Source organism: Mustela putorius, unplaced genomic scaffold (assembly GCF_011764305.1).
Source record: "Mustela putorius furo isolate JIRA1106 unplaced genomic scaffold, ASM1176430v1.1 tig00003845_pilon_pilon_pilon, whole genome shotgun sequence".
Classification (NCBI taxonomy): Eukaryota; Metazoa; Chordata; class Mammalia; order Carnivora; family Mustelidae; genus Mustela; species Mustela putorius.
The window spans coordinates 771505-1344833 of NW_025421998.1; the positions used below are offsets into that span (position 1 = coordinate 771505).

The 573329-nt window shown below is 41.8% G+C and overlaps 3 protein-coding genes and 1 long non-coding RNA gene across 5 annotated transcripts; 2 read left to right on the plus strand and 2 right to left on the minus strand.

The window, feature by feature from the left end:
- Positions 1 to 41348: 41348 nt before the first annotated feature.
- On the minus strand, positions 41349 to 43232 carry LOC101676931 (AP-2 complex subunit beta-like). Its single transcript, XM_045089528.1, is given in 2 exon segments — positions 41349 to 42754; positions 42756 to 43232. Coding segments are annotated over 2 exon segments (1593 nt in total). The 5' UTR covers positions 43163 to 43232; the 3' UTR covers positions 41349 to 41568.
- Positions 43233 to 68023: 24791 nt separating this feature from the next.
- Positions 68024 to 434026, plus strand: POU6F2 (POU class 6 homeobox 2). 2 transcript variants are annotated; one of them, XM_045089526.1, is made up of 10 exons: positions 68024 to 68294; positions 69048 to 69219; positions 193089 to 193180; positions 196225 to 196453; positions 311333 to 311685; positions 377469 to 377606; positions 403539 to 403745; positions 416618 to 416786; positions 425768 to 425936; positions 429424 to 434026. In XM_045089526.1, exons 2-10 carry the CDS (start codon positions 69054 to 69056, stop codon positions 429926 to 429928), a joined length of 2028 nt encoding a protein of 675 aa, XP_044945461.1. In that variant the 5' UTR covers positions 68024 to 68294; positions 69048 to 69053; the 3' UTR covers positions 429929 to 434026. The 2 variants fall into 2 exon arrangements, with proteins under 2 accessions (XP_044945461.1, XP_044945462.1); XM_045089527.1 differs by having other exon boundaries at positions 429532 to 434026.
- Positions 398382 to 409952, minus strand: LOC123394842. Its single transcript, XR_006609558.1, has 4 exons — positions 409735 to 409952; positions 408179 to 408229; positions 404559 to 404605; positions 398382 to 403238 (listed from the first exon to the last, which is right to left on the minus strand). It is a non-coding gene; the product is annotated as an uncharacterized LOC123394842 (long non-coding RNA).
- A 97046-nt stretch (positions 434027 to 531072) lies between the features above and the next one.
- Positions 531073 to 536143, plus strand: YAE1 (YAE1 maturation factor of ABCE1). The gene is made up of 3 exons (XM_004739348.3): positions 531073 to 531738; positions 533029 to 533150; positions 535173 to 536143. The coding sequence occupies exons 1-3, from the start codon at positions 531610 to 531612 to the stop codon at positions 535600 to 535602; spliced, it is 681 nt and encodes a 226-aa protein (XP_004739405.1). The 5' UTR covers positions 531073 to 531609; the 3' UTR covers positions 535603 to 536143.
- The last annotated feature ends 37186 nt before the right edge of the window (positions 536144 to 573329 follow it).

Consider the following 573329-nt stretch of genomic DNA (forward strand, 5'->3'; position numbering starts at 1 on the left):
ACAAACATTTAACACTGAAAAAATGGCAGACTGTGAGTTACCTCTTTGACAATGTTGCTGATCACTTCTGTTTCTCTCCTGCATGAACATGCAACTGGAGCTCCATCCATAGAAAGTTTGTGTTGTTCTGGAATCATCTGAAGGTGTCTTATTTTTTCCATACTTCCTTCTCTTAGTACATGCTGGATTGTTTTGTTTTGTATTCTTTGACATTCCTTTCTATTTGGAGTATTCCCATTCCCATGTTTAAATTTAAAAGATAACACCAGTTTGTCTTTCAAACGGATATACCGATTTATGTTCTTCCAGAGCATATATAAGATGGTCCATCGACCCCTGTGCTCTCCAATACTTTGTGTAATCAAATTTGTTTATTTTTTCTAATTTAAGGAGTGTAAAATTGTATCTCATTGTTTTCTAATTGGATTTCCCTGAGTATACATGAGGTTAAGCATCTTTTCATACATTTATTTGCCCTTTCTTTTTTATCTTCTTTGAGAAGTCTATTTTTTTGTTTAACTCACACTTTATATTGTTTTTCTCATATTACATATTCATTAGGTACTTAAAATACTAATATTTTGTCTCTAATGGTCATTCTAAAAATATTATCCCTATTTTTGCCTTAGATTTTTACTTTCCTTATGGTGCATTTTGGTGAGCAGAGATTTTAATGTTGATGCAGAGAGAATGAATGTTAAAACTATTTTATGTTTGTTGCTTTTAGTGTTGTGATTCAGAAATCTTGACCCACCTCCATGTTTTAAAGATACTCTCTTATATTTTTTAAACATTTAGACTTTTACTGTTCACATTTAAGTCTTCAGTCCACCTGGAATTATTATTTATTTTCATTTGCTGGGTACAGGGATCAAATTTCATCTCTTCTTTTCTAAATTGATAACCCAATGTCTCAATCTTTTCTCACTCTTCAATCTTTTCCCAGTTATCTGCCCTGTTACCTCTGTCATAGACTAAAATTTCATTTATGTGAGTGTCTGTTTCTTAGCTTTTAATTTTGTTACTAACATTCTGTCTTAATTAACTCTACTTCATAAAGGTCCTGATATATGGAAGGGCAAGTGCCCAAAATCTTGATCAGGTTTTGACTTGAAAGGCTTTTTTAAAGAATTGGGGAGAATTAACATCTTGATGTCATTGAGTTTTCCAATCAATGATCATCAAATACCTCCTTAATTAATAGGGTTTCACTAATATATCTTCATAATAATTTATACATATTCATAGAGAAATTGTACAGTTCTTTTTGTGAGATTGTGAACTCGATCCCAGGACCCTCAGATCATGACCTGAGCCAAAGGCAGAGGCTTAACCCACTGAGCCACCCAGGCACCCCAACTTTTTTTTATTTTTTATTTTTTTTATTTTTATTTATTTATTTTTTTAAAGATTTTATTTATTTACTTGAGAGAGAGACAGTGAGAGAGAGCATGAGCAAGGAGGTCAGAGGGAGAAGCAGACTCCCCATGGAGCTGGGAGCCCGATGCGGGACTCGATCCCGGGACTCCAGGATCATGACCTGAGCCGAAGGCAGTTGTCCAACCAACTGAGCCACCCAGGCGTCCCAAATATGTAGAATCATCTGATCCAATTTGTGTGTGTCTGTATATATATATACACACAAATTGGACATATATATATATACATATATACACACACACAAATTATATGTATAATATGTATATATACATATTATATATATATATATTTGAAACTAAGGATTTAATTTATTTAATAATGATGGGAGGTGTTCATGCTTTAATCTATTCCTGAGTCTCTTGGGAGACTTTTATTTTCTGAAAAATTATCAATTTGACCAGGAATTAATATTTATTGGCAAGCATTGTTCATTTCTCATTATCTTTTCAATATCTTGGTATATTTAAATTTGATAGCATGACTTAATTTAGGAGCTGCTTACAATATCTGTTTTATTTATAGGTGTATTTCCATTTTTATTCCTAATATGGTTTACTTGCACACACACTCTCTCTCTCTTTTTTTTTTTTTTGGTCTAGGTTGTTCTTGCTTCAGATCGGAATGTTTATTAGCTTGTTCAAAGGAGCATTTTTTTTTTTTGCTTATCTCTATTGAATCATTTTTTTAAAGTTAGCTGAACTTTCTTATCTCTATTAGTTATTTTCTTCTACTATCTTTGAGTTCATTAACTACTGAAGTGAATGTTTAGGTCATTAATTTCCTCTTTCTTATTTTCCAATGTATACATTGAAGTCTGTAACTTTCCCCAGAAGAACTATTTTCTCTATATCTAACAAATTTTATTATATAGTATATTCATCATAATTCAGGTCTAAGTATTTTAAATTTCTGTCATGATTTCTTCTCTGACCTATGAGTTATTTGCTAGATTTTCTAAACATTATCAGATATATGGAGATTCTGAAAAAATATATTTTGACATTGATTTCTTTTTTAAGGTATTATTTATTCATTTGAGAGAGAGAACGCATGAGCAGTGAGGTGGAGCAGAGGCAGGGGCTCAATCCCAGGATCCTGGGATCCTGACCTAAGCTGAAGGCAGATGTTTACCTGACTGAGCCATCCAGGTGCCGCCTTGATAGTGACTTCTAAATTAGTCATATTTTGGTCAAACAATGCAGTATACTTGAAGTTGATTTTTTGAAATTTGAGATCTGCTTTATGACCTTATTAGTTTGCATAACTGTTCCATGTTTTTGAGAATATTAATTTTATTATTACTAGATACAGAATTCTGTAGAGGTCCATTATCTCAAGCTTGGTACTGGTCTTATTCACATTGTCTGTATTTTATCAATTTTTATATGTTTGTCCTAGCAAAAATAGAGATATATGAAAATCTCCCACTCTGGTGGTGAATTTAAAAAATGTCTCTACAGGTCCATTATTTCTTTATATATTTTTAGTCTGTTTTGGTGAGATGCATTAAAGTTTAATATTTTTTAGCTTTCAGATGAACAATTATTGCTATCTAGTGATCATCTCTATCTAAGTAAGTTTTTTCTTAAAGATTATTTGAGTTAATATAGTTTGTCTTCAGCTCTTTTGATTAGTACATGTCTGATATATGTTTCTTCTAACTTTCATATTAACCTTCCTATATTTTATGTTCTTATAGTTTATAAATGTCTCTTTTAAAACAACACAGAACTGATTTTAATAATGTCTGGCCATCTCTTTATGAAACGGTGATTTGAAACTGTTTACATTTATGAGGTTTATATAAAATTGGGCTTACTTTTTTCAGTTTCTTTTTTATAAACATTTTATTTTTCAGTAAACTCTACACCCAACATAGGGCTCAAACTCACAACCCTGAGACCAAGAGTTGCACACTCCACAGGCTGATACAGCTGGGTCCCCCTCATTTTCCTTCTTCTCCCCCCACTTTCATTTTTATTTACAATCTACAACTGTTTCTATGCATTTTTCTCTTGGGCTGGGTCTTTTTTTTAAATCCTTGTTGAGACAGTTTGAGTTTTTGCAGTGTCTGTTTCCTTTCTCTCTCATCTCAGCTTCTTATCTCTACTAAACAGTATTACATGCTCCCACACTGTTTTGATTCAGTAAATGGTTACATTTGGTATTTCTACAGGCATATTTAACTTTTACAAAGACCTGAACACTTCTAACTTCTAGCTTCTAACACTTCTAACTTCTTTTAGAAATAATAAACGGATAGTTTAAAAATATAATTCCATTTACTTTCTTCCCTAGTTACATGTTACTTATGTTTGATATTTTAGTTATTTTGAATATTCTAGAGGTTAGTCATCATTCTTTTATATAGATATGTTTGCTTGGATTTATCTACATGTTAGCACTTTATTTATATATTTATTTTAGTAAGAGAGGGAGAGAAAGAAAGGAGGGCTAGAGGGGGAAGAGAGAGAGAGAGAGATTGAGAATCTTAAAACAGTTTCCACACCTGACACAGGACTCTGTCTCACGACCCAGAAATCATGACCTGAGCCGAAATCACGAATAGGACACTTAACTAAGCCACCCAGTCGCCCCATGGTTAGCATTTTAAGCATTTTTATTCTTCTCTCTTAACTACATTTTTTTCCCCCTCAAAGTTCTAATCATGAAAATCTGTTGGTGGTAAATTTCTTTATACTTAACTAAAATGTCTCTTTTTCGCCCCTGTTCTTGAAAGGTAATCTCTGTAGATATATAACTCTTGTCTTCGGTGTTCTGCAGTTCCACTAAAATACGTCCAGGTTCACACTTCTTTTTATTTATTTGTTTTGGGAGAGGTTATGTTTCCTAAATCTGTGAATTTATACTTCCAACATTTCTGGAAAATTTGGATTAGTCATCTCTTCAAATATTGCCTTCCCCGAATTATCTGTATTCTCTCCTTTCAAGAATTAAAGATATGTTGAATTTTATGTTATCCACTATGTCTCTTAATTTCTCTTTCTTATTTTCCTTCTGTTAGTTTCTCTGTACCTCACCCCAGAACATTTCTTTAGCTATATCTTTCAGTATTTCAATTCTGACTTTGATTATACCTAATTTGCTTTTAAATGAACCTACCCCACAAAGTGCAGTTGAAACAGAGCTACAAAGGCAGTTTGGCTCTTTAAAGGAGAAGCATCTAGGCAGAGGGACAGCAGGTGCGCAGATTCTGAGATGAGAGTGTGCTGGGGGGTCAGAGGGATTGCAGGGAGGCCAGGGCAGCCACCAGAGGGAACCGGTTGGGGTGGGGGCCGGGGGATAGAGGAGGGGGTGCAAGGCTAGTGGACATACCCTGCATGGCTTCTAGGTCATTATAAAGACTTTGGTTTTTCCTCTGAGTACCTTAGGAAGCCATCAGATTTTAGTCAGAGTGCCATGACACGAACAGCGGATCCTTATTGATGGTCCATGACAAGGGTGACAGCAGGGTGATCAATGAGGAAGCCGCTGAGATAATCTGGGGTGTAGCGGCATGGGCCAAGGCAGATGTGCTAGAATCGGTCACAATTGTTTGGATCCTGGGCATATTTTGATGTGTTGTTGGATTGGCGGCAGGATGTGAGAAAAAAAGACCCATGGCCCAGAGACTTTGACCTGAGCTGCTGGAGGGCTGAAATTGCCATTTGCTGAGATGGGGAAGCCTGTAGGAGGAGCAGGTTTTTCAGGGTGAAAAGCGGTCATTCAGTTTTTGACAAGTAGAGCTTAAGAGGTTATTAGATACTCAAGTGGAAATATATTGAGCGAGTAGTTGAATGTTTGGGACTAGCACTTAGAAACCAGCTCTAGGCTGGAATTAAGTATTTGGGGATGTCAGCACATGGGTGGGCTTTCAAGCCAGGAGGCTGGGGAGTGTCTCCGAAGGAGAGAGGATGGAAAGAGCAGAATCAGGAGACCGGACCCACGGGCGCTCTAGTGCTCAGAGGATGGGCCAGGAAGAGGAAACTGCAAGGGGACAGCGGAGGCCTGGAAGGAAAAGGGACATCTAACAATGCAGCGTCCTGGAAGCCAAGAGGGTTTTCAGGAAAAGGAGTGATTGATTTTGTCAAAGGCTGTGAAAAGGTCAAGTCATATGAGAACTGAGAATTGACTATTGGATTTAGAAATGTGGCTAATCTGGTGACCTTTAGCAGAGCAATAGCCAGTCAACAGTACCTACCTCCTTGGGCTGTTGAGAAGAGAGAAACGTCCAGCACCAGCCACCATGTAAACGAGCGCCCCCTCACTGTTGGCATCCCCATTAATCTGACCAATCCAGAGCTCAGCCTCTACCTCGCTTTGGAGGAAACAACTGTTGCAAAGAAGGAGCAGTGTTTCCACCCAGCCACGTACTGCTGCCTCAGAGACACAGGGTCTCGGTAACACACGAGTGGACAGAGGACACCTCCTGTGCTCTCCCAGTGACAGAATGCCCTGGAGCTGTGGTCCATGAGGATGGTGGACAATCCTTTCCCTCTGCTTTGGAGCAGCAGTGGCACTCCAGGCAGACCACAGCCAGGCCCTGGAATATAGTCAGGGGCTGTCTGTTTCGGCTCAGGTCATGATCCCAAGGTCCTGGGATTGAGCCCCACATTGGGCTCCCCACTCAGCTGGGAACCTGCTTCTCCTTCTGCCTGCTATGTCCTCTGCTTGTGCTCTATCTCCCTCTCAAATAAATAAATAAAATCTTTAAAAAAATAAAAAATAAATAAAAACTCCGGGGACGAGTTGTTTGGGGAGACACTGTTGCTCTTACAGCAGAATTAAAATCTTGATTAAGTAAAAAAATAGTGTTAACCCTGTCCCCTTCCAATAACTGGCGTGGACAGAGTATGGATTGAGTTCTGCAAGGAGAGGGGATGCCAGGAAAGAAGCTAGGGGGAGCCGATGTTACAAGTTTATGACTGATAGCCTTCAAGAAAACCCTAGGATGCTTAGGAAAAGCAAAGGTGATTGAGAAGGAGTGGTGAGGGGAGTAGGAGGAGAGCCTGGCCAGGGCAGTGCCCACATGCGGCATATGGGTGATCTGTGTTTTAACAGAGAATCTCATTCAGTGCTAAAGAAAGCTTTTATCAGTAGACCAGATGGCTCTCCAGGAGCCATTATTGAATAGATTATCTCTTTAAAAAATGTTAGCACTTCATCTCACATTTGTACACCCAAATAAATTCCAGATGGATTTAATAGTTAAATAGAAAAAGAACTAATATTAAAAAGATAGAATAAAAAAATAGGAGAATATATACCTGCCCCTGGTTCAGAAAGAAACTTTCCCAGGTATAAAGAAGCCCAGGAAAAGCTGCTGAAGTGAAAAGCTAAGAGATTTGGCTAAATAAAAATGTGAAGTGTCTATAGGCCAAACATGCTATGAACAAACTTTAAAAGACACTAAAAACTCAAAAATATATGCATGAATATGACAAAGGTTGGTATCATTCTTGTAAACAATTCCCCAAATCGATTACTGAAATAATACTCCAGGGTAGAAAATGTTCAAAGAAATGATAAACACACACAATAAAAAATACATGAAATGTCTAAACACACCCATAAATTAAAAGAAAGTTAAATGTATGAGATGCTATTCTACATCTGAGAAGTTTCCAAAAATGAAAACAATTGACAATATGAAAAATGTTCAAGGAAGAGTGTGTTGAAATGCATGGTACTTAGACCTTTTTTGGAAAAAAATTTGACATTATTTGCTTTAGTCAAAACATTCTGACTAAAATTCTTATGATTATTTAAATTTTTCATATTAGAAGCCATTATGTGATTATAGTGATCCAGGCTAAATATGTTGAACAAAATAGACATCTTATTCTCTTTAAATACCGAAGTATTAGGGCACTGGGTGGCTCAGCTGGTTGAGTGCCTGACTCTTGATTTCAGCTCAGGTCCTGATTTCAGGGTCGTGAGATGGGGCCCTGTATTGGACCCCATGCTTGGTATAGAGTCTGCTTGGGATTATCCCTCTCTCTCCCTCTGCCCATTCCCCCACTCACTCTCTCTACAAATTTTAAAAATCTTAAAAAAATTAATATATTGTAAATAGCTTTAAGTATCCCACCATACACAGTGGTTACCTTAAAAATATTACACAACTGTGATGGTGAGATTCTTGAGGAATATTGAGTGGAAAGATGGCAGCAATATAATCTTTTTTTTCCCCTAAGATTTTATTTATTTATTTGACAGAGATCACAAGCAGGCAGAGAGAAAGAGGGGAAGCAGGCTCCCCACTGAGCAGAGAGCTTGATGCAGGGCTCGATCCCAAGACCCTGAAATCATGACCCAAGCCAAAGGCAGAGACTTAACCCACTGAGCCACCCAGGTGCCCCCAGCAATATAATCTTAAGGGAATGAAACAGGATAGTAAATAGGCTATATGATACCAAACTTGCCTTAGTATGTATGTATTAAAGAAATATATCACGTAGTGTGACTGTGGGTGATATATTTTTTCTATTTTTTATATACATAGATAAATATATATATATATGCATTTTCCAAATTCTCTTCAATAAGTCTGTGCTTCTTTAAATATTATTTAGTAATATATGAATTCTTATATTATTAGTACTTCTTTTTTTTTTTTTTGACTTTCTATAAGCTGTTTTTTTTTTTTATAAACATATATTTTTATCCTCAGGGGTACAGGTCTGTGAATCACCAGGTTTACACACTTCACAGCACTCACCAAATCACATACCCTCCCCAATGTCCATAATCCTACCCCCTTCTCCCAAACCCCCTCCCCCCGGCAACCCTCAGTTTGTTTTGTGAGATTAAGAGTCACTTATGGTTTGTCTCCCTCCCAATCCCATCTTGTTTCATTTATTCTTCTACCCACTTAAGCCTCCATGTTGCATCACCATAGTACTTCTAATAAGAAGTGTTATTTTAATGCAAAGAGGCAAAGAGAAAAAAAAACAAAACCAAGGAGGGATATTACCAAGGACTGTAGAATTCATCCAGGGCCATGTATGGGGTAAAGGGGCATTCTCTAAAGCAGATACTTTTTCTATTTTTCATGACTGTCTCTAGAGAACTGATGGAGTTGATTCTTCCCAAGCCTTGAGGAAGCTGGTCCAGAGACATGGATGTGATGATTTCCATTTTTGCCTACGATTATCACTGGATCACTGAAATCATTTCCTTGCACAAAGAAAATATCTCCAAGTATAAACAAAGTGGGACAAGAAATACTACTACATTTACCAAAACCTTGATGAAGCAGCTGTGGGCCAGAGGGTGGGCAAAATGGGCCCTTTTGGTGGTTGGCACCTTCTGTGTGTCTCACGGTCACCTCAGGATGTTGCCCAAGAGGCAGGGCCTTTGGCCAGAACCTACCATTATATTGATTTTTAGAAAAATTATCTGTAAGCCTCGTCTTAGAAGCTTAGTAAAGGACAATTCTTAGAATCAGCAAAATGAATTTGTGATACTAAGAATACGTCTCAGGTGTATAATTCAGTTTGAAACAGTATCAGAGAAAACATGTCACTTGAGGGTTCCCATGTGAGTGTAAGCATGAAAGAAAACACCTGCTCCAGACCTCTATGTGTTAGTGTTTTATTCATTAAATGGCCCTGATTTATCCTTTAACTAGGAGCTGAGTTTCCTCCATCCTATCATTGAGCTTCCTTCCTTCCTTTCTTTCTTTCTTTCTTTCCTTCTTTCTTTCTTTCTTAAGATTATATTTATTTGTTTGAGAGAAAGAGGGACTCTTTCTATCTTGGGACTCCATCCTTTCACAGTCCCTGACTTGAAGATTTTGTGTTTTTATATTTCACTAGTATGTTTTCCTGGATCTGACTTGTGAACCCAAAACGATATTACCCATTTTTTTTAGATCAATGTTGTGTTTAGGATGCTTGAATGAAGACACATACCCCTAAAATGTTTAGAGATGCTAAGAGCTGGTTCTTTTGCCATCCCCACAGACCTTCCTGCGGGCATGAATGGTGGACTTGATGGAGAACCTTAGACTCTTAGAACTCTTCAACCCTCTAGTCAGAACTTTCTCCTTTCCTTTCCTTTTCTTTTTTTTTCTATTCTTTTCTCCTTTTCTCTTTTCTTTTCTTCCTTTTTTCTCCTTCCTTCTTTCTTTCTTTCCTTCCTTCCTTCTTTCTTTCTGTCTCTCTCTCTCTCTCTTTTTTTTTTTTTTTTAAAGATTTTTTCTTTATTTGACCAGAAGAGAGAGAACACAAGCAGGGGGAGCAGTGGGGAGAAGCAGGCTCCCGCTGATCCATGAGCCCCATGCCAGGCTGGGTCAGAGGACCCTGGGATCATGACCTGAACCGAAGGCAGACACCTAACCGACTGAGCCACCCCGGCACTGCCCGTCAGAACATTTCACAAAGGCCAGATTGGCCTTTGCGTAGGGACAGACAAGTATTCCTGGAAGGACAGTGATTGTGGGAGAGTTTATAATCATAGTGAGTCCTTCTACCTGCTAAGAGAAGTTAGAATCCCTCCCTATTGTACCCAAATGAGCCCCAATATAGCATTATTCAGTAAAAAGTGGGAAAAGGTATTTAATGAAAACACTGCCACAGCCTCGCCCCTAGAAACGTCCTAGCGGATGGAATTCCTCACGCGGGAGCTTTAGCAGGCCAGTGTCTTGAATGGGGTACCTGTGCATGCGTCACACCCGTGTGCTGGGGTTCCACACGCCCATCCTCCTCCTGCCCTTCTTGGAGCCGGGATGCTGTCCCCGAAACGCGGTGCGCTGCGCGGCAGAGGCGGCAGAGGCTGCAGTCCCCAAGAGCTGTCCCGAAGTTGACTCCCGCACCACCTTGCCCGGAGGACGAGGAAGTGCGGCCTGTGGAGCCTGCCTTGCGGAGAGTTCGCTTCGTTTTCCAGGACGCAGGCTGTCCCGCATGCTCCGAAGCCCCGAAACGCCTCGCCGGCACACAAGCCGCCTTTTTCACCAACCAGTGTCACGCGGCGCAGGGAGACTCCGCCACACGCGGCTCGGGTCGCTCTAACCGGGGGCCTCCCGGGAGCAGTCGGTCTGCTCCTGGCCCGTTTTCTCATGACGCACATCGTCTGTGTAGATCTTTAGCAAGGCCCCTGCGTGGTAAAGGGCGTGGACACCCCGATCGTGAGCCCGGTGACGATCGTGGCCACACCAGTTCCACGTCATGGGGTGCGTGTGTGACAACACCCAGGTGGGTGCTTTCCTTGGCCTTTGCGTAGGGACAGACAAGTATTCCTGGAAGGACAGTGACCCCCGCGATTCTGAGCACAGCACAGCTCGGGTCATTTGAGGCGTTGAGGGAGTGTGCGCCACGCGCGGTCGAACAGGCGCCTCCAAGGCACACGGGCGCCTGTGCCGAGTGCATCAGCCGCTGCGGGGAGAAGCGGTGTGCTTGGAAACCCGATGTGCGTGCGCCTATAATCACATCTCCCTGTTTCCTCTCCACCAGGTTACAAGCAGCTTGTAATTTTCTTTTTCTAGTCACAGCCAAACATTATAATGGCACACACCGTAAATCAACATCCACACGGAGCGTTGCTGAGCAGATATAAATGTATGTGCGTGGCAGAACTATCCGGGATGACAAAAATAGATCAGAAGTCAAAAGTAGCTGGTGGAGAAATGCTACGTCCTTAGTTTATTGAGATTGTTTGGAGGGACCTAATGTACTGTCACTGAAAGAATAATTTTTCCTTTACAATCTACTTAGCAAAGATTTATCGATCCTTTCCCCCTTCATAGAGAATTACTGATCCATTTTAGAAAATCAGATTTTCACACCTTTCAGGAGAATGTGCCCAGCGCCGATCTCAGGGGACTGCCCGGGGAAGTTGACTTTGACACGCAGTCCCTTGAGCGCTCGCACCGCAGCCCAGAGTCTCATCACTGATTTGTTGCACCAGGCAGTAAAATACTTTCATACATTTATAGAGAAATGATTGTACTGCAAGGACTTATTTTTCCATGCTAGTGGATGGATTCAGAGTCCCGTATTTGTGTAAACAGCGTTTTTCAGATGTGGTGCTTTTTCTTTTTCTTTTTCCCCCCCTGTCTTCTCGGCTGTGATGTTATGAACAGTGAGGTAAGATAAAAGTTGTTGAAATTCATGCTGCAAAGCCGTGGAATGCTGTGGAATTTCTCCATGTGTCTCTGTGTGTGTGTGCGTGCATGTGTGTGTAAATAACTTTTTTGGAGTCATACATTTCTGCTCTCCTCTCATTACCGGAGTACTTGAGGTAGCGAGGGAGCCTGCATGGTATACTGAAGAATGCATCATAACGAAGGTGATTTATTATAATTAAAACAGTGTGGAGGGGAGCTTTGTATTAGATGTATTGTTTCACAGACAAGCTTAATAAAGAGCGTTATTATTAGTTATGGATTTGGGTAAAGGATGTTGTGTTCTGGGAGTCACCTGAGTGTTAGTCAAAGTCTGAAGTTGCTCTTTCAGTCGCTCTGTATCGGGAGGGGAAGAAATGTTCAGTAAATGAGAATTTTAATAGCAGCAGGAGGCTAGAGTATATGTGTTTGTATGCAAGCAAGGAGGGGTCGAGGGGGAGAGAAGGCTAGAGAAGATGACGTGCACCTGAATTGTCGGCAGGAGCAGTTCTAGAATACTTTATTACATATCTATGGAGACAATGGCATAGACTGTAAGTAGCTCCTGTCTCTTGATATAATAATGCACATAAAGTCGGGGTCAGACTGGGTTCGCTCTGGGCTTTGATGCTGCAGAAGGTCACTAGGGGAATCGATGGACCAAAATGAGCCCTGAGTTTCATGCAATCAATGTGATTTTTCTATTTAAAGTGGACACTGCTGGGTGGGAGTCTCAAGCTTCAAATGTGGTTTGGCTCAGCTTTTCGGATCAAGAGTAGATTGCAATGCAAATGGGCTGTTTGTTGATTATCATAATTGAGGTGGGAGGCTACATGCACATAGAACAGGAGAGGCAGTCTGCAAATGCTTCTGTGGAGTTTGGAGCCCTGTTATTCGAGCAACCAAATTAGAAGCCACTTGACTGGTGGGGGATACCTGGTTCTCTGCTTATGTTGCTAATTTTAATGAATCGAAAAAACAAGTGAACACTCTAAAATGAAAAATAAATTGTTACCAATACAAAATCATTTCTGCATCTTTTCTAGATTCTCTTGATCCACCTATCCATCCAGCCATCTACCTATCCATCATAAGGGTTTGTTGATTAAAAGAAAGGTTCTTTAATGTATATTTTTTCATGACTATGACTTACTTATCAATATCATAGCAATATTGTGTCAGTAACATTTGGTTATTAGTATCGTTCCTCTACAATTAAAATTTTTAAAGTTTGATCTGGTCAGAGTGCGGAGGGAAGATTTTTTGATTGCCCTCCAAGCTAGAAGAGGTCCGATTTTGTACTGATTCTTCGGGCTCTCTGAGTCTCTGCAGTAGCCAGCAGTTTCCTATTTAGAAGAACAAATTATAAATGCAGTTTTCCCAGTAGAATGAAAGTTCTGGAGCTGCTGAAGGATCTTTCATGGGTTTCTCTTCATCATGTCACATCACCAGTGAGAGAGGCTTTGTGTCATTTAGGGAAACAGATTGCTGAAGGAAGGCACTGTTGTTTTCTGTTTAGGGGAGAAGGCAAGTGAGGAAGGACCAGGATTTATAAAAATACTCTATGTAAGTCTCTGATGGACACCTTTTTTGTTCTCTCCCCCAGGTGGACTGGCAGGGACACAGATGAGAGTAACTGGCAGATTCTGCATTTTACTTAGGGTAATACTTTTCCTCTTCCTGCAAACAGGGTTCTTCTAATCCACTGAGAAAAATAAGCCAAGGACTCTCAGTTATTGAAAGGGCCAAAAGCTGGAGAAATTAAGGAACATTAATCTTCCATTAAATTGGAACACATTTACCACTGACTTGTTATTTGATGTTTTCTCTTCCACTCTAAGCTACCTGGCTTTTAATTTAAACTTAATTTGATCTGAACTTTCAGATTTTAATTTAGTAAAAGAAGGTGGGAGGAAATAGGTTGAGATCACTGTTGGCCCGTGGTGGAAAGCCAAGTTCACCCTCCCTTACTCGGACCTGGCAGCCTTGCCCATTCAAATAGACTTTTATTTATTATTATTATTATTATTATTATTATTATTATTATTTTTAACCCAGAGCTAATTTGAGTATAGTATATGTAATAGTACAGGTCAAGTACAAAGAGGTCGAAGTTATTTGCTGAAACTGGAAAGATGCCCCATAGAATAGAAGGTGGTAAGACTGTGGGGTGGTGAGGTATTGGAGAACAGATGAAGGATTTTGCCTGTGGGGTATTGGCCGCCCTGGACAGGGGTCTTAGCTCTCAATTATGGGTCTTTTGATTCTTTTGATTCTAGGGTCCAACTGGAACATTTGGGTTTATCCCTCAAAAGTCTTCTTTTAATGACCTCTAGAGATTTTTTTTTTTTTTTTTTTTTTTTTTTTTTTGCTTGCAGTGCGAATGATTAGGATTTTGGGCCCAACCATTTTGAGTTTGTATATTTAATTATTACAATCTCCAAACAACTCAGAAATAAAGCTATGGCATTTCAGTGTATGTTTCTATTGGGTGAAACCTTAAGTCTCAGGATTTTGAAATACTATGTAAAGATCTGGTGTGGAAAGCATGGTTTAATTATAATTAATTGTCATCAGTGATGCAGTATTGTCTGACTCTAATTACTAAGCGACTTTCTTACGTGAGTCCTCAGTGTTTATTCTACATAATACTAAATACAAAATTCACTCATGGGCAGAATGATTTTCTTTTCAGTGGTTTTACAAGACATGTGCCCTTTAAAAAGGAGAGGAAGGGGAAATTTTGAAATTTGCAGTTGTGATTCTTTCCAGAATAACTTTATTTGTGAAAATAATAGGATGCTTAAGTTTTCCCCAACATAGATTTCTTTCTAACCTTGTTTTATTTTTTTAAGATTATCCTTATTGATTTGATAAAGAAAGAGAGAGAGAGTGAGTGAGAGAGAGAGAGCACAAGCAAGGGATAGAGGCAGAAGGAGAGGGAGAAGCAGACTCCCCATTAAGCAGGGAGCCTGATGTGGAGCTTGATCCCAGGACCCTGAGATCATGACCCAAGCCAAAGGGAGACACTTAACTGACTGAGCCAACCAGATGCCCCTGAACCATATGTTTATATTCCAAGAAGGAACACCTGATAAATGGAAAAGAGGAAATGTACTTTACATGTGAACCTACAACATATGCCATTTTGTATTTTGCAATATATGATATGATATTTATTTATATTTTTATGTTATATTTATCATTCCCTTTATACATACTATTCCTTATATTTATTATCTTTTATATTTATTATTATATTTATTATTCCATTTAACTCTTTAGTGTCCTAGTATTTTAACTTGAGAAACTGAAAAAGTACCCTCTCATTAATTACGATTTTGATATCTTTCTTACATAGCTTTCATTTGAAAAATGGATTTTAGAGGCTCAGTCCCTGTTTAGAAGCACAGAGGTATTTTGGGGAGGGTGAATGGGTGAAAATTAAGCCTGCCTCTGAGATGTTTCTTCCTACAAGATCACCTCTCTTCAGATGAGGATACTGGGGTAATGGGAAAACTCTTAATCTCAAAAGCATCCCTGAATGTGCCACCCTGAAAATTAACCTCATTTATCCCCTTCCCCCACCTTCATTTTTTTTTCTTTTTTGAGATCTCAGGAAAATTGAGGATATAAATTAAAGTGTCCCTTTAGCTGCCCTACTTTATGTGACTGGCACTTACTCAACAGAACCCCAGGCTCAGTGACCTTGACAATCCCACAGAGGTCATATTTTCATCCACATGAACTGCTCATGTGCAATCAATTCAGTGTCTTAGACCCAAAGTGGCCTTTCCTAGATTTCAGAGATGAAGGCTACCTTCTTTTTTTTCTTAATATTTTTTGGGCGTGCTCTTTCTGGGAAATTCCCACTTTCCTGTCATGTTTGCTTTCTGCAGTACTTCTCCAGCAATATAGCAGATGAGTAAAAGAGTATATGATCTTATTCTGCACTTCCATGTTTTTATTTTTATTTGGAGGCATCCCTTCCTTATTGTCAGTAGTGCAGATGAACAAGTCATTTATTGATTTTTCTCAAAAACTGGTTTAGTCCTAAGGAAAGGGTTTGATCCATGAAGCTCTCTGGAGAGATCCTTTTACCAATCGCCCTGATTGGTTAGAATTACCATCGGTAGAGGTTAGAAAATAAAATATCTCCTCACCACTTATCACCCCAGCTTCAATTAGGCAAAGAGGAAATGTGTAATTAGCAGTTTCCCATAAGTCTCCCACAATTCAAATCTGTTGATGGTCTAGAGCAAGAGGCCCTCACTGGAAACTTACTCTCTTGGATAGTCTACTGAAGGGACTGGTTGAATTGACGGGTGTTGCCCACAGACCCGTGCCAGTTGAAGCTGCAGCTAACTGAGGATTCACAGATTAAGGAAGAGAGTTGCTTCTCGATCCTTGAGTCCGTCTCATTTGCAGCATAGGATTGTTCTTTTCCACTGAGAGGAACCATCTGTGGGACGTTCTTTCCCACCAGGATATAGGTGCTGCTCATGCTTTTCTGACATGTCTCCTCATTTTTGAGTCACCCTTTCCCCCTATTTAGCTTATCCAGTCCTTCTGGACATTAAAATCTTGGTGGACATCAAGCTATTTCTAAGGAACTTGAATACTCCTGTAGATATTTGAAGGCCTTTATTTATCACAGAAAATGGTAGCTTTATTTTGCCAAGAGTAAATATATGGGAATCCCAAAAGTTTTATGTGTGAAAGAAGATAACCAGTAGCAAGAATCACCCACAAAAAGTTTCTTTCCCTAAACCTTAGCCGTAAGGTAATTTGGATCTTGGAGAAAAGTCTACCTACTTCTCAAGATGGCTCGACTTTATTAAACCTTGGAATTCAGGGCAGTGTTTATTCTTTCTTGTAGATCCTTTGAGAACCTCTTTAGTAGTGCTGTTGAATTCCTAAAAACTTTGCCTCCATACCTATACTCACTTGAATTTTTCCTGTTCCCTTAATTAAATCATTCAGTCCCCTAGTTAAAACCTAGCTGGTGTAGAGTGTGCCCCAATGAAAATAACACTTTTTTGGGATGACTTTAGTTATACCTTCTTGATTTCTCTTGGGCAAATGAAAAAGCTTCCTCTATCTTCTGCTGATGGAGAATCTTACATCACTAGAAGGGAAAATGGGGGTGCTTAATAAGGGTGGAAGACCAAACTGCTTACAAAATGCTTTTAGTTCCTTGGGAAGAGGTAATATATAAATACATGGATTAAGGGCATACATTCAAGCCAGTCTGAATTCACATAACTTTTGTTGGACAATTGTATCACAATATTGACTCAAGTCCAGATTAGGGCCTCTGGGATGCCCCTTTCTCTACTGATTTGCAGTTTATTGGTTCTGCGATTCCATTACTCTCTATCTGATTTTCTCAACATTTCCCTTGCTATTTCACTGTGGTCAAAAGTTCTATTTGGGGATGACAGATACAAGGGGTACTCTTGTTCAGAATGCCGGCATCACATTTAATTTCCCTGATTCTGGGACACTCACTTTGTTCTCTACAGTTTATTAAAAGAAGAAGAAGAATCAATAGTTGAGCAACCTTAATAGTTAATTTCCATTGGAATCTGACTTTTTTTGGGTCATCTAAATCTTCTGACAGCGACATCTTTAATTTTGCGAAGTACAGATGAGTCCCCTTATGGATGCATCAAGTAATTGCATTGGGTTAAAGAAAAAAGGAAGAGACTATTTTTTTTCCTTCATTCATTCATAGTAGACATTCTCCCTAATTGCAAAAAGAAAAGTACAATAGCTCTCCCAAGGAATCTTAATTAGTTCAATGGATATATGAGCTCTATCAATTACTTAAACAACTTAAGGAGTGGGGCGGGGGGTGAAGAGCTGTCAGCATTTGGACTGGTGGTCCCAAGTAAAACAATTGGCTTGCAACACAGGTAACGTACTGCACTCTAGTCTCAAGATACCTCTTGAGTGTGGTACCCAATGAAAGATGGCTGAAAATTTGCATTTCCTGTTTTTGAGCCAAGGGTAAAGTGAAGAATGCATTTGGAAATTAGATTGGGGTGGGGGGGTTGTTGATTAGGGTGTGAATTGCTGAAGCCAAAGCTCCAAGGGATGACTTCAAATGCCTAGGGACTGCAGGTGTCTGGAATACGGGGCTTAAGCGGTTGTACTGAATTCCCTCACCTGTCTTTTTTTTTTTTTTTTTTAAGATTTTATTTATTTATTTGACAGACAGAGATCACAAGTAGGCAGAGAGGCAGGCAGAGAGAGAGAGAGAGAGAGAGAGGGAAGCAGGCTTCCTGTGGAGCAGAGAGCCCGATGCGGGGCTCGATCCCAGGACCCTGAGATCATGACCCGAGCCGAAGGCAGCAGCCCAAACCACTGAGCCACCCAGGCGCCCCCCCTCACCTGCCTTTTATCAGCAGCTGTATTGACAAGACTTTCATTACTTCCTAAATGTCTGTGCTGGCTTGCTTTATTTTTCTTGTTAAAGTTATATATATATATATGCACATATACATATATATGTGTGTGTATATACATATATGTATAAAAGCCATTGGTAGCTCTACCATTTTAGTCACCACCAATCTCATCATCCTTCCCATTTATTAATGGCCCTGTTTCCTCTCTGATCCTTCTTTTCTTCCTGACATATCTGTGAACCCATCTTTTCCTCCTTAAACTCCCTTATCTGGAATTTACCCAGTCATCTGCACTGTCTTTTGTGTCTGCTGCAAGCATCACAGAGCCAACAGTTCTCTTCATATAAGATAATGTGTGTGTAGGAAAATCTATAACAAATCTCTTTTTTTTCTCTACTGCTATAAACACTTACCTATATGTTTTTAGTAAGATGAAGAAATGAAAATTGGTGACATAGTATTGGCCTGAACTGCATTGAATAAAATGTAGTCATCCTCTCTCTAAGATCTATTTTGTAATCTCACCTTTCATCAATAATTAATGCCACTCCTAAGAAAATAAACAACACTATTTCCTAAGGAAATAATCTGAAATGGAGGCAGAATTTATGTTAACAAATTCCTCATAAAATGTGAACTTGTTTGAAAAAACTCAAAGCTGTGTGTTTCTGGGAAAAACAACTAAAATACTCCAAAATATTACAGTGAAGTAGAAATAGAAGAATTATGGATAATTTATATTTTCCCTTTATTATTTTTCATATTTTGCAATTTTTCTATAGTCATAATATATTATTTCCTTAATAAAATTCTTAAATCCTAACTTAACTACTGAAGCAAAACATGTTCAGTGGGACAAATTCAAACAATACCAAAGTATGAAAAGTACAAAGTGGCACTTTGCCCTTTGTCCCACTATGGTTCTGCTCTTGTTTCTGTTCACTCTTTCTGATATTTTTTTCTGCACCTCTATGCTTATATGCAAATATACATGCACATATTTACCTACTCACACGTGCATATGTATTTTTTTTATTTTTAAAAAAGATTTTATTCATTTATTCTAGAGAGGAGGTGTGGAGAGAAGCAAAAGGAGAGGGACAAGGAGACTCCCCACTGAGTGTGGAGCCTGACACAGACTCAATCCCAGGACCCTTAGATCAAGACGTGAGCTGAAACCAAGAGTCTGATGCTTAACTGACTGAGCCACCCAGGCACCCCCACACATAAAAATAAAAATAATCTCCTATAATGGCCTCCAGAATTTTGTAAGCCAATTAGTAAAGTGTTAGTGGCTTCAATTCAGCCATGGTGAGAGGTTTTACCTCACGGATATCAGCAACACTAATCAAAGCTTCCTCTTTAAATGAGAGCTGGTTTCTCAATATCCCACTGACCCACAGTATATATTTTATTCTATAATTTGCTTTTTGCTTAGTAATGCAAACCATATTCCATGTCAGTACTTACAGCTCTTATCTGAGTCTTTTTCTCGTTGCATGATCTTCTTTTGTATGGATCTCTCTATTGATAAAATTTTATGCCTTTTCCAGAAACAATACTATAAGATGTATCATGCTTATATCTTTTGATGTATTTGTGCAGGTAATTCTTTTTTTTTTAATTTTATTTTTTCAGTGTTCCAAGATTCATTGTTTATACAACACACCCAGTGCTCCATGCAATACATGCCCTCCATAATACTCACCACCTGGCTCACCCAACCCGCCCCACCCAAAAACCCTCAGTTTGTTTCTCAGAGTCCACAGTCTCTCGTGGTTTGTCTCCCCCTCTGATTTCCCCCAATTCACTTTTCCTTTCAACAAGCTTACTGAGTATGTATAGTTAACTGTGGGATCTCCAAGTGAAAAGATACACTAACTTCTCCCTTGAAGTGTTTACACATTCATGATAAGCACCACAGGGGCTACAGTTAACTTGATATTCTAGGCTTTTGGTATTTTGGCTTTCTTTTTTCTTTTTTTATAATTTTTCAAATTTTTTTAATAAACATATAATGTATTATTAGCCCCAGGGGTACCGGTCTGTGAATCTTGTGCAAGTCATTCTATAGGACACATTCTTAGAAGTGGATGTTCTTTGGTCTTAAAACATATACATTTCAAATTTGACTGCTACTGGCAAATTGCTCTCTAAAATCAGTGTTCTAGTTTGTACATCAACCAATTCTCTGTCTTCTAACCACAACCTGATATTATCCATCTTTAAAAACTTTCTAATTTATAGGCAAAATAATTGGTACTCTGTTTAATAAGCTAATCGTATTTTACAAATTTATTGTTCACATACATTTCTTCTTAGTCTTTTGTTACTGATTTATAGGCACTTTTTACATATTATGGATACTACATTTCTGTTATATGTGTAGTAAACATTTTCTTCCAATATATTATTTTTTCTTTTATCTTATTTAAGGCTTCTTTTGCCTTATGAGAGTTATACTCTTGTTTCATATATCCAAGTTTCTTGTCAGAATTATAGTTTTCTCTGTAAAATTGTTGGGTAAAGTCCTTAGACTTCTTCCCTCTTTTTTCATGGAAAAGGGCACTTCAATTCTTAATCAAAAACCCAAGGAATGCTGGAATGATCTCCTCTCTGCTTATTTACTTGCCCCTGTGAGAGGAGAAATTACTAATTTGATTGGTGAGAATTATGAGTGTTTTGGAGCCAGATTTACAAATGTGTGACTTGAGTATTAAAAGTCATAGTTTTCTGTGGCACCGACTCTTGGTTCCTGGGCATATACACTAAAGCACGGGAGTAGGAGGTAGAGGAGGTGGGCAGAAGAGGATATGGAGAAAACTGTTGGTCTTTCATCACACAGTTTTATAGAAGGAACTTTTCAGTGCTTGTTAAAACTATGAAAATAAGAGATTTGGGGAGACAAACAAACATAGAACCAGTTAATTAGAATGTGAGTGGTTGGGTTGCCTGGGTGGCTCAGTCGTTAAGTGTCTGCCTTAGACTCAGGTCATGATCCCAAGGGTCCTGGGATCCCAAGGGGCCCAAGGGTCCCCGAATTGGGCTCCTTGCTCAGTGGAGAGTCTGCTTTTCCCTGTCTCACTCCCCCTGCCTGTGTTCCTCTCTTGCTGTCTCTCTCTTTGTCAATAAATAAAAAATAAAAAATAAAATGTGAGTGTTCAAGATGTGAGATACATAGGAAGTAAAACAAATGGCAATTTCATTTATTTATTTACTTACTTGCTTACTTACCTTATTTATTTACTTAGGCTCTGCGGCCAATGTGGAGCCCAGCTCTGGGCTTGAACTTAATGACCCTGAGAGCAAGACCTCAGCTGAGATCTAGAGTCAGATGCTTAACCAACTGAGCCACCCCAGCTCCCCCAAATGGTGATTTCAAAATGCTACCCCTCAATGTAGCCTACCTTCCTAGTGTTTGTTTTGCTGGTCCATGGAAGGATTGGGCTTTTTTGTCCCTTTGGAGTTAGAGAGAGCCATCTGACAGCTTGGCAGGTGGACTGTGGGGAGGAGTGATGTGTGTTACTGACCAGCCAGAGTGTTCACTGGAGGCCGTGAGACCTTCAGCGGCCGTGGTCATGGAAGCATGTGTTGAGGAGCCTCTGTCAGCACCATCTCTGAGTGACTCTGTGAGCAGAGACTCTGGCAACACAGAGCATGTAGCATGAGCATGAAAACAGCCCTGTTTTAACGTCCCTGAGATTCCAATGTCGTTTATTACCGCAGCCTAACGCAGCCTGTGGTGCTGTCCCATCCGCCCGCAAATGGCGTCAGCCCCACCCCTCAGCTCATGCCTTTTAATGTCAGCCTCCTTAGTGGAGTTCGCCTTGCGCCACCTGTCTCCAAGTGGTAAATGGATCTTATCTGAGCCTGTTGGTGACCCAGTGAGATGCTTGCCCCTCCCCTGTTTCAGCTTTTCATTTCCATGTGGATGGCGAAGTCATGAACACTTGACCTGTTTTTAATTGGGGCAGAGTGAATAGAAACCTTTTTATCTTGGGCTCTTTCCTGTGCTGCCTCCAATCAGAAGGCCTGCCTTTGCGGGGAGGGTTGGGGGAGGGGCGCAGGGGGTGGTGGTATTGGGAACACCTGCCAGGACATGAATAAAACTGGCACTTTGATCCCATTGGGCAAGTGATCTTGAATGTGTATATGTTCTCTGTAGGCTGGAACCCAGAGGGGATAATGGAGAGTACTGGACTTTTTAATATCTCACAGAAGATATTCTCCTTCATTTTATTCTTGTAAGAATTTTATATTTAGATCATAGAGTGAAGATTTAACAAGTTATATTTTGCACATTATTGTGTTTAATGTGACACATTTAATTCAGGAATGCAGTCCTCAACTCCACCACCTTTCAGTGTAAAAATGGCAAGGAACTCCATTAGAGAAAAAAATGTAACCCTTGGCAATTTCACTCTCTGGCTGAGGAATGGACACCAATACTGCAAAGTAGTAAGGACTGTTTGTGAGAGCAATCTGTGTGACATTATTCTGCTATCTATAAATATGTCCTGGATGCAAGACTACCGCAGAGGGTGAACTGCCCTGTACTGCTCACTTAGTGAAGAGAAGGGCTGCTTTCCAAACCAAGGTAAGTGCCATTGCAGTAATGGGGCATCAAACAGGCAAAATTGTATGTGTTGGCAATGGCTACAATGTAATTTCATTGATTTACAATGTTGAAAGTGAAGACATGATTTCTAGCTTCTATAAGGTGTCACATTGGAGTAATTGCACCCCAACTGGATTTTATGACCAGAAAAGAACGTGGTAATGCCCACACAGATTCCTCAGGCTGCCTGCATTTATGGCTGGTGGTAATCAGGGAGTTATTATTAGCAATTGTCATGCTTGAATACTCTTCGAAGGCACAGATGTTGTGTGGCTTGGATTGGGTTTTAGGACACACATTTGAATCATCCTAAGAAAAGCATCTTCCTGTTGTTTTCTTGGTTTCATCTAGACTCCTTCTGTCCCTTTGGTCTCCAACTGTCCACATTTTCACCAACATTCTCTGTTACACACTTCAACATACCTCAGGCTCTCCAGTACAAAAAACTTTAGGAAATACTGCTCTCTTTCAGCAGAGCACGTGAGTCTGGAGTAATGTTGTCAAGGTGTGATTCTCATATGACCTGCATCAGAATCACCAGGTTGCTAGGCCTTGACTCAGAGGTACTGAAGTAGACTCTCAAGGGAGTGGGGTCTTGAGAATTACATTTTGAACAAACACCCAAGGAGATTCTTATGCCCAGCAGAGTGTGGGTACTTGGAAGTAAGGAAATATGAATGTAAGCAATGACTCAAATGAAAATATTAAAGAATGTGTAAGTTTGGGTGCCTGGGTGGCTCAGTTGTTAAGCATCTGCCTTTGGCTCAGGTCATGATCCCAGGTCCCTGGGATGGAGCCCCACATCACATCAGGCTTCCTGCTCAGCGGGAAGTCTGCTTCTCCCTTTTCCACTCCCCCTGCTTGTGCTCCCTCTCTTGCTGGGTCTCTCTGTGTCAAATAAATAAATAAATAAGATCTTAAAAAGAAAGAAAGAATGCATACATTTTACTTTCATTATCATCTTGTTTTACATTTGTATTGTACCTTTGTTCAGAGAAACCTGGAAATCCAAGTTTGTATCAGCTTTCCAAATAATTTTCATACTGCTTTCAGGCACAGTCACCTTAAAGATTTGTTGTGAATAAGAATTCATGCATAAGAATAGATCTTATTTATGTATATTTTATGTAAAGATCTGGTTTGGAGTTCACCTGTGACATTTTCAACACTGAAATGCTTCAGGATACTTTGAGAGAATTGTATCTAATGAAGGAGCAGAATGTAGCATTTATATTGGAAATTAAAACGTGTTAGTTTTTCTGAGACTGATCCAAGATTATAAAATGATCTTAAAAATATTGCCACCTCTGTCGTGAAATAATAAATGTTTTCTGAGGCTGACCACTACTATGATGTGATTAAATTAGAAATTAAATTTCTCTTCTTACAAGTTGTTGTGGTCAACATGAGATGTCATTTTTCATAGGCTAAAAGTTGCTGACCGAGCCATGAATAAGTTGATAAATATGGACATTTTTTTTCTGCAGAAAAAAAATGTGCTCAAGTTAGTATTCAAAGTAATTCATATGATGTTTTATAAGAAGGGTGTGATGTATTTATTTTCATTTTTATTGTTTTGCAATTGTGATTGGTTTAGCTGGGACACATATGAAGCAATAATTACCACCAGCCCTCCTTGAAGGTGCAAAAGATGGGTTCCTATTTGTGATCATTCCACAGGTGTGATCTGACCCATTTCTGAGCCCTTACCAAATGCAAATCTTATCTGATTTACTTTGGAGCAATTGTGTGAAGACAGGCTGGTGCGACAGGTACATGGCTTTCTAGTTTGTGACTTCTCTGCATGTACATGCACCACCCCACACCTTGCAATACTTTTCCTTGAAACTCTTTAAGATTGATAACCCAATATTATGACTCTAGTACACTCCCCTCTATCAGTTTCAATTTTGCATGCTATGAAGTCGTGAATTCACACCTAGACCCACATCTTGAGTTGAGAACTTGTCAGCACCTTGGTCAGCTACAGGTCTCAGTAGGTGGAAGCTAGAGGAGGGGGCCAGGAATTCCCACCTTCAAATGCTCCAGAGCACTGCGGCTTTCTAAAAGCAAACTGGTGGCCAGTCCATGTATCCTAAGAGGTGGAAGGAGGAGTTTCCAGGCTAGGCTATAGCTCTCTTGATTCTCCTCACCGGGATTCTCAGCACATTGCAATTAGACTTGATGGTATTTTCCAATGTCTGTTTGCCTAAACTTTGCTCTCTTATGACTTCTCTTCCATCATTACCTGCATTTTCACACTGAGACTAGATTCTTTGGAGTGATGGCCAACTTCAATTAAAAAAAAAAAAAAGAATCTTCATTGAGGCATAATATTCATACCATTCATTCACTCATAGTGAAGGTGCCACTCTGATGATTTCTAGTAAATTTGCAGAATTGTGCAGCCATCCCCACAGACCAGTTTTAGAACATTTCCATCATTCCAGTGTTTCCTCATGCCCACTGGCAACCAGTCTCCGTTCCCACCTCCGACTATTCCCTCCCAACCCTTGATCTGCTTTCTGTTACTACAGATTTGCCCTTTTCAAATGCTTTATTTATCTGGTTTTAATTTAATCTCCACCACATTTTATTTGTCCATTCTCAGTTGATGGACACTTGGATTATTTCCAGTCTTTTGCTATTATAAGTCATGTTGCTATGACCATTCATATACAAGTCTTTGTACGGACATGTGTTTTCGTTTCTCTTAGGTAGATTCCTTGGCGTGGAATTTCTGGGTCATATTGATATAGTTATGTTTCACTTTTTAGGAGCGGGTGTGGAGTTTTGTCAAGTGTCTTTTCTTTTCTGTATCTATTGAAGTGGTCACATAAGATGATTTTCAGATGTTAAATTTAACTTGCATTCCTAGGATAAATCTCAGTTGGTAATGCTATAAAATATTTTTTAATCTGTGGTTTGCGAATTTTTAAGAGGACTTATGCTTCTATAGTCCTGAGGAATCTTGTCATACGATTTAATTTTATTATGAAGTTTTTGGCTCTCATTGCATGATTTTGAGATTCTTTTCTCTCTGCCTGTTTTCTGGAAGATTGGTTTTTGAATGGATGATAGAATTCATTAGTGAGGTGATCCAGAATTGGGGCTTGCTTTGTAGGAAGATTTTTAAATTATTACTTCAATTTCTTTACTAAAGATTTATACAGATTTTCTATTCCTTCTTGAGTCAGCTTTGAAAATTTTTCTTTCTAGAAATGTCCATTTCATCTAATTTGTTACATTTTTTGTTAATAATATCTACTTATTATCTTTTTCATTTCTGTAATGTGTTCTCTATTTTAGTCTTCATTTTGTCAATTTGTGCCTTTTTTCTTTCTTCTTAATTTCACTCAAAATATGTCAATTTTGTTGAACTTTTCAAAGAATCGCACTTTGGTTTTATTATTTTCCCTATTTTTTTATATTTCTTTGATTTCCATGTGAGCCTATGTAATTTCTTTCTCTGTTTGGGTTTAAATAAAAGTTTAGGTTATTGATTTGAGAAGTTTCTTCTTTTGTGATATAGCTATCAATTTCCCTATATGCACTGCTTTAGCTGCATGCCATACATCTTGATATTTCATGTTTTTGTTTTGATTTAGTTCACAGTATTTTGCAATTCTCTTTGACCATGAGCTTTAAGACGTGTGTTCTTTAATTTCCAAACACTTGGTGATTTATCAGATTTCTTTCTTTTGTTGATCTATTTATTTTGTCATAGTCATAAAGCATATTACATGACTTCAATCCTTTGAACTTATTGAGATGTGTTGTATAGCTGAGCACAAAGATCAGCAAACTATGCCTTGTGGTCATAACTCTTTTTTTTATTTAAATTTTTAAATTTTTTTTAATAAACATATAATGTCTTATTAGCCTCAGGGGTACAGATCTGTGAATCTCCAGGTTTACACACTTCACAGCACTCACCATAGCACATACCTTCCCCAATGTCCATAACCCCATTACCCTCTCCCTCCCTCCCTGCCCCACTCAGTTTGTTTTGTGACACTAAGAGTCTCTTATGGTTTGTCTCCCTCCCGATCCCATCTTGTTCCGTTTATTCTTTTTCTACCCCTCAAACCCCACATGTTGCATCTCCACTTTCTCATATCAGGGAGATCATATGATAGTTGTCTTTCTCCGATTGACTTATTGCGCTAAGCATAATACCCTCTAGTTCCATCCACGTTGTTGCAAATGGCAAGATTTCATTTATTTTGATGGCTGCATAGTATTCCATTACATATATATACCACTTCGTCTTTATCCATTCATCTGTTGATGGACATCTAGGTTCTTTCCATAGTTTGGCTATTGTGGATATTGCTGCTATAAACATTTGGGTGCATGTACCCCTTCGGATCACTATGTTTGTATCTTTAGGGTAAATACCTTGTAGTGCAATTGCTGGGTCATAAGGTAGCTCTATTTTAAACTTTTTGAGGAACCTCCATGCTGTTTTCCAGAGTGGCTGCACCAGCTTCATTCCACCAACAGTGTAGGAGGGTTCCCCTTTCTCCACATCCTCACCAGCATCTGTCGTTTCCTGACTTGTCAATTTTAGCCATCCTGACTGGTGTGAGGAGGTATCTCATTATGATTTTTTTTTAAAGGCTCCCTGCCGAGCAGAGAGACTGATGTGGGGCTCAATCCCAGGACCCTGAGATCATGACCTGAGCTGAAGGCAGCGGCCGTAACCAACTGAGCCACCCAGGCGCCCCCTCATTATGATTTTGATTTGTATTTCCCTGATGCCAAGTGACGTGGAGCACTTTTTCATGTGTCTGTTGGCCATCTGGATGTCTTCTTTGCAGAAATGTCTATCATGTCCTCTGCCCATTTCTTGATGGTTTATTTGTTCTTTGGGTGTTGAGTTTGATAAGCTCTTTATAGATTTTGGAAACTAGCCCTTTATCTGATATGTTGTTTGCAAATATCTTCTCCCATTCTGTCAGTTGTCTTTTGGTTTTGTTAACTGTTTTATTTGCTGTGCAAAAGCTTTTGAACTTGATGAAATCCCAATAGTTCATTTTTGCCCTTGCTTTCCTTGCATTTGGTGATGTCCCTACGAAGACGTTGCTGTGGCTGAGGTCAAAGAGGTTGCTGCCTATGTTCTTCTCAAGGATTTTGATGGATTCCTTTCTCACACTGAGGTCCCTCATCCATTTTGAGTCTATTTTCATGTGTGGTGTAAGGAAATGGTCCAATTTCATTTTTCTGCATGTGGCTGTCCAATTTTCCCAACACCATTTGTTGAAGAGGCTTTCTTTTTTCCATTGGACATTCTTTCCTGCTTTGTCAAAGATTAGTTGACCATAGAGTTGAGGGTCTATTTCTGGGCTCTCTAGTCTGTTCCATTGATCACTATGTCTGTTTTTGTGCTGGTACCGTACTGTCTTGATGGTGACAGCTTTGTAATAGAGCTTGAAGTCCAGTATTGTGATGCCACAAACTTTGGCTTTCTTTTTCAGTACTCCTTTGGCTATTTCAGGTATTTTCTGTTTCCATATAAATTTTAGGATTATTTATTCTATTTCTTTGAAAATAAGTGGATGGGATTTTGATAGGGATTGCATTAAATATGTAGATTACTTTAGGTAGCATAGACATTTTCACAATATTTGTTCTTCCAATCCAGGAGCATGGAACATTTTTCCATTTCTTTGTGTCTTCCTCAATTTCTTTCATGAGTATTTTATAGTTTTCTGAGTATAGATTCTTTGCCTCTTTGGTTTGATTTATTCCTAGGTATCTTATGGTTTGGGGTGCAATTGTAAATGGGATTGACTCCTTAATTTCTCTTTCTTCTGTCTTGTTGTTGTTGTAGAGAAATGCAACTGATTTCTGTGCATTGATTTTATATCCTGACACTTTTCTGAACTTCTGTACAAGTTCTAGCAGATTTGGAGTGCAGTTTTTTGGGTTTTCCACATATAGTATCATATCATCTGCGAAGAGTGATAGTTTTACTTGTTCTTTACCAATCTGGATGCCTTTAATTTCTTTTTGTTGTCTGATTGCTGAGGCTAGGACTTCTAGTACTATGTTGAATACCAGTGGTGATAATGGACATCCCTACCATGTTCCTGACCTTAGTGGAAAAGTTTTCAGTTTTTCTCCATTGAGAAAGATATTTGAAGTGGGTTTTTCATAGATGGCTTTGATAAAATTGAGGTATGTGCCCTCTATCCCTATACTTTGAAGAGTTTTGATCAGGAAGGGATGCTGTACTTTGTCAAATGCTTTTTCAGCATCTATTGAGAGTATCATATGGTTCTTGTTCTTTCTTTTATTAATGTATTGTATCACATTGATTGATTTGTGGATGTTGAACCAACCTGGCAGCCCTGGAATAAATCCCACTTGGTCATGGTGAATAATCCTATTAATGTACTGTTGAATCCTATTGGCTAGTATTTTGGTGAGAGTTTTCACATCTGTGTTCATCAAGGATATTGGTCTGTAATTCTCTTTTTTGATGGGATCCTTGTCTGGTTTTGGGATCAAGGTGATGCTGGCCTCATAAAATGAGTTTGGCAGTTTTCCTTCCATTTCTATTTTTTGGAATGGTTTCAGGAGAATAGGAATTAATTCTTCTTTAAATGTTTGGTAGAATTCCCCTGTGAAGCCGTCTGGCCCCAGGCTCTTGTTTGTTGGGAGATTTTTGATGACTGCTTCAATCTCCTTACTGGTTATGGGTCTGTTCAGGTTTTCTCTTTCTTCCTGGTTCAGTTGTGGTGGTTTATATGTCTCTAGGAATGCATCCATTTCTTCCAGATTGTCAAATTTGCTGGTGTAGAGTTGCTCATAATATGTTCTTGTAATTGTTTGCATGTCTTTGGTGTTGTTTGTGATCTCTCCTCTTTCATTCATGATTTTATTTATTTGGGTCCTTTGTCTTCTTTTTGATAAGTCTGGCCAGGGGTTTATTGATCTTATTAATTCTTTCAAAGAACCAGCTCCTAGTTTTGTTGATTTGTTCTACTGTTTTTTTGGTATCTATTTCATTGATTTCTGCTCTGATCTTTATTATTTCTCTTCTCCTTCTGGGTTTAGGCTTTCTTTGTTGTTCTTTCTCCACCTCCTTTAGGTGTAAAGTTAAGTTCTGTATTTGAGACCTTTCTTGTTTCTTGAGAAAGGCTTGTATCGCTATATATTTTCCTCTCAGGACTGCCTTTGCTGTGTCCCACAGATTTTGAACTGTTGTGTTTTCATTATCATTTGTTTCCATGAATTTTTTCAATTCTTCTTTAATTTCCTGGTTGACCCATTCATTCTTTAGAAGGATGCTGTTTAGTATCCATGTACTTGTGTTTTTCCAAATTTCCTCTTGTGATTGAGTGCTAGCTTCAGAGCATTGTGGTCTGAAAATATGCAGGGAATGATCCCAATCTTTCAATACCGGTTGAGACCTGATTTGTGACCCAGGATGTAATCTATTCTGGAGGCTGTTCCATGTGCACTAGAGAAGAATGTGTATTCTGTTGCTTTGGGTTGGAATACTCTGAATATATCTGTGATGTCCATCTGGTCCAGTGTGTCATTTAAGGCCTTTATTTCCTTGTTGATCTTTTGCTTAGATGATCTGTCCATTTCAGAGAGGGGAGTGTCAAAGTCCCCTACTATTATTGTATTATTGTCAATGTGTTTCTTTGATTTTGTTATTAATTGGTTTATATTGTTGGCTGCTCTCTTGCTAGGGGCATAGATATTTAAAATTGTTAGATCTTCTTGTTGGACAGACACTTTGAGTATGATATAGTGTCCTTCCTCATCTCTTTTATAGTCTTCGGCTTAAAATCTAATTGATCTGATACAAGGATTGCCACCCCAGCTTTCTTCTGATGTCATTTAACATGGTAAATTGTTTTCAACCCCCTCACTTTAAATTTGGAAGTGTCTTTGGGTCTAAAATGAGTTTCTTGTAGGCAGCATATTGATTTTTTTAAATTTTTTAAATTTTATTTATTTCTTTGACAGAGATAGATCACAAGTAGGCAAAGAGGCAGGCAGAGAGAGGAGGAAGCAGGCTCCCTGCTGAGCAGAGAGCCCGATGCGGGACTTGATCCCAGGACCCTGAGATCATGACCTGAGCTGAAGGCAGAGGCTTTAACCCACTGAGCCACCCAGGCGCCCTGATTTTTTTTTTTTTTTTTTATCCATTCTGATACCCTGTACCTTTTGATTGGGGCATTTAGCCCATTTACATTCAGGGTAACTATTGAGAGATGTGAATTTAGTGCCATTGTATTGCCTGTAAGGTGACTGTTACTGTATATTGTCTCTCTTCCTTTCTGATCTACTACTTTTAAGCTCTCTCTTTGCTTAGAGGACCCCTTTCAATACTTCCTGTAGAGCTGGTTTGGTGTTTGCAAATTCTTTCAGTTTTTATTTTCCTGGAAGCTTTTTCTCTCTCCTTCTATTTTCAGTGATAGCCGTGCTGGATACAGTATTCTTGGCTACATGTTTTTCTCATTTAGTGCTCTGAATATATCATGCCAGTTTTTTCTGGCCTGCCAGGTCTCTGTGGATAAGTCTGCTGCCAATCTAATATTTTTACCACTGTATGTTACAGACTTCTTTTCCCGGGCTGCTTTCAGGATTTTCTCTTTGTTGCTAAGACTTGTAAATTTTACTATTAGGTGATGGGGTGTGGACCTGTTCTTATTGATTCGAGGGGGGTTCTCTGTACCTTGTGGATTTTGATGCTTATTCCCTTTGCCATATTGGGGAAATTCTCTACAATAATTCTCTCCAATATACCTTCTGCTCCCCTTTCTCTTTTTTCTTCTTCTGGTATCCCAATTATTCTAATGTTGTTTCATCTTATGGTATCACTTGTCTCTCATATTCTACCCCTGTGCTCCAGTAGTTGTTTCTCTCTCTTTTGCTCAGCTTCTTTATTCTCTGTCATTTGGTCTTCTATAACACTAATTATTTCTTCTGCCTCATTTATCCTAGCAGTAAGAGCCTCCATTTTTTATTGCACCTCATTAATAGCTTTTTTGATTTCAAGTTGGTTAGATTTTAGTTCTTTTATTTCTCCAGAAAGGGCTTTTATTTCTCCGACAGTCTCTAATATCTTCCATACCATTTTCGAGCCTGGCTAGAACCTTGGAATCGTCATTCTGATCTCTAGATCTGACATATTACTAATGTCCATATTGATTACTTCCCTGGCCTTCAGTACTGACTCTTGTTCTTTTTTTTGTGGTGAGTTTTCCGCCTTGTCATTTTGTCCAGATAAGAATATATGAAGGATCAAATAAATACTAAAAGGATGGCAAAGACCCCAGCAAAAAGTGCTTTAACTAAATCATAAGATACCCCAAATTGTGGGGGGGAGAAAGGGGGTTAAAAGAAGTTCATAAAAAATGAAAACAAAGAAAAACTATAAAATATATATATAATATGTATATATGTATATATATTAGACTGGTGACTAGAACAGGGTCACCCACTTAATTTTGGGAGAATTTTGGTCTCCTAGAAGAAACTACCTTCCCAAATCTTAAAGAATGAAAAACACATATAAGGGTAAACACAATGATGGAATATGACTATAAAGATGCAAAAAAATTTTTTTTTAATTTCTAAAAAGGAGTGGATAAGGTAAGTTGGTTGGGAGAATAAAGAAAAAGAAAGTGGAGAGAATTTGCTCAAGCTGGAGACTAGAACAAGCCCAGTGAGAGATCTAGGGTGTATTTTGATCTATTAGAATAATTTGTACCCCAAGTTTTTTAGAAGAAAAAACCCTATGTGTATACAAAAAATAAAGTTAGATACAATGAAGGATAAAATAGGACTACAATAATGAAGGTTCAAAAAAATTTTTTAATGAGAGGTATTGTTAAGATAAACTATTAAAAAACGTTAAAATAAGAAAGGGTAAAAGTTAAAAAATTTTTCAGCAGAAGAAAAAAAATTAAAAGAAAAATATTAAAAAAATTAATTAACCTTGCAAGACTAAAGAATCATGGGGAGAAAATCATGAATACTATGCTTTGCTTTCTCCTCCTATGGAATTCTGCTGTTCTCCTTGGTAAATGAACTTGGTCTTGGCTGGATTTCTTGTTGATCTTCTGGGGGAGGGGGCTGTTGTAGCCATTCTCAAGTGTCTTTGCCTGAGGCAGAATTGCACCGCCTTTACCAGGGGCAAGGCTAAGTAATCCCCTCTGGTTCGCTTTGGGGAACTTTTGTTCCCTGAACACTTTCTGTTGAGTTCTGGAGGATGGAAATGAAAATGGTGGCTGCCCAATCTCTGGCCGGAGGAGCCGAGAGTTCTGGGCCCCCCTCTTCAGTGCGCCCTCAGAGAAAAGCACTCAATCATTCCCATCTCCCTGGTCTCTGGCCGCTCTCCGAGCTCACCCCGCCTGTGACCAAGGGTCTCTGTCTCTTGCACACAGCTCTGCCTGGAGTCCCTGAACCCTCCAGATCCCTGGGCTCTTCCAGGGGGGTTCTCCCCAGATCTTATGGAGACTGCACTCACAGAGCAGTGGTCTGTGTCATGGATTATGGTTCAGGGTAACCCCGAGTTGAGAGCTCACTCCTCAGCTCTGTCTCTTTAGCCAGCTTCCCCGCTCTAATACCTGTGAGCTCTGCGACACTCAGACACCTCCGTTCCTTCTGTGACCCCACGGGACCTGGGGCCATGCTGACCCCGTGTGGGCTTCACACCAGTTTAGCCTCTGGAGTGATGTCCCTCAATGGAGCTGACTTTTAAAAGTCCTGATTTTGTGTTCCATTGCTCCTCCGCTTGCGGGGGAGCCGCCCCCCCCCCCGCCCACGGTCTATCTTCCCATCGCTTTGGATTATCTTCTCCGCTGGTCCTACCTTTCAGAAAGTGGTCTATTTTCTGTTTCTAGAATTGTTGCTCTTCTTCTCTTCGATCTCCTGTTGGATTTGTAGGTGTTTGTAATGGTTTGATAACTATCTAGCTGATCTCCTGCTACCTGATGTCGTCTTAGCCTGCTACTTCTCTGCAACCTTGACTCTCATCCATATCTCTTAACTTATTACACTCTGCCTCACCATGATACTAAATGAATTCTACTGTGTCATAGCTGCCATTGAGCTCCTGAAGTGAAATTTTTAGTTCAGTTCTTTTGTTTTTTTGTGTGTGTTTTTTTACTTCCAGAATTTCCATTTGGTTTTTAGAAATAGTTTGTATATATTTATTGAGGTCCTTTATTTTGGTCATTGTTATGGTACTTTAATTTTTTTTCCTCTTTCTTTTTTAAAGATTTTACTTATTTATTTGAGGAAGAGAGCATGCACACAAATGGAGTAGGGGAGGGGCAGAGGCGGAGGGAGAAGCAGACTCCCAGCTGAACAGGGAGCTCAGTGGGGTGCTAGATTCCAAGACCCCAGGACCCTGGGATCATGACCTGAGCTGAAGGCAGACAATTAACCAACTGAACCACCCAGAAGTCCTTTCTTGAATTCTTAAATGTAATTTCCTTTAGTTCTTTGAACATACATATAATAATGAGTTGAAGTCTTTATCAGCTCCATCTGACATCTGAGGACACTAAGCAATTTCTATGTACTTCCCTTTCCCCCTTCACTCTGGATAACACTTTCCTGGCTCCTTGCATGGCTTTTTGTTGAATATGGAACATTTTTGGAAATCATATGATAGCAACTCTGGCTTCTGACTTTTCCTTCCCAGAGGGTTATTGTCATTGCTGTCTTAAAAAAGTTGCTTAGATCTTTATTTAATAACTTCTTTAGGCTGAATTTTTGGAATTCATATCCTCTGCAGTATGTGGCCACTGATCTCTTGGCTCACTTCTCCCCTCACACCTTGCTCCTGTTTTTAAGCCCAGCCTCTTAGGAGTTCCTCTCTTTCTACATGGCCCAGTGGTGAACCAATGATTGGTCAGAGGTTGGGCTCAAACATCTTAACACTGGTAAATCTCCTCCTCTCAGTTTGTGGGTTTGTATGTGGGTTCCTGAACACATTCAAAGTGTAAACAGTTTTCAGATATTTTCCTTCTCTTCCTTCCCACCAGACATTCTAGTATCTTCTCTGCCAATACAGGAAGGCTCCTGGTACAAGATAGGTATGTGAATAGGCTGGGCCTCCGTTCTTCCTCATGCATGAACCTACCCTTGACTTATTCAGTCAAGAATAAGTCAAGAATGTCTCTATGACTGTCTCATTTCCCTGATCTGTTCAAATTCTGGTTGGCCCATGAGGTCTGCCAGGTTTGCAACCTCAGGCTATTGGATATGCTGACTGCCCCAATTCATTGAGATTGTCACCACTGATGAAACTGGTAGGCATGGGATTTTCCAACTACTGCTCCAAATCAAGTCCCTTTCCTCCTACAGTTAAGCGGATGGAGTCCCACTGTTTTGACCCCAAATTTAGTAGTTTTTCATTAATCTGTGCCTATTTGTTTGTCTTAAGCATTTGGTCCATTTCTAGGGTACTGTAATTCTTGTTTTTGAAACATTTGTCCAGTTTTATAATAGCTGTTTGGTGACCCCCTCACTCCACCAGTCCACCTGCATTGCATTTTGTGTCCCCACAAACTGTAGCATCTCGGATTACTTCCTGAGAACCTGCATGTCCTAAGTTTAGTCCAGGTCATAAAATACCTCCTGTAGCCCAGTCTAGTGCTCTAATGATGGGGTTCAGGCCTCCTGGAGAAGATAGAATTAAACATGTTTTAAGTCATTTGTATTTTCATTCTGGTGAGCCTCAGGTCATTACTTAGAGTGAGTTTTTGATAGGCAAGAGTGATAGCAGCAAAGGAGGACCCCAAGGAAAGGAAGAACCCCAGTCATGTTGTAGTGAACACAGACAACTCACTTTCTGTTTTTGTTAAAAATCAAACTGTAGAGCTGGCTACTTTTCATGCTGCTCTATATCCTAATGTATATGTTTGAATGGGTTTGGTTAGAAAGTACCCATAAGATCCTGTGCTCAATAGTCTACTTGTTAGTTTATATGCACATAATACCCAGAGTGCTGACGTATCTGCTGAAAACCATCAGGACATTTGAGGAATGCTCATATTTTTGTACCCATGCTTTTCAGAGATACTCTGCAGAAATATTTGTCTTGAAAAAGCAAGTCAAAGCTTTTGGTATAAGAATTGAAGAGTGTTTGAGTAGGGCATTTAGTAATAATCTTTGAGACTTTTATGGAGAGATTTTTTTTGCACTGAGGTGTAACTATTCCTTTCATGTTGATTGCTATCCTCTCCAGGAAAAGGAAGTGTGTTCCATTGAAAAACATGTTATTAAGGCATATTCTCAAAAGCAGTATGGATCTAGTGGGTTGGCAAGGGAACAGGAAGTGCCTGACAAAGTGTTTGATTCTATCTCCTTACTCAAATTCAATGTATCCATGAGTAATTTACTTCTCTCTAGTTCATTTAGTCTTTCATTAATGAAGCTAAAGGTGTTCTTGTGATGCACAATATTGTGTTGAGAGTTGCAACTCTCAACTACATATAAATCACATACATAATATATTTGCATTTGTATAGCTGTTTGCCTCTCACGTACTCATGGCCAGGCTCTTTCCTTCCAGTAACTGTGGCAGGTCATGGGAAAGTGACCACTGAACATTTGAGTGTCAGAGGACCCAGCCCTGGAGCACAGGACCTACCAAATGACACAACTTTCAGGAATCTTGGGATAACAGCAGAAGGCAAGCATAGGCTGTCTTTGCAATGTTTCAGGTGCTGTACTAGACTAATTTAAATTTAGTTTAGTTTAATGTCCATTATTCTTAATCTTCAGAAAAACTCCATAAAATAGATATGACTCCAGTATAAACTTGAGAAAAATTTAGACATGGAGAAACTAAATAATAATCCAATGTGACAAGGCCAGTAAGTAGAAAGCAAGATTTGAAATTTCATGTATCTGATTGCAAAGCCTGTGCTCTCACCCACATTGATATATGGCTTCTATGGGCCATTCAGGGAAGCTTAGTAAAAAACAAATGTCCCTCATTCATTTAGCCCTTCATTTATTTGTATATTCAGTATTTATAGGGTGCCCCAAATGTGCCAGAACCATGCTATTTCTTGGCTTTGTCCACTCTCTTAGCTCTTTTGAATGACTAAGATCTTCTGTCCTTGCCTTTGGGCTTTCGGAGCTCCTGATCCCAAAGATAAGGACCCCCAGACCAGCAGCCTCAGCATCATCTGGGAACTTAATAAAAAAGGCAAATTCTTGGGTCTGCACCAGTCCTAGGAATCAGAAACTCTAGGAATATATTGAAGAGGCAGAATCTCTCACCTTCTCTGAAAGGCCATGGCAGGGCCAATCTATGATGGAACAGTCCCTTAAGGATGATGGGAGAGGAAAGGATTGGTTCTTTTGCAGACGTAACTCCCAAAGTAAAGAAGGAAAATTCAAAGACTACATCACAAGTCTATCATATGGACCTTTTATGTTCATTCCGGAAAATAGGTTTTCAATGGGGGTAGTTTACCGTGTATTAACTATATCAAACTTCCTTTTCTACATTTAATTCCTGGTAACTTTTTGTCCATGAAGGTACTCTATGGTAGAGAATGGTAATTCTTTTCTCTTTTCTTTTCCTCCTTTTCCCTTTCTTCCTTGTCCCTCTGTCCCTTTCTCCCTATTTCTCTCCTTCTTCCTCAGCTATATGAAATATATATACACATCTAACAATACCACCACTACCCTTTTTCCTCTTAGAAGACTCCAGGGTGAAGATGGATTACTTAATATATAAAATGTTCTTTTTCTAAATACATGAATTGGTCACATGTGCACTAGATGATCTTTAAGCATATGATATATGTAATTGCCAGTTTTTTTATGCCCTTCACCATTAGTTTTACCATTCTTTGGAGGGCATTAGAAAGTCTTCACGCTGAAATGCTGTATAAATAATTTTGAACCTTCCATGTCTCTCATTTAAAAGAAATCAGCACTGGCAAATGAAACAACAAAATGAAATTTGAAAAAAATATTCCCTTGGGGGCATGTGGGAGGCTCAGTCAGTTATGCCTCCTACTCTTGATCTCAGCTTAGGTCTTGATCTCAGGATCATGAGTTCAAGCCCCAATGTTGGGCTCCATGCACAGAGCCTACTTAAAATAAAAGATTCTTCAACATTTTTAAAGTTTGTATTTCTTCCTTTTATAATCAGAACTACTACAAGGCAATTTTCTACATCTTATATTTAGATATGACTAGTAAAATAATGCCTTTGCAAACAATAATGATTATTCTCTTAATTACCATTACACAATCCTTTATAAAAAGTTATAAAAGTCATTATCCACTCTCACCCTCACAACAGTCAGTGAAGGTATAATTGTTTCTATTTTATAGGTAAGCCTAATAAGCCACAGGAAGCTTAAGCAACTTACTCAAACCTACAATATTATGGTGACATTCAATAATGGAGTGAATGTAAATCTAAAATGGGGGTGTCATTTTGGATCTCTGATACCTTCAAAATAACCAGGTTTTATTTAATTTTCTGGGATTGAGAGGTAAAACATAGTTATAAATTAATATACGTGACATTTCTTCAAATATGGGCATAGAGTTAGAGGAGTCAAATATTGAGAGGAGAGGGGAACAATGGCTCAGAAAAGGCTGCCCTGAGGAAGGATGTTGGTACAGAGACAAAAGTTGAGCCAGAGACAGCTTGAGCCCTGGCAGGGATTGAGGAAGAGGAAGAAGGAGAGAAATGCTCCTCGCAGAGCATAGGCAAAGATTAGACCTTTTGAAGGAACTGAAATAACAACAATGTAAGCCCAAGGAAAAAAACTGTAGAAGTTGAAGAGAGGTGGGAGAGGGCACATCGTGTAAGGGTTATTCATTATTCTCCAGATCATAGAAAGTCCTGAAGAATCTTAAAGAGTGCTAGAGTCTGTTGGTGGGGGGAGATGACATGATCACATTTGCCACTGAAAATGATCACTGGGTACAAAGAAGACAGTAGATAGAATGGGGGCAAGATTACTGGGAAGGGACTTGGGCTAGACATGGTGGCCTATTCCTTGCTCAGCGGGGAGCCTGCGTCTTCCTCTGCCTGCTGCACTCACCACTTGTGCTCTCTCTCTGACTGACAAGCGGATGAATGAAATCTTAAATTAAAAAAAAATGAAAAAAAGAAAAAGAAACGGTGGCCCATGGGCACAAAGTAGAAACAGTCAAAAGACATCAGGAGAATAAATTTATTAGATTTGGGGATTAAGTGTGCTTGGTGAGCAAGGGGAAATAGTATTTGAATGTGTGGCTTTTAGAATTTTGTTTTTATTTCTTTAAGCTCTAAAAGAGCTGTGTGGTGCTATGATTTATACATCATTTGCAGCTTTCTCTTTGGATATGAGAAAAGATGCAATGGCAGGCTTTCTTCCTAACATAGGAGATGATTCATCATTGTATCCCAGAAGCCACCAGGCTTAGAACACTGCCAGATTTAAATCTTATTTTTTTTTAAGATTTTATTTATTTATTTGACAGAGATCACAAGTAGGCAGACAGGCAGGCAGAGAGAGAGAGGAGGAAGCAGGCTCCCTGCCAAGCAGAGAGCCTGATGTGGGGCTCGATCTTAGGACCCTGAGATCATGACCTAAGCCGAAGGCAGAGGCTTAACCCACTGAGCCACCCAGGCGCCCCTGAATCTTATTTTTGACAGCAAATCCCACTTTTCTGAACAGTAATGGACATATTAGTAATTTAAAAAAATTTGTCCCTCATGAGTGAGAATACTAAATAAATATGTAATTGAGGTTACTCTGCCTGTTAAGGATGTTTATTCTTAAGCCCTTCAATTAGGCAAGTGAATATTTCTTTTTCCTTCAAACCATGACTTTTTCTTCTTCTTTCCCTTCTCTGTTAAGTCCTGTTTCTTTCATTTCATGGTTATATTCTATATGTTTGACCAAAACAAACATTCAAAACAGGTAAATAATATTCCAGACAATGATAGAAAAAAAATGCTCCTAAAACTGAAATTAACAGAATGCTTCTAGATCCATAAAAACACAACACACTGTTTTCTTTTTTGGATCTAATAATATTATTGTGTCTTGATGTTGACTGTTCTGTCAATTATTCCTGAGGCATGGTGGCCCTTTCAAACTTAAGGGTCAATTCTTCTGTAATTTCTAAAAATGTCATTAAATTATGCTTTGTTTTTTCCCAATATTTTGGTTCTCTTATTCTGGTACTCAGGTCTTTTTTTTTTTTTGAAGATTTTATTTTTATTTATTTGAGAAAGAGAGAGAGAGAGAGAACACGCATGAGTGGGGTGGAAGGGCAGGACAGGGAGAAGCAGACTCCTTGCTAAGCAAGAAGCCCAATGCAGGACTCGAACCTGGAACTCCAGAATATTTTTTGTCTGGATTCCTCCAATAGCTCTCCAACCTTATAAAAAATACAGCTTTTTGTTTTGTTGCCTTTAATTTTGCTTGGCTGTCGGTGCATTCTATTTTTAGCATATCTGTTTTCGCAGGTGTGGCTTCAGTTTTGTTTTTATTTTTGTTTTTCTACTTTTCTCTTGAGCTCTGCCAACTCATGTTTTATCTCTGTGGTTTTATCATGTCTTCCCTGAGTTACTAAATCCCTGTTTTGTATTCTTGTTTTATATAGGTTATTGTTCCATTAGGTTTAAAAATTGATAAAAACATATTTTGACATGTTCTTTAAACTCTTTCATGACAGAAGCTTTCTGGTATATGTTCCTTGCCTTTTTTTTTTTCCTGGTATCCATCCTTTTTATAGTTTTATTTTTATATAGATAAAGTTTTGGTTCCTTTTTTTGTTATTACTGTAGGAACTCAGAACTTTCTAGAACTCAGGATTAGAGTGAAATCGAAGCTATATGTGTATATTGGGAGCAGTGATGGTGATGGCAGTGGTTGACAATGCTGTGTCTGTGCCAGCAAAAATTCATTTAGTGACAAGATTCTGCATATGGGGGTGCTCTTTTAGACCTTACTTCTCCCCATCAACTGAGAACTGAAATAGGCACTGCAGGGTTGCTCATAAGCTGACAATGTGAAATTTTTCCTTACTCTGTCTTACCAGTAGAATGCTTTTTGAAAATATGATTTGTCCGTGTGATTTTTTTTTTCTTTTCCTTTTGGAATCAAACAAGATTGAGAAGAGCTTCATTTCTCTGTCAGCTCCTGTTTCCCAGTTCCATTGTTAAAAAGTAATGATTGTTGGTTTTGACCTTAGAATGTACCCTTCATCTTGGAGAAGGGTGCTTGACAGCATTTTCTGAGCTCTGCAGATGTGGCTGTCCTCTCAAAGTCCTTCCTTACCCCACTATCACTGCTTTATGGATAAAGGATTTAGTCTCGTTATCTGGTTGAAGGTGAAGTTTGTGACTTCTATTCCTCACTATGCTTACTTCTTTTCATGCCTTTAAATAGCTAATTGGGGAAGCATCATGTTTACACCTTCATTTTAAAACCAAAAATATAATTCATTTTTTTTTAATTTTGAAAAAAAATGGTAGGTTGTGATTTTAATCTATTCAAGCTGAAGTTATCAGTCTCAGCCTATCATTTGCATAATTGTTTTAGAGTGTTTTTAACACAAAGAAATTCAAGTTTTGTGTAAATTGATATTGTGATTTTTTTTTCAGTGACACTTTTCCTTGCTTTAATATTTTTTGTCTTTTTCTGCTTTTGAAATGAGCTCTCAATTACAAAATATCAAACTACACTCAAAAATGCCAGCCACTGGCACACTATGGAGAAGCTCATAAGTAAGGACAGATCGCAGTGGCAGGTGGCAGGGGTGGGACGTGATCGAAGCAGTGGTTACAAATGTTCACAGGAAGCTAAAACTATCCAACAGGTTGTGCCCTAATGTTAGCACAGGTTACACTAGTCACTACCTTGGTGGACGGCCTCAGTGTGTTTGGGTTCAGATTCTACACGGCAATACGACTTCTTCCAGTTAAGAGTTCTTGGCTTTGCACCAATCACAGTGTGGCCGGAGGGCCCCGCACCAGTCTATTAGTTTTTCAAAATGCTGTCGTAGACCTGATAGATGTACTGGGAGACTTCAGGAGCTCTGCACTTCAGTGACAGCGTATAATTTGGGTTTCCTGGCTGGATACGTAGCTCAGCCAAAATCCAAATACCATTAGTGAGCTTCAGGGATTGGTACAGCATGTCCTGCCCTTCCACATTCCTCTTGGCAATAGTATAAACATTGTTGTTTTGCAATTTGCTGGAAACAGTGTCAGCATTTAAATGACATTCCTTAATCTGAAACTGAAGTTCATTTTCATTGGGAATATCCTTTCATGTGGCAAGGAAGACCTGGCGCTCCATTTTGCCATCTTCTACAAAAAGCACATTGAGTGGGATGAGGCAGCTGAAGTAAAAGACATCAATATTGTTTTTCACAGCCACCTGTAGGTTATTCAGAGGTTCCATCTTCATGACTGGGCCCAAGGTGTTGAGAGTCAGGGAGACGTCAATGCTCTGGTTCGGCATCAGTGGTGTATGGATGGCCAGAGGAGTGCTAGAGATGACACCAAAGCTATTCTTGTTAAACTGGATTGCAAAGTCTGTCATGTGTTGCAAAGCTTTGTTGGTGAAGTTCATTTCCATATAGATGTGCCCTTGGCAGTGAGTAAATGTTCCGGAAATCTCCAAGCCTTTAGCTTTTACTGAAGGCAGCCAGACAGCCTTAGGAGCCACATATCCACCAGGTGCCATGCCTATTCCCGTGGAGAGTTCAAACAGGTCATTCAGACCACTGCTGACCACAGCAGGAGTAGATGAAGGAGCAAAGGTTGCAGGCACTGATGAGGGGATGAAGAACTGTCCCACCAGACTATCTAGTCCTCTTCCCAAGAGATCCACTGCTCCCATCTGCATGGAGGACACCTGTGGCACATTGACTGGGGGACCAAGGTCAAGGTTTAAAAGGTCTCCTAGAAGGTCACCTTGAGAGGGGATGACCTGAGGCTGTTCCAGGTTCATGGCAGTGGTGGTGCCAACAGGGCTGTCACCTGCATTAGTGCTCCCATGATGTATTGGCAAGTGTTTGCGATGGATTCCATGACTTCCTTCCACAAAAGCAATGGGAGGCTTATGGTACACGGAAGCCAAAGAACCAATGTGGCAGATCAGCTCATCCAGCAGAGTTGGCTCGATAAGATCTGTCTCCTCAGAGATCAGTGGCTTCTCAGACTCCTTTGGCTGTGACAGGGTCCATTCAGAGAAGGCACCAATAAATATAGCCCCGGTCTCGAAGGTCAGGATTATCAGAATCCTGTGTTGCCAAACTCAAGACTTGCTGTACCAGCTCCTGTGTTTCTGATGGTTTCTTGAGAAACAGCTTCATGATGGCAGTAAGCAGAGTGAGCTGCACCTGGGTGCTCTCGTCATGAAAACCCTCCAGGAAGCTCTCTAGTAACTCATCTGCATTGTCAATTCTCTCAGCATATTCTCCCACAATCCAAATCATAGCTGCTCGGGCGTCTGGTTCATCCAGCGAGTCTAAATTCTCACACAGAGTGGCAATGATACTTTCATACTTGTTGGGGGTATTTGCGAAAGATGTCCCTGATGACGACAATTGCCTCTTGGACCACATAATTTACTTTGGTCTGGATGAGATCAAGCAATGTGCTCACACAACGTTTTGCAGATTGCTCCACTTTGATGGCGCATCCACCCGGATGCACCCCATGGTCCTGACTGCTAAGGCCCAAATTAGAGGATTGGGATCTTCACAGTCCTTCACAAAGCTGTTGACAGCCATGATGGCCATGTCTGGCTGACTCTTGGCGTAGTTCATCAAATAGAGATAAACAAGTTTCTTTAATTCCAGGTTGTCAGTTTGCATACAGTTCACTACATCTGGAAACAGAGAACTAACGTCCTTTCCCACAGTCATGGCAGCAATCACTTTCTTCACAGCCTCCTTCCTCTTTTCTTTCTTTTCATTATTGAGTTCAGCTTTTAATTCAAAGATTTCTCCTTTTTTATTGGTTGTGAAGTACTTGGAGTCAGTCAGTCATGGTTTTGGATCTTTAATATGCACCGGAGGCGAGGGCGGGGGTGGCGGCAGCAGCCAGAGAGCACGGCCGGAGCGGTGTTGTAATGGTTTCCTCGATATTGTGATTTTTAATTCTTTTTTTTTTTCACTGCTTTATGATTAGAAAATTGTTCCCTATTCTAAGACTTGTTAATTTTCACATTTTATTGTATTTTTATTTTAGTTTTCTCTTTTATGTTTAGCTTTTTATTCTCCTTGAATTTATTTTAGGTTTAATGTGAAAGGAGATTTTCAGTTGAGAGTTCCCCAAGTAGTCATTTTTCCAAAATCATTCACTGAAACTCTTTTCCTTTCCCAGTGATTTGTGGTGTTTTTTATGGTAAGTGTTTTCTAACATAGTCTATTCCTCACATAGGGAGGCTCACACTAGATGTTGGTTTATTACTCCGGATGACGATCGGTATTGTCTCCAGCAGTCTTCCTGTCCACAGCTCCTGGCTAACCAGTGAGGTTAATGAATAGAATCTGTCCGCCTCTTGTGCCCAACAGATCCTCAGACTATAAAGTCTGGTAGACTCAATTTAATGTTTCTCTTCTTCCAACTTTTGGATTTTCTCATCGTTCTATAAAGCCAGTAATGGTGTCTATTTGCTCTTTGTTTAAATGTACCTACAGCATAGCATCCTCCAGCATATATGCTCTTCTCTAAACCACCTGCACTTCCTCTATGTGACTTGGTCTTCCAGAGAGCAATACACGAGCATCTTAGTGAATTCTGTGCTAGGAGTCAACCAAAGTCTTATGGATGAACTGGGATAGTGAAAGGAGCTACTGAGGGGAGGGGGGAGTTAGAAGAGAAATTAGAAGAGAAAACGTGTAAGATTCTTAGTGGTGAATCCTGACGTATCAGGAGTAGTCCAGACACAGGGCAGTTTCCTGCACACCTCAGAGTGCCTACCTTGTGGGAGTGCATTTCTGCAGTGATTTCAATTCATCACCCATCACAGGCACTGCAGCTGCTTTGTATCTCCCCCTGGAAATTGGGAAATCATCTTTTTTCATTAGTCTGCATTCTTGTTTCTAGAATTTCATCATTGTCAGGTTCTCAAGGACTAGGATTTGGGGATGAGTGAATCTATCACCGTGGAAAACTGAAACTACAAGGAACAGTTTTAGATGATTCTAATACTTGCAAAGTCTTAGGGAAATTAAATATTTTTATATGATTAGATATGTATGGGGTTAACTTACTTATCAGTTTGGCATTGCAAATAGTCATTAACATTTTCATGTAATTTGAATGATGAAAGGAAGATCTATGAAAATTCAAATTGTGGGTAATTTGTAATTCGGAAAGGAGTTTTGTTAATTTTGGTATTCATGGCTCCTGACTCCAAACTAACACTCAGAATCTTCATTTTAAAATCTTTTTTTTTTTTTAAGATTTCATTTATTTATTTGACAGACAGTAGGCACAAGTAGGCAGAGAGGCAGGCAGAGGGCAGGGGGGAGGGGGGAGAAGCAGGCTCCCTGCTGAGCAGAGAGCCTGATGCGGACCCTAGGATCATGACCTGAGCTGAAGGCAGCGGCTTAACCCACTGAGACACCCAGGCACCCATTTTATTTTTTATATTTATTTTTATGAAAGTCAAGTGTTTAATTTCCTGAAAGGGTAAGAAACAGTCTCAAAGAAGTAGGAAAATAAAAATGTAAAAATACACACCTTTCAGACAGATGCTGTCACAGCAAACAGAGGTTCTTGGAATGTTCTATGTGGCATCTTTTTGGTAAGCTGACAAAACAGTATGGAAATAATGAAACAGCATAATCATTTCCATGACTTTTCAGAGAATGAGCCAGTCATTCTTATGTGTTCACATGGAAACTCAAATCATAAGCTCCAAGAAGAATTTTGGGATATTATAGATAAGACAAAGCTTTTAATTAAGGAAGAAGGCATGCCAAGGTCCTTGAGACCAAGTTCTCAGATAAATAAATGCATATGTATTCTAGAAGGCTCAGGAGAACCAAGAAAAGAATCATAGGCTGATTGAAAAACTTCACAGACTTGCATGTAATAGTTTAAGTGAATGACCAGATTTCATTCATAGGTGTAATAATACAAACATTTTCAATTGCTCAGAACCGCGATGAGATACCACTAGGATGCCTACGGTTTAAAAAAAGAAGTGGAAAATCACGTGTTAGAAAAGATCTAGAGAAATCAGAACCTGTATGCATTGTTGGTGGGAGAAGAAAATGTCGTAGATGCTATGGAAAACAGTAGCAGTGCCTCTGCCTCCAAAGTGAAACATATATTTACCATATAATCCTATAATTATACTCTTAAGTTTATTTCCAAGAGATGTAAAAACATATGTATATAAAAACTTGTACACAGCGTCTATAGCAACATTACTCACGACAGCCAAAAAAAAAAAAAAAAAAAAGGAACAATCGAGATATCCATCAGTCGATAATTCATACAATGGAATAGTATTCAGCGTTAGGAAGAAAAGAAATACTAACACATGCCATGAGTTGAATAACCTTGCCAATACTGTGCTAAGCTAAAGAAGTCAGGAACAAAAGGTCTCATAAGGAATGACTCCTTCTATACAAGATGTCTAGAGCAGGTAATCCACAGAGGCAAAACGAGAGATTGTAATGAAGTCTTAAGATCAAGCTTTTTGATCTTAAGACTTCATTACAATCTTACAAATTACTAAAAGCCACAAAGAGTTTTTATTTATGTGGATAACATCTATTGATGTTTATCAAATTAGAAATAGAAGGTGAGGAAATTTTGAAAAATTATATTAATACATTTAATTTTTATATAAATGCATTTGAAATAATAAAGTTAGGTGTCATCATAGATGTTTTTATTATTAAAAACTCTATTTTGCAAATACAAGAATTTAGAAGGGTGACAGTTTTACATTTTGATAATTTTCTTTAATAAAAATGTTATAGAAGACCATTGCTTCTCTATTCTATTGTGCTATGTTCCTTTGGTGGAGATTTATGAAGACATCAAGTGTCACACAGATACGTGATAGGAAAGGAAAGGAGTACTTTAGTTGCCTTCTAGGTCAATTGTGATTATTCTTTGATACACCAAAATCTGACAAGTGGCATTTTCATAAAGCTTCATTGCAACAAAGCTTCATTGCAAAAGCCATACTAACACCATTTTTGCTCTTTAACATTAAAATCCACTAATCTGTCTTGTGCTTGGAAAGGACCTTTTACCAATGCATAATTTTGCAGCATCATGCATTGGTCATCTGGAAAATATCGATTTAGTGTGTTTGGCAGGTTTTTCAAACATTTCATTGCACAATAAAAAAATTAATATCACTACTTTATTTTATCAGAAGCTTTAAGTATTGGGCAGTTCTTAAACTTTTGGTGGCAAATATGTTTCTAAAATTCTAATTTTCTCTTTAGTGCTTGAATTTTCTCTTTGGAAACACATACCTTCAGTTGGTTTTTTTTTTGAAGTGACAAGCTCATTTCATTCACTCCCCTCCCCAAGTCTGCTTGCCAAATACCCGAGGTTGAAAAACCATAGTTTGTCTATTGCTGGTCTTTCAAGTGTACGACTCAAATAATCATGCAAGTACTTTTCTTTGAAGCAATCATTATACTTTGGTATGCAGCCAAGGTGCTTCATGCGTACTTAAAAAAAAAATATGTGTTCAAGGCTTGGAGTTTAATCATATTAACATTTTTGCTGCTCCATCAAGGACATTTTTAAGTAAAATTAACTTTTTAAAAAGATTTTATTTATTTATCTGATAGAGAGCAAGCACAAGCAGTGGGAGCAACAAGGCGAAGGCAGAGGGAGAAGCAGGTTCTCTGCTGAGCAGGGAGCACAATTCGAGGCTCCGTCCCCAGACCCTGAGATCATAACTGGAGTCAAAGGCAGATGCTTAACAACTGAACCACCCAAGCGCCTCTCTCTTTTTTTTTTCTTTAATTTTAGTGTGAGTTCATGGATACTACAAGCGTAATTTGGTGCCATTATTATGACTTATGACAAGCCTCCAACAATTTTGTCCCCCATTGCTCTTGCGTCATGAGTATGAATGACAACTCAGTGAAAAGGCAAATGACGTCTAACATTACCACGAAGTAGTTAGCATTGCAACTACAGCATGACTATGAAAATGATTTTGACCCTGCAGCTACCTTGAAAGAGTCTCAGGGACCCCAGGGGATTTGCTGACCGTCCTTTGAGAACTGCTGAATGGAATAACTTGAAAGGTGTCCCTTTTCTCATGGCATATCGCATTTGAGACAGTTTGAACATGAATCAAACTGTGAACCTTCCTCCACTCTTTTTTCCCCTTTCATATATTATTGCCAAAAATAACAGCATAGAAAGTAGAAGGGAAAAGGCAATTGGCCGTTCTGTCCTGCACTAGGAAGTTTACCCATGAAGACAGCGAGTGGCGGCAGAGAGAAGCAGAAGCCCACGAGTCCCGCATGCTAGTGACAGCACTTTTCACGTAGGACATCAGAGGGGTGGACGGTCAAGCAGAGGGAGCAGAAGATCCAGTGTCAGTCAAACTCCAGAGAGCTGGAATAGATAGAGAGCCTTTTGTGGGAGAATGGTCATGGCAGGGAAACAAACAGAGTAGACACAAAGAAGAAGAATTACAAGACACTGCAAATGAGCCAGGAGCTCTCCGGTAAGCAAACCCCTGGTTACTGTAATCTTGAGAAACAGGTTCGGGGATCCACTTATGTGGACTTGGAAAATGTGGCCAATGTCACCTTTTGGCTTAGTAAATAATAGCTTGGATAGCTTTCTTTTGAGGTACAGATAAATAGAAAAAAAATATAATATTGGACTTATGTAAAGATGCTATGGGGCAAGGACATTATTATGAACACTCAATAAAAACAAGCTTGGAGATGTGATTTATGGTATGAATCAGAAGAAGGCTTTAGAAAATCCATTAGTATTAGGTCACTTGGTTAACAAAATTAGAGGATCAACATGTAGGCTTCCCATTGACAAATTAAGTGAGTGTATAGGGAGAGACTCAACAAAACTCTTGCAAAACAGAACCAGAGCAAGAGGACCTTAAAATGGTGAGAGATAATCATTTATAAAGGACAGAAAGTGGACAACAGTCTAAGATTTCCTGAAGACTAAATGGAAAGAATTTAAAGCATTGGTTATTGCTATAATGATGTAAAACTTGAAACTGAATGGTGGAAAAATACCCAAGAAATGAAGATTGAGAGGATTCTCTCAGTCCTAAGAAAATTGGTCAAAGAGACCCACCATTTGGGTCTTTGAACTTTTTTTGCTTTAATAACAAAGAGAAACAGAATAATTTTATAAGAGTGTGATAACAAACAAAAATAAAGTTATTTACAAAGGAACCAAAACTGGGTAAGTCTCAAACGTTCCCGTTTAGAAGCAAATTTCAGGGGACATTTGAAGAATCTCTGTAGAGTTTCAAGTGGCAGTATAAGAAATTTACTCAGTCAAGATACCTTCAATGTGGGAAGGCATTGGAAAGACATTACCAGATAAATAAGAACTTGGACAATATATCGCATGTGTAATTTTCTTTTAGAAATTAGTAAAAGGCAAATGAAAGATGATTCAAAAGGGGAGTCTATTGAACTTGGGCTGCTATTGAACTTAGAACCCAATTAATATAGAGTAGACTAAATATTAAATGTTATATATTTAATAGTTAAGAAATTAAATACGAAGACAAAATAATATTGAAAGAGCACTGGGTGTGGTGCAAAAACAATGAATACTGTTATGCTGAAAAGAAATAAAAATAAAAAGTTGCAGAATACAAAAAACTTCTATAATAATAGTAAATTTGGTGTAAAATGCTAAGTTAAAGACTTGAGTGGTTGTATACAGCTATATGAAACCATTCTTTAAAAAAAATCTTAAAGAGAGGTGGTGCTTTATTGGTATCATTATATTCTCAACTACGATAGTTAAAAATGAAAACCTAATATATATACTTCTAAATTTTTAAATAGTGACCACTTAAAGGACTAAAAGCAGGATATAAAACTTTAAATTTCTAGCAAAGATCAATACAAACACACAGAAATAAAACAAAACCCAGACAAGTTAAATAAAGAGGAAGAGTAACTGAAAAAATTAAAATAAAATGGAAAATAATAATAATAATTAAATATAGTGGAAATAAAAATAATAAAAAATTATAAAATTATAAATAACTGAAAACAAATGCTGAGATAACTGAAATAAGACCAAATATACTGATAAATGAACATAAATATTTTAAATTTATTCATGAGATACAAACTGCAAATTTGCATTAAAAAGATCCATACCATTTGCGACAACATGGATGGAACTAGAGCGTATCATGCTTAGCGAAATAAGTCAAGCAGAGAAAGACAACTATCATATGATCTCCCTGATATGAGGAAGTGGTGATGCAACATGGGGGCTTAAGTAGGTACGAGAAGAATAAATGAAAGAAGATGGGATTGGGAGGGAGACAAACCATAAGTGACTCTTAATCTCACAAAACAAACTGAGGGTTGCTGGGGGGAGGGGGTTTGGGAGAAGGTGGTGGGATTATGGACATTGGGGAGGGTATGTGCTTTGTTGAGTGCTGTGAAGTGTGTAAACCTGGTGATTCACAGACCTGTACCCCTGGGGATAAAAATATATGTTTATAAAAAATAAAAAATTATTTTTAAAAAAACCCCATACACAGGGGTGCCTGGATGGCTCAGTCCTTAAGTCTCTGCCTTCAGAGCTCAGGTCATGATGCCAGGGTCCTGGTATCGAGCCCCGCATCGGGATCCCTACTCCACAGGAAGCCTGTTTCTCCCTCTCCCACTCCCCATGCTTGTGTTCCTCTCTTGCTGTCTCTCCCTGTCAAATAAATAAATAAATAATCGTTAAAAAAAAAAAATCCATACACAGGGGCACCTGGGTTGCTCAAGGTAAGTGTTTGTCTTCAGCTCAGGTCATGATCCCAGAGTCCCGGAACTAAGTCGCCCACAGGATGCCCTGCTTAGCGGGGAGTCTGCTTCTCCCTCTCCTCCATCAAATAAATAAATAAAATACTAAAAAAAAAAAAAAATTAAAATAAAAAAATCCAAACATCTTAGTAACAGGAAGCTTAACTAAAATAAAATATTATAAAAATGGTAAAAGCAAAGGAAAAGCAAATGTTTATTAGTAAAATTTAAAAAACAAAAAGTAGAATTCAAGACAAGAAATACTAGGGGATAAAAATAAGATAAAATCAATGGCTGACTCCTCATATTTTCTATATAAGAGCAGTAACCATATACATAACTTTGTTATAGACAGAGAAATTGATTTTATTCAAAACAGGAACAAAACAAAATATTTGGAAAGTTTTGGAGGAAAATGTCTGTAATAAATATGAAAAAAACCCATACATGACTGATAATAATAAAAGACAATTTAAATAAATGAAGAAAAAGGATATTTCTTGGTGATGACACTGAGTATTATAAAGATGACATTTATTTCTCCTTTTTTAAATTTTCAGATGTGACAAAAGTGATTCTAAATTTCTCCTGGAAAATAAACAGCTGAGAATATGCAGAAATTTTTGAAAAAGAAGAATATAGTACAGAGGATTTTTGCTCTAATATATATATTACATAATATATAATACACATACAATTATGTATAAATATATCTTAATATAATTTCTAAAATGTATATATTATATATGTTGTATATTTTTATGCTTAATACATACATATGGTATTATGTGTAGTCACACATATGTATCGTACAAAACCAGGCCTGAGTTCTATTAGAATGTTCCCTTAGATTCCATTAGAACTTGGTTTTTGATTAAAAGAAAAAAAAAGCATAATAATCAAATGGGTTACTCAATTAGTTGTGATCTAAAAATGTTCTATTTGGGGAAATTTAACATTTTCAGTTAATGCCATATGCTCACACAAATTCCAGACAGATTCTAGACTTACACTGAAACTAAAAACCATAGAAAATAAAAAAAAATATTGGTGAATATGTCTTCTCATGGATGATTTCTCATCATAAAAGCAATAGAAGGGGCATAAGGGAAAGAATTGATAAATATGACTGGATAAGAATTCTTTAAATCTTTCTTTAAAAATCAACATCAAAAAAGTCACAGGGAAAAACAAATTCTAGAAAAAATATTTGGAATTCTTACAGCTTGGAATCAAGATGACTGCCAATTTACATGTTATTTAACTTCATTCATCTCAATTTCATCATCAGTGAAACAGGGATAATAACACTCTTGTTTGTTGAGAGGGCTAGAAATAAAGTATATACTTAGAGTAAAGTAAGTGTTAGCTGTTCTTTCTTGTACTCTGTATCTATAGAAAGTTCAATGTGGAAAATACTTAGACCCTAACAGAAAGACAGGTAAAGGATGTGAGTAATTTATGAAAGAAGAAACTTAATTAGCTAATAAACTTGAAAAATTTAACCTTGCTAATGAGATGCAAATTAAAACAGTAATAAAATACCAGTTTCCATCTAATAAATTAGAAAAAATTAAAAAATATATATAATATAAAAGAGAAGCTTCCTCATACACTGGGAGCATAAATTTCCCGCCAACTGACCTTGAAAGCAATTTGGCAATGGGCCACACTCTTTTACCTGTAATTTCACTCCTGAGAATATATTTAAAACTGTCAAAATTTTATTTTTGTGTGAATAATTGGACACATCTTAAATCAAGGGACTCCAAGGTTTTGTGATAACTCAGCTTTATTGATGAAAATAATTTTTGCTATATACTTTAATGTATGTAAGTTTTTTTGTTTATGGGTTTTGGTACCATTTATTTTTACCACTTAAAAACATACCCCAAATAGAACTGAAAAAGTTGAAATAAAAATCGAAATTTTAATACTTTCTTCCTGCGCCTTACTTACTCCACTGTTTTGCCTAGTTCCTAGTGTGCAGGGATCCCATTTCAAAGACCACAGCCCAGAATATTTTGCAGTTAGAAAATAATTAAATAAATCATGGGACATCCATCAGTAAAAACTATTTAGCTGTTTGAGATCACAATTTTGGATAATGTTGAATTTGAGAACATGGTTTCTATATAATAATATCTGTGAAGGCGAATGTAGTGTCCAGCTGGCTCCCTATTTGTCAGCTGGTAGCGCAGGTTCGGTCTGCAATAAATATTTCTTGAAGGAAAAAAGGAATTAAAAAAGCAGGACACTAACTTGTATATGCAATGTGGATCTAAAAGTATGAACCAAGATGACAAAAATTGTATACAGACATACTATATATGTGCGTGCATATACACATATTATGCATATATATAATATAGAGAGATAATTTTCAAAAACTCCTACAATGCATTACATAATTATAAACTAAAAGTCAAGGTAGAAATGAATGAAAAAAATGGAGCTCGAAATATAACTGTCAAGATGAAAGACAATTTTCAAAGGATAAAAGATAAAATCTGAAATACCGAGAATATGAAATAAACAGTTCAAGACCTCAAATTGTATGACTCAGAGGACAGAATAAGAGGCATTCATAGAGGGTTTCTCCAATGTCAAAGTTATGAATCTGGGTAGTGCTACCGCATGCTTCCTTCTGAAAAGCGGGGGAAACTTGGTGATACTTTTTGCTCTCCGTCTGGGTCCTTAGGATATGCCCTTATGTTGGGAGTTCTTGCATGTAAATGTTCTGAAGAGTTTCCTGAGGAACGTGTTAAAAGTGTAGATTCCTGGTTGCCTAGGTTGCTCAGTGGGTTAAGCCTCTGCCTTTAGTTCAGGTCATGGTCTCAGGGTCCTGGGATCGAGCCCCACATTGGGCTCTCTGCTCAGCTGGGAGCCTGCTTCCTCCTCTCTCTCTGCCTGCCTCTCTGTCTACTTGTGATCTCTGTCTGTCAAATAAATAAATGAAATCTTAAAAAAAAAAAAGTGTAGATTCTTGAGCCCCTCCCTCTGCAACACTGACTGGCAGGTGTGAGGAAGGGTCCAGGAACCTAACCCTGCGACCTGCCCCAGCTGGGTCTGATGCCCAGGACTTGATACTCACAGTTGGGGGTTGTGGAAAGTGGGACCAAGCCCTTGCCCTGAATCACACAGAATCTCAGCGACACGGCCCATCCCAGAGCGGATGGCGACAGAGAGATGGCGTAGACTGGAGAGGAGGCTAGAAAGGCACACAGAACCCAAAGCTGCCTTATGAAGAGGACTTGAAGAGCAGAAATTTCCAAACTGAAGTCCGTGCAAGCTATTAACAGTTGAAAAGGGTGATTTTTATCCTGTGGAGATCAGAGAACCCAAGTGACCACAAGAACTTGCTTCCAAAGCCATTCCCAGGCTTGGGAGGGGCCTTAATGCCGAGACTCCTGTAGGTGATGGTCTTTTTCCATGTGTCATCCTTAAGCCCCACTGGGAAGTAACAGATATTATTTTAGATGAAAGAACTACTCAGGTTAAAGTCCCTTTTCTAAAACTTCACTGGGGTCTATCCAGTCGAGTGTTCACAAGGACCGACTCAGTGATGTTGGGGACTCCCGCCTTCCTCACCTGGCCACTCCCGGCTGCACCTGCCCGCCCCTGCCCAGGGGCACTTCGGTAACAATCCCGTCAGGCCTCACAGGTGAGCAAGCAGACAGCCAGTACAGGTTCTACCAAAGCAGCTAAAGCCAAGAGACGGTTCATTTGATAAATTTTTCAAAAGAAATTAAGTTGACAGGCTGTGTGATAAGGTAGTGAGAAAAAAAATGTGGCTTAAATTTGGGTTTTTGTAAGATTTGAGTGCATGCCTTCTGCAATCCTGTGTTTAATTTTTTAAATTAAATTTAAAAATTTTTTTAAACATATAATGTATTTTTATCCCCAGGGGTACAGCTCTGTGAATCGCCAGGTTTACACACTTCACAGCACTCACCATAGCACATACTCTCCCAAATGTCCATAACCCCACCCCCCTCTCCCGGCCCCCCTCCCCCCAGGAACCCTGTTTGTCTTATGAGATTAAGAGTCACTTACGGTTTATTGCAATCCTTTATTTCTAACGAAAACTTTGTCTGGAAAAGGGGCCACAAAGAAACTTCGGGAGGTGATGGATGGGTTTATTACATATATTGTGGGGTTGGGTTTACACAGGTACGCATATTGGGTATGCATATGTTCAAATTCACAAATTGCATACATTGAATATGTGCAGCTTTAAAAATATCAATTATAGCTCAGTGAAGTTGTTAAATTGTTTTTTGTTTTTAATCTAGTACCCAAATGACAAGGTCTGTCCCTCCATGCTTCCTTCCTGTCTCCCCCACGAAGCAGCCTTTTGAAAGGTAAATCAGATCCTGTCACATCTTGGTTTCCCCTCATGCTAGGAATGGTTTCCCATTCCCAGATGGTTTCTCCTCATGTTGGGAATTAAATCCCAGGTCCCCACAGTAGCCCAGAAGACCCCACCTGATCTTGCCCTTGGCTACTTCTCCGGCACCCTCTTCTCTGGCCTCACCTGCAACCACGCCCACCCACCTGCCCTCAGCCACCTTGACCTCCTGGTCCCTGGAGACCACTAAGCAGACTCCCAGACCAGGGCCATTTTCTCACTATCCCCTGATGATGTTCCAGAGCCTCCCCTCGCTCCCTTATCTGTGTGACTTCTCTCCTCTTACATGAGTTACACACCCACATTCCTCTGCATACTTGACCCTGCTTTATCTCCGCTTATAACACTTCCCACTTTCCAGCACAGTGGTACCGCCTCAACGGTGTTTGTCGGTCTCCCAGGCTCATTTCAGTGCACGAGGGCCTGCATGTGATCCGTCTCGTTCTGCGATTTGTGCCCAGTACCTTGAAGAGTGAATGGCATGGCAAGCAACACTCCCTCAATACATATTTGTCAAATAAATGAGTAACCAGCATTTAAAAACACTCCCCCATATCAAAGTTAAATGGGGAGGGGAAAAAAATCTCCCATAATTCTCGCACAACAACAAAGCAAACCATTTCCCACCGGATCAAAAACAAATGTATTCGATTATTAAAAACTGATTGTAATTGACTATTTTTGTATTGAAAAAACTCGAAATTGGTTTCCCAGCTATTTCAGTGCTCATTTTAATTTGCTTTTCTGCTTGTTTTTAACCAATAAGATGATTTCTTGCTGATTTCTTTTTAAGGGAGTCCTCTGCAGCTTTGCTTGACATACCAAGGAAATGAGCTCCCACAAGCAAACCCTGAAAGATGAGAGCCAGGACCCCAGATCCTAAAGGGCTGCCCAGCAGGGAATTAGAGACATGGGTCCCATAGCTGGAGTTAGGTAAGAAGTAAGGGAACCTGACAACAATCTTTGTCTCATTTATTTTGTGCAGGAGATAGAAAACTTTTTAGGCCAAAGGCATGGGCATGTAGAGGAAGAATACAGAAGGTCAGTGGAGCAGGAGAAAGGACTGTGTACCCCTGGTACATGGATGTCATTGGAGTAGACCCACTTACCGATCAGATTTGGGATAAGTCAGCCAGCACTGAGTTGAAATTGTCTATTTTCAATCTATTGAGGATTTGTCTGAGCAAATTCATGGCAATGGGTTTAGAATAGGGAAAAAAGGCTTCCAAAGCCACTGAAAAGAGCCAGTCGTTTATAAAGACCATAACCCATCTATAGTATATATATTATATACATAAAATCTACATATATTGTATATTATATGTATGTATGTGTGTGTGTGTATATATATATATATATAGAGAGAGAGAGAGAGAGAGAGAGCCTTACTGATTTGTTAAAAATGGATGTTTTCCTCTGACAACATGTTATCTATTCTTTTTTTTTTTTTTAGATTTTATTTATTTATTTGACAGAGAGAGAGAGATCACAAGTAGGCAGAGAGGTAGCAGAGAGAGAGGGGGAAGCAGGCTCCCTGCCTAGCAGAGAGCCTGATGTGGGGCTCGATCCCAGGACTCTGGGATCCTGACTCCAGCTGAAGGCAGAGGCTTAAGCCACTGAGCCACCCAGGCGCCCCAACATGTTACCTATTCTTAATACTCTAGGTACTTGAGGATATTAGGGAAGAGATTCTTTAAAAATATTCGGTGACACAGTAGTAACTCGGATGCTCATCTATACCATAGGGGCAGGCCCTCATTGTCAGTGATCCTGCCGTTGGCTGTATTGATAACTTATTTTTATTGTGGAAGTCATCAGTTCCCAGATAGCTCCCTAAAATAAAGAATGAGGTCCAGAAAAGGACAGTTGAAGATCCCTGGGCGGAATAGCGTGTTTCTTCGTTAGCGTCCGTAAAACAGTGCTTCGAAGAAAGGATGTTGTGTGCGCGTATGCGCACACGTGCTCCACGTGCTGGGTGTACATCGGTGTTTTACAGAACGGGAGCGTGAGGATGCCGAGAAAACTTTACGTCTGCGAAAGCAAGTATACTCGGCTCATAGAAGACGCTGAATACCGTTACTCTCTTTCCTACGCTGTCTTCTGGACGGCGGAATTTTTGATGGTAGCAAATGTTTCTTGATCCTTTCATTCCCCACAGTCCCCAGCACAACAGTTGGCATGTGATGAATTGTCAGTAAAATACTTCTCGAGCTACATCCGTCCTGTCTTAGTAGACTTGTCTGAGTACACCCTGATTCAGGACCATCGCCCCAATCCTGCGAACTAAAAAGGACATAAATAAATATTAATAAAAGCCAGCCTTGTTTTAAAGTCACCCTCGATTTCGAAGACCCGAGATTCAAAGGAATATTTAGCTAAGTCTCTTTTTATAGTTTGGGTTGGAAACAAAATATTTTTAATAGTGGTTAGTAAGATAGCTGATGGTGTGGGGAGAACCCCTAAAAACCAACGTCCCAGCTCAGGATTTGTGAGAGCCCAAATCCTCAGGAAGGGGAACATTTAGCTAATCTTTGCAATCACCCTCCCTCCCTCCCCACCCCCCGCTCCTTAGAATTATGTTATCTCGGCTCCTTTTAAAAACTCAGAAGCCTTTTGAATTGGAGCGGCATGTAAAGGACAGTCAAGGGTCACCCTCGGAATATTAAAGGCAAGTGGATTACAGAGAGGGAGGAAGAGGGAGCAGCTGGGCTAGGCGGAGCCCCGTGCAGACCCAGGGCGGAAGATGGGAGGAAAGCTCCCGAGGAGCTGCGCCAGCCGAGAGCGCGTCCGGATGGACGCGAGGTGGTACCGAACATCACAACCCACGTTATTCGTGTCCGGGCGCTGCTGCTGCAGTCTGAGAGGAAAGAAAAGCAAAACACGTATTAGCGAAATCAATTAGGCTATGGCCCTTTGAACAGAAACAGAAGGGTTTCTTTAGAGACCGCGGATACAGGAACCTTGAACCCTGAAAAATTAAAAGCCAAGGGACTATTTTAATTCAAGGATCCAGTTCTGTAAGATTTACAGACGGCGGACCGATACTTCTTTCTTAAAATAACAAGGGCTTGAGGTTTATAAATTCCTTCTCAAAAGATGTCAGAGTAATTTAGTTTTTAGAAATCCGTGTTTTGACCTTTCTTCCATCATTTATAGGTATTGATCCTTATTTTTGTTTTCTTAAATAAAAGCAATGAATATTTAGCGGGGACTTAGTATGTGCCAAGCACTGCCCTAAAATTTGGAAAGGGAGGATGTACAGGGGCAGGCGCCTACTTGTCAGCTCTGATTCCCTCCTGATTTGGGAGGAAGGTTGGGGGGATTGGCAGATGGATCATGAATCCCTTTGAAAATGTGCTGAAGACGAAGGAATTTCTCTGTAAAAAAATACACACGCGCTCAGTCTTTGTCCGGACAGTTGCTAGACAGAGAACAGTATATACATCTCTGATTATAACTATGCAACCGGGTCAACTGTAAGCACTTTCTGTGGATTATTTATTTAGACGCAAACCTATCTTGAGAGGCATGTATTATTATTCCCCTTTTTTCCCAGTGAAACTGTGCAGAAAGATGTGTTACGACCCTTGCCCCAGGTTCCTCGGGGAGTAGCAAGTGACGCCGGCGCTAGCACAGGCTCTTGGCCCCAGTGGCCAGTGCTGGCCTGGGGACTTGCAAGGTCCCGGTGAGGCTGACCACCGCTGCCCGGGGTGGGCCAGAGCGACGGCGTCTGTGCGGGGTAGACCAGGTGGTCCGCCGACATTGTATCATCATCTGCGGGAAAACCACCCTAGTATGTTTACAACGCTTAGAAAGATGTGGCTGATGCATTCTTTGGCCAAGTAGTGCCTACCCACATGCCACCACCAGGGGAAAGCTGTACCCTGGCTGAGTGTGGAGGGTCTGGGGTGCTAAACAGGAATTTTGACCCAACTCTGAAGGTGCTCTGAGACTGTCAGGTTTCAGAGCTGGATTTTTTAGGAATGTTAGTCTGTCAGCAGGGGGCAGAATGGATTTTTCTATTTATTTATGGAAATTTGAAACTATAGGGAACTGGGCTATTTTTTGAATCAAAAGTTTTTTTGCCCCAACTGTGTGTTCTTTGCCATTCGTGCTGGAAGAACAGAATGAAATGGATCCCCGTATTTAATGTATTATTCATTTAAGTGAGTATTTGCCTCTGAGAAAAATGATGGAGTTAGAGAATTTGTAATAAAATCTTCTTTCTAATATGCTCAGAGGGTTTGGTGACACTTGCCCCTGAATGACATGAGAGCCAATTGTGTAGGAACAGTGTTAGACTCCCCTTGGTGAGTTGGGGATTCTTATGGGGTGAACAAAGGAAATGACAGACCTAAGAGGCCCAGGCTTGGAGTGGGGGGCGGGGCTCATCTGGGGCCACCCCAAGCTCCAACATTGGTGCCCTGCTTGGGAGATCTTATCTCTCCTGCCAGTGGTAGCTTTTCTCCTGTTCAACCTCAGTCCTGGGGGAGATGGGGGGAGGAAGCTTTCTTATTCCTTTTCAGTGTCTATATTAAATTCTTCCATTTTGTCCTGTGATAAAGTAACACAGCACACAAGATCAAACTCACATTTTTGGAAGCCGGATGCAAGTCAGTGTGTATGTGTGTGCACATATGTGTACCACATACACTTTCCTTCCTTCCTGTCTGCCTTCTTCACAGTCATTAATCAGTCATCAGTCAACCTATCAGTCAATCCAAACACATTTATTAAAAGCCTATTTTGTATCAGACACAATATTCAGAACTCTGAGACTTATTTACCTTCAAAAAACTCAAGCATCTCAGCTTGAGGCAAAGGCTTCTGGAAAAGGAAGTGATTAATCAATGGGAAACTGTCATGATTTTACTGCATCAGTGATGCGTCACAAATAGGTTAAGATGGGCAGAACGGAGACCCTTTCTCCAAGTATATTGGAAACTCCACCCAAAATGGATGAGAGGAGCCAATATGGTGGTTCAAGGCTTGGAGTGGAGGCTTTGGTTCTCCCTTGCCTCTCTTGGAGGTTCTGGAGGCCCCTCCCTAAAACCTGAGGGCTTCTCAGTTCAGTGCTCAGTTTGCACACTCTGAAACTAGAGGCAAGGTCTTTCCATTCTGTGAATTTATGGCATCATCCACTTCTGCAGAAGATTGCAAATGTTTGAGATTATATGTAGTGAGTACCTCCAGAAAGAAAGCATTTTTAGGACAGAGATTGGTTGTTCTTTCTTTGTACATTCGAACCACTAAATGCCAGTTCACTTTAATCTGAGTTGTATTCTGATTCAATCCGATACCTATTTGAAGCCATCAGATTATGAAGAATGTGTGAATAGAGGGTGTGCATATGCAGTGTCAATACCGCTATGTAACACCATTACCAGAAGACCAGATCTCAAAAAGCCTGAATAGAGCTTTTATTGATGCTTTTTCGCAAAGCAGCAGAAATGGAATTGATGGCGTTATTAAGTTATCAATAGCAGTGTCTCCCTTTTTTTTCCCAGATAAGTAAGTATACATGAAGCATCAACCACACCATCATTTTAACCTCTTGGGGCCAAAAGAACTCAGAGCTATAGAGATTCAAGATGATGATCTAGATTTGTGTCTGAGTGCACTCTAGAAGTCCAGAACTCACAGACTCCCATTTGACTGATGGTTACGTTGTTATTCCAACTTAGAGATTGGTACTGATGAGCTGTTTTGTTTATTTACTTGTTTCTGTTTAGATATAGTTCCATGTCTAATACTCTTATCTTTAATTGGAGTCCTCATAAATGTGTTGATAGTTAACCCTGAACAACAGAAGTATAAGCATAGTGAAAAGGAGGTGGGGCTAGGAGAAAAATAGAGCCGCTGGGTGGTGATTAATAGGGGAGGAGGAGGTTGCTTATTTGAAGTTCTACAAAAAGACAAGAGATGCTTCGACTCTGCCCATATGTACATTTAAATTAAATACCATCTTCTGACATCCAGGCAAATCAGATATTTTGCAGTCTTATTTTTCCTTTCAACATGATTGTGGCCATCTACCTTAACTAAACAAACCTGAGAGAGTGTTGGAGATTGGTGGGGCAGGAAAGAGTCTAATTTGCCTAGACCATCTTCTGAAGAGGGGACCCCATTTCACTCTGTAATGACCTGCCCGCCCCTAAGACAACATTCCTCTAATTGGGGATCAATATCTAGTAGGGTGGGTTGTGCTGCAAATGGCCTTTTTACACACAGCTGTTGGGTTCTTTCTGGTGGATATGGTAGTCGGTCACGGTTACAGGTGGATGAGGGCTTGCTATGTCCCCAAAGCCTTGCCACCTGCTTAGAATGAAAATAAGCTCTGAGGCCAGATATTGCCATACATACAGACATTTATTGAGCATGCTTTTATTAGCAGATAATGCCCAAATTGTTCGTTCAACCTCTCTCAAAGCTTGAAGAAGTTACAACCATCTGTCGTTTTAGGTGAACCTAGCACAGCATGCCTGGAAGTTCTCTTAAAGCAGATAAGACAAGATTTCAGAAGCAAGGTCTGTTTCTCTCACAGCATCAGGCAGCTAGAATTCTCCGAACCATAGATTGGATGTGGGACAGTTTCTAGCCTGAAACACTGAGGCAGCAGGACTTGCTAGGTTCTTCATATCCTTTGATTCCACTCAAGGAAGGGGAATGTCCCTAAAATATTTTAGCTAGGACATATATCTTGAATGTGACTAACTAAATGAAAACCCATTTCTAGCTTCCAGTAAGGCTGGTCAATAAGATCCTAATCTCACGAATATTGATATCAATTATACAAATGAGCAAAATGCAGGGTGAGGGAGTGGTGGATGGTGAATGGAAGTAACTGAATTTGGATGCCTGAGGTATCCAAGCCTGAGGTAGGGTCTTTCTGAGGAAATGGTAGCTCCCAGAGAAGGAGCATTGGTTGAGGCAGCTGACTGAAGCTAGGATGGAGCTCAGGAGTCAGAAAACCTTTCCTGTCAGAAGACAGAGAGTAAATATTTTCAGTTTTGCAGGCCACACAACAAAATGGAGGCTGCCTCCTGAGGAAGAAACATGACCTTGGAGAGGCAGCTGCCTTCCGGCGAAGGCAAGTCCTGAGGGAGGACACAGCTGTGAGCCATCTCAGCCAGCACTCGTGGCAACTGGGAGAAGATAGTGCTGGTGGTAAAGGGGGTTCTGGGAGGCACACCACGGCATCCACCGCAGTGTAGACTTCTGGTGCAGCTGGACCCTGGTCTGTTGGATGCCTCAGTGTGGGAGGTGGTGTGATGGAAGGTGGTGTTTCTGTGCAATGCATCTATCTTTCTAACCATATTCATGTGCATTATCTGTGCATCACCTCACTCAAGTCTTGCAGAGTCCCCCTTGAGAATAGAAAGCCCCGTTGGTATGGAAACCAAGATGCAGACATAGTGACTCACTCGTGGTCATGCAGGTGCTTGATGCAAAACCAGAGAACATCCATGAGCTCTTGGGAAGCCTCCTTAGTGATTTACCCTCAAACCCAGCCTTTCTTTTGAAGTTTGAATGCCTGCTTGATTTGCACAGAATACTCAGCTTGTTTCTTTTGGAATGGGGTCCAATAATATCCCAGCCACACTGGGAGGTGGGGAGGTGGGGGAGATAGATTAACAGTTGGGAACCTTGGGCTGAGGACAGAAACCCAGGTTGGTATCAACATTTCACTGTGAAAATCTATTGTGAGATGAACAAGAGTGTGTTTGTGTAAGCTTTGTAATTAAATTCATTATAATGTAAATTTCTATTTATTGAATATTTGTTAAAAACGGGTTTTTCTGCTTTCTTCAAAACAATTTTTGTTCGCAGTTTAGAAGGTGACATTTAAAATGAAAGACATGGCAGTGGGTGAATTTACGGTATTTTTAGTGTTTTGATCGTTACTAATTTTCAGAATTTTCAACAATAAATATATATACTTACAACAGTAGAAAAAATATAAAAATAAACAATGGTCTTATTTCTTTTCTTTTTTTTTTTTAAAGATTTTATTTATTTATTTGACAGAGATCACAAGTAGGTAGAGAGGCAGGCAGAGAGAGAGGAGGAAGCAGGCTCCCTGCTGAGCAGAGAGCCCGATGCAGGGCTCGATCCCAGGACCCTGGGATCATGACCTGAGCTGAAGGCAGAGGCTTTAACCCACTGAGCCACCCAGGCGCCCCACAATGGTCTTATTTCTAAAAGTAAAATAGAATGTCTTTACAAATTATTATTAAAAAGAGGAAATACTGCATGGTTATAGAAATGCCTTGTAACTTTTGAAGGAACGATTCTTCAGTACGTTAACTATTTTAATGAGAACCAACTGACTTAATAATATTTGGTAATTGGCAAAAGAAAGATAAAGACTGACTTCATGATCAAGATAACAAAATTCACACTTCAAATTTTCTTTCCCAAAACCCATGAAAATCTAGTTTTATCCTCTTAATTATCTGTGATTTTGATTTTACCTCTTCTCAGCAGGAGAAATTAAATACAAAATATGGTGCTGTCTTTGCATCTTAAATGAGCTGTAGGTAAATACATCGACCTTTTTCTAAATTGAAAAGTGGTCTTCTAAGGGGGTGGGGGAAGGCCTGATACATTTTTTTTCTTTATAATGGATATAATTTTTCTATTGAATTCTAGAAATAGCTCCGTTGAGCATCACTTCACCATACTTTGGCACTTGGCAAACAAGTGAATTGTTTCCTCAGATTTGTGAAACCTGCCTGTCTTGTTTACATTTCCCTCAAAATCTTCTGATTGCTTGCTTCAGAGTTGGTTTGTATGTACATAAAAATATGCTGGACCCAGTTCAAGCTCGGTTTAGACGGGGGTGGCTGTTTCCATCACGTGGGTGCCACTGGACACGGATGCTTTGCTGAGTTAATCATCTTGCTATCTTAAGTTTCTCTGACTTCTCAAATGAGAATGATTCTGCTTACAAACACTCTTTTGGCTAAATTATTGCAGGCCTTTAGCTGAATTATCTCTTTGTTTATTGGGGGTTATTGCTGACAGCTGAGTGAAGGCCCAAACTGAATCCTCTTCCTTCATACAGTGTCCTATATCTGCTCTTCAGGTAAAGGGGGGATTACAATGGAAATATACAGGGATATCTTTTTTTTTTATTAAAAAATTGTTTTTATTTTGAGAGACAGAGAGAGAGCACGCGTGCAAGCGGGGGAGGGGCAAAGGGAGAAGGGAAATCCCAAACAGATTCCCATGCTGGGCACAGAGCTGGACATGGGGCTCAATCTCATGACCTCAAATCATGACCTGAGCTGCACAGGGACATCTGTATTTTAAAATTATATTAAAAGACATCAGGAATTAGTATACAGTGAGAATATAGACAGTTAGTATATGCTAAGTTGTAGGTAAAAGTTATTAAAGTGTGGGAAGCACCAGGCAGATGTGTACTTGCTGAAGGCTTCCGGGTAATTATTGCAGCATCATTGATAGTTAGAGTTCTAGTTTACATTAGCAGTAATGTGAATGTAAATTTAGGAGAAACTCTAAAATGAGTTTCAAGAGGCACCAGATCCAGTGGACAATGCAACAGAGATTACAAGGAGAGGTCCTTCCATGTTCAGATGATTTGGGGAAATGCCAGGGTTAAGCAGAGCTGAATTGATTTCTTTCCTGGAAGTCTCGTCTGTTGCATTTTCCATGCGGGTATGATTGCAAAACTCTTTTAAGTAGAATATTTTTGGGGACAAATGTCCTGGGGAATGCACTTTGGGAAATGCTGTTTTATTCCAACCTTTTCATTTTCCAGATGAGAGAATTGAGGGTATCGGTAGTCAAATGTTTTGCTAAGTTTCTTTAGACCATGAACCTGAATGCAAGCCTGGAAGTTTGACACTATCTGATGTCCTGTCTACTACACTGTATCATCCCATAGATTTCACACGAGCAGTGTTGGACAGAGAAGTGTTTTGTTCTTAGACTCTGCAGGGAGGAAGGCACTACGCACAACATGCTCTGGGAATCAGTTATCCAGGGTTTAATGCCCTTCAGGGTTCATAATTCAAGTTCTGGGACACCCCATGAGTTACTAAATTTATGAGCCTTAGTTTTTCATCCAGTGCCTACTGGGCAGTATTAAAAGATGAATCTACTGAAGTTCAAAATACTGCATCACCACTCATGAGCTGTGTTGGGACAAGTCACTCGGCTTTGCTGAGTCTCAGACCTGTGTCCCTCAAAGGGGGACTAATGCCTTGCACAGTTTGGGTGACATTATATACATCTGAAGTATCTCTCTTCCTTTGAGACATGGGACTGATTTTTGTTCTTTGACAGTGCTGGGATTTCAGTCATCGCTTGGTGGGTGTGATGTTGATCACAGTCCTTTCATTGTAGGACATGGCGAAACTTCTTGTTCAGATTTTGCTCATGGAAGCTGCTTCTCCTGTTCCTTCTTCTCTCAGCGTCTGGCTCTTGGGTCTCTGATGAGCCTCATGCTTTGTCATGGATTGACCTCTATTGACACCCGCCATGTCCTGTTCTTAATACCTACTTGCCACTCCTCTATATTGAATTAGTCATTCTTCCTCTATCAGGGCTGATAAAAGAATTGCAGAGAAGTCCCAGCTTCTTCGCCTGCAGTCATGACAGTTTCTGACTTTTAAGCAAGATGTCTTCGCCACTTCTATTTTTTGCCTCTCTTAGCTATTTCTGTTCCCGCAGGCTGCTGCAGAGGTCCTTGTGCATGGTACCATTGCAACTCTGTTGCATTCCCGCAAGCACCTATGTTGGTGCCTGTTGGAAGATCCTTTCTTTGCCCTGGCAGAAAGGATTTTTATGAACTGCCATCCCTTTTGGCAGGGGAAGAATGACTCCTGAGCCGAGTGCTGCTTGAAAGAGGCACTCCCGCATCACTTATGACTGTGCTCAGTGGTTACTGCTTGTGACACATTTTCAAATGGACCCCCCACTGGCTGCAGCTGTGATTAAAAGCTGTCTGCTCTCTGCCTCACTGGGGGTTTGCTGTTTAACCATGTCATGCACATATAGATGTGGGCTACAGCTGCATCACGGAAAACGTAGAGTGTTTTGTAAGATGAAAAATCAAATGAGTACCTGGTTGACAAACTCCTGAATTTCCTAAGCTTGAGTCCCCGAGAGGCACTAGTTGGGAACCGAGCCATGTATGAGGTACATAAAAGTAATTTAAGGAAGAAGAGCTAATGGTCAGTGAACACATACCATCCGCCAGCACATGCTTTGCGCACATCAGCCAGACTGAACGCCTTCAAGATTTAAGTGCACTTGAACTTAGCAGCTGCATTTTGGCTCCTCTGCGTGCTTCAGAATTTAGTTTGACCATTCACAGATAAAACAAAAAGGAAATATTCTTTGTTTTGGGGAAGACTACCCAGATATTCTCCGATACCGTGTTTGGTTGATTCTGGGGTTTGAGTGCCATTCTAAACATACGTTTCCCATGAATGCTTTCTTAAAAAAAAAAAAAAAATGCCGAAATGAGCCATGTGGCCTTAGAGATAGGGTGTCTCAAAGGCACAGATCACAACCCTTCCTCTAGATTAGACAGACTGAGTATTCAGCCTTTTGTGAAGTAAAAATGTCCTGGAATTTAAACCTGGGCTCTTTACTTTAGGTGAGGAGTACACTTAACCAAAAGCGGGAGGCAAAGCCATGTTCCCTTTCCTCCCCATCCTGCTCCAGGAACTGACTCAGAAGAATCCAAACACATTCCCCTAGCTGCCTAGGAAAGAAATTGGGGGTGGGGAGAATTTGAGAATTTGGAGTCTCCTTTCCCCTGCCCCTGCATTCCTCCACCCCTGAGAGTCAAGCACTCCCCATCTCAGTGACCAAACACAGTCAATGAAATGCTAATCTATCACCAGCAAATTCAGGCTGACAATACCGAGAATCGACCACATTGATGACATTGATTATATTTCAAATATTTACAATATGGTGAGACAAGCCTAATTTATTTTCTAAAGAGTTCAAGGTAGGTATCACCGATCCAGAGGGGGGAAACAATGGAGAAATGTTTGTGGTTGCTATCTGCAATCATCTGATGCTGACAGAGAGTAGTATTTTATTTAGTAATTAACAGTGTAAAGGGGAGAGGAGCTGTCATGTTGGTTCTTAAGCCGGGGAATGTGATGAAAGATGATATCTACGATCTCATCCTTTCCACTTGTTTGGGATTGTCAGGATGAGAAATGTCAGCATTATGAAAGCCCGGCTCTGCTCTTGATATGATAAAACCCTTCAAAAGCCAGTCTTTCTCTCCCTCGTCCCCCTCCTTTCCCTCTCTCTCTCTCTCTGCACTTGCTTTTTTATTTATCCTGTTTTGTTAGATGGCAGAAATATAATTCTTTTCTTTCTTCCTATTATAAGCCACCATTTTTGTTTTATTATATGTTTCACAACCCCTAATGCCCCACTGAAAATTACCTTGTTAAATGACAGTGTTTCGAAGCCATGAATCCTTTCCACCATTCCCTCAGAGGTTTGAAACAGTCAACAGACTGTAAAGAATAAATAATAAAAAAGTATTGATTATTTTGATGACTGTGAGATTCAATTAAGTATTAATTTTGCCCTCCAGTGGACCTATCAAGGTATTCAAAAGGGAGGATTCGGCTCAGCTAAATGCGTGCTGAGTGCCTCAGCCTTAAATAGGGAGAAAATGTGTTTACCTACAGTATTTGAAGAAGAAGTGCATTGATGCACAGAGTCCAATATTAAGTGCTGTGCACATTAAGCCCTGGTGACAGTGACATTGTTTTCAGTGGTATGAGTATTGACTAAAGAAGTGCATTTGATGACAGCTTAAACTATTTGTATTGATTAACATTTTCATAGATTATCATGTGTCATATCAAATTCACTTTTCAGGCATGAATACATTAAAAAAAAATAACCACAGGCATACCGGGACCAATATAAGGATGGGACAAGAGAGCCTGCCGCCCCACCTGCTCCTTTGCTGGTCACCTGTTTCCTGCTCAGGAACCACTTAGGCATGAACTTGGCAATAAATAGCTCCCAGATAACGCAAAAAGGGCACTTCTTGCTTTCCTTTGCCTTCTGCAGCGGCGTTTGTGCCCAAACAGTATCATGCATCTTAGTTGGCAAATGGAAGAGCCGGCTCTCCTTGGGAAATATTTCTGATCCCAAGACGCCCTCCTAATGAGCTGAAGATAAAGCAGATTCAAATTATTGGGAAGAGGGGGGAGGCTTGCCTTTTTTGGAGGTGATTTTTTTGCTTTCTTTTTCTCTCATGCTCGGGGCGTACGATGCTCTGGGTTTCGGGATTATTGAACACAGTTTGTAAGTATTTTTCCAATTCCTTAAAAAAATTTTTTAAACCAATTTTCATCTGTTTTGCTGTGTATTGTTTGGTTTAACATGTTCATTGGCTTCGGGGTTAGCTTCAGTCCCAAATCTGGGAACAGCAAGTCAACTTCTAAGGGTGCTGATGGAATTTACATGAGAAATCTCTTTTATTCCATTGAAAGCCTTTTGAGGACTCTTTTCTCCCTATCTCTTTGCTCTGCTCTGGGGATAGGGTTTAATTGCTTCTCCCCCAGGGAGAGTGCTTCTTAAAATAGCCCCTGGTTCCTCCATAGGGTGCTCCTTCCTTTTGAGTGTGTTGCTGAAGTACAAACCCAGCACTTTCTTTTTTCTTACTGCATTAAAGACTGAACAAGGTGTAAAAACATTCGTACAAAAAAGCACATCCCACAATTAAAGCTGTGTTGGTTAGGTGGCTTTCAAAGAAGTTTTTTTTTCTTTTTTTTTTTCCCCCTTCTTCTTCCCTCCGAAGCTTCCTGAATCTCTCACATGCTAGCGGAGCTTTAATAGGGTGGGGAGTAATGGAGAACTCCTCGGATCTGTAATAGCTCTTCACTTGACTGCAGCCGGCAATAACAGCGGGAGCAGCCAGAGATAAGAGAGAGAGGAGAGAGGGAGAGTGTGTGTGTGGAAGAGAGAGAGAGAGGAGAGAGGGAGAGGGAGAGAGGACACGCACACTAAAGCTGCCACTTTTTTTTTCCTCCCCTTCACTCTTTTCCCCCATCCTAGGATCCAATGATAGCTGGACAAGTCAGTAAGCCCTCGCTGTCAGCGCGGAGTGAAATGAATGCGGAGTTGAGAGGTGAGGACAAGGCTGCTACTTCAGACAGCGAGCTGAATGAGCCCCTGCTTGCGCCTGTGGAATCAAATGACAGCGAGGACACTCCCAGCAAGCTCTTCGGTAAGTCTGTCTAGGTATTTCATTTCAGCCCTACCATGTTATCCGGAAGAGCAATCCACCCCCCCCACCCACCACCACCTTTTCCCTGTTGTTCATTCAATTTTCTTGTAAGTGCTAAAGAGGAGCGTTGCATCTTGGAGGGGCCGAGCCACCGGAGCCCATTCCCGGCGGCTGGCAGGATGTCCTCCAAACTTTTCCCAGCAAGGAACTTCCTCGCTGCTCCTTGGGGCTTGCCAGATACTGCCATAGTCCCCGGGTTAGAAATAAAAAAAAAAAAAAAGGAAAAGACGAAGAAGATGAAAATGGTAATAATAATCAGGAAATCAGTTCCATTGTGAGAATTGGTTAACATTTATTGAATAAATATTGACTCGGTTTCGGGTTGCTTCGCAGCCTTTTGTTAAGGGGAAGGAGAGTTAAGAGTTATTATCTGTAGTCAAAAGATGAAAGAGGGAACTGGGAAATATCAATACAAGTCTCTGTGTGCCAGGTAAACAAAGGTGGCTACGGGAATTGCTCAGAGAAATAACATTTTTGTGATCACGGTTGGAGTGGGTATGTCTCCTTCTAGCAGGGGACCGAGGGAAGAGAAGAGGTCCTTTGCAGCCCTCCTCTGCCCGTCTTCCCTTGACCAGGTGTTTACAGGCTCTTCCTAAATGTGCAGGCAGCCCAGGACCTTTCAGGAATCTTTGTTCCGTAAACAAAACAAGAGCGAGCAGAGTGCCACTCCAGCAAAGACATCTGTCATTCAAACAGATGACACTCTGTAAGCCAACTCAAGCAACTGTGATCTCTAATCAGAAAGGGGAGCGGGCTGTTGAGGCGCGTGACCGAGTGATGGATGGCAAGAGATGTCTGGGCTGGAGAAGCACTTTGTGGGATAGAGTGACAGTGGGTTTTCAGAAACCTTGCTCCTCAAACACTTGCTTTTAATTATTTTCCAGTGTTTGTATACTCAAAACACTGAATATGTGTATGTACCTACTAACCTGCTTATATCGATTTATATTAACCTGATATATACCTGATTTTATAGATAGAGGGATAGATAAATAGAGATACATGTATACTAAGCAGAGCACTGCTGGGTCTCAGGTTAAAAACACAGCCGTGTGCCTGAATGTCAAAGAGAAACAACACCGTTGCATAGACGGCTTTGTTGAGAAAGTCGTTAATTCAGCTAAAAAAAAAAAAAATCCTTAATTTTTTTTTTTCTTTAGCCTCTAGGAAGAAAGCAGTTTCGGTGTTCAGCAACTCTAGGCCAGCTTCAACAGAGGAGCTTTTCTTTGATTTGAAATGCTCACTCAGTCAAACACGAGAGGGGTGTTGCTGAGAAACTTTCTGTTTCAGATTTTCTATTGGTAAAATATAGCTTTACAGTTCAGAGTAGAATAGATCTCAGTTTCAAGAAATTCTTGTCGAACTACATTTTTTCAAAAAGCAGCAATTCCACCTGCCACATTGATTTTTTTTTCTTTTCTACACATAGGCATTAAGGTTTTAGCATTTGCCCTCTAAAGGAATATCTTGTTGTAGTTTCAGTTTTTATGTGTGTAGGGAGAGTCATGTCCTAGAACACTCATTTCCTTTCAGGGGATTAGGGAGAAAAGTCAGATAAAATTATAAATTACAGAAAGGCAAAGCTACGCTCCAGTCTTTCTGATGTTGGGGATGCTAATACTAAGCATTTTGACTTTTAAAAAGTAATCAACTGTGAATTCAACAGAACTGTGGATAGTGGGTTACTTCCTCCTAAACTTTGCATGCATTTTAAAAAAGTAAATACATTTTGGAGACTTTCACTTACAACCCCAACTTGTTTTGTTTTGTTTTGTTTTGTTTTCCAATAGAAGGATGATTCATTTGGCTTCTCAATATTTGTTTAGATTTCCAGCTTTTGAAAATTGTTATAGATCTGTTATTTTACATGGGGAGGGAAATAAACTTAAAAATTTTTTTTAAAAACCCGAAGAGAGTCAAAGAGGTTTGAATGAAAAGTTCATTGAAAATATAATCAGAAGTGGAATATTTACAGGGTAGAAATCATGGTGGGTGTTCAAAGCACTCATCCTCACTTTAAAATTCCCAACTTCTGAATTTGTGAGAGGGCACCAGGTAAAATCTCCATCTTACATCTATAGTCCTTATAGAGTCACTTAATTTTATTTGGTCTCTAGAGTGCTTTTTGAACACAGTGTGACTATTTTCCAGTTTCCAGTTCGGTAAAGAAGCAACCAGTAGGTTAGCAGTTTTGAAAACTGCTGGAGAGGTTGGGAGACAGAGGGACTAGAAGGTCCACTGAAGGAAGCACACCCAATGTTCCCTGAGGCTTCTTGAGCTTTTTATTGTGTTCTATGCTGTTAATATCACTGAGACTTAGCCTTAGAAATCCCAGCTTGTGTAACTGACTTAAACTTTTTAGAATAATTCTCTCCCAGGATTTTGATCAACTTTGGCTGCCCTTAACGAGTGACCATTGAATGGACCATCGTTTTATTTGACATGAATACACTCAAGTGGTTCTGTTCTTATCCGTGGTTTTCATGATCCTCTTAGCCTGACAATGAAGAAGTACATTTTTTCCCGAATAACTGAGAGCATCCAGGTTTAGCTCTCAACCGTGATTTCCTAACACACTCCCTCAAACAGTCACCCTCATGGTATGCGTATTGCGTTCTTGAAAACCCTGCTTCCCATAAGGAAAGGAGCAGATTAAGACAAACTGTGACATTGATGTTCCACTTTTGTGGAGAGACATTTAACAACAACAGGAGGCAAGAAGAGCTCAGTTTGGTTTTTTGTTTGTTTTTTAGTTTTAGTTTTTTTGTTTGTTTGTTTGTTTTGTACTGTACCTGAAATTTCAGTATTGATGGATTTCTTTGGTACTTATTCCCCCTTCTGTGCCTCATTGAAATCAGCAGCCCAGAGCACAAGCCTGTTTCTGTCACAGTATGGGCACCTTCAGCCCAAAACTGTAACAGAAAGGCTAATACGGATGCCCTCTATGGATAAACAAAGGAAATTCCAGGAACCGGTGGGTCTTTTATGCCTCTCCTGAAATTGCACCTCTGCTCTTAACAGCATGGAAAGGGAAACACAGTGTCCAGGATGTTTCCGTGCCCGGTGCAGCTCAGAATACCGGAAGGAGAAAATCAGAAGCCATATGCCAGCCTCAGTAGAAAGTTCAGAAAAGGGCCCTTGTGTTTATGAATTAATTACATCAGAGGTAACATTTTGCTTAACTTGAACAGCTATGAAGACTCAAGTACACTTAGGAGAGCTGAATCCACGTTTCATTGAGAAACGCGTAGGGAGGTAGTTCTCTGTGATATCATTAAGTGGTATGTTATTTATTCTTGGAAAGCCTGTGAAATAACCGTCTCCTTCTTTTTGGTCCGTGACTGTATTCTGCTGAGCTCTGAGCTGTAGGAAATAGTATGGAGGAGAAGAGACTTGTGTGTCGATGGTGTGTGTGTGTGGGGGGGTGCTAAGGGAGAATGGGGCTCCCCATCTCCCTGGGTTTCCGTTGCAGGATCGAATGAGCGATGGCGCACGGGGCCAGCCATTTAATATGTGACCAGTGATGTACATATTCGAAACCATTCTCAGAAATGGCCTTTGGCAAAGGATCTCAAAAGGAAGAGGTTGCTGTGTTTCTTGGGTGACATTTATGCCCCCGTCTAAATGTGGTGCTTCGTTTTTAGTCATGCTCATCAAGAATTCAGTGGTCCCCATTCCGTCAAGTTGGATGCTAAAATTCAAATGGTGGAGCATCAACAACTTCATCGGAAAGATGGCCACAGGAAGGATAAAAGTAATATATATCCCCAGAAAAATATCTGTACTAAAGCTTTCCCATGCAGTCTTGGCTGGAGAAGCGAGAGCGCATAAAACAGGCCCTAAATATTTTCTCCCAGATATATTTGAAATTTGAAAGATGATTTATTAACTGTGCTCCTCCTGGGAGTAGTTTTATTGTTTCAAGATAAACCTCATGATTGCTTTTCTTAAAGTCGCAACGACCTCGGGTGGCTGGGCCCCTGTCTTGCTCCGCTGCTCGTTTGTACCCCACTGTCCGTGAACTGGGCACACGGCTCCAAAGCCCTGAGCTGAGATGTAAACAGAAAAAACATTTACACATATTGGACCCGAGGTAAAGAGGGATGCTTAGTTTTCTGTCATGCTGCTGTGTTTTTTCTGCGTTAAGAGAAATTGCATATAAGGATACGTGCAGGCGTGGGTGTTTTCAGTATCATTTACCTGTGAACTTTCAGATAAGGGTTGAAAGTTGGGTCAGTGATTCTTCCTGGCTGGAAAATGTCCCATCTATAGGGTTTTTCTTTTTCCCTTCCTTTCTGTTATCTTTCTCATAAAAACATGCTTTATAAGATTGTTTTTTTAATTGCCAGTCAGTTTGACTTGATTAGAATTTATGGCAGTGGAGTCCTTTTCAATGACAAAGGGATAAAGGATTAAATTGTCTTGTCACCCCTTGAGACAGTGGTCCCTGCAGGTCAGCATGGAGGTCACTGGTGGGGCATTATGGGGGGGGGCTGCTCTTTGTGGCCAGGCTGCCTATGATGGTATCACTGTATGACTTTATTGAAACCTCTCTCTCAAGGTTCCAATGTCTTGGATATTTATAATATTCTGATGAAATATGCTGGGGCCAGTAACCAGGACGTCTGGCTGAAGCCCAAGAAGGATTTAGCTGGCAGGTGATGGGGAATATTCCCTAGAGAAATAAATTTATTTACCTTATGCATTGTACTTCTATATTTTTATGAGTTTTGATAGTCTTTTAATGGAAAATGTACACTATTTTTTCACTGAAGAAAGTGTATGTTGCTTGGGAAATATCAAAGAACTCTACTTTTAACTAAATAATTTGGAGAATAGATTCTATGCCCAAATAGCTATTTAAAAGAAACCAATGGAAACCTATATTTGTGTAAGTAAATGAGATGCATGATAAAGTATTTGTTGAACCTATTGTTTAATAGGCAAACAAACCCTTATGGTGTTTTTCTCTGACTACTGAGGGGGAAATGCACATTCAGATACATTCCTGAACATTTAGGGCAACCTAACGCACCTAGGTATTTCTTTTAAAAAAAATCCACTCTGTGTGTATAGACAGACTTAGTTTTAGTGTTCCTCCCCAACCCCCCGAAAACCATTGTGATACTACCTTGATAAGTAAATCCACTTGAAATAGGGTTAATGTGTGCATTTTGAAATACAAATAAATCATTGGCACTAGCACGGATGTTCAAACTTTTCACCATATTTGTTGGTTGAGCCATGCTCATTTCTAAGTGACACTTGAATGGACGTGGTACATAACACGAGATTCAGTGGGGACTCTCTTAGTGTCTCCCTTTTCTGTTTCTGCCGAGCCTGAGGTGCTCAGGTCAGACATCTGTTTATGGAATAAAGTTCGATACTGCAAGTGTCTGAAGATGTTGTCCGTGCTAACACATTAGCAAACTAAAATGCTGGCATGGTTTTACGTTTTTCTTCTACCTTGGTGGCCACAATTCTTCTATTTTGTTGTCATTGAGTTAAACGGTCCTATATAGGATTGGAAATAAGACAAAGTATTAGAAATTACATTGATCTGCATCATTCCTCCCTTTAAAGGCGTTCATTTTCATCTTTTTAGCATCTTGGATGTTTCTGACTTAAAGGTTACGGGGCACAGGAGAGGTTTTATCGTTCACCCAGCTCAGTTTATGTCATAATTAATAAATAGAGGTGCATTCCAGATTCAAGCTCCCAAGGCTCGGCCCTTAAGTAGATTGCCTTCTTTCTCAATTACCCGATTTAATTATAGAGATCGCATTCTTCTTGTAAGAACTGGCCAAATAAAAATTTCCCTCACTTGAGAAATGAGACTTAAGTGACTATATCAAGTGCACCTTGCTTACTCTTAGACAGTAAACAAATAATTTGCGAGAAGACTGGTACTTCCTTTGATTGGTGATCTTGCTGGCTTATGTTTGGGGATTAATAATACATCAGATACCCACACATTAAAAAGAAAGTGGATGTGAAGGAGGAAAGAGGAAGGGTGCTGCTCTGCTGTTGGGCTCCTGATTATTCCCAGGCCTTCCCTGGGTGCTGAGACCAGCTGAGGAGCAGTCACGTTTGCCCAAATATGCACCTGGCTCCACTTACCATGTTTCTTGATTTTCTTATGCTAAAGAAAAAGATAGCAAAGTGTTTATACCAAACTGGCACCCTGTCAGGGGGCAATCTGTGTAAAGTTTCCTGCTGTCAGGTTAATAAATTTTTAAAAAATATCCAAAGGCAGAGGTAGCGAGAGAGAGAGTTCCTAGTAACAGTTGCCATTCTGCAGCATGGCTCTGGAATTTTCTTGTTTGTTGTCTTCCGAGGGTCTCTACTTCGTTGGTGTTTTTGTTCAGCTTTCCTTTTATTAATGACATTTCGGTCTTATGTTTAAAATGTTTATCCTTTAAAATTTCAAATGTCTTTTTTTTTTTTTTTTAAAGAGGGAAGTGAGTGAGCGTAATTTGTTGCAAGCTGGTGTTTACAGTGGGGCATGTCCCTTCGTGCTATGAGCTGGGCGGTGTTCTGCGTCTGTCAACACTGACTGGACTTCTCTTTGGAAAGACCATAGTAATATTTATATTAAAATTTATTCAGAAGGAGTATTTGGGCTTTGGCAGTATGGGGGCTTCTGAGGATGCCTGTTTATTACGCATGTGGACTTGACTCAGCCTTTTCCATGTGAACTCCCACCTCCTGACTCCCAGAGTCAGATTTTATAAAAATATGAAACAAGTGCAGTCTGGTTGTGTAACAGCTCTGCCTCTGTTGTGATACTACTGTGAACTATCAAAAATCGACTCAGCCATTTTAATGCGAACACAGAGGTCAGCAAGAACAATACTGACTCTCTTTTGGTTGAAGTCTGTCATTCTCAGAGAAATGGGGAAAAAAAAGTTGTTTTGTTAGGTATTCAAAGATCATTTTTAAAAGCCACCTAATAAAGATGCGTAGCTTTTGACACCTCTTTGTAATAGTTAGCTGCTACTTTTTGAACATCCTGGTATGTTATATGAATGTCTTTATTTTATTTGAGAATTTAAAAGAAAAATCCAGCCTCAAATGGCTCTTACCGTCTTTCCTTTGAAAGTGCTACATGTGGTGAGAATATATTGGTTTTTATTTTCATTAAAAAATTAGCCACCTGGAACAACAGAACTAATGCAATCTAAGTCACTTTTCTTAGAGGACTGCACTGCCCTCAAAATGAATTGAAAATATAGGGGAAGCGATCACATTACAGTGAAGGAATTAAATGATAGCATTGCACAGAAAGTAAATGCTTAAGTCTCCTTCCATCCTGAAGTTCATTGGAAAGTGGGATTCTGTGATGAAACTTGCCTTCATTGAGATGGTGAAAAAATGTTCTTGGTAATGAACTACAGCAAAACCTGCTCATTGAGCCTGAGGACGAGGTACACTATTAAGGGATTTTTAGGGCACTCAGAATGTGCCAGCGGTAGCCACCATGAAAAGATTTCACAATCTCGGGAATGTATTTGTCCTCCTCTGTGCTGTTTGGCATTTCTCAGTGTTACATCTTTTTCTGAAATAATGTTTTTTAGGTGATTGTGCTTTCCAAATCTCTTGCGTTACTTTGATTTCTTCCTATTAATGAGGAGAAATGGTGATACAAGTTTGTGAAATCCAAGAAACTCATATTTTAAGACTAATATTAGCCTAGTATTTTAGAAGAACAGTGCACGTTTTCTGTTTTATCACTTCCATACTTTGTTTCCCTGTTTTCTTTCTTCAACACCGTGAATACATAGTGAATTAATGCAGTGCTATGCATGTAAAACGTGGGTGTGTCTGTGTGTGTTCTATGTGTATGTGTGTCTATAGCGTATTCTCCGTATTTTCTCTTGTGTTCATGTGATACTTCAGATTTGTCTTACTCACTTTGTCATAGGCATGTCTTTATCATGAAATTAATAAAGCCTAATTTGTAATAATAGGCTTTTTTTTTTTTTTTAGTTCACACTATCAATTAAATGTGCTTCTTCTGTACCTATGAACTCTCAAAGACATAGTTTCCAGGTAAAATTATCAAAATGAATAGTTTACCAATAAAGGACAACTAATCATATTATATAGTATTGCTTCGGGCATAGTTGGGCTAGTATCCAAGCTCTAGTGTCTTGTTTGAAGCTGCTCTTTACTAAGCAGAGGAGACAACAGGATTTCTTAGAATTTGTGCAGTTAATGCAGCAAAGAGATTTGAGCATTTCTGCACAGTTTGATTTATAGGAAATATATACATAAATTTAAAGCATGCAAAACTTGCCCAAATGAGAGAAAGACACTTGGAATCTAAATATTAGGAACCTGAGTATTTGTTTACTTGTGGGGATAAGCACCAAACATTTATCTTTTTTCTCTTTTAAGTAAAAAGCATTTGTTCTCTACACTGAAAACACAATTTTTGCCTGGAAGGATTTCACGGACCTAAATGAACATTTACCTGGACACACATCAAGATAGAATGGGTGTCTGATGCACAATAAAGAAGTCACATTTTAAACATTTGCTATTAAAATAGCATGGTGTACTGACTCTCCTTTCGCAGTTCTTGATGGCCACGTATATGCTGATTTGTCTTTGAATAGCAAAATGGCAAGATTTACTTTTATGAATGAATGGTATGGGGTGACTTATTGCAGGAGAGAATCACCACCATCAAAGTAGAAGGGCTGTGAGGGATTAATTTGATTTAAAAATGCAAACATGTGAAGCTGTTTATAAAGCATGAAAAATTATTACCACAGAGTGAATTTTTGCCAAAATCAACCAAGGGTAGAAGAGAATAAAAAATCAAATGGAAAAACACATTTTCCTGTATTTAAAAATGTGTAGTGGTATGGGAAGGGGGTGAAATGCCCTTTTCCAAACCTGCATTTTCTCTTTGATAGATCTAATTTCATATAGCAAAATATTGTGAAATAGAAACATGTCAAAAAAGGAAGCCCGGTATTTTCAAAAGGAGAAGCAGGAAAGAAACAGGGAAAAAAGCCAACATGCTATCCTTTAATCCCTGCATGAATAGTCAGAAAAGAGATTATCTGGATTATGTGGAAAAACTTTCATAAACTTTTGGAAAGAAACCTACATCACTATTTTAGAATTGACTGGCTCCTCTCTTTCTGATGTCTTAGATTAAATCAGGTTTTACTCTTAAGAGTCACCAAAAAATTAGATTCTCAGGGATGCTTGTCTATTTCCTTGCCGTAGGTCAGAATCTCTCTTTCAGCCATTAGAATCCACGTTTATCGTAATTTGGGAACAATCCAATCAGAATCCACAGGCAATCAGAAAAGTGTCAAAAATTGGCTGCCATGCCTCAAAAGGGATTAATGGCTGTGGCTGCCTGCTTAAAACAATCAAACAAGCACACGTGCACCCATGCGCGTGCGCGCACACACGCAAACACTCACAAAACCAGAAATGGTCAGATTGGCCATCGCTGATGGCATGGGGATGGCCATACAAGCTTTGGCTGGTGGTCACCTCTCTTGTCATCTGCAGTGTATCAATATGTTTTTATAATGATACAATAACCCGAAACCTGTAACAGTTTATGGTCCTTCTGAGAATTCTTATGGATTCTTAGAGTGATGGAAGTCTGAGAAAAGATCTTGAAAGCGTTCACAAAATCTGGCTGGGTGACAGAAAAGTAGCATGCCTGTGATTTAGCTCCTATGGAATTCTGTTGACTGGGAGCATCCTTAAACTTTTAAGTTAAAACAAAACCCGCAAAACAAATGGTAGACGCGAAAGGTGCGGGGCGCTTAGGACAGCAGAAATTAGGAAGTGCTAAAGGCACTGAGGGCAAAGGCCAAATTGCTTCAACCCCGCGTTGAACTTCAAACCCTTCTGAGACATGGGTTTCCATTTAGGCACGGTTCCAAATTCCGCTGTAGGGCCTTTCCTTCATGGGGTATCTCAGACTGGGGTGTTGCAGTATCAATTTCCCGGGACCTTTTTAGTCCATGATAAATAAAGAGCTGAAAGTTTGAATCCAGCATGCGTGAGGAAGGAAACAAGCCCCAGGCCAGCAGGAAATAACCACGCGGTCGCATCAGCGTACGCACAGCGACCTCTGTCCTCTTAACGTGTGTAACACTGCTAATTTCTCTGGACTTTTAAAAAATCCGCTTCCACATGAGCTCTCAAAACCCATAAAAGTGTGGCATGTAAAGTAAATTGTTTGTCACTTGCCGACGACCTGCCATATTTATTGTCAGGAGAAATGGACATTAGTTGGAGAAGCAGTTGTTAAAGGCCAAACAATTTTTAAAGATGGCAAAGATGCGCAGCGGCTTTTCCTTTTTCTAACAATGAGCCGCCCCTTCAGACATCAAAAGACAAGATAATAAGACACTTCAAGCACAATTCAAGATTATATTCAACATCTAAAGGCTCATCTCTTGTCAGTTTGCATTTACTCTTCCAAGGATGTGATGCTTCTATCATCTTTCTGTCAAGGGGAGTCTGGCAGAAGAGGCGAGAGCTCTCATTTCACACACTTAGGGTTTTTTATCAAATAGCCCACACTCGTTCTGATTCCACCAAAATGGGGGGATAATTTGAAGGAGGTCAGGAGCAGGCACAAAAATCTCATATTGATTTGTGTGATTAGAAGGCATTAAAATTGCACGTTTATGTTAGTTGCTCAGATGTTGTGTCAGTTTATTTGGTAATACACTTTTGCAGCCTGGGAAGAAGAAGAAAAAAAGATGACTTAAAATTTAAAAAGAGACAGCCGAACGCCCAAATTGGTTCTTGTAATGTGGCCGTATTTGAACATTTAACAAGTGAATGTAAAAATAATTGAATGGCTTAGTTTAACAATATTTGAAAATTAGCTTATCTAATGAAATTCTTCATTCAGCACCAAAACAAAACGGCCCAGTTGTACCTATCGGAGGAAAGAAATACATAGGTGAGATTATTTTTTAAATATTTGAAACATTGATTTCATATATTTAATATATAGGTAAAAGGGGATGACATTTTCAATATAAATGTAATTATGAGGCTATTTTATGCTGTCATCAAATTTTTAACATTTGCTGCTCTTTGAAATTACAACATCATTATATTTGTCATTTTACGCCATTCTTAGTATATGTGCCCTTTCCCAGGGAGGGCACTAAAGAATAAATAAAGGAGTTTTAAAATTATTATTATTATTCTCTGTCAAAATTTATCACATTTCCTCCTTTGCTCTGTGACAGTCACAGAGCTATATCAGATAACATTCTTTTTTTTTTTTTTTTTTGGTGGAGGGAGTGCATCTGTAGAAGTTAGAAGAGCCAGTTTTTGTCTCAAAATAAAACAACTGATGAAAATAAGACCATGATATCCTGGGATCATTTCTATATTGAATCTTCAAAATTACTTTTCCTAGGCATTTTCCTCAACACTCTGTGTTTCTTATATTTCTCTTTTATGCTGCGAAGTGTTTTGAAACTAACTTCCCTGCTCTCGTGCAATGTTTCACGTATCAAGACAAAGGAGATGAGCATATGCCCAGTGTAGGTATCTCACAGCGTCGTAGAAACCCATCATTTGTTCTGTTTGTTATATCAGCCTTTTCCATGCCGTGCAGTGTGTGTGTTCCACATTCAACAGTGAATTCATCCACTCAACAAGCTGTGTGTTCTGTGGTAGGAGCGGTGACGTGCTCTGTGGCCTCAGGGGAGAATACACTGGAAAGAATCAACTGTCCCGTCTTGAACACCCACTACCCTGGATGCTGAGGAGGCAGACAGGGTCGCTCCCTAGCCCAAGACCCACATGGCGTATTGACATTCCGCGTTTCCCATGCCTCTTCGGGAAAGCTTCACCTGCGTAGTTTATTGGTCAGAGGCCGAAACAGTTGAGAAAAACAATTACCTCCAAAAAAGTGAGGAGGAAGAAAGGCTTCTTGACGTGATCCGGGACACACTGCGTCCATGATGTTTTCATCCCAGGGTTTGGTGCTTATGCTCTAAAACACAATTGGGATTCTTCAGCCATTGTTTCTCAGTCTTGTCCAAAGGGAGAATGAACTGGATTTATCTTTTCCTCCCCATCTCTCCCACTTCCTTTCTCCTCCCAAGATTCTTGTTTGTCGTGTAATACAATGTAGTGGGTCCAGGCTTTGGAGGCAGGATGCTTTTTTGTTGGCTGGGTGGGCGAGGTGCGGAGCATGTCCCGGCCTCAGCTTCCCCGTTCCTGTATGCAGCCATTGATGGTACTTCCTTCATGGGGCAGCCTGATGTCGAAATGAGGTGACGTGTGTCAAGCCCAGCATTCAACAAATATCAGCCATCCCACACTTTTCTTAAGAGCTGAAACTCAACTTGCCGTTGTTAGAAGGAATTCAATTAAATTTTAGCAGCAGATATCAGAAAACCAACAGGGAGATTTCTGAGGCCTCGGAATTAGCCACACTCCTCCCTGAGGAAGTGTCAGCCCCCAGAACTCTCTGGGCCAAAGTAAAGTTCTGGGGATCTTTTTTCTCCTGGTGATAACACCCCTTCCTTCTTTAGGACATAAGGTACTGCTTTCCTCCACAGTCCGTTGAAGAAAGGATTCAGACTTACAAGTAGATATCAAACAAGTTCTAGAGGAGGCAATAATTCACTTTTTCATCTTGGGGACTATGTGGGCAGTGTGATGGGCAAAGATGGAAGTGGGCAGTTATATATCTTACTCTTCTCTAAATTTAAAATATTGGAGTGTGTGATTCTTTCAAATCATAGAAATTTTAAAAATAATTTTGGCACTGAGAAGTGACATGAAACCAGATGTCCGTGGGCGACAGCAAATGCTTCTCTAACGTGTGGTTAGGTCACTACCCTGATGGCAGCGTGCCTCTCGGTGCTTTCCCTCTGAGGCGAGTTCATTGTCTCTCCAAGGGCACTTGCCAGATCTCAGGCCAAGCCCTTATTTCTTTCCTCCTGGACCACATTGTTGCCAAAATTGAAAGCAAGCATAGCATTTGCCTCAGAGATCTTCTCAGAACATCCTCTGATGTTCACCATAGCAAGGTAAACTCTGCAACATTTCAGAGAAAGAAACATTCCATTGAACTCCCAGGAAGATAGGGGAAGAATGGCTTGCCAGAAGGATTGTAACCAGGGCTCAAAACACTGCTCTTGACCTACACAGATGGGTTTGATTTCTTGTACGCCCATTTCCTCCTCTGTAATGTGAGAAGTCAGATCACATATGACAAGGTGTTGAAAATTATGTACCGGAAGGCAAGTGAGGTGCCTGTACTTGGATGTGTGTGTGGGTGGGGGGGAGATTTCAGAAATGTGAGGTTCTTTTGCCCACTTCTTGGACCAACAGTGTTCTCTTTCTCAGGTCTGAGAAATGACCTCACAGGAAGTGTGGATCAGACATTAATGGTCAAACAAGGTAGGTGTTTTAAACACTAAGTTCTGTCTTCCTAATCTAACTTTCTCCATAAAAGCCATACCTGGAGCTAGGTATAGAGAGAATCATCTCTGCTCCAGAAGTAAAGAGGATTAAATTAGCTGTGGGTCTTCTCTGTCCCAGTGGGGAGCTCTCTTCTGTCTCCACAGTAATGCCCTCTTCTCAAAGCGTTGGTTATGTGTTAAGTATTGGAATTGAGCTGCAAGTAGAAATCCATGGTGTCTTCATTCCTTTGGGGATTTTTTTATAGCCAGTGTTTAATTAGGACTTTCTAATCTTCCACAATGAACCCTTTATACATTCTTTTTTAATGAATAAATCTAAAATAAAATGACAGCCTCAAAAAGTCTTTCAAAAAGCCACATTTTTAAGAGCTGAACATGCTGTGAAATTTAAGTAGGTTAAATTGATATTTGAGGCCATATTTAGGGGGCAATGTGCTATGACATTTATTAAGGATATTTAGAGATTTTGGTTGATATTGCTAAAACCTACTTCCTTTTATAGACACCACCAAAGAAGTCAGGATCACTAGAAGAGCATCGTTCTGTTGTGGTTACCATGACAACCCCACACATTTTTAATTACATATTTATCCATGCCCCCTGTACATTTGTCAGAAATTATTGGCACTTCTGAGGCACCTATGTGGCTCACTCAGTTGGGTTTCTGCCTTTGGCTCAGGTTGTGATCCTGGGGTCCTGGGATCGAGCTTCTTGCTCAGCAGGGAGCCTGCTTCTTCCTCTCCCTTGTGCTCTCTCTCTCTGTCTCTTTCTGTCTCTCATTCTCTCAAATAAATAAATAAACAAAACCTTTAAAAAAATTTTAAGTAGAAGAGACAAATTTTCCTTGAAGTTCATGCCAGTGACCCTCCCCTTCATATAAAGTGTCTATTTGACAGTTCTGAGTTTCTTTCACTGAGTATATGTATAGGATGTTTTGTCTCTTACTGGTCCCAGCTTTTATCGCCCTCTGTGATCTTTCGTTTTGGTGACCATACAGACCTGTCTCCACTTGGCTGTGCCGTTGGGTAGTAATGAGCCTGGAAAGAATGATGTTGGGAAATCTAACACGAAGCTTGGCTCTATTAAGGGTTTGTACAAAGAGAAGGGAACTCCCCTCTTCAGACTGTGCTGTAGATTGGGTACAGGTTTTATATACTGAGCCTCCCCTCCAGCTCTGATGTGTCTTTCCCACATCTGTGTCTTCTAACCACAACCTAGAAGATACTTTCTTCAAGTAGTGCATTCAACAGCCGAATTGCCCAATTTTTCATATTTGTATGAAAGTTAAGTTGCTGGGTACCTGGGTGGCTCAGTCGGTTAAGTGACTGCCTTTGGCTAAGATCATGATCACAGGGTCCTGGGATCGAGTCCCTCATCAGACTTGTCCCTTTGCCCCTCCCCCTGGTTGTGCTCTCTCTCTCTCTCTCTGTGTCAAATAAATAAATAAAATTTCAAAAGAAGAAGAAGAATGAGGAAAAGGAGAAGGAGAAGTTGTTAAGTTGCCTTTTTAATAAGTCCTGACTAAAAGTCAGTGCTTAGGAGAAGAATTGCTTCTTCTAGGTTAAGACCTTTTTCTTTTTTCTTTCTTTTTTTTACTGATTTCTCTGCTTTTATGTCTGGTGGCTCAAAAATCTTCAAGATTGTAACATTCTTAGACACCCCTAGGAGTTCATAGCTTACCTTCTGCATTTAAATACAAAAGTGGAGCACTGGGTGTGGTGCATAAACAATGAGTTCTGGAATGCTGAAAAGAAATTAAAAATAAATAAAAATTAAAAAAAAATACTAAAGTGGGCTTGTATTAGACCTTTTTAAAGGCGATTTGCCTCATGAAAATGGCAATACTTTTATGCTACCTTTTGGAAGGACCCTTTGGTTCTTGGTCTTATGACCCCTCAGAGAGGGATTTTTTTCCTATTCAGGTATCACTCTGTTAGAGAAAATCTATAGAATCTATATAGCCATACTCTGTTAGCTACCATCACTTCATTTCAATTAGGTGAAAGGGGTCAGGGACAAATAACATTTAATATCTTGATGTGTTCTCTAAGCTGCTTATAATGAACTTATTGAGAGGTTAATTTATTTAGATCCACTTACTGAGTGTGTCCCAGTCTGCTGTCCCTTCCCCTTTCTGTGGTCAAAATGTTTTGGCCAAGCTTCTTGATTTCACACGTTACGATGAATCTTGCCTTCCCTTGCTTTCCAACTATTCCCTCATTTTTTTTAACCTCTTTTGCAGCCATTTCCACTGTTTGCCTAGTATTATAATGACTTGTGCATTTGTCTGCCTCCCTTGCTGGGTAGCAAGCCCCTAGAGGACAGATAATAGATCTTGCATATATTAAATGCCAGATAAATGTTTTTTGAATTGAACTGCTTCTGAATTGGATGTTTCTAGACATCACCCACACCTGGTAAATACTTACTGAATATTAAGGGGAAATAGACTCTACCCACAGAAGTCTACTCTTCAGCTAAAGGAAGAATGTGTGTGTGCGCGTGTGTATGTGTGTGTGTGTGTGAGCAAAAATGAATCACAAAACAAAGTAAATAAGGGTTTGTTCACATATTCAACAAATATCTATTGAGCACCTTTGCACTAAGCATTGTTCTGAGGGCTGAGAATGTCCTGATGAACTAGACTTTGTTCCTGTTTTCATGGAGTTTATAAATGGTAGGAAATTTACCATAGTGAGAAGTATTTTCCAAGAGAAGCACTGGATGCTAGAGAAATGAATAACTGAGGGCCAGGACTTAGTTTGAAAGATCAGGTATTGTGGTGGACATTGAGTGAACAATTTGTGGGTATTACTTTGGCAAAAGACCCCTTTCCAGTGAAAGATAGTCTTGCTGGAACTATCAACCTAGATGTTCCATCTTCTGGACAAAGAGATTGTATGTTCCCCAAAGTAGAGAATTAGTTTGCTTTCTTCTAGGAAGATAATTCTTTTTTTTTTTTTTTTAAAGATTATTTATTTATTTATTTGACAGAGAGACATCACAAGTAGGCAGAGAGGCAGGCAGAGAGAGAGAGAGGAGGAAGCAGGCTCCCGGCTGAGCAGAGAGCCCCATGTGGAACTCGATCCCAGGACCCTGAGATCATGACCTGAGCCGAAGGCAGCGGCTTAACCCACTGAGCCACCCACGCGCCCAAGGAAGATAATTCTTGAACTGAGATATCCAAGGACTGAAAAACAGCTGGAGTATATCTAAGATGGCAGTGATCCTAGAAACTGCCTATAGTTTTTACCACCTTGATTTCCTAGAAGTCTTGATTAATATCTTTTCGAAGAACTAGATGTTTAGCTTTTTCCTTTGATTCCATGAACAACTCCAGACCCATCCTTACAACAAATCCTCCCCCCCCTTTCTTGTTTTTGCTTAAGTAGGCCAGACTAGGGTCATGTTATATGCAACTGAATAACACCTGTACTTGTATGTTCATGATCTCCAGAGCTACATTTAGACAAGACATTTTTCTAAGATTGATTATCTCCAAGTTAGAACAGAGAAGCCATTCCATGGGCAAAGGAAACAGAGTGAGAGAGTTGTGTTCAGCTATAAATTTTTCTGATAGGAGGTAAGGAATGAGAAGAATTCTAATTCATCCTGGTAGAAAGAGGGGTAGGGCCAGGTGGAGTGTTAATTACAAAGACTGAAATGGGCCTTCTGAATTAGCTAAGCTGGGAAAGTTTGAGAGAAGAAAGGGCATAGGCTAGAATTCTAAACGTTTTTCCCATTCCTCCTCCCTAGCCTCAGACCTATCCAGAGCACCTACCACCAGCACTAATGCCTTCTACTGAAGTGTCATTGCTTCTTGAAGTAAAATACTGTCATTGCAATCATATGGTTGATCACATTATCTGTGGCTGCATTATTACCCAACCCAAAACTTAGTGGCTTAAACAATGACAACAGTTATTTTGCTCACAAATCTTTGCTTTGCCGATAAGTTGGTGGAGTCCATGCATTTTTCTTACACTTGATGTCAGCAGAGGCAGTTCAAAGGCTGGGGGTTGGAACTGTCCAAAGGCTTGTTTCTTCACATGTCTGGCGGTCGATGTCAACTGTAGGCTGGGATCTTTTCTGGGGTTGTTGACTGGAATACCTACGTATTCTCCATGCGACCCGGGCTTCCTCTCAATATGGTGGCTGTGTTCCCAGGGCAAAGGGAGAGAAGGAAGAGGAGAATCTGGCTTTTATAAACTAGACCTCTCTGCCTTGTCCTTGGAAGTCAACAGCATCTCTTCCACTACTTTCTATTCATTAGAATCATGAGTCATTAAGGCTCCCTCCTATTCAACAAGAGGGGAACTAGTCTATACTTTTTTGATGAGGAGACTGTCAACAAATTCACGGAAACTTTCAAAATCGCCACAAAGGCACTGTTACTTCTACACATCTATTCCTTTTCTTTCTGATAAATTAGAATAAGTAAATGTCATTTTTTTTTGGAGGGGGGCATGTCCCCTTATTAGTGAATAGGTATTCCTAGGGAAATCAGAAGACCTTGTTTGAGACAAGGGTAAGTGAAGGATAGCTTCTACACTATTTAGTGAGCATATATCAATATCTTTTAGATATTTGTTTGTCTTGTTCTCCTGAAAGTTACCTCCTTATCACTTTCATTTTTCTTAGAGATGAAGAGGTTTATTTTAGGTTTTGGAAACTGGGTTTTTATAAACACAAGAAAAATAAAGGAAGTCTCATCTTAGGGTGTCAGGGGTAGAAGGTAGAATCTGAAAGCCCACTATGTCCACACTTATGACAGACCATTGGTTATAGCGAATGAAAACAGATTTCCCAAACCTAACATATTAAGTTCAATACATTTCTCTTTGGTAATAACAGACAGAAATTTCAGTTATAATAAACCATTTCTGAGCCTTTATGTCTACCACTAGACATTCTAAAGAAGGATGTGCTGGTAAAAGGAAGTTGGTATGTTTGAAGGCATTTCATGTAATTATTGTTGTTTGTAAGAAAATCATCTGTACCACAATTTTCTAAAGATCTTTTGAAATTAAATGAATTCTACATTTGAGGGTTTTGTACTTGAAAATTTTTTTCTGACTATATCTAAAATAATCTTTCTTTAAAAATCTTGAATTCTTAATTGATTCCACATTTCTAATGTATGGAATTTCTATAAAGAAGGATCATCAGGGGCAAGAATGTATGTTCTTGGTATATTATTTTTTGTTTCTTTTTAAAGATTTTATTTATTTATTTGACAAAGAGAGAGCACAAGCTGGGGGAGCAGCAGAGTGGGAGGGAGAAGCAAGTTCCCTGCTAAGCAGGGAGCCCAATGTGGGATGATCCCCAGGACCCTGGGATCACTGCCTGAGCCAAAGGCAGACGCTGAACAGACTGAGCCACCCAGGTGCCCTGTTCTTGGTGTTTTACACAGACAGGTATATACGTGAAATATAAGGTTTTTTTCTAGTTGTGAAAAGTAGGGAGCAAAAGGCTCCACTAAAACTCGGAGTTACCTGTTACTATTTTAAGTATGGATTCAGCAAATTAAAATCTGCTCAGCCGCTCTGAGTTTTTCAAATAGTGGCCAGACTGAGGGGTTTTTATTACCTGAAAAGTCATAAACTGAATTCTGAGGGTTTTTTTCACCATGACAAAAATTCTAGCTCAGAATCTTAGTTTTCTTGGACCAGTACCCTCCAGCCCTTCTATCTCTCAGGAGATACATGAGAAGCCAGGATGGAACTTCCCTCGGTGCCAGCCTTCACATGCAATGCTGTTAGCAAATGAGCCCACATGGGAAGGGGAGCCCATGGGAAAAATGTCCAGTTTGTTACTTGTAACCATCCTCTTTAGGTCGGGGCATATGCCACAAATATGAAATGCCAGTCTACAGAACCCTTCACAGAAAGATTTCCTTTAAAACCAATGAGAAGAACTTCATAGTAAAGTAGATTTCCAAATCTGTCTACAAGCTAAACTTTTTTTTTTTAAGATTTTATTTATTTATTTTAAAGACAGAGTGAGAGGTAAACATTTTTCTAAACAAAGATTTTTAGCAGCACCAGGGTGTTATAGTCAGTTAAGCATCTGCCTTCGGCTCAGGTCATAATCCCAGGGTCCTGGAATCGAGCCCTGCATTTAGCTCTCTGCTCAGTGAAGAGTCTGCTTTTCCCTCTCCCTCTGTGTGCACTCTTTCTCTCAAACAAACAGATCTTAAAGACAAATAAAAAATAAATGATTTTTATAGCAATAGCTTAAATGACTATGAAATATTTTATCATATGGATGTGTCTATTTATTTATTTATCTATTGGCTTTGTAGCAAGATAGTGCTTTTTTCATTTAAATTTTTTTTTTAAACATTTTATTTATTTGCAAGAGAGAGAGCATGAGCAGGAGGAGGGGTAAATGGAGAAGGAGAAGCAGACTCCCTGCTGAGCATGGAGCCCAATGACATGGGTCCTTTTTTTTTTTAAAAAAGATTATTTATTTATTTATTTGAAAGAGATCACAAGCAGGCAGAGAGGCAGGCAGAGAGAGAGGAGGAAGAAAGCTCCCGGCTGAGCAGAGAGCCTGATTTGGGGCTTGATCCCAGGACCCTGGGATCATGACCTGAGCCGAAGGCAGAGGCTTTAACCCACTGAGCCACACAGGTGCCCCAGTGACACGGGTCTTAAATGGAAGGCAGATGGGTAATTGAGTGAGCCACCCAGGTGCTCCTATATTAGTTTTTCTTTAATAAAAACTTAAAATTAAAGTGTGCTTGGGTGGCTCAGTGATGTGTTGTGCTTAGGTCATCATATTAGGGTCCTGGGATCGAGTCCAGGATCCATTAGGTCACCCAAATCCCAAAGCCTTTTCCCTCTGGTAACCACTGGTTTGTTTTCTATATGTGAGTCTCTTTCTGTTTGTTTCATTTGTTCATTTGTTTTGTTTTTTATATTCCGTATATAAATGAAATCACACTGTGTTTGTCTTTGTCTGATTTATTTCACTTAGCATAATACCCTCTAGGTATGTCCACATTGTTGCATTTGGCAAGATTTTATTCTTTTCTGTGGCTGAGTAGTAGTCCATTGTGCATATAAATCACGTATTCTTTATCCATTCATCTAGAAATGGACATTTAGGTTGCTTCCATATCAGTAAATAATGCTGTGAAGAACATAGCATGCAAATCATCATTTATTTATTTAATCGCCTATAGTTGGACAGTTAGATTGTTTCTAATTTTAATTTTAATTTAATCTCTGTTTATATTCTGAATCATTTTCTTAGGGTTAATTAACTAATTAATTAAGGATAATTACTAGATTAATAAGTATACACATTTTGAAGACCTCCATAAAAGATATGCAAATTTATACATCCATGAACTATATTTGAGACTAACCATTTTCTGAGTCTTTCACTAAACCTGAATTTTTAAAAATTATTTTTGATCCTGGATAATTTGTTAAGTAGGAAATGGGATTTCTTTTCCTTTGCATTTCTTTGATTACTAAATCAGGTTTAAATAGTCTTTTTGTGATTTTTGGCTTTTGGTAATTTCTCTGTGAATTTCCTGTTTTGGCTTCTTCTAATGGAGAGTCCATCTTTTTTCTTTTTGCTTTATGTAAGCTTTTTATATAAAAGGACACCAGTATTAGTTTTCCCATACTTATAAACTTCTCTAGACTTTGCTCCCTAAGAACAAATGAAACATAAAACAAGAATATGGTAGGAAAACATTTCCTTTTGAATTAGCTAGTTATCTAAAGACCAGCAATTTCTATACATGGCAAAATATTACAGTAGTTGTTTTAGTCAGGATCCTGGCAAGAAAGAGAAGGCACACTCAAATTAGTTAACCTGAGTTCACTAATGGTACTATTTACACAAATTTAGATAGAATGAAGGGAAATATAAGGAATAGTGGAAGCCTCCTCTCCCAAAGATTAATAACACAGTGTCCTTATCACCCTCAACCCTTTGACCTCATCATCCCTGGACCCATGGTTTCTCCCTTTACTTAAAAGGGTAAAGTTATCTTGAAACGATTTAAAGTTGTCTTGAAAGGATTAGGCAGGTACCAAAACCTAGAAGGGGAGTGTCATTTGGATAGGACAACCTCTGTTGGATGATATAGGCATTCTTGGACCCCACAGGAAGAGAGATGAGGGAATAAATGTCCCAATTTTGTTCTCTTCCTTCCTTCCATTGACAAAACTCAACTAGAAACCAGAGAGAAAAAAGAGGTTTTGATGTAGCCCATATAGGTCAGTTTCCTGGGGCACTGAGCAAGATGGAAAAGAGGAGAGTAATAATCTGGAGAGACACTTGGTTTCTGCACTGTGGAATATAACTGTGATTCTGAAACTGGTCTCAAGAAGGCTCTAGTCCCCAGCCTTGGTACTCAACTGTTACTTAACATCTATGACCTTCACCTGTAATGTGGGGCATACCATAGTACCTGTATCACACTGCTACTGTGATAGTTGGAGTTAAAGCCCTTGATACAGTCTTGACATGTAGTGTATCTAGTATATATGCAGTTGAGGGTCTAAGGAAGCTGGAATGTTTTCTTTCTCTTTCTCTTTTCTACTCTTCTTTAATAATCCCTGTTTCTGTCCTAGCCTGGTGGCTGGTTGAGATTTTGTTGTGCACCCAGTGTTTAAATCACCAGGGGCCAACCTATTCCTTTCCTCAGAGCTCAGCTAGAGAGTTTGTGGCAATGGCTCCCACCCAGAATCCAGACAGACCTAGACATCTCCCTGTGGATCCTCGGACCACTGACCCAGGGGAGACTCAGGGCTGACCTGTGTCATGCCAGATGTTTTATGACATTCCTTTGGCATAGGTACTCTCAACTGTGGCACACACACTCGGGTGCTCTTTCCCAGAGATGATTTCAACTTGCTCAGAGAAACTGTGAAATAAAATAAATGTACTTCTTACCAGTTAGTTTTTTCTTGTTCTCACAATAACCTTATGACTTGGGTCTCTAGAAGCTATCTACAGATTTTTTTTGGGTTTGTTTCAATGTTATTTTTCTGGATTAAAAAATAAAATCATCAAACCAACAAGCTGAGTATGTGGAGAAGTGTATTAAGTATGCATTAATACGTGTAGTTACCCGTACTCCAGATTTTCTAAGTAATAATTTGCAACAAAAAGTATATCTCCTTTGTAGCATTAGTAGATGAATTTCCTGATCAAAACCAGAAGAAAATTTCAAGCATAGAGGTATGAACAGAAATTACTTTGGTTGTGTATTAGGCTACTTGAGTTTACTGTTGGTTACTAATTTCTGAATGAAGTAAAGATAATTCTATATATAATTATTGTCATTTTAATGTTCACTAATGGTATGAAATTGCCACATTGTGTTTGTTGGTATGAATTCAAGGTATTGATATCTAACCTGAGTTGGTATTTGGGAAGCAATAAATTCTGCCTGATAAATATGAGCATAAGTTGAGATATTCCCTCCATCTGTTTGATGGGGAGTTTAGATTATTCTAAGAGCAACTTTAATTCTTGGGTATGGGCTTACAGTGTTTTTATAGCATTGCTGACAAGAATTATTTGGTTTCATAGAGTAATTTATGTCACATTTAAATGACTCAGAATAAATATTAGGGATGGTGTTCTGGTACATTTATTTGCACAGTAGGAAATGTAAATCATATGAGTGGCATTACTGATGAAGTTACTTTGGATTTAAATTTTGAGTAATAGTTCCAGTTCAAGTCAATGATTCTAAAGCTCAGGGAGGAGTCAATCAAGGTAGATTCTGAAAACTTGAATCTCTCTCCATGTCTGTCACCAGTGACATGTTGAAGCCAGCTCATGCTGCCTTGTGAGAGATGATTGTAAACATTCAGGAATTTTTTTTTTTAAATATTTTATTTATTTGTCAGAGAGAGAGAGGGAGTGAGAGCAAGCGCAGGCAGACAGAATGGCAGGCAGAGGCAGAGGGAGAAGCAGGCTCTCTGCTGAGCAAGGAGCCTGATGTGGGACTCGATCCCAGGACGCTGGGATCATGACCTGAGCCGAAGGCAGTCGCTTAACCAACTGAGCCACCCAGGAATTTTTTTAAAAAAGATTTTATTTATTTACTTGACAGACAGAGATCACAAGTAGACAGAGAGGCAGATAGAGAGGGGGAAAGCAGGCTCCTCGCCGAGCAGAGAGCCCGATGTGGGGCTCGATCCCAGGACCCTGAGATCATGACTTGAGCCGAAGGCAGAGGCTTTAACCCACTGAGTCACCCAGGTGCCCCACATTCAGGAATTTTGTGAGCCAGTTGTTAAACAAAGTCACTACCAAGAATTAGATTATATATGTCTAAAATTACATAAATTATATTTTAAAACAAAGATAGTAAATGCTCAAAATTCATCATTTCCTAAAATATTTTTCTATATTTTATTAATTATGGTCTTATGTATTTATTGTATTCGTATGGTAGGATACAATGATATTGTGTATCTTTCCCCAACCCTACATTCAATGAGATAACTTTGGTAGCTTGAAATTGGCCATGGAGAGAGCATACCATGGAAATTTGCAAACGCTAAAAATGAGGACTTCTATTGATTGTGTTATTGATTATCTGGACTTGAGAAAGTGATGGAGAAAATGCTAATAATGGAAATTAAACTTTAAAGAGTGCCGTCTTGATAGGTATTAGATTGTGATGAGCACAAAGAAATAAACAAATATTCTTCTAGTATTCAAAAAATATAGTACAGTTCTACAAGGAGATTGCTTACATCATTGATGAATGAGTGAATTTCCAACATGAGACTTCAGTATTTCACTTTCCTTTTGCTAACATAAATGAAACTATCATCCAGTATTCAGTCAGGATATTTGTTAATGGCATGAGTGGCTTTTTGTTGAATCACATAGTAATCAAACATTTATTTGTAGTCTAATTTTGTAACACTGCTGTTGGTGATAGAAACTTAACAGTGAATTTTGCAGGAAACAGTAAAAGAACAGAATTAGAGAAGTACAGAATTTTAAATAAATAATATTGTACATTTTGTTATTATTTGTAAGCTGTTACCATTCTTTATAACAGTTTATAATAAATGCAGGCACCTATATATATGCATAATTTTTATTTTTCCCAGAATGCTGGCTGGGAAGCAGTTGCCAGCACACAATTGTTTGGACATTACTAGTTCTTTAACAAGTCTGGGACACTCTGCATCTTAGTCTTAACATACCAGCTGTAGATTTGTGGGGATCCACAAAGAGATTAAAAAGTTTTACTAAGAAAAGTTTGACCCCAGAAATATCCTGAAGACTTTTAGGAAGAATTTCTATAGTAGCATTTTGTCTTTAATACTAATGCATTTTTTGTTTTCCTGAAAGAAGAAACTGTTTATGAATGATTTAGATTTCTGTGGATAGTAAAATTAAAGTGAAAATCTAGAAAATTTAGATGAATATAGCCTTTCTGCCCACCTCTTAGTTCTTGGGGTTCATGTTTCTCTGCATAAGGAATTGAAGGATAAAAAAGGACTTGAAGAAATATTAAAATCATGGATGTTAGCTATTATATTCCACAGCTATATTATAAGCATATATACATACATTGATTGCAGGTACAGATATAAATATACATCCTATATATAAATATAAATATAAATATATGTATGGTATATATATGCATATATATGCTATATATATAAATATAAGCTAAAATGACACAATTCTCTTAAAAGTGGAGAACATTTAGCTCTAGACACTGCTCTGTTTATAAAGTACAGAAATGCAGCATGTTCAAATGAGAGTGCCCTGGAAAAAACAAAGGATTCACAGCCATGGCACAGAAGGACTGAACAGTGAAACAAAACATTCAGTCTGCACTCAAGAGAGCTTGGAGAGAGGGCTGTAAATATTGGAAAGTTTTATTAAAATGTTGGAGAAAGACTAGGTTTATTCTAGGTGGTTTCAGAGGGCCTAACAAAGCCCAACGGATGGAGTCATGTGTGTGTTTTTTGGGGGGAGGGTAGATTTGGTCCGATGTAAGAAACATTATCCAGTAGTTAGAACTGTCTAAATGAAAATGTGCTTCCTAATGAGGCAGTGATTTCTTCACGTTTGAAGTCCTCAGGAGGGGTTGAGAGTTGTTAAAGATGGGATGCAGTTGACCTTGGACCTTTCCAATTCTGTAATTCTGAGTGACTCGACATCTCACTTGTATATTAAACACAGAGCAGGAGCTAGTCCTTGTGAATGTGCTTATCTGAAATTTGCTGAACATGGTGCCTTAGAAAGTTAAAAGTTGAAATTAGTCTTGCAAGTATGATAACTGAAATATATACATGATCATATACTACTTCTAAATGAATGAGCTCAAGTAAAATCCCACTGGAATAAATCCTTCTACAAAGTGCACTCTATAACAAAAAATAGTTATGAATATTGAAGGTAGCACATAACACATAAGCCCTATGATCTCTTAGCAGTAGATGATACCATTGTATTCTATGCTTATACTATTAGTACTCTGCTTGATCACAAATTCCCACTTTGCCATCCCTTTTTTGGGGGATACAGTTATTTTATAACCAATGAAAAGAATAAAGGGCAGGGCAGGGATAAAACATTGAAAACTACTATTTGAAATGAGTTGCCACTGGCCAACTATTTCAATAAGTATCCTCATAGAATTGCTTAAGGCATAAGAATTGGGTGGGTTTTTTTCTTCTACTTTTAAAATACAGTATACCCTCTAGGGGCCAATTATAGCTCCCAAATCAGTGGTTTACTTGAAAAAGTTCATAGATCAAATGAACAAAAATGAATCTTGACTAGTACTTTGGAATATTAATTAGACTTGGCATGTAGCAATATAATAACTATGTACTGAAAGGATCTGTGTTGATTAGCAATGCTAATCAGATTTCTAAAGTTTCTGTTCCCCAGAGAAAAGATACTGCCATCTTAAGCTATTATGGATTAGATGTTTATATTTTTAACCCTCTAATTAACTACTCTTGAATTTTACAAGGCGGTTGCAATTTTTAAGTTGTAATTTTATTCTTACAGGAAAAAAAAAAAACACCTATTTCCAGGGATAAGAAAACTCATATGAATATCCTGGTTTTATCTTTGAGCCAGTTTGCAATATAAATTTCAAAGAAATGCAAGATATTAAAAAAAATGGGCAAAACTTTTAAAGTATATCATTGTCTTGATATTAAAATCAGAAAAATGCCCCTTGGTGCCCACTTCATGAAAATACATCGCCATTGTTTGTAAAACAATGAAATTAGGGAGAAGAAACTGCTCTTAGTTTAGTTTTGACTTAATTTGACTTTAACTTAATTTTTTAAAAGATTTTATTTATTTATTTGAGAGAGAGAGTGAGCAGGACAGAGCAGAGCATAAGCTGGGGGAGGGACAGAGAGAGAGGGAGAAGCAGGTTCCCTGCTGAGCAAGGAGCCTGATTTGGGGTTCAGTCCCAGGTCCCTGGGATCCTGACCTAAGCTGAAGGCAGACGCTTACCCAACTGAGCCACGAAGGTGCCCCATTTAATTTAATTTTTTAAGCATCAGAGATAGAAGAGAGAAACACTCTAAGTGTAATGAATGGGTAGAATTTACTAGAGTTTTAATACCACATGACCAAACCATCTTTTCCTGGGGCAAGTGGTGAAGTCATAGAGGTTCATTGCTGCTGCTGGTCTGCTACTGCTTGAGGTAGCTCACTAAGGGAAAAACATACCTCTGCTTCTCTTCAAGTCCGAATAGGAAGGGAAGAAAACATACAAGGAGGTAAAACAGAGGAAACAAGGGCTGAAATGGGCCAGGGTGAAATCAGGGGTCCTGAAGATGTGGCAACCAACCCAGTCGACTCACAAATGAGGAAGAAATTTGAAGGATCCCTGGGTGTGATATCACGGCATCTCCTGCCCTAGATGTGTTTCTTCTCATTGCAAATTGGCTGTTGAGAAATTGAGCCTCTGAAATAGCTCATCTCTTCTTTCTGTAAGCTGGGAAAAGTGCCTCATTTCAATGAAATCGACCCTAGATCAAAGTCCTCTGAGAACCACGCTTACAAGGGAAATTCACCAGAGCAGGTTTGTTTCCAACATGGCGCATCTCTGAGGGTCACAGGCTGACCGAAGGTGAGCAAGCATGGAGAATGGAGCACCCATTATGAGGAAGGAAATTCGAGGAGAATGCCAGGTCCAGAGCACACTTGAGATACGCAAGGGTCAGCAGGTTATAGCTCTTAAGAAACACTTAATCGAATGCTAATTTGGGGCCCACCAGGAAACTAGACAACAGGGTTCAACAAAGAAGGCGCTAATACATGAGGATCTAGGTAAACGTAGATTGAATATGGACACGGGAGTCCACAGAAAAGTGCCGAGATCTCACACACACACACACACACACACACACAAATAAACATTACAAAGGAAGTCACTGGGAGAAGCCAAATTTCTTTGTCACTTTTGTCATTGTTAACAACCAAGTGATAGTGGTGGTGCTGGTCATGATTATCACCTTTCATCTGACAGGAAAAATCTTATCCATCTTAGAGTAATTTAAATAAGAGGCAAACTCATTCATCTATTCTGAAGGGTTAGAATGAATATTTGACTGTAGGAATTTAGCATTTACCCTTCATGGGTCAATGGATAGGTGAGTCTTAAAACCTCTTTAGGTGGAGATTATTCTAATAGAAACTTCCTCCAGCCCCCTGCCTTTCAAAGGCCCAAAGCAATATTCCATATTTCTTAGAAGAAATAAGGTCAAATGTGGGGAAAGTGCAGATAAACAATATCATTCACATGGAAATCATCACCTGGACTTAATGAAAAGGTGATTTTTCTGGAAAAAAAAAAAAAGAAAGAAAGAAAGGAAGAAAGAAAGAGATGGAATTGATTTTTGATGGTATTAAAGGCCAGGAATTTTATTTAAAAAATTGTTGCTGGCAAGGTACCGAATTATGATTTTTCTACCATAAAAAAAAAGTTGTTAACCCTTACACCAAAGGAAGATTATTGTCTTTAAGTGCTTAATCGTAATAATAAATATTTGTGCTGGAAACACCAGGCTTGCTGTCAGTTGGAGAAATTACCAATGTAGCTCTGCTGACGAGGAATTTTAAATTTTATAGAAGATGTATAACCAAGTAATCGCGCACATACACGTGTGAGCACATATGTTGATAGGGAGGTAGGTAGATACGTGTGTAGCGATGGGTTTGTGTTATCTGCTTGTATTCCTTTCATACAGGTATATGTTTTAGTGACATTAGGTAGCAAAAATACATATAGCAGCTAAAAGACATATAATTAGTAGTTTATGTTCCCAGTTGTGGAAGAGAAGAGAGACACCCCAAGTACCACGCAGGCATGGAAGTCAAACCTTTGCAATGATTGCCCCACTCTTCACGTCACAGACAAGGAGTGTGGGATCATGAGCCCCTGATCGCGCCGCCACCAAGGCACCCCGTAAGATCTCTTTTTGAAAAAAGACACCTTTGGGGCTCCTGGTGGCTCAGTCGGTTAAGCATCTGCCTGCAGCTCAGGTCATGATGCTGGGGTCCTGGAATCGAGCCCCGCAGCAGGCCCCTGCTCAGCGAGAGAGCCTGCTTCTCCCTCTCTTCCCAGCTCATGTTCTCTCCCTCCCTCCAATAAATAAAAAAATCTGAAAAACAAAAAACATTTTTCTCTTTGTATAATGTAGGTATCTAACCCTGGCAGTGGCTCTTCTTCCCTGGATTATGGAAGAATTTATTGGATTATGCACCAAATTCAAACTTGAGCACTTATTCTCGTTCGCAGAAAGTAGGAGATCCTTCTGAGACTAAGTAAGCCGTTCACGGCCTTACAGTGAATTGGGGCAAATCGACCCAGCAGAACTACACCTCCATGTGGGCATCTTTGGGCGCTAAACCACTCGGAGGCAGCTCGGTCATGATATCATGGTCACCACGTGCTTGTTGGTTACTTGTTATCAAGGATTTACAGGTGCCAGGCACTTTGCTAAGCCCTTGACATATACAACCCCATTCATTCTTAGAGACTCTTTGAAATAGGTATTGTCTCTGTTTTGCAAATGAGAAAACACAGACACAGGCTAACTGTTTAACATACACAGCCAATAATGACAGAAGTGGGATTTGAACTCATGTCTGTCTGGCCCCCAGAGCCCTCCTCTTAGCCACTACACTACCGATCTGCATAACCCAGACATGTGGTACCTTCCCCTCACCAACCACCCCAGGCCCTTCTTTTTTCTAGAACATCTTTCTCATTTCCTTCCAACATCAGGTCCTTGAAAATCTCCATAAAAAAAAAAAAAAACTTCTTATTTTCTTATTTATACCAAGACTTCTGTGTGTTAACACCTCCCAAGAGTACTTGCACATCAAGGAGGGGAAAGTCTTGGGGGGAAAAAATTTTAACTAAAAGTAGAATTTTAGGCAGCAAGTCAGACTGCAATTGTGGGAGTTTAGAGTGGATTAGAATCCTATCCTGAATTCTCTGAAACACCGTTCCGTAGTGGGTACCTTCTTTTTTGCATATTGAGCCTGAGAAATCTCCTTTTTCAGGTGAATTATAGCCAGGAGGTCGTGTATTCAGTTGAATATCAATTTTTTGTACTTTGAAAGATAGGCATGTTTCAAGAGAATTCTGTAGCGTGTACCCAGAAAATTACTTTAAAGAAAAAGATTTTATTTATTTATTTGAAGCACAAGCACAGGGAGGAGCAGAGGGAGAGGGAGAAGCAGGCCACCCGCTGAGCAGGGAGCCTAATGCGGGACTCGATTCCAGGGTCCTGAGATCACCACCTGAGCTGAAGGGAGATGTTTAACTGACCGAGACACCCAGGCACCCCCAGAAAATTACTTAATAGCAAGTGAATTAGTTGTATTGTAAGTTGAATTGTTGTATCATAAATCGTTACGATGATAACTCTGTGTGGTTGCTGACAGTTTGGGTGTAGGGGTATAAGAAGCAGAGAGATAAACACAAATGCTCCACAAAGACAGACACACTTGAATTACTAAATTACCTTGCTGGGAAACAAAGTCCCACACTGACCCCATCAGGGGCTAGACCAAACAAACAAGTAAACAAAACCAAAAATACTACAGTAGACTTTTAGTTAAACATGGGAGACTGAACCCATGTATTTCTCTCCACTTGTACTGAAACATGATGAACATCCCAAAAAAGAATTTTAGAAGTTGTACAACTGTAAGTTTGATGTGGAACCAGAAGGAGATGAGCCTGAATGGGACATGTCCGTGAGCTTTCAGAAGGGAAATGGCTGAGTAACTGAGGAGAGAAAGGCGAGCCTTTCCAGCCAGCAGGAAGAAAAGCCAGCAAGAGGGGAGCCAATCCTCACACCGGAGCTCCTGTGCTCTGTGGACACGGGGATGCCTAGGACTTCCCCACAGGTTGTGTTGGGGTATAGCTGCCAGCAGGACAATTGGCTGCAAGTCCCATAAAGGGCAGTTAGAGCTTCAAGACCTTTCCTGCTTCCCCCTTAGAAGGTTAGAGATTCTTTGCCATCCAGCAGAGTTGGGAGTCTTACTCTTTAGGGAAAATGAAACTGAGAGATTTCAATCCCAGGAACAACCAGACCAGCGAGGAGGAAACACACAGGACTGAAAACAAAGGTGATGAATGAAAAGTTGGACATAAGGACGTCAGACCCTTGATTCCTTTTCCCTGCTCACTTTCTACAATGCCAGTAGTTGGTCTTATGCCCTTATACCAACACTGCTATATACCCTCTTAGCAGACGATTAGAGGAATCTTCTTGGGAGAAATGGTATGGTCCAGCAGAAAAGCCCCACAGGCTTGATGTTGGTTGTTTTCTGAAAAATAATGGGTTCTCAGTCTAACAATCATAAGTCGATAAAACTCACCTATGCATAGACCAATCAGCATTTTATTACCCTACTTTTAAACAACTGCTACTATTGAGGAAAACTTTAAATAGGAAGGACAGATAATAAAGATAATAAAGAAACAGGTTTTGAAGAAGGAACTCTGAAAATAAAAATGGTTAACAACAAAATAAAATTTGGAGAAAAGAACAACCTCCTCAGCAACTTGAGACATTACAATGATGAAACAAGAAAAGGATGCTACAGAAAAGGATGTTCAGATATCAAGAAAGAGCTCTTGGAATTAAAAGATGATAGTAGAAATAGAAAATTCAACAGAAGGTTTGAAATGCCTAATTGAAATCTACCAGTTGTTTTCATAACATACAGAGATTGAGCATAGGAGAGAAGAGACTGAAGAGAAAATTAACCAATAGAACCAGGAAATTCACTGTCTGGTTAACAGGAGGAGCAGAAGAATGAGAGAAATTTAACAACAAAATGACATGAGAACATTCCCCATATATACATGAAGGACAGGTGCTTCCAGATCAAGAAGGTCTACCAAGTACCCTGCATACAATGAATGACAACATATCACATATCATGACATTTTAGAAGGTTCTACACATTTTCAGAAATAACAAGACACATACTTGGAATTGAGATGGTGGCAGATTTCTCAATAGTAACTCCGCCAGTGAGAGAACAACAGAGCAATGGTTAGGGTCCGAAGCACAGTCAATTATGGGAGCAGGCTATAATTTTCAAACACTCATGCTCAACTTTCAGAAAATGTATTTTTCATATGCTGCTTCTTGGGAAGCTATCAGAGGATGTGCTCCACCAAAATGAGAAGATAAACCGAGAAAGAAGACCCGAGAGTCCTAAAGAGGTTGTGACCTGGGAGATGGGTGGAGAGAATTCCCAGGAGGATGATAATGCAGGGTCTGCAGAACAGGAGGTCCTCTTTGGAAGAGGAAAGAGCTGGAGTGCCCAGGAGTGTCTCTAGGCACCATTAGATGCCTGCTGTATTCGACAGTGCTGAAGACATTTCACTAAAGAGAAGAAACAACGATTTACTGGTAGAGAATTATTAAATCAATAGACAAAGCAATGATTAATTACTGAAAAAGTTTTAAGAAATAAATATAATAACTGCACACTAAGAGTCTCAATTGTGAAATATAAATGCATAATAATAATGTAGGCATCGAAAACTGATTTTTTCAGATATTATTTTTATTTTATTATTGAGCCCCACAGGTTGGGCTCCCTTCTCAACCGGGAGCCTGTTTCTCCCTCTCCCTCTGCCCCTCCCCCTACTTGTGCTCTCTTTCTTTCTCTCTCTTTTCCTCTCTCTGTCAAATGAATGAATAAAATCTTTTTTTTTTTTTTTAAAGAATATTTGTCATGAATGGTTCAGATGCAGGGCAATGTGTTGAAACCAAGGGCTTGTGATTCACAAAAGAGGAAGGTGTCTATGACAAATTAAGGTTCCCCATGCAGGGGAGCGGCAGGCCTCAGTTTGATGCCCTGACTTGACATGGCATGAAATAAAATCCAGGCCACGTGGAGGTGGGGTAGGAAGAAGTTGTAAACCAGCTCTTCTCTGCAAGCACTACCAGACATTTACTGACCGAAAAACCCTTCATTTCATGGGTAAGACAATATCAAACAAATTCAGTACCATATTAAACTTCATGTATCTGATAATAGGCCCTATATACTTCAACAGTTGCTTATAACATTAGAATAAGATACCAATGAAGGCAATGGACGGTTACCTCTCTCTTTTATGAAAATTCATACTGTGAATAAAAAGCAACATAATATCATATGTAATATATTTCTGATGATTATGTCAACCTGTTGAGCAATGGAATACATTGTTTTTTCATAGCTACTCTATAATAGAAAATAGCTGAAGGGAAAACCCAAATTTTCTAATTTATTGACTCAACAAGGTGATTTTTTTTTTTTAAAGATTTTATTTACTTGAGAGAGAGAGAGCAAGAAAGAGAGAGCACAAGTGGGATGAGGGACAGAAGGAGAAGCAGACTCCCTGCCTCAGGGAGCCCAATTGGGGCTCAATCCTGGGACTCCAGGATCATGACCTGAGCTGAAGGCAGAGGCTTAATTGAATGAGCGAATCAGGCATACCCAAGGTGAACTCTATATTGGGTGGAAGGGGGAGATTAGATAGATAGATAGATAGATGAATTGATCGATCCAAAGTCCTGGGTTCAAGCCCCACATCGGGATCCCAGCTCGTGTGCATTCTCTCTCTCTCTGTAAAATCAATCAGTAAATAAAATCTTAAAAAAGAAAAAAAAAAAGGAATAACATAAATCAGAGAAATCTGGGGCACCTGACAGACTTTCCAATCAACTTGCAAGATTCTGCTAGGCTACTCAGTTATTTTTCTCAATCCCATGAAAGTGTTCTAAGCAATGTGGGTGAAGATGGTCAAAAAGTACAAACCTTCAGTTTTAATATAAGTAAGTCCTGAGGATAGTACTGTAGAGTGTGGTGACTTTAATGTGTTTTGTTTGTTTTCATCATGACCCATAATGAAAAAAATGGAAGTTATTGTTGTAAAACTTTTGTTTCAATGAGATCTCTTTCCCATTAATAAGAATAATATTATTATTATTAATATTAATAACTTGGGCAAGTTATTTACCCTTTGTGAACCTCCCTTTCCTCGCCTGGCAAGTGGGAATGTTCGTATAGTTCTCACATGATGCTTTCCAGGATTAAATGTAATAATCCCTGTTACAGTGTTTTTCCCAGTTCAGAGCAGTAGATGCTGGTTTTCATTATCAAATGTTTCCTCCCACCCAGATTTTTGTCTTACCAGAACTCTTTGTGAAGGAACGTAGTTAAAACTGGAAATTTATTTTTCCCAAGTAGGTAGAAAAGATTGGTCAAAACATGGGCTTCTCGGGATGCCTGGGTGGCTCAGTTGGTTGAGCAGCTGCCTTCGGCTCAGGTCATGATCCCAGTGTCCTGGGATCGAGTCCCACATCGGGCTCCTTGCTCCGCAGGGAGTCTGACTCTGCCTGCCACTCTGTCTGCCTGTGCTCGCTCTTGCTCGCTCTCTCTCTGACAAATAAATAAATAAAATCTTTAAAAAAAAAAAAAAAAAACATGGGCTTCTCATCATTCTCCCTCATCCATTACCCTAGAACAGGCACATAATCTATTGCTGTTTTCTTATTTAGTTTACGCTTTTGAAAAAATAATTTATGCCTCTGCCCAGTGTATCATTGTTAGTAATTTTGTATGTCCATCCAGGAGGAAAGATTTGTGTCCATTAACTTAGTTAAGATGATGCTGTATGCAGATGAACGATTGATCACCAGGTTATCAAGGGTAAGATTGTTCTGATTCCATCCCCATGTTCATACCTAATTTTTAAGGCAATCTTAAGCCTATCATTTGAGCCTTTGGGCGAATATCTGTTTTATGAAATGTGTAAATAGTTACATATTTTTTCCAGAGGATCCTACACTTCCTGAAAGTTGTATTGCAACCTACCTGCAAGTCATGAATGTCCCTTGTATGTTCAGAATGTGACTAATTTATAAAATTCAAACAACTCACATGGACTGGAATTTGGGTGAAGCCCAAGAAGCAGCATGACCTAGTGGAAAGAACACATGCTAACTGCTAAAGGACTCAGTTTCCCCTTCAGTTGAATGGGCATGTTCAGAGACCACTGTGTGAAATGAAGAGGCCTCATGTGGAATGAGCCATCAAAATGTCTTTTAAAAAAGAGCATGAAGGATGCAAATAAAAATAGTAGGTCCTTAAAAAGTGCTAAAATTATGCAAATGAGGTATCTAGGCGACAGAAGCCGTTGTGTCCTGTGTAGTGTGACTTTTGTGTGATTTCTCAACACAGATACACACACAGCTCATCCCCCAAGGACAACCGGCAGATCGGTTCCTCTGTCAGTGGAAATAGGAAAATTCCAAATGCAAATCTAAGTTAATAATCATGAAATCACATGTTCTGAAAGTTGGTAGGAAATAGAGCTTTGTTTGATTAGATATTTGTGTGAAAAAAAATCTGTTTTCTCTGCTTTGGGCCTGAATAACACACCCACCCCTAACATGTAGTTCCTTCAAGTTAAAACACGATTATCTCCAATAATAGAGAATCAGTTGCTTGGGAATTGGGGACTTTTCAAACTTTTTATGGCACTTTCTCTTGTTGTCCCTTTGGTCTGGCCAGGATTTAAAAGACAATAACATTTCTATTATCTCTTGCTCATTTTCAAGATGTCTTGGGTACTTTTAAGGCATCTATTTGATTGTGTCTGCTCCTAGCAATGATTCCTCAATTTCAGAGAGGAAGTTTCAGTTTTCCTTGACCTGGCCTTTATTTTATTTTTTTATTCTTTTTTAAATTACAGCTTATATACCGACATTTTGACAACTTCACATTTATCAGGAGAAAAAAATCAAATAACTAGTTTTGAAATCTGTAAATTACTATTAAGTGTGTGTATGCCTGTATAGGATGTAGATTAAACTGCATACATGGGTACCCACATGAGGCTACATGACTAAGAAATGAAAAATGTTCTTCAGTCCCTACATGACCTTGTGCTGCCTTCATTTTCCCATCTGTAGAGTGGACTTTTCCTGACTTACGCAGATATGTGCAGATGAATGCATTCACATCTATGGAAGGTTTTATCTGAACCCTTTGGGAAATAAGGTCAGTGGAAAAGAACACTTCAATTCATGGTTAGTTTGCTATAAAATTCAGTTTGCTACTAAATCTCCACTGATATGGAAATTCTGTTTCTCCTTACCTAGTAGAAGGAGCACATGCTGTGAGGCAACCAGATTTCCACTCAAAAGACCAGGGGCGCCTGGGTGGCTTGGTTGGTTAAGGGCCCACCTTCGGCTTGGGTAATGATCCCAGGGTTCTGGGATCGAGGCCCACAAACCGCTCCCTGCTCTGTGAGGAGTCAGCTTCTCCCTGTCCCTCTCTGGCTCCCCCTACTGGTGCACTCTCTGTCTCTCTCTGAAAAAATAAATAAATCTTAAAAAAAAAAAAAAAATCCACTGCCTCCTGTGGGACCTTCTGACCTGCACACTAACAGTTGAAGAGACTCAGTTTCCCTTTCCCCATCTCAGTTTCCTTTTATTATTTTCAGAAATGAAGTTGCAAGTGTAGCATTTGGTGATCTCCAACTATCCCTTCCATGAAACAGCCCCTTATATTTTGAAATAAATAAGAGAAGCTTTCCCTTAAGAGACAGCATGAGACAGCCATTGTCATCATCATAGCTGTCATCATTCTGGTGACAACAACAGTGGCTTCTGAAACATCCTGGAGAATGTAATTCCTTAGTGTCCTCTTGTACCCCAGTAAGGTAGAAGCAGATTAAAAGTAAATTACAAGGCTGGGTCTGGTAGCAAAACCACCACAGACATTCAGTGGACACAAATCATGAGGCTCAGAGTGACTGAATAGTGATGGAGGCTTCTCTACTAGGTTTTCCTATCACTGTAAAGCTGCATGTATTTTCAGAAGTTGAGGTTACCTACATTTTGGTTGGGATGATGAGCTTTATATTTTCCTTACATGGATGTTTATGTATGGAGGAAGGCAAAATCGATATTGCTCATAGATACATTGATACAGTTCCCAAGACCAACCAAGCGTGTGTCAGGCCCCTTATGTTAAATGTCTGCCAAAATGTTTATCTATTATATAATTTATATAATCTATAAAATTATAGATCTGGAACCTTTACTTGAAAATGCTTGTCACGATGCTCTTTATTTTTCCTTTCTTTTTATTTGCACTTAAACTCCCATGGAAAATATTATTACTCACTTGACAAATGAAAAAAAAGACCATGCTGTTAGACTTGAAATCATATACTAGTCCAGTACTTACCTTGAAACCTGAGGACCGTGTGTAGGGGAGGCAGGTATTTTTGTATCCATAGCCCAGCTCTCACAGAAAGATTCCCATACAGTTGGAGTTCAATGTTAGATGGTATTTTTAAAGCTGAAATTAGATTCTCTGCTTTGATTATTTCATTGTGGGTCCCCAGTTCTATTTGAGTGTCCTTCACCCTTTCCTCTTTTATTATTTATAACCCGTACTCTTTGAGCAATGACCAGTACTAATCTGTAACCTTCTGTCCTTCTGCCTGATTCACTGCCTTTTTTGAAACTCCAAGATTGAAGCATATATTCTGAGATTTTCTGTTAAAAAATATATTACATTTTTTTCATATTTCTGAGCCTGAAATAAGAGTCAGTCGTGGGTTTGCTTGTCTCATTCATTTTCACCAGGCCAGCTTCAAAAACCCCCACCAAACAACCCACAAGAAAGAAAGGAGGGGGAGGAGGGAGAGAGAGAAAAAGTAGAAAGAAGTCACATTTTTATATTCATTATAAGAGCTGTCACGTAAACACACAAATACACTTTTGCGTTTCCATTTGTAAAAAAAAAAAAAAAAATTTGTTGTGTTACCTTGATTGCTAGTTTAAAGAATTAGGTCTTTTTTGCTTTCCTTGTTTTTGTTTTCCTCCCCCCATCCACAGGAGCTGGACCCAAATAATAATAAAAACAAGGAATAACAATTCATTTGTACTTTGTGTGCAGTAAAAGAAGTGGGGCATAAAGCAACATTAGTGGCAAATTCCCTTGAGGACCAAAGACTCCCACTGGGTCCGGTCTCCTGAATGGTGCCTGTGCTTCCCACGCAGCTAATGACTGAAATGGGATCCATTGCCACTGGGAGCTTTTAATTTCTTTACATTGTTCAGGTTGCTCTGATGCGATGCAAAGTGACAGTTTCCATTCCAGTCTGGCTCATTATCAGCTCTTACACCAGACAGCAAGGACACACCAACCCTGGCCGCCATGAGAACAGAATTCGGCCATGGCTAAGGTTTAAGGTATAAAATAATGTGGGCATGCATGCAATCCAGAGGGGTTGGGAAAAAGAAGAGGTATGTGGAGACCAGGCCTGGGTGCCTCGGGATTCATAAGCTGAAAAACTTCTGTTTGGTTGAAATCCCCCACTGAGAGGTCAGGAACACTTCTGAGGAAGGTCCAGTCGTGAGAAAGGAAGGCAGATTGAGTATGTGGATCTGGAAATGGGACCAGGGCTCCTCGATTCTCTGTGATGACTACTGGTGACCGTCACAGTGGTCCAGGAGTGCTCAGTCATTGAACAGAAGATCTAGTTAGTCCATGCCCATTAAGCATGTGGGGTGCATTTCTTTTTCTTCTAGCAATGGCTTCATGAACTGTGCCATGGTTCATGGGTTTCTGCCACATTCAGCCTTTATTTAGAAATGGAAATGATCAAATCTAGCCTGAGCTTTTCCTAAGCAGGCCTCAGCCAACCACTGAGATTCTCAGTTTTTTGGTAATCGAGTTCCTGGAAGCTAACACTCTCTAAGGTTGCTCGTGAGAAAGCTGAAACCACTTGTGTGCATCATTTCCTAGAATGTGCACAGGGATCCACAGAGATGTTCCAGCCTATGCCAGGATCTACTTATCTGCAAGGGGCTTACTGGTACTGAGTATCGAGTATAGATCCGTGGGCTAAAAGAATGGATGAAGGACCTAACACATAGGTAAAATATGCTTTGGATATGCTTTACTGGCACAGCCCAGTAGAAATTAAATGTGAGCCTCACAGGTCATTTTAGATTTTCTAGTAACCACACTTAATAAGTAAAAAGGAACAGGTGAAGTCAGTTTCAGTAACCTATTCTGTTTGAGCTAATGCACACTAAATGTATGTATGAGCTAAAAATTATTGAGATGGTTTACATTATTCCTTTTTGTATTTTGTCTTTTAAATAGAGTATGTTGTTTTCATGTATAGTGCATTTCACTTGTTCCTGCCACATTTGAAGTGCCTCAGTAGCTACACGGGGCTTATGGCTGCTGTAATAGCTTTAGACAGACAGAGTGACTTGGAAGGAGCTCAAGTGTGGCCATGTTAAAAATAATGAAGAGGGGATTGTCTCAGGCTGTTCAGGCTGCTATAACAAAACACTACAGATTGGGAGCCTTAAACCAAAAAAACAGAAATTTGTTTCTCATGGTTCTCGGAAGTCCGAGATCAGGGCGCTGGCATGGTGGATTCTGATAAAACTCTTCTTTTGGGTCATGGGCTGGAGAGGTCTCACTCTGCCTTAGATAGAGGAAGGGGCTCGGGATTTCTGTGGAGTCTCTTGTTAAATAAGAGCCCTCCACCCGCATGACCTAAGCACCTCCCAGATTTCTTACCTCCTAATACCATCACATTGGCCATTAGGATTCCAAAACTAGAATTCTGTGCCTGGGGTGGGAGGAGTGTTGGGGGAGGGAATGGGGGGGGGGCAGGGGCAATAACATTCAGACCATAGCAGGGATCTTGATTGCATCTCAGCTTAGGCTGGAAATATTGGATCAGTTTTATTCATTCAGCCAGTATCCGGGGCCCATCATATACCAACCATGAACTTTTATGATACATGCAAGACATGTAACATGGATGGAATGGGGACAGTGTGTAGAAGTGGAAGGGACAAACAAGGTCTTTTCTGCCAGGGAGTTGACATTCCAGTGGGGGATAGAGGAAGAGAGACCAATGAATATTTTGGAGACAAGGGTTATAAAAAAGAATAAAACAGGGAGAGAATTAGAGTGTGATGGGGTACCATGCTAGGTTTCAGGGGACTACACAGGTGTCTGATAAGGGGACATTTGAACAGAAGCCTAGAAAAAGGGAGACATTGAGTCCTGTGGCTATCTAGAAAGAAATTGTTGCAGGAAACAGCTGCAAAGGCCCTGAGCCAGGAAGGCCCTGCCTCAAATGGTCCCATGGGCCACTATTTGAGTTTTGAGTCAAGAAATGACAAGACTATCTAGATTCTCTTTGAAAATAGACAGTTTAGGGATTCTGGGTAGAGAAGCCAGTATCATTTCGATATACATGCATGTATATGTTTATTTCTTTGTATTGGTCCATTTCCCTTTGAAACATTTCATCTCTCCAAGGTTAAATTCAATAGGAGGCAAAATGACATTCCTGCATTCTACTCAAACAATGCCATTATCAACTATGCAACTAATGGTGAGATATCCATCTCAAATAGAGAGGAGCTGCGTCCCAGACAAACCTTGCATGTTCGTGCTGATGCAGAGATCAGGCAGCTCATCTGAACACCAGCAAAAATTGGAATGTGCAGATTATTACCTAAAAAATGGGTTACGTTAGATGTGTCTCTTAATTTGCTGGTTATTAATGGGGAATATTTGCACACAGAGACTTCTTACTCAGACTTGTGGGTGCATAAATGCAGAACTCTAGTCTTCTGTCAGTCTTCACACAAAATTCCGATTATCATCAGTGCTGAATGCGCACAGGGTGAAACTGGTGGTATTTTATTCTTATTCAACATGTGTATTGCTAGGAAACAAGAAAGAAAACCAAAGGGTTTCCAGTTACTTGGATCTCTGATTGCCATGTGTTCTCAGGCAGCCCAGCCTTATCTCCTATTAGAATCATAAGTTATTCCTGCTCTCTGCTTTAAGTTTTCTGCAGAGTGAGGAAACTACATTTCCCTCCGAAAAAGAATTGAACTGAAATTCTGTGGGAGTATATTGGACTCTAAGAACAAATCTCTTGCCGGCATCCTTATTTAGTAAAAGGCTCTCTAAATACAGTTAGGATGAAATCCAAGATCAGAATACGAGTGGATATTGCTTCTGGAATATCATGGTGAAAATAAACATATCTGAAAAGACATGAATACCCCCTCAGGAGTTCAGACTGAATAAAAGGCCGCCGATGGATTCAAAGGGGATGCTCTTTATCTCGGTAATTGGCCATTTCTTAGTGTGGTCTGAAAAATTGTTTTTAAGGTTGTGCCTGGCCATCGTATCTGTGCTTTCTTTGAAGAATAGCTTTCTCCTTGGAAATCCCAAGATTTAGTAACACCAAAGAAGTTTGTTAGAATCCCCAGTTCCACGAGAGCAGAAACTGGGCCTGTCGCATTTACCAAAACATTTTTAGTGTCTAGAAGGGCACTTAGCCTACAATGGCTGCTCTATAAATACCAGTGAGGGGAAATTTGACCTGAATTGGTTTAAATATAAAATATCCTTTAGGACAGTCTTCAAAATTACATCTGCTTCCCCTCCCTGCATCTTCACTGAAATTTGACTGTTAAGTAAGGGACAGTCCTTAGCATTTAAACTTGAATTGTAGTATCATAATATCATCTTCAACCCGGTAATACAGCCATGATAGATGGACAGATAGATAGATAGATAGACAGAAAGGTCATCAAACTCCTTACTCATTATTTTTCACACAATTTGAAGGCTTCCCCCCCCCCAAATCAGGTAACAGTTCAAACTTTAGCATAATTATAATTATTTTTTTTTACAAAAATATTTTTACAGCACAGACTCAAGTAAAATATCATTAAAAGAACTAAAAAAAGGCACGTGTGTATCTTCTTTATTAACTGGGAAAAATGCTATTTCTTATAAGACAAAATAAAATCAACAGAGGTAATCAAATTAAAGTAACTTTTGGAAGGTAGGGAAATGCCACCTACCTATAGATTAGGAGACCTGCAATTGTCCTTAAGAATTTTACTCTTTAAAAACAGGATTCCTGATTTAGACAAACAGAGGTCGTCATATCTGACTTTGTGGACAGTGTATGCAACCGCATCATAGTTGTCAAAAATCCACTAGAGAGAAGCTATATCGGTACAACCAGCCTGCCGAGTTAAGCGACTATGTCTCAGAATTTCCTGATTCAGAGTGTTCCCTCAGCTCCCTACACAAAAGTAAAATGAAACGACACACAACAAATTAGGGGATCTTTCAGGTTTTTAGAAAGAAGTTTTGTGATTATATGTGGAAAAGACACTGGATCCCAATGAATTTTATTACTCAGAAGAATAACACCCTCCCCATCCCCCACCAAAAAACTAAAACAAAAACAAAAACAAAAAAACCCACATTTTTTCCCTAAAAGGAAGAAAGTAATTTGCTTAAAAAACGATCTTCTCTGGACCTCATCCTAAAACAGTTCTGAGCTTTGGGATGCTAAGTAGGGCTTGTCACCCAAAATGAGCAAGTGGTGCCTTCAAAGAGACAGTTTAATTAAAAAGGCTCACGTGGGATTTCGGATTTGGCTTCCGTGCTTTTGGGAGGAATGGGGACCTTGAGCGCTCCCACCTGCTGCCCGGCGTGCTGCGAGGCTTGTCGCTGTGGCTCCCGGATGCAGGTGAACCCAGTACTGAACCACTTTCACAGTCCAGAAAGCATGACATTCCCTGTTACCAGTGGGAGGAAAGGCTAATTGAGAAGTGTGTATAAAGGCTGTAATGAGTAGCATTTACATGTATTGATTAGAAGTAGGGCCACCGTTTCTCATTTATCACCACCAGCAGCTGTGAAATTTTCCCCACGTCGATTGGCACGGCTCATATTCCCGCTCCTCTAGTTCTTTATTGCTTTTTTTTCCCCTTCCCCTCCTGAACCAGAGTGCTGATCCACCAGCTGGAATGGCCTGGTAATTACTCCAGCTCCTCCGCCAGCTGCCACAATCGCCAAACCGCTGGAGTGAAAAATTCCATCCCGCATTTCCGATTTTTTACATTACCATTGCATAATCATATTTGACGAATAATTAACCTGGGTTAATACTTCAGGGAGCCATTTGCAAGTAAATTGATAAGCTGAGTGCTGTCTCGGGCGCCTGAGGGGCTCAGGACTTTGGCCATGGCACGGGCTGCTGGAGCCTGGTGGCTGGAGATCAGAGCACCGGCCAGGCTCCTTTCTGACCCCCTGCAGGAACCACGGCTGCCTGCTTTTTAAAAAAGCCCTTGATGGTGGCTCAGTTGGGTCAGAAAAGCAAAGCCTCGAAACCTCAGGTCCCCTTGAACGACTGGGGTCTTCTCTTTGTTCAAGGACAGTCCTCACTGTCCACATCCTGGATGTGGGATGAGGAGTGTAAATACCACACTAAGCCCATTTTGAGAAGTGGCTTGGTGTTGAGGAAATTACTGACTTTATTTTGCCTTATCTTCTGATCTCTCACCTACACAATAGAAAGGCACCTTAGACACCCCCCTACCCCCCACCCCCACCCCCACGCTGAGCCATCCACTCACCTTTCTATGAGTGGCAACCATTTTGGAAGAAAAGGAGAGATGTACTAATAGGTCCAGGAGCGCGTGTGAAGGTGCGACGGAGAGAACTGGTGGGAGTCGTGAATAACAACCGTATTTCCAAATCAAAAATCACTTGGCTGGCCATTTTGGAAAACCGTTGATAAGGCTGAAGTAATAGAAAAGCATCCGAGTCTACCCATCTGAATTCAGAAGTGCTCATGACTCTATTTTTCGTGACCAACTGGGATATTGAATTTTTTTTTCAGTTGCTTAATTCTAATACCTCTTGATTTCTTTTCTTTGTCCTTGTTCATTTTGGGCCATGCTCTCTTTCAGGGCTGATCAAGGGGGCAAGTGAGGATCCTGTGATTTCAGAAATAATATTTGTATCGTGTGGTTGGGCTCTGATATGTGAGCTGACTGTTCTTGGGGTAGACTCCGTATGTACGAGCCAGACAGAAAGTCAGCACTCCGCACTTGTCACTGTGGAGCATTGCAGGGAAAAGCATTTCCTTTCAGACTCAACTGTAGCACTAAGTAAAATCAATGGCCAAACAATCTAACACAATTGGTCACATATTGATAGAATTAAACACTGCTGTTAACGTGACTTATCATTGATCTGACAAAAACAGAGTTCAGGGTAAAAGTAGCCTAAAGCCTTTAGACTCTGGGTTTATGGGGCAGGGGAGAGAGCAATGAGAATTGTTTTTGCTCCATCTACTTACAACATAATTTTTGTTTTCTTTAGTCACTGTACATCACTGTGGGAGTCAGGACCTTTACTCTTTCTCCATTGGTGGCATAGAGGAAGGAACTTGAGATAGCTCACTCTAAGAGATTAGAGATGGTATTACCCTCAAGGAACATCTTCTTGCTGGCAGGTGACATTACCTCTTTGACAGAAGTCCTATGGATTCCTGTGGACAATGAAACAGGTCAACCTAATGCATAAAACATCACATTCTACTATAGCCCCTATATCTATGAGCAGGAATCTGCTTGTCAGATATAATTTCTGGAAATGTTTCTGTCATTTGCATGTAGCCAAAGAATATTGCAAACTTCTGTGGCCAGGAGAGCCAAGCCATATCGTTCCTCATGGTGCTTCTGAACATTATACTCAGCTATTTCTGGGGCTTCTTCAGCCTTAAGCCTCCTTAAGCATCTAGCTAGTAATAGAATGTCCCCATCACACAGAGAGCTGCTGTGTGTAGCCTGAGTGTGTGTTTTGAGTCTAGAGTACCCACATCAATTGCTGTGATTTTTCAAGTGCTGCTGAAGAGAGAGCAGGGCTGTGTCAGTGTCTTGTTTCTGCAGTGAGTAAGGTCAAGAGAAACAATATGGTGGAAAGGGAGGCATCTCTTTCCTTGCTTTGTTTCAAAATGGCTATAGATTCATTGGTGAATATACTTAAGGATTTGAATGTGAAATGGATGTCTCTATTGTGTACTCGTTTAATTTCTTCAAAGCCCTCTCAGAATTCATATTTATCTTATGCATTTGGTCATTTGCCAGGTTCATGTGGGTCTCCCCCAGTCGAACGGACACTCCATGAGTACTGTAACATTGTCTGTCTTGTTCTCTGTAGCATCACCCTAATGCAGAGTAAGAAACTATGGTTTGGTAGACTGTGTTGTGCACTGCACTACTCCGGGGGTGTTATTCATATAGATTATAATGTACCATCTGCATAAGCTCTACTACATGAGAGACCTGAGGAGCTAGAACACAGTAGATAATAAACACTGTGGATAGATAAAATACCCTCCTTTTATGACTGAACAATGAATAACATTAAGCCTGTTGTTCTTTGGCATGCATGAGAATAATCTAGAAGGTCTTTAAAAACACAAATTGCTGAGCCTAACTCCCAGGGTGCCTAAGAGAGTAGATCTGGAGTGGGACTCAAGAATTTACATTTTAACAGTTTCCTGGTAATGCTAATGCTTCTGGTCCAAAACCACAGTTCGAAAACCACTGCTGTCAGGCCCACAGGTAATGATGATGACAACAGTGATGAGAGCTGATGACAATGACAACTCTTTTTTCTCCTTCTTCATTCTGTCTTTCACATTGGAACTCTAGTGATCATATCCTGAAGAACTGATCTAATTGAAACTCCAACCCTGCTACAAACTTTTGCTCACCCTTTAAATCTATATCACAAGGTCCAAATCCCTTCACATAGTGCTTACACTCATCTGTCATCATTGAGGGACACCAGCCATCCTCTACTACCCCAGCTTGGACCCTGTGTGCAAGCTCCAGGCACAATGGAACAACTTCTCTCCACTCTGGCTCTGTGTCAGAATCACTCACAGAGCTCTCAAAAGATGCAGATGCCTGGACCCTGTTCCAATGAGTCTGGTTCCACAGGTCCCAGATGAGCCCTGCCTTTTCAAAAAGCTTCATGAAGAGTTCTTGTGTACCGCTGCCCTAAACTACCAGTTTATAGGATGTGGGAAGGTTATAGGCAAAAGCATGTTCATAACTTCATAATCTTTCACTACAAATAAATGAATAAAAACAAATGAAAGAGGCAATGTTAGGAAATTAGGAAGAGAACAATAAAAGAAAATATGGAGATGGACATGAAAATGAGGACAAGAGGATTCAGTAAACTAGCAAACAACAAATAGTGGTGCATGGTGGCTCAGTCAGTTAAGCGTCTCTTGGTTTTAGCTCAATTTGTGGGTGAGATCTGGGCATTGGGCTCCCCATTCAGCGGGGAGTCTGCTTGAGGATTCACTCTCTCCCTCTCCCCTTACCCCTGCTGGTGCACTCTCTCTCTCTCTCTCAAATAAATAAATCTTTACTTATATAATAGAAAGGAAAAAGAAATCTAGACCATGGATCTTCAAGAAACTGGTAAGGCACAAGCCTCTGATAAGTACATGAACAAACATCTACCAAGAAATGTGAAAACAATGAAACAGAACATTTTGTGAGGAAGCACTTAATGAACACTGACTCAGTTATAGTCTATTAACTCAACATAGCTGAGTTTGCCATTACTGTACACCAGGCACTGTCCTAAGCAGAGGAGTGTGAACAAAACAGATCCCCCAAAAAAACCCCAAACAAACAAACAAAAAAGCAAAAGCCCAGACCTTGTAATTTACTTTTGTGAATTCGAGTGTCAAATCCCCAAAACCCACACACAGAAGGCAATAGAGCAATCATATATAAAGATGGGAAACTATAAGTAAAAGGAAGCTACATTCAACAGTACATTAAAAGAACACTCATCCATACTCAGTCCAGGATTATGATAGTTTAATGTTAGCAAATGCATTAATATAATGCATCAAATCAATATATCCACTGATTTTAAGAATGTTGATCTCTGTAGATGCAGAAAAGATATTCAATAAAATTAAATATTTATTGTATCTTGAAATAGTAAGAGGAGGAGAGTTCCTTTACCTGATAAGAGATATCTGAATCCAAGAGCCAATGTCATACTTCATGGTGAGACAGTGGAGGCATTTCCATTTAAACCAGAAACCAGAGATGAATTCTTACTGTCACTGTTGTTATGTAGCATTGTCTGAAAGTTCAGCCAAATACAATAAGCCATGAAAATAAGAAGAATAGAAAGGAGAGATAAAATTATGGTAATATGATGACAGTATGATTAGACACATCTAGGAAATCCAGGGCAACAACTAAATAATGTTTGGAATTAATAAGCAAATTCATCAAAAGTGAATGGCTACAGGATAAGTATGCGAGAACAAGTGACATTTCTATATAACAGCAATAAACATGTTAGAAGATATAATGGCAACTCGAGCTGTGAATTATCAAGGAATGTATGACACCTGTGTGAAGCAAACCACACAATTTTACTGAGCAATAGCAAAGGAGATTTGAATAAGTGGAAGTGCATATTGTGTTCTTTGATGGAAATACTGTAAAATCAAATTATCTTACTTCCTCCCTAACAGTTCTCATATTCCCACTGAAATCCATATGGGATTATCTGGCTGGCTGGACAAAGCCTAAATGTAAAAAATAAAAAATATAAAAATGTCAAGAAAAATTTGAAAAATGAATGGTAGAGTAAGCAGAATAGGATTTGCCTAGATAGTAAATACTGAAATGTGTTATAATGGTGTAAACATTGAAACAGCAAGGTACTGTACTGAGATTTAAAGGTCAGTCCAAGGAAGAGTCACAGATACTTCTGAGACAGATCCTAGGATGGGATATGTGAATGTTCCAGGCAGTGTTAATGGAAGAGCATGTGCCAAAGTCCTGGGGTAGAAGGGGATCAAGATGAGAACTGAAGCCTAATGACCCTGGGGTGTAAATAAGTTTAGTATGCATTGAAACCAACTTTTTTTTTTAGTTGAAGTATAGTTGACACATGTTACATTAGTCTCAAGTGTGCAACATAGTGATTCCACAAGTCTACATTATGCCCTGCTCCCCACAAGTGTAGCTACCATCTGTCACTATCCAATGCTATTACAGTACCACTGACTATACTCCTGGTACTGTATCTTTTATCCACATGATGTATTCATTTTATAACTGGAAGTGAACTGTCCCCCATGCCCCTTCATCCATTTTTCCCATCCCCCAACCCCTTCCCTTTGGCAACTGTCAGTTTATCCCCTGTGATTATGGGTCTGATTCTGCCATCTGTTTATTCTTGTTTTGTTTTTTAGATTCCACATATAAGTGAAATCATATCGTATTTGTCTTCCTCTGTCTGACTTATTTCACTTAGTATAATACCCTCTAAGTCCACCCATGACAAAATCTTGTTCCTTTTTTTATAGCCGGTGTGTATGTGTGTGTGTGTGTGTGTGTAGCACGTCTTCTTTAACCATTTCTCTGTTGATGGATACTTGAGTTACTTCCGTATCTTGGTTATTGTAAATAATGCTATAATAAAGATAGGGTGCATATATCTTTTTAAACTAATGTTTTTGTTTTCTTTGGGTAAATATCCAATAGTGGAATTGCCATATATGGTATTCCTATTTTTTATTTTTTGGTTTTCCTCAGTGATGGCACCAACTGACCTTCCTATCATCAGTGTCCAAGGATTCTTTTTTTCCATATTCTTGCTAACATCTGTGGAACAAACTTTTAAAAAAATTTTTGAGAGAGAGAGTGTGTGAGTAGGGGTGGGGAGATGAAGAATTTTAAGCAGGCTCCACGCTTAGCATGGAGCCCAACACAGGGCTCAGTCTCAGGACCCTGAGATCACAACCTGAGCCAAAATCAAGAGTTAGAGCCTTAACTGACTGAGCCACCCAGGTGTCCCACAGAACATACTTTTTTTTTTTCTTTAAAGATTTTATTTGAGAGAGAGAGAGCGAGAGCAAGTGCATGCATGAACAGGGAGAGAGGCACAGAGGGAGGGAGAAACAGACCCCCCACTGAGCAAGGAACCTGATGTGGGACTTGATCCCAGGATCCTGGGATCATGACCTGAGCTGAAGGCAGACACTTAACTGACTGAGCCACCCAGGTGCCCCAGAACAAACTTTTTAAGAAAGTGATTTTCATACGCTTTTAAAACATGCAATTTTAAATATAACAATAGTCTTTGATCCATAGACTCTTCCTCGAAGAATCCTAGAAAGGAGTAGTTAGAGGTACAAATCAGTTGGGACTAGAGATGTTCCTTGAAACACTGTCAATAGTAACATTGAAACTCGAAGCAATATAAGTGACCTCCAGCAAGGAAGGTGTCAATAAATTATGGCCCTTCCATAAAATGGAATTCTTTGAAACTATTAAAAAATGTGATTTGACTGATCCAGATATGTTAGGTGAAAACCCAGGATTCAAAACCATATTTACTATAAAATCCCACCTTTAATCGATATGCACACATGCAAAATATCATAGAGAGAAATGTATCTAATTGTCAATAGTGATTACTTCTGAGATGATGGGCTTATAGATTTTTTACGGGTATAAAAGCCTTTAATTTGTCAACTTTTCTAATTATCACAAAATTAAACATTAACAAACATAAAATAAACATTAAACACTCATGTCATTTCATGCCCAGCTCAACTATCACCTCATCCATGAATTTTTTCAAATTTCCCAATCAGAATTAATCTCCCTTCTTCAAGCTCCCATAAACTGCCTGTGTCTCTTTGGACCTCTCTATATAATACTCCTGGGTGAGGTACAGTTAAGTGTATGCATGTTGATGGTTCCATTTGATTCTAGGCTTCTCGGGATTGCGTGTCCTAACTAAGGACCTCCCTTGAGGTACATTATGAGATTCCGGAAAATGTCTGCAAGTACAGAGTCCTGTCAAGACGTCCTTCAGCATGGACGTAGAATGGCTTGAGTGCAAGGCAAAGTCTGCCCTAGTGAGGGGGTGTGTTCATGTGTATTACAGTGGGCAGGGATCAGTAATATTTTGCTGTTCATGTAGGTGGTGGTGCTTCTCTGGATGCTTGTTGAGTGTAAGGCAATGGTATAACGTAGTAATTAGGAATGAGACATTTGGACACTAGACCCAGGAAAATAAGCAGTTTCCTCACCTATAAAATGGGGAGAGCACTATTATGCACTCATGGATGGTGGTGAGAATTAAATAAGATGATGCAGGTTCGCAGGGAAAATGTCTGACCCACAACGAGTCTGTTATAACAGAAATACGCCACCCCAAGAACACTATTAGTTACAGCAGTCTGATGGGAACATCCGCATCTCATCTTTTACATCACAGAGTCATAGCTAGAGAGCCTCCCTCTGGCTTTGACACAGTAAACGGTCATTGATCACCTGTATGGAGAGGGAACTGCCGTGTTTTTGCACGGGCAGCTGCAGGAGCTTGAGACCCAAACATTCATAAAGGGCCTGGGCACAGAAGGGTTTATGCTTTGTTTCATGCTCTACTGTCACCATTGTGACATTTTTACTAATTTTGTACCAGGGGTTCCACATTTTCAATTTGCAGTGGTGATGCCAGTGACGTAGCCAGCCCAGTGAGCTCTCTGGCAGGCAGGTTACGCTCACTGGTGGACTAGTTGTTCCTAGATTCCCCAGGCATCAGGGGGTTATAACGGTCTACCTTCCCTCAGAGGTAATAAGAAGCTGCCTTTGCCTTAAAGGGGCAGTGCCTGGAAGTGGCTGGGATGCTGACGTTTTATTGCTCATCCTAGGAGTCTGGGTTTAAATCTCTTCCATTCTGCTTGTGCTGTCTGTGACCTGATTTCTTCCGAAGAGTGGCCATGATTCTTTTGCAATGGACACTAACTGTGGTTTGTTTTTGCTTATTTTTTATACATTCCAAAAAGCCACATTGCTCCTGCCACTGGTGGTATTTGTACTTTCTCATCCCGAGGCTCTGGACAAGGTTCCCCTGTCATTTGCACTTAGATCTCCCTTCTCCTGTGAGGACTGCTTCAGAATCTAGGCTGGGAAAGTCTTCTGAGGGAGTGCTCTCCTGTGCAAACACAAGAGGGTTTCTTGGCTTCGGGGCAGCTTGCCGAGTTGTTCTTCATTGCTTGTGAACACCGGGAGAGGAGAACACGGGGAGAGAGCAGCTGGCCCGTAGTCCTGGCTTGCTCTGGGACGTGTCAGTTCTTGATTTACAGACTGATCCGGCCATCCGTCCTAGAACGATATGTGAGTCGGCCTGTCCTACATCTAGGAAAGCCTCAAGAGCAACCCGTAGCAAGACAAGTTGAACTTGGGTTGGAAATTAGATGCCGGTGCTGCTTTTATGGGACACTGAACATTAATAGATTTGGACCAAAAAAAAAAGGAACTACAGACAGAGCCATGAGCCTAATGTTGTCATTGACCAGCTGTCGGGAGATTGTCTCCGATCCCCAATTTTCTTATATGGAAAGGGTGGTATTATTTCCTTTCTTTTCCCTATATCTTAGGGCTATTGTGGGGATCAAATGGGATGTGGACAAGCCCTCCGTAACCTGTAGAGCCCTGTGCATGTGTACGATCTGCTCCTGCAACTCCTATTTTATGAATTGAGACACAGAACCAAAGTTTATTTCTATTTTTCATTTTGGTATCCCTCCACCTCCTGACTTTGAGTGGACAGGAGTCTCTCAGCAGAGGGAATAGCCTATGCTAAGGGCTAGAGGTGAAGTGGAACCATGTATTTGGTTAATGACAAATCGGTTCGGAAGGCCAGGGTCCAGAAGAGGTGGAAGGGGAGGTTGTGTGTTTGTTTTCTGTGGCTGGTCTAACAAACTCCCACAGCCCAGGGGCTTAACACAATGGAAGTTTATTCTTTCACAGTCCTAGAGGCCAGAAGTCCCAAATCACAGTGTCAGCTGGCCGGGTTTCCTTTGGAGGCTCCAGGGGAGAATCTTTTCCTGCCTCTTCCCAGTTTCTGGGGCTGCTGTCATTCCTTGGCTTGGGGCCACATCCCCCAGGCTCTGCCTCTGGGAACATCTTTCTTCCTCTTCTGTGTGGTCAAATCTCCCTCTCCCTCTTTTAGCGGCATTTGTGATTGCATTCAGGGCTCCTGTAGATAATCCGGGACTTTCTCCCCATCTCAAGATCTTTGACTCTATCATATCTGCAAGGATCTCTTTTTACTATATAAGGTAGCATCCGCAGGTTCCAGAGATGAGGAAGAAGATACCTTTGAAGGGCCATCATTGTGCCTACCATTAGGGGTAGAGACGGAGGGATTTTGATCTGAGCCTTGCTTGGGAGTTTGGAATTTATCCTGAGTGCAGTGGGGAGGCACTGGAGGCTTGTAAGGATCTGAGGAGTTGGGATGAAGGATCCAGCACAGAGTAGGAAACCTTGTTAGAGAAGTACTCCAGTCCATGCCTGGGCACTGCGGGGGGCCCTGTGCCCCCCTCCTCTGACTCTGGAGAGAGTGTCTTTTTGGCCAGTTTTAAAGTCATAAATTATTCTGAGGTCATCTGGGTCCTCTGACTTCATCCACACCAGAGCCTTTGAACCCGAGCTCAAACATCCAAGGGACAGTGTTCTTCCACAGGGCACACCCATTCTGTTCTCTGTCTTTCACTAGAAGAGAGTTAGCCCATGCAAGCTGGACTGATTAATGCTGCAACATCTCACCTTTCCCAGGAATATTTTTAATTTAATGAGCACAACGTCTTAATAAAGCAAGTTGGCTGGGATTTCAGCCAGCAGGAAGCAGCTATAAGAGGGTAGGGGGAAAATGGACTTTCTTCCCACTGTGGGGAGGTCTCAGATCCCAATGTATGCCAGATATCTGGGGCTTCCTTATGGTTGGGATGTAGGATGAGGAAAGGCAGGGAGACTCAAGACTAAAGTTCTCTGATTTATTTAGTCTTCAAGATTACCAGTAGCCTCATTTAATGAAGTCTTATCATATTCTTTATATGTATTAAACATAATTCTGGAGATCTTTGGTATTATGTCATTTTATCTTTAGGGTTTATGCCACTGTCCCAAAGCATATATCCTAATACCACAAGTAAAAAAATTTCTGGGATCAGCTACCCAATATATTACCAGTAATAATCATGATGAATATTTGCATCATTAAAAAATATGTTTACAGATGGGACCTCATGAATGCTATTAAAAAAAGTATCACCCATACTGTCACACTGAACAACAAAATATGTAAGTGTCCTATAATGTAGGGCTCAGCTCTCTACCCAATTCTGCGAAAGCATCCGGTGTGAGGGCTGCCCTAGTGGCCAGGAGCTTGAACTCTGCCTTTGCAGACAGAGTCTGCTCCTTGCTCTCAGAACATTATACCGATGAGCCAGTAGAGAGAGTGTCACGTTATTGTCTTGCTACTGTCGTGTCGTACCTTCCGTCAGGCAGAGAGGTGGGTAGTGAGCGGCCGAAAATTATTTACATGCTTGTAGATGTTCCTTTGCATTTGGCTGCAAGTCTGTTTCAGAGGAAGAGAAGGAATCACTCTGGTAACTAATGAAAAAAAGAAAAGACAAGGACTGCTTTTTAGACACATTAAAATATGACAATAGAGTTCACATGATGAGATTAGATTTTCGTGAAACTTCATCTACCCTTGATTTTGTTTCCTTATTGATGTTTTGCTGTTGTTGAATCATAAAACTCTTGGCTATCAGAAATACATGGAGTCACCTAGTTATTTCCCTGGAAAAACTTTGCATTTTTAGCTGAAGTCCTCTACTTGGTCATCTTATTCTCCTTGTATCGGAGAAAGGAAAAATAAAGCCACCCCACCTCCTTCATTTTAAATCAGTTCCCTGAGCTAATGGATGTGAGCAGTTGTGCATACAATTTTCCACATGTTATGTGCTTTGTTACCTATTTAAAAACATATGTAAATTTATTTAGATTTACAAAAGCACACAGACATTTATTTATTTAATATACACTTACTTAAAGTAATAATTTATTAATTCAAAATATTTTCATTGGACTGTTATGTGCAACCAGTACTGTTCTAGATGCTGGGGATATAACATTGAACAAAACCAAAAAACCACTGTCCTTACATTCTAGTGGGATTGTTGTTGGGTTTTTGTTGTTGTTTCTTTTGATTAAAGTTTCAAGATCTGGAATAACTTTGGTTTAGAGGAATATAGGAGATGAAGGTGTGGTGTTTCTGAGACCACTTTGGGGGTCACCTATCTTGGGTGGTCTTCAAGTCAGTCCTCCCTGTGATAGTTTTGAGTCAGGAGGAAGCTGCCAGAGGGAACGTAGGGCCTAAAGGAAGGAACAGCTCAGTGCCTAGCAAGGGGTGGGAAGATAAGGATATGAACTCCCCAGCAAAGGATTTGGTTTAATTGAGGCGATAAAATGGTTATGCACGGTTTCCAGAGAACTGCTGACTGGGCATGCCAGGAGGATGGGCTGAAGTCAGATTTGGATCATCAATGAAGGATTCCTCAAGGCTCAGTTTGTTACAGACTTTGAAGATGAAGAATTTTAAAAGTAGCAAAAAGGAAGACTGTTGTATGCCAGACTAACAGCAGCATTTACCCAAGTGTATCCTCTTGACATAGCAGAGGTGAGCATTTGGGGGATGAAGAGCAAATGAAGGGGTCGGGGAGCTAGGGGCAGAGGGTTTGCATTGGCCCTTGAATCTCCCAGATCTAACTGGGGTTTTGGTGTGTGATAGGCACTCAGATCATAGTTTAAAGAAAGAGAAGGGGGCTGGGGGTGGAGGTGAAGGGAGGAGCCTTCCTGAGGGTCTGGACCATTGGATTCAAGAGTCTGAACTTGAATTAGCGTATTCTAGGTCGCAGGATTATTGAATTATGACATCTATGGTGGCCTTCTTAAAGGTTCACTGACAGATTGAAGAAGCTGAGTTCCTGAGAAGTCTTCAAAAGGTTTCAAAAGTTGAATGGAGGACTTTGGACAAGTAGGCAAAAGGAGCGGACATATTTAGGAAGTCTCAAATGCTAGGGTTACCACCACAAGCCAAACAGCTGTAATATCAAAACAGCCCTTCCTTCCTGTTCTTCCTCCCTGCCTTCTTCAAATATTTATTTATTAAGTAGCTGTTACCAGGTGCCAAGCATGGAGAGACTGAAGTGAAACACCTCTTGGCCTCTGCCTTCAAAGAATTTGGCTTTTTAAGAAAGATGCTATACTCTCCTTACTTCTGCATGATGTTGTAGGGTGAATACACGAAAAAGCTCATTTTTAATAAGGAGTATCTATGTCTGACCATCATATATCAGAAATAAAAGTGTTTATCTGAAAGAAAAAGTTTCTACTGCATAATTGACTATTTCTGAAGAACTGTGGAAATGAAGTCATGTTTCCCTTGACATGTATTAGAACTTTGTCAGAGCTTTGTTAATTAATCAGGTAAGAGGCACCCGGGTGGCTCACTTGACTAGGCATCTGGCTCTTGGTTTTGGCTCAGGTCATGATCTCAGGGTCCTGGGATTGAGCTCCCTGTATGATTCTGTGGTCCCTGAGGAGTCTTCTTGGGATTCACTTTCTCCCTCTCCCCACCGTCCCCTCTCATACACTCTCACTCTCTCTCAAATAAACAGATCTTTAAAAAACTTAATCAGTTGATTGCCAATGGCCTTTATGTCAGTTTCTTCCAGCCTTATTCTGTCATCCTGTTCACCCTCTTTCCATCCCTAATTGACACTCCAAGCAAATAACTAGATTATTTGGGAAGCTGCCGTTTAAAGAAATATTTGTAAGGTGAAGTGGCATATGGAGTGTGAGTAGTACCCCATAATTTATCCGCAGTCAGGCAGCCCCTTCGTGAGTTTCTCTAGTGGCTTCGATCGTCTCTCTTGCTCTCATATACCTCATGGAAATTACCAACAATCTTTCTCAAAATACTTACTTTTTACGTGGAAGATCTCAGACAAAACTCTCATTTAGTGTAATTGTTGTAACAGATCTCCTGAGAATTACCCAAGGCTGTAATTCTTCTTCTAAGGTGTTAGACATATTTCAGGGACACAATTCTGAAGATTCGGAGGCTTCTCTTGGAGGCATCATTGGCTTATCCTTGCGTTCTTTCTCCAGGGGAGACCAGGGGTCTTAGGCCATTATTAGCTCAAAGGCGTGGATGGCTTTTTCTAAAGAAGGCCTTGCTTCTCTTGCACGGCAGCTCGCTCAGTCCCTCACACTGGCTTTTCCGGACCGATTTCCCAGCTGCACTTTCTTCAGACTTCTTTCTCCACTTAAATCTGGTAATTCAAGACAAAAGTAAGCTAGGTTTTTTTATTTTTTTTGACACTCTAATATCCTTAAACATTTACTAAAAACCAAAACAAATTATTCCCTCCAGAAATTGACAATCAACATGCTCATTAAGAAATCTGCACCAAGACCAGGTAGTGTATAAAATCAGGTTCTGGAAATAGTTGTAGTCCCTTTTAGAACACACTGGGAATTGGTGGGCATATGCATTGGTGGGCAGAGAAAGAGCTGCGTTACTCCTTTTTGACAAACCTATGTCACTTACTAGATGCATCCCAATACAACCTGCCCAAGCAGAGAAAAATAACTGGTGCATTTGTTGGGCCTGTTTGCGAATGTGCAGAGAGGACATACCTGAATCCTGACTTTTCTGCTTCTGTCTAGCCATGGGCCTCTCTGTGCCTTCTTTAGGAGCTACTGTGTATATTTGTAAGAAGGTGGGATTGTGGATGATTCTTACTTTGTTTTTTACGTTTTCTTCAAGAAAGAAAAGCATTTATATTTATTTATTTATTCAGTCAGTCAGTCATTTATTCATTTCCTTCCTTTTCTCTGCTTGGATACAGAAAGGTGGTGAGAAAGTTCACCTTAACAGAACTTAAAGGGAAATGACATTTAAAATACAGTCAGCTTGAACAATGCAGGAGTCAGTATACTGACTCCCCGTCTAAAATCCACATATAACTTTTGACTCCCTAAAACTTAGCCTACTGTTGGCCAATAACATGAGCAGTTGATTAACACGTATTTTGTATGCTATAAATCAAAAGGGAAAAGAAAATGGTATTAAGAACCCATAAGAGAAAATACATCTACATTACCATACTGTACTTATCAAAAAAATATTCACTTTGTTGGTGGCCCCGTGTAGTTTAAATCTGTACTGTTCAAGGGTCAGCTTCATTTGAAGAAGGAAACAGGCATAGATAAAATCATTCATTTTTTAACAGATATTTATTGAGTGCCCATTATGTGCTAGTATTGGGCTAGGCAGCAGAGATGTGGTAATGAACTACACGGTTCTGCCTCTGTGGTGGTTTGGGTCTAAAGAAGTAGCTGTCGAAAGACCACGCGCACACACGCACACACACAGACGTACACACTAGGATAAATGTTATGGGAGAAGGAGAGCAAGAAACTGTGATCTAATTAACAAAAGGGAAGGAGGATGGATAGTATTAGCGTTCCCTAAAGGCTAAACAAAGATGAGCTACTTCTGCTGAATGTGGCAGTCACAGGCTGGGGGAACAGTGGACACCGAAGCCCCCAGGCCTCAGGACTTGATGTCTTTCAGGAACTGGAAGGTGTTGGAGGGTCGGAAGGCCAGTGAGCACAGAGGCTGCCTGGTGGCAGGGGGGTGAGGGGGGCGGGCGGTGGGGTTGGGGGTGGTGGTGGTGGGCAGGGGCTTTAGTAAAGCAATTATGCACCACTGAAGAGTATCATCCAGAGAACAAGGTCTTAGATTTGGTTTTTGTGCTTTCTTTTTTTTTTTTTTTTTAAGATTTTATTTATTTATTTGATTGAGAGACAGAGGGAGATCACAAGCAGGGGGAGTGGCAGAGAGGGGAGAAGCAGGCCAGCCAAGCTGGGAGCCCAATATAGGACTCGATCCCAGGACCCCGGGACCATGACCTGGGCTGAAGGCAGACGCTTTACCAACTGAGCCACCCAGGTGCCCTAGCTTTGTTTTTACAACAACAGCAGAAGAGAGGTAAAATGAGGTTGAGACACAGCGAATAAAGTTTCATATATTTGATAACAGGGTCACAATGTAGAGAAAAGAAAATGAGCCCAGCAATGGGCAGAGAGATTGCAGGAGAGCCTGGGAAAGGAAGCACTCCTGAGGGACCAGGGACGGCTGGGAATTCAAGTCATGAATTTCCTCCATGGAGGTGGCAGGGTGGGTTGGTGAAATTATTTTGTTCCTAACTCTCAATCAACGCACAGGAAACCAAGAGTCAGAGAAGTACAGTGACTTGCCCAAGGCCATATAGCATGTTAGTGGCAGAGCAGACCTTCAGGCGAGAGATCTTCTCACCAGGCTCATTTTTATGCTTAAAATGGTCAGTTCCCATCACTTAAAATAGTCTTATAGAGAATTTAATAGCATAAATATTTTTCAAATATATAACATTGTATGAAAAATTAAGTTACATAACACTAGATACAAATAAGAGTTTGATTAAGTAAAGACATTTCCATATACTTCTTTTTTAAAATTCTTTTAAACATTTAAAAAATTTTATTTTTTTAAGGATTTTATTTATTTGAGAGAGAGGGCATGTGTGTGAGAGAGAGAGAGCATGCATGGGAGGGGAAAGGGGCACAGGGAGAGGCAGACTTCCCACTGAGCAGGGAGCTCAATGTGGGGCTCAATCCCAGGACTCTGATATCATGACCTGAGCTGAGGGCAGATGCTAAACCGACTGAGCCACCGGGCACCTATTTCCATATATCTCTATGCATGTTTGCATATACACATGGAAAACACATGGAAGAGTATATATTAGAACACTATTTTATCTGATTAGTAGGATTATAGATAGACTTTATTAACTTCTTTCCAGTCATTTATATTTTCCAAATGTTCTACAAAAAGCAATATATTTTTTAAATTATTAAAAATGATTTTATGTTGTAAATATTTTCCTGTCTGAAAAAATTTTCAGGGAAATTAAATATAGCATAATCAAGTAAATCCTATGGCAAGGTTAGAGCACAAGTATGTGCATTTTATTGTAGGAAACACTCCGTGAGCTATTGGAATCTGAGTGTAGAGAACACAAACATCCTGGAAAAATGCAATTTTAACCTATACTTTAGCTGAAGTTGCTTATGCATAAATAAAGAAAGGACAAGGAAACAAGTTTTCATTGGTAAAGATGGATTTCATAAACCATGCCTTTCACGGGAGCAGGAAGGAGCCCCAGACCAGGGTAGATGTATCTCCACACCATTCAGTTTTCTCTCCTCCCCTCCTCCTTGCCCTCCCCCATGGAAAAAATACTCCAGTGCTTGTGCATTTCTATTTCCCTCCCCAGCCTGCACATAACTGAGAGCGATAGGAAGGGCTAGGTTACTGGGAGAACTTAGGATGCCCTGGAAATTATAGGGGGCAATCATTTAAAACAAGAGAGCAAATACATAACCTTGGGCTACAGCTTGTAGCCTACTTTCTACCATATACTTTCACCCCATACTTCATTTCAGAAGACATCCTTATCACACAGAACCCATATACCTAGAAGAGATGAAAATCTGCACCGACATTCACGTTATGCAGGAAATCACACACACACACACACACACACACACACACAATCTTCAAAAAGTCGTTTTTTAAATATTTTAGATATTTTCCAAAGGGGGCTTTGCGCCCTCCCACCCCCCAGGCACTGCTCCCAACCATATCCTTTTTCATCACTTTCACAACCATGAACTTGGCAGGAGCTCTCCTTGGGAAATAAAGATACTCTTCACAACTGGGACAACTCCCTCTGCCCATTGACAGAAAGGTTGACCCGGAACAGAGGAGTTTCCATCTTGACTGGGGTATGATCAGCCTCTTTGCCACGAGCACTGCCCTCTAGACAGGTGGCTCAAAGTTCAGGTTGGATCTCCTTTGAGAGCTGAGAGGATAAGGCCTGGGGAGAGACCTGGGCATTTAGATTCAGAAGTCTGTTTACCTTCTGACTGTGTTCTGATCTCTGGCTGCCCCTTACTGCTCACTGGATTTAGGCTTCCACATTCTCACTCTCAATTTTGTTACCTCTGGCACAATCGTTTGTTTGTCCTAACTTCAATTTCTTTTGTCAACACTGGTCTTGGATTCCCTCCCCAGTAAAGTGTTAACTTTGATGATGATGATGACATGACTTCTTTTAGAAAAAAAAAAGTATGAGCATAACTTGAGCATACTTTCTTTTAGAAAAAAAAATTTATTTGAGATAGAGCAAGCTGGGGGTGGGGAACAAGTTGGGGGAGGGGCAGAGAGAGAGGGAGAAACAGCAGGGAGCTGGATGCAGGGCTGGATCCCAGGACCCTGGGACAGACGCCCAATAACTGAGCCACCCAGGCACCCTGTAATTTGCTCACTTTAATGGAGCTAGGGCAATGCACACCTGGCATTCCAGTCAAGCATCTGACCCCAAGGATGCAATCTGGTCAAAATACTTCTTGGTAACCCCGAATAGGGTGGTAGGGCACGGGTGAGCTGGGGTGGGAGTTAATGTGGAGACTGAGCAGTTAACAGGTAAGAATTTTGCCCGTGAGAGTGGAAGGAATTATGTCAAAGGATAGAGGGCTTGCTTTTTGATAGTAGAAACTTGAGCATATGTATCTGCAGAGGGGAGAGCCCTAGTAGAGAAGAAGGTGAGGATCTGGGCGGGGGTATTGACGAAGGGAGTGGTGAGCAAGAAGGGAAGAAGGAATTGAGGAGGAAGCCGACTCTGGCTGAGGCACTCTGGAATCGGCATTCTGTAGCTCTTGCTACATTTGCTTTGTTCCATCCATGACTGTTTCTCTGGGTCCCTCAGGCAGAGAAGCCCATCACATCTCCAGATAAGATGTGGGCTTGCCGTCTCTTAATGATCATGGGGCATCCATTAATGAGCCCATATAAAAGTGCAGTCTATATCCAGCCATATGCCTACTTGCAGGAAGTTTTATGGTAAAATCTCATTGGAATTCCTTTTGAGAAAAAAAAATAGATGAAGTAATTCATTGAATTGAGGGAAGTTTCCTCATTCTGGAAAATAAAAGGTTTTTCTGGTAATACAACTTGTTCCTGGGGGATTATGTGGGATTGGCTCTTCCCAGCCCTCATTCTCTTGGAAATCTCTAGTCCTGTGGAAAGTGGGGAGCTCTGCCCTCTAAGGTCCCATGATCTCAGATACAATGCTGAGGTGGCATGACTGTCTTTGCTATTAAACAGGGCTTTTTCTTTTCTTTTTTCTTTCTTTTTTTTTTTTTTTTGCCTCTTCTGGAAGGTTCTTTTCCTGCTGGAGGTCAGCAAACTGCAAGGTCTAGCCATGATTGATCCCAGCCCCGCATGACATTTTACAGTCTGAGCCACTGCACAGTAAAAGTGGTTTTATGTTTCCGATGTCCGTCCTAAAGTAGCTTTAGAGGTCAGCATTAATCAATAAATCATTCTGATCATATGTATCCTCTCTGGGGGCCCATTAGCCAGTGGTGATGACTTAAGTCATCTCACCATCAGCTTCCTTAGACCAGAAGTCCTTGGGACTGTGAGTTCAAATCCCTTTTGAGCTAGGGTAGCTCTTGGCTCTTCAGAGGTAGATAAATTGAGCTCCACAGAGTTTGTTGTATAGAGATTTCTACAAAACATCAACTGCTAGGCAGTGGCAGAACAATATCTCTGACCCTTTTTTTTTTTTTTAAAGGAGACAATGCCTCATCCTCTCTTTATTCCTTTTCTTTTCATCCAGCTGTCAAATAAGGCAGATCTATGGCTTCTGAAATGGCTGGACTCATTTGATTCTTTAAAAAAGGACATCATGCCAAGGACGGCCTTTTGTCAATAATCCCACACTTTTGACTGTGCCCAGATGCTGAAAAATAGACATTTTTGGTTGCAAAACCAGCGATCCCCAAATTACAGAAGGTGGTCACACTCAGGACTCACTAAAGAATGGGACAGTTGTAAGCCGCCTTGAAAAGATGGGGGCTGGCCTTCTACCGCATTCTGCCACATGTAGTCCCAGGCAGGGCTGTCAATGAAGATGTTGAGGTCATATCACCGGGATTCTCCCTATCAGGCGCTAACAGAGATTTCTGTTAGGTATTTTTTTTTTTTCTCTCCGTGTGGCTTGTGACGGGTGAGATTATCAGGATGAGAGTAACATTCATGCCTTATTGTCCTTCTGTCGCCTGGAAGGCACATGATAAAGAAGGAGCGACCTGAAGGCCCAGGGACCTTGCTCACACTGTGTATTTACACCACACGCTGGTGCAATGTTAGAAAATGCAGCCGACTATGATTTACCTTGAAATAGAAATACAGCTAACTATGAGTTTTAGTTGGGTACGGTTATGACTAAAACTGGAATCTGAAAGTATCAGAATAGTCCCCTAATTGAGATGTTCAGCATTCTTTAAAAAAAAGTCCCCAGCAGTCTATACATGATGAATCCTCATCCAAGAATCCCTGGGAAGTCAACCAAGGGTCAATATTATCTTCTGGGCTTGTGCATAGAGAAGGAGCCCCCGGATGGTCGTTAGGGACTGGCCATGGCAATTGTTTATGTCACCGGGCTGGAAATGGCATAAGAACTGTTTGATCCCCGAAGGCCTTGCCCATTGTCCTGGCCTCTGGAGAAAGATGTGAGCAAAGTGTGGGGCTGCAGTTCTGTTCGGATCCCAAGCCTCTCCTACCTTGTCCTTCTACCAAGGACTCTCTCATTCCTGTTGGCAGAGCCCACCAAGGAGGTAGCAGGTGGGCAGGCAGTGAGCAGCCCACGTGCGAGGGCTCTAGTTTCTCTGTGGCTGGGCTGCCTGAGGTTTGCAAGGTCATTCGGTCAGATGCTGCCAATGTGGCAATCAGTTCCTAGGTCCCCTGACTCCACGTCCTCCTCTCCATCCATTAGACCATGCTGCCTCTCCCCGCCAGGGAGACACAGTCAGGACACTTTAATTTCAGAGTCTGATTCGATGTCTATTTTTCAGCTATTTGCTACAACATTCCGGGAAAGTAAGGCTTGAATTTCCTACAATCCAAATCATTTTCTAGTTTACTTATAAGTGATTCTGAAACAGTTGGCCCTGGAAAGCTGACAACTTGATAAAATGTATCTTTCAAATCAACCTAGTGCTGCCTTTATATATAGTTAAATCATCCAAATCCAGGGTGCCACGTTAAGAAAGGGAGATCTTCTGTTCTCAGGCTGCCTGTCACTTTGGGTAAGGAAACACACAGAGTTATGCTTGCTTATGCTTACTCAAGTGCGGTCTCGTGGGAGAGAAATAAGTGCTAGCTTTTGGCAGGTTTATCTGCTTTTAGCCAATAAGAAATGGTTTCTGCAGTGATGTGCATTGGACAAAGATGGTTTGGGAAGACTTAGTGTCAAAGACAGCAACCAATGTAATGTTGATGGAGAAAAAGGTTATATATATATATATATATATATATATATATCCTTTCTATATATATCCTTTTATACATATTTTATGTATATATTATACATTTTTATTTATTTTTTTATTTATTTGTTTGTTTGTTTATTTATTTATTTATTATTAAGGTTACAGGTGGAAGAGTGATCCAGAGCTTTCAACACCAATCATGGCAGTTTCTACTGCTTTAAAAAAATAAATTGATCTGTACTTGAACCGGTATGACATCTGTTCATGACGCCAGGCAGAGAGATATGCAGCACTATCCCAGCACCAACCACAGTGCCCAGACACAGCAGCTTCTCTCATTTTGCTACAACAGATTGCATCCTATTATTTAGGACAAAGGGGCCAAGAATATGAAAAAACGAAGTCATTTCAAAACATAGTGGATTTCAACAGAAGGGTTGTGATGCATTTCTATTTTGGGGTAAATCAGGGAAATCAGTCTTCATACCAGCCCCATACTTGAGAATTAATTTAAACATTAATATAAAAAGGGTACGGGTATAGTGCAGTGATTTAACTGATGGTCTTTAGATTTCAATAGCCAGAGTGAAAGTGTGGTGCTACTTGCTCAGTTTTCTTCCCTCATTTTTGCATGGTGCTTGTTTTTCTAACCAGTAACAATTTAACAGTCCGGAGCCAAGTCCCTGGGTGTCCTGGCAAGGGGCTGCAGTACCACGACTGGCCTCTGGGGCAAAGAGGCTGCGTTGGACAAACGCATTCAGCAGGGTTGCCCAGAGGGCAAGGGACCAGATGGGTTCCCTTGCTCTGGGTGGTAAGGAGAAGGGAAAGCTAATCTAATATTCTCTGCCACATATAACGTCAGAGCCCAGGCTTCTGAGAAAGGAAGACATGGGTTTACCTCCTGCTGTCACAATGCTTTACAACCTTGGTATGTAAGCTCTCTTGGCCCCAGAATAATAATGCGCAGGTGAGATTCTTGTACAATTAAATGAGCTAAAATAGATACAGGTCTTGGCTTAGTGACTGACATAGTAAGTGCCCACCTAATAGTGCCTATTACTCTTACGTGCTTTTTTACGTGTCTGATCATTATGTCTCAGTTCAGGAACATATAAGATCCTTAAGGACAAGTCTTACATCATAGTCTCTTTTGAAGAACCACATTTGAGATACATTTGAGAATAGTTGATTCATTTTTTAATTATTTGGATTCAAAATTGCACCTATGGGTAGAGCCACTTCCAAGTGTTGACAGACCCTGAGCACAATATGAATTCCTGCCTTTCTTTTGTACAGAGGTTCTCTGGGTGAGGTTGAGGTCCCCTGGCTAAGTTGAAATGAAGACAGCATTTGGGGAGGACAATAATCCCCCCATTGCAAGGGAAATGCTGCTAAGGGTCCTCTTTCATGGCTCGGTGATGATAGCCATCTGTTTGCTGCTAATCTAGGGAGAACTAGACCACCGGAGAGCCCAGTTGTATGTTGCCTTATAGATATCCCAGGCATAGAAATTGGAGCATACTTCGACATAACTCATCTAACCAATGCTGTGTGCTGATTCACGCTTCTAGGTTGTAGGAAAATTGGATTTGTGTAAAAGAGGTGGACCTGTAGGATGAAATGACTCCAGTACATGCGTACCCCAAGAAACAAAGCAAAACATACCCATCCCATACCTGAAGGATCCTCTTCATAAAGTCAGGTTTAGCAGTGACTCTCCCAGATGACTGAGGCAATGAGGAGAGTAATAAAGCAACCTCCTCCCCAAAGCAGACAAAGCAAAATCAGACTGAAGATAAAGCATTTGGGGGTTTGAAGGGCACTGAGCAACTTTAGAAAGGAATGATAATTCTAAACCAATATTTCTCTTGAATTTATTGATTTTTTTGAGGAGTTCTAGAGGTTTCCTCTTTTTTTCTTTTTTCTCCTTTTCTTTTTTTTTCATGAGTTGGAGTAACTTTTGTTAGGAAGTAGCAGAAGGGGGGCTTTGGAAAGAAAGTATCTTTTTCACTATAGCTGGAATGTCCTGCTTTCTAAAGGTCTAAGAAGATGGTAAAAAGTAGTTTTCATTTTGGGAAGGGAAAGAAGCGAAGGAAGCGAATAAGAGGGTGATTTTTTGGAAGACATTTCTGAAAGAGTATAATTTCACTCAGAAGAACTCAACTTGCAAAAAGTAATCTCTAATATAGCAAATGCCTTTGAAAAACTTTGTTAGCAGATTTAAATCAAGAGTATTCTGTAGTATTTATCTTAAACTTGTTTCACGTTTACTGTTATGTTTTAAATTTGAGGCCATTCCATGTCATGTCAGAGAATAAACTAAAAAAGGAAAAATGCCCAATAGTATAATTCACATTATAATTCAATGGTCTTAATCTTTGTCCCCTAAGCTTTCTGAAAGGAAGACAGGCTTGAGAGAACACTGTTCATTTAAAGGTAACCTATTATTTACTCTTTACTCTGAAATTTTAATTTATATGTTTAAGATAAAATATGTATATAACAATACGGCAAACACCAGGCTACCAGCCCCTCGGATTAAGCAATGTAACACTGCCTACAGTTGAAGTCCCTGAGTCCCCCTCCTTGAACAAATTCCCGTCCCTATTTCTAAAATGTAACATGTAGGGGCACCTGGGTGGTTCAGCCAGTTAAGTGTCCAATTCCTGGTTTGGGCTCAGGTCCTGATCTCATGGTCAGGAGATCGAGCCCCAGGTCAGGGTCTGAGGTCAGCACAGAGTCTGCTTCAGATTCTCTCTCCCTCTCCCTCTGCTGCCTCTGCTCATGCTTTCTCTCTCTCTCTCTCTCTCTCTCTCAAATAAATAAATAAATAAATAAATAAAATGTGACACCTATCTTTCATCTGGTAGGTCATATTATTTTTCATATCAAATAACTATCCAACATTTTCCCACAAATGCATATCAATTACACAGTTTGGGCTGTTAGGGACCTGATGACCTTAAGGAAATATCTGAAGGTATCTCGTCTAAATCACCAAGTCAAATCCCAATTGTGAGTTTCTTGCCTAGCGCGGCATATAACACAAGTAATGCAAGGCTATATAGCCTGTGGCCGAGATTTCTGGATTATGGTGTGATAGCTAAACACGCATTTTGCAAAAGGCCATCCTAACCACAGACCTGCATCTTTTAGTTAGCTGAATGAGCATGAAAGAATTAGTGAGTGTTCATTGACTTTTGAGACTTTTCCATTATTCAGTAGTTATTTTGCAGTTTCCTGTGATTCTGCCCTCCTAGCCCTGTCACTGGTCTTCATCATAGCCTCATATGCCCAGGACTGTGCTTGTGATGAATTGGGATAATATATTAAAAGGGTTTGTGAATCTGTACAGCACGAGATAAATGTCGTTGTAATCGCTCTGTTACCGACAAAGAAGCCAGAGGTGCAAAGGGGCCCGTTAAAGGAAAAAAAGAACACAATCTCAGGGTGGGCTTTGCAAACGAGTTATTACACATGAAGGACTTAGTCTTAGATTTTTTAGAGCTCTATGGCTGGAAGGAATCTTTGAGATGGTCCAGTTCATCCTGTTCATATGAAGATGAGAATCTCAGCAGAGAAGTTAAATAACCTGCTCCAAACACTCAGGATCCTTCGAGAAGATTCAGGATGGAAACCAGCCCTCCCCACCTCCAGGCTCTCCTCCCTTCCCTGCTTTTCTCTGGGAAGGGATATTTAGCCAGGGAGGAATATTTAGATTTGAACCACGGGCCACGTAGGTACAAACACCTTCACCTGATGTCAAAATAATGCTTCTGTGTCTCCTGGCCAGGTGGCCCCAAAAAGAATGGCTTTCTTCCTCATCAGACTTTGTAAATACCTCGCATTTTCCAGTAGGGTTTTCCTTTGTTTCTACTTCAGAGAAAGTGCTCTTTCTCATCCTAGTCACCACCAGGTATGTCCTTAGAACTTCTTTGTATTTATTGTAATCTGTGAATATTGTGTTTTACAGCTTGTAAATTAGATATAGAATTGGATACCGAGGCAGAGCACTGAGTGTTAAAAATGTTCAATTCCAGCGGGGGAACCAGCGAGCGTTTAAGGCCTGCTGCATATAATGTTAATATTACATTAAGTACTATGTTATTGCACGAGATGCTTATTGTTAATGTCTGTGGGGAGGACCCGTTCCAAAGATTTCAATTTCAATAAACAGATTACGCAGTTCCACCATATACAATTAGGGAGGTGGTAATGAAATGGTTATAAAGTCCCTGGTGGGCCTGTCATCTTTTTTTTAATTTTGTAAATAACATCAGAAGCACTAGAGGGAAGTGCTTATGCATTTATTTATTATTGATTTTTTAAAAATACATTTAACTTTACTAGTTATTGCAAATCCAGTCTCCGTGAGTTGAAGATAAGCTGTTTCTACATTATTAAATGCTGAACGTATAGGGAATTGTGAAGTGGTATCCTTCATATAAATATATTAAATATTAATGAACAATGATTGCAAGAAATTAATTTGAAGCTACATTTACTCAGCAAATAAAACCTTTCCAAGGTTTTGCCCTGTTGTTGCACAAAATGCACATTGTAAACATCCCTCTGGTGAATGGTTTGGATGATGGCAAGTGATTCTATCCTGTGGCTAGATCCTGAACAGCCATAAAGAAGCGAGTTGGATTAAACATGCACTTTTTTAATGGGCAGCAAATCGTTGGAGGGGTGACTTCAGTAATCTTCCAAACATTGAGGCATCCCTAAATAGTTAACTTCTCTTCCTTCTCAGGACTGTAGTAAAGCAGGAAAAATGAATGCTAGATGGTTACCAGCCAATTTTTCTCCTTGGAGTAAAATGCTTCACAGAGTAGATAAACATTCAGGATGCCAGTCATTCACCCAGGAAACCACCCCTCGCTCAGGGGCGGGGGTTGGAAGCAGGCTGCCTGGATTCCATTTTCCCAACTTCAGCCATTTGCGTAACTTCTCTCAACTTCCATATCTTCATCTGTAGGATGAGAGCAGCGATGATATATTCCTCCTGGGCTGGGAGATAGAAGGACTAGCACCCAGTAAGCATGGAACAAAGTACACTGCTCATGGCGCTCAGTAATCACTAGCTCTTTTTAAAGAGTGGTTTTCATTCACTTTGGTGAATTAGGAAGTAATAATAAAAATTAATACAAAATTTTTGATAATAAAAATTGTATTAAGTTGTAGTACGGAATTGTTAACTATGCCACCTGGCAGGCCTGAGGATATAGTGATAAATATTATTCCTCGAGTTTCAGGAATTTTGCTGAGGGAGTTTAAATGCCCTCCTCCAGCGATTTTATGGGACTGTTGTGTTCTTGTAGGCTTCTTCTTGTTTTTCTTTTCTTTTTTTTTTAAATTTTATTTCTTTGTTTATTTGAAGTACAGGGGACATCCAATTCACATTAGTTTCAGGTGTACAATGCAGTGATTTGAAAACTCTGTACATCATGCTCTTTTGACCACAAGTGTAGCTACCATTGGCCACCACACGATATACTATTATGGTACCACTGACTATGTCCCCGAGGCTGTGCCATTCATCCCCAGGCTTGCTCTCATCATTCACTGGCGCTTTCTAATTATTCAAAGATGTAACAGCTGCTTTTTCTTTCTCTCTTTCTTCCCCAGTCTGGTCTTCAATGCTCATCCAAAGAGTGCTATTGGCCAGAAAGGGTCCCCGAAGTCTCAGCTCTGTGGAGCTCCTGAATATAATTAAGCCTCTCAGAATATATTGTTCAGAGACTCACTGTTATAGCCTTGCCTATCATTTTTAATTCCCATAGAGAATTCTCTCTATGAAGGTTCATATGAAGGTTCAGTGTTCTCTGAAGGTTGAAACTGTATGTGCCTTTCTATGGGGTAAACAGATAAGCATATAACGCCATCTACATAATTATTGAAGACCTACTCTGTGCATGGCACTTCAAGAAAAAAAATGCATGAAACATGTGTTGAAATGGGTGTTATGTTAGGCAATGCAGCGGGAAGAGGTAACAAAAAGGAAGATGATAGATGAGAAATAGAAAAGAGAGGAGTTGGGAGGGAAGTCAAGGAGAGACGAAGGTAGGGGAGGGAAGAGAAAAGAAAAGAATCTACTTAAACTTGTTGAAATGAGAGAGGACCGGGTTCCCAACTAGAAAAACATGCCTTCTCAGAACCTTAGGATGGCATGCACAGTTTAAACAAGCCAACCCCAACCTGAGATTCTCATATAGCACGAGAGGGCTGCCGAGTGTGTCTGACGGTGTGGACAGAAGTGGAATCAGTAAGGGACACTGATTTGGGGAGTTGGGGAGCTATCAGGAAGAGACCCTGGGCAGGGCAAGGTCCCCAAAGTTGAGAGACTATTTCCAAAAGAGGATGGGGCTCCATGTTAGAGCTCTAACATGTGGCAAATACTTACTAAATGCCAGCTATTAAAATTACTCATAAATCCCGTATGGAGCATCCAATAAGGGGAAGAGTAGGAAGAGGCAAGTGGAATTTATAGTTTCCATAAACTGGTGGTGGAAGGCTTATTCTAGAGCTTAGGGGATAGTAGGGCAAGAGAAAGGTCACTTCATCCGTCCTTCATGACTCTTCTTGTTCCTTCCACCTTCGTGTCTCCAACTGGTCTCTTGGCTTGGAGCAACACAAACCCTTCAGTGTCCCCCTTCCCGGTCGCCACTACTCCATGACCCACTCCTCAGTCATCTATAAGAGGGGGCCCTTCTGTGTTCTGCTAATGGGACACTGCTTTATTTGAACCTGATATGCATCTCAAACTGGGCTTCTGTCTTCTCACTCTGGATCCCTGCTCAAGCCTATTCTCCCCTCTGTTCATTGAAATCCACCCACAAGCTCTATGTAACTTCAGCATCCTTCGTGAAGATGCTGCTGAGTAATTCTTGGCAAATGGTTTCTTCATACAATTTAGAATACTATACTTGTTCTGAAAGCATGTGTAATATTCTAACTCATATGAAAGTTGTGGAGTTGGAAACATTCTCTTGCTGGAGGTAAGCCCCTCGGAAGGGCTGGCGACTGGAGTGTTGTAAGTTCCCAGAGTATGACCTTTGTCAGAGAATTGTTGAGAAAGAACATTCCGCCTTTTTGTGCCTCCCTGAATACCCAACATAGTGTTTTGCACTTTACAATTACTGTTAAAACGATGTTGACTTGAACTCATGGCACTCACAGATGTCTTCCATTAATCTTCAAGTCTTCATACTTGGGGCACAAATTGGGAATAAATTATGATGAAAATTCTGGGTCAGACTATCAGAACTGTGAGCGCTTGGGGGAGTAGCAAATGCTGAAGAGGGGATTCACCACGTCCTATTTATCTCTTCTCATCACCACGTATTCTAGTCACTATCTAGTCACCACCACAGTCTCTCAGACTCTTTTCCTCCTTTTTTGCTTTCTTTTCAATGCCAAGATTTATCATCACAAATCTCTTGATAGAGACATGGCTTAATACCTTAACACTTCATCAAGTCCTTTATCTTTTCAAAAGCGTATCACCTACGTTGAAACGGATATGCTACTCGAGTCATCTCCATCTGCCTCAAGTATATTTCTTCGTGCTCACTTGGTCTCATTTCTGCAAAGGTCACTAGAATTGTAGTACTAAAATTTAGTATTTCCCCAGGTTTCAATCTGCCAAAGACAGCCATATGACAGATATGTTGGCACAAGTATTAACCTTGCGAGACAGATCTGTATTGGTGTCTTTGTTTTATAGGTGAAACAAAGGAGCCCAGAGAGGTCAAGTGATTTTTTTCAAGGCAGCTGGCTGCAGAATGGCCCATGTAAACTGATGAGGTAAACTTCAAGTCCTGAGAGCAAAGCCAACTGGGTGTCACTGGGTTCCTGGTCCCATTGGTCAGGGACAGTGCCTCATCTCCCCTCAGCTTCATGATAGAAAAGCACTACTCTGGAAGCTAGGGACTATCAGGGAAAAAGTGATGAAGAAGAGGAGAAAAGGTAAATATCATGCATGAGAGGACATAGACTGCCCTGTTCTTATGTAGGTCCATTTTGCTGTGGTATTTAGGGTAAGAAATTGGTGTCTTCTTTCCCATCAGTATCGCATGTACTAGTCATCTTCCTCAATGTTCACTTAATCTGCATGGTGTAGTAATGCTTCCCTTTAATCAGAAAACATGCACCTGATCCACCATCCATCATGACACAGGCTTTGGGTGGTTTTTCCTTTTGTGGGGATTCCTTTCCACTGGTCTGTCTATATGCTTTCATGGAGTTTCCATGGCAACCCAGGATACATTATTACAAGACACATGGTTAGGGGCTATGGGTACCGTCTGTGGCTGTAGAACATGAAAAAGCAAAGTGCATGCAGCAAGAGAGAAACTTTATAAATGCAACCACGTAGTATTATGGAAATTGCCCGGGGATGGGGAGACGTGACTAAGACTTAGTGAGGAGCATTTAAAGTAACTCAGGGCACTTTCTTTTCTTTTCCTTCCTTCCCTTCTTCCTTCTTTTCATTTGTTTGTTCCTTCTTTCCTTCCCTCTCTTTTTCTCTTCTTTCTTCTTTAAATTTTTGTTTCTCACAATGGACGCTCTATAGAGAAATAGTACATGTCGACTCAGCAGGTGTGATTGCACGCCAAACTGACTGTGTTCTATTTCCACTAGCCCTCATTTTCCCCAAGAATCAGATATTCTCCATGTAGCAATTCAGATAAATCCCCACGAGGCAGGCTGTTCTCAGGCCTGTGGTGCTGTGTTTCTCAAAGTGTGTTCCACGGAGTACCACTTCAGCAGAATTTTCACAGGGATAAAGCTACAGTTCTGGGGTTAAAGAAGTTCAGTATAAACTAAATTTAACAGTCTGGTCTTCTCAGAGTCATTGTGTCATTCCGCTGGTTAATTTCTGGGGTGGGGGCCGGCTGGTATTCAGGGTTTCCCAGACTTCTCAATAAATAAAACACTTTTCCTAGAACATACATTACGATCTTTTGAGACACAAAGACATGGCACAAATCGTGTTTTGTAGGCACCACCTGTGACATCAGTCATTGCATCACCCCAGGAAAGGTAGGACCCAGTCACTGCTTACCTCTCCTGCCTCCCCACACATGCTGGAAGGTCTGCATGCTGCCGTGCTGTCTGTCAGAGAGCTGACTTGTGACCCTTTGCCAGCATGACTTTAAGTTCCCTTCAGAGGCGACTATAAACACAAGGTATCGGAGAGGGTGTGGTCAGATAAATGCTGACAGAGGCGAGATGAGTATCAAGCCCCAGTCCATTAGAGGATTTCTGAAAAGTCCCCAAGAAGCATGTCTAAACCCTTGGTATCCATTTAAAAGAGCTGCTCTGGTCCCCCCCACCCCGGCCTGATTCTCTAGGGGACACAGCAGGTTGCCTGGTCATGGCATAGTGGACGAGTTTCTAGAGCATGTGGTGGTGGAAGAGGCAGCACAGAGAACCAAGCGTCGAGCGTGAGGCACTGTAGGTAATGGGTGAGGTTGTAGAGGGAGATGCAGGGTCTAGTTCCTGCTTTGATGCTTTCCTTAGGAGGTGACTTTACACATGTCCCCTAAAGCCTCTCCTGGCCTCAGTTTCCTCTTTCACATACGGCAGTGAAACCACTGATGATTTTTGCCATTTCTTTTTTCCAAACAAGATTGTGTCTATAGAATGGATAAAGGCTGTGTGCTAAGATGGAAGTAGGGCTCAGAGTTCCACTGCTCTGCCGTCCTGTCCCCTCATTCCCCAGAGGAAGCACCAGCACACTCCCAGGAGCCCCAGGCAGGACTCTGGGGGCCTGGGGATATGAGCACTACTGCCCCTTCAGGCCCCCTCAACCATCAGGCCATGCTCCCACTGAGTCCTGCTGGGCCCAGTGTCAGGTGGGCAGGAAGACCACAGGCACTTACCACCCAAAGCTTCTGGTAGTCATTAGAGTGTAGGGGGCTGCAGGCCCAACGCCCATGAGGAGGGTATGTGTGGGGTCGTCCCGGGTCAGGGAAGGGATGGAAAGTGCATGTGGGCTTTACCTGTTTATACGGAGGAAAGCAACAAAGACAGGAAGGAAAACTCAAGTCTACCCCTGAAGTTAAAACTGGGTTTCTAATACAGCTACCCTATGACCCAGCAATTGCACTACTGGGTATTTATCCTAAAGATACGAATGTAGTGATCTGAAGGGGCACGTGCACCTGAATGTTTATAGCAGCAATGTCCACAATAGCCGAACTACAGCAAGAACCTAGATGTCCATCAACAGATGAATCGATAAAGAAGATGTGATATATATATATACAATGGAATACTCTGCATCCATCAAAAGAAATGAATTCTTGCCTTTTGTGATGATGTGGATGGAACTAGAGGGTTATTACGCTTAGCAAATAAGTCAATCAGAGAAAGACGATTATCATATGATCTCCCTGATATGAGGAAGTTGAGAGGCAACGTGAGGGGTTTAGGGGGTAGGAAAAGAATAAATGAACAAGATGGGATTGGGAGGGAGACAAACCATAGGAGACTCTTAAACTCACAGAACAAACTGAGGGTTGCCGGGGGGAGGGAGGCAGGGAGAGGGGGGTGGGGTTATGAACACTGGGGAAGGTATGTGCTATGGTGAGTACTATGAAGTGTGTAAACTTGGCGATTCACAGACTTGTACCCTGGGGCTAATACTATATGTTAATAAACAAATAAAAATTTAAAAAAAAGAATTGATAGGGAAAAAAAGTGGGTTTCTATCAAGGACTTTGTAGACTTTGTCTACCAAGTATGTCTTTACAGGAGACTACCATGTGGTGTGGGTCCTGCCAGGAGCCAGGTAAGGCTCTCCACCCTGAGGGGGCTCAGTTCCCACCTCGGCATTGGGTAGGGCCCTGCTTTTCCTTCTCATTCATACCAACCACCACACCATCCATGTTTCTAGCTCTTCAAAGTCCTCCTTGGCCTATTTATTTCAATTATGCAAAGAGTTTGAATTCCCCAAGAGTACAACCTCACTGGGATCAATGATTGTGTTACGCTTCCCAGGGGATTAAGCCCACTCTGACTGCAGTCCCGCTCAGAGTTTTCATAAGGCTTTTCTAGCCTGACTGTAATCTAATGTACTCACTGGAGAAGCAGCCACGCCACCCAGCCCCTCAAAAGTACACCCCAGTTGGAACTACTCCTTCATATGTTAACCCTTTTAAGCACAGCTTGGACTGTGTATTGGTTAGAGTTGATGGGAGGAAAGCTAATGGAACTCAGAGGCAGAGATCATGTGTGTTGCATATTCTATGCTGGCTCATATGAGAGAATGCAGAGATGTGACTTGCCAAAGTAGAGGTGAGATGATAATACAGCCCTTTCTAAGCCTCGGCCATGTGCTGAGCACAGTCTAAGCACTTTCCATATTATTGAGCTTAATTTTCTCTAACATTGCCAGGAGGGAAATAGCAGCCTCACTTTGCAAATGAGAAAGTTGAAAGTCATGGAACTTAGGTCATTTGTCCAAGTCCATAAAGTGGCATGTCAGTGGAGGGTTTGACCGAACCCCTTCTGTTTGGCTCAGAGCATATTCTCCCTCACCTCCCCTGCTCCCCATTTCCCTACCTCCCCGCCTTCCTGGCCCCACTGCAATGCCTAGAACTGTGGTACTTGCCTTTTTGTTTTTTATGTTCTTGTGCTATATTATTAAACTAGAGTTTTTGGTGGCTCTGCAATTGAAAAATGCAATTCTTACAAGAGAAAGAAAGAAAGGGAGGAGGAAGGAAGGAAGAAAGGAAGAAAAGGAAGGAAGAAAACTAGAGGAAAACAACCCGCCTACAATGATCAGTCAGTCTTGCTGTCAGATTGTATTGCCCTCTTGCTAGTGCTGCCCAGTGCCCAAATGACACTCTCTTCTTGATGTGTATCATTCTAGCACATTCTGGATACAAATGTGCTTAGATAGGAATTCTGGTTTTATTTTTTTTTTAAGATTTTATTTATTTATTTGACACAGAGAGAGAGAGAGAGATCACAAGTAGGCCGAGAGGCAGGCAGAGAGATAGGAGGAAGGACGCTCCCTGCTGAGCATAGAGCCTGATGCGGGGCTCCATCCCAGGACACTGGGTTCATGACCTGGGCTGAAGGCAGAGACTTAACCTACTGAGCCATCCAGGTGCCCCAGGAATTCTGGTTTTAAGTTTCATCTGCTGCAACTATCCCTTTCCACTTCATATCTTTAAACTTTTCGGCTCCCAGTTCTGTCTAATGGGCATCATAGTAAATATCTCTTCAGCTGTAGGACAAGTAAAGATATACATTCATCAAAATTTGGAAGCCCACCCCGCTTGGGTTTGCAGCCCACCCCTAGACCAGAGTACAGCTGTGAAGGACTGGTATAGATTAAGGCCAAGTTCCTGAACCCTGGTTGGGCACCGTTCATATTATACCTGCACTGGGATCTATGTTCCTTATTAGTTTCTTCTCTGCACCAGAAAGATTATTTTCTTTGTGTATCTCTAGGACTAGCATCCTGCTCCAGCATTATTTAGGAATTTTTAAAAAGACTTTTATCTATTAGTGACAGCTTTTGTGAGCTAGCCACCATTAAAACAATTATTATTTTTTATTAACATATAATGTATTATTAGCTCCAGGGGTACAGGACAGTGAATCATCAGGCTTACACATTTCACAGCACTCACCATAGCAATACCCTCCCCCATGTCCATAACCCCACCACCCTCTCTATACCCTCCTCCCCCTGGCAACCCTCAGTTTGTTTTGGGAGATTAAGAGTCTCTTAGAGTTTGTCTCACTCCTGATCCCATCTTGTTTCATTTTTCCCTTCTCTACCTCCCAAACCCCCCACTTTGCCTCTCAAATTCCTCATATCAGGGAGAGCATATGATAATTGTTTTTCTCTGATTGACTTATTTTGCTTAGCATAATACCCTCTAGTTCCATCCACATCATCTCAAATGGCAAGATTTCATTTCTTTTGATGGCTGCATAGTATTCCATTGTGTATATATACCACATCTTCTTGATCCATTCATCTGTTGATGGACATCTAGGATCTTTCCATAGTTTGGCTATTGTGGGCATTGCTGCTATAAACATTCAGATGCACATGCCCCTTCGGATCACTGCATTGTATCTTTAAGGTAAATACCCAGGAGTGCAATTGCTGGGTCGTAGGGTAGCTCTATTTTCAACTTTTTGAGGAACCTCCATGATGTTTTCCAGAGTGGTTTCACCAGCTTGTATTCCCACCAACAGTGTAGGAAGGTTCCCCTTTTTCCACATCCTCGCCAGCATCTCTCGTTTCCTGACTTATTAATTTTAGCCATTCAGAATTGTGTGAGGTGGTGTCTCATTGTGGTTTTATTTGTATTTCCCTGATGCCGAATGATGTGGAACACCTTTTCATGTCTGTTGGCCATCTGGATGTCTTCTTTGCAGAAATGTCTGTTCATGTCCTCTGCCCATTTCTTGATTGGATTACTTGTTCTTTGGGTGTTGAGTTTGGTAAGTTCTTTATAGATTTTGGATATTAGCCCTTTATCTCATATGTCATTTGCAAATATCTTCTCCCATTCTGTCAGTTGTCTTTTGGTTTTGTTGACTGTTTCCTTTGCTGAGCAAAAGCTTTTGATCTTGATGAAATCCCAATAGTTCATTTTTGCCCTTGCTTCCCTTACCTTTGGTGATGTTCCTAGGAAGAAGTTGCTGTGCCTAAGGTTGAAGAGGTTGCTGCCTGTGTTCTTCTCAAGGTTTTTGATGGATTCCTGCCTCACATGAGGTCTTTCATCCATTTTGAGTCTATTTTTGTGTGTGATATAAGGAAATGGTCCAGTTTTATTCTTCTGCATGTGGCCATCCAGTTGTCCCAAACCCCATTTGTTGAAGAGACTCTCTTTTCCATTGGACATTTTTCCCTACTTTGTTGAAGATTAGTTGACTATAGAGTTGAGGGTCTATTTCTGCGCTCTCTATTCTATTCCATTGATCTATATATGTCTGTTTTTGTGCCAGTACTATACTGTCTTGATGATGACAGCTTTGTAATAGAGCTTGAAGTCTGGAATTGTGATGCCGCCAACTTTGGCTTTCTTTTTCAACATTCCTCTGGCTATTCGATGACTTCTGGTTCCTTATAAACTTTATGATAGTTTGTCCCATTTCTTTGAAAAAAAATTTATGGTATTTTGATAGGGATTGCATTAAATGTATAGATTGCTTTAGGTAACTTAGACATTTTCACAATATTTTTTCTTCTAATCCATGAGCAGGTAACATTTTTCCATTTCTTTCTATCTTCCTCAGTTTCTTTCATTAGTACTTTATAATTTTCTGAATACAGATTCTTTGTCTCTTTGGTTAGGTTTATTACTAGGTATCTTATGGTTTGGGGTACAATTGTAAATGGGATTGACTCCTTAAATTCTCTTTCTTCTGTCTTGTTGTTTGAGTATAGAAATGCAACTGATTTCTGTGCATTGATTTTACATCCTGACACTTTACTGAATTCCTGTACAAGTTCTAGCAGATTTGGAGTGGAATCGTTTGGGTTTTCCACATAAAGTATCATATCATCTGCAAAGAGTGATAGTTTGACTTCTTCTTTGTCTATTTGGATGACTTTAATTTCTTTTTGTTGTCTGATTGCTGAGGCTAGAACTTCTAGTACTATGTTGAATACCAGTGGTGATAATGGACATCCCTGCTGTGTTCCTGACCTTAGTGGAAAAACTCTCAGTTTTTCTCCATTGAGAAAGATATTCAAGTGGGTTTTTCATAGATGGCTTTGATGATATTGAGATAAATACTCTCTATCCTTACACTTTGAAGAGTTTTGGTCAAGAAAGGATGCTGTACTTTGTCAAATGCTTTTTCAGCATCTATTGAGAGTATCATATGGTTCTTGTTTTTACTTTATTAATGTATTGTATCACATTGATTGATTTGTGGATTTTGAACCAACCTTACAGCCCTGGAATAAATCCCACTTGGTCATTGTGAATAATCCTTTTAATGTTTTATTGGATCCTATTGGCTACTATTTTGGTGAGAATTTTCTCATCTGTGTTCATCAAGGATATTGGTCTGTAATTCTCTTTTTTGTAAGGGTCTTTATCTTGTTTTGGGATCAAGGTAATGCTGGCCTCATAAAATGAGTTTGGCAGTTTTCCTTCCATTTCTATTTTTTGGAACAGTTTTAGGGGAACAGGTGTTAATTCTTTAAAAGTTTGTGGAATTCCCCTGGGAAGCCATCTGGCCCTGGGCTCTTGTTTGCTGGGAGGTTTTTGATGACTGCTTCAATCTCCTTACTGTTTATGGGTCTGTTCAGGTTTTCTATTTCTTCCTGGTTCAGGTGTGGTAGTTTATATGTCTCTAGAAATGCAGCCATTTCTTCCAGATTGTCAAATTTGCTGGCGTAGAGTTGCTCATAATATGTTCTTGTAATTGTATTTCTTTGGTGTTTTTTGTGATCTCTCCTCTTTCATTCATGATTTTATTTATTTGGGTCCTTTGTCTTCTTTTTGATAAGTCTGGCCAGGGGTTTATAAATCTTATTAATTCTTTCCAAGAACCAGCTCCTGGTTTCATTGATTTGTTCTACTGTTTTTTTGGTTTCTATTTCATTGATTTCTGCTCTTATCTTTATTATTTCTCTTCTCCTGCTGGGTTTCTTTGTTGTTCTTCCTCTAGCTCCTTTAAGTGTAAGGGTAGGTTGTGTATTTGAGACCTTTCTTGTTTCTTGAGAAAGTCTTGTACCGCTATATATTTTCCTCTCAGGACTGCGTTTTCTGTGTCCCACAGATTTTGAACTGTTGTGTTTTCATTATCATTTGTTTCCATGAATTTTTTTCAATTCCTCTTTAATTTCCTGGTTGACGCATTCATTCTTTAGAACGATGCTGTTTAGTCTCCATGTATTTGGGTTCTTTCCAAATTTCCTCTTAGGATTGAGTTTAGCTTCAGAGCATTGTGGTCTGAAAATATGCAGGGAATGATCCCAATCTTTTGATACAGGTTGAGACCTGATTTATGACCCAGGATGTGATCTATTCTGGAGAATGTTCCATGTGCATTAGAGAAGGATGTGATTTCTGTTGCTTTGGGTTGGAATGTTCTGAATATATCTGTGATGTCCATCTGGTCCAGTGTGTCATTTAAGGCCTTTATTTCCTTGTTGATCTTTTGCTTGGATGATCTGTATATTTCAGTGAGGAGGGTGTTAAAGTCCCCTCCTATTATTGTATTATTGTTGATGTGTTTCTTTGATTTTGTTATTAATTGGTTTATATGTTGGCTGTTCCCATGTTAGGGGCATAGGTATTTAAAATTGTTAGGTCTTCTTGTTGGACAGACACATTGAGTATGATATAGTGTCCTTCTTCATCTCTTATTATAGTCTTTGACTTAAAATCTAATTGATCTGATATAAGCATTGCCACCACAGCTTTCTTCTGATGTCCATTAGCATGGTAAATTGCTTTCCACACCCTCACTTTAAATCTGGAGGTGTCTTTGGGTCTAAAATGAGTTTCTTGTAGGCAGCATATTGATTTTTTTTTTTAATCCATTCTGATACCCTGTGCCTTTTGATTGGGGCATTTAGCCCATTTACATTTAGGGTGACTATTGAGAGATATGAATTTAGTGCCATTGTATTGCCTGTAAGGTGACTGTTACTGTATATTGTCTCTGTTCCTTTCTGATCTACTACTTTAAGGCTCTCTCTTTGCTTAGAGGACCCCTGTGAATATTTCCTGTAGAGCTGGTTTGGTGTTTGCAAATTCTTTCAGTTTTTATTTGCCTGGAAGCTTTTTCTCTCTCCTTCTATTTTCAATGATAGCCTAGCTGGATATAGTATTCTTGGCTGCATGTTTTTCTCATTTAGTGCTCTGAATATATCAATGCCAGCTCTTTCTGGCCTGCCAGGTCTCTGTGGATAAGTCTGCTGCCAATCTAATATTTTTACCATTGTATGTTACAGACTTCTTTTCCCAGGCTGCTTTCAGGATTTTCTCTTTGTCACTAAAGCTTGTAAATTTTACTATTAGGTGATGGGGTGTGGACCTATTCTTATTGATTTTGAGGGGGGTTCTCTGTACTTCCTGGATTTTGATGTTTGTTCCCTTTGCCATATTAGGGAAATTCTCTACAATAATTCTCTCCAATACACCTTCTGCTCCCCTCTCTCTTCCTTCTACTTCTGGAATCCCAATTATTCTAATGTTTCGTCTTATGGTATCACTTATCTCTCGAATTCTCCCCTCGTGGTCCAGTAGTTGTCTCTTTTCCTCAGCTTCTTTATTCTCGATTATTTGGTCTTCTATATCACTAATTCTTTCTTCTGCCTCATTTATCCTAGCAGTAAGAGCCTCCATTTTTTTTATTGCACCTCATTAATAGCTTTTTTAATTTCAAGTTGGTTAGATTTTATTTCTTTTATTTCTCCAGAAAGGGCTTTTATTTCTCCGGACAGGATTTCTCTAATATCTTCCATGCCTTTTTCGAGCCTGGCTAGAACCTTGAGAATCATCATTCTGAACACTAGATCTGACATATTACCAATGCCCATATTGATTAGGTCCCTAGACTTCAGTACTGTCTCTTGTTCTTTTTCTTGTGGTGAGTTTTTCGATGTTGTCATTTTGTCCATAGAAGAATATATGAAGGAGCAAATAAAAAGGGCCAAGACCCCAGGAAAATGTGCTTTAACCAAATTACAGGAGACCTCAAATCATGGGAGCAGGGGAGAAAGGGAGTAAAAAGAAGTTCAGAAAGAAAAAATTAAAAAAAGAAAACAAATATAAAAAAGAAAGAAAAAATATATATATATTAGACTCGTGACTAGAACAGGGTCACCCACTTAATTTTGGAGTATTTTGTTCTCCTAGAAGAAACTACCTCCCAAAATTTTAAAGAATGAAAAACATATATAAGGGTAAACACAATGAAGTGATGGAATGTGACTATAAAGATGAAAAAAAAAATTTATTTTAATTTCTAAAAAAGGAGTGGATAAGGTAAGTTGGTTGGGAGAATAAAGGAAAAGAAAGTGGAGAGAATTTGCTCAGGCTGGAAACTAAAACAAGCCCGGTGCTAGATTTAGGGTGTATTTTGATCTATTAGAAGAATTTGTACCCCAAATTTTTTAGAAGAAAAAATCCTATGTGTATACAAAAATTAAAGTTAGATACAATGAAGGATAAAATATGACTATAATGAAGAAGGTTCAAAAAAGATTATTTTTCTATGAAAGGTATTGTTAAGATAAACTAGTTAAAAAATGTTGAGGAAAGTGTAAAAGTTTAAAAAAAAATTAGCAGAAGAAAAAAGATTAGAAAGGTTAATTAACTTTGCAAGACTAAAGAATCATGGGGAGAAAGCCATGAATTCCAGGCTTTGCTTTCTCCTCCTCTGGAATTCTGCTGTTCTCCCTGGTAAGTGAACTTGGTCTTGGCTGGATTTCTTGTTGATCTTCTGGGGGAGGGGCCTGTTGTAGTGATTCTCAAGTATCTTTGCCCGAGGCAGAATTGAACTGCCCTTACCAGGGGCCAGGCTAAGTAATGTGCTTGGGTTTGCTTTCAGGAGCTTTTGTTCCCTGAGCACTTTCCGTAGAGTTCCAGAGGACGGGAATGAAAATGGTGGCCTCCAGTTCTCCAGCCCGGAGGAGCTGAGAGCTCGGGCCCACTCCTCAGTGTGCCCTCAGAGAAAAGCGCTCAATCACTCCCATCTCCCTGGCCTCCGGCCACGCTCCTTGCTCACCTCGCCTGTGACAGAGCATCTCTGTCTCTGGCACACTGCTCTGCATGGAGTCTCCAAACCCCACATATCCCTGTGCTCTTCCAAAGGATTCTCCCCACATCTTGTTGGGACCCCACTCACAGAGCAGTGGCCTTTGCCATGGATTACAGTTCAAGGTAACCCCAGGCTGAGAGCTCACTCCTCAGCTCTGTCTCTAATTGGCTTCCCCACTCTAATACCTGCAAGCTCTGTGACACTCAGACTCCCCTGAACTTTCTGTGACCCCGCAGGACCTGAGGCCACGCTGTCCCCGCATGGGCTTCACCCCGGTTTAGCCTCTGGAGCGATGTCCCTCAGTGGAGCAGACTTTTAAAACTCCTGATTTTGTGCTCCGTTGTTCTGCCACTTGCCGGGAGCCGGCCCCTCCCAGCGTGGTGTATCTTCCCATAGCTTTGGATTCACTTCTCTGCCGGTCCTACCTTTCAGAAAGTGGTTGATTTTCTATTTCTAGAATTGTTGCTCTTCTTCTCTTCAATCTCCTGTTGGATTTGTAGGTGTTCGCAATGGTTAGATAAACTATTGAGCTGATCTGCTACCTGATGTCGTCTCAGCCTGCTACTTCTCTGCCATCTTGACTCCTCCTTCCCCACCTTGCAATTTTATCCAGATAAGAATATATGAATGAGAGAATAAAATACTAAAAAGGTGGCAAAGACCCCAGAAAAACATATGCTAACTAAATCAGCAGAGACCCCAAATCTTGGGGAGAAGGAAGTGAATAAAAAGAAGTTAAAAATTAAAAAAAACCTATATATATATATATATATATTTATTTATTTATTTATTAGACTGATGGATAGAACAGAACCACCTACTTGATTTTGAGTGTATTTTGGTCTCTTAGAAGAAACTACTTCCCAAGTTTTAAAGAAAGAAAAACTTGTATATATATATATACACACACAAAAAATATAAGGGTAAACACAATGAAGGGATGGAATAAAACAGTAAAAGTGAATATTTTAAGAAGAATTCTAATAAAGGAATTGATAAGATAAGTTGGTTGGAAAAAGCAAGTGGAGAGAATTTACTCAGGCTGGAGACTAGAACAAAGCCCTGTGCTAGATTTAGGGTATATTTTGATCTATTAGAAGAAAGTGTATCCCAAAAATTTTTTAGAAGGAAAACCCTATATGTATACAAAAAGTAAATTTAGATACAATGAAGGATAAAATATGACTATAATAATGAAGGTTTAAAAAGATTTTTTTAGAAAGGTATTATTAAGATAAACTAGTTAAAAACTGTTAAAAGAGGAAAGAAGAAAACTTTAAAAAATTAGAATAAGAAAAAATAAAATTAAAAAATTTAATTAACTTTGCAAGACTAAATAATCATCAGGAAAAAGCCATGAATTCCATGCTTTGCTTTTCCCTCCTCTAGAATTCCACTGTTGTCCTTGATCAGTGAGCTTGGTCTTAGTTGGATGTTTTTGCTGATCTTCTGGGAAAGGGCCTGTTGCAGTGATTCTCAAATGTCTTTGCCCGAGGGGGAATTTCACTGCAGTTTGCAGGGGCCAGACTAAGTAAACTGCTCAGGTTTGCTCTCGGGAGCTTTTGTGCTCTCAGTAGAGCTCTGGAGGATAGGAATGAAAACCGTGGCCTCCCAATCTCCAGCCTGGAGGAGCCAAGAGCTTGGGGCCCCACTCCTTAGTGTGCCTTCAGGGAAAAGTGGTCAATCACTCCAGTCTCCCTGATCGCTGGCTACACTCCAAGCTCACCCAGCCTGCGACCAGGTGCCACCATCTCTGGCACACAACCCCATTTGGAGTCTCCAAACCCAGCAGATTTCTGCCTCCAGAGAAGGAAGGTGGGTCCCCCTAGATCTGCCACTTGTGGGGGTCTCTGCTCAAAGAGCAGTTGCCTGATTGTGCCACAGATCACAGTTTAAGGTAACCCCAAATTGAGAGCTCACTCCTCAGCTCCATCTCTGTAGCCAGCTTCCCTACTCTAACACCTGAGAGCTCTGCTATACTCAGACACCTCTAATCCTCCTGTGATCCCACAGGACCTGAGACCACACTGTCCCCACTAGGGGTCCACCTACCCTTTGGCCTCTGGAGCGATGTCCCTCAGTGGAGCAGACTTTTAAAAGTTCAAATTTTGTGCTTTGTTGCTCCATGGCTTGCTGGGAGCTGGCCCCTCCCCCTGCAGTCTATCTTCCCTTGGCTTCAGATTCACTTCTCTGTACGTCCTACCTTTCAGAAAGTGGTCGATTTTCTGTTTCTAGAATTGCTGCTCTTCTTTTCTTTGATTTCCTCTTGCGTTTGTAGGTGTTTGGAATGGTTTGATAACTATCTAGCTGAACTCCTGCGACCTGAAGTCATCTCAGTCTGCTACTCCTCTACCATCTTGACCTTGTTAAAACAATTATTAAGTTGCTTTGTGTAGTTTCAAAATTTTTATTTTATTTTAATGAGTATTTGTCAAGCATTTGAAACCTATCCAGTATACCTCTAAGCATTGTGAAAGGGAGCAAGGAGGTGTAACACGCACTCTTAGTCCTTAAGGAGCTTCTAGTCTGCATGACATAAAATCAGGAAACAGCTTAAACTGAATGCACAAAATTAAAAAAAAAAATCATCATGGATGGCAAATGCCCTCAGTGCTATTCAGAGAAAACAGTCTATGGATTTCAGGGACTTGAATTGGAGCTCAAATGGTGGGCTTGACTGTGACAAATAGGAGGAGAACATTCCAGGTCCAGAGATGTCAGGGACATGTTAAAGAGCCACACATGAGCCTGTGCACACAGGTGACTCAGTCGGGAGGGGTTGGAAAGGCTGTGGCTAAATTTACTCTGCAGCTTGAGCAGTCCTGGGAGATAAGGGTCACCTTGAAAGGCCCATAGCCTGGGGTAGGGGTCTCAGAAACTCCTTTGAAGACTCATGCTTTCTCCTAAGGGTGGTGCAGAGCACTGAAGGGTCAGGAAAAGCTTAATGACAATGATGTGTGATGGACGGGTGGGAGCAAGGGGGGACTGAGGCCAGCAGGGAGAGAAGTCAGGAGCTCATCATAGCAAAACAGGCACGAGGTAGTGAGAAGCTAAAGAGTTGGTGACTGGGGGAATAAGGATATGAGGTGAGCTGCCAACAGAGTTAAAACAAAAGTATATGATTATTAGGTGTGCAAGATGAAAGGGATGAGTTGAAACTGGCTCCAGGATTTCAAACATGAGTATTGGTAGAGATCCTGTTTTGAGGAAGAAACCCAAAATTTATTGAGACTCTGGTTTATGAACATAGTATCACACATTGTAATAAAAGCTTTCTATGCATTGGTTCATTCATTCCACAGATCGCCTTAAAAATCAGACATAAATGCAGAATTTTCACTTTGAACATGAGGATTTTCAGGCTCAGTGAGGTTGCATATCTAGTTCAAGTTCATACAGCTAACAGAGCTGACACCCCAGCACTGGTGACTATAGCTTCAAAGTCCACATTCACCAATCTTACCATACCTACCATACTTATCATACTGGATTGCTGTGGGCTTCTCACTTTTCTTGTTGGCTCGGACACAGTTGGCTATCTTGTGACCATTTCTCTCCTACCTTGGCTCTGTGACATCATTTTCTGCTAGGTCTTCTATTTTTTTCTTTCTTTTCTTTTCTTTTCTTTTCTTTCTTCCTTCCTTCCTTCCTTCCTTCCTTCCTTCCTTTCTTTCTTTCTTTCTTTCTTTCTTTCTTTTTCCCCTGGTAGTTTCTTCTGTCTCTACTGGTTTTTCTTCCTCCACCTTCCACTTAAATGCTGGTTTTCCCAAGTGCTCTGTCCCCATGCCCTTCCTGGGCTTTTTCAATCCCAAGCTTTCGTTCCTATTTGTATGATTCCAATCTGAGTCTTTCTATCTCAAAGCTCTGTCTGGAGCATGGGACTCCCATCTGTCTGTGTCCAGACCATCTCCACCTGGATTTTCCATAAACACCTTGAATTCAATCTGCCTATGATTTTTCTGCATGGCTTCCTTTTCCTTCTGTTGATTTTGTGGTTGCTGTGTTGCAAGAGGCACCACCAATCTTAGACAATTCATCTGATCCATCATTTCCCAGATCAGAAACATCTCCAGGCTACTTTGTAAAGTCCTCTCCTGTAGTAACCCCAAACATGTGGAGAGATGAAGCAGATTCCCAGGACCCAATTTAACCACAGGCAGGGACTTCTCTAACTTAGTAGCCTCCAATTTCTCATACTAGAAAGAGGTGAGAGGGAGTTACTCCATGCTCCTGAGCCTCTCACATGTGTACAGAAGGTATGCATATTAATAAATGTGTATTTCTCTTATTAAAAAAATAATAATGAAATAAAAGGATGTGAGAGCTGGGCAGACAACTAGTATCAGAGTGAGAGCTCTGGAATGAGTAACAGGTGTGTTCATGTTTCCCAGCCCAGGATGGAGGATGTTAGAGGGTATTATGTGTAAATGATTTTTAAACTGCTCCATGCCTGGTATGGGTATTTCCCAGAACCTTGTGCTTGAATTTTATCCCTTAGAAATACTTAGTTTCTTTAAGAAAAAAAAAATGTACTAAGCCAGAAAATGATGATAGTTCTGAGAAATATATACAACTTGCAGGCCATCACCTTTTCCCATCATGCAGAAAATTCCTGGTATTAACTATTATGCAATGTGAAAATTTTGTTCAGGATCTTTAAAAAAATTCAGGGCACCCCTCCCCTGGCCCACAACAAAGAGGGCTAGAAAATGAATTACTTAATGGTTCCCTTGTACTAGAAGTATGTTCAACTCCCAAACTTCCTCTTTGCCCTCAGCCCCAACTGAAGACTATATAAGGGAATGTATTTCCACTAAAATTTGAAAGATTAAAGTTAGACCAGTTATAAAATTATAAAATTAATTGCCTAAAACAGTGATATTTTACTTGAGTCCCTGAATTCCCTAGAGACTCTGAAGACAAGAGTGACAGTTCATCACCCATTTTTCTTGTTTCAGAAATCAAATAAGAATTGCAGATTTATTCATGGTAAGCACCTGGAAAATCAGATTTCTTTTGTTAGGCTGAAATGATATTACCTTTGTAGAAACATGGTAAGCTATAACTCTAAAAGATAGTGTATATGTGTTTGTGTGTGTGCTTGTGTGTGTGTTTAGAAAGACAGAGAGAATTCATGTGCTTGGGGATGGGGAGGGACAGAGGGAGATGGAAAGAGAGAATCTCAAGCAGGAGCCACACACAGGGCAGAGCTCCACACAGGGTTTGAACTCACAACCCTGAGATCATGACCTGACCCGAAATCCAGAGTTGAGTGCTTAACGAATTGAGCCACCCAGCTGCCTCTCATATGTGTTTTGTAAATAAAAACGAAATGAAGGTATTATTATGGTTAAGTAAGTGAAGTTTATTTGGCAGAAAAGTTTTCTAAGACCTGTATCCCTTTGAGGAAAAAATTAGTCAAGCTCTTGATGGTGGGAAAACCTGAGAACCTAAGAGAAAGAAGGGGGAGGAAAAACAGAGTTCTTCAAATAAGGGATCTAGGTGAATAAAGATCCAAAGGCAAATATAATAATAAAAATAATAATAATAAGCCAATAAATATAATGAAATCAGGAACTGACCAACCTCAGTGAGTAAAACTTTTCTCAATCCCAACTCACAAACCCATGTCGTGTTGTAGATCCAAAGTGAGAATTCTTGATTGGTGATTAGTAAGCAGAGCCTCCAAAGAACCTCTCCCTATCCATTCTCCACCGCTTCAGGATTGCTCGTGTCAACAATCTGTTCCTGATATATCTCTGTCATATCTCTGTCATTGTACCTAGCCACGAATTTCTCATTGTGTTTCTCTAATACACCAGACTCTGTCAAATATCTTGACATTTTCAGTACCCAGCATAGTGTCAAACACAAATGAAGTATTTCATGCATGTTAGTTGAATTAATTAAAAAATGAATAATCCTTGCTGCCAAGACCTAGGATATTTTATCATTTTAGTCCCATTTTTCCAAACTAGTATCCTATAGACAGTGGTTTGGTTTGTTGGTTCCACAATTAAAAATAACTTTGCAGTATGTTAGATACCATCATCATTTATAGATGTTCATAGTACACTTTACATATAGTAGAAGTAGTTGGACATTCTCACCAAGATAAATTTGACTTGACTTGGTATTTCCCAAACTTATTTGATCATGGAAATTTTATTTACCCACTAACTTATAGTTCCCTGGGAATTAATATTCTGCAAGACATTAAAAACACTTTTTTGGAGAAGGAAGATGTGATTAGGGAGAGATGCAGTAGACTTTCATTTTTGTCAGAGCCCAAGTTCGGTCTATCACCTGTGAAAGCTGGATTATATCACTAATGATTAGAAGAATCACACCCCAAGGGAACTGGGACCTTGTCCCTACCCGTTCCCACTCCTGGGCTCTCTGAAGCTTTTTCCTTCCCTAGGATCCTTGTTTCCCCTAACTGATCCTTGCTCATGACTGATGAACTGTTAAACCTACCTGTGGAATGCAGTTGGAATGTTCAACTTGGAAAGAGACTTTCTAGAGGATAAAAGAGACATTTCTCTTACCAATAGGGTCCCAACTTTGAGGGGATTTCCTTACAGACTAAGCTCAGTGAGTTTTATATATGGATAAAAAGGACCAAGACCTTGGGGAATTTTTCTGGCCTTTGCTGCTTGCTTATAAGACATGCTCTTGGTAGCACAGTCAAAAGTTATAGACTTCTTCCCACATTCCTCATGTCCCATTTATTCTCCAGTAAACATTTCAAATATTTTGGTTTAAATTCCTCAAGACCTTGTGCGTATTCAGACAAACTTTTTTTTTTTTAAGATTTTATTTATTTATTTGAAAGAGAGAGACAGAGATAGTGAGAGAGAGAGAGAGCACATGCAAAAACAGGGGGAGGGATTAAGGGAGAGGGAGAAGCAGGCTCCCTGCTGAGCAGGGAGTCCGACGTGGGGCTCCATTCTAGGAACCTGAGATCATGACCTGATCGAAGGCAGATGGTTAACCAACTGAGCCACCTAGGAGCCCCCAAACTCATATATACATGAAAGTAAATAGATAATATATAGGTCTACAAAAATACTTTTGTTACTAAGTAGATTCATCCTAGGAATATCATTTAGAACTTTTGTTTTTATCTAACAAAATATCATCCACATCTTTCCATGGCTTAGTTTCTGATATCTACATAGTATCCTAGTATCTCAAGATATGGATGATTCATAATTTGTTTAAGGAGTCTCCTATTGATTGGTCTATCTTTGAGTCATTTGTAAAATATTTACCTGTAAAGATAATGTCCCCATGAATATGCTCCTGTAACCATCTTCACGTTAGCATGACTTTTACCATAGAAGGGATATCTAGAAATGAAATTTCTATGTCCTATGTATGAATATCTTTCACTTTCAGAGATACCACAGACTTGCCCTTCAAAAGGACTGTACCATTATATATACTTCTCCAATTCCCAAGGCTGTTAAGCACCTTTTCTCATGTTTGTTAGCTATTTATATTTCCTTTATGAATTATTTATTCATGTCTTTTGCTATTTCCTAATAGATTATGTTTTTATTGTTGATTTATAGCGATGTTATATTGTATGAATGTTAGTACTCTATTCTATATAAGGAAAGATCATATACCAATTCTTTATGGTCTTCCAAATTCATTTGTGTCTCAGAGAAGTTATAAATCTTATATAGTTACATATGTTACACTTTTTCTTTTGCCTTTTAGGTTTATGTTATGCTATTAAGACTTTTTCTAACTCAGGCCTATAAAACTATGCCTATATTTTCGTTTGGCATTTCCTCAAATTTATTAATTTTTTTTTTACAAACAGATATTTAATCTATATAGAATTTAATTTGGGGGATGGCGTGCAGTAGGAATTTTCAAGTTGGGAAGGATTTTAGCACTATCTATCACATCTTACCAAAAAATTTTTAAAGTCTTAGAAAAATAAAATCAGATATTTTGGTCAAGTATCATTTCAGTGAGAATCCATGTTTATTTTCTTAAGAGTCATATGACAAAACGCTCTGTATTTGTGAAGATCCTTAAAATCATCCAAAAATTTTTGTATCTGGATTCTCTTTTTCAGCAGGGTAGACAGCAGGAGCTACTATCTATCTCAAATGACTTGTCTAAGGTCTCTGAGATAATTAATGTTGTATTGATGCTAGAGGTCAACTCTCTTTAAACCCAGTACTCTGTCTATATACAGCATTTATAATCTGCTCACAAGGTAGCATAGTCAAACAACATAGATGTTTTCCCTTGTCTGCATTAGATGTCTTCCCTCCTTTCCGCATAAGAACCCCCAAGGCAGAAAGTCTTGACTATAATCAAAGTGAAAGATGTAGGTTAAGCAGTATAGATTTGTTAAAACTATTGGTCATGAGGCCTTTCTGCCCATCTCTGTCCTAACATAAATGACCGTGACTGAGTTACATACTCGCTGGAAATGGGACAAGGCTGGGTGCAGGTGCAGGCTTACCTGGAGAGGTACAAATTGTGCCCCTGTAATTCCTAATACAAGCCAGGAGAAAATTGCTAGCACAATTGAGAGTTGTTAACACAATAGAAAGGACTCTGGAGGAAAAACCTGTGTGTGTCTCCTGCATCTTTTTGTCCCCACTGCCATTTTCCGAGGGGATAAAATGAGATGACATTGGGAAGAAAAGTACCACACCAGAGCCGGCGGTGATTGCTGCTTTGAATGCCGGGCAGCTGCGCCAGCGCGGCCAGATTGATCCATTTCAAAGCAATGGTCATTATATTGCATTTTACTCTGAAAATGCAGTGCATTTCTGTTTCCCGACTTGTCTGTTGTGATAGATGGTGTGATGCTCTACCTCAGTACATTATTTTATGTTTAACAATCCTACATTGTGGAATTAGTGGAGATGTACATTTCAATAGCACAGGCCCCGCCCCTGTCCTATGCAAAGAAAGTCTGGACCACGAAGAGAATGCAGATCAGGCGAGAGGAAGTTTGAACAGCAAAAGAGAGTTTTATTTCCTTTGGACAACTGCTCTTGAGATCTGATTAGATCCAGCATCTAAATTTCACACCATTATCTTAACACCTCCTGATTTTTATTCTCAGAGAAAATTCCTGTTCTTTAAAAAAAAAAAAAAAAAAAAGATTAGAAATCCCCTTTGATTTCTCTCTTTTATTACTTAATTTTTAAAAGTCATTATGCTTTGAGAATGAAAGTTTTGCAGAGAATTGTTATGCATGTACTACATGCAATGCAATCTGTGTACTATGGATGAGTTCATATGACCAGAAGAGCTGAAAATTTCCAATTTCCTGGCTTTGAACAGCGTAACCATGCAATTTCAATGTTGCAAAATCCTTATATGTATTTAATCGGAGAGGAGAAACAATAGACACAGAAGACATTTTGAGACCTACCTAATCTTCATTTAATCCAAGAACCTCCATATCTCCTTAGAATGATGAACCATTTTAAATTACTTTTTAGCAAATATGGAATAAACATCAGAATTAAAATGGAGTTTACTTAAATCTTAGATGTATTTTATAGTATATATTCATCCCACAAGTTCTGCTATGTAATACTGTTATGAGTTCTGCTATAAGATTATTAGCTAGAAATTAAATAATTTTCTTTAGTCAAAATGTTTTAGTAGCTGTATTTAAAGACAGAATACCTGACTTTTAATCATCAGGGGGGCATTTTAATTTGGAAAACAAATAATCTGTAAGTTATAAGATTTCTATTACTTAGATTTAGATTTTTCTTAGACAGTTTTAACAAACATCCCTCAGTATTATGTTATAAAAAGTTGAATCAAAAAGAAAGAAGAGGAGGCTGTCAGATTAAAAAAAAAAAAAAGAAAAGAAAGATGTTCCACTATAAAACAAAATAATCCTTCAGTTGGTTAATGGCCATCCTTAATAGACTCTAGCAAGAAATTCAAATTCCAAGTACTTAGCCCTAAGACACCCACCATTATTTCTTTCCATGTGGTTTCAGATAGGAAGACCTGGTAGCCTGTTCTCTGGCCCTGTCTTTGGCAGCAGCAGCATCTACTCAAGCTCCTCTTTGAAAATCACTCCAGGCTTTAACACATCCAAGTGTTAGCAATTTTGAAAGTCAGGAAAGACATCCTTATACAGGCATATCTCAGAGACATGGATTCAGTTGCAGACCACACAATAAAGCAAATAGTGCAATAAAGCCAGTCAAATGAATTTTTTTTGATCTCCTGGTGCCTATAAAAGTTATATTTACATTATACTGGAGTCTATTAAGTGTGCAATAGCCTTATTTCTAAAAAAAAAATATTCATACCATAGTTGAAAAAATACTTTATTGCCAAAAACTGCTATCATCTGTTTTCAGGGAGTTATAATCTTATTGTTGATGGAGGGTCTTGCCTTGAAGTTGATGGTTGCTGGCTGATCAGGGTGGTAGTTGCTGAAGGTTGGGGTGGCCCTGGCAATTTCTTAAAATAAGACAATGAAGTTTGCTGCCTCAATTGACTTTTTCTTCCTCAAATAATTTCTCTGTAGCATGAGATGCTGTTTGATTGCTTTTTGCCCATAATAGGACTTTTTCAAAGATGGAGTCAGTCTTCTCAAATCCTGCTCTACATTATCAACTAAGTTTAGATAATATTCTAACTCTTTTGTGGTAATTTCCATAATCTTCACAGTATCTGCATTAGGAGTAGATTCCATCTCAGGGAAATTCTTTTTTGCTCATCCATGAGAAGGAACTCTTCATTTGTTCAAGGTTTTGTTTTGTTTTTTAAGATTTTATTTATTTATTTATTGGATATAGAGAGATCACAAGTAGGCAGAGAGGCAGGCAGAGAGAGAGGGAGAAGCAGGCTCCCTAGGGAGCCTGATGGGGAGCTTGATCCCAGGACCCTGAGATCACGACCTGAGCCGAAGGCAGAGGTTTAACCCACTGAGCCACCCAGGCGCCCTCATTTGTTCAAGTTTTATCATGAGATTAGAGCAATTCAGTCCCATCTTAAGGCTCCACTTTTTACTCTAGTTCTCTCCTTTTTCTACCACAGCTGCAGTGACTTCTTCCACTGAAGTCTTGAACCTCTCAAAGTCATCCATGAGGGGTGGACTCAGCTTCTTCCAAATTCCTGTTAATTCTGATATTTTGATTTCTTCCCATGAATTGTGAATGTTCTTAATGGTCTCTAGAATGGTGAATCCCCTCTAGAAGATATTCAATTTATTTTGCTCAGATCTATTAGATAAATCACTATCAGTGGTAGCAATAGCCTTATGAAATGTATTTCTTTAAGTAATAAGACTTAAGAGTCAGAATTACTCCTTGATCCATGAGCAGTAGAACGGATATTGTGTTAGCAGGCACAAAAGCAGCAATAATCTCCTTGTCCATCTCCATTGCAGCTCTTGGGTGATCAGGTACATTGCCAATGAAGAGTCATATTTTGAAAGGATTTTTTTTTTTTTTTTTCCTGAGCAGTAGTTCTCAACAGTGAGCTTAAAATACTCAGTAAACTGTGTTGGAAACAGATGTGCTGTCATCCAGGCTTTGTTGTTGCACTGAGAGAGCACTGGCAGAGTAGATTTAGCAAATTCTTAGGGCCTTTGGGTTTTCAGAATGGTAAATGAGCATTGGCTTCTACATAAAGTCAGCAGCTGCATTAGACTCTAAGAGAGTCAGCCTGTTCTTTGAAACTTTGAAGCCAGGCCTAAATGGCATCATCTTCTGATAGAAGTCTGTCCCATCTACACTGAGAATCTCTTGTTTAGTGCAGCCACCATCACTTAGAATTTCAGCTGGATCTTCTGGAGAACTTGCTGTGGCTTCTACATCAGCATCTGCTGTAGCACCTTATACTTTTGTATCATGGAGATGGTTTCTTTCCTTAAACTGCAAGAACCAAACTCCTCTAGCTTCAGACTTTTCTTCTGCAGCTTTCCTTACCTCTCTCAGCCTTCACAGAGTCAAAGAGAGTTAGGCCTCTTTCTGGGTCAGGCTTTGGCTTAAGGGAATATTGTGACTGGTTTGATCTTCTATCCAGACCACTTGAACTTTCTCCACATCAATAGTAAGGCTGTTCTGCTTTCTTATCATTCGTGTGTTCACTGGAGTAGCACTTTTAATTTCCTTCAAGAACTTTTCCTTTGCACTCACATCTTGGTTTTTTGTCTTGGCAGGCCTGTCTCGGCTTTCAACATGCCTTCTTCACTAGACTTAATAGTTTCTAGTTTTTTATGTAAAGTGAGAGACATGCAACTCTTCTTTTCATTTGAATACTCAGTGGCCACTATTAGTTGGCCAAATTTTAATAGCCTTGTATCTCAGAGAACAAGGAGACACAAGGAGGGGGAGAGAAGTGGGGGAATGGCCTGTTGGTAGAATGGTCAGACACTCTGACATTTATCATCAAGTTTGTCATCTTATGTTTGTGGTGCCCCCAAACAATTACAATAGTTACACCAAAGATCACTGATCACAGATCTCCATAAAAAAATAATAATAGTGAAAAAGTTAGAAATATTGCAAGAATGACCAAAATGAGGCCCAGAGACATAGAGTGAGCAAATGCTGTTGGGAAAATGGCACCAAAGGACTTGCTTGAAGCAGTGTTGCAACAAACCTTCCATATGTAAAAATTGCAACATCTATGAAGTACAATGAAATGAGACAGGCCTTTATTTAACTTAACTTCCTCATGTTCCACAGTTTTATGATTGCCAAAGAGTTAAAGATTTCTTCAGACAATTTTTACAATTGTTTTTGGTTTGTGTGCTTACTTGCTTATTTGTTTTTAATGTCAGTGGAGGAGGAGAGCAGAGAGGCTGGAAAAGGAAAGGTTGTTGGCTTTGCTAAAGCATCATTTCTTGAAAAGAAACACTTGCTCCTGGTAGAGAAATCAGAAAGGTATAAGGAGATTAGTTATCTTCGAAAAATCACCCCAAACCTTATTCTTCGCAAGAGATAGCCACTGTTAACATTTCAGTATTCTGTTTTCTACTTTGTCCTTGTACATATATGTTCCCATAGTTAAGATATATAATTCCCGTAGTTAAGATAATAGTATACATTTAAAATTAGATCACAAACATTTCCCAGTATTGTAAAATATTAGATGAATCATATTTAATATTTTATTTAACATTTCATCTCTGTAATTTCCACATATTCTGTAATTTCCATAACCATTCTTTATTGTTGGATATGTAGACTGTTAATGATTGATCATAAAATTGGTTTTTAAATTTAAATTCAATTAAATTAACATATAATATATTATTGGTTTCAAAGGTAGAGGTCAGTGATTCATCAATCTTTTTTTTTAAAGATTTTATTTATTTATTTGACAGAGATCACAAGTAGGCAGAGAGGCAGGTAGAGAGAGAGGAAGGGAAGTAGGCTCCCTGCTGAGCAGAGAGCCCCATGCAGGGCTCCATCCCAGAACCCTGGGATCATGACCTGAGCCAAAGGCAGAGGCTTAACCCACTGAGCCACTCAGATGCCCTAATTCATCTGTCTTATATAACACCCAGTGCTCATTATATCGTGTGCCCTCCTTAATGTCCATCATCCAGCTACCCCGTCTTCCCAACTCCCTCACCTCCCCCAATCCTCAGTTTATTTCCTATGATTAATTAAGAGTCTCGTATGGTTTTTCTCCCTCTCTGATTTTGTCTTGTTTTATTTATGACATGTTGTTTTAGACTGAACTCCTACTTCAGTTTAATTCCTTGCTTGCATAGCCATAAACAGCTTACTCTACAAAACTTACAGGATTACTCTATAGAACTTAATACACAGAAGGTCATTCTTAACTAGAATGTTATTATTTTTAATACATATGTAACCTTGGGAGCATAGGAAAATACTTGAAAATTAGTTACTACGTATCTCTCCCCCATGTTTCAGAAAATTGAAGATGAGACTTGCCAAAGGTTTACCCCTTCAGATCCCTTTTTAAAGCTGTAGAGAAATGCTGCCCCATAAAAATATGACATGAGCCACAAATGCAAGCCACAGGTATAATTTTAAATTTTCTATAAGCCATATTGGGAAAGTAGAAAGAGAAGAAATTAATTTAATTTACTTATTCCAAAAAACCCCCAATATATTATCATTTCAAATGCAGTCAGTCTAAAAACTTAAGAATGGGATATTTTATTTTATTTTTTAAAAGATTTTATTTATTTATTTGACAGAGAGATAATGAGCATGCACAAGCAGGGGGAGTTGCAGGCAGAGGCAGAGGGAGAAGCAGTCTCCTCACAGAGCAGGGGAAGCCCAGTGTGGGACTTGATCCGAGGACCCCAGGATCATGACCAAAGGCAGTGGCTCAACCAGCTGAGCCACCAGGTGCTCAAGAATAGGATATTTTACAAATATTTCTCATACTAAGTGTTGGAAACCTGATGTGTATTTTATCCTAACATCACATCTCTATTTAGTCTAGCTACAATTCAAGAGCTCTGTATTTATGTGGAGCTGGTGGCTACCATATTAGAAAGCACAGCTGTAGAGAGAGAAAGGATGAGCAATCGATAAAAAATGTGGACTCCATCTGGAGTCTGAGCTAGTTCTACCACTGATTATCTAACCTCGGGCAAATCACTTAACTTTCTTAATGAGTTTTCTGTATCTGTTAAATGGGAATGACAACAGTAACTACTGTGTAGAGTTGATGTAGGGATTCATGAGACAATCCATGAAGTACTCAATAAACATTTTGTATAGGGAATCCCAAAAAAGTGTAGTGAGTGATCTGACTCTAATTTAACCAAATAGTTTCAGTATCCATGATCTTCCCTCTTAATCGTGTCACTATTTTTCCTAATAATGAATTATTTAGAAGATAATCACTGCTCTCATGCTTTGGTTTCTCATGGAAGCCATTCCCTAATAACCAAAACAACATGGAATCCTGTAGCTCTTTGTTATTTTTATAAATTGATGATGGTCCTTTTCTGTGACTCGAATTGGGCCTCTTTTAGTAAAGGTCTGCACTATTTCCTTGTGGCCTATATATGTTCCAAATATCTTGGATATATAGGTACCAAATACATACATATATGTACCAAATATGATAATATGTTCCAAACATAGTTCCTCTAAGTGGTGGATGGGAATCACAGATTCTTAGCATAGACACCTTCTTTGCCTGCAGGCTGCCATGATAGTGTGCAAGGACTATATAGAAAAGAGTTAAGCCTATTCTGCCTCTCTTCTCAACTTCTAATATTCCAGCCTGAAACAGAAACAATCAAAGACTTCGGCAGAAATTTCTGAGTCACAGAGCTTGCTTTTCATGCTAGTTCAAGTGTGGGTGTATCAGTGCTTCTGCCAGATGAAGAGAGAGACCCCATGGAGAGCCCATGTGGGGGATGTGAATGAAGAAGTCTCCCTTGGGTTCACCCTGGAAGTGGATTGGATTCCTTAGAGCAGAAGGACCATGGCTGCACACAAAAGCTTTGCTCTTGGAGAATGTGCCAGAAGCTGATGGAAATGCTATATTAAACGCAAGCACTCTTGCTGACCAACAGACATCCCCAGGCAGAATGAACTTCACAGGCATAACTTGGAACCCATTGTTGAGTTCAGAGGTCACAATAAAGTATGAATTTCTAATGGTTGCCACTGCTGTCAGCTCTGCAGTCTTGAAAATTGGGTTTTAGTCCCAATGTTTTTATATCGTGTATGTAAATAATTTTTACCTTATTTTTAAGGGTAATTATAATTAGAAAATCATGACCAGTACTGTCGGATTTTCATTGCATTCATATATTATTGTGATCTCTTTATTATCTTTGTACCTGGAAAACACCTATAAACTTACCTGCAGCCATACCTGTCCTTGCTCCTGCTCATGTAGAAAAGGTGTTCCTGGTTCGGTCAAATCTCCGCAGGTGATTGCTCCTTTCTCCTCAGTATTCAATGCTGATCGCTCTCAACTGGCTCCTTCATATCTAATCTTTCATCTACTCACGTCCTTCTTTTTTTTTTTTTAAGGATTTTATTTATTTATTTGAGAGAGAGTAAGCATGAGAGGGGGAAGGTCAGAGGGAGAAACAGACACCCTGCTGAGCAGGGAGCCCTACATAGTACTTGATGGCATTCACTCAACCAACTGAGCCACCCAGACAGCCACGACCTTCTCATCTTAAGAAAAACAAAGTCCCCACATCCTCGCCTGTTATTTCCTGCTCTCTCTCTTCCCTGTCAGGGCCCTGACAGCTGAGGGAGGGTGTTATTGGCTGCATCCCCTCACCCACCCCATGTCCTCTTCAAGTTACTGTCCAACCACTGCAGTCCCATTTCTCTCACCTGGAGCAGCAACGTGATCCTTGTAGCCAAAGCCAGAAACACTTACTCCCCTTCTCATGTGACCTCTCTTCAGGGTTCCATGCTGTTGTCTCTTCCCTCCATGATCAAATTATTTTTCCTTGGTTTTGCAACACCACACTATTTTCTCTTCCTACCTCTTTTTTTGTTTGTTTGTTTCTAGTAGTCCTTCTTCTGTCCCTCCCTGGAATGTGCTGTCTTTCCTCCTCTGTTTTTCTCATATGTTCAGTCCCGTGGCTTTAATGGGATTTAAATATCAATAGTTCACACCCTATATTTCTCCAAGTCTTTACTCAGACTTCCAATCGTACCATCAGTGTTTTACTAGACACCATTCAGATGTCTCAATGGGCACCCAAATTAAGTGTTTCCCAAACATAGGGCATCACTGTAAGTTGACCATATGTTTGACCATCCAAATTAGGTCAATTTTGAATGTGAAATGGTACACTACTAACAATGAAGCCGTAAGAATAGACAAGGCAAGACCTTGACTTCCAGGCAAGTCAGGACACATGTCTAGGGCTAACTTTGTTAGGCACAATAGGTGAAACCCAGTGACCCTGACACTTGTAGGGTCCCATGACAATGTTTTAATTTTAATTGTGCTTAAGATCATAAGAAAAACAAACGTAATAAAAGTATTTGTAGTTTAAAAATATAGCACATAAAAATAATAATAATAAACACATATAATAATAAATGTAATAATGAATACCCCAGATTATAGCTGCCTTTATACCAATGCAGTCTTAAAATATATTTATTTATTTATTATTTATTTATTTATTTATTTATTTTTGGTGGAAGAATCTTCAATATCTAAGGATCCACAAAAATCATTGTTTCCTTTGCTGGTTTCTTCAGCTCACAGACTGACATCCTCATCCTCCATTCAAAAGATCCCAAACTGAACACCTGGATTTCACCCTTGCCTGCCCTCCACCCCTCCCTTTCCATGCTCATACAACTTACCAGAAGGGTCCCTGTGATTTAGCCATTCTGTCCCACAGGTGTCTTTATCTGAAGTCAGTCAGCAAAGCAAAGAATGTTGTTTTGCCAGATTTATTCCCATTTTTCTTGTTCTCTTCCTTCATCTTTTCTCCTCTCCCTCCTTCACAGCTGTCAGCACCCTTCCCTTCTCTGGGCCAGCGGCAACATACTTAACCTCTGCCACACAGCCACGCTGGCCAGCCGACCCCTCCCTGTGCAGGGCCCTGTCTCCTCTTTCCCATGAATAGTGGGGGAGGAACATCTCCCACCTCAAGATTCCTGCAGTGCTCTTTGGGTCTGGAGGGCTCATCCCTCAGCCTGTAACTTTGTCAGAGAGAACAAGTATGGCTCACATCACCAAAGCAGCCTCACGCTTTTCTGGACTATTCCTTATGTTTGATTTTGAGAGAAATCGCAGCTGTAGAGAATGTTGATTTCTTCTTTAATGGGATGGCTAACGAGAATAGGAATTCTCTGCGGTGCCTGGATTTTGCCTGCCTGGAGGGTTACTCAACACCATCGCTGAACCCCCTCTGTTGTCACATTTTATCTGGTGACTTAGCATCTGCTCCACAGATTGGTCCCATTAGGCAAGACTAGGGCAGGCAAGAAAGTTTTCACTTCCTAAAACATGCTTCCTCAATCATCACTGCTCTACCGGTGTCTAACTGATAATGACCTGTGTCTGGGGGAGGGGTGTTCTGGGGGAGGAGTTTCATTAGGGGAGTGAAAGCCACCTTTTCCTAATTAAATTGCTTCCAGGTCAGCTCTGAAGGTCTTCTGGAAGCCTGAGTTTCCAGGGTGCTGGACTCCAGATAATTGCAGAGACAGTTGCATTATGATAATGTGATTGTATTCACTTTATTATAGGATTATTGATCAGTGCAGAAAACCTATGTCACCACTACTGTATTGAGACTGGTGTCTTTCAAGTGCTCTGGTCCACAAAGACCAGGGAGGGCATGCCTTTCTTGCCCCAAGGAGGTGGGCTCAAAAACACTCATGCTCGTGCCACACTATGTGGGTTCAAATCCCAATTGTGTCACTGTTACTTGGGTTGGGCAAAGTCACTAACCTCCCCATGCTTTGAGCTGGTTGGTTGTTCAAGATAGACTGCAACGGCGCCCTCCTCTTCTCCAGCTGCACCTGGCATAGGGAGTAACTGAATTTGCAGATATTATGTGTAATAATATCTACATGAGGCTTTGCTGTTGGTATTGTTGTGAGACTCAGAAAGACCACACACACACACGCACACACACACATGATCAACAGCAGTGGCTCTCGAAACCACCTGGGACTTTTCCCCCCAGTTATAGGAGATATAATTGACACATATACAGCCCTATGTTTGTTTAAGGTCTAGCATCATGATTTAATTTCCCTATGCCATGAAATGATTGCCACAATAAGTTTAGTTAGCATCTGTCCTTTCACGTAGATACAAAAAAATAAAAGATTTTTATCCCATTATGAGGATTCTTAGAATCTTCTCCCTTAGCAACTTTCAAATGTATCATACAGCAGTGGTAGTTGTAGTCATCACGCTGTACTTATTTCTCCAATGACTGGCAGTTTGAACCTTTCCTCTGTCTCCTCTCCTCCAGTTCCCCCTTCTACCACCCTCCTACACTTCTCATGACCACAAATCGCTTTTCCTATGAGTTTGGGTTTGTTTTTTTTTTTTTCTTTTTTAGATTTCTCCATATAAGTGAGCTTATCCAGTATGTGCCTTTCTCTGATTTATTTCACTTCATATAACACCTTCGAGGTCCATCTGCGTTGTTGCAGATAGCTGGGGATCTTAAATCTGGGGATCACAAATTGTGATCCTATAGGTCTAGGATGATCTAAGATTATGCAGTCACTGCCTGCCCATGGACCATGCTCTGAGTCGTAGGGCCCTGGAGCAGACCAAGAACAGTGTTTATAGCAAATACCAAGACTAGAAAATTAACGTGGCCTCCATTACAATCACTCTGTGTCCACTGGCTGGTTCTCTGCACCGGAGGGGAATGGGGAGGGTCCCACTCTGGCCCGCGCGGCCATGGACCACCTGCATGTCACATCACTCAGGGCCTGCCACTTAAGTGCATCGTATTTCATTTTTCCGTCTTCCAAATGGGGATAATAATACTTGCTCTACCTACTTCACGAGATTGTTGTAAGGGTCAAATGAGAAAATGTATGTGAAAGCTCTTTGAAAAATTAAAAGTGCTGCCCAATTGTAAAGGGATCAATAGTAGCGGAAGGAGGGGCTGGCTGAGTGATGTTTGGCTGGTAATGGAGAGCTCCCCGGAAGAGTAAATTCTGAGCTGGTGTTGGAAGGAGGCGGCAAGAGAGGCCCATTCACTGTTATTCCAACTGAGAATTAACTGCTGGTGCAGAAAAGGGCACAAAGACAGCAGCAATAAGTCCAGCTGCACGTGCCCAGGCACACAGGAGGACAGCAAGCTCCCGGGGTCCTCCATGGAGGGTCTGTCCTGAAGAATTAATGGGCTAGTGGGTTTTTTAGAAAAGTAGTCAGAATTGGGACCCCCTGGGTGGCTCAGTAGGTCTGCCTACAGCTCAGGTCATGATTCCAGGGTCCTGGGATTGAGCCCCGCTTTCCGACTCCCTGCTCGGTGGGGAGTCTGCTTCTCCCTGTCCCCCTGCTTGTGCTCTCTCTCTCTGTGTCAAATAAATAAAATCTTTGAAAAAAAAAAAAAGTAGTCAAAGGATAAGAGCATAAAAGAGAGGAATAAAAGGAGGAATCATGTGACCAAGCACTTTCCATGTTTCTCCTTTAGCAGACAGAGCTCTCACGCTCCCAAGCACGACATAGAGACCCCTCCATTTACCTCCCCATTGACGACTGGCTCTGTTAGGCCCCCGTGCTGCTAATGATTAGCTGGTCCCAGCACCAAAGGATGGATCCCAAAATTGCACGGGGAACTCCTGCTTTACATCTTTGCCGTCTTGATCCCTTGCCTCCTACTTGGGATAGGGCCAGCCGCTGGCGAGTGTGGTTTGGGCAGCTGCACAGGCCCTGCCCTCAGAAGGACCTGGGTTTCGTTTCAGGCTCTGCTGTCCTTGTCTTGAAATTCCTAATCATTTTGAACAAGGGGTGCTGCCTTCTCGTTTTGCACTGGGCCCCACACTGGCTTCAGTTCCCTCCTCTCTTTACCAACTACCCTCTGCTGACCTTCCTGCCAACCTTTTCCTTTTGCCTTCTAGAATACCTTTTTAGGATAATTAGTCCCATTGACAGTTCTCAAGTGACTACCCATCAGGATCAGCTGAAGCATTTTCGGTAATACCAGTATTTGGGGAACCTGGGTGGCTCAGTCAGTTAAGTATCTGACTTTTGATTTTGGCTCAGGTCATGATCTCAGGGTCCTGGGACTGAGTCCCACATTTGGCTCTGCGAGCAGTGGGAGTCTGCTTGGGGATTCTCTCTTTCCCTCTACCTTTGCCCCTCCTCCTTCTCTCAAATAAATAAATGGATCAATCAATCAAAACTAATATTTAAGTTCTACCCCAATCAGACTAGTAAAAAAATCTTGGCTTTCTATAGTGGGTGTGGCTTTCTCTAGAGTGCTTTCAAGTAGAGACTGCCATTCTTGTCCCGTATATACAGCATGGCATCTGCCAGTCAGTATCGTCACATTCCCCAAATGTTGCAATACACCATTACTCCTCTGTGGTATCCCATGGAGAACCTTGCTCTTCTGGGATATACTACAGATGTTGCTTCTGTTACTGAAGGTGATGTTCTTTGACCCCCTTCATGCTATGGGACATCATCTTCTCTCTGTGGACATGCACTGTCATACCTAACTCTTGTCACCTGACACTCTTCCATTTCAAAGATCATGGGCTGAGCTTGGCCTCGTTCTAAGGTCATTTCTCAGCCCTTATTCCTACCATGCCTATGCTCCCACTCAAAAAAAGCAACACCCACAGTTTTTGGGGATTAGGAGACGAATATGTCTTTTGGGGACCCCCTGTCTTTCACTACACAAACATATGGCTCTGCAGACTGGAACCACACAAAACCAGGCATTTCTTTAACCTGTCCTGTTACTTGTTCACAAAAGCTCACATCCCCACTGCTTTCAGCGGCTGTCTGGAACCCTGGAATCAAGCCATTCCTATCTCTCTCATAGCAGATGAGCTGATGTCCTCCTTCACTTAGAAAACTGAAGTAATCAGGTTTCTTCTCTACCTGCTTCATTCAAACATGCTCATTCTCTTTCCTTCTGGTCCCAAGAGTGATTTTTCCTTCTTGTTCAAAGCCAGCACGTGGCATGAGCTCTGAGTCCATCCCCTCCACTTCTTTGAGGTCCTTATTCCATGAGGAGCACCAATGTTTTTACTAAAAAATTTTAACCTTTCCTTCTTAACCATCTCCTTCTACCCAGATAACAGGCTTTCATCTGTACTTTCTTTAAACAAACAAAAAACTTAACTCCAAACTTTCTTGTTTGTATTTTAGTCCAGAAGATTTTCCAACTTTTTAACTTTAATTTGCAGTACAAAACACATTTCATAACGCATTACAAAACACATTTGATCTTAGTGTACACATAAATGTAGCTGAAACTAAAAACCTCTTAAAATGGTATTTGCCCTTAATATGTTCCAAACATTTTATTTCTACCTTATTCTACTCTATTCTATTATATTCTTTACTATTATGTGTTTTTAAAATGCTGGTTGCAACTCACTTAAACTTATTTCATACCCTCTAAAGACTATACCCTAAATTTTGAAAATCACTGACTTAAACTGCCCTGTTTAAACACATAGTCTATACTTCACTTCCTGTAACATCCCTCCACTCCCTCCGTAAGTTTCCATTATTCCAATGAAAGTGCTCATGTTAGCCTTTATCATTCTAAATAATACTTTAAGTAGTTAGGATGTGTTAACGTATTTTAAAAGAAAAAAAAACCCATATTTATGAGTCTAGTAGATGTCTTTCTCTTCTCTTACTTGACACTTCAAAGCATTTGGGATGACCAATGGTACCGTCCTCTGACTGAGTCTTTCCTTTCTTGGTCACTAAATGACTGAACCCTGAAGTCTTCTCCCCTCAGTGAACTCCTGGGCCCATCTTTCCTGATGCAATCATGAACTGTTGCTGTTCTCCAAAATTGCATCTTTAAGTCATGGCTCTTCTAACACACTTGTCTTGGGAGTTATCCACTCTCTAGTTTTTAAGTGCCCCCTGTTTGTTGATGGCTCCCGAGTCCATGTCTACATGTAGCCTCTCTTCCTTGAGCATCTGGCAGGATCAACATGTCCACAGGCCCTTTGGATGCATTACACCCAAACCTGAACTTTTTATTTTGGGAGAAATGCAGCGGAAACAATAGTGGGTTCTGTAACCGGCGTTGGCAGCTACTGACAGTATTCTCTAGACAGGTAATTCCACATTTCCTTAGCCCTGAAGATGCCTAGAGTTCTTGTAGGCTACCTTCTCCTAGAACTATCTTCTCCTACCTTGCCAAAGAATACATTTAAAACTTGGCATTGCTATTCATGATCCACCGTGATGAAGGTAATTCCTTATTATTATAATACAGAATAGGCTATGCAAATCTGAATTAGTCTTTTGTGCTCCAAGCCCAAGTATGAACACTACCATGTTCTTAACAGAAAACCACTAAGAATCTAGGATCCCACCCAGCCTGATTAAAGGCTAAGTAAGTCCAGGATGATACCTGCATTCTCCATCAAGTCTCATAAATTTATGCCAGGGGCCTCCTTTCCCCAGAGTCCCATTACTGTTCTGATAGATAATAACAAGAACAATTTCTTGTATCTAGTCCGTGGGAGAGGACAAACAGGTCCGTGCAAATGGACCATTAAATCATGGACTTATTTGCACAGCAATAGAACCATCATGAAGATTAGAGTGACCCCCGTCCTTTAATTTTTCTCTTTCTCTCTTTTGGTTATCTTTCCCCCCTCAGGTGCAGAAAATTTGGATCAATGCCAGTTTGTTTAATTGGATTTTTAAAATAAGCATAGATACAAAAAAACACCAAGCTGTCCTTCTGAGCTCTTTCAGTGAGCTCAACAAGGGCCGAATCAATTAAGCAAATTGCTTTAAAAAATAATCTACTGGCTCCAAAGAACTTCTTCCTTACTTCAGAGATAGTGCCTGCTAAGGTTTATGCAGGACACATTTTTCCAGCTGAATACCAGCTTCTCAAAACTGGGGATTTACAAGGGAAATGCTGACAGGAACTTCAACTGTGGTTGCAAAAGAGTGCCGCTCTAATCCAGCAGCGTCGTTCTGACAGCAGTTAGGGGACAAAGCCATACCAGGCTGGACGCCTGGATGCTCACCCAGCCTGTGGCTGTGGCCTGATTTACTTGTGCCTGCAGTAGGGCACTCCTATTAGAACTATCTGCACTCTTTAGTTTCCTTAAATAAATAGACATGAAACTTGAAACACCACCTGGGTAGAAGGTTCCACGGTTTTCTCTTTCCCTTTGTTTGCCGCCCCCCTCCCCACCTACCGTCTAATAGGCAGAGCACAGGGCTGTGTTTTCTTGTGAGCAGTAATATGTAACCACAACAAACAGAGGACATAGGAAAGGTGGAGAAAAGTTAGATATATAAGCAAGAAAAAGTGAGTTATTGATTTTATTGACTGGTCTGTTAACTCCTGACATTGCAATAAAGTCTTATTTATTTGTATACAGAAGACTCAATTACATAGATACATATCATTTTAACAACTGGGTTATTTACAGGAGAATTGCTGCTTCATAAATAATATAGACCTGGGATTTCTAGAGCTGATGTTTATCCATTGTTACCCAAGGAAGTTGCAGACAGGGCATGCATACACCTGCCTGTGGTCATCAGAACAGCATTACAATAGGCTATGGGGAAGAAAGAATTGCAGGCAAAAGAGCAAGAATGAACTAAGGAGGGGGTCTTGGCCCAGCTAAGGTCTACAGTAAATAATCTTGGGGGTAATCAGATGGCACACAGAGTCACTGAATTATTACTCCTTTGGCCAGCATGGGAAAATTGTCACTGGAGATGGTTGGCTTAAAGGATCCAGGTGTTTAAACTTCCTTTTCAGTTATACAAGCCATTATGATTATAGTCCAGTCTATGAAGTTTTTTTTTTTTCTTGCAGACTTTAGATTTTTAAACATGAAGGGTATGTCTCAAAGGAAGTTTGATACGAATAGGATCAAATATTGCCGAAAGTCTTCTCTTGACGGGGCAACTAGTGGAAATGGAAAGGACATCCTGGGGGCTGTTCCTAGTTGCCTCCAGTTCCCTGGAGCCTTGTTCAGAGCCTCTTGAAATAATTCTTTGTTTAACTCTTAGTCCAATGCACAGCTTCCCTGTTAGCTGGAAGCTCCAAAGGCCCAAGGGTCTTGCCTGGTCATCATTCAGTAAATATTTGTTGAGAATGAGTGGATTAATTAAATGATGAGGAGAAGTGGGACCACACACTATCCTTTTTACATGTCTCCAGCACCTTGCAAAATAGCCCCCCACCTAATGTCGTGGATAATGAATGAGTGAAGGGTTGTTTAGCATCGCCATTTCCCAGAGGAGGTGGCTAGCATTCGGAGTCGGTTGTGATCCTGGAACTCGGACACAGGTCTTGGGCCTCAGAGTCCCCAAGAACAGCTGCCCCACAGAGCAAGAGCCAGAGAGCAAAGGCACCTTGTAAGAAAATGCAAGCATATCTTGGCTATTGTGAAGGATACCGCAATCAACATAGGACACAGTCTCTTCGAGATCCTGATTTCAATTACTTCAGGGATATACCCAGAATGGAGATTGTTGGCTCAGAGGGCAGTTCAATTTTTAATGTGGGGAGGTGAAGGAGGAGTTTTGTTACTGTTCTCCCAGAAGCTATACCATTTTCATTCACACCGGTAGCATGCAAGGGTTTCAGTTTCTCCAATCCCCTCCAAGATTTTCTAATCTTTTTTTGGGGTGGGGGGGATGGTGATAATAGCTATCCTAACAGGTGTCAGGTGGTAACTCATTGTCCACGGTATCCAAGGTACGGAAACAACCTAAATGCCCAGCCATGAATGGATGGATAAAGAAAATGTGGCAGATCCATAAAACGGAACACGTCTCAGCCTTTAAAAAAGGAAGGAAATTCTGCTGTAAGCAACATGGGTGTTATGTTAGGTGAAATAATCCAGTCCCAGAAAAAAAAATACTTTATGATTCCATGTATATGAAGCATCTAAAATAGTCAAACTCATACAAATGGATAGTAGAATGGTGGTTGCCAGGAGCTGGGGTGGGGGAGAGAGGGGAGGGGGAGTTGCTGTTGGGTGGTTGTAATGTTCTGGTTATCTAAGATGACTAAATTCTCTAAGCACAACATTGTGCCTATAGTTAACAATACTATTCGTGCACTTAAAACTTCATTAAGAGGGTAGACCTCATGTTAAGTGTTCTTACCACAATAAAATCAAATAATAAAATAAAGCTTACCCATGAGGACATGGCCACCTCCTTTGTGGCTTGGTCTCCCTGGACCTTATGTATTTATTTTGTCTTTCTTTCTTTCTTTCTTTCTTTCTTTCTTTTTAAATTTTTATTTATTTATTTATTTGACAGATCACTGGTAGTCAGGCAGGCGGTGGGGGGGGGGGGAGTAGACTCCCCACTGAGCAGAGAGTCCAATGCAGGACTTGATCCCAGGACCCCGAGATCATGACCTGAGCCAAAGGCAGAGGCCCAACCCACTGAGCCACCCAGGCACCCCTTGTCTTTATTTTCTGAGTCCACCTGTACACACATCTGTGTTTCTTTGCCTTACTGTAGAGCCAAGTTCTGTTTTGGACTCACATTCAGACACTACCCCAACCTATGTTTGATTCCTAGTCACAATGGAGCCATTTTTGACCAAAGCCATCCCCACCAGATAGTGCCCTGAAAATCATACTTCCCACTCCAAGAGTATCACTTCTTTCCTTCTTTTCCACGTCGGCCCCACATGACTATAGGTACTTCTGTCCCCAGTTCTGTCTCCCTTGCATCTGAGTGGTGCCTGTCATGCCTGCACCCCCAGAGCCTTTGCAAATGCTAGGGGAGGTTGCTGTCAGGTGCAGCTCCTTCCTGCCTCTGTGTTCCTTTTCCTGACACACCTGTGGGCTCTACTTTGCCCTCGAGGCATTGGCATTGTCACAGGTGAAGGCTCGGTGGGTTGTCAAGTCTATCAGCTGTGGCCAGTTTCCCACGCATTGCGTGGAGCACTGCCTGCTCTGTGTTCTGGAGCCCTGTGATGCATTGTGAAGCCCAGGCTGAGGGGTCTAACTCCCCCCAAACCCAATGGCTCACATTTGCTGCACGTTTACTAGGTGATGCAACTTACTTGTGTGGATTAGTGTACTTCATCCTCGTTTCTGAAGAGGGTACCATTCTTATTTCAATTTTACAGATGATGAAATTGAGCTGGCAAGATTAAGCAACTTGCTTGAGGTCCCACATCTTGTAAGTGGTAGAGATGAGCAACCAGATTTCAGAGCCTCTGCTCCTCATCGTAAGGCTCTCATGGTCTCATTAGATCCCTCCCTGGGGCTGGGCAGGCAAAAGGAAGTTAGAGATTTATTTTCGGAGGGTGTGTGATTAGAAGGGCAAACACGAATGGAAATTGTGCAGTTAGGAGGCATTGGAGCTTTTGAGAGAGGAGATGCTGTGTTTTTTTGGACCCGTGGGAGGTGTGTTGTTGAGAAATACTGGACAGGATCTCAGAGGAGTTTTTAGATGTAACCATTTAGATTTTGAAGACATCCTCATTCTCCAAGCTTCCAGCACTGTCTTCCCCTTCCTGAATTCATTCTTGGACATTGGCTGCCATGTATCTGATTTTTCATGTTCCTCTGAAGTGTCCCCTCACTGCAGGGTGTCCTCTGTGGCCACATGTTTTCCTTTCCTTCTTTCTCTAGATCCTTTGTAACAATACTCCAGTTATAATTGATCATGACAGCTAACACTGTGAAGCATTTATTACATTCCAGGCACAATGCTAGGCTCTTTCTACTCAGTACTCTGTTTCAGAGTACTAAGTACTCTGTTTCTACTCAGTACTCTGTTTCTGCTCAGTACTCTGTTTCACCTTCACAGCTGTAATGCAATTGCTATGACTACCTCCATGTTACAATTAGGAAAACTTAAGATCAGAGAGTTTGAGTAACTTATCCAAAGTCACACAGATGGCACCCATGAAGCAAAGTTAAAAACACAAGTCATTCTAACACCATACTCTGTCTAAAGACTTCTGTATCCTTTTTGTGAGTTCTATTTATGGGCTCAAGAAAATGATTTTTCTCGCATTTTTCAGAATCCTACTTTCTAGACATCTGATTCTGCTCTACATTTCTGTTCTTGACAAATAAACCGTCTAGAAATACAGTCATATTATCCCTGGGATCCTGTTACTTCAGCATGGCCCTGTTGCTGGGAATTCAGTCTAGACTAAGAATACCACTTCCTGCTTGCTCAGCCTCCCAAGAAATGAAGCTGTCAGACAGACTAACCAGGAGCTTATCAGATGTTCTGCTTTTAGCAGACACTCCAGGAGAAACCCTTCATCACCAAACACTTCTCCCCAACAAAAATTTTATAATTTGCATTAGATAACATCATCCATATCTTCCATCTGATTTGGGATCCATCAGATACCCTCAAAGTGGAAGTAATATTTTTTAACTGAGAAGAGAAAAGCAGTCCCCAACATTCAGGAGCTGGCCTGGCACTCACCTCATAAACACAATCTCATAGAACATCAGCGTCAAACAGGACCACTCTGTCCATGATGGGTCAGGACAAAACTGGGGTCACACCATAATCATGTCTGAAGACAGACAAACACAAGAACATGGTCCACACTACAAAATGACCAAATAGTCATGCATCCTGGCTACAGTGAGTGAATACCATGCTCTCACCAATAAACAGCTTTGGTTTGACTTCGCCTTTCCTGTCTTCTTCGCGAGACTTGTTAAAACACTCAATCATTAAATTGCCACCACTCCCAATGTGGAGCAAAGTCCCACTTCCCTGAACCTCCCCAAATCACTTGACCTAAGCCCAAACCCTCTGAGTCATTCCTTTCAACACCTTCCTACCGCGATGCCTCTTGGCTTCCATGGTAAGCATCTCCCTCCTTCCAATGAGTCTATAAATCAAAATTAGTTCAACTACATGATGGTCCTTGCTGAAGAACTGACCTGCCTAGACACCCCTCATTATATACATTCTTAGATTAGCATATAACCAAAGATTTGCTTACAAGGCAGGGTGGGATTGAAAGAACACAACAACTTGACCAGATGTGAGTTTGAATCCCAGCTTCTCCTCCTTCTTCTTTTTAAAATTTATTTTATTTTATTTTTTATTTTTAAAAGATTTTTTATTTATTTGACAGACAGATCACAAGTAGGCAGAGAGGCAGGCCGAGAGAGAGAGGAGGAAGTAGGCTCCCTGCTGAGCAGAGAGCCCAAGGCAGGACTTGATCCCAGGACCCTGGGATCATGACCTAAGCTGAAGGCAGAGGCTTTAACCCACTGAACCACCCAGGTACCCCTTTTTCTATTTTTTTAAACAAGCTGTGGACTGGGGTCAGTTACTTAAATTTCCAGAGCCTGAATTCTAATGTCATGGGATTGGTATGAGGACTGAAGGAGATGACCTATGTAGAATATTCTAGTGTGTTGCCAGACTCTTGCCTGATATTCTATGACTGTTACCTTTCTCTGGGGTCTTCCTGGGATCCCTTCTTGACTGGATTGGTTCGTTCTAAGTAAGGAATTTTATCCAACTACCATAGTCCACTCACAAATCCTAACCCACCAAATTTTGAAGATATTTAAACATTGTATGTAAAATTTCCAGTTTATTCTATTGGATGTTTTCTGTGCCCAAACTTATAGATATAATCAAGTCAATGAGTACTAATGTATTTTATTCATTCTGAGGAATACAACTGATCCCCCATATTTTAATGTGATATCTTAAAAGGAAGATTTGGGGATAAAAAAAATGGATGTGTATTATAATTAGCAGCATGTCACAGTTTAATCGGGAGCTTTTCTCTTTCTTAGTGAAAACATAAAATATTCATGAGTTATATACATCAAGAGCAGTCGAGATTTGAAGAAACCTGTATATATTTGTAAATGATGGCATATGTTTTCTTTCACTATTTCACCTTTTCACAGTTGTAGTTAGTGGTTTGCTGTTTCTTATTTCAGTTCTGACCTTACCATTCTCAAGTAAAACGTAAACTCAACAAGCAGATCTTAAAAATATTTGGACTTAAAACCTTACAGTTATCGCCTGAGTCCAAGTCACGTTTGGGAGGCACATTTTTACATTATGAGCTCTGACACAGATCCAAAAATAAGTTGATATAACAAATAGAAATTGTAACACATTTGATACTGTCATGTAATGGAGTGAAAATAATGGTAAAAAACAATACGAACAAGTTCTGTGAAGTTTTTGTTCTATTTGACTTTAAGTGGAACGAAACCTTCAGAACAAGAGGACAACAAAATAATGCTTTGCTAAAAGGATAAAAGAATATGACCTAAGTCTATTAGCAATATAACACTCTATGAATGCACTCAAGTTAATAGCATCTTTTAGCAATAGATACTTTTTCAATTACAGGAATGGTAAGGGATAAATAGACTAAGAGAGAAAAATGGTCACGGACACAGGAATCAGATGAGATGTTTGCCTGTTTGGTTTTTTATAACCAACTGTGGGGGAAAAAACATCTAACCAACGATCTATGGATGGGGCATGAATTTGCATTTTCTATTCTCGATCCCTTCAATCGTGTTACAGTTGCAGTGTGTTGTTACCCCTTCTCTGAAGATTTGGTAGCACTTGGTAACTTGTTCACAGTGAGCTGTGCAACATCCTTCTGTCTCTTCCTATGCAGTTTTTTCACAGAAGCTCTGGGACCATAAGGGGCTGTTAACTAGGGGGGATGCTGCAGGCACACACCATGTAGTTCCTCTGGGAGGCTTTCCTTCCTGTGCTTTGCTGAGTTTTGCATGACTCCTCTTCCACCCATCTTGAGCTGCGCACGAGAATGATCGCAAACTCTACACTTTCAGTGGATCTGTAGAAATGTGGTTTTATTTCAGCTTTAAGAGATTTAAAATTTTTATTCCCCCTTTTTAAAGTGGTTCTCTGGCTACTTTTGCAAAGAATGTGCTGTTCTAAGAGTAAATAACTGAAATGGAGAGGCCAGACTCTTATCTACACAGATCCTCACAAATGGGAAAGCGAAGATGTGGATATGGAAGGAGAAAGTGTCAGGAAAATTGCCATAAATCACAGAGCAAGAATACGGGGCTGCATCTGGCATCAGTTTTGTTGTGTTTTTAAAAGGATAAATATGCCTCCCTTTAAGAATGTGGGGCCCGCGCTTCCTGCTGCGAACCTCTTTGCTGGGGGTCCTCCCACAGGTTGCGGGGGGCGAGGACTTGTCGAAGGTTATTACTGTGACAGAGTACTCCTCTTGAATGTGTTCTTCTGCATCCCCATGTGCCCCTGCCCTGGCTTCTGTGAGATAGGATACCACAGTCTCCTGCGAGCGCCTGGTGAAAGTTAGGTGTCTTAGGTATATTTGTGCTTAAAGGCCATGCAAGTGAAGGAAGGAAGGAGAAGGGAAACAGGGAAGGGATGAGGGCAGGAGAAAGCAAGAAGGAAAGGGGTGGGTGGGAAGGAACGACTTATTTTCAAACTCAAAACCAGTACTTTGCACACTTCACTGTGGGTGTGAATTACCTGGGGATGTTGTCACAATGTGGATTCTGATTCAGTGGATCTCCGGCCTGGATGGGCTGGGACCTGCGGATGGGCGTTTCCAACAAGGTCCCTGGTGACGCCTTTGCTACTGGCCCAGAGATCACGCCTTGAGAATGGAGACCCTAAGAATGCAGCTGTCATAGAGCTAGCTCATTATGGACACTATTTTAAGGAAGATAAGGGTGTTTATTTCTTAGGAATTGGTCACAGTCTCTCTGGGAAAAAATGGGGCACAGAAAAATCTTGTGAACGGTGAGACCCACCCTTCGCTGTCTTCCCATCATGTGTGCACCGTTTCTAGTCTGCCATCACCCTCTTTCCCACACCTGGAACCTAGAGGTCTCCAGAGCCAAGTCCCACTAGGAAAATACCCGAAAAACATCATCTCTATCAATTGTGTTCCGTCTCCCTAAAACATTTGCATTTGATGCATGGGTTAGTGTAGCCTTGGCGTCCAGTAGAGCTGGGTTCATATCCTGAAGCCATCACTCATTAACTCTGGGACCACAGATGAGTTACTTAGCTTGTCTAAAACTTAGCTTACATATCTGTCAGCTACACATCTGTAATGGGAATGATAATCCTGACAACATGGGGCTTCCATGGAGATTAAATGAGAAAATGTACATAAAATACTGAGCAAAGTGTCTGGCCTTCAGTAGGTATTCAGTAAGTGGTAGCTGTTTTGTATTTGAGCAGTAGATAGTCAAGCTGATGAAGACATGGGCTTTCCATTGATCAGATGGCCTGGGGTAAGGTGTCATTTAGTTATTATGTGAGTGATAGTGAGTTAACCTCTATAAAGTTTAGTTTCCTGTGAAAGTGGACGTTAACAGTCATAAACTTACATTACAGGGTTATTGTAAGGGTTGATAAAATAATATATACAAAGAAATCAGTGTATTATTTAGCACATAGAAGTTTACATAAAGAAAATTATACGGATGTCTCTAAAAATAAGGATGGAGGGGAAAAGAGGGATTAGTTATTTCAAGAAGAAATATTTTCAGAGTGTTTGTCAGATAGATTCTGTTTCTGGAGGGTGCTAGGGAGAGGCACACTGAGTCTTTAGACAAGAAGTATGCAAACAAGAAGATCCCCAGTGCTCTGTGACACACCAGTGTCTCCTAACATTAAACAGACACTGTTTAATTGAAAAATGGAAAAAAGAAAAAAAAGCCCAACACAGAGAGTTTTTCATTAGTCTAATTTTTTCTATTTAAAGGATTGTCTTTTAAATGTAAACACACCTATGGGGCCCCAGGGTGAAGTGTCTGCCTTTGGCTCAGGTCATGATTCCAGGGTCCTGAGATTGAGTCCCCCATCAGGCTCCCGGCTCAGCTGGGATCCTTCTTCTCCCTCTGCTTCTCCCACTGCCTTTCCCCTCCACTTGTGCACTTTCTCTCAAACTTCTCTCAACTCTCAAACAAATAAGTGTAATATTTAAAAAAAAAACAAAGAAATGTAAACACATCTTTTTGGGTAAGAGAGGAACGTTAAAATGCCTTTGTTTGATAACAACAGTTCCTGGCAGGTTTTTTGTTTTTTTTTTTTTAAAGATTTTATTTATTTATTTGACAGACAGAGATCACAAGTAGGCAGAGAGGCAGGCAGAGAGAGAGGGGGAAGCAGGCTTCCCGCTGAGCAGAGAGCCCTATGCGGGGCTCGATCCCAGGACCCTGGGATCATGACATGAGCCAAAGGCAGAGGCTTTAACCCACTGAGCCACCCAGGCGCCCCTGTTCCTGGCAGTTTTTAAAGATATTTTTGCTTGGCAAAATTAAACGCTAAGATCTTCCTAGCCACACGATTATTAGCATGCCCTTTTAATTTGACTGATCTGTGACATACCAGACTCTGGGACAGTCCGTGGTCTGTGACAATCCAACCACCTGATCTTTGCGTCAGAAATGCACCCACCGAAGATAGAGGACCGCAAGTTTCTGCACCAGGGTAGGAGGACGTCTCTGAGATCCTGTATTCTGAGTATTTTATCAGAAGTAAATGTACCCAGAGGCTATCCTTTCCAATTGAAATAATGATTTATTCCATTGTAACTAACGGTTAAATCATGTTCAGAACATGGTATCATTGGCCTCCTTGCAGCGGAAGGGTGGTGCTGAGTTCAGGACTCTGGAAGGCATCTAGGGTCACTGAGGAGCAGAGCAGGGATGATCCACTACTGTGGTTTCCAGGACACTTTGGTGTGAGCCAGGATTTGGGGCTTACGTTACCATGACACAGCAATGTCTGTTTGACATCCCCCCTCCCTTTCAGGCTTAGGGTTTCCAGGTATCTACATGGGGCTGCTCAGTGAAGAGCATCGGAACACTGAAACAGTCTAAATCTGCTACTGAGAGTTCTGGTGGGGCAGCCCTACAGACTGCTGTAGGGCTGCAAGAGAGGCTTGCAGATATTCAAAAACAAACCTGAATGTTGCTAGATGAGGCTAGAGGATGCACTATCACAAGAGCTCCCATGACCTCTACCCCATACCACTGGAATGCCGCAGCACTATAGCACAGGTGTTATGTGGGAGAAGGTAGATCAGCTTCCCCGGTTTTGGCCTCATCTTCCTATTCTGAAACACACATGTACACGCATGTGGATGCACACATGTACACACACGCGCGTGTTTTCACCTAAGCTTTTAAAGCAGATTAATTAACTGCTCTGGCCCTCCTTCAAGGACATTTAAGGTCAGTTCTGAGGCATTCTTGCACGTTGTACCATCGATAGCTAATGTGGGAGAACTTTTACAATAGGCCGATTATATTGTCCTGGAGTATTTAGATCATGTCCCCTTGTCAGCAAGCTTGGTGAAGGTCCAGAAGCCAGCTAGTCAGAAGAGAAAGGGTGCGAGTTTGGTTTTTTGTTGTTGTTGTTTTTTGTTAGTGAAAACACACTTTTCAAAAGTGAGGTCTACAACTCGAGAAGATATGTGACATGTTCCTATGATTTCCCTTTTGCTGGATGCATGCCTTGTCCTCCCAATTTAGGGATAGGTAACTGAGGAGTCATAGGAAACAAAGCCATGTTTTATCTTAATTTTCTACCAAATGTTTATGTGGTCATTGGTAGTGATGTCTAATAGATGCGCTGATGATTTGTGAGTTCAGTTTCTTGTTGGGGAAAAAGACCGTATCTAAATTCTTTTGTGGATGCAAACATTATTTTCAAAATTTGTATTGATTTGGAAAAATGACTCCCCAATGTGGGTACAGGTGCAACTTTCAAAATTTGAGGACCCTTTATAAGGAAGTCCCTCGACAGAAAACTAGTAATCCAAAATTGTCAGTGGTGGTTGACAGCGAGCCAAAGGCAGGGGTCACTCTATGGGCCTGGGAGCGGCTGTGGGCACCCGGGACTCCTCACAAAGCGGGGCTCTGAGACCACTGTCTGGCCATTCTTAATAATTTACCTTTGAAATTATGTCTTCTAAGTCAAGACTGATGGGACAACAAAAGTGAGTGAGTGGGTGGGTGGGGGCTTAGAGTCTCTGGCAGTCTAGCCACTGTCTCCTCACCTCCCCCGGGACCTGCTCCCTAGCCCTGGCACCCCAGGACCTCTGGAAGCCTGGCTGTGACTGTCACTCTCTCCATCCTGCCTTTCCAGGGGGCCTAGGTCCGGTGCACAGAGGGTCATCTGCTCAGTGTATGACTCAACAGAGGCTCCCCACCTACCCTGGATTCAGGTGTTTAGCCCATCCCAGCAAGGAGGTTGCAGACCTGTGGGTCTATTCAGGTGCATGTGGGGAACAGCAATCTCGGGAAAGAGGAGATGGACTTCCCAGCCTCATACAAGGGACCTGCAGTTTTATTTGGCAACGAACCCCATAAATTATGTCAGCAGGGCCTGGTGTAGGGTTAAGCATGGAAGGAGGAGACTCCATACATAGCCTAAAAGCACAGGGGACACTCGACCGTCTTCTCTCTGGGCTGTGGCAGAGTCCTATCAATCAGCGGAGAGCAAAGACTTCTTCCTTGAGTTAGAAATAGTGTTGATTTAAAAAGGCATTGTAAAAATTAGACAAACCATTTTCAGGTGGTTTAAAATCTGTGTCTAGATGTGTTCAGTTCACTTTGATACAAATCTCCATCATTTTAAGAATACCAACTCTTGGGGTGCCTGGGTGGCTCAGTTAGTTAAGCGTCTGACTTTGGCTCGGGGCATGATCCCAGAGTCCCAGGATTGTGTCCTGCAGTGGGCTCCCTGCTCAGTGGGGAGTCTGTTTCTCTCTCTGCCTGCTGCTACCCCTGCTTGTGCTCTCTCTCTCAAATAAATAAATAAAATCTTAAAAAAAAAACCCAACTCACTAAAGCATACATATACACCGGCATGCATGCATATTTTCCCATGCATACCTGTGGATTTACATACATGCATGGTGAAAAGCTGGCCTGCAGGAGATGCGAAGGTGAGTTAGAATCTTTGCCCTGGAAGAACTCCTATTCTTGTGGAGATAGAAGTCCTCAAGGAATAATCCATACCCCAAAACTCCCTTTGTGCCAATAGTATGTCATGGAATTTTGCTTAAATGGGTTTGATGACTCTCTATTTTTTCATCTATTTTCCTAAAGGAAGCATTTACAGAAGTGGAGACCTTTACTGGCCTAGATATCACAGGAGTTCAGCTCTGCTTTTATTAGATGGATATGAAAACAAATGATAAAAAAAACTGTTGCAGGGAGACTGGAGAGAGATTTAGTAAATTCTGAGAAAGGGAAAAAAAATGTCTTTATTCTCCAGCATGCATAGATTAAGCCCACTGGTAGAGCAGAATTTTCTACTTTGAAATAATTCTGGTAGATATTACAAAAACACCTGAAGATAATCAAGTCCAAATAAGGGATTTGTAGGATTTCTTGTTATACTTTATCAAGATATCTCAAATCTCCCTTCGACTTCTCATGTATACGTGCAGCCTTTAAATAAATATCAGCCTTAAGGACCACTGAAGACTTAGACCCTCCCTCAGAGAAAACTGGATTTCCCTCCACCAAAGGCCAGGGAAGTCACCTGCTAGAATAAAGAAATCCATGTATCACATGAATGTCATCAGACCTCTGTTCTCCAGGCTTCCATGAGTAAAGTTATAAGTACTTCTCAGCAGGATGCAAAAACACACAAACCCTTATGTGAATGAACAAACGTTTAATTTCTAAGTGCAGCTTATTACTCTAGAGTCTCCAATTCTACCAGGGGTCTGGACGGCGTTCTGTATATAAATTCATGTGCGGCCTGTATCCTAAAGAAATCCCAACCGGCAAAAGCAGGAGCAAGCCATGGGAGAGGCTTGAAAAGGATTTTTATAGACACACTCACTCCCTCCTTGGCATTCAGGAATCTTGAAGAAACTGAAAGAAAACAGAGTGTAATTGAGGGGGGCTTCTGCCCTGTTTAGCTGGGTTCACATACCCAACATGAAATAATAATGCCTTCAACTGTCCATCTTATAATAAGCAACCTTTGCGTCCGCTTGCTGGCCAGTGAAAACTGCTAACAGTGGGTAAGGAAGGTCCGAATACCAGAAAAAGCTACGCTATCCCTGCGACCTTTACATGATTATGTCCATGCTAATGTGTAGAAGACAGAAACCCAAACTCTTTCTCTCTGAAAAAAAACAGGTTTTAAAAACGTATCCGTGGGAGGGATGTCCAGCGCGGGGGAGAAGGTGGAACTGGCTTATTCCGGATAAGCTATCCGTATTTGCAGTTCTGGTTCCTTCTCAGTCTATATTGGCCTCGTAGTCTCTTCACAAAGGGAACAGGATAAGGCTCCAGAAAGGAGTATACCCTCTCAGGATTAAAGATGTTATATTTGCTTCTTAAAATGACTTTTTTAGAAAAGTCAACTCCCAAAAGGGCTGGAAGGGGAGAGGGATGGCTGGGAGCATTTAATCCTTTACTAGAATATATATTCCTTTGTTACCTGTAGAGTAACAGGGAGGTGCCAAGCCTGGGTTTGCCTTAGTTAAAGATTGTATGAAGAAGAAGGAGAAGGAGGAAGAGGAAAAGAAGGGGAAGAGGAGGAGGAGGAGAGGGAGGAGGAAAACGAGAGGGAGGAGGAAGTTGGGAGGAGGAAGAGTAGAGGAGAGGGGGAGGGGAGGAAGAGGTAGAAGGAGGAGAAGGAGGAGGAAATTTTGCAAAAGAAAACGAACCTGATATAAGGAACACAGTGAGTGGTAGCTCAGGGAACTCCCAACTTGAGCTGGGCTGGGGGTGGAACTTGCCAGGCTACTTGAGGAGTAGAGGAGTCTGGGAGAAGGACAGAGTCTGGGTGTCCCCCTCTCATTTCTGCAGACCGTCCATTCCCTCCACAGCAGAGAGATCTGTAGGCAGCTTTTCAGATTTCAGATGTGAGATCAACACCAGAAAGATGGTGTGGAATAAACCCATGCTCTGACAAGCAGGCATCTCAACAATTAAAAATAAGTTTTACCTGAGCGTAACTCCTCCTCAGTGTTCCAGTGTCTCACCATTTAGGATCTATCCTTTCCTTAACAGACTCACATTAGGGGTCCCTGTATCTATAGAGAATGGACTCCTATTGTGTAGCTACTGAGCATTTTATCTTATAATCCCTTTAAAACCCATTTTCACACTCGAATTAGTCCTTGATTCCCTGGGAACAAATCCTGATTACGAAATTGATATATTTGAGATGGTTCTTCCCCTTGCGAAGCTAGAAGTCAACCGGGATCAGACAGAAGGTGGTTCCGGGTGCGGACACGTGGAAGGCGACAGGGCCGTGCCAGATCGTGCCCCATGTGCTGATCATGGACTCCTCACGTGTGGGTCCTCCACACAAAGCAGATCCGGATTCGTGTGGGCAGCACCTACACCCCTTGTCCCCTCTGGGGTCCTCAGTCATTGGTGGGTTTCAGAAAACACACGTGTGGGCAACGAGTGATGTGAATCTCTATGTTCAAGAAGCTCCACGAGTGATTCTGGGTCTCGGGCCTGGGCAGGAACTCAGGTCCAAGCCCTGGTCTGTGAGAATCCGGAAGCTGTTTGCCAGTATCATTTTGTCGCATTTCCTGATCACGTTACCATGGACTGAAGTAAGGGTTCTATGTAAACCTCTAGCTTTGTGGGCTCTTATGGTTCAATGTCATACTTTCATCAAATGATATAGAATACACAGTTAGGGCAGCATGGGTGGGAACATGGACCACACACATAGGGATAGGAGTATGTATTAAGTTGACTTGGGGAAGGCGAATGTCATGGGAAAATTAAATAATATTGGGACATTTGGGTGGCTCAGTCTGTTAAGCATCTGCCTCCAGCTCAGGTCCTGATCCCAGAGTCTTAGAATCAAGCCCCGCATCGGGGACCCTGTTCAGCGGGGAGTCTGCTTTTCCCTCTACTCTCCCTCTGTTCTTTATCTCTCTCTCTCAAATAAATAAATAAATAAATAAATAAATCTTTTGAAAAATAAATGATATTAAATACATTAAAAACAAATTGAGTTAAATAATAGTAGTCAGCAGAATTAGTACAGACATGCACTGCCCCATGAAATTGACAAACCTCTGTGCTCATTTAATCCTTATAAACAGCAACCCTATGAGGGAGGCATTATTATCATCCTGGACTTTTAGAGGAGAAAGCTGATGCATGAAGAAGTTGGAAAACAAGCCCCGGTTCACATACCTAGCTAAGTGGCATAAACTGAGACCCAGGCAGAGCTTAAAGTTTAAAAGAGCCCTTGCTTTTAACCCGGACATCAAACTGCTTCTCGTCTCTGAATTGGAATTGAGGTAGAATCGACCAATAAGCTAATCATTTAAAGGTATTTCCTGGCTTATACTAAACAATAGTAGATAGTCAAGTGGATGTCAATGCCTGTCTTCTGGGAATTCTACCACTCCCAAATTAAAAGCCAAACCTCTATTTCCACTAAGTGAAGATTTCAATCAGTGCAAATACCCTGTGTGCCTTAGGGACTGGGTGTGCAGAGTGCAGACTGTCCCTGCTCCACGAAAGCCCACAGGTGCTGCCTGATAAGTGCAGCCTATTATACTCAGAACAGGTCATGGAGAGCACTCTGGGCATCCCTGATCTCCAGAGAAGTACTGTGTGTCTTGGGATCCTGATCAAGAGGAACTTGCCCAGCCTGTTAAAGTTCATGTTTCCATGTCTGTGGCATGGGAAATAGGTGATATCAGAGTCTCCCCTAACACACAGCTACGTGCTGCTTCAAATCTCTTGAAAACCCTTAGCCAACGTCCTTTATTCATTCTGACTGCTGGTTCCCCAGCTCTGGCTCTGAGAAGGCCCCTGAATTGGGAGTTGCCTTCCGACCAGACAGATCCGTTTATGGTCCTACAAGGTTAAGCATGATACATGTGTTTGGGGAAAATGGAGATGTGCATTAAGAACAAATATTACTTTTTGATCCTGGCAGGAGAGCATACATAATCTCTTCTAAAGCCTGTGAAAGACTTCATTTTACACATGAAATTGTGTGGAATTGCCCTGTACTGCCCTGAACATGGTTTTTGAGAATGATCAGCCTCAAGACAAGCTGCCCTGTGCTGGGGAGGACCTCCAGCAACAAAGAATAAATTGTAAGCAAATGTAATCTGTGTAAAGTTATGGACAAGAAACAACAAACAACATCTCATTGATACAGTGCCTGTTCGGGACAGATCCTATCCCTTACAATGGTATATCATTAAGAATAAGGTCCAAAAGCAGACCTGGTCCACATGAAAAAAAATTGAGGTCAGAGGGCCTGTCATAGCATAGAAAAGTTTTGAAATTAAGACATACATGTGTTTTAATGGTGCAGAAGGATTTTTCTCTCTTTCTGTGTATCGTAAAACTTTCTTTCCGCAGTCTGGTGTTAAAATCCATGCCCAGTGGGAATGAGGAAGCCACCCCAAAATTTTAAAGTGTCTTCAAAACTAAACAAAAGTGGTTTTTTAGCTACTTCAGAATATGCCTAAGTGACCAAAAGCATCCCTCAGAGACATGGGTTTGTTCTATAAAAGTCCACAAAGCCCTGCTGAGAATTTTAAGGCAAAGTTGGACTTGGTTATATGAGAACAGAAAATATGAGATTCAACCAGCAAAGTTCACCATTTAAAGTGCCCTACTACTCAAGCATAATGAGTACATCACCTATAAAAAATTTAGAAGAAAGGTCTCGTGCACATTATGAGGAAATTGTTGGCGTCTTACGATGGGTCATCTTAGCCTTGTTATTAAATGACAGCAATCATTAAAATGCCAAACATATTTTGACAGAATTCACTTTATAAAATGTCAGCAAGTCTGTGTTTTTATTAGTTTGTTCCAAATCAATTTAGAAATTTCAATAGAATGCTTGTAAGTATTCCCTAAGCAATGTCCAGTCCTGACTTTCTACACACAAAAAATATTACAAATTAATCAGATTTTCAGATTTCTGCATAATGGCTTTGCACATTTATTGCTTAATCTTATTATAAAATGCTGTTATGATTGACACATCGCAGTGGAGATAGAAGTCAATTGAATAATATGTAGCAGTCAATTTTATTTGTAGCTTAATGTGCTGAAATATTTTTTTCCACATTTCCATTATTTATAAGTCTGTCCCTTTGGAGAATATATAGAAGAATTTGTTTTAAATGAGCCAATAATACCTTCTTTAAAATTTATAAGCGTGACAGAATCGTATCTTTTTTTCTCCGCCGTCCATGGCTTGCCAGTAAACAGGGTTTGAATTGTCTCCCACTTGCTATTCATAGGACAAACATCAGGAAAGAGGATCTTGTTAAGGGTGGCTTGGAATTGGATTTCAGCCACCAAGAAAACAAAAGCTACTGAGTCAAGCCCCCCAAAAATGGCAGCCAGATCTATTTATTTATTTTTTGCTTACCTATTCATCTGTTTATGGTTCCTGCCGCTATGTTACCTGCTCCCGTCTGTCCAGAAAACAGAGCACACCGCCACACACAGAGAAACTACTCTGTTTGAAGAAGATGTGAAAGACTTGCCATTTTGGTGGGAATTCATTCTTTGTGCTTTGGCATCCAACAGGATTCTGGCACAAGCGGGAAGCTGTGATCCACACACAGCACAGCGGGGATCCCTGGAGTTAGGGTGTTATTCCTACTGTTTCATTTAGCGCCCAGGAAACTGGCTTCAGGACATCCCTATGCTGTCCAGGGTATCACCTAAGGTGAATTGGAAAAGGCCGTCTCTAAGAAAACACATTCATAGGAGTTGGTATCTGCGATGGGTACAGAGAAAAGGCTTCCAAGGCTCTGCAGTCATATTAAGGGATAGTACAGATGTACTTGGTCACGTCTGAGATCTCGTGTTCTCTGGCTTTGGGAAATTAGATTAGCTATCGCCCACCTGTGCATAAAGGATGCGGTTTCCCACCCACACAGCGCATTGGGGTAGCGGTGCAAACCGATGGATCATGCAAGCCTGTTAGTGCGACTGACGATGGTGTCACTTCCCCCGCCCCCGTCCCCGGTCCCAGCCTTCTCCCTCCTGGAATGACTGGCCATCCTGAATATCCATTAGCATAATTTATGCAGTTGACAAGTGATTTGAGCACTGGAGCTATTGATAAATCACTCTGGCATGTCATCTGTACCTTAATGTTATGTGACATCACAGGAAAATGGGGTCATGGGCAGTTCCCGGGCTGGATCTTCTATTAAAGGGAGCACTTCTCTTTTGAATTCCAGGGGCCAGAGGAAACCCGGCTCTATCAGACCCAGGCACTCCTGACCAACACCAGGCCAGTCAGAACCACCCCCCTTTCCCGGTTGGGCCGCAGGTCAGTATCTCTCCACTGCTTTTCCATTAGGCTGCATTTAGGATGGTTTAAACATATAAATAACCGAATAAATAGTAATGAGTTAAATCCAATCAACTCCAACAGAGCAAACATGGTGATAAATTTTTGTGTGGGAAACTATATGACTGCATTATTTATTAAATGCCATCAAGGAAAAAAAAAGTGTTTGCAGAACTCCTCTCTTTTTAAAGGCAATGTTGGTTTTAATCATTTGGAAACTTTTTTTTTTTCCATCTTATTATAACCTACTTACCAATGTGCCGTTGGTTACCATGCAGTTTTCGAGAAAGTAAAACTTTAATGACTGGGGTGTGAAGAAAATTAAGTTATTTCAACCTTACTGGAACCATTTTTGAAATACAGGATGTGATTTAATATAAAAAAGTTAATGCAATTTTAATGCAAGTTCAGCTTATTGGGTTTGACAATACTGTACATCACATACAGCTCTTGCATTAATAAAGAAATACATTCATTATTTTTTAAAGTCCAATATTTGTTTTTTGCAGCCTGGTATGGTTATATGGAGGTGAAGAACACAATTATGAAAGCTGGGCTCTTGGCCGTTGTTTTAGCTCTGGCATTTAGTGGGAAGCTTTCAGAGTTCACCTGCTTTTATGGGAGAAGAGGCAGCTATGGGAGCCCGTCTCTCCCCTTTACAGTCATTGTTACTGTAAATTAATCACCTTCAGCCTTTTGAGGGTTCACCATTTCAAGATTTGGAAACCCACGTGTAGGGCTTGGAGTGGTTCTCCCTTGTGTTCCAGTAGCCACCAAGTCTCCCTGTGGTCTCAGGTCCTAACGTCCATCTCAGAGCATGGATGCCTTGGTGCTCAAGGACAGAAAGGCTGGGGAGGGGTCTGCTTGTCTATGGAAGCCCAGAGAAGGTTCACAGGGACCCCTGGAAGCCGGAATCTCCTGGCATGCCTTTTCTAAAAATTCCACGCTTGTGACATTGTGTGTATGTGCATGCATGTGTGTGAACATACCAGGGGTGACAAAGTCATGCCTCCGGGTCAGTAAGTGTGTGACAGACCCAGACAGTGAGACATGGTTGGCAGCTTGACAAGCTGGAGAATGCATGCCCTGATCCACCCCAAGAATTCAATTAAAAAGAATACTACATACCAACCCCCCAAATCTCTGACTTGCGTGGTCTGAGAGAACCAGCCATTTGCCTCCCCTCTTATCATGATATTGCTGTGGGCAGTGATAGGAAATCAGTGATCTGAGGACGAGCTTATCACTTTTACATTTACTCTTGGAAAATATGTTGGTTTTGTGCTTTAGGGCAGCTTTATTTATTTATTTATTTTTCTAAAGAGAGGCAGTTACTTTTTGTGAATTTAGTAGACTCTAGCAAATAGGGGCTAGGCCTGTGGAGAATGGAATGGTCTAAAACCAGGCTGCATCTGGTGTCCCAGGGCTTCTGCAGAGGCCTCACCAGAAGGAGCCATGAGGGGAGGCTGTAGGCAGCAGCCAGAGGTTGGGTTCAGCCCTCCTCCCCTCCTTCTGCAAATAGAGCAGCCCTACTTCCTCTGAATCACTTCCTTGCATGACAGGGCATGGCCAGAAAAGGGTGAGCCATGGGTTCTGGAGGAGCCTGCCTTGGCATGACCCCACCCTCCCACGCCCACCAGATATGGGGTTCTGGGCAGATTACTAATCCCTCTGTATCTCACCAGTAGTACAACTGCATTAATACACACATGGCAATATTAGAATAGTGCCTGCCTATAATTCACTGGGCTTTGTATTATGCCTATATTTAATTACTTGCCACCCCTCCAAGAGAGTTTTGTCTTCGTTCCTCCAGAAGAAAAATGGATGTGACATTATCTGTCACGTGGTCCCCAAAAGAGAGCAGTGAAGGTCCCGGATAGAGGACTGTAAGACCAATGACCCTTCCATTCACATGGCTTGTTCAGCACAGGAATACTGCCTAGGCCATCCCGGTGGAAAGCCCATGTCCGGTCTCAAATACGCCTGGTGCCCACAGTGCACACTGGCGGCCCTGCCTTTCCACTTTGAGCAATGGCTATTGGATGAACGGTGGACACAAACCCATGTTTCTGATCTTGTATGAACTGAGCAAAGCCATATTCAAAAGCTTTTCCAACTTATCCACATCAAATGCCAACACTTTTGTTTTCCTGTGCTTTTTTCAGAACTGTTAGTATACAGACACAATTTTACCATTTTAATGATCTCATTGTCACTGTTGAATGATTATCCAGTTGTATTATAAACATTTTCTGTTTTTCTAAAGAGGCGGCCATAATGATCCACTTTAAAGACCGTGTAATATCTTGTCGGGTTTAGTACTGTAACAAAGTATTTTTCAACATTTAAATATTTTTAAATGTAATGCATGTTTTTATGCATTTGTTTTTTGTCTTTTAGAATGGTATCTTCGGGCTACATCCCAAGAGTATATTCTGAGTCAAGAGGGGCTGAATATTTTGCAGCTCTTGATATAGATTTCCAAATTGCTTTCCAAAAGGCTCACAACTGTGTGTGCGTCCTAAATCCACATAATGGTGACACTAGAGACCTACCAGCATGTTGTAACTATTTTACATCACTTTTGCTAACTTAATAAATAAAAAATAGTATTTTATTGCTACTTTTGAGCCAAAACAAAATAAAACAAAACCCTCTGATGCCAATGAGTTCTTTCTGGAACAAGAAAGCACAAATTAGCAAAGAATTTCAAATATGTAAGGTTAAGATCAAACGGAAATTTATTAGAAGAATAATGCATAAACGTAAGATTTTACTTTTAAATGTATTCGAGTTCCTCAAAAGAAATCCGAACCAAATGAAATTTGCCAAGAAAATGAAATGTGATTTCAATTTTTCTTTTTTCCTACTGGTTCGTTCTGGAACAGAGCATGTGTGTTTACTCCTTGTTCAGGAAATTTTGGACCCTGCTTAGAACTAGACCCTAAGAAGAAAATGCTCTGAAAGGCCACGTCTTGGTTCTACTGGAAAGTGAGCTAGGATTATCTGTTTCCTTGCAGCCACTTCTGACAGCACAACAGTTAGCCTCGGCTGTCGCTGGCGTGATGCCGGGAGGCACGCCGGCCCTCAACCAGCCCATCCTCATCCCCTTCAACATGGCCGGACAGCTAGGAGGACAGCAAGGACTGGTCCTCACGTTGCCTACAGCGAATCTCACCAACATCCAAGGGCTGGTAGCAGCCGCTGCAGCCGGAGGCATAATGACTCTACCATTGCAAAATCTACAAGGTAACCCATTGTCTCCTTGGGCCATGTAGGGCTCTATCCGCTGCCCGTTGTACTCTGCAGTGCTCACATGCCCTCGGCCGGTGAATGTGGTTCAGAGCTGCCCCCATTATCAAGGGAGATGGAAGGCTTGTGTAGGAAGCAAAGTTTCAAGTTGTGTGTGAATTCCTGGCTTGCTCAAGCCCTGAGCTTTGTCAGTCCTGCAAATCATCAGAAACTTAGATGTAAAATTATTGTGTTATTATTTGAGGACCCAGATTATGATTTTGTGACTTCTTCAGTGTAGCCATCTGCAAAGAAAGATTTGTTTGTGTGAGAAGTGATTGGAACATCTCCAATACAAGGTAGCATTTGGAATTCTTAATTATTGTTCTCTTGCTAAGTATTTTTAGTTTTAATTATTAAACAGAAATGTATTATTTGGGATCCTACTTTATAATGAGAAAAACAGACTTGTAGATCGGACCTTTATATTATGTGGGCATTTAGTAAGAGCTGGACTCATTTAACTCTGGAAGGATATTTCTTTTGGTTTTACAAAGGGTTTCACTTTTCTAGGAAAGATTTGCTAACACTGATTGATAGACTGATTTACAAAAGATTCTGTTGAAGGAAGAATTTTATGGTGAAAAATGGCCTGCATATGATAGGATTAGGATGCCTAACAAAGAGAAAATGAATTCGTTTGAGGCTGCTCAAAGGTGTTTGTTTCCCCCATTGATAGGAATGTTAGCAATTAGAAAGAAATTTTTCTGCTTGCTTGCTTTTAGTTTTTTTCAGAGTGAGTTCAATGGATTAAGTTATCAGAGTAACAACTTAAAGCACTTTTTGTAGTTGGTCAAATGTCATCAGTCCAAAGACTAAGAAACGAACCATAGAAGAACTGGTTAATTCTCAACCTAAACTTTTTTACACACTGTATGTTCTAATATCCCTCCTATTGTTGCCACTTCTTGACTTTCCCTTTAATGTTTAAAACGAAGTCTCTCTCGTACCATTAAATTGTGCCAAGAAGCCCGCCATTCATAAATCATGCATGTGCAGGACACGCTAATGCACAAACTTTACTTGTTTAAAATTTGAGAGTGCCTGGGAGCCAGGATCCCAAGATTAAGCAAATAAGGCAGGAATAAACAAGGTGAAAGCAGAAGTAACAAAGTGTAGGGAGAGGCTTTCTAATGCAGGTGGATGATGAAATCTTAATGAAGAAATGGGCATTATCAAAATGCAACCTTCCATTTGCAACATCTGTGCTTATGGGAATATTGAATATTATAAATAAACATAAGCTCACAGAGCTCCTAGGTCATGAATTAATCTTGCTTGGTTAAAGTAGATGCCAAAGTCAGAGTCCAAAAAAATCAAGCTTGTTGTATTTTTATTATAGTTTGGTGTTCTTAGGATTTTATTACCTGGTTATTTTAAGGGCTCAAAGTTAGTGACTGTGGACTAATGTGGAACGTGGACTTCCATCAAGATTTTCTCTTTTCTTTAAATATCAAATTTTGGAGTGCTTATAGTTTGGAATTTGGTTCTTTGGGGCACTTTTGGTTTCAAAAAAGAAATCCTAAGATTTGTGTCCTGAGTGAGTTGGTTCAATAAGAGTTCTGACTCTTTACTGCTTGGTGCTTCTTACATGATTTTCTTAACGGTCTCATCTTCAGAAGTGCGTTGATTGGAGTTGATGGTCAAGCTCTTGTCTACTGCACAAACACAAGGAAACATGTCTCCCTTTGTCATCCCAGTGATGCTGGAAGGCAGATGGTAAGGTCATTAAAATAAAACACCTCCTGGTTGCAAGGCAGCCTATTCTAAGGAAACCTTCCTCATCAGTCTTAACACTCAAGCCTCTCTTCCAACACTTTGTTCTTTAATAACCTTGTGAATGAATCCCCGTTCCCGAGTCACTGTTAGGATCCACATAAATTCCCATGCAGTTCTGTTGGGCCTTCCTCTTCCTTTCATATGTTCCCACATGATTTCTGGACCACCCAGACCTCACTAGTTTGAGAAATAACCAACTATCCTGGTTTGATGGGGACTTGGGCTTTTCTGGGGACATGCGACTTTCACTGTTGAAATCGGGATGGTCCTGGGCAAACAAGGAGTTTGTCACTCTACCCGAAGTCCAAAAGCAATAAGAATGAGAATCAGGTAAATGTCTCAGATCTCCACAGTGCCCAAGATGGATGTTCACCACCAGAAGGGCAATGGCAATTGGCTACCTTGTCAGTCAGCATCTCACCCCTTTAGGAAACCTACTGTAGTCCTTGGCAATCCACAGGCAGTGTCTATGGTTTGTGTGGTTTTCCAGGCTATATCACAGAAGGTGGTGGGACTCTAGGGATGGTAGCTGGCTGGCTGGAAGTCCATCTGCCAGAGTCCTGGTTGACTTTGAGACCGAGCCAATCCTAGACATAATCCAGTCTCAGTCTCTTTTGAGGACGGCAACCTGGCTCATGGGCTATGATACCCCAGAGGAAGTCCTTACACACATTTGTGTCATTGACAGGGTAGAATGCTCCGCCCCTCCCCATGGCCCACCTTAGAAGGAGCACAGTAGCCTCCAAGGCTTTTACGAGTCTTGAAACCACTGGTAAGTCTCCCCAACACTAATTAACACCACACCGTCTTGGGTGGTTTTATAAAAGAGCTGTGATCTGTCCATGTGAGGGGGAGGGACTTAAGTGTTAAACCCCTGCTCTGAAATAGAACCTGTTTCCAACCTGTGCACTTAGCCCTGGATGGTTCCCCCTTTCGTCATTGTGAAACGTTAAGGTTTATTCATGAAAGAAGCCTGCCAGCTGGAATTATCTCTGACTCTCCTCCAGCCTTCCTGCCCAGCCCTTCAGCCTGTCCATGCTTCTAGTTCAAAAGCTACAAATTTGCTATGAAAGAAAAGTGCTGACATCGGTTTCATCGTGTTTTGGCATTCAGGGATAATTTTTCAAGTATTTTCTTTACTAAAGGGATTGGGAGCCAGTTCATTTACTTTCACTGTCAAGTGACACGGAATTGCTCTCAGACCCTCAGAGGCCATGATTCATGCATGTATTTTAATGAGCACTAATGACATCATGTTACACTGAGCAGCTTTTCTCTGCTCAGGCAGCAGGGGTCCTATCACTGTCTCCTCCTCTGAGGTACTTCCTGCCAGCCGGTATCAGCCCCTCCTGGGAGCTTATTAGAAATGCAGGCTCATGGAACAGACTCTGCATTTTAAAAGAGTCCCAGGAGATTCCTACTTACACAACAGTTTAAGGAAGACTGGACTAGGGACCTTTTCCAAAATCTATTTGGCAACTCCCCTGTATCTCCAGCAGTCTGCCCAGATTCTGAGCATCCTAGGGTGATGGGAGCCATGTGCTTGTGAGGAGTGCCCTTGTTAACTTTCCAGCTCTAACTCACCAAACCTGGCCTCTAATGAGGAGAAGGACTGAAAGGAATAACTTATTTGGGAATTAACTCATTGCTCCTGTTAGGATAATCACGTCCCCAAGACCAAGAGGCGTTCTCTTACACAATTAAAGCACAATTAAAGCCCTTGCTCTGAGATTTTATCCAACAAAAGCTTGCATTGCTGAAAAAAGAGACCTGTAGGAAACCCAACTGCACAGCCTGGGGATTGTTTCCCCTTTCTCCTCAGATCCTTCCAGGCAGGAAAAAGAGCACCCCTACGCCATCAAAGAAGGGCTTTTCTTGTAAGGAAACGGCTGGGAATTAGGAGATAGAAATCTTGCAGAATCCCAGGAACACCTTATGGCCCAGCCTCAGGGTCCCAGGACATGAGGTTTGGGGATGAGAGGACCCAGTGAGATTAGAGATTAGACAATAGGGATTAGAGTTTGGGGATCAGAGAATCCAGTGAACCACCAAGTAGCAGACTGTCTCATTCCCTCTGAGTAGACAGGCCTATACCCCTACTTCTAAACTGTTTCCACTCTTCCCTGTACCTCCATGTGACTCTTCTCTACTGTGTTGGTTGACTTCTGACTAGCCCCTAATTTTAGTTCACTCATATTCCATTCTGTCTTCTTGGAGTACATGCATCTTCCCAACCCATGTACCTCTTAGGAACACTCCATTGCTATCTCTAGCATCTCTCTCTTTATCCCCATCTCCATGTTTATCAACAGCTCAAACTCACCAACATTCCAATTCCCAATGGGGTGAGATTTTGCCTTCTAGGCTATCTTGTAGGTCATTAGCCAGACTAGAGATTGACTGCCCTGTGTGGAAGTATGCATTCTTGTACAGCCAGGTGTAATGTGGGTGGAAGGGGGAGCCAGGATATGTGAGATGGAGCATGCACAACATGCTGAAGAGAAACACTAGGGCCTCCCTCATCAGTAGAAGGGCACCATGGGAGAAGGCTAGGTATTGGCCTGTCTGCTGAGATTAACATACAGATCAGGAGGCCCTCCTATGTGCCTGGGCAGAGATGGAGAACAGCTCTGAACTCAGAGATGCCACGGGTGGGGTCTAGGTTCTGAATAATTTAGAGGAAGTCTGTGGAAGTTCTGGCTGGGATTCAAGCCCAGATGTGCCCTAAACTCAGATAAGACCTAGGAATGATCTACTCCTCAACACTCCATGTCCTTGCCTGAAATAGACACAGTTTTGCATTCTCTTCCCTCTCCTTTGAGAGCCCTGCCCCATGCCAAGCACCTCCCACCATCACCACTCTGAGTCCTTCCATCGCTGTGTCCTTTGTCTGTCCTCTGCTCACAGGGATTCAATTTCAGGAGACTATCAGTGAACCTACACCAGTGAGAGGAGACTCATGCTGACTATGAGGCTTCAAGAAGGAAAATGTCTCAGGAAGCTCTGTCACATACTTTGTGAACTTTGTTAAAAGTCAGGCTTCCATTTACTTACCATTCTGACACACAAATAGCAGGGTTAAAAATATAATTTGCATTTGTCCTAGTGTGGGAACTAAATTATTATTTGATATGGCAGAATAAAGTCCCCATGATGGAATTCATGCAAATGGGTTGTGTTTTCTACTTTTTTTCAATTGAGGCAGAAAATGTAGTCAAAAAGAACCCCCAAACAAGTGGCAAGCAGCAGAAGGGTTAATGGGACAGCAGAGGTGGGTCTACGTCTAGGACAGATGATTCAAGTTAGTGACTTGTTCTCATTGCACAGGCTGAGAGATAACCCACTAATCACTGTGGGCAACATAAATGGAGAATATAAATGTGCTACGTAGGAGATTTATATCAAAGTGTGAGCATTCCAGTTCAGTCAAGCATAACATTTAAATTAATGACCAAAAATACATTAGAGAGAGATGCGTAATCTGAACATGGAAAAGCAATTAGGTTCAAGGCAAGTTGAAAAATGAAGACCAAGGGTGGTTTTCCTGCCCTTCATACTGGCAGGAAACCAGCCCTGGTTTTCTCTCACTCTCCAAATTAAAGCTTGTTCAGGGTAAAGTATGTGGGAATGCTTTTGGTTTTAGGAATTTCATGTACGATTCACATCACAGTTCCTTTTTGTTTGTTTTGTTGGTATTTGTTGTTTGAATTGAGGCATCATTTACATACAATAAAATGCATGGATCTTGGGAATGTAGCTCAATGGGTCTTGAAAATTGTGTGTACCCATGCAATCTCCGCCTACCACAGTCAACACAAAAGACATTTCATTCTCCCCAAAAGGTTCCCCTGTGTCTCTTTGTGGTCAATCCTGTCCTTCCAACCAGGCAAGCAACCCTGACCTGCTTTCTATCACTATGGATTGGGTTTTGTTTTTTTTTTGTTTGGTTGGTTTTTGTTTTATTTTATTTTTTTGGTTCTAGAACCTCATGTAAATGGATTTTTATAGTATGTATGCTTTAGTTTCTGGCTTTTTTCACTCAGTCTCATGTTTTTGAGATTCCACCATGCCATTGTGTGTGTCAGGGTTTCCTTTCTTGCATTTCTGAGCTGTGTTCCATTGTAAGAATATGCCACAATTGGTTTATCCATAGCTAGTCTGATGTCTTAGCAGGGCAGATATGGTGAAGATCCCCTTCCCTGGGGGTAGGAATAGGTTCCCCCATTGGACATCCCTTGGGAAGCATGCTTGGCCATGGTTCTCCTTGGTCCTTCTCTCTACCCCTGGAAGATTCTTCCCTGTCCATTTTCTTTCTTGACTACATCTGAAGAGAAAGTTGAGAAATATGCCTTTATTTGAGCACTTCCTCAATTCATGTGTGGCTTATGGAAGCTCTGGGCGCTGCAGCGGTTGCTTGAAATTTCCAATAGTTAAAGATTTGTAGCTTCCTTGGGAATGTGGTTCTCTCAGAAACCGAGAATGCTTCTGATCTTTTTGCTTTCAGTCAGTTCCAGGTGCCACAGTTTTTTCCGAGGCATACATCTTCAGTCTAATTTATTTTTGCTTTTTCACTTTCACGGTTCTTTCAACTCAGTTGGCCTCAGGGTGCAGGTACTTTGACCTCCTTGGTGTTTTCTAAACACACACATACCCAAGGGCCTTTGCACAGAACATTTCCTCTGCCTGAAGGACTCTTTCCCCAGAAAGCATCAGTCTCTCCACAGCCCCTCAATGCTATTGTTCCCCCCTACCTGCTTTCCTTTATTTCCTTTGTCCATAATACTTATTACTTTCTACAGAGCCTTAAAATCTAGAAATCGTTGAGACATTTTTGATTCTTTCTCTATAAGCACTTTGGGTCATGCTTCCTACAGCCACACCGGACAGTGGTAGCTGTATCGTGATGCTTGGCACTGATGGTCTAAGGGACGATATCTGCATCCAATGTGTTTGTAAGATGTAGTGTTTTTCTGGTCCTCCCCTCAGAATGTAAGCCATACAATAAGCATCTGTGTTTGGTTTGGTGATATGGTCCAAGAACTCAAACAGTACTTGGCTCATAAGTGCTCAAGGATTGATGGATGGATGCATGGATTTTAAAGTAGGAGTGAGTTAAGTGAAAAGAAGTAAAAAGACATTCAGTGTAGAGGAGAAGAAGACATGAGGAACATGGAGTCTAGAGTCCTCTGAACAGTTTTGTTGGTTGTTCAAGTGAAGGTCAAGAGTCTGAGGTGGCAAGAAATCAGACCAGAGGGGCAGGAAGGAGGGCGCGTACACCTTGCATGTGCATGAGGAGTGGGCATTATAGGGCTAATGCGTGAGAGAAGAACACACTTAAAGACGTGTAATTATGCAATGATATTTTCGTTTTATTTTCTATGTATTTTTTATATAGTTTTGCATTTATATATTATGCCGGTGTAATTCCAAGGACTCAAAGCAGGTTTCATATAAGAAACAAAAAAGTCCAGACACTGTTTATTAGAAAAGGAAGAAACCTAGATGGAGATTTGGAACAATGGGACAAGTTGAAGAGGAGACACATCACATTCCATACTTTTAATTATCTGACAGTAAATAGAAACATACCAGCTTAACAAGAAAGCCTTATTTATTTTTGTTTCTGATTTTCACTGATTTTATTTATTTACTCAACACTGAGCTTCCATAGCATATTAGGTCATGATCGCAGCTTAGGGTATAACTAAACAAAGTGAAGAGAGTCTCGGAAGCCATCTCTGTGCTCGTGGCATGGGATAAAGAAGATGGACAGGATGAAGGGTGGCAGGGATGGGGACAGAGACAGAGACCCAAAGGACGTGAGCAACAAAGCCATACAATATCTGGATGAAGAGTGTACCGGGTTGAAGTTGGAGGTGCTAAGAAAAGTTAATCACACAGATTGCCAATGAAGAAACATGGAACCACCTGAGGGGCAGGACACTGGTTCTCTTTGAGCTTTCATGAGGTCACGCTATAGTAACAGACAAGCACAAAATCTCAGTGAGGTACAACCAAGATTTATGTCTTTATTTAATAATACATTTTGGCTGCAGTCAGCAGTGGCCTTGCTGTCCATGTACATTCTAGGATCAGGCTAAAGAAGCAGCCTCTTCCTGAGATAGGCCTTTTTCATCACAGAGGGAAGAAAAAATGGCAGAACAGCAATGGCCTTCAAAGCTTTGGCTTGGAAGTGGCCTGTATCACTTCCAGTCAGGTCCTTCGCAAGCCTGCTGCCATTGGAAATGAGGATTCTCCTAAAGGGAGGGCCGTTTCTCCAACTCATAATTAGAAACTGTATTACAAGGTGCTACATTGCTCAATGGAAGATACACTGCATGAACATTTGACTTCAGTCCCCTGGAAGATTCCTCCAACACTGAGAATCTACAGTGCCATTAGTCCATGAGGTAACATGGGCTATCCATGTGGTTCCTTTGAACACAATACAAGAACAACTTCTTTAAGTGTGACATTCAAATGATAAATATAAAAATAGATTACAAATAGATGGAACAATTAGGGGCTTTTAAAAATAGCCCATGAACACATGTAAAAGCATGACTTCACTTATGCAACATTCAGGAAAAGGCAAAATTACAGTGACAGAAGGAGATCAGTGGTGACCAGGGGTGGGGCTGGGAGTCAGAGTTGATTATAAAGCAGTGCAGGGGAATTTGGGGGGCTGACGCGATGGTGCTCTTGTCTTGATCCTGGCGGTGGTTACATGACTCTATGTGTCAAACTTTTAAAACAGAATGCTGGAAAGGGTGAATTTTACTGTATGTAAAATGTACCTCAATTAAAAAAAAAAAGGGAAGTAGGTGACATGGTGTTTATAAAATATCAATAAAATACCAACTTATTTTAAAACATAGAAAAGAACATGGGAGTACAAAACTGTTAATGAAATGAAAGTTGGGGAAAGCTTCATGGAGATGAGAGACTCAGGCTCTCCCATTAAAGTGTTAATGGCTCTGCTTCTCAGATGTACAAATGAACTCTAAAGTAGAAAAGATTTCACATGTGCACAGTTTGATCCCGGTTGTTTGAAAGAAACCCAAACACACACATACCCCACAGAGAGAGGAAAAGAAAAATACTACATATGACAAAGAGTTACCAGGAGACTCTGGACAGTAAGAAATGATGGCTGATTGCTTTCCTTCTTATACTTTATACTCATTTAGGTTAAAAGTCATATCCAAAGCGTCATCATTAGCATTGATGAGCTTATGTCTATATAGGTCTGCCATCTTGACCTTCTAACCACCTTTTTAAAAAAGCATCCCTCAACTCAAAGTGGATTAATTCTCAAATTAACAATACAACCACAAAGCAACTCTGTGCATTTATTATGTATGAGCAATCTTTAATACCAGTAAAATTGCCTTTAAATGTGCCTGATTTTATTGATCAAAGGAGGATTTATTGTCCAGGAGCGGGTGAGGAGTAGAAACGAGTGCTGAGCATTCTGGTACCGTTCTTGAAGAAGAAAACAGTAGGTGGCCATGTGTGCTGCTTTTCCTAATGATTTACTTTTGTGCTATTCAAGTGGTGCCTACACTCAGAAAGTTACATCCCCAGGGACCTCGTGAGCATGATACCACTCACAGAAAAGACAGTGTAGCCCGTGCTACAGAAACAAGAAGGATGGACTCCGGCTTTTAGTATGCAATGATTTCTCAGCCTCTGATAGGTGGTTTGCTGTCACAAAGTCCAATATTAAAAATACCTAGTGCATAAATTTATATTTGCGGAGTTATTCAGAAGAGCCGCACATGACACAGTGTACAATAATACCCCATCCACCATAAAGAAGTTATGAAAGTTGTTGCGTGTGTCTTAACTTTGGCAGTTTTTCAAACCTCCGTATCTCTGAGGCTTCAGACTTCTTATTTAAAATACCTGGAGAGCCGGTCTGCAGTACATTATCCTTGAAGCAGGCGTCACTGAGGCACTGGGGTATGGATTAAACTGGAAGCACATGAATGAGGAGTATGACTAGTATACTGTGCATTTAAGAGATACTGTCAATGGAATAAAGCATTGTCAAAGGATAATGGTTTCCAGCTGCCACATAAATGTCAAAGCAAAGCCAAAGCATTTATTTTCAAAGCAAAAGGCAGGGAAGTAATGTGATCCCCAGTTTGTACATAATAAGGCTGTAAATCCATCAGGGCTCTTGATGGTATGCAGCGATGTGTCTACACCAGGATGTGCAAACTGGATTAGATTCCAAGGCAGCAGCCATCAGCGCTGTGCTCCAAGATGGCTGCCGCTAGAATGGCACTGAACATAAACAAAGGAAAAGATTGTGCTCGAAATGCTTCTCAGTCTCACTCCGTTACCAAGGGTGAGAGGGAACCGGGATGGCGTGTTCAAATTTCCTCTGGAACCAAAATAAAAATGTCTTCTGTATCTGAGAGAAGTGAGGAAGGGGCAGGCAGGGACGGGGGAGGTACTGAAAATAAGGAGGTGGGAGCTGGTCCTCCCTTCTCCTCTGCCCCCTTTTCAGAGAATGAAGAGGTAAAGTTCGCCAAGCAAGTCCTGTCTTCTCTTACGTGTGTGATTCTTACAGGGCAGCTTTCCAGTGAGAGGTCACAGCTATTATTTCTCAGCCCCTCCAGGGCAAAGCTTAGTCCTTGTTTCCTGTCCTGAGCCGTGCACAAAGACTGATTGATCGATTTCACAAATATTCACTAAGCATCTGCTCTTTGCCAGGCACTGTGGTAGGCATTCAGGTCTAGTTAGGAAAGAGACTACTGTGGTAATCCTGAGAAAGGGACACGGTGACAGTGATGAAGAGCAGAAGATGAGTTAGGAGACATTAACGAGGTTCATTTGGGAAGATTTGGTGATGGATTAAATATAGAAGGGTAGGAGGCCAGAGAAGGAGACGGGTAGTTCAGCTGGACCTGTAAGTTCATTTCCTGTGGTTGTTTTAAGTGGAGACGCCAGGAGCTGGTTGGAAATACATGGATCTAAAACTCAGAATGGGGCTGATGCTGGAGACCCTGATGTAGAAACCATCAACGGACGTGATAGAAGCCAGGGAGGGAAGAATTTTCTGGGGAAGAAGAGGTTAGTGAAGGAACACAGTCCAGGCCATCAGAAGAGGGAGATGCAGACACAGCACAGACCCAGGAGAGAGGTCCCAGTGCGTTAAGATTGCTCCATACCAGCGGAATGTGAGGCTCCTGCGGGTCTTTGTGTTTGGATTCTTCTGTTGGACATAATCTACACATTCACCTCGGAGTTTTGGTTGTTGCTTACCCGTTTTATAGCCAGAGTGCCACAAGAAGGAGCCAACAAACTGTGCTGTCAGTCTGATCTTTATCTTCTGAAGACCCGCCAAGTTTCCACGTATAAAAGAAGCTATTTTGAGAGCATGTACATAAAAGCTTCAACGATATTGCTCTTTTGCTGAAAAGTAACTCCACTGATTTAAATCTATTATTTAAAAATGTCATTGTCATCTTAAAAATCTCAAAATGAAAGTGTTTGAGTCTTTTCTTCCCTGCCGTTCTTCTTCTTAAAGCACTTTGGGTCATGCCCATTATAGCCACGCAGGGCAGAGGAAGCAGCAAGTTGGGCTTAGCTCGAGGGCACTGGGGTTTGGGTAGAAGAGGATATCTGGGCCTGGGAAAAACTGTAGTTCAGATAATGTAATTTTAATTTTTGGAAATTATTTCTCTTGAGAAATGACATCTTGTTGCTAGCAAAATTAGTCTCTGAACATCCTTTAGTTTCATGTTAACCTTTCCTTTGATATTAGTGTCATCATTACCCCAATTATATTAATCAACCAGGCTCACCAACTTTCTAGCCAGAATTTTCAAAACACCCCCCCAAAAACTTAGTCCATTTGCCATTTGCCACCAGATTAGTATTAGCACAAATCTGCAGGTCCATTAAAACATTTTTATGTATCTCTGTTCCCCTGTGTACCATTATTTTAGAAATTCTTAGCAGAACATATATATATTCAACACTTGACATAAGATAATTTGAGTTTGCTGTGTTTGGAAAATAACTCACATGGGAGAAAGTTGCATTAAATAAATAATAGAGATAAAATTTATACTTCTATATATTTGAAAGTTAATGTTGCTAACTTACAATAGAACTGTAACATGAAGACACAGTGCTATAATTTGATTGATTTGTTTTGACAGCAGTCAAATAATTGAGAGTGAAAGGTGTCAGCACAGATGAAATATTGTATAAGCCACATTCAAAAGGCAGCCCTAGCAGCAGCAGCAACTAGAGTTTTATTTCCTTTGATTCCATACTGGTGCTCACCTCCAGTTTATTAGGAAACCATGAAAGGTGCACAACTTCCCCAACTAGGGAGACTTTTATGGAGAGGCTAGAAATAGAAGTTTGTCAAATAGTTGAACAGCAGCTATAGACAAAAGGATGGGAAATGGCTAGAGCGTGCCAAGCTGAATGCTATAAGACTGTCCCTTTCTTCGGCAAGTTTGCTGCTCTCTTGCGTTTGGGCTCATTCTGAAGACATCGTGAGTCAGGGCAAGTATTAGATCTCATTTTTCTGGCCCTGGACAGGAGATGGGCAAAAAGGAGGGGTGTGCTTGGCACCATTTCTGAGTCCAGCAGATGGGGGAGGGATATTGCCCAACTGAAAACCCTCATGCCTGGTGGACAATAAGATTGGAGGTGCTTGGTAAATGTAGAAGCTAAATGGCCAAGGGAGGCTTGATCAGCAGAAGGCAACTGTTGAGCAAAGGGTTAACAGAACGTGGGGGGAGGAGTCCGCCACTTGCTCATGGTACCAAATACTGTATGTCCAGTACTATTTCCTATATATACCTAGCTATGCTAAAGTTTAATTTATAAATTAGGCACGGTAAGGGGTTATCAGTAGTAATATAAAACAGAACAGTTATAACATTATACTGTAATAAAAATGCATGAGTGTGGTCTTTCACTCGGAATATCTTATTGTACTATAATACGTCCTTCTTGTGCTGATGTGAGATGTTCAAATACCGTGTGATGAGATGAAGTGAGGTGAATGACGTAGGCATTGTGACGTGGGATTGGAGCACTGCTGACCTTGTGATGACATGTCAGAAGGAGGGTCATCTGCTTCCAGACCACAGTTGGCCATAGGTAACAGAAACTGCGGAAAGCAAAACTGCAAATAAAAGGGGACTACTGTACTTTTATTACTTAGAGTTGCAAAGTCCACAATGAAACCCATGAGCCACATGTGGCATCGAGCCTTTGAAATGTTGCTCCTCCAGTTCTCTGTCAAATAAAGAAATACAATCTTTGGAAGGAAGAAAGAGAGGGAGGGAGGGAGGAAGAAAGGAAGGAAGGAAGGAAGTCCAAACTGACATATGCTATAGATGTAAAATCCAGACAGTTGCAAATATCTCATTAATATCTTTATCTTGATACCATGTTGAAAAGATGTTTTGGATATATTAGTTTGTTAAATTTGGATATAATATGTTGTCAAAATTAATTTCACCTGTTCTTTTTAATTTTTTAAAATATGGATACTAGAATATTTTAAATTACATGTGTGGTTCACATTTGGGGCTTGCATTATATTTCTATTGGACAACATTGGCCTGGCCTGGAGGATCTCCCTAAATCCCATATACATGGGGCACTAATTAAAAATTATGTTCATTAAGAATGAACATTTTTAGCATACACTTAAATTTTGGTCCCTCATACAGAAAAATCACAAAGGATCTGCTTTGGTGGCAAAAATTAGAGAGAATAAAATTTGGAGGTTCTCTGCTGAAGTTTAGGGACTGATTAGGAGATACTGTATCTATATAATTTTTATTAACAACCTCCAGTGATCAGAATCTGAAGTTCTCTTTTCTTTTTAAAAATTATTGTACTTTGTACTTTAAAATATAGAGGAAATATATATATATTTATATATATACATATATATATAGAGAGAGAGAATAATGATCTAGAATTATTAGCCATTAACATTTTGCCACCTTTGCCTGAAATCTTTTATCTTAAAAAAATGAAACATCATAAAAAATGCTGAAATCCTCTTCTACCTCTCTCCAGTCATTCCATAGTATTCCTACTCCTAGAAGTAACCACTACCCTGTGTTTATAAATTTACTAAATATATATGGTTTTATATATATATTATATATACATATATACATTAAATGTATAGTACATTTACTATAAAGTATAAGTATAGTATACTTACTATAAATATATGGTATTATTTGGGGTGTATTAAAATCTTACATAATGATAGCACACTCTAGATATATTTTCATATTTTGCATTTTCCATTTGAGGTTTGTCGTATGTTGATACATGTAGATAGAAATTATTAGAATTATTTCGATCATCTTATTTCGTGTGGTTTTTTTCATCATGCTTCTTCTGCCCTTTTTCTCCTTCCTTGCATTCTAATGGATTTGTTGAGTTTTCTTTTTTCCACCTACTGGATTAGAAATGAAACATCTATTTTTATTCTTTTCGTTGTTATCCCTATATTTGGAACATGTGTTTTAAGTTATCACATCAGTATTTTCATCTTTCCTCCCAAATAACATTGCAAATTTTTGATCACCTCCTCTCATCTTCTATAATGTAACTCTCCAGCATTAGTTTTTCTTTGCACTGTTGTGTTTAGAATCTCCCTTAGCTTTCATTGCATTTGCAAAATTCTTTACCCTTCATTATGTCTTATATCCCATTACTTCCCTTCAGAGCTTTCTGATTCTTTTAAAGGAGGTTTTGAATGATAAGCTGAGTTTCATTTGCTTAAAAGACTCTTTCTGTCCTTATTTTCTATTTCAGCTGGAGTTAGAATTATAGGTTAATAACTTATCTTTTCAGCAGATGAAGAAATTATCTTCTGGGCTCTGCTTTTTGTTGATAGTAAGTTTATTGTCAATTTAATTGTCATTCCTTCATGGAAAAAATGCCTTTTTTAATCATGGCTGATGTAAAGATTTTCCTATTTGTCTTTGGGATTCACCAGTTTTATTGTGAAATACCTTGGTCTTGATTTATTCTTATTTATCCTGCTTGGTATTTGGGAATCCTGACATTTCCATCATTACATCTTCTCCCCCAGTCTTTCACTTCTCTCCTCCCAGAACTCCTGTTACATGTCTGCTGTCTTCCATATCTCTGAGCCTTTCATCATATTTTCTCTCCCATTATATTTTGTACTGTGTTTTTCCTGTAATTTCCTTAGATCAATCATCCAGTTTTCTAATTCTCTTTGTAGTTATGTTTAATCTTATGTGTCACTTTAAATTTTTCATTTTAAAGACTGTATTTTTCACTAGCAGAAACTATATGTTTTTTCCTTTATGGTTTCTGGGGTTGTTTTCCTAGATTTTTAAAATCACTTTAAGTATGCTCATTTTATATCTTCAGGCTGTCTTTTAGCTTACGTACTTGAGGAGCTGATTAAAGAGACAGCAGTCTCTCTCTTATTCATAGTGGAATATGTCTGTCCATATGTGGTAAGAAATTTTTTATTTTGAACTCACTTTAAACAGAGATAGTTTTTCTATAAAGTCCTTTGAACTTTGGGGTGCCACAAATATTGCTAAATATTTATTTGCTTGTGCCAAAATCCCAACAAGTTTCATAAATGATTTATTTCTCTGCTTGGAGATACCTGCACCATATACATAGCATAAATTTCAACTACATTACGAAGTATTCTCACAGAGTTTTTCCTACTTGAGGCCATTAACAGAAATAAACATTTCTGTTAATTCCCTGAACTAGTCAATGGGATCCATCTCATCTCTTTTCACTGTTGGGGCAGCTCCCCTTTCAGGTTTCGGAATTTTAGAAGCAGCTCAATTCAAACAGCTTTTTTCCCATGTGCCCAAGTCCCCGGATCTTGTCCCTTTGTTGGTAGCCAAACATCAGCCTCATGCTGGCCAGGCCTAACACATGGTCTGGCCTCAGAGGACCAAGGTGTCAGCTAGTTGTCTTGCTGTTCTTGATTTCTGATGTGTAAGGGTTTCCCTTTCTGCTTGTGTATCTAAATTTTTGACATAGTTTAGGCATAATTTCTATATATTGGAAGCAGAAAGGTTGTCTATGTTAGGTCAAATATTTTTCCATGAAAAGTCTCTTCCTCTCCCTTTTTTCAATTTCTGTAAGTAAGTCAAATCTGGATAACTAATCCTTAGCAGATAGATGATTCCTAAACATTTCAAGCATTCAGTTAAATTTGGTAGTGACTTAAATTGAATTTTTTCTGGAGCTTTCAGAAATTTGTAAATACTCTTTGTGGAATTATTGAAAACTTTTAGAAAGAAAGCACAAGACCATTACGAATACTAATATTGTAATCCTTGGGATATTCTTGAATAATAGATATATCTGTGGTTTTTATTAAATAAACCAAATTCTGTGTGGATGTCTAAAATTATTCAGCTAAGCTTTGGTCTCAAAAATAAGTAACCAGCAGGGATCATGAATAAGAAATTTCTCAGTTTCAGAAAAACATAGTTTAGTTTTTGTTTTTAGAATATTTCTAAATTCTGATATTGATTTTAAAATAAATTTTAATTTATTAATTTAATAAATTTTGTATCTATTAAGGATTGGAAGTTAATTCTGAATTAATTCTGCATTTTAAAAGTTCTTAATATTTTTATTCTGAAGTATTCAAGCCATAACAGAGGACTATAGTAAATACCTATGTGCAGTGTTCTATCAAATTCTAACATTTTTCCCTTCTTGCTTCATATTGCTTCTTTAAAATATTACAAATATTTGTAAGTGGTCTTTATAATACTCCCAGATCCCATATTCCTCCCTCATATTTGTTTTTTGTGGAATTTTTTTGCCCTTTTTTTTTTTTTGCTGTGGTTAAAATATACATAACATAATATTTAACACTTTAAACACTATTCAGGGCATTACACACATTCACATTATTATGCAATCATCATCATCATCATCTCTAGAACTTTTTCATCTTTAGCAGTTGAAACTCTGTGTCCATTAAACAATAACTCCATTACTCCCTGCCTTGGGCAACCACCCTACTATTTTCAGGCTCTATGAATTTGAGTGCTCTGAGTAGTTCATTAAGTGGAATCACACAGCATTTGTCCTTTTGTAACTGACTTATTTCACTTAGCATAACGTCTTCAAGATTCGTCCATTTTGTAGCATGTGTCAGAATTCCTTTCCTCCCTAAGACTGGATAAGTTTCCATTGTAAGCATATGCTACATTTTGTTTATTCACTCATCTGTCAATAGATACTTAGGGCTGCTTTCACCCTTTGACTATAGCAAATAATGCCACCGTGAATGTGGGTGTACAAATAATCTGTTTGTCCCTGCTCTTAGTGCTTTAGAGGTACACACCCAGAAATATAGTTGCAAGATCATATGGTAATTTTGTGCTTAGCTGCCTGAGGAGTCGCCATACCATTTTTCTTGGCAATAGCACCATTTCACGTTCCTACCAACAACGCACAGGGTTGCAATCTTCCACGTCTTCATCAATACTTGTTAAAATCTGTTTTTTTTCTTGTATTGTTTTTATAGTAGTTCTACTAACAGATATGAAGTGGTATCTCACTGTTGTTGAAAGAGCCTTTTTGAGACAATAAATAATTACCTACTGACTTCTCCTGATACTGCTTAATCACATATGGGTATATTCCAAATAACCTAATAACCTAGGGAGAAAATAACCCTAAGGAGAGAATGTACACTTTAGAAGTTGCCTTATTTCTGCTTCATGGCCTGCAAATGGTAACTATTATAGGTACAGTTAGAGGTATAATTGCAGTTGGATTTCCATTTTCAAGACCTATAAATGTATCTCATATACAGGTGAACACTCGCAACGTTCATCATGAAAGAAATCCCTTCAGTGCAAATATTCTTTTCCTATTGACTTCCCTTACAATTAAAGAGTCCACTAAACAAAAAATGTATTTACCTGTAGATAAAATGAAAACTTTACTTGAAGAAGATTTTCAAGCTGCAGCCCACTCCCTGGGATTCTGATTACTGGAATCCAATGGAAGGACTCTATGAAGACATTCAGGGCCTAGACAATAGTTGTCCTTTCCTTTGTGGCATTTTTTCAATCTTGAAATGTTCCCTACCTTGGAGAGCTCTCTAAGCACCTTTCTGAATCCAAGAATTCCTTCCATGCCAGGGCACTGCTTTACTTTCTGTTTTGAATGTCACAGATGTTTCTACCATGTTCATGCTTCGGTCTGGTAGAAACTACCCTCAAATCCTTAAGAGGCTGATGTTTATTTTTCTAATAAATTCTATACTCTAGTTCTTGTTTTATCCTAGCCTAAATTTTTATCATTGAAGGCTTCAAGTTCTATTTAAGAAGTAAACTTGTTCCCCACTTTACCATTTCTGTCCAATCATACATGCCTAATATATTTCTTAGACATTTCTGGTGCCTCTTCATGTGCAATAGGTGGTATTGTCTGTCAAGTGTAAACTACACTTGGAGTTCCTGGGTGGCTCAGATAGTTAAGCATCTGCCTTCGGCTCAGGTTGGGGTCTCTGGGTCCTGAGATTGAGTTCCACATCAGGCTCCCAGCTCAGCAGGGAGTCTGCTTCCCCCCCTCTCCCTCTATCCTTGCTTGTTCTCTCTCTCTCTCTCAAATGAATAAATAAAAAAACTTTTTTAAAAAAAAAGTGCAAACTATGCTTAGCAGAGCTACACTTCACCACCAAATTTTGGTCTGTTTTTCATTTTCATAATCTACACAGGCTGCCCTCTACTCTCGCAAGGAAGAGAATACAGGGTAAGGTAGACAGCTTACCTCAAAGAAAAGAGCAGGTGTACAAAAGCCCCTCAAAATCATAAAGTCATTGGTGCTCATAAAACTGTATTGCACACTTTTTCAGGAGATTAATGAGTGGGTCATAAAACAGCATTAATTTTTTGGCCAAATTCCAGTCAGAAAGTTGTGTGTTTGCCAGCTGCCAGAGACTTGCTCTGAGAATATTTGCAGTTAAAAACACTAATGCCATTGGATTTCTTCACTTGGTAAAGAAATAAAAATAGGAAAAGTTGTGGAAATCATCAAGCTAGCCAGTGTTCCTGGCCAGGTGTGTGCTCAGGTGTGTCTTCAGCTAAAGTACCCCCTTTGTGGGGAGGAAAATGAGGATGCTGGAGCAGAATACTAGCAAGAGTCCCCAACACACAGATCTTAGACCCACAAATGCATTCTGTCACAGAGTACATATATTTTACTCACATGGTACAGAAAGAGGACAAGCCCACCCACCATCACAGCTTTTCAGAAATTCTGGGTATCCCTCGGTAAATGTGACTGAGTCTGGAAGTGCAGTCTTCTCTCTGAGACCTGGGACAAACTTCCATGTTGGTTCTTGCCTCCTGAATGTTCTGGAATATTATAGGACCATGTGATTTACTTATTTACAGTCATCTGTCAACTGTATTTTAAAAAATGAGAAGTCGAAGCACTTTTTACCTCAAGTATTTCAATACCATCTTCACATAGAAATACCATTTGTGAATTTAAATTAAAAAAAAAATAACAACTTTAAAGCACTTTGACTTTCACAGGCTCTTAGGAGAAATTAGGAATATTACAAAATGTAAAAAACAAAACAAAACAAAACAAAAACCTCTTCAATTCAGAATACCATTAAAGTAATAAATATTTAATTAAGGAGCTAAAACTTGAAAAGAGGCCTGTTTCATAATGATGTTTTTGTCCATAACTGCCCAACTTCTTCCCACATTATTGTTGTAATCAAGGTATTTTATATTCTCATAACAGAAGTGTACCATGGCCTTTTTGGTCTGAATATTTCTGAGAAAATCTCAGTGCACTGAGTCTCAACTCCTTCTCCATTAATGAGAAACCCAGATTCCAAAGCACATTCCTCTTCCAGGTAAAATTTCCACATCCAAGCATTCATGGAATTAGCAGATAGGAAAGACACAAAGACTTTATAAAAAAAAATTGTTCTATAATTTTATTTTTTTTAAGATTTTATTTTTATTCGGGTGCCTGGGTGGCTCAGTGGGTTAAGCCTCTGCCTTCGGCTCAGGTCATGATCTCAGGGTCCTGGGATCGAGCCCCGCGTCAGGCTCTCTGCTCAGAGGGGAGCCTGCGTCCCCCTCCCCCTCTGCCTGCCTCTCTGCCTACTTGTGATCTCTTCCTCTCTATCAAATAAATAAATAAAATCTTTAAAAAAGATTTTAAGAAAGATTTTATTTTTATTATTTATTTATTGGAGAGAGAGTGAGTGAGACAGAGAGAGAGCACAAGCAGGGGAAGGAGCAGGCAGAGGGAGATCGGCAAGCAGACAGCCCACTGAGCAGGGACGCGGGACTCGATCCCAGGACCCTGAGATCATGACCCGAGCCAAAGGTAGACACTTAACCGACTGACCCACCCAGGTGCCCCTACCTATAATTTTATTTTTAAAAACTAGACTATCTAGCCACATGTTTCTGTATGTAATATATATACTTATATACATGTGTGTTCCTTAGCAAATGTGCTGTATTTTTGGTGGTGTAAAATGTTGCCGTATTTGTCAGTTTTGTCATGACAAATATTTGGCCACAAGTGATTTCATGCCTTACAAATAATACATCTGCATTTTAGGGGGGAAATAGGATGCCTCAGGTCTCATGCCAGATTTTAATGTACAATTAGTTCTTTGTAAAAAAAGACTTTTAAAAACACAACATTTTTCTAATGTACATTAAGGATGTTGGAGAAGTTCACTGAAGCATATGCTCTGAGCTTTCAGGAGCAATCTGTAGTCAGGCATTTTAAATGAAAATTGATTTGTGATTTACATGGTCAGTGGAAAGAAAATTAACTTATGGAAGGTTGTAATGAAATATTAGACAAGTAAAAAAGTAGATGGTGATCTAGTGGAACTAAAAGTCCCATCTGGAAGAATTCTGTGACATTTTTACATTTATCTGTGTTCTGCATGAGTTGTAATGTTAGTGGTAATTTTATGGGACTGAACTGAAATGAAAAGGGTGTTATCACAGATTGCCTACAATATAGGATTGTGTTCAGTGCAGAGTCCTGTATCCTTTTCTCCATTTTCCTATAATATGACTCATTGCACTTTTTTCAGCTACTGTTGTTGAATGCATTCAGCCTTTTACTTGAGGTTATTAAAGAAGAACATCAAACGCTCACAAATACAATCTAAGCGCACATTTCAAGCAGTCTTGCAACTTCCGCTTAGTTCTGCATTGTCTAGGTCACGTCCAGGAAAGAACCTCCAAGATGTACACAAAAGAACCAAGGACACTGAATGTGAAGCTTGTGCCCTACACTGGGTATTTGGCCTGGGGGAGGGGGATGATTCAAAACTCCAATTAACCCCTCACCAAAACCTAGAGCTTGTTAGCAGAATGGGAAATTCTGACCTCCCTAGAAATAAATCATTCAGAAATTGTCCATTTCCTCTCCTTCTATTCCAATTTTGTAAAAGCAATTCCTGTTGTTCTGTTGTCAGAGAAGTATGTTCTGGTACAAAAAGGCGAAGAAGACTCTCTTCTTTTTCTGCTGGGAAGAAACATCATCAGATTTCAGTATTAATTAGTGGATATAAATCTTATAAGGGAGAATACCTAGTGGGTGTAAGTCCATATGCTATTCTTTTTTTCTTCCTGCATTTACTGTATTTGACAGATGGCCATAACTTTTCGAAAGTATACAATTTCTGGATTACTGTAACTTAAACATTTGATATCATCTAAATATGTTGACCCTGCGCTAAAGCATAGGCCATGAAATTGTTTACCCTAGAATTTCAAAATCCAAATTCTATCTCTTTTATTTTTTTTCCCTTTAATCGCCTGCTCCATGAACCACAGCTGAGTGTAGGTAGAAATTCCACAAATTCAAAGATTAAGGTCTTGGGATAAATTGATACTTACTTGTGCGTATTTAAATAAATCCACTGCATGTAGGGAATCTTACTTTCAGGAATTGGCAGTTTGGATTTTCCTCTTTGAAATTATTTTCATCAGTATTTCTTATTTGCAAAGTTTCTCATTTTTCCCTCACTGTTTTCTCTAATAAGAAAATAGCTAGTTATTTCAGTAGATTCAGCAGAACCATCTTTATTTCAACCAGAGTGGCAGCTTTCTATCCCTGTACACTACAGTGGGGTGGGGATGGGGGGTAGCTCTCAAGCAGGGATGCCCATCAGAATCACCCAGAAGCCTTACAGAAAATGTCACTGTCTAGGTCCCATCGCAGAGTTCTGATTTAATGGGTCCAGGGTCAGTGCTGACATTGGTACCTTTTAAAAACTCCCTAGTGGAGCTAAATGCACAGCCAGGAATCAGCCTATAGTCTGTAAGAACAGGTCCTAGAGAAACTCTTTGTGAGGTTACTCTATTGTATGTGTGTGGCAAGAGGAGGGAGCTGGATTCACTCGCTTTACCCAAGGGCACAGCTCCACCTTCTCCCTCTACATGCAGTTCTTATGGTCCAGGAATCGTTATGGGACCCTCAGTATGTGGATGTGTATGTGCATAATCAGATTCCCAGAGACTTCTGCGTTGTTTAATTGCATTTTCAATCATATGCTCAAAATACACTTTGAATTTTTTTTTTCTTTAATGACTTAAATTGAGATTTCTGATCTGGTTTAAAATAAAAGACTAGAAAACTTCAGACTTACTTCTGAGAGCTAGGTGAAGTGTCTGTTTTGGGGGGCAGAGCATGGCCTATGGTTTCCATTCTTCTTGCTTGGTTTTTAGTTGTCTCCTGCAAGTGGAAAGCAAACAGAGCACACCCCACCTTCCACCCCCCACCCCCGATCGAAATGTCCTTTAACGTCAGAACCTAAGATCGTGGCTGTGGCTGCTGACGTAGCATTTAAACAGCCATCTGACATCCGTCGCTCCTGTCATTTCTACAGCACATTCGCTTCATAACATTTCTAGGGGAAAGGTCACGGATCTGTCACCGCAGTGTTCGTGGCACTCAGAAAATAAAATGGGGTGGTTAATGATAGCTGGGGCAGCCCGAGTAATCACAGGATGCCGCGGAGGTCAATATTCCGTATCGGCTTTCCGTCCGTCCATCCGAAACAATATACTGGGTAAATGCAATCAGTAAGTGGTTGCAAATGAATCTTTTAGGGACATCAGCATTACAGAAACAAGAGATTCAAGAGGAGATGCTAAGTGGATCTTTGGGTTTGTAATTGCAGCCCTGGGAATCATTACCCTAATTAATAGCTGTTAAACCCGGGACCCTTGCTGCTGGGCGCATGCGTGAGTTTGCCATCAAGGTCCTGGGAGTGTCTCTGGGCTCTGCCCGAAGTGTCAGAGAGGTAAACAGACCCTGGGGAAGGCCTCCGGGCCCCCATCTTTTCCTAACCCCAAGAACATCCCCGGTGATCAGACAGCTCTCTTAGCACAGACCACAAAGTGGTGAATGGTGGCCGCGGGGTAGGGTGAGGGGATCTGTCTCTGCCCTCAGCTCCTGTTTGGAAAAGAGAGACTTCAATGTGTGCTGCTTCTGGGGGACTGGAAGCTCTGGTGGGGAGACAGCGGCCCTCTTGACCTGTGCCTGTGCTCCTGGAAAGAGCTGGAGAGACAGAACACCAGGACAGATTAGTTTGGGACCCTCCAGTCCTACTTCAGTATCTTTAAGAGATGAAGACAGCGTCTCCTCTGAAGGGCGGGGACCTAGGCAGAACTGTGACCAAGGCCAAGTTTGTTTCCTGGCCCTCCGTTTTCCTTTGCTCTCTTCAGTAATGTTCACTTTTTTCTGCCCTCCTCACCCTCCCCCCAACTGTCCAAACGGGTGGCTGCCCCTGCTTCCTCTTCTGGTCCAAACCTCTTCTTGGAAAAGATTCCAATGAACTTGCACATTTGAGGTATATTTTCGCAATAATGCTTCCACAAATACTTAGAAGAAAGCAAATTCGCAAGCTGGGCATCAGTCAGCTGGGTTTGGGCATTATTTTGGAAGGGGTAAAAAAAAAATATTCACCTTATAGCCTCAACCTGTATGTGACCTGATCGACTTCTCTAAGGAGGTATTAGGTACTGAAGGACCTGCTATCTTCATTGATTTATTGATTTCCTCATTGTGTAAACTGATACCTGCAAATTGTATGAAGACCCACTGGTGATCAAAATTTTCTCCACAATAATCCAAATACCATCTACACAAAAAATGTCATCCACATCCACGCTTTCCAAGTGTATGTGTTAAGGAAGCAGGTTGGTGTTTTCTAAGAGCCATAGGTGTCTCTATTTACCCCACAATCTTTGCCCTAAACAAGCTGTGTGGTCCTGGACATGGTGAGGGGAGGGGGAAGCTAATGAAAATATTATGAGGATGTTAATGGTGGTGTTCCGATTCAGATCCCATTCACATTTATTGAGCCTATGCTAAATGCTGAGTGTTCTCAAAGCTCATCTCCCTTTCCTCCCACCGACTCTCTGTGAGTGGACATTATTCTCCTCACTCTGCACACTAGTTAGTGGAGGAACAGATGTGTTTCCAGGATTTCCCCACAACAATACAACTAGAAAGTAGCCCCCCTCTAAGTCTGAACTTGAAGTCTCTGGCTTCTCCTCCCTTTCTCCTTCTACTAAAATGTTACAGTGGCTTGGAAAGTCTTTGCCTGCCATTGGTTTGGAAGATTGAAAATGGCTCCCACAAGCTCTATAAAAAATTCAGGATGGTGTGGTTGGATTGCATAATCCCAGGATGCTAAGCTAGCAGTAGGTGCTCAGTAAAACAATTAAATGGATTAATTAGAGCAGCCTCATGCCTCTTAATACAGCATTTCTTCTTCCCACAGCAGTGGAAGAATTTGTAAGTCAATCCAGAAAGGGAGGTAATTCTTAGGGGTCCCACAGCAGTATCAGGATTGATTCAAATCGTTTTTGTTATTCTGAAAATAGATAAGCAAAGGAAGAATATCAGTCAGTACCAGTCAGTATTCTTAATGTGGCTTTTTGTGTGTACGTCTGATGCATATTATTGCTGGAATTTTAAAATGAGAATTAAAACCTCCCCACAATAAATCAGTGTGCTAATAGAGTTAGAAGATGCAAAACAAAGGATTAAAGCAATGGTACTTTACTGAGAAAGAGCCCCTAACGCCTAGCAGGAGACATTTGGTAATTTCTAGAACCAGTTTTGTTACCATCGAGGGTGGGGCATCCAGAGGGTAGAGACCAGTGATGTTGCTCAACATCCTATAATGCCCAGGACAGCTCCCACAAGGAAGAATTTTCTGGCCCCAAATATCAATTGTGCTAATACTGAGAAGCCCTGAGTTAGAGAATTAATGTTAGGGGGGGGGGGGGGAAATGACGAAAGGTAAAGAAATGTGATTAAATTTATAATCTCTAAGTGAAAGTATGTTCTGGCTAGAAATTGAGATAAGAAAAGAGTTTTAATATGGTTAGTTTGATTGAAAAATTATTTCAGTATCTTCCATAGTTTAATGGGATTAGCCTCATAAGAAATTTCAATCAGCCATGGAGTCAAATTCCTGGAAAACAGCCATGATAAGAAGTAGTATGTTTTGACCACCTGCCATATGCCAGGCATTTACTGCATGCTTTACAAATATCTTATTGAACCTTCACAACTCTCTGAGATGCGCAGAATTTTACCCTTTTATATATGATGAAATTTTGGCTTGTGAGAGATGGAACAGTGTAGAAGAGATATTTAGTCTTGTGTCCGCCAAACCCTCTTTCCTTTTCCTCCTGGACCATATTTTCCATCCTTTCTTGCACATAAGGAAGGCTCTATGACTGGTCCTGGCCAAGGGAATGGGTAAAGTGGGTTGGTTTCCAGGACTGTCTCCTAAAAATCTCTCCCGTGCAATCCTTTGCATGTTCTCTCTTCCCTCAGCTGCTAGCCAGATACAAAGAATCCAATAGAAGACTCCAGGGGTCCTACAGAATGGCCTGGATCCTGAATGACTGTGTGGAGCAGAGCTCCCCTGGCCCCTTGTGGGGCCTTAATGTGACAGAGAATAAAACTTCTATTGCTTGCAGCCATTAAGAAATTGTGATTGTTTCTTGGAGCAATTGATGTGCCGTGACAACAAGTACCTATTAAGTAAGCTGGAATTTGAACCCATGTTTTTCAGTTCCCCAAACCCCAGGTCATGTCTACTACATTATGCCACAAATAAATGATTATTAATGTTTTTAAGACAAGTACAAATTATTTTCAAACAATAGATAGGAAAAGACGTCTATAATTTTCTCGGTGCTTCTTCTGTATAGAAAAGTCAAAGTATATAGCTATCATTGAAATTTTCTCACTATGATGATTTCATAAATCAATACAAATATAGCCCTGGAGTGTATAAATAGTCAACAATTTTAGAAGAAGATAAAAATATGTGATTTTACGATTACGATATGAATAAACACTGATGTTAACATGTTCCTCAGATATTAACTAGATGCCTACAAGTTGTTCCACTTTCCAAGCACAAAAATGCAGGTAAATGGGTTATAAAGATTTCAGAAAAAAACATGGAGAGAAGAGAAAAAAGGTTTCTAGACTAGAAGAACCAAGTGCTGCTTACTAGTTCCTATTCTAAATTAAATAAAAATGCTGACTCTTGATGAATGGTAGGGGCCATCAACTAGAAAAGCAAACTTTGCATTTCCAAACTGAGAAACCAAGAAGAGAGTCTCTAAGACTATGACCATGGTTGTCTGGTTGAGAACTCACCTATATAGAAAAGATGAAATTTCATAAGAATATGTACAGCTTCCTCCAGCGTATAGGAAGTATTCAAATACCTATCGAATGAATCTGAATAGTACTCTATTATTATAGTTCTCAGATCGAAAAACAATAAAACCATACTGAATTTGTTGGTAAGGTTCCTTTCACTTCTTACTGCCAATGATTTCACTGAAAACATATCGAGCAAATACTATTACAGTAGCAGTCACTTTATATTGCCATGACATGCTAAAATCAGAAGTAGGTATAGTTCATACCATTTGCCTGGAATGAGGTTATGTGCTAAAAAGGGAGGAATCTTCTAGTGTGGCCTCAATTTCCATGGCATTAATCTAAGGATTTGCCCATGAAATGAAGTTTTGTGCTCTCTCGGGAATACCAACAAGATTTCTTGACTCTTGCATGTAAATATTTTCATTCTTTAGGGGACAATTTTTTGGTGTTTAAGCTTTGAAGATTATTGGCAACACTAGTCTAGCTTACTGTGGATACATTTAAGATGTTTTCTTACAAATGATGTGCTTTTGATTCACTTATTCATTTATGGATCAGACGTTTTATTAACTAACTGCCCCATGCTGTGTTCCAGTTACCAGTATCTCACCCAATTCTCGCTGTTGTGATATTTTTTTTTTTTTTAAGATTTTATTTATTTATTTGACAGACAGAGATCACAAGTAGGCAGAGAGGCAGGCAGAGAGAGAGAGAGAGGAGGAAGCAGGCTCCCTGCGGAACAGAGAGCCTGATGCGGGGCTTGATCTAACACAAAAAAGACAGAGCTCGTAGTTTAGAAGGAAAGTAGACATATAAACAGCAATTTACAAAATAATTTAATAGAATATGGAGATGAGGGCACCTGGGTGGATTAGTCGCTAAAGCCTCCGACTCTTGATTTTGGCTCAGGTCATGATCCCAGGGTTGTGAGATCAAGCCCTGCATTGGGCTCCTTGCTAAGTGTGGAGCCTGCTTAAGATTCTCTCTCTCCCTCTCCCTCTGTCCCCCCTAAAACTCATGCACACATGCACGCGCATGTTCTCTCTCTCTCTCAAAAAAAAAAAAATATATATATACACACACATACACATACATACATACATACTATGCAAACAAATGATAACTAGAGAAATGATGGTCTCATTTCTCTTGCTCAAAATATATTCATCCTAAACAGTAACCAATCTCCATTAGCATTTGGTTTTTCTCAAAACTATCATTAACATTTTTCCTTGTTGAGTTGCCAATATTGTCAACAATGTAAAACTTTTTTCTTAGAAATCTGTGACTGCAAAGCTTCTCACACGATTTGTTTTCATTCTCGGGGGCTGTAGAAAGAGTCTGTCCCCAGGATGATCCTTGCCCCTCCCTGATTACGTGGAGACAAAAGTGTGTCCAGGGGTTAGATGGTGAGCTGGATTTTAGGCTAAGAACCTGGGGCTCTTTATTTTTTGCTGCGTTCCCTCCATGTGATCACACTATTAATGCCAGTGGCCAGGGTTCTGTGAACGTGAACCAGTGTGGTCACATTACTGAACCTCCTGATGACTCATTTTCTCCCGCATAGCTGGGTCTTGAAAAAAAAAGCATAAAACCCGATAACTTTAATTATATCAATCCATCTGCTCAGTTGTCCCCCTCTTGTGTTTTCCAGGCTCCCAGTTGTGAAATCAGGGCATGTGTATATTTCCTTGGAGACTTTTCATTAAATGGTATTCAGCACAGAGAAAGGCAGTGTTGAATCTTTAATGTTCCACTACCCATATAATGTGGGCCTCCTGTCCTGCTTGTCAGGGTATAAATTTTATGGAAACTTCATCTTTAGGGTATGCTAAGCATACAGCGCCATAGGAGCCCAACCCTGTGGAAAGTAATCCAAGGATGTTGTAATTTCTGTTGGGCAAAACGCATGCCTCGCTTTTAATGAGGAAATTGGTTCACTCAAATATTGAATAGGATGGTACCCTCAGGATTCCTCATGATTAAAATTAGATTATTAAGGGAGAAAAAGAGTCTGAATGGAAATATTCTATGGGCCTCTCATCAGCGAGCACCATGGTTACTGTGTTCCAACGAAGGGCCCTCATCCCATAGAACACAGTGCAAATGGCGCCCCCTGCTGTTGTGCGATCCTATAGCCCGCCCCCTCCAAAGCCTTTGCCTCAATGAGTTTTGATGTGTAGAAGATTCATTTCCATCAGTTATTGAATTTAGTGATATTTTCAGGTGAGCACAAAATACAGCAGGGTTGCTGCGTGCTCATCTCTGGGAAGGAAGCCAACAGCAAAGGAATTAGATCACAGTGTGATGCTTTGGAAACTCTCTTTTCTTTGTGTTCTTGCTTGTTTATTGGCTGCCACACGCACAACCTCTCTCTCGACGCAAAAGCGTCTTTGGTTGCAGTCCACTCACTGCTTTTTCGCATGAGCAAAACTACTACTTAATCGAGACTTATCAAGAAATTTGTTCTCTACTAATGTCAATTTTCTTGCCAACACATTGCATTTTCCATGCATCATTAATGCCATTGTTCTCATCTATTTCTGTTACACATAGCATTTTTTCCAGAGGTAAAACTAACCAGATAAGGCATCCACCAACAAAATAACTTTTTTTTTTTTTTTTTGCGAGACTGCTAAGTGAATATGAGCTATCTTGCACATTACTCCCTGGGCTTGGCTTTCTTGCTGTGTTCAGAAACCTGTGCTTTCATGCTAATCCAACAAAAACATCTCTCTTCCTTTTTTTAGTTCCTGCATTTCTGATGCCTTGTAGATCCCTACTCTGCTGTTTTTTTTGATGTTATACTCTATACCTCCAAGGTGGTGATTCTGGTTCAACCTCTCACATTCTATGATTGCTACCCTTACCTTCCTAATTAATATTATACCACCTTTCCCTTTCCTCGCTGTATACATACCTACTGCTCACATGCTCACCTCTCCTGCCAGCCTACCTTTATCCGACCTGGATCTATAGCCACTCGTTTTTACAAAAGAGAAAGGTAGCGACAAAAGCAGTGTAATAGATGTATCTAGGCAGATCGGTAATAAAAATAGCTCCCAAGTATCCAGTCCTGTGCGCACGACTTTCCATCTATTATCTCATTTATACACATTATGATTTGCTAGGTAGTTATTGTCATCTCAGTTGTTCAAGGTCACACAGTAAGTGGTGGCATTGAGATTCAAAACCAAGGTCTCAGGGCACCTGGCTAGCTTGGTCGAGAGAGTGTGCCACCCTTGATCTCAGGGTCATGAGTTTGAGCTCTGTGTTGGGCACAGAGATTACTTAAACACAGACACACACACACACACACACACACACCCCAAAGACTCCCTGCCTTAACCATTTTGCCACACTGCCTTTTCTCTTTCCAGTTCTCTGGGTCGTCCCCCACTCCCCCCCACCCCCGCCCCCGGAGTCACAGTCTCAGCCTGTCTCCTCATGGAGGTCTTTGGTGTTGACAAGGCCTCAGTCTAGATCAGATTAGTTTTAGCCCTTTATTCCCCTTGCATTGTCTCCACTGAGCTTTTTAACATACAGGGAGCCCTTTCTTAGAACAGCTGTCACCTAGGTCTATTGTAATTTATACCTATTGACACTATGCTGCGGGTAATTCACCTTTGCAAACTGTCACTGTGCACTGTCACCCGAAGTAGCTAGCAAAGGGAAATTGTATGCATGGTGCCTATCAACAGAGGACCCTGGTGTTCCCTGACGCAGCCCACCCTTATGTGTGGGAAGATGAGTCTGTACCTCTTGGATCACCTGTGTGGTTTTGTTTGTTTGTTTGTTTTTGCTTTTTGTTTGTTATTTCCCAATAAGAGCATCATTTGACTTGGGAGCCAGTAGAGAGAATTAGCTCCTGAGATATGATCACTTTTGAAATGAAATACTAGACAGGAGCTTCTGCATTTCCTGGAACTTCCTTCAGTAGATCTTTTACATGGGCAAATGCAGTTACAATATTCTCCCAAGAAACTATTAATATGACATATGTTACGAGAACAAAAACTCTACTGACCATTTCCTTTTGAGTGCTCACAGATCAGCATCAGAGAACCGCTGAGCTTTTGTTAAATGGGAGAGACTTTAGAAATTATTTGCCCCTACCTTCTGTTTAGCAAGTGAAGAAATTGAGGTACAGAAAGACTAAGGGATTCACTCAAGGTTAAACACGGCGAAGGCTCCTCAGATATAACTCAAGTGTCTCTCTCTCCCCTCAAATTAATACCGTGATAGTCATATACATTTCCATGCCCCTTACTTTTCTCTGCTTCAGTGGTGCCTATGATAAAAATAATTTATAAATTCAGTAACAGTGGAAACTTATTTCTGCCTTCAGATGGCGTTTGCATTTTTCGCTCATTCCTGTGGTTTGAAACAATTAAAGCATCATCTGCAACCAATATGCAGCTGAATTTGAAATTTACTGTACGATGCTTCTGCTTTTCATTTTTTACCATTTCACACCTTGTCCGCATCTTGAGCAAGCTTGTAAGTTTCCAGCGCATCTACTTCTTGTGATGATATATTGTCCTGGTGGAAAATTTCATTTACTGGCTGTGCCCTTTGCTGAACCTGTTGCTAGTCAGAGAACATGATAAGCGTATAAGTAGCATGCTACTTCATTTATCATACATCGTTTTAGACACTCAAATATCTCATATACAATTCTGCATTCGGCACCAAGTGGAAGTACCTAACTCACAAGGGGAAAAAAAAAAGATCTTCAAATAAATTGTCGGTTTATGATGTATAAATGTATCCTCTTAATAAAAATTAATCATAGTTTATACTAAATCTGTAAGTACCCTTTATTTTATTTTATTTTATTTTTATAACCCTGCTAACCACATGCTATCAAACACTCATAGAAAAGATCTGGCTTTTGTGATTTGGTCTATAAGAGAATTGAAAGATATAAAAATGCTATTTTCAGTAATTGAATTACATTGTGTAATAAATCAGGACTATGGGGAATCTCCACAGTGCTTGAAAGGTTCTGGGGAACCACCCTTCTCACCAGGGGAAGGGTTACCACGTTTCTCCTTTACGGGAGTGCTGCCGTGAGTCAGAACCAACACATTGAGAAGTTTGAATTAAGCTGGAGAGAGACACTATGATTTGGGGTTTCTGTGGGCATCTGTGAAGGGAGAGCAAGAAAAACACAGCTCGAGCATCTCCCTTCGATAGTCTTTTTTTTAAAGGGTGATTTTCCAAGGCAGCTCCAGGAGGTCAGGCCTACCTAATTTCAGTGACTTTTCATGTATTGATTTCTGCCCTTCCCCGCCTGTCATTACCGTGTTTTACTAGCACCCATGTTTTATGCGGAGCATAAAAAAAATCTACGTTCTGTCAGAATAGGGCCCTTGAAATTTTGAAAGTGAAACTTGATTTACATTAAACACGGCTTAGACTAATTAGGGCCTTTCTCAAAGGAATTGTGTCCGTGAAATACAGTTCACAATTACACAGTTGCTTGTCTCCCTGTTCTTCAGTCTAGGAACGAGCTCGGCTGAATGGAACCTGAGCAGACAGATGATGGTTACAGGCACTTACTTAAAGATGTAAATATAGACAGAGGCCCCAGTGTTCTTATTTATATAGGACCACAGACAGTCCTTCAGTGGGTTTCAGCCTGAGTTCCCTTATTTGCATGTAAATATGGCTCAGCCCGGCCTGCCTGGCTGGCAGGAGGTGTTCACATAAAAGGGGAGATGTCTCTCAAATGAAAACTCACTTATTGTTTTATTAAAAAAAAAAAAAAGTCCCTTCCTGGAATATAGGATTAGGATGCAGAATTTAAATGGCCACTGAGAAAACACCTTGACTACATAGAAGGCAACAAGCCATTTGGTTTTCTCTCTTCCTTGTGTTAACAAAACTGTGGCTAGGTCTTGTTTCTTCCTGCTCTTTGGATTGCAAAGTCTTTGAGATGCTAATGAAAGCTGTGGATCTTCTCCATAGAAAAATGCATACAGTGGGGACGCACGTAGAGGTCTGCATATAATACAGAGGCTCTGAGCTTCAGCTGGGGAGCCCTGAACACTGGAGGAAGAGCACTGCCTTCAAATCACTAGCCACAGACTGGGGCAGGTATTTTGGCCTCTCCTTGAACTCAGTTTGCGCATCTGTAAAATGGGCACAGAGGTGATATTTGCCTGAGTGCACTGTTGTGGAGAGGAAACAAGGCAATATGTGTACAAAGACAGACTCCACCTGGCACGTAGTGCTGTTCCATTTAGTGCCCATTGGGTTGGCTTCCTTAACCAGGAAGCAGCGTCAGCCATGGCAGAGCAGGGTGGGGCCAACTGATCCATTACTCGTGTTTCTAAATAAAGCTTTATTGAAACACAACCACCCTTATTTGTTTACAGATCGTCTGTGGCTGCTTTAAGGCTGTATGTCAGAGATGAGGGGTTGTAATAAAGCTTACATGGCTCACAAAACCAAAAGTATCTACTATTCAGGCTCTTTACAGAATAAATTCTCTAGGGTTAGTTGATGCTCTGGATGTTGGCAGGTGGTGGCAGGAAGGTCTGATAGTTAAGACTCTGGCTCCAGACTGGAATGGACTCAAATATCCATGGGGAGGAAATGGATGAGACATCGGTACAGGGACATAGCATACTGCAATGAAAAGGATGAACTAGAAACATTGGGCCAGCAAAAGTAGCTGGGTGTAAAGGAGCACATTCGGTTCCTTGTCTTTTCATGAAGTTATAGAATGTGCAAAATTAATCATGAAGATGCAAGTCAGAGTCGTGGGGGAGAGGATAGTCCCTGGAAAGAGGAGCAAGGGAGACCTTCTGCTCAATACCTTGATCACTTAGCTCAAGATGGTAGTGACGTGGGCAGGACTTTGTTGAGCTGTATGTTTAGAGTCAGTGCCCTTCCTGTACTTGGTATGTTGTATCTGAATGCACAAGACTAAAGGGACAGGAGACAGGAGAATGACAAAGCAGAGCTCTGAGAGGAGGCTGCCCAGAGGAGGTTGAATGCTGACTCCCCTCCAGGCCAGTCATGGGACTTGGGGCAACCTCTTATTTCCTCCACTGTGAAATGGTCAAATAGTTGTATTGCCCTAAATTTCCTCATCTACAATTCCAAAATCCCAGACATCTCTGAAAAGCAAAAGGTGTTTTCATAATTCATGTGGCAGCAAAACTGAGCTGAACTAGTATCAGGATATTTGGAGTTCTTATCGGTCTCGCTTAGTATGAAAAGTAGTAGGTTTTGTTACAGAATCATTGATGTGTTTGATTGTGGAACCCTGCCATAGATCATACAGAGACTGTTAGGTGATGTATAGTACATATTTTCCATATTAACTTTTTAAACTATAAAACATTCTGAATTCTTAAACACCTGCCGCAGAGTTTCTTATAAGGGATCGTGGGTTTATACCTGCTTCCTGGAGATTAGGAGAATGAAATTAGGCAATGCCTAAGGAGCACTTAGAACAATGCCTGTCCCATGCAAACAGCCAACACAAGAGTAATATTATTATTAACTGTGGTCTCTGCTTCCATTCCAAGAAAGTTCATAGCTGTTAGTTTCCATAGAGCTAGTTGATACCCAATCTCCAGGGCCCATAACCTGTAAACTTTTCTTGGAGCAGCTTTGATGGGAGAGAGGTGGAAAGCTCATAGAGGGGCAACGCCCCTCTATGCACAAATGGGACTCTCTTAAGAGAGACTGTTTTCAACCACATCTCAAAGTGGCAACTTCTTCCACTAAGACAGAAATTGCTAAGTGTCCTTGAACAGGGCAGGAGGGTTTTTCTGAAGGACTAGGTGAGGGGTTTTATCTAGTGCTGATTCCACCTGAGATTTTTAAAACCACACCATTTCTAGAGTTCCTGCTGTGCCATGTGTGTTTGAAGCATTCCAGTGAAAGGACTCCAAGATCCCTGACATCTCTGCTTGCTAGAGCAGTGAGCAGGGAAATTCCCCCAAATTAGGACAAGGGAAAGAAAAGTTCACCAGAGAAGCAAACTGCAGAAATGACCCCGCACCAGGATTTTCCAGATGTACCTAGAAATAATCAAAAGAAGAGGTCCCTGCTTTAGCTGAAAGGGTACTGACATGTTTGGTTCTGGGGACCAAACCCCGCTCTGGCTTCTGTCACTACTCTCTGAGCAGTGTTGGACGAGCCACTTAAACTCTGCGTGCCTAAGTTTCCTCATTTGTGAGTCAAAGGGATCTTGTAGATTGAAATGAATTCCTCACCTTTTCCCAGTTCTGTGAATTTCTGATGGTCTCAATTTCAGAAGGCCAGAAACCAGTTCTTACCAATCACTTCAAAATCCTACATATGACATAAGGTAAGACTTAAGGATCTACAGATGGGAGGAAGCTTACAAAACAGTTATTTGAACATAGGACTTTGTTTGGTTTACTGTGGTATCCCCAGTATCTAAAACAGGGCTTGGCACAAAGTAAGTGCTCAAAATTATTGCTGAATAAATGAATGAGTGGTAATTTTCATGCTTGCTTCTTTGATGAATAGAAGGAAGTTTATGTTCTTCCATGACTCTTGTAAATAACCAGTAAGTTACTTCCAGCCATATGGAAAATTACATGCAATAAGAATTAAAGAGGTAAAATCAACTGAGTGTGAATTATGACTTATTTTAAATTACCTGGCTATAGGTAAAACATATCTCATGAAAATATCTTGTATCTTACTTACAGCATTGGTAATAATTGAAAACACCTCCATACTAAAACCTACACTGTAAAAAATAAGGCTTTGCAGATATTCTGTATTTTATTATAACTTAGGTGTTTTGTTAAAGTTTGTGAATATCACCTGCTTATTCACAATCCATTGTGCTCTATAAGTGTCAGTTTCCCATCAATTAGAACAATTGGTTTTGTTGTATGTGCAAATATATCAAATCATTATATGTGGTACACCTTAAATGGATAAAATGTTATATGTCAATTATATCTAAATAAAACTGGGGGAAAACAAAACACACAAACAAAAAAAGAATTAAAGAGGTAGACAGCATCCATATTGGCTCATTCAGGGTTCAAGAGGCTCACCAAAGACTCAATGTTCTTCTACATTGTACCCCACTGTCTTTGGCATATTAGCTTTCTTGCAGCTGACTCACCTATTGTTGCAGAATAGTTGTAGCAGTTTCCAGGTGTCACCTTTTCCAGAAGATTCCAGCCGACTTTATCTCATTTCTTATTGACCAAAATGGGGTCACATGCCTACCCTTCATCTATCGGTGGCAGAAGGTCTGGGATCCCTGCTGTATTAGATAATTAAGAGGCATGGTTATCTTCCTGAAACAAAATCAGGATCATCTCACACAGAAGGAAGCAAAGGAATAGGCTTGCATAGGAATAGGTTGATCATAGTGATCAGCCAATAGCGATCACACCTGTATTAGTACCTGATCAATAAATGAATTAATAAATGAACAAAAGGGGAACCAATGGCATCAAGATGAAGACAAAACAAAATAACATAACAGCCAAGTGAGTGATCCAAAGAATAAATGCCAAAGGAGTTTTCTGAAGATGTCACTGGGGATTGATGTGAGCAGCAAGAGTCCACTGAGATAATAGCATATGCCTGAATTTGGATGGTTTGGTATGGCTCAAGGGCTGCTGAAGTTATTTTATTTGTCAGGACCATTTGATCCAACATAGGGCAGTAGAAACACATAAAACAAGTGTTATGACAAGGAGGACAGATTAAAGAGAGGAAGACTCAGTGGGGGACAATAATTAAGGATCAGTCTGGAAGAGCAGATTTTAATGCTCGGCTTATTGGAATGCCTTTATTCTATTGGTAATGGAAAGAACTGGGTATTTGTCAAGTTCTTTTCTTATTAACATGTAATGTATATTATTTGCTTCAGGGCTACAAGTCTGAGAACCATCAGACTTAACACAATTCACAGCACTCACCGTAGTACATATCCTCCTCAACGTCCATTACCCAGTCACCCCCCCCCACTACTCCAGGCACCCTCAGTTTGTTTTCTGAGATTAAGTGTCGCTTATGGTTTGTCTCCCTCCCCAGTCCCATCTTGTTTCATTTTTCCCTCCCTTCACCCATGAACCCCCACCCTGCCTCTCAAATTCCTCATAGCAGCAAGATCATATGATGAGTTGGGCAGAATATCTTTAGCTGGTATATATTGTCCTAACATGCAGACATCCAACATGAAAACACCTTGCACTGTGCCTGCCTAGAAAACAATGACTTCTACCATTTGATGACGCCCGAGACACATGTAGGCACACATATACCCTTTAGAGATCTTCACATCACACTGTGGGGTTCTAGTTCTCTCCCCTGTTTTATATCTGGGGAAACTGAGGTATGGAGAGCAAAACCACTCACTTAGGGTCATATAGCTAGTAAATGGCTGCTGGGGGATTTGAATGCTCGTAATCTGTCTCTGCCTGCCACACAATACTGCCCTCCTAGAAGCACCTCCGTTCATAGTTGGTGAATTAACCAAATTAATAAACGATGGGAAATCATCGGTCATCCCTACTGAGAATCAAAACTGGCCCAACAAAAACATTAAATGTAACTCTTCTCCATAATGTCCAGCACATATGCCATATTGTTTGAACAATAATAGTGATGATGTTCTTTCTTCTTTATCCAACTGGATTAAGATCAGCAGCCCCCAAACTTGGCAGACTGTAGGATTCTTTATCAATTTTTAGCGATTCTGGCCCAGATTTAGTCTTCTGCTGATAGAAAGGAGACACACCTCTTCATTCCTTCCTCACTTAGCCAGTGCATATTAGAGCCATTTCCTCCCTCTCTCCGGTCCATGTTTTCACGGATGTCCAGCATCACTGCTTGGAGCACTTATTCCCTTCAAGGGCATGGCAGCATCCACCTTTGAAACCACTTGTATGGAGCCAGAAGGATAAGGGAAAACAAACAAAAAAACATAACAAAAAGTCCTTTTATCCTTTCTCATTTCTTGGCCCAGTTATAGGGGAGTTATTTTGCTGAGTTCCCCAAGAAGAGATAAGAGGTGCTAATTGTAGTATCAATAATTTAGTCTACAAATCTGGGCAATTTGTGCTACTAGATCAAAATGAATACATTTTTAGAGATTGTATATCTTGAGAGTGTGAAAAGCCCAGCTTTGTCAGGATAGTATGTTAATCCCCAGATATGAAGTCCCTGGAATCTATCTGATTTGTCCCTCAGTCAGTCAGGAAATTGAGAATTTGCTCTTTTGTTTTTTTTTTTTTTTTTTAACTGGGAAACTCCTTTGAAACAGGTTTAGGATACTGTGCTCGCAAAGATTCCTCTGTGGAGAGCGAAGGTGTAGGAGGTTGTGTAGAAGTGTCAGGCCCATTTGGGAGGGCAGAAAGTGGTCAGGCCATTGACAATTCAAGACTTACAACAGTGGTCTTCTACTTCTTAAGACAAGATCTGCTTATTGAGAAAGGAATTTTTTTAATCAAAAAGGTAACAACATTTGACAAATTTCTATTAATTGACTTAACATCTCCTAAGTAATATTTCTCAGTGAAGTAGAAAAACAGAAACCCTCTAAAACCTCCTATTTAAAAAAGAAAAAAAAATTTGCGGTGAGATTTTATAATGAAATCTTTAACTTTGTGCTGTGTCTTTCTGAGGCAGAGTCATATTTAAAATTGCTTCTAAGAGGAAGACAGAAAACAACACCTTACCCCCTCAGTATATGTCCATACTATGAAAAAATCCCACACATACCCATTTGGTTAACTTGCCCCCGATCTGGGGGCAAGAACCAGGTTTTGGTACTACCCCACTCACTGCCTATAAGCCACGATGAATTTCCTTCTCTGAGACCAAATTTCTTCATCAATAAAGTAGCATGAGAATATTTATACTTAGGGTTGCAGTGAGGCTTAATTACATTAGTGTGTGAACCTTGAATAGTCATTGACTTACTCATAGCCCTTTTTCCTAAAATTCTAAAATTATGAAATCTCAAGGAATCCCATAAACACTAATTGTTCATGATGTGTACACACATACACACATATGTTTCAGATGAACTGTGTAGGGTTAATACAGGAAAGATCCTAAGATGACCTATCATGTGAAGACCCCAAATCCAAGTCAGGTGTCTAAAGTCATGATTCCCATTACACTTACCAGGAGCAGATTCACCATCTCCAGCTCAGAGGACCCAAATCGCCATCATTTCTTCCTCAGTATTACTTTACAGCTATCCCCGCCCAGAAATGATTCCTCCATTGTGGAGAATTTGGTTATCAATTAAGATTGAGGGGGGAAAAAGGGTCCTGAAGGTGCCCAAATTCTCTAAGATTGAAATTAAAATTAAAATTCTAATAAAAATATATGTTTATAAAAAATAAAATATTAAAAAAATTAAAATTCTATAACCTTGCAGGTATTTCATAGAAATAATGTGGGGCTTAGATAATGAATTACTGAAAGTAGAATTTTGTTGAGTGAATTACTACCCAGCAAAGCTAAAGTCTACCTTGGTTCTTTAAGTCATGGAAATAAATATCTCTAAAATCATGGAAGTAAATATCTTTAAAGGTTAAGCCTGCTTGGGGGAAAATATCTGGCTCTCCTTTAAGATCTTGAGTTGAAGATAATATCAAAATTAATTTATTCAGAAGCAAGCAGACAGCTTCATAAAACTTGATCCATGTAGAATTTTCTTGAGGACTGCCCAGTTCTGCTCTAGTTTTAGATTCTGAAAGGTGTAAATGATGTGTGATCACCTGCCCTTCCACTTCTGCACCAAGTCATTGGGGTCTCCCCATTCTGTTTGTTATTCAGACACACTGGGAGAATATTAGCGAAGTCATGAGCCTCATATAATGCCTCAGGAACAGTATTTTCCAATCTGAAAGAAAAATTTTTCTTTATCACTGGATTTTTGATCAATTTTTCACCTCTCCTTTAAACCAATGAGCAAGAGATTGCTGTCCCTGCCACCATCTGGCACTCTCCTAACTCTATCTGCTGAGTCAGATTGAACATGAATACAAGCCTCTATCCAAGGAAGAGCTTAGTTTTCTCAGAAAATCATGTTGTCAACCTCAGTAAAATCCTCAGTTGTCTCCAGTGTAACATAAGGGACTGTCCGTGGCACCAGCTAGATTTTTAGTAGAAGACACTGGTGGGGAAAGAATTCTTAAAAACCAGGAAAAGGACCAAATGATTTTACCAAGCTTATCTCATGGTCCTTGTTGCTTTCTTTACCACTATTTCCAACCCTTTTCTACCAACATGGTGAAGGGGACAAAGATGGCATTTGGAGATAAGAAGTGGGGATATAGAGGAGGAACTTCAATATGATGTATGTTTCACCTTCTTTCCTTTCCCCGCGAAACTGCATAACCCTAAGTCTTGGGGTAACTGCTAAGAGAGAAAGAAATAAGATTTTGACATGCTTTAGACTGAATCCAAGGCCTTTTTTGCCACTTGATATCACCAGCCTTAAAAAATTATCTCAATGGATGGCTGTTGGTCAACCAACACAATCAATGAAATCATGTTTTCCTTCCATCAGGGAATACATACTGAGTCCCTTCTATGTCCCAGGCATGAGGTAAGCACTGGAACTATAATGCAGGATGGGTACCCAGGGACATTCTACTGAAGAACATTCATTTAACCAAAGAAGTGAATGGTCAGCATAGTACCTATTGGTAGTATGAAGAGGGAAAACAGTGTCAGGGTAGAGAAAAAGGAGTGTGTAATTTAGATGAAAACAATTGAGGTTTACCACATCCTGAAAGTGACATGTAAGGAACATTATTGGAAGACAGCGTGATGGAGTAAGCCAGGCTGGCTAGTATTGGGTCTTATTTGACCTTGGGTAAGTCACTTAACCTACCTGAACCTTGGTTCCTTCGCATAAAATTAGGGTGACAATAATCACTTATTTATCTGATGGAATTGATAGGATGATTCTCTAAGAAGGCTAGTTTTTAAGAAAAGATTTAATAAATATCAGCTACCATCATCATCATCATCATCAGTGGTGGTGTTGCCAGTGGTGATAATAGTAACAAGTGGAGACCCAGGGAATCTCATAAATCAGGACAGTCTTTTTCACTCGGTTTTTCTGTAGCCATTTGTTCCATGGATGTTTCTAGCCAAAGAGAGAGAGATTGAAAAAGGTCTTTCCGCTCAGTTTTGAGACACACTCCAGCTTACCTCAGATCCAGGATGGCTTTATTTATTTATTTATTTGTTTGTTTATTTATTTATAGCCAGGAGTCACTCTGATTAGGGAATGAGTTAAAGAACAAACATTTCTTCACTGCCTACTAGTTGTAGAACAAATATTTCTTCACTGCCTGACACACTGTGTCAGGCACCCCCTCAGCAGGCCATTGTTGGACAGGGGTTATTATTTCTTCTGTACAGATGGGGAAATGGAGGCTCACAGAAGCTCGAGATGTTTGCTTAGTATCACACAGCTAATAAAGGACAGAGAAGGATCTAGAGTGAGGCTATCTGACCTCAAGTCCAGTGCCCTGTCTCCTTTTACGTGGTCATGGACACATTGGTCTGTTCACTGACATACCAGTGAACATACTCATCAACATCTACTTAATGACCAGCCTCATTCCCAGAAGAGACTATGATGGAATTTCAGAAACCACCCACTTCCCTGGGCTACCATTGGCTTCAACCAAAATCAAGATGTTCCAGACTTTCAGATTAAAAGGGTTCAGACTTTACAGATTTCAGGTTCTGACACAACGTTCCAGGGCATCTAGTATGTGTTTTCCCTGTCAGAGTGTGGAAGTCCTCTATGATTTCCTGGGCATCCCTAGATCTTTCTATTTTTTACTGCCATTTCCAGGTAGAGGTTAGATATTTCCTCTAAATCTGAGATGGATCATTTTCCTAAGAGATTATAAACTATATAACTATATAAAATCCCTTAGCATGTGTCACAGGTGGAAGCCTCAGAATATACTAAAAAGTAAAGGGAAGATGTGCTGTGTTGATTCTAACAGATCTCACAGTAAGTGTGCTGTTTCCCAGGACAAAAGGCACAGTGGCATTACCCCTCCGGGGGAAGGGGCCATATTGACTTACTAAGATACTGTTGATGTTTCAAGTGCCAGCACAATGTTTAACAGGATATGGGATGAAATAGTAGTTCTGGCCGATGAGCTCACTTTGGGACTAAGCATCAGCAAAAGGAAATGGGATCTTCCAATTAAAAATGGAACAGTCCTGAGGAAACAGTCCTTACCAGGGAGCTAATAGAAACATTTCAAAATGGTGACGTGTGTTTAGGAATGCACACAAGATGAAAGATCATCCATCCTTGGCCAATCACAGAACTCCAGCGAGAGGATGCTCCCAGGCCAGCCAGATGTCTGTGCCTCTCTACTGCAACATGGTGTCCCAGGGATCATGGAAATCCTTTGCACACTGAGTGTTAAAGCCCCAAAGGCCCTCCTCCATGCATGCGTGGATAAAATTTTTTGGTGGATCAATTTTGTGGAATGCATCCTTCTATGTTTCACCCTTATCAGAACAACCAGTGTGCTTCCAGCTGTTTATAGCAACGCTGTTGTTTAATTTTTGGAACACAGACATAAAACAACCTTCATACCTACCGTTCACTTAGAGGCTGAACTCACTTGCCTTGGTGGCCGTGGAGGAATCATGGGTCATATGGTGAAAGAGACAGGCAAGCGTCATCGGTCACCATACAAGGGTCTCTCCTGTACCCCCTGAGCTGACTGCCCAGCTTGCTGGAGGGTTTTCAGGGCTGAAAACAACAGCCTTTCCCACCCTCCCCGGGGACAAGAATGTGTATGGATGGTTTTTCATGGATCACCAACAAGGAGCTCTCTCTTGCCTCTTCTTAACTTCCAGATCCCCATTATGATGACTCATTGTGGCCCATGATTTTCCTACCTGGTTTCCTGTGTGCCGGTCTCTGTACTCCCCTTGCCCAACCCTCGGACACAAGAGGCTCTGTATAGCTGTCAAATCTTCACCGTGAAAGGGCTTAGAAAATAAGAGAAAAATCTTATCCATATTGTTGCCGACTCCTGAATGTTCTGTCCCATGGCTTTGAGTTCCTTTCTGACTGAATTAATTTCAAGGATGGTTTCTGGCTTTATCATTAAATTCTAACTTATAAGCACTCCCCTCCCCAGAACCCACCCGTAACAGAGGCTATTAGCATTTTCCACCCAGGTCCAGATGGGGTCTCTCGCTTTATCTTCGGCAGCACCCCTGGAATGTGCATCTTCCCCAGGAACCACAGACGCTCTAATGTGTCTCTTTCAAAACATACGGCACCCATTCCATTCCTGCTCTCTCTAAAATCATGTCTGGGGAAACTGAGAGGCTCCTTTTGAAGGATTACATTATGGCTTTGATTTTTATTTATAAAACATAAAGGACTAATATATATCCGTTAGGACATTTTGCTTCCAAAGTGCATTGTAGCAAAATAATTGGAAGGCAGTTGCGGTGTGAAATATATGACAGCTTTACAGGACATAAAAAGCAGCTTTTTCTTTGTAATAGTGTAATTGCCTTAAACCCCACAATCATAATTGTTATCAAAAAATAATCCCAAGGAAAGGCTAATATAAGGTGAGCAGACTATTAGAAGAGCTCTAATACACTCGATTCCTTGAACAGCAAACGCTGCTCTCAATCTCCCAGTGCTTTTAGTGTCAGTCAGAGAGCACTCAGTCATTTCTGTGCATCAAGCCTGCAGTATTGATTTTTCCACTGACTGAAACAGCCATATAAGCATAAATTTTGCATGAGCCTTTCACTTTGTAGACTCTCCTTTGGTCAGATGACACATGATGTGAACATGAAGACTGTATAATAACAATGCATGGTCAACCTGCAGGCATTAAAGCGTGGGCTCTCGCGGCTCTGAAGGACAAAAGCTGGCTGGGGCGGGGGCTGCCCGGCCGGGGCCGCACCAGGGAAAACAAATTCCATCTCCATCTTGGCAGCCCGCGTGCCATTTTATTTTCTCTTTCCCTCCTTGCGTTTTCACGGATCTCCTTTTCTGAAAGCGCTCCTCCACCCCCGCCTGCCCCCCACCAACACACGCGCTCGCACACTCGCTTGCACGCGTCTGGCGGTCTCCACCCACTCCGGGGGGAGGGTGTCGCTCAGCTTTGTGGACAGAGCACCCCTGCCTTGGCCACTGAACCCCCTCGCTGCACCGCCCTCTGGTTTTCTCCACGTCGTTCGCCGGCGATCCGACCTTGATGTCATTTCTTTTGTGTCGGCCCCAGAGACTAAACAGTGTGTAACAACATCGGATAAGATCTGGTATTGGGCTGAAAAAAAGCCTTATCGAAAGATGTGGCTCATTGATACGCAGGGACAAGAAAAACCAACCTCCTTAATAGCCGCATTCCATTTAACCTGCGTGGGCCCTCTTGGAGCGCTCCTTATTCATTAATAGTTCTCTAGCTTGTGTCCTCATGATTTAAAACGTTCCATGGGAAGTGCAATCATTCTGTTAGGGGATTGTGCCCCTGGAAACAAGAAGCGAGTCTAATCCTCGCCACCCCCACAAGGATCTGATTCCCCCTCATTCCACCGAGGTCCCTTAGCCCAGAGGAGTCACAGCTACCCTGCCCCCTCGCACAAACTTAAGCAATTTGATGTAATTAACTTACATTATGGGAAGAATTCTCAAGTTGAATTGGCCTGGGAAGGGAAATTATCTATTAAAAGAACCAAGAAAAAAATAAAAAATAAAAAGTCCCTGTTGGCCAGATAGAGTCAACCAGAGGGAAAACACCATTTTATGTTAAATAAAAATCATGGTGCAAAACAGAGGCTTGCTCTAATGAATAATTGCAAATGTGTTCGCTTTTTCCTTTTGTGTAACCATTTGGAATAGCAAAAATAACATTCACCTTGAAGCCTGCTAACCTGGGGGAAGAGAGGAGCTACAGCCAGAATAAAGCACTTCAAACTCCAGTATCTTATAAAGGCTCCCAACTTGATACATAGGAGACATTAGCTTATGGTGAACCTAAGCACAGTCTGATTTTTTTTTTTTTTTTTAAGAGAACTGGCCCGGCATTTATCTGGAATTTGTCCATTGCTCAGAAAGGGGACACGATTCCATCATTTTTAATTCTTTTAATATCTGCCTGCCGGTGGCGGCTGCCTGCTTTCTGGGATCGGCTTCATCAGTGCTGCTGGTTGTTTGAAAAGAGTTTTGAAAATTATTCTTTTTATTTCCAGTTGATGGCATCACAGGAGATATTTCTACTTAAAGCAAAGTTATTATAGCGAGCAGTGTTCTCTGAAATGAGTTTTGGCCGAGGAGAATGAGCAAAATGACACTGGTGAGCCAAGCTTGGAGAAGAGTTTGTTCTCAGGCTGGAGTGTGTGGGGGAAGGCAGGCCAGGCTTGTCTCTTCTTTATAGGAAACTAGAAATCTGTGCAGAATATCCTAAACTTTCTTGCTAATGTCTTATTTGATGGTCTCCTCCCCTGAAAATTGGCTCAAGTACCTACTGGTCAAAATGAGTCTGTTTCAACGTTAAAAAGTAATAAAACGGGAAAATGGCTCCTGGCCCCAGCTGAGCTCCTGCTCTGAGGGGTATCTCTTGGGGAGGAAATTTTAAAAACGCAGTCGCAACTCTGGATCCTGGGACATATTCTCAAAGACCTGGGGGCCAGGGCAGGGGCTAAGACTGTGTCCCCCAGAAAACAGAACCTGATTCTCAGACCACCAGCCTGGGGAGGAAACGGGCTCCTTCTTCTTTCCTTTGTCTTGTCTTCTTTCCTGTCTTTGTTTTTTTTTCCCTCTCCTTTCCTTTCCCCTCCATGAAATTGATCATAACCAAAGGAAAAAAATAAGGAAGCTCAGAGTCATCAAAGGGCTAGAGCCGACTCTATAGTGGTTCCCTTTAGCGCCTGTTGCCTCGAATCTATCCCTTCATCTAAAAACTGTTCCCCTCTGTTCTTGGCCTGCTGAACTGTGATGGCCAGCCCTACAGACTTCTGAGCACGTGGCTGTCCTTGTGTTCCTTCTCATTCCCCTAGAGTCTCTGTAGAGAGATCAGGATGTAATAGGGAAGGAAATGAAGTGACTCCGTGGCCAGAATCTGGCCCAGGAGCCCCGCCCCTTCGTGAGTTTCTCAGCATTTCTCATCCCAGGGCAAACACCCCAACAGGCTTCCCTTTACTTGTTACCTGAAAGCGGGCCCAGCCCCACTGAGCCAAAGAGGGGGGGCTGGGGTTCTCCTACAGGAGAGTTGCAATGTTTGCATTCAAAGGTTTTATAGCCTCTCCACAGTCACCAGGAACACACACGCACACACAATTTTGAGCAGCCCTAGAACTTTCTTGCTCTTATGGGTTTTTAGGAATGAGCATTATGTAATGCTGCCAGAACAGCTTCCCGGAGGCCTCTTTTGATCCCAAATCCAATCAGATGTAGGGTGTGTGTGTGTGTGTGTTAGGAGAGAAACAAAGAGATAGAGAAAGAAAGGTGTGGGGGGGGGGACTACTCTTTTTTGAGTGACAGCAGGGAGCTAGGTATTTACAAATGCTAACACTTGGGTTTAGAAAAACGTACAACCTATGCTTTTGTTCCCATGTGCTCAGAGTCTTTGTGTTTGCTCTTCCCTTCCCTTGCAATGCTTTTCCCTTCCAGGTCCACATGACCCTCTTCCTCACTGCCTCAGTGAGACCTTCTTGAACCACCCTATATAGAACAGAGCACCCCACCCCCACCCCACTGGCATGCCTGATGCCCTCTCCTGGCTTTATTTTTAGCCATAGCTCTAACATCATGTGAGAGGCCATATATTGCCCTGAGTATTTGTCCATTTTCTGCCTCCCTCATGACGCATGAGCTCCTGCAGGGCTGTGACTGTGTGTACTCTCTGCTGGCCCCTCAGCCCCCGGGAGCATCCCATCAACAGCCACGCACCAAAAGGAGACTCAGTAGTTCCCTGCATTTCTTTATCCAACTGAGGAAAGACCCATTTGGGAATAAAAATGTTCCTTCTGTCTCCAGGGCGTTTGAGCTCAACAGAAAGACCCCATGGAGGCACTGCTTGGCGTGGAGGTTCAGAGGCTGCAGAATTTTCTAGGAGGTGCGAGACTCTAGACATATCTGCCACCCTCTGGGCCTCTCACAAGAACCTCAGATAAAGAGGGCCTGTGCATGGACAGAGGCAGGGAACAGGGTAGTGGCTAAGTTTGCTGACTGAGGAGACTAAGAGAGCCTGATTAACAGAGCGTCTATTCTCTAAAGCTACACAGTGGCTTATGAGAGACAAGCTTTATAAAATAACAGCAATAATAGCTTTTATTTAATTTTGGTATTTCTATATTTTTTGTTCATTGCCTTTGGGCAGAGTGCAGCTTTAATAAATAAACAGACACCTTATAATGAGGGAACGAAATTACCGAATTGCTACTCAGCCCAGAACAACAGCCGACACTACTGCCGGCTGTAGGAGTGAGAAGCAGGTAATGTAGGTCACAAGATGGGGAAAACTGGGCCCCCAGTCTCATGCAAAGTGGTGGAGCTGGTAGAGGAAGGCTCAGAGCCGGGAGGAGAGAAGGCACAGAGATGCCTAGAGCAATCTCGGAAAATGGGACACTGGGAAGAAGGCTATGCTTCCTTTCCCTTATAAGCGGAGGGCAAAGTTAACTTTTTCCTATTATGCTTCTCCTCTGAGGTCCCCAAACCATGGTTTCCTTCTAGAATTTACTCGTTACTAGATTTCTGCCTCTTTATATCTGGATTCATCCGCACTGATTTGCTAACATTGGTCTTGCCTGGAATGCACTCGTAAGTACCTGACCATGAACCACAAGGAGCTGCCATGAGCCCATTGCAAAGGCAGGACACACTTTAAGGTCAGTGGAAAATCAGTACGAGGGAAGTGTTCATGAATCTAGGCTTCCTTTCATCATTGCACATGCTGCTTCGCGTCATAATTTCCTCACTGTGCAATCTCCCCAACCCCTTCCCTGAGGCTGGACATCTCCAGAGTAGGCACTGGCTCATTCCTCTCTGTAGTTTTGACCCCTGACACAGACCCTTGCACAAATATTTGATGAAGAGATGAAACACTGAGGAATTTGGAAGCCAATGACAATGAAATTTGCTTTCTTTCTTTCTTTTTTTTTTTTTTGCTAAGATATTCCCAACACCCTAATATCCACCACGCTATAATCTTTGCACCATTTCTTCCCAAAAAAGGGCAGCTCTTGCATACCAAAAGTTGTCAAATGGGAGAATCAAGATACTTACAATGAATGAATGAACTTGAATATGTCCACCCTCCACTTCCGTGTTAGTTACTGTGAGTGAGAAGCAGAGGCTGGCTTGGGTTGCTTCAAGTAGGAGGGACTCTGTTATGGATATGAATGAGGATCTCTAGGCATGAAATAGCAGAACAGTTGTTCTGAGAAGCCAACTTTTGAGAAACCATCTGGGGAACCAACTTTTGAGAAACTGTCTGGAGCTTCTGGTGGCTTGTATGTGCTTTTTCACAGCGTTCTGGCTTCTATTCCTGATGATCTTGCCCTCCCTCCCCAAACTGTAGAACTCCAATGATTTCTGAATTCCCTATACCTTCCGCTTCTGGGACCATGCATCTCACCCCCAGTCTGCTTTCTGGGTCCTTTTGGTAACTTCAGGTTTAGGTCCCATCACTAAAGTTTTTTCAGTTCCTAAAGTCAACTTTCAGAGAGAAATATGATTGCTTCTGCTTATTCATTTGAGCCACAACACAGACATCCTCTAAGAGAGATTTAATTGTGAGCTGGGATACTGTGGAAGCTTCATGGGACCAGCTCATGGCCCCAGGAGGGACAGAAGCTCTAGACATGTCAAAATCTAGAACATTTCAAAATCCTGCTGTAATTCTTCTCTACCCATCCAGGTCATTTTGCAGCCCAAGAACAACTACACAGATTAATCTACAGAGGTCAATACTATGATAGATTTATAAAACCATCTAGACAAATTTTGAGGGTGTGAGTGTATCCTTTGATTCATAGTTGAACATAAAAATTAGAAAGGATAGTTTGAAACCCTCTCAAAAAGGAAGCTTTGGTTTTAAAGAAATTATTGCAACTTTTGACAATGAATAGTAGTTTTTTGTTTTTGTTTTCTAGTACAAGTGGCCTTCTCACTGAATATAAACATTTACTATTGTTAAAATTACTTTCACTGGGATTCAGAAAGTCACAACTATTAGATTAGAAGAAAATCTTACAAAGCTAGATAGAAAGATAAATTATAAAAGGGTATCTTCACCAAGTGGATGAGAACACAGTCCACCAAATTAACAGACATACCTAATGGAAAGGAAATACTTTATTCTCTGGGTTACAATTTAGGACAAGGAAAAAGCCTTTTCATTTTTGTGTGTCTGGTGTGAAGCTCAGAATTTGACACATATTTGGTGGTCAATAAATGTTTGGGAAATTAATAATAAATGACTCTGGTTTTAATATTTTGGGAAATGGAGCAGAATGTAAACTACTTGGGGGAAGTAAAAGGTTTTAGCTCAAGTTATTTAAAAATTAAACTAGCTAAATGCCTGGTTTGGTTTCACCAATCACCAGACAAATCATTGTTCATCTGTAATTTGTCTAGCTTTAGAAATGACAGTATCTTCCTAGGCAAGGAATGACATTTCAGACAGCATCCGTCCAAAGCTGAGGGTGCTCTGGGAGACTCCAGAAGACTTCTTTTGAAGAAGGTGGTGGGTGCTTATCTGTCTTCTCCTTTCCTTCCCCTTTAAAAAGAAAGTTCCTCTCTTCCCTCCCAGTTTTTGGACTGTGAGCTCCCTCTGAGGAGTAAGTATATCCTTCTGCTTTTCTGCCTTCTAGCACAGTGCCTAGTATATGTTTGCTGAGTGAATGGATTGCCCCATATGTGGATAAGATCAAAAATCACCTAGAAATATGAAATAGGGTTTCACTGGGTTGAGGCATTTAAGAGGGCTACAAGTACAAGAAGGACTTCTGTGCTTTCCAACTAGGTCCCTTGAGTCCCCTCTGATGTTTCTTCAGTCCATGTTGAGATCATTGCTGTACTCCTCTTTCCTGGTCTCTATCATTTTCTCATTCATAACTTTCATCCCTATAAGTTTCTTATGTACTTCTCCTTCATACAGCACATGGCTTTATGTGTACCTAGTACTTAGTATCAAGTATCAGGAATATCTAGTAACAAGGACCAAAAAGGATGGAATCTGATGGAGCCAAAGAACAATGTGCTCAAAGGCCAGGGAGCAAAGGAAGGCTCCCAAGAGAGGGAGTGCCTGGCTGGCTCAATCAGTAGAGCATGCAGCTCTTGACCTTGGCATTGTGAGTTTGAGTCATCAAGAGATGACTTGCCCCACCACTGCTGGATTTGAAGCTAGAGGAGGCAGACTGCGAGCCAAGAAATGTTGGGGTTCCTTGGAAGCTGGAAAGAGGATCAAAAGCAGATACTTCCCTCCAGCCTCCAGAAAGCATGTGACTCTGCCAACACCTTGATGTTGATGGTAAAACCCGCTTCCAACTCTTGACCTCTAGAAATCTAAGATAACAAAATTCATGTTGTTTTTACTGCTAAGTTTGTGTCATCTGTTACAGCAGCAAACAGAAAACTTATACATGCCCTGGGAGTCTATCATGAAATGGCACGTATGCACTTAAAAGTTCAGTGGCTCTTTCATGGAGAACTCCCATCAGACCCTCTCAAAGGCAGGCGCTCACATCTGGTGGTTTCCAAGCCAGAGCTAAACTCAGCAACCACATATATTTATATTTTGGGAAACGTGGCCTAGATAACAAAGAGGAATGGGTTCTCGAGGGAAGGTACCAGTGGAGATTTTCTGCTCCCTCATATTGTGACCGATATACTTCCTAATACATTAGGAAAAATGCATTGTGCCCAGAGTCAGGCGTAACTTGAGTTCTGAAAAACCTAGATAATATCAGCCACTGGAAAGCCTAGTTAGAATTTCAAATAATTTAATATGCATAGATATAATTTTTAACTTTTGAAAGGGAGATGACATCTTACTCACACGGTAAAATTCTAAATTGCTATTTGGACTGGCTTTCCTCTCCCCACTGCCCAGGTGAAGATCATCACCCACTATCCAGTAACAAAAACCATCATCAACCTTCCTGAAACTGCCGACACATTGTCTCCACACGATGGGCACCACCAAGCCAGCCACGGGTGGGCGTGAAAGGCACACCCTTGGACTCCGCGCATACCTAGTGAGCTTCAAAAAGACACCTTCTGGGAGATAAAGAGCAAAATTAAGAAGATTGCAGAAATGGGCTCAAATTAGAGCCTGAAACTGCAAGCCCAGCCCTTGAACACCTCAAATAAAAAGATAATGTTTATGCATTGGAATCAAAACCACGTGCAGCATTCCATCTTCCACTCAGAAAATACACATTACTGAACCTTTGTGTGCCTAGGAGGCAGAATGAGAACAGGGGAAATGTATATGTGCCCCAACCCCCACGCTGATTCTATTTTTATTCTCCTTCCATAGACATGTTTTCATGCATATAACAGCTTTCAGACATCTGTAACTTTTATGGAAAGGCAACAAAAAAATTCTGAAAGGAAAATATCAGTGCTGAATGCTATTTACATGCACAATTTTGAAACTAAATTATTGGGTCCACCAGTGTATCTCCCCGACCCCCCGCATTTGGTACCAGTACCAGATTTGCTGTGGAAAGAAAACTTAAAGTGAGACTGCACAGAGGTGAGGACATCAAATGTTCTAGGCGCTACTATGCTTGGGTGGTGGAATTCACTTCCATTGGTTATGACGGTAACTCACGGTAGAAATAATAATTATGTATTTTTATGTTTTCATTTGTTTGCCTCCCCAAACAGAAAAAAAAAAAAAAAACATGGAAAGGCAACAGCAGATGCTGATTTGCCTTTTACTTTTTGAAAACATTTCCCAGGTATAGAAGAGAAAAATAGGAAGGAATATTAACAATACCTTTATTCTGGAGTTTTGGATTTTCATCCGCAGATTTCCATGTGGGTTTTTAAACTGTGTTTCCCTTCTCTCTGTTTTCTCTTTTCTAGCTGGCTTGAACCCCAAGTTCCACATTTTAAGAATCTTATGCCTAAACCTTGCATATAATGAATCAATCAGAATCTTATGCCTAAACCTTGCATATCCTTTTTCTGGTTGTTTCAGTCCACAGAGACTCATCTAGGACAATCTGTAGTGTGGTAACATAATTGTTGCTTGCTAACTTTTTACTGAGCTCAATTAATTTTTTTATAACATTTTATTTGTTTATTTGACAGACAGAGATCACAAGGCTGGGGGAGGGGGCGAGGGGGGAGCAGGAAGCAGGCTCCCTGCTGAGCAGAAAGCCCAGTGCAGGACTCAGGGATCATGACCTGAGCTGAAGGCAGAGGCTTTAACCCACTGAGCCACCCAGGCGCCCCTGAGCTTAATTATGTTTAACAGCTTTTCGACATGTCAAGTATAAAAATCACCCAGAGCTACAAAATGTTTTCTTCCTGCTTTGTGTGTTTTTACTCTAGATGGTAAAAAGCGGGGGGCCAGAATTTGTGATGATCTAAAAGAGGGGTCCAGGTAGACAAAAATGCCAGTGGCAGCTATAAACTACTTCGCTTATTTCATATGACAAAGAATGTAAAACATAAATGAGAAAGAAGGGAAGCTGAAAAGAAAGCAAGCTAATTGTAGGCCATTTATAACTGTTAAGAATGGATAAACATATTATCCTTCTCCCAGCATAACACACCGTTCAGGGTGAATTGCACCTAATTTTTTTCTTATTATGCCATTTGAAGGCCAAACTCATTCTTCACAGAAATCGCTTCAGGGCCTGAGGGTTCACATAACTTGTTTAATCATGATTGTTATTTGATAGCATTACCTGGTAATCACTCCATCAGAAGTTGGATGATTATCTAGAAGCCATGTTAAGCAGAGACATTTAAAGACCACAGATTGATTCAAAAGAAAAAAATCCGGCCAACTAGGCCTTTATAACAGTACAGTCTATGAACTTTGGAGCAGCTGATTTTGGCTTTCCGGTCTCAGTGTTGTCCTAGAATGAGGGAAAAAACCTAAATTAACAGTGGACAATCTTTTAAGCCCATTAACTACTTCTTTGCATGTAATACATCTGGTCCTAGTAGGGAGGTATCAGGGCTGTTCAGATTGTGTGCAAGGTTAAAGACAAGAAGCAAGCCTGGACATGGCCCAGTGGTATGCAACAAGCTTGGGGGACGCGCCCAGCCCCGACCCAGTAGGGGGTCACATTCATCCTTGAGGACTCCCAAGGACAAAGTTGCTCCTCTGAAGTCAATGCTGATTAGGTGGCGTGGCACATGCATGCCCAGTTTCCCCAGGCCCTGAGAGCAGATGTGTGGGACCTGGAAAAGCCCACTGAAGCACCAGTCGAGCACCTCTTGCCCACAGTTTCTCTGAAGGAAGCTTTTCTCCTCCCCAACCACTACTTCCCCATCCCTCCACCTCCACTCGGACCAATCTGGCATTTCCCTGCCAAGTACATACTTGTGCATGCCCTAAAACTTTCCGCCCTTCACCAGCCTGCTCCAGATTCTAGCTCTTTGTTGGTCTCCTTGTACTCTCTAACAGCCTCTGCTGCTCCTTAGGGAGATTTGTGGAGAGCTCATTTCAGCCGTTTGCCCACCCCCAGCTCCCAGCTTTGTTATGACTTGTGCAGAGCCTGGATGCCTAGGGATTCCCCAGCCTGTGAGCTTAACCACCACCTCAGACCCAGTTGGGAGCCCATGTGCATGCATGTGTGTGAGTGTGCACACTTACGCACACATACGCGCACTTGCAGACATGAAGTGCACACACATAGGCGTGCACGCACACATACGTGCACACGCAAACACACACACGCACACATACGGCCCAAGCGCAGACACACACGTGCACTCACACACAGGTGCGCATGCACACCCCACATGGGTCTGTCTCCTGCCTCATTCAGCCAACAGCAAGAGCTGCCATGGAGACATCTAGGCAAGAGTTCTGGCAGCTCTGATTCCACAGCCAGCCAGCAGGTTGCCTGTCCTGCTGGAAACGTGTTGTAAGCAGCGGCTCTTCCTGAGCCACTGGCTCGCCTCCCTTCACTGAGCTGGGCATCTCTAAATGTCAAACTCCTCCCCAGCACCTCTGCTAACTCTTCATGTCGCTTTATGAAGGAGCAAATGCTAATGATCACCTTAGAACTTTTCCAAGCCATGATATGTGTTTCTCTATTTGCTTGGCACCAACTTCCTCTTTCAGGCTGCCTTGAGAAAAGAGTTTGTCCAGAACCCGCTTGTAGAAGGCACTGTTCTCATCAGTTTGCTAGACGTGACCTGCTCAGGTGGGTGGTGGTGTTCCCGATGAGAAAACGGAGGCTCTGAACTTTCATTTGTTCAAGACCGCTCAGCTGGCAAGTGACAGAGACAGTATTTGAGCTTGGACCTGACCACATTGCCCTCTACTGCCATGTCTCCCCTAAGAAATGGCGAAATGAGCTAGCGATCCCCAAGGTCCTTCTTATCTGTATAGTTCGGTGATGCTTCCATACAATGCCAGTCAGGTAAATAAGCTTTTATTTTTGTCATATTTATGCAGATTGGCTTAACCAGAAAATACGCTAGTGCTTAGATCTTTAAGAAGACCCAGTAGATATAAAGGAAATGAGCCAGTAAATTTAAAACACATTCAATATTTTCTCCCTTCTTGATTTTAGGCCCCATGGGAATCGGTGTGAGAGGGAGAGCTCGAAATGTGTTTTCTGAGTTGGCTGCTGCAGACAGCAATGCAGAAGTGTAGAGTAACCAGGGGTGAGGGGTCTGGGGCACAAAGAAAAGGCTGCTCAATGGGATCAGTTTGGGGAGACCTCTTGAGGCTCAAAATCTTTCACCTTAAATAAATTTAAAGCCAAAGATGAGCTTCATACATGACAGAACTGAGTTGAAAACAGTGGCTCAATAAGGTTGTTTTAAGCTTCAGTAAGACCTCAAGAGGAAGAGACTCAACTACCAACAGTCAGATTTGGGAAAGAAACAGCTTAGCAGGACAGCAACGAGGGGCCTCTGTACCACTCCCATGCACTTGTGCCTAGGTCACAGTGGTTAGAGACAACAGGCTCAAGTCCCATCACCTGCTTGTTTACACTCAATTTTAGAATCTATTTATTTTTCTCAGTGTGCATGGATATTATTAAAGGTCATTAGACTCAAATTCAGAAGGAATGATTAAGTTTTGAAAACGGTAGGAAGTCTGAAATTTAGATTTTGGCTCATTTTCCATCCTTCTTTAGTTGGTTAGCCCTGACGACAATGTGTCTGGTAATATTCTAAATAAATTATTTTGTTGTTCTTTGGGGGGAAAAAAAGGTCATAAATGGAACCTACATTGGATCATTGTTCAGCTATTTAACCTACAAATGCCAACCCACCTTTTTGTGGAGCAACTTGTGCTCCTTTTTATAAATAACTAGGACTTTTTTTTAGTTCTTACGAAAAGCATCATATTATACTAATCAACGTCACACTGGGAAAACTTTAAAGTTATCAGCTCAGAAAGGTGTAGAATTCTCAGATCAGAATATAAACTTCTTCACTTTTAAGTCTTATAGTATGCATTTTATTTATAGTTGTTGTTTTTTTCCCCAACCTATAGGAATCATGAAGTCGGACTTTTTAATATAAAATGCATTGGCACCTATAACATATACTTAACAAAATTACCCAGTGCATTTTCTGTGAATAGTACCCAACTCCTTTTACCTTCTCTTCTGACAACAAGAGTGCTATTGCTCAGAAAATCACCATTTCCCTTCACTTTTATTTGACTGAAAACAGCCGAGTTTCTATGGGTTTCCTAAGGTACAGTGTTCAGCTCATCTGATATGAGATCACGCTAAAGATGATTGTGGCAATTTGTTTCTTCTTGTTGTGAAACCACATGCTGTCCCCAGAAATTCAATCACATTTTTAGAGACCTCTTTTGTGTGCTTTTCATTATTATAAAGACATATATGCACAAATTGAAAATTCAAAAAATGCTGAAAAAAATTAAAAAGGAAACCAAAATCACTCCTAATTTATCATGAGATTAAGGAAAATTTTTATTTCCTTCTTTCTCTTTCTAGCATTATTAAAATGAAAAAAATTTGTTTTAAAATCACTCAGATTCTTTGAATTCAGTTAACTACTCGTAATATTTTGGTGTTTTTCTTTCCACTGTTTTATCTCATCACACCTATATAGTCTATGTCTTAAAATTTTTAAATCCCGCTTTTTATAGGAGCCAGGGCTTTCTCATTTAGCATATTTTAAATGTATTCCTCAAGCTGTGCCTTTAGCTTTGAACATAACTGGACCTGTATACTTCAGAGGATTGATATATTTGTTTCATTGAAATAACAATGGTTGTATAATGTGGCTTCTTCTTGACTATGATGCACTAGATACAGAAAAATAGAGTCAAAAGCAGAATTCTGATATAATGTACATTGGTCTTTTTTTTTTAAGGATTTATTTATTTATTTTAGGGAGCGTGCACGTGAGCGGTGGAGAGAGGCAGAGAGAGAGGGAGACAAGCAGAGTCCCCACCGAGTGGGGAGCCCAATGCAGGGCTCGATCCCAGGACCCTGAGATCATGACCAGAGCTGAAACCAAGAGTCAGATGCCTAGTGGACTAAGCCACCCTGGCACCCCATATTGGTCTTTGAGTTATGAAACCACGAACTATGCCCATGATCTCCCACATGCACATGCACGTGCACACACACACAGGTGTGCTTCTGTCTTCATACTCATTACTTACTGTGCCTAGAATTTTCTTCCCATGCATATTCACATGGCTCCTGCCGTACTTTCTTCAGGTCAAGTTTCCCTCCCCAGAAAGTCTTGTCCTCCACTCCTAAACCACACGTGTTCTGTCACCTGCCCTGCTGCCTGTTTCCTAATCGCCCTTATTACGGCTTATCACTCCCAAAGATAACCTGCATGAAGCCAGAGGCTCTGTTTCCATCCCTCTCATATCTCCAGAGCCTAGAATAGTGCCTGGCATATACTAAGTCCTCAATAAGCCCTTGGGGCATATAGACCCAGGGCCACTTCCTGTTTTTCATTCTACCCCTCGGTCTGGCATCTGGGGCCAATTCACTGATTTTCTGCCCACAAACAGAAGAGCTGACTGTAGCAGCCTATATGGCTCGATAGTCCCAAGGTGTCTGGGAGATCAAAACCGGAACAGAAGTACAGGCCACTTAGTGTCAGGGTCAAGAGCTCGGGCCCCAGACCTGACTTCCTGGGTCTGTGCTCTCCACTGGCGTACTTCCTACCTGTGCGGCCTCTCAGCCACCATGTGCATTCAATGAGTTAATATCCATGAGATTCTTAGAATGAGCCCTGGCATGTAGTAAGTACTCTGTTAGCATCAGCTGTTATTAAAGGAAATCGGGGAGCAAGTAGGGAAGTAGAGGTGGAAGCGCTCTTCCCAGGGACTTGGACACCCAACCCAGACGGGTCCCCATTTTTGCCCTTGCCTCCACTCCTCGTGTAAGCTGTCACTTCTGGGAAAATGTCATTGGACTACAAAGGCAAATGAGAGTGTGTGTCTCCTGGAGAGTAGGTAACAAATAGGGGTTTGAGGCCTGGACATGGGAAATTGGGCAATTTTCAAAGAAAGTAAATTGCCTGATTAGAAAATTCAATCCTTGAATTATAATGAAGGTCAGAGAATGCCTCTTTGACTCCAAAAGTGGGCTTGCGGTCCATAAGATTATTCTCAGAGTGTGTTGTTTTGGATGTGGGGAGAGTCCTACTTTGTGCCTAAATGGTGCGTGCCCTCTGATTCTGTCTTGCCTGGCCATGTAGGGGCCACTGGGGGGCCGGGCATAACGTCATCCATCACTTATCCATCTGGCCCACCCCGTGTTATAAGTCTGCATCCCTCGTACCTAGCCAGGGCTCCCCAGCAGTTTAGTATTCAGTATATGTGGAATGAATGAGTCAACAAATAATATGTTCAATAAATCGTCTAAGTGTTCAGAGTATGTGTGTATATGTATGAGTATGTATGTGAGTCTAGGTACAGATGTGTATATAGATACACACACATACACACACACGGTCTATACCATGCAGAATGGTTCTCAAGAGTAAGTCTAAGAGGGTATCCAAAATTGATTGGAAAAACTGAAAATGTCTAGACAACAACAACAAAAAATTAGCTTGTATGGTCAGGTGTGGCCAGAGAATGATTATGAGAGCAGTCATTAGGCCTGGAGGTGAACTTTGAAGGAAAGGTAAAGGTCGGCCAAGCAGAGAAAAGCTGGCCCAGTGAAATAAATGGAAAAGGTCAGAATGTGTGTCTCAGGCAGTTCGTGATCTACCGTTTCATCGAAAAAATAAAGACACCCCCCAGCAGCCTATTGGAAACACTGGGACCCCTCTGGCTCTGAGCATTTGGGATAGAAAATCCAGGCCTGTGATCGATGCCCCAGGCCTGGGGTCAGAGTGCTTGGTCAGCATTTGGACTGCCTCCGCAGAGCCAGCCAGGCCTGTTGGGTGATGTGGGTACGAAGCCAGCTTCAGGGGAGGCTTACTGGGGCGTTATCACCATTCCGCCCTGACTTCCTCCAGGGAGAAAACCAGAGCCCCACAAAATCTCAGACCCATCTACTCTAACCCATGTTGCTCTCACTGACGTTTCGTCTCTTCGAAAGTTCAGTCCAAGCAAGTATGTACATGTACATGTGCATTTCAAGAGGACCGTGCAGTTTTAAATAACTTATTCATATTGTTACAGTTGACATACTCCCTATTTTAGAAACTATTATCCAGGTTAAAATAATAATTTATTTTAATCAGCAGTGATTTTTATTTCGCTTGGGGCTCCCAGAGCCCGGCTTTATGCAGGAAGGCAGCGGCTCAGGCTGGCAGGCGACATTTCCATCTCACTTTGACTCCATTAAAGTAAGCTTCTATAAACAGACATCAATTACAACCAGTTTTAAGGGTTTTAAAATGTAATCCAACAGTGCTGCTTAACTAAATGAATCCTAGGAAGTGATCTCCAGTGAATTAATAGAGCAGTGTGCAGACGACTCACTGTGGGTCTGAGTTAATGACTGAAGAAGATCAAATTAATTACAAGTGTCTCCAAGGAGTTTCCAGGAAGAATTCTCCTTATCAGTTAAAGTCTGTTTAACCCTTCCTGTTCAAAGTCCATACATTTTTTCATTGTTAAAATATCAGGTAATAATGGGGAAGAGAAAGGCTGGTCTGCCTTCTCCTTCCAACAGTGGGTTTTCAGATGTATCCAAACATCTCACCTCCCTAGGAAGGAAGAGTTCCCGTGAAGACACTGGAACCCTTCAGCCCTTTACATGGAGTGAAATCTGGCTGGGTTTGTGTTGGACCCACCGGTTGAGTGCCCTTGGCAAAGATCGACAAAGACTTTAATGTAGTTTTGGTAGTTAAAAAGGGTCCAAAAGACAACTTGAATTGGGGGCAGGGGAAATCCATGTGCTCAGGGGCAGGTGAAAGCCCGTGTTGACCAGGAAGAAGGGTTCAAGGTCATCAGACAACATTTTGCCCCAGATTGCAAGGATGTAGTAGGTCTTCCTGGGTGAGCTGCTTTCCCCAGGAAATCGCAGAGGGACACCCTTCAGGTGCTGCTCATCTACACTGTTCATCTGGCCTTCAAGAATCACCCTTAACCCAGTTCTGGGTTTGGCCCTTGCATTTCATGTAGCGACTTTGAGGTGAAATACTCCATCTTTTGAACACAAGCTGCCTTGTGTTTATTATCATCATGCCAAGAATTATCCTGGTGGGTGCAGGGGGAGGAGGGGTGGTGTGCTTGCTTGGAGAATGTAACCAGAGAGTAAAAATGGCAGAAGTGTAGAAAACTAAAGAAGCAGGTAAAAAATGGAGTTGAGTAACAGTGTGCACAGAGAATGGAAATAAGAAAGAGAACACAGACGACACAAAAATTGTATCATACTGGAAGCAACCAAGATGTCCTTCAGCAGGTGAAGAAATAAATAAAACGTGGTCCATGGAGACAAAGGAATGTTATTCCGGGCTAAAAAGAAATGAGCTACCAAGTCATGAAAATACATGGAAGAAACTCATACACATATTACTAAGTGTAAAAGCCAATCTTGGGGCACCTGGGTGGCTCAGTCCATTAAGCATCTGCCTTCAGTTCAGGTCGTGATCCTGGGGTCCTGGGATCAAGCCCTGCATTGGGCTTCCTGCTCCTTGGGGAGCCTGCTTCTCCTTCTGTCTTTGCCTCTCTCTCTCTCTATCTTTCATGAATAAATAAAATCTTTAAAAAAAAAAAGCCAATCTGAAAAGACTATATGCTGTATGATTCCAGTTACATGACACTCTGGAAAACACAAAACTGGGGAGACAGGAAAGACACCAGTAGTTATCAGGGTTTAGGGGAAAGCAAGAGACAAAGAGAGAAGATTATCAGGGGCAGCAGAAAAACTCTATACGATTCTCTAACAGTGGATACATGACAGCATAAATCTGTCTGAATCCTTAGAATGTACCACATCAAGATGAACCTGAAAAAATAGAGAGCCCTAATGTAAACTATGAACAATGACAATGCTGCGTTAGTGCTAACAGTTGTAACCAACTAACCAGTCTGGTGGAGGAGGACGGTAACAGGTTGGGGTCTCTGCGTGAGTGGAGGCAGGAGGCATGTGGGAAATCTGTGTACCTTCTGCGGTGAACCAAAACCTTCTCTGAAAAAAATCAAGTCTATTTTGGAAAGTTTCATTGTAGAAAAACACAGTTGGGCTCCTGTTCTTCAAATACACAAGAGTCATTTTCTTTTTTTTTTTTTTTTTTTTTTTTTAAAAGATTTTATTTATTTATCAGAGAGAGAGAGGGAGCGCGAGCGAGCACAGGCAGACAGAGTGGCAGGCAGAGGCAGAGGGAGAAGCAGGCTCCCTGCCGAGCAAGGAGCCCGATGTGGGACTCGATCCCAGGACGCCGGGACCATGACCTGAACCAAAGGCAGCTGTTTAACCAACTCAGCCACCCAGGCGTCCCCACAAGCGTCATTTTCTATGGTGCCCTTTGAGCGCCCCTTATTTTCACTTGTTCCCCAATCCACTCATTTATGTTTTGAATACATGTTCACAGAGCACCTCTCCTGAGCAGGACATGACCCAGGCCCTGGGAAGGCAGCAATGTTGCCTGTCACTGCGTATCCGGTGAAAGTCCAATCTGGGATCAGTCTGACACAGGGAGAATCCCAGTAACTTTCTGTCATTTGCAGGATTTCCCCTCTAAGGTAACATTTCCAACTGATAAGGACTATCTGTGACTTTGAGTGTAATTTATAATGTTTAAGTAAGCACTTACTATTAACCCTCTAGCCATCTGCTAACATTCCAATTCCTCTCGTCAGATTTTTTTTTCCCCACTGTTTACTTTAGTCCTAATAAGAGGTTTATTGTCCAACTGTCAGGTCTTGAAACAAAGTGACTAACACCGGGCTCGCTGGTGAGTAGAATTTGCATAGAAGGGGTTACTGATGCCCATCCTTCAGGTGTGTCCTATAGCATCGCTGGGTCTCTCTTTAAAGTAAACTAATTCCAGAGAAGCATGAGCTCTTGGTGACTTTCTCAATTTTAGCCTCCGAGATAATATACTGTGTTTTTATGTGTTGTGTGCATAGGGAGATGTGGCAACAGAGTGTGAAAGTCACGGACTCACGTGCCAGATGGACTGTGATTTTGTTACCGCTGTCGAGTCCATCAAAGATAATGGAAAGGAGATAAAATAAAATCACATGCCCGTTCTGCACCCACCCGAGCTGGAATTTCAGGGCCGGGACACTAATTGGCGCCACTTTAGATCTGCCTGATGTTCTCTTTATGAGTGTTTGTACGTGTGGGACAGTCGTAGGAAGCACACCAGGGCTCTGGCTCATCCTGGTGAGGGAGGGAAGTACATAAAACACCGAGGCACAAGGCACGCGGTGACTTTTAGTGGGTGTTTTTAAGCAAAGAGATAGAATCGTCGTGAGGTTGCTCAAGCAGAAGTAGGTACGGGCACTCCAAACGGCCCTGTTTAGAAAGAACTCCTTCGTCGCCTCATAGTCCATAGAATAATGGGTGAGGAACGGAGAAGCTGATGTCCTCGGACAGGGGGCCGGCCTCGCACAAGGAAGACCGCTCTGATTCAGTGGGACTGAGTGTCCTGCCAGGCATCCACATTCAGGAAAAACCCTTTTTATAATGATCTGAACTGAAAAACTGAAAGCCAATCAATCCAAATGATTTTTTTGTACGGAATTAATATGCATCGAGTTTTCCAGGATGTGACTACTTGACGTTGACATCAAGGGAGGGCTGGACCTTGGCTTGTTTTGATCTGCCGCCAGATTTACCAAGAGTTTCCATGGCTTGGAGAAAGCCTCCAATCCAAATGCCACTGGGGGTGTTTATCTCGCTCACCTTGTGCTCCTGCATCATGCGCCTAATAGCGTAGTCTCTGTGGGATTCAGATTCCACCTATAGGTACGAAAATCAGACTTTCTGTGTCTTTTAGAATAGTCATGTTTGGGCATTTCCAGGTGGAAATATGTGGCGTTTTTTTCTTTATCCATTATCCTCCTTTTATTTCTTCTTGATGGTATAAGTGAGAGATTATATTGATTATTTCTTAAGAAATTTTGTGCATAGGAAAGTTATACTGCTTCATTTTAGGCCAGTAAGTGGGGGTGGGGGGATCAGGAGGGACACCATGACCTTCCCAAGGTTCCCCATGGGATACACCTGAGCCCTGAGATGGAGGCCTCCTGGCCGGCGCAGACAATCTGCCCAGCCTGGCTTCGACAAGCCGGCCGACCAGAGGCAAACTATTCCTTTAATTCCTCATGGCTCTCCTTTCTTCATTAGCTTCTTTTAACTCAGAGCACAGGATCTGCCTCCCAGGACATCTCGTCTTCCGGAGTCTGAGGCCAGACATGGCTGCCTGGTAACTCTTCTCCCTGGGAGGCCCGCCCGAGCCTGTGGGAGTGCCACCTGCTTGGGCTTTATGTTCAGTTCTTAATGTGGATAATGGACCTGCTGTGGGCTCTTTTGTGTATTGTTTGTGTGGAGAAGTGAGGCATCAGAGAGTGAGAGGCATATAATCATGGCCACTCCTGCTGTATTTTGTTGCCATCATATACCCCATCAAAAAAAAAAAAAAAAAAGGAGAGTAGATAGAATGAAATCACGGTGCCCGGTTCCAGACTCCCCAAAGCTGGACTCTCAATTCCAGGACAGAGTCAAGAAGGACTCTCCACATTTCGTCAAACACAGGAAGTAGCCTTGTCATTATCGTCGCTGAAGCAGTAATCATTAGGAGAGAGGCCATGACAGAACACAGGTGAGCAGAGGGGTAATCAGTCCATAGCATCCCTGTGCATCTCTCCCTGTCTTTCCCTTCAGAGGACACAGAGCAACATCACAGTTAAGAGAATACGCAGTTCCAGTGGGAGGGAACTATCCTGAGACTTGGTGTTGTGACATGTGACACCTGCCTCTTAAGAGTCCTTCCAAGGAGGATGGAGAGAGCAAAAACCTACAGGTGCCTAGTCCCAGCGTAAGCACCTTACAGTAGGGACTCAATACGGTCTACAGAGAGGCTAAAGAATTCGCCAGGGTCCCTTTAGGGAGCACGTGGTAGGAACGGCACATGAATCCAGGCAGCTTGATTTTGGAGAGCGTGCTTTTAACATCTATGCTATACTGTCTCTAGGAAGTGTATTTCGTAAATGGTAGTAGCTATGATTACTGTTGTCGCTATTTTTCTTCCATTCTTCTGTGGGGTGGAGGCGAGTGAACAGGCACAAGCCTTTGCAGTGTCCATGGGGCTTTTGTTTTCATAGCTTTTACCCCCAAGACCTGAGTCTTGTCACAGTAATAAATGAGGCTATGGCCTCATTTATTCATTGTTGGTCACTGTGACGCATGGAGGGTCACAGCGCCACTCAAATGTTATTTTCCTATCAATTATCTTAAATTCGCGAAAACGTGGAATAGTAGGAAGACTCCTAGATTAGAGAGGCAGAACACCAGTATTTTGGTCCCAACTTGTCCCCTAACCATAGATCAGCCGGTTAACCTCACCTAGACTCCCTTTGTTCCTCTGTAAAAGCAGACTGTTTAATTTCTATGTGCTCCAAGCCCCTTTCCTTCTTGAGGATTTCTTGGACTCTCTTTCAGAGTCCTAGGCCAGGGTACCATCACACACCCCACAGAGCAGGGAGCAGACCTGTGCAGGAGGGAGGCCACTGTTGCCCGGAGACCAACTGGGTGATCCTTCCTTGTATTCCTCTGAATCGGGGTCGGCCAACAGCCAGCAGGCCAAACCCAGCCCACCTCTACTCCCATACACCACGCGCTTAGAATGGTGTGTACTTGTTTCAATAGTTGAAAAAAATTAAAAAGCCAACAACCTTTTATGACACACGAAAATTACATGAAATCCAAATTTTAGCATCCATAAATGATGTTTTATTGGCATTCAAGCTCGCTCCTTCTTTTACGTATTATTGCGTCTGGCTCTTTTTGCGGGCAACGGCAGAGGTGAGTAGCTGTCATCGAGATTATGTAGCCACAAAGCCTAAAGCCTGTTCTATCTGGCACTTTACTGAAAGTTTACCACCTCTGGATTTCGAGGAACAGCAAGAAGAAAATTTCCAGGTTGGATTTGTTTTGCTTTTTTGTTTTTTCTTTCCCAAAGAAAATCCCAGGTCCTGTCCTGTGTTCAGTCCATGAAACAAATAATCCTTATGAGCAGGGAGCCGTCCCCACAGTCGAGAAATTACAGACAGCCCAGGCACTGGCAGCGGGCCACAGAAGCGGCCGTGTCAGCTGCGTGAGCCATAGGGAGCAATAGATTATCGCAGCCGCTTGAGCTTCTCAAAATGCCCCGGTCTCGTGCCTAAGGAAACCTGCTTCGTGTGCCACAACTTTCCATCAGGAACAAGCCTAAATGCTCATTTTCAAACATTATCTCCGCCAGGAGGGATAATTTGCTGTAATGGGGGGTGGGGGTGAGAGATCCTAGCGGAGTTCAACTGGTCATTCTATTTACTTTACTCTTCCCTTGAAAAAAAAAATAGTAAAAATCCTGGAAATGGAAAACATTTTCAGGAAAACCAATTTGCTGTGGAAGGAAAAAAAAAAAAAAAAGCTCAGAGATTTGATTATTTCTGATCAAGTAGGAGACTGGATCCAGAAGATGAGGAATTGGTTTTTGTGAGTGTGAGTGTCTGTGTGTGTGTGTGTGTGTGTGTGTGTGTGGTTTTTGTTAGAACAGATTTCCCAAAGCCTGGTACTTCTGAAACACATGTCGGTGATAGACTTGGAGAGAAATTTAAGTATTAGGATGCCATAGACAGTTGGGGGAGGTCCGGTGGTAGCTCAGGGTTGTAGAACAGAAACTCTTCTGTCGTGTTGAAGAAAACACAGCACTTAGCAGTTGGGTGGACCGAGAGGAGTCAGAAATACTGAATGGAAATGCTCTGACTCTGCAGTTCATCATCCTTGTGGCTACCACAGAGAGATACAGCCAGCTGCGGGACTCCTCTAGCCACCCCTACCCTGGCATCTCCCTCCGGGCCGGAGAACCCTCTCCAGGGCTTCCAAAGCACACGGGGCACCCCCTGTCCATCCCGCCACTGCTGGATTGCATTGAATGACTCCTAGATGTGTCTTCTTTCCCTACCAACCTGGAAATCTTCTTCACGGAATCCAAGGGCTGCCCTCAAGGCCAGAGTCATAATAGGCACCCAATAAATAAAATGTCTACTGAACAAAAACCAAATACCTAGTGAGCTCAACTTTGGTGAGGGGGTGGGAAGGAGGAACTTCTTGTTGAGTTTGGATCTCTCTGAAAATAAACAGTTTAAGGATTACAGCACCAAATATTATTTAAACCTGAATTTCAAGATCTAGTTCCTTAAGCATTGGTTAAACCCACATCAGCAAAAAAATGTGAGTCAATTTGCTATGTTTTACTTTTAGATTCATAATTATTTGTTTTTAGAAAGACCTACTTAAAAAAAAAAAAAAGGACAGTCCTTAAATAGAAATGATAATTTCGGTACTAAATATTTCTCCTTCCCCTAAAATCTTCCATCCTAAAACAAGAAGGAAAGGAATCAGCGAATATTTAGATTACATTACTGAAGCAAGCTCTGCCCTCCACACTGGTGAGGCAGCCAGCAGGGAGGAAGTTAGAGCCACTGACTTCCTTCTGGAAGCCCATGATACTAAGGATGGAAGATGACTTTTAAACAAACTATAAACCTTTTGGGGAAATTTTTAGGGGAAATTATGGGAACATAAGAATTCACAGGATGTTAACCAGGAAACCTACTATCAACCTGGCAAGTAACCACCTCACATCTTCCTTAAAGAGGAATTCCAAATAACATACATAGATGTGCCCCACCCCTCGGGACGTGAAGCTTAATTCTGCCCCTTTCCTTCCTTTATCCTGGTAGATTATAACGTGTCAACTAGTTTCTCAATATAATACTTTTGCTGCTTCAGAAAAGATAAAGAATTTTCCTTTTTGTAAAAGTCTATGTTGAGATGAATAACTGTCTGAGGATCTAACGTAAAAACATGGTGACCGTGGTTGATGCATTGCATTGTATAATTGAAATTTGCTAAGAACATAGGACTTACATGATCTCACCAGATGGGGAAAAAATGATAATTTAAAAAAAAACAATAATTATGGGGCACCTGGGTGGCTCAGTGGGTTGAGCCTCTGCCTTCGGCTCGGGTCATGATCAAGTCCTGCATCGGGCTCTCTGCTCAGTAGGAAGCCTGCTTCCTCCTCTCTCTCTCTCTCTCTCTGCATACTTGTGATCTCTCTCTGTGTCAAATAAATAAATAAAATTAAAAAAAAAACAATAATTATGAGGCGATGAATGTGTTTGTGTTAACTAGATGGGAGGAATCCTTTTACAATGTATCCAAAAAAAAAAAAAAAAAGAAGAAGAAGAAGAAGAAGAGAAGAAGTCTGTGTTGACAACAAAATTCTAGTAATTATCAATGAAAAATGTAAATGAGTAAAAGATTATATAGCAATATCACTTTATTCATCTACAAAATGTAAAGGTAAGGAGAAAAATAATGAAGAAAAATAGGACCAGTAACCCTATGGATATGACAACCTTGCGTGCTTACTCCCAACAAATTTAATTTGCTTTACATAAATAGCAACTGTATTCAAGAGTTTGGTGACCACTTCACTTCACCTTCAAACTACTCACCAAAATATTTATTGTTGCCCACTAGCATTTAATTTGAATGAACTATATATAAAATTCTCTTTCAAAACATTGCTAACAGCATTGTGCTTCTGGGCAAACTGTGTCTCTCAATTGGAAAAATAATAACTAAGACTTACGAAACAGTACAAGTTCAAGTAAACAAAGCTAGATAGGAAGATCTCTGTTTTTTTCAAATCCTCTAGCTAATAGATAGACATAATCAGAAAAACACACAGCATCAAGTCTCTGGGCCCCAGTGCCCTGATTTCAGCACTGGGGGAGTAGGGAGGATTAGGATGGCAGAACTTTTGTCATTATCAACGGAGCTGGGTAGGCTCAGGGAAGAGGAGAAGATTGACTCCCAGGTTAACTCCCTTTCACACACATTCATCGGGGGTCACCAGTATGGTGGGAGGGAAGCCGTCTGTCCTGGGAAGGTACATATAGGGCAGGACAAGGAGGACAGCATGTGAGGAAGAGCTCCTCCTGGCCCACATGCAGAGGAACGCAGGGCAAAGGCAAAGAAGAGCATTTCAGGAAGATCCCCTGGGATACGAGCCTCTGGACACATCAGCATTTGAGTGTGGTCAAAAACCAAAAGGCCATTCCCCTTCTGGGCCTAGAAAGCCCAAACCGATGGCGATGAGTGTGTTACAGCTTATTCTTCAGTGTGGTATTAGGGCCAAGGAGGGCGCCCACCCTGTGTTCCTCATTCTCCACAGAGATCGGAGTCCACATGGCCCAGGTGGTGACACTCTTTAGCCTGTGTCTCATGAAGAGAAGTTATTGACAGTGGCTGAGCCCACACTCTTTAACGCGAGTGCTCTACAACTTACTGGATGAGGGGGGCGCAGTGAACAAAGGATGTTCAGTGGATGCCAATGCTGATTTCTAGATCTTCTTCTTAAGTAGATACGCCCTTGCACTTGTCCCATTCTGTTCCTGGTGGCAAGATCCCTGTGACTGCTTTAGGGCCTTCTTTCTGACCGTTGATAATCCTTTGCGTATTCACTCAGCAAAGCCTCCTCTCTGAGGGACTCTGTGCTCATGCTCCTTCTTCACACCAGTATTCACTCATGAACAAGACATGTGCTTGTCACTAAGTCAAGCACGTGACTTGGCTGAGATGCATTTTTGTGCATTTCTTCCCATGTATTACCTTTCTTAATCAAGGCATCAGCATCCAAAGTCCCAAAGACTAAAGAAGTGTGTCTGAAATGTCCTTCTCCCTCATCACCAACAACATCCAACCCCATGAACCCCCCATTCTAGGTTCTGTCTCTGAAATGGCCCCAAATTCACTTCCTACTCCTTATCTCCGCTCTCATGGTCTTAATCCCAACCCTCACTGGTTCTAACTGGGGTTAGGAGCTGCGCAGCCTGTCCGCCACTTCCCACTGGATTGATTCTCTCTGATGTGCCTGGCATGACACACATGGTCATTCAGAATTGGGCTCTGATCACTCTTTCCCACCTCACCTCATGGCTGACCATGTTTCACATTTTGTATTCAAGCCATCTAGAACTTCCCTTCCTGCCCAGCAACTTCTTCTCTCACATCCCCCAGAAATGCACTATTTCCACCAAGCAAACTCTGCACATGCCATGAGCCCAACTCAGACACCACCAACCAACCTTCACAGACACCCTAGGCACGCTAAAGGTTCTCATGATGTTCAAGGGCCTTTTATTCCAGTCATCCCCTTTCTGAGCTGAATTCAGTTCCACATCTACAAAATAGGAGAGAAAAAAATAACACCTGTCCCGTAGGGTGGTGAGAGAAATGAAATGAAATAACACATTGGTTTGTTAGGGCTGTCATAACGATGTATCCCAACCAGGAAGCTCATTGTCTCACAGTTCTAGAGACCAGGAGTCTAAAACCAAGGGACTGAGAGGGATTTGCTCCCTCTGAACACTAGGGAAATCCCTCTTTGTCTCTTCCTAGCTTTTTGTGGTGTGCCAGCACAATCTGACACCCCTTGCTTATAGATACATCCTCCCAATCCTCCATCTTCCCACAGCCACCTTCCTTGTGTGTGTTCGTGTCGGTACCCAAATTTCCCCCTTTATTAGGACACCAGTCTTATCAGATGAGAGCCCCCTGATGACCTCATTGTAACTTGATTCCATCTATAAAGGCATTATTCCCAAGTAAGGTCACTCTCTAAAGTACTGATGGTTGGGACTTCAATGTATCTTTGGGGGGAACTTAAGTCAACCCAAGAGAAATAATAAATAGCAGGTTAGGGTATGTACTAAGCCTGTGCTCTCCCACCATGCATTCAGATGCCTTGCCCCTTCCACTCTCAGGAATAATCCCACACACACCAGCACAGAACAGGTGACTCAACATGTATGTTCGATAAAGGAAGGATAGTTGGTGCTGCTTTCTTCCCCTGCCTTCCCCAACGCATTCATAGCTCACCTTTAGGAACCCCAGAATCCAAAACTACATACAAACCCAAATATAAAGATTCAAATGGACCATGTATCCGAAACTTACTCTCCTTTCAATTGCTTCCAAAAATTGCTAAAGAAGAAATTATAGTTGCATGTTGGTAATGGAAATAATTATGGCTACTTTCTGAAATTATGTATTTGATACATTTCTCATAGGTAATTTAAGGGGGCAGTGAAGTAGGATATATGGGTTCTTTCCCTGAAAGCTCACACAAGATAACTGAATAACATAATGGAGGAAGAAAACCACATAAGTAAGCATAAGATAATGCAACCAAGAGAAAATAAGTTAACACACTGATTGCTTTGGGATTTCACTAGAACTTCATGACTGGAGCACTAGGGAGGATCTGTGAGTAAAGATACCTTCTGCTACAAAGTGACCATCAAATACCTTTCTAGGTGCCCAAGATGTAGTGATCCACTTGGCAGAAACCAGTGAATTCCCAGACATTCACGACCTTGCTAGAATCCACAGCACCTTGATGCAAAATGCCTTAGGGTTACACCAAAGGACACTTTCCAAGATGAATGCATCTTCAAGTTTTAATACTTACTAATGGAAAATACCAAGAATGCAAGACACAGAAGTTGATTCCTTTACCAATGAAGTCTGAGCCTTTTGCCTTTTCTACTGTCCAAGCCCTCGTCACCTTATAGAGATCCTACAGTCTCAGAGCCAGGAGATTTCCTTTGTAAAAGATCCCTGGTAGTGAGATTCATTTTCACTGCTGGCACATGATGAAGATAGAGCCTTCTTATGTCTTTTGGAGATCTGGTTGACTTTAACACATCCCAGGCAGTACTGGGGCAACTCTGTATGGGTAAAGGAATATTTGTGACCCAAAGTCTTCACAGCGAGGAGCAAATGGACAAGGCAGGGATACAAATAAACCCTTGTGAGCTCTGGGTTTTCAGCAGGGTTTGCAGCTGTGGGGGTCTCTGTTTGGAAGATAAAGGGATTTGGTGGGATTTGAAAAGGCCGCCAAGCTTACCTGTATTTTCTGCAGTGAACATGCTGTAGGAAATTTCTCCTGACAGGCTATTATGACTATTTTAATGTACATATGACCAGCTGTCTGGAAAGCAGTTCAAGTTATAAATTGTTCATAAATATACTGACATACTTGGCGACAGCACATTGCCGTGCCGAACATTTAATTTGATCTTTGTTCTTTAGAAGGGTGATACAGCCTTCTGAGTGGGAATAAGATGCTATATATCCTTTGGAGAAACACACAATCTCTTTTTCCGTGTGCTTTGAAACACTTCTGTTTGGGAAGTACTCAACATTAACATCATAACGGGATTGGGTTTTTCCATGTACTCAAGGAATAAACTGAGTGAAGGTTGGAAAGAATGTGGTATCAGCCCTCTCAGGGGCTGTCTCCTCCTCCTCCCACTGAGTAAGATCTCCAGGCATATTTGTACCCCAATACCTGATGGCCTGACTCCTCAGAAGGGGGCGTTCTCAGCAGCGTTGCTTCTCACCCAAGCCTATGGGGTCCACACAAGATCTGAAGGCTTCACTCCCTCCATGCCAAGTTCATCCGTGGGCCTCTCCACATAGCTCTTGAGCTTGTAGTGCATGCTGTGAGGTCCTCACAGTGGATAACCTTCCATTCTGGGAACCCCAGCCTTTGCAGTGGATTGCCTTGGTCACACCAAAGCCTGGATTTCACTCCCAGGCCTTCAAATCCAAAATCAACAATTCTTTCTACTCTGCCATAGCTTTATTTATTAGAATTTTCCTCCTCTACCTTTGTACCCCCTCACTCTGGATATCATATACCCCACTAAAAACTCTGGGGCCATTGTTGGTATGTCTGTGGTGCTGGAAATGAAGACAGGATATTTTGAGACTACCCCTAGAAACCTAGGATGTATGGCTGCTATATTCATTGTGTACCTAATATGTTAGTCACCCACGGTTTTTTGACCAACTGACCAACCAGCAAAAAGACCTTTGGAACATGAGGTTTATTTCCGTGGTCAGAAGCAAAGGTTTAGGAATTTCTACTTGGGAATATAGGCAGACTTACCAACTAAGTTTTTTAAAAAGTCATATTTGGGCAGGACCCAATTGCTATGTAGTATTTCAAAAACCTAAATGTATGGATTTTCAAACTTTTCAAACTCAAACACTCCCTTATTAAGAAACGAAAACCTTTTTCCTTTTACATGTGATTTAGATTTTGAAAAAATATATATCTTAGCCATAAAGTAAAGGAATCTGAAATTATAGGGGGACCTGGGTGGCTCAGTTGGTTAAGGGTCTGCCTTCAGCTCAGGTCATGATCCCAGGGTCCTGGGATCCTGCCCCACATCAGGGTCCCTGCTCAGTGAGAGTCTGCCTCTCCCTCAGTCCCTCCCTTGGCTTATGTTCTCACTTATTCTGCTCTCTCTCTCTCTCACAAATAAATAAATAAATAAATAAATCTTTAAGAAATTTGAAATTATCTAAAATTCCTTAATAGGACTGGCCTTAAGGAGATGCAGAGGTTTGTCAATACCATCTCAGGAATTCCATGTTCTCCCCTTAGTGTAGCTCCTCCCACCATTTCCTCTTCCCAGAGACCTCCTCCCCATCGTCCTATCTAAACCTGTATTCAGGAAGTCATCTGCTGCCTGGGGAAGGGAACACGTGGCTCTGTATTCCCAGTGCATGGCATAAGTCGATGCTCATAGATGTTGATTGATGGCATGAATCAGTGAATGAATGAGTGGGTGACTCAGAGTCAGTGAGTTCCTTCTCTCACCAGCATTTGAACTGGAAGCTTCATCTCTGCTTATTAACTGTACATTTTTTCCCTTGGTAAAGGAAGTTTAGCCTTCAGAGCATCCCTGAGCAAATTAGTTATGAAGTGAGGGGTGGGGCAAGGACCTCTGAAGTCATGGTTTATATGGGCACACATCTGTCCTACTTACTTATGAGGTGGGTCTCTGTGCCATGTTACATAAATTGGAAGACTCTAGAGCTGTTACCTGGGCTGAAGATTACAAAAGTATTACTGGAAGAGGATGGCTGGGGCACATATTGGTTTTAAGCAGAAAACTTCTTGACTCCGCAGTGAATCTAAGTGATTTTTATTATTTACTCTTTTTATGACGTTACTTCCTAATGTGGTGGTTTGAGTACCATAACATGGTTTAATCTTACCATCAAATTATAGGACAAAATCAACAAGACCACCCAAGACACAGATAGTGTTATAACACCAACCACTTGTTCCACAGAATGGTGTGTCTTTCCCAGACACAGTGAATCTTCTCTCCCTTCCCCTGGTGGGGAGTTTATTGGTATGGACAGTCCACATATTTGGAAAGTTCTCCTTTCTATGACTCTGAAATCTGCTTCCCTGAAACTTTCACTCATTGGCCCTACCTCATCCGTGGACAGGAACATTTTCCCAAGTGAGACCCAAGGAGACCAGTTAAGAAGTATGGTTTTTGGAGTTGTGATCAAATAAGAAGGAAAATCCTAACTTAAAAGGGCAGCTTGCCCTGGGACTTCTCAGAGCCTTTATTAGACACCTGGATGCTGTGAATCCCTGCAAGGAGTGGGTAGGCAATAGGTGTTCTCGTGACCGCAGCATCTCCTGTTCTACAGAGCATCTCTAAAAATTCATTCAGCAAAGCAATGTTTGTAAACAGTTATGCAAAATAAACGTCAAGCAAATCTACTTTTCCTTCCACATAAAGCTCTCTAAATACTATCTGAAAAAAATCATAAGGAACATAAGTTGAAAATCCCCAATCGCTCCATTGGTAGAGAACGTGTCTCTTAATCTCAGGATCGTGAGTTCAAGCCTCACGCTGGGCGGGAGCCTAGTTAAATTAAAAAATTAAAAAATTAAAAAATCCAGCCTAAATATCCTAGTTTCTCAAATAACTGTGCCTGTGATACGGTTTATAGACCTTCTCTGCATCCTAGACCCTCTCCCCTAGATTCTTCTCTAGATGCATCATACCTCTTCTAACACACAACATGTTAAAGCAGAACTCCAAACCTGTAGTTGCTGCTGGATGTGTTCTTTATCCCCTCTGGCTTTAATTTCCTCGCCTACAAGTATGAAAAGTCAAAGTCAACCAATCTCACTGAGTAGTTTTGAAAATTAAGTATGTTAATGTACGTAAAGCTCTACGTATGCGTTAGCTGTGGGTTGTTTCTCCATCTTCTCTACTATTTAGGACTTAGTTCCTCTTACACGTGTTTTAGTCTTACCTTTCACATTCAGATTCTAGAAGACACACACAGACAAAATATTGGGTCAGTCATGTAATGATCTAAATTTTACCTGTCCGTGGTCATTATTTGGTTCCCAAGAGCTTGGCTACTCCAAAATCATCTGGGACCTGGTTAGAAATGGAGACTCTCAGAACCCAGCCTGGATTATTGAATCAGAACTCGCATTTCCTTGAGATCTCCAGGTGATTTGTGGTTATGTGGGGTGAGAAGCAATAGTCCACAGATGATGTGCCCAGCCCTGAGCCCCCATCCTTCACGTCACCCAGCCCGGGCTTTGCACACAGCAGGGACTCAATGGGGTTTTCTAGCAGCCATGCTTATTAACTGAAACTGCATGAAACTTGTTAGTAGGGGGGATTGATAACTGGAAAATTCTGGAGCCAGAGGCATGTATAGAGTAAACAGGAAGGGGCTTGCCTCAAAACAATTACTATAATTTGTCTACATAAGATCAAAGAGCAGATACAATTTTAAACACTAAAACATAAAAACCTTGCTTTTGAATTATTTTTTTATTTATTTGTTTTCTCATTACTTAATCTTCTTTTGATTATAATCAAATTCTAAATGCAAGTGATAGTGCTGACAATTCAGTGGGCTGTATTTATCCTTAGAAGCAATAAGAGGTAGGGTCAAGACTATGGTCTTTGCATTAAGACAGACCTGAGTTCAAAGCTTAGCTCCACCTCTTACTAACTCTGTGTCTGTGTAATGTTGGCAAAGGAGGATAAGCTAATATAATATACACAGCTTCTAGCACAGTGACTCACATGTGAACAGCAAATCTACAAATATTCCTTCCCTTTTCAGCACGTTCCAACTTTCTCTTCATCAAAGCCATGGTGGAGGGGAAAACAAGGAAGCTCTTTACATGTACAGCCCCACGATATTTGGTTTGGAAGCTCATCGTTGAAGCATGGATCATGACCACAGTGCTGTAGTCATCGTGGTGAGCAAAGGGAGGAATTTTCAGTCCATTCTCCATTTACCTCCAGTGGAGACTACATGATGAAAAAGCAGTTGAATCAGCCCATCACGTGGGCTGGGACCATACCAGATACTTCATAAGATTATAGTGTCCAGTATAGTGAAGATGTTCAATCATTGTTTTCAAATCTATTCATCTGTTGGTCAATAAAATGAGAGTTATATATAGCCTTAGAGGATGGGTAGTCCAAGCCCCATTCAGTTCAGCTCTTCTACAATACAGGTAGTCACCCAGTCTCCACCTGGAAGCCTAGTGGTAGGTACTAGGGGCTTCCGAAGATAGCACATTCTCTCCTTATAATCAAATTATTAAGACTTTGTGTTTGCATTGAGCCCAAATCTCACCTTCATCCAGCTTCCAAACATTGTTCCTGATCTTGCCCTAAACTAGAGCTACGCTACCTAAATATCATTGCTTTTCTGAGGAGAACATCTCAAAATGTAGCACCAATACCTGCCTTTTCCACTGATATCCCCTCTCCCCATGATCCCTTCCATGTGGCACCTCCTCCAGCTGCCTCTGGTAGACACTACTGGCGATTCTGTCTGGCCACAGGTCTTCTATCCCCAGCGTCATCCCAACCAAACTACACTTCCCAGGGGCCACTCCGGCCCAGCACCAGACACTAGACAGCAAAGGCCATATAGGCTGGTGTATCCCTGACTTAGATACCACTCCAGCCATTAATCCACCTACCACATCACCATTCTATCACAGTGTCAAATTGTTGGATTATAATGAAGTCTTCTGTTTGTTTCATATGAACTGCTGTAAAGCAAAGTTCTCCTGCTCTTTTATGCTTAGAGCTCTTTTGCTAACCTAAAAGCAGGACTTCACATTTTTCCCGACGATGCCCACGTTAAAAACTATCAGTCTTTTTGCAATTCGATTCAATTGTGGAAAATATTAGCTCTCCTCTTTCACTGATAACGTCTATCAGTGATCTGGTACCTGGTGGTTTGCAATTCCAGTGTGGCTGTTGATCTTTCAACAACACGAACATGGTCTTTTAAAGGAAAATGTACGCAGTCAGTTTTTAATACTTCTTTCCAATAATCTGAATTCGAGGTTTGAAGTGATTGGCCCTGCTTTTCATAGTCCATTAGAACAAACACCTTGGTGTCACAAGATAGAATCTAGGTCATTTACAGTCAGAGATGTGACATTGCCATTATTATTTGTGGTTTGGGACAACCCTCATGGGATTTATTATGGTCTTGGAAAAATATTATGTCTGGCCCTGTTCCTCCTAGTCACTGTCAGCAGGGTGAGCAGCGTTGCTGTTAAGACATCTTAGTCTAACAACACGGACATGGACCTTCCTACTGACCCCTGGGCAGTCCTGGTAAAACTTACAAAGACTAAGAATCATAACAACAAAAGGTGAATCTATTTCTTTTTATTAGAAATTATCAAATAAAACACCATCCAAAGTTGGGGGGGAAATACAACTTAAGGAAAAGTACATATTTTTTAACATAACATTTTATTGAGTTTATTTTAGGTCCTTTTTTGTCTACATGGATTTTGAGTTTTCTTTCATCCCTTTCAGATTTGGGGCTGTCAGCTTCCTCTTTCATACTAGTCTGTCTCCTTATTAGAGAATGGACTGAATTGCTTTTCATGGCTCCCACCGCTGGGGTCTCCCACCACACTTTCAGAATCTAAATCTCACTCCCAGGACCCTTGTCACTACAGCCAGTTAGCTTTCCCCTGGGGCCTCTCCCTGGGGCTGGGTTAACAGTTATGGGTTGGCTGAACAAGCGTCTCTAGAAAGCCACTCCCATGGAGAATTGTTTTTTTTCCTCTGGGCTTTTGGCTCTTATATTCCAGATTCTAAAGATGAGCCATCTTCCTTTTAATCAACTTCTTCGAGCTGAACCTAGTGGATGGCTTTGCGAGGGCCATTTTTCCAAGACCAAACATACTGCTGCAAAATCAATAGATGCTATATTCAAGTTAATTATCATTTCTGGTAAATTGAAATTAGCCTAGAATTTCACTGAGGGTTTTGGTTTGCTGTTGTCATTCTTTTTCCTCTCTAAGGAGACTGTATGCTGATCTTAAAGCCCATCCAGCCATGCCCTCTCTTTCCAGCCTCCTGAGATACTTGGTAGGACCTCTGTGGTGACTATAGGCCCATAATCAGGAAATAGAAACAAAGTGAAACTCACTGGCCCATGTTAAGACTTTGGTCACACCATATGGTTGCCAACCAATAGGAATGAGCCAAGCTAATGGAAATTATAAACGCTTGTGGAGAAGACTATATGATTGGCCCAAATGATGTCACTGTTATAAAGAAAACTCTAACTTTGATTTATCAATGCACTTTGGTCCACGTCTCTGTACTAACACTATTTAGAGGCAAAGGGGTTAGAAAGCAAAATAGCGCAGACTTACAAAATGAGGAACTCATTGTGATTGCTTAAAGGTTCAACTCTACGCTGTTATTTAGCTGTGGATAGAAATTTGTGTTTCAAGAGTACCTCTCTCAGCTGATAACTTACAGCGTTTGGCATATGTATGCTTAAAAATTCACAAATGAATCCCCATCTAGCTAATCATCATTCTCTTTCACTTCAGGAAATGCAAACATGAGCTAATTAAGTGAATCTTTTGGAGGAGGAATTATTTGATACTGTTAACCTACATTTGACCTGCTGTGGGTGACATGTCAGACTCCCAGGGAAATCAGTGTGTTCTTTTATGTTTTGCATTATGTTGTTGTGGCCGGCTGTGATTACAAGGGAAATTTTTTTTTTTTCCTGTAGACATGACACATAATTTGAGAAGGCTTCCAGATCTCACAGCTCGTTTTATTTTCCTACTTATGAGATGCAAAGATATTGCCACCCTCCAATTACATTGGGTCACGAGATTTACACCTGCTATGATTTAATTACATTTTTGTTCATTCAGACTCTTAGACTCCATGTGTGTTTGCAAATCATCCTCACGCTAGTGGCAATTCCCCAACATGGCTGTGGGACAAAATGGCCTTTGAAATGGTGCTTTCTCTGTAGTGCTTAAGAAAGGAAGGCAGGACGTGAAGAAGAACCTCAGAAGATGAGGGCCAGGCTTGACGCACGGTTTCATTAATACTGGATGGCAGAAAAGGAGCCAAGTCCCAGATAATGAGGAAGGAGTTGCAATTTTTTTTAAAGCTATCTGGTGACAGGGAAAACAAAAATGACATTCAGCTGACGAATGAGCGGAGTTTGACCTAGCCTTTTGACCCTTGACAATCAATCTTACCTGCTACTTCATAAAGAATTATAGCTCTGCCACTCACATTTGACTCTGGATTTTTACTATTCCCTTTACCTTTTTTTTTTTTTTTTTGAATACATAGTCCAAGAAGATAAATGTTTATGTTGTATACAGCAGAGAGGAGGAAATATGGGATCCTCGGAAGGGGGAAAAAAACTGAGAAAGAGAGGAGAAAGCAACAAGACCAAAGCCATAAAATGGTTTATACATGCAATTCAGAATTGTCAGGGATATTTTTTATGGGGCTGACCAAAATAGCAACTGGAAATAACGGATGACCCTGTACACCTGGTCTAGAGGAGACACCCAGAAGAGATGGGTGAGTTCTGAGCCTGCTTGCCAGCCCAGCCTACCTCTGCTCCCCACCTCCACTGGCCCCCAAAGGTGTCAAATGAATTTTGATGAATCCATCCCTTGTGTGCAGACTCTGATTATGGTGTGTGCTGGGAAGGGTTTCGGTGCCAACCATTGCAGGAAAGAGAGGACACTGTGTCCAGGCCACCGAGCTGTTTTCATTGTGCATTGAAGGCACCAGAAGAAGCACTAGACAGTGTGTGCTCCGTTCTCCCTTGTGTCCGCGGAGGGATCGTAAATCAACAGGGGTGAAAAGTCTCTTGCTGGGGTGGGAGAGGAGACCTTACGAATGAGCCACAAGGTCCTCTTGGGCATTCAAAACGCTTTGTTTTTATAAATAATTTGACGCTGTGTGTCTTGAGACTCTCAAACCCAGGCTGATCCGGGTTTATGGAGTTTGCCCGGTGCACGAGCTCGCCGCGGGGACGTCTCCTTGGCTTTATAGGTTTGCAGTTTCCTTCTCATGGCCGTGCTGGAGACTCCACGCAAATTTAGGCTCTTAGAATCAGAGTGCAATTTTTTTTTTTTCAGAGTGCAATTTTTGACCATTTAATCCATCCCAGATCTCTGGGAACTCAAAGCCATTTTACTCATCTAGTCTGAGATAAGAGAACCAGGTTGGATGCCGGGGAGATGGATGGAGTCTTCCAGTAGCTCTCAAAAACAAAAGTGAAATCCTTGTGTTGGGGGGGGGGCACATAAATGGGCTATTTCAGGAGCCTGTTGCCAAGCCTGACTCATGCACTCAGGCTGCCTCTGTCTTACTGGATAGAGACAGCTCCCAGGCAATAAAAAGAAGCCTAGTTATTATGTGAAATGCCACGAATCGGTCGCTGACACCTTTCTGGGTAAACGGGATTACACTTTGTTCCAGCCCCTTCCCAGACCTAGTCGTGTGTGGCCCCTCCTCAGCCTGTGACTGGGCCAGGCACACCTGTGCGGTCCCCTGGTCTCCCACCCGCCGCCCTCCCCCTCCCTGGCATGGAGTTCATTACCTCCAGAATCGCAAGGCTGACAAGCTGTTTATGAGGTGTTTCTGGGCTGTGTGTTCGCAAAGACTCTCCCCTCAAAATAGGGCGAGCTCGTTAATGGAGGAAGTGAGGTCAGTGTTCTGACAGTGCTAACAAGATGACAGAATTTATGAACCACTGTGGTAGAAAGATGGAGTTATCTACAGTCTATTCATATAATAAGGCCACTGGGGGCTGGTCGTTCCTCCCTTGAATTTTCTTTTCTTCTTCATTCCTTTTTGTTGGCTTCCTTTTCTGATCCGCATAGAACATGATGACTCTGGACCCCAGCATAGCTGAGGTAAATGGCGCAATTCCTCCTACGGCCTGATGGGCCCACTCTCTGGACGACATGGGAACCATGGGAGGTCCTGTGGGCCAGGCCCTTGGTCAGGTTTCGTATTAAATCTAAACATATTGTCAAAGTGGCAGCATCTCAAGACCAAGTTCAAATGTTCTAACGTAAGAAACTTGTGGCAGTTCCTTTTTAAAGTCTGATGTCCTTTTAAATCCAATGAATGGGGTCATCTCTTTTTTCCATAACTCTGTGAAGTGAAGGTAAATTGTCTTGTTCCTGGAGTAAAACCACCGTGACCTGAACAATCAGGGAAGACTCCACATGGATGTACAAGTTGGATGAAATAAGGACAGAGCAAAAGATTTGAAAAGGGAAAGGGAAGAAGGAAAAACAAGAAGATAAGCAAAATCATTTCTGGCATGAAAATGAGGAGACAGTTTGCCAGTAGAATTATTACTTGGAAAAACTAGTCACAGACAAGGTTGACTAGTAACGGAATAAATTATTGCCTGTTTTTACATTTTGAGAATTCATTCTAATGGATCACTTCACTGTGGGAGAATCGAATGTCCGTCTGTCCAGAAAGCTGCCACCATGATGGAGATTGCTGTCTCAGTTTTTACTTTGACTCAGTACGACTTGTCAACTGAAAGTATTAAAAGTAGGTGTCCTCAGCCAAATTATTAACAAGGTGCATTGTATATAATTTTTTCTGCTAACAGCATTTCATCATTCAGAAATGGTGAAAAAAGAAAGAAGAATAGTTAGATAAATAAATAAAAGCACACTACTCTTTTTTCTGCCCACCTAGACACAAAGAACAAATGAAGTAGCAAGTGGTCCAAGTCTGTCTGACTCCAGAACAAAGCTTACATCAACTTAATTCAAAGAAAGTGAAAAAATAACAACAAATATTCATCTTACTCTTGAATCTTATGGACTAAAAACATTTTTTGCTTAGTGTCTGTCCCATTGGGGTCTACCAGATGTATCCTGAGTCATTCCAGAGCTCAAGAAAGAGATTGGCTGATCGTGGTAAAGCCAAATCACCAAGGCTGCGGGACCCAGAGCTAGTCAGCCTCATGTGGATGACTGCTACTTATGCGGCCTGACCAGCATGTGATGGATGTTTCATTTGACTTCCTCCTCCCTCAAGCCTGACTCATATTTGACCTCGGGAAAGACCTCTGGTGGGACACTCGCTGGATTGAGCCCAGGATAGGAGACTATTCCAGAGTCAGATCTGGGACTAGGCACCTGTGAATGCATGCAGTTGGATCAGGGATGGGGCCAGGAAAAAAACAAAACAAAACAAATAAACAAAACCTCTCACATAATGGATTTGGAGAAAGAATTGTTAACGTGTTCTCATCTGTGAGTCATGTTGCTAATTACCTTAGCCAAAGGACCCCATTTACAGGTTTGAATTCTTGTCGTCCTAAGCAACATTATCTTAAGTGCTTTTGTTTTATTCCCCAAAATATTTAGTCCAAATTGTCTCTTTTTTTAAAATATTTTATTTATTTGACAGAGAGAGAGCATAAGTAGGTAGAGCCCAGGCAGAAGGAGAGGGGGAAGCAGGCTCTTTGCTGAGCAGGGAGCCTGATGCGGCGTTCCCTCCCCGGACCTGGGATCATGACCTGAGCCAAAGGCAAATGCTTAACCAACTGAGCCACCCAGGCACCCCTCCAAATTTTCTTTTGCACAGTGCAGCATATAGCTACCAGGTTCCTGAATCATGAACCTGGAATACTGTGCATTTAGTTCTATAAGCAACACAGGAAAATCTGCTTCATGCCTTCTTGGGGTTGATGGGGGAACTGTGAAGTGACAAAAGGAAATTGGATACGGGGAAGAAAAAGTGGAGCCCTGGGGATGGTTGTCTCGATCAGCATCAGGAAGACCTTATTACTAAAAATGATCTCCCTCATCTTTATACCAAATTGTCTAAAATTCATCCCTTAGAAATTTCTTCCTATATGTTATCGTACATGTTATTTCAAAACACAAGCCAGGTAGGACAAGTGACCTAGTTCCTTCTATATGAATAACTATATACTGGACAGCAGAGCAGACCTGAGGATATAAGGAGGGACCTGGTCCCGGCCGTCACAGAGCTGGGTTTCACAGTTATCGGCCCTTCACACCTTAACGTGAATGAATTTGTCACATAAATGTCTTTTGGGAGGGCTTGATGAGAACAAAGTCACGTCATAGATTTAAGGGAATAGAAACCCAGAGATAGTAAGTTTACAATTTTCTATTTAGTGATTTCAGAGTGGAGTCCGGTTTCCCACATAAACTCCTACGGAGAATTCTCTGGCTTTTTAACTTTTGTGGAAACATGAGAAAACAAGAGTTATTTGATACTTATTAATGATAAGAACTCGAGTTAATCATTTCCCCTCTAGTCTCCCTATCAAACAAATGTTAAATCTTAATTTTTGTCTACCCTGCTAAGCACCCTGGAGGGCAAGATACTATGTCTTAGTTGTAAATGCACTTAAATAAGCCACTGTCCTCTCTCCCCTCCCCTCCACAAATCCCATCTGTTTTCCACATTGCAACAAAGTGATCTTTTCAAAATGCAAACCCTAGCAGGTTGTACCCCTATAGACCTGGGAATCCAATCCCAAATCCCTAAACACAGCCCCCAAACCCTCATCTCTAGTACCATCTCCAGTTACGCCCACTTTCTCCTGCTCAGAGTTTTCGCAGGTACTATTCCCTGTGCCTAGAAGCTGATTCCTGCCTGCACCACTCCCAGAAGAAAGGTGTCTTTTTGGCATTTTTATGTGTGATTATGGACCAAATGTGTGTTTTCCCCTCTTAAAAGTGAGAGCCTCGTAGCTCTGTGACAACAGGCTCAATGCCTGGTTTTGTTCACTATTGTTTCCCCAGTGCCTCGCCTGTAGCAGACAGGAATGAATGGGTGAATGAATGAATGAATGGTTTAGCTGCTCCATTAAGGCTCAGATCTTATTGAAGGACTCTAATATGTTCTGAAACCCTAAGGTATCCCAACAATATGTAAAACTTGAGGGGTTTTTATTTTTAAATGATTTTATTTTATTTTTTTAATATATTTTATTAATTTATTTGACACATAGAGATCACAAGTAGGCAGAGAGGCAGGCAGAGAGAGAGAGGGAAGCAGGCTCCCTGCTTTTCATTCCAGTCTTCAATAAAAGTGGGTATCCACCAATATTCCTACAAAAGAGCTAAGAGGCTGGGGAGAGGGTGGGGAGCGTTCCTTCAGGTAATGTCACTGTCGGTGTGGGCTGGGACCCAGCGCCATCAAAGGAAGCTGCCCTTCCCTGGTTTCCCACAGGTGGCCTGTCAGATACTTGCAGTGTTAGTTTTCATCACTTGCTTCTCGTAATTTCTTTTCATCCCTTTTGAATAAACAATCTTCTCTGCCCACCCTTTTGGCTACTGCTGTGCATTTCAACCCTCTCGCAGAGATCTGCTCGGGTCCGCTTAGAGAGGGAGCCCAAATAATTAATAAACCCCATTGCTGCCTGAATTGTGCCCCCAGCCATGGCCTGTCTGAAAGGCACTGAAAATAAACAACATCGAACCAGCTAGAAGTGTATCGACTTCACAGAAGGCCATAAAACGTCCCTCTCTGCCCCACAGGAAGCTGCTACTGGTAATGAGGGACCCGAGTTGTTTCAGACCTACTCTGGGCTTCCTTCAAAACTGAATGTTAAAATTCAGAGATTACTAGAATTAAATACACTGGATTTAAGGAGCCTTGGCTTACAACCTAAACAAGGCTGGGAGTTCTCCACCTCACCGATGTTTGCTCTGGGTTTGGTGCCCCATGTGGGTCCTCATTCAACTCCAAAGGGCCTTTCGTGATGTCAAGGTCCCTTAGGCAGGAAAGCCCTGGGAGAATTCTCCGGGGAGGAAAGCCATGGTGTGCTACAGCTTGATTGACCGAGCACCAGGTGCTTGCCCCTGGCGGCTTCCTTCAGGCCATGCTGTTTGCTGCCAGAGAGCTTTTATTCCTCCTGCCAGCAGGCAAGACTCCACATCCTGCCTGCCCGACTGAGGAGAGAAAGCTCTTGTTCCCCTCCTCAAGGCGAGCCTGACCGGGAAGACCCGTGACCTGGGATGTTTCCCAAAATGGATGGCCTTCAGTCACTAATGAGACCCTCAAGCCCCCTTAATACCCACCACCAGGCTTGTGTTGCATGGAGCACTGGGTGTGGTGCGTAAACAATGAATCTTGGAACACTTAAAAAATAAAATAAAAAAAGAAGAAAAACCCTCAAGCCCAAGCACAGAAAAGTTATGTTCTTTCCCCAAAAATGTTGTAAGGAAAAAGATGAATTTTAAACTTTTAAAGTTTTAAATCAAGACAGCCCAACCCATTAGATCAACCAGAACATCCAGCCAGTCAGTAGCCAATACATTAGCATTATTGAAAATAAAGTCACCCTTGCTTATAAAAACAGATTTTATTAATGAGCCCGAGACTTTGACCTTCTAACAGCAGTGGTGGCATAAGCGCAGAGAGGAATAATAGTTCTCTTTGGTGAGGACACGTTGGTATCCAGATACTTACCCAGAACACAGTATTTACTCTTGCTAATATCTTTGCAGGTAGGTACCATTATGCTAGTTTTATGGATAAGAAAAGCGAGGTTCTGAGAGATTATGTAACATAACCAGGATCACTAATGGTCCCTCCACACCATTGCCCTGCCACTATTATACCACTACAGAGATGGCAGCTGAGACTTTTTGTGTGATTCTACTTTCTAGAATGTGTCATTACGCTCTGGCATGTGGTGTCATCATTGCCTTGGGATTTTTAGCTCCAAGCTCACTTTGGGGGGCATTACCTAATTTTAACAGTTAGCTAAACTCAGAAAAACTATCCAGGATTTTAGAAATTTCTACAGAATACCGAAAGCCTGGGGGCTGCCATCCCAGATGGAAAGGCATGCTGTTTGTGTCTGTTCTCAGAGTACAGGGGGCATCATTTGTTCATGTCACTCCTTGGATTGGGGACTTCTGTCCAAATAGGAGTTTCCAGTTCCTATTTCCTATGCCAGAGGGCTCTGTTTATTGGTTGCTTCTGTCAGTGTTGGGATTTACATTGTCCCTGGATTTCTTGGGTTCTGTTTTTAATTGTCTTCAACATCACAAACATTCGGCTCTGATTAGAGGTCAGGACTTGGGAGGATCCACTGGAAGAGGTGTAGAAGAAGTCGTTCATGGATGAGGTATTCAAGGGCATTGCATTATTTCAGATGTCCAAGAAAATCACCAAGTGTTGGCTTAAGAGATGTTGATTTGAATTCTAAAAAGCTCTCAAGGGACCACTTTTGTAGTTACTATTGTACAGATTAAATAATTGACAGCCAACCACCACCTTAAAAAGCAGACAACATTTTGCTAAGTCAGTATTTAACAAATCAGAATATTCTTTCTTCAGAGGCAGGTCTAGGGTTGTAGAGCCTGAAGGTTCTATAATTTGGGGACGTCTTCATTAAAAATATATATATATAATTAAGAATACGAAATTATGTGTTAGGGTTCATAGGTTTTTTAGAATGGGCAAAGAAAGCAAAAGTATAAATGTTGGAAAAGGCTACAAGTATCACAAAACCCACAAGTATAATCAATATTACTCTTATAATATCACCTACATTTTTTGGTTAATATATTTTGATCACCTCCTCACATGACAGAAATTTTATAATATCACTTTCTGTGGTGATTATTAAAAGATAATTCAGGGTTTCTTTTGTCCTGAGTAATATTTTAAAAAGAAATGATTGATACTTCAGAGGCTTCTTGGAGTTTCATTTGTTATTGGAATTGTGAAGTTTTAGGACTGTTGTCAAATTTGAGAAAAATCTCTATGGAGTCACTGTCACTAGGAGAGTTGTGACATTTAGAAGACTTTTTCACAAACAACTTCTCCCTTTGCACATTACATTCATGGCCTCTGATGTCCACAGACCTCTGGTGCCGGACACCATTGGACAAGTGCTACATCATGCATATCACAAGGCAGGTGGTAGGAATATCACTCGAAGCACTTCCTACTCTAAGACATCTAGCAGTAGTTAAACTATTCGTAGAAGGGAACTGCGGACTGCATAAAGACATCCCATTAAACCAATACTAAATATAGTCTCAACCCAGTTTCCCCACAAATGCCCACAACCACTCCAAGGTGGGGGGTGGGGCAGGGATCCACTGGAAAGACTCAGCAGGTGTTGCCGATTGTCAAGGATCTCAGTAAAGCATGTCTTCAGGCGGACATTCCCCAGGGGCTTTGAAGGTTTTAACGAGGGGCTTGGGGCTTAAGCTTCATTAGTTTCATGGGAAAAGTAAGATTGTCAGGGTGTCTCTATAAGCTTTCGATTCAGAACCCAACCCCAGTAGAGTCTGGATCATAGACATAAATGAGAAGGTAGTCTGTGTTTCTCTGCAAAAATAACCTCATGGTTCCAAATGGAATATCAGAACACTTTCCTTAAAAACAGTAAGACTTTCGGTTCCTTTGCTCCCCCACCAGACAGAAGCAGAACATCATCTGGCCCCAAGCCACTGGGGTAGTGCCCAAGGAGGGCACTTCCGGCTCTCCCAAGCCAGGGCCAAGGACTGAGGGAGGTTGCATCACAGGCCCGGGTACCCCATCGCATCTCAGCAAACAGTCTGGCTGCCCATCACCTACTCAGGGCCCCAGGAGCTGACCCACCCCCTGCCCTGTTTCCTTACAGCCTCTCATCTTGTCAGCACAGAGCTCTGATGGCTGTTTTGGAAGCTGTCCCACAGCTTTCGCCCTTATGTCCTGTGGCTAAAACACTGCCTTCCCCCTCCTTTACCTTGATGAGGTTTTCCTAATAGGATGTTACTGCAGGCAAACAGCCCTTAGAAGGCTCCTTCCGTGTCTTCCATCTCCCTTTTTGTATTTCCACTATGTAGATCAAAATGATGCATGCCTGCTTATAGATAACAAAGAAAAGGGCCTGGAATGGAGACAGAACTGGAAGAGACTCCACTGCTTTTTAGGGAAATCAGGACCTGGAGAAGATCAAAGGAATTTTCTCTCAGGAACAACCCAGGGCCCTCTGTGAGCGAGACCATGGTACAGAGGGTCCTGCCTCCCTGTGTCCACGCCGGGGAGGACCGAGGTAGGAGCGACCTTCGCTCTCGGGCCTCTCCCTTCTCTCCCCTAGTGCTCTGTTGCCCCATAGCAGGGTAGGCAGGAGAGGGTGAAGAAAGTTCCGGGAGAGACAGTGGAATGACGATAGTGCAGGGGAGCCCAACATGGCCATGGCCACTGGCTGGGACAGCCCATCCCTGTGGCTATCGGTGAAGAGAACACAAGTAAAAAGGCAGATTACCTCTATAGATATGCCACACTTGAAGAAAAAAATTTTCCTCTGGTTTGCAAACTGAAGGACGTTTAAAGAAAACTGAAGGGCTAATATAATGTCAAGGTTAACATTTTAATTGCATAAAACACCAAGAAAGCCTACGCTTGTCATTTTTTACAAGGTTACCTTTCCTGTACAATGGAGGCTTTTATCCACCAACTATATGTGAGTTGGAGCCATGACACAGAATGTGACTTACATAAATGGAAGAGTTCACACTCTTTTTTTCCATATAGCTCCTCCAGAAGGCGCCATCAAGTAGCTAAAGTAGCTAAATGGTGACCTTTTAAACCTTTCCTCACAGATAAGAAATGCACATATGTGTGTCGTTTTGTAGCTTTGAATGCACGGGGCCTAATTCTCCTGTAGTATGTCTGGCCCCTCTGTGCCCAGAGCCCATCAGCTTCAAAGAGGGGTTTGCAGGTGGACTGGCAGATAAGCCGTGGAGAATACAGCTCTTTGGGATGATGGGATCACATAACAAAAGGCTGCTGTAACCTTGCAAGAAGCCAAAGTTAAGGTTACTGTTGGAGCCTTAACTCTGAATTCGCTGAATCTAGGGCAGTCCAGAGGATACAGCCCACCGTGCCATCCTTCAGAGTGTTTCACAATGAGCGGCAGAAGAAAAAGGAAAAAAAATCTTGTAAAGGATGGGAAGCCTTTCAGATCTGTGCACTGGATCTAATTTTTTTTTTTTTAATAACTCTGCGAGGTGGAAAAGTAACTAAAGTAAGTTTCAACACGTTAGGAAAATGACACTTAAGAAAAAAAAAAGCTTTACATAGAAGGTACAGAAAGGATGAGTGTCCTTATTGGTTTATACACAAATGTCTATTTATGTTTTCATCTCAGAAGACTCAGGAAGACACAGGAGTTTGCCATCCATGAACACAGACTTATTTATAAAAACCCTCCTTCCTGTAACAAGATTTGAGATAGAAATCCAGATCCTCAAGTGTTGATGAAAAACACCTGTTGCCTTAACTATCAATATGAAAATGTGGCCCCCATAAACGGAGATGGATTCTTTTAAAATGAAGAGAACACCGGCACGTGTAGGTTTCAACTTTGTGATGCTGAAGGACGGTATTCAGTTTCTCACGGAGAGCAGAGAAACTGCTCTCTCTTTTTTTTCCACATAAAGAAGTATGTTTATCCAGCTGTCTTCCATGAACTCAGTTTTTAGCTAGATATCATGGTGGGGCAGAGTAAAGCGCAGACACGCGTGGCTGGAGGTGGGCTAGGAGAAGGCCAGGATGAAGTACTGCAGGGACACGTCTTCATGGAGCAAATCAAAATGGACGAGCTTGTTGCTAACAGTGTTGCACACGGCCCGCGTGGGGTTCACTTGCTGCCCAGCGAGGAACTGCAGGAGCTTCCGGATGTCTATGCGCACTTCAGCCATCTGCTCTGGGTTTTGATCCTGGGAGGCGTCCTCAGAGGCCAGTGGAGGGTTCCCCAGGTCTTTAAAGTGAGTCGTAACACACACAAGTTCTGTTTCTATTTTCAAGTTCAAGTCTCCACTTAGGTTTGCTTCGATAATAAGGTGATTGCTGAGGTTCTGATCCCCCAGCCAGGAGGAAGGCAGCACTACTGTCGTCACCCAGAGTCGAAACCATGGACTTGGCTGATTGAAGACAAGAGCGAAAACCCACGGAGTCAAGAGGCACCAGGAGGAAATCCACCTGCCCGTGCCTCGGCCATGGGCCCCTGCAATCTTGTGCCTTTTCCAGCTTCTGTTCAAGAGCCGAGCAAAGACTGCTGCTTGAGAAGAGAAAGTGAAGATGGAAAGCAGAGAAATGGACCCCTGCAGTGGACCCACTTGGAAGGGACCTCAACCTGAACTAGGGAACGATCAGAAGGAAATACCTCCAAAGAAGCAGGCTGCCTCCCTGTTTGGAGAGAGCCATCATGGTGCCTGGTTTTTAATGAGATCTCAGGAAGACAGAGTAGGGAGTGGATTATCTCCCAGGGTCTGCCCAAGGTTCCCACTGACCTCTTTCCCCTCATTCCTGAAGCAATGAAAAGCCCTCAGCTGAAGCTCTTTTCTGAAAAGTCAAGGAGAGAACCCATTCCTACTAAGCAGGAGGAAATAGTAGCCAGATGGGGCACAAACTATATATGTAAAAAAGCAGCTTGGGTACTTATTTTTAAAAATACATAAAATCACATCAGTCTTCTCAAAACCTTCTAATGGTTAACCTCCTAGTTGCCTTCTCTCGCTTCGGATTTTTTCTGTAACACTTACCACCTTTTCACACGTATGAAATGTACCTACTTATTATAGTTAGTAGCCTTCTGTTCCTCTCCAGTAGAATGTAAGCTCCCCAAGGGCAGAGATTTTGTCTGCTTTTATTCCTGATTTTTCTTTAGTACCTAAAATAGCAGCTGGCCCTTGCTAGGAGCCCAATAAATGTTGCTGAACTAATGAATTAGTTATCCATGAAGAACATTACAGCACTAAACAAGATGGAAGCAATTCGATGATGCAGTTATGTGGGTGTAAGTATAAAAATATAGATGAAAGTGGCTATGATGGTAGAAAAAAACACATGAAAAGGCAGATAGATACATAGGGGTACCTGGGTGGCTCAGTCAGTTAAGTGGCTGCCTTCAGCTCAGGTCATGATCCCAAGTTCCTGGGATCGAGCCTCACATAGGGCTCCCTGTTCAGTGGGGATCCTACCTCTTCCTCTCCCACTGCCCTCCTACTCAGGCTCTCTCTCTATCTCAAATAAATAAATAAAATCTTTTTTTTTTAAAGATAGATACATATGGGTAGATGTAAATAAAGGAGCACAGTGCGCAAAAACTAAGTGAAGAATTTTTTAAAAAGAAAGAAATCCTCTTGAAAGGAAATGAAAAAGAACATGAAATTAATAAAGCAAGACTTCAAAGAGGTGATGGTGACATTGAATTAGATTTATAAGGAATTTAGGAGCTACCAAAACACAAAACGAATCAGAATAATACCATTTAAAAATAGATGAATAAACCAGAGTCATCAATGAACAGACTACAAAGAGCTGGTGGTAACATTGAACAAAATTTATAAAGAAAGAATAGAGGAGCTAGCAAAATACAACATGAATTATCAGAAACATCAATGAACAGAATATACATAGCTAGAAAACAGAATACAGTGTACCTTTATGTGGTGAAAATAAAAGAGTCATAGATTAAATCGACCAGAAGGGAAAAAAGATATGGAGAATAGACAATGATGATCCAACATAATATAATTGATTTTCCAAAGAAAATGAAAGATGTAATAGAAAAAATATCTGGACATGAATGAAGGACTGAATCAGCATGAAAAATACATTTGGGGGGAGTGAATTAATGCAGAATATTTGCTATAAGACATATTTTCGATACTATTACTGAACTTAAAGGTTAATTATTCAAACACATAAGCATCAAAAGGAACTTATCTAGTAAGTTGGTCTCCAACTTCTAATATTTCAAAAGATGATGGGGTCAAGTCAATAAACCTTTGAGAGAAAAATGGCCTAAACATTTTATCCCAAGCCAAGCAATCCCCCAGCAATAAAATCACTACTGTGTAAGAACCCAAGGAACATGGCTCTACTGAATACCAACTCAGCAAGGAGATGGATAGAGACCCACCTGGCTCATAGTAAAAACCAAAGTTCTTACAATGGCTTACGAGATCCCACACCTCCTGTTTACTCTAATGTTTCTAACTCCATTCCCCACTCCCTTCCTTCTTGCCCCTTGTACTCCAGACTCACTCACTTCCTGGCTGATCCCTAAACGCATCAGCCACACCACCGGCCTTGCACTGTGTCCTCTTCCTAGAGGGTTTTCACTCCATGTTGGAATGTCTTATTCTCTCACCTGTCTTGTGCCCCCCTTGTTATCCTATCTAAAATTTCAGTACCCACAGATACCCTCTTTTTCTCCTCTCTGCTTGATTTTTCTCCTCAGCTATTATCACCACCTCACAGACTTTCCTATCTCTTTTCCCCTACTAGAACAAAGTTCCCTAAGGACACAAATTTCTATCTATCTCTTTATTCCTTTAACAGTCCTGAAGCATAGTAGGCATACAAATATTTACCAAATAAAGGAATAAATCCCCTGGACTGAAACTCCATCCCTTCCCATCAATCTCCTGACAATTTTGAAACCAGAGTGAACCCAGAAGTTGATGAGTCTGAGGAGTCTGAAACCCACGTCTTGTTAGGACCCCCTGAATACTGAGCCTTTGTGTTAATTGAACCTAAATGAATTAGAAAGAACATCCAAGAAGTCTTGTACTGCTTCTTTTGGATTGTTGTGAAAATAGTTTGGACATTTACAGAGAGGTAGCTTTTCAGTTTTCCAAGACAATCATCTTGCAGTCAGAGCTGATAATAGAATTGGCCTCCCTGCCAAGGAAGACTGTTAAAACAGAGGTTGGATGTTTCCTGAAAGGGACCCTAGGCAAGAAATTCTCACCATGTAGAGGAGTTCAGTCCAGTTCCTTTAGAGAGAGCCCCCACGGTCTCCTCCTGCTCTGAGATTCTGTGATGCACATGTGGTTCCATTGTAGTAATGGTGCTTTGCAGATGTTGACATCTGGGGACTGGAACTATACTCCTGACTGCAGGTGGCCGGTTGCTTCACCTGTTCCTACGGACTGCCCATTGAATTGCAGCACTTCCAGTGGACAGCTGGTTGCCTGGTCTTTCCTGAAAAGATTTACAATTCATCAGTAATTCCAACTGGAGAAATCCATCTCCTGTAATGGAGTAAGCAGGACACCTCCAATATATTTTGAAAATTCTAACTACATTAATATGACCTCTAGGCAATTCCTCCAAGCTAGACGTGGGCCCTGGCTGAAGCAAGATCCTACATTTCCTGGCAGTGAAGATAAAAGACTTATAAGAAGGTGCTAAACACAGTTGAGCTAGTACCAGGCATTTCGGTGAGAGGCACATTCATGCTGGGTATCAGAAGGAAGAGCATGGAATGAATGTTTCTGTTTGTCTGCATTTCAGTTTTGTTGTGTTCATTTTTCTAATAATCATACTGTGTGGCTAATGCTGTTTCTGAGTCCAACTGACAGAATACAGCCTTCATGTTCATTGCAACAGTAAAAATTTTGAACTCGTGTTGCTATATTAAACAACAACAACAACTTGTTTGTACTGGAAAGTTGGGAGCTAAATTAATCATACTTTTATTTTATGGGATACTTGAACTCAACTGTAGCAAAGATATAAGATATAAGAGATATAAGGCTCTGGGGGAAAAAAAGAAAGAAAGGAAAGAATTATTCCCAATAGCTCTTCAGAAGTCCACCTCCTTAAGTTTCAGTGATGCCTTTAAGGAGGTAACTTTTCAAAAATCTCTTGGCCATGGAACCATGACAGCGATAACCTTCATAGAGCTGGTTTGGATGAAGCTTCAGGTGATCAAAATTAAAAGACAACAAAAATCCAGACTTCTGTGGTCTTACGTACAACATTTCACTGTGTTTCACAGCATTTCTGTGACTGAGATTTATGGTACTGCCTATTTTAGTATCCTGCTTTTACAGCCATAGAAAGAAAGGTTTGTGTTTCCAGTTCATTGCTGGGGGAGGGGGGAGGCCAGCTATGTATAGGTTAGGACTTTTGAAGGAAGCTCCCTGGCTGTTCTAATTCTGTCAACCATCTGAGAGAACCTTTCTTTTGTAAATGTTTTCTTAGCAATGTACAATGCTGATTTTTCCAGGGAAGCATAAGGACTCTGGAGTCACAGCAAGAAGGATTCTGCTGGCTTGACTTGTGCCAGTTAACCACAAGGGGTTTTTGTAAGAACCATAGGAGATGGAATGCTGCATGTAAAAAGTGAATCATCAGAAAACTTTTTGGCTTATTACTTGGTGTTTTCAGATTGATAACTCTGCACTGTTAGAAAGATTAAGTCCACTAGTTTAGGGACAATTTCCATTCTCCTCTATGTTTCTGGCAGGCAGTCTTTCTGTACCAATGGCCTCTTATCGTAGCTTCTGCAACAGTGCGGCTCTGCTCTTCTGGGGTCTACCTTCCCTTTTCCACCTGTCTCCCCTCCAGAGCCATACCCCGCTCCCGGCTTATCTCACAGACCTCCTACTTCAGTCCAGCAGCTGGAGTCTCCAGCAGCAGAAACAGTGGTAGATTAGGGAGAAAGGAGGAAAGAACAAACACTTTCAATGTTCCTACTTTATGGATGGCTCTGAGCTAGGGGCTCTACATGGGTTATATCATTTGTGTTCATAATATCCATGTGGAGTCCCTAATTTTCCCAAGACCTAAGACTCAGTAAACCATTTGCCCAAAATTAATTACCCTATCCTTTTGCTATACTTGTCCTATGGGGAAATCCTGCCAGTTCAGGTGGGAGATGTTGGTGGAGAGCAGACTGAAGTCCTCCTTGAATTCAAGTTCTATTTAATAGTAATATCGGTAACAATGAGAGTAACAGCAATGAGAGTAGAAAAAGCGATAATAGTAACAACACTAACAACAGTAGTAATGACGATAGTAGAAATCTCAGAAGGTTTATGCCTCCCCCTCCTATTGACAGGCTTCAATATTCAACTTGAGGTCTTTTCAGCGTTCCTATTCTAAATGCTCACATGGTACTATTCAGATCCCTCAGTCAATGGGTTTGAATTTATGTCATTGCCAAGCACCCCCTGAACACTAAAAAGGACATGGTTTTTTATTTCCATTTTAACTAGAACGCTAACAAAGCGATTGTGATCTTGTGCAGAGCTGCTTTTGACATTCATCCCAGCCAGATCCAGAGACTCAAATGAAAAGGTTTGGCAGCAAAGTGTTCGGATCTCCTGTAATGAGGCTGAGAAAGACCTAAGAACCCCGAGGCCCCTTTGAGCTCCTGGTCAGAGCCCAGTGGTTGTGTGTCAGGAAGGTGCAGGCAAATCAAGGCTGGAGGGCTGGCGGGGGTTGGGGGGGCCATCACCAGCAGTTCCTACATCTGAGAAGTTTTTTGTGTCCAGCTCTGTATGACTTGGGAACACCTCAGTTGGTCTAGCACACGGTGCTCTAGGTACCGTATCTTCTGAAAGACTCATTTTCTTAATCATCTTTCTAATTTTGCATCCGCATATTTTTGAAGTAGGAGTTTCTAAGACAAGACAGGAGGTTCCTCTCTCCTCTGGCTCCACATTGCTGCGGCAGGAGGAAGATGAGACGTTGTGGCTATTCTGAATTCCAGGAAAGAAATTTATTGTATTAACTGCCTAATAATTTTAAAAAGGGAAAAAAGTTTTACTACTGTGGGTTTGAGTCTTTTCGAATATCCAATCTCTGGTTATATATCTTCACTTGAAAAGCAAGGGGCAAAACTAGAGAGGTCCCGTGCAACCACTGCCCAAGATGACAGGAGCTTCCTGGTGATGTGACGTTGTCTCAGTCTGAGAGAAGAAAGCATCAGGGGCTCCCCTTCCTGCAAAGATAAGCAATTCACTCTATTCCAGAGCAGCACTTTCTCTTTCTTCAATTCTTCTCCCTCTGCAGAAAGCCATCCTATAGGCCAAAAGGGAATAGGTATCACTGAAATTCTTTACCTGGCCTTGAATGTGTGGGAGGGGCTCTATTTCCCAGAGGACCACCTAATTCACTCGCAGATAAAATGATTCCCAGCTGAACTAGAAATACGCTGCCCACAGGGCTGGCCCTCACTGATGGTTTATGAAAGGCAGCAGACGCCCAGAGAGAGCTGCAGTCCCTTCTAACGTGCGCACCGCCTTCTTTCACATGCCAGATTGCTTGGGAGAGGCCCCAGGGCCTCAGGAGGCCTTCGGAAAATATCTGTTGCCTAAACAAATGAAGATGTATACACAATTCAGTTTCTGTGCCAATGATATTTTTCAAGTTTAATAATTTATGGTCAAAAGCTAAGCGATAATAAATTACTATGGGGATTTTTTTTCACTTACTTGTGTTATCTGCGATGAAATAGTTCTTTAAGAAGACACTTTTGGAGGCCCTTCTAATTAGTTCACTCATTCAACCATGTGTTTGCCGGGTTATTACCCATTGGACTTGAACTGCCCCTAGAATTCTAAGCCAATAAAAGTCAACCTTGAGTATAAGCGGTTATTGGTTCAAAATATATCCAAAGTTTACAGATATACAAGCCTACCTTTTCCTCTGTGTGCACTTGGGCCAGTCATATGAAGTCTCTGGGTCTCATTTTCCTTATTTCTCAAGGGTGAGGTTGGGTGCAATGAGTTCCAAGGACCTTGCCAGCTCTGATTTTCATACATTTGGCAGAATCCTGGCAGAGGAATCATCAAATTAGAAGTCACCCTTTTGTTGCAGTTGGCCTCTTAAAGACTTTGCGTTCTATTTCCCTCCCTTGTCAACCTGATCTTCACACCAGCAGAAACACCCTTCTTTCTTGCCACTTGCACTGGGTTTTCTCTCTCTTTTCCCCACACTAATCCTACTGCTGTCCAGGGGTTTGTAAATGCCTCCAAAAGAAATACATACTCATGTATGTCAATAACTTACAGGCTATGTACATATGCCGCCAATCTGTTAGGCTTTTCTCCTTTAAAGATATTTATTTATCTATTTATTTATTTAAGAGAGAGAAACAGAGCACATCAGCAGTAAGAGGGGCAGAGGGAGATGCAGACCTCCTGCTGAGCCAGGAGCCCCACTCGGGGTTCGATCCTAGGGCGCCAGGATCAGGACCCTAGTTGAAGGCAGGTGCTTAACCCACTGAGCCACCCAGGTGCCCCCAGTCTGTTAGATTTTGGAGGGTAAGAAATATCCTTGGTTATCTGGGCGTTCCCAGGCACCCAGCACAGTGCCTAGAACCCCTTGAAGGCCAGTGCTACTCGAGGATGAACAACTTCCTTCATGTATCAGAAGCAGCTTGGTGAAAAGTAGTTAGTTCCTCAGCCCACTGGAGGTCTACCTAATCAAAATCCGTGGAGCCTGGAATAAGCATTTTTATAAGCATCCTAGGTGATCCCTCCACATCCCCAAAATTGACAGCTTCCTTAATAGTACAGTCAATAAATATGTGCCCAATGCTGAATGCATGTTTCCAAAGGAAAGGACACTTACCCTTTCTCCCCAACAAAGGTCTTGGCCTCACAAGGGCCACACTAGGGAGAAAAAGCACAGAAAAAGTACTGAGCACTCAAACCAGCAGTTACCAAGTCTGTACTGCAAATGACCCTATCTTCCCTCTCAGGAAAAAACAAACCGAGGATCCGATCCTCTAACATTAGTGTAACCACAGGCTGAACAAGCAGGACTTGCTCAATGTCATGGTGACCCCTGCTCTCACTTCAAATTCATGGACTAAGGCTGGTTCTTCCCCTGCCTCCAGATGACAATTCACAGAGGTCCCACGGCTTCTTTGGCCCCTCCTGAGTAATAGAAACACTACCTTGATTTATTTCTTTATTTACTGAGAGAGCGAGTGCGAGAGAGAACATGCATGCAGAGGGGAGGAGCAAAGGGAGAGGGAAGCAGACTCCCCACTGAGCAGGGAACCCAGTGTGAAACTTGATCCCAGAACCTTGAGATCACGGCCTGGGCCAGAACCAAGACACAGACACTTCACCAACTAAGCCATTCAGGTGCCCCAACACCACTTCACTTTAATAAGAACAATGTCCAGATGCAGTAACAGTCAACATCCCAGCTGTTCCCCACCTCAGGTTCCAGCTCCTTTACCCCTGACCACCGACAGGTTCTGACCCCTACAGAGGTGAGGAGGGCAGGGACACCCGACTTGACTGGCAGTCTGCCATCCAGCTTCACGCTCACTGGACTTGGAAATATTAATAGGGGACTCTTCTTTCTCTGAGGAGTGGTTTCGTGGATTTGAGAAAACCTCCAGTCCACCTCCCAGTCCTGGCCTTTGGACTGTAGATCCTTCAATGTGGGTAATACCCTACCTCTAAATGCTCCCTGCTGAGACCTGTTCACCCTCCTCAGAACTCTCTCAGATGGGCTCTAAGATGGTCCACACCAGCACTCCCTCAGGCACCTGGCCCACACCTGGCCCCTAGGAAATCCTCACACAAACCTGAGGTGCCAGCCACTAGACCCGCCATCTTTCCTTTGTTTGCCCATCAGAGCAGCCAGTCAGCCTGTCTTCCACCTTTTGCATTGTCCGAGCTAAAGCCCTACACAAGTCCAGTGTGTCTCCCCAGTGCCAAGAAACAAATAAGCCCTCTGTGTCATTGTGTGAAACCCCTCTTTCTTGACATGAAGTGAAAGATACAGAGTCCCTACTCTCTACTCACAGAACACCAATAACTCTTTCCAAATGTACTATTTAAAAGTATTTTCCTTTATGATGTAGATGAAGAGTTACGAGACGCCCACCTCATTCGCAGACAGCCTCTTTAAAAAATCAGCCCCTTGGTCCAGGAATGTTCTGTGGTGTCTGATATCTGCCATTATAGGATCATGTTAACCCCTCTAACAGAACGAGACTGCACTGGAATATTTTATCATGCCTTTACTAAAAGCTCAAAGAGTAAGTTGCCATCAGATAGTCTTTGAGCTCACTCAGAATGAATCTCCATGTGGCAGAGAGACCTTTAACTCTTCCCACCTGGGAGGTCCAGAGCATAAGCAAGGACTGTCGAGACCGGACCCAAGAGAATAAAACCATCAAAGGGGCTGGAATTCCCTCTGCCACCTGCAGCCCACCTTCCGCACTCTGAGTCTCGGCATGAAGACCCACCTCTCCACATCAGTGGACACCATTGGGGGCCCCATGTTTCAGAGAAAGCCAGTGCCCTTCACCCTCACCTGTAGCCTTATCCCAGAAGTTCTTACCTTGGGTAACCATCTATGGGTGGGCTTCACAGGCATCTGAAATCTCCTGAAAAGTTACGTTAAATTTTCAAATATGAACACGTCTATCAAGCACAGGTACGTATTTTTAACAGATTCTCAAGAGGGTTCATGATTCAGGCTCAACACAGCCTCGGAGTCTCAACATGGTCTCAACAAGACAACGACGCTGTAATATAACACAGTCTGCGTGAGAGCTATGGAGGATATGTATACATCCCACAACCAGGACAGCATTGAGATGCACCTACTGTACACTCAAGCCATTCAGTCAGACTGGAGGTCTCATGTAGGAGAATCAGGGGAACAAACTCCAGAAAAGGGGGCTGAGGCTAAGCTGTGGGCAGTTTTAATGTGAAGGCTGAAGACTTATACTCATCTTGGAGAATAAGGCAAGAGGGGAATACGGTTAAACAAGAAGTATTAAACTATCACATTGTGTTATGATTGGCCATCTGCCTGTCTTTCCCCCCTGGGTGGGTTGTGAATGAACTGTGGGAAATCAGAGTCTAATTCATGTTAATACTTCCCTCGCAATGGTAGATGCTTAATAACTTGTTAGAGTCAAGAGGGAAGATAGGGCAAAAGGAAGGAAGAGAGGAAAATGGGAGAAAGAAGGAAGAAAGCAGAGGGAGAAAAGGAAAGGGGGAACTGTACTTTCAAAATGTATTTTTTATTATATACATTTTGTAGATGGTAGCTACTCTTGTGATAAGCATAGTATAAAGTATATAGAGTTGTTCAATCACTATGTTATACACCTGAAACTAATGTAACATTGTGGGTCAATTATGCTTCAGTTTAAAAAGAAACTGGGTGGCTCAGTGGGTTAAACATCTGTTTGGGGCTCAGGTCATGATCCCAGGGTCCTGGGATGGAGTCCCTCATTGGGCTCTCTGATCAGTGAAGGAGCCTGCTTTTCCCCCTCCCTCTGCCTTCTGCTCTCCCTGCTTGTGCATGCTCTCTGTCAAATCAGTCAATCAATCAATCAATCAATCAATCTAAAAAAAAAAAGTAAAAGAAAAAGAAAAGGAGCACTTATAATATATAAACCATCGTTATGAAGCATATATGTATACACACACACACACACACACACACACACACACACGTAATGGAAGAGAAAACAGAAGATCATTACATTGGTCTAGGCAAGCAACAATGAGAATTACTTATATTTATGAGATGCTAGTGTTGCCATAAAATTCAAATTCTCATCTTCCTCTAAACAGTTAATCTACAACATGTTCAAGATTTGTATTTAATGTCTTAATTCATTATAAGTAGAAAGGATCTGTAAGTGTTGCTTTACCAACACTGTTAGTGACTTTACAATCATCCATCCCACACTTTTGCCCAGTTTCCCTGATGAACAGAGCATGCATTTGCTGATGGTGAGGAGTAGAGTGTGGGCATGGAGAGAGGAGACAGCTACTGACCCATGGGGCCTCCACATCTACTACATCTGTCCCTGCCCTTTTACTACTCACTCCCTACTTAACCAGCCAAAGCCCTTGTTATGCCTGGCTGACTCACAAATCCTGCTGGCAGGGATGTACTAAAAACCTGACCTTCAACTCAAACTCTCTAATCCATATGCTCTATGATGTTTCTTCTCAGATTAGGGGGAATTTGGATCAGTCCTGGGTTCTGATGACATTTTTTGCACTTCTAAGATTACGATTTCCTCTGTCTGTGGCAGACCCACCTGAAGCTCTTGGCTGTTTTTCCAGATAACCTTTCAAAGAGCATTCTAAGCTTGTCCTTTCCTCTTTGACCACATTTTATATGCATACTTCATGTTGAATTTCTGTAGCACACCTTCAAATCTGGAATCCCTAAATGCTCATTCACTTCCTTTATGAACATCCTAGTTCATAAAATTATTCCACAGAATTTTTAGGTCTTGGTCCAGGCTCCAGATGCATATGTCTACCTTTGCCTGTATGGTCACCAAAAAGGAACACAGGAATCCATACCCCTCCACAAAGTTGATTGTAGATCCTAGTCTTTTAGAAACCTCAGCAATGAATCTCTTTAACCTCAAGAATTCTCCCACAGCATCTCTTCTCTTGTGAGCCAAGCCAGAGCAAGCACATGACACAAGGTAAAAATAACAAGACGGGGGCGCCTGGGTGGCTCAGAAAGTTGAGCGTCTGTCTTTGGCTCAGGTCATGATCCCAGGGTCCTGTGTCGGACTACCTCCCCAGGGGGGAGTCTGCTTCTCCCTCTCCCTCTACCCCTCCCCCACCTGTGCTCTCTCTCTCTCTCTCTCTCAAGTAAATAAATAAAATCTTTTTAAAAAAAGGGGGGGCGCCTGGGTGGCTCAGTGGTTTGGGCTGCTGCCTTCGGCTCGGGTCATGATCTCAGGGTCCTGGGATCGAGCCCCGCATCGGGCTCCCTGCTCCGCAGGAAGCCTGCTTCCCTCTCTCACTCTCTCCCTCTCTGCCTGCCTCTCTGCCTACTTGTGATCTCTGTCTGTCAAATAAATGAATAAAATTTAAAAAAAAAAAAGGAACAAGATAAAGTGAACAAGTGGTAAATCAGGTTACATTCCCCACAATTATCATTTCTCAATTATTTAGTGAGCATCTATTATATGCAAGTTGCTGAGAGGAAGGAGGAAGATTAAGAAGGAAAAACAGACTTGACTGAAATGGTTACTTTCTGTAGGAAGATATTTGGCAAAAGAAGCAACAGGATACACGTTATTCATCATAATGCGAGGCTCCCCATGATTGTCTCCTTACAGGCATGGGGAGAAGAGCAGTTCATTCTGGCTACAGTGGGGACCAGCCCTGGCTAGCAGTACAGAGTTACTCAGCTCCAGAATTTGCTGCAAGATCTTCTGGATTTTTATTTTTATTTTTTTAGAAAAAAATATTTTTATTTTTTTAGAAAAATGAGCAGTGCATATTTTTGCAGGCTCTCCTGCTTCTTTAATCTTGTTAACCAATTCAAACTTTTTTAAAGCCCCATTTCCATAAGTTGTGCTGAGTTCTGTACCACCACCTTCTCCCTCTGATTTGGACATTGAGAGTTCTCAGGTGGGATTAAAATGAGTCTGGGAAGGAGGGCTGGAGCAAAGACAGTCATTCTTGAATATGGATAGAGCACTCTGGTTCCATTCTCCGGATCATGGAAACTATCATGCAGTCTTTTTTTTTTTCCTTCCATTAGCAGTGTTTTAGGAAGATAATTCTGGTGGCAGATGGGCACTCAACTCATGACTTGATAACATTTGTCGAATTAATGAGTGAGACAAGAGAGCAGAGAAGGTAAGCCATTAGAGGCCAGGTAATTAGGCTCTTTCAATGATCCAGACAATAATGAGGTTAAATTTAGGAAAACAAACATGGAAAGAGAGTAATAAATACAGATACTATCTGAGAGGCAGAGTGATGCCCTCATGCAGGTCATTAACTACCTCCCCCAAATTTGTCTGGCTTTCCTCCTCCCTGGGAGTTGATGAGATGACACCTCCTAGTCTGGTGTTTTATTTAGCACTGCCACGTGTTGTTAATGGCCAATGAGCTGCTGTAGAAAGTGATGACATGACTTCTAAACCAGAGGGTTAAATCCCCACCCCTCAAAACCTGTCATTCCTTCTGGCATCATCTTGGCCGCGTTCAAGATAGTGAGAGCTCCATCAGCTTGGACACGGAAGTGACTGCAACGAGCTAAGACCCCCTGCCAACTGATGATGACATGAAAAGAAATAAACTTTGTTGAGCTAATCCACTGGGATGTTAGGGCAGTTTATTACCACAGTATAACCTGATCTATCCTCAATGATCACGTTTGTGTTTGCCTTTTGCGTCCATACTGCATTAACAAAGTAAAAATAATGTTACTTTACTTCTCATGAGCAAGATCAACCAGACTGGCAGAAATCCACAAAATTTACTGCGAAAACACGGGTGCCAGCATAGGTGAAACCATGTTACATTCTGACCGCATTAATTTTCCAGCATCTCTTGCTTTTTATGAATTTTCCAAAAATTCTTCTTTTGATGGCTTTGTTCTTCCAGTAGGGTTTTCATTAATATAATTATTTCGTTGAAACTAGTTTTCCTCTTTTTAACTTACTACATACGAAAGCTTAAAACAAACTATGTGAATTGGGTGGCTAATTTGCATGTCAGTGCAACTTCATCAAATTAGCCTTGAGGTGTAGTAATTATTCTACTAAAGACTTTTGCTGCAGAGTTGGGAAAAGAAAATACAAATGAGAATTACAATAATATGGTGATGTAATAGGAGTAACTTTTTGCCATACAGTTAAAGTCATTTTGGAACAAGTTTCTTTTCAATGAATCTGGAATGGAACTGCAAATCTAGCAAGGACATATGGTTAATTCCTATGTTTCAAAATACAAAAATAGGTGTAGCTTAAGGAGAGTTTTATCACTTATTGCGTGAGCCAAACAATGCTAGGATACACGCGGTCCTAGAGTCATCTATAGATTCTTCATCTACAGACATCTTCATCTGTAAAGTAAGAGGAAATATATGCTATTTCCTCTTCTCGAGAAATAAGCAAGATCCCATGAGATAAGAACTATTAAGCCTTATTGGTAACCTTGACATTGTTGTATGGGAACAACGGTGCATCACCTGCGTAGAGTTTGCCATTCAGTCCCCATAAGGAAGGCTTGTAGTACTTCCTTATGGGGGAAGTGAAAAAGAGGAGAACCCAGTCCGATTCTTAAAAAGAACTCTCTTGCTATACATTCTGGCATCCAGAGCCTTCTAAAGGAATCAGCTACCGCATCTTTGACACTTAACTTTTTTTAATCTGAACTGACAGCTCACTGGAGAATAACTGTAGGGAATAATCCCCACAGTGGCAGAGGGATGGATTAAATCAACCATGAAAATAAGCACTGGCCCATGTGACTATAGCCTAAAAGAAATTTGAGTGAACATAGTGCTGTGTTTAAACCAGGCACCATATACTTTGAATCGCCTCTAATATTTTCTCCTGCAAATGTTCATTGGAAGGGAAAAGCAAAGAGAGACTGCTGTTTTGAAGGCCAGTGTACATCTTGCTTTGTCTGATAAGTGTAGAGAATTATGTTATTATTTTCTTAGCATAGGAATAGCAGATGGACATACTCCTTCTCTTCCCCCATACCCATAGCTCCCTTTTTAGTGAACACGGCTTCACTTCTACGCTAATGATTTGAAATTTTCTCTGGGAACACCACGCTCCATAAATGTTAGCTATAATTTTAAACCTTTTAACCTCCACTTAAAAGGTGGATTGGCCTTTTGAGAAGAGGTCACCAAGGAAGTTAATAACTGTTTCTCACATTTATGGGGGGAAAATAATGGGATCGAATGTTACGCGAGCGCTTCTTTGAGCTGCTTCTTATTCTACCCAAATGCATTTTCTGTCATTTAACTCACATGGCATTTAAGAAGGTGGAGTGTCATAATCAGTGATGTTCTCGGACCCTCAAATCTTTCAGAACAAAACAAAAACCCATCCTGATTATTCCTGTGTTGGAGAATGAGCAGAGCCTAGAGAACCATCACCCGTTAGGGGTCTCATTGCTTTCAACCGTACTCTTTACTGAGTCTCTGCTGACTTCCAGAAGAGAAGGAAACCAGTTATTATGGAAGGGTTAGGATTTGCTGATGAATAAATTTGGTCTCATCTGCTGAACAAATAGATTTCAAGTCAAGAGTGAATGTTGCCATAGATAGTCTATGACTCCCTGCAGGTTATGGAAAAATCAATCAAGCAAAATCAAGGAACATGTAGAATCTATCCACAGGAATTTAGTCAAAATGCACATTCAAATCCTAGGCGTTCTCATTTGATATGCTATTAACACCCGAAGAAGACTTAAAAATCTGATGGGAAAAAGCAGGAAAAAGCAGGAGGGGGTTATTTAAATCTTTTTTGAAAGGAAGATCTTATTTTTAAAAAAGGTTTAGTATTGATAGAACTGCATTTTCGTCCTCTACTCATGTTGTATGCTTATTTGAAGAGCACAATATCCATCCCACGTTCCTCAACAGCTCACAGTGATGCTTTTCCAGTGCTGGGGAGAGTCTGGCTAGTTCCCAGGTTGTCCTAGCTAGTCAGAGAGATTTCCAGCTCTGGTTTCCCTCTGCACCTTTCAAGAACTTTTTTTGTATGTCTTTCTCTTTTCTACTTTATATTTTTGTCTAACTACCTGAAAGGCTTTCTTTGCCTTCAAGAAAATTGCATTGGTTAAGAAATCCATATGCATAAACCCCTCTTAACACCTATTTACATTTTTAATCAATCAAAGACATTTACCACACTCACTTACAGCTTCTCTTCAGCATGAACTAACTAGGTTTCACCACACTGCATAAATCTGATTACAGATTAATCCCGGCAGCCTTATTAGAGTGTCCACTGACAGATAAAGGATAAAGAAAATGTGGTACATATGTGTACCATGGAAGATTCTTCAGACATGAGAGAAAAGGAAATCCTGCTGTTTACAACAACCTGGATGGATCCTGAGGGCATTATCCTCAGGATATCCATATATCCTAAGCCAGACAGAAAGACAAATACTGCATGATTTCACTTATATGTGGAATCTTTAAAAAAAAAAAAAACAAAAAAAACCCCTTCATAGATTCAGAGACCAGATAGGTGGTTGCCACAGAGAAGTGGGATTTGGAGTGGATGAAATGGGTCAAGGTGCTCAAAAAGTACCAACTTCCAGTTAGAAGATATGTAAGTTCTGGAGATGTAACGTACAGCATAGTGAATATAGTTGACAATACTAGATCTTATATTTGAAAATTCCTGAGACAGAAATTCTTACAAGTTCTCATCTTGCAAGGATAAAACAATTGTAACTCTGTGTGATGAAGGTTGTTAACTAAAGTTTTTCTGGTCATTATTTTGCAATATATAAATATAACAATCAAAATGCCATACACCTAAAACTAATACATTCAATTATACCCCCAAAAGAAAACAATTTTATTAAACTTATTTTATATTGAAAATAATTTATTATTTCCTCCAGAGACACTGATATATATATATGTAATTCATGTATATATAGTTATATATGCAATTATGTATGGACATATACATTGTATATAAGTGCATTGTATGTATATGTAAATTGTATATATAAAAAGTATATTAAAATACATCATATACATATGTATATGTATTGCATATATGCATAATATGTATATGTACATTATATACACCATATATATATTATATTTGCACATTATGTGTCTATATTGTATATATGTACATTGTATATATATATACATTGTATAATGTACATTTCTTGTTCACATATAGGTATATAATTTCTTTATTGAATGGTCATATTTGACTACAACAGACAGAAACATCTTTAGATTACTCCTAAGTGGACCATTCACAGTATTAGTTCTACATATATGCATGCATAAGTTTGAGTCAGAAAAAGCAAGATGATGGTGTTCTAAGGTCAAGTGAGTTTGGTGAGTGTTGGATGAAAAATGCTAATCAGGTTTCTTTAATGCCAAAATTCTAAGTTATTGATATTCTAATGCTCACTGTGGGTTTCCAAACATAGAATACAATATACAGTACCTCTCAAATTATTTGACCACAGAATGCTGTTTTTTCATGAGATCCTGTGGAATGATGTTTGGGAATGTGTCTCACCTGAGGAAAGAATGTCTATTGTGGACTTTTTTTTTTCTTAATTATTTTTTAATTTTTTAAAATTTATTTTCAGTGTAAAATAAATTCATTGTTTTTGCACCACACCCAGTGCTCCACGCAATCCATGCCCTCTCCAATACCCACCACCTGGTTCCCCCAACCTCCCACCCCCGCCCCTTCAAAACCCTCAGATTGTTTATCAGAGTCCATAGTCTCTCATAGTTCACCTCCCCTTCCAATTTCCCTCAACTCCCTTCTCCTCTCTAACTCTCCTTGTCCTCCATGCTATTTGTTATGCTCCACAAATAAGTGAAACGATATGGTAATTGACTCTCTCTGCTAGACTTATTTCACTCAGCATAATCTCTTCCAGTCCCGTCCATGTTGCTACAAAAGTTGGGTATTCATCCTTTCTGATGGAGGTATAATACTCCATAGTGTATATGGACCACATCTTCCTTATCCATTTGTCCGTTGAGGGGCATCTTGGTTCTTTCCACAGTTTGGCGACCGTGGCCATTGCTGCTATAAACATTGGGGTACAGATGGCCCTTCTTTTCACTACATCTGTATCTTTGGGGTAAATACCCAGGAGTGCAATTGCAGGGTCATAGGGAAGCTCAATTTTTAATTTCTTGAGGAATCTCCACACTGTTTTCCAAAGCGACTGCACCAACTTGCATTCCCACCAACAGCGTAAAAGGGTTCCCCTTTCTCCACATCCCCTCCAACACATGTTGTTTCCTGTCTTGCTAATTTTGGCCATTCTAAGTGGTGTAAGGTGGTATCTCAATGTGGTTTTAATTTGAATCTCCCTGATGGCTAGTGATGATGAACATTTTTTCATGTATCTGATAGCCATTTGTATGTCTTCATTGGAGAAGTATCTGTTCATATCTTCTGCCCATTTTTTGATATGATTGTCTGTTTTGTGTGTGTTGAGTTTGAGGAGTTCTTTATAGATCCTGGATAACAACCTTTTGTCTGTACTGTCATTTGCAAATATCTTCTCCCATTCCGTGGGTTGCCTCTTTGTTTTGTTGACTGTTTCCTTTGCTGTGCAGAAGCTTTTGATTTTGTTGAAGTCCCAAAAGTTCATTTTCGCTTTTGTTTCCTTTGCCTTTGGAGACATATCTTGAAAGAAGTTGCTGGGGCTGATATCGAAGAGGTTACTGCCTATATTCTCCTCTAGGATTCTGATGGATTCCTGTCTCACGTTGAGGTCTTTTACCATTTTGAGTTTATTTTTGTGTACAGTGTAAGAGAATGGTCGAGTTTCATTCTTCTACATATAGCTGTCCAGTTTTCCCAGCACCATTTATTGAAGAGACTGTCTTTCATCCACTGTATATTTTTTCCTCTTTTGTCGAAGATTATTTGGCCATAGAGTTGAGGGTCCATATCTAGGCTCTCAACTCTGTTCCACTGGTCTATGTGTCTGTTTTTATGCCAGTACCATGCTGTCTTGGTGATCACAGCTTCGTAGTAAAGCTTGAAATCAGGTAACGTGATGCCCCCAGTTTTATTTTTGTTTTTCAACATTTCCTTAGCGATTCAGGGTCTCTTCTGATTCCATACAAATTTTTGGATTATTTGCTTGTTGTGGACTTTTCAAAAGGAGGTTTAAGTCACAGTTGGTGTCGCTGAAGGAGCACAGGGTGAAATTGGTTCCATCCAGCCCAGGGAGCTCAAGGAGTTCTATCTAATTAGTGTTGCAGAATGGATCCAAATATTACTATACTCACTCACACCCAAAAAGACAGGTTTATAAAACGAGAATGTCTTTTTTAATTTACAAAAAGAAATATAATTGTTAAGTGGACCTGATATGATTGTCCTTTGGTGAACAATTTCTCTGCTTATAGAAGGACAAAACCATGAAAATTCTAATCTTGGCAGAAGATTTGCAGATGACCATGAATATGAAATTAAGCATGTCGATTATTCAAAGATAATATGGCCATGAATATTTGCACAAGGAGGTATATCTGCCCCTCTGGGCCAGGTAGGTCATGGTCTCAGAACACCATCCCAAGCCCAAAACTGATTTCTGTAAAGTGTCTCTTTCTGTGCTTCTGGTGATAACTAGCCTCTGTCTGATGGCTAGTTACTTCCTATTGCTATGTTAAAACTTTCATCAGTTCAGGGCCTTCAGTGGAAATGATCTCTAAGCAATATAATAGCAACACGCTTTTCTGTTTTGTTCAATCCTCTATCACCAGCATTCTGTTTAGTAATTAATTGACCAAAGTATTAGAGGCTGGAGACCACCTGTCTCTTTAACTTGGCTTGGTGTATATATAGATATAAATATAGATAGATATACAGATGACATACATTATGTCTGTAGGTATGGGATTATATATAGATATAGTGGTGTAAATGCAGATATAGGTGGATATTATACAGATATGTATGTGATGGTGTATTTATAGATATAAATAGATATATCCTTGTCTACATAGAGAAATAGTCAAGGGGATCTGATATGGTTGTGTTGTGACCAAACCATTATAGATGAGTTCCTGCAAATTCATATCCTGTCACTTTGAAGGCATTTCTGAGTACCTTTCTGGGCCTGCTACACAGTATCATGACCTCTGGTGGTAATTATCAGATACTGTATGGTAGTTCTTAGGAAGTTCTTTGATTCTGGGGCACTGGAGTCACTTCCCCCCATTCAAGAATAAGAAGCTCCAGGAGTTTATGCCACAGATCACCTGGAGCCAATGACTTCCTGGTGCAGGAAGAGGAGAAGATGAGCTTCAAGACAGGACAGGCTCTGAGTGCAGTTCATGCTTCAGAGCCCCTGGGGAGAGGATGAGATAGGGGAGGGGTGGGGAGTTCACCTAAAATCTCACCACCCTTTGCTTCTTGCCCTTCTCTATCCTGTTGTTCTTTACTCCCACCCTAGTTTCTTCTGGAAGCCCTTCTTAATAAATCACTGGCACTTGAAGCCTTGGCTCAGGGTTTGCACTGGGAAAAATTGGATCTAGGAGACTGACTTTATAAGGTTATTGGGAGGATGGAAAAGAAATATGAGGGTCTAGAGCCATGCCTGGCCCCAAAGAATTAGCTATTGTCCTACAAGATGCAGGCCAAAAGTGTTGACACTGATTTTCTAGAAACCTTTGTTGATGTAATGCAGGCATGTAGTTAAAAATCATTACAGTGAGAGGGTTTGTGAAGAAATGCAGCTGTATTCCTCCCTACCCTCAGGATTACTCCTCCAAGGTGAGCACATTGAGCAATTCCCAGTTTCATTCAGGTCTTACGGTCTTATCTCCGTGTTTCTGAATACTTTCCATCTCTATCTGCCTCTTCATTTATTAGCTGGATGTCTCATCTGCTCATTTCCTGCTATGGTGTATGAGGGTTTAGTTCCTTTACAACATCTGCTTCCTTTTCCTCCCTTCCACTGATGGAAGTATAGCCCTGATCTTAGTTACCTTTATGACTTCAAATATCACCTTTAAATCCCCATATGTTCGGTCCCCTATGGAGGGGTCTCTTGAGTCCCCACTTAATGCTCTGGTTCTCACTTCCCCTCCTCCCTCCCAGGAAATTTTCACTTCACATTGTCAAGGATTTTAGTAGCGTTTATGTTCTCATTAAATCTTGCATACCTTATTTACAGGCTGTTTCAAAACTTGAAAGCCAGTAAATACTTTTAACCTTAATATGGCTACCTTATTATTTCCTACAAAGCCAAGAAGTATGCTGTGATCACATGCCCTTCTAGTCTGGATTTTAGTGCCACTTAAAGAAAACATTCAGATAGACTCTCCTTTTGTCCTTCACCAAATCCTCAAAATCACACCACATCTCACTGCACAACTGGGTCATGTTGTCTGTTTCTTTTATTGTTTCTTATAAAACCATACCTTGTTCTTATACTGTTTGTCTTGCCTGAAGTATCTTATTACCCATCTTTTTTTATTGTGAGAAGAAATGTATCCTTTTTTTAGGAAGTGGCTACCATCTTCCAGCTTCTTCTTTTTCTACAGCATTCAACCGGTTCCACCTTTCTCCTTGGAGCTCAGTGATTTCTTGTTCTGATTTGGAACGACCCTTTCATTTCTTGATCATGGCTTTCCCAGAGAGCTTTTGTTTTTGCTAAAGTTTCTAGTTTCCTTTCTTTTTTTCCATATTTTCAAATTCTTCCACGCTCTTATATATTCTACCACTTCTATGGAATCTTCCTTTTTTTTCTGGAGAGAGCTCACCTAAACCTTGATTTCATGCTGCAATCTAGACTCATTGCTTTCTAGAACTTCCAGACACAGTTGTAGTGGGGCTTCTGGTATTTCTGGCCTGTGTGTCACACACTGCTCCCTGGGTCCTAAATATTCCTCTTTCTTGGCTCACCACCTTATTTTGTTGATTTTCTAAGAAAAGAGTGTGTAAAATAGGATGTATAAGCTTTGACAATTTCCAGAATGGGCCTTACTCTGCTCTTGCTTTTGACAGAAAGTTGAGCCAGCAATAGAACTCTTGGCTGGGAATTATCTTCTTTCAGAACTTTGAAGGCAGTGCTCCTCTGATCTTAGCCATACGGTTTTACTAATGGGAGGTCTAATGCGAGTTTGACTTACATTGCTTTGTAGATTGCCTCTTGTCTCTCTGAAAATTTTCTAAGTTTTTAAAAAATCTTTATCTTTGGTATTCTGCAATTTAATAGGAAAGTATCCAATTGGTCCTCTCTTCTTCCAACTTGGTTGGAACACAGTTGGAAACTGGAATGGCTTCCTAAGGGCTTGGAAGAGTGTTGATAGCTCAGTGTATTGGGGTGATATTGGGAACTGACTGGCTTTTTCAGGGTACATAAGAGGACTTTACTTTGATGTGCCCACATCCACATTGGAAATCCTAATTCTTCCCCAGACATGCTTTTCAATTTCTTTAGAGAAGAGACTTCCCACGATTTTTCCTGAGAGTTTAGGTTGTCCTAGCTCTGGTGATGGTAGGAGAACAGCTGTCACCGAAGGGCTCCCTGGCAAATCCTGCTGGACATTCCAGCAGGCCCAGCCACCTATGAGTCCCCAGCCTCCCTGATGCATTCTGGGAAGGTATGGCTGCCTTTGGGATGGCCCATGCTGCAACTTCTTCCTTTTGCTTTGCTATGGGTGCTCCTTTGCTTTTAATCTTCCTTGTTTAATGCGGCATCTGAAAGCTAACATTATGTCTCCATACTTAAATACTTGTAAAAAGACTCCAACAAGAGTAGCCCCAAATATGTCCACAAAGGCAGTAATGGGTGGCAAATTGCCCTCATATCAAAAAAATATGCTAAAGATACTGAAAGATTTCCCAGGTGTCTGTTTTCCCTTTTTTCCCAAACAGTGATTTTATTTCAATATTTTTTTGCTAGTGGAAGAACAGATTCACTTTTCAGAAGAACATTCTCAAAGTTATGGAGAGATGGCAAAGCAAGCTGCTCCAGTTGAAGGCCAGAGGAAGAGCCACTCCCTCTGGTCTGGGCTGCTGGCACCCACAATGGCAAGGGCTCTGGACCCCCTGGGTGGTGCTTTAGAATGCAGATTTTGGCCTACTCTCTGGAATTGACTTTTCTAACAAACTCCCCAAGTGATTCTGTCCACAATTTGAGATAGGCTGCCTAGAGCTGGCCAAAAAACAACCCACAAAAGAAAGAAGCTTGCGTGGTTCAGCACTAACTGGTAATTTGTAGAGACTTTTAATTGGAAGAATGTTTTTCTCTTTGTTTTCTCTTGCTATCCAAAAGATACTGAGAACAAACATTCCCCAGCTTGGAAGTTGTCTACGTAAATCCCAGCCAATGTAATTGATTCCTTTGGTGGTATGGCTCTATTGCGTGTGAGACTTCCAAGGAAACCCCTCACAAAGATTCAAAAGAAGAAGTTTTTTCTAATGTACACTTGATAAATAGAAACTGAGCAAATGGAGAAATGGAGGATTCTTGGCTATTCCTTTGTCATATTAAATTATTTGGGAGGTTTCGAGCCACAGATTTTGTCATAGTGTTCTCTCTAGGAAGTTCAGAGTTGGCTGGAATTTTGTTTTATGTTTCTTTTTTAACACTGTAAGTTTAAAAAAAAGCTAAATGACCTAATATAAATTTCTATGCATCTCTTTTTCTTTCATAGCTATTGGTATTGTAGTTACATTTTATATTTACCATCTACCATAAAAATCTTTAATCTTTCATGCATAAGGTCAGGGTTTCATTCCTAAAAACCTTCATTTTATCCACATTCTCTGTAGTTAAATGTCTTTGAACCCTCCTACTGTGTGTCTGTATCTCTGTATGCTTTACACAATGAGCCCTTTAGACGCTCCTTGCTTTACCACTTTTTTTAAGCTTTTGTTTACATATTGTTATGTATGTGGCTTTAGTTCTTCAGACCAGATTTACATTCTTCTATCACTCCCTTGTGCCTTTCTTTGCACCCAGTACATACCTGGACATATTTTATAGTCCACCACTTTTTGCTTGAAGATGCCAAATTAGTTTATGTAACTCAAAGAAGTTTTGTTTAGCTTAATTTAATGCCTTTCCAGGCAAGCTGCAGATTATGGGAAAGAAATAGCCAAGCAACGTGAACGCACCAACATAAAGGAACGAAGACACATTTGGAACCGTGTCTCATTAGTAGGTTAGGGTCTGCTGCACCTACCCATCTGCCAATACCTGTCTGCCAATATTCCCCAGTCTATCCTGCTTCTAAATGCTGATTTAGATAAATGCTTTTCTAACTAAAATGAAACAGTATGGTATTTAAGTCAACCATGAAAATAAGCACTGACATATGTGCCCCTTACCTGAAAGGAAGCAGGACAGGCTTGATTTGAATCAGGCAGGAGGCCAGATGCAATCAGATTCCCCAAATCTGTAAACTCACCAAAAGGAAAGATCAAACCCCATTCTCCTGGGACCCTACAGATTACGGGAGATCCTGGGAGGTCAGAATTGAGCGGGGCTCCCAAATCTTCAATAAAACGTGATTTTGTATAATAGGAATGCGCGGGTGACAAAATCAGGCCATTCTCTTGAGGTTCCAATACATGGGAAGACTTTTTCCGGAGGGACTTAATTTCTCAGAGCATTTTTAGGTTTGCTGCAAAACGGAACAGAAGCTTTAGAGAGTTCCCATTGACTGGGTATTTCGCGATCTTGTCTCATACACACTGTCTCTACTTCTGGACTCCCAGAGCACCGCGGCTTCCATGCAAGGCAGGACATACACTGCAGCAAGTGCTGAATAGACCTAGAGTCATTCACCAACCCAGTGAGCACTGGCCATCCCAACCCGTCCAACAGGGAAGCTCTACAAGGGACCCGAGAGCACAGATAGTTATTTGGTGCCCTGGGAACTGTCAAGCTACCATTTTGCCGATACAGGTGTGCCTGGCTTTGAACAAACCCAATTTTAAAAGAAATACTAATAAACCAGATTATATGTTTAAAATCTGACTTAATATCGGAGACTAACTGGGAGCGATCTTTGCATCACTTTCAAAAAATAAACTCTCTGCTTTCTCTAAGGTTTAAAGTCATTCAAACTTCCCAGAACCTCTGGTGCAGGCACTCTGTTCTCCACATTGTCCTTCAGAAATATCACTTAAGCCATGCTGTGTCATCTTGATATTTCTCACATTCCAGACCATAATATCCTCTCTTCCTTCCTTTCGAGGAATGACCCTCTCTCTCTTGAACCCTCTCTGCTCTGGTTCCACAACCTCCATGGACACTGCCTTAGCCTCTCTAATCCACAGAAAACCCTGGCCTGATTCCCTGGGTCCTTCTGGTCTACCATCAGTAGGGGTCTATAACAGTTACTCCCAGACCTGATTGTTTTTTATGAGTTAATCTTATCTCCATAAATAGACTATGAACTCCTTGAAGGCAGGATTAAATCCTACGTACTGCCTGGCACAGTACTAGTGCCTAGCTGATGTTCAATAAATTTAACAAAATGATTCTTAAATTTAGAGTCACTGCTTGATTTTTTTTTACCAAATTTTCTAGGTGTCCTCAACACAGGGTTCAATGTGTACACACTTCTCAAGAACCTATTTGTTGTGTGAGGGCAGGTAATGCAATATTCCACTTTACAGAACCACTGGATTTTTTTCTAAAGGAGCATTTTTTAAAAGATTTATTTATTTATTTATTTATTTATTTGACAGAGAGAGAAAGAGAGCATGCACACAAGCAACAGAAGGCAAACTTAGAAGCAGGCTCCCCATGGAGCAAGAAGCCTGATGTGAACTCTATCCCAGGACACTGGGATCATGACCAGAGCCCAAGGCAGATGCTTAACTGACTGAACCACTCAATCATCCTTAAAGGAGCATTTAAAAAAAACAGGAACTCGTTTAATGTTACAAACAGGAGTTATTACTATTCAAATAGTTGACTAATTCTAAGTAAAGGAAAAGTAGGAAAACATTTCAGTCAAGACCTATGGGTTCAACATTGATCCTTGTATGTGTTAGTAGTAGTGTTAGAAAGCTTTTAGCCTGAGATTCAGGTAAAGGAGGAAGTGAACTTGTAGCAATAATTTTCTCTAGATCATTCATTGGCCAAACTTCACAGTCTTCCTGATGTAGAAACTGTCCAGTGCTAGATGGGCATAGAACAAATATAGTGTGTTTAGTGTGAAGAAGCTCACCTTAGTTTTCAAACAACAAAGAAATCTTAAAAAGATGATTTTGTTCTCTCAGTTCCTGGCCTGTTTTTGAGGCTCTGACAGGTCATGTCTAGTTAGCACTGCAGAGTTCGCAGTAGCCTACTTTGACCCTTCCGTGTGGAGGTGAGGGGTGAGGGGTTTCTGCCTCTTTGATCAGCAGACAAAATATTCAGACTCAGGCATTTGTCTCTGCCAAGCCAAGAAGTATGTGCCACGTTTAAGGAAAAAAAACATAAAAAGCCACCCAAAGCGTAGAAACTTGAAACTAACGTGTGAGCAAACTGGGGAGGCCAGAAGCGGCAGGTGGGAGAGGCGCCGTGGATGGGGGCCTGAGATCCAAAGCAGACGACAGCTCAGTTTCTGTTCTTCACTCCGGCCGGGCACTTGCCGGAAGAACTAAACACTGGAAAGCCAATCTAGAAAGCGTTCGTGGCTTTCCCAGGCCAGCGTGGGAAGGAAGAGAGGGAAAGCGAGTAACGCTACTCCCACTTCTGGCGCAGCCCTGTCTGGCTCTGCTCGGTGCCCTCGAAAGACATGCCTGGCGGGGGACAGGATGGTCCCCTCCCAACGGCAAAGTCTCCCCCTCGAAGGGACTCTCGTCTCCCAGGGCCCCCACGACCCTCGCCAGCCGCGAAGAGACGAGGGCGGGCGAGCCAACCCTTCCGCTCGCGGCTCGCGCCGGACAAGCTGTCGGAGACCCCGCCAGCTGAGGTCGCGCGTGTCTCAACTCCACGTTCCCTTTCTCTCCTTGTAGCTACCTCATCCCTGAACTCCCAGCTCCAGCAGCTCCAGCAGCTCCAGCAGCTCCAGCCGCCGCCGCCGCCGCCGCCGCCCGCGGGCCAGCACCAGCCGCCCGGGCCGCACGCGCCCCCGCAGCCCCCGCAGCCGCAGCCCCAGCCCGCCCCGCCCCAGCAGCCGCCTCCCGCCTCCCAGCAGCCGCCGGCTCGGCCCGCTCAGCCCCAGCAGCCCCATCCCCATCCCCAGAACCAGAACCAGAACCAGAACCAACCGTCTCCAACTCAGCAGAGTGCAAGCCCCCCTCAGAAACCCAGCCAGTCTCCGGGACATGGCCTTCCGTCGCCGCTCACGCCACCCAATCCTCTGCAGGTATGCTCCCCGCCCCACCCTGCCGCCCCGGGCCTGCCCTCGGGCGGCGTCCCCCACCCCTCCCCCCACACCCCACCGAAGCCCAGGGCCTGCAAAAGTTGGCATCCGGGTCCAAGGCGCCTAATTCGAATTGATGTCTCAGACCCAGGGAGGAGGAAGTGAGAGCAGGCAGCTGGGGAGGCATGTAAAGGAAACAAATAGAAGCCGCTGATGTTGCCCTCCGATGGATAAATGTTTTCTCTTTCCTCCTGTGAGAGGCCGGCACTGGAAGTGCACTTGTAGCCCGTAATAATTCCATTTTATGATACTTTCTGAAGGCAGCAAAGATAGCATCCAATTAAAATTATTACTAGCACAGTTTTGTAGCCCCGTGGAGAACTACATCTCCTGTCCATGAGACATGGTGGTTATTTCTCTATATTATGAATACAACAGTGTCTTACCTTAAGTACTTTGTGCTCTTTTGTTTCTATTTTTCTAAAGACTCTCTGGGGTTAAGAGGGTAAAGAAATTCAGCCCGTCTGGTCCCAGATTCCAACCATTCCAACCATGCTCTAACAAGTCCTCTAAAAGGATGCACGGAGCCTCAACAAATCCACATCTTTATAAAATAATAAAGCTTTCGGACATTTACTTTATTACCTTGAGGCTGTAGGCATCAAGAAAAAAAAAGATATTCAGGCTAATTATGAAAGCTGATCTTTAATCTCCCCTCATTCAGGAGTACATAACTTTAAAGTTCAGAAAGCCATTCTTAACTTAGATGCCTTTAAAATAAATTAGCTTCAAAACATAATGGCCATGATGTCAATACCTCCAATCCATAAATTAGTAGTGCAGGTTTTGACTTGTATAATGATGGGCTCCCCGGTGAGATGACCAATGATTTAGTACCAAGTGAGCAGCCTGGGCGCTCATTTCAAACACCAACTCAGCCCTCACCGTTGCCACCAACGGTTGCACTGCATCCTTAGGTCCCCAACAGCAAAGTATGCGAGGTCACGCTAGAATGACACACGGACAGAGAGGCAAGCGGATTAGAGACTTAGTATTTTAAGAACTGACTTTGTTTGTTGTCCCTTAACTTTGTTTCTGTGAACTTGAATTCTCAATGGTGGCCCAAAGTTTTCTTGGAAATGAAAGCATTTGAGTGAGATGAGTAATCGTATTTTCCCTGGCACTTGGGTCATGATTACTTTCAACATGAACGCTCTCTTGAGTCGGTGTTGAAGATGTGTTTTTTAAAATCTTACAAGTGTGAGAGAGCATAATACCTTTGACCTGGGACTGACATGAACACAGGCTATAAACATCTTCAGTGTGCACTTGACATCTACAGCAAAAAAAGGTACGATCAAACTTAAAAGATGCACAATCGTAGCCGTCCCAGTGTTTTTAGTGTTTGGAATTCAACTCTGTTAATCCAAAGAATGAGTTTAATGCTTTTCAGGAGCAGTTAAATTTGACGGGCCTATACACCGTCCAGTTAAAGACTTCTACCTGAGCCACCTAAACACGTGAAATTACCAAAGAAAAAATGTATCCTTCTCTGAGGGGTGAGGTTGCTTAGCTCAGTCCTCTGTTGTCATGTAGAATCCGGTGTTCATTACGGTGGAGTGAAACTTTGAAATCTGTGGATAACAATCTTCTCGGAACACTGTCAACATCTTCTAGATCTCTATGGGCCAGTGAAAGCCTTGTGTAGACAAACATCTGAGTGGCTATTGACAGGACTTGTGGATGAGGTCACCGATCCACCCCATGGAAATAAATTCTATTAGGAGAATTTCCCAAAGTTGCCCTAATGGTTTCCTATAAAAGTCCAGGGGCTACGTTTTGTTTTGTATTATTTTTGCAAGAAATGAAGGCTTGGAGCCACATTTCATTCCTTACATTATAACCTTGAGGGAATATTCTCATTTTTTGCTCTTGGGATTTTAACTTATAAACTTAATGAATACATTGTAACTTCTGTGGATCTAATGGATGACCACTGAAGGAATGATTCTGTAGAGCTTTTAAAAATTTTACCCAGTAGATAGAGAACTAATTTAGAATAAATATATATCAGTGGACATAAAAGGATTTTTCCCTTCACGATAGACATATGTAAAGGAAATGGAGAATTCCATGGTTTTGAAATACCAGTTTTTTCTACACTAGTTGAAGGATTTTTGAGTTTGTGGAACATGAAATGTTTGAACTTTCTAAAGAGAAAACTTTAAAAGGATCTGCGAAGATATTTAACTCTCAAAGGTAATGATCTCCATGAACCAGAACACAGTGCTTTTGTTTGAATATTATTAAGGGAACAAAGATCAGCTAAATTCATATGTGACGGTTTAAATTCTATTTTGTGATTCTTTATTTTCATGTGGGCTTTGTCCCTTGTTTTTCCCAACTCTGCTTGAGAGAAAGTAGTTAAGAACAACGCAACCTAGATTGTCAGGGAGAACCAGTAATGCAGGAGGTTTAAAAAACCAAAAGCTTTGAAGGATAATAATTGCTTCTACAGTGTGCAGAGGCTGTCGTATCTTCAGGAAAAAAATAAATTAAGAGCAGTGGTTTGTGTGGGTCTAATTGGGTGAGGTAATTTCTCGAGATGAGAAAAAAGATGAATCGTGCTGGCAGAGAGTATCACTCTAGACTGAAATTCTCCAAATAGTTCTTGTCAGGTTTTTCTCTAAGACTGCCATATAAGGTTTTCACCCTTTTACTCAAGTCCATGAAATTGACTGCATTAGCAAAACCCAGTTGTTGCTTCCAGACACATAGGAGTCTCTAGGATGGTCACTTCCGAGAACTAATCTTGGTTGCTCAGGGTTATAAGGGAGCGCCCTGTCCAGCATGAATACCAACATCTGGCCCCTGGAGGGCTGTCTTTACATTGAGGCTCAAAGACTACCCACCCACAAATTCATTCTCAGCAGGGGTGAAGAGAGAATTTACACTTCCCAGTATAAATAAGAAAAACAGATTGGATTGACAAAACACATTGATGGGTTGAATTTAATCCATAGATTCCTGTATAAATATCAATCCACACTTCATCCTTTTCCTCTTACCCACCGGCCACGGGCTGTGCTGGAATCTAAAACTAGAAAAACAGAACGTGTTGGGTAGGAGCAAATCAAAAACATAAATGGAAGCAACTTCGGGGGCAGAAAACAGAGGTTCTCATTCCTAGGTAGGAAAAAAGTGTTCAATTCTAATTTGAGTATATAATTTTGATCTGGATAAAGCCCCTATAAACCGAAGAATATTGAAATACCTCCTTTCTGTGACCTGTGAGATGGCTTGTCTTTATCCCATTCCTTGGGATTTTTTATTGGCCCGAGAGAAATTCTAAATGTGTATAAACGCCCCGATGTGTGCATGTTCCTTGGTCAGTGATCTGGGGTTGAGCCGGCCGTGGTTGGAGCCTACTCACAGTGCCCTGGGAAGGGAGCTCCCGGTTTTGAGGTTTCATACTCATCTGACCCTTCTTCCAACTAGCTGACCATTTGGGACAAGTCACATGAGCTCTTGGACTTAATTATTATCATCTGTTAAATGTGTGGTCTAGATGATTTTTAAGATCCCTTTCAGGCCCCAGAGTCTATGTAAATGTTCGTAGTCCTCTGTATTGGCCACTGAAAACGCGATGGTCCTAAGGAGTCTCTGGGTATTCTTCAAGGTCATGTTAATTTCTTCCCACTCAGCTGGGTGGCAGAGTGGAAAGAGAGTGGGGACAAACATAAGTGGGATAATGATAGCAGAAGCAGATTTTATCTTAGCCAGAGAGTCCAAATTAAAGTCAAGTTTTTATCCTCAGACAGTCACCGCTGTAAGCTCTGGTCCCAGAATGCTTTTCCACACCTATGCATTATAGAAGCTTAAGAAACCAAATGCTGCATTTAACCTTGGCCTTCTGCATGCCGTCTTGCATGGCAGGAGGCAGGATAATCTTTTCCTTTTCTTGTTGTATTGCACATTTTAATAAATAACAGAGGGAGAGAGAGATCTGTGGAAGCAGTTAGGGGAGGGAAAGTTATCTGTGCTTGGATGAGGAATGAGGGGCATGGTCACCTCCTCAGAGGTGAAGTTGCTCGAGAGATAGTGTAAAATTGTTCTCGACTGTGTGCATTTGCCAAGGTAAAGGTCTTGTTACCACTCAGGCATCCGGGAGTAAAATTGCATCCAGATTCCACCTGTGCCATGTAGCAGACCCTGCCTCCTAATCTGATTTGGGACATTTTCCCACTGGCAGACTTTCAGTACGAAGTTCCAAAGTGTGTGAGTGATGGAGAGGATGGTACAGTATCCCTTTATAAAGCAGAGACCTGGGTGGCTCCATCGTTAAGGGTCTGCCTTCAGCTCAAGTTGTGATCCCAGGGTCCTGGGTCTGGCTCCCTGCTTGGTGGGAAGCCTGCTTCTCCCTCTCCAACTCTCCCTGCCTGTGCTCCCTCTCTCGCTGTGTCTCTGTCAAATAAATAAATAAAATCTTTAAAAAAAAAAAAAAAGAAAGAAAGAAAGAAAAGAAAATAGTCTCCAAAGGGCTTCTTCCTATAGAAAGGCTCTATAGAAGGCTCTATGTTAATTAACTGGAATTAAAAATAAAACTTAAAAAAAGAAAAGAAAGGCTCGGTGCCCTGGGCCAACCTCCTTTTCTCTAGGGTTTAGTCTTAATTTAACATGGGATTAGTCAAAACTCTGTGGGTCTAAGTTTTTTCATCTCTAAAGGGAGGGGGTAAAATGAAACTTTCTCGAGCTCTGCCTTCCATGGTTCTTACAGTTTTAGGTTATAAACCTCTGAAACTGTGTTGAGGGACCCATACAGGTGCAGGGGAAAACACAATCTTTTTTCTCTCTTCATTCCAGGTGCTCAGGCTGGGGCCCATAAATTTGCCTAACAAAAGCCAGACCCAACGGGAGGAAAATAAATAGGAGCTTATCAACTTGGGCATCACAGGTGGGAGCACTGAGTGAGGAGTAACTCAAAGGGGGTAGATTCACACAGCATTTTAGCAGAACAATATACTGGTAGAGAAGTGACAAGACAAAGGAGAAGGACTTAGAGCTTCCAGGGAAGGCAGATTGTGGGAAGGCAAATATGGGGAAATTCTTTCTTTTCTTTCTTTCTTTCTTTTTTTTTTTAATTTATTTATCTTAGAAAGAGAGAGAATGCGTGCACATGCATGTAATGGAAAGGGGCAGAGGGAGAGGGAGAGAGTCTTAAGCAAACTCTGTACTGAGTGTGGAGCCCAGAGCCCAAAGCTGGACATGGGGCTCCATCTCACGACCCTGAGATCACCACCTGAACAGAAACCAAGAGTAGGATGCTTAATTGGCTTTGCCACCCAGGCACCCCTGTACTGAGAATTTCACAGAAAGTAAAGGCTAATTTTGGCAAGATCTGTTATCGATTTCTCTCATGCTAGAAAGGTCTCCAGTTGTTCCTTGCCGCCAATTGCTGTCCTTCTTGGTAGAAAGGGGAGGGAGGGACATTTTAACACATTTATGTCCAACTTTTGGCAAATAAGGAATGCTAGAGAGCTTTTCTTTTCTTTTTTTTAATTTGATTTAATTTAATTTTTTTCAGTGTTCCAAGATTAATTGTTTATGCACCACACCCAGTGCTCCATGAAATACATGCCCTCCTTAATACCCACCACCAGGCTCACCCAACCTCCCACCTCCTCTCCTCCAAAACCCTCAACTTGTTTCTCAGAGTCCACAGTCTCTCCTGGTTCATCTCCCCTTCCAGTTTCCCCCAATTCACTTTTCCTTTCCTTCTCCCAATATCCTCTGTGTTATTCCTTATGCTCCACAAGTAAGTGAAACCATAAGATCATTGACTGTCTCTGGCTAGACTTATATCACTCAGCATAATCTTTTCCAGTTCAGTCCATGTTGATACAAAAGTTGGGTATTTATCCTTTCTGATAGAGGCATAATATTCCATTGTATATATGGACCATATCTTCTTTATCCATTTATCTGTTGAAGGACATCTTGGCTCTTTCCACAGTTTGGCGACTGTGGCCATTGCTGCTATGAACATTGGGGTAAAGATGGCCCTTCTTTTCACTACATCTGTATCTTTGGGGTAAATACCCAGTAGTGCAATTGCAGGGTCATAGGGTAGCTCTATTTTTAATTTCCTAAAGAATCTCTACTCTTGCATTCCTACCAACAGTGTAAAAGGGCTCCTCGTTAGAGAGCTTTTCCTATATCTACTTCTCAGTTGTCCTCAACTCAAAATAATCCTCATGCTGAAGTGACACCTTTTGGGGTGGCATAGTCTGCTACCCTTGTAGGCATAGTCACATAACCCTTTTGGGGCCTTGGTTATTCTAAGAGAACTCAGATATCTCCATGCCCACATGAGGCTGAATCTCAGTGTAGAATTCTCCTGGCCTGGACCAAAACTAAAGTGAAACAAGGGATGTACTCAGATGCAAAATTCAAGGTGCTCCCCAAAAATGCAATTGTCAAGATAGATATTTCTTTAAAGATTTTTGAAAATTTATTTATTTGTGTGTGTGAGAGAGAGGGCAGAACAAGCAAGAGAGACCACAAAGGGGGGTAGGCAGAGGGAGAGGGGGAAGCAGGCTCCCCACTGAGCAGAGAGCCCGATACGGGGCTCAGTTCCAGGACCCTGAGATCATGATTTGAGCTGAAGGCAGACGCTTAACTGACTGAGCCACCCAGGCACCCTGACGATAGTGTTTTAATGCAGTATTTTTAAAAATCAAAATGAATGCCCAAATCCATGATGCACCAGATAACAAAATTTTAGATATAGGATCAGTAATAACCTTGAGTCATATTGGAGTCTGAGACAAGATAAAAAGTCAGCAATACTGATTTTGTTGATCAAGAATTCTTTTGCATTCATTTTGATTTTTTTAAATATCACATTAGATTCATCTTGATAATTGTGTTTTGGGGGAAACTGTTTAATTTTGTGCCTGAAATGACTGCCTCACTTCCCACACCCTCAACCCCCACCATTTGGATACCAACTGTGTAAATGATTTAGTTGGCAAATATCCTCCAAGGCCAGTGACTTTGCATCCAACATAAATTCCATCCAGGTCTTGGATCCCACTTTCCAGTTGAACTTGACAGTTGTACCAAATTTTGTGCAGTAGAAAGGCAAGTGTGTGTGTGTTGGAGAGTGGCTCGGAGCAGGGGTTATGGTGGAAATCCATGCTCACTAAATAGTGTATGCATGGGTCTAATAAACCAATCATTTTGATTGAATTGAAATGTTTTTAATTTGGTTGACGTTTTTCACTGAACTGGTTTATGGTTTTATGAAAATGAGTGAGTTTGGTGACAGTGTTTACATTTATACTTATATTTGTATTTATTATAGGCTATAAATGGGTACAGCAATTGTTAATTATACTACATATATGAAAGAGTATGAATTTATTTGGCTATACTACTGTCCAGGAAACTGAGGGTTTCATTTATCATTCACTCTTTCAGCAAGAGATTGGGTGGGAAACGGGAGTCCCTTTACCCAACCATACTCAGCACTGAGTAAAATAAACAAAACATATTTATCCACATTGTCTGCAAGGGACAATCTTTCCTTTTATGAAAGAAAGAAAATCTCCTTTAAAAAAAAAAAACCCTCAGTTCAACATTACTGACATTTCAAAGAATTTATTACAAGCATTTGAGATCCAGGAGGAACAACAAAGTTTATATTGCTTTGAGAGTGGCAGGGGGGAAATTAGTTTACAAAGAATATACTTAAACAGTGCAGTGCTTCTTTGTCATTGTCTAGATTTACCATTTCTGCGTAGTGCTGTGTAGATTAGTCAAATCATGTAGAAAAGGGTTTAACAAAGCAGACAGCAAGTTCACCCCACTGACTACGGAAGCTCACGTCAAGTAGCGATAGATAGGAGGGGTGCCAGATTCAGAGAGGTGGAGAGATTATTGCTGCATTCGGACATGGCAAGTTACAACCTCCCCAGGGAAGCAGCCCACTCTGAGCATCACAGCGGGCAGATCCGTGGCTCATCGGCAGCGAGTGCAGCTCTGAGGCTGGAGCCGCACACGACATCCAGTCCCATCACCGTCTGTCGGATGGGGCTGATAAGCGAATCTCAAAGTCTAGTTCAGAATATTTCTAAGCCATTTTGCCTCCAGGTGCATAGATGCAGGTTTTAGTGGCAATTTGAGATGTCCCAAATGGGCTGGCTGGCCCCTCGCTCCGAATGAGCAAAATACAGCCAGTATTTATGCTAACGTAATACCGTCTTCTTGGGGCTTGCCTGATCAAGCGTTATTCCTTGTGTTTGAGCCTCAGTTCACTTCCCACAGGTTTGGGATAAATTTTCCACGGACTTTTAAATTGATTTTCACAGTATAGACTTTCAAGTGAATATTCTCCAGGTTGTGGAGGAAGCACTTCTCTCATGATTTGCAAACATTTAGGGAGTGTTTGGGTGTGTTTACATCTATGGTGTGTTTGGGGGCCCCAAGGAAGGTTTGCAGAACAGACAGTGTGGTGCCATAGAGGACGTGGGTCTTTAGAAGCAGACAGACTTGAACTTGAATGAATGCCGGCTCTGCTGGGCACTCGGGTGAGGTCTGCCCATCCTTAGCCTGGATCTCCTCCTTGGCTGGAGGGATGATGACAGGGTAAATGAGATGACTTACATGAGGGTCTCTGATAGATAACAGGTACTGAAAAAATACGAGTATCCTGCCTGCCTTCTTTCCTTTCTTGGCTACCAATACTACCATCTGAGAAGGGGGAAAAAAAGACTACTTGAAGTTGAATAAAAAGTGAATATTCATGGGAATACAAAAGTCTACATGTCCACAATAGAATCATGCACAGCACACCACCAAAAAACCCATCTAAGCTAACATGAGGCTAATAAGTTTTGCAGAGTCCAGCTGGAGAGGCAAGGAGGATTTCTGAGGAGGGGAACACGGCAGAGCAGGGCTGGGCACACAGCAAAGGCAAGTCTGCACAAAGGCCTTGGAGAAGGTGGGGAGCAAGAACAAACTGTAGCCATGCACTCCTGGAATCTTAAAGAATTAGCACTTCAACCCATAGAATGTCAGATTCTCCACCAATGTTATTAAGATCCCAAAATTATTTTTTTCCTTCTAAATTCCCAAAGTTGTGGGTTTTTAATATGTGATGAACAGGAAGAATCTTGGTAATCTGGATTCTGCCACTGACTGACCATGGACAAGTTGCCTAATCTCAGGGCCTCCATTGTGTCACTTAGTATATGAAAACTTTGTCTTATATGATCTTACAGCCCTTTCCAGCTCCACATTCTATTTATGAAATAACACAAATAAGGTGGTTTGAATTCCATGGAAAGAAAGAGCAATGTATGTACCACATCATAACCCAGAACAGGTATGCAATATTCCAGAAAGACTCCTGATAATATGTGGCCAGTATTTGCAGTGTGTTTTGAAATTTACAAAGTGCATTTTATAGACAGTATTTAATGCAGTGGTCTCTTGGAATAACCATTATCATTTATGGGCTCTATCTATGTATCTTTATACTTTCTGAGTACTTTGGCCTCCCCTTTCCTCCTCACAAGAGCCTGAATCTTCGGTTCAGATACAGGGAAGCAGACTGTCAGAAAGCTGAAGGGACTTTCTCAACATTATTGGCAAACCTCAAAGCATCTCTGTTTATATTTTACTGCCTCTGCTATTATTCATTTGGGTTGTTGGTGAGTTATATATTCTTATTCCCTTATTTGGCTGTCAGCATTTTCTAAGGCAGCATTCCCAAAGTGTCATCCCTAAAACACCAAGGCCAAAGAAATTGCATGAAAACAGATTTCATGGTAGTTAAGGAGATGACAGATAGATGGACGGAAGGGTGGATGGATGGATGGATGGATGGATGGACAGAGAGAGAGAAAGACAGGAAAATACCACACACTGCATGCCACTCCTAAATATTTCTCAATGACTAGTAAGACACTAAAAGCTAAAACACGTCCTGCAGTAGAGATGTCTAGACAACATTATTTAACCAAGAAATTCTCAAACTTATGTAACCGCTGAACCTCTTTTTTTCACATAACACTAATATCCCATGAAAAAAATCCCTCAACAACTACTGTAAGCCTTCCTTCTCTAATTATCACAGCCGCATCCACACAACTAAAATAATCTTGCATTTTCTTACCTAGAACATTGTGCAAAAATCCACAGACCAAATCCTATAGCCTGGACAGTTGAGAAAACAAAGTATAGAAAAGTGGGGAAAGAGCAAAGAAAAAATTCAAAACCAGAGTAAGAGGAGGGAAAGCTAAAACCAAGCATGGTCCTTATAGTTGGCAATGAAAAAAAAAAAAACACTGGGTCGAAAAATTAAGGGAAGGTCTGCTTGGGCTGCCCCTCATGGCAGCTGAGGTATTGGAGAGCTTCTCCTCCAGCTGGGCTCCCCCATTTCCTCTTCTTCACTGCCTATTGTTCCTCGTTTTTGCACAGCACTGCACCTGGAGTCATGCCTACCATGCCAGGGCAAGGAGAAGTGACAGCAGGGGACCCTGGGACCCCATGGCCCCTGGCAACCCTGTGGAATCAACAGGGCAGAGAGAGCATGCTCTCTCCCCACGACACCCCCACCCTCCTGCCTTTTGACTGCTGGTGAGGACGTTTTCCCAATACCCTGACAACCACCTTCTCAACTCCCGGGTTTAAGAGTGATTGGAATCCAAACAACGGGTCAAGTCAGTTTGGCATACAGGCGTCTAGAGTACCGGATCTCAGTACTCTCTGTCTGTGGGGCACTGTCTCTCAGCGGTAATGCTCCCATCCTGACTCTTTTCTTGTTTCCTATTTGAAAAGAGAGAGTTAGTGCCTCGGAGACACTGGTGTTTTCCTTCTCTTTCATCCTTCTCTGTGGAGAACTAAATTGGGCATTCTGGCTTCCGTACGGAGATAAGCCATAGAAAAGTGCCATGTTGAGAATCTCTTCTTTCATGTGTAAGAGGAATCCACATGGTAAAGGTTCGGGTGCTCCTTAGGGTGGCCGTCCACCGGCAGGGCATTTCCCAGACCTTGGCCCCTCGATGGGGATGCCTGTGAGGACAGAGATGAACGCAGTGGTTGGGAGAGCTCCCTGCATGTAGATGCTGATGGCTTTCTTTTGGGAACAAGTGGCTCTCATCTGAAAGCCCAGTTGGGCTCTGATCAATGCAACTTTCCAGCCCGACACATTTTGCCTGAACTGTCATTTCACTGGGATCAACCATCACTTAGTTTTCTACACCAGAAGAAATGGAACTGTCATAAAAGAGAAATCAAGTCAGGGAGCTCCTTCTTTTCTCAGCTGGGCTCCATATCCTCCCTGAGGCTGGCCGCTCTTTCCAGAGTTGAGCTCTCTGTCGTTGCATTGTGAGGTTATGAATGTGGCATTTAAAGAGAACAAAGCAATGTTGAAGAGTTCAGAGAGGAGAAGATTTCAGAGAAACCCTCTCACTTCCCCCAAAGAAAGCTCTCTTGAGTCTGGTTGTCTTGGAAACTTGTATGTTGTTAAATCAGAGGGAAAGTCAGTCATCTTACGGTGCCTCTGTCTGAGGTTTTAAAAATTAACATTCCTTAGTGTAATTACCACCTTCAGTATCTTGCACACTATGGAAAGAATTTGACCAATCTAGCGCTAGAAAACCAAATTGTCCTTGGAACCAACCTGGACAAGGCAGAAAGTTATTAAAGGCAGAAAGTAAATATGGGGTATTTTCCAAGCTTCCCCAGTGTAAATATCACCATGAATACATTTTAAGCATCTTTAAGGCACAACGTGCATACCATTTTCATTACTACTGGGTTTCCTTAAGTGATAAAAGAGGTATCTTCATACCGGAAAGGCAGACCTCCATGTATCAGATATTTTCAGGGCCATAGGGCCCCATTAATTCGCTGCCTTGTCTGACCCCTCTCCTTCCTCTTGGCTCACACAAGCAATATTATCTCCAAATAGCTGTGGCCATGCCCACACTGTATTTTGTTCATTTCTTTGTATTTTGTTCAGTTCTTTTACACACTCAATGGCAGTGGTTCCCAGCATTAGCTGCACCTTGGGAATCCCCTGTGGGGACTTTTTTCTTCAATGCCAACACCTGGGCGAACCCAAGTGGGGTAAAGCATGGGCATCAGCATTCTTAAAGCAGCCCAAATGATTCCAACTTGGAGCAAGGGTTAAGGACAACTACCTGTTGTCTTGTAAATAGGCTCCTATTTACAAGACAAAATTCCTACCTTTTATTCATACAAAATGCCTTTTACATGAAATGCCCATTGCAGGAGTTGATGCTAACTTTACTTCTATGATATAATAAAACTAGCTCTTCATTTCTAAGAAGATGAGCCAGTGTTACTTCGACTCTCTCCCTCCCCAGATTCACAGCCCATCAGGAAATGAAAACAGCCATAAATGTACTTTGTTATCCACTGGAGCCTCTCCCAGACTCTGAAGTTGGGGTATTAGCCAATATTTGCAGAAGAATCTCACACCTTGTGATTCACCTCTGACACTCAAAATAGGAGAAATAAATAATCTTTTAACACCCTCTTGTTCCAAACAAGAACTATCTGCGACTGGCTGGGAGTTTATTAGATGTCCAGACTGCTGCTAGGTGATGTCTCATCCAATCTATACCTGGGCTTCTCAAGCGTTTCTTTGCATATGAATTCCCCTAGGACCTTGATAAATGTAGACTCAGATTCAGTAGCTCTGGGTTAGAAGGCCCACCCCAAATTCTGCATTTCTAACCAGCTCAGGTGAGGCTGATGCACCTGGCCCTCTGCCCACATTTGGAGTAGCAAAGCTCAATGAAACTTATATGTCCCAACTGCTCTCTTCATGGCCAGAAGTTAGAAGTAAGGACCTTTAAGAAGCAAGATTCAAACCAAAGTCTGTCTGACATAAACCTTGTCTACTGTGTTCAACTGCCTCTTTTTAGTCTTTTTTTTTTTTCACTGTGGATGTCCATCTGTTTGAAAAGATCTCATTTAAATCCATAATGATCTCACTTGCAGATAAAGATGGAGGTAATTGCACAATTAGAAGAAAGGCTCTCTCCATCCCCTCTTTGGTCTGTCTTATAGCTCCTGATCTCAGTTTCAATCTTATCATTGCTCGTGAACAGAAACTCTGAAGTTAGGGACGAAGGTACAGCCTCACATTCTTCTCTTTATTTGGTATATCTACTAGTTTCTGTTGGAACCTTTTCTACCCAACTGAAACTGAAGTACAAAGAGATTGAAATGCTCTGTGACCACCAAAAAATCAGAGCTGTAAAGTTGGTGGGTCTCATTCCAATATTTAGGCCCAAGATCGCCTGGCTATATGACTGGGAAGCTCACCCCTTCCTATATCCCCACCGTCTGTCATACAGCCACAGAATTGCACCTGAGACTCTGTTTCAGTGGGGGGGGCAAGGGAGTCTTCTACACCATCATTTCAATACACTTTTTTAAGAGCAAAAGCCAAAATCAATGTAAAATGGTAGCAAAATCATCTTCTAGATGTAGAAGCCATACAGAGTCAGAATATAGTTTCTTTTCCCTGAAGTTCGTTCCAATAGTGTGTTTTGTGAAAGCTCCTTCCGGTCTTCATCAGGAGTGTGGGAGCAGGGTACACAGTGACATGACATTCACATTGAGCACTGTCTCTCCAGTCACATCTACTTTCCAAAATGGCTGTTTCCATAAGAATGGAGAATTTGCTGTATAATCATCAGGAGGAGTGCCATCATGGTGAAGTGATGTATTCTTCATAAAATGCAAGAGAAGTCTTCAAGAACATCCACCCGCTCGAGGTTCTTAGCTCGTCATTTTGGACTTCCTGTAAGTGGACATGTAAACCCAGTAGCCCAGGCAAATCCTTACCACTCACCCAGTGTCTGCCTCTACCAGGTTGGACAGGCGGGTCTTGCTGATTAAATGGCTTTAGGGAAAAAATAATCTCATTAACATCTTCATTTTCAAGGAACAGAAGAAACCTAACAGAACTTGTGCAAATATCAGTCGCTAGCCTTAGGATACACACATGAATGCATGGATTGACTTAAAAGAAAACTAACAGGGGAAATAAGCTCTTAACCCATGCCCACCCAGGCCCAGTATGCGGATGGATGTGTATTTGCGTTAAAGCATTAGACTGTATGCGTATTACGTGGACCTTTTTTTTTTTTTTCTGAACAGTAAACACCTTTTTTACATGACCAGCGATAGGAGGGAGGAAAATTTATTTGTCTTTCCAGCTTTGATTTTCCTCAGCAAGAACTCCAGCTCCTTGCCCTCTAGCGCGGGTCCATCTACTCTTGGAGAGTGCGCAGGAGAAACTCACCCTGCTGGAAACGTTCCTCCAGAAGACTGCTGATCTAGGCATTCTTTTGCCTTTCCACATATTTCTTCCAAATTTTCTTTGATTGTTTTTTGTTTAGAATCTCTTCCTCCTGGGCAGTCAGGGTGGCCCCCTTCTTGCAGCCCAGTGGCAGTGCGTAGTGGGACTCCTACCACCATCAGAGCGGGGCACTTTCCTTGCGCACAATATTGTTTGTCACTGGTACGAACCAGTTCCTTGTCAGCATTGTAGACAACAACCCTCAGAGCCCCCGGGGATGTCCCCAACGTCCACCCTCAAGGCACAGGGCTTTTTCTGGCCTCCCTGAAAGCAGACGATGTGTATTTGGGCTGCAAGCCCCCATCATAATGTTGGCACTGAGGCTTCCCAGCTCATACTTCGTTTCTCATGGTAGGGCTTTCTCCTGTCCTCTGTCTTGTTATGAAAGAAGCCCTTCACTCTCGGCGTTTGCTGCAAAAGACCTGTCACGTAGGCTTTCCAGTCTTCCTACATTACATGTATGTGTGTTCCACATCTGTGTGTATATATAACTGTGTTTATTCAATGTATATGATGAAGTCCCAGAACCTAAGTCAGGTTCGGTGGGGTGAGGAGGTTCAGAGCCGACGACTAAAGAAAGAATTCTTAAGACGTCGTTGGTGCAAAAGGTGATTTATTAGAGCACGGGGACAGGGCCCGTGGGCAGGCAGAGATGCGGCTGCCCCGGGTTGTGAGGGGTGGTTGGTTATATACGCAGGAGTTGGGTAGGTGAGGACAAAGGGCTATTGGGGCAAAGAATACTATCAGGATATTGAAGGCTTAGTTACTATTAAGTAAAGACAATTGAGAGTCTCCTGGTGGAATGTTACATTCCTGCCATCAAACATCCTTGTTAATGAGATTTCGGTTTAGAAGAAATTTAACTTTATTTACTTTTCCTTCTACCTCCGCCTCCTTCAGTTTTTATGGAGGGGAGGGTGACATTAGGCTTGAGAAACTGAGTTCTGTGTCTTTGGAATTTGGGCTATTGATAAGGTAACTTCTTTGTTTGTAAATCTCAAGGACATTTGCAAACCAAGGGAGATTCCTGTCTTGTAGGATTGTGATCTTAGCAAGTTAACTATTTATCATTTTATGGCAGTCAGGGGTGCCTGAGGAATGCTACACCTATGGAGGGGAGCGGATGGAAAGGGGGGGGGGTGCAAGGCGCCAGCTCTTGCTTTGTCCTCAGCCAGCCTCCTGTTCCCTCATCATATACACTGGCACATATTTACTTAATTTTTTTTTTTTTTGAACACCAACTCAGGGATTCTGTAGAGTGTCCACTTACAGGGTTATCCATGTAGTCTGGGCAGATCAGCCGAGTGTGAGCCCAAGGGGAGAAATGACATTGTCTGCAGTCTTCCTTTCTTTCCTCTTCTGCGTGGGACATTTTGGAGAGAATGACTAAGCAGTGCCAGAGATTATGAATTTGCTTAAGTGTGAATGGCTGATTGCTGCGTGTGGTGCCGGCCCTCCCCGAAGGTGATTGACTGGGGCTTCAGGTCTTCACACTCGATGCCTGGATTTGACTCGGAAAGTCTGCCAAGTCTTTTACTCGGAAATTTATCTTAATTAGATCTGAAAGACCTGCCACAGCAGAATAGTCACACCGATTAAAATGAAAAACAGGAGAAATTACTGATCAAATTAATCATAATGTCGGGTTACAGCTGTAGGTCTGATGTAATTTGCCACTCCAGTGAGTTACATCGGCCCGGCCCGGGAAAGGGAGCTGGCTTTACGCTGATCCGTAACACCCGCCCGCTCCAGGCACCCGGGCAGGAGGCTGATTCCATTCATTTTCCGGGCTGCCTCTGACCTCCCTGCTGCAACTAGAAACAAATCAGGCACCAAACAAATGGGGGTGGGGGGGCGGTGAGTGGGGAGGTAAGCCAGAAATGTTCTCTTATCCAAGTGATTGTACTCTTTCAACATGGTGAGCTTTTAAAAGTTAGCGGCGGGGCAGGCTGGGGGCTTTGTATCTAGTTGGGATTTTTGCTCTGGCTTTTTCCACTTAACCTCATCTTAGCTTTCCTTGCGGTGACCTGACATTGATTAGATGCAGAACGGGAATCAAAAGGTCATAGGACAAAATCTTTGGCTCTAAGCAATGAGAAAATAGGCCTTTAGAAAAATCTCCTTGCCAACAGGGCTCTACAACTAGGGCACGGATAGAACTAAAGTGTCCCAACAGAAGGGGCAGAAACCTCAGCTGTAAGAGCTGATTGTCCCCCAAGAGGGTGTGGTCCTGGAATTCTAATTTTTAAGTAAACACCACTTTATACCATGTGTTGTGTTAGGGTGGGGCAGGGGAGAGAAGTAGGTGAACAGGTGGCTATGCACTAACTTTTTTAAGAAAACAATTCAGAGTCCAGATTCTTTTCAACAGGAGCCTTGACACTGAGCAGTAATTCATTCAGTATTTACAAAACACATTGCCCTATTAGCAATGCAGAGAAGGTGCCCTAAAGGACATCCCAGTCTAGACTTTCCATTGGAAGACCTCAGAAGTTAGAGTTTAGGAGCAATGTAGAACTTTTCTCCAACCAGGTCTGCTTTATCGGGGAACTATAGATGCCTCACCTGGGGAGAGCCATTTTAAAACAGAGGTGACAGGAAGGTATAGAGAAAGGAAGCTTCCTTCCCAATCAACGGGGATTAAATTTGTTTGGGGCACCACGTTCTTCCTCTTTGACCTTACGATGGTGGCCCAAATCCCATCCATGAATCCCTATACCAGATGCTTATACTTTTCCATCCCCAGTGTGAAAAGGCCCTCATCCTATCTTCATACCACCAGTAATAAATTGGGTACATTTTGTAAACGAGGGAGCTAGGCAGTCACAGAAGACAATGGTGGCCTTGGCGCTCAAGAGACTCTGCTTCCTGCACCTTCCTTTGGATCTTTATGAAGATTTAGGTGGGACGACATGCCCAGATTGGGGGAGGATATAATAACCACACTTGGCATGGTTATTACATGGGCTTAGTATCTGGTTCGTAACCAACATTTTTAAAGAAAATAATAAAAGAGAATAGAAAATAACAAGACATCCTATCACAAGTAGTAAAGCTACATGTTTTTCTTGAGGCTCCTATTTAAAGTATATACATAGAGATACATGTATATAGTTCCAGATAGAGATACATATAGAGAGAGATTTGTCCATATACGTTTGAGTGTATTTTCTATGTATGAATGTGTTGGATTGAGTTGTCAAGTGTATTTCTTACCATGAAGCAAGGTCAGAAGAATTTGAAGAACGCTGTCCTGAAAAATTGAGCTCTTCAGGGAGGCCAAGGTGGGAATTCTTTTTTTTTTTTTAATTTTTTATTTTTTATAAACATCTATTTCTATCCCCAGGGGTACAGGTCTGTGAATCACCAGGTTTACAGACTTCACAGCACTCACCAAAGCACATACCCTCCCCAATGTCCATAACCCCACCCCCGTTCTCCCAACCCCCCTCCCCCCAGCAACCCTCAGTTTATTTTGTGAGATTAAGAGTCACTTATGGTTTGTCTTCCTCCCAATCCCATCTTGTTTCATTGATTCTTCTCCTACCCACTTAAGCCCCCATGTTGCATCACCACTTCCTCATATCAGGGAGATCATATGATAGTTGTCTTTCTCTGCTTGACTTATTTCACTAAGCATGATACGCTCTAGTTCTATCCATGTTGTCACAAATGGCAAGATTTCATTTCTTTTGATGGCTGCATAGTATTCCATTGTGTATATATACCACATCTTCTTGATCCATTCATCTGTTGATGGACATCTAGGTTCTTTCCATAGTTTGGCTATTGTGGACATTGCTGCTATAAACATTCGGGTGCATGTGCCCCTTTGGATCACTACATTTGTATCTTTATGGTAAATACCCAGTAGTGCAATTGCTGGGTCATAGGGCAGTTCTATTTTCAACATTTTGAGGAACCTCCATGCTGTTTTCCAGAGTGGTTGCACCAGCTTGCATTCCCACCAACAGTGTAGGAGGGTTCCCCTTTCTCCACATCCTCGCCAGCATCTATCATTTCCTGACTTGTTGATTTTAGCCATTCTGACTGGTGTGAGGTGATATCTCATTGTGGTTTTGATTTGTATTTCCCTGATGCCGAGTGATATGGAGCACTTTTTCATGTGTCTGTTGGCCATCTGGATGTCTTCTTTGCAGAAATGTCTGTTCATGTCCTCTGCCCATTTCTTGATTGGATTATTTGTTCTTTGGGTGTTGAGTTTGCTAAGTTCTTTATAGATTTTGGACATTAGTCCTTTATCTGATGTGTCATTTGCAAATATCTTCTCCCATTCTGTCAGTTGTCTTTTGATTTTGTTAACTGTTTCCTTTGCTGTGCAAAAGCTTTTGATCTTGATGAAATCCCAATAGTTCATTTTTGCCCTTGCTTCCCTTGCCTTTGGCGATGTTCCTAGGAAGATGTTGCTGCGGTTGAGGTCGAAGAGGTTGCTGCCTGTGTTCTCCTCAAGGATTTTGATGGAGTCCTTTCTCACATTGAGGTCCTTCATCCATTTTGAGTCTATTTTCATGTGTGGTGTAAGGAAATGGTCCAATTTCATTTTTCTGCATGTGGCTGTCCAATTTTCCCAACACCATTTATTGAAGTGGCTGTCTTTTTTCCATTGGACATTCTTTCCTACTTTGTCGAAGATTAGTTGACCATAGAGTTAAGGGTCTATTTCTGGGCTCTCTATTCTGTTCCATTGATCTATCCCCAGGGGTACAGGTCTGTTTTTGTGCCAGTACCATGCTGTCTTGATGATGACAGCTTTGTAATAGAGCTTGAAGTCCGGAATTGTGATGCCACCAACGTTGGCTTTCTTTTTCAATATCCCTTTGGCTATTCGAGGTCTTTTCTGGTTCCATATAAATCTTAGAATTATTTGTTCCATTTCTTTGAAAAAGATGGATGGTACTTTGATAGGAATTGCATTAAATGTGTAGATTGCTTTAGGTAGCATAGACATTTTCACAATATTTATTCTTCCAATCCAGGAGCATGGAACATTTTTCCATTTCTTTGTGTCTTCCTCAATTTCTTTCATGAGTACTTTATAGTTTTCTGAGTATAGATTCTGTGCCTCTTTGGTTAGGTTTATTCCTAGGTATCTTATGGTTTTGGGTGCAATTGTAAATGGGATTGACTCCTTAATTTCTCTTTCTTCTGTCTTGTTGTTGGTGTAGAGAATTGCAACTGATTTCTGTGCATTGATTTTATATCCTGACACTTGACTGAATTCCTGTACAAGTTCTAGCAGTTTTGGAGTGGAGTCTTTTGGGTTTTCCACATATAGTATCATATCATCTGCAAGAGTGATAATTTGACTTCTTCTTTAATTTCCTTTTGTTGTCTGATTGCTGAGGCTACGACTTCTAGTACTATGTTGAATAGCAGTGGTGATAATGGACATCCCTGCCGTGTTCCTGACCTTAGCGGAAAAGCTTTTAGTTTTTCTCCATTGAGAATGATATTTGCGGTGGGTTTTTCATAGATGGCTTTGATGATATTTAGGTATGTGTCCTCTATCCCTACACTTTGAAGAGTTTTGATCAGGAAGGGATGCTGTACTTTGTCAAATGCTTTTTCAGCATCTATTGAGAGTATCATATGGTTCTTGTTCTTTCTTTTATTGATGTGTTGTATCACATTGACTGATTTGCGGACATTGAACCAACCCAAGGTGGGAATTCTTAAACCTAGAATAGCGCAGGAAGCCAGCTTATTGGTGTTCTAACGTACTGAAAGTGATGATGAGCTCCTCAACACTGACCGCCATCCCCAACAGTCAAAAAGGACCTGAAGAGTTCTACCATCCACCCCCAGCCCTGCCACATACACAACATTGCAGGAGTCTTCAGCATTATACCACTGCCCCCATGGTGGAAAATTCACATAAAATTCATAGCTTAACAAACCTACTAAATGAGAAATGGAGCAACATATTTAAAAAGGACAAAGCAGTCCCAGGGAAAGTGAAGAAGCCATTCTAAAGAGAAAGTGGAAAGGGGAGGGGAGAGAGAATGGGGTGGGAAGGAAGCCCAGGACCCCATACCAATTTGGGTTCCTGGAACATTAATCAAGGGGAAAATTCTGTCTTGAGAGTTACAGGGAGGGAGCGGGGTCCACGGGCTCTGGTCAGAACACTCATGGGCTGGAGAGCTCCACATCCAAAGTATGGGAACCTGTCTCGGTTCTCCTACCCTGGGGCAGAGCTAGCATGGTCCTCCCTGACCTGGTCTTCCTACTTCTGTTTTCTCCCTGATCCTATCCACTGGGCAAACCACGTCCAAGCTAACCTGCCTAAAAGAGCGCTTTGTTCCATCACCCTCATACTTAAAAAGCCCTCTTTGGGCCTTCTTAGCCTGGGTGCTCTAGCCCTCCCTTCCACTCCGTCTCCCACTGACCCCCGCCCAGGACTCCCCCCACCTCCCAGGCCTCAGGGGCCTTGTGCAGTCTACCTCACTGGCTGTGTGGGGCCCCTGCCCATTACCAGGCATGCCTGCTCTTCTCACCACTGCCCTGCATGCTTCCCTACACTTCCCTGAACTTCCTACTCCCTGCCTGGTTGTCCAGCCCTCAGTGAGTGCGCTCCTCTCTGACTCACACATTACTTACTTACTTACTTGAATTATAAGCCCCTTAAGAACGACACTATGTTTCACACCTCGGTACATCCCAGGAATGTCAACAATGTTTTAGTAATTTCTCATGTCATAGCTACTCATTGCACAAATACGCAGCTGACTGTTATCCAACTACCTTAAATTTATTTGCAAAATTACTCCATGAAGTAACAAGTACTAATGAAAGAAATGTTACCCACTTATTTTTATATTTAGAACAATGCCTCATACATAGTAAGGACTATGAAAACCTTAGATCTTGTTTTGAATGTGATTTCTTTTTTTTCCACGTTCGTTTATTTATTTATTTATTTTAGTAATCTCTACACCCAACATGGGGCTTGAACTCACAACCCCAAGATCAAGAGTCACATGTTCTTCCAACTAAGCCAGCAGGCACCCCTATGATTATGATTTCTTTGAAATGGTTTTAACACTGTTGTTCTTTGCAGTGTCTTCTCAGTGGGCTTTGGGAAATCCAGAACTCATTTAGACTGCTTCCAATCAGCTTCTTTCCTTTAGCAGGAAATGTTCATCAAAGCAAGGACCACCATTTTCCATTTAATCTTCTGTTTCCTTCTCCCTCATCTCAATGACCCATGGTGGTTCTTGATAATAGAGAGAAATGCAAGCCGCCTTAGTATATTATAGATCTGATTGATCTGGGAGTTAAGTCGTATTTTCCAAAGTGTAAAAATATTATAAAACAGATAGAAAGATCCAAGAAAGATGAAAGGGAATCTCCCACCAAGGGTGTACCTCAGGCCCCCACCTGGATACCAGAGACTCTCATGTGACATGCTCTGCTGCCCAAATCCCACTAGTACAGAATCTCCCAGTAGAAAAATGATGATCCAGTTTAAAAATGAAAATACCATTGAGCTTTTCATGGCAGGAACTGTGGTAGGTGTTTTGTCTCTGTTTTCCTACTTATGCCTTACACTTATAGTAGTAAGAAAACCAAGACTTAGAGAAGCCAGTAATTCACCGAAAGCCCACAGCTTCTTAGGGGCTGGGATTTGAGTCCAGAGTATCTGGCTCTAACCTGGGGGATGTCAAATAGTCTTTTAACTGGGATGGTCTCTGTATGCCTGTTGTCCAGTGTAATTGCTAATAGCACCCATTTCACACTCAGAACTGTCATGGTTTGGACAATAAATCATTGGGGTCCCTTCTCCTAAGCTCTGCTCTCTATGTTACCTCCAACATTTGTCCAAACTACCTCTACCTGTTTTCACCTCACAGGTGAAATGGTTCGGTCATAAAAGCAAAGGCATTTGGATGTCATCTTAATTTAGTGAAAAGATGAAATTAGTCATTTTTAGAAATATGTTGTGTTCTTTCTACTTGGCAACTTTACTAATTTTTCAAAATACAATCCTATTTGAGACAAGAGGAGGGCCACAGGAGACACCTTCTTTTCCCAAATGATTTGGAAAAACCTAACTGGGATGGTTCTTGGATCTTGGCTAAGGTGACTAACACCATGCTAACAGAATTGTAATTTAGAACAGAAAGCTTTACCAACCACCTCCTAAAAGATGATGTTCAATGAGGTGTTCAACACAACAATAAACCACCTCCCAAAGATGGTGTTCAACATATATTATAAGGAGAGGAAAAGTACTCACACACACATGCACAAAAAAAGAACTAATGATTTTTTTAAAGATTATATTTGTTTATTTATTTAGAGAGAGAACATGCACATGTACATGGGGCAAGAGGCCAAAGGAGAGGGACAGAACGAAATTCAAGCAAACTCCATGCTGAGTGTGGAGCCCAATGTGGGGCTCCATTTCACCACCCTGACTGAGGTTATGACCTGAGCCAAAAATCAAGAGTCAGACACTTAACTGACTGAGCTACTTAGGCACCCCAGAACTAATGATTTTTAAAATCAAGGTGAATGGGAGCCAAAAATGCATATTATTAAAAGATTTGCTGGTGACATGGTGACAACATTTCCTTAACGAAAGTGGGGACTCCAGAGTACTGATTGCTCCAGCCTCTCTCATTTAGGTGGGCTCGGAGGGTGCTTCAGAGAAGCCATAATTCCCAGATTGGCCACACATCAAAACCACATGGGAAAGTTTCTGCAGCAAGTAAATCATAAGAAAGAGAGAGAAAGAGAGATTGAGATGAAGGACTAGAGGAGGTTGGACATGTAGATCAAAAGATACCACAAAGAATTTCATGATGTGGACTTTGTTTAGATTACAGTTCATGCAAACATGAAAAGAAAAAGAATGACATTTATGAGGCAGTTGGAAATATGACTGCTGATGGGATGTGTGATCATGTTTAGGGATTATTTTTAATATTTGTAGGTGTAATGGTGGTATGTAGTTATATTTTTAGGAGTGTTTTCTGAAGATACATACTTAAATACAAGTGAAATGGTAGGATGTCTAGATTTTCCTCAGATGATATGGGAAGGAAGAAAATAATACTGGTGGAGGTTGTTGTGTAGAGTATGGATAAAAGTTTGGCCCTGAGCTGATAAGTATTGAAGCTGGGTGATGGGTCCATGGGAGTTCATGATAACATTGTGTCTTCTTTTACATGTGTTTAAAATTTTCCATAGGAAAAAATAAATAAATAAGTTTAAATGACTTGGGGATTCTTTAATAATATAGATTCTCTTCACTCCACCCAACAACTACAAGATCAGAATCTCTGGGGTGAAGCCAGTGATTTTGATGATCAAAGAAGTTGAAGAACTCTTGCACTATGGAACTATAAACAGTTTCATAGATCAGGATAGGTTGGCCAAGGCTTAGGGCAATATACAGATGAAAAATGGTTGATGGGTTGAAACACAGCATCTTAAGAAACAGGTTTTTTCAAGTGAAGGATTGAAAAAGTGAAGATGGTTATTAATATCTGATGAAATATAAGAATAGGAAGGGTACTAGGAAACTAAAAATAGAAAAGATCTTCCAGTTCTCAAAAAGAAAAAGAAAATGGGAGGGCTTCTTCTTCAGTGAGGTAGATTGAATATGTACATTTATCTCTACACATCTTCTGGGAGCTGCACTAAAACAATACTCAAGGAAAAAATTTTTTTAATCATATAAGTCCAAAAGGACAAAGAGAAGTGTAGAAAAGACAACAGTGGGCAAGTAATGTCAACCAAATTCTGGAGAAGCAGGTGGAGGAGAAAACCAAGCTGAGAAAGCTAAACACCAAGTGTCTGAAAGGGACACAGCAAGAAGCAAGGCAACACTTGGGGGTTGCAGACACCAGGTGCCATGGAAGATGAGGATGGCAGGCCATGTTGCTGAAAACAAGGACATAAGTTAATGACTGCATAATGAACAGTTAGACCCTCAGCTGCTGCCCCAATCCAAGCAGGCAGGCAACTATCCTTCTAGCAACTTTATGTGTGAGAAAATGAAACAAGAGACCCTCTAGACTGGAGATATAGGTCTGTCTGGCTGCATACTGGAGAGAGCTCCTTACTGCTGACCAGGGCATCAAAGGGGAAGTCTATAACCTGAATGATAAAACCTGGCCTCCCTGGGTCACTTACATGGTAAGGCATACAGATGCTCGAGTATGCAGGCATCTCACTGCCTTCCCACCTCAACCACCCCAGGTAATTGGTGGATTCTTCTCTGGAGGAACCTGACCACTAATCAGAGAGAGAAAAGACTCAGTTATCAATATTTTCCATCTCCAACATCACCAGGTCCCTGCTATATTTTTATATGTGAAAAGACAACAAAGAATGACTAAATATTTGAGAAATGCCTTTGTCTGAAATCAGAAACAAAAAGAAATGGGAGGAGACATTTGTTGGAAATAGAAGCAATAGAGGAAGGAAAACAATTCAATAAAAATGTTAAAACTATTATCCTATAGAATATCCATAGAGATCATGTATCCACAAAACATGTAATAGGTGCAGTACACACGGAACACTTAAAAAATAATTCAGGAGATAGATAATAGTTAAAATAATTATAGCAGAAATAAAAATTCAGTAGAAGGCTTAGAAAATAAATAAAATCTGTCAGAATGTAGAACAAAAAGATAAAAAAGAGAATAAATTAGTAAAACAAGGAGAAAATGGCAAATCAATCCAGGAGATCTAAATTCTGACTAACAGAATTACAGAATCCAAAGCAGGGAGGGGACAGAGAGAGAGAAAATTATCAGAGAAATAATCCAAGAAAACTTCCCAGACTTGAAGGATATTACCTCATTGAAAGTCTCACTGAGTAAATAACCAAATGAATGAAAACAAAACACCTGAAATGTATCATTGTGAATATTTTCTGTGGGAGAATAGATAAAATGCAAGGAATCAAGAATCAGAATAACACTGGGTTTCCATAGCAATTATTGAAGCTAGAAGACAATGAAGCTGGAAGAATTTTCCTCAAAACTTTGAGGGAAAATGGTTTTTAGCTTGTATTTAATATACTGCTGAGCAATCAATCAAATATAAGAGTAAACTAACAATCCAGGTGTAGAGTCTCTGGAAAATTTGTCTCAAGTTGATCTGTCATGCATTCATCATCAACTTTACTGAAAGCATTCCACCAAGACAAGAGAGTAAGCCAAAGGACAGAAAGATTGGAGCTTTACCATCAAAAAAGCCAAGAAGGAACCCCCAGGCTGATAGTTACACAGCAGGCTTAGAAAGCAACCAGTTTCCACTGGGGCAGAACATTGAGGACTCTAGAAATGTTGTCCCTGGAGAAGAGACAGGAGAGGAGGAGGGAAGGGAGCAGATGAGAAACCAAGAGAACACCTGGTATGGTTAACCTAAAGGAAAGCAGTGTTCATCATTCTTGAGATGAGTTTGGGAAGAATTATGAATAGAAAGAAAGAAAACTAAGCAAATAGAAATGCAATGACTAACTTTGATAAGAGCAAAAACTTTTACAAGGAAGGAGGTGTACTAAAAGAGTCAGAGGTAAATAGAACTTTTGTAGTCCCCTTTGTGACAAAGTCACAAGACTTTGTCCCGTTCACTGTTACAATCCAGCAAGAGTCAAGTGCTCACACTGGTAGACCTAGGACTATAGGGGCAATCTCTAGAAAACAGAGCTTCCTAGGAGATACACACACAGAGGGGTGTGCTGTTGGGAAAGCCAGCGAGATGTCCCTCTCAGAGAAGGGGTAGCCACTTCAGAGGTTTCTGATTAAATCAGAAACTCTGTTGTCAGAACAAAGGGACGCAGGAGGAGGGGAAATAGGGAGTGGGTGCGTCAGTGTTCAATTCTCACCTTCCACACTAGAAGCCAATCGCTAGTGCCCCAAACTGGCAAATCAAGAAAAACAATTTAAGCTATTATTTAGAAATAAGGAGGCAAATCCCAAAAGGAACATTTAAAAGATTTTGGAGAACATGGGGAATTTGACTTTAGGAGTAATGAGGCTTGAGTTACACAAGTTCAGTATATTTCAGTGTTCGACTTTCTACACCAAGACCCTGCGTGTTTATCAATCCCTCTGCCTGGACACTTTCCCCCAAGATATCCATCTTGTTCCCTCACTTTCTTCAGGTCTTGCCTTACATTTTGCCTCATCAGGGAGTCCTTCCCACATGATCTTATATAAAATTGCACACAAGGCACCTCTGCTCCTTCATCATTCTTCAGAGGTCTTATTGCTACCTGACACGCTATATGTTTATTTGATGACTTGCTTGTCTTTTTTCTTCTTCTGACTAAAATGGAAATTTCATAATCACAAGACTTTGTCCCATTCACTGCTACAATCCAGCAAGAGTCAAGTGCTCACACTGGTAGACCTAGGACTATAGGGGCAATCTCTAGAAAACAGAGCTTCCTAGGAGATATACACACAGAGGGGTGTGCTGTTGGGAAAGCCAGCGAGATGTCCCTCTCAGAGAAGGGGTAGCCACTTCAGAGATTCTCTTGTAGAGACATTGGACCAGAGGAGCCTGATGATCCCGTCCAGTTCTCAGATCCTATGGTCAGTCCTCAGGACAGAACAAAAGAGAATGTTGTACTTCTCCATAAAAGCAGGGTATGAGAGGATTATGCTTTTATCACCAGCTGGACTAAACTTTGCAATGCGTAATGGAGGAAAGTTAAAATATCTTCCTGGCAATGCTTTGAACTCAAGTTCAAGTATTGAACCTGGCTCAAGTCTTACTGCATGGGTTTGGCTTAATTCATCTGTGAGTCTTACTTGCCTCTGTATCCTGCAAGCCTCACTTGGAACCTAGAACCCGGGGCATCTTTAAGGTGACCAGCTGAATGCCATGAAGTTCTGAAATTAGTTCGCTCCTGGAGAGGACTCTCATAAGGAAATGCGTGTCATTTTTTCCAGGTTTAGTATGAGAGGAGAGAGAAGAAAACTAAAGCAAATGTCCAGAAGTGTGTCAGGCAGTATATTAAGGATTTCCCTTGTTTGGTTTTAGAAAGGGAGGCACCATTTCATTACTCTGGCTTCTCATTGACCCCATGTATTACACATGGTGTGTGGAGAGAAACGCCATGTAACTCAACAAAATACTCCTATATTTTTAAGGATTCTGTGGATTTCTTATAGAAAACCTTAAATTCTAAAAGTTTATAGTTTGCAGATTTTTCCAACTCAAACTATAAACAGCCTTTGTGTTAAAATATTTTTTATATGAAACATATGCTCTCAGCCCTAATTGGCACAAATAGGAAAATTGATATATTCAGGTCTTCAGTGCTTAAATTATCACATTCCTAGACCAGAGAGACAGAGAGGGAGAAATTGGGGGTGGGGGGGAACTGGAGGAATGAAATCTTGTTTTATCTTTTGGATACCTGGCGTTTTCTGTAACAGCCCATCAGGGTGCTGTGTCAAAGACACTGATGAGAGGTTTCCCAAAGTTAATTTTTCTCATAATACAATAACCAAATTTGTTTTAACACTTGAAAAGGCCCATCCATACTAAAAAGAATCAGTTGCTTAATCCTAAAATTAAAGGTTATTGCATGCAAGAGAAAATAATTACATGCTCAAAGTATGGAAAAAAGAAAACTTTTTTTAATATGTAGGTATTTGTATAATTAAAGACTAATCAAGCATGAAGGGCTGCTGACTAAACCAGAAAATGAGATTGTTGGCAAGCAATATTGTAATGTAAATGCCATTTTTGTTTAACTACTAAGAAGCTGGAGAAATGATATCCTGAACAGATTAAAAGCAAACAGCATTGATAATAAATATTTATCAGATTTCAAATGCAACACAGAAGATTTTTATATTTCACGTGCAAGATTGGCTTACGGAGATGTTTCCAGGTACTTTTCGAGGGAGTAGTTAATGTCCTTATTTAGAATTGCATTTCCCGATAGGATCTTCATTGTCTGTGAGAGGACCTGTGAAGTAGGAGCCAAGGCCAAGTGTCCTGCAGTGCCATTGTTTACCAATTAAGATTTTGTTGATTAGTATTAGTTACTGAGTATCAGCCAAAGACTTTCTCATGAATACCCTGAGTGTATTCTTAGAGATGAGTTACAAGCAAGGCACAGATGTGAACGAAACAGAAACGATTTCTGTAAACTCCAGGTACCTAATCTTTGAAGTCACATAGAAACGTTCGGAGACTTCCTACAACTGTGAAATGTTACATGGCACGCTCGTTTGTCACGAGGATTAAATAAACAAAGGTGCTAAAGTGCCTTTCAGGAAGTAGAACGCAGTAGTCACTCAGCGCATCTGAGTTTGGCTCCCTCCCTCCCTTCTTCTCTGCTGACTGGTTCAACCGAACCACCCCACCCGTCTGTTCTCACCAAGACAGTGTTGCCTTTGGAGATGCTGCCAAGACCTCTGATTCTTCCTTCTGAGTGTGCACTGAGAGCCTGACCAAATCCGAGCCCCCAGCACTCCTGAGATGCAAGAGTACTCTAGAGGGTGGGGAGTAGAGGTTTTTCTCTCAGCCTGAAGGAACCCAGAAACACAACAGGAAAGAGCATACCACAAAGAGACCAAAGATCCTAATCTAATGAGGCCCTCACTGGAAAACTTCCTTTCCCTTTGTATGCGGTGATTTCCCTATATTTGACTGGGCTCAGCCGGATTTGTCTCATATATCAAGACTTGCTGCAAAATGTAGGTGGAGCTCTGAAAAGCCGACTTGCTGACCTTCTGATAAAAATATGAATTAATTAATCAAAAGCAGCTTTTAAAACCCAAGTGTTGTGCACAGCAAGTAGGCTGTTTTCCTTCTACCACAAAGCATAATTATAGATAAGTTTTCAGGAGAAGAGGCAAGACTGTCATTTTTTTACCTTCAAAAACAGTAGAAAATTCACTTTTTGGTTTCTAAATTAGAATCTGTCACTTTGACTGCCTCTGTTTCTTTTGGGTGTACTGCACACGGTATGTGATCCAGAAAGTTGAAAGCTTGAAGACCTACTAAAATGCAGTGGGGGATTTTCAGAAAAAGATTACTGAGTGACAATATGATAGCCTTCAGGCTTGCTGCTAGAAATTTTTATTTAACTTATTTTCTCCCTAATGTGGTAGTAACATATACCTATTTTCTGAAGATTGCAGAACACATCATCAAATGACAGTTCAAAAAAACATTTTAAAGTTTATTTTCTCCCTTTTTATGTAACTTAGTTGAGAGCCAGGAAACAGCACTAAAAGATGTGTTTCTCTCACCATGTTGCCCCGCTCACACAGTTTGAAAGGGTCACCGTGAAATTGCCAGTTCTTGAGTCTGAAGAAAGAACATCCACAAATGTTTGAGCTCTGGTTTTAGAGAGGACCTGAGGTTATTTGCAGAAATGAGTGGGTCAGGCAATGGGGAAAAGCCCATAGAAAGTGTCTCTGTCACACAGAGACAGCACTTCCTTCTCCGACTGCCAGGGGACAAAGTCCTGAGCCATGCAGGACAGTTCTCGACTCCCTCTGGGTACCATCCCCCCGTGGCAGTGTCTGAGAACGTGTTCGTTCACTCAGCCTCCATCTCTATAGCAGTCTTTGCCTCCCTTGTCTGCAAATATGAGTTCCTGTTTTGGAGAGTCCAAACAAAATTATAATCTAGTCTTCAATGGCTCAAAAAATACCCTCCACTAAAAATATATCTTGAAGCTTCCACTCCTGCCCAAAACTCAGAGAACGTGCATTTAGTCAATGCCGTTTTATCTCCTATTGAAATCTATCAACTTCCAGGAAAAAAAGGAAGAGGGGAGAGGAGGAAATGAAAATGTTTATTGCAACACATATAAGGGTTGAGTAGCCCAGGAAAGAACCTCCCAGGTTTGACTTGGGAGGTCTCTCCTTTCTGGGCATGTCTGCTTAGAAGGATAGCAAATCCAGAAGGATTCGTGGGGTGCCGAGATCCACAGAGTATTCTGGGATTCTGTGGCAAGCTAACCCAGACCTTTACATCTGGGGAACTTTTTTCAGGTTCCGTATTTGATTTCTCATGCCATTCAAATCCTTCAAGTCATGCATTCATTTATTCAACAATGATGCCTTGAGCCTCTACAGATGTTGGGAGAGAACCTGCCAACATATGGAGAGAATGGGCTCCAGGGGAGAGACCAGGACAGAGCCCTGAGCTAGGAGGGTGCTGGGCTGATTCCAGAAAGAGCAGAAAGGGCAACAAGACTACAGTCTTGAGTGAGCGTGGTAGTAGCAGCAGATGGGGCCATAAAGGAAGCAGGGACCAGATGATCTTGGAGCCTGTATGCCACTGTTAGGATGTCAGCAATTACCTTGAATGAATCAGGAAGCCCTGCAGACCCTCTGAGGGGAAGAGACTGTGGGGGCTCAAAAGCAAAAATGGGGAGTCCAGTTAGGAGGCCACTGCACTGATTTCAACAGGGTGACAAGATCTAGTACCAAGTTGGATGAGGTAGAGATGGTGTAAAGTAATCAACCTGCATGTAGTCTGAAGACGAACTGACAGGATTCATTAAAGGACTGGCTTTGATATGTAAGAAAAGGACAGGAGGTCAAGGTTGTCTCCAATGACTTTGGTCTATGCAACGGGAGGCATGGAACTTGCACATGGGGAAGCTGATGGGATGAAGAGGTTTGGGGACATGTTTGGTTTTGGCATGTCAGTCTTGGGCAGGTTATGTTCAAGAGCTGCTAAATGTCTCGGAGGAAAGGTTGAGAAAGCAGGTGGATCTCAAGTTCTAGAGAAAGGCCCATGTTGGAGATAAATTTGGGAGTTCATTGGTGTTCCCCTGGTATTTAAAGCCATAACCCTGAACCAGATAACCCAAATGGTGGGCCCAGATAGAAAAGAGGTTCAAGCATTTCTGAAGCACTTAATATGAAAAATTCCTATAAAAGAAAAAAAAAATCAGCCAAGGAGACTGAGATGAGGTCAAGGAGGAGGGAAGGGAGAAGCACCCAGAAGCTGAAGTAAATCTATACTTCCAGGAAGGAGTGATCAACAGTGCCAACTAGTTTTGACAGATCAAGTAAGAGGGGAGCTGAGAATAAACATTGGAGCTAGCATGTGGATGGAAGCAGTGCCCTTGACAAGAGCTTCTGAGGGGCGGTGGTAAGGGGTTGCAGGGATTAAAGTGGATACCAATTAAAAAAAAAAAAAAAAAAGGACAAAAAGAGAAGAATTGGCGGCATTGAGAATGAACAACTCTTTCCAGGCACCTTCTCCAAAAGGAAGCAACTGGTGCACTAGCTAGAGGGGGGTGGTCAAGATGGATCTGTTTTTTTAAGATGGAAATTGAAACATTTTGCTTACAGGCAGATGGTAGTGATCCAATAGAGAGGGACATTTGATGAAACAAATCAGGGGTGTTCTGGAAGGGGGGGAGGCATGGGATCTGTTGCACATAGAACATCAGGGGTTGGCTATTCATCACCCCCAAAGAAATAACTTCCTCTTGATAGCTGAGTTTTCCCAGAAGAGCTAAGGGTTAAACCTTTTAGTGCCAGAACTATAAAACTTGGAAAATGTAAATCACTTAAAAGCATTTTACTCCCATCCCCTGCCTTCTTAAACAAAGTATCATTGTAATAAAAATCTTCTATTTGTATCATGCCTCGTGGTTTACAAAGTACTTTCACAAACATTATCTCCTATTATCTACCAACATCCCAGCAAAGTGGGCATTTCACAGATTTGACAGATTGGTGAGATGGACAGTCGCAGGGGTGTGATTTGCCAGGTGTGGATGAAAGGGAGCATAACTGCGACTCCCTGATGATGTTGGATCATTATTGTCAATATAAATTATATATGTTCTGGGAAAGCAAGACTCTTGTGCACTGTAAGACAACATCATGAAGGATCAAACTGGGTGGACAGACAGCAAGGGCTGTCAGAGACCAAGAAAGGAGCCAGCTGAAGAGGGGAATGTCTGAGAGGACTTTCTGGAGGTGGTGGAACTTGAGCAGGGCTCCAAAGTTTAGTAGATTTTAGAAGGGCAGGAAAATCCAGAGGAAGACATAGTAAGTAAACATGCTCCTGAATGTTTGCATAGTAGTTTATTCATTGGGATGGTCTCTACTTTGTGGCAGATAGACACCACCACGTTGGTCAGTTGTGCCCTCTGTACTTGACTGGGCCATGGGTGCCCAGATATGTGCTCAAACATTATTGTGTGTGTTTCCATGAGAGTGTTTTTGGAAGGAATATACAGTTAAATCAGTAGGTTTTTAGTGAAGCAGAGTTCCTTCCATGCTGTGGGTGGGCCACATCCAGTCAGTTGAAGGCCTGAAGAGAGAACAAAGGACTGACCTCCCCTGAGCAAGAGGGAATTCTGCAGCAGATTCCAACTTGAACTTCAACATCAGCTTCTCCCTGGGTCTCCATCTTGCCAGCCCACCCTGCAGATTTTGAACTCATCATCCTCTATATTTGCATGCACCAATTCTGTAAAACCTATCTGTTTATCTATCTCTGTCTCTACATAGATAGATAGATAGATAGATATAGATATAGATATATAGGGATACACACACACACACACACACACACACACACACATTCTATTGGTTCTGTTTTTCTGGAGAATCTGACCAAACTTGTCCCTTTCTCATGGATTATATGAAGACAGAAGGGGTACAGTTCTTCTCCAGACCTGTGGGAGAATGGAAGAAGTCTTTCCCATAAAGTCAGTAGGATCACAGACATTGCTGTATTTATTGGGGCAAAAGAATCCAAAGTCTGGCGAGTGATTCTCAGAGTGCATTCTGGGAGTAACCCAGTCCTGGAGTGTTAGAAGCCCCATCTTTCACCCCTTGCTCCTCTGCAGTGGGTCTGTTATCTCTTTCCCCTGCAGTTACCCTCTGTCGTTTGACTCCACTGATAATTCCTCCAAGCACTCAAGCTAGGTGGATGATTGGCCAAACTAACCAGCTAGTTCAGGTTCAACCACGGGCTCATTGTTCTAGTGCAGGAGTTGGCAAACATTTTATGTAAAGGGATTAGTAGCAAATGCTTTAGGCTTTGTGTGTTGAGGGAAAATTGGAGATACTTTTATGTGCTTATATTATGATAAGGGTAAACAGATTTCCACAGATTTCTTATTGGTGAAATCCAAGATATAATAACAGTAACTGAGTAGAATTTTTTAATACAGGCTCTGAACGAGAACAGAATTCTGGTATTTTTCTGAGGGAGGTGTATTAGCTAGCACTCTCCAGAGAAACAGACCAATAGGGCTGTATTTTCATATATATATGTATATATGACTTATCCCAGGAAATTACTTCATGTGATCATGGAAGCTGGCAAATCCAAATTTGCAGAGCTGATGTCCCAGCAGGAGTCCAAAGGGCAACAGGCAAGAGAATTCCCTCTTACCCAGAGGACATTTAGCTCTTGGTCTAGTCAGGCCTTCAACGAATTGGGAAAGGCCCACCCACATTGAGAAGAGAAGTCTGCTTGATTCAAAGCCCATTTATGTAAATGTAAATCATCTAAAAACACCCTCACAGAACTATCCAGAATAAGTTTGACCAACTATCTGAGGCACCTTGTGGCCTAGACAAGTTGACACATAAAGTTAGCCATCACAGGGGGATAATGTTTCATTAACTGGAGGGCAAAATTAGTGCTCCTCCTCACCAAGGCAATGGTAAGTGTTCGTCTGTAAAAACCATTCTTGGATTGTGGACTAAATTCAGTCTATGAGCAACAGTTTGCCAATAATTGCTATCGAATAATATTTTAATAATAATAATGACAGCACCCCACCCCACCAAACAAGGAAGGTAGTGAGAGAGGAGGCTGAAACCTGACAGTCTGTGCTGGGATCCTGACTTCTCACTGTGAGCTCAGGATCTTAGGCACGTTCCTTAACCCCTCTGTGCTTCCGGTTTTCTGCTTTCATAGATGCAAATAAAAGTATACACCTCATTGGCTTCCTGTGGACATGAAAGGAGTTAGTTGTCTGTAAAGTCCTTAGAAAAACTTTGCCTGATACAGAGTGAGCACTGCTCAAGTGCTAGATGTGAAGCTGATGGTGGCCAGGATCATGGAAGAAGGAAGACCATGAAGAAGATGGCCAATGAGTCCTCATGATGCCAGGGCCCTGAGTAGTTTCCACAGGCTTGGAGTGCTGCTCAAAAACTGGTTGCCTTCTGAGACTGGCCAAGCCTGCCAAACATTGCCAAATGCAGGACTTCCACTGGAATTCCAAGCACCGAGAGTCACGGTCTTGTTACAGTTCACTCAGCAAGATTATGAGTGTTTCTTTTGCTCTGGAGACCCTATGATCTGGAGGACTGTGAGCTGGGAGAGATGTGGGGCAAGGGAAGGAGAAAGTTGGCGCTTGAGCTCAGAGGTGATTCAGAACCCAGCACACAGGAGATGAAGTCCTGCCTATCTAGTAGTCTTAGCTAACTGTGAGTTTACTGGAGAAGTAATAATTTTACAAAGGGGGGGGAATTGTGTCCTTATTGAATAAAGAATAAGTTCCAGATTTACATTCATTCATTTCCTATCCAGTTTCTATCTATGTTCATCACGTTGAATTTCTCCTTAGTATCCAAAAATGAAGCCATGGGGGAAATAGATGTATCTATGCGCCTGAGCCCCTATAATGCCATGATTTTGAAATGCGGCCAACTTTTTCTAGATCTTAACCCTTAATCGTACTCATTCTGAAGAGAATTTTTAAAAAGAGAATAGATTCTGAAAAACAAAAGATCTAGGCTTATTGCTTCGATGAAGATTTGCCACCCATGACCCTTTAAATATTGAACTTGGACTATAAAAATATCACTTGTTATTGATCACATGGTTATTAAAGCCAGTCAAATGCTGAATTTATATGTCAAACACTTGTAATATTTCCTGTAAATATTAGGGCAAAGGGAAACGATGATAATGCCACCGTGAAGAGTCACATCAGATTTGTTCAACTTTACATAACTGAGAAATAATAAAAGTGTCATCAAGAACTTCATTATATATGCCAAGCACTTGTCAAAACCTGCTGCACATCATTTATGCATGTGTACGTGCCGGTGGATGAGCCCAGAAAGCGTGCACACGCATGTCCTCTAGAGGAGAATGGATAGGGGAGCCATCTGTTTGCCTGTCCACCTACGCCAGGCCCATGCCTCTCAGCGTCTGATAGCTGCTAGGAATTTGCAACAGGCCCTGCACACAGACACGTGTGGGTTCGCTTTCCTTGCACTCCAATGTGCTATGGGAGGCTGACCAGCTCTCTGGGTCTGGAGGAAAGCCTTAGAACTCAAGTCAACGAATAATACTAATCACAGGTTTGGAGCTGATCCTTAAATCCCCTCTGATTCTCGAAGTTCTGCCTCATTCTATTCAAGAATGCTTCTGGGGAGAGATCAGCCATCATAATCCTGAGATCTCTTGTGTTTTCCCAAGACAACTTTCTATATAAGCAAATGTTTTCGCGCGGGTGACAGGAAGGAACCATTAGTCAACCACAGGGGTCTTCCCTAGGAGCCTTCGATTGGAGGCCCAGGGCAGGCCCATGAACAGAGCAGTGTGTAGGCATTTCTAATGGCATTTTGATGTACATGCACGAAATTGATGTCAGACAGATCATTGTAAAGTCCCAAACAGTGGAATATTGAGGACATTTTCAGGTGGCAGTCAGATTCTGGCTGGGTGAGCCCAGTATATTTTCTCATGTCACAGTTGATTAGGTTCACAGGGAAGTGGAAAGAGTAAAAAATTCTCTTATTACTACAGCAATGCCGTCTCAGCCTCTTTTCCCTTTGAATGCAACATTAGTTTTTGTCCAGAAGTCTAACTGCTTTCTACAGTTTGGGGAATTGTAAAGCAGAAACAATTTTCCCAGCCAGGCTGACCTTCACAGTAATGAGAAATGACTGGAATTTCTCTCTATTTCTCTAACATTTGGGGAGGTTTCGGAAGGGGTGGGGGAAAGAATATGCTTGTTTTACCTGATATTATGTTGTGGGCGTCCGTTTGGTACTTTGAGCCTAATTTTTTTCCATTCAGGGGATTACATGGGCTGTTGCTCCCCATGACCCCACAGCCAGACCACAAGTGTATTGAGAAACGACAGTAATGCACTTCAAACCTTTTGTCATCACAACAGAGATGGTACTCTGTTTCGGCCATTAAATGAATAAATATGTTTCTACTGGGGATGGCTATTTTCATTTACTCTCCAGGTCTTACTCAGGTGATGAGCACAAGGGCTGGCAAATTCAACCTTCATTTGGGCCGTGTCCCCCGAGTCTCTGGTGCCCTTGGAGTCCCCACCAGCGCTCACCACTGCCCTTGTCCTTTACCAGGATGTGAGAATCATTGAGCTCTTTGGTTAGGGCTGATGCTTCCTCCTTGATTTAAAAAAAATTTTTAAAAAATCTAATTTTCCCACTTAGCTGAGGAAATAGAAGGGAAGGCAGAAGGTACAACTGAACACCGCCTTCTACCCGCCGTCCCCCAACACAGGAGAAGTGATTAGCCCTAAAGGAGAACCAGTCCCAAAAGACACACCCTGAGCAGTCCTTTGTCTAAGCCTTCGGATCAGCATTCCTGGTCCCTGCTACACTTTGGCAGAGTCGTTCACTGGGAGGGAGGTTGTCCTGTGGCTCCAGGCCCTCCCCCTCAAACTATCCTCTCAGGAAGGCCGGAGATACCGTCATTCAGATCCTACTGCCGCTCACTAGCTGTGTCACCCTGGGCAAACTCCTTGAACACTCTGAACCTGTTTCCTCATCTGTAAAATGGAACTATCATAGTAGCTACCTGTCCAGGCTTTTCTGTTGGAAGGGAAAAAAGAAACAACTTGGAAAAAAAAAAAAAAGAAGAAAGGAAGAAAGAAACAACTTGGCATGACTGCTGTGTGCCCTCCATAAACTGCAGCTGGTATTATGGTGAACTCAAAAAGATTTGCAAGTATATCACAAATTGGGGATTAATTTGCCTTATGGAATCGGTTGAGACTCCACTGTCAAGCTGTTCAGTGGCAGGTGCTCCCGGATACGTGCCTCAGGAGGCCATCAAAGAGATTCATGGTTTGAACCTGACCCTTGCTTTTTTTCTGGACTGCAGGACTGCTTGAACCTTGCATGAGCTCTAACAGCAAGGGCTCAAAGTCTGAGTCAAAGCAAATGAACAAACTAAGTGCTGGCGGAGCAGCTGATGGGGTGCGGGGGGCACAGGATAGGGAGCAAAGGCTGGAGCATCTGGGCCAGCGAGCTGTGAGTGACAGAGGCTGCCTGGTCTTGGGGTGTCCACATGAGCCTTGAAAGCGTCTTGAGCTTTCCACTGAAGGGGACTTGGTGTCTCCTGGGTCCTGCACCTGAATACCCCCTCTCAGCCACGCTCATTCCACAGATTAGGAAAACTAAGGCCCAGAGCATTTAAGAAACAAACCTAAGGGCCACATGTGCCCAGTAAGTAAATAATGTCTAAGGACTCTTCCACTTCTGAGTTGATGATCCAGTTGACTATTTGCTGTTTAAAATAACCGCAATCTCTTATCTGTGGTCTCCAGTGTCTAGCCTAGATGCATGCAACTCAAATGGACATCGAGAACATAATGCCAGATATTTTGCATAACCAGTTTGTCCACTGATAGACGTGTGTGCACATAGCCCATCTGCTGACGTGAGCTTGCTGGCCCCTCACCACTACTCTACTTCCCATAAGGATGAGAACATGCTGGGTGTCTGGCGGGTGGGGGGGTGGTCAGTTCGTTAAGCATCTGCCTTCGGCTCAGGTCACAATCCTGGGGTCCTGGGATCGAGTCCTGTATCGGGCTCCCTGCTCAGCGGAAGTCTGCTTCTCCCCCTTCCTCTGCTGTGCCCCCTGCTTGTACTCTCTCTCTTTCTCAAATAAATACATAAAATCTTTTTTTTAAAAATGATGAGATCATGTTTCGAGAGAGTCTCTGTCCCAGGAAACTGTGCAAGTCAAGGCACGGTTTTATGGGTGCAGAATTGTGTTCTCTTTCTCAAACTCATTCTCTTTTCTCTGTCCCCAATGCCGCCATCCCAGGTGACCTCCAGGGTGTACTAGCTCTGGACCTTCTTTCCGGTTTCCCTGACTCCATGCTTCCCTGAGGCCCCTCCCAACCCATTGTACAGACCAAGACAAACTTCTGAAACATGAGCAATGACCTGCTCCTGTCGGAGGCGTGACGTGCCATGGAACGTGGTGTGGCCTGGCATGGAGAAGCAGATGGCAGAGTGCAAGCAGGGGCTACCTCTGCCACTCAGTCTGGGTCCTGTAAATCTGCTATCATCCCTGAGCCTCAGTTTCTCCTTCTGACAAATGAGCCCATCAATAGCTCATATGAAAGACCCCATCGTTCTCCAGCATTGTGACATTTATCCAAGAAAATGTAGGGTGTCCCCCCTGTAACTGGGTCATTCAAACAGTGGCAGAAACTCTTCGTGTTCTAGGAGGACCCACGTGAGATCCTTATTAGATGATTTTTGATCATTTGAATGACAAAGCCATTCTTGACTATTAATTTGAGCGCAGAAATGTCTGACGTTCATTTTGTGACCTAATTATATGGTTATTCAAGATTTTCTCCTGTGGGGAAGATTAGTTAGACATAGAAAAGTCTAGAGGCAGAACAACGAGATGATCTTATAATCCTCCAAACGAGAAGATATGGGGACCTGAATGAGACCACCATGAGCAGAAAGGAAGCAGAGAAGTGGATGGAGCTTCAAAATCTAAATGATAAGATTTAGTCGTTGACTGGAGCTGAGAAGTGGAGAGAGAGAGGAACTGGGGAGGAATGACCCAGGATTGAGGAGATGGGGTTCAGGGGAGGAAATTGAGTTCCACCTTGAACAAGCAGAGTTTTAGGGGCTGTTCTCCCTTCCATGGAAATAAGACAGCAGACATTTGAGATTTCTCTGGAAGCACGCCAAGCCGGAGCCAAAATCGTAGATTTTGATATAGAATTATGGGGACTAAAATCTCTCCTGGGGAGCGCACGGCCTTTGCTACTCTGCCTGTCCTCCAACAACCACTGCCCTGCGTGTATATTTTTGGCTTTATAGCTCCTATTGTATTTTGGAGTCCATTTAGCCACTCAGCTCCCACCTTCCCCTTCTGTCCCCAAACGACCACCCTCTGTACCTGTCACCCACTTCCAGCCAGCCTCAGCTCAGCTCCTTTCCTCAAGTTCCAACCCTCCTGACATAGCAGTCAAGGAACATATGTTCATAGTTTATTGTCTTTCTTTTGCATGACCCACCACTCAGTGCTCTTCAGGAAAAATTCTACCCAAGATCTCCAGTCCCCCAGTGGAGCCAGATAGCTCACAAGCTCCGCTGCTTCCCACCATGGTTATTATTGTTCTCCATTAAAAAAAAAAAAAAAATCTTTTAAACAAAAAGAAATCCAGGGCCAGTTTGCGTCCTGGTTCTACCAAGCTGCCTCCCCTCCATATCAACCATCACCAGCTCCCTTGGTTTTCAGAGAGAACTGTTCACTTGGGTCAATGTGTGCGAGGATATTCCTTCTCAAAATGAAAGCCCTTGTCATTTTGAGGTAAAATGCCCTTCCAGACAGAGCTGTATGACTTTCTGAAAGAGGGCATTTACTGAACCTCAAATAGATGAATCGTTTTCTTTCAAGCAGGGAAATGTATTTTACTCTTCTTGCTTCAACTGGGATTGAGCCCATTCATTTTACTTTTTTATGCTCTCCTGTTTTATTTAGAAATGATCTATTCATCCCAACCCAATTGAAGAAATATAGATAACAGGGAAAAAATTGTCATATTATTCACATGAGGAGTATAGATGTTCCCACTGAATATGTTCACAGCTCCATTTAATTTGGGTTGTATCAACCTGGCCTACAAAATTCACTTTTATTTGTGACACCCGAAGAAGGCAGCTAATCCCCGGAGTGAGAGAGACCCAGATTCTAATTGCAGCTGCTCCCATGACCCTTGGACAAGTTATTGAGCTTCAAGGATAATAGAATCTATTTTTCCAGATATTGAGGGATTCAATGAAATGTTAAGCATCTGACACATACGATGTGATGTGGTAAATATTATCACATGTAAAAAGTCATATTTTGCACGGATCTTTTTTGCATCTCCAGAACCGTCCATGTACATATGCTGCTCTGCACATGTGATGGAGAGGACACCATTTCACACCTTTGTTCTCAATTCAGCACAGACTGTATTGCAAATTGCAGGAGATGTTTAGACTATCATAAAATAAGAACATTGTCAGGGTGACAGTGCTCAATGCAAAAAAAAAAAAAATCACTTCATTATACATCGAGTTCTTTTTTACGTCACTCTATTTTATCATCGTATGAGCTACCTTCTTGTGTGATCACTCTCTGTACAGAGGCAAAGTCCTGAAAAGTTACCAAGACACAGCCTCCTGCCCTTTTGCTCCTGGAAGTTCTCCATTTTGGGGCCCCCTTTGCTGGGATATTTAATAAATGTCTTTGGAAAGACAGATTTCACAACAGACTCGAAGCTTCTGTTTCTGAGCACCACGTCTACCAGAAATTCTGCTCATACTACCCAAACCACTGGTTTCATCAGGGGTCTCTGTTAGAAATGCCACACAACACTTGAGGGGTGGGTAGGCTTGCTACTCTTCAGTTACCCCTCCCCAGATGAGATAGAGGCTTACCCATGAGCACATATAGCATGTATGTCATGGATCCCAGATACAATCAGCATTCCCACCTCTTGCGTCTTCCCATTTTTACATCGTTGGTGGGTTCTTCCTCCTCCCCAGACACAGAAGTTTCACCTTAAGCCAGCTCTCACCAACTCATCCAAAGCTCTCCCAGGAGAAGCCCAGGAAGGTCTTTGATTATGGGTTGTAACAGACTGATCTGTACGTATTCAGTGTTTCCTTCTCAGGATATTTACAGATGGGTGGGGTGGGGGGAACCATGCCCCTGTTCCAATTTAAACAGAAAAGTGACCTAATTATGAAATGGAGTCTCATTATCAGTTGATTAGATTCCTGATTTCCGCTTCTTAACCTAGCCTGTGTCTTTCGTAAAGTTAGACAAACTCTTTCTTAGAACCTGTTTATATCTTTAGAAATCTCTCGAGCTAACAGCTATGCCATTCCAGATGGAGTGTAAGAAAAACAAATTTTTCAGGGTAACACCTCTTTTATTGGAAATTCCTCCATCCATCAGCTTGACTCTTTGAAACAGTTGAGAACCAAGAGACAAGCAGAAAATAATAATAATAATATAAAAATTGTGAGCCCTTTGTCAGAATAGCCATGCACGTCCTTTAGAGGAGAGAGAAGACACTTAAGCTCTCATCCAGAACCAGCCAAATGGACTATCTGGTTCCCAAAGCCATAGCAGATTATAAAACAACATATGAGAAGGGGTAGAGTCGGGGCACCTGGGTCGCTCAGTTGGTTAGGCGTCTGCCTTCGGTTCAGGTCATGATCTCAGAGTCCCAGGACGGAGCCTTGCATCGGCCTCTCTGCTTGGTACAGAGTCTGCTTCTCCTTTCTCCCTCTGCCTTTGTTCCTCCCCACTGCTCGTTCTTTCTTTCTCTCATATAAATAAATAAAAGCTTTAAAAGAAGGAGAATAAGGGGTAGACTTGCTTTTAGAAACAGACCCAGTGATAGCTGAGAAAAATAGCACTATTGGGACAGGAAGATCTAGAAACATACAACTCAGAAAGAACAGCCCTTTGGGCCTGTGTAGGATGGAAGCAAAGGGAGCAAATGCACATTAGCCAAGACGGCAATGCCAGCTCAGTGTCCCCGTCTGGGACAGCAGGGGGAACCAAGTCCAGAGAAGAGACGCAGGGGAAGCAAGTAACTGGAACAGACCCCAGCTACAGACCCTAGGCAGAGGACACAGAGCACTGCACCCAGGAACTCCCCAGACACAGAGACAAGCAGGCCCTACAGGACTAAGAAACAAAAGTTCAGGACAGAGTTGTGCTCCCTTGGGAGGCGTGGAAGGCAGAGCAGCGCCCAGCCTAGAAGAAGAACACCTAGCAAGTCTCAGGGGAGAACTGAAGCCAGAGAGAATGCATCAAGGACCCTGTTAGCAGAGCTTGCAGTCAGCCACAAAATTGGAGCGGCTCAAAGGATACAGTTGTCCTTCAAGGGTGGAGTTCCCCAAACCGAAATTCTTAAGCTCCTAGAGAGGAAGGGACCTGGGACAAACAACCTGGCAGGGCCTATGACACTAATTGATTTTCAGAATGATGACCTAGAGTCATCAGAAAAAAGGAACGCCATTAAGCTTAGCAAGGCACAAAAATTTACTGGTGTGACAAAATATGGATCACATATAATGCAGTTAAAAAAAAGTGAAGAAAAGATTACCTTGCCCCCCGCCAAGAAGAACCCATATTATGCTCCTATTACTGTTAAAATGTGCATCCCACATTATGGGACAGGCTTCCAAATGTTGGCATTGTTATCTCTGAGATTGGGGTAGTTGTAATTTATGTCTTGTTTGCTTGTCTCTATTTCACAATATTCCATGACAAACAGGTGCCTGGAGTATACAAAAAGTGATAAATGGTAAAAAGAAGGTAGAGACATTGGCAATGCATTTTTTAATATTTCCATGTACAAGATTAAAACAGTATTTAAAAAATCCTCAGTCTAAACTCCTGGTGATCTGCGGTAATTCACGCCTCTAGGAACCCCAGACAGCTAAGATTTTCTTCTATCTGTGAAATGAGAACCTCAGTCTACACCACCACCAACAGAATCTTCCCGTGCCACCATCTCCTGCAACATTGTATCTTATTCTTACAAGGAAGATGTTATATTTCCTTTGAGCAAAGACCTCTAATTTGTTAAATCCACCCATGCAAACTCTTTTAGCATCAAGATCTATTTCTTTGACGTCTTTCCTTTCTACCAGCAGAGTATTAAAATCAGCATGGAGTCCATATAAGTCACTCAGAGGTGTTTATCCTTTGACCAAACCCTAGAAGGGATACGAGGTGTCCTCAGTCACAAAACACACCTGTGATTACGGTGCTAGAACCCAAGCCCCTGAAGGCTGATTGCATTTCTACCTGCCAAAGCCACAGAGATTCCCAACCATGCTGGGAAAGCTGCACGAGTTTTAAGTACTCAGGGCTTTCTGCACCTGTAAGCCCCTGCGAGATCTCCCTGAGTTTCGATTTCTTCATTTGTCAGTTGCACACCTCCCAGCATCCCTGTTGTATGAGATCCCACTCAAATGCATGTTCAGTGTTTCTCTCACCTGTTTCTGCAAGAGCCACACATTTCATTCTATCACCTTCTCCTTAGATGCTTAATTTGAATGTAATCAACGCCCCCCCCATAGGGGTCTTGACATATGCGGTAAATCACAAACCATTGAAACACAAGGAACTCAAAGATTTCAATAACTGAAAGCACTGTCCGGATTAGAGGTCAGGGAATAGGGGATCAATCCACAGTGGCCCCAGTGGTTCTTGTTTGTTCTACTGACATCTGGAAAGAGGGATTTTTGTGGTTGTGCCGCATAAAATAGTAAAGACCCCATCCCTAGAAATTCTTGCAGTTGGTTCATGAGAGTTGGTCTCAAGGGAGAACTGAAGCCAGAGAGAATGCATCAAGGACCCTATTAGCAGAGCTTGCAGTCAGCCACAAAATTGGAGCGGCTCGAAGGATACAGTTGTCCTTCAAGGGTGGAGTTCCCCAAACCGCTCTGGAGCTTGGGCTAGCCACCACGGCCGGGATGCTTCCTTTCTTGCAAATAGCAATGACAGATCACTATGGTGAAAACCTTATCAAGTTCTTAAAAGTTTTAACAAAGCATGCTGCAGCCCAGAACAGGCTCACACTCATGGCTGAGGCTGAAGTCTGTGGGAATGGAAGTCATTAGGAGTCTGCAGGCGTTTTTTTGTGATTCTTTACCAAGGTAAAAAATTTTGCCTGGACACCTAGGTGGCTCAGTTGGTTAAGTGTCTGATTCTTGATTTCAGCTCAGGTCATGACCTCACGGTCATGAGATCAAGCCCTGCGTTTGGTTCTGCCCTGAGTGTGCGGCCTGCTTGAAATTCTCTCTCTTTGTGAAAAAAATTTTTTAAATTTTGAATTTAATTTTTTTAAAAAATTGCCATATGGGGGCGCCTGGGTGGCTCAGTGGGTTTAGCCTCTGCCTTCGGCTCGGGTCGTGGTCTCAGGGTCCTGGGATCGAGCCCCAGATGGGGCTCTCTGCTCAACAGGGAGCCTGCTTCCCCCCTCTCTCTCTGCCTGCCTCTCTGCCTACTTGTGATCCCTCTCTCTCTCTCTCTCTCTGTCAAATAAATAAATAAAATATTTTTTTTAAATTGCCATATGTACTGGCTATAAATTGAAATAACTAATATCCAAATAATTATGCATGTTTTCAAGCATAGGGCTTGTAAACAGCCTTGCTTGTTTCTGCCTCTGGGCCTTTGCACTTGCTGTCCCTCATATGCACAGTTCTACGTCCAGACATTTACATGGCTAGCTTCTCTCTTTCTAAATTCTCACTTCAAATCCCACCTTCTCACAAAGATCTTTCCCAGCTTCCCTATCGAAAGCAGGTGTTCGCTCTTCCCACCATCAGTCCCTCTAACACCTTTTCCTGTTCTGATTTCTCCTTTGCACTTTCCACTGCCTACTGTGATCGCGCCTGTCGCTTACCCATTTAAGCCTGTCTTCACTCAACTAGACTGGAGGCACTTTGTCCCCCACATTGATCTTGCCCTTTATTCCAACCGAATTACCTAGAAAATGCCAGGCACTCAGTAAACACATGCTGAATGGATGGTTCCACTTACTTCCCCTTTGTTTCAGCATTTCTGTTTCTGCTGTGTGGGCCAAATTTAGGCAAGATCCCCACCATATCTTAGCTATGCCCCTGTAAATATCAGATGGGAGCAAATTATATTGGGACGAGGTGACTCAGAACACATTTAGAAGCTCTGCATTTTGTAACAAATGCTTATAAGTGGAGGGATGAATTTCATCAGGTAGTACTAGCCACATGTTTTGAAGGCCATGTTGCTATTTGCATATATGTAATTTATACCTGCCTGCTTCCAAAAGTGATCTGAGAGGATGTAGGATCGAAAACATACAATCTCAGAAGTAGAGTCAATAAAACAAACACCCAAATCCATGCAGTATAAAAAGAACATAAGACACTCAGTGCCAAGGCGGATAGCATTTCTACAGTTGCTCATTAAACTTAACCCAGGACCTTCTCAGGGCAAAGCTGTAGAAGGAAACAATGGTTTCTGTAAATCTTAAATCCTTACAGGAGGAAGAGCTGAGTGTGTCACAAATGTCCCTCCTCTTTTTCGTATATTCATTCAGCAAACACACATTGCTTTCCTGACAAGCCTGTGTGCTCCGTGCCGGAAGTACAGGGAGGAGATAAGAGGAGAAAGACATGTCTCTACCCTTGCATTGCTCTGCTCATGGTCCTGGGGGAAGGGGAGGGGATCAGACCAGGCTATAGTTAATTATGACTATAATTAATTATAATAAGATAAATATTCTATTAGAGTCATATACAAAGTGCAATGGGAGAAACAGGTAGGCAGCAATTCATTCGGCCTGGGGATACACATTGGAGGGGGGATCGTGTCGGCTTCGGGCTGGGAAGAAGCTCGCCAGTGATAGGGAAGTATTCCAGTCAGAGGTCCGAAGATGTGAGAGAGTGCTGGGGTCTCCTGGAGCAACGAGTTAGTCAGAGTGGCGAAGGGGTGTTGAGGACCTGTCACCCTGGCTGCTTGGGAATGCTCTTGTCACACAGGCTTCAGCTCCCAATAGCCCCTCTGGCATGGCCTCAGTTGCAGAGAAACCTCCTCATCCAAAGCCTTGCCCAAGGCCCTTCCAGGATGGTCCATATCCAGGGACCTATCCATGTGGGAGTTCAAAGGCTCAACTCTGGCCTCTCTTATGGACACTTCTAGCTCCAAAGCTTCCTCATGGAGTTGGCAGTGACATCAGGCCGGTGTCCCAGCTGGATGTCTCCTCACTCCTGCTTCTACCCTGCCCACCCCCAGGGGTCAGCCCCAAAGGCAGACAGTCCTTGTCCTTGACCAGCAGTCTCAAAGTTGGCTTCCTGTCCAACCCACCTGTAACTCAGTCAAGGCTGCTGGAGCCTTGTTTAGAACCCAGACAACAGGACTCCAACTATTTTAGTCTAGCCCTCTGATACCTGATGCAAAATGGAGATGAAGTCAGAATTATCAATTTGGGCCAGGCTTTGAATGCCCTTTTGTGTCATCCCAAAGAGGTGAGATGTTATTCAAAGTCCAGAGGGGAACCAGCAAGGATTTTAAATGGGAGGGTGATATCAGCCAATGTTTTAAGATGGTTTCTATGGCAAAATCACAGAGCCTGGACAATAAGGGAAAGGTCACCTTATCTCCATAATGGCTGTCGATGAGTCTCGCCTTCTTTACAATCGCTTCTTTAACTTTCTGAAAAAAATGCAAAAGAAAACAGACATAAATTGGATTAGTGGAAGGATACACAGGAGCACACTTACCCCCTGCATAATCCTCAGGTAGATGGTTGACTTCCAGTTTATCTTCAACACAAAAAAGGTCTTTGAAGTCATGGCCCACAGGGCAGTTAGGAGATGATTGGAAGAGTCATTGCTGGGCTCCCCCTGCTTCTCCCCTTTTATTGGGCTCATGACATCAGTCTTGAAAGTGGAGTAGAAACAGCCTAAGCTTGAGCATGGACTGTTCAGAGGAGATGTAGGTCAACTGGGAGCACACGCTTCCTGGGACCAGTTGTACCAAAAGGCCCTTTTGAGCCCACATGGAGCACCTGCTGCTGGGGGAATGGGAAGCCATTGGACCCAAGTCATCCTCCAGGAAGCTGGGGTCACCCAGGAGACAACACTGCTCTTCTCTCCACGCTGGGTTGTCTCCATGAGAAGGCACTCGCAATCCTGACGTTATTGTCCATCTTCCCAACTTTGAACATATGTCACAATGGCAGAACCCAGAGAAACATGGCTTGCATTTCACAGTTTATGTAGCTGAGAGTAGGTACTGCCTACAATTCCATTTTGGCTCCAACAAATCCATTATTATTCCCCTTTAAAGAATAGGGGATTTCATTGGAATGCCGGCCCTCAGTTGTTATGCTGGGGGCGTATTTTGTATCCAGAGGAACCTCCACAATGTTAAAGGTTTCCTGCCTCCAAACAACAGAACTGATGATCCAGGCCCAGTTACTTAGCTTTGTCCTTTGGGATAAAAAATAATTTCTGACCAAACAGTTGTCTTTGATACAGTGGTTCTTAACCTGCTGTCTTGATAGTGGAGAATCATGCTCTAATCAAACATTAATAAGGTCCTTTGAATGTCAGACACTGAGCTACCTGTAGAAGTCACAGAATGGACGCAGAATTCAGCTACTGCCCTCAAAGTGCATGTCTGACGTGGCCGTCTGATTGCTGATGCTGCTTCTAGTCCACTGGCCTCCTGTCTCAAAAGTAACCATCCCAACTGTCTAAAAATCACTTCGTATTGTTTACTCAGAACATGAAGATAAAGGGACCCTCCCCAAAGCAGTTATTTCTAGGAAATCATAATATCTCTCTTTATGGCCCCTCCATCAAGGAGCAAAATACATGTTTCTCCAGCCTTTATATGGAAGGGAATGAAGAGGTATTTGGCTGAAAGCAAGAACTGACCCCACAACCGCTTTCTAGGTGAGGGTTTTCCCTGCCTTGTGCAGCGCTCATGTGGAGAACTGAACCACCCCGGGCAGGACCAGAGGGGGCAACTCCACCATTCCTCCCAACCAATAAGAATCACCTCCTTGCTTCTATTATTTGAATGTCCTGTTAGTATCCTTGTTTGATTGCCAAAATGATTTTTTAAACCAAGAAAAGTTGGCTGTGGAAGGCCCTCTTAATGGTGAATTGAATTCCCTGATCTTCTTCCAAGAAAAACAAAAACAAGAAAGTGGGGGCAAAGACCTGATTTTTCTGCCAAGTCCATATTCTATCTCTTCAGTTAAATTAATGGCTGGTACATTAACCCCCTTTTATATTCAAAATCATTTTCTCTTGAAATAACCTATTTTATAATGTATTCCGTGATTGCTATTTGAATACTAGGTGACAAAGTTCACTGAAGGGAAATGCATTAGAAAATTATAGGATTGTTTCAAAAATTTTCTGAAATGGAATGCAATTTTCAGGACATTTCCTGGGTTTACTTACCATAGTTTTACTGTTTTACTTTGGGCAATTTGTAGACATCTATAGCCATCAGTTTACTGACTCCCCCCCCCCCCACCCCTCCCTGTGAAGATGTTTGTTGCAGAAAACTGTGTCCATGGTGGTCCTAGCAGGAGTAACAATGGCTATGGGAAGGAAAACTAGTGTTACTTGTTTTCAAATATAGAAATATAGAAGTCCCTGTATCCTGTTACTTTTCTAAACACTCAAGAGATAATTAGGAGAAAAGACAGTAATACATGATTCTCTTGTGTTTTGAATAAGTTTATTTCCCAGAGCAATAAATCCACATGCTTTGGTTTTATTCTGACATGCTTCAAAATAACCTTGACAATGACAAAGCTCTCAAACAAGATGGGTGGGGAGCCTAGGTGTCTCAGTCAGTTGAGCCACCAACTCTTGATTCTGGCTCAAGTCATCGATCTCGGGGTTGTAAGATCAAGCCTCGAGTTTGGCTCTGCTCTCAGCATGGAATCTATTTGAGATTCTCTCTCTTTCTTTCTGCCCCTCTATTCCTTCTCTAAAATATTAATAAAATACAAAATGGAGTTATTTTAGAATCAGGCTTTTTAATTGTGAGATTTCATTATAATTTACAATGATTATATTTTGTATTAAGGAAACTTTATTTTTTCAGGACTTTGGATATAGCCAAACCAATACCTTTGAGTAACTCACCTTTTTTGTAATTGTAAGATAAAGCAACCCATCCAGAGATGGAAATATATTTAGCTGCCAAGGTTTCAAAAAAAAAAAAAAATGCTATGGTGACAGAAAATAAGGAAAATGAAAACCAAATGTGAATTGGTGAATTCACTTCTTATTGCTCCAAAATATTTTTTTCTTAACTATATAATGTCCTGGATATATGAAAATATATTTTTCTTGGTTTCATTACCATGGATGTTTTAAAAACAAAACAAAAGCTTTCCTGGTTACTTCCCCACTCTGCTTAGCAATTATCTACTAGGGCACACACAATAGAAAATAACAAAATAAAAGTAATAATATAATAATAATAAATAATAAAATGATAATAAAAATAATTTTAAAAATAAAAAAATAATAATAAAAGGACACCTGGGTGGCTCAGTTGGTTAAGCATCTGTCTCCAGCTCAGCTCATGATTCCAGAATCCTGGAATCCAGTCCCACATCACCAGTCTCAGCAGGGAGTCTCCTTCTCCCTCTGCCTGCCACTCCCCCTGCTTGTGTTCTCTCTCTCTCTGACAAATAAATTTTAACTACTTAAAAAAAAAAAAAAAAGACTAGAGTATTTATTTTCAAGCCAGAATTAGGCAAGTGAGGCAAGTTCGAAATGTGTAGCCTTCAAAATAGACACACATGGACACACACAGCGCTGTGTACGAGGACAGCCCTCTCTTCACGTAGGTTTCTTCTCTAACACAAGGGCTTGGTTTCTCCTGCACTCCAGTCCATCCTGACCTCAGCAGGTCACATCTTGGGCCACAGCAGGTGATAATAGTGAGGACACCATCATGCTCACTTAACAGTGATACTTTCCCCCTAATGGTAATTTGAAAGTATTATCATCCTGCTCACTTAATGGTAACACATACGTGTTTGTGAATTCTCAAAGTGTGCGCGATCTCCAGGATTCTTTTTCAATCCATGAATTTTATCTTAACCAGTCTGCATGAACATTTGCAAAAGTACCAGAGGGAATTTTGTTCAGACTTAGATGGTTTGTGGAGCATCTGGGTTTGGAATAAAGTCTTTCCTTTAGTTATCATAGATGAGACTAGCCAAGGTGGATTGCAAGCTTCTTGCACTAGCCCATTTGATAAATCTGTGGGCGACCAAGTAATAACATCACCCAACTTTTCTTAGATGGCACACCATGAAACGCAAGTTCTCGGGACATTAGTGGCAAAGGGGACAATACAATCAAATGTTGGGGAATGCTGAGTTCAATAAGATAAACAGGTTTCTTTACCTGTGGGCAATTTCCAGAACCATTACCATACCAAGATACACCATCCATCACCTAGAGGCAGATGCTTCCTGCAATGTTTCCCAAAACTATTTGACTCCCAGACCTTTTATTCTAAAGCAAATCCCAAGACCAGAGTCCTATTAAGCACACTTTAGGAACTGCTGTAATTCTCAAGGGTTCCACCAAAATTTCATTGCTTCTAGCATGTAGCGCTCTAAAGAAAGACATCATGGACTTCCACATTATTTTGATAAGTCCTTTGAAAGTACATTTCCCCTTTTCACTTCATGCCTCTTTTCTTAAAACAAAAAACAAACAACAACAGCAACAACAACAAAATCTATCTTACTTAATGTGTCCAAGTTCTTGAAACCAAAATTTAGAGGAAGTAAACCTGCTTATTTAATGTGATTTTTTTCATCTTCTATTTCTGTATTTTAAGTGATATTTTCTATAAAATGATTGTATAATCATCTCTAAATTTTGATTTTTTTCCCTTCTTTTTTTTTTTTTAACTCTTGGCCATTTTGCTTTATTTTTCCTTTGTTATAGGATATCAAGTACAAAAAAAAGTACTCTTATTTTTTTTAAAGTCATGTACCTACCAAGAAGTAAACAGCATACATGCTAATCTGAAAACTCAAACAAAGCATGAGGAAAACTTTCTATCATCCAGGCCCAGGAATATATCCCTCCAAACCTAAAGAATGGGAGTTTTATACGAAAGAGACTCTGAGGCTAATCCCCAACAGATGCGTCCACCCAGGTTTCCTAGCGGTGACCAGCCCTCCTGCCCCGTTTCAGCGGTGGTTTTCCTCTGTATTCAGGCAGAACTGGAATATGCCAGTTCTTAGTCTTTCTTTGTTCTTGTCCTTGAAAGCCTTTGCTTGGTTGGCTTGTGGTAATTTATCTTTTAATACCAAGTAATCAGGTTTTTTTAAGACTTTATTTATTTATTTGATAGAGTGTGCAAGCAGAGTAGGAGGTAGAGACAGAAGCAGAAGCAGGCTCCCTGCTGAGCAGAGAGCCCGATTCTGGGCTTGCTCCCGGGACCCCAGGATCATGACCTCAGCTGAAGGCAGATGCTTAAATGACTGAGCCACCCAGACATCCTGCCCCCACATAATTAGTTTTTTTATTAAAGCTCTATCACAGATTTAAAATTCTACTGCTGATCTCAGTGATAGAACATTGGGATTGCTCTGATCGTGTTGGGAAGGCCGGTAGCCCCCCACCTCAACCATGTGCTACAACCATGTGCTGCACCCTCCCACTGCTGCCTGGCGGCTGCTGGCCACCAGCCCAGAAGTCAATGAACAGCATGGTCATTTTGGGAACTTGCTTTAAGCCCTGACCTAAACATATTTCCAGCACTATGTCCCCACATGCCAGGGCAGATCTAGAAAACATTTTGTACCTCTTACAGGAAGAGAACTGGAAAGAGTATAGCATTGTTCCAAATATTTTTCCATCATTTTAGCATCACCATAGATTTTTACTGTTTGATGGAATCTTGGAAATCATCTTGTTCAGGGTTCCCAGGCCTTAGTGTGCCTTAGCTAGCACCCTCTAGGTTGCTGTTAAAACCCAGATGATTGCCACTCCCCCTTAGAGGTTCTGATTCAGCAGGTCTGGGATGAAGCCAAGAATTTACATTTTGCACAGTTCCCCTGTGATGCCAATGGTGCTAGTCCCAGGACCTATGCCGGGAACCACTATCCTAGAAAAGCCTTTCTCCAGTCTGCTCCAGAGACTGAACATTCTTGGAGCGGGCTGGAAACCCAAACCCAGCAGAGCTATCAGTGGAGGTAGGAAATCATGAATTCTCCAGGCCTGCAGGCAGCTGGGGGGATGATGGATGGGTAAGCCTTACTGTTCATCAGGGGTGTCCATTAGGAATGGCAAACTCCATAACACACGTACCCAAAACTGCAGCAGCTTAGCTGCCCTTCGGGGACCATTTTCAAGAACCACTGATCTAGTGGATCTAGTTCAACCTTCTTATTTCACAGACCAGCAAATGGAGCTTGGGCAGGCGTGGAGGCCCACACAGAGCCCGTCAGCTGCAGACTCGGGAGGGAGTCCCTGTGCGCCCTGACTTCTCGCTGTTTCTGCACATTCCCTCGTCCCTTCCTGGTTGCCTGGTTTCTGCCTATAAATGCAAGGCCACTCATTGCTCAGAAGTTACCATTATTGGCAAGAAATTTTTGAACCGATTTTTCTCCTTGCTGATTGGGTGGATTGATTTCTCCAGTGACTTTCTGCTCTCTTCTCCCTCCACGCGGAAAATTCTGACCCAGCTTTGCTTTTGCTCTTGGTGAGATTAAGCTTTATGTTTTTTAACCTATGTTCCGTTTTATTAATGGAAACTTCCCGAACGATCTATACAACAACTTTTTATATTTTCCTGGCTTACGGCTCCTACAGGTAGTGGTTCTTACTGTTAGCTTAATGTTTTTAGAACAACCTATAACCAATATATTTTGTGAGCGCAGAAGAATTTTATTTACCTCTGAGCATTCTGGCCATGTTTTTTGCTTTCTCGCTCATGTACTTATCTTCCTCTTTCTACAGAATCGTATTTCCTTTAATAATTTGGACCATTCGTTTTTCCTAATGGCAAAGTTCTCTTCTGGGCACGGAGGCTGCCATGGGTCTGGCACGGGTGGGGGCTCTTAGGATAGGCAGACATGCCCACATCTGCCACAAATCTCTGTCGACTCTTTACAGGGAAGGAAGGAACTCTTCCCAGGTTTTAGCACACCTCTGCAGAAGGATGGGGGTGACCTGACCAAAAATGGCATTTTCTTCATCTTTGAGTTTAAATGGTCCATCTGACCCTTATTGTGAATCCAAGGAAGTAGAAGTTGTAAAGGGTCAATGGCAGACCAACAGGAAATGGGTTGATTTCTGCTGATTTGCTGTCCTTGGGGAAAAGGACATGCATGAGTGACTCAACCGTCGTATTGTTTTGTGGGAAGCGTAACATTTCTTCTGACTAGCTTTTGTGTGCAACAGCTGTTCAGTGAATCCGTTTTATGAGGCAAGCAAGCCATTATGCATAATAATAAAAATCAGTAACAATTGAAACAGACTTCCCATTTGCCAGTGGAAGGATCAAACCACGATATAATGTGTAACATTTGTTATAAGCACATTTTTGTACCCAGTGTGGCTATGGGGATGAAAGGAAGAAGAAGCATATGTTTTGTTCCTCATAAGTGGTGAGTTTAACTGGTTTGCACTTAATAAAAAGTTTCGTGAGTTTCAATAGTAACATTACTATCTACCCATACAATATATACGTTTTCAGAAGTAAAATAAGTCCATCTTATTTGTATAAGTAAATAAAGACTTCCATCTTCTCTGCGCAGCATGTCAGAGACCTAAAGTCTTATAAACAAATGCAACCTGTATAATTAATCTATAAAATTATAATTTCTGAATTCACAGCTCAGTCTTCACACAGGGACCCAGTTGTGGATACCAAGGTGAATACACAGATACAATGTATCACTTACCATCCATCTTTGTAATTTTTCACAACAGAGAACATTCTGTATTTTAAAAGATGATGGCTTTTGGTTTTTATTAATCAAAATTCAATGGTTAATTTTTGGTCAGTCAGCAGTTTAGGTTTCCCTTTATATAAAATACATGATAGGATTTTATGACTCAATTACTATAAGTAGTGTTGTTTCCTGTGCCGCAAGTCTACTGAAGTATCTCCATGAATGGTAATATTCAGGTACTTTCGTAGCAACAACTTGTAGTGAAATCACTCAGGAAATGCTCTGTACCATAGATACATAGGCATGTGTGCTTCCTAATTTATATCTTCCCACCTTCTTGCTCTGCCTTCAGAACCCCACCCAGAATTTTCCCAACCCCATTTCCTGCCCTAACTGTGCTCTGGCCCTTCAGAACACACCAGCAGGCATTCTGATGTTTCCATAACTTCATACTTATTCTTCTATTCTGTCTGCCGTTCTTCTTTTGTCTGCTTTGTTGATCTGCCATTTTTTCAGGACTGACCTCCTGTCAGTTACTTCGGGAAGCTTCCCTGGCATCCCTCTTCCCCCACTGAACTAGTCAGCTCTCCAGTGTTCCCACAGCTAACTGAGCATATCCCTAGCCTGGCTCATACCCATTGGTTCTTTTTTTTAAATTGATGTATAATTGACATATAACATCATATCGTTTCAGGTGTAGAACGTAATGATTTGATATTTGTATGGATTACAAAATGATCACCATCATCAGTCTCGTTAACATCCAGCATCACACATAGTTACAAAATTGTTTTTTTCTTGGGATGGGAACTTTAAGATTTACTCCCTTAGCCATTTTCAGCTACACAACATGGTATTATTAACTATAGTTATTGCCATTACATCCCATGACTGATTTATTTTGTAGCTGGAAGTGTGAACCTTTTGACCCCCTTTATCCATTTCACCCCACCCGCCCATATTGGCAACCACCAATATGTTCCCTGTGTCTATCAGCTGGTTTTTTGTTGTTGTTGATTTTCTTGCTCCATACGTAAGTGAATTCATACAATATTACTCTTTGTCTGACTTATTTTACTTAGCATAATGCAACTTGAGGTCCATCCATGTTGTTGCCCATGGCAAGATTTCATTATTTTTATAGCTAAATAATATTCCATTATACATATACATAAATGTATGTACACACATACACACAGAATCACAATGGACCCTTAGGCTGTTTCCATATCTCGGCCATTGCATATATCTTTTCAAGTTAGTGAGTGTTTTTATATTCCTTGGATAAATATCCAGAAATGGAATTGCTGGATTACTGGGCCCAGTAATCCTGTTTTTGACTTTTTGAGAAACCTCCATACTGTTTTCTACAGTGGCCCCACCAATTTATTCTCCCACCAGGAGGGCACAAGTGTTCCCTTTTCTCCACATTCTCACCAACACCTGTTATCCATTGTCTTCTGGATGATAGCCATTCTAACAGGTGTGAGGTAATAGCTGCACCGTTGGCTCTTGATTTATGTGTCTGTGTATCTGCCCTCCCCGTACCTTGAAAGCTCTTTGGGGAGAAAGACCATATAGCAGTACCTGACTTATAGTTGGTGCTCAGTGTTTGCTGAATCAGTGAACCGTGAACCAGACTTCGTTCCGTGTGTGAATACAGGAAGCCACTGCCCTCCCCTAGTGCAGGGCCAACCTCTGCCCCTGTCCTGGCTCTAGCAGCCTCCTTTTCTCCCCTACCTTAGTCTGACCCAGTCCTACCCAGTTGGACTCCGTCTCCAAAGACTCTCAAGTTCAGATCTCATCACACCTCTCCACCCTTGCCTATAGAATAAAGGACAAGCTCCTTAAAGTGACAGTCATCCCTCCATAATCCCATGATTTACCTCGTCTCTGCCCTTTTCCTCTCTCCACTTTGTCTTCCCAAAGGTCTAAGTGACAACTGAGGGGCTCCATGTCCCCAAAACACCACCCCTTGCCTCCAAGCTGCAATCCCACTATCGCTGCTGATCAAGAAGTTTTCTCTCCCCTTCCCACCTTTTCCCTAGTCAACTCCTCATAATCCTTTAAAATTCAGTTCCCAAGTGGTCTGTTTGCCTGAGGCCTCATGAGGGCTCACCTGGGCTCGGGGCGCCCCCTTCTTACAGGGTGGAAATCCATAGTTCTGGATCAGACTGGAAGCACCTAGGGCCAGAGGCTCTTGCCTTGTGTCTGTGCCCCTGGGATCTGGCTTGGAGCCAGTACCATAGTCATCAGGAAACAGATCATGTCCAAAATCGTCTGGAGGCTCCATAGGGCAGACCGTGCCTTGTCTTTCTTCGAGTGGGGAAGCACCGTAAGTACATTAGGTACGGCCGAGGACGAACTAAACTGTACATTCCCATAGCTAGGAGCCAGAATAATGCCAACTACTCTACTGTCGCAGCAATTTATTCTTAAAAAAAAAAAAAGTAAAGCCTTTTTCTTTCATCCCAGGAGTGCTCCCGATCACTTGTTTAAACTGGATGATAGAATAAAAAATACAGGAAGAGTAATTTTGAAATATCAACAAATTCACCTAACTAATGTGCCATGACAATAGGCAATTGGTGAGAGGAGCACTATTGTATGTAAGTAAGAAAATAGCGTGAAACTCAATAAAAGGATAGATTTTCAGGTTATTAAATGGAGGACTAGACGGAAAAGGAAATGAGATGTGTAAGCTTGTGATAACACAGTATTGGGCTCCATATAACTTGGATAAAATCTGATTTAGAGTTGGTATGTTTCCATAATGCTGACCTCTCTACTTCAAAATCAGATGTATTGGGTTGAGTTAAAAGCTGGTGTTTTGTTTTGTTTTGTTTCCCCCCTCAACTCTGGGCTTGACTGTTTTATCAGTAAATTTAAAAATAAAAGAGAAGTGCATCCCTTAGAAGAGCTTTGCCGTAGTTTGTTGCTAAGTCACAGTGCGCTGGCCACTTGTTTATTTCCTTCCCTTCCTCCAGTGTCCCCGCTTCCTCCTTACAGATCTGTTGATCATCCTGTGTTACCCGGGCCTGGGGGCCCCTGCAGGGTCCACCTCTCTCTTGAAGGTACTTCTAGAATAGTCTCTAGGGCATCCATCTGTGCTTGCAGAGTCCCCTCTGTCCACCCGCAATGATGTTCAGGGTTTGTGAACCCATCTGGTTAGAGTCTCCTTTCTGCCCCTGCATCCAGGACCATCAGGAGCCATGAACCATCTAGATGCCCAAGTTGCCCAGCACTTCCTGGGTCCTACTCCAGTGGGACCCCAAGAAGAGAAAACATATCTCTCCTTAATAGATCCACACCCTATCACCTGTCTTCAAAGCATCATGGCTTGTGCCCAACGACAGATAGATCCATCTTTATCTGGGGAAACTGTCCCTTCTGTTCCCACCCTTGCTGCTGTCTACATGGGCTTTGCTCTATATAGCCTAGGTGGCTGGGCTGGGGAAGGAGACTCCCAACCCCCAGTTCCAATTCCACCACCACAGTCCAAGGATAAAAATATAAAATACATTTTATATAAAATATAAAAATATTAAAGCTTCCTTCTCTGCCTCCTTGTCCTGCAGCTTCCAGATACCTAAAGATAAAGCCTTCCACCCAGCCTTATCCACACCCAATTCTAGGCACACAGTTTCTAGGGATGTCTAGGGATTTGGGTCTAAAATGTCCAGGGAATGCCTGGGTTGTCACCTTTAGAGGCTGCCATTATTGAGTTTTATACCCTGGAGGATCCCAGGGTTCCTGGCAAAAATCTCTCTGAGCCACTGAGAGGAGCCTGGAAGGGCTGCCTCACAGGAGGGAGGGACACACCAGGGAAGATTCCAGAACCTCAGGACTGCATCACCATGTTCGAGGCTCCTGCCAGTCCAGCCAGCGTGCCATGAGAGACTGTTAAGTGTGGTGCTGTGTTTTTAAAAAGAAGAGTTTAGACGAATTTGCCTCCCAAATGTTTGCTCTTTTCTGTAAATATTAAATAAAGGGGCAAACTCCCACTGAGGTCCCGGCCAGGCCTACACATTCTCAACTCACTCCTTCCTACATTCATTCACTAAACGTTGGTTGAGGGCCCCCTGGGTGCCTGGCACTGCTGGAGGAGCCCAAGACAGACCCGTGAGCCGAAATCTACATTCTAGAGAGAGGGGTGATGGGGATAAACAGATGAGACTGTGAAGCTCTCTTGGTGCTACGAGGTAAGCAGGCGAGAAGACAAGACGGCAAGTGAATAGAGTTATCAAAAAACTTTATGGCGGCAAAATTGCAAGTATATGCAAAAGTAGAACAAATAGTCAAACAAACCATGTATGTCTACCACCCAGCTTCCATGTGCTCAACCCAAGACTGCCTCGTCCTTCCCGCCATTCTCCCCATCCCACCACAAATTGCGTAGAAAAAAATCCCCGGCACCCTACGGTTTCCTTATACATGTCTTGGCATAAATCTCTGAAAGAAAGGGAATGACCTCTCAGATAGGGTGGTCAAGGCAGGTGACCTGGGGGAGGAGACATGTGGACAGCGCAGAGAGCTGCGGATGTAGAGCCAGCAAATGCGAACATCCTGACATAGCTGAGGATCCAGTGTGTCCGCCCTGGAGGGAATGAGGGCCAGAGGGGACCCAAGCCTACAACAGCATGAAGTTCAGGAGGGAAGATTCTTACAGCAAGACATCTATCATGCTCACCGTGTGCCAGAAATTCCTCCCATGTTTTGCATATGCTGTGTGGTTTTTCCCAATACCCCTGTGACGTCATGACCACCACTAATAGTCCCCTTTTACAAAAACTGAGGGAGCCTGGATGCAGAAAGTGTGCCAGTCCTTTCAGAGACCACAGATTGGACGGCTTATAAACAACAGAAATTTATTTCTCACAATTCTAGCAGCTGGGAAGTCCATGAGCAAGGCACCCTCTCCATCAGGCTCTGGTAAGAGCCCTGGTCCTGGTTCACAGCACCTGCTCACCGTGTCCTCCCATGGTGGAAGGGGCTCGGGGTGTCTAGAGGGTCTCTGTTATAAGGCACTAATCCCACTCATGAAGGCTCTGCCCTTGTCCCTCCTCAAAGCCCCTCCTCCTAATTCCATCTTTGGGGGTTAAGATGCCAATATATGAAGGAGCGGGCCCTAACATTCAGACTGTAGTAGACGGTGCTGCTAGTTACCAGCCAGTTACTAGCAGACTCAGAATTAGACCCCAAACAGTCTGGCTCCAGAATGCCACCTCTTAATCCTCTCAGGGAGAATGGCTTGTCTCTCGCCAGGCACATTTCTGTGCAACTTGGAGGAACTATAGGTGCAAAGACTCAGAGCTGCCCCTTCTAGGTCTCTTTGGACACACCACCCCAGACTACAACCCTCTCCAGGTCCAGATATCCCTCCTTAGTGAGACATCCCTCATCTTTTCCTACGTCCCCTCCCTCTCCACCAAAGGCTCTTCCCTGTTTAAAGCCCCATGAGTGTAGGGAACAGATCGATCAGTCATCACACTGTTTCCCCTCATACTGTGCCCACAACACAGTGGGTGCTGAACCAGTGTTTGTGGGATGAAGACATAGTGAGTGGAAGGAAGTGTTGTTTGCGCTGTGACAGGTCATGATAATGTCCCACCCGGGTCCCCTGGAATTGCTCTTTTCGGTGAGCTGCCTTTACTCCTTTGGGGGCTTTCAACAACCAGCACCTGCAGCCCTTCTTCCATCCCTCAGCCCCCCATATATACTTTACCCCAAGAGCAAAGAGCCACCAGGGCCAGGGATTTGATTTCCAACCCTTCCTTGACCCTAAGGGCTCTCTCTCAACTGGAAGCATCAAGTGTCAAGGGAGAGCATCCAGCTTCCTTGCCTTGGGGTAGGACAGCTCTGAAACCTTAGTCACACTCCAGAGCCCCTACGGGATCAGAATCCTTCCCTTCTCCACCCTGGTTCTGGGGACCCGAACCTCAGACATGAGATCACTTTAAAAATTTATCTATTGGGGTGCCAAGGTGGCTCAGTTGGTTAAGCAGCTGCCTTCAGCTCAGGTCATGATCCCAGGGTCCTAGGATCGAGCCCCACATCAGGCTCCCTGCTCAGTGGGGAGCCTGCTTCTCCTCCCTCTGCTGCTCCCCCTGCCTGTGCTCTCTCTCTCTCTCAAATTCATAAATAAAATCTTTAAAAATTTTTAAAAAGTAAAATAAAATAAAAATTTCTCTGTTACTGAATGTGGCTGGATAGTAAGTAGAGCATTATTTGGAAGTTATTATACTTACAGTTTTGTCAAAAATTTTTTAAAAAATCAAGTTTACTCTAAAACTATAGTGAAATCAGTGTGATTTGACATTGATGAACCAAAGATATTTTAGGGTATGGTGGTGCCTAGGTCATCCCTGCAAACCTCAGGCCCTCCAGCCAGAGACTTCTGACGGGCAGAGGGTCGGAGGGTTAGCATCTAACACTTCACCATCACTGCACAGAAGCGGGCAGACAGCGAGTGGAAGAGCCGGGCTTGATACTGAAACTCTCCAACCTGATTCCTAACTTTCTGTTTGTATCACAGAACAATCATGAGACCTAGGGGGAAAGCCTAGTAGGATAAAACCTTCATCAAATAGGTCGTTGAAATAAATGTGGCCAACCTTCCAACACGTGTCTACTGGTATTTTCCTCCCCCTTTTAAGAGAAGACTTGAGGGTAGTGAGTGCAAGCACTGATTCGGTTAAGAGTCACAGGAGACCAAGAGACACATGTGTCACATCTAGAGCCTAAGAAAGACAAGGACCTCATGCACGTAAATGAACTCGGGCAGCCGTATTTGCCGTCCTGTGTCCAGGCAGCCCCTGCAAGTCTCTAGGACCTTCTGCGGGAGTGAGCGATGATGAATGCATTTATCAACATCCTCATTTAAAAACAAATGGCGCCACAGTTTCCAGGTTCGAAATTGAGAAGTTAGTAGCAAAAAGAGCTGCTCCACAGTCCATACTCTATGAAATCCACGTAGCTCACGAGGAGTAGGACAAAACTATACATCATGGGCAATTCTGCTCCAAAGAAATGTTTTGAGCCTGCTGCATTCACAGGTCCCTCTCAGAATAAAGGCATAAGCAGAATATGACACCATAGGTCAGGTGCCTCATCGTCCTGCCTTATTTTCATAAATAAGGTTCATAATAATAGAATACTGTAATCAGCAATGTCTCCTGAGAAGTATTCTGACTGCTAATGCCCAGGTTCAAGAAACCTGAATTCTTTACCAGGCTCTAGGTTGTGAGTCTTTCAGAGAAAGAGAAGATGGGGCAGGATTTGGAGAAAGACAGCCCTCCATCAGGGAGTGACATAATTTATGATGACAGTTATACGGTGACCTACATATGACATCATCGAATGCTCCTGGAAGAGACTCTATCCGAGTTTTTCTTGTCATCACCATTTAGTGACCTCAGAGAACAAAGATTAGTACAAAGCTCTGTAGAGCTGGGAATATGGATTTTTTTCTCATTATGAAGTGAGCACCCAATATCCATATTGATATGGAATATTTGGAAATAAACCATTTGGAAATAAACCATTGCGAATCCTAAGGAAAGATTTTTACAGATCTCTCTGCATGCCTTCACTCTCAAATCAGCAAGTGTGGGATAGATTCATTCACAATATTTTGACACGAGGCAGGAATTAAACTCCAAAATGGGTGTCCTTGTGGAAACCCAACAAATGTTGTCAATGAAGTATGAGGATAACATGCTAGAAAAGTACCCTTTTGCTGGTCCGTCATGAACAACCCCGGCCTCAGAGTCAGAACTGTGCCTTCCCCCTAAATTTCTCTATAAATAACCAACTACAGGAAGCCCAAGATAAGCAGGTAATGTCAGGTTTTCAGTACTTCTTTTCGATGTCCTCAGGTCCAAAATATAAACTTTTTAAAAAAATAAGTCAAATAAAATCAGAGAATACAGTTAAAATATCAAAATAGAAAATGCAATTGCCTGCGTCCCCATTATTTCCAAAGGGAGAAAATTTTTGTAAAGGTGAGCCCTAATTCTGACATACTGATGAGTTCAAAACCCTCCTGCACCATATGAACCGTGAGAATGATAGTGAGCATGTATTCAGAACGTGGTAAATGTCAATTATTATTCTAAAACTTTTGTCCGTATTAGCTCATTTCATCCTCATGATAATTCTGTGGCTGGTACCGTCTTTATACTCCTTTTACCCATGAGACAATGAGACCTAATTTGCTAGAGGTCACAAGCCAATGCAGTCTGGTTTCAGAGGCGATGCCCACCCCTCCCCCAGTGCAAAACTATTTTTAAAAATTTCCCGGTTATGCTACTCTCTAATATTGTGGGGGTGGCAGGGAACTATCTCAAGAAGTTAGTTTTTCTATTAGAAGGTATTTAGACTATCTGTGAATTATAGAGCTAAAGCTTGATGTATTCACGGTGCAGATTCCATTTGGAGGCAGTGTGAGAACTCGAGCGCTCTGCTCCCGCTTGCTTGGGGGGCGTCCATATTTATAAACAAGCCTGCCCTGGAATTCAGCCTGACTTTTGAGTCGCCGGTCTGTGGAAAATTCAAGTATGTAATACAATCGGACTTTATCAGGGCCACCCTTTAGCTGCTTAGGTACGTCGGCAATGAAAGATCTGAAGGCATAAACTTGGAAGCGACTACCTAGAATGTTGACTTGCTCATTATGTACATTTATTGTGCCCGGGCTCCTCGCTGTCCAAATCTACCCCGAGCCTCCAATCAAGGAGAAGGACTGATAGGAACACTGCTAATATGACATGACTGGGGACAATACAGAGTGATGTGACCAGAGGTGATGAAGGAAACACTTATGGTTTCCCGACCATTCCCTCACCATCTCTGCCACAAATCTCGACGCATATTACATCCCTGCCTTGGCAGTCTCAGATAGAAAAGCCCAAAGATATTTACAGAGCTGCATCCGTCAACAACACCAATGGTCCACCTGAAAGGCTGTCAGTGTGCAGACCGACTTGTCCCGGCTGTCTGTATGCACCACACCCCCTGCCTTCAGCTCTAGCTGTACTTCCGGGGGTCAGGGGTGCATCTCCCCAGAGTCCCTACACCTTTCGCAAAGACCTAGGGATGCAGGACAGGAAAGAAGAGAGTCACCGAGTTGGCTCTTGTTCCAGTAAGAGGGAAAGGCAGCAAAGAGGGGGGAACTAAGACCAGGATAGAGAGGAAAGAAACATTAAAAATCAACAAAATCCTTGCATTTGTGGTTGCTTTGGCAACCTTCCAGAACAAGGCAAGGATACCTGTTCCTGCTCCCATGACAAGAAGGCTTAAGTAGCTACTTTGTTTCATATTCAGAGCCATAATTCATTCTTTGTAGAATGTCTGAATTTACAGCAAATATATGGAACTACAGCTGAACATACACTCAAATCCTAAATGTAAGGAATTCTCCTAGGACACCACTGTCTCCAGAGAGTAATTCCATAATTTCCTATTTAGAATTTTTGAATGACCTAGATGTTAAGGAAATGTCTTACAACTTCTGAAAATATTTTCTCTTCATTAAGGAGGAATCACTGTCTCTCTTCTTCAGAAAACATTCTGCACGTACCGATTTAAATTTTGCACCCAAAACTCCTGGACAAAAGGGCATATTCGACACAAACACCAAGCGGCACATGATTTCATTTTTCTCTGAGATTGAGAAGCATATTTGGAGATCTCTCTGAGCCTGGGGAATTTCACTGTGATTTTAACTTGTATGGCATAAAAGAAGAGTAAACATAGCATATAGCATGTGAGCCGAGATAGTGTGCCTGTAGGCAGGGTCTGTCCGGGCAGTTTGGGGAAGGTATTCCCAAAGATCTTCTCACTTAATCAGTGGGGAAAAAGGAAAAAAAAAAAAAGGTACACGGTACAAACTCTCTCACCTAAGGTAGTCAATCCGTAAATAGAGAGGGCTCCACTTACCATCCACCACTATTTGCCTCATCTACACTATGAACATCGAAAGCCAAGAACACAGCCAACCTGAATTTTAAATCCCATGGTGGTAATCTGGGATGAGACAGGGTTTCTTTGAGGCTGATGAATGAGAATTTTTTTTCTCCTTAAAAAGAAAACCATTCCTGTCTTTTAGGAGAGAGATAAAGGCAAAAGACACATAAAGTAATGAGCTTAAATGGATTTTCACTTCTTTAAAAAAAAAAATGCGCTAGGTCAGTGGGATTTTCTGTAGAACTAGTTACGTGAAATTCAGTTATAGATGAATAAAGAAACCAGAGAGATAAGGATATCACATTAATGAAAAAAGAATTCTTAAATGCATGTCCCTTTTGATGTTTCCCCTGACAATCAGTTTTCCCATCCTCATTGGATGATATAAAACTCTAGGCAAATTTCCAGAGGAGGTAAGCAATAAGATACAATCTGAGGGAAAGAGGGAATGAGGAAAAGAAAGAAATAAGAAAGACTAAGAGAATTGAGAAAGTAAAGAAGAAAGTGGAAGAAAAGCTTCTGGGACCTGAATTAAGTATGGCATTAATTTTTTCTCCAAGTCTTAGTCTTGGCAGGCTTCTTCTAAAATGCAGGAATTTCATGGATGTGGGAACTGGTGATGGAAAATGCATTATTATACACAACAATCGTTGTACTTGAGAGGAACTATATGGGAAAAAATAACACCCTAGAATAAATACAAATGAAATTCATGTATCAAAACCAATACTGTGAAAATAGTTTAAATGTTTCTTGAATTTATATCTAGTCATTAACCTAAATGCAGATTTTAGTTCAAGCTACACTTCTGCCTCATGGTCAGAAGGCCTGAAAACCCGTGGCGTGGAAAATTGGCAGGATAAAGAATATTGAATTGGTCTCCATGGAAAAACGGGTTTTGGCAGCTATACCCTGCTCCTTGAGTGGGTCCCCCCACCCAAGTCAAATTCTCCTCCCTAATTCACCCTGCTCCCAGGAAGAGACCCAGGGAAGGCCACATACTAGTCCAAAGCAAGCAGCTAGGCTTCAACTTGGCCAATCACCAAAGGACCTTCCTCACTGGCCTTGAATCCCACGGTTGGCATGAGCCGCCCCTCCCCCCAGGTCCCAACCCTGGACTCCCCCTCTGAGAACACAGAGGTGGTAGGTTTCCATTGCTACTGACTTTGGTTTCCTTCAGAGAAGAAGGTGGAGTGAGGCATCTGCCTTTCGCCATGGGGAGCAACTCACAAATGAAAATGATAAATTCATTTAGAATTTAGTTAGAAATCCCTAACATCTGTTCCTCCTCTCCACTTCTACTCCCAAACTACGTGAATCCACATTCGGTCTGCTGGCCTCAAGGAAAGGAGACATTTTCCCAGAGTTTTAGGTAGGCTAGAGGACACAATCCAGGGACTTCTCCAAAATCGTTTATCCACCTGGCAAGACCCTGACAGCCCACCACAACCCCAGGGCCCACCTCCTTCTCTCCTGGGGCTCCACTAAGCAGCCCAGGGTGGGTGGAGCCTGTTTTCTTCCCGGCCTCATAGCTAACCTCCCCTAGAGTCCACAGCTTGTTCAGCAGGCTCCCTCTTGGAGGTTCCGGGCCCTTTGCATGAACCAATTGGAGGGGGACCATCCTTCCCCAACGTGAATGTTGTACGGTGTGCTGTGCCTGTGCCTCTCTTGGTGGTTTCACCCTGATCTTTTCTCTCTTTGCAGCTGGTTAATAATCCACTAGCAAGTCAGGCTGCTGCAGCAGCCGCCATGGGCTCCATAGCAAGTTCACAAGCCTTTGGCAATGCTCTCTCCAGTCTTCAGGGGGTCACGGGTCAACTAGTTACTAATGCACAAGGACAGGTGAGTGGGAGATGGGAACAAGAGTGAATTTTTATGGCAGATTGAACTCGGAAAGGAAATGAATTTCTTTTTCATGACAGTGATATGTAACTGCATCCATTTGAGGCAAATAAATAATGTTTACTAGCAATGTCAAGAATAGGAGAAGGGTTGGGAGGGGTTTCTATATTTTAGAAGCAAGATTCTTTTTTTCCTTCCCCTAGAATGGCTAAGTTTTCGTTTGTTTTTATTTCTGTACGATGGCTCGTGTTCTGACCTTAACTGAAGGAAAACACTTTCCATGACGGGGCATTCTTTTTTTCTTTTTCCTTTTTTTTAAGGTAATTTTTAAAATAAAAATTCAGTTTTCCTCTTTTATTTATTCATTCATTTTAAACTTGGACAGCGGGGGGAAACTGGGACGTTTCCTTCCCCAGTTGCTCTAAGATTTCTAAAGCAGCCCTAAGCAAGCCAGGTTCTGACTGGGGGGGGGGGGCGTGATGGGAAGGACCAGTGCATTCTTGGGAGAGCAGCAAAGGGAAGGGGTGAGGGTCTCTTGCTGATTCTTCTGGAAGCCAGGCTGGGTTGCGTATGTCTAAAGGCTTGCTTCAGTCAGCCAGGGCCAGGGCCAGCAAACCTTCCTCATGTCATGGGCAGCGTGCTGGTCCCTTTACGCCCCTCATGCGCCCGCCTCACGGTCCCGAGGACACTGACAGAGCTTCAGATGACGGGGCTCCCCGTTCAAGACCCCAGTAAACCTAAAAGCTGCAGAGAAAGCAAACCATAGTTAAAGCTGAGGGTATCAGAAGCGCCCTCCACTCAAAGGCTCGACATTGACCCTCAGTGGATAGAGCACCTTGACCTCAAGTGTGGCCACTTCTGAGGGTGGGAGCCCAAGGTGGAAGGAGCTTGCACGCTCTCAGGATTTTTCCCTCCCAGACTTATTTACTCAGCAGTGAGTTTACGGATCCCTGCTTGGCCTGCTCTGTGAAGAACAGGAATGGCGATGTCTTGCACCCTGTTTTTATTTTACATAAAGAGTAAACAGAGATGCATTATAAGCTAAACCATCTCAATCTACGTCCCAGGGCAAAAAAGCTGACCTTGGTATATTTCCTGTGCGGGTGCGGGATTGTCCCGTCAGAACCCCGAGGGCTGAACGATGGAGCTTGTCAAAGAGCAGCCCCAGGTAATGAATCATCTTATCACAGGTGCACACCACACATATTAAAGGAGGGTTGTATGAACACCGTGCCCTCCACAGTCACCTCTCAATGTCGGCTTTAACCCTTGTTCCAATCCCTTTTCATCAGAGCATCATTTTATGCAGCCAGCTCTAAGTGGAGGCTCTCAAAAGCCTATTACGATTTCTGGAGGGATGGGGTTTGGGCACGGAGGAAAAGTTGGTTATCATATCTGTAACTCATACTCCGATCAGGTCGGTCCTGGAAGCTGCTTCCCAGAGTTCTGCCCAAAATAGAACACCCCGATTCATTCCTGCCAGCAGCTGGCCCTTGAGATGTAGATTTTAGGAGTTCCAGATAGAAAGCACATCCACTGATGTGTATTTCCCCCTGACTTTTCCGGCTCCAGAGTCCAAGGAAAATGCACCACTCTGCCCCACCACTTGTGAGTTTGTGATGGAGAAAATGCTTTATTGCCGAGAAGGAATTATTAGGAGTTTATTCTTCTGGTGATTTAATGGCGGGTCATCTTGCCAGTTACAAATCCATCCCCTTCTGAGGGCCTAGAGTTACAGCCTTTCCACTCCGCTTGGCCTTTGCCAGCTCCCCCCTCCGGGGATGGTTCTCCCTCCCGTGAGGACCCACAGGGAAATGAACTTCCCAGTAAAGCCTCGATGGGCACCCTGCATATATCGAATAAGGGTTGGTTCTAATTTTAAAATTCTTCTGTCTTAGAAACTATGCTGTAATAGTTGATTTGATGTGGTGCACGAACCTCCTAAAGTGGAAAAAAAAAAAAATCACATCACAGAGGAATCGATACTGCCCACTCGTGAAGTCTTGTCTGAGAGTTTTAGAAACATACCCTGGGGTGTCATGTACTCCTCCCAGTGCTGGAAAAGACTGAGGTACTCAGTTTCCAAAGCTAATGAATTGGCCACGTTCCCGTAGTGCTGTGTGTGTGTGTGTGTCTGTGTGTGTCTGTGTGTGCGTGTGTCTGTGTGTGTTTTTAAAAAAACTTACAATATAAACACAATCATCTTTCCAGAAAAAAGTGCATGCTTTGTACCTCTTGGCATAAAGATACTTGTTTGAACCTCATGAAGTGGTGAGATTACAACAAAAAAGAAGGGCAAAAATTATTTGGGGTGTGTGTGTGTGTGTGTGTGTGTGTGTGTTCCTTACCCTTTATTAATGCGGTACAAAAAATAAGACTGCATTGGAATCAGGTTCATATAATTAGCCTTGCTCAAAAACCCGTGTAAATGAGAATTACTTCACCCAGCCCATTTTCAATTCCTTAAAAATCTCCACAGAGCTTTACCAGAGAAGGTACAAAGAGAAAACTCTTAATATATTTATAGATCCTTTCATTTGAGTTCTTGACATCAACTATTTTTTACATTTGAAAGTCTGCCCAGAAGTCATAACATTAAAATCTACACCTAGGTTTAGAAAGCTTGTTTTACTCTGCCTGTATTTGGGGGAGGTCGGCTGCAGAGAAGGCACCGGTGGGGGGTCCCCTGAAACTTGCTCCCTCCTGCTAAGATTCCCTCTCTTGGCTACTTGGAAACGGAGACAGTTTTACCCAGGAAAAGAACCCTGACTAAATTCAGACCTGCCTGGAATAGGGCTCAAGCTCTACATGTTTCTAAATTTGGACCTTGGGGCAATCAGTGATTTAATCTTTCTAAACCAGAGCCTCATCCTCAAAGTTTAAGACAACCTCGGTGAGGAGGCCCAGGGCTGTGGATCATGGTTTCTGGGCAAAAGGCTCTTGGTCTTCCTGCAGAGAAGGGGAGGGAGATATGCCCCCATCTGAACAGGGAGAAAGCGCCCCTTCATCGGGGACTTGCAGTTTTTGTCTGACAGTCTTAGAATCTGACTGTTTCCATTTACAGGTTTTCAATGAATTTAAAGGAATGGGAAATCTCCATATATTAAAGGACTTTAGTTTTTTAGTTCCTTTTTTTCCCCCTAACCAGTTCAGTCATTCTTTTCCCCTTCTGCCTCTGCCATCCATTTATGGTTAATTCAGAAGTCGTGCACTATTCCAAAGAGTGATTCATTTTCACAGAAACACTATATTCCGAAGTCACAAAGCAATATTGTACCCCATTTTTAAAAAATGGTATATCATACCCACCTTCACTCTGAGGTGAAAAGGTAGCAAGTGTCCTATTGGTAATTCATAATCTTGGAATGTGTAATGACTGTCACACTGCTGAGAAGAACATTCTCGTTCTCTTTGCTTCCTAAATCAGGAACTCCTGTGAGTGTGGAAGCCAGACAAGGGAATGGGTATTAGCAAGACACGTGTTTGAATCAGGTCAGCCAATAACTAACTAGCTCTGTGACTTCAAGCAAGTTACATGAGTTCTCTGGGTTTCAGTTTCACTATGAAATAAAGATAATAAAATCGAAGTCCCCAGATTTGAAGATTAAGTGGGGTCAGTTGTGTAAAAAGCCTACCATAGTTCTGGAGTATATAGTTAAAGACTCAGTAATAATTAGCGGCTGCAGAAATTATCATCATCATCATCATCATCATCATCATCACGGTTTAGAGTTCTGTCTAGCATTTTCTGGAAACCTCTCTTTGGTTTGGATATATAGGAAGAGGCAGTACAGCACACAGGCAAAACCAGCACACAGCAGGTTTCCTGCTCTGGAACCAGGCAGCCATTCATCGGCAGTGAGACCACAGGTTGACTTAATTCTCTCGTGCCTTAATTTCCTCATCTGAAAAGTGGGGATAAGGGGCACCTGGTGGCTCAGTCAGTTAAGCATCTGCCTTCAGCTCTAGTCATGATCTCAGGGTCCTAGGATAGAGCCCCAAGTCAGGCTCCACACTAGGCAAGGAATCTGCTTCTCCCTCTCCCTCTGACCCTGCCCCTCCTCCCCTCCCGGTCATGTGGGTTTTCTCTCTCGAATAAATAAATAAGTAAACTTAAAAAAGAAAAATGTGGATAAGAAGATAACCATCTTCTAGGATTAAATAGTTCAGCCTGTGGTCAGGCACATAGACATCATTCGGTAATGCTAACATTCAGTATATGCTGTTATTATTAATTAAGATGCTATGTGTTTTCAGTTCACACTGTGCACACAAACCCCCACTGTGTGTGCGAGGAGTTTTAAATGTGAGAATCTTAGCAGGAGAACATTAAATTATTTTAAGGAAATCTTAGCCTTACCCCAGATAGTGCAGTAGGGGTGTATGTGTGTGTGTGTGTGTTAACACTCGTACAGTGGGTATACTCAGGATTTGGCAAGTAGATTTACCATCGATTTGTTCAGCTATAGAACTGGCTTCCCTATTGCCCCTGGCAATATCTCCTTATTGGCATTATTGCAGAAAAGTAAAAGCAAATGAAATTTCATTTTATCCTGGGGCTAAGAAAAGCATTTTACATTTTAACTGAAGCTCAGAATGTTTCCTGATGAAATTAGTTCTCGACCGATGTGAAATTTTCTTAAGTGGCAACAAGTCAAACCAAAGTCCTTCCCAACCATCCTTAAAGAAACAGTCAAGTTAAAAAAAAAAATCAACAAAACAAAACAACATTACTTTTTTAAATCTTTTTCTTATTTTTATTTTTTTAAATATTTTATTTATTTATTTGACAGAGAGAAAGAACACGGGCAGGGGGTACTGCAGAGGGAGGGGGAGAAGCAGACCCCTCACTGAGCAGGAGTCTGATGCAAGGGTTCGATCCCAGGACCCCAAGATGATGATTTGAGCCGAAGGCAGACATTTAATGGACTAGCCACCCGGGTGCCTTTACTTTTTTAATGTATAAAAAGGAGAAAAATTTAAAGGACCTACCCGTTCACTTCATGACTCAAGAACACACGCAGCATTACATGAAGAAACAGTAGTTGAGCAGAGCTGCTTTGGCAAGACAGAAGGATTTGCAGTAGGGAGGCATTGCCATCTAAAAGGACCAGGTCATGCTCAAAGAAAAGCAATCTCTCAGTTCCAGTAGTAGCCTCTGCAATGTAGCTTAGAAAGTACACCCTTGACTGTGCAAAACCATGGACAGTGAGTTGCCTCTATTCATGGCAGCCCTGGGTTGAAGAAGGCCAAGGCAGGAACACCACCGGCCCCGCGTCTGTACACATCAATTGGGAGACCATTCTAATACCATAACTTTCAAATATGTGAAAAATACATGTCTTAGAATTGAAGAATTCTAGGTTGGGACATTCCTCTGAATTATAATCCTCAAAGGCTAAAGAGCATCTCTAGAAGGGAGTAGAGCAGCTGAGATCCCGGGCTTTGAAGGAAACAGGTTTGATTGGCACACATTTCTAGCTATCTGGCCTTGGATAAGTTACAGAGCTCGTCTGGGCCCCTGTCTCCTCATCAGTGAAGATGGGACTGATAAGAGATCTCACATACTTCATGGTGGGGTTAAACATGAGAGAGCAAGCAATGGGCTGAGCACAGTGCCCGATATGTCTTAAGTATTTAATAAAGTATATTGTTATCAATAAATTCATGTTATAGCTATTCTTCTTTAAATGAAAAGCCAGCAATTGGCCCTGAACTATAGGTGGCTAAAGTAATTCAACACATAATTTAAATGGAAAGAGGAGACTCTTTCAGAGAAAATCACTACAAGATGAACAAAGATGAAGTTGTAATAAATGCAAATTTCCGCCAGAGAATTGAGATGTAATACATTTATTCAATTGAGGTCCATTGAACCTCTCTGTGGGTTTTATTAGATCTGTACAGGAGAACAAATAAAGCCATAGCTGCCCACCTTTGTAAAACGAATTTCAAACCCTGTGCAAAAGAGATAAAGTGTGTTAACTCAGACAATGTGACTAGAGCAAATGGGGGGCCTCACACACACCCAGCTAGAGCAAGAGGATCAGGAATTTAGGGAGTTTCACACATATTCTTACTGTATTTTATTAAAGATTTTATTTATTGATTTGAGATCAAAAGAGAGTGGACAAGCGTGGGAGTGGGGGAGGTAGGGGCAGAGGAAGAGGGAGAGGCAGACTTCCCACTGAGCAGGGAGCCCAATGCAGGGCTTGATCCCAGGACCCAAGGATTGTGACCTGAGTCAGAGGCAGATGCTGAACCAATGGAAGCACCCAGGTGCCTCTTATTTAATTTTTTATAATAAAACACATTAGATGTATGAAAAGATAAATATAATTTTTTCAGGAGCACTTGGGTGGCTCAGTCGGTTAAGCATCTGACTCTTAATTTCGGCTCAGGTCTTGATCTCAAGGTCTTAAGTTCAAGCCCCAAGTGGGCCTCCACATTGGGCATGGAGGCTACTTAAAAAAATAATAATATTTTACAAAAAAAAAACCCAAAGGATCCTTCAGAGATGTTAAGTATTAACATCTTTCCATATAAGCTTTAGTTCTCTTGTTTATTTTTAGAAGAAATAAAACATTACTGATACAGTTGAGGCCTTGACACTTTCTCCTCATGCCCCTCCCTCCAAGGTGATAGATACTATAACACTGGTAATTCCTTTCATGCAAGTTTTACATCTTTACTAAAAAAAAAATAAAAAGAAAAGAAAAGAAAAAAGGTATCTTTCTAAAAAGCTACAAAATCATATGTACAGAATACCATTTTTAATACTAAAAATAGACATGTTGCATAACTAAGAATCAAATATGTTTTGCTGAAAATTCAGAGTAGGTATCTAAAAATTCAGGGTTGGTGTCTGTATATTTTTGCCCAAATATGAACAGAACAATCTATTTAGATAATGGTTTTGGCCATGTTTTCTAAACCAAAACTCAAAAAACAGTCTAACAAAAGATTTTCTTTTCTCACTTGCAAATATTCTATAAAGTCTTAAAAAGGTGTAAAAATTCAATCACATGCAGTAGAATACTTATCAAATATGCATTTTGTTAATCACATCTTTTTTTTTTTTTTTTTTTTAAGAGAGAGAGAGAGGGTGCATGTGCAAGGTAGGGAGGGAGACAGAGAACCCCAAGCAGGCTCCAAACCCAGGACCAGCCAGTTGGGGTGGGGAGGGGGGCTTCCGCTCAGGACCCTGAGATCCTGACCTGAGCCTAATCCAAGAGTCAGAGGCTCAACCGACTGAGCCGCCAGGTGCCCCTTAATCACATTTTTTAACACTTTTAAAATCTGCTCTTTCCGGAGACTGGGAAATAAATGTTCATGGGATTAGTAATATTATAAGAATTTTACCCTGGCTTCATCTGAGTAATAAAGATGAAACAATAACAACAATAAACAACCTCAATCTTTCTACTAACATATCAAATTTCCCCTTCGAGCCCAATTGAGAGCTTTATTTCCTCATTTCAGGAGAGGCCATTGCATTAAAGCCCCGTTTCCCTAAGTGTGCGCCTTGGAAATAAATGAGCCCCCCGGGGCGCTGCACGAAGGAGGGTCCCGGCCGGGAGGCGGGGCGGGGGGGGGCGCGGGCTCCGCCCCGAGGGGCTCCGCCGGGCCGGGCAGCTGGGCTCCGACGCGCCCCAGACCCCTTTAACTTGTCGGACCCCGCTTTCCCCAAACTTCCTGTCCACCCCACATTTCGCAGAATGGAACTCCGCAGAGCACGCTTTGGGAAATGCTGCGGGGAGTCATTCGCTTCGTTCCTATCCGCGCTTTGGACTGCGAGCTGATGATTCAGTCCGAAAGAGCCCCCTCCCGGCTTTGAGGGCGCGCACATCCCAGAGCACGTTTGCGGGGAGCCGAGACCGGGAGGTGGACGGACGCCGCTCTGACCCCTCCGCTGCGCCGCTAGCGCGCAGGGCCATCGCAGGTCCCCCTCGGGACGCGCCGCCCGGATCCTCCGGTCAGGGCCGGAGAGGAGGGGGCCGGCTGGTGGAGTGACCCCGGGCCTGGCCCTCGGGTCCTGGGTCCTCACCCTTTTGAGGAGTGGGCCTCCCTGGATGGTAAACGGCGCTAATGAGCCCTGATGGCCCTGGGCTCCGCAGTGATTTCGCGGGAGATGGATTTGATGGGAGACCTTGCCTCTGCAGTGGCTCGCCTGCTGACGCGCGGGACATAATTGGGTCTCTGAGATGGCAGGAGCATGCCCTGGCCCTGTACTTGACAGTGAATGGTTCAGCCCACACCTTGGCTGCCGGGCCAGAGGTCTCCTCTCCCTCCCCACCGTGTGATTCCTCCTTACAGCCCCCATTTCTGAAATGAGAGGGTTAATCCTATTAATGCCAACACCCCGGAGAGTTGGCCAGTTTGAACTAAAAATGAAGCACCCTCTGAAATCTTTCTTCCCACGCTCCACCCAGTGCAACCTGTCGTTCGCAATTAAAGGAGTGGCCAGAAATACACAATTAAAAAAAAAAAATCTTGTTTTAGGGGATTTACCCTGTAGATTGAGCCAGAGAAAACCAAGTTCTCTTTTATCTACAGCAGAACTTTGGATGGTGGTGGTGTTACATTTTTTTCTCCACTGCTTTTTTTTTTTTTTTTTTCAGTTCTTCAACATAATATTTCATTTTCCTGGGAACAGAGAAATGTGTTCTTGTGTAGGCTCCTGAATGGAGAATGGGCACATTCTTTCCAGATAAATAGGAAAGGGGCCAATTAACTAATGAAACAACCTAATTAACAGCTATAATTCCAAACAGGTAATGGGTTTCGAGGTACTATTCACAGACAGCTTCTTCAGAACTGATCCGACTCCTCGCATCTTTGACTAGCAGCATTGACATTCCATCCAGACCGCAAGGTAGTATCACTAACCCCTGCGCATGTAGCTCATTTCGGTGAGCAAAGCTCTAGAACCGTGTTAGTTCTTAGAAGAGCACGCAGTTTGATTACCCCAGCTGTGCACACAAGCAAACTTTTGAGATGAAACCTTAAGAAACTGGCAGAACTGAGATCTGAGCCCCAAGTCCAACCTCATCTTCCAGTACCATCATCACTTTCTTAGGTTTAAAGACCTGGGTTCATTTCCTGGATGCTCCGTTAGACAGGACACAGACTCCAGAAACTTCCTCGCTCCATCGGCAAATGGTAACTGTAATTCTTACCCTATCAACCTCGAAGATTTCTCTTGAAGATATATAAACACATTTGAAAACTACAAAAAAATGTAAACCTTGCCAAAATAAATATGTTATTTTAATCAGTATTCTCACCTTATTATTTTTGCTGATCTGAGGAACCAGAAAAGGAGGGAGTCTCTAAAGCAATGAGATAATCTTGAAAAAAAATGACCTCAGGTCTCCACTTTATCTTGCCGAGGGGAATATGAGCCCCAGGGCATCAGGGTCTGGGGGACTATGGGTCCCCTGCCTGCCAGACAGACAGCTGAGACAGGCCGGAAGAGTGCATGCTGTGTCCTTGATATGGGCGCTCAGCAAAGTGAGCCTTTCAGAGCCACATAGGAAACACCAGGTCAGTGAATGTTGGCTTGGAGCTTTTTGTAGTATCCCTCAGTAAAGTGATTTTGGAATTGAGGAAGCTCCCAGAGTGGCAAGGCACTATACATTTCTATATCCTTCTCTTTGGAACCCTCCCTTCTAGGGAAGTAAGCCCTTCCAAAGAAAAAGAGTAATAGCTAATACTGTATTCTGAGTTTAGGAAGTCACTGATAGTAAATTACACCATCAGTTTAAGAACAGCTTTTTTACAATGGAAGAAAATAGTACCGCACTAAACAGATACATCAACTGTTAGGGCAACCTGATTTCACAGATATTAAAAATAGAAAAAATGTGGGACTCTTATAATTGAGGAAGTGTGCTATTTATTTGATAAATAACCTTAACCAAATACAATATCAAAAAGACTGGGCTGTTGACGATAATTTTCTTTTCAATAATCACATTTTTTAGTAGAAAGTCAGGGATGGAAGTAGAAGCTATTTATGTCTCAGTTTTCACAACTAGAGAATGAAAATTAAACCTGATTTGGGTCTGAGGGTGAGGAAAGAGAGGAAGTACTGAATTTTGACTTAGCATCCCTAAATCAATATCAGTTTTTTCAGTGAAAGATTTTTATGGTTAAGCAGAACATTCCTAAAGAGGAGAAAACATTAAATTTACATGTAAGATGCATTCAGCCTCCAAATAAATGTTCACCCAACCGTTTACTACACCATATGCCCAATGATACACCCAACTTTTTTGTTGGCCTGTCAGTTGTTGACACAACACATTCTTCTTAAAGACGTGGGCAACATGTCCTCAACTCACAGGCCAATAAGGGAGAAATGAGAAATAGATCAGAAGTAGGTAGGAATGGAAAAGTCATAATTCAGAACAGTGGGGAGAGCCAGGTTCAAGTTCAAACATACAGAAGGAGGCCTTTGCACAATCCAACCAAATTCAATGCATTCACATAGAACATTGCTCCAAATTGTGAATCAATTCATCAACTAACCTTTTCCATCTTGTAAAAGTAACAATATAAGTAGATCCTGAGATGTCGTAAGGTGGGGCATTCAGGGTGACAGCACAGTCGAGATGTGATACAGCTTTGTACCTAGAAGTCAATGCCATCAGTCAAGCACCGCCCCGGTACACAAAGGAAACACATTACACACTCCCTACCTCTGACACTTCTCGATAGATATTCACCAGAACACTGTGTCTGAGAGTTAGAGGTGGAGAGTGGGAAGGTCTACTTGGTCCCATGGAAGGCGCCCACTGTAAAGAGTACAGGCTTCCAAGTTAGGGACCATCCCCAAGCAGCTCTGCCACCCCAGGCAAGGCAGCTAGTTTAACTCAGCGGCTGTCTTCGCTTCTGTGCACTGACAACAGTCCCTTCCTCTCTGGGTTGTTAGAGGGATTCGTACTAACAGTAATAAAATTCCTAAATTCCTGCCATCTATTGAGCACTTTCTTTTTTTTCTTTAAGATTTTATTTATTTAGTTAGTTATTTGAGAGTGAGAGAGCACAAGGTGGGGAGGAACAGCAGAGGGAGAAGGAGAAGCAGGCTCCTCGCTGAGCAAGGAGCGCTGTGCGGGGCTCAATCCCAGGACCCTGGAATCATGACCTGATCCAAAGTCAGACGCTCAACTGAATGAGCCACCCAGGTGCCCCTACTGAGCACTTTCCACATAGTAAAGATTTGCTTAGCTTTCAATAATATTCTATTATTTCATTTCACCTTTACCCCAACCATGGACTATGCCTGATCCCTATTGTACAGATTAATAAACCTCCAAGATCACCCAGCTGATGGCAGGATGGAAACTCAATTCTTGTCTGCTATTAGTGATCGCTCTTATCGCTGTGATCTGATACGAATTTAAAACTTTCTTATTCACCGATGTATCCCAAGTGGCTAGAATGACACCTGGCCCACAGTAAGCATAAACACAGTAATAAAATCTGAGGAGTGAATGAATAGAGCACTTCATATAAGCTAATACGTTATTCAATAAGCATTTTACAAAAATTCATCATTTCATTTCATTCTCACATTGCTCTTGGTCTAATATCTCTAATTTACATCTGAGCAAGCACAGGTTCAGAGAAGGGAACCAACTTCCCAGAGCCACACAGTTAGTAAGGGAAAGAGTCTGGATTTGAGGGAAGATCTAGTTTCTTCGAAGCCTTCGAAGCTCGGCTTTCTTCTGAGTGAAACCGCTTTCAGCACCTCGGGAACAGACACTGCCTGCCATACGGCAGCCTTTCCATAAATATCTCGGGCTCTTCACCCGCATATATTTTAATCCACTTAGGGTGGCTGATCTAAAGTAGAGTTGTTAACTATATTGAAGTCTTATGGGGAAATGCTTTTAAGCACCCAGCATTAAGGTGCCTGATGAAAATGGCATTGTCTGTTTACTTTGTTCAGTTTTTTAAACTACTAACATTTAGGGGCTGCTGTAAGGAGTATGCAAGTCAGAAAGGATGTTAAATGCTTAACACAGCAGAGTTAGCCAGCAAACTCCACCCCTACCGTCTTGTTCCCTTGACCCCGTGCATCTTGAGACCTATGGTCACTCCAGCACGTGGAGGGCCAGGAGGAGGATTTTGAGTCCACTGCCCACACCGTTAGTAACAGGTTAAGCTGGCTGCCTCGCTTTCTCTACAGTGTAAGCAGCAGAAGGCTAGGCAATGTGTACTTTCCCTCTCTATCATGACTACGTGGCTGCTGGACTTCATTTAATCCAAAGGCAGGGGCACAGGAGTATTATTACCTGCTAGGTTCATTTAACTACTGCTGCTTTAGAATAAAAACTACTGATGCTCTAGAATAAAAAACATATTCACCTGCCTTCAGTAAATCTTTAGGTGACATTAGCAAGCTCTCCCAGGCAACCAAAAGGAAGAGATTTAGTGATATGTATTGCTACCAAAACAAAACTCTTTTAACCTGACACGGAACTGGAAGATCTCATTGCAAGTTATGGATGGATTTTTAATGTGGGATCTTCTCAGTATTATTGAATTAGAAAGGAACTATTTGCGTTTTTTAATATAAAAGGTGACATCCTTGGGGCACCTGGGTGGCTCAGGTGGTTAAGCTGCTGCCTGCAGCTCAGGTCAGGATCCCAGGGTCTTGGGATCGAATCTCACTTCCAGTCTCTGCTCAGCCGGGAGTCTGCTCCTCCCTATCCCCTTGCCCCTCCCCCAGCTTGTGCTCACACTCTCTCTCAAATAAATAAAATCCTAAAAGGAACCAAACTTATTCCTGATAACGCTATACTTCAAAAACAGCTTTTGAAATTAAAAATTCCAAAATTCATACCATTGGTATAAATTTTACATTACTGAGCTTAGAACAGGACAGTTAAAAAAATCATTACAGTGGTGGTTGATTCATTATGATAAATTACATTTTTTTGGACTGCATTGGAAGAACCTGAGTCAGTACACACACACACACACACACACACACACACAGGGACATTTAAAATAGGAAGCGCAAAACCATGAGAAACCACACCAGGACAGGTGCATTGGCCCTTTCAATCACATCCATCGATACCTGCCCGATGGCTGTGGCTAAGGGGGCAGATTGGTCACCTTTGAAAATGAGGATGCAATTTTATGAGAAAAACTCATCAGCATCATTCTAATGAGTTACCGTCTTTGTTGTGAGAAATGAGAAACTCTGTGGTCTCACCCTAAAGAGTATTAAAAAAAATTACTAAGAGGAAATTGAAAAAGTAATATATGTCAGAGTGATGAGGCAACTTTTTTTCTGATTGAACAGGTAGATAAATATGGCAAGCAGTATCAAAATACATTTAATTTTGCCACAACAATGGATATTCTCTTGACAAAAAGCATATGAATCACCTCAGACTCATGAAACCAGGTGGTAATAAATAGATGCATTTTTTAATGATGCTTGGAGTGGTTTCATTCCCTACGCTTCTTTTTTTTTTTTTTTAGATGCTTGTTTTCTTGTTTATATTTATTTAAATTCATCTTTACAGGCTGGATGCCCTCACAGTACTAGGTAATGCTAAATATGGGCAGCACTTTTCTTGAGCAATTGCCAAACATTTCCTCACTGGGACCCACTGCTCCAAAGAACCTAGAATGTTGGAGATCACTGGTCCCCAATTTATATTTTTTTTGGTTTGTTTGTTTTTTGTGGTTTTTTTGTGTTTTTGTGGGTTTTTTTTTTTAGCTCATTGCTATTGCTTTTTTTTTTTCTCCCATCTGGGAAAAAATATAAAATATACAGTTCATAGGTCCAGAGCTTCATCTAGGGATGTTTACTAAAGCTTCTAAGGACCAAGGCTGAGTCAAACTAAAAGGTGTTCTCCCAAGCAATAAATAACATTAATCTGATTTAGTCACTTAATCTGGCATCGGCAGGCAGAAGCAGAAATACTTCCCCACATTCTAGGTATTTTTTTGCTGGTATTAAAACTTAAACTCTTAGGCAAAGCCATATAAAATCTTACAAAGTTGGTCTGTCTGCAAAATGATGGCTTCACTACAGTGATGATCCTCTTTGGAAGGGAAAAATAATGTTTTCAGAATTCCACAGCATTAGCAGCAGCAAAGAAAATAAATAGGACTCAGAGTTTAATTTGTAGTCGTTGGGGGAAAAGGGAAAGATGATGAACAACGAATGTTACAGTTCATCCTTAAGAATCTGTCTTTGCTATCTGGTATGTGGAACAACCCTCTGGGCAAATATAACGACTATTAAAAACAAAAATATAAAGGCTCTGCAGAGAATTGGAAATTGGGGCATTAGATCATATTTACAAACATTTTCATTCCCTACCATTGAAAATCGAGTGAGAAGCCACAAATTGACACCTGGACCACAATGGCATGAAGGAATTTGCTTTGGTACCAGACGTCACACTTGCCCTTGTTATGTATTAACCATGGGCTGAAATATGCATTCTTTAAATTCCAGTTCCCATTCTCTATAGGAAAGTCTTAATACGTTCACAGATGAAGAGGGGGGAGCTGTGTGACAGCACAGTGACCCAGAGCCCTCATTTACCACAAGAATGAATTCATACGAGGATCCCTGTAGTGGAATCAAGATGGCAGAGGTCTTGCAACGGGGTTGTGGTCGCCAAGGAGGAATGTCATTCTGTGCAAACCGAGGGGCATTCCCCACCACGCTCCTGTCCTTCCTTGTCTCCAGTGGGAAACCAGCAGTTTCTGTTTATGTTCTTGGGGACCAGAGGTCCCAATGGATCTACCTCTACCACCCCCCTGATTGCTACCTGATTGCCGCCTGATTTCGGCAGGCATCAAATCCAGCTGCTGCTGCTTCTTTTTTTTTTTCCCTCAGTCTCCCAAAATGTAGAACAGTGCCTGGCCTTCTTCAAAGATTCAACAAAAACCCTGCTACTTTTCAAGAGAAAATAAGAACCTCTCAATGATGGGTGAATTCAGCTGTCCAATGACACATGTGAGCATGCAAACAGGCAGTCCTTAATAAGGGGGACCGCGGGAGATCACCTCAAGCCCCTTGGATTAAACCTCAGACTCTTGCCCCACAATTTTTCATAGACGCTTAAGGAAACACAGTCTTCTAGAGTGACCTTAAGGTGCCAACAAGATGCCCCGTTCCATGACAGTACTCAACACTTGGGACCTAACTTAAACATCCCACAGCCACCAGGCGGGAAGGGGGCCTCCTTCCTGCTGCTGCTGCTGTGGAAAAACATACTCTTTCTCTGATCAGTGCAGCTGTTTCTCGGAAGGAGAAAAGAGGCTGCAACCCCTACTCGTCAAGAGTGGGGGCTATGGCTTCATATAGTGGCTGCCATCTTGACCATCCGGCCTACTAGAAACCTCGACTCTTTTCTTCATTGGCCAGTTGCTGGTGCCATAGACAGCAAGCTTTACAGAATGCTCTTGTTAATCCAAAAGAAGGGATTTTCATGAACGCAGATGGCTGGGTGATTTCCCCGTCTTCTACAGTAGGAATGAGAGCAGGTGGTATAGCTGGGTGATGTGCACAGAGCAGACCCCAAAAAGGATTTGCTGAGTGAGTGAGTGAGTGAGTATATAAGCGCTTAACTTGTGCATGAAACAAATGAATGAATAAAGCAACACTTTTAATTTTGAAGCCATTCAGAATAAAACAGAGATGTTCAATTACCTGACTTTTCCAGATAATGTGGAAGAGATTTTTTCTTTGCTAGAATCACCTAGTCATTTCAATCCCCTACTCTTTCTGACAGTAAAAGAGTTGCTAATATGTCTGTATTATCTCTTTATACAAAAATACCTTTAATATGTAAATATTAATATTCATATAAACAAACACAAATTGCTAACCATAAGCAATAAATTTCCAAGGGGAAGATGGGCATGGAACAAAGTGGCAATTTCTCCTTCCATTTCCAAAAGAATCTCTCCAAATTCCACTTCCCTTCCCCAAAGAAAATTGCATTTAGTCCTGAAAGTCGTGTTTACTTGAGCTTTGCTAGGAGAACCTTTTCTGTGTCACTAGATATTTCTGTCCAGTCACAGATGAAGTCATTCAACTTTGAATTCTACATCAGGCCCAATAAAACTCTGAGCGAATATTTTACAAAATTCATTCTCCCCTCTTCTGTCTTCCTCTTCCCACATTCTAGTTAAGTAAAAGCAGAGTAGTAGAGGGAAAATAGCACCACAGAGAAATAAAGAACTCCTAAATAATCCAGAGCTTACCAATATGCCTTCCAATAGAGTAGATTTATAATTCAGATACAATTTTAAAACTTGCGGTGAGGGATGTTGGGTGGCCCAGTGGTTAAGCACCTGCCTTTGGTTCAGGGCATGATCCCAGGGTCCTGGGATCAAGCCCCACAGTGGGCTCCCTGCTCAGTGGGGAGTCTGCTTCTCCCTTTCCCTCTGCCTGCTGCTCCCTCTGTTTGTGCTCTCTCTCGCTCTCTGACAAATAAATAAATAAAAATCTTTAACAAAAGAACTTGTGTTGACAGTGGGCACCTATACTGTGCTCAAGAAAAGGATTAGTGTCCTGGACACTGATCCCTGCCCACCAGTCACTCCACGAGTAAGACAGGCAGTCAATTACAATAACTCCCCACTTAATTCCTATCTCACTGTAGATCATCTTGTGCACATTTAATTTAATCTTTAGACTACACTCTAGATCAAAACTTTTATTCTGCCAATGGTTCCTAATGCTTGAGTACAAAACCAAATAAAAGAGAGAATAGAAAAAGCTCACGTTTACAGTAAAATATGTAAGAACAGATATTGCGATGCATCTTAAAATTTTTAAAAATTGAGGGGAAAAAACAAACAAACAAACAAAAAAGCACCTGCATGCAGAGTGTTGAGTGTGCCAGATTCAGTTGTAGTGTTATTGTAATAGAAACTGTCAACAGTTCAGACCGTGGCCGCAGCTGCTAACTTCACTTTGCCAAAGGACTCAAGAAAGACTCAGGTCCAATAAGAATGATCATTGTATCAATTGAGTTGACTCTTACCTGGGAGGCCTGTCAGTTCCCTGAGATGTGGAGTTTCTTCCACAGTGTTTGCTGCTAATGGGCCACAGAACCAGGATTCAGGCCATGCTCTATAAGCAAATCATTCCCCTCGTGAAAGTCGAGTGGGATCCCTTTCCCCCTGACTCACCATTTGGAATTGGAAAACAAACACATTTACATTAGACTTTTTCTTTCTCGACAATTAAACAAATTAAAGACCGTGTTCCAGGCTGCTTTTGGGAGTACTGGAGGGTCTTGTGCTCCTTAATCATATGTCTAATTAAAGATAAGACAGGAAAGGAAGACCCATATGCACACCTTTATCACATCTTATAAATCTGCTGTTGCTGATGAGAATGGTCTTGCTAAGATAACTGCCAAACCACCGGGTTGAAATTCCCCGATTCTTCTGACCTTCCCTTGGGTGTTGACACTCTCCCCTCCTTTGGGGGCCACTGACTTTCCCTAGTGCAGCTCCCAGGTTGTGAAGAGCCTCAGTGGCATTTCAGCAATGAAGCCACTGCCATACTGTTCGTTTTTAAGTCGGCTGACATTTTTTTCTTTTTTCTTTTTTTTATTTAAATTCAATTAGCTACATAGAGTACTTCGTGAGTTTTGGATGTAAATTTCAGTAATTTACTGGCTGACCTGTCCACAGTCAGCATAGGCTCTCAGAACCAAACCAAGTTCATAGTCAATATAGTTCAATATGGTTCAATATAGTTCATAGTCAATATAGTCAATATAAGTTCAATATACACGTGGGAATGTGTATATTGTGCTCACAGCTGTAACTCCTCCAGCAGCCGTCACTCTCTCTCCACTTCTAAGCCTCTTTCTTGCCTTCATTTCTCCTCTACCTTGCAAGTGTTCTTAGTGAACAAAGTCCTGTGACCCACAGGGACTCCTTTTTTAGTATTACTGACCTTGATGATTGAGGTAAAGGCAGTCCCCTCTCTTTACCTGTTTTTAAAATTATAGATAGGAATGGCTTAGAAAATACTTGTTAATATTCATGATGAAGTCATATTTAACTTATTTTAAAAAAAAACCCACTGAACTATGGTCCCGGAAGGACAAGCTTAAATCTCTTGGTCACGTAATTGGCAGTTATGAAAACCCTTCCCCTAAAGTGGGGAGCGAGGACAGAAGTGATACCCAGCAGGGTAAGATCCTCAGAGCCTCTCACTGTCCCCGTCAACCGGCTCGGTGGCCACAGGCTGTCCCCTCCCCTTGGATTAAACCTCAGACTCTTGTCCTACAACTTCTCATAGGCCCTTAAGGAAACAGAGTCTTCTAGAGTGACCTTAAGGTGCCAACAAGATACCCCATCCATGACAGTAATCAACACTTGGAACCTAACTTAAACGTCCCACAGCCACCAGAAGCATTCCCAGGAGGGCCTCCTTCCTGCTGCTGCAGCTGCTGCTGTAGGAAAGGGTAGTCTTTCTCTGGTGGAGTGATTCTCCTTCCTTCAGCTTGCTGCCTCCATTCCTGACAAGGAGGGCTGAGGTGGGGAGAAGACAGATGGGCATAAATGCGGCCCCAGGTTGAACTGCTGAGAGAGCCTCTGCCCTCTGGGCCAGCAGATGGCTCAAGCCAGCTCTCCCACGAGCTTGTCTGAGGCACAGCTGGGACCTTCCAACAGCTATAGGACAGTGCTACAGCTCTGTGTTATGTTATTAGCACAGTGCTATAGGCAATGTGTTTTCTTCCAGCTACATACTCCCCTCCCAGGGACTGGTTTTCTCCAAGTCTACTCTCCAAGGCTTTCTGTCCCAGTGCCCATTCCTCAAGGGTTCCTCTGGGACAGGATTATAAATGGCTCAGACCCCTGATAATGAGTCCAGGGAAACAATCACCCGTCTTTGCCTGTTCTCAGTGGGAAGGTAGCAAGGGCCAATGCAGTAGAGCCCTCTCTCTGTGTCCCTCTCCCTCTCATCCCTCTCCTTTCTCTTCCTTCCTCTTCTTTGCTCTTCTTTTTCTCTCTTCCCTCCTCAGCTCAAAAACCATTGCCTCTCACCTTTAGATTCCTTATGGCGTATGTTCCCCAACTTTGAGGGAACACTATTTACTTAACTACCTTTATTAACCTAGAGGTGAGGGAAAACTCCCCATGCCCCCTTCCTGGGAGTGAGGAAGACATACAGAATTTTTAAATCTTTCTGTGTCTGCCCTCTGAATTCTAGAAATTGTCCTCCTGGTTTTCAGCAGCATAGTCTATTCCCTCCCTTGGAACGCAACGCCTACTGAATCTTGGTGCTTCAATGGAAACTTTCAGCTTAGCATTCTATTATAAGACAGGAAGGATTTAACTATTTTTCATGGTGAACTACTGTTTTCTGTTCTTCTTGGTAAATTATTTTCATAGTAAAGTCATACCACTCAGAAAAATACAAGAGAGTTGTACAAATTAATACAAATGCCAGGAGTTACACACAGGCAATATAAACAAAATTAAGCTAAGAACAAACGTTTATTGAACATCAGTTTGGTTAGTGAAGTATTGTTTGGAGACTTGTGTCCCATTTCATCCTCACAATGTCCTTATGAAGTGGATGTCATTATTCCCATTTTACAGATGAATACCCTGAGGTTCTAGGTAGTGAGGTCATTTGCCAACAATCTCCCACTGGTTAGGGGTTAGGGGCAAAACCTGGGTTTGCACCTGGGCAGTGGATAATTTAATTCCTCTATAAACATATCCTAAATTCCATTAAGCAGAATGATCTTTAATGGCTCTTAGGAAGATTTTAGAGGATTATTTTTATTGATGTTATGGTTATCTTTACAACATCTGGTTTTCATGCAAATTATCCTTCTCCTAATGTGACCACAAGTGACACTGCAAAGATCCTGGCACTTCTAATTCTTTACTCTTGTCTGTGAGTGGGGGTCTGAAGTTGAAAACCAATCATCCAACAGGGATCCTAATTCTGACAGCAGGAAACACTGAGTAGGTACATATTCCCAGGGGTAGAACACCTCTCAACACCCAGAACACAAGCATCAAAATGTACACCTTCAGCCCTTCTTTTTCGCAGTTGCTCATTAAAGAACTATGTGGAGTCCCTTTCTTGCAAATTGGTCTAATATAATTTGCCTCATCTCCTGGGCTTCGGTGATACCACCTTCAGGCACCGCCATGCCCACTGCCCATGCCCAAGCCAGACATTGTTCATCCCTCATGGTGTTATATTTGTCCTGAACGCTGACACCTCCAGAGTTTGGGGAAGCCATAACCAACTGATTGCCATTGTCTCCAAGATTAAACCCAAGGGTCCTTAGTTGAGCGTCTCCCTCTTTTGAGCTCCTTCATCTGCTTATCTTCGTGCCTTTACGGTTTTCCGGTTCAGATTCTCTGCGAAAGCCCATTTCAACACAAACGCCTCTCTTCTTCGCCATCGTGGACAGAGTGCTAAATGCAAGAAGGCCCCAGTGCATCTCAGAAAAAAAGAATTTCATTTGGGGAGTAACTGTATTCTCCTACCTTTCCTGGAACCAACATCCTAATCGGAGCTGCCAAAATAATGCTAAGTGGGTTTAACCTTACAGTTGGAGCCCAGTGAAATCACACTGAATGTGTTATTTTTGTAAAATTTTATTTATTTGACACAGAGAGTGAGAGAGAGAGAGCTAGAGCACAAGCATAGGGGAGGCAGGCAGAGGGAGGAGGAGAAGCAGGCTCCCTGCTGAGCAAGGAACCCGATGTGGGACTTGTCCCAGGACCCAGGGATCATGAACTAGGCCACAGGAAGATGCGTAACTGACTGAGCCACCCAGGCACCCCACACTGAATGTGTTATATAAAGAAGACAAAATCCTCCCTCAGAGAAAGAGAGAGAATGGCTGTTGCCAGACCAGAGAGGAAGGAGAAGGTAATGAGCTGTTTCTATCCTGGGGATCACTCATACTGGTTCCTTGGCGCTCTGGTGCTCTTTGTTGGATGCTAGTGTTAACAAAAGCCTCTTGACCAAAAAGTGCTGAGATTACACAAATATTTGGCAAAGAATCATCTCTGCTGATGGACTGAAGATGCTGAGAAAGTCACCGATTCACAGCATTGATGGATTTCCTTTTCTTAAAGATACGTGCAATGAAATTGTCAATGGTGACATCTGCAAACACATTCTCTGTGGCAGAGTTTAACAGCATGTCATAGACAATTATGACACGTGGCCTATCAGATGACTTGTCTTGGTGCCCTGGGCTTCTGTGATGCCAGCGTCTGCTGTTGCTGAGGACACCACATGTAGGCAGTGAATGAATTCAGTACATGTCATCTCCATCAGTTCTAATTCGTCCCTACTAAGCATCTCAACTAGTACGAAGTCTCTAAGGACACTGTAAAGATAACCACGTGACCCCAAATTGCTGAGATTTGCTACAGTTCCAAGACAATCTTTATGATGGCTAAAGTCCTCATTGCCGCTGAATGCACAACAGTCACTTTTATGGGTATGCCACCCAAACTTTTACAGGAACAGGGATTACACGTGCTAACGAACACCGGCAGTCACTTTAACTATATTTTTTTAGTTGCTCTTGTGCCACAGACTTCATTTTCTGTTGTGGTTTATGCTTGTAACTTTTCTAAGGAAAAAGACAGGTGGACACGAGCTGCAACAACCAAGGAAGTCCTCCGTCAAAGAGGCCAGATCTTTTTTAGATCTCAAGCTGTCATTATGATACGAAGGGCCCAACCCTAGTTACAGCATTCATCAGAAGATGAATCATTACAGTTAGAACCAGGGCAAAGACATCGAGGATCATTGCAAACAATGCCCGAGCTATTTGCTGTGGGACTGATGAGACAATAACTTCACCCCAAAATTTCTAATGTTGTAACCAAGGCATAAAGTAGGCCACGCATTTTGAATTGAAGTGGCAATGACTCCAGAACCTCTCTGTCAAGGATTCAGGGAGGCATTTTTCCTCACCCTTGGCCAGCTAGAATGGCATCCTAGCGATGGAGCTCCTATCCAGAGCCTCTCACTACTTCCGTCCACATCTTTGTCTTTATCCCGGAAGTAACTCCATTTCAGCGCTCCTCTCCACCCGCTCAAAAACCATCGTTGAATCTCCTTGCCCGGATGCAATTTGACAGCTTCCACGCTGACCAGTCCCTGATCCATTGTCTCAACCCTCTTGCTTGAAAACTAGTCAATGCCCCAGCCCCCATGTCTCTCATGGCCAGCTCGTCTGTTGTTTGGAATGGTTTCTCTGCCCTGCCGAATCCCACCCAAAATTCGAGACTCAGCTCTGCCCCATTTCTTCGGTCAAGTCTCCCTGAACTCCCTCATCATTCTTCCTCTGATACCACTCATTCATTCCCAACAGACCTTGGAACACTCACCACGTGGATATAGAGATTCTTATCAGTAGTCCTTGCTACTTGTTTGGTATATATCATTTTTCTGTTGAATTGATAGAATCTTTGCATGAGATGTGCCTGCCTTGTTACCCCCTCCTCTGTCCCTAATTGCATCTTCTCAGTCTTCTCCATGGCGCATGATGCTACACTCCACGCAGAGAAGAGTCAGCAGGCACTAGGCTGCTCTGCCAAAGTCAGTTCTCTTGTTGCAGTTAATGCCTTGACCAGGAGTCACAGCCTACTGGCTGGCTTTGCTCACTCAGCATCTTTCCTTCAGAACTCCCCTAGCAGCAAATCCTTAGCTCTGTGAGCCAGAAACTCAGACTCCAAAGGGCTTGGTCTCCAGATGTCTCAGAAGCATCCCTTCTCTCTCTGCCCTCAAGAAGGAGCTCTCCAAATATCAAAGGTCAGTTTTAATTTCCTGATTTCCTTGGAATACGTATTGATGTAAATACTTCCCTTGAATATCAAAAGGCCTCTGATTTCAAATACAGTTTCAAATACAGTAAACTGCCAACTTTACACAAGTAAAGAGCCAAGTGCCAAGAGCCTCACACCATGGCTGCCTCAGCATCTCTGGCTTCCTTGTTGAGATCTCTCTGGCATCAGGATCGGAGGAAGCTTTTGGGTGAGGTCTGTGGAAGTACTGAGAGGAGTCGGGGCCAACCTGAACAAAACGGGCACATCTGGCAATCTGTAGACCGCACTGTGTGATCACCTCTACCCTCAATGAACGGGAGCAAATGAAAACCAGCGTTCTGGTTTTCACTGGGGGATGTTGGGAAACCCCCACAGTGCATTGCCAAGTTCTTGCCATGCCCAGAAGGTCATCCCAACTCCCCTGCAAGGGGAACAAAAATGAGAAATGCACAGCTTCACAGAAGGCTTCCAGACCTTAGAACGGTCCAACCACCCCCCCACCCACCACCTGGCAGGCAAAGCCTCCTTATTAAAGGATTCCTCCAGGTGTGCAGTTCCAGATCCCTCTGGCTCCCATGCTAGCCACGGCAAGTGATGCTGGGTCCCCCAAAAGAAAAGAGGAGCCGGTGGGGAGGAGTTTTAGTGGCACTATGTTTTAGTAATGTCAAGCACAGTATTCAGAGCAAGGATGCACTTTGGGGAAAGGCTGGAGAGTCGTTTGCATTTGCCTTTCTTCTTTGTGCTGGGAAAGAAGGCAAAGCATCTCATTACCGTGATGGGAGCAGAGACTCGTGTCAATCTTCTGGGAGCAGAATGCCTCCCAGCATCACAGCGGGCTTAGCTGTCAGGCGCTGTGCCTCACTGGGAAGCCTTCTTCCGGCTTACTAACTCACATGGGCTCCTAAACACGCTGACATGCTGCCTAAAATAGAACCCACAACCCTGCCACCTAAACCAATCTGGCTTCTCTCAGCTTCCAACTCAGACCAACCTGGTGGACTGGGGTTTCTCAGGTCGAAGACACGGGGAGGCCAGACCGGACAGGTGCATCTAGGTGTGGGAGGAGGAGCCTGCTCCCCAGGTCTCTACATACCACCCGTGGGGTCAGAGGGACAGCTTCTGGGTCCTGAGCTGCTTCGTGCAAGACCACTCATCAGTGCGGCACTTACATGCTCTCATCTATTGATGTGGACTCGTCCTGACCTGGCTGCCCTGCTGGGACGGGTTCACAGCTGATGCTGCCAGACGGACCCACAGGCTTGCCCAGGGAGACCCACAGAGTGATGGACTCCCTCAGGGCCTGCTGACTGCTTTCGCAGGCATTACGTGACCTCCAACGGCATCCGCTGACAACTGCCGCCACTGCTTTGTATGCACACAGCTGCTCCATTAGCACCATCCCTTTGGGGCTCCTGCAGTGGGAGCAACAGCAGCGCCAGGAGGATTCCCTCTTGTCGCAATCCTCATCACCAAACCGTGTTTGCCCTTGTGGTTCTCCTGCCAGTCTTGCTGCTTCTGGAATCGTAGGAGTAGCAGAGGCTAGAAACCATTCGTCCAAAAGACATGTGTTGAGAACCTGTGTTCAAAGCCCTCTCTGGAGGGCTGTGGGACCAGAAAACAGAGTCATTTATAAACTCGGACTGCAAGCTGCATGTTGTCCCAACGGAAGTTCCCACGGGACACGGTGCCCTCCCGAAGAGTGGGCCCTCTCCCATGTCCTCCCTGCGGTGGGAAACAGATGACATGATGGAAGCGCCGCCATCAGGGGTTTGGTGCACCTAGACTGCCCCGCTGTCACCTACCAACACCTCCATCAAGCGACAGCTGGGCCTCCGCGGTCCCAGCCACTTAAAGGGGGCAGACTAATGCCCACTTCCTAGCGGAAATAAGAACGTGGAAGGAAACGAAACCATGGACGTAAAAGCACTTCTGGAGACAGTATTATAAATACGTCTAGGTGGTCCTCACGTCATGTGACCACAGTTCACCCTGGGAGGGAATCCTGGAATGTGACTACAAGAGCAGCCCTGCTGAACCATCCTGCGCTGTGTGGGAGAGGAAAGCCTCCAACTGCCAGCTCCGTGACTCCCCCAGAAGAGTCCATAACTTTGGAAGACAGATCATCTTTTCATTCTGTACTGATTAAATTTGCCCTTAGCAGCATAGGAATGTGATCCATGTTTCCAGCTTTCATAGACACGATGACCATTTGCCATCTTGCCCACGCTCCCTTTGCTCCCTTCCTCCTCAGCGCCATCACCAGATCCAGCCAGGTCCCTCCTGCAACACTCCGCCCCATCCCCTCACTGAAGCCAGAAGCTGCTAGACGCAAGCAGAAACCTTCTCTGCCACCCGCCACAGAAGCCCTGAACTTCTAACCCTTAAGACCTGGTTGCAAACACATTATCTAAAATGCATATTTTCAAAAAGTGCCATTTTAAGTTGTCATTCCAACTCTATTTTAAGAGTTTCAGGCATTCGTTTATGATCCCAGTTCTCTCAAACCTTCAGAAAGCGGAAGCTCCCTGACTGAGCTGGTAGGTGGCCGAGCTGGGAAGGCAACCCTGTCTCCCTGATGCCAGAACTAGGGTGGAGAGACGCACTCCTGCTAGGCTGCTGAGGACCTTGGGGGAGTAGGATGGAAGGTGAAAGGATGCCGGGATGTAGAGAGCAGAGGAGAACAAGGCAGGGGAAAGATGTGAGGGAGCACAGCAGGTCTGAGATGCTCCTCTGGGGAAGAGATGTGGCTTCCCTGCTAGAAGAGGGTCTTGGGTGCCTGTGAAGTCCATCTTCTGGCTGGTTCTGAGACAACAAAGCAGATGTCTGTGAAACCCCAAGTTTGCGTCTTCGCCAAAGGTTGATTTTGCTTTCAAGTAAGGTGCTTCCCCCCGCCTTTCCATGCATCCCGTTCACGTGTGCTTATCTCTCATGCAGGTGCTTGTTCCCTGCCCCTGCCTTCTACACCCTCCTCCAGATCTGGTCACAGTCTCTCCGTGGGCTCTTGGGAGGCTCCTGCACAAAGCAAGGCATGAGTGACCTTCAGCTGCATGTGCAGAACCAGAGCAGAGCCCGCCTCCTCACCTCTGGGCCCATCTCTTGCAGATTATTGGGACCATCCCTCTGATGCCGAATCCGGGACCATCGAGTCAAGCAGCGAGTGGCACTCAGGGCCTGCAAGTGCAACCCATCACCCCCCAGCTCCTGACCAACGCCCAGGGCCAGATCATTGCCACAGTCATCGGGAACCAGATCCTGCCAGTGATCAACACCCAGGGCATCACGCTCTCACCCATCAAGCCCGGCCAGCAGGTAACGGCCCAAGTCCAGGCAGCCGTAGCTGCGTGGACCACCTCCTTCCCACTCGTCTTCTGTTTGCGCTCAATCAATGACGGGTAATTTTTATAAAACCACAGAAGATTCCAACCTGAATCCTAACACATCAATAATTTTAAAAGGCAAGTAGCTCTTATTACATTCTTAGAGAATATGGGTAAGAGCTAGTTCTCTAACCTAAAAATATGAATATATTAAGTTATAAACAAATGGCCGCCTAAAATTCAATAGGGATGTGTCCTTGCTTGGACACTGGTGATACTTAATTTTCAGACAATTTTAAAAGGGGTCAAGAGGAAGCCAAGTCCACTTCTGCCTTAACTGTTAATGAAAAAAAAAACTGCTCCATTGTGAAATAAAGCAGGAACTGTCCCATAGCAGGGCAGGTGTGTACAAGGTTTAGAATCATCACAGAGGTGGGAGCGGCCAACTCTGTCTGAGGAGTTTTGAGTTCTCACGGAGAAAATGGTTTGGGGACAGAGTCTTGATGAATGAAGACGGAACAATGATGGAATCAAAACATGCCAGGTCCCAGGCACAAAGACAGGGAAATATGAAGGAGGATGGAGCGTCATGAAATAGAAGAAAGGCTCATAGAAAGGGCTCCATAATCAAGCTGGAAAGGATGGACTTCATGCGATCTTGAACGCATTACGCATCATCTCTGTGCCCCAGCGTCCTCATCTGAGAAATGGGAATAACCAGTACCCGTCTCGCAGAGTGGTCACGAGGATTCAGTGAGTCCATCTGTATGAAGTGATTCATGCCTGGTACACAGTAAACACTTACACGCTCATGATGATGGTGATGACCGTCCATTTGGCAGCCCTGGAAATCTGTAAGAGGTATTTAAAGGGAGAAGTGACATGTTCAGTTTTATTTTTCAAGAAAACAACTCTAACTCAGGGAGCAGATGGAGGCTGAGCTGAAGTGGTGAAACATCGATTGTCAACAAACCATTTAGGAGACTATAGTAAAACGTGGACAGGAATTTATGAAAGCACATGCCAGATAGTTGAAACCAAGAGTCTGGAACTGTAGTAGCGCCAGGACAGGACCTGAGAGTCAGCGAGTGCATACATTGTCACTGAAAGCAAAACCAACTTTCAGAAAACTCAGGAGCAGCATAAGAAGGAAGGAAGACAACAGAGTCACTTGGGGAAACATCAGCTTTTAAGGAATAGAAGAGGAAGGGAGAGATGGAAGAAATGGCCAGTTAAGGAGGCGAGGAATCTAGAGGGTAGTGATCGAGCATCCAAGAGTTTTTTTTTAAAAGGAGGAACCAACACAGTGTCAAACACTGCAGAGATGATATCAGGTAAAGCAATGGAGAAATATCAGTTCTCTCTTTGTTGTGACGCTTTAAAGTCTGGAGCTGCTCTGTTTGAAACATTTTGAAACCAGCAGCAGGGTGAGTGAAGAAGCCAAAGCTGGACCAGGCTGAGACCCAGATTTGCAGTTGGAGGGTGCACTACCAGGAAATGTGGTGGGAGAAGACAGATATTAACAGTGAGTACGTGACTAAGTACATGGCCTTATGAGTTGTTGGAAAACTCTATAATGGGAAGCGTCTAGCAAGGAAATAGGATGTGAAAGAAAAAGGAAGAAGAAAGCACTGCTCTATTCATCATCTGTAACAAAGTAGAAGTATCTTTCCAGAGATCTCAGCCATTTGGCTTCTGATCCAGCCATGCATAGAGCCCATTCTTGGTGGCACTTGAAGGCTATGCTTGGAAATTCAGCTACTTGTTCAATAAATATTTTTAAAAATCTGTTTTATACATATATATGTATAAAAATTTTATATATGTATAAATATTTTTAAAATATTTAAAAATCTGTTTCATACACATATATATGTATAAAACAGATTTTTAAAAATACATATATATGTGTATGAAACAGATTTTTAAATATTTTAAAAATATTTATACATATATAAAATTTTTATACATATATATGTATAAAACAGATTTTTAAAAATATTTATTGAACAAGTAACTGAGTATGTATGTGTGTGTGTGTGTATATATATATATATATATATATATATATGTATGTATATAGATTCCCACCTGCTATTTGTCAGGCACTGTTCCTGGAAGCTAGGCTCATAGACATGACATGAGACATGACAAAGACATGACATAGACATAGACATGTCATGTCATAAACATGACGGATACCATGAGTCTAGGGAGGAATATGGACATTCATCAAAGACTTGCACAAATATGTACCTGAGATCTCTAGTAAATGCTGAGGGAGTAGCGAGGGGATCTAGGAGCAGGTCCAGCAAGGACACCTCCTCCACTGAGGGAGGAGGAAAAAAACCAAGTCAGGCCTGAACACACTTCCTAGAGATGGTGACTCTGGTCTTATGCCCTTTGGTTCTCCCACCGAATCTGTAAGTCTACTGCCTGGAGAGCCAAGGCTCCCAGCACCCCTCTTCTTCCTCTGCTTAATCCTAGGCCGTGGTGCAGTCCCTGCCAAAATATACCACTGAGGACTTCGCTCCCCCTCCACACCCCTGTCTCTCAGCTAGCTTATCTCTTATACTATATACAAGATGCCATTGGACTCTTTACCTTCTAAATGGTTCCTTAAATAAGGCAAGAGATTCTATCTTTTATTGGCTTTTTAAGACTTATTTCTATCTGTTCAAACTTAGGCTAAAATTATCTCTAGGAGGGAGAAAATGAGATCAGCCTCTTTTCATACAATCTGCTAAAACTATTTCTGTCAGCAAAGCCAAGTTGTAAATTGCCACGAAGGTGATGAATTAATTAGAAATCATCAACATTTAGTACAAAGTAGTCTCGTTCTCACCTTGGATTTCAGTGGAGGGCATGTAGGTGATAGACAATTTGAGTTACATAAAATTACAGCTCTAGATTTGAGGTAGAACGATTTTAATCCAGGAGAAGGACCTAACCAAGAAATGGCATTAAAAAAAAAAAAAAAAAGGCAGAATATGGTACCATTCCTTCACTCTTTGCCCAAAGTACACATCATTTCCACAGCCTCTCTTGTGAGCACAGACACACCTCAGAAACGTTCTCACCCTGCACCTGTTGGTCGCTGGAGCAAACTTCACTATCACTGCAGGAACATTTGGTCCTCTGCTGCTCTAACCTCCATGGTTGTCTTCTTTACTGTAGAATTAGGACCCAGCAACTCCTAAGAAACAGCCAGCCCGGGGCGCCTGGGTGGCTCAGTGGGTTAAAGCCTCTGCCTTCAGCTTGGGTCATGATCCCAGGGTCTTGGGATGGAGCCCCACATGGGGCTCTCTGCACAGCGGGGAGCCTGCTTCCTCCTCTCTCTCTCTCCCTGCCTCTCTGCCTACTTGTAGATCTCTGTCAAATAAATAAAATCTTTAAAAGAAAGAAAGAAACAGCCAGCCAGCCCCTTGGGGGTGTGCCTTGCAAATCCATTTCACGTCAGTTATAAGCAGGACTGTCCTGGACTGATGTGTGCACAAGTGCCTCTGGTGTACCTTCATGCTGAGAGAACACATGAGCACAGCTGGAGAAGAGTGGCAAGCGAAACTTCCTGAAACTCCAAGCAGCAGACACCCCGGGGCCCATCCTTCTTGTTCTAGCCACATGCCCATGGTCTATTCTAGTCCCAGAAAAATCGAGGGAACCAAGGGTGAACCTGGTTGGAAACATCAGGAAATGGTGGAAAGAAATGAATGACTGGTACTGTTTCTTGCCATCCGCCTCTGAAACACCGTGAAACACCTCAGAGCACCTAGTATGGTTAACAAGTTGGGTGAACTGATGGGAGACAATCAAGTCTGAGTCCTGGACATAAAAGCTGGGATCCTGAGGAGAGCGGATCATAAAATGGCCAAGCGTCCAAGAGTAAAAAGCTCAGAGCTGGAGGTGTAAGGATAGTGGTCTTCAATTTTTTTTCTTTAAATATTACCCTTTACATTGAAGAAATATAATACAGACAACCACTAAAAAATAAAGGATTTCTATCATACAGTAGAGAACTTTCTCAATTTATTTTTTCATGTGATTTATGACAAATGCCTGATCTCACAAGAGCATAGTTCCAACAGTAAAATACATCATAAATTATAGGAGCAGAAAGTTCCCTAGCTCACACTCAGGAGGGAGTTCACTTTCATGGAGTGAAGTAGCTTGGATCAGATTGCTTGTGGTGATTTGTTTTAATTTAACAAAAATAATTACATCTTTAACTTTATTTTCACATCTACCTAGCATTAATTAAAAGAACCTGAATAAAATCTAAGGGTAGAATGAATGAATGAATGAATGAATAAAAACTAAGAGTGAACCCTCAGCTACTCTTGATGATGATTTATGCCAATGATAAAAGAATGCCAAACTACAAAGTTATCATCTGGAAAGCAAGCAAAATATTTCTTAAATACATACCATGACTTGATGGACCTAGATATAGTCTTCACAGTATCACAGCGGAGATTCCTGGTGAGCAGTGCAAGAGAATTAAAGTCAGAAAAAGACTAGATTTTAAAAAAAAAAAAGGAAAAAAAAAACAGAGAAAGATGTAAGTATCTTTCTGTGCAAGGGGGAAAAAAAAAAGAAGCTACTTAATCCAAAATATTTGGTGGATTTTGAAAGGAGCCTTTTGTTCCTTCCATGGGACTCTACAAAGTGTGAGGCCCCAGATCCCTTTACAACTGTGACTGTGAATTAACGATGTGTCCATAAGCAGCACAGACATCATTTTTATGTATGTTTATTCTCCCTTTAACTAAATTCCAACAAAATTTAGCAGGAGTTTTAGCACGCTTAAGAGCGTAGGGACATTTGAAAGGAAAAAATGTTGCAATCTGTAAAATCAAAGCAATGGAATTTTTCGAAAATTAAAGGCTGTGGATATAATCCTTGGAGACTGCCATCTACGAAGGCATGTGATTTCTCTTCAAAAAGTAATCTGGTGTTAACAGGAAGCCAAAGGAAGGTAGTTTATTTAAATTGCCCCCCAATGCCATCTGATTACCCAAATACGTTCATCTGTTTTTCAAGTAAATACAATATGTACTCCCTTGCCTGCTTTGGAACGTCAGCTGCCCTTCCCAGCCCCCACCTGCCTGTAACAGGGGTCCCTGGTCTCTTTCCGGAGCCACCCACCATGAGACACAAATGAGGCGTTTCCACCCACAAGGATCTGAAGCAGCACAGGAATTCTCCTAGATGGATACAACGCCTATCACTGGCTCAACGCAGAGAGCCCTTTGACCTTCCCGCCGCACAGCTGGGCATCTTGCCTTCCGGTCTCCCCTTGTCACTCCCTGCCAAGCCCGGCCCGGTCCACAGTGCCCCCGCCCGCAGCGCCTTTCCCACCGCTTCTGTCTGGCAAACTCCTGCCACCGCCCCTCTGTCTGGGATCCCTCCTTCTCGAAGCTTCCCTACATGCTCCCTCATCTCTGCCTTCCCTCCGTTCCATTCATTGTCATCCCTTGTGCTGTCATGAGAAATCTACGCCGGCCTGAAGGACGGGGACCCGACTGACTTGGCCTCGCTCTGGGCCCTGCCCGCGGTGAGGGCTCAGTCGATGGCGTCCGGGTGAATCGCTGCCCACTTCCGGGCGGCGGTGTCCCAGAGCCGTGCTTCAGAGCAGCCCAGCCCAGGCCGTGCCTTCTGCCGGTTTGCTGCGGTTTCCACGGCCTCACCTGCGGAGGAGCCGGATAAGTCCGCACGGCGCGGCCTCCCCTAGTCCACACAGCGCGGCCTCCCCTAGTCCGTGCGGCTCGGCCTCCCCAGTCACCTCTTTGTGGAATGTGAACTCGTTCCTCCCGCCCGCCCACTCGCCCACCTTACCCTCTCCACTGCGTGGACTCCCTGGTTTTGTGCCCTGCTCTGTCCCACCGTTGCGTGTCCCCGCTGCTTTTCAGGACTGCCACCGGCCTTGCCTGCCTGTGTGCAGGCATCTCCCTGAATCCCGTCCCCACCTGGCCTCTCCTCACCTCCCTGCAGGCTCCAGGGCCTAGTGTGAGGCCTTCTTGCGTCCAGCGGAAGCGGGCGTTTCCGCTTCCGGTGCGTAACTCCCCTGCAGACCGGAAGTGTCCGAGGGAGGCTTACATCTGGGGCTCTTCCTCCTGCCCAAGTGAAAGAGCTGTTTCAGGGTCATGGAGACAACTGGAAGGAAAATTCAGGGAGTCTCCTGAATTTCCCCCGCCAAAAGGACAACTCCCTCCTTGCTTTTTTCAAGCCTTCTAGAAAGGAATTCAAATCTCCACTTCAGGTCATGTTCCAGGTCCTCAAAATTTTTCAAGCTGGTTTGTCCTGATGTAAACTCTAAATCTTGGCAAATCTAAGACCTGGGGTCCTGTCCTACCCACCGTAGAACGAGCAGCTCAGTAACACAGTAACACTCAGGCGGTCCTCCTCATTCTTGAAGGTTCTGATTAAGTCCAAGCTGTTGTTTCTCTCATCTGGCATAATAAATCCTATTCCTTTACCCTTTTTTGAAGAAAAGCTCCTTCAGAACCTTTGTGTGGTCCCCCAACCATGAGCATCACCTAGGAACTTGTTAGAAATACAAATTCTTGAGCCTCATCCCAGATGTACTGCATCAGACCCTCCAGGCAAGGGTGGGGTATGATCTCTGTTTTAACAGCCCTTCCAGGTGATTCTGACGAATGCTGTATCTTGAGATCCACTGACTGAATTTCTCTTTAGGCTATTATAAGGTACAGAGTAGGTACTCAGAAAAATGCCAGCCAGTGCAGGGAGGGAGAATCACCATGTCCTCCTTCATGCTCTTGTTCCTGCTAGAACTCTTGGGGTTGTGTTAACATTCTCATTGCACCACCTGGGGATACAGCCTGGCGTTCATTATGACTCCCTGACATACTTGTAAAAGGCCAGACCTCCTGCATTTGGCCTTGGCATAACTGGAGAGTTTTTTCTTCCCTGAATTAATCTCTCTATATTTAATTCCATTTGAATTCTACTCTTTATATGCACTCATTTTTCCAACTTGTCTAGCACATTCCACATTTTATTCCACTTCCAAGACACTTGTCACCTCCACTTATTTTTATAGCAATTGTGGATTCAATTGGAAGAGATGCTTTATTCCACAAACTAAAACATTATTAAGGATATACTATGTTACCCATGGAAGCTATACAGGGAGCCAAGGGCATAGAAAAGCAAGAACATCTATAAAGCATGCTTGCACTTGAATTTACTTTTGTTGAATATATTAAACACCCTTTAGTTCCAGCCAACACAAACAAACCAACGAAACCAGCCTCTGAAAAGCATGGAAAGGGAGAAGATTTTGAGACCCTGAATCCTATCCTTCCCTGTTTGCCATTTCCTGGAGGAGATGGACATTCCTCCCTCCTTCCCTGGGTAATGCAAAGCCCAGGCTAACATGAATTGCCCCTTCCCTCTCCTGTTTTGTTGACTCTGTGCTCTCAGATTGTATGAGCCTGCTTGGGCTACCATAACAAAATGCCATAGATAGGATGAAGTTTATTGTCTCACAGTTCTGGAAGCTGGAAGTCCAAGATCACTGTGTTGGGGAGGGATGTCTTCCCCTGAGGCCCCTCTCCTGGGTTTGCAGGTGGTCACCTCCTTCATGTGTTTTCATGTGGTCTCCCCCCTTTCCCAGTCTGTGTCCTAATCTCTTCTTTGGCAGACACCAGTCATACTGGATGAAGCCCATCCTAAGGACCTCATTTTAAGTTAATTACCTCTTTGAAGACCCGATCTCCCATTATAGTCCCATTCTGAGATACAGGAGGTTAGGCTTTATCATACGAATTTGGGGTGTAACACATTTCAGTCCATAACACAGCCTATTTACATCTGACTTACAGCCCAGTAAAAGGCAAGCAAGGGATTCCTGGAACTTAATGAAAATAAACTCCAGCTCCTTTAGGCAGCACAGAGAGGGTGTAGTGAAAAATAGAAAATATCATCATATAAACAGGATACTGAGAAAAGTAAATTTGGGGTGCTCCAAATAACTGGGACTCATTACATTAAACAAAGGACAATCTATAGACAACCCAATCCGAGGTGTGTCCCAGACGACACTGAAGTAAGTCATAATGCTCTGGCCACCTCTGACTACCATGATTCCCTAAAAAATATGACATTTTTAAATACTTCAGGACCTGTATGTAGAAAATAATCCTAAATGGAAAAATACTTAAAATGTCATATTTAGCAAAAAGAGATGAGATGTGTTCAAAATGATAGACCACCATGTACGCTCGTGCTGATCAACCCTAGAGTGTAGCTCAGCATGTCCCGTTTGAACACACATTGTCTGTTCCCACACCCCCAGCTAGAGCTTCCTGCTATCTCCCTGACTCATACCTGCTTCCAGTGTAGACAGGAGCGGGGCAGCGGTGTGCTTGCTGGAAGGAGTTCTGGCTCCTGAGTCAGACTTCTCTGGACTCAAAGCTCAGTTATACCAGCTGTGTGACCCCAGCTAAGCCATCTTAAGTTTGTTTCCATTTCTGTAAGGACAACACCATCATATAACCAAGAGGGCTAATACCAAAATTTAAAAGTACACCCCAAAACACGTGGGAAGCATCCCATCAATGGTACCCATGTAGTTGGCTTCTCAAGATCAAGGCAATGTAATAAAACATCTCCCTCTATAGAAGCTTCCAAGTTCTCCTTTTTCTCCAGGAAGGAAAAGGAAAGAAGCTTTTCCTCCAGGCTTCTCCTTATTCCCTAATTCCCTGCACTTTCTGTCACTTTTTATGGTCCATTATGTTTGAGGTATTTATACACCTATTTCTTTTGCCAGTAATTGCACATTACAATACATGATTTTCAGATTCAAGTCAGGGTCTGCAAAGCTACATCTAATTAAATGACATTTTTCTAATGTTGCTTATTTAAAGTCTTGGAACTTTTTTTTTTTTTTAAAGATTTTATTTATTTACTTGACAGAGAGAAATCACAAGTAGATGGAGAGGCAGGCAGAGAGAGAGAGAGGGAAGCAGGCTCCCTTCTGAGCAGAGAGCCCGATGCGGGACTCAATCCCAGGACCCTGAGATCATGACCTGAGCCGAAGGCAGCGGCTTAACCCACTGAGCCACCCAGGCGCCCTTTTTTTTTTTTTTTTTAAAGATTTTATTTATTTACTTGACAGAGAAATCACAAGTAGATGGAGAGGCAGGCAGAGAGAGAAAGTCTTTGAACTTTTTATATGGAAAACCACAGTTGTTTAATGAGGGAGCTTAAATCTCTGCTTTCCCTTTCTTTATTTGGTACATGTATTTTTAAGTATGATATTTCTAAAGACTAATGCATCAGAATCATTAGACTAAGAATATCATAGATAAAGCCTTTTTTTGTTGTTGTTATTTACCTCAAAGAATTACAATGTTAGGGTTGGGAAGTAAGAGAGGTATTACTCTAACATCCTCTTTTTCTGAGGGAAGAAGTTATTAAAGAGGGTCAATCTCTGGGCTCACTTTGGTGTACAAAAGTCTATTCCATCTAAACTTACAAGTGATTCTAGAATTAACAGATACATGTTTATACACTCCCTATCTTGGAGTGAGACATATGGGCTCCAGTAAGGATGCTACTGATTATATAATGTCAATTCTTGATAAGTAAGAACTTTTCAGAATTTTTCTTGGTCTCTCCATATTGTCTGGTTAAACTCTGGAGGGAAAGCAGAACCCCAATGTCCTAAAAAGAAAATGCTTATTTTCTTTGAAAGAAATGTATCTTTCTTAAATTCTTAGATATCTTAGAGTCATCCCATTCTCTGACTGTGTGGACACCGCACAAGCTCTTAAAAGAACTATTTTATTTTCCCCTTGAATTTCTTCTCCTGCATAAGCCTTAGTTTGCTTTTTGAGTCCTTAGTGAGGCTGCAACCCATTAATTTGTTTCTCTACTGAGTTGTATCTGAGGAAGAAAATTTTAATTGATTATTATCTTACCCAGTTCTTTGATGGTACTTTACCACACCCAGGGCCAATAAAATATTGATGGAATGGTAAAATAGAAGGCTATCTCATGATCCAGTGACTCAAAACTGTGAAAAGCTTTTGTCAAGTAACAATATTTAGAAGGACAACTCAATAAGTTAGAAGGGGTAGACTGACATGCAAATATCCATCACCTTTTATTAAGCAAATTAAAAATAGATTTAATCTTTAATATGTGTCCCTACAGAATAAAATTTACTGGATTCAATGTTGATTATGTGCTTGGTATATTGGCTAATTACCTTGGGACATATACTTGATGCATATTAATTTGGGTTCCATGTCAATTATCACTATCTTTTATTCACAGTATAGCCTCCATTTAGCACAGTTCAGGAACAATAAGGACGTGCACTTGAAAGGTAACTTCAGGCAATTCTGAAGGGGGACAAGATGGCACCCAGAAGGAGCCCGGAGCTATGAATGAGAACCCGGGTTCTAATGTGCTCTGGAACACATGATCTGGGCCAGTCATTCACTCCTTGTTATCAGGCTTGGTGTATCTGCTGCATGGGAATGTCATGTGAACCCGGAGAGCAAAAGCATTACCACGAGGGACCAGAAGAGGAAAGAGCTCCTTATGCACTTCCAGGGTAGCATCTTACTAACAGCTGTTTGCGGGTAAAATGTTAATTGGTGGTTAAAAACTCATTAAGGAATTTAAAAGACTGAGAAACCCCAAACCTTGGTAAGGACGGAGAGCAGCTAGAATTTTCGTACATTTCTTGTGGAACACGAAATGCTACAACCACGGTGGAAATCAGTCTGTCTGATAATTTCTTTAAAAAGTTCAACATGCATTTATAGTACGAGACAAGAATTCCACAATTCCCCTCCCAGGTATTTACAGAAGAGAAATGAAAACACAGGTATACACAAACATCCGAACATCAGTATTTACGACCACTCTGTTCTTGATAGCCCCAAACCGGAAATAACCCATATATCCATCAACAGGTGAACGGATGAGCAACTTGTGGCATAGATATCTTTATAAATATAGAGATATGCACCACAAATATATACTATATATACTACTCGGCAATAAAAAAAAAGCGATGACACTGCTGACACATGCAACAAAACGAATCTTAAAAACAATATTCAAGCCAAAAAAGCCAGATAAAAGAAGAGTACGTACTCTACGGTTCCATTCTTAGAATCATGCCAAATGAGTCCGTTGTGACAAAGTCCACTGTCCCACTGGGGGAAACTGATTCAAAGGGGATGGTTGAACTTTACAGAATGATGGGAAGGAAAGTTCTACATCTTGATTATGTTGGTGCTTTCACAGAGTATCTATTTGACAAAACTCTTCAAACTGCATGCTTGGAATGGGTATATTTTATTATGTATAAATGATCTCTTGGTAAATTTGAATGAAAAAATGAACATACAAACACACACACACAACACACAGGGGAAACAGTGACAAATGTGCAATTGACACGTCCCAGGCTGGCTGTCAGATCCTGAGAAGGTGGTCAGAGATCAGGTGAGGCCGTGAACTTTGGTGGGAGGGCCAACCACTGTTCAGGGCCTGACCTGATTCTACTTCCCAGCTGCCTTCCTTTTGTAGAAACTCTGCTACACCTCTGTGAGTGTGAAGATGGCCAAGAAAGAAGTTCGTAAACCAAGGAGGGCCATCTCCAATCACAAAGGACGCAATGGCTGAGGCTGATCGTGGACCTGTCCGGGGGCCCTTGGGCTGCCTGCTTTGTGTCAACTTCCTGGCTGGTGGGAGAGGGGAGGGCAACATGCAGATGGAGAAAGACCCCTCCTGGGCCTTCAAGGGGACCTGGTACTTGCACTTGCTTCCCTTCCCTCCAACCTTCCTCTCCTGAGCTGGGCTTTTTCACCACCCAGAACAACCAGCCTTTGAGAGGCTCTAAAGGAGTCATGAAGAAATGGACATAAAGTCAGCCTTTGTCAAGGCACACTGAATTTTGAAAATTAGGTTTATTCTTGCTTCTGGCATGATGATTAAGAGCTCGAGCCTACAGGCCAGACTTTTTACATCCAGAAATCAGCTCCCCTACACCTACTGGATGAACCCACAAAACCCTTTAACCTCTCAGAGCTTCAGCTTCTCTGTCTGCAGAACAGAGGTGAAAATAACACCCACTTCACAGGCCAATGTAAGAATTAAATGAGCAAGGGTTTCAAAGTCCTTAACACAGAGTGGCACAGAGTAAGAAAGCAACAACTGGAAGCTGCAAATACTACTGGATGTTTTTGTCCCGGCTGCCCCAAATTATCTCTCCATTTCCTACAGGACATCAGAAAACGTTTTCCCCCCACTTTACAGTAATCCAGCCAGATTTTGGATCAGGGGGAACAGACAGTTCCTAGACTCAATTCACACTCAGCCTAAAGGGGAACTTTCCTAAAACTACCAGTTATAGAAGCCAAAATGCTTGGGTGCAGCCACACCTGTGAGCCTGAGCTGTGCATTCCAAGTTCATTGCAAACACTGTATTTTATCTGTACCTCCCAGAGAGGCCTGTCAAGTGCGCTATAATTGTGTGAACAGGCAGAAAAGAGTCCAGCCATACACTGTGGTCGAGAAAGGTAGAAAATTGGATGCTCTTGCCAGCCAAGTAGGGAATTAATAATATATTTAGGATTACTAATAAAATGCCTGTCAAGCAAGCAGCAACATATTATACACAGACACACACACACACACACACACACACACACACACACACATTCCTGCCAGTTGGTGTAGAGTTTGCACTGTTCTTGAGAAGTATAATGTTCTTGGAAATACAATGCTTCAACCCCAAATGAAACTTCTGCCCTCTGGTGTCTCCCCACCCTGATTTCTCACTCCTGTGTGTATTTTTTACATCCCCCTCCCATGTAGCTCCACCAACCCTCCCAGACGTCAGTGGGTCAAGCAGCCTCCCAAGGCAGCCTTCTGCACCTGGCTCACAGCCAAGCATCCATGTCTCAAAGCCCCGTCCGCCAGGCTTCCTCTTCTTCCTCTTCATCCTCCTCTTCCTCAGCTTTGAGCGTGGGCCAGTTAGTCAGCAGTAAGTATCCTTTCTGGCTCGGTTAAATCGTGGTGGCCTTCTTGTTGCCTATCTGCAATGCCTTCCCTCCTCTCTCTCTCTCTCTTTCTCCCCTCCTCCTCCCTTTCTCTCTCCCCACCGGCCCTCCTTCCTTCATTCTCCTGTTCTTTTTCAACATCAAAGAGGAATTTCCTGGCCTTTCTAGGCCAATAGCAGAATAAGGTCTCTGCCCAGGGCCGGATGGCTCCTTAGGGAACCAGGGCCCCAAAGCACACCCCCTTGATGAGTGTGCTCAGGGGCCGGTCTCTATCTCAAGTGCTTTCTGCCACGCTGAGTCAGTCCTGCTGCTTTCAGAAGGGAGCAGCTGATCAGCTTGCAGGCCATGAGCCCCGGAGCTCAGAACTGAAATAAACCAACAACAGGCACTCAGCCAGCAGGTCAAGCTGCTTTTCCGTGCGTTTGAAGTCCCCTGCCATTCTGTTTGTAGGTGTCAGAGGAAATAAAAGAGAGCGTGCCCGTGGGTGGGTGGATGTGTGCGCGCAAGGAGCGGCCTCCAGGGGTACGTGGGGAAGCTGCCTGGGCTGGAACGAGATGGGAAATCTCTGAGCCACCATTCATAAAATAAAATAAGCCTACGGGTCTGCTTCCCTGAAGGGGCCACATATATACATAATTTTGAGAGCTGGTATGTGGCCCCACGTAAAGACAGCGTACGTATCACATGCAGATCAAAACAGCCGAAGATGAGTGGGATGGTGGTCTGCTTCCAGGTTAGTCGCTGACTGTCGGTGCAATTTTTACCCGTGAATAGAATCACAGAATGTGCACTTCGATTATAATGCTCCAGGAACCGAAAATCCAGTAATTACAGGTTTAAAGGGCTAAAGTACTGCATAGACATCTGGGCTGTAAAATAAGGATACAGTGGAGTATCTGTGTTGATCAGGTGTCATGAATAACTTGTTATAATGGGAACAGCAGGGATCGTCACATGTCTGTGATGTGAAGCAAAACGGAGGGTTGCCATGCCCACCTCGTGCAAGCAGCCCCACCTGCAAAAAAGAATATATATGTCCGTGCATGCAGACATGTACATTCAAGAACATGGATAATTCCAGCAAAAAGGACAGGGAAGGGAGAAGAGAATGAGGAATTATGGGAAGATATTAAAATGCCCAAGTATGTCAACTAGCTTGGAGGCTCCTGACCCCAAAGATGGGTCAACACCAAACACAGTGTCAGGGTTCACACAGAGTGGCCATCAACCACTTATTATAGGATTTTCGCATATACAAACCCTCTCATCTGGGCCAGAAACTCTAGTTTTACTGGAATAAAACCACAAAGTTAATTTAATTATAGTCAGATTTTCCCCTATAAAGTCACTCTTCATAGGGGTGTTAGAAAAGGTTTCAATGTCATTCCCATTCAATATTCTGGGTAAGTTTCCTCAAAATACTCTAGTTGTAAATAGCAGCACAGTCTTAAGTGTAGGAGAGGCTTTTAAGCTTTGGTCCTAAAAGAAAAGGAACTGAGATCAAACAGAGAGAAGAAATAAGTTACAGGACAAAGCACCCCACAAATACAGTATTTTGCACAATGTTAAACACTCAGTCCATGTTGGAGATGAGTGAGTGGTTGAACGCATGGACAGATGGATGGATGATACCAGGTTCTTTCTCATCACTTTCTTGTCCTGGGCAGGAAAGGAGTAGCCTTTTTCAGAAATCCATCACAGAGTGGTGGGACAGATGGAATTTCAATTGCACAGATATCAATGGGGCATCTAAGTTTTGGGTGTATAATGAGTGAACCATATTACATATCCTGATATGAGATATAAAGAATGGGGACAGAGACTCCTTTACCATATGCACTTGAGGCAGGAAACCCCAAACTCATATGCAGAGCCTGATGAGAAACCTTCTCTGGAAGATACAGGAACGGCTCTAGCAGTTGCATGGAGGGTCAGACTTTACAGAAACCCATTCCTTGCCTTAAAATTGCTACCGATTTTGAGCATGTCGTTTAATTGACTTCCTTCTGTCTCAAAACCCAACTACACAGTGAATGATATACAGAGTATTTCTCAGATGCTGATTCCCCCCCCCAACAAATCTCTGTTTAAGACTTGATTTGTAAAGTAGGGTTTTCAACGCACTTTCAATACTCTGCTCATTTTAGTACACCAAGGCCATAGAAATCCTCATTTGCAGATCTTGAAACTGACATCGGATAGCTCCTGAAAATGCAACCCATTTTGGCAAACTTCTGTCCGAGGAACCACATTCTGTCTTGGCTGAGAGGCTGTGACACTCTGTGTGAAAAATCTAATGGGCTACAGGCTGGGATGATAACCCAGAGTCTGATTCAATGGGTCGTACACATGACACACAGCACAGCTGCCTTAAAAATTAAGATGTTTACACCTAAGGGGCGCCTGGGTGGCTCAGTGGGTTAAGCCTCTGCCTTCAGCTCAGGTCATGGTCTCAGGGTCCTGGGATCAAGTCCCACATTAGGCTCTCTGCTTGGCGGGGAGCCTGCTTCCTTCCTCTCTCTGCCTGACTCTCTGCCTACTTGTGATCTCTGTCTGTCAAATAAATAAATACAATCTTTAAAAAAAAAAAAAAAAGATGTTTACACCTAAATTTTATCCAGTGACATTTGACACATATCTAGTGGCATATATCAGATAACCTAAATAGTCCTCAATAGTTCTTTAAAAGCCTGGACTCATGCCTTACAATTAAAGCACAGGCCTTTCCCTGAGATAATATAAAGAGAAAAACTAGACATCGTTCATGTTTTGAAATTGTATTCAAGCATGAAATATCCATCTAGAATTATTTTTGTCTGAGATGGCACTTCAACAAATCTGCAGATAAGATAATGTGGGGAGACCTAACCCCATACTTCAGATGTAGTTGTGATACAGGTTAAAATTCAGAGGGAAAAAGGGTGGTTTGGTTAGAGGCTGTCAATTTAAAAATAAGAACACAGTGCCATATATATGCCAAGCACAGGAATAGAAATTAAGAAAGCAAAAATAAGTAATATGGGCTCCCTGCCCTGGGGGAGGTCATGAACCGGTAACAAAGAAACACAGTTATAATAAAAAGAAAGAAATGCTATGATCAACACATGAACAAGGACTATGGCAATACAGTCCATAGTTAACTTGGTTTTAGAGGTTGAAACAGAACAGAAGGACCTCCTAGAATAAATAATTCTTGAGTTGGATGGTTAATCAACAAATCCCTCCAAGAAACCAAGGGCATAGAAGGAACCAGGTCAAACTGAACTGGAACCCGTGGCCAAGACCTTGGTCAATGATCTCTCCCACATCACAGTCAAAGACTGTCATAATGCTGCTCAACTTGCCACTATCCCTGATAAAATGGGACCAAAAGTCACCCTCAAATCTTCCCCACTCCAGGCAAAAGAACACAAAGTTAATGCCCTAGCAATGATAATGGGAGCTTCATATGCAAAGGACATCACATCTTAGCTCAGCATCACCAAATAAGCACACTCCTTACTTCCCAGAACACCTGCTGTGGGCACCTATTCTCTGTACCCATACAGCTTACCCTGTGCCCTGCGCTAAACCTTGCTTGGAGTCATCGGAGGTAAATATAGTTTCTAAAAGCAGGGCTTTTGGAAAGTCGAACAGAGTCAAACAAATGACTTGACAAATGTCCCAAATTGGCTCAAGACTTCCATAGCACTATTTAAAAACAGGTAGATTTCAGGTTTGTTTGTTTGTTTTTAATTCCTTGCTGAGCTTGGTTTTGTATTCTTTTTCAGTACATACTCTTTAAACCCCTGGCCTGTAAACTTGATTTTTTTTTTTTAAGACAGCAAAGGACCACTGGCTATTACCAGAAAAAAGCAAACCATAAAGTGAACATAAAGATGCATGGTGATAGCTTATGGCACCCCTGATTCCCATGATCACGACTTCCACCATTTTCCACAATGAAGTCACCATATTGCAAGTAAACTGTTCTCCCAAATTACATTGCCCATTCTCAAGCGGTTTCTTACTTCTCAGAAATATTTGGTAAATACACCCATTATTTGCTGTGAGAATTGCATAAAAAAGTAGACTGGTGTTTACCTAAGTCTGTTAATTCGTACTTGGCAGCTTCTTTAAAATTGCATATTATTCATAGGAAAATCCCGTAAGCAGAGGTTGTAGAAGGGTGATATTGATGGAGGTGATGGTTCGACCCACTTAGCAAACCCTTACGCTGATGTCCACATTAACTGGTAGAAGGAGCTAAATTTTAAAAATTAAACAAAACCAAAAAAAGCATCTGTGCTGGTCCATCCTCGGCCCTCAGGTTGGTAGGGACCCATGGACCATACAACCAGATTCTGCAGAACAGGATTTTATTCACCCAATTTGCATTTAGTTACCATTAAAAAAAAAAAAATGCTTTTCAGCCCTTGCATTCCAGATTTGATTTGGGAAACATCCTGCTTATGAGATCTTGCCAGTTTTCAAGGCCAGCTCATTCTAAATCTCTGGGCCAGTTAATCTCTATATGGGTTGATCTTCTGGCTCCTCTAGCAAGCGTCAGGTTTGGGGCAGACTCTGGCAGTCATTGCTGTTGCTTCCTGACCCTATACTTAATCTGTTGGTTTAACTTCATCAAGAGCAAACGTCTCGAAAAGGTGTCACTTCCTCCTCAATGCACAGAAATCCCAGACTGGGTTGCCCTAGCCCTGGATCGATCCGGGAGGGGATCTGAGAGATCCTTCTGAGGCCCCTATCAAGGTAGCCCCAGAATTCTCCTTGAAATTAACCCAATCTCCCCAAGCCAGGAGACTGGGTGAGGGAAAACCAGACTGAGCTGTCCCAGGATGGAATGTCAATCTCTGAGCCAGACTGAGGGCTGATGTCATATCTCAGGGAAGAGGGTCCCATTACATTTCCCCCTCCTCAGACAGAAAAGCATATATCTCTTAAGGAAGAGTATTGTTCTGACGGGGCGGGGGAGGGATCCTCAAGAGTTTAAAACAGAAACTTTAGTATCAAAAAAAAAATAGAAGAAGAAAAGAAAGCATCAATTTTTTTTTATCAATTCAAAAACGTCTTATAAAAACCACCTCATGAATTCTCCCAAAGTGTGAAAACAATTCCCACATGTTGTGATCAGGATAAAACTTATTTTTGCCCAGGGGTGGGCCCCTTCTTTGCATGGTGAGGCCTTTGTAGCCTTGGGACTCATGGAGAAAACTGTAGTAAGACATTTTACCATCTGATTTTATGAGTAAGAAAAATAACATAAAGAAAACTGGGCAGCTCATCTCCAGCATTAACAAATTACACAAAGGAGATACTGGCTTCCCTTCCCTGGGCCTTTATCCAACAGATCATCAACCTATTTAAATTTCACAAGAATTCCTATCTCATCAGCTCTCTGAGTAGAATGAGGAAAAAGACAAGAAGGGAAATGTGTGAGAAGAGAAAGAAGGAACTCAGCTTCCTGGTGTGATGAGTGTTCGTCCGGAGCCCCATGGAGGTCCCTGGGCTCAGTGGGGCAGGTGCCCACCTCTCTGAGCTCTAGAGTGACAGCTTTGACAATCTGTTCAGTGCAGGGAGTTAAGAGCCCACAGCTTTCTGGTCAGCCCTGGTTATCATCAGTAATCAGTCACATGCATAGATTTTGTTGCTAGTCTCCGGGAACCAGGAAGGAGAATACGCAAGAAAGGCAGCAGGCGAAGGGAAGAAGTAAGAGAGAATGGATTTACATAAAATGCAACCCAAGTCATAAACACACAGAGACCACAGGGCTGAAGCGGAACTATGTTCTCCTAGATCAAAGACCCACCCCTCACGTGCTGAGTAACTCCTCTGATTCCTGTTGATCTAGAGAGGGAGCTAATACAAGGCAACAGATTTACCTCCCGCAAGGACTACTTAGCTTGACTCAGAGAAAAACTCTCCCCCTAACTAGGGACTACACTAGCAACCCCAGTCCAGACATTTGCCACTTGACAGAAATAAAGGAGTTGGGTTCAGGGAACGCAAGGGATGGGGTGCCCGCCTGGGGTCCCCCCTCCCAGCGCCTTTTTGGCTCATCACTCTTTACGCAGGTGGCACAGCAACCTTCCTGTGTCGTGGAACCTGGTGAATAAGGACGGTAAAGAGTGGAGAGAAGACAGCCATTTGCAGAGGGTGACGCTACTGGTCCCGGGCCAGGCCAGAAACATAGAGACCCCCATCTGTGGGGTCAAGGGATCCCCTGCTGCAGAATCATGTGGGGTACTTGTTCAAAATGCATGTCCTGGGCCCCATCAGGCGACTCCTAGTCCTGCCAAAGGAAGAAAGCACCGTCCTAAAAGCTATAGCGTTATAAGGAAAGTCTGCAGTTTCCAGTTTTTCAGCCTTGATTTTGAACCTCTGCTGCCCACGCTGGTAAGCCTCCCAGGACTCTCAGGCTTCCCTCCCTGCGCCCATCTGCACCAAGTGGCCAGCTCAGTTCCAAACCAGATCTTCCTGACTACTATTTTACCATCACTTTCTTCCCCCACAAGAAGCCCTGTTATGCTTTTTTAAATCCTGGTTGCCCTCCTTCCCCCGCAAAATGTTAATATCACAGATCTACTGCACATCTCTACTGTTTATGTCCCACAGACCTCTGGGGGGGCCACAACCCTCCGCATTGGGAATGCACAACCTGAACATAGAGTCTCCAAAATAGGCTGAGCCAAGCAGCGGGTGTAAGGGGGGCTGCCGAGGAGGAGGAGGACGAGCAGAACGGGCAGCCAGAACCAGTTCGAGCTGACTGATTGTGCCCAATAAGTGCCAGTGGAGGCCTGGTGCAGCCAAACCTTCTAAACATTTCAAAAGAACATTAAAAAAAAAAAAAAAAAAAAAAAGATGTGTTTCTTGAGAAACCTCCCAATGTTTAAATGTTGGCAATTCCAAAAACCTGTAAGCTCTAGGAAAGCAGAGCTGTATGTGCAAGCTGCTCATTTGCAACTTCTGCTCTAGGAATGTTTAAAGGAAGAAATGAGAGAAGAGGCTCCAGGCTGCTGTGTGCATGGACGCGACTTCCCAGAATCTTTAGCAAACCCTTGAAGTTGCTTCCAGGCTGCTGTGCTGGTGGGATTTAATATCCAGACGGCAGCCACTCCCAAGGACAACCCAAACAAGTCTCTCCTTAACCAGGGTTGCCAGCCCTCCTGGGGGGAAGTTGGGGGGGGCAAGATTTTAATTAATCTTAATCAGTTTTATAGTCACCCTCTGCCCTGGACATGGACACAGATTCTCAATGTCCTACAATGAAATAGCCGCCGCTCCTAGCACAAGCTCCCCAGTCCAGCCGGCCAGAACGCTTGCAGGCACCTCGAGGCGCTTTGCTCCGGCCTGTCTGCAGGCGGCTCCCACTGGCCAGAATGTGGCCCCTCCGTTCTGCCACAGGTGGCCATGGGGCAGGACCCACACGAATCCTCCCTCCAGTCAACCGACGCTTCTCTGTAAATTCTGCTGTGAGGATGACACCATTAGTTCTTGATTTTACTCAGCTTGGTATTTTTCATGGGTGATTCTCATTCCTAATATCGAGCCCCAACCCCCTATAGACCGTAAATCCCACAAGAAGCTGGAACTGCCTCCCCTATTTCTCCTGCTCCCCTTTAACACTCGGTTGGATGCCCAGGAGTATTTCTTAAATACTCACAGATGGGTCTCAGTGGCTGTACCCCTTTTCAATCTTTCCTCAACAAACTTACGATGAATGACGTGCAAAAATTTTACAGGACTTTTTTGAATGTGAAGATAAAGAAGGTACCGTGCAGAAGTGTCTTGCTGATTCTACTGAGAGAATCCATTTCCCCTGTATTGAGAAGATCTGTACTAGGAAGCTCCAAGCCCCCACAGATATTAACATGTTTATTTAAAAGTCTTTGAACAATTGGCCCTTGAAATGCAAATGCTTATTTCTCTTCATGATAATGGGAGCCTTGCCATAGCCCAAAAGGCGAATCTAGTCCACCAGAGTCCCTAGACAAGTACTTGAATTTACTGAAATTGATGGATTATTGTGCAGAAAGAAGAAGAGAAAAACTTTTCACCTAAGTCCAAGGAATGAGGTGGAGAACAATAGGGTCAGCTCTCAGGGAGAAGGACTTCGCGCCAGGCAGGAGCAAGCAGCACTTTGAAATTTTCCCCTATCCCCAACCCATGCTGTCTCCAGCTTGGTGTACGCTTTCATTTATCATTTATCTGGGGATCAGTAGCGGGAAGCCGGGGGGTTCGTTCTCCAGCTGTTGTGTCATTTCCCTTGATAAGTCCTAAATTGACCGCGTTATCCGGCACCAAAGGAGCCTTCCTGCAGTAGACATTTTTTATTATGTGCCCTTTTAGGGGACAAAGACATCGTGTCAGTAAACTGCTACCAGGGGGAAAAAAAGACAATATTATCCTCACAGCTTCATAAGCACTCTCTTCTGAGGGGCTAAGGTGAACTAAGAAATTAGACATTACCATCTGGTAGCCTGACTACAGCAGTGATCTGGTGAAGGAAAAAAAAAACCAAAAATCTTATTTTCTTCAAGGGCAAATTTCAGCCCTAAAGAACCCAGTTTAAGACATTTCACATTGAAACCTTTCCATGTTTATGTTTTTGCACCGTAATTGAACCTATCGACGGGCAAAACGGAGTTGCATCCCCTAGCTCTTGCCTTCCCCTTAACAGCTTCCCCGTTAAGCCCAGGGGAACTGGCTCTCGTATCATGAAAGTGGCCATGGGTGAACTACCCGTGGTTTTATCTAGGATAGAAACATCCCAAAGGGTGATTTGTGGAGGTGTAACCACTTGAGGATGGGGTCCCGGGCACCTCACTTGGGAGACAAAGAGAACATCCTGCAGGGTCAGTTTCCCCAGCATCTGCTGTTAAGAGAGCCGTTTTCTTAGAAACCGTCACAAACAGATATTACTTGGATGTGCGTTGACGTATTGATCCTATTTTTAAAAACATCTCCACAGATCCTCAAACGGCAGCGGGTGAGGTGGATGGGGTTAATCTGGAGGAGATCCGAGAATTTGCCAAAGCTTTTAAAATCCGGCGCCTGTCCCTTGGCCTGACGCAGACTCAGGTGGGACAGGCTCTCAGTGCTACCGAGGGCCCCGCGTACAGCCAGTCGGCCATCTGCAGGTAACCCGTGCCCACGTGCTGTCACCTCTCCTGGCCGGCCTGGGCCTCGTTTGTCCTCATGGCTCAGCTTTTCTTCTTCGGGTGGGCAGAGCTGGAGGGGTAGAGTATGGGGACTAAGTTTGGGGGGTGGGGGGTTGATATGGTGCAATCGGTGATATTGACAGAAACGAAGGTGCTAAAGCAGATTCTGGGGCCTGGCTTGATAACTCCTGTCAACTCACAAATAAGGCAGTGTCATTGGAAAACCCCCACCCACCGTGGGCCAGAAGCTTCCTTCTGGACCCACCCTCCTATCCCTTGAGAGCCCCAACTCCCACCTGCAGATGGGTAACCTGAGCAAACACGGTAAAGCTGCCAGTCCCAACATTCCTCCCTTTTCTGCCCAGGGATGGCTATTGGGATTTTTCCAAGGAAATAATACCTTAAAAAGAAAATTAACCCTCATGTCACCACAAAGGAAGCTTTAACATTGCCTTCCCAGACATAACTCTAAATAGAAGGCCTTTTTTTTTTTTTTTTTCATTCCAAAGAAGCAGCCGCTTTACGTGGCTCAGAAAGGGGTAATGAGAACCTGGCCTACCCTGTCCTCATCCCTCCAAATAAATAAATAAATAAATAAATAAATAAATGGCAGAATCCAGCCTTGGTTGTGTTCAAGTTGATCTGGGTCAAGCCGCCAGCAGCAGACCCCGTGCATGCCTCTGTGTGTGTGTGTGTATGTGTTGCACTAATCCCATGTTTATGCATGAGGTAACAAAGGCACTTCTGTAAGAGCTTTTCCCTCTTGGGCAATGCCTTATGAGTCCTCCTCCATCAGGAAAAGCCAAGAAACCAACTCTAAACTCATTTAAGTGGATTTTGTTCTTGGTGATCCATGAAATGCTGTCTTTTTATCTGCTCTTTATACTTTTAATGTATTCCCCAAAGGACGGAAGTGTACTTTTCCTGCAGTTTAAGACTAAGGTTATAAATAACATCAGTATGGGGTAGTAGCTGGCAGCTCACATTTTGCTCAATGATTTTCCATAAAACCCATTGATTGTTGTTAAATACAAAAAGCGCCATAGGATCCTCTCACTTCTATGGTCTCCCCTACTGTTTTTTCTTATAAGATACCTCCCTGCAGAAAATAACCTTTATTCAGTCTATACAAGGATACTACTGCTGGGAAATTTGTTTCAAGGCTTGTATATGTTATTCCCAACAACACGGAAAGAAACATCAACTAACAAGCAGCATCAATGATATGAATACTGCTGCTCCCTGCTGGGAAACATTAATTTCGTTTCATCTTGACAGCCTTGTGATGAAGGCAGCCACAGGTTTTTTAAGTTGTCAATTTGTTATTTTTGCTAAAGTCCTCTCTGGCTTATTTTTAGTCCTAAAATGTGATTTCCTTTTATTGGCTTAAGTGCCATCTAATGTTTTCACCAACACCCATAGAGTGTCTGGGGCATTCCCAATCAAATATGTAGATTTCTAAAATTTTCCCCAAGGGAAGCCAAGAAAGCTATGGCTGAAATGGAGAGAGAGAGAGAGAGAGAGACCCTGGGAATTCGTATCACAGAATATGCCAGATGCCTTGACTTGACAGCCTTTCTCTAGTTTCTAGTGTTTGGGTGAGCTAGTTTTAGGAGCTAACTACTAAGAGAGAGAGAAAAAAAATGAAAGTCTTGAAAGAGACGGAGATCTGACATTGGAATAATTCACATTTATTGAAGAGGAGTGAAAGAATCTGCATTTCAGCCTGCACACCCAGGTGTCACTTGGGCGACTCCTAGACACAGCTCTGACAAGTCCTCCATAACAGAGATACAGAGAAGGAAACACCACCAACACGCTGAACATCCCTATTGCAAACTTTGTGCCTCATGCCCTGGCACTGTGAGGTCTACTGTCGTGCTGTCCAGAGTTTAAGCTCTGCAGCTTGGCTTCCACGGTAAAATGTGGTATGTGGCAAATTACCACGACAGTTAGAGCTTTGTGGCAAGCTCATTAAATGACATGACATGATTAGTTCATTTTCTATTGAAAGCAAAATGTACTTTTCCCCCCTTTGATCAGCAGTGGAAGTTGGGTTTAAAAAAAATAATAATAACCCCTTGAATTCTACGGGGAAGGCAAAGCTATGGAAATCACATTCAAACTTGATACTCTTTGCACTGCTTATCACAGTATCTAAAAGTGCAGTGTCAAAGATAAGATTATGGCCGGGAAAGGAAGCCTATCCTTTTGTGTCCTCCTGCAAGCGTCCTGAAACATACCCTGACTGGCTAGAGCAGGTTCATTTTGGTTCTGTAAGATGTACTGTGCAGTCAGACTGCTGAACACTTAGAAAGCGTGTATCCAAAGGGGATCCAAAAGAGAGGATCTGTGTATCCAAGGTCGTCATACTGGAGAGCCCTGAATTTGGATTTAGAATAAACAAACGAAGGAAGAAAAGCAATTGGCACTTTGGTATATTTCATTGAGCGTCAGGCTGAATTTGATACCAGGATGACCTCTTAAAACACTCCATATAATTTTGTCCCAAGATGCTTCATACTTTTTAAAATCAGTGTAGCAAGGAATTGCTGATGGCGATTGATACATAGAAGACCTCATTTCCAGAAAATGATATCATTGGAGTACAGTTTGCAGATATCACACATTAAACACAGCTTGATGCCCCAGTGCCAAAGTACACCATTACAACGGACAGCATTTGAAAGGCACGAGGCGGCCTTCGCACATCCAGGGAGGGGGAGTTCGTAGCAATTACAAGGTGTCCAGCTGCTTGGGTCCCCCCAGTAAAGCAGCAACGGGCTGTGTTTTACCTGGAAAGGGGGCAAGTTGTTAACTGACATAGGGTGCAAATTGTTTGTTACCAGAAAGAGCACAGGCGTGGGGGGGAGGGAGAGACAGACAGAGGGAGAGAGACTAAAACGAGACACTAAACAGAGATGAAAAGAGCTGCGTCCCAGTCGCCATCCCTGACTCTGGTAACATACAAGATGTGCATCACCGAGTCCATGGGAGGAGTTTCAGGAACACTAAATGCAATACACAAAAAAGAATCGTTTTAAATGAAAGAACATGACAGCTGTTGTCTCCGATGCCCCTTCCTGGGGTTCATTTTTGCCTGGAGGCTTCTGACGCTGGGGGGAGACCATTGCCAGGCCGTCGGGGTGAAAGCTCAGCTCCCAGCTCGTGCAGGGAAGAGATGGGCAGGTGGTCTGGGTGTGGGCACCCGGGGCTCCCGGGTCCTGCCGCAGGCTCCCTTCCCCACCCCCCTCCGCGTGGCCGTGCGGGGTGGACTGCATGTGGGGCATGAAGCATGCGTGCGGGCTGGGCCGGGGGCGCTGGCTGGAGCGGGGTGGGGGGCTCCCTCGCAGTGGCTGCTCCTCCGGGGGGACGCGGCTCCGCCAGGCAGGCAGGCAGGCAGGCAGGACGCCCACCCTGGCAGAGGACTCAGTGTAAGACTGTTCTTTCTCAATTCTCCCCCCAGACACACCATCCTGAGAAGCCACTTTTTCCTACCACAGGAAGCCCAAGAGAACACTATAGCTAGCAGTCTGACAGCCAAACTGAACCCTGGCCTTTTGTATCCTGCCAGGTTTGAAAAGCTGGACATCACCCCTAAAAGTGCCCAGAAGATCAAGCCGGTGCTTGAGCGGTGGATGGCTGAGGCTGAGGCCCGCCACCGAGCAGGTGTGCAGAACCTGACCGAGTTTATCGGGAGTGAGCCGTCCAAAAAGCGCAAGAGGCGCACCTCCTTCACACCCCAGGCCCTTGAGATCCTCAATGCCCACTTTGAGAAGAACACACACCCCTCGGGGCAGGAAATGACCGAGATTGCCGAGAAGCTGAACTATGACCGGGAGGTAGTTAGAGTTTGGTTCTGCAATAAGAGGCAAGCCCTGAAGAACACCATTAAGCGCTTAAAACAGCACGAGCCAGCCACGGCGGTCCCACTGGAGCCCTTGACGGACTCCCTGGAGGAAAACTCCTAAACGGACGCCCCCGCCCGAAGCAGAAGCAGACCCAGCAGGACCTTCCAGCTCCGCCCTCGGACTCCGCAGCTCAGAATTCGGGAGAACAATTATCACTAAGAATAAAACGTTGGGACTAAAATCGAAAGAGAGCCCCAGTCGTCAGTCACCCTTGTAAGTAAAAAGACTAAGAAAACTACCAAGCGGACAGAATGGTTTATACGTGTCCGTGGGTTTTCCAAAAAGTTAGAAAAAACAAAAAACAAACAAACAAACAAACAAACAATTTTTGAAAATTTTTAACAAGGCGCACACCATACCTGCTGGTGTGTGCAGTAGCATAGTCCCCTGGCCCTACCGCCTCCCCGAAGCCAATTTTCTAAAGGACTTAAACCAAATAACCACAAACTTTTTTTGTGTATATTATGAAAATGTGAACACATTTTAAGGAAAAAGAAAAACAACCAAACCAAAAAAAAAAAAAAAAAAAAAAAAAAAAAAAAAAAAAAAAAAAAAAAAAAAGGAAAGAAAGAAAGAATGGAAGACCCAACAACCAACAAGAACTTGTACCTGTTCAAAGCAAACACAAGCCTGCCACCTGGAGGAGGAACTCCGTTCTTTCAGGTTCCAAGTGCTGATTTCACTCTGAAACCCTATTAACCAAAGTCAGAAACATGGCATTGCAAACGGGATCTCCTTGGTCTACTCCTCTGCGTGTAAAGTTGTGTAACAAATTTTTACATTTGTACTTAAAGGAAAATTAAGAAGCCTGATTTCTCCCGTCTTACCCATCTCTGTGCCCACCTGCGGGGTGGGTGCCATTGTTGAAGCCATTCTCTGAGGCTCACTGTTGGTTTTCATTTGGGGTGAGGGGGTTCTTTTTTCTTTGTCTTGGTTTTGTTTTTTGGGGGGGGAGGGGGCGGAGGAAGGGGACGTCCTGGATCGTGTGCCAAAGCATCCACTGCTTTCTTCTCACTATGACTTGTGGGTATGAGAAAAGAAAATGGAGCTCGCATTTCCCATTCTTCCTCCATATCTCCATCTCCCTCGGTGCAGCCTCCAGGGTCTGCTGGAGGGCCACAGAGTGGGAACGGTGTCTTTTCCACTCCGATCCCAGTGAAATGCAGGAGAGACTCCGAAATAACTAGGGCTTTGCTTGATGGACTGTCAACACTGGCATAAGCCGTCGTTATACTCACTGTCCACACCAGAGCTTGGGATTTTTCTCAGTCTGTTGGCCACGTACATGGAGAGCTGACCAAAACTAATTTTGTAATATAAACATAAACTGCACATTTGGTTCAATACTTACATCTATGTTATGCTTCTGTGCAAAGCAATTTCTCTCAGAAGTCTGATAGCCAAAGAAATGTCTCAAGATTTCAGTCAAAACACACACATAGCATGCACACACCCATATGCACACACACAAAGACAACAGGCCAAAAAGAAAGGGATGGTAAGTGGATCATTAGAGGCCATAATGCATCCTGTAAATCCCATCTTTTCTGCTACTCTTGTCATTCCAATAGGGATGGCAGACTTTTTTCAGTGGGGGGAGCCATTGTTTTTGGGATATGTATATAGAGAAAGCAGAAAGTTGGAGGACTGATTTAAACAATTAGGCTGGGGGGTTGAGTTCTTGAGGGGAAGAGAAGTTGTAACAGTGAAGCACCTCCACTACAAGGAAAATTCTAGAAGGAGCTTCTCTAATACATCAGAGTAGCCTTCACCATTAAAACTAGGGGATTAGTTCAGGTTTCAAGATAACTGACTCCAAAGGTCTGTGGGCCAAAATCGCCCAATAAGCCAGAGGGGATGAGATGTGAGGACGGCTGGGCAGGTGGCCACGCAGAGCCCACAGCTGCTCTTTCCCGCGGGGCCACGTGCAATGTGTTTAGGCAAAAGGAACCACCAATCTGCCTGCTGTCTAGATGCAAATATTCCCGAGTAATTACTTACTAATCACACTCACGTACTCTCTAGAAGTGAACTGTGAAAGAAAAAAAAAAAAAAACCTCAAGTTACCCAACTGAACAGAAATGTCCTTTTCTTCCCCTAGCACGCTCCCTTACCCATGGAGTGTGAATGGGCCCCTTTGCTGCCGGTGTCAGTGTGATGGTAGGACTGTCCCCACTCTATCCCCTACCCCCCACTCCGGAGGGTCCCTGTGCCAAGCAGGAGACCACCATCAAGGAAACTCAAAAAGAAATCCTGCAAGTGGAATCATTTGCTTGTAAAGGCATCTCCATTCTGCCAGTCTGAGGCTAACTGGACCACAGCTAACTTGATCTTCAATGCCAACAAGGTCATGGTACCCATTTCTCCACCTCCAAAACTGCACACAAAGACCGACAACCCAGAAATCCAAAAATGTATCGATTAGACAGATTTTGTATTCTCCTAGGACCTGCTCCAAATTCCATCAAGAAAAGCTCCCCAGGAAGAGAAGTTAACAAGAGGACATATGATGGATGTTAAATGTTTAAACATACGCCAGCAGCAGTTACATAAGGCCTGCTCGGTTCGGAGATCTATAATTGGGAGGGTATAACTAGGACAGTGAAAATATAAAATAAAAGCAATCTTCCAGAGTGGAATAAAAAAGGAATATATTCATCCCACAGTCGTAAAACCATTCATGTGCAGTGCTTTTTTTTATAGTTTTATAATTTTGTATTGTTTTATAAATTATTTATAAGGTGTTGTAATGCTTCTTATATTAATTTTTTACAGATGAATTTTTTGCTACAAGGCATAAAAAGGTGCCTGAACAAATTCTTAGGAATATAAATTATACTGTGTGACTTGTAAGTCTTCGGGACCTCACCTACTGCTTAATTTTATTATGACATTTCTTATTTCCACTTGTAAACAACTTTGTCTCTGCCAGTATCTCTTAAGTGTCTTTTACATTTCCATGAACTAAAGGATAAGGTTGCCACTAACAAAAAAATAAAAGCCACTTCAGGCATACGTGATTGTATTTCAAGCTTCAATATTTTTCTTACGTAGTCTTTAATCATGTCATCCTCATTTCCTTTCTTGTTTGATAAAAAAGAGAAAGGACTGATTCAACTTCACCCTTGTGTGTGGGCTTTTTTTTTTTTTTCCAACCAAAAACCATTTTGAACAACTGAGAGTTTTAATTGCATTGCAAGGTTTTGGTTTCTATATGTTGTAATCACACACCCATCACATGCATACACACACACACACACACACACACACACCCCACAAAAGAGAGAACAAAAAAGCAAAAGGAGCTAGGAAAAAAGAAAACCAAGTAGAGGCGTATCAAAGAACTCAAGCTATAACCAAAAAGAAATTGTAAAATGCCTTTGCTCATCTTCTCTACGCTGGACCAAAGCTCAATGTAGGTATATGCACATTGTACAGATATGGCTTAAATGTTGCTGACAATCTCGCAATACTAAACTGTTCCTATTTTAAGAAAAAAAAAAAGAAATACAAACTGTTCATCAATGTTTTACCTCAGCACTCTACTTGTACCCAGTTAATGACCAAGCTTAAAGAAATGGAGAAAAAAGAAATTGATTTTCATTTTAATGTTTGAGTGTAAAATCTGTTTGGATAACATTTTGTAACGAGCTTTTCGTCATGTGGTTTGCTTGTCTTCAACTTGAAATTATGTGAGGCACATTTGTTTTATTTGTTGTTGAGAAAGTGATTTTTTTTTCTTTTTGTCCTACGTGCTGTGATCTAGACTGGTCCCCAGGGTCACTAATGAGGCCCCACAGACAGCTGCCTACTCCCCCCACATTGGGGAGGGGGCAGCAGGAAGGAGGGCAGGAAAACAGACTGGGTTATTTTGGAAAAAAAAAAAATCATCATGATGAGAAGTTGACATGATGGACTTGTGACCAAGAAGCCAAACTTGATATTTAAAAGCTCCTTACTTGCTCTGACATTGAAACCAAAGCTGATTTATCTGCACAGGTTGCTTAACGTTTAAAAAAAAAAAAAACTGACAAAACTGTACTTAATCTAGAGCAATATCTGTATGGTCAGTAAAGCTGCACTTTGTGTATTTCTTAACAGCTTCAGATCTGTCACTTTTAATTTGTACCATAAGAAATAAAGAATTGTTTGACATGAGCTTCTAGGCTAAGTGTGTCTTGAACTCAGATATGTCATTTAAATGGTAAGCATGTAAATGAGCATGTGTTATGGCCCCGGGGGTTCAGGAAAGGCTGGGGCACCAGGCAGACTGGTCAACATCATGATTACTTTCACTTTTCAAATAAAATACTAGATAAATTAGGACTCCGCTGGTTGTAGGTTACAGAATTCCAACTTGAACTTGCGGAGACAAAAAGAGCCAATGCTGTTCACGCCGACACGGAAATCCTGCTGGGGACCTCAAGCACCGCTGGATACAGTGGTTCCAAGGACGTCACCTGCCTCCCCTGCTTGGCTTCCTTCTCAGATGGAGACCCCCGATGTGGAGTCTCACACATGTCTCTAGACAAGGCGCCATGTTGGGGGGTGATGCATGGGAAACGGCCACTCAGCGTCACAGACCCACCATGTCTGTGGTTGGGGGATGGGGCCTCATGATGACAACCCCACGGGACCCGGAGGATGGAAAGAGGAGGTCTCACAAGAACCTGAAGATGGAAGACGTTAAACCCCAGGCGGATGGAGCCCACAGCCACCCCAGTCTCCTATTAACACTTAGCCGTGGGCCAAGTACTGCAGAGGATTCTGCTGGGAAAGAGCTTTTGCTGCCCCTAAGCAATGCCTGTTGTTGCATGTTCTGAAACATTCAGGCGTTTAGCATATGCTCCTGATTAATTGTAATGTGAGAACAAGAGGTAAGTTAACGTCATTTTATAGCTGAGTAGATCAAAAGGAAGACGGGAATATCTTGCTAAAATGCCAGTAAAAAAAATTTTTTTTTAATTAGAATGACGATCCGCATACTTTAGTGACCTTCACAAACATTTCTTAGGCTGCAGGGAGGTCCATAGATGAACTTCATGTTGTGATTGATAAGAAGTGCTTTAGGACGAGCAACGGAACCAAAAATTGGAGTGATCAGACATTATAAATAGGTGAGGAAAGTGGCCAGGAAACCTCGAGATGGATTTCTAAGAGGAGCAAGAAGATACTGACGCTTCTGCCCTCATGGGTAGAGACAAAATACAGTCCTTGTCGAACTTTCTTTCCATTTCGAGTCCTCTAAAAATACACTGGGCAAAGGCCATGCCCATGATTAAACCTATCATTATAAAATATGTTTGACAACATGTCTTTAAAAAGACAACCTTCTCAACTATACCCAAATTAAAAATAAAACAAGTATCTCAAAGAGAGATTTGGACTTCCCGTTTCATTACAGCACCATTCACAGTAGCCAAGATATAAAAATAAACTGTGTTGTCTTTTGTTCATTATACAAATGCTTAATATACTAAAAGGACACAGTTTGAGGCACCCGCGTGGCTCAGTCAGTTAAGCTGCTGCCTTCCACTCAGTTCATGATCTCAGGATCCTGGGATCGAGTCCCAAGTCACGGTCCTTGCTCAGTGGGGACCCTGTTTCTCCCTCTCCCTCTGACCCTCCTCCCTGCTTATACTGTCTCTCTCTCTGTCTCAAATAAATAAATAAAAACCTTAAAATGAATAAATAAATAAATAATAAAAGGACACAGTTATTTCAACTGTCACAATAAAAAATCAAATAGTTTCCACCACCCAACACCAGTACCTTCAGCAGAGCTGGGTTCTACGGTCATGCTGACTGGAAGAGAAACAGTGGAATAATTGTCTCCATTCTAACAAGGACATAATAATACAATATTTGGACAACAACCACTGATATAAGTATAATCACTTTGTAACTATATATCTGAATCATTGTGCCAATATTCTTTACCTATTAGAAGTCACGGAACAGGGCACCTGGGTAGCTCAGCCTGTTAAGCACCCAACTCTTGATTTTAGCTCAGGTCCTGATCACAGTCGTGAGATCCACCGCCACGTCTGGCTCTGTGCTTAGCAGGAAATCTGAGATACTCTTTCTCCCCTCCACCTGTCCCTTTCCCCCACTCTCTCTCTCTTCCTCAAATAAATAAATAAATCTTTTTTTTTTAAATCATGTAACAAAATACGATAAAATAGACAAAAAGTAGTTCAAAATAAAAGAAAAAATAAAGATACCCATCACTTAAATTCAATCATTTCATATTCCACCAATATGTGATAAACACTTCACATGTGACAGAAACTTTTTTTTTTAAGATTTTATTTATTTATTTGACAGATCATAAGCAGGCAGAGAGGCAGGCAGAGAGAGGGAGGGGCAAGCAGGCTCCCTTCTGAGCAGAGAGCCGGATGAGGGCCTCAATCCCAGGACCCTGGGATCATGACCTGAGCTGAAGGCAAAGGCTTTAACCCGCTGAGACACCCAGGCGCCCCTGTGCCAGAAACTTTTTGTTGTGAAAACTCAGAAATGAACAAAATGAATACCTGCCTTCAAGAAACTCATAGTTATAATGCAAAAAACAGAACCTGGAACCGTCCCATGTTTCCTGTAATATTTCAAAAATAACACAAATTTCAGAATTAAAATTATGAAACATAGTTCTGACACTGACTTTGAAACAGTAAATGAATGGAAAAAGACCCAGCCTCAGTTACAAGACAATCACCAATATCTGTTTTAAATGATTCCAAAAACTGTTCCAATAAAATTTTCTACTAAGCCAACCATCTACACATAATCTATTCAGTGGCAACTGTAGCAAGACAATGGTTGAAGAATATAATCAAAAATCCATGGTTGGAAAGAGTTTAGGGGGAAGCTGTCACAAAGTAGATAAAACCAGTTCCTCACTAACACACAGAGGTTTGGGCTCCTTATCCATCATTTGACCCCTTGAACGGAGTCTGAACAGATAGCCCTTAAGAACCATTCAGTTATCTGCAGTACCAAGAAGAAAGTTACGGTCAAGGGAAGAAGACACCTATGGAGGGTTTCTGGATATTAGATGAAAATCTACCTAGAACAGATGAAACACTGCTGTGTTTTCTTAAAGCAGATGGTGGACATAATTCACCCTCTTCTTTATGGACGCTTTCCATCTATTTGTTTTATCCTTGTTAATGGTTCCATCCCCCAAGCATCCAAAGCAGAGGTCTGGAATTTATCCTGACCCCATACACACCCACGTACACACACCCAAATTACACCTGAAAATTGCGCCTCATGAATTCCTTTTGACACTGTTAACCCAAAAATGAAGAGCTACAATAAGAGGCAAATGAGAACCTATTCAGCATCAGAGAATTGCAATTCAGGGAGCACAGATGCAGAAAGAAACCCAGATAGTGTCCTGCTTGTAGGATGAAAGCAAGGGATTATAATGAGGAACAGGGGCAATTACATGAGTAGAAGTGGGGAGAAACCTTTTCTATAGGTGTTAACAAGCTAACATCTTGGGTTAAATATTCTATCTTCAGAAAATCCATAACCACTGGTCTTACGATCAGGATGTCCTTTCTCCCACTGACTTCTCAAGCCATTATTTAAACAACTGCCACTTGGCCCAGTCCAAACGAACATAGGTAAGGCAGTTTCTCTGCATTGACCACTTCCAGTCTGTTTAAAAATGGCTCTAGTCATGTCAGTTCTTCACAACTCTGTCTCCTTCTCTCCATCTCCCGCTGCCTCTGCTTAACTCAAACCTACCCACTGCTCACCCAGACCACCGTGATAGGCTTCTCCTGGTCTCTCTACCCATCATAAGCGTGCCACCAAGGAAATCATTCTAAAAGGCCAATATGAACACATTTCTCTTTTATTTAAAATCTTCCCAATGCCTGCCATTGCCTTCAGAGTGGACAAGAAACTCCAGCCCAACATACAAGGTCTGTTAGGACCCAACCCCCTTGTTTACTTCTTCAGTGTCATCTCTCATCAACTCTCAAACCAAACTTCCTAAAATTTTTCCAATACCCAAGGAACATTTTGTGCTTCTGCTTGGCCGGCCAGCCTCTGCCTTGTCAGCCTATCTAACTTCTGGTCACTCTTTAAGACTCCATTCTATTCCATTCCACAAATAGTTATTCTACTGTGTGCTGGGCATTCTGCTGCCTTCATCACAGCAGGCACTGAGTCTGTGCTTTTATCAGTCATCATTTACATGCTACAGAATCACAGACAGAAAATTCTAAATGCCCACAGATCTGGCTTACCTGTGGACTTGTAGTTTGGCAATATATTCTTTTAGCCTCCTATCATTTGTGTGTGACAGTTCTTCCTGTCTGGTAAGAGTAACAACTTTATACTTGTATAATTTGCAAAGTTCCTTCATGTACACTAGTACCCCCTTATCCACAGAGGAGATGGCCCAAGACCAAGCCCAGTGGATGCCTGAAACTGTGGATAATACTGAACCCTGTATGTACTAGGTTTTTTCCTATACATACCTAGCTATAGTAAAGCTTAATTTACAAACTAGGCACAGCAAGAGATTGGTAACAATAACTAGCAATAAAGTACAATAATTAGAGCAATATACTATAATAAAAGTTATATGAATGTGGTCTCTCTCAAAATATCCTATTGTAGAGCAGTCACCATTCTTCTTGTGATGATGGCAGATGGTATAGACTGGCTACGTGACATAGCATTAAGCTACTCCTGACCTTCTGAAGACATGTCAGAAGGAGGCTCATCTGCTTCTAGACCTTGGTAGACCATTGGCAATAGAAACCACAAAAAGCAAAACTCTGGATAAGAGGAGACTACTGTATGTTTTTCTTAATTTTCTCCTAGCATAAACCTTTGGAAGTGTAGTAATTTCTATTTTATAGGTGAGAACTAAGAATCATAAAATTTAATGGGCTTGATGAAGACTCCAGAGTTCATGAGTAGAGCTGGCATTTAAATATATTAGGAATTAGAGTACTCAGCAAGGTGGGTAAACACTGAACCCCAGTGAGACCGTGTCTCTCAATCCACCAGTATACAGTATCTGATCTATGCTATAGTTCAGGAAAGGCTGTTGTTGAAGATAAATTCCAATGGTCTAATTACCAAGTCCACTATGATTTAGATGAATACAGCCTGAATGATTACTGCTGCTTTGCAGAAACGGTAAGATACATAAAGGGAAATTAGAAATGCCTCCAATATGTCATGCTGTTCCATTACCACTGAGAGTCAGGAGCTCTGGGTTAGAATACAGAATTCTAATTGTTCCAAAGGCAAAGGCATTGAAACCAGTTGAAAAGTGAAAGAGAAAGTTTATAAATCCTACAGGTTGTTTGACTAATCTCATCAGCAGGTGAAGAACAAGAATAAGTGTAGAATCAGGAATCTGACCCTGGACCTACAGCAGTGAGTCCACTCCAGAATTTTCTTTGCTACTCCCATGTCACCCTTAAGAATTCTGTGTGTGGGGGTGCCTGGGTGGCTCAGTGGGTTGATACTTCTGCCTTCAGCTCGGGTCATGGTCCTGGGGTCCTGGGATCGAGCCCCATGTGGGGCTCTCTGTTCAGCAGGGAGCCTGCTTCCCTTCCTCTCTCTCTGCCTGCCTCTCTGCCTACTTGTGATCTCTGTCAAATAAATAAATAAAATCTTTAAAAAAAAAAAAAAAAGAATTCTGTGTGTGTTCCCAGCTGTTAAGTTCTTCCAACTTCCACAAACCTGCTGATTTATCATTCAGGAACGTGTCACACCCTCTGCTTTATTTGTACTACAATAGTTTGGCATCTGTGTGGCAGCCTTTGTATATGTATAGGGGCTTCATTATCAAGGTCATTATCAAGGGCATAATCTCTGAAACTGGCAATGTGTCCAGGATGTTTGGTGATTTGCACATATGCAATGATAGGGAGGCCAATATCACACACACATCCAGAATGGAAGTAGTTTCAAAAACTGAACTCCAGTGCAAGATAAGACATCCACCCATACGCAATAATATTAGTGGTGAACGGTACTACTGATGTCCTTCACTGATACTCTTATTAAGATATTGGATACAAGCAGAAAAGAGAGAGGCATTTTTTAGCTTCCCACCATATGTAAGTATTACTGTCCTCATTTCCAAATCCTGCACTCTTATCTGAGATTCACAGCTTGCTTAGACTTACTTATGCTACCAATAAACATTCTCAAAGAGGAAGATCCATCAAGACTTACTTACATGCAGACTGACTAAGCTCTTTAATGCATCATCAATGTGGATCACTGGGCTTCAGATGAGTCAACTGTGGATCCCATGGTTCTGGTCACATGGACCACATCATGATTACAGATGAAGGACAAGATACTAACAAGGAAACATTTTTGCTTCCAGTTTTTCTTGTTATTGATATCTTATATTTTATAAATTACTCTGTTTGTTGGAGAAAAATCAGAAAATCCCAAGACATAAGGATATTTCCATTGTCAGCATATTATAGATCATCTGTTCATCTTTATATTGCTCTATTTTAACATTTACGAGCTGCTTTACATGACTGTCTTGAACTACAGAGATAGAGATCAAATTAGGAAATCAAAAATGGAACTCATGTATCTTAAATACCATCTCTGTGAAAACACCATAGCTGTGTGAGTTGTCTAAATTTAGTAACTCTTTACCCAGAACTTTAACTAGACCCATCATGCAGCTCATCTTGGAAGAAAACACAACAGACCCTGGTTGTCTGGGAGATATGATGCCTGACACTGTCTCCACAAATACTCTACTAACCAATCAAGAGATGGTAGTGAAGAAAAATGGGTGTCCCCAGGTATTGGCAGGACTCTAGTGGTCAACATCAAGAATTCCTTCTTAGGATGAGACCCTCTACCTTACATTTTAAAAAAAAATGTTTTATCTTCAGATAAGTCCAAGCCGTATCAACACTTTGGATGTTCATACCATTTTTGCACTAAGTGTTTTACTCATGTACCCCATGGGGACCCAGTCTAAGCTGTAACAGCGTAGAAAGACAACTGAAATCCACCAAACCCATTCCCTGCCATCTAATTTGACAACACGCACCCCAACACACACACACACACATCAGATATTTTCAATTGTTTTTTTCCAATGACAGCAAGCTTCATGCTTACCTTCCAACTCCCACTATGCCATGGATGCTCATCTACTACTTCTGCTTTAAATGGAAAGAAGAATCCTTCACAGGCTCCTGGCTCTCCTCCTGGGAGGTTAGAGTACAATCTGTCTTTCCAAAAACAGATGTGGCTCAAACACTTGCCATGTATGTACGCATTCTTTATGTCTGCTACTACCACTATCAGACCTCTCAGGAGGAACCCAAAGAGGAAAATGAAGACTCCCAGAAGATACAAGCAGAAAATGTCTGCTTCACAGGAAGGATTAGCCTCTGAGGGAACTATTTATACTTCTGCAGACAGCAAAAACCTGGGGACACCCCAAAGCCACCTGGCCTGCCCTTGGCAGAACAGCCAACTGACCCCACTTCTTCTCTCCCTAGTCCTTTGTTTTCTGCCACTCTTTAAAATTTACTTTTCCTTGCTTTCCCCAAAACCAGAGGGGTAATAAGCATCACCAGTTTCACCAGATGAGACCATTCACTCTTCCTTGCACACACTTCCTCAACTTTCTTAGCCAGGATCCCCTCCTTGCATTTTGTGTTCTCTCAGCCTCTTGGTCCTTCCCTGTTCTCACACCCAAAGCCCAATCAGCATCCAAAGTCCAGATGAGAACCCTAAGATGTGAAAATATAATTGTGTAATTGAATATTTAGAGCAGAGATCAAGAGGAGAATCTGTTATAGGGGCTGACAAATGTTTTCCATAGGGGTCAGAGGCAGCACATACTTCAGGCTTTGAGGGCCATACTCTGCTATTTTTAGCACAAAAGTTCTCATTGGTAGTGTGTAAGCAAAATGGGAATTATTGTTCAATAAAACTTTATGAACAAAAATAGGCAGCAGCTGGATTTGGCCTGTAGACTGAAGGTTGCTCACCCTGGGCTATTAGATTAAGTTGGTTTGGGGATAACAGAGTCCCCATAAATCTTCCACAAACTCAGATCCTGGCCTGCCTTCTGTTCCACTCAGATCCCCTAGAATCCTTTTACCTGTCTTCTATGCATCCTTCCACCTGCTTCAAAAACCTTCACCCTCAAAACTGTGTTCCAGTGACTCTTCTTCTGGAAAACTACCCCAAACTACTGGAGTCAGTTTTGCCTTCAGGAGTACAGAGCTCCAAGTCCCTGGGAATGTATGTCCCCAAGCCCCCAGCCAAGGGCAGCCCTTAGCCTATGACTGATGGGTGCAGGAGGATATCTGCCAAGCTCCTTGCCTCTGGTCTGAACATCTGTGAGGCTCCTGCACATTTCAGATCCATCCAGATTGAGCGATTGGGCTGCAGTTGCCCTCCCCAGGGATCTGCCTGGACTCTCTCCCTTGCTTGTCCCAACTCTCCACCCCCTTGCCAGTTTTTTCCTGGCAAATCTTCCTTATTAAATCACTTACGTACCCAAATCTTCATCTCTGGGGAACCTGACATCAGGCACCATCTCAGAATGTTCTAGGAAATTTTTGCCTCCATGAAATGTTTACTGACTCTGGAACAAATGGTCAGACACAGCCCACATTTGCACTGCGTCTAGGAGCCTTATGGAAAAGACCTTTAACCCATCCCACAATGGAGGTTCAAATATAAGCAGAACACCTGAGACACGAGGGTCCCTCTAGAACCCAGATTAGAGGAAAAGAGGGGGGTCCTTGAGAGGAGATGGGGGTGAGCATGGAAGGACCCAGTAGAGAGGACGAGCCTGAGCTTCAGCAGAGCAAGAGCACATGTTCCAGTAGAGGTGAAGTGGGCATGTGGGAAGGGAACAGGCTTTAGGAATAGAAAACTCCCCATCTCTAGAAGCAGAGCCAGGACTAGAGTGACACAGGTAAGGTTCCTAGGGCAGAAAATTTCAAGAAGAGCCCCTGAGAGCGAGCATCTCCTGAAATGTCACTTCCTGGTACCTCAGTGACCTCACCCTGGTGAGGGCCTTTCTAGGGGTCTGGTCCAGGAAGTGGTAGGAGAGTTTCTGCTGACCTAAGAAGAGCTTCAGAGGGCAGCTTCCATGCAGACATTGGCAGCTTAAAGTACTGACTCCAGCTTTATGGTTGTGCTCTCCGTGGGGTACAAGGGACTCAGCCTCCTTGCTTTTCCTGAAATGTGCTGGACACCCACCCTGGCTCTGTAGTTTTTCCAACCATGTGCATTGCCCGGGAAGCTCCTGGTCTCTCACCTTCTTTCAGTCTTGCTCAGATCTCATCTTTCAAGTGGCCTCCTGGTACCCCCTTAAAGGAAGTCACTGGCTATACCACCAGGCCCCAACACTCCTTGAACCCTAACTCATTCTGCTTTTTTTCCCCCTTATAACACTTATAATCCTCTCCTAGCCTGTACAGTTTAATTGTTTAATACCTGCCATTCATTACCCGTCTCTTCCCGCTCAAATATAACCTTCTCACAATCAGGAGTCTTTTTTTTTTTTTTAAGATTTTCTTTATTTATCTGACAAAGAGATCACAAGTAGGCAGAAAGTCAAGCGGGGAGCGGGGGGAGGCAGGTTCCCCGCTAAGCAGAAAGCCCGATGTGGGGCTCGATCCCAGAACCCTGAGATCATGACCTGAGCTGAAGGTAGAGGCTTAACCCACTAAGCAACCCAGGTGCCCCCACAATCAGCAGTCTTGTTCGATTTCTTTTCCATCAGCCAAAAACAGTGCCTGGCATTTACTAGGCGCTCAATAAAGATGTGTTGCCTGAGTGAATGAGGTTTGGGAGCATACCACCCGATTTAGCAAATAAACATACAAAGCACTCAGGTACACTTGAATTTCTGATCAACAACAAAATTTTTAGTCTAAGTGTAATATTGCCTGGGACTTCTTCATACATTATGTGTGTATGCAGTCTACCTGAAATTCAAGGGTAACCAGGCACCAGGCGTTCTGTATTTTTCCTACACGGGTTACTGCTACGACAACAGTAAGTACTATTTGTTGGCTGAACATTGTCACACACCAGGCATGGCACTGTGTTTTTACATCTAATCTTTACAACAACCCTAGAAGATACTACCAGTTTCTTCCCTCTTGCAAAAAAGAAAACCAAAGCAGAGAGAGGCTGTCTCCAGCCCTAAGTCCCACAGCTAGTCAGTAGGACAATGAAGATAAGAGACCAGGTCTGTATTTGCCAGGTCAAGGCCATACTGACATACCCTACACCCACCACCAAAATGCAGGTTCTCGCTAACCCAGATGCCCTTGGAATGCACGAGCACCTTCTGAGGCACTTCCTTTGTGTTTCTTCCCAGCACAACTTTGCCTCCCAACACCTGCCGCCTGGCCTATTCACTCTCCCAGTCTAATTATGATGGGACAAAGTGCAGTCACCCACATCGCTGGTGGAAACCCTGGGGCTGAGCCTAGGCTCTGTCCAGCTACTGGTGCTCACCCCAGATCCCACCCCAGACCTTTCGTCTGAAAGAGGAGGTACAAGGCCAGCTTGAGAGAAGATGAATGTCCTAAAGAGTGACAGATACCACTATCAGAGTTTTCAGCCAAACTCTGATAAATCATACCAAAAAGGCCCAGCCTTCCTCTCCAGATCTGAGCAGAGAGATGGAAAGGATGCTCCCTTGTCTGTTATTTGGAAGCCTGCTGATGATAAATGTCAGCTTTGGCTATGACATTTGGAGGGCACTTTAGAGGGAATGCTGCTGAAGATAACAGGCATAAACAGACTTCCCTTCAACATTGGTGGTTAAATAAAATACTCATTTGGTTCTCATCTATATGTGGCTTTTCATGAGAATTAAAGTTGTAATAGAGGTCATAAACCCAAATGCTTACAGGGCTGTGAGATAATGTATATGAGTCAAATGAACCCAGGAGAACAATATAAGCACAAGGATTAAAAGGAATTGACATAGGCGCCCAGGTGGCTCAGTTGGTTAAGCATCTGCCTTCAGCTCGGGTCATGGTCCCGGGGTCCTGGGATGGAGCCCCACATGGGGGTCCCTGCTCAGCTAGGAGCTCGCTTCTCCCTCTGCCTGCCGCTCCTCCTGCTTCTGTGTGCGTACTCTTTCTCTCTTTCTGAAAAATTAATAAATAAAATCTTAAAAAACAAAAAAGAAGAAAGAAAGAAAGAAGGAAAGAAAGAAAGAAAGAAAGAAAGAAAGAAAGAAAGAAAGAAAGAAAGAAAGAAAGAAGGAAACTGACACTTGATCTCCATGCCTTGTTTGGACTTGCTCGAGAGAGTATCTAATGGGTCAGGACCCTGCCACAGACCTGGGAAGCCCCAGGAGGGGAGAGGAAAGCTTCCAGCCTTTTCCCATCAGGAGTGAGAAGCCAAGGTACCACCCATTGTCTCAAGAAGACCACACACTATAGGGATTTCCCCCACTTGAGCACTTAGGATTGGACATTGGAAAGTCAAACAAATGTCGAAGTTCACTATAAATAGGGTATTTTTATTTCAAAAAATGTGGAATATCACAGAGCAGAGTTGATATTCATACAATGTATACCACTGTTGGTCATTATCCACATCTGTTCTGAATGAAATGTGTTGTCAAACACGTTGATGATCATCCTGATGTCAACCTGTAAATAAAGCCTTATGAGGCAGATTGAACTAAATCAGATGGGTGTCAATGCTAGGTAACATAATTTTAGGTCAAATAGAAAGATGCAATTAATAAGCAATGAGACTACTTTCCAGGGATGGTTTACAAATATGCCCCATAAACAATTCCCAAACAGCCGTCCAGATTTTTTTTTATTTTTGGCAGTAGCAGTCTGGTTTTTGCTGGTTTTGTTTTTTGTATATAAATGCTGGTGTATTTGTATTGTATTTGTAAAAAGCCACCTTTTTACCTCATGGCGCCAGGATAAATGAAGCCACATTTTTTTTTTCAAATCCTTCTTGCACAAAGACAGTATGGCTGGACCAACTATTCTTGGTCATGAGCTTCTCAGTCAAACATGAGCTTTGCAAAGAATGGCAATAAGCAACATGGGCTAAGAAAGTGAGTAAAAGAAAAATGTCTCTCAAGGGGCAGTTCCTGTGTTCTAATCACCTAGCATCCACCCTAACAAGAGAGAGTTGCGAGGAAAGGCATCTGGAACATGGTACGCATGCAGTGGACCATAAGGATCAACAAGAAGAGGAAAGTAAACTGGACTCACAAGATAAAATTTTTAAAAGCCACAACCACAGGCACAGGAGGGCAGGGGAAGAAGAAATGAAGGAATCAAAGCGAGTCAACACAAAATCTACAAAGAAAAACTGGATTCTAGATTTCAGGGATGAAAAAACAAACCACTAGGGCCACGGAAAGCCCCTGGTGGAGGCAATACTGTTCGCTGTACTAAACCCTTCCGATTTCATCTGCTTGCCTCTGAGTACCCAGAAAGGGGTCTCTGTCTACAGACCTCTCCCCACTCCTCAGCGTAAGAAGTCGGATCCGTCATAACTGAAAAGTTATCCTCATCCTGGTGAGGCCCATTATTCTTTGCTGTACTTTTAATGACAGTCAATAACTTGTCCCTTTTCCTTCCGTTATCTTTCCTCAGTATTTATAGATGCTTCAGTGGTTTCTTTCCTTCAAAATGTGCATATTCAATTCCCTTGATCCCAGATGACTTCAAAATGCATGATTTTGAAACGAGTAGGAAGGAGAGAGTGAAACGAGGGTCATCTTTATGATCCTTTGCACATCCCCAGTCTATCAATGTCTCCTCAATAATGAGAAAGGCCAAGCTGAACCAGGAGTTTAGTGCTTTAAGTGGGCACATCTACCAACCCTCCCTACATATTGATCAGTTGATTGATTTTTAAGATTTATAGAAATGCACTCACTGCCAAGGTCTCTGGGCACCTCTAGGACAGTAACATTAAGCAACATAAAGAGGTAGAGGTTCTTTGTCCCAAAGGCTTCCTCTTGCCACTCAAGGGTTGTTTTTTTTGGGGGGTTTTTTTTTTGTTTTTTTTTTTTAATGCACATTAAAGGATAGACTTTATGCCATGCACTGAAGGTCAAACCATCCAAAGAAGATTTGCTCAAGAGATCAAAAGGAAAGTTTCCTCCACCCTGGGCAGTAGCTTTTGCGTCACCAGCTTTTTTGGGGTCCTTTCTGGATATCTTGGATGTCCTAATGGACAGTCCTCATGGCTGTCGCCACACGAATAATCGCTGCTTCCTTACCAGTGACAATCTTAGCCCCACTTCGTGCCTTTCATCTCCTAGATAAAAATTAGTGAGATTCTCCATCACTGAACTGCCCCCAGTTCCTGAAAGCTCCCAATCTAAAATGAGGCCTCACTTCCTTATACCCTCTCTGCCATCACTGTGCACAAACCCAAGTCCTACAGCAAGTCTCTCCTGACTCATAGAACAAAACACCCACCCTCAATGCCCTACTTGCAATGAAGTGAGTTTTATTTCCAGTGGCTTTTCGTGAATAGGCTTCCATAGTACCTAGAAGCGAGGTGCCACCATACCAAATACTTACAATATGGTCCACTGGCTAGCAAGTATTTAGTGCATTGGGAACTGGTCATTGGAGGCTGGGACGGTGGTATGCAGCATGAAGTGGTGAAAAATGGGCAAACCTGTCACTCAGATTATGTGGGTAGATCACGTACTTCATGAACTCACAGCTCTAGAGAGATGATCGGAAAACAGAGCATTAGTAGACATGTTGCTGTCATTGGCTGAGGTTGACAAGGTAGCACAAGGAAAGGATGAGTTCAGAAAAGTGTTGGCAGGTGTACGAGCATGAACAAAACAGAAGTCTGGAAATTGAGGGACCTGTAGTCTGAAAGAAGAAAACCACTCGAGTCCAACTGGGGAAAGATAAAACTGAGAAGTCCTCTAAGCAATAAGGGCCAAATAATACCCAGCCTTATCTTGTAAGGGTGAGGTCAAGGCCACGCTATGAACTGTTGTTAAAAACTTTGAACTGGTTGAGGCATGTCAGAGGAATGGTTCAACCAAAGGTGTGGTGCACAGAAAATCCTTTCTGTCAGAAGGAACTCTTCAGTCAATGGAGACAAAGTGTGGCTCTTCCACCCACACCCTGACAAGCTCAAGGGACTGGACAATTTGGATAATAGAAAGAAAGAACAGGAGAGGAGATAAGAATGCAAAGAATTACAAAAAAAAAAAAAAAACTTAAGAAGTACATCTAGAAAAGGCATGTGGACATGGTCATGGAAAACAGAGGAATCAACTAGATCAAGGGTCAGCAAACTTCTATAAAGGGACATACAGGAAAGATATTGGGTCTTGCTGACCATTGTGTCTCTGTTACAACTATGGGACTCCACTGTTGTAGGGTCAAAGCAGCTGTAAACAACATGTAAATGAATGGATGTCGCTGTTCCAATAAAACTTTGTTTACAAAAATAAGTGGTGGCCTAGATGTGGCCCACTGGCCATAGTTTGCTGACCCCTGAACTCAGTAAGCTTTGAAGTCTCTTGTACAGCCAAGGAAACCACAGACTTGATTAGAAAAATCTGTGACTATTTCAAACATAAAACAAGTCTACCCCTATTTCTGTTCCAGAGTTCTACCTGGGGCTCATTCCTATCATTTTATAGTCTGCCCCTGGTGAGCCTAGTCCAGAGCTCCTTTGGTTGCAAGAAACAGTTGCCCACTTGTGCTAGATTGGGTTCAAAAGGGGGGGAATTAATTACATAGACACAGCTTTGTTATTTATTACAACCTCTTGGAAAACCTGGAAGTTTGCTACTCAATAAATCTCTCCCCTCCTCCTCTCTCTCTCAGCATCTCTCTCACTCTCTCTTTCTTTCTGTCTCTCTCCATCAACCAGCTTTCAATGTTCCTCTGTGAATATGCTGGACTATGATCCTGGTGGTCAGACCAGCTATGACAGGGGAAGCCCAGTCAGCATCACACAGCGTTGGATTTTGGACTCTCCCCTTGATGGTGAAGCAGTTTAGTGGGGGTCAGGGTGAAAGGGAAAGGACCAGGCTGTGTAGATAATCCTGCAAGCATCCTGTGAGGCCACATGACTCTTCCTGATGCAACTCCCTGCTACCCGTCAACCTCACCTGTCAAGACTCTTCTGTGATCTTTATGCCCCAGCCATCCCAGTCTGACCTTGCCATCCTCTTTCCCTCTTACTGTCCAGCCTTTACCCAGCTGGTCCATCTGCCTGGGAGCACATTTCCCTGTCTCTGGTTAACTCCTTCTTGCCTACCTGGTCTCCATGGAAGTAGAACTTCCTCAAATCAAGCTTCCAAAATAAAGTTCAGTGCTCCTCTGCTGTACTCCTAATGCCTTGTGGATCATCGTAGCACAGAGCACAGTCTACTCTATATTGATCTACCTTTCCAACTAGCCCGTAAACTTCTCAAGAGCAGTTTTCCCAGAAATAAATTTACACAGTTAAATTTCTACAGTTTTCCTGTACCTGCCTGGCACATCATCAGTGATCAATAACGGCTTATTGAACAAATGACTCTACCAACTCCCCAGATTCCCCTTCTTCCTGGGCTCTACCTAGCTGAGCTTCCCAATCCATCATTCCAACAATGATTTTATAAACTTTCTCAGTCCCATCACGCTCTGGATCACCACACCTTACCAGCCCTGCTCATCCTCAACCCTGATTCAATTTAAACCTCTCTTTTCTTTCTGGGATGCCCAACACTGCTGGAAAAATTACAGACAGATGCTGGATGCTGCCATTTCAATCGAAGGTCTCTAGTCTCTGTGAAGAAATGAGTAGAATTTTGTAACTTTCAGCAGTTTGTAACCTTCCTTGGTCTCCTACATTTTCCAGCCTCTAGGCAGCTGTTCTAAAGCTTTGTTGTTCTAAAATTTTCTTGGCATGGGTTTTAAGCTAAGCCTAGTTTACTGCTGTTGTCTTCTGGGCTGTGTAGACAGGCTGGGGAGCTATGGAAAGAGGGTTCTCTGAGGTCTGCTGACACAGTGACTCAGGTTGTATCCATAGTGGGGTTCAAGACCATTTAATGGAGTGAGGTGGGAGATGATGAGATCTGCAGAGCCTCCAGGATGGAATTCATTTCCAGCTCGGTGATGTTAACTGAGTAACAGAGCCTTAGTCCATAAAACATACTAAAGATTTTTAGAACAGCAAGGCGGCTCATTCAGATGTATGCTTAAGCCAGCCCTTGAGGGCTTGTCTGTATACAAGAGAGAAAATAAAAAATGGAAAAAGCTGTTTCTTCTCACATTACAGCCCATGAAGCCCTTAGCAACAAAGCTTTGGAGGACGCTAACGGAGAGTGCTCAGAGGGGTGTCAGCTGGAACTACCAGGTCGGAAGGAGCAGTGAGCAGGATCACAGCCCAGAGGAGCCACGAAGGGTCCAAGGCATGGCTTCTGTACCTGGTTATGCAGCAGCAGCCACCTGCTGGGGCCACTGGTGGAAACCCACAGTGCCCACGGGCATTATGGAAACTCTGACACTGTGGAGTGTCCTTGAACCTATAAAAGATGCTCTGGTGGGGCACCCAGGTGACTCAGTCAGTTAGGCATCTGCCTTCGGCTCGGGTATTGATTCCAGAGTCCTGGGATCCAGCCCCACATTGGGTTCCCTGCTCAGCAGGAAGCCTGCTTCTCCCTCTCCTTCTAGCTGCCTCTCCCCCTGCTTGTGATCTCTCTCTCTCTCACTGTCAAATAAATAAAATCAAAAAAAAAAAAAAAGCTCTGGTAACCTCTGGGTACTTGGGGGATTTTGGAGGGGCTGCCGACTCAAATGAAAAAGGAGATGTAGAGCTAGAGTGATGACAGGAACAACTGACTGACTGCTCTCCCTAATTTTTACCCTGTCTTGGGGCACTGTGTCTGCCTCCCACTGCACAGAGAACATGCAAGCCCTGAGATACAGGCTTCCATGATTTCTTACCTCATCTCCAAATACTGAGCCCAAATTCTGGATGTGAATTCCTACAACAGGAATGACAGTAATGAGAGAGGACACACAGGCTAGAGCACCCTTCAGGGGTGGAGGGGAGTGTTAATGAGAAATAACAGAATTCGAGTGAACAGATCTGAGTCTAGGATGCCTAAACGCCACGTCCGATCTCAGGGACACTGTGAAAGAAAACCCAGCCTCAGTCGAAAGCACCCCTCTTCCTTTAACATTGGCTCCTTCTCAATAATCTTTATATTTCCAGGGACGGATGCAAGTATCTGGCCCCTCATAAAAACAAGATGAATAAATGAATGAACAAGTAGATGAATTAATGGTTCCCCAATTAGGGGAACTTAATGTCTCCTGAAGAAAAAAGATGTGAAAACGACAGACTTAATAGTCAAACCAATATTAGCCCAGGGACTTCATTCAGACCCATGAATATGAAGACAGCAGATGCTGCCTGTCTTCGGTACAGAGGCTCGGGCTCTGGGGAATGGAGGGAAAGCTCCTGAAATTCCAGCCATGTCTACATCACTGCTTGACTGTATTTCAATCGCAGGGCCCACCTGAAGGAGTCGTGGCTGCCGTGGCTCTCCAGCATGAGGGTGAAGGTTGAGAGAAGGTGCTCTGTGTGGGGAGCAGGCTAGGCTAGGACATTCACAAAGGGAACAAAGTGAGAAAAGGCAGCAAGGAAACCAGAAGAAACAGCACACTTCACAAACACAAAACCAAACCACGGCGGCAGCTTTGGTTTGGAAGGGACAGATGCCTTCATCTGAGCTGAGGTCCAACTCAGGAAAGGAAGGGGAATTCCCCTTTATGAGGGCACTGTTGGATCAAAATGTCTTCCCCGAGGGCACCTGGGTGGCTCAGTGAGTTAAGCATCTGCCTTTGGGCTCAGGTCATGATCCCAAGGTCCTGAGATCAAGCCCCAAGCCAGACTCTCTGCTCAGTGGGGAGTCTGCTTCCCCCTCTCTCTCCAGGTTCTCTCTCTCTTTCTCGCTCTCAAGTAAATACATTTTTTTAAAAAATGTCTTCCCTGGGCCTGGACATAAAATGGACTAGGGTTCTTCTTTTTAAACCATAGGGGGAAAGAAGGGGGGAAAAAAGGAGAAAAAAAAAAAAAAAAACTTGGCCTGGTATGAAAATGCAATAAACTTAAAAGCAGTGGGTCTGTGACTTTTTTCTCTCAAGACTGACATTTATCAATAAATATCCATTTATACCTGGCCTAGACATGTGATATTTGGCCATACATGTCACATTTGCAGTGAGAAAGTTCACTGACCAAAAAAATAAAATAAAATAAAAAATAAAGCAAATCATTTAAATTAAATATTTTCTTTATTAGATTTCATTTTCCAGCTGTTTTAACTTAATAGAATTTTTTTCCTTAATTTCAGACTATATCATGCCTTTTGGCTGAACAATGATTATTTTTCCAGCCCAACGGCCTTTCTCTGTCAATGGCAATTAAATCCACAAAGATGATTTGCTTTCTGAATGCTTGAAGTTCTTGTTTTCCCACTGCACATCAAAAATTTTGCTCAAGTCTACCAAATTTTGTTTGGAAAATTTTATTTGATAAGACGGGTTCCAAAATCCCCAAATTGAAATGCAAATATCTTAGGGACATGCCACCTACACGGTGTTTTATTGTATAATTACTATGGGACTTTATACATATTGAAAAGCTGAAAACCAGATCTTTTGATCTGTTCCATTTTGTTTTCTTGAAGTGCATTTTCTGGACTCGTGTCTCTCTTTGTTCTAATGTATTTCTCCACAAAATTTTATTAATGTTTGGCCCTATTGTATGACTGCATGTTTTTCTGTTTGGGATTTTAAATCTCATTATTTCAAAGGATCATTACCACTTAGTGAGAGCAGGTGAATCTCTAAAAGTGATGGGATGTTTGGTGAGCCTAGTGGTGGGTATTAAGGAGGAAACGTATTGCATGGAGCACTGGGTGTGGTGCATAAACAATGAATCTTGGAACACTGAAAAAATAAAGTTTAAATATCAAAAGAAAAAAAGTGAACAGAACAGATCCTGAGACTGTTTTTAACCTGCATTTTAAAGTTCTTTTCAAACAAAAATAGCCAAATCAGAATAAAATACTAAGCTTTGATGCTTCCTTTTCCTCACTTTTTCTAAACTGTGTAAATCAACTCTATGTATTGATGTACTTTAAATGGCTTTTAAGATCTTGAAACCCATATTTAAACTCTTCATTCATTCTTCTGCCAACGAGATTATACTCATTGAAAACACACACAATCCCAATTGATCCCAGACTTGAATGCCCTGGTTTTTTCCTACCTGGTTCTATTCAGCCGTCAAAATACAACAGGATTCTACCAATGAGGAGAACTCGTTGCAGATGTCCAGAGTCTTGTTTCTATCCTCAATGCCCAGACAGGAAAGACACACCAGCGTGTGCACAGAAGGAACAGGCCAACTGAAACTGAAATGTAGTTTTTCTTCATCTCACTTTAACAGACAACTATCTCTCTGTTTCGATTTTTGTATTTTATCTGATTATAATGCCTTCTTTAAAAAAAAAATTTAGAGAGATAGAGAAAGCACAGGCGATGGGGGTGTGGGGGGCACAGAGAAAGGGAGAGAAAGAATCTTGAGCAGTGTCCACGCCCAGCATTCAGCCCAGTTCGGGGCTCCATCTCACAACCCTGAGATCATGACCTGAGCCAAAATCAAGAGTCAGACGCTTAACCTATTGAGCCACCCAGGTGCCCCTACAGTAGTACAACAGAGGTTTTAGAAAAGCTAATTAGCTTTAATAAGAATAATAACTGTTACTTATTAACTTCCTGCCAGGAACTGAACTAAGCACAGAAAAATTGTGTGTATGTGTGTGTGTTTGCACACGTGTGTGCATATGCACATGCATGGACTTGTGGGTATTTAATTTCATGACAATGAAAGAGGCTTTATTATGAGAAAAAGAAAGCCTAGAAAGTTTAAGTATGTTACCCAGGAAAATGTTGGCAGTAGAAATCAAACCCATGCCTTTCTGACTAATAGTCTGTGCCCCGAATCTCTCCCCAAAAAGCCCTGTATCGTATTTGTTGTATACTCCTCATTTTTAAAGTGCTTCTCATCCAAGAACATGAGCCACCAGCCCCAGAATCACCAGAGGAAGGTCTCCATCTATCCTACTGGAAACAGAGCAAAAGTTCTCCAACTTTCCCAGGCTTCTAGAATTTCTCAACACGGAGGTCTACAAAGGCAATGAAGATTACATGCCATGTGTGTTCTCTAATAATCACTCACACCTGGAAGTCAGGGGAAAAGAAATAAAATAATAGTAACCAGTGTGTCCACCCCTGCAAACGACTCCCACATTGTAGGCTCGGAGGAATAATTAGCTGTTCTCGTGGCTTTGGCGACTGATTCCAAAACACCGCTCCAACCCCAAATATAATAAAATGTTACCATCTTTCGAGAATCGAAAAGTGGTCTCACGCAAATCTAAATATCTTATTGCAGAGGAATCACTGATATGTTTTTAAAAGGGAGAAAGTTTGGAATCTACAGTTAATGAAAGGTGCCGTTTGTCTCCATAAGGCGCTCCCTGTGCAACTGAGCGCTTCGGGTGAAGGTTGTTAAAGTGCTTCACTAATGTACAGACCTACTTTGATTTTTAAAAAGAAAAAAAGAGTTAAAAGGAAGAAAAAAGTGGTACTCTTTCAATGGAGCAGAAGTTTCCTTTAATTTGCAAGGAAGGAGAAAAGATTTCTTCCTTAAAACAACATCTGTGTTGGGGTGCCTGGGTGGCTCAGTGGGTTAAAGCCTCTGCCTTTGGCTGGGGTCATGATCCCAGGCTCCTGGGATCGAGCCCCATATGGAGCTCTCTGCTCAGCAGGGAGCCTGCTTCCCTTCCTCTCTCTCTCTGCCTGCCTCTCTGTCTACTTGTGATCTCTGTCTGTCAAATAAATAAATAAAATTTTTTTTAAAAATCTGTGTTAAGCCGTTGAAATGGGCCATTTCAATCACTGTTCCCTAAACACAAGGGATTTTACATGACCACTTGTTACAACCTGTAGTTTAACCTCCTCAAAACTCATTCTGTACTGTTCCCTTGTTCAAATAACGCTTGATGTATTCTTTTTTAATTGAACATTGCGTTGCTAAAGTGAAAAAAAAAGGCAAGAATTTCAGGCACGGAAACTGTAGCTTTCTCCCGTTTTAGGTCAAGGCAGAGGGGAAAGAGCTGGATGTCTCCCACTGCGAAGGCAACAAGAAGGGAAGATGAAATTTCTGAGAATTTCCAAAATAATAATTGATATTCTTGCCCCATTTTTGAAAACTGGGAATTTTCAAAAGTTACTAAACATGAATTAGTATGTTTATTTCTCATTTATGGAACACGTACATGGAAACAGCTTCTTTGATGATATAAGAGAGGAAAAAGCAGGGGAAAAGATGAATTGCTAAAAACCGTAAATATTAGTCATAGCTTTGTTTTCAACAGTTTGGAAATGTGGATTTTTAGTAGGGCACATAAGCATGTCCTGGAATGGTTTTAAGACAAAGTCCCATTTTCATTTTTTATCATCAACCAAAAGAGTTTTCCCCCGGATCACATTCTGATTTAAGGATGGAAACAATAGATGAGTAATAATAATGTTAACAATTGTTAAAAGTATCTCCTAAACCAATACTTTCCTAGGAGCTTTGTATAAATTATTTAATTCTCGGGGCGCCTGGGTGGCTCAGTGGGTTAAGCCACTGCCTTCGGCTCAGGTCATCATCTCGGGGTCCCGGGATCGAGTCCTGCATCGGGCTCTCTGCTCAGCAGGGAGCCTGCTTCCTCCTCTCTCTCCCTCTGCCTGCCTCTCTGCCTACCTGTGATCTCTCTCTGTCAAATAAATAAATAAAATCTTTTTTAAAAAATTATTTAATTCTCTCTTTACATACGCAGAAACTAACGCTCACAAGGGTCACAGCACCAGGAAGTGCCGGTAAGGGCATCGTCTTGGTTTCTGTAAGATGCATAGTTGGCCCGATGGAGGAATTTTATGACTGTCACAGGTGATAACACCCAATGGCGAGAAAGAAAGAAGGCTCGGATCTAATAGGTAGGATGGCCACTCTTCAAAAGTGTCATGGTCATGGCCAGCTACTGGCCACATTTCATGAGATTGCCAGGTCAGCAAGAAACTGCAGATAGTGGGGAAAAGTTGGGAAGAAAGAATTTCTCACAGTTCCTTTCTTTAGATCCCTTCCTTTTTCTTTGATTAGGGCACTTGGCACTGCTTTCCCACAAACTGTCGTGAGTTCTAGGCCATTCAGTCCTTCACTCACTCCAGTCGGACTATCTGTTCACCTCCTTTCCACAAATCTATAAATCACTTCCTCCAGGACCGAGCTCTCAGCTTCCAGAAAGCCTTCTCTGACTTGCTGCTCCCCAGGCCTGAGCCCTCTTCCTTCCTTCTTGCATCACAGAGTTTGGAATCTTGCTTCCACAGCCAGACTAAGTTCTGCAAGGGTCAAAATTCTCCTTCTATTTCTTCTGTCATTCCAGGCACCTGTTAAATTAATGCACCAGTGATCATTTTATTCTCATTCAGGTTGAAGATGTTGAATGCAGGTGATATAACTTCCAAACAACACTAATCTATGAGGATACCCATGACTCAGGGCTCACTAATACTGCTTAATGCATTATTCAGTTTATTGATTTTATTTTCCATCTGTAATAAATGTGTCCTCTTTCCAAAAAAAGTCTCAGTAAGAATCAGGTAATTCAACCTCACTTAAAACCTGCCACTAGCTTCCATGAGCTACTTAAGCACTTACTTTTTATGAACTTGGAACAGGAGTCCATCAAAATTCTTATCTGTGAATGAACTTTATTAATTACATCACTCTGGATTTTGATATCATTTCTCACTAAGTAATCCTTCCTACTCATCTGTATTAGTTTGGCTAACCCATGCTGTGAAATCAAATAAACCCTGATTTCTTGGTGGCTTATAATGTAAATTTAGGTTTTGCTCATACAAGTCCTTGTTTTGGAAAGCAAGGTCATCCTCTATCCAATAACCATGGCCGGGGAAGACAGCAGATGGAGGGGGGCAACTGCCCCCCTCATAAGAGTGACTCCTGTCTCTTAAACTCATAGTTCATTGGTCAGAACTGGTAACATTGGTCTCAACCCACTTGCAAGGGAAGCTGGGAAATGATGGGAAGCACCTAGACACTTAGGAAACATTTACTAACAGTCTCTAATACCATCCTTCAAGACCCAACTCAAATGTCTTCTCTTCCACAAAGTCCTTTCCAATCTTTCTCAAATTCCCCACGTCCCAAGGACCCACAACCACATCTTTCATCGTTTATAGTCTCTGCCATAGGTGGAGTGCGCTTGCTTTATCTACACTTTCCAAATCCCATGCTCCTTGAAGTAGGGAGCCATGTCACATTCAGCTCTGTAAGGCCCCTTTTCAAACCTAGCACTGCTCAGGAATCTTTGCCGAGTTCACAAGAATCAAATAGGAACCAAACAGTATAGAAATCCGAAAGCACCTTTGAGAAAACAGAGGGGGAAGAAAAGAACAGCCATGTTTATTGAAATTCAGAAGCAAAAACCCCTCTTCCAAAAATCCTTCCTCATTTCCTCATGCTTAGTGGGCACAGCAAGATGGCATCATTAGAAAACATTGGCCATGACTGAACGATATATTAAAGATTTCTTTTATATTGGCAGTTTTTAAAAAAAAAAATGTTCCTTTGAACAGTCTCAGCAAGGCGAAGCTCTCTCTCCCGGCACTTCTTTAAAAGTTAGAAGGCAGCTCTCTGCCTGTTCCAAATGGCCAGAAGTAAAGTATCAAGTCATAAATGCCCCCCAGTGACTGACTGAGCTAGCTGGTATGGGTTTTTTCCCTTCTACTTTGCAGAAAGAAAAGACAGTAAAAGTTCCTTCAGTGAGCTGCCAAGGTGCTCCCAGGCCATTGTGCAGAATCATTGTCAGGTTAAATTAGGGAGTACAGACTCCATGAGTGTAAAAAAATCAATACTTGATGGAAGATTGCTCCCCGGAAAATCTGTTTTGATTCCAGGATTAATTCACAACCAAAGGCTTCTGCAAAATGACATGCCATTAGTCGGAAAATGAACACATTCTATCCTTGAAATTGGATGGAAATATGTCAGCTGATTGACCCATTCATTCTCCTCACTCTCTGGGCAGAAAGAGTGGGTGTGGTAGCTATGTGAATTAGTGCCCCAAACCCAAGTCCATTTTCAAAACAGGGTAAAAAATATATATTTTTTTAAGTCCAATGTGAGTTGGGAGTAGTCTCTAGGCCATTGTTGGAGAGCTATTGCTAATGTGTCTCGTCAAGGCAAATGCATTTGTCTGGAAGGCCCAACTCTCCTCAGTTTTCCAAGCCTCAGAATAAACCCTACTAAGAATCTAAAAATAAAACAAAGATTTTTTTCCCCAAAAGCAGTGACCTGCAATATTAATGACAATGTAATGTCTTTGTCACATATAAAGTAACACTCCTCCCTCTCCTGTCTGTTAGGTTTCTTCAGCTAAAAACTTCTGCAAGAGGCAAGTTCTAACTCTTCATGTGTGCTAATGTCACTGGCTTTCAGGGCCTCTCCCAACTTGCGCAGTTGTATGTGGCAGGGAGGAATTCCCCAGACTCTACTACATGCAAATCCTCTTGGCTTTATTTCCTTCCAATCAAATGAAGTCTGATTCCGAGGCCACCAGTCTTCATTAGAAATGTCTCTCCATCCCCAGGGTGACAAAAAGGCTCCAGCATTTTAACAGAGCAAAAGTTCAGGGACACCCTTCTGTTCTTCTGGCCATACTGGTCACCGTGGGGAGTTCTAGAAAGCAGGTGGTTCTGTCTCACTCAGAGACAGAAAACCTTGCCAACCTGAGAGTTCTAGGGCCAAGGATCTGGATCCCCAATCCTCTCAGCTTTCTGCCATCTTCCCTAAGAGACATGCACCCCTCTCCGCCCCCCCCTTGAGTCTCCTCAATAAGCTTTTTATGCCAAAAACCAACACAGAGACAAGGGGGTGCTTTCAAACAACCAAGCTTTCCATTTTGCTTGGCAAGACAGCACAAACTCCCAACTTTTGTATCAACATGGACAGGACTGGAGGAGATTATGCTGAGTGAAATAAGTCAAGCAGAGTCAATGATCATATGGTTTCACTTACTTGCGGAACATAAGGAATAATACAGAGGACATGGGGAGATGGAGAGGAGAAGTGAGTTAGGGGAATTCAGAGGGGGAGATGAACCATGAGAGAGTGTGGACTCTGAGAAACAAACTGAGGGTTTTGGAGGGGACAGGAGTGGAGGGTTAGGTGAGTCTGGTGGTGGGTATTAAGGAGGGCACATATTGCATGGAGCACTGGGTGTGGCGCATAAACAATACATCTTAGAACACTGAAAAAATAATAAATAAAAAATTAAAAAGACAGCAGAAATTCATGGTTAGTTTTTTGGATCGGGAGAGGAAAATGGAAGGAAGATGGAACCCGCTGAGTATGTCAATAATGCACGTGCCTTCACAGGACTGCTTCTGCAGCATCTCCACCCAAGTGTCAGGCCCCCAGCCCCTGCCCACCAAGATGCAGGCTTATCTCCTACTGCAAAAGGACATTTTAATCTACTTGCTGATGTACTCTGGGCCCCACTGTGGTGGCTAACGGTGTCAAACATGCTGAATGTGTGAAAAGGGAGGGGGGGTCATGACACAAGATGTTTGTATTCATTTTGCTGGAAGAGGAATCGCCAAGGTGAGACTCACCTCCTCCTCTGAGCGCCTTTCCCTGCAGATACCAAAGGCAAAAACAGCAGTCACACAGCTAACAACCAGGCAGCAGAAACAGTCCCTGCAGGAGAGGGCCACGGGGCTCAGCCTCATCACCCACGGTGACTTCATTAGACTCCTCTTCCTCGGGAGTAAGTAGAGATGGCAGCAGAATATCTTGAGACCTGCATTTAGGATCAAAAAGCTTCGAAATTGCTGTGTGGGCTCCGGTACTCCAGATGCTCCAAAAAGCGTCTTGTTATCCGAGCCCAACAGCTCGCTCTCCAGACTAAGGCTCATGTGGACAATGTTCATTGTTCAGAGGGGGAGAAAAGGACCTTTGAGAAGAAAACAGAAGCTAGCGCCCATTGGATGGCCTGCCAGCCCACAGTCCCATGGAAGGCGTCTCATTTCCATATTTTAATTTGCTAGAGCAGCCTGAGCCCCCCAGGTCCTCCAATTAGTGACCCCTCGGTATAATTAAGATAGTATGAATTTCACTCTTCAAAAAAGTGTGGATTATTCTTAAACTGAATCTTGATGACTCAACAAAGTTATGTGAGAATGCTTCCTCACCCCTGCTAGCAACTGGGAAGAGGAAATCACATTAAACACAGTATGTCCTAACACACAGTCATCTGAGGAATTACAGTATTCCTTCGCCTGGTTGCAGATCTGCTAGGCCCATCACAAAATAAAGACAAGATTTCCGAACAAATGAAAAGAGAACTGTCAAAATCCAGCACCTCGAGACATGAAAAAACAGTCGCAGCTGAAATGAAGACCACAGTCTCTGACATCTTCCCCTAAGAAAATGAAGACTGAAGAACTTGGCATGATAATTGATTATACCAAAATAATTTCACTTTCATAGAGGATCCTAAATATCAGGGCTCAGAAAGTCTCTCTCTTATTTCTACATTAGAACATCACCCTCCCACATACTAAAAACAGATCGAGCCCTATCCCAGTGCAATTTAAGGCCCGGAGCACTGAACAAGGAATCTGAAAATTTATTCTTTGGCCACCTTGTCTACTGGTTCCAGAATTCTGATGTCTTCTACAATATACAGGACGTCTCTAAAAGATTACTGGGAAGATTTTTAGATCATGTTCTCAGAACTCCTGGTACTCCCCTTTGCAAACTCTGAATAAGAGGTGCTTTCCGTACACAAACACAATGATGATGTAGTATTTGCATGCGTTGAGGGAAAGGTATTTACAGTAAGTCCTGTGGGGTCTCCAGATGTGGTCGATCTTGAAAAGTAAATGCTTGCCTAAAACAATGATTCGATCCAATCTCCCTCTAACTTTGTCAGCCCTGAGGTAACTTGATGCCAAAATTCTCAGCTGACTCGTAAAGTTTGCCAACAGCCCAAATGACAGTGCCTGTGCATGTCCTTGGTTTCTATTAAACCATACCAGTCTTGAAACAATGTTGAAAGGGAAAAAAGATATTCAAAATACATCTGCGACTAATTCAAAAGAGTCTCCTTTCTTAATCATTCTAAAAAGAACAAATTCTCGGTTATTCTTCCCAAACTATGGAGCGAGAAAGTGAAAATTTTAGGGCTAGCAAGGTGAGCAGAAGTTTCTTAAGAAAGCCCTTGCTTCCGCTTAAGTAACATCCCTATATGTCCTCTGAAAAAGTCATTGGTGTACTGGAATCACATTTTCTGGTCTGGAACACTTCATCTTAAGCATTGTTGTATAACGGGCTACAAAGGCATAATCCCTAAAAGAGGAGCCCAGGCAGCATAGCAAAAGCCCAAAACTTCATGAGGAGAACCCATCTACCCGTCTCCCCCCTTCCTTTGTCCGGCCCATACTCAGACGGCTGGGAGGTCGTGGAGGCCACCAACCCGCTGTGCACCCGGGCTATCACAGAACCCACTGTGCATGCACCTGTCACTAGGCATGCGTGCACACATGCTGGGTGCTATCTCAGTTATGGAAACAGGGATGCCACCGATGTTAGAATGGAGTTCCATGTTGTCCCACCACTGGCACATCTTTCTAATCTCTATTTTGACTCAAATTGTTCTACCTTTTCCAATTAACTCAGCTCACTGTGTCCTTTCCCTTCCTTCCATCTCAATCAGAGGCACACTGACATACATTGTTCCCTGACAATATTTTTTGGAGGTCTTTGCTGTAAGTGGAAGGGTGAAGCACTAGGGAGGCATGACTTTTGGAATCAAACTAAACTGGGATCAAGAGCTGATGGGGAGACCCTTGGAAAAATGACTTCAGCTTGCTAAGCCTAACTTCCAGGCTCATTAACCATCTGAGAGGTCTTGATTCGAAAGAATGGACTTGAACACTACTTCACGGTGGATGCTCAATACGTCCTAACCCCTCCCGCCCCGTACTTTGAGCCCTTCGCCACACCTTTCCGACTATACTGTGAGCTCTTCAAATGCAGTGGCCACTTCCCTCTGTAGGCACTTCTAAGGTAGCCTGGTGAGAGTTGAAGGTAAAGATAATGAGTTCAAATCCAAGCTACCCCCCATCCACCATTCCTTTCCTTATCTGTGAAAGTTTGAACAAGTTATTGGGTCTCTTGAAGTCCCAACTACCTCAGCAGGTGAGGCTGAAATAATAATCATCACAGGGTTGATGTGAGAACCGAAGACAGAAGTACCTAACACACGATGGGCACTTGGTAGGTGTTCCAGAAAAGAATCACCTTTTTCCTAAATAAATCACTTTTTTCCTTTTTCCAAAAGAAACGTTCTTTAATTTTGATAGGTTGTGTCTAGATAACGCTTCTGCCTGCCCCATGATTCGAAGAGGGATAGGATTCAGTCTTTCAGTCTTGGGTCAAAAATTCTCCCAAAATACCATATCTCCTCATTCATTGAACACTGAAGGTTCCTGACCCAGAAGAGAGCAACTTGACCTTGCATACAGCAATCCAAACCAAACTGCTGAAAGAACTCATGGAGTCCAGAGACAGTTAACCTCAGGATTTAGCGTTAATCTTAGCGTTCCTCCTTCTCTTCTCCCCAAACTCATCCTCCTTAGAGGAAGGCAAACTTAAGAGAAACTTTCCAGAAAGATCATTCATCTATTCACCATGCTAGATGTTGAGAAGGTGATAGAGATTAATTTTAAAAAGCAAAGAAGGCTGGATTATGAAATTCCATAAAGGAAAACTTGAATAAGATCTTACCACCAAACTAAATTTCCCTGAAGAAGCCAAGACAGTGAAACTTAGAACAATAATCAGATTTTTGGATTTGAGGTTCATTTAGGCATTTCTCAAAATAATTAGTTTGTGGGCTTTTCCACTTTGTCTGATAAAGGACAATGAACTTTATGTGTGACTTTCCATCAGACTTTGCAGATGTCGTTCACAGGAGTTAATGACTTTTTTCTCTTCAATTTCACCTAGCAAGATAAAACAGAGCTGTGCTAGAATTTTCCTACAGCAGAGTAACTGGTCAATACCTCACTACTTGTTCTGTCAATGCCATCAAAATATTGTTTAATAATTTAGGAACAACATGTAATTTTCTTCCCTAGCAAGAGCAAATTAGGCACTTACTAAGTAATTGACAAAAAATACTTAATTCTAGGGATGTCTTGAGGATTTGCTGTTATTTATTCAAAAAGAATTTAGAATAAAATTCTCCTTCAACTATTCAACTATTTCATGCCTGGTCATGAAAATTATATTAGTCTCTACACCTCAGACAGACACACACCCTGATTTCTGTACTCAAAAGTGGCCTACAAGTGTCTGTTTAGGGTGTGATGTGCTGCCCATGGTCAAGTTTACTGGGAAAAGTGGGCTGGGGCTTGAAGGGGTTGGACAACGCACCTTTTCTTCAAGCCTGTCCCATCCAGGAACATGAACAGGGTATACCAAAAAGTTTTGATCCTCAGAGTGTAAGCTCAGGTAATGAGATGCTATCATCAACTACACTTAGATTCAGAAGCCTCTTCCCCTGGCTATCTGCCAAAGCAGGATCTCCCTCATCATCGGGCTTTCAGGCTAAGGTCTAGCTATGCAGTCAGATTCTCTCTTAAATATCCCATTTGCAGGACTTGGAGGCATCTTACTTAACACCTAGCTACTGAAATGCCCTGGGTAGCCTCACAGTTCATAGGACACCATATTAACCTGTATCATACAAGTAAAAAGGCTAGGGAAAGAGTAGTACGAGGTCTTCTGTTCCTGTTTCAGCAAACTTTCACTTTCTAGAGTGTTCTCTTCTCAGTGTATTCTCCCAAAAGGACAAGTCCAAGAATAATGTTTTAACTTGCCCAAACAAGAGAATTCTCCTTCCCTCTTTCTGCCCGTTTTCTCTCTCCAGTACTGCCCCATTGACCTAATTTCAAGGGGATGTAGGAGAGCATCAGCTCACCTCTCTGACACCACCCTCTCCCCCGCTGGCCTATAAGCACCACAGCTTCCTCAGGAGCTGACATTTCTTTAGTGCCCATCATGGGCTGAGTATTATTCTGACCCCTTCAGAATCCTCTAACCCTCGCTCAGTTATAGAGACCCAAAAGTCATCCTGGGTTATTCCAGGCACGACCTTTATGGAGGATAATACAAACAACCAAAATCTCAGCAGAGAATTATGTTCTAGCAACGCCTAGCCCTTGGGTTGGGCAAGCCAGGCTACTTTTCCTATAGGATGTCATGATCAAATACACACATTACAGCCATCGAGATAACTATAGAGTAGTTTAAACTGTTCTTGAATCTCTCAAGGAAGATTAACACTCAATAGCACTTTAAAAGTCCTGTTCTTTTCCCCTCTTATCTCCTCACATCTCCTGGTCCTTGGAAAATGCTCACTCCATACACCAACTTGTCTCAAATCCAAGGTCTTCTTGCGACCTACCCCCATGCATGCAGGCTTTGCTTTGGCTTTTGCTCCCTTCCCCTTTCCTTGTGCCCCCAGTCAGACCTTTTCTACCCCATCATAACAGCCTGGATGTTGGCTGGCAAAAACAGCATTGGGCAACAAATATGAAGCTTACATTCTGGTGAGAAAATATACAATAAGTAAATGAGGTGTGAGCAGAACCTATCCCCTAGGCTGTGTTTCCTGATTAGCACAGTGCCACAAAGAAGGGAGGAGATGGTAAAATGCAAAGGAGAGCCTTTGGGGAGGAGGATCAAGGTCACGTGGATTAGGAGGCCAGGAGAGACATTTCTGAGGAGGTGACATCTAAGCAACAAGGGAAAGCTGGTCTTGAAAACAACTGAGAGAACTGTTTTGTCTGATAAAGGACACGCAAGGAAGAGGCAACAGCTGAAGCAACATCCCTAAAGCGGAAATAAGCCTGGCATGATTGTACTGGTACAGCAGAGGCTGGAACGAATGCCTAGAACTGATTCATAGAACAACTTCCTACTTTCTCCTCCTTTCAATGCTCTGAAGCCTGAAACAGCTGAGGAGGAGTCCCTAGAAAAGCAGACCTGATTACTCTGTACCAACATTCTCTTCCCCACCCTCCGGAGGGACTGTTCTGCCCACCTCCTTGAACTCGAGTGGGGTCACAGGACTTGTTTGAACCAATGATGTGTGATGTGTGTCACTCACAGGCAAAAGTTTTAGGGCCAAATTGCACTTTGTTGAGTCCTTTCTCTTCCCCACCTGCCAGGGCACAAACAGTATTCCAGGAAATGACAGTCCTCTTAGACTGTGTTCTGGAATGAGGAAGGCAACGATACAGAACAAAGACCTTGGCCAACCCACTGTCAAAGTAAAAGCAAGAAGTAAACCTTTGTTGTTTGAACCACTATATTGGCGGGGGCGGGGGTGGTTACTGCAGCTATTTTACCCAGCCTGACTGATACGGGGTTTTTGAGAAATGCCCTAAAATTATGCCAGTTCTAAATAAAAGTAGTTATCTAACTGGCCTCCCAAAACACCCCCCCAATACCCCGACACAACTACCTATGAGAATTCCCAGGGGCTACTGCATGTGGCTCATGGAGGAGCCTATCCTGGGTTAGTTTCCTTTCCTTTCTCTCTCTCTCCTTCCCCCCACCCCACGCCAGGCTCCCTCCGTGGTTCTAACAGCCCCTCTCTATCGAGGGATGCCATCCCCACCTGAGCAGCACTGCAGCTCCCTCTTTCTACCACCACTTCCCATCAGGACCCGCAAATGGGCTATAGTTTAGGATTTTGAGACACAGACAAGAATACTTCTCCTTGTCCTCTGTGTGTTACTCTATTTGAAGACTATGAGAAGAGCCCTGCCTACATCTTTCAGAATTTTAGTGGAGTCAGCTCTTTTGGCTGGTATTTGTAGCTTCCCACCCTCCTGGCCAGGAGGCCAAGCCAAGAACCAGGCAGGAGGCTTTACTCCGAACTGCTCCCCCAACACAAGGGAAGCTTCAGCTATTCTTCTAGGATGACTTCTTCTCCACACAGCTTATTAGTCCCTCCTACAAACAGTCTTCTAACAAGCCTGCTCCATTGGAGGAGAAACCCCACAGGGAATAGAACTCGGGTTCCCAAACCCATGCACTGTGGGAGTCTATGGACCTAAGGACCCAGCTGCTGTGCTCTGGAAACCGTCACCGTGTCTGCCAAGGCCATGTTTCCCTTGGGTGCTCAGCCAACAACTCAGCATGGCAGGTCTCCCAAGGCAGGCCTCTCCCAGGAGATGCAAGGCCTCTCTAAGGAAAACCTCAGCTCAAGGACACCCACACAGCTGAATCTAACTTGCCTTAGACTGCAAGACGGTCTAAGGACATTTGCATCCAACCTTGCCTCCTCCTCTTCCTCTCATGGGATCAGACTTACTCTGTGGTCTGATGGCTCTCCCATCTTCTCGCAGCTCCTTTCCTGTCTTCTCTCACACAGATGCTTCCCCCAGTAAGCTACTCCACTTTTACTCCGGTCTTGACATCTGCTTCTCATTGGAACTCAGATTAACACATCCCGATATATGATTAAATATTTAGTGACAGAAGTGGAGTATCTATCAGGTAGGAGAAGCATCAAGATGTCGTAAATTTGAACCTGTCCAACTAATTAAAAAAAAAAAATCAGTGATCATTATTCTGGAGAAACGGATACTACAAAGAAGTATCTGACCAGATCCTGAAAGAAGACCTTTAGTGATGGAATAAAGGTAGATAAAAACAAGAACAAAGGGACGCCTGGGTGGCTCAGTTGGTTGGACAACTGCCTTCGGCTCAGGTCATGATCCCAGAGTCCCAGGATCAAGTCCCACATCAGGCTCCCAGCTCCATGGGGAGTCTGCTTCTCCCTCTGACCTTCTCCTCGCTCATGCTCTCTCCCACTGTCTCTCTCTCTCAAATAAATAAATAAAATCTTTAAAAAAAAAAAAAAACCAAGAACAAAGTATCTTTGTCCCCTTTCAAATTGGCAAAAATGAAAAATATATATATGATTCAGCTGCAGATCCAAGTGACTCTCCAAGGCCACTATCCTTCACACAGAGACTCAAAGATCCAGGCCTCATCGTCTGGAACTGAAAACCTCAAAAAAAAGCAGAGCAGAGATAGAAGAGAGGGGTGGAGTTTTTTACACCAGCACTTAAATGCTTCAGCTGGAAAATTACACAAGTCACTTCTACTTATAATGCATTAGCCAGAATTAGTCCTGTAGACCCACCTACTACAGGGAGGGAAAAATTATCTGCATGTCCTAAAAGAAGAGAACTACACCCGAGCAAGCATTAGACATCCCTAGGACAGAGGGGGAATATTTAGATTGTATTTTATGAAACAGGTCAGAGAAATTGCTTGCTTCCCCAACTAAAATATTCTTCCTCGATGTATACAATGGTCTTTATAATTTCTTCCTGATACTTTTACTAAGCATCTTAGAATAGCATTTTATAGAACAAAGATCAAGTCTCCCGGGATTGTGGACTATCTACTCAACTTCTCAATTGATAGAGTCTAAAGAGATTTGTAAAAATTTAAGTCATTGGGCGCCTGGGTGGCTCAGTGGGTTAAGCCGCTGCCTTCGGCTCAGGTCATGATCTCAGGGTCCTGGGATGGAGTCCCGCATGGGGCTCTCTGCTCAGCAGGGAGCCTGCTTCCGTCTCTCTCTCTCTGCCTGCCTCTCCGACTACTTGTGATTTCTCTCTGCTAAATAAATAAATAAAATCTTTAAAAAAAAAAAATTAAGTCATTGTAAGCATGGAAGACTAAAGAAAGAACAGTGACTGTCAATGCTAATGTATGCTTTAGGTATTTTTGCTCTTTTAAAAATGGAAATGATCCCTCACTCCACTGCTCACCAGAATCATCTAGAGACAACCAGAGAGAAAACCACAGGATTAAAAAGCTGGACCAGAAAAGGCTGGGTCACCCATTGAACATCTGTAGGTCTTCTTGCTGTACAACTAAGAGCTAAAGGCATTTTCATGGTCAGGTAAGTGTAGTAAGTGGTCAATTAAACAAAGTAATTAGGTTTGTATCCTCATAATTTTAACTAGAATCTTTAGCAAGCCAATTTGTCTTATGAATTTCATAATGAGAACATTCAATGGAGTGTCTGTCACACTCACTCGATCTTGGAAGTCTTGACATCTTGAGAAACCCTAACATTTGGCGTAACACAGCTGAGGAAATTTGGCCCTGAGGTGAGATGCGGGATGTCCTCCAGGGTCTCCCCAGCAGCCTCAGGGGCATCATAGGCAAGTCACAGGCTATAAGCTAAAAACCGACACTGGTTTGGTGACATGAAATTGCCCTCCTCGCTGCACTCCTTCCTGGGCACCAAGCACTTCTCTCCCCTCAGCTCCCTGCTGGCAAACCCAGGCCGGACCACATCCATGTCCAAATAGGGATCACTGAGCTGACTCGTCCACGCCACAATTCTCATTCCAAAGAAGCTGATGTGTGCTAGATCGTGCGTGCCTCTGGGCCAAGTCCCAGCCACATCAGCGGCACTGTCCTCGAAGCAAAGCTCCCAAAGCTGTTTTTGGGTCAGTGTTCCAAGATCACTTAACACCAGGCTTAAGGTTAAAAGTAAGGTACACACATGGGTATATGAACCATTTATGAGATCAGTTAACACATAGATTCAAACACCCCAGACTTCAGATCCATGACCAAAGCCAACTCGCTCTTCAGATAGCCGGCCATCCTTGGCCAGCTGATAATCTAGCACATGGCAACAGTTGGAGCAGTGCTGACAAGGAGCTACTGTCAGAGAAATGCCTCCTACAGAGAACACATCCACAAGAGAGCTAGATTTCCCAGAACCTGAAACTTCTCAGTCGAGTTTATAATCTCTATTGGTCACCACCTATAGGTCTCACACTACTTGCCTTCAAATCACTATTGTTAACCAATACATGTTTTTAAACTTAAATATAGACTTTCTAGAGAAATTTCACCGTCAGATAGCCTGATTACTATTTTTCTTAAGTAGGCTTCAGCCCAGCATGGAGCCTATGAGATCAAGACCTGAACTAAGGTCAACTGTTAGATGCTCAAGTAACTGAGCCACCAAGGTGCCCCTCAGACAGCAGGATTCTTAAGGGCCCATAACTGCTCCCAAATAGAACTGGAATTCAGCTGCCCACATCTGAGATTTCTGATGCCACAAAAACACCAAGCTGGGTCTTCCGTCCGTATTCCTGAGTGGCAACCTTGTCCAAAGAGGCTGCGTGTGTGCAGACTGGCAGTGTGGACCAGGGTCCTCATCAGTAACTCAGGAAGCTGAGCACCCCTCTGCACCCCCATTTCCTACTCTACAAAACAGAGGTCATTGCAAGCACTGCAGCCACCTAACTCCGTCTCCCCATCAGAAGATCACACGTGTCACGTTTTGGTGTGATTCCTCAGCCCACAGGAGTCATCCTAAACACAACATTTTTATTTGTTTATGAAGCTTTATGAATAAGGAAAGACAGTGCAAGTTAAAGATACTTTCTTGTACCTCTTAACTTCCCAGGGAGGGGGAAACCTATTAAATTAGTAGTCAAACCCAGAGACGAAGGCACGTGGCCCCGAAAGGTTGCTAACGCATGTAAAGTCATTTCTTAATGACAGAGAATCGAGCAGAGGGGACCACAGTGGGGTGAAAGCCTGGAGACACTTACCTCCTGGCTGGTGCCTGAGCTGCAGAAGAGACTCGGGAATCTGCAAAGAGAAAAAAAAGTTTATAAAAATAAAGTTAACATTTCAAGAGGGCTGAGCAAAGTATTTTAGTCAGGAAACCTGCCTTCAGGTCTGGTTCCCCGAGAAGAGCGAGCTGTGCAGGACTTTTCTGGAACACACAGCACCGCAGCCCCTGCCCCGCCCACCGCACACGCACACTCACTGATGCTCACACTCATACATACCCACACGCATGCACACACTCACGCTTACATGCACACTCGTGCATGTTCATATTCACACATGGATGTGTATGCATTCTACACCCGCACTCACTCGTCACGCTCACACTCATACACTCGTGTTCACTTACCCTCACATGCACACACACTTGCTCGTCTCACACTCATACTCGCTCATACTCACACACTCATACACACACACACACGTGTGTGCAGACTCTCACACCCTCATTCACACTCCAATTTCCAACAGACACGGGCAGCACAGCCATCACACCAAGCAACATTCAGAATAGTTTCAAAATCCGGTTTCGGACTCTTCCCTCAGAGCCCCTTTGGCATGGCTGTGGAAAACACCCCTCACTATGGAAGTGCCTGGAGAGCCTTCACATTTGGGTGATGGGTACAGTATTAAACAAAAGAACAACAACTGTCCAGATGGTTCAGGTAATAGAGCCCCAGCAGTAAGCCTCTATCCTACCAGCGGGCACTGAGATCACGACGAGAGAAGTAAACTGCCTCAGGATTAAGCACGGCTCTAGCTGTTTTCTACTAGGAAAACCTCAATGGAGCTGACTCTTCTTAACTTCAAAAATGGCTCAATGAAAACAAGAGAAGACAGGAGAGAGAGAGGTGGGGAGGGGAAGACGTTCATCACAGAAGGGGTTCGAAAGTAATTGAAGACAGCTGACACACAGAGGTGGCCACACGGAATCCATTTATCTACCTACAAAGGAGGCCCTCCCAATTACCCACACAGACCTAGCAACGCCAGAGAATTTGCCAGTATTTTCAAGAATTACTAACATGTACCCCATCTTTCATCCTCTCTATCGTGGTAGAAATTGGAAAGCTTGTGTGGTGTCAGAAATTGTCACTGACTTCTTGAGGGTGCTTGGGTGGCTCAGCCGGTTTAGCGCCCAACCCTTGATCTCAGCCCAGATCATGATCTTGGGGTTGTGAGACTGAACGCCAGACCGGGGCCGCGCTGGGCATAGAGCCTGCTTAAGAATCCCTCCCCCTCTGCACCTCTCTCTCCCTTTGCAGCCGTGCACGCACGCACGCGTTCTCACTCTCTTTAAATAAAATCTTCACTTACTGTTTAATTGAGGTACAGTCATCACATCAAGCTTGTTCACAAGTAGTATGGATGGGACAGGATTCTCAAAAGGAGAAACAGGAATCCACAGTTAAGCCTCTCTTGCCACATCGGCGTGAACTTCAGTGAGTGTGCGTTTTGCGTGCCAACCTCATGCCTTGTTTTACGTTATTTTTCCTGCTCTCATTTCCTAATGGCTTTTCTAATATTGTATTGCGTATTTACTGTTGTCGGCCACATTTAAATTATTTTTAAAGGCTTGAACCATATTGCTTATATTTATTTGGGGTTTAAACCATGCTGCTGAATCCCTTCTGGTTTACTTTGGCTATATTCCAGAAGGGTACAGAGAGTGTCCATTCATCGCATCGTGAAGAAAACCTAGTGCCAGAAGAGGCTGAAGTTATGAATGTGGTTCTCAAAGGGGAGCTCCTGGACCAGCAGCCCGGCTTCACCTGAGAATTTATTATAGATGCAAATTCTCAGCTACTGCCCACCAGATCCTTTTTTTTTTTTTTTTTTAGTTTTCTCTCTCTGCACAACAGATGGGCACAAATTAAGCCATTTAAAACAACACATGTGTGTTATCTCACAGTTTTCATGGGTTAGGATGTAGGCACTGGTTTAGCCATGTCCAAATCAGATGAAAATCAAGGCATTATCAGGGGCTGTGATCTCATCTGAAGGTGGAGTCCTCTTCCAAGGTCACTGGTTGCTGGAAAAATTCAATTCCTTGCCGTTACAGGGCTGGGCTTGCCTTATTGCTGGCTGGGGGGCCATTCCAGATCTTAGAGGCTGTCACTGTTCCCTGCCAGGGCCCTCTTCCACACCATGGCAGCTGCCTTTCTCGAGGCAGCAGAACTCTCTAGCTTTGAATCTCTCCAGTCTGCTGGGACAAAGCCACAGATAACATACTGCCACGACGAGTGTCTCACCACCTTTGTCATATCCATAACCTCACTGAGGGAGTGACATGCCGTCATACTTACAGGTGCTGCCCACACTTAAAGGGAGGGGATGACAATGGGGTACAATCTTGGGGTCCATCCCACAATTCTACCTGCTATGCCAATCTCAGTCCCCAATCTGAGATCCTGATGCCTTCCCCATATCCCCCACATCTTCAGCTTAAACTGAGAAACTTAAGGAGAGAGAATAATTTAAGGATTTTGTCACACAAACGCCCATTACGTCCTCCAAAAGAATCCCTGCCCCTGCAAATTGGCCCAGTGGCCTTGAGCTTCTCGGGTACATCTTGCTCCATGCAGGAAATCAGACTCTTCACCCTGACAGCTGAAAGACCAGATCAATCAAGGGGTTAATTATACAGATCATTTCCTGGCTCCCGTGGGCATAAAGGTTATAGATGGCCCCATGTTTATGCAGCGATTGTTAAAAATTCAACCGCAGTGTTTATTTCAATGAGCTCCTTTGACTATATGTTTAACAAAGGCACTCGGGGACTACATAAAACATTATCCCTATTAGTTCAAATTTTCTGACTCCTTAAAAGCTTCTGGTGACAGAAGAAAAAAATGCATGCACCTATACATACCCCCTGCCATTACAAATATGTTTGCTAAAATACAAACAGTGTGTCAATAAGTGAGCACTGGGCACGCATATGCACACACATACACACACTCACCCACACACGCTCATGCACCCACACAGGGTAGACCGCATGTGGAGATTTTTCATAGCACATTACGTCTAAGAATTTACAGATACTAACAGACCTGGACAATATATCCAAACTAGCAAAATGCCCCTTTACGTTGTAATCAGTGTCTTCAGTGTTTTCTAAATACCTTCTATTCCTAAATGCACAAGGCTGCCTGTTACTGTCCACTAAGATAGCTGGGGGGGGGGGGGTTCTGCTCAGTTGGATCCTGAGTGGACATAAAGAGGCTGATGTTCCTGGGGGCGTTTGGTATGTCCCTGCCTGATTTCCAGCCCCAAGTCTCTTTCCAGACAGAGGTGGTTTCATAAGTATCATACTAACTCATATCCGTATTGTATGATTTCGCATCAGATCCCACCTCTTTCCCACAATCTATTCAGGGACAAGTCCCCCCAAAGCATCAAGACTTTGTCTGAGTTCACTGACACAGAAGGAAGTCACCTTTGAAAGGGGAATAAAAGACATTTTTTTCAACACTGTCTGTGGTGGTTTTGCCCAGACATCACACAAGTCTGGAGAACATGGCCTCTCCTGGCGGACAGGGTGGTGGTGGCCTGCCCAAGCCCACACCTCAGTTATTGAGCCACATGCATTTAGAGAAGGCGGCCAGTCCTGGCCACCTCTGAATAATACACACACTGTGCTTTTTCTGTCCTTCCACCCAGTATAATTGTGTCTCTCTGTAATCACCCGATCGTAAGTTGTGTCAACAGAGCCATTGTGTGAAAGCCTGAAAAGACTCACTCTGCTAAAAATAACAGCCTGAGGTAGCAGGGCCACCCTGAGTGACGTAGCTTTGCCTATTGTCAGCACAGGTAGAAAAGGACAGTTCTCAATAGGTTCAGGCCCCCCTCATCCTCCTGTTTGTCTTTGCTGTAGGGACTGGAGAGACAGGGTTTCTGCTATGGGGAGCATAAGCACTGAAAAACCCCAACCCCAGCAAGTTGGAGTAACACAAGCTGGAGAGTAGTGCATGTTCCTATCATATTAGAAAGGCAAGATCTCGGGACACCTAGATGGCTCAGTCGGTTAAGCATCTGCCTTTGGCTCATGTCATAATCGCAGGGTCCCAGGATTGGGTCCCACATTGGACTTCCTGCTCAATGGGGAGTCTGCTTCTCCCTCTGCCTGTGCTCACTCTCTCTCTCTCTTTGACAAATAAATAAATAAAATCTTAAAAGAAAGAAAGAGAGAAAAAAGAAAGGCAAGATCTCAGGACAGGAATGTAATCCTTCCCAGTACTGATGAGGCAAGGGTACACCTCCTTTGAATGACAACTGATTTTGCTCACAAGCCATTGAAACCTGCAGCGATAACACCACAGCAAATCATTCTTGCCTAGATTCATACTCTGGTGTCCAAATACTGAGTTCATTTGCCTACATGATTTTCCCATCTTAAACCATATCCTATTAACTGAAGTTAGTGTGGTGATCATCTTGTAATACATGCATATATCAGATCATTGTGTTGTACACCTTAAGCTTATACAATGTTATCTGTCAATTAAACTCAGGGGAAAACCATCTTCCACTTCCTACCCACAGGAGGGCAGATTTATAGAACCCTTTTGAGGCCTTAAATGAAAAACATTGTAGTGTGGAGGGATATCTGTTTTCCTATAGAATCACTGGCTGTTTTTAGGAAGACAAGTTTATCTTAATCTCATTCCTAACTTTAGAATCAACTCTTTAAAAAGCTAATAACATGGCTTCCCTGGTCTGACTGCTTCCAGAGGCAGAATGAGTTTCAATTTGCAGCAAAATGCCGAAATTGAGATTCCAAAGGAGACTATTGAGATAAATGGAACAAGCACAGAAGACCTAGGAGAAATGTTCTTTGTTTGGCCAAGGAATGACCTGCCGCCCAAGTGATGCCAATCAAAATGACTAAAACTAAGTCGAAGATGCAGAGACGGTGCTCCCTCCCACCATCTTCTCCTCTCCCTCATCTCACAGAGGACCTTGAAACAAGGAGGAAATAGAGTGGGGAGAGAAGAATAAATCATTTGATTCCAAGTCAGCAACCCAGCTCCTGGTGCCCCCATCCTGGTTTATCCCCACTCAGGGGAGTTCTGGACTCAACCTCTCTTCTGACGGTAAGATCCAAACAGGAAATGACAGCAGGTGCACCCGTGATGTGGACCCAGGCAGGATGGGGTTAGACAAGGTGCTGAATCACTGATAGGGGGTGAATTGCTTGGTTCAAAAGTTGTACCAGAAATGTGCCTTGGGGGGGCACCTAGGTGGCTCAGTTGGTTAAGCGACTGCCTTCAGCTCACGTCATGATCCTGAGTCCCAGGATCAAGTCCTGTATCAGGCTCCCTGCTCAGTGGGGAGTCTGCTTCTCTCTCTGACCCTCCCTCCTCTCATGCTCTCTCTCATTCTCTCTCTCAAATAAATAAATAAAATCTTTTTTTAAAATGTCCCTAGGTGACACACACCTTCCTCTAAAGGAGTGCCCACGACCACTCTGCAAGGATTTGTGTAAATCAAGCAATCCACAAGATGCTTCACTCTTGGCTGCTCTTTCCATGGACTTGACCAGAAAAGAGGTTAGTGGACACTTCAGATTTCGCTCCTTCCCCATCCTTTCGCTCCTTCCCCAAAGACCTGTGCTTCCTGGGACCACCTTCGGTGTGCCTGGCTCCTTCTAGGAGTGTTTGTCATTCTCTAACCTGGCAGCCTCCTTGTGTCAGGCTCCTCCATCCACATTTCCTTGTGGCACACCTTTTCACCTCCTGCTCTTCTCTTTTCTGCCCCCTTGGATGCCCACTGGAAGTTTGTTCTCATTTTTAAATCTACCATCTCTGTTTTGAGATTTTATTTTCCTTATAACAGCCCTAGAGAAAAACACTTATGAGCACATTGAAGACTTCTAGGTAAGGGGGTTGCATTAAGTAATAAAGCCTGAGCTAGTGGGAATTCTCATCCCAGGCACCCGACAGTGATAAAGCTGGTTTTCCTCAGTCTAATCCTGGGGGAAAGAGTTTCAGGGGACCTTATCTTCTTCTCTTGCCACTCTCATCCAATCTACATTCCTGGGCACCTACAACAGTGAGAGCAGGACTGAATCCACTCCAAAAAACAATTTCATGTGAGATTTGTTTTCATTTTCCTTTAGAAAAACTGTGAATATTTTTTTTGCCACTCGAGACCTCAGGAAAGCTACTGTATGCTCCATAGCTTTAGGGAGTGTCAACTCTCCAGAGAAGGGAACTAGACGATTTGACGGGAGCAATCCTTAGCGTGAGCGGATAACAGGGCGCAGGAAGGGCAACGCTTGCCCTTCTTTTCCTTTAACCCACCGGTTAAATAAACAGCATCTCAGTCCCAGGTAGGAGCACGAAGTATTTCCAAGTTCAGTCCTTTGGCGCCACCTGGTGTTAACCTCGCTAATCGCGCTTTAGCCCATAACATGAAGAATACCTTTATAAATTTCTTTTTTTAAAGTGCTAACTACACAAAAGTCTGATGAACACAAGTTCACATATGCAGGTCATGTTCAGATTAAAGAACAACGTTAGCGTTGCCATTCAGTTGGTGAATCACAGGGCATAGCACACCATACACGCTACAGCAAACTTTGTTTTTATGGTCAGGGTTGTTACTACCCAAGAACTCAAAGGAGGGAGGCTCAGGAGAACTTGCAGTGTCAATGATATAGCAGCTTTTGCAAATTGTCAATGAATTGCCTTTTATGGAGCATAAATAATAGTTACTTGAAAATCTAACAAATAGTCATCTGGGTGGCTAAGTTGGTTAAACGTCTGACTCTTGATCTAGACCCAGATCGTGATCTCAGGGTCATGAAATCAAGACCCCTCCCTTCAGGGGTGGGGGGTGTGTGGAGCATGCTTAAGATTCTCTCTCTGTCTCCTTCTGCCCCTCCTTTCCTCTCTCTCTCCTTCTCAAAAAAAAAAAAAAATGCAGTTTTATTGTTAAAGAGATAATGTGTTGTGTAATTAAAAATCCCAAAGGTGAGTTTTCCCTAGTTGAATTCTAACCATTAAAAAAGGTTAATGAAAATAACAAGTTTGTTTCTTTGCACCCTTTAGAACGTCCCTGTAAAGTAGGGATATTGGTGCCCATCCCCCCTGAGAAAATATAAGAAATAACAGAAGCTCTGATTCTTCCAGGATTACCTCAGGGCCTTGAAGTTATCTTTCTGAAAATAGTGTACACATGGAAGGCAAACACCTACTCAGAACTCGGGGTGTGCCTGAAAGCTGATATATGTATTTTATCATCATACTTTCCCTAAAACTGAGCACAGCAAAACATTATAGCCCGACTATATACACATAAATACACTATAAGTGAATGCCTCTTTGTAAATTCTTACATTTAACCTGCCCCAAGGATTCAAGGCCCAAAAGAAATCAATGAGGGCTATGATCTACCCAATAATGAGAAATATGTCATCTGGAAAAGAGTTCTCCAGTGGTGTATAGTTCTCCTATATTGGAATGGGGAAGCTAAGAAGGAATTGGGTAAACAAATATGGGCATAATCAAAACAACTAACTGTTGAGCACTTACTCCCCATCAGCGCTGTTCTCGGTGCTGAACACGAGTCATCAGAGGTAATCTTCACAACCACCTCAGGAAATGGAGTGCCACGATGCTTTGTCACAAATGAGCTCTGACATGATGGCTAATGGAGACTGGTGTTTGTAGCACATCATGCTAGCCCCCGCCTGATTCCTCCCGGCACATGAGTGTGGGAAAGTAATCACAGACACATGTTCTCACAATGAAAGAGGAGACTTAGCAATAAATAGAGCCTTCGAGAAAAGGGGGGAAAGTATCAAGTTGTCATTCTTTACTGTAAGCAAAGCCTGGTTTCGAGGCTTCAGACCACTCAGCTTTCCACTGTGCTGATCCATTTGGAGAAAACAACATGTGCTCATGAAAAAGGTGTGAAAATTAGCTTCTTTATTAAAACAGCACATTCATGAAAATGAGAAAAAAATGCCCTCTAGGACCCACAACTTCAAGGAAGAACCACGAGTCCAAGTGTAAAGGCTGCTGAGCACAAACTGACCGAGATTTTAGGTGTTAGTCCCTGCAGGGAACCACACTTGTCCTTTTATTATGACTGGGACTCTTCATTAGCACCCTGACTACAGAGTCCTACAGGTCTTACTTGGCACAACCCAACCCTATAGTTCCCATCAGCCCAGTTACTTTGATCACATGATTTGGCAGAACGTGTGCTTTTTAGGAATGTGTGGAAGGCATATGATAGTAAAGCAGAAATACATATTATGATCACTGTCATTTTACAGTGAAGAAAACCGAAGCAACAAGAATGAGGCACTCTCTCCAGGACCACACAGCAATGATGTGACGAAGCCACCATTGAAACCCACCTTGGCTAGATTCTTATTTTATAGCCACTAAATATGGCATTTTAAATGGATATTAATATACGTGGTCATTTTTAAATGCGTCCACAAATTCTTTGATTCTCCTCCTTCAAGAGGTAGAACGTGGTCCGCTATACTCTCTTGAGGGTGGGCTGGACTTTACTCATTCTAGCCAAGGGAATATGGCAGAGGGATGACCAATGGTCCCCTAGAAGTCAGTGTGGTTTCTACAACATCAAAATGCAACGTCTTCTTGCTGCAAACAATACCATCAAGAATGTGACTAGGAAAAAAATATTTGCAACTCATATATCTGAAAAGAAACTTGTCTCCAGTGTATATAAAAAAAACTCATACAAGTGAATAATGAGAAAAACATCCCAGTTTTATAAATGGGTGAAGAGTCTGAGCAAACATTTCTCAAGAGAAATGGGCAATAAGCGCATGACAAAGTGTTCAGTGCCATTAATCATGAGGGAAATGCAAATCGAGAGCACTGCTTCATACCCACCAGGATAACTGCACGGAAAACCTCGGCTCACAAGTGTCAGCGCGATGCAAAAAACTCAGAACCCCCACACACTGCTAATGGGAATGTAAAATGGTGCAGCCAACCTGGAAAATGGGCAGTTTCCCCCAAATGTCAAACATAGAGTTACCGTTGGCTCAGCAGTTCCTCTACCATCTATACAAGAAATGAAAATAAGTGTCCACACAAAAACATACGTGAACATTCATAGCAACAATATTCACATTAGCCAAAAAATGCCAACAACCCAAAGCCAATCATCTGATGAATAGATGAACCAAATGTTATGCATAGACTGAACGGTATTTAGCAGGGAAAGGAAGATACTGATGGAGGCAGGACTAAATGAGAGAAAAGGTTTGCAAAACCCAGGGAAAGAAGGTTCTGGTTACATCCAGCTTTGTACCTGCCCAAACAGACCAAGGCTTCTTTGTTGCTGGCTTTGCAGTGGGTCCCTCCCATAAAGCCAGCTCAGTGGGAGTCAGACAGATTCCAAGCTAAGGAACACACTTCACTCTGGCAGACCAGGGAATCAGTGAGCTCTCCCCAGACTCCCATGACGGCTGTTCCAATGCAAGGGTCCTGCAGCAGAGCTCTTCTCCAAGCACATGGGTGACGCTGATGCTGATGCAGTGGGAGGGATATCTCCAGAACATGCCATCAGACCAGGCGGGGCGGGGGGAAGGAAGAACTCCCATGCAGCTCTAAGCTGTCCAGTCATGAGAACTCAGTGCTTCCCTTGACCAATTCTGACGAGGAAAATACGTCAAGAAATGAGAACAGAGCCTGTCTCTTAAATACCTTTTCATGTTCTGGGACCAGCACAATGTGGGATTTGGGATTTTTTTTTTTTAATAAAGAGACATATAAAACCAAAAGAGAGAGAGAATACTGATAAATGCTAGAACATGGATGACCCTTGAAAACATTATGCTGAGTGAAAGAGGCCACATATTATATGGTTCTGGTTCTACAAAATGTCCAGAATAGTCCAGTTTACACAGACAGAAGGTAGACAGTGGTTGCCAGGAAGGTGGGAAGAGGAGGGAGTGGGAGTGATGGCATTCTGTCAGGAGTACTGAAAAGTTCCGGAACAAGGCCTTGGTGACATTGGCACAATCCTCTAAATATACTGACACATCGAATCATATACTTTGAATTGGGTGAATTGGATGGTAGAGGAATAATATCTCAAAAAGATAACTTTTTTAAAAACTGTGGTTTCTGCCTTGCTCCTGCTTTCTCCTGGGTCACTAACTGCGGGAGGAGGCCCACCGCCATGTTGGGAAAGTCCATGTGGCAAGGAACCCAGCCTCCGGGCAATAACCATGGGAGGGAGTCGTCTTGAAAGCAGATCTTTCCATCCCAGCCAAACCTTCCAGTGACGGAAGCCCTGGTTGAGATCTTGAGTGGAATCTTCCAAGATTGCCTGAGCCTGAACCACAGGCTGAGCCATTCCCCGGGGCCCCTGACCCTCACACCCTGTGAGATGATGAGTTTGTTGCTCAAAGCTGCTGAGTTTGGGGGTAATTTGTTACATAGCAGTAGACATACAGGCATACCCCAATTTATTGCGTGGTGTGCTTCACAGATAATTGTGTTTTTTACAAACTGAATGTTTGTGACAACCTTACCTCAAGCAAGGCCCTCAGCACCATTTTTCCGAATGTTTGCTCCCTGTGTCACTGTGTCCTATTTTGGTAATTCTGGCAATGTTTCAGACTCTTTCATTATGATTATTGTATTTGTGATGGTGATTACTATTATATTTGTAATAGTGATCACATTGCAACTCCCTAAAAGCTCAGATGCTGATTGGCATTTTTTAGCAATAAAGGATTTTTTAAATTAATTACATACATTGTTTTTACATTGTATATGCATTGTTTACATTGTTACATTGTATATACAATGTATACATATACATTGCATATACATTGTGTTTTTTTTATGAAATAATGCTATTGCTCACTTAAGTGACTCCCGTATAGTGTGCACATAACTTTGATTGCAGTGGGAAACCAAAAAATTCATTTGACTTGCTTTACTGCAGTAATCACTTTATTGTGCTGCTCTGGAACTGAACCCACAATACCTCCAAAGCACGTCTACATTCTTGAATGGAAAAGCAAGTAGCGCAATATTACGCACACTATGATTCCTTTTGTTGCTGTTGTTTAAAATCTATCTATGAGGGTTGCTGGAGGGGAAGGAGGTGGGGGAGGGGGTAACTGGGTCCTGGACATTAAGGAGGACACATGATATTAAGGAGCATAGGGTATGATATAAGAATGATGAATCACTAATCTCTACCTCTGAAACCAATAATACCTTATATGTTAATCAACTGAATTTAAATTTAAAAAAGAAAATATATCTATGCCTGTATAGGAAAAAATCACAGATATTGCTATCTCTAAGTGGAGAGATTGTTTGCATTTTTCCTTTTAACTTCTTTTTATTCTCATACCTTTCTTTAATGAATCTTTCATAATAAAAAGAAATTGAAGTTACTTTGAATTTTTTATATATTACATGTAAGTCAGGGTGGAGAAAGACTTTTTTTGAAGTGTGGTTGGCACAACGTCCCATTAGTTTCAGATGTGCAACGGTAATTTAACTGATCTTGCCAGGACGCTGTGCTCACCACAAGCCTAGCCACCCCCTGTCACCACCCAACACTATTATATCATGGACTATATCCCCTGTGCTGTCCCTTTTGTCCCCAGGACTTGCTCATTCTGTAACTTGAAGCCCCTTCATCCATTTTGCTCATCCCCTCTCCCAACCACCACCAGTTTGTTCTCTGCATCTATGGGTCTGTTTCTCCTTTTTTTGTTCGCTTGTTCATTTTTGTGTTTCCAGTTCCACGTGGTATTTGTTTTTCTCCCTCTAACTCATTTCACTCAGCACAGTGCCCCCCGGGCCTGTCCATGTTGTCACAAATGGTAAGATCTCATTCTTTTTATGGCAGAACAATACGTCATTGTGGAGGAAAACCTTGACAATAACTCAGGCAGGAGATGAGGGTTTGGGCCAAAGAAAGACCGGTGTGAGAAAAAGAAAACACAAGCTATGTTCTGAAAGAAGAGGGAAGAGGCAGGACTGAATAAATGACCTCATTCAGGAGATGAGGGGATGGGGGGGGATCAGGTCTACACAGATCTCATCACCCTGTTTTGTGATGTCCAGACCTGGCTGCCTGTCCCCTATGTCTCTGCCCACCATCCACCACCAGGATGTTACCCAAGCCCCTCCAGGGACACCAGGAATTTCTTCAGCCACAAGCACAGACCTCAGAGAAAGTTCTCTCATCCCTCGAGAAGGAGGAGGAAAGCGCACAATCTTAGGAACACTAGCCTTCCCTCACATTACCATCTCCCGGGGCTTCGAACATACACTATCTGTTGCACACTGTTTATGAGAGATTTCCGAGGGGCCAACAGTGAGCTCCACATGCAATAATTTTCCCCTCTTCTTCACAACTTTCCTGCACATACTCTTCCTGCATTTGAGAGTGGAGGAGAAAACCAGGTAACATTACTTGTTCAAAGTTTCACAGCTCATTACCAGCGGAGAGTGGCCTGAGCCCACTTCTAGCAAAAGCAGTAGAAAATCCCGCCAGCCTCTCCCAATTGAAGGCTCCTCCCTGCCCCAGAAAGTTTGGGGAGCTGGAGGGAGCCAGCCCTGGGTTCAGCCACTAACAGGGCCACTGTCTTCTGGGAAAGCCATTGTCTCGCCGCCTGTAACTATCCCAGCATCAATAATTCAAAACCATAGACGCTGACAGGCTGCCCATAATTTTAAAAGCACAATCTGTGTCCATCCTTATTACTGGGAACCAGTTGGACTCTAATTCCTCTTCTATTTATTAAAATAGAAACACGTGTTTAAACAAAAATGATGACTAGAAAGAACAGCTAAGGTAATTTTTTTTTTTTTTTTTTTAAGTTGTAAAGCCACTCTTGCACTGTGGCCATAGTGGTTCGAGCCCCAAGGGAGGGGGCCGTGGTTTGGGGGCAGGTTTGCCCCGCTGGCATTTTTTCCCACTTCTGCTCACACAAAGGAAGCTGGCGATTGTTTAGTGACAAAAAAGAAGGAAACGACCGCACTTCTTAGCAGCAGGCTCCGGAATCCTACGTCAGGAATATCCCACAGAAGAACAGGAGCCTCATTAAGCCAGAGAAAAATGTTAAATAAATCATGGTTTCTAGAAACAGGAGACCCAAGAAACAAACATTTCTCAGACCCTTGGGATGTTAACAGGAGTATGAGGAGAAGAGAAATAGAGGCCCTTTCTACCATGCTTCCCTCGTTCTGGATGAAAAGCAAAGAAGAAAAAGAGAAGGAAGAAGAGACATGAGAAGGATCGTGCAAGAGCCTGGGAGAAGGCTGTGTGCGGAGGGATCCAGCTGGGGCGGGGGCCACAAGGAGCAAGAGCCAACACGAGGAAGGAAGCAAAGAAAGGACAGGGGGGCTGTGGGGGAGAATGAGAGTCCTGGAGCTCTCACCAGGACCCCAGAGAGCCCTCCACACCTGAAGAAAGAGGGCCTTTGTCCAAAAAGACTTCACACGTTTCCCCTTGCATCCACATTTCTCTCAAGGGATTTCTGAGAGTGCGGGAGAAGCCTCCAGGCTTCAGCAAACACCGGAAGTTTGAGAAGGGTGCCCTTAATCAGTTTCTTCACCTCCAGAGTGAACAGCGAGTTTTGCACTACAGGCAGACTTTCTCTCGGATCCTACACACACACACACACACACACACACACACTCACACTCACGCCCTCTCCTTTGGGAACCCCCAACCCCCCAGTTTTAAGCATCTACAGCCCCGTACTTTGTCACACAGTGGACAGACGACCTGGAGCCTGATCCTCCTCGGGAACGGTGCCCAGGAACTTGGGATCCCAACACCACTCCCCCTAGAAAGTCTGTTTGTCCTCGGTATGCTCCTAGAAGAAGCAGTTTAAGATTCAACCAATTCCAAAAGAAAAATTGAATTGCTTCTATCACTTTTTTTTTAAGATTTTATTTATTTATTTGACAGAAATCACAAGTAGGCGGAGAGGCAGGCAGAGAGAGAGGAAGGGAAGCAGGCCCCCTGCTGAGCAGAGAACCCGATGTGGGACTCGATCCCAGGACCCTGGAATCATGACCTGAGCCAAAGGCAGCAGCTTAACCCACTGAGCCACCCAGGCGTCCCGCTTCTATCACTTTTTGAAAGAAAACTTGGGGAAAGAAAGAAAAACAGAGGAAGGGAAAGAGGGAGACAAGTCCATAAGGGTCTGCAAGGTGCAAATGCTGTGCTAAGTGCCTCAGTCCATTTGGGCGGCTGTAACTTAAATACCATAGACTACGTAGCTTATAAAGAACAGAAATTTATTTCTTACCGTTTGGGAGGCAGGGAAGGGCGAGACACTCCCTGGATGCCTCTTCCATAAGGGCACTAATCCCACGCTGAGGGCCCCACCCTCATGACCTAATCATCTCCCGGGACCCACCCATTCTCACCTTGGGGATTAGGGCTTCAACGTGGGGACACGAACGTTTAGACCATAGCACTACAGAGTCTGCATCTGTCCTCATTTATTCCTCAAAACAATATAAGGAGGGAGAATTAGATTATCCCTTTTTGAAGATGAGGATACCAAGGCTCAGAGCCCTTAGATCATTTGTCCCAAAGCACAAAGTTAACTCGGACCGGGATCCGAATCAGAGCCTCCAGGCTCCGAGCATGAACTTGAGAAATGTGTGTGATGCAAGAGAGAGGCCTCAACATGAAGGCTCCTGTGCCTGGCGCTCCCTAAAGGCGATCTGAGGAGCCTGTGGCAGCGAGCTCCCAACTTCGTCCAGGCTGGCTTCCCCTTGTTGGCAGGCACCATTTTGTGGCCAACTCTTGTCTGACTTTCTTACCCTTCTACACTCTTCAGTCATATTTCCGGTCTTCTCCAAGGCCTTCGTGAAGCGCTGCAAAATATAAATAACTGACATTTGTTAAAACCTCCTTAAAAAAGAAAACATGTAAATGAATGAAAAAGAAAGGCACTGACAATGTAGATTCCAAATATCGCAGGACAGGGTTGGTCCCACTGCCAGGCACAGCCTGAGTCTGAGCTACGAGAGGGGCTGAAGCCAGCTCCATTTCCCCAAATCACACTTGATCGGCCATTGGTTTCCTGAATGATTGGGTCAGACAGTCAGTTGTTACTCTGCAAAGTGTGATAATAGCATTTCCCACGAGGTGTTCTAGAAAGGTTTTGAAGTGCTTGGGTGAAAAGAACCGTAATATAATCTTCTTTTTTGGGGCAGGGGGAGAATGTCAATACCTCATCACACCCACTTTTCAGTCACCTTTTAAGAGCCGCTGATGTGCGTTGTGCTCCAAGGCTGCTGACTCGGAATGAGGAACCGGTCACTGAAAGGGCTTCAGGGCTTTTTAAAAACAGCTACAAGAGCCCATCCAGGGGCTCACTCCCGGGCCCCAGTGAGACCCTCCGGGCCCCAGAGTTTCTCTTGCAGGACACCTCTGCCTCACACCACCCCAGCAGGAAGGGCCTCAGAGCGCAAGCTGGCTGGGAGCCGTCGAACAGCCCTGGGTTCAAGCCCTGGCTCCACCACTGAGTGGTTGCATGAGCCTGGGCACATTGTTTCAGCCTCTGGCTTCTGTTACCTTATCTATGAAGTGGAAATAACAGCAGCAGCCCCCTCAGATTCACCACTGGGAGCAACCCAGGTAACAGATAGCAGGTGCGCACTCAGTGTGAGTCGAGACTCCCAACGGGATTGGCAGCAGCTGCGGCATCGTCTCTCACTCATGTGTATCTGGTCTCTTCCACGTGCCCTTTCTCAGACACCAGAGGTTCTGGTGGTAGAGGGGTCCACTCTGGACCTGGTAGGATGGGTGGGGAGCTCACATTGTCGACAGAAAACCTCTCCACATCACCTCCTCCTCTAGACACTCTAGATCCAACAATGTTTTCCTTAAAGCCTCGACCAATTACCCCATGTGCCTGTGGGGCACCCTCCAGCTTCCTGTCTGTAGGATCCAACCAGGCCACTGTCCCATATGAAAACTGAAGGCAAGACTCCGTGCAGCTGCCCGTCGAGAAACTAGGGCTTCTATGTTAGAGAAGACAGAAGTAAACACTTGGGACTTCTTCCTCTGCCTCTGTGTTTCTGCTTTTTATAGAATCTGGGTCCTTGTTGTGGGATTGAGGAGACAACAAAATTAGGAGGGAAACTGGGGGAAAGATTGATGTTTGCACAAGCATTTGACCAGGGCTGTTCCTAGGGTGTGTTGGGCTCAGGCAAATATATAAACAATTATGTATAAACAGTTTGAGTCACCAAAATCTGCCTATTAGCACATCTGGCAGCCCAATTTCAGATGATCTCATGAAAGAAATATCAGTCATGGGGTATCTGAGCCTTCAGCTCAGATCATCAACGTGGGGTCCTGGGACTGAGACGCTCATCGGGCTCCCTGCTCAGTGGGAAGCCTGCTTCTCCCTCAGCCTGCTGCTCCCCCTGCTTGCACTCTTTCTCGCTCTCTGACAAATAAATAAATAAAATCTTAACAAAGAAAAAGAAAAACCAATCAGTCAGCAGGAGATATCTAATCTCCAGAACACCCTCTTGGAACTGGGTCTGTGTCCTGCTCCCAGTCCCAGCCTGGGGACAAAGTCATAGGCATGGCACTTGGATTTTCTGGAGCATCTGGTCAACCCTCCAGGAGTGATGGTGGATGGAAGAAAGCCCTGCAGGGGAGAAATCTGCACCAAAGCCCACATGGGTCCTGGTTCAGACCCAAAGAGTTCCCCCTGCGTGGCACGGCTGACTCCTGCCTGTCTCCAGCACTGAGCAGGGAATGAGACAAGCCCAAGGAAGGCACTCCAAAAAGCAGAGTCCCCAGAGGCGCGGGGCTGGGCCAGGACTCAGGACAGGACTGCATTTGACACCAAAGCCTCTATGACAGTTTCCCTCTCTGAATCAGGCTCAGAAGGAACATTGCCTCCTTCCTCTCAGTGTGTGGACAATGTGGGGTTCTCCTAAATTCTAGGCCAGACAGCTTTTCTCTTCAGGTTACTCCTGTATCTCAAGGACCATTGCTATGGACCAGGAGGTCCTAATGCTATCACCATGAACTATTTGCTCTCTTGTGACACGGCAGATAGAGAAAGAAACAATTAGGATTGAATCAGGCACAAGGACAAGCCAGCTCGATTCCGTCAGGAGCTATTTGCAAATTTATTATTTCTTCTTGGAAAATGAGAAGCCCAGACTCTGGCACAGGCCCGCCCCTAAAAGTTGCAGGTCTAGGGCAATAGTCAAATGGAGACCCCTGGCCCACACCCCATTCATTTCTCTCTTTTCTCTGCTAGTTTTACTCAGACCACAACCAACCTTTTCCATATTCATATGGGCATCCCCGCTCACACAGTCTATCTCTGTCTCCCCCAATCCCTGCCACACAACCAGTCCTTGGCCACCCTTTGGGTACACAGGTGGTATTGTTAGCCATTACTCAAAAGGACAGACTCTCACACGGGCCTTAGTTATCAGGCAAGGAATTCTGGTGTTCCTGGTACCTAGGATATGTTTTTGAAGTTGGGGGATGGGGCAGGGACTCCACGTGGACACATGGACCTCCTGGACCTCTCATCCCATGGGGATCTAATCCTGTGGGGAAGATGCAGAGGAAAAAGGGCCAGAGCCAGGCCCATGAAAGCACAGGACCAGTGCAGAGGCCCACCTGCCTGCTTCTAAGGGTAAAAGACCCCAGCATAGGATTACCAAACCCAGACCCCAACCCCTACTTCATTTTACAGTTTCTACTTCCTCAGCCTCCTTCAGCCCCTCTCCCCAACTGCTACGTTTTGCTCATGCATAAGAATTCCTAGTTCCTATTTTTGAGTCATCCTGAATCTGACCTTGAAGCTGGTGTTATACAAAAAAGGAGATATTATATCTTCTTTAAAAGTCTACAGAACCTGAATATTTATGATATACCACATCAAGATGTCCTGGCAAAGAAATGTAATTCTTGTCACCCATGGCTACTGAAAAATGACTTTCTGGAGACACTAGTGGCACTTTTTATCTTTCATAGGCTGACAGATAATGGGATTGCAAGTTTCAAGCAGTAATCTCCTCATCTCATTGTGATTTCTGGGAGGGGAAAAAAGGCAATGTAGTTGAGCTCCACAGAGGACTGAACAGACAAGCAAAATAATATTCTCAACAAGAGGTTCTCACCTTGGAAGAGATCTGAGGAGCCTTACACTCTTTCCAGGGGAACTGACATTGTTCCATTTTGTGATTGAGCCTTCCAATGAGGAAGCGAAAGAGTGGCTATGAGATTAGCTCCAGAATCCAAGTTCTGTCACGTTACGAGATATGGCAATATGAAGCCTTAAAAAAAAAAAAAAAAAAGCATCAGATCTTTCTTCTCTTTAAAGTCACACCACACTTTCCATATAATTTCCTTGTGGTGGTTACAGCATAATAAAAATAGTTAGCCTTTGTCCCCAGTTTCTGACACTCGGGTCCTAAAACCCTTGGAATCTCTAAAACGATGAGAGTCTTGTGCATGCTAATGAGATGACTGGCGACTGGGGTCCCCTACATCACTTCAGGATGGGGACCAGTCTCAAAAATGACCAAGTCTTGATTAGAAATTAGGAACTTTCAGCCCCGCCCTCCAACCGCCAGGAATGGGAGAGGGGCTGGAGACTGAGTTTAATCACCAATGGCAGATGATTCAATCAATCGTGCAGATGTATACTAAAACCTCCATAAAGCCCTTAAACAGCAGAGTTCCCAGAGCATCTAGGTTGGTGACCGTATCCCCTTGCTGGTATGGTGATGCACCTGTGCTCAAGACCACCTCAGACCTCATCCTATATACATACCTCTTCATCTGGCTGTTCATTTGCGTCCTTTATAATATCCTTTATAATAAACTAGAAAATGTAAGTGAACATGTTCCTGAGTTCTATGAGCCAGTCTAGCAAATTACTGAACTTAAGGAGGAGTCATAGGACACCCCTCCCATTTATAGTTCATGGGTCAGAATTATGGGAGGCCCAGGACTGGTGACTTGCCTCTGAAGTGGGAGGCAGGCAGTCTTGTAGGACTGAGCCCTTGTGGGGTCTGCACTGACACTAAGTCGTGTCAGAATGAATGGAATCACTGCACACCGAGTTGGTGTCTGGACAATCAGAGAATTGGTTGTTGTGTGGAAACACCCTGGAGTGGTTATCTGGAACTGCCCTTTTCTTTTTTCTTTCTAAGATTTTATTTATGTATTTGACAGACAGAGATCACAAGTAGGCAGAGAGGCAGGCAGAGAGAGAGGAGGAAGCAGGCTCCCTGCTGAGCAGAGACCCCCCCCCCCAATGCGGGGCTCTATCCCAGGACCCTGAGATCATGACCCGAGCCGAAGGCAGAGGCTTTAACCCACTGAGCCACCCAGGTGCCCCTGGCACTACCCTTTGTTATGATGATTTGTGGGGGGGGTTTGGTTTGGTTTTTTTTTTTTTTTCCTCTTTTCTCCTATTAGTTCTATTTTCCCTGAGAGCCCAACCGGGTCTTATTCGTCCTTGTATTTCTTACAACACCTAGCACAGGACCTAGCCCACAATGAAAGATGTATAAACTATGTTGAACGGGTTCCAGTTTTTTGTGTTGACTGTTCTTTGGATCTTTATGATCGTGTGTGTTTAAGAAGGCGGAGCTGAGCGGGCTGGGCTTTCCCCTGGAGTGACGAGGCACTGAATCATGGCATTCACCAAGGATGTGTCTTCCCAAAGTTCTCACACAAAAAGATGATTAAGAATGAGAAGGGCTTATGGACATAGGGGAGGGTATGTGCTATGGTGAGTGCTGTGAAGTATGTAAACCTGGTGATTCATAGATTTGTACCCCTGGGGCTAATAATACATTATATGTTAATAAAAAAATTAAAAGTTTAAAACACACACACACACAAAGAATGAGAAGGGCTGCAATAAAGTGTAGAGACTGGCCCACAAAAGGGTCCATTCCCTAGGTAACAACTCAATCACAATGACCTTAGAGTTTTGGTGATTCAGGTTCATGCCTCAGCAACATCTTGCATTCTACCTTATAGAATGGACATCCAGATCACATTCAAGTAACTTAAACATAGATGTTACAACCATAAATAGCCAGAGTCTACTCCACAGGGAAATTGCTGAGCCTCTCAATCAACTGAGAATGTACAGAATATACTCAACTAAGAAGGGGGAAACCCCCACGAGGTGACTCACCAGTCCTTCTCAGCCTCCTGACTTACCTGGACCCCTGCGCTTGCCTCAGTCTGTGTCAGCAACTCGTCCCACCTCCTGCTTCAGACTTTCCCCCAATACAAGTGTTTGTAGATCAATTGCAATTAATCAGGAAAAGAAAGAAAAATGAGCATCTGGCCTTCAACATCACACTCTAGATAATTCCAGCTGAACTTAAATGACAAGTTCAGTCTGTCCTTGGGGAATGAAAACCTTCCTCCCTCACCTCGCCTCCACCAAATCACGAACAACAGCTGTGAACCAGAGAAGACTCAGAACCCCCAGCAGATTTCTGGACGGGCAGGGGCAGAAGCAGGCAAGAGAGTTTAACTGCAGTTCTGCAGGCTTGGCAGGGCTTGTCCACTGGGGAATGGCCAGCAGACCTCAGCAGTTCCCGTGTCTCACACTGACTGGTGGACTTCAACCCACCAAACACCAAACCACTGGACAGTGAACAGCAGAGAGCAAGCATCCAACAGACACATCAGAAGACTCAGAGGAATGGTTTCCCAGGGCTTTGTCACCCCTTATCTATTTCCTTTATTAAGGAGAAGAGAAGAAAGAAGGGAGGAGATGAGAGGAAGGGAGAGCAGAGCAGAGAAGGAGAGGGCAAAGGAGGAAAGAGGAAGAGAGCGGAGAGGAGGGATACGGAGGAATCAGAGCAATGTGTAAGACAGATGCCACATCGCATCTGCTTTTAGCCAGCCCGGCCATGAACATGGGGGCCCACGAAGGCTCCTATTCTAAGGAGCTGTTCTTCAGTTCAGCTTTGGGAAATTCATACTGGTTGTAGCAAAAAATTCAATAAAGCAAGACCTTACTGGGCTGCCAGAATCGGGACCACAAATGACCGTTTTGTGGGTTTTGTGGCTATTTTTTGTTTGTTTGTTTGTTTGTTTTTGTGGGTTTTGTGGCTACTTTCGTTCACTCCCTGGACCAGGGTACATTGGACTCCCTGCAGGATAATCTCCAGTACATCATCCGGTCTATTCTCAAATGCCTCAAGTAGTGGGATTTTCAGAGCTTCCCTTGGGAAGTCATTCTTAAAGTCGAATGGCCAGGATGTTTTTCCTTGATATTGAACATCCATCTTTCTTCTTCTTAACTTCATCCCTGCTATCCTGTGGAATAAACTCTTGCCCTTGGCATTGTGTGTCTCCCTTAAGCATTTACCGATGCATTTCCCGGACATCCTTGTTGTACCATTTCAGCATCTCTGCACCCGAGTCTCAGAGATCAAAAAATGGCTAAGGAATGAAGTGACAAATAAAGGCTCTGCCATCTGGCAGGCATAAACATAAATGAGATGTGAGCCCAAAATTTCAATAAAGAAGGGATCATCATCAATCCACCCTCTAAGCAGAGCCCCACGACAACAGGAGAATTACTCTGCAGTGAGCGATGTTTTGCCAAGGGGACCCTTTTCTCCCCATGATTCATTTTCACAACATAATGAGTTCTCCCTCCCCCAAAATGAGTTTGTGAAATGTCAAATTTATCTTATCATATGTATCTTTAATTGCATTTGCCCCACTTGGTAGACTTTTTATCTTACTGTGCTATGCTGCTGGTATATAAATTCTCATTGCACAAACTTGGGAGTGCCAAGAGCTTGCCAGCTCCTTGCTGTAAGTAAAGGAGTCAGAATGGGCCCTGAGAGTAGGCTGCCCAAGAGGACATTAGCCTCATTACCATCCTGATGAATGGTGGGAGAGTCAGCTGTTTTCTCCCTACATTTAGAACCTTTATTCACAATCCAGGAAAACTCCAGTAATTAATAATGGCTACTCAACTGCCTACTCCAGTGAAACGAGTCTCCCTCTGTCTCCTATCCACACTCCACCTCCACCACACACCCTGTTCAGTCCAATCTCCTTCAGACCTCTTATAATGATGCCTCACCAAGATGTCCTTTTTTTTCTCTAGACAATGGTCACTGAATTTTATAGCTGGACAATTCCTTAGTTAAGACTTTTTTTTTTTCTTTCAGACAAGACAGCTAGAGAGGAAAGTTGGATCTGATTCTCTGATACTCTGATACCATTCCTAGAGAGGAAAGTTGGATCTGATACTCAGTTTGGTGCACTTCTCTCTCCTTCCTTTAGAAAGACATTCTTCGTACACTTACCATATGGCATGGAGATAAAAGACATAATCCCCACCCTGAAGGAGCTTTCAGGCTGGTGGAGGCAATGGACAAGTGAATAGAAAATTGTGATTGTGATCAATATAACGCTATGTTCAAAGAAGCACCAGGTACTCTAGGAATATATAAGGGGGGCCTCAAATTCAGTGTGGGAAGCATCATTCTTTTTTCCTTTTGAGCTCCCTTCAAGCCATTCTCCAGACTATAGTCAGAGTGAACTTTTTAAAACATGAACAAAATCAGGTCATTCCTCTGCTTAGCAAAAGCCAGGGACTTGCTATACATTCAAACCAAATCCACACTTCCTGGGAGGGCACCGGTCATGCAAGGTCTGACCCCACCCACCTCTGCACCTCCACCACCTCCTTCACACTCCATGGCCCACCAAATTCCAACTCCATTACTTATCAATTTCAATTCTGAGAATGCGTACAGTTCTTCTTGTCTGCACAGAGCCTTCCTACATACTTATTCTCCTTTGGTTCCTCCTGTCTGAAACGCTGCCCTGAATCCTTTCCAATGAGTGTCAACTCTCTCCACAGCATCACCTGGTTTACCTGACTAGTTCATTGTTATTTCTCAGGCATCGACTTTACTGTCACCTCCTCAGCCTTCTACTTAGAGCAGATGCCCAACCCAACCCACCCCATGTCCTTTTCCCATTCCACAGTCACTTTTCATTGTTCTCTGTTTCCCTCAAGGCAACTCCCACAATTTTTGCTATGTATTTATCTGTACACTTCCCCATTTAGCGTTTATCTTTCCAAAGACAAATTAGTCTACTAAAAGATAAAATGAGGCACATTTTTGAACAGTTTTTCTGAACAATGATTGAGTTGACTCAGGTAGTGCCAAACCAAAGGTGAGTAGACATGCTCCACTGACAGAAGCTAAGGGAAAGACTTTTAGAGAGAAGACACAGAAACACAACAAAGAAATTACTTGATTGGCTCTATTTTGAGTTGTCCAATTTAGGAAAGCCTAGTTGGTTGCTTGTGACTTATTGTTCTTAAATTTCAATTTCCTAGCCTTGAGATATTTACATGACTTGACTCTGGCTTGGCTTTCAATTCATTTGCATAGGCTGCCAAGACATTAGAGTCATTTTGGTCCAGTGGTTGCCTTGTTCAATTACTTTAAAAACAAAGTAAGATTTATTAGACAGAATCTCTATGAAAACAAGGATCTTGTATGTTTTATACACAAAATGCCTAGTTTAGTACCTTTCAAGTATTCCAACAAATACTTGAAAGAATGACTTCCTGGGATGCCTGGGTGGCTCAGTCAGTTAAGTATCTGCCTTCAGCTCAGGTCACGACCCCAGGGTCCTGGGACTAAGTCCCAAATCAGACCCCTTGCTCAGTGGGGAGTCTGCCTTTCCCTCTGCCTACCCTTCCCCCTCTTTGTGCTCTTTCTCTCTCTCTCTCTCTCTCTCTTTTAAAAAAGAAGTGATTTTCTGATGAGGTGACACTTGAGCAGAGTCCTGAAGGACAGGCAAGAATTAGGTAACAGGGAAGTTGCATAGCTGGCTTCTGGTGAGGCACATGCAGATCTGGAGGCATGACCACACAAGAACACTGTTACTATGTATGGCTTGAACATAAAGTGCCAAAGACGGAGGGTGGGTGATGAGCTGGAAATGCTGGCCAAAGACTATGGACACTCTCCTAGAGACCAGGGAGAGCTAGTGAGTGGTTTTCAAAGGAGCAGTAAGATAGTCAACTTGTATTTTATAAAAGTCACTTTGGAGAAAGGGTAAGACCACAACCAGGGAGGCTACTGTAGACACCCAGGGTTGGATAACAAGGTCCTGCAAAGCATGATGCAAGAGAGACTTAGAAAATCAGACATGATTTAGTGATCAGTTATATGCTGGGGTGAGGAAGAAAGAAGAATCAAGATAACACCCAGAGAGATTTCTGGCTGAGGCCACATGTTGAAGGGTTACCATTAATCTTGACGCATGGTCCTAGAAATAACTTGGTTCTACTGTATTCCCTTCAAGGACAAAACAAAGATTCACATGCTTCATCCTACAGTGATTTTCTCCTGCTCTGAACTCCTCCAGCATTTCTTTTTATAAACTGTACACCCTTCCCGAACAGGATGGATTCACTTATATCCATCAGGTCCCTGCAGGAAACAGATGGCACCCTCACAAGGAGTAATTGAGAAGAGCATACTGAATATTTACAAAGGTGCAGGGAGGGTAAAGGGAGTTCAACTGGCAGTGAAGCACCGCTGAGCTCGGAATGGCTCATCCACTCTCCAACAGGCCCAGGCCACACCTGCCTCAGGGTCACTGCTTTTGTTGTTTTCTCTGCTGGAAATATTCTTTCTCCAAGTATCTCCATGGCTCGCTTCTTCACCTTCTTAACTCTTTACTAAGATGTCTCATGACCTGGATTATTTAAAATCATTCAAAAGCAAAACAAAATAAAACTCTCCCAACACCTCCTTTATTTGTCTCCTAATCATCTATTGCTACCTACCATACTATATATCTTATTTATTTACCTTACATACGGTAAATGTAACAAAATAAAAATAAAAGCTTCTCAGGTGAAGGGACTTTGAGCAGAAACCTGAATGAAGTGAGAGTGGGTCATAAAAATAACTGAGGAATGAATGCTGGGGCAGAGAGAGGGGCAGACAGCGTGCGCAAAGACCCTTAGGTAGGACCTATGTCCTAAAAACCAAGATGGCCAGGATGGGTGGCCCCAAGTGAGTGAGGGTGACAGTCATAGAAGTCAGGGTGAATGAAGGCTGGGGTAGATCATACGAAGGAACTGAACTTTTTTCATTTTAATTAATTTAAGTTAAATGGCCACATGTCACTAGTTGTTACTATAACGGGCAGCATGGGTGTATATGATATCAGTAATCAAGTACTTAGAATACCTGAATTAATTTTTTTCCAAAGGTGTGTGGTTGCTACATAAAACTTCACATTTACTCCTTTTTGCTCTACCAAGAGATCTTGGTGCCCAAATAGGATTTCTCTGGGAAATGGTTGTTGCAAGATATTTTCCATACTTAGACTATGATACCAAGTGTTCCAAAGAGTTGAGACAAATATTCACATGACTTAAGAAGGGAAAAAAGAAGAAAGAAAACTTCCAACTGAAATAATTGGGCAAAACTTGTCTCATGACCTAAATTACAATCTTTTCCATTTTTAGGTTTACTAAGCATTTTTACCTTTGCTATCTTGAAAAAGGTCTTCTCTACAACCCTATCAGGTGAAGCAGATGCTTTTAATCTGAGAAATGTGAGGGAGAGCAGAGGTAAATGGACTACCCAAGGGCAAGACACTATCGGTCTGCCACCCAGAGTTCTGGCTCTGGGTCTCATTGTCTCTCCTTGACAATGCGTGTTGGTCCTGACTTCTCTTAGCTTGTCCAAGACCTTTCCCAATGAGTCCCTGTGTTCTTTTAAACCAATTTACTGCTTCAATTTGAAAAGTACATCCTCCTAAAACATTTTTCTAAATTTCTTTTGTCTAAATTATCTAAAGATTATTTTTGATAAAACTTATGTTTAGGAAGCTGTCAAAAGTATTTTATGGAGTTGTATTTCTACCTAGCTATAGTGTGCCTTGACTAATAAAAGGTCTAGTGACTGTCTCTATTGATTTCCTGCTTCCAATTTTATTTTTTTTTAAGATTTTATTTAGTTATTTGACAGACAGAGATCACAAGTAGGCAGAGAGACAGGCAGAGACAGAGAGCGGGGAAGCAGGCTCCCCGCTGAGCAGAGAGCCCAATGCAGGGCTCTATACCAGGACCCTGGAATCATGACCTGAGCTGTAGGCAGAGGCTTTAACCCACTGAGCCACCCAGGCGTCCCCCTGCTTCCAATTATATTGATTTCTGTCTAATTCTTGCTGTTTATACACAGACACACACACACACACACACACACACACACAATTATACACATATATGAAGTAGGTTAAATTATTATTCAAAATATTTGCAGCCCCTCCGTAGGGGCCACAGGAAGGATTACATTTCCTGCACCATAGACCTCAGGCTTCCTCATGTGTCTTTTTTGGCCAAAGGTATGTTCTACCTCCAAACAGAAGCTCTAAAAGCCATCATGTCTTCCACCATCTTCTTTTTCCTTTGCCATGAGAATAGTGATGTCCCTGACCGGGACTACGCCTTCAACCTGGATGCCAGAGTGAAGACATAAAGCAGAGCAAGAGTCAAACCACAGCCAGCATGTGATGTATGTAAGCCACTAGCTTTATTATTGAACACCACCGAGATTTGTGGATTGTTTGTTACTGCAGCATATCCTAACCTAAGCTGCCTAATACAATATACAAAAGATGCAACTGTGTGTTTTTCAACAACTGTTCAGAACATAAATATCACTCTTAAAATTTTCTCTTTTCATTGTAACATATCTTGAATCCTGAGTTCTCAACTACCAGGCTAAGCTGCCTCTCCATGTCAGAGGCTTGCCCGGGAAGGGAACAGAATACAACCAATCTATGGACCAGGAAGACATTGTCATTACCACTTTGTCGGGATAAGTTAGGGTTGGAGAAAGAAGTTTTGTGGTCTCAGGTTCAGTCTGCATACTGTAACTTAATACTTACCCAGTGGTAACAGGCAAAGGGCTGTCAATAAAGCCAATTATGGGGTTTAGTCAGACAATGAACTTAAAACTATGTTTGGCCCTTATGATTTTTCCAGCCAAGATAAAACATTCTTTTTTATCAGCTCATGCATCCCCCTCCCCTGCTTCTCCTATCAAACTGAGAATCGTTTGTTCTTTCAGTTTTCTTTTCAGGAGACCTAAAGGAATCTCCAGAATATAGCCTAACAGAAACAACTAAGTAGTGTGCCCTAGTTGAAACCAATGCTTCCCAAAGATGTGACAAACTTACTTGATCATAGAGATATCTAAGAGAACCTTAGAATAACCCCAAGCCCCCTTTTATAGCAAGAACCAACGCTCCAGGTCTCACCCTCTACCGTGAATTAGGCATTGCCTCTAAGGCTCCCAGGGAGTACTTGTGAAGCAGTATGTTAACATTAATGCTCTCTCTTTAAAATCACTTTTTTCCTTTAAATAATGTGCTTATAATACTAAACTGGGAAAATTATACGAATATTTTTTAAAAGATAAATTAACCATGTTCCCACAACTCAAACATAAGCACTATAAAATGTCAATGCATTGTTTCTTTGTTTCTGTGCACATGGTTCTCTTAATTGGGATCCTATTTGATGCAATTCAAATTGTGACTTAACGTCATAGCCATAAGTATTTCCCACATGTTTAAAAAGACCTAGCATTGCATTCCACTATATAGATACCGCAATGTTATCTGCTAGTCCCCTCTACTTGGACATTTAAAATAACATAAAAAATAAGTAAATAAATAAATAAATATCTTAAACATACTGTCTAACGAGCACCTTGGTATGTCAATTTTTGTTCACACTCTCTAGTATTCATTCATTATTTAGGGTAGCTTTATTTTTAACGGAATCATGAGTTAAAGCCTACGTAATTCCTTTGTCCTACCCTAACCTAGCCTAACAAAGATGTAATGGCAGCATCTTCATAGTTCTAAGGCTTTTGATGTATATTGTACTAACTGCCTCTGAACCCAGGTAACAAGGAATCCTACCCTAGGCCCACACATCAGAAGTCTACCAATGTCAAAACATACACACACACACATGCATGCACACACGCACACTCAGGCACACTCTACATTTAGTAAAGAACACGTGGGGGCCAGAATCAATCAGCTTCCAGAGCACAGCATGAATAAGACTGTGTAGACCCCAGGAACGCACAGCTTCACCTCTCCTGCCGGATGTCCTTACAACAAAGAAGAGCTGCATCTAAATACCTGTAAGATCTAAAAGTTATGTCCCTCCCACCTCAGAGATGGACACTTCTCTGCAGAGGTAGAAAGCACATAGGTAAGAAAGAGATGAATTAACCTGGCAAGCCCTTCCTATCAACATCAATGCAATAGCTTCTTAGAAAAGAATACCACTGGGGTGCCTGGGTGGCTCAGTGGGTTAAGCTGCTGCCTTTGGCTCAGGTCATGATCTCAGGGTCCTGGGATCGAGTCTGACATCGGGCTCTCAGCTCAGCAGGGAGCCTGCTTCCCTCTCCCTCTCTGCCTGCCTCTCTGCCTACTTGTGATCTCTGTCAAATAAGTAAATAAAAGCTTTTTTAAAAATTAAAAAAAAACACACACACTTAGAAAAGCGGTACTGTGTGCCTATTTTCCAACTTCCCTTCTTCTAAATGGACAGCTCCTGACATACTCATGAGTTGGTGCTCTGTCGGCACTTTGCAATATTAACCAATTTATACAATTCTTAAATTAGAGTCCATGTTGGTAAAGACATAACATGCATGATGCATGATAACAATTCTTTACTTAACTCCATGAAAATTGACATTGAACAATTTTGAGTAGCTTTATTTTCATAAAAATGTTTACTAATATTTAATTAAATATTTAAAATTAAACTAAAATTTATCTAAATAAGTTTATCCAAAATTCGATAGTCAGGGGCACCTAGGTGGCTTAGTCAGCTGAGCCCAGCTCTTGGTTTCAGTTCAGATCATGATCTCAGGGTTAATAAGACTTAGTCCCGCACTGAGAGGGGAATGGGCTTAAGATTCTCTCTCTTCTCCCTCTGCCCCTCTGCCTCTCCCCCACTTACACTTGCTCACATGCTGTCTAAAATAATTTTTTAAAAAACTAAGATAAAATTCTGACAGTCATTAGATATAATTTTCATTTTTCATTGAAAAAATTTTTCAATTTTTTTAAAGATTTTATTTATTTGAGAGAGAGAGTGCACGTGTGCATGAGTGGGGGGAGGAGCAGAGGGACAAGCCGACTCCCCCATTGAGCAGGGAGCCCACCTGGGGCTTGATCCCAGACCCTGATCATGACCTCAGCCAAAGTCAGATGCTTAACTGACTGACCCACTCAGGCGCCCCACCTTTTAATTTTAAAATAATTCTGAATATTTTAGAAGAAAAATAACCTTTTAAAAATATGTAATACATAACTTTAATTTTCCATTCCTTTAATTTACATTTGTAATGGGGACGTTTCCAGATGTATATCCTTTGAATACATTTATATATTTTAAATATCTAGATAACTGGCATATGAACTTCTATTTATACTTTTGGACCAGGCTCCCAAATGTCACAGATAGGCCTACAGCAAACGATTAACAGATTACTCTCTACCCACAGTATGTGAGCACACATTTCTCACACCAAGTCTAAATCTTACTTTTGATAATTCTCAGTGATTGAATAAAATTTTTCATTTCCATTGCTTTGATTACTAGTGAGGGTGTACTTTTTAAATGTTAACTAACCATTTATAATTTCTTTCAAGGTAATTTATACACATGGCCAATTTTAATTTAGGACATTAACATTTTTTCTTGTTGATTTGTGTGAACACATTACATATTAAAGATACTCACCCTTATTCATATTTCTTGCAAATGTTCCCCAAATTATCAATTATTTTAAGTTTTTCTTTTTTATATACACAAAATTCTAATTTGTCTACAGTCAAATCTATCCAACTTTTCTTTTGTGATTTCTCCTACAAATTTTATGCTTAAAATACCCTTTCCAAAAAAAAAAAAAAAAGCCCCTTTCCCAATGAGAGGTCAGATAAATATTATTCTTAATTTTCTTAGAGTATTTTCACTTTTTAAATACAATTCTCTCATGCACCTGGAATTTATCTGGGCATGACCTACAGTTGTGATTTGCATTAATTCTTTTTTACACAGCTATCTAAATTTCCACAAACTATCAATTACGCAGACTACTATCTCTCAGTGACTTGCAATTTTTCCTTTATTGTGTGCTAACTTCGAGTTTGCTTCCACAGAAGTATCTTCTTTTCCACTCATGTATGAGTCTGTTCTTGAGCCACATTAACTAATTATTTCAGATACAATATTCTAAATTTCTCAAAGATGAGCCCTTCATTTTCCATTAATCTTCTTTTCATACTTTCTCCCATTTTCATCTTTCTATTCTTGTAGGTTAAGTTTGGAATCGATCCTCTTTGGGCTCTGCCTTAGTGGTAGTTGAGGCTCCCTTGACTGAAAGTAAAACCAAAGCCCGGAGGCCACCTGGTAGAGGTATGGGAGTGGGTAATCACTAGAAATCATTCTGAGTCTATTTAGTAGCTGTTCCGTTGACTCCAAGATTACTTCTAACTCGAAAATCAGTCTCCGGAACTTTAGTACCCACAACTATTTTGTTATGTATTGGAAAGAGAAGAGCTTGTGGTCAGACGGACTACCACACTGACCTTAAACAAGTCAAATGACCTTAGACAACTTATTTAACTTCTGTGAATCTCAGCTTCCTTATTTGTAAATAGAAGTGGGTTAAATCAACCTCTCGGAGCTTTTGGGAGAATTAAGAGATCAGGTAGGTAAAACAGCCAGCAGGGGGCCAGCATATGGTGAGTGCTCTGGAAACAGATACTTCCTGTCCCCGTTTTCAGCATTCCTGCTGTGCTACACATGCTCCCAGTCCTGCTCCATCTCTTTCAGGGCATTAGGGTGTCTTTGAAAAAGAGTTCTATGGTTTAAATGGATATGGCCCCCAAAATTCCTATGTTGAAATCCTAACGCCCAATCCGATGGTTTTAGAAGGTGGGGTCTTGGGGTGGTGACCAGGTCTTGGGGTGGTGACCAGGTCCTGAGAACAGAGCCCTCACAAATGGAATTCGCGCCTCTCGCAAAGAAGCCCCAGAGAGCCGCTTGCCCACTTCCTGCCATGTGAGAACATACTGAGGAGTCGCAGGTCTGCAGCCCAGGAGAAAGCCTTCATCAGAACCCAAACAGGCTGGCACCCAGATATTGAACTTCCCACCTCCAGAACAGTCTGTAAGCCGCCCAGTCTGTGTGATTCCGTTATAACAGCCTGAACAGACGAAGACAGATTCTAAGACTGATTCCTCGGAGCACTCAAGGGTGTCATATGGACAGAAACCTTCAGTTTTTGTGGAGTCCAGAGGCACCCTCTTTATTTCGCTGTTAGGACCAGTGAAGTTCTTGCCTGTGAAGATCCTTCCCCCAGCCGCTGAGAAGTGTGACTATTTTAAAGGATTCATGCCCGCTGGTTAACATGTTTGTCCCATCTTTATGTGTCTGTGCTCTCTGATTATTAACAAGACAGACCATCCTCAGTCAGGCAGAGGAAAGAACTACCCTGGGTGATTATCCCAGAACTGACCGTAACTTGAAACCAGTTTCCTTTTTCCATGAGGACATTATTCCAACGATGGGAATTATCTCTTTAAAAAGGAATAAAATAGAAATGTAAGGTAAATCCATTTTCTCCCCCATGTTGCCCTAAGTTAGAGCCAGAAATCTCTAGGCAGAGCCCTCAGTACCACACATTGTAAACTAATCTTTAGCAAGGTCTCATCAACCCTGTCCGGCTTCACCCATCTTGGCCTAAGCTCTCATCCTGTTCCAGAAAAGCCACAGCACACTCAGCCTTGACCCAAGCTGTGTTACCTATTGTTACCTCAGAGCTAAGCTCCACACAGATGCCCCACCAAGCCTGTTCTAGGCATTGTCCTCTCAGAAAGACTGTGAGTTAATTGGTTTCTACTTCTATGGTATAATAAAAAATAAATAAATATTTGGTCTTTGACCCTGATTCCTGGCACGGAGTCCTAAAATCCATGGAATTTATTATCTTTTTTGTGCTCATGAGATGACTCATAGTGGGGACTGGTCAGCAGAAAAGCCAACCACATGATTACAGGATTAGAACTTCCAACCCTCCCACCAACCTCCAGGGAGGAGAGAAGGGCTGAAGATGAAGTCCATGAGCATCCATGGCCAACGCTTTCATCAATCATGCCTACGTAATGAAACTTCCATAAAAAAAACCCTAAATGGCAGACATCAGGGACCTTCCAGGTTGGTAAACACACCAGTGTGCTAGGAGGCTGGTACATTTGGAGAGCAGGGAAGCTCTACAACCCTTGTCCCATACCTTGCCAGATGCATCTCCTTCACGTGGCTCTTCTTGAGTTGGGCCCTTTATAATCAACCGGAATAGCAAATAGAGCACTTCCTGAGTTCTGTGAGTTATCTGGTCAATTATCAAACTTAGTGTGGGTTGGTCATGGGAATCTTCAAGTATGTAGTTATCTGGGAAGAAGTGTGGGTAACCTGGTCATCCCACTTACAGCTGGCATCTGAAGTAAGAGCAGTCTTGTAGAGCTTGGCCCTTTAATTTGTGGGATTCGACAGTAACTCCAGGTAGATAGCATCCAAACTGAATTGGGCACCCAGTTGGTGTTGGAGTATTGGAGAAGTGATGTAGAAAAATGACACATATTTGTTATCAGAAGCAGTATCAGAAAACATCACCCAGTCCCAGACTTCCTATCCCAACCCCCACACTCCAAGTACCACCTAACCTTAACCATTCTCCTTGGATCCCCAGAAGCACTCCAAGAACTCTGAATCCTAAATCCAAAACAGGCCCTAAACTATGAAACCGTCCCTTTCTCCTCTCATCTCTCCTGCCCACCCCAACAAGAAATCCCTGTATTCTATGTCCTGTGCCTTTCCACATCTGTGTCTTTGCCCACCTGTAATGTCTGCTTTCTTTTCCTATAAATTTGAAGTCCAGCTCAAATGACTTCTTAAAATCTTACCACATTCCTCCAACAAATGTCATCCCTCCACCAAATGTCATCCCTCCCTACTCTGGAACAATTAATCTCTACCTCTCTTGATCTATATACTTTAATGACATGTCACTTTCAATCTTATATTGTGTTTTTCTGACGTTCATCATTCATTTTCCCTACTAGGCTATAAACCCTTTTCTGACAAGGAACTCACAGTCAAGTCAGGGAGATATATTGTGATCCTTGGTTGAATTATCTTTATATTCACAACCTGGCTTGGTGTTTGGCTCTCAGTATTCACAGAATAATTTCAAAAATGAATCAATCAATTCCAAACGTGCTACATGAAACCTACCAGCCTTAAGAGAATGATCACTGAACTGAACATGTGCAAAATCTGAAGTAAAAGGTCTGACCCTTTCTACACATGGGGCTTGTGTTAATCAGGATTCTTCAGAGAAACAGAACCAATAAGATATATATATATAGAGAGAGAAAGAGATGTAAGAAGGGTTTTATTTTAGGAATTGGCTGACTTGATTATATAGGCCAACCTGTCCCATGACCGGGAGAGTGGGGAATGTAATTCCGTCCAAGTTCAAAAGTCTGAGAATCAGGGGCAAAATGGCATAAGTCCCAGTCTGAGTCCAAAAGCCCAAGACCACCAGTATCTGAAGGAAGGAGAAGATGAACATCTCAGCTGTAGCAGAGAGAGCAAACTCACCCTTCCTCTGCCTTTTTTGTTTTATTCAGGCCCCCAGTGGTTTGGGCAATGCCCACCCACATTGGTGAGGAACATTTTCATTAATCTGTCTACCAAATTGAATGCTTATCTCTTCCTGAGATATCCTCACAGACACACCCCAAAACAATGTTTTACCAGCTAGATGGGTATCCAATGAAGTTTAAACATAAAATTAACCATCACAGGGCTCATGAGGAAATCAAACCTGTTCAACTGTGCTTATCACTCAATTTATTTTTTGCCCAGAATCCTGGTTTAGGACAAAGGAACTGGGATCTGCATCAACCCCCAAAGAAAAAAAGAAATCACTGAGGTCCTTCCTCCTGGTCAGGTGACTACTGCTTTTCTATCCTTTACTCCCAAACCTCAAAAGCTCTAGGCCATGCCAAATTCTAACATCAATTATGAAGTGCTTTTTAGAACCTGCAAACCACAAACCAACTTGTGGTTAGACAACCTCAATATCCATTATCTGATGATTTGGGAAGAAGTCACCAATATTTGGTGACTTATACTTTCCAAGAGAAGTTACAAATAGAAAATGTGCACACTTGGGACACCCGGGTGACAGTCAGTTAAGCATCTGCCTTTGGCTTAGGTCATGATCCGGGGCTCCTGGGATGGAGCCCCGCACTGGCTCTCTGCTCAACATGGAGCCTGCTCCTCCCTCTCCACCTGCCTGCAGCTCCCCTGCTTGTGCACACTCTCTCTCTGTCAAATAAATAAAATCTCTTTAAAAAAAAATGTGCACACTTTCGAACAATGAAATTCTACCACAGTGATCATCCCTGAAGCCTGAACAGGATCCCTCCTTCTCTCTCTGTGGAGAACTATGATGGCTCCAGGACAATGTTTTCCCCTAAGCTCAGCAACTGATGAGAAGCTCCAAAGAAGAGAAACAGGAAAGGAACCAAAAGGAAGACCTGAACACTGACAACTCAACAAGTGGTGAGACTCACTGGCTATACCTCACTATGCAGGGGGATGCTTCCATTTCATTGTTGTAGTAAATTCAAACCAGAAAGCAACATAATATGGGCATTTCAAGCCAGAAGCCCCCCGTAAATACGCACAAGCACACACTCTTCCATGCGTGCTCCCTGCCCAGCCCCCTCAGCTCTGGGCACTGAAAGCTTTATGAACAAGAGCCTGCAGGATATTCAGAGATTGCTGACAAGATTCAAAGGGATGGAATTTTACAAATCCTTAAGAAGGAACTGGGAGCCCTTGCCAATGGGAATTTGAAATATGTTCCTCTGCTTCTTCGGCTGTACTGAAGAAAAAAAGTCATAAACAACTTGCCAAGAACATACATTCCCACAGAACATATCACCCTCAAGCTAAGTGCTCACCGTCCTCCCTTCTTCAAACACTATGACATTGCTGGGATCATATGGGATCATATGGATCTGCCTGGCACCTTCAATCACTTGGCAAATTCTAGAACAGGGCTATGTCACTTCAGCTACTGAAATAAGGAAGCAGACTGGCATTAACAAATTAGCATGTGCAGTGCAGAAGTATAAGAAATGGGACAATATTTCAAGGGCTTGGGAAATGGCAAATTTTATATTGAGCCACATCCACTGCAGGGCACTATATGCTATTTCTTCAAGGTGCGGGCATTGCATGAAGGTAAACTGTGCTGTGCACACTGGTAAAATGTTTTTATTCCATCAGCTTTCTTGCCGGATGAAAGAAGTCATGGTGCTTTCTTTGTACATAGGCCAGATGAATTTAATTATAGAAGCCATAGCTTATTTCTAAATAAACTATTAAATCATCAGCTTTTTAATGAAATGGAATTGTCTACATGGATCTTCCAGCTAAAAGATGCTCTTTCATAGAAGATGACTGTCCCAGAATAGGAGAGTTCATTCAACCACATGCTTCAGGAGATTGTGGAAAGGTAACAAAACCAATATTTATTGAGCAAAATGCCAGGCACTGAGTAGGCATTTGTTGTGTGACTTCGCTATTACCAACCTACAAAAAAGAACAATTACTCCCATATCAAATATGAGAAAATTCCAAGGGCCTGGATCACTTACCCAGAGACATAATGCTAAGAAGTGGTAGAAACGAGATTTGAAAATCTAGCTCTTAACTAAAACCTAAGCTCATTTAAATGCCATATGCTAACTCCCAACCTGGACAAAGTAGGCCTAGATATTCTTGCCCTGGCTTTTCAAGCCAAAATTAAATATAAGTAAATCATCTGCAGTAAGTCAGTCTCCTGTCAACCAACAGGTGCTAATGCTCATATATGTTCAATAATTGGTGGCATGCACTGGATATTTCATACATACAGACTATATGCCCTAATATAATTGCTGTCAGCAAAACAGAAGACTTGCTGCTCAAAAAAAGGGTCAGAACAGGGGGGCCTGGGTGGCTCAGTTGTTAAGCCTCTGCCTTCAGCTCAGGTCATGATCCCAGAGCCCTGGGATTGAGCCCCGCATTGGGCTCTCTGCTCAGCGGAGGTTTGCTTCTCCTTTCCCACTCCCCCGATTGTGTTCCCTCTCCCACTGTCTCTCTGTCAAATGAATAAATAAAATCTTCTTTAAAAATTGTCGGAACCAATTGTTTTTAAGATTGTATTTATTTATTTACTTATATGAGAGAGAGAGCATGAATATGGGGAGGGTGGACAGGGAGGGAGAAGAAGGGGGAAGGAATCCCAAGCAGAGTCTGCTCTGCGAAAGAGGCTCAACGTGGGTCTCAATTTCATGACCCTGAAATCCTGACCTGAGCTGAAACCAAGAGTTAGACACTTAACCAACCTGGGGGAGCCACTCAGGCACCCCAAAATTTTTTTAAAAGAGTGGAGTAGAATGGGAAGCTAAGGATCATCTAATTCATGCTTCCATTTATTCATTCAACAAATATTTATTGAGTACCTAACACCATGCATTGCTCTAGTCACTGGCGTTATAGCAGTAAACAAATCAGATGGCATTTCTAGACTCATAGATCATACATTCTAATGGTGAAGACAGGTAATAAATAATATCTTTATTATGGAGAAACCTGGCAAACACTACCTTAATCAAATGCTGAAGGTTAGCATCACCAATAATGTGTGGATTTTTTTCCCACATCATTTGTGCCCTGATATGATATGATAAAAAGGGCATTTCACCTCTGTGGTGCTCTTTCAAAAAAAATAACATCAACTCTAGTCTGACTATGAGAAAACATCAACTAAACTCATATCAGGGGCATTCTACAGGATATCTAGCCAGTATTCCACAGGACTGTCAAGGTCATGAGAAACTATTAAATTTACACACACATGGAAACTAAACAGTACATTCCTGAATAACCAATGAGTCAAAGAAGAAATCAAAAGGGAAATCAAAAAATGTGTCCAAACTAATGAAAATGAAAACACAATATGCCAATGGGATGCTGCAAAAGCAGTTTTTAGAGGGAAGTCTATAGCAATAAATGCATATTTTTTTAAAAAAAGAAAAAAGAAAAAAGAAAGATCTTGGGGCACCTGGGTGGCCCAGTCAGTAAAGCATCTATGGCTTCGGCTCAGGTCATGATCTCTGGGTCTGGGGATCGGTCGCATGTCAGGCTCTCTGCTCAGCAGGGAGCCTGCTTCTCCCTCTCCCTCTGCCAGCTGCTCTGCCTACTTCTACTCTCTATCTCTCTGTCAAATAAATAAATAAAATCTTCAGGAAAAAGAAAAAGAAAGATCTCAAATAAGAACCCAATTTTACATCCAAGGAACTAGAAAAAGAACAAACAACCTAAGCCCACAGTTAGCAGAAGAAAGGAAATAACAAAAATCAGAGCAAGAGAAATAGAGACTAGAAACATAGAAGAGATCAATGAAACTAAGAAGAAGAAGGGATACATGCATCCCTATGTTCATATCAGCATTATTTACAATAGCCAAGATAGGGAAGCAGCCCAAATGTCTATAGATTGATAAATGCATAAAGAAGATGTAGTACACACACATGCGTGTGCGTGCACACACACACACATAATGGAGTATTACTCAACCATTAAAAAGAATGATTTGGAGGGTGCCTGGGTGGCTCAGTTGGTTAAGTGACTGCCTTCGGCTCAGATCATGATCCTGGAGTCCCGGGATCGAGTCCCAAATGGGGCTCCCTGCTCGGCGGGGAGTCTGCTTCTCCCTCTGACCTCTCCTCTCACATTCTCTCTCTCTCTCTAATAAATAAATAAAATCTTTAATTAAAAAATTAGAATTAATGGGGGGCACCTGGGTAAATAAACCCTTGTACATCCAGACAATGGAATATTATTCAGTGCTCAAAAGAAATGAACCATTAAGCCATGAAAGGACAGGGAGGAAACTTCAATACATATTATCAAGTGAAAGAAGCTAGTCTGGAAAAGCTATGCACTGTAGTTCCCAATTATATGACATTCTGGAAAAGACACAGAGACAAAAGATCAGTTGGGAGGGAGGGAGGGATGAACAAGTAGAACACAGGTAATTTTTAGGGCAGTAAAACTACCCTGCATGTTATTTTACCACAGTGGATGCACATCATTATACATTTGTCCAAACTCGTAGAATGAACAGCATCAAGAGTGAACCCCCAAGTAGACTATGGATTCTGGGTGATAACATGTCCATGTAAACTCATCAGTTATAACTAATATACCACTACAGTTCAGAATGTTGGTAGTAGGGGAGATGGAAGGGTGCCGGAGCTGTATAGGAAATCTCTCTACCTCTGCTCAATCTGGGTGTGAACCAAAACTGCTCTAAGAAATAAAGTGTATTAATTAAAGAAAAATTGGAATCTAGTAAATTTCTCAATAAATATTAGCAGTTATTGTTTTCCCTTTCATGTTTCCTTTACCTATAACATTTTCTTTAGTCTTCACTTTCTTCCATTTTTCTTAGGCTGGCCTTCTAGTTTTTCCTATTTTAGCTTATTTCACTTTTTTCTTAAGATTTTATTTATTTATTTGACAGACAGAGATTATAAGTAGGCAGAGAGAGAGACGGTGGGGGGGGTGGAGCAGGCTCCCTGCTAAGCAGAGAGCCCAATGCAGGACTTGATCCCAGGACTCTGGGATCATGACCTGAGCCAAAGGCAGAAGCTTTAACCCACTGAGCCACCCAGGCGCCCCACTTATTTCACTTTGTAATGCATTTTTTTCCCCAAGTCAAGCATTTCCTTATCCTTATATGGTCTCCTTTGAGAACTGTTTTATTGAAGTACTATTGACATGCACGTTTTTTAAGCAAACGTGTTTTTCATTTTTATATAAATATTTTTAAGTATAATACACATACAGAAGCATGTGCAAATATGTGTAGCCAGCACACAGATCAAGAAATAGAACATGAACCAGATGGTGGGTATTAGAGAGGGACAGATTGCATGGAGCACTGGGTGTGGTGCAAAAAACAAGGAATACTGTTATGCTGGGGGAAAAAAATGTTTTGTTAAAAAAAAAAAGAAAGAAAGAAATAGAGCATTAGTCAAAAGCCCCTTTGTGCCCCTTCTCACTCACTGCTCCTAACTTCCAATATTGTGAGTTAATTCTGGGTGATTTTGAATTTATTGTACATAGAATCACAGTATGTACTTTTTTTTGTACTTAACTCTTTTTGATCAATGTTATGCTGTTCACCCATATTAACCTGTAATTCGTTCATTCTCATTGAGGTTCAGTATTCCATTGCATCTACTTGGCATTTATCCATTTTACTAGTGATGAATATCTGAGCATTTTCCAGGTTTTTAAGTATTAAAAATACCCCTGCTATGAATATTCTTGTCCATGCCTTTTGGTCACTGTATGCTCACTTCTGTTGGGATATATAACTGGGAGTAGAATTGCTGAGCTATGTGAAATGTTTATGTTCAGCTCTATGTGATGTTCAGGTACTGCCAATTTTTCAAAGTGACTATGAAATTTACCCTCCCACTATCCGTGCCTGAGAATTCTGGTCGCTCCACACCTCACGGTCCTAACTCTAAAGCAAATCAGATTGAGCAAGATCAACATCTGCACAATATTGAATCTTTCAATCCATGAAACTCTTATTTAATTTTCCTAATATTTATCATTTTTAGCATAGAAGTTTTACACGTTTTTGTCAGATTTATTCCAAAATATTTGATTTTTTTGATGCTATTATGAATGCTATTTTTTTATGTGTTACTGGTTTGCCGCCTTTGCTAAGTTTTTTTTATTGTGAATTTTGGTGAATATTGTCAAGTACTAATCGTGCATCCAATGGGATGATCATCTGATTTTTATCCTTTTTTCTCCTAGACATGCAAATGCTTAAAATATACAATTTGATTGGGTACCTGGGTGGCTCAGTGGGTTAAGTGTCGTACTCTTGACTTCAGCTCAGGTCATGATCTCCAGGTGGTGAAGCCCTGCATTGGGCTCTATGCTCAGAGGGGGGTCTCCTTGAGATTCTCTCTCTCCTTCTCCTCCCACCCCATGTGCATGTGCTCTCTCTCTAAAATAAATAAATCTTTAAATATATATATATATATATATATATATATATATATACATACAGTTTGGTAAACTTTGACATATTTTTATGCTCATGAAGTCATCACAATCAAAATAATGAACATATCATCACCCCCAAATTTCTCCAAACATCTCTATAATCCTTTCCTCCCACGCTACTTGCTTCTCCAACCTGCTGATTTCCAGGCTACCACTGATCTGCTTGCTGTCCCTTTGGTTAGCTTTCATTTTCTAGAATTCTATATAAATGGACTCATAGGGTATATATTCTTTTTTATATGGCTCCTTTCACTCAGCATAATTATTTTGAAATTTATCTATGTTGTTGCATGTATCAAAGGTCATTCCTTTTTATTGCTAAGTAGTGGTAACCATGGGATGGATAAACTACAATTTGGCTATTTTTAAAAAACCCTGCTATGAACATTCATGTATAAGTCTTTGTATGGACATTACTTTCTCTTGCAGAATTATCTTTGAGTGAAATGGCTGGGTTATATGACACTTTTTTAAAAGCTGCCAAAATGTTTTACTAAGTGGCCATAAAAGTTTATAGCACTTCACATCATTTAGGAGCTTTCAAGACTTCCAGTTCTTCACAGTCTCATCAGCATTTGGTATAGTAGGTGTTTTTTTTTTCTTTTTCATAGATTTTATTTATTTTATTTGACAGAGAGAGAGATCACAAGTAGGCAGAGAGGCAGGCAGAGGGGGAAGCAGGCTCCCTACTTAGCAGAGAGCCTGATGCGGGGCTTGATCTCAGGACCCCGAGTTCATGACCTGAGCCGAAGGCAGCAGCTTAATCCACTGAGCCACCCAGGCACCCTGGTATAGTAGGTGTTTTAAATATTAGCCATTTTAAATAAGGTGGTACCTATTTTTTATTTTTATTTGCATTTCCATAATGACTAGTGATGTTGAGCATTTTTTCATTTGTGTATCTTCTCTGGCAAAACGTTTGCCATAATCTTCTGTTGTGCATATTTTTACAATGGCCAGCAAAAGTTGAAGTGCAGGGTCATATGAAGGTGAAAACTTTTTACCTCTTTTTTGCTCCCTTCCCATTCTCTTAAAAAAATTAAATATTTTTAAGAAGATGCTCAGGTTGTTTTAAACAATATTTTATTTTTAGTGTAGTTTAAGGTTCACAACAAAATTGAGCAGAAGGTACACTGGTTTCAACTATAACTCCTGTCAGCCTCTACCTCCTTCACAATCAACATCCTGAATTACAGTGGTCCATTCTCTTTATAGTTTAAGTTTTAATTTTAATTCCAGGTAACATACAGTGTTATATTAGTTTCAGGTGCACAGTACAATATAGTGATTTAACAATTCCGTACATCACCCAGTGCTCATCACAAGTGCGCCCCTTGATCCCCAACACCTATTTAGCCCATCCCCCCAACCCTCTCCCCTCTGGTAACGAACAATTTGTTCTCTATAGAGTCTGTTTCTTGATTTCTCTCTCTCTCTCTCTCTCTCTCATTTTTTCCCTTTGCTTGTTTTGTTTCTTAAATTCCACATAGGACTTAGATCATGTGGTATTTGTCTTTCTTTAACTAACTTGTTTTGCCTAGTATTATAGTCTCTAGCTCCAACCGTGTCATTGCAAATAGCAAGATTTCATTCTTCTTTATGGCTAATATTCTACTGTACATATATACACTACATCTTCTTTATCTGTTCATCGATTGATGGACACTTGGGCTGCTTCCCTATCTTGGCTATTGTAAATAATGCTGATATGAACATAGGGATGCATGTATCCCTTTGAATTAGTGATCTTCGATTCTTGGGGTAAATACCCATTAGTGTGATTGCTGGATCCATAAGGTACTTCTGTTTTTAACTTGTTAAGGAACCTCCATACTGTTTTCTAGAGTGGCTGCATCATTTGCATTGTCACCAATGGTGCAAGGGGAATCCTTTTTCTCCACATCCTCAGCAACACCTGTTGTTTCTGGTGTTGTTGAGTTTAGCCATTCTGACAGGTGCGGGGTGATATCTCATTAGAGTTTTGATTCACAGTACCCTGACGATGAGTGATACCAAGCATCTTTCACATGTCTGTTGGCCATCTATATGAAAAATGTCTCATCATGTCTTCTGCACATTTTTTATTGGATTGGATTATTTGGTTTTGGGGTATTGATTTGGATAATTCTTTACATGTTTTGGGTACGAATCCTTTATCAGATGTCATTTGCAAATATCTTCTCCCATTCAGTGGGTTACCTTCTAGTTTTGTTCTTTCCCTCACTGTGAGAAGCTTTTAATTTCAGTGTAGTCCCAATGGTTTATTTTTGCTTTTGTTTCCCTTGCCTCCGGAGACACAGCTAGAAAAATGTTGCTATGGCTGATGTCGAAGAAGTTACTGCCTACGTTCTCATCAGAGACTTGTATGGTTTCAGGTCTCACACGTAGTTCTTTCCTCCATTTTCAGTTTATTTTTGTGTATGGTGTAAGAAAGTGGTCCAGTTTCATTCTTTGGCAAGTGGCTGTCCAGTCTTCCCAACACTATTTGTTGAAGGGAGTGTCTTTTTTCCAATAGATAACCTTTCCTGTTTTGTTGTAGATCGATTGTCCATATAATTGTGGGTTTATTTTCTGGGTTTCTATTGATTCATGTGTCTATTTTTGTGCTAGTACCAATTTTGTGCTAGCACCTATTTTTGTGCTAGCTGTTTTGATTACTACAGCTTTGTAATATAACTTGAAGTCCAGAATTGTGATGCCTCCAGCATTGCTTTTCTTTTTCAGGATTGCTTTGGCTATTCAGTGTCCTCTGTGAATCCATACAAATTTTAGGGTTGTTTTTTAGGACTTCCAGTACTATGTTGAATAAAAGTGGTGAGACTGAACATCCTTATCTTGTTCCTGAACTCAAGGGAAAAGTTCTCAGTTTTTCCCCACTAAAGATGATGTTAGCTGTGGGCTTTTCGTAAATGGCCTGTATTATGTTGAGATATGTTCTCTCTAAATCTACTTTGTTGAGGGTTTTTATCATGAATGGATGTTGTACTTTGTCAAATGCTTTTTCTGTGTCTATTGAAATGATCATATTATTCTTATTTTTTTCTCTTATTGATGTGATGTATCACATTGATTGGTTTGCAAATACTGAACCATCCGTAACCCAGAAATAAAACCCATTTGGTTGTGGTGAATGATTATTTTAATGTATTGTTGAATTCGGTCTACTGATATTTTGTTGACGATTTTTGTTTCTATGTTCACCAGGGATATTGGTCTGTAGTTCTCTTTTTTCAGCGGTGTCTATCTGGTTCTGGTATCAAGGTAATTCTGGCCTTGTAGTGGTCCATTTTTACAACTGATGAACCTACATGGATACATCATCATCGCCTACAGTCCATAGTTTACATTAGGATTCATTCTTGGTGTTATACATTCTGTGGTTTAAACAAATTTATGATACATAGTTACCATGATAAAATATCATGCAAGTAGTTTCATGGCCCCCAAAATTCTCTGTACACCACCTAGTCTTTCTCCACTAAACCCTGACAGCCACTGATCTTTTTACTATCTCCAAAATTTTGCCATTTCCTGAATGTCATTATAGTTGGAAACATATAATACATAGCCTTTTCACACTGGCTTTTTCACTTAGTAATATGCATTTAAGTTTCCTCCATATCATTTCATGCCTTGATACCTCATTCTTTTTGAGTGCTGACTAATATTCCATTGCCTGGATGTACCAGGATTTATTAACCCATGCACCTACTGAAAGCCATCTTACTCACTTCTAACTGGGGGTCTCCCTAGAATTTTTAACTCTTAGATTTATTCACATTGGGCTTTCAGAAATTTGTCAGTTACAGTCCAGGTTTTTCTACCCTGACACTGTTGCCCACAGAGGTTTCTGCTTTCAGGTTTGTGCTCTAGTAAACTGGGATTCTCTGTTATCTGCTTATCTGTCTCTGCAATTTTGGGGACAGAAGTTTGCTCTGTGACCTCACTTCTCTCATGGATCTAAGAGTTGCTGATTTTTATATTTGTTCAGCATTTTAATTGTCATTAGGGCGAAGTGACAACTTCTAAGTCCCTTATGTGCCAGCCCCAAAACTGAAGTCTCTCAGTAACTTTTTGATTATAGTCATCAAGTGGGTATTTTGTGGTATCTCACTGTGATTTGGATCACAGCATTTGTTTTTTAGTGGTACCTCATAATGGTACATTTTACAATTTTATGGATGAGGAAAATGAAGCATGAGAGTGTGAAGTCCAAGGTTATAGAGTTAAAAATTGTAAGAGCTGAACTTTACTGACCCCAGGCACCATAACACCAGAACCCACACTTTTTTTAACCAACTAGACCTTAAGTAGATGATAAATAACTGTACAAGTGAATATAACTTTAACTGACATACCACAAACATTTCTGATTTCATAATTTGTATGATGTAGTCTGTAATCTTATACTTGCATATGCTTCAACTTAATACATTTTTTATTTATTTGACAGAGAGAGATCACATGTAGGCAGGGAGGCAGGCAGAGAGGGGGGGTCCCTGCTGAGCAAAGAGCCCAATGCAGGGCTCGATCCCAGAACCCTGAGTTCATGACCCAAGGTTGAAGGCAGAGGCTTTAGCCCACTGAGCCACCCAGGTGCCCCAACCTAACACATTTTTAAAACTTTTTCCCTGCCTCCATTTTCATTCTACTAGCCATCTTGAAGTGATATTGTTTAGTATAAATTACACTGCTGAATTTTGCCTCAAGGTATAAACACTAATGTTATATCATTATTGGAGACATCGTGCTTTCTAAACACTGATGTGTGTTTTATTCTTTCAGTGAAATGTGTGCAATGAAAGACTATCTTCTAAACTGACCCTCGGGGGCACCTGGGTGGCTCAGTCCTTGAGCGTCTGCCTTTGGCTTGGGTCATGATCCTGGAGTCCTGGGATTGAGCCCCACATTGGGATCCCTGCTCAGCAGGAAGCCTGCTTCTCCCTCTCCCACTCTCCCTGCTTGTGTTCCCTCTCTTGCCGTGTCTCTCTCTGTCAAATAAATAAATAAAATGTTTTTTTTTTAAAAACTGACCTTCGGGATTGAGTCAAGATAGTGGAGAAGTAGCAGGCTGAGACTACTTCAGCTGGCAGGAGATCAGCTAGATAGCTTATCTAAAGATTGCAAACACCTACAAATCCATCGGCAGATCAAAGAGAAGAAGAACAGCAATTCTAGAAACAGAAAAACAACCGCTTTCTGAAAGGTAGGACTGGTGGAGAAGTGAATCCAAAGCAACGGGAAGATAGACCATGGGGGAAGGGGCCGGCTCCCGCCACCCGGCAGAGCAACGGATCACAAAATCAGGACTTTTAAAAGTCTGCTCCGCTGAGGGACATTGCTCCAGAGGCTAAACCGGGGTGAAGCCCACGCGGGGTCAGCATGGCCTCAGGTCCCGCAGGGTCACAGAAGGATTGGGGGTGTCTGAGTGTCACAGAGCTTACAGGTATTGGAACGGGGAAGCCAGCTACAGAGACAGAGCCGACTGTAAGCTCACAGCTCTGTGTTACCTTGAACCAGTCACAGACTCGGTGAGCTCGGAGCACAGCCGGAGGTCAGGCAGACGGGAGTTACTGGGCGCTGTTCTCTGAGGGCGCACTGAGGAGTGGGGCCCTGGGCTCTCGGCTCCTCTGGGCCAGAGACCAGGAGGCCACCATTTGTATTCCCGTTCTCGGGAACTCTACGGAAAGCGCTCAGGGAACAAAAGCTCCTGAAAGCAAACCTGAGCGGATTAGACACTTGAGAATCACTACAACAGGCCCCTCCCCCAGGAGATCAACAAGAAATCCAGCCACGACCAAGTTCACCTACCAAGGAGTGCAGTTTCAATACCAAGGAGAGCCGCAGAATTCCAGAGGAGGAGAAAGCAAAGCACGGAACTCATGGCTTTCTCCCTATGATTCTTTAGTCTTGGAGTTAATTTAAATTTTTTTCATTTTTTTTCTCTTCTTCTGCTAAAAAATTTTATTAAGTTTTACCCTTGTCTTTTTTAATGTTTTTTAACTAGTTTATCTAATATATATTTTTTTTCTTTTTTATACTTTTCTTTATTCGTTTTCTTTTTTTTAATTCTTTTCATTCTTTCCTTTTTTTTTTTTTTCTTTTTTTCTTTCTGAACCTCTTTTTATCCCCTTTCTCCCCCCTCACGATTTGGGATCTCTTCTGATTTGTTAAAGCATATTTTCCTGAGGTTGTTGCCACCCTTTTAGTATTTTACTTGCTCCTTCATATACTCTTATCTGGACAAAATGACAAGGCAGGAAAATTCACCACAAAAAAAAGGAACAAGAGGCAGTACCGAAGGCTAGGGACCTAATCAATACAGACATTGGCAATATGTCAGATCTAGAGTTCAGAATGACAATTCTCAAGGTTCTAGCCAGGCTCGAAAAAGGCATGGATGATATTAGAGAAACCCTCTCAGGAGATATAAAAGCCCTTTCTGGAGAAATAAAAAAACTAAAATCTAACCAAGTTGAAATCAAAAAAGCTATTAATGAGGTGCAATCAAAAATGGAGGCTCTCACTGCTAGGATAAATGAGGCAGAAGAATGAGCGATATAGAAGACCAAATGACAGAGAATAAAGAAGCTGAGCAAAAGAGGGACAAACAGCTACTGGACCAGGAGGGGAGAATTTGAGAGATAAGTGACACCATAAGATGGAACAACATTAGAATAATTGGGATTCCAGAAGAAGAAGAGAGAGAGAAGAGAGCAGAATAATTAGGGAGAATTCCCCCAATATGGCAAAGGGAACAAGCATCAAAATTCAGGAGGTTCAGAGAACACCCCTCAAAATCAATAAGAATAGGCCCACACCCCGTCACCTAATAGTAAAATTTACAAGTCTTAGTGACAAAGAGAAAATCCTGAAAGCAGCCCGGGAAAAGAAGTCTGTAACATACAATGGTAAAAATATTGGATTGGCAGCAGACTTATCCACAGAGACCTGGCAGGCCAGAAAGAGCTGGCATGATATTTTCAGAGCACTAAATGAGAAAAACATGCAGCCAAGAATACTATATCCAGCTAGGCTATCATTGAAAATAGAAGGAGAGATTAAAAGCTTCCAGGACAAACAAAAACTGAAAGAATTTGCAAACACCAAACCAGCTCTACAGGAAATATTGAAAGGGGTCCTCTAAGCAAAGAGAGAGCCTACAAGTGGTAGATCAGAAAGGAACAGAGACAATATACAGTAACAGTCACCTTACAGGCAATAGAATGGCACTAAATTCATATCTCTCAATAGTTACCCTGAATGTTAATGGGCTAAATGCCCCAATCAAAAGACACAGGGTATCAGAATGGATTTAAAAAAAAAACCATCTATATGTTGCCTACAAGAAACACATTTTAAGCCCGAAGACACCTCCAGATTTAAAGTGAGAGGGTGGAAAATAATTTACCATGCTAATGGACATCAGAAGAAAGCAGGAGTGGCAATCCTTATATCAGATCAATTAGATTTTAAGCCAAAGACTATAATAAGAGATGAGGAAGGACACTATATCATACTCAAAGGGTCTGTCCAACAAGATCTAACAATTTTAAATTATGTCCCCAATGTGGGAGCAGCCAACTATATAAACCAATTAATAACAAAAATCAAAGAAACACATCACTTAAACACTCCCCTCACTGAAATGGACAGATCATCCAAGCAAAAGATCAACAAGGAAATAAATGCCTTAAATGACACACTGGACCAGATGGACATCACAGATATATTCAGAACATTTCATCACAAAGCAACAGAATACACATTCTTCTCTAGTGCACATGGAACATTCTCCAGAATAGATCACATCCTTGGTCCTAAATCAGGACTCAACCAGTATCAAAAGATTGGGATCATTTCCTGCATATTTTCAGACCACAATGCTCTGAAGCTAGAACTCAACCACAAGAGGAAGTTTGGAAAGAACCCAAATACATGGAGACTAAACAGCATCCTTCTAAAGAATGAATGGGTCAACCGGGAAATTAAAGAAGAATTGAAAAAAATCATGGAAACAAATGATAATGAAAACACAAAGTTCAAAATCTGTGGGACACAACAAAGGCAGTCCTGAGAGGAAAATATATAGCGGTACAAGCCTTTGTCAAGAAACAAAAAAGGTCTCAGGTACACAACCTAACCCTACACCTAAAGGAGCTGGAGAAAGAACAAGAAAGAAACCCTAAACCCAGCAGGAGAAGAGAAATCATAAAGATCAGAGCAGAAAACAATGAAACAGAAACCAAAAAAACAATAGAACAAATCAACGAAACTGGGAGCTGGTTCTTTGAAAGAATTAATAAAATTGATAAACCCCTGGCCAGACTTATCAAGAAGAAAAGAGAGAGGACCCAAATAAATAAAATCATGAATGAAAGAGGAGAGATCACAACTAACACCAAAGAAATACAAACAATTATAAGAACATACTATGAGCAACTCTACGCCAACAAATTTAACAATCTGGAAGAAATGGATGCATTCCTAGAAACATATAAATTACCACAACTGAACCAGGAAGAAATAGAAAGCCTGAACAGACCCATAACCAGTAAGGAGATTGAAACAGTCATTAAAAATCTCCAAACAAACAAAAGCCCAGGGCCAGACAGCTTCCTGGGGGGAATTCTACCAAACATTTAAAGAAGAACTAATTCCTATTCTCCTGAAACTGTTCCAAAAAATAGAAATGGAAGGAAAACTTCCAAACTCATTTTATGAGGCCAGCATCACTTTGATCCCAAAACCAGACAAGGATCCAATCAAAAAAGAGAGCTATAGATCAATATCCTTGATGAACACAGATGCGAAAATTCTCACCAAAATACTAGCCAATAGGATTCAACAGTACATTAAAAGGATTATTCACCACGACCAAGTGGGATTTATTCCAGGGCTGCAAGGTTGGTTCAACATCCGCAAATCAGTCAATGTGATACAACACATCAATAAAAGAAAGAACAAGAACCATATGATACTCTCAATAGATGCTGAAAAAGCATTTGGCAAAGTACAGCATCCCTTCCTGATCAAAACTCTTCAAAGTGTAGGGATAGAGGGCACATACCTCAAAATTATCAAAGCCATTTATAAAAAAAAAAAAAAAAAACCCAACGCAAATATCATTCTCAATGGAGAAAAACTGAAAGCTTTTCCGCTAAGGTCAGGAACACGGCAGGGATGTCCATTATCACCACTGCTATTCAACATAGTACTAGAAGTCCTAGCCTCAGCAATCAGACAACAAAAGGAAATTAAAGGCATCCAAATCGGCAAAGAAGAAGTCAAACTATCACTCTTCGCAGATGATATGATACTATATGTGGAAAACCCAAAAGACTCCACTCCAAAACTGCTAGAACTTGTACAGGAATTCAGTCAAGTGTCAGGATATAAAATCAATGCACAGAAATCAGTTGCATTTCTCTACACCAACAACAAGACAGAAGAAAGAGAAATTAAGGAGTCAAACCCATTTACAATTGCACCCCAAACCATAAGATACCTAAGAATAAACCTAACCAAAGAGGCACAGAATCTATACTCAGAAAACTATAAAGTACTCATGAAAGAAATTGAGGAAGACACAAAGAAATGGAAAAATGTTCCATGCTCCTGGATTGGAAGAATAAATATTGTGAAAATGTCTATGCTACCTAAAGCAATCTACACATTTAATATAATTCCTATCAAAGTACCATCCATCTTTTTCAAAGAAATGGAACAAATAATTCTAAAATTTATATGGAACCAGAAAAGACTTCGAATAGCCAAAGGGATATTGAAAAAGAAAGCCAAAGTTGGTGGCATCACAATTCCAGACTTCAAGCTCTATTACAAAGCTGTCATCATCAAGACAGCATGGTACTGGCACAAAAACAGACACATAGATCAATGGAACAGAATAGAGAGCCCAGAAATAGACCCTCAACTCTACGGTCAACTAATCTTCACCAAGCAGGAAAGAATGTCCAATGGAAAAAAGCCTCTTCAATAAATGGTGTTGGGAAAATTGGACAGCCACATGCAGAAAAATTAAATTGGACCATTTCCTTACACCACACATGAAAATAGACTCAAAATGGATGAAGGACCTCAATGTGAGAAAGGACTCCATCAAAATCCTTGAGGAGAACACAGGCAGCAACCTCTTCGACCTCAACCGCAGCAACATCTTCCTAGGAACATCGCCAAAGGCAAGGGAAGCAAGGGCAAAAATGAACTATTGGGATTTTATCAAGATCAAAGCTTTTGCACAGCAAAGGAAACAGTCAACAAAACCAAAAGACAACTGACAGAATAGGAGAAGATATTTGCAAACGACATATCAGATAAAGGGCTAGTGTCCAAAATCTATAAAGAACTTAGCAAACTCAATACCCAAAGAACAATAATCCAATCAAGAAATAGGCAGAGGACATGAACAGACATTTCTGCAAAGAAGACATCCAGATGGCCAACAGACACATGAAAAAGTGCTCCATATCACTCGGCATCAGGGAAATACAAATCAAAACCACAATGAGATATCACCTCACACCAGTCAGAATGGCTAAAATTAACAAGTCAGGAAATTTCAGATGCGGACAAGGATGCGGAGAAAGGGGAACCCTCCTACACTGTTGGTGGGAATGCAAGCTGGTGCAACCTCTCTGGAAAACAACTTGGAGGTTCCTCAAAAAGTTGAAAATAGAACTACCCTATGACCCAGCAATAGCACTACTGGGTATTTACCCTAAAGATACAAACGTAGTAATCCGAAGGGGCACGTGCACCTGAATGTTTATAGCAGCAATGCCCACAATAGCCAAACTATGGAAAGAACCTAGATGTCCATCAACAGATGAATGGATCAAGAAGATGTGGTATATATACACAATGGAATACTATGCAGCCATCAAAAGAAATGAAATCTTGCCATTTGCGACAACATGGATGGAACTAGAGTGTATCATGCTTAGCGAAATAAGTCAAGCGAAGAAAGACAACTATCATATGATCTCCCTGATATGAGGAAGTGGTGATGCAACATGGGGGCTTAAGGGGATAGGAGAAGAATCAATGAAACAAGATGGGATTGGCAAGGAGATAAATCATAAGTGACTCTTAATCTCACAAAACAAACTGAGGGTTGCTGGGGGGAGGGGGGTTGGGAAAAGGGGGGTGGGGTTATGGACAATGGGGAGGGTATGTGCTTTGGTAAGTGCTGTGAAGTGTGTAAACCGGGTGAATCACAGACCTGTACCCCTGGGGATAAAAATATATTATATGTTTATAAAAAATAAAAAATTTAAAAATTTTTTAAAAACTGACCTTCAATCTTCTGTTTTATTTTAAAGTATAATCTATTATTGTTTTAATTTCATTCTTCTCTACTAGTAATCTTTTTAATTGAAATATAATTCTCTAAATGAAACAAGATGGGATCGGGAAGGAGACAAACCATAAGAGACTTAATCTCACAAAACAAACTGAGGGTTGATGGGGGGAGTTATAGACTGGGTTATAGACATTGGGGAGGGTATGTGCTATGGTGAGTGCTGTGAAGTGTGTAAACCTGGCGATTCACAGACCTGTACCCCTGGGGCTAATAATACATTATATGTTTATAAAAAAATTAAAAAATATTTTAAAAAAGAAGAAAGAAATATAATTTTCATGGCATAAAATTCACCTTTTAAAGTATACAATTTGGGGCACCTGAGTGCCTTCAGCTCAGGTCATGATCCCAGTGTGCTGGGATCGACCCTTGCGTCAGACCCCCTGCTCTGCAAAGAGTCTGCTTCTCCCTTCCCCACTCCCCTCTGCCCCTCCTCACCACTTTCTCTCTCTCTCAAATAAATAAATAAAATCTTTTTTAAAAAATTAAATGTACAATTCAGTTACATTTAGCATATACACAAAATTGTATGATTATCAACATTATCTAATTCCAGAATGTTTTTATTATTCCCAAAGAAACCTTGTACCCATTAGCAGTTACTCTCCACTTCACCTTCCTCTCAGCCCCAGATAAACATTAATATATTTCCTGTCTCTATAGACTTGCTTGCTCTGGACACTTCATGTAATGGAATCACAAAATATGTAGTTTTTTGTGACTGGTTTCTTTCACTAAGCATGTTCCTGGGGTTCATCCAGGCTGTAGTATGTATCCAAATTTCATTCTTTTATGGCTGAATAATATTCCATTGCATAGATATACCACCATCTGTTTATCCATTCAGACTCATACTCAAACTTCTATACTACGTGGCCCATAAGAACAGAGGGAAGAGTGCCATCACTGTCTGATACTGAGAACAGAGGAGGAAGACCAGGTTTAATGCAGAAAGACAATGAGTTTAGTTTTAGACATACTATGTAAGAGGTTCCTGTGGTACCTCTGGCTGCAGATGTCCAGTTGTTTAAGTTCAGTGGGCAAGTGTAAAGCAGTCTAAAGGTCTGGTACAGACATACTAAAGAGGAGAGGGCAAGCTGAAACACCTAGGGGATGCTGAAACCATGGGAGTGTATTGGAAAACATCCAGAGAGATGAGACAGAGCACATATAGTATTGTATTTGTAGGGCTCTACTAGATAATACAGTGACCCCTAAATCTTAGTATTTTAAGAAATTAAAGTTTGTTTCTCCTATATACAGGGTCTACTATGGGTCCATCCATTCTCCAGGGAGTCTCCCGCCAAGTGGTAACTCAGAGACCCAGGCTGGCCCCACCATGTGCCTCCACCACTTTGATCCATCAGCACTAAGGACTGCTGCACCAGGCAGGAGCTACAACAGCTGAGGCTGCGGAGTGAAGAGCATCACTGCTTCTTACTAGTTATTACTTACTAGTTACTAGTTATGTTTGGCCCCCACCTGTGTGCCAATACTTTAGGAAGTATAGTATTATGGGTAACAGAAATGGGAGAAAAAGCAGGTAATGGCGAGTATTAGCCATGTCTTATCATATTTCCTATGGGGACAGTCTCGAATGTCATCCCATCAAAGGGGATGGAAAGTGAGAATCCTCTAGGCAAACTTATTGAACAGAGGCAGGCCTTTCATAACTATTCACTCCCCAGGTATATACAGGGGGAACCTGCACAAGAGATCACCCCGAGGGAGTATGACTCCATGGACCAGATAGGCCAAGTGGCCCCCGCAGGTGAGGTGTCACTGAGGTATAATGCCATGCATGTGACCTCACTCGCCAGTAGCTGGATCTAAAGGAACACAGGAAGCATGATGCCGGCTTCAACTCGGCCCATCCCAAAGAAGGAGAAAACCGCAAGAGAGGAAGAGAAGACCAAAGTGGGAAGAAGGCAAGAAGGTGAACCCCAGTTCATCTCTGTGCCGACCACTCCAGCTGCCTCAGTAATTGCTGCATTTAATGTGTGACACAGTGGGGAGAAAACAATTATTAATAACCAAACCTGACTGGAGTCACTTCCAATCTTTCCCTGAGGAACCTTCTCGATATTTCTATGCCTAAAAATCCTCAGGGATGTTTATGAGGATCCCAAAAGGTCAGACCTGGTTGTTTTGACCTCTTGCTAACAAAGCAGGAATGCACTAACACCCCTTGAAGCCAGAGGTCTCTGCTACATCACCACCACCCTGCTGACCTCTGCCACTTCTCTTTAAAATCAGAAGCTGTTTGACAGTCTATGGGAGCTCCTCGATCCTACTGTTTCCAAGGCATTGTTCCCTAATCCTCTGAACCCCGTTACCCTCTACCCTGTCTCTCATGAAAGGAGAGAAAAAAGATCTCCTCCATAGGCTTATACTTCAACTACACGGCCAAAGTGTAACGAATGTTTATGGACTAAATATCCCTGTTAAAACTCAGATCATATCACAACACATATACATACATATATAGGACATGTGTCTCTCAGAGCATACCAAAATACACACACACACACACACACACACACACACACAGGATATGTGTCGATGTGTGTGAGCATATATACACATATAATACAGATCTGTTCAGGGGGAGACTTACAATAAAGTGATCCAAAAGTTAAAAGTAACAGGACGTGTAATTAAATATCAGTCAAATACAACTAAAAAGGACACAGGGATGACAATGTTGACATCAGATATACATGGAGTCAGGAGAGAGATCACTCGTAAGTCATCCCTGGAGAACCTGAAGATCTCAAAACCAAGAGGTGAGTTAAAACTAGAAACACAACATTGGCAAGACCAAGAAACATAAGGTTCACTGTGCTTGCCAAAATCAGTTAAATATATAGACTTTAGAATAAATATAAAAACATGGTTATAAAACCTGAACGTTCTTACAAATCCATGAGATGTGATTTTTATTATAACTTTCTGTATCTTCCTCAGCCATGTTCCCCTGTAACAACCTAATCTTAGTTAATTCTTATTTAATCTGGATTTATAGACACGGTTTATTACTACATAATTCTAACTGGAACACGGAACTGCTTAGAATATAGTGTTTGAAGCATTTTTAATGAAATTCATTCATTTATTTAATAAATATTTATTGAGGATTATACTAGGCAAAAAGGATAAAACAGTTAACTAGGACACACAGTCCCTGTCTCAAAGAGCTTATCAGTCTAGTAGGGAAGGCAGATAATTAGGCATTTATAATATAAGGCAGTAAATACCAGAACATAACGTAAGAAGGACAACTAACCAGAAAAAAATTCCAAGTGGAAGTGACATCTAATATAAGTGGGCTTTGATGGAGGTGAGGACTACAGTTCTAGGCAGATGAAAAGTTATCTAGGAAAGGCCTGAAAACAGATGTGTACAAGTGAAGAGTGGCAAGAAACGAGGCCAGGACATAAGCAGGAACTAAGCACATAAAGGCATTTGGAGTGTCTCTGGGGAGCCATCGGAAGGTACCCTAGGGAATTACGCAAGGGATCGCCCTATCAGATTTTGCCTTGGGAATAATGCCCTGACTAAGGAGAAGGGATTGAAAGAGGGGTAGGACACCAGGCAGTGGGGCCAGTTAGGGAGCTGTCAGAACGTCCAGGTAGGATGGATCGTAGCCTGAACCAGGGAAGTGGAAGTGGAGATGAAGGAAAATGGGCACAAATTTACGACATGGTGAGTTAGCGGATGCGGTGGCCATTCCGTGAGCTGCAAAGCCTCTCAAACTTGACTCAGCAGATGAATCACTTGAGGACACAGACCCTGACCCACCCCATCTGGGATGGGACCAGGACTCCGCCTTTCTGACAGCTCCCAGGTGCCTGCCGCAGTGGGAACATCAAACAGCAGAAAACAGAAGAGGAGGAAGAAAAGAAAAAAGAGATGTAATGCACTGAAATCCATATGGTATGTTCAAGTGGCGCTCTCCTCCTGTAGGCAGTTAGAGACACGAGTCTAACATGCAGACAAGAGCTGGGCTGGAAGCAGAGGTTTGAGTCACCAGTAAAAATATTGTGCAAGTTGCTGCCACCCCCTCTCCTGTTTTAAACGCTATAGTGGGGTTGGAAACCAGATGGCAGTGGGTTCAGAAGTGAAAGGTACAGCGGTGGAGACACGGACTCAGGAAATTCAGTTGTAAAGGGACAGAGAAGTATAGAGCCATAGCTAGATGACAGTGTGAGGTTGAGAAAAGATTTTTTTTAAGATAAGACTGACCTGAACATGCTTAAACACTGTTAGACCCAGCTGTCCGTCAATAGGCCCTTTGGACCATCAGTCGGGCTTCCTGTCTGACAGTTCCACATCATCAACAAACATTTTGTATTGGACTAATAATTTTCCTATTAGCTTTGACAGCTATATTATAACTGGAGTCTCCTATAGACACAATACCAGAACGTGAAGAAGGCAACTCTGCCTAGGATCTACCTGCTACCTACTCACCTTATTCTAAGGCTCTCTCTAAAAGCCATATATTGAAGAATGCTTTCCTTTCATTTTCACCACCAATAATTTTATTTTTCATATTACTATTATATATCATATTACAATTTATATGCCCTTGGAGCAAACCTGACATAAGCAATAAAAAGACGGCACCCAGGGATGGCTGTGCGACTCAGTGGGTTAAGCATCTAACTCTGGATCTTAGCTCAGGTCTTGATTTCAGGGTCATGGGTTCAAGCCCCATGTCAGGCACCATGCTAGGCATGGAGTTTATTTAAAAAAAAAAAAAAAAAAAAGACTGCACCCAAGGACTTAATCACTGAATTGCACTGAGAATCGTAGAATGTGTGAAAGTTTAGGAAGGACAAGGAAAAGTGGAAAACTACTCCACTAGGCATATGGAAATTAGGAGTTCTGCTGGCTGGCTGTATGCCAGTATGCCAGAAACTCAGAACAGAAACCTAGAAAAGATCAGTGCCCTCTTAGAGTTTATTACACTAACTACAAAATAGCAGTTTGCAAAGGCACAAATAAAGTGTGGAAGACTGAGATAAAGAATGAAACTTAGCAAGAAATGGGGAATAGAAGGACATAAAAAAGAATTGTTGAAGGCTTTGAAAGAAAAGACAAGGATGAATGATAAGCAGAAAACAGGAAAGGGATAGAGTGAATCCTAAAGGTTAACCTCATCATGGAGTATTTATGTAAGAGATAACGGAGCTGCAAGATAAGTTTGCTAAATACTTTGAGTAAGTTCACATCACGACACCAAAATTTATGCAGGAGATGTCATTATTATTTACAGTTCATTAAAAAAAAAAAAGGAAAAGGATAGCTATTTTAGGGGAAAAAAATGAATCACACACTTGAAAGGACCTTGAAAGATATCTGATTCTTGACAAAGGAGTACAGCTGTCGGCCTCCAGCAGCACCTACAGCAACTGTCTCGGACTTCTAACCAAGGTCACACTCCTCTAGGGCATCGCGCAGCCAGTAACTGAGCACAGCCGGGCTACCAAAGTCTGGCCCTGTGCACAAAAGCCTCCTCTTTGCCCTCTGCTCCCAAGCTCCCTTTTGTGTTGCCCAGGACTCTGTGAGATCTCCCTAGCTCACACCTCCTATATCACAGGGATCAGATCAGCATCCCTTTGATAGGCTTTCTCCACCTAACAACGCCTCCTCGGCTTTTTACCTTGCACAGGCATTATGTTCCCTATCCCCCAGGAAATTTCCTGAACTCCTAACTCTACCTCCACGGCTGTCTCCTGATGGATACAACTAATGCAAAGAACATACTTACAATTCACATATCTGACAAAGGACAGAGTATACAAAGAATCTTTGAAATACAGTAAGACAACCCAATTTTTTTTAGATGGACCAAAGACTTCATTGACAAAGATAGGCAAATGGCAAACAAGCCCAGGAAAAGACAGCCAATATCATAAGCCAGCTGAAAAATGCAAAATAAAAGTACAGTCAGATAGCACAATACACCTGCCAGAAGAGCTAATATTGAACAGACTGACAATTCCAAGTGCTAAAGAGGATGTGCGACAACTGACATTTGCGTCCATTGCTGGTGGGAGTGTAAAATGGTATGATCACTTTGGAAACCAGCTCGGCAGTTTCTTATAAAGTTAAATTTGTATTTACCACATGACTCAACATTTACACTTCTAGACATTTACTCCAGAGAAATGAAAACTTGCACACAGAACAACTTGTACGTAAATGTTCACAGAAGCTTTATTGGCAATAGCCAAAATGGGAACAAACCCAAACAATAAATGAATTACAGTATGTCCATTCCAGGAAGAGCACCTAGCACTTAAAAAGAACAATGTAAGTCCAACCATGTGACTGAATCTCAAAAACACTGAGTCAAAGTGGCTTCTGCACCAAAGAAGTCAAATACTTAAAAGGACATTTATGATTCCATTTCTATGAGGTTCTAACACTGGCAAAACTAATCTTGGGTGACAGAAATTGAATCAGAGGTACCTCAAGGAGGGAGGGACAGACTGCAAAGAAGTAAGAAGAAATTTCCTAGGGTGATGGAAATTTCTATACCTTGATTCAGTGGTGGTTACGCAGGTGTATATATCTGTCAAAACTCATCAAACTCTAGATACAAAATGTATGCATATTGCTACAAGTAAATTATACCTCAATAAAATTGATTTTTTAAAATATATTCCTGGCATGTATAAGTCCTTTATTAAATAAATACTAAGCAAATATATAAATACTATATCTAAGAGTATCTGTTGGTATTGCAAATGGAATATTTATCTCATTTACATTTAGGTGGTTATTGCTACAAAATAAAGAGGCTATTAGTCTGTTTATTTCTCTTAAAGCCAGTGGCCTTATTCTGTTTTTTAACAGAATTCTTTTGGGTTTTATAGGCATGTAACCATATAAACAGCAAAAAGAAATAACTCCATTTCTTATTGTCCAACATTTTATAGATTACTTTACCTCTCTTATTGCATTTGCAAGTCTTCAAAATAATGTTGAATAATAACGGGCATCACCAGATGGCCTTTCTTTTCTCGACCTTCAAGGAGATATCTGAGTGTTTACACTACTACTTATCATTGGATTTTTCGTAAAGTGTTTATCAATTTGCAGTTTCTTTCCATTTCATTTTAATTTTTTCAAATGACTCTGCAGCTTAGACAACATACAGCTTTTCTCCTTTAAACTGTTGATTCAAAAAAAAAACTTGATTCCAATTAAATATACTTATAGATTTCCTAATACTGCAATCGTTTGATTCCCTTGAATAAAACATCTTGAATTACTCTTTTGCTGTGGCACTGGATTCTCTTTTAAATACATATTCATAAGCTAACTTGAACTTGGGAATTTTTTTATACTATCTTTATCAGGTTACTCTAAGGCTGGCTTCGTAAAATGATTTACGGAGATTCTTTGTCTTTACCCTAAAAAATATTTAATTATGTATTGTTCTTTTTGTTGAAGATTTGTTTATTTCAGAGAGAGTAGGGGAGGGAAGGGCAGAGGGAGAATCTTAAGCAGACTCCCCAGAGTGTGGAGCCCATCTTGGGGCTCCACTTCAAGACCCTGAGATCATGACCTCAGCCAAAGTCAGAGGCTTAACCAACTGAGCCCATCCAGGTGTCCCATCCATTGTTTTTTAAAGATTAAAAAGGATTTAAAGGATTTACTTGTGTGTCAAGTCTTCATGCAATTTTTTATAATGGATATTTAATCTTTAATTTTTCTAGGGCAATTCATTTCTTAGTGTTTTCTGCTTATTGAGTCAGTTTTATTATAAAGTCATTCACATCTCCTAGGTTTTCAAATGTGTGGCTTTTGAATTTTACTATAGTACTTGAATTTATTTCTCTATCATTACCTTCTTTCTCATTTCTACCTTGTATAATTTTGTTCTTTTTTTTAATCAAGGTCAAAAGAGGATTACCTAGGACACCTGGCTGGCCTCATCTGGCAAAGCATGTGAGCCCTAATCTCAAAGTCAGGAGTCTGAGCCCCACGTTGGGCATACATCTTATTTAAAAAATAAAAAGTAAAAAAATAATACACTCACACACATATGAGGCCCCTGGCTGGCTCAGTTGCTGAAGCATGTGACTCCTGATCTCGGGGTAGTGAGTTCAAGTCCCATGCTGGGTGTAGAGCATACTTTAAAAAAAAGAAGAAGGGGCACCTGGGTGGCTCAGTGGGTTAAGCCTCTGCCTTCAGCTCGGGTCATTATCTCGGGGTCCTGGGATTGAGCCCTGCGTTGGGTTCTCTGCTCCGAGGGGAGTCTGCTTCCCCCTCTCTCTGCCTGCCTCTCTGCCTACTTGTGATCTCTCTCTGTCAAATAAATAAATAAAATGTTTAAACAAAAAAGAAATTAATAAAATAGAAAAATCCCCGAACTCATATAAATAAATCCTAAAGCTAGTTCTTTGAAGAGACCAATAAGATAGATGATTCCTTTCTTCTTCTTCTTTTTTTTAAAGATTTTATTTATTTATTTGACAGAGAGAGATCACAAGTAGGCAGAGAGGCAGGCAGAGAGGAGGAAGCAGGCTCCCTGCTGATGCGGGTCTCGATCCCAGGACCTGAGACCATGACCTGAGCCAAAGGCAGCAGCTTAACCCACTGAGCCACCCAGGGGCCCTCTATTTTATTAATTTCAATGATATTTTTATTGCTTCTCTTACTACCATTTTGTTGCCAATTAAAATATATGATAAGTTTATGTATTTTTTTTCTTAAATTATAATGACATTTAAGCCTATAGTATTGCCTCAGTACAACTTTCATTTGGTCCCATGTTTTCTGGTAGGAAGTGTTCATATTTTAATTGCTTATTGTATATCATTTTAATTTTTATTTCCTTTTTGAGGAAATAAAGGAAATAAAGTGATTCTAATGCCCCGTGTAATAGTTTAAATTACTGGAGTCTTTTACTATTATTTATTACTAATTTTATCGGATTATGATCAGAGATTATGACTTGTAAGATATCTGAGTTTTTAAGTTTATTAAGATTATTTTATGTGGCTAAGTATAAAGTGTTTTTATACATAGTCCACGGACCTGTAGGTGTACACACACACACACGTATATAATATGTATACTACATAGGTACTATGTGTTGTAATTACTATATATATGATGCAAAATTCTGAGCATTTATAAAATTTTCAACAAAATCGCCCACCCACCCTCACACACACGATCATGGGTCCCCTTACTTTATTTTTCATAGCATGTGTCCTTCCTGCTCTCGTAACGGACTATGTACTTTACGTGTACAGCGCTTACTGCTCATCTTGGCAGCTCTACGGGACTGGAAGACGGCGCAGAGCCGCTGAGCTCTAGCTGCCGCTCACGGACGTGTCCCAGAAGCTACGACGGAGCCCGGCACAGAACCGAAAATACACAAACCACCGCGACCACACAAAAACCCAAACAGCGATACGACTGGCGTCCGTCCGTTCAGGACCGTCTGTTTCTTCATCTAACGCCTGTCAGAACCACGCAGCGCTCCGTGCATGCAGACAGACAGTCCCCGCCCTCGCCCAACCCACAGGGCATCCGGAAGCAACAGGAGCCGGGAAGGACCCCGCGAACCCACGGGGAACGAGCCCTCCCGTACGTGTGCTCCTCGTGTGTGCTGATCTCAAAATGGCCGCAGGGGCCGCTTCTCGCCTCTCCTTGTCCTCTGCTTCTCACAGTTAGAAAGCATCGGCTGTCAAATCCCTAAAATGTACTGAGGGGGGCTTCTAAGAGAGACCGCGACCTTGGCCGGTAACCGCCCATCCCCCGAACGACCTGGAACGGCCTTCCCAAGGTGCGGGGCTCCAAACCCCGCAACACCGCGGCTGGGATGCAAAGTTTCACTAGCGTTCCGGCTGCCCCCCGCAGAGCTCAAGCTCGGACGGACCCGGCGAGGAAGCCACCCTTCTCGCCCACAACAGGCACTCGGCGACACACCGGGTCCACGGAGGGAGCCCCACACACCAGCGAGGAAGAGCCGCTGCCGAGCCTCAGCCGGCAACACCGGCCTCACCGGCCTCACCGGCATCACACACGCATGCGCAGTAGCAGACGCCGGGCTAGCCCGACTCGTAGCCTTCGACCCGCCCCTCGGACCGGAAGAAGTTGCTGACGCTTCCGGCGCCCGGCAGCCCTGCGGTTGCCTCGGTGATGTCGTGGGTTCAAAGGCCTCGCTTGGTCGGGGGTCCCGGAGAGGAGGGGGACGTGTTTGACGAGGAAGCGGACGAGTCGCTCCTGGTGCAGCGGGAATGGCGGAGCCACATGCAGAGACGCGTCAAAGTAAAGCTGCGCGGCGGGTGCGGGGGACCTATGCCGGATTGCGGGGAGAGGGGCACGGAGCTGTAGGGAGGCAGTGTCGCGAGAGGAGAGGCCGGCGAGGTCCCAGCCTGGCCCGGCGCTGCCCTCCCTACCTCTGCCACCCCGATCCTGCTGGGATGTTCCGCTCTAAAGCGTGTGAAGCCGCGGGCGCGCTAGACGCGGGAACAGACAGAATGAAGCAGGTGTAGACGTTGACGAGGATCGCGGAGAGGCTGGGGGAGAAACACAGACCCTGACTGTACTGACTAAACTAACTGTGGCTGTGGAAGGACGTGTGCGCATGGTGCTCGAGTGAGTGAAGACCCTGAGGTTAGGAACGGCCTTAACCGAGACTTATGGGAGAAATGAACTTAGGAAAGTCGAAGAGCAATAAAGGAAAGCCTCTGGGGAATACTGGGGGCTGGGGGAAGGTACCCGGAGTCGGATTTTTATTCGCTGGGTGTGAGCTACCCGTATCTACTCGGTCTCACCGTTCAGTGAAACGAAGCGCAATACCACACACTCAGTTCCCGCTGCAGCGCTCCGAGCTGAGTGCGCACGGTGAGGCCCGCTCCCACCTGGAAGCCTGGCCAGCCTTCTGTTGCCCCTGATCCGCGCTTGTGCGCTTCAGTAAGGTGTTTGCTTCAGCCCGACAACCGTGCCCTCTGTTTCAGAAGTGCTTTATGTGGGGGGGTTAGACCAGTAAGCCGCGATCATCTTGCAGTGCTGTGGCGCCACGGGAGATGCAGGACACAATCCCTGCCGACAGAAAATGCGCAGTTTATTTAAGTATCAAGCAAAATTTCTAAAACCACACTTCCCATCTTTTTTGCTAACACAATTCCTCTTTCCCTGCTTGAGCTGATTATTGAAGACCTTGGTTAACCTATTCACTGCCCTGCCTTCTCGCCCCCCCACCCCCACCCCCGCAGTCAGTGTTGCCCGGGGCCAGACACGCAGCTCCCTCTGTATCCTTTCCGTGAAGGCGTTGTTAGCACAAGGCTTTTGAAGCTGTGTAAGAATCGGTAGTTTTAAATGTGCCAAATAAGTCGACTTCAAAAGTGGGATATGCCAGTAATAAACCTTTACGAGAGGCATAGCCTGCTTTGGTTGTGTGGCTGTGTCATCAGCTGTAGAACCATTATGTTAAATAGTAAGTAGCAAAGGCCTGTTTCATCAACTTTCCAAGTTGGTTCTGTGACTTTCTAGAAAAACCTACAGTGGTTTCCTTGGTGTGAATGACAGCGGCAGCTCCTCATTACTTATTTTTAGGAAGGCTATAGAGATGGAATAGATGCCGGCAAAGCAGTTACTCTTCAACAAGGCTTCAACCAAGGTTACAAGGAAGGTGCCAAAATCATTATAAACTATGGACAACTCCGAGGAACATTGAGGTAATTTTTAAAACTTAAATGCTGAGTCATTTCAACCCCAGTACGACCGGAGGACGTTTATAAAACTAGTACATAAAAATAAAGCAGTTAAACTGAAGTACTTTTTCTAGTGTTAAATCCACAAAAGAGTACTGCAGAGCATAGAATAATATTGCCTTCAAAAAGTCAAAATCACAAGTTCATCCACTTTAATATGGGAACTTTAACAAGTCCATCCACTTTAATAAAGGACAATAATAAAGGTATTGTCCTTTATTGCAAAGAAATGCTAGGAAGGTGTATGTCTTTTGCTGCCTGAACTACCACTAATTTGTATCCCAAAGTAACTTAAAAGATTTTCAGGTTTTGAATAAAGCTTTTAATCTTGTACATGTGGCAGAACACAGTATAACAGACTTCTAGACTAGAAGTGATGAAAATTGTAACTGGTAATAGAGAGAAAAATGATTCCATTTACTTTAGTGCTGAACACTGAACACTTGTCAAGATTCCATAGTAATAACAGCATATATCAGAGCCAAGTGGTCAAATGACAGAAAGAGCTAGGAGCATGACAGACTTGTCATCTTTGACACTTTGACACTAGAAGGTATGACACATACCTTTTAAATTGTCCTCTGTAGAAAACAAACAAAAAAACAAAATGGTTCAAAGAATCACTGATTTTAAAAAGGGTAGGAAATAAAAGTTATCAAAACAAAAAAATTCATTGTTTGAGGTTTTAGAAAATTCAGCTGTCAGAAATCGGAATTTATAAGTCTCCAGTAGGAAAATGATCAAGTATTCATTTTACATCAAGTTAAATATTTTCCAAGCTCAGAAAGTTTATTACTAAATCTTGTATATCACTTGATCCCATTTTTAAAACATGATTATTCTTCAGTGCACCTGAAGTGGCTGGGTGGCTGGGTCAGTTAGGTGTCCAAGTCTTGATTTCTGCTCAGGTCATGATCTCAGGGTTGTGAGACTGAGCCCCAAGTCAGGGTGGGCCCTGGGCATGGAGTCTGCTTAGGATTCTCACTCTCCCTCTCTGCCTCCCCCCCCACCTCTCTCTCCCTCTCTTTGAAAAAAAAAAAAGACAGGATTACTTTTCTCAGTAACCATTATTTTATGTCTTGGTTACCTGAACAATCTAAAATGTCGGAAAACTAAAGTGTTGTCTGTAGTAGAAAAAGGCTAGAAGAATTCTTACTTTTTTTTTAAGATTTTATTTATTTGTCAGAGCACGTGCACAAGCAGGGAACAGAAGGCACATGGAGAACGATGTGGGACTTGATCCCGGGACCTTGGGATCACGACCCATGCCAAAATCATATGCTCAACCGACTGAGCCATCCAGGCGTCCCAAATTCTTAACCTTCTCCAAGAAGATGATTAGTTAATTCAACAGTGATTATAACAAAGTCAGGAAAGAGAAGTTGCCTCAGAACTTTTTTTTCTACCCTTTAGTTTTGATGGCAAGTAACTATATGCTTAGAGGAGTTGTTTTCAATGTTGGCTGTACCTTGATATCAGCTAGAAAGCTTTAAAAAAATAATACCCCCAGAGATTCTGATTTCATTGGTCTGGGATGTGACCTAGGCCTTGACAGTTCTAAGAGCCGCTCAGACTCTCCAAGTCTGAGAATCACTAGTCTGGAAGCCATGTGATGTCCTTCAAGGAGAAACTGATTTTTGTTACCTCTTCCTCTGAGTTGCATCCCTCTTCAGCGGAAGCAACACAGTCATAAAGAAAAAATCTAAAATTAAGAAAAGCGGATGTGGAGTTGTGAAGGTGGTGTTAGGAATTATAAGCAGTTTATATGATTACTTCCAGTTTAATTTTTATCAAAAGATAAATCTTTAATATATATTAAAAGCTGTTTTAGCATCATTACTTTCCTGATTTTGACTTGCATTATTATTGAATCATTTTTGCATTGTGTTATCTGGAAAAGAAACGTGTAGGGTTTAGCATAAGAATTTGAAAAGCCTGTAATTGTTTCATTTTTTTCCTAATTAACTCGTTTATATTTTCATTCAGTGCCTTGCTCTCCTGGTGTCACCTTCATGATAATGGTTCAGTTCTGATCAGTAAAATAAACAATCTTCTGGATGCAGTTGGCCAGTGTGAAGAGTATGTGCTCAAACATCTAAAATCAATCACTTCTCCACCCCACGTTGTAGATTTATTGGACTCTATTGAGGATATGGACCTTTGTCACATAGCTCCAGCCGAGAAAAAGATGGATGAAGCTAAAGATAAAAGACTCTGTGAAAATAACGCTGAGCTTCACAAAAACTGCAGCAAGAGCCTTAGTGAGGCAGATTGTTCATCTTTAGAATGTTGTGGAATACGGGAGCATGAACATACTGAAAACCCAAGCCTCACTTGGATTTTAGAACAGACAGCCGGTTTAGTAAAACAGCTGGGAATATCACTCGACATATTACAGCACCTCAAACAACTGTAAAAATTCTCTTCACTTTTTTGATGAAAGTAATGTTCATAACATGTCTTAGAACATTTTGTTTTTTTAACAAACTAACCAAAATTTGTACCAGTTTCTACACTGAACACATCATTTGTAGGTTATCCTTCATGGAAATGTGCAATATCTTCAAAATTAACACTATTAAATGTAATAAGAGCTTTTTCTTTGTCACTGGGTAATTTTTTGTCATTTAAGATACGCTCAGAGACTTGAGTTGGCATTGTCATTTTCAAGTTTCTGATCAAAATAAAGCATTTTTCAGACTCCTTAGCAAAAGTGAAAAAGAATCAAACACATTTTGTAAGGACCTAACCCTGCATTCCTGCTTTTGTCACCATCAAGTGGTTAGGGCCTTACCACCAACTTACCAGACCAAAGTTACCATAAATAATGTAGTGGATAACATTGTAAATAGACACACGTAAGTATATAGAAATATATACTGAAATTAAGAGACTATAAGTGTAAGAAACTGAAGAAATGTTTATACTGATGATTAAAAACAAAATAATAAAATTCATTTTTGTTTTTGTTTTTGTTTTATTCACACATAATCTCCACACCCAGCATGTGCTGGAGCTCACAGCCCCCAGATCAAGAGCCACATGCTTCTCCAACTGAGCCAACCAGGCATCCCATAAAATTCATTTCAGTTTTATGTTAAAGGCAAGGACATACAATTCCATGGAAAATAAAAAATACATTTCATGCTCAAGTACCTGGTTTTTCCACATAGTTAGGAGTCAGTAGTGGTGTCTAACCATGTGCCAGGTTATTTCTAAACCAGTTTTGTTTCACGTATTCAAATAGGAATAAACACTGGAACCACTGACTTCTCTATTACCTTGTAGCAATATTCTTAGTCTAGCACAGACAAGATTAAGATTCAAGCTTTTGCTCCAGCACCTAAGCATAGGAGAACAGGAAAGGATTTCTCAACACTTTCTTGGCTAAAATACAAAGTTGTATGAGGTGCCTTCTTTTCTCTAAAAGATAGACATACTCAGAGAATAGAAGATAAGTCTTCCCAGAGATTGATAAAATACTCTACTGTGATCTCACAACCTCCTTCAAGTTCATCGAAAGGTAAGCCTGGCTGGCTCTGTTGGAACATCTGACTCTGGATCTCAGGGTTATGAGTTCTGGCCCCACGTTGGATATAGAGATTGTTTAAAAATAAAATATTTAAAAAAAAGTTAACAGAACATTAAGTAATTAAGCAACAAATATGAAGTCAGAGATCATATCCTGGGGCACCTGGCTGACTCAGTCAGAAAAGCATGTGGTTCTTGATCTTCAAGCCCCGCACTGGATTTAGAGATTACTTAAATTCTTTAAAAAATAAGACCATATATTGTTTGAGGATTTCTGAAACATGTTGAAGATATCAAGTGACATTTGACAGCTATTTTTAAGAAGTTCTTAGGGGCACCTGGATGACTCAGTCAGTTTGAGCGTCTCTTAGTTTCAGCTCAGGTCATGATCTCCAGGATCCTGGGATCAAGTCCCACGTTGGGCTCCCTGCTCAACAGGGACTCTGCTTCTCCCTCTCACACTGCTTCTGTGCTCTCCCCTCTCTGTCTCTCAAATAACATTTTAAAAACTAATCTTTTTTTTAAGTGTTTATATCTCTCTAGGTGTAAACATTATTTCAGATATTTACTAATCTCTTTCTCTCTCTCTCTCTCTATATATATATACACACACACATATGGATATTATGCACACACTCTAAAATCTTAAAAGTGTTGTTCTGCCCTGCATATCAGATATGAAATCTCCATCTCTAATGATGCATCTCGAAAAAGTCATACCCTGAGTGGAAATTTCACCAGTGCAGTAAACCTTGAGATTTTATTTGGGCTCACCCTGCTAAGATTCTCCGAAGGTAATACCCCTTGCCACCACTGATAATATGGTGTTTTTGTGCAGATGTTCATAGAGAAGTAAATCAAAGAGAATTAGCCGAGCTGATGAAGCAATTTGGTCAAAACATCTTTTAAACTTGCTTTGCTTTTTAAAGAAGTCTATGGATACAGAGGTCATGAAAAGAAGGGCCATCTGTACCCCAATGTTTATAGCAGCAATGGCCACGGTCGCCAAACTATGGAAAGAACCAAGATGCCCTTCAACGGACGAATGGATAAGGAAGATGTGGTCCATATACACTATGGAGTATTATGCCTCCATCAGAAAGGATGAATACCCAACTTGTGTAGCAACATGGACGGGACTGGAAGAGATGATGGTGAGTGAAATAAGTCAAGCAGAGAGAGTCAATTATCATATGGTTTCACTTATTTGTGGAGCATAACAAATATCATGGAGGACAAGGGGTGTTAGAGAGGAGAAGGGAGTTGGGGTAAATTGGAAGGGGAGGTGAATCACGAGAGACTATGGACTCTGAAAAACAATCTGAGGGGTTTGAAGTGGCGGGGGGGGGTGGGAGGTTGGGGTACCAGGTGGTGGGTATTATAGAGGGCACGGATTGCATGGAGCACTGGGTGTGGTGAAAAAATAATGAATACTGTTTTTCTGAAAATAAATAAATTGAATAAATAAATAAATAAGTCTATGGATGCAGAGGAATGTTAATGGTATGCCCATCACACCTGCGTCAAATGAACAGAGCCTCTGTTTTACCTTTATGGTCATCTAGGGTCTTTTCATGGTAACAGCCAGCAGGTCTATAGCATGAGTCAGGACAAAAAACACATGACAGGGCGCCTGGGTGGTTCAGTGGGTTAAACCTCTGCCTTCGGCTCAGGTCATGATCTCAGGGTCCTGGGATGGAGTCCCACATCAGGCTCTCTACTCAGTGGGGAGCCTGCTTCCTCCTCTCTCTCAATGCCTGCCTCTCTGCCTACTTGTGATCTCTGTGTGTCAAATAAATAGATAAAATCTTTAAAAAAAAAAAAAAAACAACACACACATGGCAAGCACGGTTTCTTTTCCTCACTCCTGCTGGTTCTAGAACAGAAGGTAAAGCAAGACTGTTCCCAAAGCAGGCACAGCCAGAGTTTTAAGGCCCAGAACCCATACACGAGGCCCGAGTGGTATGGCTTCCTTACAAACAGAATTTTCACCTTAAGTAATTTCTAATTACTGAAATCCCTAGAGCATTTTTGTTTTAATGGGAGAAAGAGTCCACAATACCCTGCTTTTCGGATATCTCAGTTGCTAGAGCTGCTGAGGCCAGGAAAATGTGTGTGAAAGACAACAGGAAGTGGGCAGCTGAATTTACCCTACCTGCAACCTTATCTCATTTTTTTCCTTAGTCCTGCTTATGAACTGCTTTTGCGGTAAACCCAAATAAGAGCCTTGAACCAAGTCCAAGTTGGGATTCTCACCCACCTTCAAACTAAAGTCGAAGCTTTGTGTTCCAGTCCAAGATAGAGAGGCATAGAGATAATATAGGAAAAGGCCTTATTTTAATAATCTTTCTAATTTCAATCTTGAATAAAAATAAAAATGAAAATCTTACTAATTCCAGACCAATGAATCAAGTAAATATAATATGTCGTGCTAATAGACTACCAGTCAGACTTCTGGCTCAAAAGAACTTCTCAACTCGCCATCCTGGCGGTACCTGACCCACAGTCGACCTTTCTTGCTTCGGCTGTCATTGCCTCTTCCCGACAAACGCCCCACAAGAGGAGTCTGCTGTCACTCTCAGATTGCTTTCTGCTCATTCACTCATCAGCGTCAAACTGCTTCTTGTTAAGGTCACCTGTGGCTGAGGTCCCACAGCAGCCCTTCCCTGACTGGTCTCCCTTGTCACTGGACATGGTGACCATCCCCGACTTTTTAAGGTCCCTCCGCTTGCCTATATCAGCGGCACATCTTCTTGTGCTGCTTACCCTGGTCTCTCACTCTTTCCTATCATTCTGCCAAGTCTCCCCTTCTCTGCCTGTGGGAGACCATGATACTTTTATCCTTGGACCTCTTTATGTTTTTATACTCTAACCAGATCGTCTCACTTGCTCCCACAGTTTCAAATACACTGACTATCCCAAAGCTGATGTTCCCACCTCTCTACCTCTCCCAAGCTCTAGACCCATATTTCCAATGGCAATTTCTCCTGCCTGTTTTGGCGTAGCTGCACAGCATGTCTAAAACTGACCTCATTTCCATCTTCTCCCCTCCCACCCGCCAAAACTGCTGTGCCTTTTGCGCTGGCGATCTTCTCCTGTCATCTCTGTTCACTCAAAGCCAGGAACCTTTTCTTTTAATTAAGATATAATTGATACATAAACACTATATTAGTTTCAGGTGGCCGGTATAATTATTCGATATTTGTGTATGTTGCAAAGTGGTCACCACAATGAGCTAATTAACCTCTATCACCACAAACAGTTATGATTTTTTTTCTTATCATGAGAACTTTGGAAATCTAACCTTAGCAACTTTCAAATATATAATGCAGAATTATTAACTGTAGTCACCATGCTGCACATCACATCCCCATGACATTTATTTTATAGTTTGTAAAAGCTAGAAACATTTAAGTCTTTCTCTGCTTTTCCTTTGCTATCAGACCCTTCTTCCACTGGGGAGTTTATCCATCTTACTTTAAAACATGCCTTGAGGGGAACCTGGGTGGCTCAGTGGGTTAAGCCTCTGCCTTCGGCTCAGGTCATGATCCCAGTGTTCTGGGATAGAGCCCCACATCGGACTGTCTGCTCAGCGGGGAGCCTGGTTCTCCCTCTCCCTCTATCCACCTCCTCTCCCCAACTCGTGCTCTTTTTCTCTCAAATAAATAAAATCTTTTTTTTTTTAATGTCTTGAATCTGGTCCCCTTTCATTCTAATCGCCAGATTTTTTAGGCCTCCTGGTTTCCGGCCTGGAGGAGCCGAGAGCCCGGGGCCCCACTCTTCAGTGTGTCCTCAGAGAACAGCGCCCAGTAACTACCGTCTGCTTGACCTCCGGCCGCGCTCCAAGCTCACCAAGCCTGCGGCTGGTTCAAGGAAAGCCCGAGCTGTGATCTTACTGTCGGCTCTGTCTCTGTAGCCGGTTTTCCCATTCCAATACCCAAAAGCTCTGCGACACTCAGACACCCCCGATCCTTCTGTGACCCTGCGGGACCTGAGGCCACGCTGACCCTGCATGGGCTTCACCCCGATTTAGCCTCTGGAGCGATGTCCCTCAGCGGAACAGACTTTTAAAAGTCCTGATTTGGGGGACGCCTGGGTGGCTCAGTTGGTTAAGCAGCTGCCTTCAGCTCAGGTCATGATCCCAGAGTCCTGGGATTGAGTCCCACATCGGGCTCCTTGCTCGGCAGGGAGCCTGCTTCTCCCTCTGCCTCTGCCTGCCATTCTGTCTGCCTGTGCTCGCTCTCCCCCCCCCCTCTCTGATAAATAAATAAAATCTTTAAAAAAAAAAAAAAAGTCCTGATTTTGTGCTCTGTTGCTCCGCCACTTGCCGGAGCCACCCCCCGCCCCCCGCCCCCGGGGGTCTATCTTCCCGTCGCTTTGGATTCACTTCTCCGCCAGTCCTACCTTTCAGAAAGTGGTTGTTTTTCTGTTTCCAGAATTGCTGTTCTTCTTCTCTTCGATCTGCCAATCGATTTGCAGGTGTTTGCAATCTTTAGATAAGCTATCTAGCTGATCTCCTGCTAGCTGAGGTAGTCTCAGCCTGCTACTTCTCCACCATCTTGACTCCCTCCACATCATGTTCTTTTGTCTTTAAAAGGGAAAAGGAACCTTTGTATTTAACTTGAAGAGAAAAAAATTGCTTTCATTTTGCACGTTAATAAAATCCACATACCCAAATTGTGTCATCATCTTATACCAGGCTAAACAGTAGCATTAGACACTACTACTCACCAGGGCACCTGGGTGGCTCAGTCAGCTGAGCGTCCAACTCTTGATTTTGGCTCAGGTCATGATCTCAGGGTCAAGATCTCAGGGTCATGATCTCAGCGTGGTGAGATCAGGCCCCAGGAGGGCTCCGCACTCAGTGGGTAGTCTGCTTGGGATTCTTTCTCCTTCTGCCTCCCCTCCCAACAAAGCAAGTAAATCTTTGGGGGAAAAAAAAAAAAAAAGCAATACTACTCACCAATCATTTGAAATTGCACTAATGAATAAAATTACAGCATAATTTTTAAAGATACAAAATTATGTTTGGAATTCAGTTTCACCTTTTAAGCAAGAAAGGACAGAAGGACACCGCAAGTGAAAAAACTGGAAAGAAAGAAAAATACTTGCTTCTAGCGGGATGCCTGGTGCCTAATCTCTGATAGCAGTAAGGAGCTGGAGGAAATGCAGGAGTGGGGGGATATAGCTAAAAATACAGTGTTCATGATACAGAAGCACCATTCTGAAAACTTTGCATGTATTAATTCGCTCATTTCTCACAACAACCCCATGTGACCGAGCTATTAATTATCCCCATCCCAGCAATGTGGAACCAGGACACTGAGAAGCCCAAGTAATTTTTCCAATTCGCTGTTATGTATATGGCTCAGATGAGACGTAAAGCAAGGAAAATCTAGCTCCAGATTCTGTGTTCAGGGTAGATGTGCACTGAGTAATAGTCCAGTAGCAGGGGCTGTGTTCAGTAGAGGGTCTATGAACTGTATTTTGTCTTCATTATTCATTTCTACTTTTCTGCATTTTTTAAACCATCTCAAGTATTATTTTTTAATAAAAGGTTAATAATAATCAGCAGCTACAGGACACCTGGGTGGCTCAGTGGGTTAAGCATCTGCCCTCAGCTCAGGTCATGATCCTGGGGTCCTGGGATCCAGTCCTGCATGGGGTTCCCTGCTCAGCGAGGAGTCTGCGTCTCCCTCTGCCCCTCCCCCACTCTTGTGCACGTTCTCTCTCAAAAATAAAATCTTTAAAAAATAATAATAATCAGAGTGACGAATAACAATAAATTTATCAGAAATTTGTTTGCCATGTACCTAGAAAAAGAAAAATACCATTCCCTTCTTGGGGGGAAGGGGGAGAGAATCTCTCCATAGGGAGTGGTACAGCAAGGTGCATTTAGCATACTCCGAAATTAAATTCTCCTCGGACTCCTCAGACTTTCTACACTGCTCATGAAGAGGATATTTGTGCCATCTACTCTGTGATAATGTTCCTTTAGCTTTCATAAATTTCTACTCAACTTTCACAAGCAGGAATTAGCTCAGGGCTTACAAAATACGTGCATTGCTACCAATCTGCCCAAAGGAGCTAAGAGTCCTTAACCTACGCCAAGTTCCATTTCATTGCCCTGTAAGTAGTGTGATTTTTCAAGAAAGAAGGTTAGCCAACTACAATGAGACCTACCTATGATGGACTCAATGCTGCGGAGATTGAAAAGTTGAGCCCCTGTTCTTTTAAGGCCTGCGCGTGCGATTCGCTGCGGGACGGAGGCGGGGACGGTCTGGATCATGTTTGTTTCCCGGGAGCTGGGGAATTCCTTGGCCACTGGGTGGCGCTGCTGCACCCCGAAATGTGACTTGCTCTTTGCTTGTCTTCAGTGTCGCAAGGACAAGCCCGCGATGATGCTGTAGCTCTCTCAGACAGATTGGGTCACTCGTAATGCTGGGAAGGCTGGGAGTGAAGAAAATCACGAAATGAGAAGCAACCCCCCCCCCCGCGCCTTTTTCAATTCTAGGCTGAGAATTGTTCTAAATCAAAATAACCAATCTTAAGGAAACATGCTCGCAAAAAAAAAGCACGTTTAATTCTCCAAATCCCTGTGGATAAATAGAACGCAAAGTATAGGGACTTAAATCAAAAGTGATAAAAAATTATAATTTCACATGCTTGAAGCATCTCTATTTTGTCAACCAGGACTGTCCCTAATGTGTTTTAAACAGTCTTAATCTCTCCCTCCATCCCTCCCTCCCTCCGTCTCTAGTTCTCTCTTCTCTCCCTCTATCTCATCTCTATCTGTGTCTCTCTTTTTCTCTCATACACACGCACAAGCACAACTTCTCAGGATTCAAACTTAGCGAGAGACAACAACTTACTCTGTTAAACTCTCCAATCTGTCACAACCCTTCTTTTTTTTTTAACTAACAAGTCAACAGCCAGAGGTTTTCCTCCTCTCAAATACATCGCTTTCCAGCTACTCTTTAAGTCTGTTTCCTTAGGAGCTGTATAGTCACCATTATGTAAAATTAGTTATAAAATAAGTATATACGTTCTATAAGAAACATTTTTTTAAGATTTTATTTATTTATTTGTCAGAGAGAGAGGAGCGAGAGTGAGCACAGGCAGACAGAGAGGCAGGCAGAGGCAGAGGGAGAAGCAGGCTCCTTGCCAAGAAAGGAGCCCGATGTGGGACTCGATCCCAGGATGCTGGGATCATGACCTGGGCTGAAGGCAGCTGCTTAACCAACTGAGCCACCCAGGCATCCCTATTAGAAAATTTTTAACATAAAATATAAATAACTTGCCAAATCTTTTGTAATAATATGAGTGATTTGACAACCATAAGAATGATTTGACAGTCCTTATCAATAAAGCAAAACTGGACTGAAATGAGGGTATAACGTAAATAATCTGAAAACTAAAGACCTTCCTTTTTCTTCTTTGGAAACACTACAAGACATTTCTTTCGAATTCAGATCCTAAAATAACCAGGGACTCTCAACTTATCCTGTAAAACATCAAAACATACTTTAGGAAACTTCAATGATGAATTCATTTACTTGTTAAGAACTCACCACAAATTTTTCATCACTACTATAAATTATGGTCACAGAGTTGATTACAGAAGGAAAATTCATTTAATGCACTTACACATTTAAATCCCAAGCAGGAGTCAATTAAACTATTGTCACATGAAATCACTTTGCTGGTATTTGGCATTCAAAATACCAAATGATATATTATTAATCTGTGTTTTAATCTCCTTAAAGGAATGTATGAGGTTCCCACAAAATCAACAATCTGGCAGTGTTCATTATGACCCCATTTTTCGGCTCAGAGACAGTTTTTATTTCTGTCCATATGTTAGAACAAAGGACTGCCTTCATGAAGGTAGCAGCAGAACGGGTTCACTCAGCTGCTCGCTGGCTCTATCCCTGTAGTGTGAACATGGCACTCCTGACCTCATCCCAGGTTACAGCTGTCTCAAGGGAAATAACCAAGGGATGATGGGAATTAAAGGTCAGGCAGAGTAAGTGGCCATTGACAGATACTGTTCAGTTGACGGGAGAAAGTGAGTAGAGAGGCTGACAAAGAAGCATACTGAAGGTCGACAGCTTTTTGTCTGCTACGGTAGGGTCTGTATCAAATCAAAGATACCCTACTTCAATCATAACCTGATTGAACAGGTTATGAAAACTCTGCACAAAGATATTCATTGCCACATTCTATCTAAAGTAAAGAAGAATTAGAAACAACCTAAATAACCAGCACCTGGGTGGTTCAAGTGGTTAAACATCCAACTCTTGGTCATGACTCAGGGCATGATCTCGGGGTCATAGGATTGGGCTCCGTGCTCAGCAGGAAGTCTGCTTGAAGATTCTCTTCCTCTGCCCTTCCCCCTGGGCACACTTTTTCTTTCAAATAAATAAATCTTCAAAAAAAAAAAAGAATAACTACGTAAATTATAACCCATCTATTCACAGCAAGGACACACACCCGTTACAGATTATCATTATGAGAAACGGGAGGTACTTAGGGGTATCTTTAAGTGAAAGCCACAGTGATATGTTACATACCTATGTGGACAAATTATGTTAAAAAATGTGTATTTTAGGGCGCCTGGGTGGCTCAGTTGGTTGGACGACTGCCTTCAGCTCAGGTCATGATCCTGGAGTCCCGGGATCGAGTCCCACATCGGGCTCCCAGCTCCATGGGAAGTCTGCTTCTCCCTCTGGCCTTCTCCTTGCGCATGTTCTCTCTCACTGTCTCTCTCTCAAATAAATAAATAAAATCTTTAAAAAATAATAATTAAAAAAATGTGTATTTTACAGATAAAAACTGGAAGCTTATGCTCAGATATGGTAATGTATTAATGTGATAGGATTAGAGGAGTTTTTCCTTTTTCAGAATTTTCTTTTATGTTGAGCTGTTTTACAATAAGAAAAATATTTGGAAAACTATTCATTTTTAAGAAAAGGAACCACGTGTGCTTTATCCTGAAAATCAGACTCTGGAAAAAAAGCAACTGCACTTAATTCAAAATAGTGGATCAGAAAAACATCCCTGGCTACAGTCTGGTGAGGAGCATACAAAAATAAATCAAAATATATTTATGGTTTACTATTTTTTCAATTATATCAAAACCTGAAATTTATCCCTTGAAGTATACATAGTCAACTTTAAGCTCCAATGGAAGAGAAAGGGGGGTATGCTAGAAGCCATTTCTACCTACTTTCAGCACACTTTCTAACAGCCCTTGTAAGATACTAACAATAGTAAGATACTAACAATTATACCAGCTGGCGGAGGAGTGCCCCAGGACAAGGGTACATTCTCAGTCGCCTGAGTAGACTGGCCTTAACAAACTAAAAAAAAAAAAAAAAAAAAAAAAGGAACAAAAATTAAAATTAAAAAAGTGTTTTATTGGATTTGTCCACAATATTGCTTCCATTTTAAAAGAGAAAGATCATTCACAAAATTGGAATTCCTCTTAGCCCAATTTAGTTATTTCTCATTGACTCCTAGGGAAAACCAATATCATCTCTATGAAACATTTGTACACAATACATCTTACCCAATAATAAGATACCCAGAACCCCCAAAAATTCAGCAAGAAGTGACCGACTGCTAAGTTAAGTATCTTCGGAAGAGAACATATATGTCCCTCTCATTTCTTTGGTTCTCTGTGTAGACTGGACAAGGGCAGTAACTGGTCAAACCGGCCATTATTCCATGCAAGTCAATAAACTGTATGCATCTGGACATACTGTATGCTCTCTGCTTCCGCAAACTCTTGGAGCCTGTTCATTCCCACATCTGTAAAATGGAGGTAACGGAAGCAATTTCACTGTTTCTCTGAGGCCCACCTGCCCTAACGTATGTGGGATACCCAGGAGATGCTCAGTACCGACAGCTGATACCCCTGGTGGTTGAGGACAGCAGATCGTCCGCTCTGAAGCTCCGTCACTGGTAAGTCCCATCACCTTCCCCTGCCTGTTCCTTCATCTCTCAAATAATAGTGCCTACCTCATGGGGTTGTCCAGAAGAATAAACGAATGTCTGGATCCACCTTCCGGACAATGCCGGGTACATCTGCGATGCTCACTCCCCAGCAGCTGTTTATTTTCTGCTCTTCAGAAGAGCTTCCTGCCTGCTATTTGGGTAAACGGCTGCCTTTAGATAACTTGAGCTATCCCGCAGTTCTGCCGGGACCACTGCCCTGCCTAAAGGTAATTAGCGTGATTTCTTCCTCTCTTACTTTTTTTGTTTTGCAGGGGTTGGGAGGAAGGATGGTTACGGAGAGAAAAGGAGAAAATGCTTTAAAGATTTACAGATATTAGTATCAAATTATACTTTAAAGTGATGATCCAGGGGGGAGTTTTTGGAAATGGTGGGGACCATTTTTTAGTTGTCAGAGGGATAGAGGAGGGGTCTCTGGCAGTAGTAGGGGAAGCGCTGCCATCCAAGCTGTAATGCTCCGGTCGGCCCTTCACAACACAAGAGCTGTCCTGCGTAACTCACGTCTCCCAAACGCCCCCGGAGACATTCCTATCACTGGAAAACCTGCTTACGATGATCTAAGCCTAGAATCTAACTACTTATTAAATATGAACACAAATGGGTTTTCTCTGTTCAAACAATATTGCTTTCCAAGTTTTAAATAATTAGGTTCTTCATGAAGTATTTTCAACATTATAGAAAAAAGGTAGAAAATAGTATTTAGGGAAAGTAAGCCTTTCATATTGCTACCTGTTATGGACTGAATTGTGTTCCCCACCCCACCCCCAGAAATTCACTTTGGAATCTTATTCCCTAGTACCTCTGAATGTGACTGTATTTGGAGACAGGGTCTTTAGGGAGGTGATTAGCTTAAAATGAGGTTGGAGGCTAGTAGGGCCCTAACCCTTAGAAGAAGAGGAAATTTGGACATCCATGGAGACGCAAAAGAAAGACCATGTGAGGACACTGGAGAAGACAGTCGTCCGTAAGCCAAGAAGAGAGGCTCCAGAAGGAAACATATCTGCTGACGTCCTGACCTTGATCCAGAACTCTGAGGAAATAAATCTCCATTGTTTAAGCCACCCAGTCTCTGCTACCTTGTTATGTCAGCCTGCTCAAACTGATAACCACGCCCCCCCCTTCCAGATTCTTCCAAAATCTTTCTAGGTACATACTAGCAAATGGCACAATTTTATTTCATAGAAATTCATTGCTTCAACAGATACATATTGAATATGTAGTATTTTCAGAGAGGACACTTTGCAGTGCAGAACAAATTCTCTACTAAAATGAAATCATACGAAATATACAAAAAGCAGTTTGATCCCTTCACTTTATAACATATCCTAGGTATCAGCCTCTGTTGTTTCCTGAGGGCTTCCTATGTTCCAGGCACTGGAATAGATACTTTGCTTGCAATGTCTTACTCCCTATTCCTCGAAGCCAGAAAAGATAATAGACTTGAGAGCCCTTTGGAAACTCTAAAGCTTAAACTACAGGCAAAGGAGGTCTCCCCACCAGTGGTCTTCATCAAACCTGGAAGGAGCTTTTATTCACCATACATGGGAGGAAACTGAGACCCCAGAGAAACGGGACCTGCCAGAGCTCATGGCTGGGATCCATAAATTAATTCTGGTCAACAGAAGCCCAAAAAATAATTTCTTGCAGGATCTCAGGTAACCATGGAAGAACCAAGCTCAGGAGGTTAAGGAAGGGGGTCCACAGCTCAGCGAGCCACTGTGAGCCCCCAGGCAGTGTGGGCTCCTGAGTCTGCCATTGGACTCAGCAACGCCACTGCCACCAGAAACAATCCAGAACTACTCCAAGGTTTTCATCCTCTCCCTTCAGATTCTAAGTTCTAGGGAAGAGTGTTCAGTTAATTTTTCTGTCAGAGACAGGCAGAAGGACTGTGTGGTACCTCACAGCGTTGGGGGAGAGCTGTGTCTACCAGCAAGCCTCAGATGGTGGGAGGATCCCCCAGTCACAGAAGGAGACTCAGATGGTGGGCACACAGCAAACCATGTCTACCACCAAGGGGAGATTCGGGCTCAGGACCAGATGTCCTGACTTTCAGTATCATCTCTAGGAAGCCATTACTCATTCTGCCAGGGATAAAGTAATAATGTTTTCCTCCCTGCCTCCCTGGGACCTCCTTCCTTGCCACATCACACGGTATAATTAGTCCTCAGGGTTGCCCCATTGGTCTGTGAGCTCTTACAAAGATTAAACAGATTTTATTAAAATCTGGATCCTTGGCGTTTAGTACACTGCTAGACATCCAGTAAGTTCTCAGTACACCTGTATTATACAGATAACATTCCACAGAATGATCCTTTTCTCTCCCACAGTCTAGACAACACTTCTTAAATGCATACAAGTCACTTGTTTTCTGGAGAAGGGCATCTTGGATGTCTATGAAGATTTTGTCCATTAGAAAGGCATTAATGTATAAAGTGACGTAATTGCCCTGGTTCGTTTAGGTCTTTTGAATTTAGCCTATATGACTTAATTTGACAGAACTTGATGGCTCTGAACAGAAGAAATAGAATTGCTGAACACAGTTTAAAAGTCTTTCAAGCATCCAAGAGAGCCCACCAAGACACAGACCTTGTGGGAACATTCAGATGACTGTTGGATTTTCTTCTTTTATTTTATTCCATCCCAAGAATTTTGTCTTATTGGATCTGATGGCTAAGATCCCTTTGGGATTGCTTGTTGGTGCATGGGTTCAAAACTTAAAATGGCCAACAAGATTCCTTGACTGTTTTGTGCCATTATTACACAACCATTTTCATGGTAGTTTTTTTGATTATGTGTAATGTGTTACTGTTTCTATTTTTGTTTTTCTTTTGTTTTTGGTCAATTACTTTCCAAATTGGAAATAATTTGCCTGTCCCTGACTCCTCATTTGGGATTTGATTGTGTCTTTGACATTTGCTAAATGCCAGGAATTTTTTTTCCTTATTCCAGATATTTTTGTTTATTGAAATGATTCTTTCAAATGTGAAAGTAGTAATTTTTTTAAGATTTCATTTTTAAGCAATTTCTCCACCCACCACGGGGCTTGAACTCATGATTCCAAGATCAAGAGTCCCATGCTCTATGCCACTGAGCTAGCCAGGCACTCTGAGAGTAATTTTTTTAAATGTACAGTTGACCCTTGAGCCATGCAGGGATTAGGGATGCTCATCTCCAGCACAGCTGAAAATCGAAATGTTTAATTTTGACTCCCCCAAAACTTAACTGCTAATAGCCTGCTTTTGGCTGGAAGACTTACTGATTACATAGAGTCAATCAACACATATTTTGTATGTTATGGGTATTGTATACTGTATTCTTACAATAAAATAAGCCAGAGAAAAGAAAATGTTATTAAGAAAATCGTAACAAAAATACATTTACATACTTTACTGTAAAAAAAAAAAGTGCGTAAGTGGATCTACCCAGTTCAAACCTGTGTTGTTCAAGAAACAATTGTATGTTATTCACAGTTGTGAATACCCCACCTAGACTAGTGCTCAGTAATATGTGGTCTTAGTAAATATCTTAAATGAATGAGCAGGGGGCACTTGGGTGGCTCAGTTGTTGCGTGTCTGCCTTGGGCTCAGCTCATGATGCCAGGGTCCTGGGCTGGAGCCCCGCATTGGGCTTCCTGCTCAGCAGGAAGCCTGCTTCTCCCTCTCCCACTCCCCCTGCTTGTGTTCCCTCTCTCCATGTCTCTCTCTCTGTCAATAGATAAAAATCTTACTAAATAAATACATAAATAAATAAAATGAGTGAACATTTTAAATCAATTCCTTTTTTTTAATCTCCCAATTCCTAATACTGGTTCTAAGACACAGATTGATTTTTTTTCCCTGTCATTGACATCAATAAAATGCTTATGCTTTTAATAGAAACAAAATTATTAAAAATGTGTTTTCAACATTCTTTTAAAGAATTTTTTTTTAAGTGACTTGGCTCAGGATGCCTGGGTGGGTCGGACAGTAAAGTGTCTGATTCTGGTTCAGGTCATGATCTCGGGGTCCTGGGATCAAGTCCCATGTCGGGCTCCCTGCTCAGTGGGGAGCCTGGTGGTCCCTCTGCCTGCCTCTCTCCCTGCTTGTACTCTAACACTCTCTGACAAATAAATAAATTAAATTAAAGTGAATTGGCTCTTTCAGTTTCAGTTGTATGACCTGAAAATTGTTTTTTTAAATTTGAAAATAGGGGCACCTGCGCCTGGGTGGCTAAGTTGGTTGGGCTTCTGCCTTCGGCTCAGGTCATGATCCTGGGGTCCTGGGATCCAGTCCTGTGTCAGGCTCCCTGCTCAGCAGGGGGCCTGCTTCTCCCTCTCCCTCTGCCTGCTGCTCTGCCTACTTGTGCTCTCTATCTCTCTGTCAAATAAATAAATAAAATCTGAAACAATTTAGAAAAATAAAATGTGAAAGTAGAACTTCTGTATTTAAATTTTTATTTCTCTTAGCTGCCACTTATGAAAGGATAATCTGTTTTGATCACTAACACTGCTATGAAACTTTGTGTTTTCCATAACTGAAGGTGATTTACTTGCCTCTGTAAGTAAGATTTACTGATACCTCTGTCACAAAATACACTTGTGTTTGCCAGGAGGCACCATGAGCCCATCAAGGGTGATTCCAGGAATCTGGCCCCAGCAACAAGAGCAGTTAAAAAGGTACCTAAAATTTAGGGAAATGCAGCCTTATTTCAGGAAGCCATGCTTGGAGGCAGCAGGCAGACAATGAGGTCATACATCCTGAGACACAGTGACGATGACTCACCAAAAGTCCCTTTCCAAACCTTGGGCCTTAGAGGAAGTAAACACCTGACATGTGTCACCAATAAAATATGTGTTATACTTGTCAGTTTGTGACTGTAGAAGCAGGAAAGTCAGAACACGAGGGAGTATCCTCTCAGTACAGCCCAGTCCATCAACGTGAAAACCGCATGTGTATACAAATGGATTATCACCGAGTATATACTACATATTTAAGTATTAAGTATATTAAATATATACTAAGACACTATGCTAACACTTATAAACTACAATAATAGGGCTACGATTCCCAACATAACTTAAATTTTAATCATTTCAGTTAGTGGAGACATATTTAGGTGTAATTATCATCACTTACACTAATCTCTCAGAGTTGTCATGCAACGATTTATTTATTTAGTATTTATTTATTTATCACCAGTTGTTAAATGATAAAATCATGACACTTACTGAGCGCTTCGATTGTGTAGAACACTGGTTTCAGGTTTCGTAGAGAAACTGTTACTCTCAGTAAGTGTTAGTGTTATAATTACTTTACAGATAAATTAAGAGCCAGTAAGATTGAACCCCTACCCTCCTGGCAGCAAACCCTGTGCCCCTAAACGGTGTGATCTTTGGCTACATCCCCTCGGGCCTCCCCACTGGATGGCCCGTCTTGGCCATCGCCCACACAGCTTCATAATAGAACTTCACATGGTCACCTCCTCCCTGTGTCCTCTCCGGGGTCGTCTCTCCGTGAACTCAGAGCCTTGCTATCTTTCCCCGTGTTCCTGTCTACTCTTATAAAAAACAGCAGTCCTACTGGCTTAGGGCCTGTTCTGAAGACCTCTTTTTAGCTTAATCAGCTCTTCAAAGTCTTTGTCTCAAAATACGGTCACATTTGGAGGTACAGGGGATTAGGACTTCAACGTATAAACAGGGGAGGGACCCCATTCGGCCCATAACCTCTACTAAATACACTACTTCAGCTGAAGTTTGTTCCAGACTTGGCTTCTTGGGAACACAAACAACTACATCAAACAAGAAGGGTGCTGTTTGGCACACAGTCCTAAATATTTCTTTAATGTTTTTTGTAAAAAGCTGTTGTACCAGCAATGGGGTCTCTTAGTTTTCATGGACATTAAAACACCTTATTTCATTTTTATTCTTGACGGTATCTTTGCCAGCTGTTAAATTGTAGATACTTTTACTAGATATAAAGTTCCAAGTTGGTTTTTGTTTTGTTTTGGTTTGGTTTGGTTTTGGTTTTCTTTTGTTTTGTTCTTTCAGTACCTTAAATAGGCCATTTAATTGCCTTCTGGCTTCTGGTAAGAAGTCAACTGCTGTTAAGTATCATTGCTTGCCCTGTTTACAATGTGCTCTTTTTCTCTGGCTGCTTTAAAGATTTTCTCTTTAATTGTGGATTTCCGTAGTTCAGGGAGGATGTGCCTAAGTGTGGTTATCTTTGTACTTAATGTGCTTGGGAGCTTGCCAAGAGTCTTGGATAGTTCACCAAATCTGGAAACCTCTCTCTCTCTCTCTATTCAGTCTCTTATAGGACTGCATTTACACACAATGTTAGACTTCTTGATATTGTTCAACAAGTCACTGGAACTCTGCTTATTTTTTCTCCAGGTTTTTTTCTGTTTGTTCAGATTAGATAATTTTACTGACCTATTTTTAAGGGTACTAATTCTTTTCTTCTGTTATCTCCAATCTGAAGTTAAAGCTATCCAGTGGATTTTTTTATATCAGGTATTTTAATATCTAGTTCTAGAATTTCCGTTTAGCTATTTCTTTCTTTTCTTTCTCTGTGTGTGTGGTTTTTTGTTCTTTTTTTTTTCTTTTTCTTTTTCTTTTTTTTTTTTAGTACACTCCACACCCAGTATGGAGCCCAACACCGGGCTTGAACTCACTCCCCTACACCAAGACCTGAGCTGAGATCAAGAATCAGATACTTGGGGCACCTGGATGGTTGAGTGTCCAACTCTCAGTTTCCAGTCAGGTCATGATCTCAGGGTCATGAGACTGAGCCCCATGTAGGGCTCCGCATTCAGTGCAGAGTCTCCTTGAGTTTCTTTCTCCCTCCCCCTCAGCTCCGCGCCCCCCACTCGTGAACACTCACGAGCACATGCTCTCTCTCAAATAAATAAATACAGTCTTTAAAAAAAAAAAAAGAGTGAGATGCTCAACCAACTGAGCCACCTAAGTGCCCCCATTTGGCTATTTCTTTTTAATTTCTGTTTCTCTGCTGGGATGTCCTAATGTTTGTTCATTACGATTATATTTTCTTTTATATCCTTAAGTATGTTATAGTAACTGTCTTTAAAATCCTTGTCTGCTGATTATAATCAGAGACATTCTGGGGTTGGTGTCTATTCATTATCTTTTTCTTTGAGTATTGGTCACACTTTCCTGTGTCTTCTTCACTCTAACGATTTTGGATCTTGCGCTGAACATGTTCAATTGTAGAGACTGAACTCCATTGTAGAGACTGACCTCCATTATGTTCTCAAGAGTATCAATTTTTGTTACAGAAGACAGTTAACTTGGCAGAACATGGGCTCCAAACTCTGACTCTTCTTTGTTGGGCGGCAGCTGAAATCTCTGTTCAGTTCTTTTAGTATTAAAGAAGCTGCTTAGATTCTGCCCTGCACACACATAGTGCAGGGTCCACCAGAAGTTTGTGCAGAGTTTATACTCCTAAATTGGAGACACCCCTCTATGGCTCTCTCCTTTCTGGATTATTCTCCTTCATGTTTCTGCTGTAGTTGAATATTTAACCTGTGAGATTACATGTTCCTGAGCCTTAGCTAGCCTGCGTGATGCTGATAGGAGTTGGCCCTCGGGTAGAGTCATTAAAAAATGGAAAACTCATCTAATGTCCTTCCCTTCTTCCAAGTTTCCACTCTCTCCACTTTCTGCCTGCTTTGGTTACTTTTCAGTGCTTTCATATAGTTGTTTTCTTATATCTTACACAGAGCTTCAAAGTGTTACCTATGAAATGGTTGATCTGGTACAAGCTACTCAACCATTCATAGACATGGAACCTCATTTTCTTCCTTTAACCAAGAAAAATCTGCTCCATATATAGACATAATACAGATATATATAGACATAAATACAATATATATTGCATTTACTTATACCAACCCTGTTGCTCCCTACCAAAACATGCTTTGATTTGTTTTTTCACCTTTTAGAGATAAAATATTTGGAAAGAGGACAACCTCTCCATTCATCTTCTGGTGGTTGTATTTCATTTCTTTGCTGAAAAAAGGCTGTCACGCTACTTTTTTTCCCAGAACCTCTCTACTAATAGGATTTTTACTTGTCCTGATTTATCTTTCCTTCTATTCCTGTGGATTAGTGAATAGAAACAATATAGATGGGGGATTATTTTCCCAAGATTGAGTAAGTGCCTGGGAACATTTCCAAGCATTCCATTCAATTGTTCTCTTTTTATTGATAAAAGTATTTATCTAGAGTTTTTCGAGGATTGTACAGTCGATTTCTGAATAAAAGGGATTTTTGGTTCATATCTAATGGCATAACCATGAAAGGAGGAAAGATTGTCACAATGTACCAAAGAAGATGGAGACACAACCAGGCTGCATGGTCTACTCAATTCAAGAAACCTTAGAGAAGAAGAAGGAGAAGTAGGAAGGAGAGGATGAGGAGGAGGAAGAGAAGAAAGAAGAAGAAGAAGAAAGATCTTTATGTGCCAGATTATGCTGCTGATCTCACTGGGGCTGGGAGTGGAAGATGACATTGGAGCACACTACAAGTATCTTTTTATTTTTTATTTTTTAAAGATTTTATTTATTTATTTATTTATTTGACAGAGAGAAATCACAAGTAGACGGAGAGGCAGGCAGAGAGAGAGAGAGAGAGAGGGAAGCAGGCCCCCTGCCGAGCAGAGAGCCCGATGCGGGACTCGATCCCAGGACCCTGAGATCATGACCTGAGCCGAAGGCAGCGGCTTAACCCACTGAGCCACCCAGGCGCCCCTACAAGTATCTTTTTAAAACAGTGTTTTGGGGGTGCCTGGGTGGCTTAGTAGGTTAAGTGTCTAACTCTTCATTTCAGCTCAGGTCAGGATCTCAGGGTTGTGAGATTAAGCCCAGCAGGGAGTCTGCTTCTCTCCCTCTCTCTCTCCTTCTGCCCCTCCCCTGGCTCTCTCTCTCAAATAAATAAATAAACATTTTAAAAATAATAAAACATCTTCATTAAGATATAATTTATATCCCATACAATAATTTTTTTAAAGATTTTATTTATTTTATTGGACAGAGAGAGAGAGAACAAGTAGGCAGAGAGGCAGGCAGAGAGAGAGGGGGAAGCAGGCTCCCTGCTGGGCAGAGAGTCCCATGTGGGGCTCAATCCCAGGACCCTGAGACCATGACCCAAGCCGAAGGCAGAGGCTTAACCCACTGAGCCACCCAGGTGCCCCACCCATACAATAATTTTTTAAGGATGAATACTATCGGAATAAATGAATACAAAGTTCCTAGACAACTTTTTCAGTAATTACTATATTACAAAAGGAGGGGGAAATGGGCCCCTCACCTCCAACTCTCAAGTACAATTAGTGTTGCTACCATCACACTTATTCAAAGCTGTGTGTGGTGGCCGTAAGCAGATACCTGGCTACCTTTCAAGACTGGAATGATTGGGCTTAAAGATGGAAAGAACTGAGATTTGGTATCTAAGGAATGCATTTGGAAACTGCTTCACTTCAAGCCCTCCTGAGATGAGAAGGAATTTTTCTTGCTTTTTCCTGGTTAAGGCTGCTTATGGGGTATTTCTTTCTCTAACTCAAGCAGTTAAAGTTCTGCACAGTTGTTCAGTTTCTCTATTGAATACATCTTTTTCTTAATGTCTCTCTGGCCTTAATGATTTGAAGTGGAAAAGACAAAGGAAGTCACACATGGCTGAATTCTCTGTCATTAAATTTTTTTTTTTTTTTTTTTAGAGTCTGCAAAAGGAAGCCACTTATTATTTGGAACAGTTGGGAACTGACAAAATTGAGTTTTACCTAATCTCACAATCTGTAAGTCACCTGTAACAATAGATATTCCCCATGAGGTAGCTTAAATATTTCCGTCACCTGACCACTTTTCTGACTCCACTCACCTCCCAGCCTGGCTTTTGCTGTGGCCGGCATGCCCTCTATACCGACTTGCAACCTATTACTTACCACACTGCAATGAAATGCCCGATTTACCTCCCTGTCTCCTCCCATTAGGCCATCTGCTCTTTGAGGATATGCTCTTATCTCTCACCTCACTCTGAATCCTTGGCTTTTAGGTCAGTACCTGGAATTAAGTAAACCTTCAATACATGTAGGGGGGTGGGGTTATGGACATTGGGGAGGGTATGTGCTATGGTGAGTGCTGTGAAGTGTTTAAACCTGGCGATTCACAGACCTGTACCCCTGGGCGATAAAAATATATAGTTTATAATAAATAAATAAATAAATAAATAAATAAGTAAAAACAAAAAAAACCTTCAATACATGTTTGTTGGATAAATGAATGACCGTGCCCAAGACACAACTGATATAGGGAAATTAATTAACATTACAAGAAGTAAACAGGTCATGTCCATACAAATCTCAAGGGAAAGATTTTAGAAACAAACATGATTCTATGTCACTGGAATTGGCCTTCTTTCCGTTTGTGCTTCCAGTGACAATTAACACCTAAACTTTAAAGACATTCCTCGAATAAGTCACAGTAACTGTGGGGTTTGCCATCATGTAACAGATTGGAAATGCAAGACTTGTCTCTAAAATGGAGTTATTTTTTAACTGTGCCTTCTTCACAATAGAAAGGATCCTGTTAAAGTCTTTAGGGAATGCATAAAAAAAGTATATACACACACACACACACATATACACATACATTTAGTCTAGATACCCTTTTTGTGTTACTCATGATACATTTGTATTACTCATGATGTTCTACATAATCAAACAGAATAGTTTCACCCTCAGAATCATGTCACTTATTAGAAAAGAGACAGTGGAACATATGAATGAGCACCTACCTATTAATTTACTGTTTAATTTCAGAGACTTATTAGCTCAAAGAACAAGCTGGCCTCAGTTTATTGCATTTTTTCCCCACAAAGATGCCATTGCTGAATTACAGTTTTGCCTTAAATCCTGGGGGAAAGATAACCCTCTGATCAGCCAGCAACCCCTATCTACGTCATCTGGTCTAGAAGAAAACAGTATCAGCAGTAGCACCGAAATCTTGGACTTTTGATAGAGGAAGGGGTAGAATCACTAGATATAGCTGAAAACAGGATTGTTTTCAATTCTGGAAAGAGCTGAACCCCACCCCTCCGCTTTCCATGCAGTTTATTTCTAAGAGGTAAGATGCTTTCTGTACTTTGTCCTAGAATAGTATGCCTACTACCTTGCCATTCAACTTAGTTTTTAACATAGTCTGGATTTTACGTAACTGGATTTAACATAGTCTGTGGTGCAAATTCACAGAAAGGGGAGCCCTTCTATGGGAAGGGGGAAGAAAGGTGAAATAAGATACATAGGAAGAAATGCTGACAAAAGGAACAAATGATTGTGAACGTTGACAAGTCAGAAAGAAAGCAACAGAGCAAGAGAAGAAATTATAACCCTTCCCTGGGTTAACCATAGTATTACTTTACACACCCTTTGAAGATGTTGGAAAGACATGTTTTCAGGGGCACCTGGGTGGCTCAGTTGGTTAAGTGTCTGCCTTCAGCTCAGGTCATGGTCTCAGAGTCCTGGGATCAAGTCCTGCCTTGGGATCCCTGCTCCACAGGGAACCTGCTTCTCCCTCTCCCTTCTGCTCTTTCTTGATCACTCTCTCTCTCTCTAAAATAAATAAATAAAATCTTAAAGAAAGAAAGACCAAGAAAGAAAGAGGGAGGGAGGGAGGAGGATGAGAGGGAAAGAGGGAAGAAAGGCAGTCAGGCAGGCAGACATAAAGACATGTTTCAATTCTTCCTGCCATTATTAGATGTATGCAAATGTAGGGAGTAGGTAACAGGGGACTCCCGCTCAAGTACCAGACCATCGGGTTAAATTCTCCCACGGCCATCTGTTAGCCTTCCCAGAGCTTCAGTTTCCTTATCTACAAATAGAAGTGACAATAGTTCCTACTTCGTAGTGTTGTTTTAAACGTTCAGTGAGGTAATTTACAGGATAACACTACATGGTGTCCAACAAAAGTTGGCCATTATTATTGTCTTTAGCTGTCCTGCCATACGGCTTATGATCATTTATAGTCCCTTTGTGTTTTATTTCATTTCTTCAGAAGTGAAAAGGGACACAAATCCATGAACTAAAGTTTTTTGAGGTCAAGGTGTGTATCTTATTTATTCTGTTATTCCAAGTATCTAGCACAGTGCTTGGCACACAAACGGTAAATATTTGTTGAAGGAAGAATAATTCTTAATATGTTTCATATTAAGGGTTGAATTGTGTCCCTCTCAAATTCTTTTTTTTAAAAATTTCATTTGTTTATTTTGAGAGAGAGAGAGAGAGGATGGGGGAAGGCCAGAGAGAGAGGGAGAGAGAGAATCTCAAGAAGAGAGAGTGAGGAGCCTGACATGGGACTTGGTCCCAGGACCTTGAGCTCATGACCTGAGCTGAAACCTAGAGTTGGATGCTTAACTGACTGAGCCACCCAGGTGCCCACTGCCCCCCCCCCAAATTCTTATGTTGAAGTCCTAATCCCCAGTGCTTTAGATGTGATCTCATTTGGAAATAGGGTCTTTGCAGATATAATTAAGATGGAGGTCATACCAGAGATATGTAGACCCTAATCCAGGATTATTGATGTCCTTATTAAAAGGGATTTGGGGACGCCTGGGTGGCTCAGTGGGTTAAAGCCTCTGCCTTGGGCTCACAACCCCACCCTGGCAGAAGGAACCACCAACCATACCTTGAACTTAAACATCTAGCCTCCAGGACTGTGAGGGTCCCTTGTTTCAGCCCCCCAAGTCCGTGCTACTTTGTTATGGCAGCCTCAGGAAATGAATTCACTAAGCTAGTGACATCATCATCTTTAAAAAACTGGGTATGTTTATTTATAAGTGTAGTTCTTGGTGGTTTGAATCTATTCTGAAAGAGATGCTTTGGTTGGTAGTATTTTGCATAAGCAAAAGTTATACAAACCAAACATCATCAAGAGCAAAATGAAATCGTTTTCTGGGAGGCACAATTCTAAGAAGTTATCTAAGTTTTTTTGGAAATGCCGTCATATTACTAAACCTATGCCAAGAGCATGCTCAGTATCTGACATTAGAGCTGACTAAGTCGGTAGCTACAGTAAGCAGACTGAGATCAGCAGCAGAAGAAATCTCATTGTTTAATTTTATTCAAGTCGAAGTTCTGCAATTACCTCTATTTTATGAAAACACTGTAAAATGTTTACAGGGTCAAATAATACTAGTAAGCAAATCTGTTTATGGCACTATGTTTTTTGAATTCTCAAGAATAACTGACAATAAGTGTAATGATAAACTATGAAGAACAGCCCAGCTTTCCTTGACCTAACGGGTCCTTGTTGTGTTGAATCCCCATTTAGATTCTTAGAAAGAGCATTATATTGATTTGACACTGATCTGAAATAACAGAAGAGTTTGAAGTATATTCATGAATATTCTAACCTCAAGGAGAGTTAATGATGAGCCATACTCAGCATATAGAAAACAATGAATATTAAATGAAGGAATGAATGAAAAAATGAGTGGATTAAGAGAGCAGATTACTTTTGAAAATGGAACCCCTAAAGAGTAATTAATGGGAATTTTTGTGGAGTAGTGACTATCTTGGGATCATGTTTGCTACCTCCATCCTTTCTAGAAGCAGATCAGAGGGACTCAAAAAGACAGCCAGTCAGAAAGGAGAGCTAAGAGAATATCTGGTTAGAGAGATGTGGTTAAATTTAGCCCGGACTCAGCATATCCAGTCTCTCCCTGAAAATTCCCCAATCTGCTACAGCCAGAAACTTGCCACACCCCAGCCCGATCCAACCAACACACCCCTGAAGCAAATCAGTGACATAGTTGGTTTTCTTGATACCGAAGAGACTTGCAGAGAGGTAGGTAGACAACACATTTTTAAATTTTATTTTATTTTATTTATTTATTTGACAGAGACAGAAATCGAAAGTAGGCAGAGAGGCAGGCAGAGAGAGAGGAGGAAGCAGGCTCCCTGCCGAGCAGAGAGCCTGATGCGGGGCTTGATTCCAGGACCCTGAGATCATGACCTGAGTAGAAGGCAGAGGCTTTAACCCACTGAGCCACCCAGGCGCCCTAGACAACACATTTCTAAGAGGTTTTATTTTTTTAAGATTTTATTTATTTATTTGACAGAGAGAGATCACCAGTAGAGAGGCAGGCAGAGAGAGAGGGCGGGGGAAGCAGGCTCCCTGCTGAGCGGAGAGCCTGATGAGGGGCTCGATCCCAGGACCCTGAGATCATAACCCAAGCCAAAGGCAGAGGCTTAACCCACTCAGCGACCCAACTGCCCCTCTAAGAGTTTTTAAAAGCCAAGTTTTATTTCACTCAGAGTTGTTGTTGTTGTTGTTTAAGATTTTTATTTATTTATTTGAGAGAGAGAGAGCATGAGAGGAGAGATGTCAGAGGGAGAAGCAGACTCCCTGCTGAGCAAGGAGCCCATGTGGGACTCGATCCCAGAACTCCAGGATCATGACCTGAGCCAAAAGCAGTCGCTTAACCAACTGAGCCACCCAGGCACCCCTACTCAGAGTTTTACCGTGAATAGAAACTGGTGATGAAAAGAGGATTCCCATGCCATAGAGGTCGTTAGCACACAAAAAGATTCAAGGTTTCTGAGAAGATCCATTTTGCATATGTTCTCACACAGTCCTTGTATTAGCATTCATGTAATGCATATACAAAGGAAAGATATTCTTTAAAACTCACAGTGACTTTGGGGCGCCTGGATGGCTCAGTTGGTTGAGTGTCCAACTCTGGGTTTCAGCTCAGGTCATGATCTCAAAGTCATGGAGCCTACTTAAGATTCTCTCTCTCCCTCTCCATCTGCAGCTCCCCCACCCACTCTGCTCATGTGTGTTCCCTCTTTCTCTCTCTCTAAAATAACAAATAAATAGAAACAAACAAAACTCGCAGTTACTACAGCTGTTTCTTCTAAGATGAAGTGGCAGAATTCCTATCAGGGAGAACATTACTACCTGTTGCTTCCTTTGGCAGATACTCATAGCAGGGACTGAAGTTTTCTAGTATCTGCCAACTTTTCCACATTCCCCCAAAAGTAAGACCTGAAGCAAATGGCTCTTAACTTAGCAGTGCAGGTAATGAGTTTTGGTATGCAAACATAAGCCCCAGTCCCTAAGTAGGTGGAAAATTAAATTAATCTGAAAACGAGGTCTGAGAATTATGATGAAGTACTTCATCCTGAAGACATTAGCTTGAAGAATGAAAGCAGAGACTACTGTGGAAGGTGATCAGTGAAAATTTCCAATAGACAGAATTCCTGAGGATGTCTAGAAACATTAATGTCTAATAATCCATTTTAAGATGTCTAAGTGGAGTAACGTAGGCTTTATTTTCTTATTCTGAAACTTCAGTAAAGTTTGGTGCACACACATACACACATACACGCATACACATAGTTCTGTGTTTCTGATATGAATGGGTTTTTTTATATGGAGGAAAAGAAGTCATGTTCCAATGGTTGAATGAACACAGTGCATAAGGATACACTTTGCCAGAGGATATGGGTGGTGAAGAATTCAGTAGAACCAAGAAGTTGAACTTGAAGAATGTCAGCCTGAGGAACTTCAAAAAAAATATCGGGAGGATTTTGGATTTCCCACCAATGCCAAGATGAGGGTTAATTCGGTTTCTGAAATAGATCAAGGGCAGAGTTTATCAAGTAAGATGACTTTGGATGCAAGTAACAGAGAACCCTGGTTCAATCTGACCTAAATGATAAGATAGTTAATTGTCTCACATAATGGCAAGGATAAAAGAAGGGCAGAAAATACAGAGGAGAGGTTGGTTGATGTTAAGGACTTAGGTGCTTTCAGTATTTTCACTCTGACATTTCCGGCTGACAGCAAAAAGCAATTCCTGGCAACACATCCTGATATAATATCCAGAGGCAGGAAAGAGACCATTTCTTGAAATCTCCTTTTTATGAATGTGGAAATCTTTCCAAGAAGCAACTCCAGCAGACTTCCCTACATACCCAGTTGGCCAGAATTATATCACATGCCTGCTATTAAGCCAATCTCCTGACAAGGGAGATTGCTTCCCTTCAGAAACACTCTAATTGGTTTAAACCAATCGAGATTTTCTCCTAGGTTGGGTATGAGTCATCTTCACCTGAGTCACAAAGCAGGTATAGGCAGATACCCAAAAAATCAGGATTTTAGGTCCACAGTGTGACTTCCACAGGTATTTGAGTCTCAAGGAAAATGATATATTGCTGGATGTGTAAAAGATATACATATATACATATATACTTTGTAGGGTGTGTGTGTGTGTGTGTGTGTACACACAATATAATGTACACTATATTAAGACTAGTGTGATTATTAGTCATAAATAATGGTTTTAGTGGTTCTCACAACAGGAAGTTCCTTTTGTTTTATGGTAAGAATATTAACAGAGACTCAAAGTTGATTTTTTTTTCAGCATAAAGGAGTTAGAACCAATTTAGGAAATGTTTTCTGTTCAAAGCATTATATTTTATGAAAACTGACAAAAGTAGAGTGCATCAAAGAAATCCTGTACTATGAGGATTAGAAAAATGAGCCGGGGCTATTTATCCTGGGGGAAGAAAAACACTTGGGAGACTATAACAGGAATATTAATTTATTTGAAAAGTTAGTATGGGGGATATGGTATAGAACTATCCTGGATAGTTCAACAGGTTAGAAGTAGGACAATTGGCTAAAATTATAGTGAGATATCCTTCAAGTCAAGGAACATAGCCAGCTTGCAGCGGTGTTATCGAGAGATTCTTGTTTTGGTAGGAAACCAGATCAGGTCAAAGTGACTTTATAACCTACTGTAAGCTGACATCCTACCACATGGGCTGTGATGGCTAATTTTATGTGCCAACTTCTTTGGACAACAGGGTGCCCAGATATTTGATCAAACATTTTCCTGAGGGTGCCTGTGAGAGTGTTTTTAGAGGAGAATAACATTTCAATCAGTAGACTAAGTAAAGCAGGTTGCTCTTCCTAACATGAATGGGCCATGTCTAATTAGTTGAAGGTCTGAGTAAAACAAGGCCGCTGACCCTCCTGCAGAGAAGAGGGAACTCCTCCTACCTGACTGCCTTTGAACCGGGACATCAGCTCTTTTTCTTCCTTCAGAGTCAAACCTAAACCCTGGCTCTTCTTGACTCTCCGGCCTATAGGCCTTTGGACTGGAACTTATAGCATTGTCCCCCCTACCAAGTCCCCAGCTTGCTGACCACAGATCTTGAAGCTTCTCAGCCTCCATATTGTGTAAGCCAATTCCTAGATATAGATAGATAGATGATAGATAGGTAGATAGATAATCTGTTGTTGGCTCTCTTTCTGTAGAGAACCCTGACATATATGAACTGGGAATGTTTTACAAGACAAGACTTTTCTTCAGTTCTTACAGGTGAGTGATTCATGTTCTGTAGATTATTCTTTTTACTTAATGCTGGTCTGAGGAAAAACTAGAATTTGGTTCTACAATTTTTATTGATCCATTCATCATTGTTGAGTTTTTTTCATTAGAAAATGGAAACGGGGCACCTGGCTGGCTCAGGCAGTGGAACATGAGACTCGATCTCAGGGATGTCCCACACTGGGTGTGGGGATTACTTTAAAATAAAATCTTAGAAAAAATAGAAAAGAAAATTGAAACTGGTGGGCTGCAGCATCTTTGGGCCTACCTCCACGGGTCATGGTAAAATGGTTTTTGAGAAGTTCTCTGGTCTAGACCACATCAAAGGTCTCTTAGAACTTCAAAATCCCTGGGGCACCTGGGTGGCTCAGTCAATTAAGCGTCTGCCTTCAGCTCGTGTCATGATCTCAGGTTCCTGGGACTGAGCCCCACGTGGAGCTCTGTCTCGGGCTCTGTGCTCAGCTCAATGGGGATCTTTCTTGTCTCTCTCCCCCCACCCCACTCCCTGCTCGTGCTCTCTCTCTCTCCCTCTCTTTCTTAAATAAATAAAATCTTTAAATAAGAAGTTGATATCAATCTAAGACATAACTATAAACAAAATAGATGTAATTCCTGCCCTCCTTATCAAGTAAGAAATACAAACAAACAATTCTAATATACTGTACTAGATGTTAAGCAAAGCCCAGGGACACGAAGGGAGCCCATGCCTGTCACCTGCGGTAGTCAGGGAAGGTGTGGAAAGTCCTTTTGAAGTGACATCTAAGTTGCGATGTGAAAGGAGAGTAGAATGTAGTGATGAGTAGTTGCCATGTGGTGTGAAAGAGAAGCGAAGGGGAGGTAGGAGGCTGGAGGGGGAGGTGAGAGATTTTCTCCAGGCAGGAGACACAGCAATGACAAGAACGCCACATGAAGTGGTACTAGACTTCACTGAATCCACTCCCACCCCACCCTCTACTTTTTCTAGGCTGAATTGAGATCACAACATATCCACTGATAAAAATGGGAAGTTTTTATGACACAGCAGTGTTCATTGCCATCTGACAACTGACTTTCAGATAATCTTTGTACTGCAGTGCTTGTGCAATTATTTGTATTTTACTGCATTGGAACTTCATCTTTTATAAAAATTAATGAAAGAAATTTTAAAAAGTTGTTACTAACAGTGTAAATGAGACAAAGGCCAAAAAAAAAAAATCATTAGGTTTTCCTCATGTTGTGAATCTTTAGCCCAAATCAGATGCTTGTTGAAGTGGATTTCCTGTGAGTTCAGTGAAAGAAAAGAATGCTTTTCAAGCATGTTTTAAAAATCCTGGAAATTTACCCTTTACAGTTGTGTCTAAAACATAAAATACAGTGACAACGGGAATGGAGAAATTGTTAAAATTATGGATTGCTCATTGCCATCCTTAAGTATTCCCGTGATTTGAACACAGAAAGAACATTGTGCAAACAGAATAGGGACACACCTCACTAATGAACCTGTTACCAAGAGAAAGCTGGAATTCAAGTTTCTCTCAGTAATTTCCCAACATTAACAAAAATGATCACTACTCTACAAAATATACATTACCAGCTTCTTTCCAACATGAAAATGAATTTTGCCTACTAAATGTCACCATAAGTGGGAGAACTGGAAATTTATCATATTGAGGGTATGTGCTATGGTGAGTGCTGTGAAGTGTGTAAACCTGGCGATTCACAGACCTATACCCCGAGGGATAAAAATATATTATATGATTATAAAAAATTAAAAATTAAAAAAAAGAAATTTATCATATTCAATGTTTAACCTAGGTTTTAAATATATTAGGTATACACATGGCAGGGGTTAAAAAATAAAAACTTTGTACAATAATTGGAAATATTCTAGGGTTTATTTTATAATCTTACAAACCTCATACAATATATCTTAACTTTTGTTCATTTAACTTTCACACATTTTGGGGGACCACAGTATATAAAAAAGCAGACAACTACTTGTTTTCTTGGACCTGCATGTGTGTGTGTGCGTGTGTGTAATGAGGGAAATGATGAGTGACCAGAGATGAGACTACAGATATCAGTTGACATTAGATTGTGTAAGGCTGCATAGGACAGATAAAGGAATTCAGAACCATCCTGAGATTAATGGAAGTACCAAAAGTATTGAAGCGGAGGAATTATATGAATCCATTTGCCTCTGGAAGATCATAAGAGTTGCAGCATGAAGAGTGGATATAGAGGGGACTACACTAAACCCACTGGATCTGGACAGCAGTAATGGTAAGCAGGTAGAAATGGCTCAGATTAGGAGAGTGGGAGTAGATACGGAGTGGAATGGATGACTTTGAGATATCCTAAGGGGGAAAGTTTAAAAGATTGTGGTGATAAAGTAGATGTTGAGGGAGAAGATGGAAAATGCAAAGTAAACATTTAGATTTCTAGTTTGGGGCATTTGGGGTGAGTGATGGCATCAGTTCAGTGTGGACATTCTGTGTTTGAGTTGGATGCCTATGAAACACCAAAGAGATATAAGGAAGGAACTGAATATATGGGTGTCAAGCTCAGGAGTGGGCTCGTGGCTAGAAGTCATCAATGTATTATCCATACGTTGGGCATGGATGAGATCATCCAAGAGAACATGTAGACCAGACAAGAGTGAGAAGAGCTTTAGACTTCTTTGGAATGGCAAAATTTAAGCAAAGACAGAAGGACCAAGGAAGACAGAAGGACCAAGGACAACAAGGAGTGGCCAGAAAAGAAACAATGAAGTGTAGTATTACAGAAGCTAAGAGAACAGATTGTTTCAAAAAGAAAGGAATGATCAATGAACTCAAAAGTTGTTGAAACATTAATAAGTTAGAGATATCATGGGGTGCCTGGGTAGCTCAGTTAGTCAAGGATTCAACTCTTGGTTTCAGCTCAGGTAGTGAGATCAAGCCCCATGTCTGGCTCTGTGGTAGGAGTGGAGCATGCTTAAGATTCTCTGTCTCCCTATGCCCCTCACCCCCTTCAAAGAGAGAGAGAGAGAGAGAGAGAGATCATATAATAGGGGTGATATTGGTGACTTTATCAGAGTAGTTTCAGAGTAGTGCTGGGGATGCAAGCTTGATTACAAATGGTTGAGGAGTGACTTGGAGATGAGGAAGGGGAGATAAGCACAAAAAATTCTCTGGAAAATTTTCTTTACTGAAAGGAAGAAGAATCTAGGTGGAAGATAGAGGGAGAGAGGATATGAGGGAGATACCTTGTACCAATAAAAATACCAAAGACAAGGAACCAATAGGGTAAGAGCTGAGTACACAATGAAGAGAACAACGGATGAAGATAGGTCCTCCAGTAGATAGGAGGAGTTGAGATTCAGAACAGAAAGAACAATGCTTGTCTATGGTAGAAAGAACAAAGAAGGGATGGATACGGTTCAAAAGATGTGTTTGGTTATATATAGTAACTAACATAACATCTCATGTAATTTTTAATTCTTATAATAAACTATACAGTATGTTTGTTTGTTTTTTTTAAGATTTTACCCATTCATCCATTTGAAAAAGAAAGTGAGCATGAGCAGGTTGTGGTGGGAGCAGAGAGAGGGGCAAGCAGAATCCCCACTGAGCGGGGAGTCCAACCATGCTCCCATGATCCTGAGATCATGACCTGAGCTGAAATCAAGAGTCAGATATTCAACCGACTGAGCCACTCGGGTGCCCCTAAAGATTTTTTAAGTGTTTATTTTTAAGTAATCTCTATACCTAATGTGGGGCTCAAACTCACAACCCCGAGATCAGAGTCACATGCTCTATCAACTGAGCCAGCCAGGCACCCCCAGTATAAGTATTTTAAAAGGCAGAGAATAATAGGATTTGTTCAAGTGTGCTGCTTATTAATACTATTTTCTCTGACTTCCAAGACTCAAACCACCTAGATTTATGAAGCCTCACCAAATGTTCCTCCTTTTGTAAGCTAACTGCTGCAAAGTCTGAAATATAGTAGATATTCAATAAATGCTAATTTAATTCCCTTCTGTTGGCTGACTCTGGACTCCGGTAGCCAGCTGTTTCACCACTAATGGAATCTAGTTCTTCCGTCTGGCTTCTCAGATCTGTACCTTCTGGTCTAATCATACCTACCAGGTCTCTCCTGACTTTGTAAATACCTTCTGTTCTGGTCTATCCTCACCTTCGGAAAAGGGTATAGTATAATTCACTTAATGAAATATATTAAAGACTAAATTCATGTTCTGCATGAAGATGTGAAGGCACCCCGTGTATGTGTATGCCCCCCCACACACACACAAAGGAATACAGGAGCTACTAGAAATTGCTGCTATGTGATAATTCCTCTGGCAAGTCATACAACTTATAAAACGGAACAAACACTAAGAGGAGTATCAATTTTCAGTCACAGATGATGACCAAAGGCATACTTTGCCAGACTTTCTCCAAATATATCAAAGAGCCCTTAAATATCAAATTGGGTTCTTCATTTACTCGGGATGAAAATGTACGATTTTATTTATAGTTAACAAGTAGAAACATTTGTTCAAGGCTGAAAGACTACAGAGAAACCTGTAGAGAAGTAGAGAAATTAAATAGAACCGAGTTTATCTATTGCCTTGTTCCAGGGACATATTTCATTTGAAAGGTCAATCCGAGCAGCCAATGGCTTCTAAACAGTGAATATTTGATTACACAACAGTAAGAATTGATTTTTGTAACTAGTTTAGTGATAGGAGGACAATGTAAAATAAATAAAATACATCATCTCATGTATCTTAACTATGTCTTAAAATGATATGAAAATACTACACAGCCTCAATTCCAAAACTTTATTTAATAGGTATATTATTAACATTTCTTTTACTGTGTCAGGAAATATTAAAAGAAACAACATAGAAATATTTTCAGCTATACAAATTCAAAGCTTCTATGACAAAAAAAAAAAAAAAAAAGATTCCACCATTATTTACATACATTTTTTTCTACATAGAAAATGCCTCTATCTAACATAATCTTACTAATTTTAATCCTGGGCAACAGGAGCAATATAGCTGGAAAACTTACTATTTAACACCATACTTGCCTCATGCCAGATAAGGTTCTAAGCACTCTCCAGGTATAAACTCATTTAATCTTAAAACCATGTAACAGAGGGGCACCTGGCTGCCTCCATCTGTGGAGAATGCAACTCTTATCCTGGGGTCATGAGTTCGAGCCCTAGGTTGGGTGTAGATACTTAAAAATAAAATCTTTAACCATACAACACAATATGGTAAAACAAGTAATTTTAAAAATGAACTCGCTATTTTGCTCTCCTACCTGTCATATGTAGACAGTAAAGGTCCAGTGAAAAGATCTTTAACTTGGGCTTACAAGATTTGTTTGTTTCTGGCTCTATTTACGGTTCTGGGTGACTTTGGATAAGTTAATGAAACCGGAGCTTCCCAAACCTGACTTGACCGTTCATCAGAATTAGGAGGCTGTTATACGTTCACACACACACACACACACACACACACACCTGTTTTTTAATTTTTTTAAAGATTTTATTTATTTGCCACAGAGAGAGAGGGGGGAAAAAAGCACAAGCTGGGGAGTGTAAGGCAGAGAGAGAAGCAGACTCCCTGCCAAGCAAGGAGCCCAATACAGGACTTGATTCCAGGACCCCAGGATCATGACCTGAGCTGAAGGCAGATGCTTAACCGACTGAGCCACTCATCTATCTATATATATATATATTTTTTTCTTAGTCAACTGGTCATCACAGTATACTTTTTATTTTCATCCCTAAAATACTTTGAGTATTTATGCCTGACATCATGAAGAATAAAAAGATGAATAAAACAAAATTTCTGGTGAAGATACTGCCATAAACATAATAGCAACTTAATTTTCAAAAATTTAAGTGTGGCTGAATTTCAGATCCTGCAGTCTATCACTCATAAGCCAGGTATGTCATATTATAAATACGTTCTGGTCTGTCATATCAAGCTGGTAACCACAGTATTAAGTACTACAGGGAACAGTGTCTCTGGGAATCTCCAAAGTTTGACTTTGGAGTCAAACTCTTTTTCTGAATAATGTGTGCCTCACAAAGTTGTTGTGAAAACAAAATGAAGTAATATAAAGGTTAAGGTACTATGGGTATTATAGAAAATAACATGTATTTTGAGTTGTTTTTCCATCAATATTGACAAATTGCTAATAACCACTGCTTTCCTATCTGGCCAATACACCCAAAGAGGTTTCTGTTGTTAACAGTTGTTTCTGTATGTGTAGTTAATGTACATTCATGTAACATTTTTATAAATTGGTATGTAATAAGTATATGTATAAAATATGCACATAATATAGCCATGAATATGTTTAAATGTGTTTATGCATATACCTTTCAACATAGAAATACCGAAGCCACGAATCTAATGGGCAAAATTTCATCTACTGTAGGGTAGACTTTGGATAAAACCTCAGGGACCTATATATTTAATTTTATATTTCTGATTAAACAATCATGGGAATGACAAAAGATTCACAGGAATGCTTCAGGTTTCAGATAAACATGTAACTGCAGATAAAATTCTTACTATCCTTTGGGGATGTGTAATGCTTTCATAGAAAATTCTAGTAAACTAACTTCAGTAAACTAATCATTAGTTCTAAAACAAGATTCTGACAAAAGCATACCACTCTATACATCCCCCCTAAAATACAGATTATCTATAACAGCAGTGAACATAAGAGCTGTAGTTACTAAAAATTCCTTTTACTTCTTACTCATAGTATATTTAACACACAGGTTTGATCATAAATAATAAAAATTTATACTCACAAGAACAAAGCTCAGCTTTTCTTTTCTTTTTTCTTTTTTTTTAAATCTAAGCCTATTTTATAAACAGAATCCTTCATGTTCTTTGAGTTGCCCAGGCAGCAAATTTAGGAACGCTCATGAGTTCTACTGGATATTAGTGCTAATTATTAATGATATGTAGTCACAATTATACCCTTTCATCCAAGTACCTCAGAGCTTTTAAAGCATTAATTTGTTATTTCTTATAATATCTCTGAGAGGTAGGCCAGTAGAGGGTTATTATTATCTCTATTTTACAAAGAAACTAGGGCATGGAGAGGTTAAGGGACTGTGCTCGGGTCGTAAGGTGAACAAAGAAAAAGGGCCTCGAGATCATTGTTCTCATTTCCAGTTCAGTATGGTACCCATTAAAGGGTTGTTTAATACGCCTACATGTATTTCTACTCTAGGAAAACTGCAAATAATGTATTTGAATAATCTATGGATTAAAGGTGAGAATTCTTTATTTTTTATATTCAAAAATGTTGAATAAAAACTAATAATTACCCTTTGGTTTGCCACTGTAACTCTTATTCATAGGGCTTTTATTATTTGTTGCTTTCCAAAGCCTCTGCTCAAAATGATCCATTCTATTTCTGAGTGCTTTTGGCTAGGTTAGCGTGGCTATCAACAATGAAGAAACTGAGACATGCTGACTAATGAACTTGAGGTTGTCTATCATTGTGTTCCCATTGCTCACTCTTCTTGAAGTCATCTTCCTCGTTCTCCAGTCAACAGGTGTTTGTGCAAACTACTGTCCTCAGTCCTTTCTGGCTGGCTTTAAAGAAGCTGTTTATTGTCAATGATTAAACCTAACAATTTTTAAAATTAATGATATTTCATCTTTGAGTTTATGCTTATATACTAGTTGTCACTGTCATACTGTTTTTCGTAAGCCTGACCTTTCCGGTCCAATAGAAACATTAAACATTTGAGTATTGGCATGGGCATATGTATAATTACACATCGGGATTTTTAAAACGTAGTATTTCTGCAATTTTCCCAAGAAAAGGTAGGGAGAAAGAAGTGGTTTTGAAACTGTGCTCGAAAAAGTGGGCCTGCAGTGGGCTTGCATGTGGTGATACAAGCCTGTGGTGTTTCTAACTTCAGCCCAGAACTCCGGACCCATGTAGCAACTGCCTGAGACAGCATCACTGGCACCTCAAGCTGGCCAGGTCCAAAATGGCACTCGTTTCCACATCCCCTCCCTTTTCCCATCGCAGCCATTCCCTATTCCATTTGGTAATGTACACCTTTACCCTCTCCCCAACGCAAAGCAAGGCATCATGTTGCTACTTCCATTGGCTTACCCAGAATCTTCCCCCCAGCAATCAATTACAATTACAATCACTTGATTTGGCATCCTGGTATTTTTGGAATCCATCTTCTTTGGGTGCTTGCAGACACTCCCCATAATGGTCCTTATCCTTTCTCTTGATTTCTGTCAAGTCCCGTCGTCCACAAGCCCTCTTCCCCTCTTCTTCCTCTCAACTAATGTCCTCTACCAACAGCCTAAACTGTAAAACTGTCCAGGGTCACTCCTCTATTCATTGCCTCACCAAGGAGTGAAAGACGGTTCACAATTTGGTTCCTATCTGCTTCTCCAGATTCATCCTTTTCAGCAACTCAGGCTTTAACTTTTAAGTCCTGTAATATTACCCAGACTTCTAAACACATACTATTTTTCCCTTTGCTGCATGTCCTTTTTGCTAGGATTTGGCTTTACCATCCCACCCTTAAGTTTGTGCTGGGAAATCCCTTATCTTGAAAACCTAACGCAGTTATGAGACCTCCATTCTTCCCTCTGGATACCTTGGTCCACCATCCCTCCAACCATAATTACTTGCTTCCACGTCGGCCCGTCAGAGTGGGCATTCCTTGAACGAGTTGTGCAAAGCTGGGAACTGCTACTCAGCAGTGGGAGGAGAGAAGGGGATAAATAAATGTCAACAGGGAAGACTCCGAGCGCTAACGGATCTTAAGCAAACGATCTCGTTCAAATCTGTGGAAAGGGTCAAACAGAGGAGCCGATTTAGTGCAACTCTTCTAACTCAAGCCACCAAATCACAAGATGGGGGCGCCGCCTGATCTCAGGGCCGCACCGGACACGAGGCCTGCGGTGTCCGGGGACTCGAGTCCCCTCAGTAAAAAATCACAAAACACCCTAAGGTCCGGGCTCTCCAGGGATCAGCAGTTAGACCCGAGGCCCAGGGCGGCTACCGGAACCCTCCGGCCAGGGCAGGGAACCGACCAAACCATCTCCAAGTTTTCCGCCCGCAACGAGCCACGTCGCCAGCCCCACTCGGGAAAACCCCGGCCACGGGACAAGCGGCCTCCACCCTGGGACAACCAGGGGGAGCGGCGGCCCCCGAAAGCAAGATGGC

Excerpts from the sequence above, each read along its gene's own strand:
- POU6F2 (XM_045089526.1), top strand. The coding sequence starts at position 69,054 with ATGATAGCTGGACAAGTCAGTAAGCCCTCGCTGTCAGCGCGGAGTGAA. Across the intron at positions 196,454-311,332 it reads ACCATTGCAAAATCTACAAG|CTACCTCATCCCTGAACTCC; the intron begins GTAACCCATTGT and ends CTCTCCTTGTAG. Across the intron at positions 425,937-429,423 it reads AGCCAGTCGGCCATCTGCAG|ACACACCATCCTGAGAAGCC; the intron begins GTAACCCGTGCC and ends TTCTCCCCCCAG.
- YAE1 (XM_004739348.3), top strand. The coding sequence starts at position 531,610 with ATGTCGTGGGTTCAAAGGCCTCGCTTGGTCGGGGGTCCCGGAGAGGAG. Across the intron at positions 531,739-533,028 it reads ACATGCAGAGACGCGTCAAA|GAAGGCTATAGAGATGGAAT; the intron begins GTAAAGCTGCGC and ends ACTTATTTTTAG. Across the intron at positions 533,151-535,172 it reads CAACTCCGAGGAACATTGAG|TGCCTTGCTCTCCTGGTGTC; the intron begins GTAATTTTTAAA and ends ATTTTCATTCAG.